We start from the raw sequence: 576,716 nt of genomic DNA, 5'->3' as shown, positions 1-576,716 counted from the left end.
GTCTGTGCTGGTAATCTCCTGCATGCCTTAGTGGGAGCTGATTGATGATAGAGGCAGGCAGGGAGGGGAGAGAGAAAGACAGACAAGCAGACAGACAGACTGGCTGGCAGTGAGGCTGGCAGGAAGAAAGCCAGGCAGTGGTCACAGTGACAGAGCGAGGATATGGAAAATGGTGTGTGTTCGTGTGTGTGGGGTGGGGGTGGGGTGGGGGGGGTTCTAAAGAAGACATTAGGAATGAATTGAATTAAAGAGGTGGGGAGGGGGGAGGGGGTTTACAAAATAATCAACTTATTAATTTCAACACAATGTAGAGTGGGTCTGTTCTGGTCAAAAGAAGGGCACTATGTGGGGAATAGGGTGCCATTTGAGACACAATGTCTGTGCTGTGGTGCATCTGGTTTTGATCTAGACTATGATGCTGAGTGGTAATATTTCTCCCAACACTCTCACTCAACTTTCAACCCAGAAGTGCTATCTATCTAGGCTTTTTAAAATGTGATCTATACTAATGGGCTATATGTGATGTAAGGGATTCTCTTTGTACAAAAAAATAAATAATAATGTTTCAAAGATGTTTCCTAGTGGAGGGAATCACTAGGCATCAGAAAGAGAAGTGGGATTTTTTTGTTTCTCTAGACATGCATGAAAGGTTAACAGTCAAAAGAAAACTTGCCGGTCATCCTTTGCTCTCCACATTTCTATCACGTTGATTGGCTCACGCCTCAAGATTATGCCTACTCTTCTAGCTACTTAACACCCATCTCCACATCTCACTAGCTGGATTTGTGGGCAAACCCCCTGCAAACCCCTTTCCTCAACTTCCATTTCCTCTTCCTCTGGCTGTGTTTTAATCCATGCATCACAGCTTCACGCCGCTCCGTCTCAAGATGTTTTCTGCATATTTATCTCCAAGTGGGGCCGGGTCAGGTATTCATCTCTTCTCCATCTCTCCCTCTCTCTGATGATCGCAGGGGAATCCAAAAGGCCTGCTATCCCAGGGTTTTATCCCCGGTGCGTTCACGACGCGGCCCACTAGCTGAGCCTCCCTCTCACATCTAGATTAGGGGGAGAGAAGGGTTTGTTCCCGTGCCAGGTGTTGTCAAGCCCCACGGATCTTCTCATCTGGTGAGGAACCATGAAATACGCCTCTATAAGCCTTAGTGGCCCATTGCTCATTGAGACAGACTGCCGCTATTGCAGAGCGATGTGTAACACCACCTCCGCGCCTCAATGAATGGACTTTGTTACTTTGTTTAGTCCTCCACATCGCCTTGAGTGCTCTTCCCTTCTTCTTCATCTTCTCTCTCTCTCTCTCTCTCTCTCTCTCGCTTTCTTTCTCTTTCTTTGTCGATACCAGTCCCTTTCCTTTCCTTTCTTCGCGGCTAGTCTTGGCTGGGGCTTCGAGCTTCAGCTGTCTTCAGTAGCAGCTTGACAAACTCGGAGCCAAGCGCTTTCCTCCTTCCCTCCATACACCAGCACCAGTGGGAGGATATAAATAGACATTTTCATGCTCATTTACAATAAAAAGCGGGGATTGCAGGTTCTTCCAAATGATGTCTTTATCATATGTATAACAGAACACCCACCACCTATTTGTAAGGATGTATCCAACCGCTTTGTCCTTGTATTACTTAGCTGAAGGCATTACGTTGAAATGTAAATCATTGTCATGTTTAAGACTTTAAGTATATGCCAATGGTTTTAGGTGTTATGGGAAGTAACATATGAGTGTCGGATTAGTACTGATTTCTTGGTGAATCACTGTAGTGGAGGCAGTGGTCAGTGAAAGGGCCTACATTTGTGGAATGAAATGGAATGACAGAAACACTCTTGTTGTCTCATTAAAATGTGAAAGGTCACCAACTGACAAAACTTCCATATTTGGGCATCAAACTGTAATCACAGTAGGGCAGACCATTTCAACAACATCATCCAGATTAAGAAGAAGAAGAAGAAGAAGTGAACTGTCCATTTGTGACTTGGCTACCATGCATGGCTTAGCGGGACTCTCAGAATGTGCTCTTCGTCCTTCTGCTCTCTGATTGGTTCATTACTCAGACCCACGTTGGGCAGGTGCAGTCAGTCACCTCTCTATTGCATCATTTCCTCCCTATTGAAAGTTCCAGGGCCAATTCCTTTCTGAGCTGAGGACAATCAGTGTTGTAAGTTATGGGGATGTCGCCACGTCGACACTTCCTGGATGTAAATGTCCTGTTTTCCCCCCCTAATTTCATTTGCATATATAGTATATGCAGTGTTTGGGTTTTATGCTAATGCTAAATAAGCCGTTTCTCTGGGCTAATGATTCTAGCTGGCGATTAGAGGATCATTTACGGGACATAGAGGTGTCCTTAGGATTCTTTAGAACTCTTCGTTCCTAAAGAACAACTGTTCAGGAACGGGCCCGCTAATATCCATGTTTATTTGTCCAGATGCAAGTTGACAGTATGGCGAGATGTGGAATGGGAGAGACTCATTTTACAGAACAGTGAGAAGAAATTCAACCGAGTTTTAGAGTCATGGGGTTTCAGAAACGCTTGTTTTCACCCATTGTTGTTTATGTAATGAGAATGGATCACTGTCAACTTTCAGTATTTTTCACTCTCACTCAGAGGACTTGACACTTCCCTCCAGAATATCATATGAAACAATTCAATGTTAGCAGACAAAGGGAAAGAGAGGTAGAGAGAGAGAGAGAGAGAAGTATAAATACTTTAGAATCCATAGTTCCATAGATATAGCTAGAGGGAGTACTTAAATATTAGCCCCTATTAGATTTTTTATTGAACTGGTAACAGTGCTGGGAGATATGAATGTGTTAGCGCTAATTCCTCTATAGCCATGTAATGTCTCCCAGACAGACTTTTTATGCAACAGTACCCTCTGTTGGCTAGCAGCTGCCACATGCAAATTACAGGCCTCTATTTACGCACCCACTGCTCAGAGCAGAGCAGTCTTAGCTTGCTAGCCACAATTTGGGCCCCCTTCCTCCGCTCCCCTCTACCATCGTTCCTGGTACCCCACACCCCACCCCTTCTCTCTGGATTAAAGGGAAGAAGGGACAAGAAGAATGGTCTTGTTTCTTGTCTTCAGTGGAATCCTACAGTTTTGCTTGTTCTAGAACTGTCGGACTGTCTGAGTCCATTTGAAAGTCAATGTTAAGTATGATTGATCACTTTCATTTCTCTGTGTTTGCCTGTCTGGTGTCTGTTACAGCTACATGTCTTTGCCTAAGCTCCCAGACAGTGACTACACTGTAGCCAAATTAATAGATAGCAGGTTGATTTTAAACATTACATACCCTGAAATAATATTCACTTTGGGTGTCCTCCTTACTGCATGTGTATGTTAAATGTTTAATTAAAATGTTTTTTTTTTTTTTTTTTTACACCGTTCCTATAATAGACGTTGAGAATTAAAAGTAACCTTTAAAAAGTGCTCCCAAGACGTTCTCCACATGAGTCTAAGAGAGTTTCAAGTGTTTGAGGGGGAGCGAGCGAGCAGCGAACAAGCCCTTAAGCACAATTAAGAATATCAAAGTTGAAATGATTCCTTTTAAACGTGAAAATGCTAATGATAGGTTTATTTAGAACAAGTTAACACATTCCCCAGCTCTGCTCAGCTCTACTGAATCCCAAGCTCTCGTTATGAGCTCTCCAATTGACTCTCTCTAGTCTTTATCAAAAAGGTTTGGGGTGTTTATTTTAGGATTACATAATGGTATTAAAATGAACTAATCTGGATCGGATGGGGCTGGTTCTTAGTTAATATATGTGTTGGTCATTATCACTGATTAATTATATAATGAGGGTAAAAACAACCTAGAAAACGATGCATTTAGAGCTCACAGAGCCAGAAGTGTCTTTACAGCGTAATTGGATATCCATTCAATTACCAGCTTTATTTATGAGACTGCCTTGTGATGTCATAACTGCCTTGTGATGTCATAACTGCCTTGTGATGTCATAACGTGTTCATGTGCTTATTTTTATTTATTTTTTCCCCCTCTTTTTTTTTGTGTGAAATGGAACAGAAATAGTCACAAAGTTTTTATTGTTGTAACCTATTATATCCGTACAGACTGATCTCATTTGATGTAGGCTGTTTGATGGAATTGTTTACACATTTTGACAGCGCTCCTTCTCCGTCCCACTCTTTATTACCAGCACACACATGCACACAGTGAGAGTAAATATATGTGCCCTTTAATTCCCTTTTCAGCCAGAGAAGGGAAATAAGTTCAGGACTGCATTCCATTCCCTAGATGGTGCACTATTTTTGACCATAGGCCTCTTGATTGCATATGTCTTACCACCCCAGAGGTAATGATTGGTGGAAGCACCTTTGGCAGCCATTACATCTGCAAACATTTTGAACACGATTCTACCAACTTTGCACAACTCTTAGGGCTACATACACTTAGTGTAGAAAACATGAAGAACATCTTCCTAATATTGAGTTGTGCATAGCTTTCACCTGGATTCACCTGGTCAGTCTGTCATGGAAAGAGCAGTGTTCATAGTTTTGTACACTTGGCGTATATCCATTGTTTTTGTCAAAATTGCTCACGCTCAGTAAATTGACGTACAGCAATATTCAAAATATGTCACTGATTTTCAAGTAGATGTAAGTCAGGACTGAGACTGCACTGTGCAGGAACACTAAATGCCCATTGGAAAGCCATGCAGGTGTATCTTTGGCATAAACATTTGTGTTATTGTCCCGCTGAAAAAGAAAACTATCCCAGGGTTAGGTGTTCAGAAGACGAGGCAGGGTTTCCTCTAACTTTATAGAGTCTGCTGGTGACATGCATACCCGTACCATGCTGCTGCCATTTGTACCTGTTTATTTAACCATATCTATGCCATGACAATACTAGAAAATACAGAGGATCAACGACATTGCATTCACTCCACATTACTGGCCTGTATGACAAAGTTAAAAGAGAGAGATGGCCCATCTCTCCAGTAAAGGAATGTGCCCTTTCATTCCCTTTTCAACTAGAAAAAAAAAAAGTTAAAGACTGAGTCTTAAATGGCACCCTATTCCCTATATGGTGCACTACATTTGATCGTAGGCCTCTGGGGCTCTGGTCAAAGTAGTGCACTACATAGGGACTCGGGTGTTATTTGGGACATACGCCATGCTGTGATAATAAAGATGTATGATATAAAGCTGTCTGGATATTCCAGGATGCTCCATGCTTCCAGCTTTGTGTCAGTATCCAGACTATCCACGCCCAGACCAGGAGGCCGGGGCCAGGCGCTCTCCGACCCCGCTAAATGAGAAATAAACATTGTTGGGGACGCCAAGGGGCCAGGAGATCTCTTTAGGAAGCCCCTCTCCTTCAGGGGAACCCCAGCGGGACGTGGTCGGCCTGGCCAGTGGAAACAGCGGGACTAAATGTGATTGTTGGAGAAGAAAAATGGCAAAAGAGTGTGACTAAATCAGTTAGTTTGGCAGTCGGATGGTCGGTAGGGCAGGCATACTTCCACTGCTCCCTGGAGAGAGGGGGGAGAGAGGGAGAGGAGAGAGAGAGTTTGGCAGTCGGATGGTCGGTAGGGCAGGCATACTTCCACTGCTTCCAGGAGAGAGGGGAGAGAGAGAGAAAGGGAGAGAAAACAGATTTGTGCTCAGTCCTCAAAATAACAAAAATACACAAAACCCTGGCATCAGATAGAGAAGCTGCCAAGGCCCCACATTCCCAACAATTACCTTCTTCTTCTTCTTCTTCTTCTTCTTCTTCTTCTTCTTCTTCTTCTTCTTCTTCTTCTTCTTCTTCTTCTTCTTCTTCTTCTTCTTCTTCTTCTTCTTCTTCTTCCTCCTCCTATTCAGCCTCTATTCCTGCCTTGTTATTGCAGCTTTTCCCTTCTCCATCTTGGCGCGCCTATTACATGTGCTCCTGTTGTGGATCGGCGATAAAGTGCCTGCGAACCTTGTCGTTGTCCCCATGTGACAAACTTAACGGAAGTTGGGACAAGTTGAAATCACCTCTAAATTCTCCCAGAAAGTCACTCTTTTCATTTAAATAGGCCTGAGCATTTGTAGTGTGTTACCATATTTGGCAAATAGCTGAATGTGTTTAAATTATATAGGCCTATGAGCCTGACTGCATGCATCATGTCTGTGTATGTGCATGTGCATGTAGGATATACAGTGCATTCGGAAAGTATTCAGACCACTTCACTTTTTCCACATGTTGTTACGTTACAGCCTTATTCTAAAATGGATTAAAAAAAACATTTTCTTCATCAATTTTGGCACATTTCTAAAATGAAAGAAAGAATAAATACCTTATTTACATAAGTATTCAGACTCTTTGCTATGGGACTCAGAATTGAGATCAGGTGCATCCTGTTTCCATTGATCATCCTTGAGCTGTTTCTACAACTTGATTGGAGTCCACCTGTGGTGAATTCAATTGATTGGACATGATTTGGAAAGGCACACATCTGTCTATATAAGGTCCCACAGTTGACAGTGCATGTTAGAGCAAAAACCAAGCCATGAAGCTGAAGGAATTGTCTTTACAGCTCAGATACAGGCTTGTGTAGAGGCACAGATCTGGGGAAGGGCACCAAAACATTTCTACATCATTGAAGGTCCCCAAGAACACAGTGGCCTCCATCATTCTTAAATGGAAGAAGTTTGGAACCACCAAGACTCTTCCTAGAGCTGGCCTCCCAGCCAAACTGAGCAATCGGGGGGAAGGGCCTTGGTCAGGGAGGTGACCAAGAACTCAATGGTCATTCTGACAGATCTACAGAGTGTCTCTGTGGAGATGGGAGAACCTTCCAGAAGGACAACCAAATCTGCAGCACTCCACCAATCAGCCCTTTATGGTAGAGTGGCAGATGGAAGCCACTCCTCAGTAAAAGGCACATGACAGCCCACTTGGAGTTTGCCAAAAAGCACCTAAAACTCTCAGACCGTGAAAAACAAGATTCTCTGGTCTGATGAAACCAAGATTGAACTCTTTGGCCTGAATACCCAAGTGCCACGTCTGGAGGAAACCTGTCACCATCCCTACTGTGAAGCATGGTGGTGGCAGCATCATGTTGTGGGGATGTTTTTCAGCGGCAGTGACTGGGAGACTAGTCAGGATCGAGGGAAAGATGAACGAAGCAAAGTACAGAGAGATCCTTGATGAAAACCTGCTCCAGAGCGCTCAGGACCTCAGACTGGGGCGAAGGTTCAACTTCCAACAGGACAATGACCCTAAGCACACAGCCAAGACAACACAGGAGTGGCTTTTGGACAAGATCCGGCTCCGCGACCATCCGCTTAAAGAAAAATCTGCCCACGGCTGAATGTAATTGGGGACCCCTGAGTCTAGATGATCCTTTCCACCAATCAGGGTTGTTAATGTAAATATATTTAAATGTGTATCAACACGCCCACACGAAGAGATTGAGCATTTCAATGGTAAAAGGAGGCTCAGGAAAATAAATTGTAAAATATATATTTGGAATCATTTTCAGGAAATAAAAAAAAAGTGATTTATTAGACATACAGTGATGATGAATTAAAAAGACTGCATGGGGGCTTTAAGAAATGTTGAAATGAGAACAAACGAGGCTCTCTTGTTGTTTCTCATCCCTCATGACCCAACCTATACCGTAGCTTTTCGAGTTTTGTTGTGTGTTTCTGTCTGTGTGTCTACGCGATGTATGTCTCTAACATTTACACAAACTAACTCGATGTTGGATTAACGGGTGCCATGTATGTGTAGGTGTGTCCTACCTTTGACTTCTTCAATTTGTCCCTCAGCGGTTTGTCGTCGTGACGTTTGGAGTTTAGAGCCTGGAGTTAAAGTCAATGTTGCGTCCGTATTCATATTGATATGAGAACAAGGAGATGGACCTCTTGTTTTCACTCTTAGGTCAGGACAGTGGAGGAGAATTCCCAACAGACACTTGACAGTGTTTTTGCCTCTTGAGCCGACCTTAAGCTTATAAGTTGACCAAATCAAAGTTGTTACCATATTATTTCAACAAATATTGAAATGAGTAGCGGAGCAAGGACCTCGTTGTCACTCCCCTGATGAATATCCAACTGGGCTGGAACTCGGGTTGTCTGTGCGCCACATGTGTGCGTATGTGCATGCTTGTGTGTGCGTATGTGCATGCTTGTGTGTGTGTGTGTGTGTGTGTGTGTGTGTGTGTGTGTGTGTGTGTGTGTGTGTGTGTGTGTGTGTGTGTGTGTGTGTGTGTGTGGGGAGAGACAGAGCTACCGTGATGGATAGGGTTGGCTGCATCTGTGGCTGGCCTAACACAAGACTCACCTATAGTTCAACCTGATAACAGCAGCGAACAGTCCCCTCAGAGGTAAATATGGCCTTCATTTACATGGAACAGCTCTGTGTGTGTGTGTGCCCGCGTGTGTGTGTGTGTGCCCGCGTGTGTGTGTGTGTGTGTGTGTGTGTGTGTGTGTGTGTGTGTGTGTGTGTGTGTGTGTGTGTGTGTGTGTGTGTGTGTGTGTGTGATCAGACAGTTTATACTATTGAGGGGAGTCATCATGATGCAATTACAAGCAATCCATTTAAATCCATTCATAGTGACTCACACAAACACACACACACACACACACACACACACACACACACACACACACACACACACACACAGTCTGTCAGGAGGGCTTTGTAGCTACACTTAAAAATCAAGGTGTAATTTCAGAGCTAAACTACTGAATGTTGTTGAAAGAATCACTTTCTCTAACAGGAAGATTTGATTGGCTGTGTATCGGACGCTGATCAAGGGGCGGGGGTTCGATCCCCACTTTACGCCCTAACTTGATTTCTCTCTGTACTTCCCTCTAAAATAGCTCCACTGTCTTCCCAATGAAGCATACGAATATGAATCAGGAACAGAATTGAGGGGCTAAAGGGGGGATGTGATTGGTTCAGTGTGTCACTGGTGGGCCGTGACAGTGTCACACCCAACTGGACCTGGCCTCCCTGCTGCTTCTGTTTGGACAGAAGAATTACTACCTGGGAGTCAGTGTTAGTGAGGGACAGTTTACACACACATACACATAATAACACACACACAGATCTGATGGTGAATAATGGCGTTGCCATAGGAGACAGCAGTTCCAGCGCTCTCCAAGCCCCATCCAGCACCATCAGCACTTTGAAAGATTGCCTTCATACTTTTCCTTATCGCATCCCCCTCTCCCTCCCTTTCTTTCTCCCCCTTCTTCCCTCCATACCCCTCTCCCTCCCTCCGTCTTTTCCCGGTTACCCTCCCCCCCCCCCCCCCCCCCCCGGCCCACGTCCCCCTCCAGTCCCTATCTGCTTGTTTCACATTTCCCCCTTCTCTACCCCGTCTCTCGCTGACCCCACGATTCATCACCGGCCTATTGGCTGGCGGCACGGACAGCAGCGGCGCTACAGCGGAGGGGAGAACAGCAAACGGCAGCTATGTCATTGAGCTTTCTCTACCATGTCAATGTCACTCCTACACAGCTACAGCCCACAGCACACAGTCTAGATGCACCAAGCAAGACAACCTACCTAGACACACACACACACACAGCCAACCAGCCTGGAGCGACCAGACTCTGCCTCTCTCTGGGCGGTGTGTGTGTGTGATATCCAGGAGGAGATTAGATCAGTTACCCTGTGCTCAACCCGGGGTTTCCCAAACTCGTTCCTGGGGCCCCCCTTGGGTGCATGTTTTGGTTTTTGCCCTAGAACTCAATAATCCAAGCTAGTAGTGCAGCTGCATCAGTCATAGGTAGATACGAGTCTACAGTCTTCTCCCTCTGTGATGCTATATGAATACAGTGAAACTATACCTCTCTCTCTCTACTTCTCCCTCTGTGATGCTATATGAATACAGTGAAACTATACCTCTCTCTCTCTACTTCTCCCTCTGTGATGCTATATGAATACAGTGAAACTATACATTTCTCTCTCTACTTCTCCCTCTGTGATACTACATGAATACAGTGAAACTACACATCTCTCTCTCTCTACTTCTCCCTCTGTGATACTACATGAATACAGTGAAACTATACATTTCTCTCTCTACTTCTCCGTCTGTGATACTATATGAATACAGTGAAACTATACATCTCTCTCTCTACTTCTCCCTCTGTGATGCTATATGAATACAGTGAAACTATACATTTCTCTCTCTACTTCTCCCTCTGTGATACTATATGAATACAGTGAAACTATACATTTATCTCTCTACTTCTCCCTCTGTGATACTATATGAATACAGTGAAACTATACCTCTCTCTCTCTACTTCTCCCTCTGTGATACTATATGAATACAGTGAAACTACACATCTCTCTCTCTCTACTTCTTCCTCTGTGATACTATATGAATACAGTGAAACTATACATTTCTCTCTCTACTTCTCCCTCTGTGATACTATATGAATACAGTGAAACTATACCTCTCTCTCTCTACTTCTCCCTCTGTGATACTATATGAATACAGTGAAACTATACCTCTCTCTCTCTACTTCTCCCTCTGTGATACTACATGAATAAGATGAAACTATACCTCTCTCTCTCTACTTCTCCCTCTGTGATACTACATGAATACAGTGAAACTACACATCTCTCTCTCTCTACTTCTCCCTCTGTGATACTACATGAATAAGATGAAACTATACCTCTCTCTCTCTCTACTTCTCCCTCTGTGATACTATATGAATACAGTGAAACTATACCTCTCTCTCTCTACTTCTCCCTCTGTGATACTATATGAATATAGTGAAACTATACCTCTCTCCCTCCCTCTCTCCTAGCGCTGTGGCGGTCAAGACATTTGGTTAGCCAGTGATTGGCAAGCGAATAACTGCCAGTCTCATGGTAGTTGACCGTTAATTAACAAAAACATGTGAGCATCTCCTGGCCTCCATGCATAGCCTACAAGCCACTGATCAATTTGAAAAAGTCCAATAGATCCATTAAATATAGCCTACACTATCACAATAAAACCATTGTTTATTTTAAGACAGGTCTAAAGAAACATGATATGAAGAAAATGTAGTGGATTTCAGGAGAACAGAATAGCATACTCTGTATGTCCTTATGTAAGGCCCTGATATGGCTATGCCATATGGCTGTGGGCTCCCCTAGTTCATCTAGCAAACAAGATTTGTTTATAATTCTGTGGCTTTATTTTTTATTATTTGATAGTATGAAGAATATAATAGAACATAGCTGACTAAAATAGAAAGGATATTTTCTCCATTTAAAATGATAAACTTGGATTAGCTAACACAACCTGCCATTGGAACACAGGAGTGGTGGTTGCTGATAATGGGCTTCTGTACGCCTATGTAGATATTCCATAAAAAAATCTTTAGTTTCCAGCTGCAATAGTCATTTACAACATTAACAATATCTACACTGTATTTCTGATCAATTTGATGTTATAATGGACAACAAAAATGTGCTTTTCTTTCAAAAACGAGGACATTTCTAAGTGACCCTAAAACTTTTGAACGGTAGTGTACATCAATTCTTATTATCCAATGCCCGTCAAGTGATCGGGTTCTTCTCACAGCCATTTCAGCTAAGAAGTAGGCTACAAGTGAAGACAGACACATTGGGGACACAAAATTTGCCACTGATCGAATACCGAGGTGTATATTGTTAGAAGAAGTCTCCACATTCAGCATACTTTTTGTCAGCTAACAAGATTTCTTCACATTATAAGAGCAGCAATGAGCACACAGCAGTAGGCTATACGCGCGAATGTTCCAAAATGCAATCAATTAGCGGGAAAACACTGTTCTCAAAAGTGATCGCAAATACAATTATGCACGTATGCTTTATTTCATAGATGCATTTTTATGGTGAAAATTATCTTCCCCAAACTTGAAACTCTGCACCCTCCATGTATCCCAATTAGGCTCTACACCGGTTGTAAAGCGGATTAATATGCATCATTTTAAGAAGTTATTTGGTCACTTTAGTTGTGATACAAACCTTATTAAAACATATAGGCCTATGGGCTAGGCTACAGAAGATGTGCCCTGTTTCTTGCGTTACTGCACACACTGGGCATCATTCACAAGTGATAATACACCATTCACAAGTGATAATACACCATTCACAAGTGATAAGCTAATATTGTCACCCATCAGACTATTCTTAATTTAATGTTGTCTTTACATATGCTAACTAATATATGTGTGTAATTCGTTTCGATTTAGAATAGACCATTATCAAGTGCCTGTCTCATAACAGGTGCATGGAGAAAAAAATACAATGTCATCGATGCACTTAAATAGTGAATGAAGGACACTTTTCCCCCGTGGTTCCTTTTCATGCCAGCCAGGTAGGCTATACTCCTGTTGTAAAGCAAAGCAATGTGCTGAATATTAGGAACATTGATAAATAAATATAGTAGGCCTAGCCTATAGAAAGATGATGGTATCCTCCTCTTTTTAATAGAGGCCATCACTGTTTTCTCACGCAATTGCATAGCCTACAGAAATGTTGCGCAACATTACCTCGTGGGCTCTCATGAAGTGTTTGATTGGATTTTCCAAAACATTTGTAGTCAGAGTGATTAGAGGGACAATAGAGTGCTGAGTACGAGTCAGTTAGCAAGTTTGGTAGCCTACTAATGACCATCAGCAGCATCAGAGCTTGGAGAAGCCTAATTACTGTGAATAAACGGTCACATGGAATTTGACTGCCGTTATGACTCGTGACCGACGGTGTGGCGCTAATACGTTCACTGTAACAGCCACACTCTTTCCCTCCCTCTCTGGGAAACTTTATTGGCATGGGAAACATTGCCAAAGCAAATGAAAAAAACAATAAACTAAAGTGAAAAAAACTTGCTGTCTCTGCTATGCCTCAGTGACCGTAACACTACTAATTAAAGCTTGACTCCACCGCTGCCCTCTCCTGGTCAAATAAATCCTTCTGGTGAGTTCACAGTCCTCTCTCATTCAAGAGAATCGAATAGGAACAAATATATGAACATAACAAATGTATGAATATACCAAATGTATGAATATACCAAATGAATGAACATACCAAATGAATAGACACAGACATGGGCTCATAGGCATGCCAACACACACACAGCAAGTTTATTAGAGTCCTCCTCCAGCTCTGTTAGTTTACTGTTGGTCCCATGCCTCTCCTACTGAGCAGCAGAGGTAACACTGTACTTACTGTATGTTCCCATAGAAAAGGTTATGATTCAGCCCATATGAAAGCACAGTTAAATATTAATGACATAGTGAATAATAGATGGATTGTGTATGCGTGTGTGTGTACAGTTCAGCAGCCTGCCTGGTAAAGTAGTCCTTAATCAAGCAATAATGAGTGCTAGGCTATATGTCAACAGGGCCTTGTAATGCTGCCATATCAGCAAGTAGATAATGGGAGAGAATTAGGATCACTTAGATCCAATTCAAATATTCAATGAAGACACTGTAGCGAGAGTGGTTTGGCTTCGATTGTCATAACCTCAATCAGGGTGTGAACTTGCGGTCCTCTCCAGTCCCTCCCTGGGCGATCACCTCTAGTCTGTCCGTCCAGCCGAGCGTACTCCCCTGGCTGCAGAGCGTCGGCCCTCTCCACTCCTTGTCCTCTCCCTGTCCCTGCTCGTCACTCTGCTAGAAGTAAAGAGAAGACAAAATCACCTCATATCAGGTCTGATCCCCTCACATCTCCACTCCTCACTCCACACTGCACACACACACACAGCTGGGCCTGGACGGTGTGCTGGGACGTTACGGGGCCAGGCCCACGGTAAAAGGCCAGCGCTGTCCTGGTGTCCCTTCTCATCTCCATCAGTCCCCAACCCTGGTCCCTGACCTAGAAACCACAGACCTGGCTGCTACCACCGTACAGCACCGTGTATGTGTGTTTGTTTGTGTGTGTTTCGTGCGCGTGTGTTTGTGCGTGTGTGCACGTGCTCTCCTCTCTTCCCTCCTGCCCAAACCCCCACCCCCCGACTTTCTGTCACCGCTGCCCCTCTGACCTGTTCGGGGGCGAATCGAAACGCTGTACGAGTTACCGTGGTGACAGGCGATGGTCATGGCTGCTCAGGTGGACGGAGAGTAGCGAGGGGGAAGGGGATGTGTGTGTGTGTTGGGGGCCGAGGAGGAGACGAGATGGCTTGTGGCACGGTGGCTCTCCTGCCTGCCCAGCAGCCTGACTGTCAGGCCCAATGTCTGCACCAGAGGAGAGAGATGGAGGGATGGAGGAAATGGAGAGAGAAGGGAGAGGGGGAAGCAGTAGAGGATAGGTAACACGGTAGGGATGGAGGTCAAAGAAGGGATGAAGAGCGAAGGTGATGGAAGGTTGGGAAGATTGGAGGAAGGTGGAAAGGATAGAGCGATGGAGTGGGGGGGAGTAACAGAGGATACCAGGTCTACCAACCTGACATCAACCCCTCTGGGCAAATTCCGACCACAAGCCTATGATCAGTCCTCTGTCCCCTCTCTTTTAATACCTATCTCTCTATTTTACAGGGCATTAAGGCAGCATGGCCTCTGGAGAAGCCCTCTCAGGAGAAGGCTGTGGCCTTGTTAAGAGTGGACACTAAGCCTCCAGGAGCTCCATGTGGACCTGTCTGACACGCATCCTGAGAGAGAGAGGGGACAGAGAGTAAAATACTTACGCATACACACACACACACACAAATACACGCGCAAACCGAAACACACAAGCGTACACACACACATGCAAACTGATGCACACGCGTAGATACACACACTCACAGTCACACAAGCCCACGCGCACACACAAACAGAAACACACACAGAGACACAGAGTAGAGAATAGGGAGCTCAAATAGTGTTTACATTTAGATACATGGTTTTTCTTGGTCCAAACATCGCTCTGCTCGACAGACCAAGACTAAATTCAGTTTTATTTACAAGAGGAGAGAGATTACACCTCTGTTATTGCAGAAACACAGAGGGGGAAAACCTCCACAGATGCACGGACACACACACACACAGAAATTATATTACAGCAAGCCTGCATCAGATACAATTAAGTATTTCCAGGGGATCTCGAAGCAACAACGTCTATAAACTATAAAATGCCATCAATAAGAAATGGAGGAGCGTTTTAAGAGCATTAGAAAAGTTTGATCTGCTTCGGGCGAAGCCTCCAGGGACTTCAGGAGCTGGAATTATTTATCAAAATGAAATGTCATATTAGTTTGTCTCTTTCTAATTAGATTTGGGCTTTCATAGTGGGTTTGTTTTTCATCTTGGTGGCAGTTGGTGGCAGTTTCAGTTGGACGAGAGCAGGGATATGTAGATTACACACAAATGTTATGTAATGTGGAAGATATACATTAAAACCATGTTTTTGCTTAAAACAGTAATGTACTCTAGGCAAAAACTGGTAGAATCAACGCTGTTTCCACGTCATTTCAACCCAAAAAATGTGTTATGATGACGTTGAATCAATGTTGACCACTGATTAGATTTGCAAGAAGTAAGTAAGGGAAATTCCCAACTTTTTACCTAAATCCAAATATATGGTGAATTTTCTGTTGATTTTGCACTGAATTTATGTTCGTTGACAACTGAACAAAATCAAAATTAGAACTGACGTCTGTACCCAGTGGGTATTATGCTATTGTGACAATCTCTGCCAATCATAGAACCAGATACCCTCGTAGAGGTCCATCCGACCACACACACAACCCATATCTCACAGAGCGGACAGCTCCTCATGGCTAGCCCTGTGTGTAGTACAGGAACCAACATTACAAACACCAGCTCGCCAGATCCATCAAACACCGCCAACCACCGCAGACACGTGCAAAGAAAGGACAACCTGATGTGTGTGTATGTGTGTGCACGTGGTTGCATGCATACCACAGGATGTCGCTGGCAACTTAATTGGGGAGAACGGGCTCGCGTAATGGCTGGAGCGGAGTGCGTGGAATGGTATCAAATACATCAAACACATGGTGGTCTTTGATGCCATTCCATTGGCTCCGTTCCGGCCACTATTACGAGCCGTTTCTCCCCTCAGCAGCCTCCTGGGATGCGTACATTGTGTGCGTGTGACAGAGACGGTGGCGACGGTAAGGGCAGACACAGATGTCCTTTGAGTGCAGACACACCTTGTTAAGGGTATTAGGATCAACACAGTGATTGATCTACGTGTCAGGTGCCTAAGTGGAGCGCTGGAGCCATCCCTACACACCTCATTTTACTCTACAGGGTCAATTAAGACCTGGGAAGGGAGAGTTGGAGAGGGAGGGAGGGATAGGGGAAAGAGGGGGCCAGAGAGGTGATGCAAGGATGACAAACACACTTGAAACACTGAGGAGTACTTTGTTGTTTTCAGGTGCCAGTAACCACACAAGGAGAGGAAAAGAGACAGGGAGAGTGAGAGTGAGAGTGAGAGAGAAGGACAGCGCTCACTATGACAACACTAACGCAACTGAAGGTGGCTTTAGATGGGCTAATGAACTATCTTAACCATGACAGTCACTCAGTGAGAGTGGTTCGCACAGTCATTTCTCTCGGTGATTTCCTTCCGTGGTTTTCTTTCCATGGCTGTGCAGCGGAGTCCGCTTCACAGACACACTGTCACTCCCACACATCTCTATTCACACACCCACCGCGAGCCTGTGATGTATTGAGTAGTAGAGTGTGTCTGGTGGATGTTAAATATAGATGCTATTGGATGAGAGCGTAACGTAGCGTAGCTGTGGCGTTAGGAGAAAGCCTGAGGAATGTTAGATTGGACAGGATATTGGCCCCTACTTATTCCATCACGATTAGACTAATAGACCTTCATTTGATACTGATCAGCCCTTCTATTCTATTCCATCATCAGCACCTCCACTCTACACACAACAGGGAAACAAGAGTTGAAATAGAATATGATGCAAAATAAAATGGAACAGAACGGAGAAATGCACCGTCAACCAACAGTGGATGTAATGGCCCCATTTCAGAGGGAAACATGAAACAAGACAAGACTTTTCTTCTGGTTGCTCTCTGGAGCTATATACTACCGGCTACTAAACTACAAACATCTGCAAAAGCCTGATCCAAAGAAAAGTCTGAAGACAGAAGTTAGCCTACAGTAATGTTAGTCTACAGTAACGTTAGTCTACAGTAATGTTAGTCTACAGTAACGTGTGTTAGTCTACAGTAATGTTAGTCTACAGTAACGTGTTAGTCTACAGTAATGTTTGTTTACAGTTACGTTAGTCTACAGTAACGTTAGTCTACAGTAACGTTAGTCTACAGTAATGTTTGTTTACAGTTACGTTAGTCTACAGTAACGTTAGTCTACAGTAATGTTTGTTTACAGTTACGTTAGTCTACAGTAACATTTGTTTACAGTAATGTTAGTCTACAGTTACATTAGTCTACAGTAACGTTAGTCTACAGTTACGTTAGTCTACAGTAACATTTGTTTACAGTAATGTTATTCTAGAGTTACATTAGTCTACAGTTACATTAGTCTACAGTAACGTTTGTTTACAGTAATGTTAGTCTACAGTAACGTGTGTTAGTCTACAGTAATGTTTGTTTACAGTTACGTTAGTCTACAGTAACATTTGTTTACAGTAATGTTAGTCTATAGTAATGTTTGTTTACAGTAATGTTAGTCTACAGTTACGTTAGTCTACAGTTACATTAGTCTACAGTTACATTAGTCTACAGTAACGTTTGTTTACAGTAATGTTAGTCTACAATAATGTTTGTTCACAGTAATGTTAGTCTACAGTTACGTTAGTCTACAGTTACATTAGTCTACGGTTACGTTAGTCTCTCCTCTGCATGCATGCAGCCCAATGCAGAGAGAATTCTCCATCAACACAAACAAATGAGCCTTCTCTTCTGGGCAGGTGGGAGCTCTCCTCCTCCTCCTCTTCTCCCCTTTCTCTTTGAAAGGAAGGATGGCAGGGCCTGGATAGGGTTAACCCATTCACCCCTCTTCTCCTCCTCCCCTCGCCTGCCCCTGCCTTTCCCTCTCTCTCTCTCTTTCTATCCCCCTCACTCCCTGCATCCATTTGCAAATGATCTCGCTTGTCTGCATATTGTCACTTACAGCCTGCCCGGCCATTCATCAGCTGTCGGCTTGCCGTGCGCTCTCCCACCCGCTCCCCCTCCTCCTCTCCAGCCGCGCTCCTTGTGCCCAATACATTTATTTGTTCCCTCTCTGACCTGGAGAATAGGGGTCTCTCTCTCTCACGGTCACACTCTCCTTTTGCACTCCTCCCCTCTCCATCGTGTGTTTCTGGGGCACAGCTCAACCCGATAATGGAGAAGAAAGGAGCAATCTTGAAAAACAAAAAAAGGAAAGGATGAGAGGACAACTGTGAGAGTCAGTCCACCTATCCTGTTGATTATTTTTGTTGGCCCCCCTCCATACCCTCTCCTACAGCCCCCTCGTTTTCCTGTGAGAGGGTGTCTCACTGTTGGGGGGGGGGGGGGGGGGTGAGGAAGCACGGCAGAGGGAGAGACGTCACACACTCTGGATTTATGGGCCCTTATCAGCATGCCATTTGCATCTGCGTTCAGCTGAGTTGCACAGTCCCATTTTCTCTAGTCCTCCATCTCTTTTCATCTGCTCTCTCTCAGTATCCATCTCACTCTGTCTCCATCTCTCTCCACCTCTATCTCTCTCTCAATCTCACCCTGTCTCCCTCTCTCTGCTCATTCAATTCAATTTCAATTTAAGGGCTTTATTGGCATGGGAAACATGTTCACATTACCAAAGTAAGTGAAATAGATAAACAAACAATTTACAGTAAACATTACACTCACAAAAGATCCAAAATAATAGACAAATGTCATATGTCTATATAGTGTTGTAATGATGTGCAAATAGTTAAAGTACAAAATGGAAAATAAATCAACATATAGGTTGTATTTACAATGGTGTTTGTTCCTCACTGGTTGACCTTTTCTTGTGGCAACAGGTCACACATATTGCTGCTGTGATGGCACACTGTGGTATTTCACCCAGTAGATATGGGAGTTTAGCAAAATTGGATTTGTTTTCAAATTCTTTGTGGGGCTCTGTAATCTGAGGGAAATATGTGTCTCTAATATGGTCATACATTTGGTAGGAGTTCAGGAAGTGCAGCTCAGTTTCCACCTCATTTTGTGGGCAGCGTGCACATAGCCTTTCTCAATAGCAAGGTTATGCTCACTGAGTCTGTATATAGTCAAAGACTTCCTTAATTTTGGGTCATTCACAGTAGTCGGGTATTCTGCCATATGCATCTGCATTCAGCTGAGTTGCACAGGCCCATTTTCTCTAGCCCTCCATCTCTTTTCATCTGCTCTCTGTTTTTTAGTCAATTCTTTCCAATATTTTTAGTAAATTCTTTCCGATGTGTGAAGTAATTATCTTTTTGTTTTCTCATGATTTAGTTGCGTCTAAATGGGTTGCTGTTCTGGGGCTCTGTGGGGTCTGTTTGTGAACAGAGCTCCCGAACCAGCTTGCTTTGGGGGCTCTCATTCTCATCCGTCTTCCACCCACTTTTCCTTACTCACCCTTCCATCTTATTCTCTCTACCTCTCTCCCCGTGCCTATTTTGTCACTCTTTTCGTGTCCTTTTTTAAAATTTGTCAAATTTTCTTTCTCTATTGTCATACCACCAACACCACACTTTCACTCATCCTTACATCTGTGTGACCCCCTCCCCCTCTCTCTAAACATTCCCACTGCATTAGCAAAGACGGCATATATTATACATGCAGTGGTTTCACTGTTGTAAAATACTAATTCCAGTTGGCTTATATAGGATTACAATTGAACCTCGAAGTATCTTAGTCTGGGGGAGGGCCAAATTCAAGGCCAAATTCAAATATTGAATTTGGCCTTTACTACAATAGCCCACAGAAACGCATAGAATAACACATTCATAAATGCGCCAAACATTTATAAAAAATAAATCATAAGGAATAAAGTTCAGACTTTTCCTCAAGTATTATTTTACTGGGTGACTTTCACTTTTACTTGAGTCATTTTCTATTAAGGTATCTTTACTTTTACTCAAATCAAATTTTATTTGTCACATACACATGGTTAGCAGATGTTAATGCGAGTGTAGCGAAATGCTTGTGCTTCTAGTTCCGACAATGCAGTAATAACCAACAAGTAATCTAACCTAACAATTCCACAACTACTACCTTATACACACACAAGTGTAAAGGGATAAAGAATATGTACATAAAGATATATGAATGAGTGATGGAACAGAACGGCATAGGCAAGGTGCAGTAGATGGTATCGAGTACAGTATATACATATGAGATGAGTAATGTAGGGTATGTAAACATAAAAGTGCATCGTTTAAAGTGGCTAGTGATGCATGTATTACATAAAGATGGCAGGATGCAGTAGATGGTATCGAGTACAGTATATACATATAAGATGAGTAATGTAGGGTATGTAAACATAAAAGTGCATCGTTTAAAGTGGCTAGTGATACATGTATTACATAAAGATGGCAAGATGCAGTAGATGATAATATAATGTATATGTATATACTGTACTATAAGTGGCATTGTTTAAAGTGGCTAGTGATACATTTTTGATCAATTTCCATTATTAAAGTGAGCTGGAGTTGAGTCAGTATGTTGGCAGCAGCCACTCGGTGTTAATGCTGGCTGTTTATTGGGTACTTTTTCCACCACTGCTGAACCTGCGGGTGCGTCAGCAGACTCTGAAGGATTAAATGAAGCTTGCTGTGGAGAAATACCAAATCAGTTTGAACTCCTGCAACTTGGGAGGGTGGCCATTTATTCCACCAGGGAGGGAGCATAGAGTTGCTTGCATGTGTGTGAGCTCTTCTGTGTCCATGTAACAGAAGGACATACAGTGCAATGCAACCAATCAAAGTGATATTTTGTTGACACTCGTGTACAGAAACCGAATCGTCACGCATCTCTATTTCAAGAGACTAAATAATCAGACCTAAAAATGGAATGCAGTGTATCTTGATATCACTTCCTCCCCCTTGTTCAATTCATTCCTGGAATCGCCAAGTTGCTCGTTCCTTCTTTCTATCCCTATTTATCTGTGTTCAGCGGTGAATCCTGCTACTGTAGTATGTATCATTTCACCTGTTTAAATCTTAAAACAGGAAAGAGGTGGGAGGGGGGCAGAGAAAGAGAGCGGGAAAACGTACACACCCACTCTTGCATTTCAGGCACTCCGCTCCCTCTTTCCCACACGTTATTCACACCCTTTTCACCTCACAATCCTCTGCTTGCCAATCACTTTCTCCACATGTCACTTCCATAAGGCAGGCAGATGGAGACCCGAGCCGGGCCGGTCACGCTAGGCCAGAGAGAGTCCCTCCAACCCCCCCCCCCCTCTTTAATAATAAATGGACACTTCCATTATGAGCTCTGATGCTGCCTTCAGGCTCACTCATGCTACGGGACGGGGGGTGAGAGGGGTGGAGGAGGACAGGGGTTGGGATGCGTCGTTCCAGAGTTTGGGATGAGGTGAGGGAGGGAAGAGCGGCAGGGCATAGCACCAAACTCTATCCCCCACCACATTATATTTGACATGAAAATAGAGCTCTTTGGCCACACACACCAGTGGTGGGTTTGGCGTCAAAAAACAGAATAATTTGCGGAAAAGTACCTCATACCTACTGCAAAATGTGGTGGTGGGTGTTTGATGTTATGGAGCCATTTTGCTCCCACTGGTCCTGGGGGTCATAAGGTCAACAGCATCATGAATTTGACCGAGTACCAGGACATTTTATCCTAAAACCTAGTTGCCTCAGCCAGGAGGCTGAAATCTGGCTGCAAGTTGATCTTCCTGCAAAACAATAACCCCAAGCATACATTAAAAAATCTATGATCCAAAGAAATAGTTAATTGACCACAAAAATCTACATTTTGTAATGGACATCTCAGTGTGCGGACTTGAACCCCATTGAAAACCTGTGGTTTGTATTGAAGAGGGTAGTCCATAAGCGCAGACAAACGATATCAAGGATCTGGAAAGATTGTGTATGGAGGAATGGTCTAAGATTCCTCCCAATGTGTGCTCCAACTCATAAAACCTTTGAGAAAAAGGCTCAGTGTCATTATCCTCGCAAGGGGAGGGTGATGCAGTACTGACAACAGGAGAGCCAATCATCTTTAGCCCTATATTTGAGATTTTTTAAATACCATCTCTTTCTCTGAGCAATTGTATTAGTATAAAATATTATACATTTTCCCAGTTTTGGAGCATACAATATAGCTCAGTATTTTTAAATAATTTATATTATAGTGTTTTTTGCTCATCTTTTTCAAAAGGTGCCAATCATTTTGGACGAGGTTGGGGTGGGTTAAGGGAGTCTAAACCACAAGACAGTAACTTTATGCTGTTCCCTCACAGAGATCCATCGGTAACCCTTGCATATAGTAGTTATTTTTTATTGTGTTACTATTTTTCCTTGAATTTATTTAGCAAATGTATTTTTATTAAAAACTCTACATTGTTGGTTAAGGGCTCGTAAGTTAGCATTTCACTTTTAGGTGTATTCGGCACGTGATAAATACAATTTGAACACGTAGCTACTGTGAAACACTGTGTGTGTGTGTGTGAGACAATTACCTACAGGTAAACCTCTAGTCAAACTGTACCTGTAAGCGTGGACAGACAGCGGTTGACGAGCAGTAGTGGAGCTGGTTATAGAAGCGCTATGGGCTGAGCAGTGAGCAGCCACTTGTGCTTTTAGCACTGTACAATCCTATCATCACTTACTCATGTGGTCGCAATAGACTCACAACCCTGAGTGCAAACGGTAAACCTGTTTCCGCCGTGGAGTCAATTGTCTGTGTGTGCGTGATACTGTAACATACAAGCAATGTCTCAAGTGTGAATGTGTGTGTGTGTGTGTGTGAATATGCATGCCTGAGTGTTGAGTGTCTGTGTTCTTGTGTTCGTCTGTATGAATGCATGCATGCGTTTGTGTATGGGTGAGTGAGTGCGTTTGTCACACTGGGCTCTGAAACAGTGATGGAATTAGAGCCCGCCACCTGCGACATTTGAACTATGACCTCTGCCCATGAGTCAGCTGATCATGACCCTGGAAAAGAGGCTTCCCACTGGCCCTCTGATAACCCAGATACGTGAACACAGGCAGAACCCGAGACTGCAGCACACAGCCCTCTACTGTACACCAGCCATGTTACACTGCAGGACACTTAGCATGTTTCAACTTCGTGTTTCAAACGTTCTCTTAAAATGCACTGATGACCTGCCCTCCATCTCTTCTTCTCCACCCCCACCTCAGCACACAGGATGGGGATGCTATTGGTAAATAAACACTTGCATGACAATGGGCCCTAGCGTTGGGCTGGGCTGTGGTGGCTGCCATTGTATATTTATAGGGAGTTGAGTTTATAATTCATGGCGAAGGACTACTTTGGAGTGGATGGTCCCAGGCCTTCTATTCTCTCACGCTCTCCTCCTCATCCTTGCCTCCCCCTGCTTTCCCACTACAGTAAGCTACTGACACAGAGAGCACTAACAATACTGGACATGTGCAGGACTGCCGCTCTCTCCGCTGCCCACCCCCATTATAATAATATATTCAAGGATTAAAAGGGGGTTTTATCTTGGAGCTCCCCATGCATTATGAATGGGGAATTTCAAAATTTAATTGCCCCGAATTAAATGATTCAAGATAATGTTTCTTTTATAAATTCGTAATAGGTCCAGGGGGCAGAGAGGGGGGAAAATACATTAAATAAAACTTCCCTCCCCAACAAAGGAAAAGAGAAATAGAGTGGAAAAAAAGGGATGCTGACCTTGTGCTCCTGGAGTGTATGGGCTGTTTGGAGAAGACAAGAGAGCAGGAAGAAGGGAGAAAGAACAGGGCTGGGCACGAATAGAAGGTGAGAAATTAGATTCACTTTAATCTGTGGCCTTTCCATGTGGACAGTCTCATGACTATTCTGTGTTGTCCATCACAACCTTCTGTCACTATCGCACAGGACCAACCTCAAACTACTGCATATGGTGAGTTAGACTGATCCCAGATCTGTATGTTGTACAGTGTAAGAAGTATTGTACCAACTTTTCACTGTACGTACTCTGCATTTAAGGTACAGGTTAGGGTAGTCTCGTGGGGCCATCCTTTCAAACCTGGTCTTGTTGACAGAATGTGAGAAGCCTTGGTTTCCCGAGACTAGGGTTGCTGTCATGTACAGTAACAATGAATCATTTCAACAGTTGCACTATACTTACAAGAATCATCATACAGTCACGAGAACCCTGGAAAAGTCAAAACGTTACCACCAACTATCATTGTCAGAGGAGTTAGCTAAAGCACAGGGTACAGATCTTGGACCAGGCTGTAAGGTAGCCTGAGTGCCAGTCTGTTTGTACCATCATGCCAACTCCTTGTCACTCATTGGCTTGACAATGACAGCAACGGGGTTGGCAAGAGCACAAACAGATCTGGGACCAGGCTAAAAGGTGAGCTGGTGAGGACTTTGTGGCTAGATATAACAGGGTGCTGTGAATTGCTTGGAGAGTGTGATTGGTTAAAACAGTAGGTAGATTCTCAGTAACTGTACACTACCTGGAAACAATCTTTAGAGAAGCAGCAGGTAAAGACTGGTAGAGAATCGTACAAAATGGCAAGTAGCAGTAGCAGTCCATTGGGAGTCAATCAGAATACAGGAACAAACCGGTCCATGATGAGAGATTGGAGTGTGACAAAGCAAAGTATGCAGCAGATAACATGGGGATACTTCAACAAAGTAGAAAGGTAGAAAACGAGCCCCTTTATAGTTGCGTTATACAGTAGAATAGACTCGGAGCAACTGTCATTTTGCGGTTGGTAGCAGCATGAACAGAGAGATGAATTAGAATGAGCAGCGCTAGCTAACACTTTGGAGTAAGGTGAAAATAAACTGCTGGTGCATGGCCTATTAAAATGGCCGCTCATATCCACCATCCATCCATCGGGGGGGGGGGGGAAGATTAGGCAGACACCAAGGAATTAGCTCCCTGTGCCGACATGAACCGCAGATGAAATGACAATAACAGCTACTGTACTGGAATTACGGGGTTATTTAAGATCTTAGGCATCTAACAGAGAGAGCTAACTCCACATCATGTTTCGATAGCCATTAAGTGTTAACACAAAACCAAACTATGCTGAAAATACAGAGCAGATGTCATACAGACAACAACAAAAACATACGTTGAAATTTAGCGATTGGATCAGAGACCGCTTTATTAACGTTTTGTTTGTCTCGTTTCTGGTGTGGAGGGAAGAGTAACAAAAAGGTTCACACCGTTTCAGGATGTCTAACTACAAAACCATCATCTAAGTGAAATGAGCAGAAGTCCTTTGTGTGAATCACGTCTTGCTGAAGGTTTGACTTCGTCACCATTCTGACGTCTGGCTCTCATCATATGAGCGTTAGTCATATTAGCGGTAGTCATATTCTTCATCACAACAGAAACTCATCCTTGGGTGATTCAATTGCAACTTGAAGAGCTGGGGTACATTCATAATAAAGTTTTAAATGTAAAAAAAAAAAATTATAACCCAAATCACCTGCTTTTAGTCATCAAATTTCACTTAATAAACACACATATTATCCTTTCCATTACATTTGAAATGGTACTTCATACTCGAGTAAAGAAATAAAATACTGATTGTTCCCAGAAGAAGTGCACAGGACATTTTGTGCCAGCAGTTTCCTTCAGTTGTATTTAAAATGCTATTGAGTAAAACCAGGAAGTGCAGCGCGAGAAGAGAGAGAGAGGGGAAGTGATGATCTCAAACAGAGAACAAAGAGCCAAATACGCCAGAGAAAAAGACTGAGTGAAATTATACTTGGTATATATTAAAAAGGTGCAATATGCAGAAATCGCTCTGCCATTTCCTAGTTTCAAAAATTCTAACAGTTTGCCTAATTTCAGTTTGTGACAACAAACCACTGAAATATATTTTCAATAACCCCAAAAATTGTATTTCAGCTGTTTGAAGCTGGTGTACTAAAGCGAAAGTAAAAGACTCAAAAACAAAACTTAAGAAAAGGAAGCATAGAAATAGAGTACATAGAACTGATCTAACACTTCTTAAACGTACTTTCAAAGAAATGGGATTTTAGATCTGTCATTTTCAATGTGAATTTGGTCAGGTCTCCCAAAAAGCAACATATTGCAGCTTTAAGATAAACTACAGTAATAAACTGACTGAGAGGTAAAGGGTTAGGATGAGATTTTGGCTTGCTAGAGACAAAATTAAATACAATTTAAATCTAATTTCTTTCTTTCTGTCCCACCTACAGTAGTGGAACTGAAACCGGCGCCGTCCCCTGCGATTGTTACTCCCTACCGTTCTCTCATGTCAATAAACTCAATGTAAACCAGTAAAGCACTGTTCAAACCTCAAAAACAAAAAGCCAGTTTTTCATGTAAATGACAAACTTCTAATGCTCAGATAGAAGGCCGATGGGAGAGACACACTGACTGGCAGTGTGCAAGCAGTCTGCAGCGGTTGGTACGTAGGAAGGCACCAATAACAAAGCCAATGGAAGGAGGGACGAACTAACGAAATGGACAGATAGTGAAAAGTTCTACCATTTAAAAATTCAAATTCTGTTTTTTTATTTTTTATTATTCTTAGCTCCTTTATTTCTGAGTCACTTTAGAGAGACAAAAATAAATAAATAGAAAAGGGCTGACTGACTGGCTGACTGCTGCTCTTCTTCTGCAATAACGGATAGCTAGATGATGATTCCATCTATTCACTGTTGACTTTGGGCTCATCTCCAGTTCGTTCCGCACTCAGGTCCAAGTCCACTCCCAGTGAGAGAGAAGCAGTAGCCTTGTCTCCGTTCTTGGTTTGGCCTTCCTGTTGCTGGGTGGTTGCAGGGACAGCAGTGTCAGGCATGGTGGAGTTAGCATCCACATGATCCCCTTCCTGAGCAGGGCTAGTGTCCTGGGCTTGGCTAACACTTCGGCCTGCGTCTGAGGAGATTGAGCTAGCTTCTTTGCTAGCCTCCTGAATCGGGCTAGCGTCTCCAACCTCCAGGACTGGGCTAGCGTCCGTACCATTCCCGTTGACCACCACCTTCCCACCATCCCCGTTGACTATGAGGGGGGCTAGATCCCTGGCTGCGCCCCCGTGTCCCAGCTGCTGTACCTGAGCCAACACCTGCTCCACCGCTGCCTGGTCGTCTCCCTCCTCATCCTCCTCCTCTAGTTTCCTCAGGATGATGGGCAGTTTGTCGTCGGCTTCGGCATTCTCCAGCAGAGCGATGTCGCTCTCCTCATAGCGTGGCAGCGAAGCGCCTTCCTCCTGCTGCTGCTGGAAGTGCAGGCGCTTGGCCTTGCCGCTGGCCACCACCCTCTCCAGGATCTGCTTCTCAGCCAGGCGCAGCTGGATGGCCACGCGGGAGTGGAGGGAGAGGCCGGGCTTCTCCAACGCACACTGGTCATCCTGGAGGACAGGGAGGTGGGGAGACATTGGGCAGAGGGTAAGCAAGTGAGGTAGAGGGGAAGGGAGGGGGAGACAGAAAGTGAGTCAGTAAAGAGAGAAAATAAAACAATATGGTGGGTGAGCCATGTCGTTCTCACTGACCTGGGAGCTGGTCTTGTAGGTCTGGAGCAGCAGTGCAGCCCTGGTCTCTAGGAAAGTCCACAGTTTGATCTCATTGTCCCAGCTCACAGGGAACTCGGTGTTACCCAGGGTGAAGATCTTATTGATGGCATGTTCTCCTACCAGGTAGTCCTTCAGCTCTTCTGTGGCGAATAGGGGTTAAAATGGCAGCGAACCAGAATGTCAGGACCAATACGATTACACAGAGGAAACATCCAACTCAACTCATCTGGTCTTCAGAGCTAAACATGTCAAAATGTTTTATTTTTTAAAGACGTCAATTAAGCTTGGTGACATTAATTAAAACCTTGAACGTTAGAGTTAAGATAAAGGGCTGTTAATCTACAGGCCGAGTACTCAGGTATTTAAACCGGTAGCCAACTGCTGTCTTCGCAATCTGCCTTTTGATTGGAGCAATTACATAAGGCTTGATTACCCCTGAGAGGGAGACATGAAAGGATCGGAGGTTGAGTGCCTAATGTGTTCACACGCCACACACACACCTGAGTCAATAGTATATATCTGTGTCGCCTGAGGTAGAGGAGGCCTGTCTCCTACAGAAACTGTAGTATGCTAGCCAGGCCTGGGTTCAAATACAATTTCAAAACTGCCTGGAGAGCCAGTTGGGTGGGGTTACACGGGTAACCTCGATCAAGTAAAGTATTTTTATTATTTCAAACTGGATTTCACGCCTAGGTATCACTCTTAACTTCTCCTCAGCCGTTCCTGGTATCGTGCCTTAGCGTGTGACAGGCCTTGTGACCGTGCGGGGATCCATAGGCAAGGTCCCGAATTGATGCTAGCATTTACGCTTGCGCGTCTTACCCTCGGTCATACAGAAGACTCGGAGGAAGGCCAATAGCTGGGCAGAGATTGGAGGATCGCTGCAGTGCAGGGCAAAGATACTAGACCTGATGAGAGTGGAGAGAGAGAAGAGCGGAAAGAAAAAGTGAAAGAGAGACCATACAGTCACAGCAACTTCTCTATTTCCCATTACACACACACACACATCATCTCTTAGTTAAACCTAGACCAGTAAACCTTACCAGGACCTTATAACCTCCCCTGTAGTTGATCAGGCTCTGTCAGAGCTTCAATCTGCCTTCATTGCCCAGCAGAAAGCCTGAGTTGAACCCGAAATTGGTACTTAATGCAGATAAAGCCAAGTACATGTTATTTTCCAAATCACATAAAACGCTATCTGATGATTTATGCATACGTCCTTTGAAAGGGGCCCTCATTGATGGTGTCCCCACCTATAAATATCTATAAACTCCGCCTACCAGCAAATTGGTGACTAAATCGAGTGCGCCTACTGTGCTGCCCAATCAGATAGCTCAAATCCCCGTGGCTACAGATCTTCCATGACCCTGGCCACAGCCAAGTTTAATAGGCTACTAGCCTACGTAAGATTGAATAACTTTTAAAATCATGACCCCAGAGAGACTGTCAATGAATACAGCAAAAAGCTGCTGTTTTTAGGAGTGAGTTCATGTTAAATGTTGAATTCAGCACTGTCACCGATTTTAACACTATTACAAAACACTATATTTTGTTATATGCTCGGGCTGCAGCTGCAATGAATGAGGAGCCAAGTATCGATAGCCCTGCGTTTTATTATTATTACCAGCTCGTCGTGACGATTTTAATATTAAGGAATATTTCACTTTCTCTGGTCATAGGAACAACATGAATTTGTACATGAGGCAGATGCAGTGTGACTCGAGTTTCGCCATCAGGTAGAAGACGGTGTCCCCTCTCTCTGATCAGTCTCACCGGAGGAAAGGAAGGAGAGAGCGGTTGAGATAAATCTTTTTTAAACGGTCAACCAACTCGGAATTCCAAGTCGGAAACTCTGGCATCTTTTTAGAGTTCCGACTTCTCGACCTGAAGATCCCCGACGTGGTGATTTGACCTCGATGACCATCAGATGCAGGTACCATCAGTCCAGTAAAATAAAACGGGCTAATTATTCCAATTCATGCTCCACAGTGCCTCACAAGTGATAAACCAACTGATCTATTTTGTTATCAAAAGCTCGAGTTTTGAAATATAATACGGTCTGATTAACAATATAGGCAGGCCAATCATATAGCCAATATGCTGTGATAATGTATTAGGCCTACCGTCAAAACCTCATTCCCACAAACCTGTTTAAGGTTCATGTACGGTAAATAAAAAATATATGAGCAGTAGATCTCAACTTCCTTTTTGACTGCGAAAGTGACCTTGATTCAGAAAAGGTTGGTGACCACCGCTCTATGTGAATGCAGCGGTCACTGTATTGAAGCCATTGGACGCTGTGTATCATATAGAGCATTGCGCTTTATTACAGACGATGTGTACAGTACACATCCTTGCATTTTGTATGAGAATGTGGGCTGGCCCTCGTGGTCTCGTAGATCGATGCGTTGCACTTGTTTTTTTGTTGTCTAAGAAGCCCTCGTACATAAAACTTCCCCCAACCTTACCTCATTGTGAACCTATAGATGTGCGGGCTACCGGACACGTGCTCAGGGATGGCTAACTCGGAACATCCCTTCCATCTCTACTGGGTTGGGTAGATCTGCTTGTTTTTTTTGCACCTTACGTGTGGAATGATCGACAATGTACTTTAAAATTGAAGGAGTTGGTGCCTCTAGGGCATTTCGGACAGTTATTAGGGTACCTTTTACTGAATAATGTGTCTGTTTATTATTGTGTTTGGCTTTTTGTGTATTGTTATTTATAATACTGTATTTTAAAGTGTATATAAATGTGTAGTTGAATGAGTTGGTTGTATTTTGATGCGTATTGTGGCGCTATACGGGGGCTCCTCTGGAAAAGAGACCTAGGTCTCAGCATTGACTCCCTGTCAAAATAAAGGTTAACTAAAAATGTGTAAATAAAATTGTACACCTCACAAAGAAAGAAAACGTCCACAGTGATCTCTGTATGGCGTGACGCATATAAAACCCCGATCTGTAGGTTAAACTCCGTGAAGGGGCTTGGCAGGTACAGTTTGTGTTGATGGAGGTTAGTGACCCATGGCTAACTCCGATCTCCGCTACACTCGTGTTTCGTTTAGCAGCCACTGGTCCGTGGTTAACCAAGACCAACTCACATGTAGCATCAGCTGACTCATTTAAGCTGAGTGGAGGGCAAACCCTGATCCCCTGATGCATCGTTAATATACACTCAATCAATTACAAGCAAATCTTTCATTACCACGGGATATTCCTGGTGTTTTAACCCTGCCGCTTATAACAGAGAGAGAGAGAGGAGAGAGAGGATATAAGAGGCAGAAAGAGAGAGAAGGGAGGGAGATGCCACTACACCAGGGGTGGGCAGGCTGGTGGGCCGGTGTGGGCGCAGGCTTCTGTTCCAGCCAAGCAGAAAACGGTGAAAATTTGAAATGCCCCCCCCCCCCCCCCCCCCCCCACGGACGCTGTCATCATTTTATCATTACCCTAATATCACGCAGCCTTCCCCCGCCGTCTTATTAACAAGAGCACTTTTAATCTCTTATTGAAGGGCATTCTGAGTCTGACGGTGGAAATGAGATGACAGTCTGTAGTGTTGTTGCTGTTTGGGGCTCTGTTGTTCCACTGACGGATATAGTGATGTATGCTGCTCAAAAAACACTGTCTGTCGCCGATACACACACTGGGATATATACGGAAAGCACCGGGCAACGCTGCCTGTCTGTCGCCCATACACACACTGGGATATATACGGAAAGCACCGGGCAACGCTGCCTGTCTGTCGCCCATACACACACTGGGATATATACGGAAAGCACCGGGCAACGCTGCCTGTCTGTCGCCCATACACACACTGGGATATATACGGAAAGCACCAGGGCAACGCTGCCTGTCTGTCGCCCATACACACACTGGGATATATACGGAAAGCACCAGGGCAACGCTGCCTGTCTGTCGCCCATACATACACTGGGATATATACGGAAAGCACCGGGCAACGCTGCCTGTCTGTCGCCCACACATACACTGGGATATATACGGAAAGCACCGGGCAACGCTGCCTGTCTGTCGCCCATACATACACTGGGATATATACGGAAAGCACCGGGCAACACTGCCTGTCTGTCGCCCAAACATACACTGGGATATATACGGAAAGCACCGGGCAACACTGCCTGTCTGTCGCCCATACATACACTGGGATATATACGGAAAGCACCGGGCAACGCTGCCTGTCTGTCGCCCATACATACACTGGGATATATACGGAAAGCACCGGGGCAACACTGCCTGTCTGTCGCCCATACACACACTGGGATATATACGGAAAGCACCGGGCAACGCTGCCTGTCTGTCGTCCATACATACACTGGGATATATACGGAAAGCACGGGCAACACTGCCTGTCTGTCGCCCATACATACACTGGGATATATACGGAAAGCACGGGCAACACTGCCTGTCTGTCGCCCATACATACACTGGGATATATACGGAAAGCACCGGGCAACACTGCCTGTCTGTCGCCCATACATACACTGGGATATATACGGAAAGCACGGGCAACACTGCCTGTCTGTCGCCCATACATACACTGGGATATATACGGAAAGCACCAGGGCAACGCTGCCTGTCTGTCGCCCATACATACTGGGATATATACGGAAAGCACGGGCAACACTGCCTGTCTGTCGCCCATACATACACTGGGATATATACGGAAAGCACCAGGGCAACGCTGCCTGTCTGTCGCCCATACATACTGGGATAAATACGGAAAGCACCGGGCAACACTGCCTGTCTGTCGCCCATACATACACTGGGATATATACGGAAAGCACCGGGGCAACACTGCCTGTCTGTCGCCCAAACATACACTGGGATATATACGGAAAGCACCGGAGCAACACTGCCTGTCTGTCGCCCAAACATACACTGGGATATATACGGAAAGCACCGGGCAACGCTGCCTGTCTGTCGTCCATACATACACTGGGATATATACGGAAAGCACCAGGGCATCACTGCCTGTCTGTCACCCATACATACACTGGGATATATACGGAAAAGACGTTTTCGAACCACAGCGGGCTCTGGCCAAAAGTAATGCCCGCATTAAAGGAATGATAAGCCTCTTCCTGGATAGCCTAAAGGCAGGTAGTACTCCAGGAACACGGTTGGCCAGCCCTGGAATGGTGCGCCCTTTGTGATGCACCCTTCATGTCACAGTGCAACTTTTGTTTTCAGAGTAAATTCTCCTCTCCTGTATGTACTGTTGTGATAGCGATGGGCAGAGAGAGACGTAATGTAATAGTAATGCTGCTAGACTAGAGCAGGCCTCAGTAATGTGTTTGCAGTGTAATAACGTCAGCCATGTCCTGCCAATTGTCACATTGATCAATTCACTGAAATTCTGGAAAATATTGCCCTCTTGAAATTACCCGTCTCTGACATAATGGAGAGAGATAATTTGTTTTCTCTTGCGCTACCCCCTCTTTCTCCCTCCCTCCCTCCGAGGGGATGCCTGTGTGCGCGCGCGCGCCTCTACTTACGAGGGGATGCCAGCGCGGGCCAGCACCTCCGCCTTCATGGCGTACAGCCGTTCACTCTTGGACACGCCCAGTTTGATCTTGACCCTGTCATGGGCGTTCTCCTGGAAGAAGAAGCCGTTGTGGATCACAAACTCCGCGTTGGACCGCGTCCCATAGAATATGTAAATCTGAGGACAGACGAGAGAACCCATTAAAAAGGGGAAGTTCAGTATTTTACAACTTCATGTTCGACGGTTTTTCTCCCTGAAAACAGGAAATACTGTATACAAAAAACAGCCACTACAAACGTTAGTATTTTACTGGCTGGCAGCTAAAGTCAGCTGAACATCCCCTTTATCATCCGATTCGAACTCAACCTCCAGAAGGTTCCTGTAGATTGGATCATTTGGATGTAAGCAATGTGGTGAACATTCCACCCACTATTCCTCTGTACCATTTTCCATCATAATCATGTTATCATTTCTGATCTAGTGGAAGCTACACATGGGCACAGAGAATCCCCACACCACTCTGCTCGCGTACGGCTCCAACATATTACATCCACATTTACAGATAGCAGAAGGAGTGTGCTAGGTAAAGGAGAGCGAGAGACGGGGCAGGGGATAGAGAGGAGGAGTGATAAAGCTTAGGAGGGAATGTAGCTTAGTGGTTTGTGTGTGTGAGCTCAGGCAGGTTCCACGTCCAGAAATGGCACCCTATTCCCTATATAGTGCACAACTTTTTTTCTTTTTTTTTACCAGGAACCATAGAGCTCTGGTCAAAAGTAGTACACTAGATAGGGAATAGGGTGCTATTTCAGACACACACTCTGTGAGCTCAGGGCACTTCGGCCGGACGGTGACATCTGCCGGAGGAATCATAGGATCAAGAGGCTCGACTTCCCATCACACCCCCACCCCCACACTTTGCTGTCTCTAAATCTTATCAAATAATTCCCATTCTAAAAAGAGAGGTGGAGATGGGGAGGAGAGGGAGCTGTAGAAGTTGGTGGAGTCCCGATTCTCAACCCCTCTCACCAAAGCACGGATTTAACAACTGTGGAAACTCCCTCCAGCCAATAAGTCAGGCATGGCCCAGCTAACTCAAACCCAGCCTGACCTTCTCCCGCTCCCTGACATATATAAACATCCTATCGCCTGTTTCTGTAGCGTGAGGCAGCTTGATGTACATGTACATCCCCCTGGACAGGATGCTAGAATTTTATTGTAAGAGTAAACGGCGCAGTGGTTGATGCTGCCCAGACTCACCTGGTCATTCTCTTTGTAGTCCTGCAGAGCCACACACTCACACCGGTCATCCTCCAGGTTGTAACCAGTGGTGATCTGAGAAACACACAACAGGCAAATTGTAATTCACTGATTGATTAGTGACAGTTGGAAAAGCTCATGGAAGCATTTCACATTTTAGTTCTTATCCAGAGCGACTTACAGGAGCAATTAGGGTTAAGTGCCTTGCTCAAGGGCACAGGCAGATTTTTTTTTCACCTAGTCAGCTCGGGGATTCGAACCAGATACCTTTCGGTTACTGGCCCAACGCTCTTGGTTTTATATGGACTGGTTCAAATCAAAGTTTATTCAAAGTGCATTTCAAAACATAACACACTTTACAGTAAAACATTTAATGGGGTTAAAGTTCAGAGCTGCAAAGTGAAGCGAAACAATTTACAGCATGTTTATTTCATATACTGTACGTGACCAGCTAATCTAACAAATGTACAATATTTTCCCTCCTAGTATTAGAAGAGCTGTATATCAAATCCTCCAAAGGGACTAATGAACAAAAATCAGCAAGCAAATTTATTTCAAACCATGAATGTATTGGTTTAGCATATGTAATCAATGAGTATATCAATACACATAATTCCTTTATCCGTATTTAGTGAGTTTACAAATGGGCAGAAATGAAGGAAATTGAACGAACCCACACCATTTCTCACCCTTGAGTAACACTGCAGGAACCAGGGCTGAAGACGAGCAATAAAATGTGGGAATATGTCGGAGGAAGTTGTAACCCATTTTTATTAAACTAAAACCAAGGGAATACACAGGAAGACATTGTATTACATGTATTTAATGACTCGCTTTGTCTACATAGCAGGCTTTCACAAATCAGATCTAATTTAAGGGGCGTAGATGCAGTTTACATGCGCACGCAAGGAGGAGATATTATCGCTCCTTTACAATCAGTCACTGAATACAATCAAAGCCAAATGATTGCGATAAATAAAAAGAACCCATGAGATAAGCGTAACCATCTTAGGAAAACACATTACACTGGTGTGGTTTCTCTCAAATCTACAATTATCTACAGCAGATGTCTTGATTGTGTGTGTGTGTGTGTAATTTTTTTCAACAAAAAACCTAGGATTTTAAAACATTAATTTAATTTAAACCTCTCGCACAGTGGGTAGAGGATGTTCGTGTGCAGTTGTGCAACAGGCCCGTTTCAGCGCATGCAACAGGCCCGTTTCAGCAGTGGTGGAAAAAGTACCGAAATTGTCAAAGATACCTTAGAAAATGACTCAAGTAATAGTCAGCCAGTAAAATACAACTTGAGTAAAAGTCTAAAAAGTATTTGGGTTTTGGGTTTGGGTTTCAAAGTTTCAAAGGGAAAAGTAATTGCTAAAATATACTTAAGTATCAAAAGGAAAAGTATAAAGCATTTCAAATTCCTTATATTAAGCAAAGCAGACAGCATAAAAAATAATTGTTTAATTTTTTGTTTAAATTTACGAATAGCACAACATCATTTACAAACAAAACATTTGTGTTTAGTAAGTCCGCCAGATCAGGTAGTAGGGATGGCCAGGGATGTGCGTGAATTTTACCATTTTCCTGTCCTGCTAAGCATTCAAAATGTAATTCAAAAAGTATCATTTTCTTTAGGCATGTAGAAGTAAAAAATAAAAAGTTGTCAAAAATAAAAAATAGTAAAGTACAGATACCCCCCAAAAAATACTTAAGTAAAAATACTTTCAAGCACTACTTAAATACTTTACACCATTGCGTTTCAGCCATGTTATAGTGTATAATAGCGTGTTTGTAGTACTCACCAGACCGTTGGTATGGTTACACATGTCCCAGAGAGGGATTAGGGCGAGGGTGACGCGGCTACCGTCCTCTGTAGGGATCTGGTTCTGACGGGTCATCACCGAGGAAACCGCCCATCTATAGGGGTCAAAGGTCACGGTCAGCCAATTATCACATCAGCAACAAGACCCACTTTCCTGGACTAACCAATCACAACAAGGGCCCTGTGTTTTCCTGAATAGCTGTTAGTTATAGCCTAGGTGGTCGGGACATTAGTCCTAAATCATAACCTTAACTTTAGCAACATTTGAAGTACGCGAAACTAAGTGTTTGTCCTCGTGACCACTGTTGTGGATGGTACTGTAGGCGATTGAACAATAATATCTTGATTATTATTTGAAGACTAGGGAATCCAATAAATATCAATCTGTGATCTTGTTACAATGATGTCGAGGCATGCGCAGAGAATTATCATTCTAAAAATGACATTCTAAACTTGGCTAACAGCGGTTCATCCAAAAAGCCTTTGGCGCCACGGTGACAAGATAACACACGCCGTCCTAGCTCCGTCATTCCCACAACACGTCGCCCGGCGGGAGCGGAGGTCTGTATCACGCTCAACACAATGGGAAGATGAAGAGGCCGCCGATAAATGATTCCCTCAAACGAAAGAGCGAGGAGGATAAACACTCCGTTTAAAAACGGGCCATGCTGGATGCCGGCAGTTGTTCTACATTCTCAGACTGTCTGACACGCGCACGGACCTGCGCCGCGCACACACACAAAACGTGGGGGTGGAGGGCAAGCACTTCAAAAGCAGGCCGACGCTGGCACACACACACACACCAACCTGTAGTCGTCGTACGTAAAGGCGTCCTTCAAGGGCAGTTTACTGGTGGTCGGATGAGTCTGGAAATGAAAGGTTAGGAGGAGAGAAAAAGAAGGACAGATGGAGGATAGAAGAGAGAGAGTAAAAAAAATAATCAGTGTGGAATTTCGTTATGCGGCTGATACTAACAAGACTGTGTTAGTGGTGTGTGTAAATGTGTGTGAGGGGTGTGTTATTGAGCGCCATGTGTGTTAGCGTGTGTCTGTTAGAGGTGTGTGTCTGTGCGCACGCGCGCATTTGTTAGCGTCCACGGTGCAAGCTAGGATCAGGATGGCGTTAGCCCCCCATACATCACTGTCAACTTAATTTGTTGTGCCCAGCAGACGTCATAAATCTGCTTCATCAATTTGGGTGACAGAGAGCCACCAGTGACACAGAAATCTACATTTAAAGCCACACACTGGACGCCTCCAAGGGCTCATTTACAACCTAGCAGGAGCTAGAGGGAGGGGGGACTAGCACATTTCACACCTAGAAAGACAGAGGGGGAGAAAGAGAGCAGAGGTAGCGAGCGAGAGAGCGAGCAGAGAGAGAGCGAGAGCGCGAGCAGAGAGCGAGAGCGCGAGCAGAGAGCGAGAGCGCGAGCAGAGAGCGAGAGCGCGAGCAGAGAGCGAGAGCGCGAGCAGAGAGCCAGCGCGCGAGCGCCGCAGAGAGAGAGCGCGAGCAGAGAGCGAGAGCGCGAGCAGAGAGCGAGAGCGAGCGCGAGCAGAGCGAGAGCGAGAGCAGAGCGAGAGCAGAGCGAGAGCAGAGAGCGCGAGCAGAGAGCGAGAGCGCGAGCAGAGAGCAGAGAGCGAGAGCAGAGGGAGGAGCAAGCTTTGACTATGTACAGACTCAGTGAGCATAGCCTTGCTATTGAGAAAGGCCACCGTGGGCAGACCTGGCTCAAGAGAAGACAGGCTACACTGAGGGGAAAAGTATTTGATCCCCTGCTGATTTTGTACGTTTGCCCACTGACAAAGAAATTATCAGACTATAATTGTAATGGTAGGTTTATTTGAACAGTGAGAGACAGAATAACAACAACAAAAATCCAGAAAAACACGTCAAAAATGTTATAAATTGATTTGCATTTTAAATTAGAGAGATAAGTATTTGAACCCCTCTCAATCTGAAAGATTTCTGGTTTCTTTTATACAGGTAACGAGCTGTAGGAGCACACTCTTAAAGGGAGTGATCCAAATCTCAGCGTATTACCTGTATAAAAAACGCCTAGAAGCAATCAATCAGATTCCAAACTCTCCACCATGGCCAAGACCAAAGAGCTCTCCAAGGATGTCAGGGACAAGATTGTAGACCTTTGTAAACCTACCATTAAAATTATAGACTGATCATTCTTTGTCAGTGGGCAAACGTACAAAATCAGCAGGGGATCAATACTTTCCCCCCCCCCCCACTGTATGTGCACACTGCCCACAAAATGAGGTGGAAACTGAGCTGCACTTCCAAACCTCCTGCCAAATGTATGACCATATTATATCCCTCAGATTACACAGATCCACAAAGAATTAGAAAACAAACCCAATTTTGATAAACTCCCATCTACTGGGTGAAATACCACAGTGTGCCATCACAGCAGCAATATGTGACCTGTTGCTACAAGAAAAGGGCAAACAGTGAAGAACAAAACACCATTGTAATTACAACCTATATTTATTTTCCCTTTTGTACTTTTGACTATTTGCACATCGTTACAACACTGTATATAGACATAATATTTTAAATGTCTTTATTATTTTGTAACTTCTGTGAGTGTAATGTTTACTGTTCATTTTCATTGTTTATTATCTACTTGCTTTGGCAATGTAAACATTTGTTGCTCATGCCAATAAAGCCCTTGAATTGAATTGAGAGAGCGAGGGGGCAGAGAGCGAGCGAGGGGGCAGAGAGCGAGCGAGGGGGCAGAGAGCGAGCGAGGGGGCAGAGAGCGAGCGAGGGGGCAGAGAGCGAGCGAGGGGGCAGAGAGCGAGCGAGGGGGCAGAGAGCGAGCGAGGGGGCAGAGAGCGAGCGAGGGGGCAGAGAGCGAGCGAGGGGGCAGAGAGCGAGCGAGGGGGCAGAGAGCATAGCACCAGGGTCTAATAACTGGGCTTCCTGAAGCTCTTTCTCCCCAACATGCAAAGTGAGCTGCAGTAAAAATAGACTGGAGTTCAGTAGGAAACATTGTAGCGTAAGACATTGTAGCGAAAGGCTCTCGCTCGGTTACACACACAACCACCTCGTGGCGTATGTGTGGTGGTAGGTCATTAACACAACATGTCTGGCTGATCGGCCTGTTTACCCAGCCGTCCCTTCAAAGTAGTATTCCGTTGATTATAATAGGGAGCGTTGAGGGAGTTGACATACACAGGCTAGGCGTGTTAAGGTAAGAGCGGTCACATCATCTTTCTCCCACTGGGCGGATGGCTGGCGTGGCAGAATGGCTGCGTATAATAGAGACAGTCCTGCAGTGACACTGATTCATCGCTACAGTAAAGTGAGGAGAATCACGCTCACTGGGCCACATGACACGCACTGTCCAACCCAAACCCACCCCCACTGTACCTCAAAGAAGCCTAAAGTTCAATAGAAGGTGCTACTTTAACTCTTAGACACTCAGATGATGGTTGACAGGGTGTTCCCAAATATTGAGGCACGGTGATGGGATAATACCCCAGCAGCTCCCTCTTCCTCCCCCACCCTGGTTGTGACTGAGAGGTAGGGGTGTGGAGGAGCAGTGTTGAGCCTCGTCCTGCTCCGACATCCATTAAAAGATAAGAGTCTAGGCTGGCGGACGGATCCTAGCGGAGAGGAGGGGCGTCGTCGAGCCCAGCAGCCATACCTGATCCCAGGCTGGGCCCTGTCTGCTGCCTGACTGTGGACGTGACATGGAAGGGCAGGAGAGGAAGAGGAGAAGCACACATTGATCGGGCGCTGAGCCAACCGGTGTATTTACATGTATAGCCTTTCAAAGGGGTTGGGATCAAACCAGAAGTAAATGTAGCAGAAATTTTCCTTGTAGATTTTTGCCTTAGTCCAAAATTAAAGTTACGGTAAATCCTGACCATTGTGAATGTAAATAAATAACCTTCGTGAACCTTTTTTCCGCCATGTTGCAACGTATGACGGCGGGATGCACCGCACACGGCGAGTGTGTCCATCTTTCTCATTTGACTAGTCAGAGAGTGAGAGAAGGTTAGACAGATGGATACCTGGAGCGCCTCAGAGAGGAAGGGAAACGACACCACCGGGACACTAAAACCATTTCTCATCACACCACGCGCCACACACACACACACACACACACACACACGCTCCAAGGTTACTTTGCATTCGCTGCATACAGAGGTCACCTTATGAGGTCCGCACACACAACTACAAACACACACACACACACACACACACACAGTCCCCACTAGAAGGGGACTCTGCTATGCTTCACTTAGAAAGACATGTAGAACTGACTGACTGACAGTGTGTGTGGATCACAAGGAAGGGGGGCTGGGATGGACTGGACAGGGAGGGAGAGAAGAGGGTATTTTTTTTTTTTGTCCGTCTCCAAGCCACTCAACATGTACGGAAGGTACAATCAGGTCAATTCAATTCAAAGCCAATGCGACAAGCTAATTTTCCAGCCCGGTCATCTGCGGCCGGCCCGCTTTAGAAAAACAGAGAGAGGGATGAGAGAGGGGCTGACGTTGACAGTAGTCATTACATTGACACCAGCCCCCAACCTGAGCAGAGGACAGGAGAGAGGAATGAGAGGAGGGGGGCAGAAGAGCGATGAGCGAGGGGAGGAGGAGTAGAGGAGAGGGAAAGGAGGAAGAGGTGCGGCGAAGATGACAAAATAATGAAAGAGGGAGTGTGGAGAGGGGGATGATGTGAAAGGAGACGGAGTGGAGAAGAGAGGAAATGTGGCCAGGACACAGACACACCTTCCACACAGTGCTCAAGCCAACCGAGAAGGAGAGTTCAAAGTTAGGAGGAGACATCTCTACACATCACCTTACTTTTACTGTTCAACACCACGGCCATGAGGTGTCTGGGCTTCCAGCACAACTCCGTCACCACACAAAAGGAATAACATACTAGTGATGCTGCTGTTCCCGCACATGTTATTTTACCATAATTAGAGTGATTTACATTTCTTGTTTGTTTTCAGTTGTTTTGTTTCCTGATGTTTGTGTATTGCAGTCTTTGGGTTTTAGCAACAGTATATAACACCTATGTAGTATTATTATAACAACATGGGCGGGAAAATAACTATGCTCATGTCATCAGTATTACATTCTACTATTTTACCTTCATATCACCGTATACAACCCACCACTACCACCTTGCGGTCATTGTTGGTACTGTCTTTATAGAGAGGTGACTAGGGGTGTAAGCTTTAGTCCAAACTGTTGCTAACGTAAATCATTTCACAATGAAAACTAGAGTTTCTATTGGTCAGATTCAGTTAAGACCCTCCCTCTTTGTCCCGTTTACCTCTGTTTGGTTCCTAGTGACTACACTCCCGCTGTCAAGACCACAAACCAGAACATTTCTGTCAAATAGAAGCCACTTTATAAATCACTATTCTCCTTAATTCAGTCAAATGCATGAAAGCAACAATTGAGAGGAAAAGGTAACTAGGGATGAGGGTAGTCAATTCAGTGTTTGCACCAGATTCTTAACGAGTGAAATGTATAAGCCCTGACCAAGAAATGTTTACTTTCGTGGAGTATGTGAAGTACAATGAAAATATTTAAAACGACATGCCTTAAATGAATGATGAATGGTATTAGGACTAGTAGTAAACCATAATCTAGCCCTCCATTTGGCAAATCTGACCATAATTCTATCCTCCTGATTCCTGCTTACAAGCAAAAATTAAAGCAGGAAGCACCAGTGACTCAGTCAATATGGAAGTGGTCTGATGACGCAGTTGCTAAGCTACAGTACTGTTTTGCTAGTACAGACTGGAATATGTTCCGGAATTCATCCGATGGCATTGAGTAGTGTGTCGATGACGTCGTCCCCATAGTTACCATACGTACATACCCAAACCAGAAGCAATGGATTACAGGCAACATCCTCACTGAGCTAAAGAGAGCTGCCTCTTTCAAGGAGTGGGACACTAACCCACACGCTTAAAATAAATCCCACTATGCACGCCGACGATCCATCCAACAGGCAATGCGTCAATACAGGACTAAGATTGAATCCTACTACACCGGCTCTAATACTCGTCAGATGTGGCAGGGCTTGCAAACCATTACAGACTACAAAAGAAAACCCAGCCACGAGCTGCCCAGTGACACGAGCCTACCAGACAAGCTAAATGACTTCTAAGCACTTTTCAAGGCAAGCAACACTGAAGCATGCATACGTGCACCAGCTGTTCCAGACGACTGTGTGATCATGGTCTCAATAGCCGATGTGAGTAACACCTTTAAACAGGTTAACATTCTAAAACTAAGATGTTTTCTCAGTGCATGCACTGACCAAATGGCAAGTGTCTTCACTGACATTTTCAACCTGTCCCTGACTGAGTCTGTAATACCAACATGTTTCAAGCAGACCACCATAGTCCCTGTACCCAAGAAAGCCAAGGTAACATACCTAAATGACTACCAACACGTAGTACTCACGTCTCTAGCCATGAAGTGCTTTGAGAGGCCAGAAACCCTAGACCCACTCCAATTTGCAGACCGCACCAACAGATCAAAAGATGATGCAATCTCTATTGCACTCCACACTGCCCTTTCCCTCCTGGACAAAAGGAACACCTACGTGAGAAAGCTATTCATTGACTACAGCTCAGAGTTCAACACCATAGTACCCTCAAAGCTCATCACTAAGCTAAGAAACCTGGGACTAAACACCTCCCTCTGCAACTGGATCCAGGACTTCCTGACGGGCCGCCCCCAGGGTGTGAGGGTAGGCAACAACATGTCTCCCACGCTGATCCTCAACACGGGGAACACCTCAAGGGTGTGTGCTTATTCCCCTCCTGTACTCCCTGTTCACCCACGACTCCGTGGCCAAACATGACTCGAACACCATCATAAAGTTTTCCGTCAAAACAACAGTGGTAGGCCTGATAACCGACAACACAGCCTATAGGGAGGAGGTCAGAGACCTGGCAGTGTGGTGCCAGGATAACAATCTTTCCCTCAACGTGATTAAGACAAAGGAGCTGATCGTGGACTACAGGAAAAGGAGGACCGAGCACACCCCCATTCACATCGACGGGGTTGTAGTGGAGCAGTTTGAGAGCTTCAAGTTCCTCAGTGTCCACATCACTAAGGACCTATCATGGTCCAAACACACAAACACAGTCGTGAAGAGGGCACAACAACGCCTATTCCCCCTCAGCAGACTGAAAAGATTAGGCTTGGGTCGTCAGATCTTCAAAAAGTTCTACAGCTGCTCCATCGAGAGCATCCTGACTGGTTGCATCACCGCCTGGTATGGCAACTACTCGGCATCCGACCGCAAGGTGCTACAGAGGGTAGTCCATATGGCCCTAGTCAGACTGTTCTCTCTGCTACCGCATGGCAAGCGGTACCAGAGAGCCATGTCTAGGTACAAAAGGCTCCTTAACACCTTCTACCCACAAGCCATAAGACTGCTGAACAGTTAATCAAATGGCTACCCAGACTATTTGCATTGACCCCCCCTTTGCGTTATGCTGCTGCTACTCGCTGTTCATCATCTATGCATAGTGACTTTACCCCTACCTACATGTACATTTTACTTGAACTAACATGTACCCCCGCACATTGACTCACTACAGGTACCCTCTGTATATATAGCCTCGTTATTGCTATTTTATTGGGTGACATTTGTTTTTTTACTTTAGTTTATTCAGTAAATATTATCTCAACTCTTATTTTTCTTAAAACTGCACTGTTGGTTAAGGGCTTGTAAGTGAGCATTTCACGAAAAGGTCTACACCTGTTGTATTCGGCGCATGTGACAAATACAATTGTACTTTTGATTTGAGCCACCCACCTTCAACTGAGAACCAAGAAACATTTCATCAAAAACGTGTCAACATACCAGTCCAGATCAGCCAAGAGACAGTGACAAACATTAACTATTGCCACGACAAATTTTTCATATTGATGTCTTATCTTGACAGTAATGTGAAATGTGAATGTTTTTTCCTCTTCTCTAATTGACTTATTTAATGACAGAAACAAAGCGCTCGAACTAAAGAAAGTGAAAATAATTTAGAGAAATTTTATTTTTTATTGCTCCTCCAGTCCCTTTGCTAAGGGACTACAGACCCTAAAGAGAGCTGTCTAGTCTACGAGCCAAATGTCACCCTACATAGTGCACTACTATTGACCAGCGCCCTATGGCTCTAATGCACTATATAGGGAATAGGGTGCCATTTGAGATGCAAACCTAGTCTTCAGTGGTTTGATCAAAAGGGAGAGCTGGAATGAATACCTCATTTTAACATGTCAGTTAATAACTAAATTAGCATACTGGGAGAGAGATTTGCATCACAATATCTGTCTTGCGTTTCTTCTATTTCATAATAAAACTGTAATCACATTGTCTCTCAGTCTTCCTCACTGAAGCTACCTACAGCTATCTACAGATAAACCGGGCCGTTCAAACTTAACCGCTATAGAGAGCAGAGGTACTGGTATTAACCCCTAAGAAAAGTAGGCGACCATTCAACCATTATCAATTTTATATCTACAGTATAAAGCCTATATGTTATCATGCCGCTCATATGGAGATTTCAGTCATAGGTTGCTTGAGAACGTTGTGAATGACACCGACTCTCCCCCCAAAATGTGAATAAAGATCATAAATGTGTTGTATATATGACATGTTACAGTCCTCACCCACAAACACCGTCTGTATCCCAAATGGCACCGTATTCTCTATAGTCACTACTTTGACCAAAAGACGTACACCATATAGTGAACAGCAATAGTAGTGCATCCACCAATCACACAGGAGCTGTTTTCAGTTCAGACTAAGAGCTTTAGGAGAAGAAACAGCTCCTCCTGTTGGTAATGCGATGGTCATACAGGACAGGAACCGCCCATGCCTGCCCCTCTCTCTCTGTCATTAGCAGCTTATCAGGTCCTCTGAAATTGGGTGCAAGAGTCGATTCTGAAGCTGCTCTCCTCATTTCCCTACAGCTGGGAGCCTCTTCTAACCCGATCCCTCTCGCCGGGCACGCACTGACAGACAGGTGGACGTGCAAAGACAGAGATGGAAGGACAGAGAGATGGAAGGACAGAGAGATGGAAGGACGGGAAAGAAGAGAGAGGGGCAGACAGAGTGAGACCCGACTGACTTTTAACAAGAGCCAAACGAACCCAGCACAGAGATTTACTCTGTACCTGGCTTCAAGGTGAATGTTATACAGCTGTAGCGATAACTCTTTCTGTAGGAGATAAGTCAACTTACAATACCAGGCTTTGGATCTGTGAGTTTGCCAACACTAAGAACTGGGATCTGAATTGAAGGTTCTAAAGTTCACATGAACACTGCCTGGCACAAAAATATATCACAGAAAGAGTCTGAATTATTACAAATAATTCTGTGGGAAAGATAACCTGAGCATGCCCAAATAAAGTTAGTCATTTGCAAATTAAACCATGTTTATAATTATCCTTAAGGTCGATATGAGTTAAGGCTTTACTTGAAAAGTTTAAGTAGGAAATTGGAAGAATTTCAGCTACAAAATAGCTTCAGTCAATCACATTTCATGGCTTTTTGAAAAGAGTTCACAGAGTTTGATTCGACACTCACAGCTGTCCCCCAGTGTCCGTTATGAAGATATGTTATTGTGTTATTGAAGCAATACAGACCAAATTAAAGTGTCTTGAGTTGTATTTGCATGTTCTACTAGGAGGTAGGAAAATAGGAAGTGACTGGGACAGGCAATTTTAACATTCATATTATACATTTATTTTGGGGGGGGGGGGGAGTATAAAACATGCACCTTACAGGGCTCCCGAGTGGCACAGAGGTCTAAGGCACTGCATCTCAGTGCAAGAGGTGTCACTACAGCCACTGGTTCAAATCCAGGCTGCATCACATCCGGCCGTGATTGGGAGTCCCACAGGGCGGCGTACAATTGGCCCAGCGTCGTCCGGGTTTGGCCGTCATTTGTTCTCAACTGACTTGCCTAGTTAAATAAAGGTTAAATACAAAATAGGCTAGGCCTATTATATTAATTTCTCAACTGTCCTAATATTAAACACATCGCTTATATTTACAACAGGAGTATAGCCTACCTGTCTGGCATGAAAATGAACCACGTGAAAATTGTCCTCCATTTAATATTTAAGTGCATAGATGACATGTTTTTTCCCACTGCCCCGGTTTCGATACAAGTGCATGATAATGGTCCACATATTATTTATACCTAAAGACAAGATTAAATCAAGAATAGTCTGATGGGTGACAATATTAACTAAAGTGGCCAAATAACTTCTTAAAATGAAGCACATGAATCCGCTTTACAAGGTGTGTAGAGCTTAACTGGTATGCATAAGCAGCGCGTGAGTTTGACGAAGATAATTTTCACCATAAAAATGCACCCTTATAGTAAAAGCATTACATGCATAACTGCATTTGCGGTCACTTTTGATAATAGTGTTCTCTGCTAATGGAACATTTCAGCTTATAGCCTACTGCCATCTGCGCATTGCTGCGCTTATGTGAAGAAATAGCCTAATAGTTTATCAACATTTTAAGCTAAAAGTTCTGATCTGTTGTGTCAGACACATTGCGGGGAGAAAAAAATTGGGATGCTAGTGGTTGTGTTAATTTGGGATCTATCGTATCCCACAACTGTCCCAGACTATGTTTGGAATATTTATTTCTCGCACAGAATAGGGTGACTTTTGTACTATGGGGGACAGTAGATTGACATAGGCTAGTGCTTTTGCTGTTCGTTAGGCCTACTCATCTTGTTGGCTGACGAAAACTAAATGTGGACATTTCTTCCAATATCTTCAATATGCACCTCCGAATTGGATAAGGTTGCGTCCGATGTGTCGGTCTTCACTTGTAGCCTGTGAGAAAGACCCAGTCACGTGATGGAGGGCCATGTGAGTGAGATATGTTTCGGAGTGCTGAGCATTCAGGGAGAAGGGCACAACAGCCACTGGCTGCAAAAGGCATGGATTTTTTTTAGGGTGCATTACGGCTACATAAAATTATATAACGTTTGTAGATCACCTAAAGTTACATTAACTCTAAATTAAGCACATATACTACCGATTTATTTGTTAACCGCTCAACACAGAATAGCCGTAAGTGCGCACTCCCTCAAATCAATTGGAGAAAAAAATCCTTTCAACTTTATTCAGGCTGGTATAGGTTCAGGTACATGGCTTTTTAAAACGTTTTAAAATGTAGATGTTCCAAAGTTCAGCATCAGTGGCTTGTAGGCTATGTGTGGAAGCCAGGACATGCTAAATGTGTTTATGTTAATTAACTGTCGATTACCGTGAGACCGACAGTTAATTGCTTGACAATCACCGGCTGACGACATTTTGTGACCGCCACAGCCCTAACTGTTTCCTAGATAGAAAGACGAGAAGAGTGTTTATAAACAATATGTGAAAAGTCCAAGTGTCTTTTTCAAATGTACTCCTCAGTCTACCCACGGCAAACACACACACAGAAGAGACTGTCTACACACAACATACGCTTCAAGATGTTTTGCAACGTCAGCAGCAGAAGTTGTACAAAGCCCGTATACGCAGACAGTATTGCATCCTCCTTCCTGCTCAAAAGTTGTTGCAATCTCAGGGTCATGGGAGTGTTGCGCAAGGTTGTGATCATGAACAAAGCTTTGTTGTAGGTGCAATGAAACTTTTACTAGATTATCCCAAATGACAACGCATGGACAGAGCACTCCCCACTCACCTGGGATGACCTTCTAGAAGGAGTCTATAGAAAAACTAGTTAGGACAGGACTTTCTTTAGCAATCCTGAGTCTGTGTGTGTGTGTGTGTGTGTCACGGATTCCGTTAGGTAAATGTTGTGTTGGACATTTGACCAGCAGCATTTTAATTTAACGAGTTATGAGAAATGAGGCAGACCCATATGCATTGGGGAGTCCACCCACGGTGCTCAGAATGACAAATGAAATGATGGATACTCATCTTAACAGAACATGTAACTCGAGGACGCACCGGCGTGCGTCCTTACCGAATTCCGATTTGCACTTTGAAGATGCCACATTTACTTTTCCTCAGGCAACAAGACGAGTATTGAACAGCGAAAAATTCTCTAGCCTATGTCAATCTAATATCCCCCATAGTAGAAAAGTTGACCTATTCTAATGGTCAGCTTGTCCTTCTGTGTGAGAAATAGCCAATTCCGATGGCACGATAAACCTCAAATTCATACAACCAGTAGGCTACAGTACATTCTTTTTAAAAGCAATGAGGCTGATGCAACAGAACGTTTAGCTAAACATTTATGAATTATTATTTATTCACATCATAAGACCAGCAATGTGCACAAGGCAGTAACCCACACTTAAATGTTCATTCCACAATGAAATGTGGGAAAATACCGTTGTCAAAAGCACACCGCACATGCCAGCGGTTTCACCTGACAGATTTTTTATTTTATTTTTTTAAAGAAGGGAGATCTAAAGATGCAACGACTTTCATGGGTTGCTAATATGACTAGGATTGTGCCTTTTGGCTACTGGACAAGGAAAGAAAGTTTAAGAAGAAAAAAAAGATTTCTAAAACAAGGGTGGGACTGGAAAAAAACGTGCGCTTCTCTCTACAAAATAAATGCAAAATGCAACAACTTCAAAGATTTTACAGAGTTACAGTGCATAAGAAAATCTGTCAATTGAAATAAATACATTTGCCCCTAATCTATGGATTTCACATGACTAGGAATAAAGATATGCATCTGTTGGTCACAGATAACTTCAAAAACATAAAATAGGTGCGTGGATCAGAAAACCAGTCAGTATCTGGTGTGACCACCATTTGCATCACGCAGTGCGACACATCACCTTCGCATAGAGTTGATCAGGCTGTTGATTGTGGCCTGTGGAATACACCAGACATGTCACCCATGCATCCCAAACATGGGTGACATGTCTGGTGCGTATGCAGGCCGTGGAAGTGGGGCATTTTCAGCTTCCAGGAATTGTGTACATATCCTTGCGACATGGGGCAGCGCATTATCATGCTGAAATATAAGGTGATGGCGGCGGATGAATGGACACACAATGAGCCTCAGGATCTCGTCACAGTATCTCTGTGCATTCAAATTGCCATCGATAAAATGCAATTGTGTTCATTGTCCGTAGCTTATGCCTGCCCATACCCTAACCCCACCACCATGGGGCACCTTGATTTCAATGCTGTGAACAACAAACCACTCGCCCACACAACACCATACATGCAGACTGCCCGGTACAGTTGAAACCAGGATTCATCCGTGAAGAGCACACTTCTCCAGTGTGCCAGGGTCCATAGAAGGTGAGCATTTCCCCACTGAAGCCAGTTACCAGGCTGAACTGCAGTCAAGTCAAGACCCTGGTGAGATGGACAAGCACGCAGATGAGCTTCACCGAAGACAGTTTCTGCAGACATTTTTCTGTTGTGCAAACCCAGTTGTGCAAACCCATCAGCTGTCCGGGTGGCTGGTCTCATACGATCCCGCAGGTAAAGAAGCCAGATGTGGAGGTCCTGGGCTGAGAAAGAAGCTTTATGTGCGTATGGAACATTTCTGGGATCTTTTTTTTTCAGCTCATGAAACATGGGACCAACACTTCACATGTTGCGTTTATATTTTTGTTCTGTATATGCAAACAGTGCGCAACAATGCATACTTTATCATAACCATTGCAGATAACCAATCCTAATGGCTTCATATACAGTGCATTCGGGAAAGTATTTAGACCCCTTGACTTTTTCCACATTTTGCCATGTTACAGCCTTATTCTAAATCATCCCCCCCCCCCCCTCAATCTACAAACAATACCCCATAATGACAAAGCAAAAATATGTTATAATTTGTACATTTATTACAAATAAAAAACTGAAATCTCACATTGACATAAGTATTCAGACCCTTTACTCAGTACTTTGTTGAAGCACCTTTGGCAGCGATTACAGCCTCGAGTCTTCTTGGGTATGACGCTTCAAGCTTATCACAGCTGTATTTCGGGTGGTTTCTCCCATTCTTCTCTGCAGATCCTCTCAAGCTCTGTCAGGTTGGATGGGGAGCGTTGCTGCACAGCTATTTTCAGGTCCTCCAGAGATGTTCGATCAGGTTCAAGTCCGGGCTCTGGCTGGGCCACTCAAGAACATTCCGAGACCTGTCCCGAAGCCACTCATCTGCGTTGTCTTTGCTGTGTGCTTAGAGAGTCGTTAACCTGTTGGGAGGTGAACCTTCGCTCCAGTCTGAGGTCCTGAGTGCTCTGGAGCAGATTTTCATCAAGGATCTCTTTGTACTTTGCTCCAGTCCCTGCCACTGAAAACCATCCCCACAGCATGATGCTGCCACCACGCTTCACCGTAGGGATGGTGCCACGTTAACTCCAGACGTGACGCTTGGCATTCAGGCCAAAGAGTTCAATCTTGGTTTCATCAGACCAGAGAATCTTGTTTCTCATTGTCTGAGAGTCTTTAGGTGCCTTTTGGTAAACTCCAAGCGGTCTATCATGTGCCTTTTACTGAGGAGTGGCTTCCGTCTGGCCACTCTACCATACCAAAGGCCTGATTGGTGGAGCGCTGCAGAGATGGTTGTCCTTCTGGAAGTTTCTCCCATCTCCACAGAAGAACCTCCCTGACCAAGGCCCTTATCCCATGACTACTCAGTTTGGCTGGGCGGCCAGCTCTCGGAAGAGTATTGGTGGTTCATAACTTAACTTACTTTAAGAATGATGGAGGCCGCTGTGTTCTTGGGGACCTTCAATGCTGCAGAAATGTTTTGGTACCCTTGCCCAGATCTGTGCCTCGACACAATCCTCTCTCGGATCTCTACAGACAATTGATTCAACCTCATGGCTTGGTTTTTGCTCTGACATGCAGTGTCAACTGTGGGACCTTATATAGACAGGCATGTACCTTTTCAAACCATGTCCAGTCTTTTGAATTTGCCACAGGTCTACTCCAATCAAGTTGTAGAAACATCAAGGATGATCAATGGAAACAGGATGCACAGGAGGTCCATTTCGAGTCTCATAAAGAAAAGGGTCTGAATACTTATGGGGTATTGTGAGTAGATTGATGAGAGTAAAAAAAATGATTCATTACATTTTAGAATAAGGATGTAACGTAACAAAATGTGGAAAAAGTGAAGGGGTCTGAATACCTTCTGAATGCACTGTATTTTAGAGTAAAAAACATGTAATATAACACTGAAGTGATTCGCAATTTACGTCTGGAACAATTATTCTCAAAGATCACTTGAAATGGGGCTCAATTCGGCAAGTTGAAAGACATTTTCAGGGTTACAACCAAACTGTCTTTTCAATAGACAGGTGTTCGATTTACTTTATCAGGCCAGTTTCTTGGAATGTTCCATACGGATTAACAATTCTACATTGAACACTGCATGGGGATGAATTATGGCCACAGCATCTGTTTGATCCTGAAGTCCTGACACACCAAAATGTGTCAGTTTAAGCTAGAGATATCTGTTTTCATGCATGGGCTGCGTCTCAATCCACCACATCCGCCTATGTCAGCCTTCCGCATCTGCAGTGGAAGGTGGCTGAGCTACAGTGGTGTTTGTCAGAGCAGGAGACGGGTCTTAATGACCAACGAAAATACGCTCTGTCTTTATCAAACTAATATTTGTGCATATTTTCAGTGTGGTAATAGCCTAGGCTAACCAATTCTAAATGCCACTTGCAGTTAACAAAAGTAGGGTTGTCACTGAGGTAAGTTACCATAGCCACAAAGTAATAAACCCTGCTTGTTTCTACAATTTTGCATCTAAAAATCTGATTTTAAACCTAACCCTTAACCACACTGTTAAACTTATGCCTAACCTTAAATTACAACCAAAAACCACATTTTTGCGTATGAATTTTTAGAGCCAATTTTTACTTTGTGGGTATCGTAACTAGTGACAACCGCAAGGTAGCCTAAGCAGAAAATTACGCATTTATTCCAAAACTGCAGCTAATTGTTGGAACACATATTTCAACCAGTCCATTTTGAATTTGTGATAAAACTATCATCATTTGACAAGGTATGGAGCTTGTGTATCCCATCAGTTCGATACGTTTTTACAGGCAATTATTTCTATAGGCACACACAGCACGCATGTGTAGAGCAAACAGTCTGAAAGCAACTGAGTGAGTGAGGGATGAAGGGGAAAGGGATTTAGGAGGCAGAACTGTGTGATGCGTAAACTGTGTGATGCTTGGCTTGGTTTATTTTTTGTTGTGTCCCGCAATGTACAAATGGAACACTAGAGTCAAAGCAAATTAACTCCGTCTTCAAGACAGCATTTTCACCAAATAGTTTTCCAGTATTTGAAAAAAAGAGCTCTCTGGTTAAATAGAGTTTTAACATCAGTTGGAGTACTTGATTACTCACGCCCATCAATATGTGTACCGCGCTGCAGCCTGCCTACCGTTGACTAATGCATTTGAATGGTAAAAGGGAAGCGCACTTCAATTACCACCTGAGAAAGAAAAAAATGTTTTGCTCTTTTTAAAATCGTGGCCATCAAAACTGTTAGCACACAACTGCCTTTACAACTGTTAAGCAATGGTTGAGCTTATTAAAAGCACGTTTCACTCCGGCAGCAACGAATGAGCCGTTTGAAAAGTTGTAGCAGCACCTCTCGCGCTGTCTGACAGGTTTTCCTCTCATAGGCTCTGTATACTGTGCGCGTGTGATAAGCATAACGACAAAAATACACACGAGCCAATTTAATTCCACTAAATTAGGGAAATTAACCGATACACCTAGACCAATAAGCATGGCCAGTCAAATTTAAGTGTATGTCCATCAATGAATAGGATAAAAGCATTATTTTGCAACGGGATTTTTCTGCATCTCCCAGGCTAATTTTTTGGGATCGGACCAAAACCTTAGCTAACGGAAGCCCCGGTGTGTGAAAAGCAAGCGACTGAGTATGAGAGAGCACAAGTGAGTGAATGTGAGAGAGAACAAGTGAGCGAGCGAGCGTGAATACCCATCTGCCATTCACCTGGATGACTTTGTAGAAGTATGCGTACTGCCGAGCGGTGTTCTTGTACTGGCTGAGGACGTCCTGGATGGCCTGAGTGGACAGCAGGTGGCGTACTTCTTCCTCCTCGTAATAGAGAGGGGTGTCGTAGTCTCCGGGGAGGGTCTTGATGTAGGGCAGCCAGGGGGAGGAGGGGTCAGCCCGCTCACACAGCAGGTGGAGGGCCAGGGTCACATTACCCATGGCCTGGAGAATACGGTCCTGGCTGTACAGGGGACCTGGGAGGGAGAGAGGAGAATTTACATACAGAACAGTGTGTGTGTGTGTGTGTGTGTGTGTAGAGGTGTATGCGTGAACCCTAGGGGAGGACAAAGCACAAGGGGTTTCAAATGTCAGAGCTCAAAGCCTTGTTGTCAAATCAAACGTTATTTGTCACATGCGCCGAATATAACAGGTGTAGACCTTACTGTGTAATGCTTTCTTACAAGCCCTTAACCAACAATGCAGTTAAGAAAAATAAGTAAAGTAAAAATAAAATAAAAAAATAGATGAGTACAAATGTAAATAACAAATAATTAAAGAAGCAGCAGTAAAATAACAGTAGCAAGGCTATATACAGGGGGTACCGGTACAATGTGCTGGGGCACAGGTTAGTCGAGGTAATATGTACATGTAGGTAGAGTTTAAGTGACCAAGCATAGAAAATAAACTGAGAGTAGCAGCAGCGTAACAGAGGGGGGACAATGCAAATAGTCAGAGTAGCCATTTGATTAGCTGTTCAGGAGTCTTATGGCTTGGAAGATAAGCTGTTAACAAGCGTTTTGGACCTAGACTTGGCGCTCCGGTACCGCTTTCCGTGCGGTAGCAGGGAGAACAGTCTATGACTAGGGTGGCTGGACAATTTGGTGTCTTAGACAATTTTTAGGGCCTTCCTCTGACACCATCTATAGAGGACCTGGATGGCAGGAAGCTTGGCCCCAGTGAGCTACTGGGTCATACGCACCACCCTCTCTAATGCCTTGCGATCGGATGCTGAGTAGTTGCCATACCAGGCAGTAATGCAACCAGTCAGGATGCTCTCGATGGTGCAGCTATAGAACTTTGAGGATCTGAGGACCCATGCCAAATCTTTTCAGTCTCCTGAGGGAGAATAGGTGTTGTCGTGCCCTCTTCACGACTGTCTTGGTGTGTTTGGACCATGATATAGTTTGTTGGTGATGTGGACACCAAGGAACTTGAAGCGCTCAACCTGCTCCACTACAGCCCCGTCGATGTGAATGGGGGTGTGCTCGGTCCTCCTTTTCCTGTATTCCACAATCATCTCCTTTGTCTTAATCACGTTGAGGGAAAGATTGTTATCCTGGCACCACACTGCCAGGTCTCTGACCTATAGGCTCTCATCGTTGTCGGTGATCAGGCATACCACTGTTGTGTCGTCAGGTAAATGTATTGATGGTGTTGGGAGTCGTGTCTGGCCATGCAGTCATGAGTGAACAGGGAGTACTGGAAGGGACTGAGCACGCACCCCTGAGGAGCTCCCGTGTTGAGGATCAGCGTGGCAGATGTGTTGTTACCTACCCTTACCACCTGGGGGCGGCCTGTCAGGAAGTCCAGGATCTTGTTGCAGAGGGAGGCGTTTAGTCCCAGGGTCCTTAGCTTAGTGATGAGCTTTGAGGGCCCTATGGATTTGAACACTGAGCTGTAGTCAATGAATAGTATTCTCATGTAGGTGTTCCTTTTGTCCAGGAGGGAAATGGCAGTATGGAGTGCAATAGAGATTGCATCATCTGTGGATCTGTTGGGGCGGTATGCAAATTGGAGTGGGTGTGAGTAAGACCTTTAAGGTAAGGCTTCTGGGATAATGGTGTTGATGTGCGCCATGACCAGCCTTTCAAAGCACTTCATGGCTACAGACGTGTGTGCTACGGGTCGGTAGTCAGTTCTTGGGCACAGGGACTATGGTGGTCTGCTTGAAACATGTTGGTATTACAGACTCGGTCAGGGACAGGTTGAAAATGTCAGTGAAGACACTTGCCAGTTGGTCAGCGCAAGCTCGGAATACACGTCCTGGTTATCCGTCTGGCCCTGCAGCCTTGTGAATGTTGACCTGTTTAAAAGGTCTTACTCACATCGGCTACGGAGAGCGTGATCACACAGCCATCCGGAACAGCTGATGCTCTCATGCATGTTTCAGTGTTGCTTGCCTCGAAGCGAGCATAGAAGTAATTTAGCTCACATGGAAGGCTTGTGGGCGTAAACACCGCCAGCTGTATGCTAATCATGTCGTCGTTCAGCCACGACTCGGTGAAACATAAGGTATTACAGTTAATTTCCCGTTAATAGGATATTCGTGATCGTAGCTCGTGTATTTTGTTTTCCAATGATTGTGCATTGGCTAATAGGACTGATGGTAGAGGCAGATAACCCACTCGCCGCCGGATCCTTACAAGGCACCCAGACCTACGTCCCCGATATATCTGTCTCCTGCCAATGATGGGGATGTGGGCCATGTCGGGTGTCTGAAGTAAATCCTTCACGTCCGACTCGATTAAAGAAAAAATCTTTTGTCCAGTACAAAGTGAGTAATCGCTGTCCTGATATCTAGAAGCTCTTTTCGGTCATAAGAGACAGCGGCAGAAACATTATGTACAAAATAAGTTTCGAATAACGCGGGGGGGGGGGGGGACACACAATTGGTTAGGAGACTAAAACGGCAGCCATCTTCTCCGGCGCCATCATCATGTTTTTTTAAAGGTAGGATCTTTATTTTCTCCACGTGCAATAGTTCTTCCACCAACAAATAGACAGATGTCCAGCTTGTCTGTATTTAACTGAAGTTACACATTATGGGCAAAAACACAGTATATGGGCCTAGGGCTGGGTGATTTGGTCAAAATATAATATCTCAATATTTATATAACATCAAGGCGGTGTCCCGTTCCTGTAGGTTCATGCTCTACAACATCCGCAGAGTACGACCCTGCCTCACACAGGAAGCGGCGCAGGTCTTAATCCAGGCACTTGTCATCTCCCGTCTGGATTACTGCAACTCGCTGTTGGCTGGGCTCCCTGCCTGTGCCATTAAACCCCTACAACTCATCCAGAACGCCGCAGCCCGTCTGGTGTTCAACCTTCCCAAGTTCTCTCACGTCACCCCGCTCCTCCGCTCTCTCCACTGGCTTCCAGTTGAAGCTCGCATCCGCTACAAGACCATGGTGCTTGCCTACGGAGCTGTGAGGGGAACGGCACCTCAGTACCTCCAGGCTCTGATCAGGCCCTACACCCAAACAAGGGCACTGCGTTCATCCACCTCTGGCCTGCTCGCCTCCCTACCACTGAGGAAGTACAGTTCCCGCTCAGCCCAGTCAAAACTGTTCGCTGCTCTGGCCCCCCAATGGTGGAACAAACTCCCTCACGACGCCAGGACAGCGGAGTCAATCACCACCTTTCGGAGACACCTGAAACCCCACCTCTTTAAGGAATACCTAGGATAGGATAAAGTAATCCTTCTGACCCCCCCCCTTAAAAGATTTAGATCAGGGGTGTCAAACATACGGCCCGCGGGCCGGAACTGTCCCCCAAGGAGGTTCGATCAGGCCCGCAGGATAATTTGAAAGTGGAAAAAATGCATAAAAGACATGGAATTAATATTTTTAATTCGCTGCAATTCATGGATTATCCGCTAAGGGGCGCACTCTTTCCATCAGAGTAGAAGACAAGCCGCATCACTGAGACAGACTGAAAACAGCAGACGGTATCAATGCGCCATCTGCTGCTTGTTACGACGTTGTTAATACCTTGGTCTCTACCTCTCCGCTACACCCTCATTAGCCAAAATGTCGTTATCCAAACGGAGAAAAGTAGATAAGGAGTGTAGAATTTTCAAAGAAAAATGGACCACGTCCTATTTATTTACAGAGATGCACGGAAAACCTTCGTGCTTGGTGTGTTTGCAACAAGTTTCGGTATTGAAGGAATATAATATTCGACGCCACTACGAGACTCATCACAGCGAAAAATATGACGGCTTGCAAGGACAACTGAGAAGAGATAAGATTAACGAATTGCTGGCGGGTCTGAGGAAACAGCAGTCAACTTTCATCCAGAGCCGAGAAGTCAGTGAAGCAGCGGTAAAAGCCAGCTACCTAATTGCTAGCGAAATAGCATTAGCATCGAAGCCGTATTCCGACGGTGACTTTGTTAAACGATGCATGATGAAGGCGGCTGAACTTGTATGTCCCGAGAAGCGACAAGCTTTTGCCAATATTAGCCTGACGAGGAATACTATAGCAGAGAGGATTTCGGAACTATCGGCAGATTTAGACAGTCAATTGAAACAGAGAGTCAAGTCATTTATTGCATTTTCCGTGGCAATTGACGAGAGCACTGACATCACAGACGTGGCCCAACTTAAATGACATTCTGAAAGTGACAGCTAGTCAGGACATGACACCAGGTGTTGATGCACTTGTACAGGCCAAAAGATGCCAAGTTTCAGGAACAAATACAAGTCCAGACTAGACTAACACCTTTAAAATGCTGCCTTAGATACTGTTTGCATTGAAAGAATACAGCTCTGTGAAGATGAATCCTTACTGTGGTGATTTAAAAAATGTGCACTTTAATGTTAGTCAGCAGCTTCAAAACAAAAGTTGTGTGATGGAATTCTACTGTTCATACAACTCCATAAATTTTCAGTATGTATTGTATGTGTATGTATGTTTCATGTATGAAGTTTACAGATTTACAGGACAGGCGAACACTTTCTTCATTACACATTTAAAATCACTCTCCTTAGTTTGTAAGGTGTACGCAGGGATTACATTTAGATTTTATATGCGTATGTGTAAGTGGTTTAAAAATTCCTTTCTTTAAAAGTCTCATTTAATCTTAAAGTGCATTACTATATTTTTCAGTACCAATTAAAGTTTTGTGCCTTTGTACAATCAGTGGGATCAGTTGCAATGCATATTTGTGAATGATAAAAGTAAATTGCACATTTGTCTAAGGAAATATGAGGTGTTTCATGAAATGTTTTGTAAAAGGATAGTTCATTAAATTTCAATATTTTCCTAATGTTCTTGTGCTTCTTTACACCAAAACAAAGGAAAGACATGATATTTTGGTTATTTATAGCAGAGTATGGTATAATTTTAATGGTCCGGCCCACTTGACATCTCCCTAGGCCGTATGTGGCCCACGATGCGAAATGAGTTTGACACCCCTGATTTAGATGCACTGTTTGTAAAGTGGCTGTTCCACTGGATGTCATAAGGTGAACGCACCAATTTGTAAGTCGCTCTGGATAAGAGCGTCTGCTAAATGACTTAAATGTAATGTAAATGTAAATGTAATGTTTTCCAGCATTGAGCAATTTCAGGTCTGCACAAACTTTAACTTTGTGAAAAATCTGCGCAACTTCCAGCACTCATTTTACTGTGAACACTAAGGCTGTACCCGTTTTAAAAGTTAGTTTTAACAGTGGCCAAGTAGGATACTGTGGCTATTTGATCATAATGTAGGCCTACCATTTAAAAATAAAATAAAAATGAAACGCATCCCATCAAATATTAACATGGAAATAGCTGTTCTATCTTTCAGCCTACTGTAACAGCCATTGTGTGGTGTTCAATGTAAGCCTACATTCCATAAAACCTTTGGGGGAAAAAACATGTAGGGCTTGACATTAACCTGTTTATCCACTTGTCATTCAGACAAGGAGGTGACTGAAAATGTTGTGTTTGATGCAAGAAACCACTTTATAAAATAAAAATGCATTATTATTCCATTACTACAGAGAATCAGACAAATGATGTTACCATCTGCATATTGGCTACAAGGCTGTCTCAAAACACAACACTGCCCATTTAAAACAAAAAAAGCAATTTTTCTGACTCGCTTTTCAAGGATGTCTGGAAATGTACAAGCTTTGCGCTCTTGTAAGAAGCAATCTCTCCCCTATTGCTGACTACAAATCATTATAACTGGGCTAACAACTCACTAACTAGCAAAGGATATGAACAAAATGTACACGTGGCTACATGCAGCTCTCGCATAGATCTCAAAACAAGCGTATCTACTCACGACCGTTCATGCTGTAAACACAGTCCAGTTCAAAGTAAATGGCACAGGTCCATATATGGCAATAGGCCATTTGCATATTGGCCAACTGCAGCTCTGATTGGTTACACACTGGTCTGTGTAGAGTACGGGCTGAGTCGTGTCAATGCAATAGAATCCTACTCCGATCCGTTCTGCCTACAACAAAATCTCTTGCATAGTTTGTTTTGTTTCGGTATGGTTGCATTGAAAGTGGCTAATATTGTGTTGATTTTATCACAATTGCCACAGTAAAGGGAAACGTTGGTGTTAACAGTGGTCACCAACCTTTTCTGATTCAAGATCACTTTGAGACAAAGTGAGACAGCGGAGAGAGCAGCAGACTGAGCCTCTCAAATTCCCTCCGCTCTCCCTTTCCTCCACTGACACTCACCAAATAGGGACACAGTCTTCCAGCTGATTGCAAAACTCGAGTCGCACCGCATTATTTCTGCTTCATGCACAAATGAATGTTGTTACTCCTATGAACAGAGAAAGTGAAATATTCCTTGATTTTAATAAAAGTCAAGCCTAATAATAACAACGCAAGTCTATAGATAGACTGTCCTACTCATTCATTACTGCTGCACTGCTTGTAGTAGCACTGAGTGGAACTAGGAAGAACGCACATTTTATGGTTTAGAAAAGTGTTGAATACGAAGTGTTGACAGTGATGAGTAAGAACTTAAACATGAACTCACTCATAAAAACAGCAGCTCTTTGCTGTATTCATTGACAGTCTCTCTCTAGTCGTGGTTTTAATGTTTTGAAACCTCACAGTATCAACTTGGCTGTAGCTTTTTTTTTTTATGGCTGCTACGCTACTGTCATCTGAGCCATCCGATTGGCCAGCGGTAGGCCTATAGTGCACTCGATTTGCTCTCCGGGCCTGCCGGGAAGGCATAGTTTGTACCTTCAGACACGTGAAATGGTTCAAAATGGCAACAGTCCGCCTACCCAGCGCAGCTGAATCGGGTGCACCTACCGCCAACAGCCCGAGATTAAATAAAAAAAATAGGCTTTTATCGTTGGGATTTTTCAGAAATGTTTGGCGATCGACTAGGAATGCCTTGGAGATCTTCCACTGCTCTAGAAAGTTGACTGAAGTTCAATCTCGTGCTTCTCTCTGTCAGCTGATATTTATACTGTGCAGTCCTGGGGGAGCTGCACTGCAGTCTCAAGGCTACTGCATGCCCGCGCTCACCTTAGAGGGAACATTGCTTGTGACTCATGTAGCAGGAGGAGGGAGAAAGACGACTCAAGTAGCAAACTGAGTAAACTAGAAAATGTATATAACACGCACGTATCACTTTAAACATACCAAACATTGAAATACTGTTATAGAAGTGAAAGTAAAACCCCAATACCGGTCTGTGTATCAATACCGCTATATAGTCAAATCCGGTATACCACTCAGCCCTCTACGGGGCTTACGTTGTCACTCACCCAGGACAGAGTTCTTGGCCGATTCCACAGTCATCAGCATCTTCCTGGGGATCCACAGAAACAGCTCCTCTGCCTGAGGAAGCAAAATGTTATCAGAATGGACAGTGGATTTCCATGCTTGAATTACATGGATGAATCTAAAGTTTGGCCCGTGATATTAGTCCACCCCAGGCTTATTTGAATAATATTATTCATTGTACACTTAGTAAAAAATCATTCAAGAGTGTTAGCTACGTCATTGAGTAAACTCCCACCAACTCACAGAGAGAAAAGGGAAGAGAAAGGTCAGAGCCCTGTAGTGTTGCACAGCATACTGAAACTTCAGGTCTTTTTCGATACCCCCAAAAGAAAGTTAGGTGCTAGAATTTTTGCTACGTTCAGTACTTCTTTCAAATGTATCTCACTTAATTGAGAAGACCAAGTCTGTCTATCAGCGCCGCTGTTTTATAGCACGAAGAGCAAAGTGCCTGCTCCATTCATTCCTTGCTGAAGCCGTCTGGGCCATAACCTCCCCACTCATGCTGCACAGAAATTAACACACTTAAATAATGCAACACGGCATATAGAATGTTGAAAATGTTCATTACTGTTCGCAAAACAATGTCGATACAAGCTAGAACACTTTTACAATGCAAGATGATACTGGTATTTTCCAGCTTTAATTGTAGGCTAACTCCCTTACAGCTGAAGCAAGGTCAATTCACTATCCTAGTACCATAAGGCAAAATATGTGGATTTCAAAAGCTGATTGTCACCAAAAACGTTATAAATTCACTTCGTCACCCTCGCCACAAAAAAACTCATTACCTTCATCTCCCTCGCCTCCTGTCTGGTTCCCACATTCTGCCTCATGAAGTCAATACTTCATCTATGCAAACGTTGTGGATGAGTACAATAAAATAATGTTCTCTTAGCAGTTGCTAATAAAATAATAAAGTCCTAAATGGAAAGGACTCATCTGTAGCCCCGTGAAATTAGCATATTATATTTTGTTTTAACCCTTATTTTCCCAGGTAAGTTGACTGAGAACACATTCTCATTTACAGCAACGACCCGGGGAATAGTTACAGGGGAGAGGACGGGAGAAATTAATGAGCCAATTGGAAGCTGGGGATGATTAGGTGGCCACGACGGTATGAGGGCCAAATTAGGAATTTAGCCAGGACACCGGGGTTAACATCCCTACTCTTACAATTAAGTGTCATGGGATCTTTAGCACTGAGAGCCAGGCGTTTAACGTCCCATCCGAAAGACAGCACCTTACACAGGGCAGTGTCCCCAATCACTACCCTGAGGCATTGGGATATCATTTTTGGGGGACCAGAGGAAAGAGTACCTCCTACTGGCGCTATAACACCACTTCCAGCAGCATCTGTTCTCCCATCCAGGGACCGAACAGGACCAACCCTGCTTAGCTTCAGAGGAAAGACAGTAGTTGTATGCTGATGGCCAATAACTCAAATGCATGCATTGCACACACTCCTATTGAATAATATGCATTCGCCTGTACTGTGATTTACGCAGTTTATCAATAGAGATATACCTTTAAAATAAATTTTAAACCTTTGTTGTTTTGTAGCTAGGTTGGTTAAGGGAAAGGGGAATACCTAGTCAATTGTACAACTGAATGGATTCAACTGAAATGTGTCTTCCGCATTTAACCCAACCCCTCTGAATCAAAGGTGCGGGGAGCTGCCTTAATCTATGTCTTCGGTGAACAGTGGGTTAACTGCCTTGCTCAGGGGCAGAACGACAGATTTGTACCTTGTCAGCTCCGGGATTAGATCCAGCAACCTTTCGGTTACTGGACCAATGCTCTAACCACTAGGCTACCGGTTAAAACAAAGTCAAAGTGATTGCATAACTGATTATTTAATGCATAGATGGCTGTCTCAAATTTTTTACATCAAAATGTTCAAATGTAATGATATTGAACTCAAAGGATGCTCAAAGATTTAACAGAGCAGTAGTTACGTTTATCTGTCTGGATCAAGAGCCTTTCTGTGACTTTGGCTAATACGTCTTTCTTTGTTGTTATGGTATCATTTTGGTATGGAGTATCTTGATACTAAACCTGGTATCGGTATCAAAGTCATAATTCCGTTATCGTGACAGCAACAGAGCCCTGGGCTTCATACAAACAGCTCGGCCTGTTCGATCGATCAGACCTAAACGGCAGCCCTTTTAGAACATCAATAATGAGGGCTGATTGGTGGGTCATTATGAGAAGAACACCAATAAGAGAGAGTTAAGCCTTGTTTCCTCTGTTGAAATATAATCAAGGAGCTGATCAATCTAGATGACCTGAGGCTTCCTCCATAGACTAAGGCCTTTCTCGCCCTTAAAAATACCTTGGAGCAATCAGTTGAACTTGTACAATAAGAAACTCTTGTTTCCATTGCAAAACGTTTTGCTACGATGTGCACTACTGAATACGACTCAAGTGATGTCACCCTGACAACTGTTGCCATGGACACCGGCCGGTCCGGTTGTAGCGGCCCACCTTGATGTCCTTGGTTGCCCTGAGGCCGAAGCCCTCGCCAGCAAAGTTGGCGATCTCAAAACCCTCGCAGGACGCTCCACTCTCCTGAGCCCACGCCATCAGCTTCGGGAAGAACTCCTCTCTGCTGCCCTCGAATATCACTGAGATACCTGGGAAAGAGACGGAGAAACACACACACACAGTTATGATCAAACTCAGAGTTCTTCCTATTTAATCTATATAGGCCATGGCTCAAATCCAGCTGTGTGTGTGTGCGTGTAGTAATCGTAGATTTATTACATTGTGTGTTTCCAGGGTTTCCATTAGGAAAATGTGGCGCCGGACAACGTGACAGGGAAGATTTTAATTTACCGGTCATTTGAGAAATTTACCAGACTCATATACATTGGGTGCATAACACATTATGGCATCCATCCACAGAGCTTAGAATGACAGAAATCCGATTTACATTATGGTAATGCAGCTTAACTTCTTTGGGAAAGGGGGCGGTATTTTGACGTCCGGATGAAAAGTGCGCCCAAAGTAAACTGCCCGCTACTCAGGCCCAGAAGCTAGGATATGCATATAATTGGTAGATTTGAATAGAAAACTCTTACGTTTCTAAAACTGTGTAAATAATGTCTGTGAGCCACAAATGTGCATGTGTCAGCATATGGTCTCACAAGGGGTCTGAGGATCTCATCTCGGTACCTAATGGCAGTCAGGCTACCTCTGGCGAGCACATGGAGGGCTGTGCGGCCCCACAAAGAAATGCCACCACACACCATGACTGACCCACCGCCAAACCGGTCATGCTGGAGGATGTTGCAGGCAGCAGAACATTCTCCACGGCGTCTCCAGACTCTGTCACGTCTGTCACATGTGCGCATGTGCTCAGTGTGAACCTGCTTTCATCTGTGAAGAGCACAGGGCGCCAGTGGCGAATTTGCCAATCTTGGTGTTCTCTGGCAAATGCCAAACGTCCTGCACGGTGCTGGGCTGTAAGCACAACCCCCATCTGTGGACGTCGGCCCTCATACCACCCTCATGGAGTCTGTTTCTGACCGTTTGAGCAGACACATGCACATTTTTGGCCTGCTGGAGGTCATTTTGCAGGGCTCTGGCAGTGCACCTCCTTGCACAAAGGCGGAGGTAGCGGTCCTGCTGCTGGGTTGTTGCCCTCCTACGGCCTCCTCCACGTCCCCTGATGCACTGGCCTGTCTCCTGGTAACGCCTCCATGCTCTGGACACTACGCTGACAGACACAGCAAACCTTTTTGCCACAGCTCGCATTGATGTGCCATCCTGGATGAACTGCACTACCTGAGCCACTTGTGTGGGTTGTAGACTCCGTCTCATGCTACCACTAGAGTGAGAGCACCGCCAGCATTCAAAAGTGACCAAAACATCAGCCAAGAAGCATAGGAACTGAGAAGTGGTCTGTGGTCACCACCTGCAGAATCACTCCTTTTTTGGGGGTGTCTTGCTAATTGCCTATAATTTCCACCTTTTGTCTATTCCATTTGCACAACAGCATGTGAAATGTATTGTCAATCGGTGTTGCTTCCTAAGTGGACAGTTTGATTTCACAGAAGTGTGATTGACTTGGAGTTACATTGTGTTGTTTAAGTGTTCCCTTTATTTTTTTGAGCAGTGTATATTAAAACTGCAGTTCCTCCCAGCAAGCTATTTTAAAAATCTTTCCAACAATTTCAATAAGATAATCACCCATCCTTCACCCAGCATGAAAGGGCAATGGAAGTTATAGGCCTACTGCTGCATTAGCCTATAAGTTCCATGCGCTCATTTCTTTAGCCGCCAATGGATCATGATGTATCAATATGGCAGAGGCTGGTGATCTCGCATTAGTTGACTTTTACCTTTTAGATGTATAATTTTTATTTCGATTTTTATGCTTAACCACAATGATTTTGATAAATAAAAATGTTATTGAATTGAAACTATTCAACTAAAATGCACATATGAAAATCATAACTTGACCGCAGAACGGTAGAAATGGTAAAATAAATTGTTAAACTCACACGCCGCCTATGAAGTCTTAAAATACTTGCCTCATATGAAATGTAAAAAAAATCAAGTTTGAAACAATGAAGCGCTGACAGCCTTTAGCCTACACATGAATGGGAGGTACGCTTCAATTACTAGTTAAGAAAAAATATATACATTTTTTTAATCATACACCAAAACTAATTTTAACACTCGATTGTGTTGTTTGGAATTGTTGTGCAAAGGATTGTGCTTCTAAAAGCCCATGTTTACCTCCAGCAGCAGCTGAGGAGCTTCAGGGGAAATCACGCTTTTCATTTTTTGGGGGCCAAAAGCCGGTGATTGCCGGCGAAAGGAAACCCGCGTGTGTTCAAGCATACCTTTCTGTTTCTTCCTGATCTTCTCTACCAAGCCTCGTATCTGGACGTACTCCTCCCACTCTTTCCCTGGAGAAGGTGCAGCACTGCTGCATTCTAACGGGACATACATGGGGGAAACATCACATCATAAGTAACATAAGGCAATCACATTGGGGAAACAGGCCCTGACACTGATCAAGCCTAAGAACATTCCATGGACACAGAATCTCAATTGAAAATGCTTCTTAGTCTTATGGGCCCCTTGTCAAAAGTAGTACACTATATAGGGTATAGGTTGCAGGGTGCCAGCCCGGCTACGTACTCTGTAGGAGCTCCGATATGAGGTTTATCATCTCTCTGGGGGAGACCACAGCCATGGCGCCTGTCCCCGACTTCTGAGTCTTCACTCGACTCTTCTTTCCCATGATGCAGCTGGACAGAGAGCAGGATAGGGACTGGGTTGAGAGAGACAGACAGCACAAAGTCATTCACTCAACTAAAGCATAATCTTGGGAGAGAAGAAACATTACAAAAATCACTCATCTCTGTTAACCCTGAAGTAAAATCTTGTGTAATTTGGTCAGCTGCGCGATTCACTCCGGTGTTCATACATGTTAGAAACTGAAAGTCGTCACCCTCACAAAAGGAAACGCTTAGCCAAAGCCCATCCTTCCCCACCTGCCACCCCTTCCGGACCGTGTGGGCGCACTACAGGCAAAGTTTAGGCACCGCCTTCACCCAATCCTGACACGTCCAGATAACCAGTGACAAAAATGTATGCAAAAAATAAACTGGATTTTCGGATCTCGCAAATCCCATTTCTCTCTCGGTCTACAAGCGGTGTCTGCCCACGGGAGATTACAAAATCACATTGCTTAATCAAATACATTTTTTAGTCCATGGTCGTATTCACTAGTCGCCACTAAACAGAAGAAAAAAATAATTGAAACCAGGAGGGAAAGACTACCTAAACATGTCCAATGAGAAATGTGCTTTCCCATAGGGCTGATATGGTTGAAGTGATTTTAATGGTGTTTAAATAGACCTACATTCATTTTGATGAACTTCATTTTCATGTCGATAAGCTTCACCTAATAGCAGGAGTGTTTCCTAATGATTATAAACTGTGTGGTTCCTGCCCTGAATGCTGACAGCCGTGGTAACGGATATGACAAAACATGTATTTTTACTGCTCTAATTATGTTGGTAACCAGTTTATAAAAGCAATAAGGCACCTCGGGGGTTTGTGGTATATGGCCAATATACCACTGCTAAGGGCTGTGTCCAGGCAATCCGCGATACGTCATGCCTAAGAACAGCCCTTAGCCGTGGTATATTGGCCACATACCACACCCCCTCGTGCCTTATTGCTTAATTATAACCAATTGTTCCGCTAACTTGGTTTGTCTATTAAACGGTCTACATCTCCTAATCTTTAAAAAAAAAAGTTTAATTGAATATCCGAAACATACAATATACTTGCAGTGAAGCCGCTCAACAACTACATCACACCAGTCATCCAACAGACTCCCATTCAGAGCGACACACAGAAGCATCCAGGGTCAATGCCCTGCTCAATGGCACGTTGACAGATCTCCCACCTGGCCAAAAAACATGAACCCGAACCCTCCCAAGATCCCCCCCCACAGTTCCCCATTAGCTGTCCCTCAACCATTCGAGACCCCTCCCAAAGTCTCCCCCAAGAACAAAAAATACAATTAGTTCCAATCCCCACCCCCAAGAACCCACCAATGCACCAACAAAATGAACTAAAGAGAAGAGAAAAAAGAAAACAACAATGGCAAAAAAACAAAAAAAACAAAGAACATCAAGGACAACTGAAATCATAACAGCAATGCCAACTGTATATGTTTGTGTGCATGTCTGGCACTATTACATGTATGTGTGTGTTCTTGTATGTGTTTATTTGAATGAGTGTGTGTATATGCATGTGTACAAACACCTGCACGGAATCAGCCTCAGGCAAACCGGAATTAGCTGTAAAAAATACTGCCCCTTCGTGTCATTCAAACGTACTTTCAATTATGTTTTACTTTTATCTTTGACAATCATTCTTTCTCCCACACAGCAACTCCACTACAATTCCACATCCCAACCCTCAGCTTCCCTCAACTCATCCCACCTATCTCTGCTGGCCACCCTCTTCGGATTTCTACGCAACATATATATATATCTTTCAACTATAATGTGATGTGTAACGTACAATTTCAATCTACCTAATCGAATAGAATCCACAGATTGCGAGTTGAAGATGAATAATTTTACTAAGAGTATTAGTATATTAGTAATTGACTGACGCAGTCTTTAAAAAAATATATAATAATAATAATATTTAACTAGGCAATTCAGTTAACAACAAATTATTATTTACAATGACGGCCTACCGGGGAACAGTGGGTTAACTGCCTTGAACAAGGGCAGAACGACAGATTATTACCTTGTCTGCTCTGGGATTCGATCTAGCAACCTTCCAGTTACTAGTCCAATGCTCTAACCACTACTCTACCTGCCACCCCAGTCTCTCCAGATCTCCTAACAGTACTATTTCTAGGGTCAATTTTAGATCAATGCTATGCATTTTCAGCCATTCCTGAACCTGAGAACCAAAACAGGCTACCTGAGAGCAATACCAAAATAAATAGTCTATTGATTCTGTATCCTCACAACAAAATCTGCAGAGCTTCGATGATTTTATGAACCAAATAATCAACATTTTGTTGGTGGCAAGAATTCGATACAATAATTTTAACTGAAAAGCACGTCTTGAAAGTCTTGAATCTTGCGTTGTTTTATATAATCAACTCATACACCCTGTACAATGGAATCGGTACATCAAAAATCTCAACTATTTGCAATCTGTATGGCACTGTTGTCAACATCCTGGTCCTTAAATGAAACTGGTATACTTTCCTATTTATGCAATTTTTGATCCTTTATATTGGGCAGACAAACCAGTTCCCTACCTCCTCCCGCTGCCACCTGCCTCATCCATTTTTGGGGTAACGCTGTAATCAATTGGTTGTACTCATGGATTGAGCAGATCTTCCCGTACATTTCTGATAACTCCGTGAAGGACATAACTACACCATTCCAATTTACAATACCCTTTTCAAACATCTTTCCCATAAATACAGGTATTATATCAACGAGCACATTTGAGTTCAGCCATAATATTTGTTCTATCTTATCAGGGGGATGAAATTTAAATTGTAGCCAGCACCGCATTGCTTGTTTAATTTTCAATTAATCCAAATTGAGACATGGCAATCTGCACAAAGGCAAAAAGGCCATTTTTAAACAATGGATGAGCTTTTCTTAGTAGTCTACTTGAGAACCATTCAGGGTTAAAATAACACTTTTGAAAAAGTGAAGCTTTTAGAGGTTTAGTGATTTTATATTTAATCATCTCAACCCACCCAATTCATCTTCATTATATAGATAGGCCCGATTTATTTTGTGTGGTTTAGTGTCCCAGATAAAGCAAAATATTTTTTGCTCATATGATTTGAAAAAACGAATCATCAGGAGTAGGCAGCGCCATAAGTGAGTAAACTGAGATATGACTAAGGAGTTAATCAGGGCCATTTTTCCATAAATACAGGTATTTACCTCGCCGTGGTTGCAGGATCTTGTCTATTTTTACAAGTTCTCTTCTGAAATTTATTGTGGAGAGCATATTTATTTATTTTGTGACATGAATACCAAGTATGTCTACTTCACAAGCAGCCCATTTTATAGGTAAACTGCAGGGTAATGTAAAAGTTGTATTTTTTAAAGATCCAATATGTAATATTGTACACTTATCATAATTAGGTTTTAGTCCAGAGAGTACAGAAAAGTTATCTAGATCTTCAATGAGACATTGCAGGGATCTAGCTTGCGGACTTAATATAAAACTTGAGTCATCGGCATACATGGACACCTTCGTTTTTAAGCCTTGGATTTCTAATCCTCTAATGTTGTTATTGGATCTGATTTTAATAGGTAGCATTTCGATGACCATAACGAATAGATATGGTGACAACGGACACCCTTGTTTAACTCCTCTCGACAATTCAAAACTCTGAGAAGTAGCCGTTATTTACTATTTTACACCTGGGGTTGCTATACATTATTTTTACCCATTTTATAAGAAAAACACCAAAATAGAAAAACAATCCAGGCATTTCTAAATAAAATCCCGTCTTACTTTATAAAATCCGCTAGAAATACCAGGCCTAGCTTCTTAGATGTTTCATGATGTTCTATTATTTCTAGTAGTTGTCGTATATTATCTCCAATGTATCGTCCATGTAAAAAAAAAAATGTCTGATCAGGATGAACGATACCTGGTAAAAACGCTTTTAATTCCGAGTGCTATGCATTTTGCTAGTATTTTTGCATCACAACATTGAAGTGTAAGGGGCCTCCAGTTTTTTAGATAGACTGGATCTTTATATTTGCCATATGGGTCTTGTTTTAATAATGGAGAAATCAGACGTTCCTGCCGAGTACCTGACAGACTAGTATTTCTATAGTAGTTAAAACAATATAAAAATTGAGGTTTTAGTATATCAAAAAAGGCTTGATATACCTCTACCGGTATGCCATCAAGCCCTGGGGTTTTTCCAGACTGAAAGGATTTAATAGCCTCAAAAAGTACTTTCTCTGTAATTTTGCCTTCGCACTGATCTCTCTGTACATTTGTTAATTTTCCATTTTATATATTACTTGGAAGACATTCCTTAGCGTAATCGTCATTCAGTGGGAGAGGATGAGACGGAAAAGAGAACATCTGCCTAAAACATTTAGCTTCCTCTTTTAAAATATCCTTCAGAGAATCATAGATGACTCCGTCTTCAGTAACGAGTTTCTACAAAATCTTTTTGTTAGCGTTCCTGTATTGGAGATTAAGAATGTGAATTTTTCTCCATATTCTATCCATTTTGCTTTATTTTTGTAATAGATTACATTAGATCATTCTTGAATAAGTTCCAAGTTCTTTTTGTTTTTCCTCTAACTTATTTTTTATCTCTGTAGTATCGTTTTTATTGCCATCTACCTGTACTATTAGTTCATGTATTTCCCTTATTAGTCTTGTCTCTAGCCAGAAACTGCTTTTTATTATTATTGATGAATATTGAGTGACCTATGAAGGTACATTTAAAGGTATCCCAAACAATAAGGGGATTAGCTGAACCTATATTATACAGGAAATATTCAGTTATAAATGATTTTTTCTTAGTTAAAAATAAGTTGTCCTCCAGTAAACTTGGATTCAATTTCCAATATCCCCGGCCACGTGGAAATTCTATAAGACTAATGTGAAGGGCAATTTGACGATGATCCGATCGCATTATGTCCCCTATTAAAACTTTTTAAACCTGATGCAAGAGAGAAAGAGACAAGAAAGTAGTCAACTAGCTTGATTAAGTCTCCTCCATGTACATCTCACTAGGTCTTTGTTTTTAAGTCTCCAAAAATGCACTATTTCTAATGTGTCCATAATATTTGTGATTTCCTTAAGGTCACGGTGATTATAGTTTGTAGAGGGATTACCTTTACAGTCCATTGAGGTACTTAACACTGTGTTATAGTCTCCTACCATAATGAATTTATCATTTTTTGCCTGTAAGTTCAATAAATTGGTATAAATATTTTCGATGTACGGATCACCCCGATTTGGACCATACAGATTGAGCCAAATCTCTTTTTCATCCACTTTCATATTCAAAAAGTTCCACCTTCCTTGCGAATCATTCCTCCTTATTTGCACGTTCAGATCGACATTTTTGTTAATTAATGTCACACCTTTTGAGTTTCTTTGTCCATGACAGAAAATTATTTCACCACCCCATTCCTTTTTCCATGTAACTTCATCTAAGGGTGTAGAGTGAGTTTCCTGTAAACAGTATATGTTATATTCCTTCCTTTTAACCACGTAAAGACTGATCTTTTTTTAAATAATCTGCTAAACCATTACAATTATAACTGGCTATACTTATTTCACCCCTTACCATAACTATATACTATTCTCAGTCTAAATTGACCATAATTATTGCTTGTAAAGTTACTGCCATCAGAGGTATTATGACAGTCAAAATTAGAGCTTTCAAATGTCTGATATTTAGAATTCAAGAAATAGGTTCTAGCAATATTTGTTTTATTCCCTTGCCTGTTTTCCTGTGAGCCAATGCCACAGATGTTAGAAAATTGAGGCAAGACATTATGTGTGTAGTAAATCTGAGTAGGTTGATATGTATGATATTGGATGTGATTTAGTAAGTATGTACGATGTCTGTATAAGAGTAAGACTATAAGATGTGCTGTCCAAATAAATAATAACTCAATTTACATGGTTGAGTGTCTGTGTGTAACATGTAGTGTGTATAGCCTTGATATTCATGATGATAATTGTAATCCATATCGTGTCAGTCATAGTTGCATCATAATTACCTTTAACATAATTGAAAAACACATCCCAGAATTTCCATAGCAATGGACGTTTCACATGATCATGAAAGAGACCTTGCATTACTCTAGAGACGGCTTCACTACAAATGTATTCGGTACAATGTTTTTTGTAAACAAACTTGAAGACAAAGACAGACAAACAAGAAACATTATCAAGAAATTATAAAACAGTTCGACAGAGAGGTGAGAGAGGAAAAGAGAAAGGGTGAGAGAAGAGAGCGAGATCAGGTGTGTGTGTGTGTGTATGTATAAGTCCATGTGTAAACGAGGATGTAATTGAGTACGTGTGTGTTCATATCAACTTCATAGTGTTCAGATATTTTTACAGTTCCCATGGTTGATTTTTTTCGTACCCTGAAGTCCCGGTAGAATTTAGTACAGCCATGGTGTTATGGAACTGTCTCGGAATAGCTGTCCATCTATAAAGAGTTTGTCCACAATGAGAAAGGCACGCTTACCCTTCTCCCGCTGTTGCCTCTGTTTCCCGGATACAGTCTCTTACGACGTTCGCTTATCTATCTTGGAAATTGGTCATTGAGACCGAATTTGGTCCCTTTATGCTCCCTTCCCCTGCTTTTGATCAGGTTCTTTTGTTGGTAGTGTTCAAATTTTGCGATGATCGGTTGGGGACCCTTGGTCTTGTCGCTCCGAGCTCCAAGTCTGTGTACTCATTGGAAAGCCACCTTGTTTACAGTCTCTATAGGAAGTTTCAAGGCGGATTGCATGAATTCTCTGATCGCGCCCTCTGGATTATTGAATGTGTCCTCAGAAATCCCAGAAAAAAATTGATTTTCACGCATGCTACGACTTTGTATGTCTAGTAGCGACTCAATCATCCTGGTTTCCCAGAGTAGACAATCCATGTTGGAATCATGGATTTTAATCGTGGCTGTGAGTGCCTTGTTCTCCCAAGTCCGTTATTTTAGTCCGAATAATTAAGAAAAAAAAAATTATACAAGTGTGTCTCGTTTATGACGCAGTTCACACCAATTGCGAAATATCCGTCAATTATTTTTTCAGAACAGGTTCGATTTTAGCATATTTTCGCATGCGAAAATAAGCTGTTGACCAATAGAAATTGTTATCTGGCACACTGCCACTGACAGGACTGTGGGTTCGTTGTGTGAATTAATGAACACATCTCGCTCTGCCTGTTCTTTGCGTTTGCAATGAATCGGTGCAGCAAGGTATCAATTTAGCCAAAGTGATCACACCAGAGCTAGGCTACACGTTGCTCTCGCCAATGTAGTTATTTTATAGCCATTCAGCAAGCCAGACGATGGTTCAATTATTCTCTCCTTGAATAGGCCGAGGTCTAATAGTTTTAAATAATTGCCCGAAATAAGTTTCAAACTATATTGCTGTTCATTGTCTATACACTGAGACTGACCAGCGGAAAGCTATGATCCCTTAATGATGTCACCTGCTAAATCCACTTTAAAATCAGTGTAGATGAAGGGAAGGAGACAGTTAAAGAAGGATTTCTAAGCCTTGAGACAATTGAGGCATGTATTGTGTGTGTGCCATTCAGACGGTGAATGGGCAAGACAAAATATTTAAGTGCCTTTGAACAGGGTATGGTAATAGGTGCCAGGTTTGAGTGTCTAAAGAACTGCAAAGCTGCTGGGTTTGTCACGCTCAACATTATTCTGTGCGTATCAAGAATGTTCCATCACCCAAAGGATATCCAGCAAACTTGACACAACTGTATGAAGCATTGGAGTCAACATGGACCAGTCAACATCAACATGGGGGGGTGGGGGGGGGACTCGTTCAAGAGCTAGAAAGAGGGGAAAGAGACAAGTTGGTGGAGATGCGTGATTTGCGAGGGAACAGTGAAGAAGACAGAGAGATGTGTAAGTTAGAAATTAATATATTCATTAATGCATCATTCATATAACTTCTATATTATAGGCCTGCTAATGTGAATCTAGGTGACCACGTGTGCTATAGGAAACCCTAAAAGACAAAAATGATCCGCCAGAGTTTACCCTTATCAATAAGTGAGTGGTCGCACATATTTAGATCAAGCACTAACTCAAATAAATGGTGTCAAAATACTCACCCATTGCTTCACTAAAATTGATCGATGGCTGCTCACTAGGCCATGGCCTAAGGCTGCTCACTAGGCCATGGACTAAGGCTGCTCACTAGGCCATGGACTAAGGCTGCTCACTAGGCCATGGACTAAGGCTGCTCACTAGGCCATGGACTAAGGCTGCTCACTAGGCCATGGACAGGCTGCGCGCATGTGTTTCTATTTTCTAATGGTTGTCAATTTCATCTTCCTGCCCATCACAGCTGTCTCTATACATCCCCTTAAAACGTTCCTTATCAATCTTTAGGACAGGCTACATTGATTTAGCATTATCCTATAATGTAGACTTGTTGATATCCTACAGAAGGGACTTAAGGTAAGGCTAAGGCAAGGTTTTTCATATGTTTTGGGGGAAAGACAAATGTGATTCGCTTATCTGTCTGAGGGAGATGTGCTGCAGGCGGCTTTGATCGATGGGTCCTTTTAGGTGGGTGGGTGTGTGTGTGAATGAGTTAAACTAATTCTCTATGTCCATTCAGAAAGTTTCCTCAAATAAGCCTGTCTGGACTGCATCTCTTTAGTCAGATAGAAATAGAACTAGCAGAGTCAGCGCGTGTGCGAGGAATGACGACAGGTGCCAGTTTCGCGTTGCCTCTCTTATTAAAATGGGGCACAACTGAATGAAACGTAGCCAAGTTCCTTTCATGATTCCACCTATAGGATGCATAGCCTATATCCTAATATTTTCAGTAGCATTATATTTCCGCAGTAGTATAGGATTTCCCCATTGCAAAACGTTTTGCTACAGTGTACACTTGTGAATAAAACTCAGGCAACAGCAAACATCCGAGCCTTGATGAGCACAGACAAAAGTTAAGTTTACATGTAGTGGCCACTGAAGGCCGTGAGAAACTGCCGAATCTAAACTGGGCCAATCAGTGCCTTTAACAGAGGGAGTTGATGTTTCAGCTCCAAGGCATAGTGGGCACATTTCACATGGAAATCAAATGTGTGTAAAAGCGACAGGATATTTGTGTTAAAATTTCCTCAATATCAATCCCACATTTCCTCCCTCTACTCTTGGCAGTTCGGGGGGTGCAATAGGTAGGCATATCATATACAGTAGCTTTCTCCAAGCGAAAAAACTCACATTTATACAAAGTTAGCTTAAGCCTAATTACACTACAAACCAATGTTTTTTCAACTGTGCTTTAACACCAATTGAGAGGACAGTGTTTCACCACAACAGACTATTACAATACTAGCCTAATATCCTATAGGCCTACTGGTTGTCTTTCTGCAGGTCAACACAAGCCTTTCCTGAGAAAAAGATGAATAATCACACTAGTCTGTTATGTCATTCTGAGTAAGAATTGTCATACACTGATGAGGTCATTGTGCTAAAAATTGGGTACCAGTAGTTCTTGGCTGATAACCTTGTCTTCATGGAAGTGTGGACTAGCCTATGCAATACTTCCACCTGCCTGTTATAAGAATAATCTAGATTCTATAGGCCTAACCAATATCTGAGTGGGAGCATCCCAGAATGCTCTACTCACTGTTCAGTCTAGTAGTGAGAGAGACTGGTACAGTATCTTATGTAAAAGAATACAGGCAGAGGCATTGCCATGGTAACCTGTGGCTCTGACAGATGAACACAACAACCTCAAGCAGTCGGCAGAAACAAACATGGCGTCATACAGGGAGAGGAACTACAGTACAACGCCTGGGTTCTGGTAGTGCACTGTAAAGGACAAAGGGTGGCATTTGGGATGCAGACATTACCTCTCCAGCAAGAAACAACCAGGAGAATGAAACTTAATCTGCTGTCAAATTAAATATCACCAAGGTAGGTTTTGTCTGTAACAATACAGTGTTAGGCTGCTATGTGTTTCACACCGGCATAATGATGGCTTTAAACAGCTCGCCAGGGCGGTGTAGTGTCAACATGCAGTTAGTATTATATATCTGGACCTTAGACTATTTGCACCAGCCATTTTAGGAGTCATGTTTATCCACTGCAGCTGCCTCTCTCCCTCATGTCCAGCTTTTCTTTTTTTTCTTCTCTCTCTTCCCCTCACTCTATCCCCCTCACTCTTTCTTTGTCACCTGCTATTCTTGCAGCTACTGGTGAAAGCCAAAGAAATCAGTGACTCAACCACCAGTTCATGAGTCCAAAGCCATGTTTGGCAGTCAAGTCGAAACTCTGACCATTTTCCAACAACACATCCCCTCTGAAGGGAAATAAGTGGGCACTGAGTGTGCCTGCCTTTCACAGGCAGCAGCACCACTGTATAGCCTACATGTGCCAGTTGAAGTATGGTTGATGCTGCCACACCCTTTAGGCTAATTCCAGCTAATATTGGGGAGGGAGGAAAAATAAGAGCGAGACTGTGGGAAGGCTACTTGTTGAGGCTTTCAGCTACAGGAAGAGAGCAGTGCTGACTGTCACTTTATGGCTGCGTCCCTTCTGGCACCCAATAGTGGGCAGGGTGCCATTTGAGACGGACACTATGGCCTAGCCAAGCAGCAGGGTGCAGGGCCAGACGGACAGGGAGGACAACTTCTCACAAGGTGTGTGAGACATCCAGCGGACCTGCCATCTTCCTGTTCCTAAAGCTGAGTTCACACACACACACACACACACACACACACACACACACACACACACACACACACACACACACACAGACACACACACACACACACACACACACACACACACACACCAGGTGAGAAAACATACGCATCCTGAACCAGAATCTGTGCTTAAAAGGAGATGTTGAATATGAACATTCTCCTTTAAAGCACAGGAAGCAGCCACTCAACATGCCATTTCCCAGCTTAATAATGTCCAAATACGTTAGGTACTTACCAAAGAAAGGCGTTTCGCTGAGCAACCATCGCCATTAGTGCTGTTATGGCCGGATGTGTACTTCCAAGAAAGATCTAAATAGAAAGTTACATGCAACTGAAAAAAAATGCCTTGTCTGGAATGAATCTAAGTATTGTTTTTGACCAATTGCGCATGTGTCAAATCCACCGATTCTGCACCTCCTGTAGTATTAGTAAGGGAATTAAAATACAGTAAATAAAGAAATACAGTCACTAAAAACGTACCCTACATTGTCTACTTACATTAAATATTACTGCATTCAGTGTAGCGCCGGTGAAACAGATTGATATGACATCCATACACTGTTGTAGGTTGTAAAATCAATGACCTGCTGCTGGATCAGCCAACCGGTAAATGGGTGATTTATTGGAGGTGCAGGAGAGTTTTATTTGACACGTGCGTACTTGGTCAAAAACAATACTTAGATTCATTCCAGACAAGGCCTTTGTTCAGTTGCATGTACCTTTTTTGGAAGTACATACAGGCTATAACAGCACTAATGACGATAGTTGCTCAGCAAAACTCCATTCTTTGGTATGTAACGAACGTATTTTGACATTAAGCTTGAAAAGCTGGTCAATGGCAAGTTGAATTACTGCTTCCTGGGCTGAAAGGAGTCACCATATTAAATTCTCCTGTAAACCCATATTCTAGTGCAGCCTCATCTCTACTAGACTGGTTCTGATTGTGGTTAGATTTCAGAACACCGAAACATGTTCACACACATAATTTGACAGAATCTGAGACCTTGACCTAGATTTAACATGTTGAATCTTTCAAATCTGAGTTTAAGTCAAAGTGACAACAGTGGTTGGAAGAGTAAAAACAGAGAATCCTTCCAAAAGCATTCAGGGGGTGACGAACTGAGAAACTAGGATTAGAAATAAAAAAAGTGAAAAATATGAAAATGTCTGAAGGAATCACTTCTGTGATACAGCTAAAACATGACTGTTACTGTTTTGGAATTCAGACAGCTCAGATCACAGTCAAACAGTATTAGGCTAAACACCAACCCTCTTCTTCCACTCCGATGGACAAATTGACACCCTTTCAGTGGTTTTGGCCACTAGCATGCCATTGGCATAGTTCACCTGCCCTCGCACTGTTAAAAAGGCTGCCAAGAATCCTCCACCAACACAATCGAGTATGCACCCATAGACAAACCCATAGACAACTGATTACTCCCCAGACCAAATGAAGCATCAATGAGCCAAAGTTTCAAACCCTTACCCTACCACAGAAATGGAGCAGTCTTAAAGTGACAGTTCACTCCAAAATCAATGTTTATTGAATGTTTTCAGATCCTCCCCTACGAGATGAATGCAAAAGATAGGCACGGCCACCAAATAAAAACAAGAATGTAGACAGTGAGTCTCCTACTCATTTTAAATTGAGGCGTGTAGCTGGATCTACAAAACCAATTGTGGGACCCGGACTGGCCTTCACAGACCACTTTTGAGGTCTGATAGTTACAGTTAACTTAAAAATCTAACCCATCTAGAGTAGTCAAACAAATTATTGGAGATGTAGCTAGCTAAATGGGAGTTGTACTATTCTGAATACTTTTTCTCTGACTACTCTAGATGGGTTAGTTACAGTTCACTTCAAAATCTATCAGACCTCGAAAGTGGTCTATTGTGAAGGCCAGTCCAGGTCCCACAATTGGTTTCGTAGATCCAGCTACACGCCTCAATTTAAAATGCATAGGAGACACACACATGCAGGCATTCTTGAAGGCAGCTAGTTACCTACATGTTTTAACTTAAATAAATTAAAAAATACGATGCATTACTAACGTTAACTGTCCACCAAGTCAACTGGTTAGATGTTTCATCTTGTTAGAAGGATTGCGGAGAATATAAAATGGGCTTGGTTTCTTAATGCTCCCAAGGAAGCTTGTTGCGATAACGTTAGCTCTAAGGTGGATGACAGGCAACAGCTGACAGTGAAATAGATTATCACAGTCCCACTGAGCTAGCTAACTGACGTTAGCTTCCCTACTAGGTTTGTCCAGCTGAATCACGCCCATCCAACAAGCAATCTAATTGGACTAGCTATCTGGCTAGGTTAGCTCACAGTCGTGGTTGCAGTGTAGCGGATGAGTCCATTCATTTGCCTCGTCCAATAAACACATCGTGGAATGTGATTAGCAAACAAGCAGGCTCCCACGCTCGTTATACTGTGAACTTTGAAAAGGCAAGCAACCAGTAAAATGTAATCTGGTTGAAATGGTAAATTATAACACACATTTGAAACACGCTAGCTAGCTTGGCTCGTAAATTCGCAAGCGACGTTCGCACCGCAATGCAATAATGTAAGGTAAACATGTAAATGGAAAGCAGAATGACTAGTAATATCAAGCAGTTAATTGCATGCAAATAATTGCTGATAATATGTTTTGCGAAACTAAGTTACCGTAAATTGAGTGCAGTAGTTCCTCTCCTGTCAAACTGCACAATCCTCTTCCACACGGTAAAGGGAGCGAAACCAAACCTGATGTTGATTTGGGCGAGCTATGCCTGGAACACCGTTTTCTAACTATTTGATTGGAGCGAAAACGTTCTATACCAACGTAAACAATGTTATATTTCTTGATTTGTATTGGCTGTTGATAGGTGTGCGCTGCTTGATTTGTCTGCCTATTGGTTAAAAATCCAACTGGCTTCGAAAATGCAACGTTTTTAACGGGTTCTTTATACGGATTGGTTAAAGTTATCAGATTTACCGCAATTCCATTGGTCGTACGAACAGTCAGTTGGCCACTCGCGAATGGAACGTTTGGCTTCGCAAAATAAATACAAAAAACACCCCTTCGTGGTTTGTGATTGGAAGTTTACTTTAGGGACTTAAAATTACCATAAATGGTTACGATTCAGGCGACATGATTTGTTGACAAAGATGGCAATCGACGATCTTAAAGCGAACAACGTGTCCCCCCAACTTGATTGTTTCATATTTTGATGAATTAGATATGGCGCGGTACACGTCAATACGAGTGTAGCTATTTTAATTGAATGGATTAAATAATTGTACGATTTCTGCAGCTAGCTGTAACTAGCGAGGTTATTCAAGTGAAAAAGAGATAGCATCGCTGTGCTACATCCCTTTCATCGCTAATTATTGCCTTAGGAAGCTGACAACGGTACAGTGTGCAGGGGCTAGTTAGCTAGCGAGGCTTCTACAATTTAGCTAGTATAGTTAATGAAAGAATACAGGGAGAATTCGATCCCTGGGAATCCAGCTGCAAGTCTGGATCACATCAAGCCATGTTGGTACTGGGACAAGAAGGACCTGGCTCACACACCCTCCCAGTCCGAGGGCCTGGACCCGGCCACCGAGGCCCGGTACCGAAGAGAGGGGGCTCGATTCATCTTCGACGTGGGCACGCGCCTGGGACTGTATCCTTCCTTCATTGATTAGCAACAAACACACACTGACTGTGTGCAAATATCCATGATCTGGTGTCTCTTTTGATGGTTTGGTTGTGTTGGCAGCCAGGAAAGTAAACTGGTGCAGCGTCATGGTTCTGTTAGAATAATGCATTGTTTGTTTGTTATTTCACATGTGCCAGATTATAGTCAGACTGATCAATGCAGCATTTTATTATCCACGTCACTGTTACGGTAACTCTTCAGTTCCTTAACCCTGTGATCAGACACTATGACACGTTGGCTACAGGGATCATATACTTTCATCGCTTCTACATGTTTCATTCCTTCAAGCAGTTCCCCAGATATGTAAGTGTTGACACTGTATCTACAACTCTTGCTTTTGACTAACTCAAGTTTAGATCCCTGTAATATGCATAAATCGAGTTGATTTTACTGATTTAGCTTTTGACCAGACTTAGCTATGTTAACGATGGTTTAGATGAGCCTTTTACAATGGAAGTCGTTGTCACAGGTTGAAAAGGGCTTCCCCTATTCATCTGTGGCTGTGTTATATGTCCATGCTTCGGCTGTATATACCCGGGCTAACGAATGCTATGTCTCTACAGGTGACTGGGGGTTGCTGTCTATTCCTGGCCGGTAAAGTGGAAGAGACCCCAAAGAAATGTAAAGACATCATCAAGACGGCTCGCAGCCTGCTGAATGACATACAGTTCGCCCAGTTTGGAGACGACCCAAAGGTGAGCGCCTCACTAAGTGTGTAAACGCTGACAATTGTCTGGATTACAAGACGGTAATACATGCATCTATGTTGGTACTATAATATTGAGGGAACCCCGTACATTGCATTAAATCTATTCATTTTAAGTTGCTAGTGTAAAGTTCTGTGACCCCTGACCAGGTATTAAATTATATTTCGCTCCCTGGGAAGGACAGGGTCTGTATCCAAAACACTTCATGGTCACAATATTTTCCATGACTCTGTTCCTGTACAGGAGGAGGTGATGGTGCTGGAGAGGATCCTGCTGCAGACCATTAAATTCGACCTGCAGGTGGAGCACCCATACCAGTTCCTGCTCCGCTATGCCAAGCAGCTCAAAGGTACACGGATACATATGCTTTATTAGCGTTGCAAAATTCCACTAGCTTTCCTAAGATTCTCATCTTTTCAAGAAATCCTGGTTGGAATATTCCAAGATGGGAATAAGGAGGAAATCAGGGAATCCTCCAACCTGGAATTCTGGGAGTTTTTGGAAAGTTTCCAACATTTGGCAACCCTGATTTATGCTATGATCTATGATGGGCTGGCCTGGTTACCTGTTCCCTATAGTAGCTGGAAGTGTGCTGCAAAAGACAATGTGAAGGGGGTCGGCCCGATGATGTGAATCAGCCACTACAGTTCATCACAATGATATAATCCTAATCTGATCTAGTCTATTATTATTACCCTGTCTGAATGAAAACGACCCCTAAACTCATCCACCTCTTTCTGTTCACAGATCTGAAGTATTTCCGATCTGTTTCAGGTGATAAGAACAAAGTCCAGAAGCTAGTTCAGATGGCCTGGACCTTTGTGAATGACAGGTGAGCAGTTAAACAACCCGAACATGGAATGCTTAAATTGGCAGAACCATGGAAGAACAGCGATATCCATGTGTGTATTATAATGCAATCAGTGCTGATCAAGGATCAGGTCCCCCTTCTTATTGATTATGATTTAAAAGGCTAAACTGATCCTTAATCAGAACTCCTACTCTGAGAGGCTTTATTAATATGTGCCCTGTAATTGATGCACACATGCGTCTCTCTCTCCTCTCCTCCCCCCAGCTTGTGCACCATGCTGTCCCTACAGTGGGAACCAGAGATCATAGCTGTAGCAGTCATGTACCTGGCTGGACGGCTGTGTAAGTTTGACATCCAGGAGTGGACGTCCAAGCAGTCTTCACGGCGATGGTGGGAACAGTTTGTCCAGGATGTCCCAGTGGAGCTGCTGGAAGGTGGTACTGGCTGTTCTCTCCTTCTCTATTTCTCTCTCTCTCTCTCTCCCCCGAGCACTTTTCTGGTTTCGTATGTCATTTGTGTTAGGCTATTTTTAGACTTTAAAGACAAAAGTATGCCTCTTTCAAGGTTCACTTTCACACCATTTTTGATTAACACTTAATTTTGTAGACTGTTTGCTTATTGCCGTGTTATAGAGCCCCACGGTGGAGGAGTTATAATACCCATAACTTGGCGGTAAAACAGGGAAATGGTTCTAATCATTTTTCCAAATCAAATTTATTTATAAAGCCCTTCTTACATCAGCTGATATCTCAAAGTGCTGTACAGAAACCCAGTCTAAAACCCCAAACAGCAAGCAATGCAGGTGTAGAAGCATGTGGGCTCAGAAAAACTCCTTAGAAATTGCCAGAACCTAGGAAGAAACCTAGAGAGGAACCAGGCTATGAGGGGTGGCCAGTCCTCTTCTGGCTGTGCCGAGTGGAGATTATAACAGAACATGGCCAAGATGTTCAAATGTTCATAGATGACCAGCAGGGTCAAATAATAATAATCACAGTGGTTGTCGAGGGTGCAACAGGTCAGCACCTCAGGAGTAAATGTCAGTTGGCTTTTCGTAGCCGTTCACATTCCACCATACATTTTTCCTAAAGGGGATTTTAGAAATACTTCAAGTAAGGGCTGTGTTTTGTGTTGGCTGGCGTGATGTTTTGATAACCATACTGTGGTACTCTATCATTTAGACCCATACTTATGAAATGCTCTTCTCATTAAAATGACTTCCGCCTCTGCTCCATAGACATCTGCCACCAGATCCTAGACCTGTACTCCCAGGGCAAGCAGCAGATGCCCCAGACCCCCAGCGATAAGACCCCGCCTACCCCCGTCCCCACCCCTACTCCTCAGCAGCTGCAGGCCCTCTCCCAGCCCCCGCTCCCCAGTCCCCCCGTCCCGCCACCACTCAGCAAGAAGGTCTCGCCCCAGACCAGCCCTCCTCGCCAGCTCAAACGAGCCCACGTGAGTCTGACACCCAGTTTAAAGGTTTTTGTGAGGGCAGGCACCATGTTATTTTCATTACCGCAGGCACTAAATTGAGCTGTTTTCGTTTTTGACACCCATTTCCCTTGTTGATGTCGTTGTTTAGGTATCGTCTCCTAAAGAAGAAAGCCAGGCACCTGGTGAGCACAACTTTTCCTCTGGCTGAGACAGTAGATGAATCTATTGGAAGCGTATGGCTGCCAATATTAATTTTAAAAGGATTCATAACAGTAGGTATGTTAGTGTATGACTTATTGCGGTCTCTCTCCATCTCTCCTCCAGAGCCAGTGGGCTCTAAGATCCCCAGGCTGGAGCCTCCCATGCCCCCTCTACCCACATCACAACCCCCCTCAGGTGAGTCCCCTACCCGGGTCCACTCAAAAGACCACCACGCTAATACCCAGATTCACTAAGCCTCTACACCAGTGCAACAACTTCCGCACCTGTTGGTTTCCAGAGGGAATATCGATCGAAATGTAAGGAAATAAATCCTATCCTGAAGTTTTATGAAGACAGTCCCATGTCCATTAGCCTTATTGTTTTTCCTTCTGCTATTCTCGTATGGGAAATACTTATTGCACAGTGTAAGAATTGATTTGGTGTAAATGCTCCACAGATCTGTCCACTCCACTCCGTACTGTAACGTCTCATGTTGCTGAATATATTATTGACACATGGTATTCCTGCTAAGTGGTTGAGAAGCCCCTGCGAAAGCCCTTCGGATGTGTCCCAAATGGCACCCCATTTCCTACATAGTGCACTACAGTAGATAGGGAATAGGGCCAGTTGGGACAAAACCTCTGAGAAGCCCCTGGTCCCCTCCAGTCTGTCCCCTTAGCCCCCGAAAGAGCTAACTGAGCTGGGGAGGAAGAAGTGGTTAGCTGCTGGTATTAACTGGTCTGCTCTGACTTCTCCTCTGATTGGCTGAGAGAAGAGAGGCGTCTAGGCCAGGCTTAGACCCTCAGTGACAGGTTAGATGATGCAGAAGTACTGTATGATGAGCACTTATTAGATTCGATATCAGACTTAGTGTAGGAGATTCCCTGTAAGCCTGCAGGTTAAAATCACAAGCGTTTAGATAGTTAGGGGATACTTAAGCAATAAGGCTCTAGGGGGTGTGGTATATGGCCACGGTGGACAGGATATAACCCCATCCTTCTGCTACTCTACTGTATGCCTTGTCTGACCTCTCTACCTAATCTGATAATGACCTTATCAGCTGTTATACCACTCGGCTTTCGAAACAGCACCGCTCACTAGACGGCTTTGTTTACGTGACCCGTCTAGGAAGGGGGGTGTGTTTGTTAGCGGTTAAGTGGTTTGATTCAGTTGTTTCTCTAAGGGTTCTCTAATTCTCTTCTCCCTGTAGACCGGAAGCCTCCAGCCTCCCTCCCCTCCGCCCCTCTCCCAGGAGAGACAGACCCAACTGGGGCAGGAGGCCCAGCGGAGCCCCCTAAAGGACCTCCACCTCCCCCCCACTCAGCCTCCCTCCACCAGCCTCCCCCGCTTCCCCATCGCCCCCCTCCACCACCCCCATCCAGCTACATCATGGGCATCCCCACCTCCAGCTCCTACATGTCAGGAGAGGGTTTCCAGAGCCTCCAGTCTATGATGAAGACAGAGGGGCCGTCCTACAGCACCATCCCCCCATCCTATGGCCCTCCACTGGCCTACCACAGCCACGTCTACCCCCCTAACGCCCCACCGCCTGGTCCTCCACTTTCCGCCTCCTACCCTCCACCCAACCTCCCTCCACCCTCACCCGCCTACCCCCCACCGGGGTACAACCACAGCTACCCTCCCCCGCCCCCTCATTGCATGCCCCCCGGACACGGGGAATACCCGCCTGTGATGGGCATCCCTCCAAGCAACTATCCCCCACCCCCTGGAGGACAGAGCCAGGTACCCCCTCCGCTGCCCCCTGGCATGCCCCCCATCGGTGGCATGAGTCAGGGGGCGTGGATGAGGTGATGGGGGTGAGACTGGATGTGCCAAACCAACACTAGTCCTATTACAGCAGACAGGAGTCTCCAGTGTTACTGACAGGCAGCTTTAGTGATGGAGAAGTTAAAGCAAGGCCAGTTGAGGAGACCGGCCTCATGTACTCCCTGTAGTTTTCTGAAGCTGTCATCTTACGGTTGCAAAATTAAATACTGTTCTCAGGTTTTCCAGAAATCCTGGTTGGAACATTCCCGGAATCGTAAGGAATAACCAGGAAATCTGGACTCTTCCAACCTGGATTTCTGGAAAAACTTAGGAATTTGGGGAACGTTACCAGAATTTTGCAACCCTACATCTCCAACAAGCCAAACAGCACAGCCACACCTCATCAAGAACCAACCATTAACTTCCATTGCACAAGTTAGTTAGTGTGAAATACATAATGTGGTGTGTTTGTTGTACTATGGCTGTTTTTATATTAGCCTTTTAGTAACATGTTTGTCATTTTTTTATATTAAAACCTTTAGGTTAGCTTGCTGTACAAATGTAGGAAAGAATGGTAGGACCAAAAAGGAAAATGGCAGCTCCACTCGAACCATTCCATGGCTTGGATGTACAGTATCTTCCACATGCATTCCTTTCTGTTTAAAACACACTACTAAACCAGTATTATATTCTAATGTCAATGAATAGTCTACCATTGTAGCATTGTGCATGGACTGGAACATAAAGACACACTTGCATGATGCACACACAGGACAAACACACTCACACACTTTAAATAAACACGCCTTTTTATGGGTGTTTGGACGTTTTGCGTTTTGTTGTTGAAAAAAGTATGTTTAATGCTTGCACACTCTTAGGAAAAAAAGGTGCGATCTAAAACCTAAAAGGATTATTTGGCTGTCCCCATTGAAGAACCATTTTTGGCTCCAGGTAGAACCCTTTTCACAGAGAGTTCTACCTGGAACCAAAAGGGTTCTGCAATGGGGACAGCCAAGGGATCCTTTTGGGAACCTTTTTTCTAAGAGTGCAGCACTGCCATGAATTAATGGTTTAAAAAAACTTTTTTTAAATGTTGAAGTTGTCTTTTCATTATACCTTGTGTACTTCCATTGTTCCTTAGTTTGTTTGTAATATGTGAAACGTTACTCTAAGCAAAGTTACTTGGCATTAAACATTTGTTTTTTTCTAAAGTTGTTCATTTATTTTTTCAATGTATGTGACAATAAAAATATACAAAAATAATCCTGTTTGTACCCTGTTGTGTACATGATTCCTATAGTCTTTCACCCATGCTTCTTGTCGTTAGATGGATTAGCCAGTAGGAGGCAGCCTTGTCAAGCCATTTAAATTGAGGCCCAGAATGAACACTTTAGTAAAGGCATCCTTCCTCTTCCTTACATTTGATCAAGGTTGGTTGTTAGCCATCTCTTCTATTTATCAGTGGTGTAAAAATACTTGAAAGTACAACTTAAGTTGTTTTGGGGGGTATCTGTACTTTACTATTTTTACTAAACTACATTCCTAAAGAAAATAATGTACTCTTTACCCCATACATTTTCTCTGACACCCAAAAGTACTCATTACATTTTGAATGCTTAGCAAACAAAAAACGGTCCAATTCACACACTTATCAACATCCCTGGTCATCCCTACTGCCTCTGATCTGGCGGACTCACTAAACACGTGCTTTGTTTGTAAATTATGTCTGAGTGTTGGAGAGTGCCCCTGGCTATCTGTAAAACTAACTGCTGTCTGGTTTGCTTAATATAAGGAATTTGAAATTATTAATACTTTTACTTTTGATACTTAAGTATATTTTAGCAATTACATTTACTTTTGGTACTTAAGAATATTTAAAACCAAATACTTTTAGACTTTTACTCAAGTTGTACTTTACTGGGTGACTTTCACGTTTACTTGAGTCATTTTCTATTAAGGTATCTTTACTTTTACTCAAGCATGACAATTGGGTACTGACTGCTATTTATGTGTAAGTATGTGTATATATACAGTACCAGTCAAAGGGTTGGACACACCTACTCCTACTTTTATTTATTTATACTATTTTACACATTGTAGAATAATAGTTAAGACATCAACTCTATGAAATAACACATATGGGATCGCGTAGTAACCAAAAAAGTGTTAAACAAATCAAAATAAACTCAGCAAAAACAGAAATGTCCCTTTTTCAGGACCCTGTCTTTCAAAGATAATTCGTAAAAATCAAAATAACTTCACAGATCTTCATTATAAAGGGTTTAAACACTGTTTCCCATGCTTGTTCAATGAACCATAAACAGTTAATGAACATGCACCTGTGGAGCGGTCGTTAAGACACTAACAGCTTACAGACGGTAGGCAATTAAGGTCACAGTTATGAAAACTTAGGACACTAAAGAGACCTTTCTACTGACTCTGAAAAACACCAAAAGAAAGATGCCCAGGGTCCCTGCTCATCTGTGTGAATGTGCCTTAGGCATGCTGTAAGGAGGCATGAGGACTGCAGATGTGGCCAGGGCAATAAATTGCAATGTCCGCACTGTGAGATGCCTAGGGCAGCGCTACAGGGAGACAGGACGGACAGCTGATCGTCCTCACAGTGGCAGACTACGTGTAACAACACCTGCACAGGATCGGTATATCCGAACATCACACCTGCGGGACAGGTACAGGATGGCAACAACAACTGCCCGAGTTACACCAGGAACGCACAATCCCTCCATCAGTGCTCAGACTGTCCGCAATAGGCCGAGAGAGGCTGGACTGAGGGCTTGTAGGCCTGTTGTAAGGCAGGTCCTCACCAGACATCATCGGCAACAACGTCACCTATGGGCAGAAACCCATCGTCGCTGGACCAGACAGGACTGGCAAAAGTGCTCTTCACTGACGAGTCGCGTTTTTGTCTCACATGGGGTGATGGTCAGATTCACGTTTATCGTCGAAGGAATGAGCGTTGCACCGAGGCCTGTACTCTGGAGCGGGATCGATTTGGAGGTGGAGGGTCCGTCATGGTCTGGGGCGGTGTGTCACAGCATCATCGGACTGAGCTTGTTGTCATTGCAGGCAATCTTAACGCTGTGCGTTACAGGGAAGACATCCTCCTCTCTCATATGGTACCCTTCCTGCAGGCTCATCTTGACATGACCCTCCAGCATGACAATGCCACCAGCCATACTGATCGTTCTGTGTGTGATTTCCTGCAAGACAGGAATGTCAGTGTTCTGCCATGGCCATTGAAGAGCCCGGATCTCAATACCATTGAGCACATCTGGGACATGTTGGATCGGAGGGTGAGGGCTAGTGTCACGTTCCTGACCTTATTTCCTTTGTTTAGTCTTTGTTTAGTTGGTCAGGACGTGAGCTGGGTGGGTGTAGTCTATGTTATGTGTTTCCTTGTTTAGGTTTGTCTAATTGGCCTGATATGGTTCTCAATCAGAGGCAGGTGTTTTACGTTGTCTCTGATTGGGAACCATATTAAGGTAGCCTGTTTGCACTGTTGGTTTGTGGGTGATTGTTTCTTTCTTTGTGTTCTGCACCAGATGGTACTGTTTTCGGTTTTCACATTTATTGTTTTGTAACTTGTAGTGTTCACATTATTATTCTTTATTAAACATGTTGAACACTAGTCGTGCTGCGTTTTGGTCCTCTCCTTCATCCCAGGAAGAAAGCCGTTACAGCTAGGGCCATTCTCCCCAGAAATGTCAGGGAACTTGCAGGTTCTATGGTGGAAGAGTGGGGTAACATCTCACAGCAATTAATGCCATATGCTGCATTTGCTATAGGCCTATTGTTTACCTTATTGTTGGTGCCACTTTGATACCTTGATAATATGCAGCTGTTTAAAGGGCAAATCCACAGATGAAACAATAACAAAATAATCGCCCAGCCTCTGTTTTGTGTATATATGTGTATATATATACATACAGTACCAGTACTGAATGAACACTTTAGTAAAGGCATCCTTCCTCTCTTCCTTAAATTTGAAGGTTGCTTGTTAGCCATCCTTCCTTTTTATGCGTGTGTGTGTATGTGTATACAGTTGAAGTCGGAAGTTTACATACACTTAGGTTGGAGTCATTAAAACTCGTTTTTCAACCACTCCACAAATTTCTTGTTAACAAACTATAGTTTTGGCAAGTCGGTTAGCAAATCTACTTTGTGCATGACACAAGTCATTTTTCAAACAATTGTTTACTGATAGATTATTTCACTTATAATACACTGTATCACAATTCCAGTGGGTCAGAAGTTTACATACACTAAGTTGACTGTGCCTTTAAAAAGCTTGGAAAATTCCAGAAATAATGTCATGGCTTTAGAAGCTTCTGATCGGCTAATTAACATCATTTGACTTAATTGGAGGTGTATCTGTGGATGTATTGCAAGGCCTACCTTCAAACTCAGTGCCTCTTTGCTTGACATGATGGGAAAATAAAAATAAATCAGCTAAGACCTCAGAAAAAAAATTGTTGACCTCTACAAGCCTGGTTCATCCTTGGGAGACAATTTCCAAACGCCTGAAGGTACCACGTTCATCTGTATAAAAAATAGTACCCAAGTATAAACATCATGGGACAACGCAGCCATCATACCGATCAGGAAGGAGACGCGTTCTGTCTCCTAGAGATGAACGTACTTTGGTGCGAAAAGTGCAAATCAATCCCAGAACAACAGCAAAGGACCTTGTGAAGATGCTGGAGGAAACAGGTACAAAAGTATCTATATCAACAGTAAAACGAATCCTGTATCAACATAACCTGAAAGGATGCTCAGCAAGGAAGAAGCCACTGCTCCAAAACCGCCATAAAAAAGCCAGACTACGGTTTGCAACTGCACATGGGGACAAAGATCGTACTTTTTGGAGAAATGTCCTCTGTTCTGATGAAATAAAAAATATAACTGTTTGGCCATAATGACCATCGTTATGTTTGGAGGAAAAAGGGGGAGGCTTGCAAATGATAGTCCCACTAAGCGCAAACCAGATGGGATGGCATATCGCTGCAGAATGCTGTAGTAGCCATGCTGGTTAAGTGTGCCTTGAATTCTAATTAAATCACCAACAGTGTCACCAGCAAAGTACCCCCACACCATCACACCTCTTCCATGCTTCACGGTGGGAACCATCATGCGGAGATCATCCGTCTCACAAAGACACAGCGGTTGGCACCAGAAATCTTACATTTCATCAGACCACATGACAGATTTCCACCGGTCTAATGTCCATTGCTCGTGTTTCTTGGCCCAAGCAAGTCTCTTCTTATTATTGGTGTCCTTTAGTAGTGGTTTCTTTACAGCAATTCGACCATGAAGGCCTGGTTCATGCAGTCTCCTCTGAACAGTTGATGTTGAGATGTGTCTGTTACTTGAACTTTATAACATTTATTTGGGCTGTAATTTCTGAGGCTGGTAACTCTAATGAACTTATCCTCTGCAGCAGAGGTAACTCTGGGTCTTCCTTTCCTGTGGCGTTTCTCATGAGAGACAGTTTCATCATAACGCTTGATGGCTTTTGCGACTGCACTTGAAGAAACTTTCAAAGTTCTTTACAGTTTCCAGATTGACTGACCTTCATGTCTTAAAGTAATGATAGACTGTCGTTTCTCTTAGCTTATTTGAGCTGTTCTTGCCATAATATGGACATGGTCTTTTACCAAATAGGACTATCTTCTGTATACCACCCCTACCTTGTCACAACACAACTGATTGGCTCAAACGCATTAAGAAGGAAAGAAATTCCACAAATTAACTTTTAACAAAGCACACCTGTTAATTGAAATGCATTCCATTCATGAAGCTGGTTGAGAGAATGCCAAGAGTGTGCAAGGCTTTCATCAAGGCAAAGTGTGGCTACTTTGAAGAATCTCAAATATAATATGTATTTTGATTTGTTTAACACTTGTTTGGTTACTACACGATTCCATATGTGTTATTTCATAGTTTTATTTCTTCACTATTATTCTACAATGTAGAAAATAGTAAAAAAAGAAAGAAAAACCCTTGAATGAATAGGTGTCCAAACTTTTGACTGGGACTGTATATACAGGTATCACTAAGTTACACTTCCATCAACGTTCACAACTGACAAACACAGCAGGGGTTAAAAAGAAAGTATACTTCAATTTTATTTAAAAATTAAAAAGAGGCTTACTTCAGTTCTCACGTTTTAAATTTGCTAAAATAACAGTCCAATTTCAGCTACATACAGCTTGTGGGAAAAAATAAAAAGGCATGCTAGTTCATTGTATGCTACAGTATGTATGTACATAGCACTGTATATCCTAGGATACCTTAAACTATGTAGCACAGGAAAAGAGTCTGAAAAAAGAACATAGAATTATCACCGGTTCAGCATAGAGAGATAAAGAAGCGGTGTGTCTGAATGTAACAATAGGAAAATAGTCAAACTTCTAATCAGAACTTTGTGCTTTCAAATGAACAAATACAAAAGTCAGTCCGTTGCGTGTAGACTTATCTGTTTAAGAACAAGGTCACTTTTGCAAAAGTTGAATTTGTGAAGACTTTGAATGTGTATGGACACTTATTCATACAGTTTTCCGTTAGGAAACTCCTTAGTCATCAATGCCTGACTATTAAAGACGACACTGTACAGAACAGTATATGCTTTTGTCGCGGTCCTCGATTCAAACAGAATTATCTTCATATATCAGGAATATACCTCATATATTATATATGAAGCTTTTCCTTGTTGATTCCTGCTCATTTTGTTCACACAGCACTTATACTGTACGTTACGAGTCCGCTCAAACACGCAGTCAGTCCGTCACTGTTCAAAGTCACCTGCTGCATCCAGACTCCTCAACAACACTGAAACACAGCGGATACATCCCAAATGGTAACCTATTCCCTATTAAGTGCACTACTTTTGACCAAGGTAAATAGGGCTCTGGTCAAATGTAGAGCACTAAATAGGGAATACGGTGACATTTTGGGCAAAGCCAGCCTATCTTCTGCTTTCAATACAGTATATTCTCTCCAATTAGAATGCTTTTTACCCAGAATTCATGGGGATGTGTAAACGTACATTTCTACACACCCTTCTGTATAACCCCAAAAAAAGGGTATACATTTATTATGCCCCTATATAGATTGACAATGTGTCAAACTCAATTCAGATTACTTTACCAATCTGACAGCAAACCTTTAGTTCGGATTTTAGAACACATATCCGAGAGAATGCATCAACTGTCTTTTAACAGCTTATAACTGCCTATTCAGACCTCAGCCAACAGAACTCATATAGTATATAAGACTCTTATGAGTACTCATATACATTATTCACTGGTCTTACAAATGCATACAACTCAGCACAGCTATCAGACTTCATTCGTTTTACATACAACTCCTGAACCCCTATAGGTAAGATATCATATACATAGTCATACACTATATATACACAAATGTATGTGGACACCCCTTCAAATTAGTGGATTTGTCTATTTCAGCCACACCGGTTGATGACAGGTGTATACAACTGCGCACACAGCCATGTGATCTCCATAGACAAACATTAGTAGTAGAATGGCCTTACTGAAGAGCTCAGTGACTTGCAACATGGCACCATCATAGGATGCCAACTTTCCAACAAGTCAGTTCATCAAATTGCTAGAGCTGCCCCGGTCAACTGTAAGTGCTGTTATTGTGAAGTGGAAATTTCTAGAAGCAACAACAGCTCAGTCGCGAAGTGGTAGGCCACACAAGCTCACAGAACGGGACCGCCGAGTGCTGAAGCGCGTAGCGCGAAACAACACTCCAAACTCCCTCTGGAAGCAACTTCAGCACAAGAACTGTTCGTCGGGAACTTCATGAAATAGGTTTCCATGGCCGAGCAGCCGCACACAAGCCTAAGATCAGCATGGGCAATGCCAAGCATCAGCTGGAGTGGTTTAAAGCTCGCCACCATTGGACTCTGGAGCAGTGGAAGCGCGTTCTCTGGAGTGATAAATCATGCTTCACCATATGGCAGTCCGACAGACGAATCTGAATATGTGCTTGCAACTTTGTGGCAATAGTTTGGGGAAGGCCCTTTCCTGTTACAGCAATGGCACTGCCCCCGTGCACAAAGAAAAGTCCATACAGAAATGGTTTGTCGAGATCGGTGTGGAAGAACTTGACTAGCATGCACAGAGCCCTGCCATCAACCCCATCGAACATCTTTGGGATGAATTGGAACGCCGACTACGAGCCAGGCCCAATCGCCCAACATCAGTACCCAACCTCACTAATGCTCTTGTGGCTGAATGGAAGCAAGTCCCTGCAGCAATGTTCCAATATCTAGAGGAAAGCCTTACCAGAAGAGTGGAGGCTGTTATCGAAGCAAAGGGGGGACCAATTCCATATTAAAGACCATGATTGTGGAATGAGATGTTCGACGAGCTCATGTAGTGTATGTTATTACTCCTAATGACATCTGTCTGTGATGTTGCTATAACCCTTAATGACATCTGTTATGTCATCTGTTATGTCAGCCTCATGGCAATGTTATGTAGCTTATCTATTAGCCCGCACCATACAATACTGAGATGACTCAAATACACAGCAATCAGCTAGGAGGTGCCACAGAGTACAGAACACAGCTATGAAGCTTAATTTAGCTACGCAGTGGGGGAAAGGGGAAGGGGAAAGGGAAAGGGGGGATATCTTGTCAGTTGTACAACTGAATGCATTTGACTGAAATGTGTCTTCCGCGTTTAACCCAACCCCACTGAATCAGAGAGGTGCGGGGGGCTGCCTTAATTGATGTCAACATAATCGGCGCGTATCAGTGGATTGTACACTGAAGTCCTACTATAGACATGACAGCTATGAGACTTTATAGAGCAGACAAAGGGACTCTAGGAGACTTCATTGTGCACAGTGATCATCTCTGAGACTTCATAGAGCACACATCGGGCCTAACACAACATAATGTACAGGAGCCAGCTAAGACACCTTATACAGTATACATCGGACCCAGCTAAGAGACCGCGTATAGTATACATAGTCTCCAACGAGACTTCATAAGGTATGCTTCCTATAAGAGCTCATAGAGGAATACTTAGGACTGGTCAAAATAACGGTTGTTTTCCACCCGTTTCAACGATTGTCATACATTAGTAATTCAGACTGTGAATTCAAAGTCCACCTCCGTCTAACAAGATCCTGACTTTCTAATCCACGATCAATCATCAGAAGCGACACTATATTATGCGTGAACCAAAACTCTTCCTGGACTTAAGGTTTCAGTCTGACAGGCTAAGCTTTCAAGCCTGGTCCGAGAACTGTTTGTTCTTTTGCCAAATCCATTGCAGCCATTGTCAAGTCCTGTATGGCTCAGTTGGTAGAGCAGGGCGCTTGCAACAATAAGGTTGTGAGTTTGATTCCCACAGGGGACCGGTATGAGAACATGTATCAACTCACTAATGTAAGTTGCTCTGGATAAGAGTGTCTGCTGCATGACTAAAATGGAACATTTTTGGCATGACAATTCTAGAAGGAGTTGGCAGGAGAGCATAAACAGACCCACCCAGGCTATAAGCTTTCTGCCTGGGAGGGAACTTTTGAAACACAGGGTATGAAACTGAACTCAGTCTTCCACTTTCTGCACTCAGTTACAATGTGTGCATCTGAAATGGCACCCTAATGCCTATATAGTGTTGGTATAGGGAATAGGGTGCCATTTGAGGCGCAAACTAACACAGTCTTAAATTATAACTTTTTTTAAACAGGGCTATGTTTTGTTACACATAACTTACTTGGTGCTGGAATTTATTTTGAACACTTTGAAATAAATTCTGTCTACACTTGAACACGTACTTCTTGCTCAGGCAAAAGGGGACTACACTATTAAACAGTAGGCTAAAGCAGCTAGGTTTCAAGTCATATAAACCTATGGCTCGTGACTATACACCGAAGGATATTACATCAGAACATTTCCAGGATTTCTCCTCATATTAAAAGTAGGTTGTCAGCAGTTGTCAGTCAGTTGCCTGTGGAGATGTCATGGAAGCAAAGTCAAGAACAGAACAGGGCCTGTAGTAGAATAGTCCGTCCTAGAGTGGTTGTCCGTCTTGAACACTTGGTAGGTGAACATTTACAAACACAAAAAGAGACGTTGGGTGGAGATGGTGTAGTACTCTAGCTCAGTACTGTAGTGACTGGTTGGGACTGTCAGGTGTAGTACTGTAGAACAGGTCACAGGTATAGTAACTCAGTACTGTAGTGACTGGTTGGGACTGTCAGGTGTAGTACTGTAGAACAGGTCACAGGTATAGTAACTCAGTACTGTAGTGACTGGTTCGGACTGTCAGGTGTAGTACTGTAGAACAGGTCACAGGTATAGTAGCTCAGTACTGTAGTGACTGGTTCGGACTGTCAGGTGTAGTACTGTAGAACAGGTCACAGGTATAGTAACTCAGTACTGTAGTGACTGGTTGTGAGGTTGTAAGGGGCAGTTTAGTTGGTAATGCATGCCTCATGCCCCTATCCTCCACTCATCTTCCTCTTCTTTAAAAACACACCATAACTGTCAACTGACGGTGGCGATTCAACATGACAAATAGTCAGGCATTGAACAGAAAATGAAGGCAGATGTTCTGTTTGCTGTGGAGGCGATAGGACGGCCACCCGCTGTTTCGAACCGTTCGTCGCCACGGTCTGTTTTGCCCTAATCTGAAATTGTCTGTAGCCACTACCCAGGTCAGCTCACCATTCCAATATCCACCAGGGCATGAGGTTAAGGGAGGCTAAAGATGGATATCACAGATGCAGAGGCAGTGGGCTGGGTTTAGGCTAGGGTTTGTCTGGATCATCTAGCCACGGTCACAGTGCTGAGAAAGTAGGAGAGGGTCGATTGAGATGTGCCCCTTTGTCCAGTCAGTGCTGAGGATCCATTGTTGTTGTTGTTGTTTATTTATCTGTCTGTCCGTTTGTCTCGTTTGAGTGCTGGTTAATGTCGTCCTAGGGACTACAAAGGCCCTTTGAACTGGTTCCCAGAGAGATGCTGGCGGATTGAAGGCTTGGAGCCCGCAGCGTCACCCAGTTTACGCCACACCACCTGAGAACACAACACAGGACAGGAAAGAGGGGGGGGGGCGGGGACACAAAACACTGTTACACAACACTGTCATACAATGGATATACTAGCTACAGTATATTAAGATGAGTGGGGGTCTCTAGAAATACCAGGTGGAAGGGACATTTAGTACTAATTATACTAATAAGGTTTGAAAACACTGTTACACAAAGCTTTTCATTGTCGAACATTTAATTATGACCTGTGTGTTGTTGGGGTCTACTAAGGGAGGTCACAGAGACTGGAATCTATCAATCCAGCCAACCAATAATGGGCTACAAAAATGTATGTTCCACATAATCTGAGCACACAATGCAACCATAGGGACAAAACAACAGCACCGAGATGGACCATATAACATAGACCTCACCAGGATTGGTGTATTTATCTCTTTATGGTTGATGGGATACTTGACTGTAAATGGTTGCGTTGTGCCTCCATGTTCTCTGTGTCTCTTCCATGTACAGAGCTCTGTCTGGAAAAACCAACAGGCATCGCTTAGTGCTGAAAGACTAGAAGGGCCTGGGGTCGTCCCTGCAAGAAAAGTGTCATCCCACGGGTCCCAGAGTACCCCACTCCACTGTCTCAGGCTGTATGGTTGTGGCCCAAATGATACCCTATTCCTTTTATAGTACACTAACCCTATTGGCTCTAGTCAAAACCAGTGCACTATAAAGGAAATAGGATGCCATTCTGAGCCTACATCTGTGGGGGTGGACGGAGGATGTGATGTTGAGATGAGAGAATGGGGAGGGGCCTGTAGCTTCTATCCCATAGTCCTATCCTCCTAGCCTTTCCGATCCTATCCTGTCCTATCCTGGGCCTGGGAGGTGTATATAGCACGGAGAATAGAGCTCGGATGCTTAAAAGGCCTCAACAGGAGCTTCCATTGTTTCTCCCAGTGAAGTTATTTTAATGGTGCAGACAAGTGCGCCGCTAATACTACGCCTCCTTTATGGGAGCCTCCAATTAAAGCAGGGGGAAGCCAGGGGGTGAGAGGGGGAGGAGAGGTGAGAGGGAGGGAAGAAGGGAGGGCAATTGTGCAATAATTGAAACACTGCCCTCCGTCAAAGAGATGGCATGCTTGTGATTCTGACAGGCAAACAAACAGCAATGGGGAGGAGAGAGAGAGAGAGAGAGAGAGAGAGAGAGAGAGAGAGAGAGAGAGAGAGAGAGAGAGAGAGAGAGAGAGAGAGAGAGAGAGAGAGAGAGAGAGAGAGAGAAAGCTGCAACTCGACAGTCCCCTCGTATCTTCATCTAGCTCTCATTATTAGCTGTTGGGATAGGAGAGGGAGAGAGGAAGAGAGAAGAAAGGAAACGAGTGAGGGAGAGAGAGAAAGAGTAAAAGAGAGGGGGGGTGAGAAAGGTTGTGTGCGAGGGAGGAGAGAGTTCCTTACGTTACACATCTCCCTGACGATGGCCTTCTCCTTTTCACTGAGGTCCTTGTCGTAGTCTTCTGGGATCTTCTTCTCTAGATTCTCATGGACCTCGAACACCTTCATGGCATGGACCACAGCCTCGGGCTTCTGGCCCACAGGGAGGTAGTCTGCTGGGGGGGATGGCTCACCACTAGGGGTCCTACCGGAGCCCTGGAGAGAGGAAAGGAGAGATGGTCAGAGTGGTCACACACATATACATAATTTTCAGAAATGTGAGCATTTTCAGAAATGAGAGCTTCTCTCTCTCTCTGGGGTACTATAGTTCACCGACCCAGACCCCTAAAGGAGGGTAAATCCCTGGTTTAATCAGCTCATTACAACTCTCATCTCCCCTGGTCTTCCCTGACCCTGGTCAAACTCTCTACTCCCCTGTGTCTCTCCATCTCTGGGTCACATCTAATGCAAAAAGAGGTCGTTGAGAGAGAGGAGCAGGGGCCCTATCTATCCCAGCTCTATCCTATTCATTCCCAGCTCTCACTGTCCAAGCACTTAGTTATCCCTATCTCTGGTTCTATCCCAGCTTTGCTCAGTCACAGCCTTTTGAGCACCACTCTAGCGTTAAATCCTCAACTATCCCAACCAGCATTCCAACACCGGTGCCCCTGAGCAGAGAGAGAGAGGGATAAAGGGATATAGGGGTAGAGAGAGAGAGAGAGAGAGAGAGAGACAGCATGAAAAAGAAGAGTGTGACCGGAGTGTGAGTGACACACACACACACATAAAGCTGACAGTGCAATAACAACAGGCCCAGAGTCAATGGTGTAGGCACCTGCTGTAGAGGCATTATGGAAGAGGAGGGAAGTGAACCTGATCGGGCTGCCAGTCTAACATTACAGAGTTGGTATCAATACCCAGTATCAATACTCAGAGAACACTAACACAGACACACCATACTTATGTGCGTCTCAAATGGCACCCTATTCCCTGTATAGTGCACTACTTTCACCAGGGCCCATATGACTCTGGTCAAAAGTAGTGCACCATGTAGGGTAGTGTTTCCCAACCCTGGTCCTCCAGTAACCCCAACAGAACACATTTTTGTTGTAGCCCTGAACAAACACACCTCATTCAGCTCATTGAGGGCTTGATGATTAGTTGACAAGTTGATTCAGGTGTGCTTGTCCAAGGTTACAATACAAATGTTTACTGTTGGGGGTAATGGAGGACCACCAGGGTTGGGAAACACTGATGAAGGGAATAGAGTGCCATTCAGGACGTAGCCTGAGCAAAGATGATAAGAAAGTCTGAAAGAAAGCATAAAGAGAGGCTCTAAAGGACACACATTTTCAACCAACAATTTTTACAAGATAGAGAATCACTGCTTCTGCGTCAGAAACAACTTTGATTGACGTTGACATTTGATTGATGGCTCTCTTGTTATGTGAGAAAGTCGTGACTGGCAACTAGATTGATTGCTCTTTTGTTATGTGACAAAGTCGTGACTTTGCCTCAGTCAGTGCTACAGAGGTGGGATCACGATCGCTGGGCAAATTTTTTCGTGAGGCGGATGTATGGGGATGTAGGGGGTGGGGGTGACCCCTCTACAATTTCAACGTCTAGTTTTGATTTACATTTGGTGAATGTATGGTATGGTCAAGGGCCACAAAGAGAGACATAGGCAAGAAATCAGCACGGCTGGCCCTTAGATGTACTCTGAGAGCTAACATCAATAACATGTCAACCTCTCCTGGATCAAAGTAGAGCAGAGATTGACTGTATCACTACTTGTATTTGTTAGATGCATTAACATGCTGAAAGCACCGAGCTGTCTGTTTAAACTAGTAGCACACAGCTCAGACACACATGCATAACCCACAAGACATGCCACCGGGGGTCTCTTCACAGTCCCTATGTCCAGAACAGACTCTGGGAAATGGACAGTACAACACAGAGCCATAACTACATGGAACTCTATTCCACATCAAGTATCTCATGCAAGCAGTTAAATCTGATTTTTAAAAATGATAAAACTACACCTTATGGTACAACGCGGACTGTGAAGAGACACACACACCCAGGCACACACTCACGCATACGCACACACACGCTAGCACACGCACTCTACATACACGCACATTGTAATATTATCGTATGATGCTATTATGCATTTTGTATTGTAGATATGTGTATTGGTGTAACACTGTTATATGATGTACATATGATATATATATGATATATGATATATGTATATGATGTACTGCCTTAACACTGCTTTAATGTGTTTGGACTCCAGGAAGAGTAGCTGCTGCCTTGTTAGCAGCTGATGATCACAACACAATTCAACACAACAAGCTCCTGAGTTTGTAAAAAATACATTATTTTGATTTAAAATGCTTCCGATCCGCAATATAATTGTTCTGAACTACGAGCCGCCCCACCGGTTGAAATAATGTATTCATTCCACCGGTTGAAATAATGTATTCATTCCACCCACCAACGGATTTTTTTGCAGATCAACTGCAGGGAACCGTGAATATCGACCCGATGCAGGACTCTAGAACAAAGTATTTAATACTTTAATACTAAATCCAAGGCCACAATAACGGACCGCAATACAATAAACAAACAATCACTCACAAACAACCATGGGGGAACAGAGGGTTAAATAATGAACAAGTAATTGGGGGATTGAAACCAGGTGTGTAAGACAAGGACAAAACAAATGGAAAATGAAAAGTGGATCGGCGATGGCTAGAAGGCCGGTGACGTTGACCGGCGAACGTCGCCCGAACAAGGAGAGGTACCAACTTCTGCGGAAGTCGTGACACATGGCCACCTAATCATCCCCAGCTTCCAATTGGCTCAGTCATCCCCTCTCCTCCACCCTGTAACTATTCTCCAGGTTGTTGCTGTAAATTAAAATGTGTTTTCCGTCAACTTACCTGGTTAAATGAGAGAGAGAGAGAGAGAGAGAGAGAGAGAGAGAGAGAGAGAGAGAGAGAGAGAGAGAGAGAGAGAGAGAGAGAGAGAGAGAGAGAGAGAGAGAGAGAGAGAGAGATGATGCATTATTCAAGGCATCACCTCCTGTTTGTTTGAAGTGAGAGTTCAAAGTCATGCTAATCAGGATAGGAGTCTAGAGTATGTATGTCTCTCACTCCAGAACACCCCCCCCCCCCCCCCCCCCCCCCCCCCCCCACACACACACACACACACACACACACACACACACACACACACACAGGCTGTAGCCCAAGCCACACACTCTTAATTGTTTTCTCCTTCATGTGGATGAAGAGTACCTGAGTGGTTAGTGGTTACCATGACGACTCTAGATGTCTTTTATCACGACCAATCAGAATACTGATTAGCTAAACAAGACTCTCCTCTTTTTCTTCTCCTCTCTCTCCTTATTCTCTCTATTCTCTCTCTCTCTCCTCTCTTTCTCTCTCTATACTCTCTCCCCACCTCTCTACTTTAGACTCTTTTCCTTCCTTCCTCACATCTCTCTACTCCTTCCCAATCTCATATGCACTCTCCCTACCCTCTTCTCCTCTCCCTCCCCCTGTTCTCCTCTCCATGCCAAGGTGAGAGCTGGAAAGGGGGATGAACATTTCAGGATAAAAGAGAGGGAAAGAACAGTGGGAGTCTTTGCCCTTCTGAAAGGATTGATGCTAATTTAATTAGTGGTCTCAAAGGGATGTCCAGGGCTGGCTCAAGGCATAAGGGATGTCCAGGGCTGGCTCAAGGCATAAGGGATGTCCAGGGCTGGCTCAAGGCATAAGGGATGTCCAGGGCTGGCTCAAGGCATAAGGGATGTCCAGGGCTGGCTCAAGGCATAAGGGATGTCCAGGGCTGGCTCAAGGCATAAGGGATGTCCAGGGCTGGCTCAAGGCATAAGGGATGTCCAGGGCTGGCTCAAGGCATAAGGGATGTCCAGGGCTGGCTCAAGGCATAAGGGATGTCCAGGGCTGGCTCAAGGCATAAGGGATGTCCAGGGCTGGCTCAAGGCATAAGGGATGTCCAGGGCTGGCTCAAGGCATAAGGGATGTCCAGGGCTGGCTCAAGGCATAAGGGATGTCCAGGGCTGGCTCAAGGCATAAGGGATGTCCAGGGCTGGCTCCAGGCATAAGGGATGTCCAGGGCTGGCTCAAGGCATAAGGGATGTCCAGGACTGGCTCCAGGCATAAAGCGACATAAGCGGTCGCTTAGATATCCAGGCTGCTAGGTTTTTTTACAGAAAAATGTGGGGTCCCAACTTCCTGTTATCTTCACCCCATGGCAAAATGGGTAGAATTACAGGAAATTAGCTTTAAAACTGCAAAAATATATATACAGTATATCTTCCCCATGGCGAAATGAGCAGAATTTCATGATTTTTTAAATAACATTGAGACATTTTTTCTACGCCCTGTGGCAAAATGTCTACAACTGCAGAAAAATTGCTTTAAACCTGAAATGTTTCTCTCCACTGTCAAGAGCAGGGCCAGGTGGGGGAGAAGGGGGGGGGGGGGGGGGGGTGATTTCCTCTGGTTAAACACGGAACCAATAGAGAGACAGGTGAAGTCTCAGGGCTGTAGAAGAGAGAGCGAGAGAGAGATGGGGAGGGAGGTAGGTGGCAATAAGGAACAAGAGAGAGCTTGAGTGGAATGGAAGAAAGACTGGATTTGAGACAGAGAGGGCTGGTGAAAACTAAGAGAGAGAGAGAGAGAGAGAGAGAGAGAGAGAGAGAGAGAGAGAGAGAGAGAGAGAGAGAGAGAGAGAGAGAGAGAGAGAGAGAGATTCTCAGTCTCCAGCTCAAGGCTGGGTTAGAGAATCAAAGACAATAAACAGTGTGAGAGGGGTGGAAGTTAGGGTCAACATGAGGTATTGTTGTTGTAAGGTCTACTTTAGTACTCAGGGTTATTGGGTAAAGTCTGAGTTCTGTTTACATTAAAGACCTGAGGTTATTGTCTCTTAACTCTTAGACTCAGGGTGGAATATGGAAGAGGCAGGGCTGGAGTAAAGGTGCATATTACTGGGGGCTGACATTCAATACTGGAAAGTGTGATGATACATTGTTACATGTGGAGGAGCTGGAGAGGGTTTGAAACTGACGTGTGTGAAAGTCCAGTTCAAAGCAGGTCTGTCAAGTGATACTGAGGTCAGCCTCAGACCAGCTCATTGGTAGCACTGATGCTCCAAACTTACAAAAGTTAGGAGCACCACATAAAATCTAAGAGCACCAGAAATATTTTTTCATTGATTCAGATATAGTCTGCATTGGGCCTATATGAATCCTAATTACTTTTGAAGAACATCTCATGAAAAATATATCACTTTTCCTTTCCTTTCCGTGCCACCAAGTGTTTTTTTAAATTGAATATTAAAACATACAATCTACCTGTAGTGAAGCCATTGAACATTTACATTACATTCAGTCATCTAACAGACTCCCATCCAGAGCGACCCACAGGAGCAACCAGGGTCAAGCACTCCGCTCAAGTGTACGTCGAAAGATCTCCCACCAAGTCAAAATGGGGACCCGAACCAGCGACCCATCAGCCACCGGCCCAAGCTCCCAACCGCCAGGACAACAACCCTCCAAGATCCCCCCACAGCTCCGAGAGCTGCCCCTCAACCACCCAAGTGTTGACATATACAGGTAAAGTTAGTCGGGCTGCACAGTATCGTCAAAAAATAGAATTGTGACTTTTTTCAACCAAATATTGCGATTTGACTTGCAATATAGATAAAATCACGTTGGTGAACTGTTGGAATGATTATTCTAATTCTATGGTTGGTGTTGTTTGTAGGTAGGAGGTATGACAGGGTAGGAACAAAAGTGTTGATAAGTGTTTCCCAGGGGACCGTGGTGACGTTTGAACAGATGTTACATTTAGGTAAAAATTGTAGTAAGTTGCACAAACAACGTGCTGATCTACACCACTAACATTTAGCTAGTTAGCGAATAGCATTAGCATAATGTTTGAAACATGCCAGCTTCCTTGGACTAACTAACTCGCATTTTGCAGAGATCAAGATACACAAACGAATAGTATAATAAAGAAAAATAACTGGATTGATATTTAGAAGCAATGTGGAAAGCAGCTTCGTTCTTGTTTTGGAAGAAGATACACTATATAAACAAAAGTATGTGGACATCCCTTGAAATTAGTGGATTCGGCTATTTCAGCTACACCCATTGCTGACAGATGTATAAAATCGAGCACATCTCCCGAGTGGCGCAGTGGTCTAAGGCACTGCATCGCAGTGCTAGCTGTGCCACTAGAGATCCTGGTTCTTGTCCAGCCGGCCGCGACAGGGAGACCCATAGGGCGGCGTACAATTGGCCCTGCGTCGAACCAGGTTAGGGGAGGGTCTGGCCGGCAGGGATGTTCTTGTCCCTGCCGACTCCTGTGGCAGGCCTGTGCGCAATGCACGCTGACACAGTCACCAGGTGTACGTGTTTCCTCTGACACATTGGAGCAGCTGGCTTCCAGGTCAAGTGGGCATTGTGTCAAGAAGCAGTGCGGCTTGGCTGGTTTGTGTTTCGGAGGACGCACGGACTTGACCTTCGTGTCTCCTGAGTCCTTACGGGAGTTGCAGTGATGGGACAAGACTGTAACTGCCAATTGGATACCACGAAATTGGGGTAAAAAATATATATATTTAAAAATAAATAAATAAAATCGAGCACACAGCCATGCACACAGCTCAGTGACTTTCAACGTGGCACCATTATAACTTTCCAACAAGTCAGTTCGTCAAATTTCTTCCCTGCTAGAGCTGCCCCGGTCAACTGTAAGTGCTGTTATTGTGAAGTGGAAACGTCTAGGAGCAACAACGGCACAGCCGCGAGTGGTAGGCTACACAAGCTCACAGAACGGGACCACCGACTGCTGTAGTGCGTAGCGTGTAACACTCACTACCGAGTTCTAAACTGCCTCTAGAAGTAACGTCAGCACAATAACTGTTCATGGGCAGCTTCATAAAATGGGTTTCCATGGCGGAGCAACCACACACAAGCCTAAGATTACCATGCGCTATGCCAAGCGTCGGCTGGAGTGGTGTAAAACTCATCATTATTGGACTCTGGAGCAGTGGAAACGCGTTCTCTGGAGTGATGAATTACTCTTCACCATCTGACAGTCCGATGGACGAAAAGGTTTGGCGCATGCTAGGAGAACGCTACCTGCCCAAATGCATAGTGCCAACTGTAAAGTTTGGTGGATGATGAATAATGGTCTGAGGCTGTTATTCATGGTTCGGGCTAATCCCCTTAGTTCCAGTGAAGGGAAATCTTAATGCTACAGCATACAATGACATTCTAGACGATTCTGTGCTTGCAACTTTGTGGCAACAGTTTGGGGAAGGGCCTTTCCTGTTTCAGCATGACAATGCCCCCATGCACAAAGCGAGGTCCATACAGAAATGGTTTGTTGAGATCGGTGTGGAAGAACTTGACTGGCCTGCACAGAGCCCTGACATCAACCCCATCGAACACCTTTGGGATGAATTGGATTGCTGACTGCGAACCAAGACTAATCGCCCAACATCAGTGCCCAACCTCACCAATGGTCTTGTGGCTGAATGGAAGCAAGTCACCGCAGCAAAGTTCCAACATCTAGTGGAAAGACTTCCCAGAAGAGTGGAGGCTGTTATGGCAGCAAAGGGGGACCAACTCCATATTAATGCCCATGATTTTGGAATGAGATGTTCAATGAGCAGGTGTCCACATACTTTTGCTCATGTAGTGTATGTGTTGAGTGCATTTAAAAAATATATATATTTCACCTATATTTAACCAGGTAGGCTAGTTGAGAATAAGTTCTCATTTACAACTGCGACCTGGCCAAGATAAAGCACAGCAGTTCGACACATACAACAACACAGAGTTACACATGGAATAAACAAACATACAGTCAATAATACAGTAGAAAAAAAAGAAAAAAAGTCTATATACAGTGAGTGCAAATGAGGTAAGATAAGGGAGTTAAGGCAATAAATGGGCCATGGTGGCGAAGTAATTACAATATAGCAATTAAACACTGGAATGGTAGATGTGCAGAAGATGAATGTGCAAGTAGAGATACTGGGGTGCAAAGGAGCAAGATAAATAAATAAATACAGAATGGGGATGAGGTAGTTGGATGGGCTGTTTACAGATAGGCTATGTACAGGTGCAGTGATCTGTGAGCTGCTCTGACAGCTGGTGCTTAAAGTTAGTGAGGGAGATACGAGTCTCCATCTTCAGTGATTTTTGCAGTTCGTTCCAGTCATTGGCAGCAGAGAACTGTAAGGAAAGGCGGCCAAAGGAGGAATTGGCTTTGGGGATGACCAGTGAGATATACCTGCTGGAGCGCGTGCTACGGGTGGGTGCTGCTATGGTGACCAGTGAGCTGAGATAAGGCGGGGCTTTATCTAGCAAAGACTTATAGATGACCTGGAGCCAGTGGGTTTGGCGACGAATATGAAGCGAGGGCCAGCCAACGAGAGCATACAGGTTGCAGTGGTGGGTAGTATATGGGGCTTTGGTGACAAAACGGATGGCACTGTGATAGACTGCTTCCAATTTGCTGAGTAGAGTGTTGGAGGCTATTTTATAGATGACATCGCCGAAGTCGAGGATTGGTAGGATGGTCAGTTTTACGAGGGTACGTTTGCCAGCATGAGTGAAGGATGCTTTGTTGCGAAATAGGAAGCCGATTCTAGATTTAATTTTGGATTGGAGATGCTTAATGTGAGTCTGGAAGGAGAGTTTGCAGTCTAACCAGACACCTAGGTATTTGTAGTTGTCCACATATTCTAAGTCAGAACCGCCCAGAGTAGTGATGCTGGGGGCGGGCAGTGATCGATTGAAGAGCATGCATTTAGTCTTACTTGCCACGGAAGGAGAGTTGTATGGCATTGAAGCTCGTCTGGAGGTTAGTTAACACAGTGTCCAAAGAAGGGCCAGAAGTATACAGAACGTTGTCGAGTTGAATTGCATGAATTGACAGCATGCTGAGAGAATAAACAACGTGGTTCCTAGCTGTGTGCTGCCTGCTTGAGTGACAGCGGGCGGGGCTTGGTGTGTGTGGCCCGGGAATTGGAAGCAAGCAGTCGTGGAGGGAGAGAGGACTCCATGACACTGGGAGGCTGCGGTAAAGCAAAGACTAATCATTACGACAAAAAATATCTGGGGGATTTTTTTTCTAGCTGCACTGGTTATCCCAAATTAAAACTGCAGGTCGCCAGCAGAATATTTTGTTGCATAAGCGACCAAATTGGTCACACTTCAGATCCCTGCACACACACACACACACACACACACACACACACACACACACACACACACACACACACACACACACACACACACACACACACACACACACACACACACCAGGAGTGGTTTAGCACACTATACGTACATTCTGCACGGCGTCCTGCTGGTACTGTGTGAGAGAGGAGAGCTGAGACTCAGAGTGGTAGAGAGACAGACCCTTCCTCAGACTGTTCAGATCACCACTGTTTGCCTGCTGAGAGACAGACAGAGCGAGAGAGAGACAGAGAGAGAGAGACAGAGACAGAGACAGAGAGCGAGAGAGAGACAGAGAGCGAGAGAGAGAGAGAGAGAACATTTAGAGGAAAAGTGCACACAGAAGGCAAAGAACAGAATATGTGCTGCCGATCTCCTCTGGACAAGAGAAAGAAGCACAAGCATAGTAGTTGAGAGGATTGATGCTCAGGATTGTCAACGGGCCATTTAAGGCCACCTTGTAAGACAGCAGTTGTGAGTTCAGACAGCTCAGTTCATTTATACCCTATATATCAGTGAAAATGGCCAGCCAATGTTTTGAATCCTCTTATCTGGCATACAGTAAATGGCATCCCTCTGCCTTAGGTCACTGGGACATTAGATGGGACCAAAAAGTCAATGAACATTCCCTCCTGCCTTTACATATGTCCCATATCTGTGTCTGTCTCATTGGACAAGGTAATACAACAGAGACAAGACAGATTTGAGTAGATAAATAACTGTATAGCAGGCTTTGGAGGGGTATGGCCTCTTTCTATGTACGTGTGTGAGGTCATTGTGATGAGCTCACTCTAAACCGTGTGTCTTTTAACCAGTGATTTTACTCTTTGAAGACATCCTTTGCATTCGGTTTTCCTTTTACTCATCTCTTTCATTGCTTCTGGTTTGCTTTGACTTCTTTCATTTCATTGTTTTCATTTGAAATGTGTTGGGATTTTAAATGCACTTACAATAACGTTTGGTTGATCTAGATTCCACACTGTCTGTTTTACCCTCTGGGCCACGTAAGGAAAGCAAACCAGGCATAGAATGTTTCATTTGATTCAGACATGGGTATCTGTTCAGTGTTATCTTGCATTTATCTGACGCTATAACAGCAACACTTCAGTTCAGCTCGAAAAAAAACACACACGTGCACACACTCCCTGTGGTTCGACTCCCTGACTGGTCTGTGCTACCTGCTTCCCTGAGGGATACTTCCCTGAGTGTTATTTTTCAGTGTTCTATGTTGTCTGTGTGGAGTGCAGAATAAGAGATCAACATGTTGTCAGCCCAACACAGAGGGTGTCGTCTTTGGGGCGTGTCATCTTTGGGGCGTGTCATCTTTGGGGTGTGTCTTCGTTGGGGCCGTTGGAGCAGCACAAAAGCCCTGTGTAATCCCTTTTTTTGGAGTGTGTTTGTGTCACTGCATAGACCTTCTCTCTCAGTCTCTTGCTCTCACTCTCAGTCTCTTGTTCTGATTGGTGTTGTGTGCTTACAGCTCATTTGGGATTGGCTCAGTGGGATTACAGTACCGCCCCCCTTGTAATCACAGAGCTGTATATATGGGGATATGTCTACATCAACAGGACACTCATAACTGAATCCCAAATGACACCCTATTCTCTATTAAGTGCACTATTGGCCAGGGCCAATTAGGTGGCATTTGGGACACAGCCTACACTTCTAGCTAATGCCATAATGATGCTCTCTCTGGTTGTTACAATGTTAGTAAAACTCTGCACTAACTCTGCACTCCCTTCTACTCTAGTGTGTATGTGTCCATTCATGTGTGTGTGTGTGTGTGTGTGTGTGTGTGTGTGTGTGTGTGTGTGTGTGTGTGTGTGTGTCCTAGGATCTCCCAGTAGAGGGTAGAGATACTGAGAATCGGTTTGTCTGTGTGTGTGTGTGTGTGTGTTGTTGCTCTTCACCGATTCCTTTCGTGTGAAATCAGACGGCAGACAGAATGACAATGAGAAGCCATGAAACATTCAGTCCATGTGTGATTTCTCCTGCCCTCCCATTATTTTAACCCAATCCATTATTGAAGACCACTTTCCCTGTGATACTGAATTATTCAATTAACCCTATCATCCCAGCAGGTAGAAGCGCTCTCTCTCTCTCCTCCCCATCTCCCCTGTGTACTCGTTTACGCTGCAATATTTAGCTTTCGCTATTCGCTCTCTTTCATCTCTCACATTCTCTATTTATACGTTGAAAAATACACTCTCGTCTCCGCTGCTTCCTCTGTCTCTCCCACGAGGGAGCTTGGGTTGGAGAAAGTGAGAGGGGGAGAAAGTAAGAGAGAGAGACAGGGCGAAGAGAGAGAAGTATCAACAGAGTGCTGATCCTTTTCACCGCGGTGATAAAACAGCTGCAGTGTTTTACCTGTGATAGCAGCTGCTTGTTGTCATCCTCCAGGATGCTGACCTTGGTCTCCAGTTGTCTCGTGTAGTTTGAAGATGGATCTGGAAGACAAAGAGGAAGAGAAAACATCATGTAGAAGAATGTCAGTCAGTGTCCCAAATAGCACCCTCTTCCCGATATACTGTTAGTGCACTACTTTTGAACAGGCTCCATATATATATATATATATATATATATAGGGAATAGGGTGCCATTTGGCACATGCCCAGTGTCAAATCTGAACCACATGTCTGAAACCTTGACACATTCCTACTCCTCTCACCAACCCATACATCGTTTATTAGACCAAAACACAAGCGGGCCCACAGTTTCACTCCAGTGTCTGTAAATATCCATTGGCCTGTGTTTAATGTATTGTCTGGTGGTCTCTGGGTCCCTCTGATTGGCATGTTTGTGTGATGCTCAGCAGTCCTCTCAGCCTTAACCCTCCACTAGTCCAGTGCTCCATTGTTCGCTCTCCCATGGGGATTATGTTGTGCCTAAAACTCCAGTAATCCTAAAATGTCTCTCTTTCATTTCCTGTAAACTGCCGATTCCCAACAATCAATACTGGATTGCACAGCTCCTTTACAGAGATTTCAATCCAATCCATCAGATAAAGCACTAGGATTATGTTGGTGGCACAAAAACCCAGTGGTTTTCATGATTTAAATGGAGACAATCTGCAATGGCAGCAGTTGTTAGGCCCCCTACATGTACGCTCACACACACACACACACACACACACACTGCTCTGTCATCCATCTCAGTAGTTTCCCTAATAAGAGGGGGGGGGGGGCAGCAGAGGGGGAAGTGTGTGTGTGTGTGTGTGTGTGTGTGTGTGTGTGTGTGTGTGTGTGTGTGTGTGTGTGTGTGTGTGTGTGTGTGTGTGTGTGTGTGTGTGTGTGTGGGTGTGGGTGTGGGTGTGGGTGTGTGTTGACCATAGTGATGACTGATGACTGAAACTTAGCGAGAAGGGATCATTCTCTACTCTATCCTTCTCTTCTCTGTTCCTCCATAACTCCCTCTGAAGGAATGAGACAGGGGGAAAGCGGGGGGAAGAATGATGGATAACAGACAGAGAGAGAGAGAAAGGGAGAGACACAGATATATGGAGGGCTAGACAGTGGAACCAATGCCAAGGTGTCTAATGGTGTAGCTGGTAGACGTACAGATGTGAGGGTTGTGACAAGAGCTAGAGTTGATCTCCTCTACCCTCTAACCACTGAGTTTATGACTAGTAAATCGCAACAACCCATTTTAAGCTTTTGCTGGATAGGGTTTGCGTCCATAAATGGCACCCCAGTGCCTTCAGAAAATATTCCGAAATATCTCATTTACATAAGTATTCGCACCCCTGAGTCTGTGAGTCTTTCTGGGTAAGTCTCTAAAAGCTTTCCACACCTGGATTGTGCAACATTTGCCCATTATTATTTTCCAAATTCTTCAAGCTCTGTCAAGTTGGGTGTTGATTATTGCTAGTCAACCATTTTCAGGTCTTGCCATATATTTTCAAGTAGATTTAGTCAAAACTGTAACCAGGCCAACATTAACCGTCTTCTTGGTAAGCAACTCCAGTGTAGATTTGGCCTTGTGTCTTAGGTTATTGTCCTGCTGAAAGGTGAATTCATCTCCCAATGTTTGATGGAAAGCAGACAGAACCAGGTTTTCCTCTAGGATTTTGCCTGCTCCATTCCGTTTCTTTTTATCCAGTCCTTAACGAACCTACCCACAACATGATGCAGCCACCAATATGCTTGAAAATATGAAGAGTGGTTCCCAGAAATGCATTGCATTGGATTTGTCCAAAACACTTTGTATTGAGGACAAAAAGTGAATTGCTTTGCCACATTTTTTTCTGTATTATTTTAGTGCCTTGTTGCAAACAGCATGCATGTTTTGGAATATTTTTTATTCTGTACAGGCTTCCTTCTTTTCACTCAATTAGGTTAGTATTGTGGAGTAACAAAAATGTTGTTGATCCATCCTCAGTTTTGTCCTATTAGAGCCATTAAACCATTGATCTCATGGTGAAATCCCTGAGCGGTTTCTTTCCTCTCCAGCAACTGAGTTAAGAAGGACAACTGTATCTTTGTAGTGACTGAGCGTATTGGTACACCATCCAGTGTAATTAATAACTTCACCATGCTCAAAGGGATTTTTAATGTCTATTTTTACCTATCTGCCAATAGGTGCCCTTCTTTGTGAGGCATTGGAAAACCTCCCTGGACTTTGTGGTTGAATCTGTGTTTAAAATGCACTGCTCGACTGAGGGACCTTACAGATAATTGTATGTGTGGGGTACAGAGAAGAGGTAGTCATTCAAAAATCATGTTAAACACTATTATTGCACACAGAGTTAGTCCATGTTTCAATGTGACTTGTTAAGCACATTTTGACTTCTGAACTTAGGCTTGCCATAATAAAGGGGTTGAATACTTATTGACTCAATACATTTCAACTTAAATTGTTTATTATACTGAACAAAAATATAAATGCAACAGTTTCAATGATTTTACTGAGTTACAGATCATATAAGAAAATCAGTCAATATAAATCAATTAATTAGGCCCTAATCTACGGATTTCACATGACTGGTCAGGGGCGCAGCCATGTGTGGGCCTGGGAGGGAACAGGCCCACCCACTTGGGAGCCAGGCCCACCCACTGGAGTGCCAGACCTAGCCAATCAGAATGGGATTTCCCCACAAAAGGGCTTTATTACAGACAGAAATACTCCTCAGTTTCGTCAGCTATCTGGGTGTCTGGTCTCAGACCATCCTGCAGGTGAAGAAGCCAGATATGGAGGTCCTGGGCTGGTGTGGTTACACGTGGTCTGCGTTTGTGAGGACGGTTGGACGTACTGCCAAATTCTCTAAAACGATGTTGGAGGCGGCTTATGGTAGAGAAATGAACATTACATTCTCTGCTGGACATTCCTGCAGTCAGCATGCCATTTTTTTGCATGCTGCACATTTTTGTCCCCAGCACAAGGTGCACCTGTGTAATGATCATGCTGTTTAATCAGCTTCTTAATATGCCACAGCTGTCAGGTGGATGGATTATCTTGGCAAAGGAGAAATGCTCACTAACAGGGATGTAAACAAATTCATGCACAAAATTTGAGAGAAATAAGCTTTTTGTGCATTTGGTAAATGTATGGGATCTTTTATTTCAGCTCATGAAACATGGGACCAGCACTTTACATGTTGCGTTTATATTTATGTTCAGTATAATTTCTAAGAAGTTCCACTTTGACATTATATGGTATTGTGTGTAGGCAGTGAAAAAAAAATCTAAATGAAATCTATTTTAAATTCAGGCTGTAAGACAACAACATTTGGAAAAAGTCAGAGTGTGAATACTTTCTGAAGGCACTGGAGTTCACTACTTTTGACCAGAGCCCTATGGGTCCCGGTCAAAAGTGCACTATAAAAGGAATAGCGTTGTCATTTGGGACACAACGTCTGTTTGTGGCAACTTGTATCTACTCCACCACCAGGTGTCAGTATATGATACATAAAACCAATGACAGAGCCCAGTCATTACTGGCCATTAGACTGGCTGTTTGTCTCTGTCTCAGCTGTAAGGACCAGAGGCACAGACAGACAGATACAGTAGTGATTAACTTGACTCATCCGCCAGTGAATGACGTAATGGTGTTTTCATAGTAAAAACCACAGGAAGGAGGAAGAGCGAGGGAGAGAGGGGCAGGGAAGGAGGAAGAGCGAGGGAGAGAGGCAGAGAGGGAGGGAGGTAGAGAGAGACAGATAAATAGCTGAGAGACAGACAGTTAGATGAAAAGGCAGAAAGGAGAAACACAGAGAGTGAAAGGGAAAACTGAGGAGACAGGCACAGGCAGTGAGAGAATGAGAGAAAAACACTGGGAAGGAAACAAAGAGAGAGAGAGACAGAGGAAGAGAGAGAAACAGAGAGAGAGAAAGAATCACAGAGAGAAACAGAGAGAAGAAAGAGAGGGAGCGGCAGGCAAGGCTCCTGTGGCTACAGTAAGCCTCTTTGCCTTCCTTGTGACCTCTCTAATCTAACCACAGTGGTCAGCTGACCTGTCCTGTCCTGTACCCTGCAGCCGGCTCCCAAGCCGATTACTCCACCAGGCAGGCAGACAGGCTGGCCGGCAAAAGGGCCTAAGGACTAGATGGTAGTCACTAATCTGCATCCCAAACCGCACCCTATTCCCAACGTAGTGCACTACTTTTGTCCAGAGAATAGATTCCTGAGTTCCGTTCCAATCTAGAACCACGGCCATTCCAATCATTCTGATTCTATTGCGATAGAAGCGCCAGGCATCTATCGCACGTCATAGTATTGCATAGACAATCAGTGAGACTCATACAGAGTAGCCATGATGCATCCTCACAATGGACTGTCATATTCCCCCTGCCGGCATCTTTAATCCCATTACTCCTATTCTCCCACACGGTTGTATTGTATAACCTGTGAGACAGAGCCGTATCCTCTCAGCTACACATAAACACCTCAGCCATTATCAGACTAGGGATTACAGCAGGAGAGAAGGAGAGAATAGTAGAAATTCATTTTCATGGGAGAGATGGGACATGAAGAGGATTACCCAGGGAATATCTTTACTCTGTGAGTATACCACACACACCACACACACACACACACACACACACTCGTACAGAGGTTTGGAAGGAGCATGGGCAGTACAGAAAAAAGCATGAGGACGTTGACAGAAAAAGCCCACCGTTGCCAGCTGACCCTGTTTTCAGTCACAAGGGATAACCCTGCGATCTTACTCTTCTCTTGATTTCACGATGGCACGTGCAGACACACAAGCCTGTAATGCTGTCTGTTCCCAGATCTATGCACACTGGTAATGTCCAGCCGTCTATGACCTGTAGAAAGTCAACTTTGTGAGGTGAAGTCTCCACAGACTAGTTGAGACGGAAGGAATGCTTCATGAGTGTATAGTTAATGAATAGGAGGCCGGGGGGGGGGGGGGGGGGGGGGGGGGGTAACCAGTGACAAAACCTTACAGGCAGACCTTCAGTTATGGAATCCATTACTATCAAATTAGCTCGCCTCGCCTCCCCCTCTACTCCTTCCATTATACACTAGTAAAAACACAGTCCTACTCTACCTCTAGACACATACACAGCCGCATGCACGCATACGCACATACACACACACATTTTATGAGACTGTAACATAGGGTTACTGTACACCCCTACTCTCTCTTCATAGTGCTCCCCTTAGAGCTGCACAATAAAGAAGGCTTTGAGCTCCCTGATTGGGACTCACTAAGGAATGATTTCAATTACAGTGAGGGGGAGGGAGGACAGGGGCCTGACCCTGGAAACACACTCTCTATCTCTCTCTCACACACACACACACACACACACACACACACACACACACACACACACACACACACACACACACACACACACACACACACACACACACACACACACACACACACCCCTACGTCAACACACACAGCTGCAAGGTAGCTGCGAGGCAGACCCAGGAATGATTTCAATTACCTTGTAGGTGGAGTTAGAGTAGAGAGGCTAGTGGGAGAAGGGAAAACACACACACGGACACACGGACACACACAGGGGCCAGTGGGGCAGGCAAACAGTGCAGTATTGTTCCGCAACCCTCTGCTCCACTCTCCGTCTGTTCACAGGGTCGCTATAGTAACCTGACCTGGCCAGGGTCTCTATAGTAACCTGATCTGGTCTGACTCTAAGAGGCCCATACGGTTCTGATGACTGAGTTGCAGCCCCACACAAGCCATACACAGGAGAGATGAGTCTGAGATGAACAGGAGAGATGAAACAGAGTTGGAAAGAAGACACAACTGACGATGACATACAGGCAGATTCTGTATGCTTGGTAAATAGCTCTCTATGTTGGACAAATATGCTCAAAATAGATTGAAATAGTTGAACGCTACACCCACAAATACAACCCGTGCATAATGAAAAAGCCAGGAGTGTTGACTCAGCAAACCAGGCTGGATAGCAGTGATACAGTAACAGAAAAACTTTGCTGACCAAAGCTGCAGACAAAGCCTACTGAATTATACCGAACTACGGACTGTGCAATGGAACTGTAACAAACGACAATATAACAGTAGCATAGAGCTGTCTGTCTCATGTAAATACATCTAGGTCTGAGAGGGGGACAGAGCGAGACAGACAGACAGACAGACAGACAGACAGACAGACAGACAGACAGACAGACAGACGCTTGCATTGCTTGCGAGGCTAAGCGAGCCGTTCCATTTCTGTAAGGATCTGAACGTTGAACCCTAAAGACCCAGATAGATAGATACAGTATATGTCCTGATGATTTACCCTTCTACAGTTCCATCACCATAGCTCCTCTGGCCCTCACACACACACACACACACACACACATTCACACATTCACACATTCCCTGAGGGCTCATTACAGAGAGAGGTGGGACCTGACCTGGAATGACAGCCATAACACAGAGACATAAAACTACATGTGAACCTTGCAGGGCTGATAAGGTCAAACACACAGCCACACCCAGTTACATAAGCAGCATTATAGAACAACTTCTTAAACAGTAACTGTGTGCCGTACCATGGCCTGTAAGTCAAAGGAATGGCTGAGCAGCTTCTACTCTGGAGGACACAGCCTGCCTCGGGATACAGACACAGACAATTCTGATTATAGGATACACATACACGCACATACACAGACAGACGCACAGCAACTCTCTAACACACACGCAGCCTACAAATGCAGACACAGACAGTGCTGACCGAAGGACAAGGGAGAGAAGAGAGGAGTGAGAGGAGAGGAGGGGAGGGCAACCTACAATTACAGTCCGTCAGCAGCTGTCCACTTCCTGCTAACTCTTATGGATGGGCCGTACCGTCTGCGCTGCCCCAGACCTAGACAAGGTAGAAGCTGGAGACAGAGGTGCAAAGGTGCAGTCTGAATCAGGTTTCAACGGGGGACTGTGGCTATACACTCTTAGAAAAAAAGGTGCTATCTAGAACCTTAAAGAGTTCTTTGGCTGTCCCCATAGGAGAACCCTTCGAGTAAACCCTTTTTGGTTCCAGGTAGAACCCTTTCCAACGGGGATTCTACATGGAACCCAAACAGGTTTTTCCTTTTAGAACATTCATTGTATACAGCTTACAGGGGAGGCTTGAGGAGAGGGAGGGAGGGACATTTTATAGGAGAAGACAGTGCATACAGAAGGCAAAGAAGAGAATACTGTATGTGCTGCCGATCGCCTCTGGACAAGAGAGAGGAGCACAAGCACAGAAAGAAAGAAAGAAAGAAAGAAAGAAAGAAAGAAAGAAAGAAAGAAAGAAAGAAAGAAAGAAAGAAAGAAAGAAAGAAAGAAAGAAAGGGGGATTCAGGGTTTTAGGGATGGATGGAGAAGAGTAGAGAGGAGAGAATGGAGAGAGGTAGAGAGAGGGGAAAAGGTTGGTAGATTGTGTGGGGGAGAATTCCCATGTTGTTTGGATAGTCTACACAACGCCACACACTCACACAAGCTGTGGATGGAGGTGGTTGAGGTGATGGAGAGTCTGCTTACATGACAGGCCCCTTGGGGACAGCAGTGTCAACAAACACTTCCTCTCTACACTGCTCTACAGCACTGAGAACCACAGGGAAGGAGGAGGAGTGGTAAAGGAAAGAGGGAGCGAGGGATAGAAAGATGGAGAGAGTTAGAAGGAAGGAGATAGGGAGAGACGTGCCCTTGTGCATCTGTCCATTCACAGAGGCGCTGCTGTCACTATCAATCTCTGTTTGAGCTGCAGAGAGCCAAGTAATGAGGCACAGTACTGAGTTAGAGCACGCACACACACACACACACACACACACACACACACACACACACACACACACACAGCTAGGACCTTTCTCTCCTTGTCTGTACTCTCATACCCTCTTCACTCAAAGACGCACACAAATACACACACACACCAACACCACGTGGAAGGTGGAAGATATCCAACAACCTGACACCATAATCTATCACTACTTCTCTCCCTGTTTTTCATAATGCACCACTAGACCCGGACAACAACTTCTAATCTGCTATTTGAATAGATTTCCATGAGAGACAAGTGCTCCTGTATGTGTGTGTGTGTGTGTGTGTGTGTGTGTGTGTGTGTGTGTGTGTGTGTGTGTGTGTGTGTGTGTGTGTGTGTGTGTGTGTGTGTGTGTGTGTGTGTGTGTGTGTGTGTGTGTGTGTGTGTGTGTGTACCTAGATGTAACCTAGATGTTAACTGAAGATGCTGCTTCAGGGAACATGCCAATTCCAACCATATAACTCCAGCTACAGGACGTTTGCTTACCTACATCACAATTGACCACACAATTTAATGACATCACCTGATAGCTCAAGTCATAATGGTAACTGTTTAGTTCACTCGCTTCAGGATAGAATCTTATTATCAGAGTAGTAGTTAGCTCTTTTAGAACAGTGTTTGATCGGTGTTAAAAGAATTTGAACGTGGGAGTACATTTTAGCTAGTTCAAATCTAACCTCCCTGTCAGGTCAGTGCCACTATCAACCATCTCTCTATAGTGTGTGTGTGTGTGTGTGTGTGTGTGTGTGTGTGTGTGTGTGTGTGTGTGTGTGTGTGTGTGTGTGTGTGTGTGTGTGTGTGTGTGTTATAAACCCACACACTGTAGAGAGGAGCAGAGGGTATTGTATAAACCAGGCCATGGCTCTGATGTGCTCCGATCAAGGGCATAGTTGGCATCACAGACATACAATACACACACTCACACACAACCACAATAGTGTCAAAAGAATCAGAGAGATTCAGTAGGGTACAGTAGGGTACAGTAAGGTACAGTAGGGTACAGTAGGGTACAGTAAGGTACAGTAGGGTACAGTAAGATACAGTAGAGTACAGTAAGGTACAGTAGGGTACAGTAAGGTACAGTAAGGTACAGTAGGGTACAGTAAGGTACAGTAGGGTACAGTAGAGTACAGTAGGGTACAGTAGGGTACAGTAGAGTACAGTAGGGTACAGTAGGGTACAGTAAGGTACAGTAGAATACAGTAGAGTACAGTAAGGTACAGTAAGGTACAGTAAGGTACAGTAGGGTACAGTAAGGGAAAGTAAAACATTGCGCGATGCCCTGACAATCCACTTGGCTACAACACATTGTCTTTCTGCCTGTTAGGTCACTCGGTGTCTGGTCAAGCAAGCTCATTCCCAAGGTTCAGCAGCAGTGGCCCGCTTCACTCCTCTCTCCTGTTCTATAACAATATAATAAAGAGGTCAATGCCTGGTTCATGTTACACACCTTTATGTTACCTAAGTCTTTCTCTTTCTCACTCTCTCTTTCTCCCGTTCTCTTTCTCTTTCTCTTTCAAATAAACTTGTTCAACTACAGCCTGCATTATTGTGTATATACCTGCCCATAACAGGTTAGGTGTAAATCCCCTGTGTTATTTAGCAGTCTTCAGTAACCCACTAATCCAACAATATCCGAATACATCTCATCAAAATAGGCCTTTCCCGGATTGGTATGTGTCTTTAGTATAGCTCTTAAATGAGGGAGGACTCATCTAGCATTGAATTAGTTGTTTTCAAAAGCACACAATTCAATCAGTGTTTAGGCTACATTCACACTTTGTATGTAGTATTTAAACCAGTGGAGGCTGGTGGGAGGAGCTATAGGAGGACAGGCTCATTGTAATGGATGGAATGGAATTAATGGAACAGAGTCAAACATGTGGTTTCCATATGTGTTAAAAGGTCCAGCCATTACAATGAGCCGTCCTCCTATAGCTCCTCCCACCAGGCGCCACTGATTCAAACATAGGCATACTGTACAGTAGTATGCCTGTGCGGATATTGTGCAATGTTAAAGAAACCACCTCCCTTTAATCCGCACAGAGGCATGTGAATAAAACCTCTTCCTGGATGTCCCCTGTGCACGTACAGTACATAGTACACGTTGGATACATTGTGATTTGAATGTGATCCCATTCTGCGCTCCCCTCGGTGTGTAGCAGCGGTGTAGTGGTGCCTGCAGAAGTGGGTATAATCTCATTTTACCCTGTGTGAACAATTCTATGAGAAACAGTGACATGCACTCTGACTGACCTAAAAAATCCGATATTGGTCTTTCACAGTCAGGACAACCCAAGCCTACACGAAACACAGCCCTTATTTTAAGTGTTTCTAAAATCCCCTATCAGAACAATGAATGGTGGGAAAAATGATTGGAACCATTTCCCTGTTTGACCTCTAGGTTTTATGGGTATTATGACTCCTACTGTGGTACTCTATTGAAACAGATAAATGACGCCGTCAACTGATTCAGAAATTTACAGGTTTCAGATTTGTCCCAATTTTTTCAGGTTTTTGCTCTCAAAGTCACAGAAAAACATCAAAATTGTATGTTCTAAGTCCATAGCAATGCTTGAAACACATCAAGAGACCACTTTCGAGGGCTGGGGAAAATATAAGATATTTCGATTTTTGAGTGTAGTTACCCTTTAATTAAAGTGTGCAGGCACCTAGCACTGTTGTTTGGTTAGCAGTGTTTCTGTTGCACATGAGATGGAGTTTGCAAAAGAAATGGCCACTGAATTGACGCAAATAATCATGATGGCAGTCTGATAGGTAGGCATAGGCTACTTTGTGGCTAGTTAACATTTATAGAGTAGGTTTTGGGAAAGCTTTATCAACTACCAAAAGCCCAATCATTAGTAGCATCACTACATTTTCCCTGTTCCTTAATTGTTTGACACCTGAACGTTTTACTTCATATTATGAGGCATGGCTTACCTTGCTTCAAAGTAGTCTATAGCCAAAATCCCAACATAAAAAAGTGGAGGCAATCATTCTTTATGAAGACTTCCTCATATGCGTTCTCCTGTTCTATTTGTTTTCTTTCAACTTTCTTTCATTGCCTAGCAACCAAAGGCATTATCCTAGTCATATTAGCAACCATGATAGTTGTCGCATCTTTAAATCCCCCTCTTTCTACATTTCGAAGAGATATTTCCATCTTTGCCCATGAAACCACTTGCATGTGCTACTGTACACTTTAAAACAGTGTTCTGGAACGTTCCGGCGTAGGCCTACGGCCATGTGTACATTGCTGTGCCTAATATGTGAAGAAATAATACGTTTTCACCATTTTAAGCTAAACATTCTGGTCTGTTCCATCAGCCTTATTCATTGATACGGCGTATACCTCCACTACACCACTTTGATGCGCATCAGTGGGGATTAAGAAGTGAGTATACGCAATGCCCACTAAAAAACAAGTAGGTATACAGTCTATACCTGCGTATAACCCCCACTACACCACTGGTGTGTAGCTAGCTATTAGCCTGACCTCTCACAGTGAAGGTCCCTGTAGTGAAGCTCTACAGTGCTCTTCGCTAACTGCTAAGTGCTAAATAGCCACATGAGATATCTGACGGCCGTGGCGCTAGGCTCATTAGCGTTATTAGCGTGAAGGTTACAGTGAGTCGATAGGCACACGCTAAGGTTAGGCCTCCCTATAGAGAGGGACCTTGGATAGCTAAACTACGGCTGTGCTTTATTCCGTCCTTTCTGCTATGGTTCACTCCACATGGCAGAGCTGAGAGAACTATGGACTGGGTAGGTGAAAGCCAATGAATATGTCAGAATCTAGGCCTGTTGCTTCAAAGTCCTGCATCCCCAGAAGAGGAACTAACTGGGGCCTCTGGTTGCTTTTAGGCTTAGGCACAGATCTAGGACCAGTTTAACCCCCCCAAATCCTGACTTGAGGTAATACTACACAAAACTGACCGTAGATCAGTGTCTAGGGATAATGTGAGTTTATGCGTCCCAAATGGCATCCTATTCCCTATATAGGGCCCATTGGGCTCTGGTAAAAAGTAGTGCACAGGGAATAGGGTCCCATTTGGGATCCACCCTATGAGTGTTAGCATGGCCTTGGTCCCGGTTCAAGCTTAAGGCTAACTGGCTTTCGATGGGAAACGGACATTTTATCCCACAGTTTTTTACACATACAGAATCTGACTGAAAGCTGTAAGCATCTTACAGAGCAAAGCATTGGATTAGCTGGTAGACAGGGGCATATGCTGTTGCTGTTTCACCACTATAAAACTGCTGTTTCTGCCAACTCCTATGACAATGACCAGAGTTGACGAAACAGCACAAACAGATCTGGCACCAGGCTAACTGTCTATTACTACAACAAGGCTGAAATGTAGCACAATGTTTCCCCATCTAAAGATGTTACTTTTATTTATTTATTTGACCAGGTCACTCATTGAGAATCAAAGCAGTCTTGAGTGTGTCAACTGTAGCACCCTGCAGGTACTTGTCCACACTGACACCATTTTGTTGTTATTTAACCTTTATTGAACTAGGCAAGTCAGTTAAGAACAAATTCTTATTTACAATGACGGGCTACCCCCGCCAAACCCTAACCCCGACGACACTGGGCCAATTGTGCGCCGCCCTATGGGACTCCCAATCACGGCCGGTTGTGATACAGCCTGGAATCGAACCAGGGTCTGTGGTGACGCCTCTAGCACTGAGATGCAGTGCCTTAGACCGCTGCGCTACTCGGAAGCCCACAAAGACAACACTCAAGATGATTGATGTGATTAATATTTGTTACTGTATGTGACCGGCACCAAACACGTTGTGTACTAACTCTGTCATAACAGCATCATAAACACACCTAGCTAGAGCAAACACTTAGATATGATGGACCACTCACCCCATAGTAGGGAAAGCAGGAGATAGAGAGAGTTGATCAAATGAAAGGCTTTGACCCATAAGGGAGATGGCTAGCCTTTCTGTATGTAATGAACAGACAGGGGAAATAGTGTTTTACTGGCTGGTTAGATTTCATTACATTCCTGGTGGCTTGTTTATAAGTTCACGTTTGGAGGTGCAATTAAATTAAAATGACTGAGTGCCAGGGTCTATAATCTAACTCTACTTTTCCAAATACCTTGGTACATAAACACCCAGCGTGGAGTAAAGCATTGCCTCAAGGCCTTCATTCCCTCATCTTCCTGTCGCTCCATTCAAACACAGGTAAACAAACAGGCCTCAGTCAGCCAGTCAGGACTTGACTTCAACGGTGGAAAAACAAACAGTGGAATAAAAAGAGAGATCGACGGAGAAACAACATGGGGAGGAGATAGACGGAATATCAAGGCATTGACAAGAAGGTTTCCTAGCAACAAACCTCACTGTTTGACTCCAGGGCCTGGGTGCTCTTTAGCTATATTGGCTTCTTCTGCTGCCTTCCATTGTTTGTGTGTGTGTGTGTGTGTGTGTGTGTGTGTGTGTGTGTGTGTGTGTGTGTGTGTGTGTGTGTGTGTGTGTGTGTGTGTGTGTGTGTGTGTGTGTGTGTGTGTGTGTGCGTGTGTGTGTGTGTGTGTGTGTGACCAGATCCCTACTGCCTAGAGCTAAAACTAAGCATCATTACCAACACGGACTCAATGATCTTCCACATGGAATATTACATTGAAACCCTTAGAAATGTACCTCCCATTTTTGTGCCTTGTTTGGTTTCAGTTGATATCTAAATAACAGAAAAAACTGTTTAGAAGGATGAAACCCTCCGTTCTGAAATCAGGATGAATGTGCACTTAGAAACACGTTCACTTCCACTGGGAAAAATGTCATTTTCAAACAAGGGTAATCAGACTAATACCAGAATGGATGAGAGTAGACTTTGGTTTCATAACTGGGCAGAGACGAGGGAAGATACTACGGACATCCTCCGATGCAAATTAGACAACGACGATAAAGAGAAAAGGAGAGGGGGATGAGAGGAAGACACAAAGAACAAGAGAGAAGGAGAATGACCCATTTCTATCAGAAAGGATATATCGATGCTCATGAGCTCTTTTCCAAGTCACTGTATCCCTGTTACAGGATCATCTCCCTTTCAGCTCATTTTCAATGAACAGTGCATATTCCACCTTTGGTTATTGTGGGGGGGGGTTATGAAATAATGGGTTAATGGGTTGGACCAACATTAACAGGCATATTGCAAAGGCTTATGGGGGTTCCCTGAGTATCTTTGTAATTCCAAGCCTGTTTTTACTGTCCTACTAGAATAAGTCTATCCGGTTTCTCCAGGTAAGAACTAGATATTGTTAATCACAGTATCCTGTACAAGTACCCAGACTCCCCCTCAAGGAGGGCAGTGTCCTCTCGGAAACAGAGAGAGTGTGTGTCTTGGGAACCTGGGAACAGGCAGCAGCATTGGTCCTAAGTTGAATGTGAAAGATGCTGACTGACACACACACACTGTAGAGAGGGCGACGGGGCAACCGGTGACATGGCGTGTGTACATTGCGAGTGGTGTGGTAATTGCTCAAACTCCACATCTACCTCACATTCCAGAGATACTTTCCGAGTTTTTATCTAGAACAGTGCCAATCCTAAACAAAACTTGGCTGCAGCTTCACATAAACTTAGCACAAAAAAGAAACGTCCTCTCACTGTCAACTGCGTTTATTTTCAGCAAACTTAACATGTGTAAATATTTGTATGAACATAACAAGATTCAAACACTGAGACATAAACTGAACAAGTTCCACAGACATGTGACTAACAGAAATTGAATAATGTGTCCCTGAACAAAGGGGGGGTCAAAATCAAAAGTAACAGTATCAGTCAGTATCTGGTGTGGCCACCAGCAGCATTAAGTACTGCAGTGCATCTCCTCCTCATGGACTGCACCAGGTTTGCCCATTCTTGCTGTGAGATGTTACCCGACTCTTCCACCAAGGAACCTGCAAGTTCCCAGACATTTCTGGGGAGAATGGCTCTAGCCCTCACCCTCCGATCGAACAGGTCCCAGACGTGCTCAATGGGATTGAGATCCGGGCTCTTCGCTGGCCATGGCAGAACACTGACATTCCTGTCTTGCAGGAAATCACACACAGAACGAGCAGTATGGCTGGTGGCATTGTCATGCTGGAGGGTCATGTCAGGATGAGCCTGCAGGAAGGGTACCACATGAGAGAGGAGGATGTCTTCCCTGTAACGCACAGCATTGAGATTGCCTGCAATGACAACAAGCTCAGTCCGATGATGCTGTGACACACCGCCCCAGACCATGACGGACCCTCCACCTCCAAATCGATCCCGCTCCAGAGTACAGGCCTCGGTGTAACGCTCATTCCTTCGACAATAAACGTGAATCCAACCATCCCCCCTGGTGAGACAAAACCACGACTCGTCAGGGAAGAGCACTTTTTGCCAGTCCTGTCTGGTCCAGCGACGGTGGGTTTGTTCCCATAGGTGATGTTGTTGCCGGTGATGTCTGGTGAGGACCTGCCTTACAACAGGCCTACAAGCCCTCAGTCCAGCCTCTCTCAGCCTATTGCGGACAGTCTGAGCACTGATGGAGGGATTGTAGTCCTTACTCCTGAGGTGCTGACTTGCTGCACCCTCGACAACTATTGTGATTATTATTATTTGACCATGCTGGTCATTTATGAACATTTGAACATCTTGGCCATGTTCTGTTATAATCTCCACCCGGCACAGCCAGAAGAGGACTGGCCACCCCTCATAGCCTGGTTCCTCTCTAGGTTTCTTCCTAGGTTTTGGCCTTTCTAAGGAGTTTTTCCTAGCCACCGTGCTTCTACACCTGCATTGCTTGCTGTTTGGGGTTTTAGGCTGGGTTTCTGTACAGCACTTTGAGATATCAGCTGATGTAAGAAGGGCTATATAAATACATTTGATTTGATTTGAAATTGATTTGATTGTGCGTTCTTGGTGTAACTCGGGCAGTTGTTGTTGTCATCCTGTACCTGTCCCACAGGTGTGAGGTTCGGATGTACCAATCCTGTGCAGGTGTTGTTACACGTGGTCTGCCACTGCGAGGACTCAGCTGTCCGTCATGTCTCCATGTAGCGTTGTCTTAGGCGTCTCACAGTACAGACGTTGCAATTTATTGCCCTGGCCACATCTGCAGTCCTCATGCATCCTTGCAGCATGCCGAAAGGCACGTTCATGCAGATGAGCAGGGACCCTGGGCATCTTTCTTTTGGTGTTTTTCAGAGTCGGTAGAAAGTCCTCTTTAGTGTCCAAAATGTTCATAACTGTGACCTTAATTGCCTACCGTCTGTAAGCTGTCTTAATGACTGTTCCACAGGTGCATGTTCATTAATTGTTTATGGTTCATTGAACAAGCATGGGAAACAGTGTTTTCAGGGTCCTGAAAAACGGGCGTTCATTTTTTTGCTGAGTTCATAACATATCACATTATAATCACTTACAGGGAAGGAAAAGTATTTCATACGGGCTGTGTGAATACAATGCACAAACAACAATGTACTGAGTAAACTTTGATATTTTTGAATTGGATTGAATAGTTCATTCATTTTGAGACAGGTAAAGAGAGGTAAACTTATATTCAGATAGATACGCTGGTGTCATAAACCTGAAGCATTAGATGAGAGGCCTGGGCTAATCATTCAAAGAGAGACCTTTGTCCCCTGGCCCTGCCTAACCCTGCAGCCTAACCCTGTGTATGTGTGTGTGTGTGTGTGTGTGTGTGTGTGTGTGTGTGTGTGTGTGTGTGTGTGTGTGTGTGTGTGTGTGTGTGTGTGTGTGTGTGTGTGTGTGTGTGTGTGTGTGTGTGTGTGTGTTGCGTGTGTGTGTGTGTGTGTGTGTTGCCTAACCCTACCTAGTAACCCTGTCTTATCTAGCGGCCTCCAGGCAGGAGAGGTTAGCCTGTGAGGTTAGCCTCTCACTCTGTACCTCCTGTGATAGTGGAGTTAAGAGGCAGGAGGGGGGGGGGGGGGGGAATAAAGACTGTGTGAGTGTGTCAGAGAGAAAGACAGTTTGTGCTGGTTTCTCCACTCTGCGTGTGTCAGTCTCGGCGTTAGCTAGCCCATGCTCAGGGTCCTGTAGTGCTATAGTGGGGTGACGTGATGCTTCATTCACCCATTCACCATGGTGGGGCTTTGAAGAGCCCCCAACCCCTTTGTCCGCAAAACAATAGTGTCGGACAGATGGCCCGGGCAAGACTCTCACACACACACCCCTCTACCCCCTCCAATCCGGTTCAGACAGTGACAGGGGTACAGCTTAACCCCCCCCGTAGCTCTGTCTGGGATGATCTAACAGGCTTCTCAATCACAGAAGCCAAAGAATGATGATTAGCTAACAGAACACAGAATCTCTAGACCGAATACTAGCATTTATACATTTCTATTCGAATACCACACACCTTTCAGGGAGGGTGTGACCGCGGCAGGTAGCCTTGCAGTTAAGAGCGTTGGGCAAGTTACCGAAAAGTCGCTGGTTCGAATCCCCGAGCCGACTAGTTGAAAGTTCTGTTGATGTGCCTTTGAGCAAGGCACTTAACTCTAAATGCTCCTGTAAATCTCTCTGGATAAGAGTGTCTGCTGAATGACTCAAATGTAAAATAGCTGCTCTTCAGGTGAGACAGCGAGAAAAGGGGAGGGAGCGATAGAGAAAGAGAGGATGAGACAAAGCCGGTGGGATTAAGAGATTGGTCAGATTAAACCAAGAGGCCAACGGCTCAGGAGGAGAAGCCAATCTGTTTTTTATTGCTTTCGACTTCCTCCATATTTCAAACCAGACACATGGAATAATCCTAACAAAACTGGGGTTGACCCTAGCAAAACGGGGATTGACCCTAGCAAAACGGGGATTGACCCTAGCAAAATGGGGATTGCCCCTCGCAAAACTGGGGTTGACCCTAGCAAAACGTGGGTTGACTCTAGCAAAACGTGGGTTGACGCTAGCAAAACTGGGGTTGACTCTAGCAAAACATGGGTTGACGCTAGCAAAACTGGGGTTGACTCTAGCAAATGGCCGCTTTTTGCCCCGTATTTCTTCCCTGCTATACCTGATTCATGGATGAATTGGTTAACTCTCTTTCTCACTCTCTCAAAAACACGTCACTGTCTTCCATTAGCCACTAGTGGAATGTTTGGCAACTGATATGAATCAGAATGACCTAAAACAAATCTATAAATAATCCCGTAACAGACAGTCTGTCACATCTAAATGGAGGATTTGGCCCTGGTGACTGCATGGTGAGGTTATTCAACTCATTGACCCTGGTGAGGTAGCTCATCCATCCACATGCTTACATAACAGGCCCTGACATCCTGTCTGGCTGCAGTGTCTTGTGGAAAGGACACTCTGAATCAGCCACACCCTCTGGGGTTAAAAGCCAGCAACACCCTCTATAGTACGGTCTGTACCATTCATACTTACAAACTCAAACATACTTCTCATTCATTCACCCTAGCCATTACTCTCACCTACTCTCTTACCTCCTCTCTCCCTCTTTTGTTCTACCGGTCCTCTGGGATCAATCAACCGGCAGATAATCGTTGGTTGCTATGGCGTTCCCACGACTACCACCTCCTGGCCATGAGAGACCAGCCAATCTCAGCCTCCCGCTCCCCTTTGACCCCATTTTCCCTCCAATGAGGTCACTCTCTCCCCATGAGAAAGAGAGAGAGAGAGAGAGAGAGAGAGAGAGAGATTTTGAATGTGGAAAAGAGGTAGAGAAAGAGAGGGATGGGGAAAGATGACGAAAACAAAATGTACCCTGTGAAATTCTATGCCTCCATATGACTAGCTAGCTAATTAATTCAATCTGAGCAGCCCACATTCTACTGCTAGAGAGTGGAAAGTTCCATAACATCCATATATTTCTTTACTTAACGCTGAGTTCATATTTCCTATAGGCCCTCTACAGTACTGTGGCTGCTCTAATAAAGTGAACTATTTCCTAGCTGCCTCAAACTCTACAGGTGTGTGCTCATGTAACGGAATGCTTGGGGATTTGAGAATACACACTGCTTCCTGTTGTAGTGTGACACTAATGAGCGCTCATGTTGTCACAATGTTTTTGTAGGGTTTCCTGGGTGTGTCCCTTTCACACAGTGATACCCAGTGAAATCCAACTTCCTCTATGGTCTGCGGAGGAATGTGGTGGATCCTGACACGGCAGCTTTTTTGAACACACACAGATCTAGGATCAGAATAGCACTAAGCCAGTGTCTGTTTGACCAACTTTCTTGTGTTATTACTCTGCTAAGTTTTCTTGTGGCTCCCACAATCAATAAAGCAATGTTTCCTGCCATACACCAGAACGGTCTTCCAATAAAGTTGAAATTGTCCAACCTACCATTAGGAAAACATTGCTATAAATGAGCCATTCTGAAAGTATAGAGCGCTCCTGAGAATTGCGATATGAAAAGCAATTGTGATAGTCATATAGTTTCCATCTCAAGAGTCGTGTTTGGATTTAATGGGTTTCAAAATGATAAAAATCAATTTCAATACATTTATATTGCTCCCTCCACTTCCACTGTGAAACAGATGGAAATGAGAAGAGATTCAGTTTCCTCAGTTTGACAGCTCTGGGAAAATGCATGAAGCGATATTAAAACAATATTGAAGTCATAAAATAAATGATTGTGACTTCTGGCAAGGCTCTGATATGAATCTATTATAAAAGTCTTTCAAAACCAAATGTTGTTTAGTTTAAAGGAAGAGTTCCTCTGGAATGGTCTCCGGCGATGCACACACACAAACGCGCGCACGTGCACACATGCAGAGACACACACACACACACACACACACACACACACACACACACACACACACACACACACACACACACACACGTATGTGGGTAGATAGAGAGGGAAGTGGGTCCGACCAACTAGCTACTTTAAGAGCTGATCAGGTCCTGTTCTGTCAATAAGACTGTAAGTGATGACCACAACCTCTACAAGACCTTAGCGTTACTGCATCGAATCCTGGATCGTGGAGAGAGATAGACAGTAGGAGTTTGAGGAAATAGAGACAGGGGGTTCCTGATGCTTTCTGCCATTTGCACGTCGCTTTTCTCTGATCCTAGATCAACACTCCTATTCTGAGACCCTTTATGAATACAGATCCTGATGATCTATCACTGTCTCACCGAGCCTGCCCAAGTCTCAGTGTCTCGTCTGGGTCCTTCAAGACGCCGACTAAAGGCAAAAACACCCCAGTAATCTGCAACCCAAGCCTCCAGCCTCCCCGTTGGCTCTCACTCCATGTCCATCTGTCCAACCCAGACCTTCCACATGCAGACACTGTGGGCTGAGACCAGCGTGTGTGTGTGTGTGTGTGTGTGTCCAATTACTGGCCAAGGGAAAACCATAGAGTGGCCCTCTACAATCAATCAGTCAATACACACCTTGTTTTCTCAGTCTGCATGGTTTAAATTAAAGAGGTTACTCACCCTTCAGAGGGTAAACATCCTTACCCTGTCTTTCATTGGCTCATTGACCCATACATACCCACAAAGGTCTTCCTTATGCAGTGTCATTATCACAACAACAGAGACAAACGCGTTCGCTTCTCTCCCTGGGCTATAAATCATTCTAAGCAGACGGAGCACTAGCCTTGCTAGCAGTAACAATAACACATGCATACATGCACGGGGCCAAGAGGCAGTTCGTTCACATAAACAAGAAGTAGAATCTCAGGGGAGTCGAATTGAAACCGATCCATTCATCCGTCCATTCATCCATCCATTCACTGGGACGGGAAACCCAAGCTCCTCCGTCAACAAATACACAGCCTTCCTGAATGTAAACAAATTACCCCGCTTTGTCTGTGGAATAACAAGCTATATTTGGACCGGACAGTCAAATAACAGGCTTATCACACTTCAATTACCAAACTGAAGATAAACCAAATTCAACTTTTATTCAGATAGTCTTATATAGTAAATATATGTTGACAAATGTTGACAACCCCCCCCCCCCCCCCCCCATCTAGGTCCTCTGCCCAGAAAATGTTCTGGACATTGTGTCTTTTAATTGTTTACAAAACTCCAAGAGAACTCTATAACCATCTACGATGTGTATTTCTCCCTCTACAAGTGTTCACAAGGTTGCAGTCCCCAGTCTATTGTTAGTGGCTGTCTGAGCTGGGAATGGACAGGTCAATTACTGGGTGTTGTGGCAGTCAACACCAGACCAGCCAGGCTGTTTCTGCATCCCAGAAGGCACCCTAGTCCCTTTATATTGCACTATTTTTGACCAGGGCCCATATGGCTCTGGTCAAAAGCAGTGCACTATATAGGGAAGAAAGTGACATTTGGGATGGCCCACTCTGTATGTGTGTGAAGGGAGTGAAAACAGACAGTGTAACGAGGGCGCTGAGAGTCGGGAAGCAAGTTCAGGGAGTGAGTGTTTTAATATATAAAATAAACAATAACCACGAAACAAAACGCACCGACATGAAAGCAGAGCCAATAAGACCTGAGGAAAGAACCAAGGGGAGTGACAGACATTGGGAAGATAATCAAAAAAGTGATGGAGTCCAGGTGAGTGTCATGAGGCGCTGGGGCGCGAAACGATGGTGACAGGTAATAATCAGCAGCCTGATGACCTAGAGGCCGGAGAGGGAGTAGACGTGACAGACAGATAGATTATTGTGTTCTTTATACGGCGAGGTCTGAACAGCAGGGAGTCAGCTGGAACTCTGAGAACCTCGGACTCAGTGAAAAACAAAAAAAACACTGAGGTAAAGCATGGCTACAATAAGACAGGGTTGGTTGACTCCTACTCTTCACTGTGTGTCTCTTCAACTGGAGCTTGTGAGGGTCTGCTGGTCTACAGTGTGTTACAATGAAAGAAAGATCATGTTTTTAAAAATGTTTCTTTCCATCAACTTCTTCCCGTGCACATAGCAGCAATTATGGACACCTAGGACACGCATACTGTAACTGTAGATATAGATCGGTGTACCCACATTGCTACATTCAGGAAAACCAGCTCACAACCTCAGCAGTTCTGATTAATTTATTCCGGAATCAGAATTCCGGGAAAACAACATCTGCTTTTGGTTTGTTCCGTTGGTTCCAGAACGTTCCATAGATGTTTGGCAGCCGGATTAGCTTTGATCTCCGTCGCAGTTTCATGTTACTGACCCAAAAACGCATGACTAAACAGGTAGTGACATGGTGTATTATACAACACAGACAGACATAGCTGTGACCTGGGTACGGATGACCTGGTGAGTATTGGGGCATAAATTATCCCAGTAGGCCATTCTCTCACTGAGGCGTGGGGATTACATGGTCACACGAGATATATGGCTTCCTGAAAGAGGGACACGGGATTCAATGTGGGCATCCCAAATTACACCCTATTCCCTATATAGCGCACTACTTTTGACCAGAGCTGGAGCATTATACAGGGAATAGGGTGCCGTTTGGGACGCAGCCTATGACTCCTCTAGATCTCATGGGATCTTAAAGGATCCCAACAACCAGGAATGAGCAACATGACCAAACACTCTAAAGGCTTCATACTCATTTGAGATCTGTGCTCACACCTTTTGTGTGGAAATAATATATTGATGTCAACAGGAGATTTGAATGAAAATGTCAGTTATGTGCATGGTTCTTAAATAAAGATTCAGACCCCAACTCCTGCACCAGTCAAAAGGCTGAGGAGCTAAGCCAAGCTAACAGTTTCCAGATCCTCAGCCTCTATAATAGTCATCTGGTTTAATGGCATGTTAGAAAATAGCTTGTCTGGAGATCGTCTTTCTAACCCCTCTAAGTGTGCCCTAACCCCTCTAAGTGAGCCCTAACCCCTCGTAAACAGGGATCAAGTGGTCGGCGGGCTGGAGACCTGGACCTCTCTCTACCGCTGCTGGGGAATCCAGGAGATCCCATACACAGGGCTGACGGGGCGGCCCTGTCCCGAGGGGCAACCCGACTCTCTCTCTCCGTCTCTCTCTCTCTCTAGCCATGGGAAGTGGGGGCTGAAACATCATCTGGAAGTTGAAATAGGACCCAAACCCCAATACGACCCCAAATGGGATGGCAGATTGAGCACCATCCATCCCTAGGTTGGCTGGCTGGGAGGTCTGAATGTTCTCATTCCTAGCCACCTTTTTTCTGGAACGTTCTCCTGTTTGAAATGTTCATGCCTGTAACTGACGATTCATTCCACAATGACTTACAAGAAATTTGACTGTCGTAAAACAATAACAGACACACCTTGGGCCTGCAATGTGCACATAAACACAAACACACACATCAAAGAGGGCCGCTACTGTTACAGCATTTTCTACACTAGGCTGGCTGGGTGAATAGTGCGACAGATTTGAAAAGCTTTCCATTTTATTGCTGTGTCTGGATGTGTATTGACTACCACTAAGCCTAATCGCTGTGGGTTTTCGAGTTATTTACAGTGCTAAGTGCTAAGGTGGGCTAAGTGAGTCCTGAGAAAAACACACTCAAATTCAAAAAATCTATAATTCTGTTCAAAACCAATAATGACATGTACAGAAATAAATATGTGTTAGATCAATCCACACATGCTGTATGTAAGTTCTGCGCACACGCACACGCACACGCACACACACACACACACACACACACACACACACACACACACACACTATTTTGAGTCTGCCATGTTAATCAGTGTGACCATGTTCACCATGTTCTTATAGAGGATCACAATTCAACATCATGATGAGTATCATTCGGCTGGACAACAACATCTGATTTAGGATAAATACGTCTACGGTAGATGAGGCCCATAAATAGACATCCATCCACATATGTTTCATAGAAATCCAAAAATGGTTTATTCTAAAGGATTGACAGGATTAACAGTGCCATGCTTCACAAGAAAACATACACTAGGATTACAGTGTTTACTGTTGATAGTTCACGCCAGGCCTTGGTCAAACACATTATGTACGAGAAATTATTTGAGGTGCCATGGATTAAACCCTCTCTTTCTCCATCCCAGCCAGCCAGAGATAGACAGTCACCACTCAGGCCTGAGTTACGTCCAAGCCCCTCTCAGTCAGGCCTTTTGTTCTCTCTCTCTCTCTCTCTCTCTCTCTCTGCCCCTCTCTCTCTCTCTCTGCCCCTCTCTCTCTCTCTCTGCCTCTCTATCTCTGCCTCTCTCTCTGCCGCTCTCTCTGCCTCTCTCTCTCTCTCTATCTCTGCCCTTCTCTCTCTCTATCTCTGCCCTTCTCTCTCTCTCTCTCTGCCTCTCTCTCTCTCTCTCTGCCTCTCTCTCTGCCTCTCTCTCTGCCTCTCTCTCTCTGCCTCTCTCTCTGCCTCTCTCTCTGCCTCTCTCTCTGCCTCTCTCTCTGCCTCGCTCGCTCCCTCTCGATTTTGCAGCGTCCAGGCTGTGGGAACCAAAGTAAGGTTGGGGGGAGAAGGGGAGGGCACTGAGTGCAACAGGCAGAGAAAGGGGGTTCAGGGTTCGGACGGAGAGTGAGAACAAGTGCAACAGGAAGAGTGAGGAAAAGTAAAAGAAAAAAAGAGGGGGTGAGAGAGCGGGAGTGAGAGCCTGACAGGGAGTGAGAAGAAGCGCAACAGGGGAAGAGCGAGAGAAGAGAGAGAGAGAATAAATGACAGTAAATAAGTGAGTGAGCGAGTGAAAGAAAGAAAGAAAGACCCATTGATCAAAGTTTGGGGGTGGTGGTGGAGGAGGAGGAGGGCAGCTGGGAAGCAGGACACAGAAACTGAACACAACAGAGACGGCTGAACAAAGACCTCCACAGCCCCATACGGCCCCATCCACAGAACTATACACACAGCACCACACACAGCCCCCAATCCCGGCTCTACACTACCTGATCAAACACTGTCATCATCCAGGGAGTGAGCCAAGGCCCGAGACAGGGTAAAACCAAACACACACAGAGCCGTACCACAGAGCGCACAGCTTTGCACCGCAAACTATTTAGACTAATCACCTCAAAGCGGTGTGATGTACACAGAGTTATCCAGTTATCCATTAGTTGGACCGCACCCCTTCCTGACGACAAGCATTCTTGTTAAGTTTATTATTCCTGATTATAATTATAAAATTATTTTAAAAACTTGTAAATAACCTAAAATAAGTGTGTATATACCGTATAGCATCAATAGAACCAAAAAAAGTGGATGACGTGAAATTCCCATACTGTTGAGGCAACAAAAAAGAGCAAGATGATGGGAGAAAGAACCCTTTTCAGACAGAACCTTGTTCAGTCTCACATGAGAACTACAGTAAGCTTTTAGCCCAGTGGTATACTTAAATAAACATAGAAGCGGTGTCCTTGCTGATTGACTAGCACCTACAGTAGATTGTAAATAGCAAGCTATCTGCTTAAGTTCTCGAGATAATCGATCTCTGTCAAGGGAGGAGCTGGTTTTTACATATTGTGTATATTTATTCATTCTGAACACTGTTTGTTGGACATATCAATTCTTGCAATTTTTGGGCAGAAAACGTACTTTTATGTTCACTAGCTGGACAGGCAAACACAACTTGTGTACTATCCATGGTACTATCTCTGCTGATCACGTCTGCCAATCAAGTTATCCGTATCTAAGGTAGTAGACAGCTGGTGACAGCTCGAGAGAGAGAGAGAGATATCCGTCTGACAATCTGCTATTAGGTCAAGTATTATTTTATTTTTTGTCATCGAACTATTTAGTTATATTAACGTGATACCATCAATGCAAGCTGTGAAACAACTCCCAACTTAGAACGCAGCAACCTTAGTAATGTAGCTAGCTTCTAGTTAGCTAGCTAGATAACAACAAGTTGATGTGTTACTAGCTAGCAGGAGCAGATAGCGCTTTATCGTTAGCTAGCATGTCTTTCCAGGACAAGGAGCGTTTTTAGCTAGCAGTTTATTCCAAGTCATAATTTAAAACTACAAAAATCTATACGACAGGTAGTGTAAAACTAATATAGTCATCAAGGTGGGACCCACTAATTTCATTCATACTGACGAAATGCCACATAATCCAGCTCACAAACTACATTATTGTGCTGTGATGATTTATTGTATTCATTCTTGTCTCTCACTTTTGTCTCACATGATCTAGTCAGCTCTCCTGTGTCCTGCTCCCAGAGATCAACCAAGTGCTATTCACCAAGCATGGGCTGATTCACTCACCTGTGAGGAGAACCATCCTACTGCAGTTTGAACTAGCCCTGCCGTCACTATTCAGACATTAAGACAACATATGCATTTGCCTGTTTTCTTTGTGGGTTTTGTCTGACACAGTCTCATGCATCGTAGAGTTGAAGAACACCAACTACAGATACACATGCTTGTTTGAGCATGTTGAAGACTAAATTCAATGTAGAATCAGTTTAACAGGTGGCAAACAGATTAATTGACTCTTGTAACATGCAGTGGTGATAATTATATTGTCCCCATCAGGTGCCCAGGTGTTTGCCATAGATGGTAGAGTTCTCATCTCTGGACCACACAAGCTTTAGATTGCATTATGCTAAGGCTTTTGTTTCTCTCTACATCGGTCAGCTACATTGGTGACCAGGGTGGGATCCTTTCGATACGCCTATGGGGCCTGGGCACACAAATGCTCCTAGAGAGAATACTGAAGCATTCGTTGATGATAGTTGTATAGTCTCCATCAGAGGCCCGGGCTTTTGGCATCGATGGTAAAGCTCTCATTTCTGGACTGTAACATTGTAAGATTGTGCCCTCCATGGCACTTGATATACATGTATTGGTAAGTTACACTAGATTTAGATACTTCAAATACTGCCTGAGACACCTTTGCTATTTGTTTCCATACACATTAAATGGTGAAACACTATTTGTGACGGTGTTCTTTGTTCGAATGTATTTGCATGAAACGTACATTGTGGAAAACATGCCAGTGTCACCTAGTGTTGATTTTTCAGTGTGAAATTTCTAGTGTTGATTCTGGTGTTAAATGAACTTTGTAAGTGTATAATTAACATGGATTGGTGCAAAAGAACCCCAGTGTTGGTGTTAGTAACCAGTGTTAAACCTAAACCACGCCCATCACTAGTTCCCTGCATACTCTATTTCAGGTTGATTTGTGTTTCTTGTTTGTTTCAATATCTCTGTTTTTACGTGTACATTGATTGATTATTTCATATTATGCTACTCACATATAAAAAACGGATTTTTCTAAACTAATTCAATTTGTTACTTGGACTTATTGCACCCGTTACTGAAATGGTTGTTCCAATTTAGATCGTTTTGGTAAACTCCTGTTTTAGACTTCCCCGCCAGGCAGTCATTCTGAATACAAATTTGTGAGTGAATAAACATTTTAAATGTTGGCTAGCCAACTCTGGCTGGATCCCAATAGGAATTACACATCACTTTTCAAGCCAGCATAATGTGACTTGCAGGTAAACCTAGGATCTCAAAATAAGGCCTTATTAAATAATTGTATTGTGTTGAATAATTACATTTTAATGAAAGCTATTTGTTTGGAGAAGGCCACAAGACAACAACAAAAAGACTGCAACCACTCTACAATTCACCAGAAAGGCAATGCACTCTGGGAAATACAAAAATAAGGCTTTACACTAAGCGGCGTGTTCATTTAACACTGAGAAGTGTGGATCTGTATAGACACAGGACCATAGTTCTGGCTATTTTTTACATCTTAGAAGCAGGCCATTGGCTGCCTTCATCACAAGGGGTATCTACAGGAGTTCTGATTGGTTCCAAGTTTATTCAGTTTGCAAATTTGCCTGAGCAGACAGTGTTGAAATATACTTTTTCTGAGAAAAGGTGCATGAATTAAAGGTGCAACAAATTTGACAATAAACATAAGAATATTTCATTGTCATATACAAAAAGATGTACTCCTCCCTCGACCGATCAGCTTCACTGTTTTCAGCGTCTGCCCAGAGACCTTCATTTAACTAGGTAAGTCAGTTAAGAACAAATTCTTATGTACAATGACAGCCTAGGGACAGTGGGTTAACTGCCTTTTTCAACAGCAGAATGACAGATTTGTACCTTGCCAGCTCAGGGATTCGAACTAGCAACCTTTCGGTTAGAGGCCCAACGCTCTAACCACTAGGCTGCCTGCCACACCTATATGATGAACTCACAAAAGTATATACACACAAACACAAATGGCGTGCCAGATAAGTGGGATGTACAGTATATCACAGACACATACACAACTATAAGAGGACCGGCTGCCACTTTAAGATGATAATGGTGTATATCACACACACACAGCTGTGAGAAAGCTTCCGTTGCCCGGGCCTTTTCCTCTGATGCAGCGGTGGAATTAATCTTGGGAATTTACAGTCAGGACTAATCTCAACAAGTGGGCTCTCTCATCTTACATATCCCCACGCACACACACGCAAACAAGAGAGGCTAAAACTGCAACTGAAACAGCCCTCCCACATGGTCCGGCTAGTAAATAAAAGCAGCGGGTAAAACTGACAGCGACACAGTAGCACCTCCTTCCCCTCAGCCTCAGTGGCTGATTTAATAGGCCAGAGAGCACAGGGAACCAATAAACAGGCTATAACTCTTTGATTGACAGCCACAGGCCATCCCACAAGGACCTCTGCATCGCGGAGAGAGAATGCTGGAGGTGAAGCATCAGCCTTGGTCGAGATAGAAGGTCAACAACATATGAGTGACAAGGACTGACAGAGAAAAAAATAAATTAGGTTATTACAAGTTATGACATGGTTAAATAACATCTAACCATGTAATAACGCAATAATAACTAGGTAAATAGCTTAGTTGACCATTAAATGTTAATTACTGTCTATACATGTTTGACAGGTAGGACAAGCCAGTGCTGAACCATACCAAATAGGTTTTGGCTCTGTGACAATGAACCAATCAGAATTCACCAGCCAGCCAGGAGCTGAGCAGCTTGTGCCAAAACCAGGCCACATTATTATTCGCGCAACAGTGGCACTATGATCAATACAGTTTGTCCATCAGAGTATTCAATAGCAAAGGCCCCTGCGGGACTGTATGCCCACACTAACAATTGCTTTGCCATAGCGACCACCAGCCATTTTACACATTATGTGCGTTCCAAATGGCACCCTATTCTCGATGGGAACAGGTTGCCGTTTTGGACACATTGGGCTCTGGGCAAAAGTAGTGCACTGTGTAGGGAATAGGGTGCTATTTGGGACGCGGCACATTGATTAGCCTTAACCGCATGGACAAAAGAGCCACACATAAGGGCATACTGCTTCAGTATTGTCTGTACTGCAGCTGTATTGATGTGATGCATTGTCCAGCCAACTGTCCTCACTGTAGCATATGAGTTTATCATCTGGTGAAAAGGGGGGTTTGAGGGAGTAGAGACTCGGGAGTAGGAGTATTGGACAGATAGGATAGAGGTAGTTTAGGACGAGGGAGTGGAAGGTGAGTGGATAGTGATAAGTGCATATCTAAGATAAGATAAAGACTTTAGCTGGTTGATAGGAAGGATCCATTAGTAGACTGGGTCAATTCAACTCTTCAACAAAGAGCTAGATTTCTATGAAGTTAAACAGGCCTTGTCTAAAGGTTGAACACAGTTTGACTGCTATGAGGCCTGGTCTGGGTCCTACTTAAAATGTCAGCAGATGGACAGTTTGCAGAGCTCAGTCAGTGGGTTCTGTATTGATTTGAACAAGGTGACTTACTGAGGCGACTTAGCACCTTGCCCTGCTGCTCGCTGTGAGGAGGGCGTTAGTTAGAGTGCGTCCCAAGTGACACCTTATTCTCTATATAGTGCATTACATTTGATCAGAGCCTTATGGATCCTGGTCAAATGTAATGCACTACAAAGGGAATAGGGCGCCATTTGGGACACACACGTAGTTAAATAATCCTCATTAGGTCTGCCATGCAGCACAGAGTTGAGGTAATTAGAGACGCCATCTGTCCAGGACAAGGACCGTTACCGGCAACACTGTCACCATCAACACTTTCAACATGACGGTGGCCATCTTAGTCTCGAGGAGCCAAACACCATGGCTGTGTCCCTGATGGATGCGTTTGTGACACCATCTGTGACTCCTCTCAGTAACACCATCACGTGACCCCTTAACCACAAAAGTCAATTGACAAAAACAATCAACAAAGTCCCTATGGATACACTATGAAGTGTAGCTTCAGTGTAACTACCTGTTTCATTATGAAACGACCTTCTTCAAATATGTATGATATATTGCAGGCATTAGTGTTTTATTGTATGTTTCCTGGGTCCCGCTCACTACTTAGCTAGCACACATGTGTTCAAAGTTTGTGTCTTCTGCTTATCTCTCTCTAGTGTGTAGGGCCCTCCAGACTGAAAAAGAGAGACACCAGTGTGTGTGTGTATCTGGTAACCCACAGTACAGGAGAACTGCTGTGCTGGCATTTCACACCGTGACCATGTGTTTAATGGTTCCCCTACGAACCGGAGAGCAAACATCCCCTCGAGCCGTGCAGCGAGGGGTGTGTGTGTGTGTGTGTGTGTGTGTGTGTGTGTGTGTGTGTGTGTGTGTGTGTGTGTGTGTGTGTGTGTGTGTGTGTGTGACACCTCTAAACCAACTCTGCAGAGGTTCCTGAACCTGAACCATCATCCACCTATCCATCAACATCCATCCCGTTCAACACACTCTCAAACACTCTTGTGAATACTAGCTGCAACTATTTTAAAGTGATGCTCCAGAGCTTTTATATCATTTCAGCCAGTAGTTTTGAAAGTAGTGCTTACAAGCCAAAACGGGTCTTCGAAAATTGTGCACAATTGTGTACTACGTGATTGTGTTATGTTAAGTCCTGCAAAAAAATATATAGATATCATTTTAATTTTTAGTGCAATTCGGATGATATGTTACGAATTCCAATTAATACAATATGTAACGAATTTGTAAGTGCTTAAGATCCCGGAATTCATCTTTAAGTTCTTCTAGTGAGTAAAATGATATAGGAACCTCAATAATACCCATTTTATTTCCTCTCTCTACTAATCATGACTGCCTTCCATCAAATCTTGTCAAGCATTTTCCTTAAAGTACCTTCGTGGACAGGATGTGTGGAAAGGTGTGAGAATGAGGAAATTCACCGGAATTACCCACATCCACATACTTTCACATCCCTTATCTACCACTCATCACTAACAGCACTGTAAAATTCCTCTGGACCCGGTCAGACCAGTGTTATTACTATGTAACAGGGCATGACAGGCAGGCCTAGTTAACTTTTCAAGGAGATGTTTAAGTATAGTATACTAGCTGACAAAACAGACAAATAAGTGTAACAGTATAACTTTAAATCGTCCCCTCGCACCGACACGGGAGCGAACCAGGGACCCTCTGCACACATCAACAACAGTCACCCACGAAGCATCGTTACCCATCGCTCCACAAAAGCCGCGGCCCTTGCAGCTCAAGGGGCAACACTACATCTAGGTTTCAGAGCAAGTGACGTAACTGATTGAAACGCTACTAGCGCGTACCCGCTAACTAGCTAGCCATTTCACATCCGTTACACTCACCCCCCTTTCAACCTCCTCCTTTTCCGCAGCAACCAGTGATCCGGGTCAACAGCCTCAATGTAACAGTATAACTTTAAACCGTCCCCCCGCCCCGACCCGGGCGCGAACCAGGGACCCTCTGCACACATCAACAACAGTCACCCACGAAGCGTCGTTACCCATCGCTTACACAAAAGCCACGGCCCTTGCAGAGCAAGGGGCAACACTACCTCTAGGTTTCAGAGCAAGTGACGTAACTGATTGAAACGCTCCTAGCGCGTACCCGCTAACTAGCTAGCCATTTCACATCCGTTACATAAGCATCTTACACATTTCACATTAGGTTGCACTGCACATGAGTGTCTTGTGACAGAGGACACAGGGCAAAATTTGGTTCCAGGTGCCTGCCGAGATTAGATTGAAATGCTGAGCAGCTAGTATACTAGCTGACAAAACAGACAAATAAGCATCTTACACATTTCACATTAGGTTGCACTGCACATGAGTGTCTTGTGACAGAGGACACGGGGCAAAATTTGGTTCTAGGTGCCTGCCGAGATTAGATTGAAATGCTGAGCGCAATCAAAGGCGGGGTTGGACATTGTTTTAAAGACTTTTCAGGTTTTGTGGAGTTTTCTGACTCACAGGCTAGAAGGTCATACATGGCCTGGGCGTGTCCCTGGCCTGACTCCTTTCTGAAAGGACTGTTTTTATCATGTCTCTGGAACACAGATGTCAGACAGGTGTGAGTGAAGGGCATCAGTATGACAAGTGGGGTGGTAAAATTATATTCCCTAATCCCTATATAGTGCACTACAAGGCTCTGGTCAAAAGTAGCCCTAATGTATCGTTTTTGGATAGGGCTTCAATTCACACCTCCAAGTAACTTGTGTTCTTGGCTATAGACATATTAAACTCTCATTCACTTTCTCGACTCACACACCCAGCTAGGGTAGATTCCTAATGGCTCATGTCTCATATGTAGGCTATAAAATATATAATCTCAACCATTTATGAATGTTAGGCCTATAACAAACTAAAGATGTAGCCTATAAAATGAAGATCCTCATCATCATCAATATTAAGGGGAACATTGGGGATCTTGTGGCACTCTGTAGATAGAATCACCCACAGATATCCTAGAATTCATAGGATTCTATATGTACATTCATTATTCTATGGACTCACCATTCAGTCCATTAGGGATGCGCAGGTGGATGTGTGACGCCAGCGATAGGTCGTCCATAGACCTCCGCAGGGATGCTATTTTCCCCTCGTTTGGCTTGTGTATGTGGTTGTTGTGGTGGTCAGGACTACCGGCGCTGCCGGTGCTGGACGTACTGCTCCCGTCCCCGACGTCCCTAACGGTTCCCGTGCCCCCGTTCAGGTTGGTCAGGCTGGACTGGGAATCTATAGAGCTCCGTGACCCGGCTCCGTTCCTCTCCTCATCCAGCATCAGAATGATCTCTTTCAGTTCCAGGTTCTCCCGCATCACAGAGTCCTGGTTGGCTTCCAGATCCTTCAGCTTCTGATGGTACACCCCGAAATCCTTCCACATCGATCCGGCGGTGTAGCGGCCGAAGCGTTGCCACTCCCGGGACAGCTTCTTGCCCTTCTGCCGGTCGTCGTCCAGGAAACAGCAGAGCTCCCGGAGCTCGTGGTTATCATCCTGAAGCTTCTGGTTGATCTCTTTGAGGCTGCGGATCTCGTGGAGATGGACCTGTAGTCTCCGGTTCACATCTTTCATCATGTTCCCGTGCTCCACCATTAAGTACATTTTCTCGTTATCCGTTTTCCGTAGCCTCCTGATCAGCTCGTCTTTGCCGAGCCTAGAGAGCTCCTCGCCGGAGAGCTTGCTCAAGTCATCCCGCAACGGTCCGCCCGGGGCATTTTTGGCCATGTTCCCCTCCTGATGTTGCGCTATATGGGTGAGTTCGATGGTAGCTTACAGTGTCCGAATCTATAGGATGTCTAACCGAGCCTCAACGGTGACTTTGTAAAAGAAAATCAAATCCATGATAGATGAAATTATTCCAATGCGACATGAAGGGTAAAGATTAATTCAACACTGGGCAGGAATGTGGAGCCTAATAAAATCGCCTTGGAGCTAAGCAGGTGACCCAAATTGGCAGGCAAGCAGGCAGGCAACAGAACCGTGGATAATCCCCTTGTAAAATTCAGCAAAATCGCAAAAATCAGTTTTTCGTTTTCATCCCGGTAACTCCTCTCTGAGACGCCTTACTCGCTTTTACGCACTGGACAGACGCGGAGAGAGGCGGTCTTCTTGGACACCGGATTCACCAACCACAGACTGGGAAGGATCTCCCACAGCCTCGCTGATCGTCAACAAGCGCTGCGTAAATCCGTGATGTCAGAGGTCGTGTGTGTCCATCGCACAGGCTTGCTTTCAGCCAGGCAATATTCAAAAGAAAGTTCCAGAAATGTTCCAATTAGGCAATCCCGCGGACGAGCTCGTATATAAATTCCTAATTTTCAAGTAAGCCGAAAGTGCACTATATGGATACATTATAGTATTCTCATTAAATGTTGTCCTCCATCATGGCAGTCAGGTTGGAATCTGATGGATTAAACTCACCCTCTCCTCTCCTCATCCTGTGGCAGCTTCGAGTTTAACGCCTCGATCACACCGAGAGTGAGTGCATTTTGGTACACCAGATGGACATTCATTTCCAATGGAACGCTGCGTTTTCCTTACAGCATTGCGTTGCCGAGGCAGTTGCAGTGCGTTCTGTGTGGTGAACACATTACGCTTACCAATCAAACACACCGACAGCGTCATTGCGCCAAATAGTACGCAGCATCATCTGGATATGTGTGCAACAACAGTTCAACATTCACCTTCTGCTACCATTTCTGTCAAGCCGTCTACTCATACAGTTTGACTCGTATGTTCGATAAATCCTATTTATGCGCCTCACTGAACGCACTGCAACTGCCTCTGCAACGCAATGCTGCAAGGCAAACACAGCATTTCATTGGAAATGAATGTCATTTTGGTGTCCCAAAATGCAAGTTTGCTGTCGGTGTGTTCTAAGTGTTAGATTTATCAAATGTATGTGACAAACTGTATGCATAGACGGCTTGACAGAAATGGTAGCAGAAGGTGAATGTTGAATTTTTCTTGCACACATCTAGATGACGCTGAGTACTATTTTGCGCAATGACACTATCATTAAATACACTCTTATTAATTCATTTTTTAAAATATAAATGTGGTAATGTGTTATTATGTTCCACATGAATGGAAATAATAGATATGTCTAATTGCACACAACAAAAATAAAACTCTTCGTTCTTTGATAGAACAATTTTTTTCTATACTTATTTGTTTTTGGTCTAGATATTCCTAGGAATGTCATTGTTTCTGCATTGCATGACGGTGTTTTGCAACAATATATCCTATAACGCCTCGATCACACCATGTAACGATTCTCGTTGGTGGAAGGAGAGGAGGACCAAAATGCAGCGTGGTAAGTGTTCGTCATATTTTAATTTCAAACTGAACACTACACAAAATATCAACGATAAGAAAAACGAAACAGTTCTGTAAGGTGAACAGACACTAGACAGAAAATAAACACCCACAACCCATAGTGGGAAAACAGGCTACTTAAATATGATTCTCAATCAGAGACAACGAACGACAGCTGCCTCTGATTGAGAACCATATCAGGACAGACATAGAAATACAACAACATAGAAAACAGAACATAGACTACCCACCCAAACCAACCTAACACAAAGACATAAAAATAAACTAAGGTCAGAACGTGACACACCAACAGTATATTTGCACAAAATGGTATGGAGCATCATCTGGATAGGTGTGCAACAAAAGTTCAACATTCACCTTCTGCTACCATTTCTGTCAAGCAGTCTATGCATACAGTTTGACGCATATGTTTTGTTTTATTTACTTTAAAAATATATATGTTTTGGCCTAAAGTGAATATTCTGGCCGCCTCTCTTTTTCAAATTATAGATCTGTGGAAATTCGCCATATATCTAATCACATATAATTTTATCAGTAAGGAGAAGTCTTTTGATTGGTATAGCTTAGTTGATGACAATAATTATTGTTGTATTTTCTCACAAGACTCCAATTACACTCAAATTAATGATATAATATAACATTTCACTTCTTTACATCAAGTTGCTCAGTATAACTTCAGATTATACTGTAGAAAAAGTCAAATTCATACTTTGGAATGCTAATATAAAATATATAAATTTTGTCAACTTTTTGTCAATTTTGTTCATTTTCCTCCAAATATCAGTTTCAAATCATTTTTTTTAAAATTGCCCTTCATTTTTACCATTGATGACAGTGTTACATTTAACCTTTCAGCCTGTTAGATTTAACCCTGCCTATGGGGTCAATTGTAACATTTCACTTCCAACACTCTCGGTTAAATTGTAAACGACTGGTATGTCCTATGAAGCTAGCGACTTGTAGCTATTCGCTGGTGCAGGTGGGGACACATCAGGCTGAGGAGTAAGACACATCCCCATGTGCTACACTTATCCTGATTGTTATACAGTTGTCAGTAGGAGTTGCAATTCATTGGTTTTTATTTGAAAAACATAATGCATCCCTAGCCAAAATGAAAAAATCTGCCATTCAATCTGCTCTTTCTCCATGAACAAACAACGGCTCCCTTGGCGGAGGTCACGTAAAATGGACTTTTTACAAAAAACTGCGGATTGCGGCACCTAAAGAAAATAACACAGTTACAGAGGACAAACATATGTGCAAGGTACGCATTAAAGAATGGACATTTTTACACGTAACAACTGATATCAACTCGATGTCGGAGGTAGACTCCGCTAAAACTCATCGCAAATCAACTCCATTGAGATGTACTGTATACGGAGTTGAGTTTCCTCAGCAAGTAGAAACATAGCCTAGTTGGAGCAGGTAGATAAAAGTAGAGCCTTCCCACTGGGCACACAGTGGTTGAATGAACGTTGTTTCCATGTCATTTCAATTACATTGAACCAACGTGGAATAGATGTTGAATTGGAGTCTTTTTAAAAGGTCAGCTGGCAGATGCCCTTTTGAAGATTCAGAAAGTAAAGTGATTTGGTCGTAAACAATAAACCTATTTGGAATGCATTAACCAAATATCAGGCCACAATACGCCTATTGCCCATCATTTTCTGGATGTTACGCCACTGCTGCTCTCTGTTGTCATCTATGCATAGTCACTTTAATAACTCTACCTACATGTACATACTACCTGAACTAACCGGTGCCCCCGCATATTGACTCTGTATCGGTACCTCCCTGTTTATAGTCTCGCTATTGTAATTTTACTGCTGCTCTTTAATTACTTTTTACTTTTATCTCTTATTCTTATCCGTATTTTTTTTTTTAAACAGTGTTGTTGGTTAGGGGCTCGGAAGTAAGCATTTCACTGTAAGGTTTTCACATGTGACTAATAGAATTTGATTTAATATAATATATATATATATATATATATATATATATATATATATATATATATAAATGGCAACTCTTTAGGCTACTGGCTAGTAGGCCTAATATCAGAGTTATAACAGTAGGCCTAACTTTGATGCTGTGTATGGGAGTATTTTGTGGAATGTGACAAATGGGTGTGTAATGAACAAATAAAACATATTCTAGTATAGCATAATTCATTATTGGCTATGGCTGTAGATACAGATGTCGTGCTTGGTGGAGTCCTCTCATTATTTGCCTGGGAGTTTGATGCATGGTTATTATGCATATAGGCCTATGATCAATATATTCTTCCTCATTCACCCTGATCTAAATTAGCACAAGAGTTGACTGTCAGGCTTTGCAGGGGGGTGAGGCCATGGAGAACTATACGATATTGATTCTAAAGCTTAAAAGCTGATAATCAAGATTATGATCAATAATAATATTATGATAACATTACTTGAAAATGGTTGATAGTTTACTAAAGTTCAATAAATTGTGGGGCCATGGGATTGGGGCGTGATGGGACATTGTGCGACAAAACAATATTTCAAGAATATTGTGTGAACAGGTTGCCATCTAGTGGCAAAGCCAACAATACACCAAAAACTGCAACACTGTAGCAACAAGGCAATTGTAGAAATGTTTGAATTCCATCATGCCACACCACAATAGGATATATTGTTGCAAAACCCCATCATGCAATGCTGAAACAACGACATTCCTAAGAATATCTAGACCAAAAACAAATAATTCTAGAAAAAAATTGTTCTGTCAAAGAACGAAGACTTTTATTTTTGTTGTGTGGAATTAGACATATCTATTATTTCCATCCATGTGGAACATAATAACACATTACCATATTTATATTTTAAAAAATGAATTAATGAGAGTGTATTTAATTAACTGACAGATAATAACAATAGCTAGGGGAAATGACAACAGCCTTTATTAAGTCATATTTAGCTTGTCCTCGAGAGACAAGCAGACACCAATGGAAGTCTCTCACTAAAGTGTCAACTTCCCTTGTGTTTCTTTACTTCTTATTGCATTAGGCCTTTTCCCAATGTCATGATGATTGTCTGAAAACACTGAACTAATGTTTCAGACAGGACTGATACCATGACTTCCTCTCCTGTTACTGTATGTTTTGTGTGGGTCTTAAGGCATATACAGTACCAGTCAAAAGTTTGGACACACCGTGGCTACTTTGAAGAATCTCAAATATCAAATATGTTTTGACTTGTTTAACACTTTTTTTGGTTACTACATGATTCCATATTTGTTATTTCATCGTTTTGATGTATTTACTAATATTCTACAATGTAGAAAATAGTACAAATAAAGAAAAACCCTTGAATGAGTAGGTGTGTCCAAACTTTTGACTGGTACTGTAGGGGGTATGAATAGTGGTGCAAAGATGACTTAGTTATATCTGTGGTCAAGCATAACTATAGAACAGATGAAATAGCAAAAAAAGCCATGGCATTTCTCCAGACGGGGACAGGACAAGTACACAGCAAATTGGCCGGTGTTACCTAGTGTTGATTTTTCAGTTTAACATTTCTAGTGTTGATTCAGGTGTTAAATTCAATCTGTAAGTGTTAAATTAGCACTCATTGGTGTAAAAGAACCTGTGTTGGTGTTTAAAAATATATATTTTTAACTATATTTTTTTAGTGGGTAGATCAGCTTTAATACTGCTGATAGATTGTAGCTTCCAGCAATGTAATTGTCTGCATCATTTCCAATCCCTCATTTTTTTTTTGTAAATACATACATATATATGAACCACTCTGGAAAAAATTAGGAGACCACTGCAAAATGATCAGTTTCTCTGGTTTGACTATTTATAGGTATGTGTTTGGGTAAAATGAACATTTTTGTTTTATTCTATAAACTACTGACAACATTTATCCCAAATTCCAAATAAAAATATTGTCATTTAGAGCATTTATTTGCAGAAAATGACAACAGGTCAAAATAACAAAAAAAGATGCAGTGTTGTCAGACCTCGAATAATGCAAAGAAAATAAGTTTATATTCAACACAATACTACTGTTTTAACTTAGGAAGAGTTCAGAAATCAATATTTGGTGGAATAACCCTGATTTTCAATCACAGCTTTCATGCGTCTTGGCATGCTCTCCACCAGTCTTTCACATTGATGTTAGGTGACTTTATGCCACTCCTGGCGCAAAAATTCAAGCAGCTCGGCTTTGTTTGATGGCTTGTGACCATCCATCTTCCTCTAGATCACATTCCAGAGGTTTTCAATGGGGTTCAGGCTTGGAGATTGGGCTGGCCATGACAGGGTCTTGATCTGGTGGTCCTCCATTCACACCTTGATTAACCTGGCTGTGTGGCATGGAGCTTTGTCCCGCTGGAAAAACCCATCCTCAGAGTTGGGGAACGTTGTCAGAGCAGAAGGAAGCAAGTTTTCTTCCAGGACAACCTTGTACGTGGCTTGATTCATGCGTCCTTCACAAAGACAAATCTGCCCGATTCCAGCCTCTCTGAAGCACCCCCAGATCATCACCGATCCAAATTTCACAGTGAGTGCGAGACACTGTGGCTTGTAGGCCTCTCCAGGTCTCGCACCCACTGTGAAATTTGGTGGAGGATCGGTGATGATCCGGGGGTCTTCTTTAACCAATTCTGTTTTTTAAATGCAGGACCAACAGACAAGTTACTTACTTTTTCCCCCTTCCACTTGCCTCTTCCATTTTTTTGCGGTAATGCTGCAATTAGTTGGTTGTAATTTTGGATAGAGCAGACATTTCCATATATTTTTGTTAGCTGCATGTGTGACATAACTCCACCAGTCGTATTTATGATATAATTTACAAAGATTATATTTTTTTATAAATTTTTTATAATGCTTTTTTTAATCAATTAGTATATTTTAGTTTAACCACAATATTTGTTGTATTATTTGTTTAGTATTTTCTGGTGGATTAAACTGAAATTGCAACCAAATTGCTGCAACTATGGCTTGTTTTACAATTATAGCAATATTTTGGAGATTATTTCATTTTCTAATAACCGAAAGTGAAAGGTTATAATCTGAATAAAGGGGAAAAGGCCCTTCTTGAACATGGGGTGAGACATTCTTACTAATCTGCTAGAGAACCAGTTCGGATTTAAGAATAACTTTTGTATGACTGATGCCTTTATTGAGAAGTCTAATGCTTTAATATTTAATAATTTCTCTTCCTGAATTCATATTCATTATATAAATAGGCCTGTTTAATTTTGTCTGGTTTGCCGTTCCAAATAAAATTGAATGTTTTTTTCTCATATAATTTAAACAGGTCGCTAGGTGTAGGTAAGACCATAAGAAAATAGGTCAACTGTGATATGACTAAAGAGTTAATCAGGGTGATTTTTCCACTAATAAACAGGTATTTTCCTTTCCATGGTAGCAAAATTATATACATTTCTGCTAACTTTCTATTCAAATGTATTGTAGTGAGATCATTTCTTTCTTTAGGGATATGTATACCGAGTATGTCTGCATCACGTCAGACTATTTTATTGGTAAATAAAAAGTAATGTAAAAGTTACAAAATGTTGTGATCCAATAAGTAATATAGTACACGTATCACAATTTAGTTGTAATCCAGAGAGGTTAGAAAAAGTATCTAGATCCTCTATGAGGCTGTGGAGGGATGCAAATTGTGGATTTAAAAGAAAGCATGAATCATTAGCGTACAATGACACCTTTGTTTAAAAGCCATTGATTTCTAACCACTTGATATTATTGTTCGATCTGACTTTAACAGCTAACATTTTGATGGCCATAATAAATAGATATGCCGAAAGTGGACAACCTTGTTTTACTCTTCTTGACAGTTTAATACTTTCTGAGCAGTAGCCATTATTTACTATTTTACACCTAGGGCTACAATGCATAACTTTAACCCATTTTATAAGAGATTCTCCAAAATTGAAATATAAAGTCAGATATGAATACCAGAACTGGATTCCCAAATTTGTCATAGTGTTCTATTGTTTCCAGTTTATATTATCTGCAATGTATTGTCCATGTAAAAAATCTGTCTGATTAGGATGAATAATATCCGACAATACCTTTTTAATTCTATGCGCTATGCATTTTGTTAGAATTGTGGCATCACTACACTGAAGTGTAAGGGTCTCACATTTTTTTAAATGGACCAGATCTTTATATTTACCACTTGGATTCTGTTTCAGTAATAATTCAATCAGACCTTCTTGTTGAGTATCTGATAATCTGCCATTTTTGTAGGGGTGGTTAAAACATGCTAATAACGGTCCTCTGAGTATATCAAAACAGGTGTGGTATACAGTGCATTCGGAAAGTATTCAGACCCCTTGATTTTTTCCACTTTGTTACTTTACGCAGGGGTGTCAAAGTCAAATGGACGGAGGGCCAAATAAAAAATTTAGCTACAAGCCGAGGGCCGGACTGTTCGAATGTTCATTGAAAATTTTTTAAATGACGCATATAGTCTAGTGAACCTAATTGAACCTACTGAAAACCTAACAAATATATTCCAATATGATCAGATAAATAAAGCAATATTTTCTTATGGCTCTGTCAGTAATCTTTAATTTTCAACAGACACAAAAGACAAATTTCCTTTATATAAAAATCCCCATAACATGAACATTAAATGAAAGAAACCGGTATTCAAGGCACCATCAGTAGCCTATATTTTCTATTTTAGCAAAAGTGGGCTAAATTTACTTCAAAGAAAAAAACAATAATAGCAATTTTCTATCATCCACTCAACTGAAATATTTTTAAAATATAATTGGATTGAAATACAATAAAATAAAGTGCAAAAATCTATTAATCAAAAACAACACTTTGTTTAAGGAGAAGTAACATGCAGTGAAAACAAATATTAAACTTTAACTTTTAAACTTGAACTGAGTAAAAACTCTAAATATGTGATTGCACAGTAATGTTCACTTGTTTGAGGTTGAGGGTGATACTTGGTGGTGTCCCATCTTTTCCACAAGTTCATCAATGTTCGGGGTAAGGCTCTGAGCTGAGGAAATCCTCAGAATTGAGTGGAGGTGTTCAGCAGTAAGTCGACTTCTGTGTGATGTTTTGTTCAGGTTCATCAAAGAAAACAGTTGTTCACACAGGTATGTGCTGCCAAACATAGACAACGTTTGAGCAGCCTGGATGCGCAGCTGGGGCATTGTGTCGGGGAGGAAACGGGCGAACTCCGCAGCACCCACTGCCGCATATTTTGCCCTCAGTGCATCATTGCATTGGAGGTCAATCAACTCCATTTGGAGGTTTGGTGGTGAGCTTTCCACGTCAACAGCAAATGGGTTACCGAGCAGTTCCAACCTGCTTTTTTGTGCTTCAAAGTCAGCAAATCGGCGTCGAAAGTCAGCGGCAAGCATACCTATTTTATCAGCCAACTCTGCGCTCGGGAACGCACTGGTAGAGAGCTTCTCTTTCATGGTCTGGCAGCTGGGAAAGTGGCTCAAATTTTCTTTCCGCATCTGCGTCTCCCACAGAGTCAGTTTGGTTTTAAATGCCTTCACTGTACTGTAAATATCAGAGATGACATGATCCCGACCCTGCAGCTGCAAGTTCATTGCATTCAGATGACTCGTAATGTCACACAGAAAAGCCATTTCACACAGAAACATTTCGTCTCGGAGTTGTGTTGTGTCTTTCCCTTTGCTGTCCAAGAACAGACAAATCTCCTCACGAAGCTCGAAACATCTTTGAAGCACCTTTCCCTGGCTTAGCCATCGCACCTCTGTGTGATAAGGCAAATCACCATGCTCCGTTTCTAACTCCGTCAGAAATGCCTTGAACTGGCGGTGATTCAAACCTTTGGCTCTGATAAAGTTAACTGTGCGCGTGATGATGCTCATTACATGCTCCATTTTCAAGGCTTTACCGCACAACGCTTCCTGGTGTATGATACAATGATAAGCTGTCAGCTCACCTGTCGCGTTTTCCTCTTGCATCTTTTCCCGTATCTTCGCCACCAGTCCGCTCCTGTGTCCACACATCGCAGGTGCTCCGTCGGTTGTCAAACCCACGAGTTTTTCCCAAGGCAGCTCCATCTCATTTACACATCTTGACACCTCTTCATACAAATCATGCCCCGTAGTTGTGCCATGCATAGGACGTAAAGCCAAAAACTCCTCTGTCACGCTTAGGCTGGAGTCCACTCCGCGGATGAAAATTGACAACTGGGCAATGTCAGAAATGTCAGTGCTCTCATCCACAGCCAAGGAATATGCAATGAAATCTTTTCCCTTTTTCACAAGCTGCTCTTTTAGATTGATGGACAACTGGTCTACTCTCTCGGCAATGGTGTTTCTGCTCAGACTCACATTTAAAAAGAGTTGCCTTTTTTCTGGGCAAACTTCGTCACAAACTTTAATCATGCAGTTTTTGATGAAATCCCCCTCCGTAAATGGCCGGGCTGATTTAGCGATCTCTTCTGCCAAAATAAAACTGGCCTTGACAGCAGCCTGGCCTTGTGATTTGGCTTTTTTGAACAGAGCCTGTCGAGATTTGAGGCCTCGTTTTAATTCCTCTGCCTTTTGTAGCCTTTGTTCCATGTCCATATTCTTGTTTTTGTCCGCGTGTTTCGTTTCATAATGTCGTCTCAGATTATACTCTCTCAGTACCGCCACACTTTCTCCACACAGAAGACACACAGGTTTTCCAGCTACCTCCGTGAACATATACTCCGACTCCCACCTTGTTTGAAACCCCCGGTTCTCAGTGTCCACCTTCCGTTTTGCCATTTTTGATGGGTATCTGAAAGTTAATTTTACTGTGATGCTGACGACTGCTGTGCCAATAAATATTGAAATGAAGCAGCCTACTGCTCGGTGCGTCACCGTTGCATTGTGGGAAATGTAGTATTGGTGCGTGTAAAAGATCTGCGGGCTGCCGGCTTGCTGCGGTCTGCGGGCCGGTTCTAATAATAAATCAAGATCATCCCAGGGGCCGTAAAAAACCTTCTCGCGGGCCGGATGTGGCCCGCGGGCCTTGACTCTGACATATGTGCTTTACAGCCTTGTTCTAAAATGGATTACATACATTTTTTTTCTCATCAATCTACACACAATACCTCATAATGACAAAACGAAAACAGGTTTTTAGACATTTTTGCAACTTGATTGGAGTCCACCTGTGGTAAATTGAATTGATTGAACATGATTTGGAAAGGCACACACCTGTCTATAGTACCTCCACTGGTACGCTATCCAACCCTGGAGTTTTCCCAGTCTTAAAGGCTTTAATTGCATGAAAAAGTTCCTCCTCTGTAATTTGGCCTTCACATGAGTCTTTCTGTACAGCTGTTCACTTTACATTAATAATAGAACAAAATTGTCACGTTCGTCATATTGAGGAGACCAAGGCGCAGCGTGATATGAATACATTCTTCTTTTAATAAAGGAAGAACACTGAACAAACTAACAAAGTAACAAAAACGAACGTGAAGCTAAATAGAACGAGTGCTGACATGCAACTCCACATAGACAATTACCCACAAAACCTAAATGGAAAAATGGCAACCTAAATAGGATCCCCAATCAGAGACAACGATAAACAGCTGCCTCTGATTGGGAACCAATTCAGGCCACCATAAACCTACATTACCTAGACATACAAAAATCCCAAATTCACTCGAAATAAAAGGCACTCTGGGAAATATGCAAATAAGGCTTTAAACTGAGCAGTGTGTTGATTTAACACTGAAAAGTGTGGACCCAATGTAACTCTGTCAGTGTTGATTTAACACTGGATAATTTGCGGTGTAGCATGAGGACAACAAAGTAGCCTTTAAGACAGATACTTTGCGTGGTGGAATAGCAAATAAAACGGACTGCAACCAGTCGAATGTTGATGATTAAAGCTTCAGAGCAAAGTTCAGTGAACCAACTACACACGAGACAAAGCGTCCAAAGGACAGTCGAACCGGAGGCAGTCTCGTTTTTCGCTGGTTTGCATAACTTTCTGATGGCACCGGGTGACCCGTAACGGCAAAATGTGGTCTTCTTGTGATATCCTCGGCCGTGTCAGGCACTCGCCGTTCATTGGGTTATATTTGTTGGGATTTTGGATAGCACCTGTGTCCTTACACCCACAATGCTTGGATTTCAAGCCCCCCTTCAAGCCTCAAGAGGACCTCCAGTTCTGCGCAATGTACAGGAACTTCGGCTGCTGCGACTCAGCGAAGGACCAGGAATTGATGGCAAAATTCTATAAGATCACGGACAATTTCGACAATTATGGATATGCCAACTGTGCTGGGTACGTGCAGGACCTTCTCTGCCAGGTAAGCAAAGAACGGGTAAAGGTCGATACATGGTTTTGTTTTCAGAATTACATCATCCAGCTATTATTGGCTAGCACAGGCATGTTTGTAAAGGCATATACTTTTTATACACCCGCACATTCATCCAATGAGATAAAATAGTCCGATCTGACGTGCGTTATTACAGTGCATAATTGCGTAATAGAATGCATAATAACAAATTAACAATGTATGTCCTGTGGCGCTGTTTGTCAATCACTGCATGATAAAAATGCATGTTGTCATAACAAGCGTATCTCCTCAAATCGAAAGTGTATGTTCTTCACAGAACAAGGCGATTGTCTAACAGGACATGGGGGCTGAACAATTTAAATAGTTTGTTTGGTCCCTCACTCCTCACATTTCTCTCCTCCTTTTCCTTCTTTCTCCCCTCCTTCAGGAATGCTCTCCATATGCAGCTCACCTCTTTGATGCAGAGGACCCCAGTACCCCCATCAGAACCCTCCCTGGCCTCTGCCCTGACTACTGCTCTCAGTTCTGGCTCAAATGCCGTTCCACCATCACCTTGCTCTCTGACGACCTGCAGCTAGCCCAAGCCGAGACGGACCAGGTCCATTTCTGCCAGCACCTGGAGCTGGAGGACCCAGACTACTGCTACCCACACCTCCTCAGCAATGAGCAGCTGACGCAGAACCTGGGCCACGTCCGGGCTGACCCCGAGGGCTGCCTGCAGCTCTGTCTGGAGGAAGTAGCCAACGGGCTGCGGAACCCCCTGGCCATGGTGCACGCCAACGATGGCACGCACCGCTTCTTTATAGCCGAACAGGTGTGTTTGTGGTCACTTTCCAGAGTTGTTGTATTGCATTGTGGTATTATAGTGCCGGTTTCCCAGGCACAGATTAAGTCTAGTCCTGGACTAAAAAGTTATTTCAATAGAGAATAGAGACTAGTCGTAATCTATGTTTGGGAAACCGGCCAATAGTGTATAGATTTTGGGCATTTTTTTGTATGTGTATGCTGACCTCACAAAATATATTTCCATGTAAATGGACAATAAAGTTATTATCATATCGTAGGTGGGCCTGGTGTGGACGTACCTGCCTGACCGCTCCAAGCTGGAGAAGCCCTTCTTGAACATCACCAAGGCTGTTCTGACGTCACCTTGGGAGGGGGATGAGAGGGGCTTCCTCGGCCTGACCTTTCACCCCAACTATAAGTACAATGGGAAGCTGTATGTGTACTACTCCGTGGAGATCGGCCTCGACGAGAGGATCAGGGTCAGCGAGTTCCGCGTCTCCCCCGGCGACATGAACGTGGTGGACCACGCATCTGAGAGGTACAGTAGCCATCATCACTGTTACATCCTCAGAAAGCATGAGCTCCTGAGTTGGGAAAATCTTGTGCAATACACCGACACGTCTTGTATTCAAGATCCTAAATGCCCTGGCTCCCCTCCACTCAGTATTTTTGTTGAACAGAAACCCAAACAGAAACCCAAACATATGGCAGCAGATCCACAAGGTCTGCCATGAGAGGTGACGGTATAGTTCCCTTAATGAAAAGCACCTTTAGTAAATCCGCTTTCTCTGTGAGAGCTTCCCATGTCTGGAATACACTGCCATCAGACACAAATAATTGCACCACATATCACACTTTCACAAAATGCACGAAGATATGGCTAACGGTCAATCAGATTTGTGAACATAATCCCTAGCTGTGTATTGCCGCTTTCCATGTGGTCTGTAGCTTGTGAGGTGTGGAAACACTTTGTTGCTTTTATGAATTTTGTCTTGCTGCTTTTTGTTCTATGTTGCTCTGTCTGTATGCTACGTCTTGCTTGTTCTATGTTGCTCTGTCTGTACGCTATGTCTTGCTTGTCCTATGTTGCTCTGCGTTTGCACACTGCTCAATGATTGTCTATATTGTAATTGTTTTTAATAACCTGCCCAGGGACTGCGGTTGAAAATTAGCCGGCTGGCTAAAACCGGCACTTTTACTGAAACGTTGATTAATGTACACTGTCCCTGTAAAAATTAAATTATTAAACTAAACTAAACAGTTATGACTCCCAAATGGCACCCTATTCCCTATATATAGAGCACTACTTTCGACCAAATGCCGGCTCTGGTCAAAAGTAGTACACTATATAGGGGAAAAGGTGCCATTTGGGGTTGAAACCTGTGTTGAGCTCTTGCCCCAAAATGGCTGCTGTGGTGTCCATCACCAAGGTAGTTGGGCTTTGCTGTTGTTATGAAGACTCAAGGGATGCGGAATGGATTTACAGTAGAATAGGTTTTGCATACAGCTGGACATATATCTACACCAATGTGTAGTAGTAGGCCTAAAATTATTGCTGTTGTGCATAACACATGGTAGATATTACACATTAGAGGTGGATAAGATGAGTTCCCGCCACCAACAAAGTGCTTGGATAAGCAGTATTTTTTCCATAATTATTGTACCTCAGAGAGATGGGCGCTACCGCACTGAATTGTCTGTCTCGTATCTGTCTCTGTCTCAAACACCTTCTCAGGATCATTCTGGAGGTTGATGAGCCTGCTTCCAATCACAACGGAGGAATGGTGATGTTTGCTGATGACGGTTACCTGTACATATTCACTGGAGACGGGGGCATGGCTGGAGACCCCTTTGGGAAATATGGAAACGCTCAGAACAAGTGAGAGAAGAAGAAAAAAGATGTGGAACTCTCATTCATGATACCATCTTATGGCATCGACTCATATAACTTTTTAACAATTAGTTACAGCTGTACCATTAACACAGTTGCTAATAATAAGTTACTAGGTAAACCGCAAAGACAATAATCATACTCACAGAAAGATGTTCCAAGTTTATACTCCTCTCTTCTCCAGGTCAGCCCTGTTAGGCAAAGTGCTCCGTATCAATGTCGATGACAATGATAGGGGTCCCCTGTACAGGATCCCTTCTGACAACCCGTTTGTGCATGAGCGCGGGGCGCGCCCTGAGGTCTACGCTTACGGGGTGCGCAACATGTGGAGGTGCCCCCTTTTTTTCAACATTTTCATGATATGCTTACTTCATGAAACATTATACTTCCTTACACTTTATATACCTTGACAAAAAAAAGTGTGGTGAGACTTTACATTACTGCACTGAATAAAGGAGTAATAACTTGGTGATGAAGTGTAATCTAGTTGTAGTCACTTAAGTAGTTTTGTTGGTCGACTTGAACTTGTTTCTCCCATGGAGGTGTTCTGTGGACCGTGGGGACCCTCTGACGAAGGAGGGGAAGGGCCGTATCTTCTGCGGGGACGTGGGCCAGAATAAGTTTGAGGAGATCGACATCATAGAGAAGGGAAGGAACTACGGCTGGAGGGCCAAAGAGGGCTTCTCCTGTTATGACAAGAAGCTGTGCGCCAACAGCTCTCTAGGTGGGAATCCTGTAGCCTGATCCAAGATCAGTTTGTGCTGCATAACCAGCTCCAATGCTCATTGTCATTCCGGCATCCTGTGGGTCACTGGGAGATAAAGGTCTCAGTATGTTTTGTTCTGTGACTTCCTTCTGGGTTTTTTTTCTTCCTGTTTAAAAAAAAAATCTTGAATACTGTACTTTATTTATCCTTAGACAGTAATGGAACCAGAGTGGGAAGAGATTGGAAGGGTGGATGTAGGGGTTGAACACCATTCTCCAGGGTCATTATGTGCTTAGAAGGGAAGTGCTCAGGTGGGAATAAGCAGGGAATCCGTGAATTTAACCATGATTTCTGGAAAACCACAGGCTCTGCACAATTTCCTTAATTTTAAAAATACGTCTTATATCTCTTCCTCCTGTTCTCTTCCAGATGATGTACTCCCCATTTATGCCTACCCTCACAAGATGGGCAAGTCTGTGACTGGCGGATATGTGTACAGAGGGTGTGAATACCCCAATCTGAACGGCATGTACATATTTGGAGACTTCATGAGCGGGTAAGGCTCCTTACTGTACGTGTTCACCGTTTTAAATCCAATCCTAAAAGTGTTTATAGATGTTTGAGTCCATATACAGTGCCTTCGGAAAGTATTCAGACCCCTTGACTTTTCCCAAATTTTATTACGGTATATCCTTATTCTAAAATAGATTAAATAAAAAAAATCCTTAGCAATCTACACACAATGCCCCATAATGACAAAGTGAAAACAGGTTTTTAGAAAATTTGGCAAATTTATTAAATCTAAAAACCTGAAATTATTTACATAAGTATTCAGACCCTTTACTATGAGACTTAAAATTGGGCTCAGGTGCATCCTGTTTCCACTGATCATCCTTGAGCTGTTTCTACAACTTGATTGGAGTACACCTGTGGTAAATTCTATTGATTGGACATGATTTGGAAAGGCACACACGTCTATATAAGGTCCCACAGTTGACAGTGCATGTCAGAGCAAAAACCAAGCCATGAGGTCGAAGGAATTGTCCGTAGAGTTCCCGCCACCGTAGAGCTCCGAGACAGGATTGTGTAGAGTGCACAGATCTGGGGACGGGTACCAAAAAATGTGTGCAGCATCAAAGGTCCCCAAGAACACAGTGGCCTCCATCATTCTTAAATAGAAGAAGTTTGGAACCACCAAGACTCTTCCTAAACTGAGCAAACGGGGGAGAAGTGCCTTGGTCAGGGAGAAGTGCCTTGGTCAGGGAGGTGACCAAGAACCCAATAGTCACTCTGACAGAGCTCTAGAGTTCCTCTGTGGAAATGGGAGAACCTTCCAGAAGGACAACCATCTCTGCAGCACTCCACCAATTAGGCTTTTATGGTAGAGTGGCCAGACGGAAGCCACTCCTCAGTAAAAGGCATATGACAGCCCACTTGGAGTTTGCCAAAAGGCACCTAAAGATTCTCAGACCATGAGAAAGAAGATGATCTGGTCTGATGAAACCAAGATTGAAATCTTTGGCCTGAATGCTAAGTGTCACATCTGGAGGAAACCTGGCACCATCCCTACGGTGAAACATGGTGGTGGCAGCATCATGCTGTGGGTATGTTTTTAAGCGGCAGGGACTGTGAGACTAGTCAGGATCGAGGCAAAGATGAACGGAGCAAAGTACAGGGAGATCCTTAATGAAAACCTGCTTCAGAGCGCTTAGGACCTCAGACTGAGGGCAAAGGTCCACCTTCCAACAGGATACCAACCCAAAGCACACAGCCAAGACAATGCAGGAGTGGCTTCGGGACAAGTCTCTGAATGTCCTTGAGTGGCCCAGCCAGAGCCCGGACTTGAAATCCGATCAAACATCTCTGGAGAGACCTGAAAATAGCTGTGCAGTAACGCTCCCCAAAAAACCTGACAGAGCTTGAGAGGATCTGCAGAGAAGAATGGGAGAAACTCCCCAAATACAGGTGTGCCAAGCTTTTAGCGTCATACCCAAGAAAACTCGAGGCTGTAATCGCTGCCAAAGGTGCTTCAACAAAGTACTGAGTTAAGAGTCAGATTTTTTTTTAATACATTTGCAAAATGGCTAAAAATCTGTTTTTGCTTTGTCATTATTGAGTATTGTGTGTAGATTGATGAGGGGGCTTGAAACTATTGAATCCATTTTAGAAATAAGGCTGTAATGTAACAAAATGTGGGAAAAGTCCAGGGGTCTGAATTCTTTCTGGATGCACAGTAGCAGGTGTATTTTCTTATGTTTCGAAAGTTGTGTTTTATGTTTTTATCTATAGTCTATAAGGAAAGCATACTGCAAATGAAAGAAATTCAAAATAACATTTAATGTGGTATCTCCTCCCTATAGGCGTATGATGAGCCTCCAGGAGAATAAGAACACGGGTCAGTGGAACTACCATGAGATCTGTATGGGCATTGGTTTGACCTGTGCCTTTCCTGGCCTCATAAACAACTACTACCAGTACATCATCTCATTCGCTGAGGACGAGGCAGGTAGGAGGAGTCACATTAAACCTCTTTGTTTGCCCATGGTCACACAGGCAATGGAAAAGGTTTTTTAAGCATCAGATCTCTAGGCTACACACATTTAAGGCCAGTTTCCCAAACCAAGATTAAGTTTAGTCCTGGACTAAAAAGCATGCTCAATTGAGAATCGCCACTGAAACCAGCTAGATTACCAAATTATGTGAAATGTTAATTTTTCTGTCTGAACAGGAGAACTGTACTTCATGTCGACTGGAGTGCCCAGTGCCACATCTCCCACCGGTGTTGTTTACAAACTGGTGGATCCCTCAAGGTAAGGATTTAAAGCCACAATCTGTATTTTCAACAGCCTGACCCTGCCACAATGTTTGGTAAGGTGAAAGTGTCGTGGCCTTAAACAAAGTGTTGTGGCCTTCTGCTTTTCTCTTGAAGATGGCAGAAGCCTAGCATTATCGTCATAGACACACTTTTAAAAAGAGACAAAGACAAAACAAAATCACTAAAACATGTTAAGCATCTGTTCATGATTACTGATCTATTTTAAGTCAGAAGAATGTGTCGCATCGTAATTGTCACGTTCCTGACCTGTTTTCTTTTGTCTGGTATTTATTTAAGTTGGTCAGGGCGTGAGTTGGGTGGGTTTGTCTATGGTTGATTTTCTATGTTGGGATTTTTGTGTTCGGCCTGGTATGATTCTCAATCAGAGGCAGCTGTCAATCGTTGTCCCTGATTGAGAATCATACTTAGGCAGCCTGGGTTTCACGTGTGTTTTGTGGGTGTTTGTTTCCGTGTTTGTGTTTTTCACCACACGGTACTGTATAGGTTTCTGCACTTCGTTTATTTGTTTTGTAATTCAGTGTTCGTTATATTAAATCATTATGAACACTAACCACTCTGCGTATTGGTCCGATCCGTCTCGCCTCTCCTCGTCCGAGGAGGATTATGGCAACCGTTACAGTAATCTTTCTGTCTGTAGTTCTTAATCTGATTTACATTGTACATTCTGTTTCTCTGTGTGTTCTTTGTTCTTATCGCATAACTGCTGATGAACGGCATTCTATTTCTGTTTTGGTGATCATTGAGATGTTCTTACCCTCTGTCGGGGTCGGCTCACTCTCCCTTTCTCCAGATTTATAGGTGAAAGAAGAGAAAGAACAAACAGAAGAAAAAAAAATGGTGTTGGAGCAGTGTGAATGCCCTTTTATCTAAATCTCTCTCTCACTGACTTAGGTCTAAACAGTCTTGGCCGCAAGATCTCTCTCTCTTTCTTGCATACCCTCTCTTTTGCTCTCTGTTGGCTGCAGCACTATGCTGTTGTGTCAAGTTATTTGTTTCTCACTCGCTCATGAAGCTGATTTGAATTACTCTCTACCACAGCAATGTTTGGAAAAAGGTAAGAGAAGAGTAGGCCTTCAGCCTCATTCTGGGAGGGAGACCAGCTGAAAGCGAATCAAATACGTCTAAAGAGCTGAAGTCTCAACAGAGGCTGATGAAATTGGGGTGAAACTTTGACTTCTCACCCTCTGATTTAGATTTCTTCCCTGCTGAGCTGAGAACTTTTGGTATTTTGTCTGTTTTAGACGGGCACCGCCAAGACAATGTCACTATGACCCACTGCCTGTCAGAGTGAAGAGCAAGCTCATCAAGTTCAGGCCAAAAGAAAGTGAGTATGCTGGCTTTCAACATTCATCTCAGTCTGTCTGCTTTTATTTTGTTCATTATATTTAGCCCCCTTTGCTCAATCAAACACTTACAGTATGTCACTAGATCTCGCTGCTTCGATTAGATTATTCACTTCGTCATCAATTCCCAGATTATTATGTCATTTGAGAGACATTTTAGGCACAAGGCCTCAGATTGCCAGATTCATATTGTCACGCCCTGACCTTAGAGAGCTTTTTTATGTCTCTATTTTGGGTTTGGTCAGGGTGTGATTTGGGTGGGCATTCTATGTTCTATTTTCTATGTTTTTGTATTTCTTTGTTTTGGCTGGGTATGGTTCTCAATCAGGGACAGCTGTCTATCGTTGTTTGTTTGTTTGTGGAACATAGCCCTTAAGCTTCACGGTTGTTTTGTATTGTTTATTGTTTTTGTTGGTGTCACCTAAATAAAAGGAATATGTACGCTCACCACGCTGCGCTTTGGTCCACTTCCTTTGACGGCCGTGACACATATTACACTGTGGATAGGCCTACATGCTAAATATAACCTCATCTCCCAGATCTATTCATTAGGACAATCCATGTAGTTATCCTAAATCTGACCTGTTCTTCTATTCCACAGCATTAACAGGAGTTGAGCTACCGACCAAGCATCAAAAGCTCTCCCCGCCAGAAGAGCCCGTCAGACCCCATCCCACTGAGTCCGCAGTAATCGAGTCCGACAAGGACTGGCTTCAGGAGCTCATGGACATTCTGAAGGAGCAAGAGGCTGCCGTCGTCACCACCACACTGCCTCAAACTACAACCACAACCAAACCACCCAGGCACACACGACGGAAAAACCGACGAAAGAAGGGCAAGCACCGGTCGGAGAGCGGGTTGGCGCCGGCAGCCGCGCCTCAGAGCGGGGCGGTGAGACTGGCGGGGGATGAGCAGGGGCGGGACGACCGGGGGAGGGTGGAGATCTTCGCCAACGGGGAGTGGGGTACGGTGTGCGACGACCTGTGGAATATGAAAAACGCGGCAGTGGTCTGTCGACAGCTGGGGTTCCGATTCACCCTGAAGGCATCCAAGCACTCTGAGTTTGGAGAAGGGAAGAGTCTCCGGATTCTTCTGGATGATGTGCAGTGTGAGGGCACAGAGGAGAGCCTGCTGGACTGTCAACACACAGGCGTAGGTATGCATAACTGTGCCCATTACGAGGACGCAGGGGTGATATGCGGGAACTCAGACTACGTTGAGGCCTAGAAATGATAGTCGATTGAGAGGTGATTGAATTTATTTGTGACTATGGCCTAAGTGATTGTAACTAAAACCAAGGAATATTGCTGTCTAACTTTTGTCTAATTGTTGTCGATGTTGGCACTTATAGGTCTACCTCTTTTCATTAAGGTAATGTAATGCTGATTTAATTGCTGTGTTAAAGTCTTAAAGGTTTTATATTTAAAATGTAAGACTTTGTTAATGTAAGACAATGCTTTCTCTAAAGGAAATTAATCTAAAACAGTAAATTAATGAATATACTATATAAGGAGAATGAATACCAGGTTATTTAATATTCTCTCATGATCACATACTGAAATAAATGTTCCATACAGACTCACAAGTTATGTGCTCATTTGACATGGAAAAAGCATAGTGAGAAAGAGGGAATAGGGTGGAATGACAGGAGATGATTAACAGGGAAAGTCACAGGCAAAGGAAAAACTGCCAATTTGAAGCCTGGAATCCAAACGGAATATCACTCCATTTCTCTATTCGGTGTGGACTGACTCCACACTTCAGACTAGCCTATTTGTCCAAGTCACCCTGCTTGGTTCTGGTGTATGAAACAATGAGGACTGATGTCATGACTAGGCAGGAAATATGTCTGGATTAATTAGATGAATGGGATAAAAATATGCTCGTAACAACATTCGTCCAACATCATCATAACCTATTGGCAGTGCTTGACTTGGACCGAAATAGGTGCCGGTACTCATTTTGGGTGCAGTAATCTCGGTTACCCAGAAGTAAGCATGAATCTGTCCACAAAAGATCATGGGTGCAGGGACTGTTTATATTTAGGTGCAGGAACTCCACAATACTTTGAGATAATATTCTATAAGAGGTGCAGGAACTCAAGCAGTTGAAAATTCGAGGTGCTCGTACTCAGCTTTGGTGAACTCCTGCCAAAGTCAAGCACTGCCTCTTGGCAAAGCTAGGGCAAAATCACACTTCATCACACACTTTGCTTTGCAAACCATCAAACCAATTTCTCTTTTTATTGTCTGGAAATTTGGTTTGCCAACTACCATGAGCACATTCAATGACGAGACTCCCTAAAAACACCACTTCGATACAGGTTAGGTGAGCATTTCCGCTAAGCCTAACCCTTTACCTAACCTTAACCAAATTCTCCTAACCTACCACGTTAATTCTTCTAACCTGCTACGAAAAAGTCACAGCTGTATCGAAGTGGCGTGTTTTTAGGGAATCTCTTCAAGGAAAGTTTTATCCCCACTTTGTATCCAGAGAAGACTGAAGAGAGAGTGGGCGCGTTCGAGCGGATCGCTTTTATCAAGTCATTATGGAGATAAAGATTGTCAGACTTGCGCCGACAAGTAGACTGCATAAACATTCATAAATCATGTGATCAAGTTTCTGCAGTTGCTCTTCACCAACTTCATCCTGCAGCCATCGCCTGCATTGTGGGAGGCTCTATAGTCAACCAATCATTCAGGTGTTTTTGTTTGACCCATGTGAACGTGACCAAAGACGTGACTAAAACAGGAACAAACTTTTCTGGGATGTATATGTATACAGTGGATATATAGAAATGAATGTGATATGAGGCTCTCTCTCTCACTCTCTAAATTGATTGTACAATATACACCAGTGGTGGTCGGTGCCGTTTAAGATGGAGGACGACTATTGTTTTTATGAGCATGGCCTTATTTCTATTACAGCATATTGGATGACTGCCATTCATATTCCATTCACTCAGCTTAATGTAGGATCGATAGGTTTAGGCTACTACACGATACTCAAATTTTCCCTTACCCATCATAAGGTTGCTACAACCTAGCTTATGAATGAAAGTCTACATCGTAGGTGCCAGGTCGAGAGACATCTTAGTAATCAAGGTGACAGACAATGACACATTCAAGACCGCCTTTCACAATCTTGCCTGCATCTAGCTGATCTAGGATGTAATCATTCGTCCAACAGTTAAAAACAGGATTTTCTATTGGACAAATTTAGATATGTTTATCCCTGTTTTGTTCCGTTTGCTTCCGTTTAAAAAATGTTTTTCAACAGAATCGGCTGAATGAATACACCATTGATCACACCCAAACACAGTTCACTTTCAAAGCAGCCACATACAAACAGCATGAGCCCTTAGATTGTTGGATAATTCTTTCTCGCATCTACGCGCTCTCCTCCTCTCACCTTTTCCCTTCGCTTGTGGACTTCAGTGCACAATACATCAGCTGTCTGTGACCTGGCAAAAAAAACTTTACAAGCCAAATCTTCATATCATAACCGCTAACTGCTACACACAGCCTACACTGTTGTCACCATATTAGCTAACATCTAGGCAACATAGCTACTAGAACTAACACTTTGCTAAACCCGTTACACTCATGCAGTAAGTGTACAGTTAGCAACCAGATTAGCAGTTACACCGGCAGGCCCCGGTGGAAATAAATTAATAAAACCAAAAGCTTACCTTGACTTGGAAGAGTTGCACTGTTGGACAGCCATAGCCAGTTAGGTAACATAGCATTCCTCTCTGTTTGAGCCGGGTGTTTGAGTAGGCTAAACTAGCTAGCTGCATTCGCTAGCTAAGTAAGTGAAAGTAAAAAAAAAAAAAAAAGAATGAAATCTAGCTCTCTCGCTTTCTTGCTTCTCCTTCATTTTTGAAGAAATTAATTTGTAATAATAAATTTCAACTATTGTCTTTCTCTCTCTTTGAGTCAACTACTCACCACATTTTATGCACTGCAGTGCTAGCTAGCTGTAGCTTATGTTTCAGTACTAGATTCATTCTCTGATCCTTTAATTCGGTGGACAAGAGCTCTGATAGGTTGGAGGATGTCCCTCGGAAGTTGTCATAATTACTGTGTAAGTCTATGGAAGAGGGTGAGAACAACGAGCCTCCTAGGTTTTGTATTGAAGTCAATGTACCCAGAGGAGGACGTAAACTAGCTGTCCTCCAGCTACACCATGGTGCTACCCTACAGAGTGCTGCGAAGCTACTGTAGACCTTCAATGCAATACTTTTAATAAATTATTTGGTGACGTGAATATATTTACTATAGTTTTATCTAAAAAGGATAACTTTAATGTTTCATTATTTTTAATTTTATGAAATTCACTGAGGATGTCCTCCCCTTCCTCCTCTGAGAAGCCTCCACTCCACTGACACACAATTATAATTTAAGTACGTGAGTGTGTGATATGGGGGTTTAAGACATGTTTATTTCGACATTATAAAGAAACACTTTCATAAACAATGGCATGTTGCAGGGAAATACACTTTGGATGCACCTCCTGAGTGGCACAGCAGTCTAAGGCACTGCATTTCAGTGTTAGAGGAACCATTCCAGGCTGTATCACAACCAGCCATGATGGGAAGTCCCATAGGGTAGTGCACAATTGGCCCAGTGTCATTAGGGGTTTATTTATTTAACTAGACAAGTCAGTTAAGAACAAATTCTTATTTACAATGACCGAGTACCCCGCCGTAAAACCTGGACAACACTGGGAAAATTGTTCACCACCCTATGGGACACACAATCACAGACAGATGTGATACAACCTGGATTAAAACCAGAGACTCTTGTGACACTTCTTGCATTGACATGCCATGCCTTAGACCACTGCACCACTCAGGTTAGAGGTATGCCAGGCCATCATTGTTTTTTTAACTTACTTGCCTAGTTAAATTAAAATAACAGTCGGTTGCTTTAGCCTTACCACTCAAACGAGCCCAGTAGCTGCCCTGAAGGTCAATGCGTGGTAAATGTAGGAAAACTAGTGGATTGGCTCTCCCACTGCAAATTTGCATAGCATTCTACTGCAAGTGAACAACAACCTCTGAAGCATATGGTTGTACACATGGCAAGAAGATAGCTGCTACGTGATTTTAGAATAAAATATAGAGGGAAATGTTTGCAAACTATGTCTTACAATGAGACAAATATTTGAATATTTTTTAAATAAACTTTTGTAATTAGTTTGCTAGACAATACACGACGGTGGTGGCAAAATCGGACTGAACAGCGACAGTGTCCGACATTGGCACGCAGCTTTCGTTTCCACAATATAGCCTTGCTAGCTGAATATGTGCGGTGAAGTTAGACATAAAAAGTGTTGGTTATTTTGAATTTGAAATAAAATAATCCGAAATGGCGCTATGACATCACGTGATCAAATGCCAATACAGTCTTACCTCAACAACCGGCTCCATAGCTCAGTGGTAGAGCACTGGTCTTGTAAACCAGGGGTCGCGAGTTCGAACCTCGCTGGGGCCTAATAGGAAATTATAGCTTTTAGGTAAGGGTCAAGAAAGGTTTTCTAGTCATCCACACTTATCGCGAATTTGTTGTTCACTGCATGTTATGTTTCACAGTTGCCACATTTTGTCTGCCATTTGCAACAGTTTCCAAAATTGCAGTTTGGGGAACAGTCCCCCTACATAGCTCAAAGCTGACAACCTGTGGTATGCAGCAGAATAGCACATGCGCGAACGCCAACCTCCGTTTCTACCATAACAACCACACTTGATATAAGTTGTACTGTAAAACGCTAAATTACACAATAAACACAGTTCAATCATAATTTCACCCTCCACAGAGTTTTTCCTAACCACCGTGCTTTTACATCTGCATTGCTTGCTGTTTGGGGTTTTAGGCTGGGTTTCTGTACAGCACTTTGTGACAGCAGGTGATGTAAAAAGGGCTTTATAAATAAATAATATTGAATTTGATTGACTTACAACACTAATATTAACAATGCTGTATTGCATTGAACCTTTATTTACCTAGGCAAGTCGGCTAAGAACAAATCCTTACATTTTATACACATAGCACAAGTTTTGGTTATTGTACAGAATTAATTATGCTAAAGAAAAGTCTAAAATAGCCCAAGTGTCCCATTTTTCAAATTCTTCAGTCGATGACACCCTGCTCATATGAATCAGCCTGTCTTTGTGAGAAGGAGCCCTCATCTGTTTTGACCAGGTTCATTGATATGCCAAGCATTAAATCACATATCTAGTGCCAAGCCAATGGTGTGTGTGTGTGTGTACACATAGTGCCTTCGGAAAGTCCTCAGACCCTTGACTTTTTCCACATTTTGTTACATTTTAGAATGAGGTTGTAACGTAATAAAACTTTTTCTACACCCAATACCAGTTAATGACAAAGCAAAAACAGTTTTTTTTTTGCAAATATAAAAAATGAAATATCACATTTACAAAAATATTCAGACCCTTTTCTCAGTAGTTTGTTGAAGCACCTTTGGCAGCAATTACAGCATTGAGTATTCTTGAGTACGACGCTAAAAGCTTGGCACACTTGTAGTTGAGGAGTTTCTCCCACTCTTCTCTGCAGATCCTCTCAAGCTCTGTCAGGTTGGATGGGGAGCATTGCTGCACATCTATTTTCAGGTCTCTCCAGAGATGTTCGATCGGGTTGAAGTCCGGGCTCTGGCTGGGCCAAGCAAGGACATTCAGAGACTTCTCCTGAAACAACTCCTGCAATGTCTTGGCTGTGTGCTTATGGTCATTGTCCTGTTGGAAGGGGGAAAACTTTACCCCAGTCTGAGGTCCTGAGCAGGATTTCATCAAGGATCTCGCTGGACTTTGCTCCGTTCATCTTTGCCTCGATGCTGACTAGTCTCCCAGTCCCTGCTGCTGAAAAACATCCCCACAGCATGATGCTGCCACCACCATGCTTCACCGTAGGGATGGTGCCAGGTTTCCTCCAGAAGTGACGCTTGGTATTCAAGCCAAAGAGTTCAATCTTGGTTTCATTAGACCAGAGAATCTTGTTTCTCATGGTCTGAGAGTCTTTAGGTGCCTTTTGGCAAACTCCAAGCGGGCTGTCATATGTCTTTTACTGAGGAGTGGCTTCCGTCTGGCCACTCTACCAGAGGCCTGATTGGTGGAGTGCTACAGAGATGGTAGTCCATCTCCAGAGGAACTCTGTCAGAGTGACCATCGGGTTCTTGGTCTCCTCCGTTTGGCCGGGCGGCCAGCCTTAGGAAGAGCCTTGGTGTTTTCAAACTTCTTCCATTTAAAAATGATGGAGGACACGGTGTTATTTGGGACCTTCAATGCTGCGCCTCGACACAATCCTGTCTCGGAACTCTACGGACATCTCCATTGACTTCATGGCTTGGTTTTTGCTCCGACATGCACGGTCAACTGTGGGACCTTATATAGAAAGGTGTGTGCCTTTCCAAATCATGTCCAATCAATAAAATGTATCACAGGTGGACTCCAATCAAATTGTTGAAACATCAAGGATGATCAATAGAAACAGGATGCACCTGAGCTCAATTAAGTCTCATAGCAAAGGGTCTGAATACTTACTTATGTAAAGGTATTTTTGTTTTTTATTTTGAATACATTTACAAAAATGTCTAACAACCTGTTTACACTTTGTCATTATGGGTTATTGTGTCTAGATTGCTGAGGATTGTTATTTATTTAATCCATTTTAGAATAAGGCTGTAACATAACAAAATGAGGAAAAAGTCAAGGGGTCTGAAAACTTTCCAAAGGCACTGTACATAGTGAACAGCAAGGAAACAGATTGTTACATTCACTTTATTGCTTTTGGCTCTGACTCTACGGCTCTCACAGTCACACTGTAGTCATGATAGATGTGAAGTTTAAATAAATGTTTTCATGTGCACTGTACAAGTGTATCTGTCTGAATTTATGGATCTTTTTCCAACTCTGCTTAAGTCTAGTTGTGTGTTTCAGTTGTGTCCACAAAGTCTTGGCAATAAAGTACGCTCTTCACCAGTATTTTCCCTCTCTTGTCCTTATTCTCATCTCATAAACACCCATCAACAATGGAATTCTGTGTGTGTTTAATAGTTACGAGAGAGTAAAGTGTAATTCAGAGTCCACAGATGAGATAGCCCCATTGTGATTTTTTTGTTGTTTTACTTTTACCCCTCTTTCTCGCCAACTTCGTGATATCCAATTGGTAGTTAGTCTTGTCCCATCGCTGCAATTCCCCTAAGCTCCGACGTCAGCTTGCAGATGCCTGGCCCACAACAAGGAGTCGTTAGAGCGCGATGGGACAAGGAAATCCCGGCCAACCAAACCCTCCCCTAACACCGATGATGCTGGACCAATTGTGTGCCTCATGGGTCTCCCGGTCACGGCCGTGACACAGCCTGGGATCAAACACGGGTCTGTAGTGACGCCTCAAGCAATGCGATGCAGTGCCTTAGACCGCTGCGCCAATCGGGAGGTCTCATTGTGACATAGCTACTCGGCTCCATCATCCGCAGGGTACGCAGTCCAAATATTAACAAGATAGATTTATTTACAAAGATACCATTAGTTCGAATCAAAATGAACAAAGATTTTAAAAAAGCACATTAAGGGGAATGTTGTAAAGTAACACAACACCCATTCTCTCTGAATGAGACATTTGTCAAACATTTTCAGAACACATAATCCTCGTCATGTATAACTGACAAATGTGCATTGAAGGGTTCTGAACGGTTTGACTTGGGTTGCGTCCCGATTCTCCACCCTTCTCCCAAAGTGTTTACTTGCACACTACAATTTATAATAATGGATTTGAAAGCAGTGGATTCGTGTAAACACTGGCTGTAGGGAGTTTCCACCCTTGTTGAATCCATGACAGGCAAGTGCACACTTCAGGAAAAAGATGGAGAATTGGGACTCACATTGCTCTCAGGTAGTGATGTCATTGATGGAAGTGCTGCTGTTTTGACTTCTCCACTGTAGAATCTGTTTGGAGAGTCTTTCCACCTCTGTCACCTGGGCTAGGAGCTGAGCTATGCCATTGTTCTGAGAAAGAGGGAGTACAACGCATAAAATTAACATGAACAATCACAGTACAGTATTAATAATAATATGTGCCATTCTGGCTCAGACAATGTTTACCTACTACCATTAGCTAGTATAAATTAAAAAACCTGAAAAGTGTGTTATTATTCTGGGGTAAGGGGTAGGCTTGTAAAATAAGAGGATAAAAAGGGGTCAAGAGGAAGATACTGTACAAAACGTAGCTACATGCATTCTACTAAACACAACCCATGGCAGAGTTTAGGACTTGCAATACATTTGGCCTGGGGATAGGGTTTTGACTGAAAGAACTCACCAGATTGCTCATGGAATCATCAATGGTGGGAATAGAACGAACAGTGCTTATCTTTGCCTCCAAGTTCTCAATGAAGTCCACCACCATCCTCATGACCTCCACCACATATCTATAAAACAGGACCATCGTTCCTCTGTTAACTGGGAGAATACAACTAAAAAAGGTACACTCAGCAATATAACATCATCATACACATCAGGGCATCTTCCTGTGTACATAATTCAAGAATATTGTAAACACAGTGTTGTCAGTACATGCAAAAATAAAAGGTAGCTCACCTGTGAAGATCTGCCTCTACGGGCAGGTTAGTCTGACACAATGGTTTCATCAGTCTTCGGCGAAGGCTTGCCTGTTCTCTCAGCACATCTTGCAGATGGGAGGTGAATTGCTGCAATGATGTAAACCTTTGACCTATAAGAAACAAATTAAAATATTAAATTATGACCAGACAATTACATCAAAGTCTGGCTGTGTCCCTCCAAACAGTGTACGCATTAAACGTGTTTGTATCTGACAATGTTGCTACATACTACCTACCTTTTGAATCTCAAGACACCACAAAGCAAAAGTACCACATCCCCACTTACTCAAATAAAATCTGTGAGTGACATCTGCGCTTTCTTTTTCCAACTTCAACAACTCCATTTCTAGATTGATCTAAAACAAATAGAACTAAGTTAGGTAAATGCATATCTCTGCATCAAACAGGACAGGTGTCTGGCACCAAACCTGGATTGTAGTCACTAGGCACCAAATGGAAGAAAACGGACTGGAACAGGGAGGGACTACCTGAACATGTTCAATAAACTTGTTTTCTTGCTATATGTTTTGCTATTATGTGTACTAATTAATACAAGAATACCTGTTTGTAGCGTTACCTTGTCAAGCTCCCGTTCCATAGTGATGAGCTGTTCAGCTTCCAGGAGATGTGGGGAAAAGACATGGGGTTCTCTAGGGACAGAATCAACATCCTCCTGTAAGGAAAGAGACTATGCTTAGTGTGGTGGGCTAGGATATCGGTAGAAAAGCAACTACAGTTCATTCGGAAAGTATTCAGACCCCTTCACCTTTTACACATTTTGTTGCATTACAGCCAGATTCTAAAATGGATTACATTGTTTTTTCCCCCTCATCAATCTACACGCAATACCCCATAACGACAAAGCATACCGTTTTTTAATTTTTAATTTACAAATATCATATTTACATGAGTCTTCAGACCCTTTACTCAGTACTTTGTTGAAGCACCTTTGGCAGCGATTACAGCCTCGAGTCTTCTTGGGTATGACGCTACAAGCTTGGCACACCTGTATTTGGGGACTTTCTACCATTCGTCTCTGCAGATCCTCTCAAGCTGTCGTCAGGTTGGATGGGGAATGTCACTAGCTATTTTCAGGTCTCTCCAGAGATGTTTGATCGAGTTCAAGTCGGGCTCTGGCTGGGCCACTCAAGGACATTCGGAGACTTGTCCCGATGCCACTCCTGCATTGTCTTGGCTGTGTGCTTTGGGTCATTGTCCTGTTGGAAAGTGAAGTGAACCCCCAGTCTGAGGTCCTGAGCGCTCTGGAGCAGGTTTTCATTAAGGAGTGCTCTGTACTTTGCTTCGTTTATCTTGATCCTAACTAGTCTCCCAGTCCCTGCTGCTGAAAAACATCCCCACAGCATGATGCTGCCACCACCGTGCTTCACCGTAGGGATGGCATTGGCCAGGTGATGAGCGGTGCCTGGTTTCCTCCAGATGTGACGCTTGGCATTCAGGCCAAAGAGTTCAATCTTGGTTTCATTAGACCAAAGAATCTTGTTCCTCAAATAAAACTTTATTTGTCACATGCGCCAAATACAAAAAGTATAGACTTTACTGTGAAAATGGTCTGAGAGTCCTTTAGGTGCCTTTTGGCAAACACCAAGTGGGCTGTCATGGGCCTTTTACTGGAGTGGGTTACATCTGGCAATTCTACGATAAAGGCTTGATTGGTGGAGTGCTGCAGAGATGGTTGTCTCCACAGAGGAACTCTGGAGCTCTGTCAGTCCTATTTAGTCTAGTAGCGAAGGGTCTGAATACTTATGTAAATAAGGTAATAAAATATGAGGGGGAAAAAAATCGAAAACCGTTTTCGCTTTGTCATTATGGCGTAGATCGATGAGGAAAAATAAGGCTGTAACGTAACAAAATGTGGAAAAAGTGAAGATGTCTGAATACTTTCCAAATGCACTGCATACACTCTTCTTCAAGGGTACCCAAACAATCCTCCTAGAGATGGCAACATTCTTGAATACTTTTGCTCCAAAAATATCTAATTAAGCTATAAGCCTAAGGAGGTTTTGGTATATGGCCAATATACCACAGCCAAGGCCTGTCTTTATGTATGATGCAACGAGGAGTGCCTGGATACAGCCCGTAGCCATGGTATATTGACCATATACCACAAAACCCTGAGGTACCACTATTATAAACGGGTTACCAACACAATATGAACAGTAAACAAGTAATTTTGTGTCATATCCATGGTATATTTAGTCAATAAGGCAAGAGGTGTGGTATATGACCAATATACCACGGCTAAGGGCTGTTCTTATGTAAGACAACATGGCATCCAGCAGGATCCAGGCATTCCAGGATATTGTGGTATATGGCCAACATACCATGGCTGAGGTGCCTTTTCACTATTATAAACTGGTTACATAATTAGACCAGTAAATCTTATATATTTTTTGTCATACCAAAGGTATACGGTGTGATATACCACGGCTTTCAGCCAACCAACATTCAGGTCTCGAACCACCCGGTTTATAATTAAGCAATAAGGCACGGGGGGGTGTATATGGCCAATATACCACGGCTAAGGGCTGTTCTTAGGCAAGACGCATTGCGGAGTGCCTGGACACAACCCTTAACAGTGGTATATTGGCCATATACCCCCCACCACAACTCCCCGAGGTGCCTTATCACTATTATAAACTGGTTACCAACGTAATTAGAACAGTAAAAATATATGTTGTGTCATAAACGTGGTATACGGTCTGATATACCACTGCTGTCAGCCAATCAGCATTCAGGGCTCGAACCATCCAGTTTATAATCTGTGTTATACCACGGTGTAGGTGTGTTTTGCACCAGGTGAAAGTTGATTGCATTCATTTTGGAATCGGGCTGCCTTCCAGGCGTGAGCCAAGTGACCGGTTCAAAGACCAAGGTGAAGTCAGCTCAAAACAAAAGTGACATAGGAGCACGTGGAGTAATGAGTAGGATTCTGTGGGCGGTGCATGCATACTTTTGCTCCAGCCCTGTTAAAACTCAAATTGAATCAGTTAATCAAGGTCCTGGTGAGCTACTGTACTAGCTAGTAGAAGGATGTTTTCGATTATAAACCCCAGTAGTTTGGGTATGGGTAGTATGTGATGGGAAGTTCAGATCTTTTTACTGACTCCGATCTTTGACCCGTTCAGTCAAAAGAACAAATCTTTCGACTAATTTTGTTCATTTGAGTCAGTTATGCCCAGAGCACGATGAACTTAAAACTCCAGGCATGATTCTACAAGCCTCTCGTTTACGTCTTTCAACTAAGGTGGCTTATTGAAGCTGTCATTTGTGACTGAGACTTGTAAACGTGTTTAAATAATGCACGTGTTGATTGCTAGGCATACAAAAAAGATTGTCTTGATAATTTTGAAACGAGGTCTAGTTGGGGTGGGTATAATTTGTGGAACGTTCCAACAGGAAGCTGTTCCAAAAACGTAAAGTACAAGGATGCCAACAAACAACACATACAAAGTAGCATGATCAATTCACCTAGCTTACTAGCTGCCGAATAGGCATCAACTCTCCGCGTAGTTATTTCTTAATGTTTGTACATTGGCTACCAGAGTGAGGACAGACATTTTTCGGAATACACGTGGTGAGTGAAACACTTTGAAATAGCACACTTCCTACTCGGTATCTTATTCTGCCGCGATACAACTTTGTATGGGTTGTTTGTTGGCAACCTTGCTATTTACGAAGTTTTTGTAACAGATTCCTGTTGGAACGTTCCACAAATTATACCCACCTGTCTAGCTGTGTCCACAACCAGACTAGATTGTGAACGACTCTTTGCGGAATGTATTTGTTGACTGTAGTGAGGGTGATAAGCAGCGCAATGTCTTTCGCGAACTGCAGGCCCCCAACGATTAGTTCTCGAATTTGAGGCTGTGTCCATAACGTTCAATAATAAATGAATTGCATTCCCTCTTGCACCATGCCCGTTGAATTAGTTAAAAACACTCCTGCTCGGCATGCACTCACCTGGGAAAGAACACCCGAGGCGACGCACCTGGTCAAAAGACTTGCAACTGGTGTCACTGAATAAGGAGCAATGTCCCACGGATTCATTCGTAAGAGTGGTGGGGTCAACCTTGGAAAATATGTGGCTGTAAAAAAGCAAAGTTTCGTACTCAATATAACAAGCAAATCTTAGTTAGCTAGTTAACGTTATACTATCTAGTGCTGTACGTAGCTAGTTAGTGTCCATTAACGTTACACACTCGGATTCGCAGAGGCTAGCAATGTTATGCTAGCTAACGTTACTGTTAGCTAACTAAGAAAACAACTTTGTCTACGTTAAGATAGAAAACCTAATTTTACACATTCCCACAACTACTAGTTTATTATATAGCTACCCATATACACCAACATCTTTTACAGTGTAAGTAAATTTTTCTTACCAATTTTCGACAAATAATTTTTTCAAATGTAGCCCGCCGATGTTGTAGTTCCTTTGGTGAAGAAATGACTTCCGGACTTCCCGCTCTAACGTTACTGTAGTGATGTGCAGTTCACGAACGATTCGTTATTTTTGAACGACTCCTTTTACTGACTCAGGTCATGATTCATTTTTCTGAGTGACTCGTTCATTTTAGTCGTTCGTTTGACCCGAGTTTGCTAGATGATACGCTCCTCCGGCAGTGGCTACAGAGATGGTCTCCGACTCTGTCATGTGCGCGCAGGAAAATAGATCATGAGCATAGAAAAGAAAAATACATGTTTTGAAGTAATTGATCAGGCATGGTGCAAGAGGGAATGTAATATTGAATGTTATGGACACAGCCTCGAACTCGAGAACTAATCGTTGTGGGCCTGCAGTTCGCGAAAGCCATTGCGCTGCTTATCACCCTCACCCACCCTCAAGCAATGCTTTCCGCCAAGAGTTGTTCACAACCTAGTCTGGTTGCGGCCTCAACTAGACAATCTTATCTGTATGCCTAGCAATCAAAAATATGCATTATTTAAACACGTTTACAAGTCTGTCACAAATGACAGCTCCAATAAACCCCCTATGTTGAAAGACGTAAACGAGAGGCTTGTAGAATCATGCCTCGAGTTTTAAATTCATCGTTCGCGGACAGGGTGTCATGCGTGCTCTGGGCATAACTGACTCAAATGAACGAAATTAGTCGAAATATTCATTCTTTTGACTGAACGAGTCGAAAAGATCTGAACTTCCCATCACATTCCTGCCAATACACAGAACCGGCAAATGTGGGTCCGTTCGCGTAAAAGAGCCGGCTCATTTGGCTCCCAAAAGGCTCTTTGTTCAAAATGCTTAACAATTAGTGTTGCGCTATTAACCAATATTTCGCTTTTTTTTAAACAACTAATTTACCGACTTCGGTTCAATTACTTGAATTCCATTTAGTTTGTGATATGTGATCCTGACGTGCCGTTTCTCTAAAGAGAAATCAAGTCGAGAACTATGTGGAACGCTGGGCTGACGGGAGTTCTAGTTTCCATTAAGCAAATATTCAACCTAGTTCAGCGCAGAAATTTGGTAATTAAGCACTATGACCATAATCCATTGCGCCATTTTTTCCGGCTCAATAGATTTAGACTACGCGAAGCGAGAGGTTTCACTCTCGCCAAAATATATCCAAAATAAACCCAATGCGTTTTTATGGGTTTATTTTGGACCTGAGCTTGTCGCCTGCCTTCCGCTTTTGGGACACCGACTCCCATTGTTAGACATGATCGTCTCGTCATTGTTCACAGATCTCTGGACGGATACACATTTACGCCTGCTAAATTATGTAAAATACACACATGAGAGGTGAATTTAGCCTACACAACACAACGACGAGAGGGACAGACAGTTCGTGAAAGTATACCTTATCTACTTTGAAGAACTAGCTCTGCAGTACAATAGACAGGCTAGCTAAATAGGATGACTAAATACAGTATTTATATGTTTTATTTAACCATTTAACTAGGCAAGTAATTTAAGAACAAATTCTTATTTACAATGACGGACTACCAAAAGGCCTCCTGCGGGGATGGGGGCTGGGATTAAAATATATATGACAAAACGCACATCAAGACAAGAGACAACGTGACATAAATAGAGACCTAAGACAACACTACATAAAGAGAGACCTAAGACAACAACATAGCAAGGCAGCAACACATAACACAACATGGTAGCAGCACAAAACATGGTACAAACATTATTGTGTTGTTGTGTTGAACTTGACATAGAGTAACATTTGTGTGTGAGTGAGGGAGATTATTACATTTTTTACTCAGTGAACATCATTTTTTTTGGTGCACTTGATCGATGTCTACTATAGTGGCCAGTATAATAGAGCAAAAATAGAATGCCTGTTTCATTCTATTTCTACTTTAAGACGTTTTTTTCCCAAGTGCAATATTTAGATGTGTGTGGTCACAAGTGTTCTATTATATTTTCATTTAACCAAGTTGGTTAAGGATAAATTCTTATTTACAATGACAGCCTACCGGGGAACAGTGGGTGGACTTAGGCTGGATCCTTTCTTGAAATGCAGGTTAACTAATTTAACAACAAAGAATATGATCTACATGAATGCCGGATTGTTCAGGGGCAGAACAAAATATTTTTACCTTGTCAGCTCTGGGATTTGAGCCATGGCAGCTCAGGGATTCAATCCAGCAACCTTTCGGTTACTGGCCCAATGCTCTAACCACTAGGCTACTTGATGCCCTTATTATAAAGGCTGTCATGGCTAACTGTAATATTATTGTATTGTTTTTTCTCTGAACTTGTGTCATTTTCAGTAAAGTCTAGGCAACAAATAACATTGGGTTGCTTTTACACACAGAGACTGATCATGTAGATCATATTTTTTGTTGTTTAATTAGTTAAAACCTGCATTTCAAGAAAGGATCCAGCCTAAGTCATAAGAAATTAGCATTTTAAAGCTGATATTTTTTTATTTATTTTTATCCCCCATAGTAGGGATGTTTCAGTGTAAAAAAAAAGTATCACCTTTTTGGGCCCTCGCTTGTTTGCATCCCTGCTTTATACACTGCACTCTTTGAAAGAGGTAGTTAGCAAACCAGGCCAAAGACCCCTTCAGAGACACCAATACGCTGCCGGCCCACAAGAATGGAATGGTTTACCTTATCAAAAGCTTTGGCTAGTCAATAGAAATAGCATCACAACATTGCTTAGAATCAAGGGCAATAGTGACATCATTGAGGACCTTTAAGGTTGCAGTGACACATCCGTAACCTGAGTATGGGAGCACATAATGTTAGATTGCCTGGCTGGCTGACTGCTACTGCCTGAGCAGAGATGATTACTTTAAGGAATTCAAAATAATTCATCAAATATAAGTAATATACACAACTGACATTTTTATTATTTCATATTTTTCTATTGATGTCTACCCAATGTGTACCTGACAGAGACAATTCAATATTTTCAATGCTTTGGCAATGAATGTTCACTATTTCTGGTTTAGGAATTCCTATTAAAAAGCTCTAAAATCATTGTAACGTCATTATTTCATAAAATAATCAAACTGAAATCGGATTCTTTTTTTAATAGTCAAATACAAACCGACCTCAAAAAAACAATAATCCCTCTGCAATATTAAACATCGACCTAGACGTTCTAGACCCATGAAGAAAATGCAAATATCCAATATAAAACCCAAAAGGTAGGCTACCATTATGTCAAATCGTGAAATTCGCGTTCAATACTTTTTTTACTGACCAAATTATTATATATTTTTTACGCAATACAAACAAACAAAAATTCAGCGTAGACCAGATTGACGCTCTCCCCACTATTTATTGTTCATGCAGTGAGGATTCACCCTCTTTAGATAATTATTTTGTAATTTATCTGCAGCAACAACAACAAAAAATAGCTCAAAAAGCAGTAGTACCAGTATGCAAATCAGGGAGCCGAATGAACGGCTTTCTAATCTATGCATCCAAAAGATCCGTTCGCGAACGAACCATCACTACAAACTGCTAGCTTCCCAGCGACATGTTTGTTGTTGTTCGAGATGCAGGATTAGCTACAGTATGTCCTAGGCGACTAGCTAATTGTTTAGGTTTGACTAGTTCAACAATCCCCATAGTTATATGTTCCTAATATGTTAGTTACCATTTGCGGACACGTACTGCACGAGAAGGACTTAAAACAGCCCACAAGGTAAATAACGTTAACAGTTAACTACTGTAAACAAATCCCAGTTGGTCTTACTCGCTAGCTATGCTAACATCCTCTAAATATTTACCATAATTTGGGAAAATTGTATTTGAAAGTACAGATATATATTACCCTTTGCTGCTAATAGTACTTCTAAAGTCAATCATTTGCATGAATGTCTCAAAGTTTGCCTCAGACAGTAAGTAGTAAGATAGCTAGCAGCAGTGGCTAACCAACTTCTTACCTCATGATCCTTCTTTCCTTGCTTGTCAGCTAATGCCTAAAGGCCTACAGCCGTGATTAATACAAAATCAATGATCTCTTTCAGGGGCCACACTGAAAACCAAGTAGCAGGCAGACCCACATTATCTGGCACCACCATCATAATAATAGGTTAGATAATTACAAGTGTGTGACTTACTGTCGAGTTGAAGACCATCACTTAGGAGGACCACATCACCAGGTAACTACAACAAAGATGGGGAACAATGCAATCAAAGCCCATCTGGAGAACTCACAGAAGACTGGGATCTTTCAGCTGACAGGGAAAGGCCTTCCTGAGGTAACAGTCATACATACACACACACAGTGCCCATCCTATAGTCTGCCTGTTATAATGTCCACACTCCACAACAGCCTTTTAACTGGTGCTTTGTTTATTTAGCCGAATACCATTCAGTTGTGGTTTTTGTCTTGGTCGGTTTGACTGTATGTATTTTTTGCCACTAATGTATTTCAGTTCCCCGAGGAGCTCCAGAGGTTGACTGGAAACCTACGGACTGTAGATCTGTCCTCCAACAAGATTGAAGTGCTACCTGCTGCCATAGGAAACTTCCTTCAGATGAAGAGTCTGACTTTAAACTTTAATAAACTCAGTAAGTGGTTGTTGCATCCTCAACGTTACCGTCTGTCACACGACAGCATCTGTTGACAAATTTTCAAAACTTTGCTTTCACTGAATAATGAATGACCATTACGCGCATTGATTATTGATGTGCGTTCATCTGCTTCAATCAATCTCTTTAGCTAGGCTATATATTAAGTGTGTGTGTGTGTTTTGTGTGTACACAGCAAGTCTCCCAGATGAAATTGGAAAGTTGAAGAAACTAGAGACTCTTTTGCTGAACGGGAACCACCTGACGCAGCTCCCTAGCACTGTAGGACAGTTGAAAGCGTTGCGCACCCTCAGCCTGTCAGGGAACAAATTCCGGGAGTTTCCTGCTGGCCTTGGCTCCCTACGACACCTGGACGTTCTGGACCTGTCCAAGAACCACATCCAGGTGGTGCCTGCTGAGGTGGCGGCCTTGCAGGCCATTGAGATCAATCTCAACCAGAACCAGGTAATCAGGCGTTTATTGGTGCATCTCAAATGGCACCATATTTATTCAATCAATCAACTTTATCTATAAAGCCCTTTTTACATCAACCGATGTCACAAAGTGCTGTACAGAAACCCAGCCTAAAACCCCAAACAGCAAGCAATGCAGATGTAGAAGCACGGTGGCTAGGAAAAACTCCTTAGAAAGTCCAGAACCTTTGGAAGAAACCTAGAGAGGAACCAGGCTCTGAGGGGTGGCCAGTCCTCTTCTGGCTGCCGGGTGGAGATTATAACAGAAAATGGCCAAGATGTTCAAACGTTCATAGATGACCAGTCGGGTCAGATAATAATAAGCACAGTGGTTGTAGAGGGTGCAACTGGTCAGCACCTCAGGAGTAAATGTCAGTTGGCTTTTCATAGCCGATCATTCAGAGTTAGAGACAGCAGGTGCAGTAGAGAGAGAGTCCAAAACAGCAGGTCCGGGACAAGGTAGCACGTCCAGTGAACAGGTCAGAGTTCCATAGCCGCAGGCAGAACAGTTTCAACTGGAGCAGCAGCATGACCAGGTGGACTGGGGACAGCAAGGAGTCATCAGGCCAGGTAGTCCTGAGGCATGGTCCTAGGGGTCAGGTCCTCGGAGAGAGAATTAGAGGGAGCATACTTAAATTCACACAGGACACCGGATGAGACCGGATAAATACTCCAGATTTAACAGACTGACCCTAGCCCCCCGACACAATGAATTGCAGTATAAATACTGGAGGCTGAGACAGGAGGGGTCGGGAGACACTGTAGCCCCATCCGACGATACCCCTGGACAGGGCCAAACAGGCAGCATATAACCCCACCCACTTTGCCAAAGCACAGCCCCCACACCACTAGAGGGATATCTTCAACCACCAACCTTACTACCCTGAGACAAGGCAGAGTATAGCCCACGAAGATCTCCCCCACGGCATGAACCCGAGGGGGGCGCCAACCCGGATAGGAAGATCACTTCAGTGGCTCAACCCACTCAAGTGAAGCACCCCTCCTAGGGACAGCATGGAAGAGCACCAGTAAGCCAGTGACTCAGCCCCCGTAATAGGGTTAGAGGCAGAGAATCCCAGTGAAGAGAGGGGAACCGGCCAGGCAGAGACAGCAAGGGCGGTTCGTCGCTCCAGTGCCTTTCCGTTCACCTCCACACCCATGGGCCAGACTACACTCAAATCATACTGAAGAGATGAGTCTTCAATAAAGACTTGAAGGTCAAGACTGAGTCTGCATCTCTCACATGGATAGGTAGACCATTCTATAAAAATGGAGCTCAATAGGAGAAAGCTCTGCCTCCAGCTGTTTGCCTAAAAATTCTAGCGACAGTAAGGAGGCCTGCATCTTGTGACTGTAGCGTACGTGTAGGTATGTACGGCAGGACCAAATCGGACAGATAGGTAGGAGCAAGCCCATGTAATGCTTTGTAGGTTAGCAGTAAAACCTTGAAATCCGCCCTAGCCTTAACAGGAAGCCAGTGTAGAGGCTAGCACTGGAGTAATATGATCACATTTTTTGGTTGTAGTCAAGATTCTAGCAGCCGTGTTTAGCACTAACTGAAGTTTATTTTGTGCTTTATCCGGGTAGCCGGAAAGTAGAGCATTGCAGTAGTCTAATCTAGAAGTGACAAAAGCATGGATAAATCTTTTTGCATCATTTTTGGACAGAAAGTTTCAGATTTTTGCTATGTTACGAAGATGGAAAAAAGCTTTCCTTGAAATATTCTTGATAGAGATCAGGGTCCAGAGTAACACCAAGGTCTTTCACAGTTTTATTTGAGATGACTTTACAACCATCAAGAATAATTGTCAGATTCAACAGAAGATCTTTGTTTCTTGGGACCTAGAACTAGCATCTCTGTTTTGTCCGAGTTTAAAAGTAACAAATTTGCCGCCATCCACTTCCTTATGTCTGAAACACAGGCTTCCAAGGAGGGCAATTTGGGGCTTCACCATGTTTAATTGAAATGTACAGCTGTGTATTCCCTACATTTACATTTTAGTCATTTAGCAGACACTCTTATCCAGAGCGACTTATAGTTGGTTTATCTTAAGACAACCAAATATCTCAGTCATAGTAAGTACATTTTTCCTCAATTAACTAGCTTTCAGCAAAGTCGGTGCTAGTACGTGGGGGAAAAAGTAAGGTGCGAGTGTTACTACACAAAAGGAGATGAGGGGTGCTGTGAGATTATTTAAGACACTCTTTGAAGAGGTAGGCTTTCACATGTTTTCAGAAGATGGGCAGTGACTCTGCTGTCCTAGCTTCCGAAAGTTGGTTCCAACATTGGTGTGCCAAGACAGTGAAGAGCTTTGGCTGAGCAGGAGCTGCCCTCCCGTAGGGGTTGTGAGGCCAAGGTATCGGAGGGGGCAGAACGGAGTACTCTGGTTGGGGTATAGGGTTTGAGCATAGCCTGAAGGTAGGGAGGGGCTGTTTCTCTTGCTGCTCTGTAGGCAATTACCATGGTCTTGTAGTGGATGCGAGCTTCGACTGGAAGCCAGTGGAGTAGTCCAGACGGGAGATAACAAGTGCCCGGATTACGACCTCAAATCAAATCAAATTTTATTTGTCACATACACATGGTTAACAGATGTTAATGCGAGTGTAGCGAAATGCTTGTGCTTCTAGTTCCGACAATGCAGTAATAACCAGCAAGTAATCTAACCTAACAATTCCACAACTACTACCTTATACACACAAGTGTAAAGGGATAAAGAATATGTACATAAAGATATATGAATGAGTGATGGTACAGAACGGCATAGGCAAGATGCAGTAGATGGTATAGAGTACAGTATATACATATACATATGAGATGAGTAATGTAGGGTATGTAAACATAAAGTGGCATAGTTTAAAGTGGCTAGTGATACATGTATTACATAAAGATGGCAAGATGCAGTAGATGATATAGAGTACAGTATATACATATACATATGAGATGAGTAATGTAGGGTATGTAAACATTATATTAAGTGGCATTGTTTAAAGTGGCTAGTGGTACATTTTTACATAATTTCCACCAATTCCCATTAATAAAGTGGCTGGAGTTGAGTCAGTATGTTGGCAGCGGCCGCTAAATGTTAGTGGTGGCTGTTTAACAGTCTGATGGCCTTGAGATAGAAGCTGTTTTTCAGTCTCTCGGTCCCTGCTTTGATGCACCTGTACTGACCTCGCCTTCTGGATGATAGCGGGGTGAACAGGCAGTGGCTTGGGTGGTTGTTGTCCTTGATGATCTTTACGGCCTTCCTGTGACATCGGGTGGTGTAGGTGTCCTGGAGGGCAGGTAGTTTGCCCCCGGTGATGCGTTGTGCAGACCTCACTACCCTCTGGAGAGCCTTATGGTTGTGGGCGGAGCAGTTGCCGTACCAGGCGGTGATACAGCCCGACAGGATGCTCTCGATTGTGCATCTGTAGAAGTTTGTGAGTGCCTTTGGTGACAAGCCGAATTTCTTCAGCCTCCTGAGGTTGAAGAGGCGCTGCTGCGCCTTCTTCACAACGCTGTCTGTGTGGGTGGACCAATTCAGTTTGTCCGTGATGTGTACACCGAGGAACTTAAAACTTTCCACCTTCTCCACTACTGACCCGTCGATGTGGATAGGGGGGTGCTCCCTCTGCTATTTCCTGAAGTCCACAATCATCTCCTTTGTTTTGTTGACGTTGAGTGTGAGGTTATTTTCCTGACACCACACTCCGAGGGCCCTCACCTCCTCCCTGTAGGCCATCTCGTCGTTGTTGGTAATCAAGCCTACCACTGTAGTGTCATCCGCAAACTTGATGATTGAGTTGGAGGCGTGCATGGCCACGCAGTCGTGGGTGAACAGGGAGTACAGGAGAGGGCTCAGAACGCACCCTTGTGGGGCCCCAGTGTTGAGGATCAGCGGGGTGGAGATGTTGTTAACTACCCTCACCACCTGGGGGCGGCCCGTCAGGAAGTCCAGGACCCAGTTGCACAGGGCGGGGTCGAGACCCAGGGTCTCGAGCTTGATGACGAGTTTGGAGGGTACTATGGTGTTAAATGCTGAGCTGTAGTCGATGAACAGCATTCTCACATAGGTATTCTTCTTGTCCAGATGGGTTAGGGCAGTGTGGTTGCGATTGCATCGTCTGTGGACCTATTGGGTCGGTAAGCAAATTGGAGTGGGTCTAGGGTGTCCGGTAGGGTGGAGGTGATATGGTCCTTGACTAGTCTCTCAAAGCACTTCATGATGACGGAAGTGAGTGCTACGGGGCGGTAGTCGTTTAGCTCAGTTACCTTAGCTTTCTTGGGAACAGGAACAATGGTTACCCTCTTGAAGCATGTGGGAACAGCAGACTGGGATAAGGATTGATTGAATATGTCCGGAAACACACCAGCCAGCTGGTCTGCGCATGCTCTGAGGACGCGGCTGGAAATGCCGTCTGGGCCTGCAGCCTTGCGAGGGTTAACACGTTTAAATGTTTTACTCACCTCGGCTGCAGTGAAGGAGAGCCCGCAGGTTTTGGTAGCGGGCCGTGTCAGTGGCACTGTATTGTCCTCAAAGCGAGCAAAAAAAGTTATTAAGCCTGTCTGGGAGCAAGACATCCTGGTCCGCGACGGGGCTGGTTTTCTTTTTGTAATCCGTGATTGACTGTAGACCTTGCCACATACCTCTTGTGTCTGAGCTGTTGAATTGCGACTCTATTTTGTCTCTGTACTGGGACTTAGCTAGTTTGATTGCCTTGCGGAGAGAATAGCTACACTGTTTGTATTCGGTCAAGTTTCCGGTCACCTTGCCCTGGTTAAAAGCAGTGGTTCGCGCTTTCAGTTTCACACGAATGCTTCCGTCAATCCACGGTTTCTGGTTTGGGAATGTTTTAATCGTTGCTGTGGGTACGACATCGTCAATGCACTTTCTAATGAACTCGCTCACCGAATCAACATATTCGTCAATGTTGTTGTTGGACGCAATGCGGAACATATTCCAATCCGCGTGATCGAAGCAGTCTTGAAGCGTGGAATCAGATTGGTCGGACCAGCGTTGAACAGACCTGAGCGAGGGAACTTGTTGTTTTAGTTTCTGTTTGCAGGCTGGAAGCAACAAAATGGAGTCGTGGTCAGCTTTTCCGAAAGGAGGGCGGGGGAGGGCCTTATATGCGTCGCAGAAGTTAGTATAACAATGATCCAAGGTTTTACCAGCCCTGGTAGCACAATCGATATGCTGATAGAATTTAGGGAGTTTTGTTTTCAGATTGGCCTTGTTAAAATCCCCAGCTACGATGAATGCAGCCTCAGGGTGTGTGGTTTCCAGTTTACAAAGAGTCAGATAAAGTTCGTTCAGGGCCATCGATGTGTCTGCTTGGGGGGGAATATATACGGCTGTGATTATAATCGAAGAGAATTCCCTTGGTAGATAATGCGGTCGACATTTGATTGTGAGGAGTTCTAGATCAGGTGAACAGAATGACTTGACTTCCTGTATGTTGTTATGATCACACCACGTCTCGTTAATCATAAGGCATACCCCCCCGCCCCTCTTCTTACCAGAAAGATGTATGTTTCTGTCGGCGCGATGCGTGAAGAAACCAGCTGGCATAGGGTCGCCGGCGTCGCATAGGGTCGCCGGCTGGGATCAGATCCATTGTATTGGGTGGAGGGCAAAACACTGGATCCGTTTCGGGAAAGTCAAATTCCTGGTTGGAACGATGGTGAGTTGACGTTGCTCTTATATTCAGTAGTTCCTCCCGACTGTATGTAATGAAACCTAAGATTACCTGGGGTACCAATGTAAGGAATAACACATAAAAAAACAAAATACTGCATATTTTCCAAGGAACGCGAAGCGAGGCGGCCATCTTGGTCGGCGCCGGAAGTAGCGACCTTCGCCACTTCCTGTGTGAGGTAGGGTTATACTCTATGGATGTTGTAGAGCATGAACCTGCAGGAGCGATTTACTGCTTTGATGTTTGCAGAGAACGACAGGGTGTTGTCCAGGGTCACGCCAAGGTTCTTTGCATTCTGGGAGGCGGACAGCGTGGAGTTAACAACCGTGATGGAGAAGTCTTGGACCGGGCAGGCCTTCCACCGGGGGGATGAGCAGCAGCTCTGTCTTGTTGGGGTGGAAGGGCCGACATCCAAGCTAAAATATCTGCCAGGCACGCAGAGATGCGTGTCACCACTTGGGTGTCAGAAGGGGGAAGGAGAAAAGTAGTTGAGTGTCATCTGCATAGCAATGATAAGAAGGACCATGTGAGGATTTGACGGAGCCGACTGACTTGGTGTATAGAGAAGAGAAGAGGGCCTAGAACCGAGCCCTGGGAGACACCAGTAGTGAGAGTAGGTTGTGCAGACACAGACCCTCTCCATGTCATCTGGTAGAAGCAGCCTGCCAGGTAGGATGCAATCCAAGAGTGTGCTGAGCCTGAGACGCCCAGCCCTGAGAGGGTGGAGATGAGGATCTGATGGTTCACAGTGTTAAAGGCACTGTGAAACATCAGACGGAGAGAGTCCGCTTTGGCAGTGTGCAGAGCCTCTGTGACCTGGAGAAGAGCAGTCTTGGTTGATTTACCCGTCTTGAAGCCTGACTGGTTAAGGCCAAGAAGATCGTTCTGAGAGAGATATCGAGAGTTTATCAGAGACGGCACGCTCAAGTTTTTTTTTTCGAAAAATAAGAAAGTGATTCCGGTCTATAGTTTTTGATGTCAGAGGGGTCGAGTGTTAGTTTCTTGAGGAAGGGAGGGATTTTGAAGTCAGAGGGGACGCAGCCAGTAGTCAGGGATGAGGAATGGGAGAAGGTCTCTAGAGATGGTCTGGAGGAGGGGATGGGGCCAAGTGGGCAGGCTGCCAGACTTCACTAGTTGCAGGATTTCATCTGGAGAGAGGGGAGAGAGATCAAGGTATAAGGTTCTGTGTGAGTGGGACCAGTGGACTCAATAGGCTGAGTGAATGAGGAGCGGATGTCGTCTACCTACTTTTCAAAGTGGTTGACAAAGTTGTCCGCAGAGAGGGAGGGGCTGGATGATTAAGGAGTGGGGAGAAGGTGGAAAATAGTTTCCTAGGGTTAGAGGCAGAAGCTTGACATTTTGAGTGATATAAAGTGGCTTTAGCAGCTAATAGATATAGTGCACCAATTTTAACCAGGTTTTTGTATTTCTTTACTTATCTATTGTTTACCTAATACCTATTTTTTTACTTAAAAATTGCGCTGTTGGTTAGGGCTTGTAAGTAAGCATTTCACTGTAACGTCTAAACCTGTTGTGTTCGGCGCACGTGACAAATAAACATTTGTAAACAAAATTTGAGAGAAGTAAGCTTTTTGTGCATATGGAACATTTCTGCAATCTTTTATTTCAACTCATGAAACATGGGACCAACACATGTTGCGTTTTTGTTCTGTGTATATAAATGATGATCCCAGATTTCAGTGGTGTCTGCGGCGGTGTCCACCTGCCAGAGGCTGAAGGTGCTGAGACTGGAGGAGAACTGTCTGGAGCTCACCTCCATCCCTGTGTCCATCCTCACCACCTCCCAGGTGTCCCTGCTCTCCGTGGAGGGCAACCTGTTTGAGGTGAAGAATATGCGTGACCTGGAAGGGTATGAGAAGGTGAGTCGTGAAACAGATGCTTGTTTCTTTGACATTCAGCCCGCTGCTAAATGAATGATCAAGGTTAAAGCAAGGAACAGTCTATGCTGTCATTAATATCTATTGTAAACAAAACAGCTCATGCGTTTTCAAACTCAACTGTTTTAAATATCTTTCCTCCCCATAGTTGACGTAATTTTTGTGAACAGCGTAGAGACAATATACTGTTTCTCAAGAGTGGTGGTCTAGCTAAACAATAATGTGATTTCCTGTTCAATGTTGAGGAGGATCAACTGAAGAAAGTTGTGGTTCAGACTGCTATTCTTTTTCAGTCATAATCCCTGCACTTGACATAATCTGTGGTCAAATATAGCCCCAACCATTAAATATGACCACCTGCCTATTATCATACTCAAATTAGACCACCATTCAGTTCTTACTCAAAGGGCGTATCTCATTTTATCCGTGGTGTCGCAGCCTCAGATGTGCCGATTTGTTAATCTAATTTGTTGTTTACCCCCACAGTACATGGAGCGCTTCACTGCAACCAAAAAGAAATTTGCCTGAACAATAGAAAGAGCATCCCCCTGAGTCCAGCTTGTGATCTACCCTCAAGCACCCTCTCTAAATGGTTGTGGCGTACTACAGTAAATATGGCTTCTGCACTGCTGCGGCAACAGGTTACAACGGAGAAGGACCACTGTAGAGAAGGACTGATCGAGAGCATGCTACAGGACTGCGTATGAAAACAACAGGACACCATTGATGGTTACAGAGAACTATGTGAACGATGGACAGTGCACTCACTTTAATGATATTCATAAATTGCATATTGAATACTTAGCTACTAATTTCTGACCGAAATGTTGTCTTAAGTTATTTAACCGAAGCAGGTTATTTGTATAGTACAGTCGTGGCCAAAAGTTGAGAATGACACACATATTTATTTTCAAAGTCTGCTGCCTCAGTGTCTTTAGATATTTTTGTCAGAGGTTACTATGGAATAGTGAAGTATAATTAAAAGCATTTCATAAGTGTCGAAGGCTTTTATTGACAATTACATGAAGTTGATGCTAAGAGTCAATATTTGCAGTGTTGACCCTTCTTTTCCAAGACTTTTGCAATCTTCCCTGGCATGCTGTCAATTAACTTCTGAGTCACATCCTGACTGATGGCAGCCCATTCTTGCATAATCAATGCTTGGAGTTTGTCAGAATTTGTGGGTTTTTGTTTGTCCACCCGCCTCTTGAGGATTGACCACAAGTTCTCAATGGGATTAAGGTCTGGGGAATTTCCTGGCCATGGACCCAAAATATTGATGTTTGGTTCCCCGAGCCACTTAACACTTTTGCCTTATGGCAAGGTGCTCCATCATGCTGGAAAATGCATTGTTCGTCACCAAACTGTTCCTGGATGGTTGGGAGAAGTTATTCTCGGAGGATGTGTTGGTACCATTCTTTATTCATGGATGTGTTCTTAGGCAAAATTGTGAGTGTGCCCACTCCCTTGGCTGAGAAGCAACCCCACACATGAATGGTTTCAGGATGCTTTACTGTTGGCATGACACAGGACTGATGGTAGCGCTCACCTTGTCTTCTCAGGACAAGCTTTTTTCCAGATGCCCCAAACAATCGTAAAGGGGATTCATCAGAGAAAATGACTTTACCCCGGTCCTCAGCAGTCCAATTCCTGTACCTTTTGCAGAGTATCAGTCTGTCCCTGATGTTTTTCATGGAGAGAAGTGGCTTCTTTGCTGCCCTTCTTGACACCAGGCCATCCTCCAAAATATTTACCTCACCATGCATGCAGATGCACTCACACCTGCCTGCTGCCATTCCTGAGCAAGCTCTGTACTGGTGGTGCCCTGATTCCGCAGCTGAATCAACTTTAGGAGACGGTCCTGGCGCTTGCTGGACTTTCTTGGGCGCCCTGAAGCCTTCTTCACAACAATTGAACCGCTCTCCTTGAAGTTCTTGATGATCCGATAAATGGTTGATTTAGGTGCCATCTTTTACTGGCAGCAATATCCTAGCCTGTGAAGCTCTTTCTGTGCAAAGCAATGATGATGGCACGTGTTTCCTTGCAGGTAACAGTGGTTGACAGAGGAAGAACAATGATTCCAAGCACCACCCTCCTTTTGAAGCTTCCAGTCTGTTATTCGAACTCAATCAGCATGACAGAGTGATCTCCAGCCTTGTCCTCGTTAACACTAACACCTGTGTTAATGAGAGAATCACTGACATGATGTCAGCTGTTTTTTTGTGGCAGGGCTGAAATGCAGTGGAAATGTTTTTGGGGGATTCAGTTCATTTGCATGGCAAAGAGGGACTTTGCAATTAATTGCAATTCATCTGATCACTCTTCATAACATTCTGGAGTATATGCAAATTGCCATTTTACAAACTGAGGCAGCAGACTTTGTGAAAATTAATATTTGTCATTCTCAAAACTTTTGGCCAGGACTGTACATTGTGCTAAAATGGTCTCTACTGGCGCAGCGGTCTAAGGCACTGCTTCTCAGTACTAGAGGTGTCCCTACAGACCCTGGTTCGAACACGGGCTGTATCACAACCGGCCATGATCGGGAGTACAATAGGGCGGCACACAATTGGTCCAGCGTCGTCTGGGTTAGGGGGAGGGTTTGGCTGGGGTAGATTGCAGTGTAGATTGCCTAAGTGTTACTTTTTTTGCCTGTAAGAGATGGTACCCGTGCTGGTGGGCAGCCAGTGAATGAAAGCTGTAGTACAGAGTTCCAGAATGTCAAAGCAATGCACTACATAGACCCAGAATGAGAGAACTCCTTTATGCTCAGAGGCTTGCTTATTCTTTGGATCTGGAATGGGAAGTCCAATTTTTCTGGTGCTAGGGTCCTGGTCATTTATTTTCAGTTGGAAGAAGGTTCCGCATTTGCAAGCCGCACATAATACGCGGGACCAGAGCTTATTTTTTTTTATGCTGGGAAAGAATGAAGAAAAGCACAGCGTTAATGTAAACCAATCCATTCGACTCTTAGCACGCATACTCTTTATATTAATAAATTATTGGTAGTCTTATTATTTGGACTTGATTTTGTATTATTTATTATCTTCAGTTGATCTGTTGAACACATCCTCACAATTTTTCTAATTTAACTCTAAATCATTTGTCAAAATGTTTTTTGAAAGTGTGATTTATATCAGATAAACACAAAATATGACCACCTCCACTTTTCTCATTTTGACCCGCAAACACGTGTTGATGGATCCTCTTCATTTAACCTGGCAAAGGCCTCTGCATCTCAACCTGTATTACTAGATTGACGACAACCTCAGAGGACCATATCCGTTTTCTAATCAGTGTTGCTCATCAATGTTGCACTTTCTATGAAGGAGGAGCCGCAACAGGCTGTCATTAACAATAAATATAACTTAACATCAGGTGTATTGTAACAGAATACTCTCCATGAGTTATTTCAATATACTGTACTAACAGATTTATGTACAATTACCCAACTTTAATGTTTCATTTTACTGCATTTATTAATGTTTCTATTTAATATTTCAATTGAGTTGTTTCCTTAAATCGGATTCGGTTTTGTTGCCATCCTAGCTTTGTGCGAGTGTACAGTATTCAGACCACTTCACATCCGATTGTCACAACCTTATTTTTGTGTACTACATGCAGTAACCTAATATACCCTGCAACTCATTACAAATTCTCCCATTTAAATATAATAAATACAATTGCCTATGTCTCTATAGGTTCAATAGGTGTTACACGAACAGATTTTGATATTTACTGAGAATCGTTTTTCTCGCGCTCTCTCACTAGGCGGCGGTCATGCACATTGACATTCCTCAGGACACTGAGCGTTTTGTCCTGAGGCTTATTCACTACGATAATTCTGTTGCAAAACGTTTTTCTAACGGAAGCAAACGAGGGACCTAACTCCATTTGTCCAATGGAAACTCGTTTTCGTTAAACGTTTTCCGTTTGGAGTAAACGATTTATGTTGCTAAACAACCGACGTAATGAATACACCCCTGGTGTAGTAGGAGGCTAGAAAAACAACGTGTAAATCACCCTAGACGGAGTCCACGTCAACTTATCTAAAGAAGTGTGGTCGGTTACTTAATGAGGGGAAAGAAAACAACATATACTTTGTTTATCACCACGGACAGGAATTTACTGGTATTTCGGTCTTGGTGAATTGTATCAGCGCGCTTGGGTGAATTGTTCCCTATAAATCTCAAAGTTGTGACTTTCTTGTGCGGAAACCTACTTTGGAGCCACTGCCCGAAGGGACATGTAGCTCAGGGCTTCGACTGTTCAAAACTTCGGAATTCGTATATCTGTGAAAAGAGGCTCAAACTGTGAACCAGATGTTGAAAAGATGACCATTTATCTTTGGATCATACTCTTCTTGGCACAAAGTAGTAGAGCAATCCATGGTAAGTTTGAATAATTATCCATTGACTGCACGACTACTCAGGAATTTCTAATTAGGTTATACTTTAATTAGGCTGAACTCCGTTCAGCGTATGTTTGTCAACAACGAGCGATGTTTCAGGGGTTGATAGTCCAAAACAAGGGACCAGGTCCACCGCTTAGGTGTTCTGCACACAATTGTGTGCTAGTGTAGGGTTTTCTCTCTCCAAAAGTTACAGTATGACTTATAACAACGTTTTTTAATAGGGCATAATAACAAGGGAAGAGTCTGATCATAGCCAGGGAGGGGCACACATTTCTAACTAAGATTAGGTAATTTGCTTATTCCCCACCCAGACCTGGGTCCAAAACATTCGGACAAATACTCAAGTATTTGAGATGTTTAATTGATTTTCGGCTTTGCTGTTTTAGGACTATTTACATTGGCTCCAAATATTTAAAAGGGGACTATTTTTACATAGGCCTAGCAGGAATCATCAACTAGATTCAGTCGCGGTGTCGATTTGTTTTCTGTAGTGGATGGTCGACATAATTACAAATAATTTGTAGAAGGGCAAAAAGCCCAAACAGATATGTTTGACTAAAACATAATCATTTCAAACCTTGCTTACGTGTGTATAAGATCACGTGTCTATCTTTTATGAGTGGGAATACATGGTAACAGATTACTTAAATTAAAATCACTTGGAGCTGATTTCCTGGTGTTTTTAGTCTTATGCCCCCCCCCCATTGTTAAAAAAAAAATGTATATATATTTTTTTTAAACTTGGGGGGCAAATTAAACCACACGGGGGCCAAATGCGGGCCGGCAGTTGGGGAGCCCTGGCCTACAGTATGCATTTGACCCAAGTATTTTCCATAGGCCTATCTAGGCTATTTGACCTAAGTCTTTACCCACCCCCCTTTCTTTTAAATGTATAGAAGGCAGATATGTTATCCTAAAGTAAATAAAGGCCCAGGTGTAGATATTAGTTGGCAGGGGTCTTTACCTCAACAGTATTGTATGTTGATGTATTTCTAAAGCATTTTAAGACTTTTTCTGGTAGATGTTTTCCAAGACCCCTTTTCCATCTGCTTGACAAAAAAAATCTAAGCCTTTGCTTTACAAGACCCCAAAAGTTATTCAATTTGTGTCCCACAAATGGCTCATGTGCAGGACTTTTATTTTGACATGAGGTAAGCAGAGAGGAAGTTGGTCTACAGCAGACCCATGTTTGGAAAGTCTGTTTAATAATATGATCAGTCCACTGATTTTACTACCATATTGCTTTAAGAAACATTGCCTTCTGCCTTGTAATTCTGTTACCAAAAACCCACATATCTGTAAGATATTTTATAGTTTCTCTTACTGAGGAGGAGGGAGGATAATGAAAGTTCACAGAAGTAACAAGTAAAGTTAGATCTACCAACAGTGAAGAGGCGATTGCGGGATACTGGCCTTCTAGGCAGAGTTGCAAAGAAAAATGCATATCTCAGACTGGCCAATAAAAAGAAAAGGTTAAGATGGGCAAAATAACACAGAAGGCCAGCATCTGCCTAGAAGGCCAGCATCCCGGAGTCGCCTCTTAACTGTTGATGTTAAGACTGGTGTTTTGTGGGTACTATTTATTGAAGCTGCCAGTTGAGTACTTGTGAGGCGTCTGTTTCTCAAACTAGACACTCTAATGTACTTGTCCTCTTGCTCAGTTGTGCACTGGGGCCTCCCACTCCTCTTTCTATTCTGGTTAGAGCCAGTTTGCACTGTTCTGTGAAGGGAGTAGTACACAGCGTTGTACGAGATCTTCAGTTTCTTGGCAATTTCTGACATGGAATAGCCTTAATTTCCCAGAACAAGAATAGACTGACGAGTTTCAGAAGAAAGGTCTTTGTTTCTAGCCATTTTGTGCCTGTAATCGAACCCACAAATGCTGATGCTCCAGATACTCAACTAGCCTAAAGAAGGACTGTTTTATTGCTGCTTTAAACAGAACAACAGTTTTCAGCTGTGCTAACATAATTGGAAAAGGGTTTTCTAATGATCAATTAGCCTTTTAAAATGATAAACTTGTGCGGCTCTCCTTTTTTAAGTGTTCCACACCGCTAGCCACCACCTCGCCTAAATAGGTGTGTGTTTCTTTCGCCTCAACTTGGATTAGCTAACACAACGTGCCATTGGAACACAGGAGTGATGGTTGCTGATAATGGGCCTCTGTACGCCTATGTAGATATTCCATAAAAAGTCAGCCGTTTCCAGCTACAATAGTCATTAACAACATTAACAATGTCTACACTGTATTTCTGATCAATTTGGTGTTATTTTAATGGACAGAAAATGTGATTTTCTTTTAAAAACCAGGACATTTTATAAGTGACCCCAAACTTTTGAACAGTGGTGTACATGTTTTTGCTGTTTGTTCTTTTGTTATAGAGCCGTAAAGATTTGAGAAGTGGTTTATCTCCATTTTGGATAGGTAGCTTTTGTGTTGTTCAGTGTGTGCCAATTTTCCCAGAAGTGGTTCGATTCTTCAATTACACTGAGCTGATTTATTTATTTATTTTTTATTTTTTCTCAGTAGTGGATAAAGTACCCAATTGTCATACTTGAGTAAAAGTAAAGATGCCTTAATAGAAAATGATCAAGTAAAAGTGAGTCACCCAATAATATACTACTTGAGTATAAGTCTCAAAGTATTTGGTTTTAAATATACTTAAGTATCAAAAGTAAATGTAATTGCTGAAATATACTTAAGTATTAAAAGTAAAAATATAAATGTCAAATTCCTTATTAAACAAACGGCACCATTTTCTTTTTATCTATGGCTAGCCAGGGGGACTCTCCGACACTCAGACATTATTTACAAACAAAGCATGTGTTTAGTGAGTCCGCCAGATCATAGGCAGTAGGGATGACCAGGGTTGTTCGCTTGATAAGTGTGTGAATTAGACAAACCCCGGTAGGCCGTCATTGTAAATACGAATTTGCCTCGTTAAAAAAAGGTTACATTTGAACTTTTTTTAAATTCAAAATGTATTAAGTACTTTTGGGTGTCAGGGAAAATGTATGGAGTAAAAAGTACATAATTTTCTTTAGGAATGTAGTGAAGTAAAAGTAGTCAAAACTATAAATAATACAGATACCCCAAAATACGACTTAAGTAGTACTTTCAAGTATTTTTACTTAAATACTTTACAACACTGTTTTTTCTTAGTGTATTTCTTTATTGTTTCAGTGTTTCACCATAGTGAAGATGTAGGCCCAGGGTTTATGTGTTTTTGGTTGGATAGGTTTCTCAATTTGTTTCTTAGGGTTTTGCATTCTTCATCAAACCATTTGTCATTGTTCATTTTCTTAGGTTGTCTGCTTGACATTTTTAGATTTGATAGGGAAGCTGAAAGGTCAAATATACAGTTTAGACTTTCTACTAACAAGTTTACACATTCGCTATTGCAGTGAAACGTTTTGTCCAGGAAGTTGTCTAAAAGGGATTGGATTTGTTGTTGCCCAATTGTTTCTTTTTTGGTAGGTTGCTACACTACTTTCATTCTATCTATAGCGTTTCTTAATACGACGTCTATGTTTCACAAGTTTGGACAGCACAGTACAGTACAAAAAAGTTGAGTATAGTTCAGTAGAGTAAATAAAAGTACATTATAGTCCTGTACAGTAGAGAAGAATAGAGTGGTTGTACAGTACACAGTAGAGTACGCTATACTATAGTGTACTGTACTGAACTCTACTGTGCTGTACATGTGAAACATTAACATCTATGATTGGTTCAGATTTGGTACGGACCAACCAAATTTGGTCTTGTTTGATGGCGGAGCTCATTAAAATAATAGCCAGTGTATAGAATAATTCCTAAATATGCAAAAGAGGATATGGCATATTTCTACCTTTTTTTGTGTACGTATTTAGGATACATCATCATGAAGGAAATGAAATTCATATCCATAATTAAGCATTTCTGTGTAGTAAAGATCAGGGACCCATGATGAAATTCCATTACGGCAATTCTGTTACCGGGTGTAAATCCAAGTCACTTACTGTAGTTCCATAACCAAAATATATTTTTATAACTCAAGCTTTCATGCCATACCTGACTCTCCATTATTTTTGCAGACATCTTTGAATTGTAAATCAGAGCAGATATTTAAGAGTTTTTGGAAAATGGTCACATAAAAAAAGAGATTTTACAGAAATTCTGTGACCAAACTTTTACATCTGCTAAGTTCTTCCAGTAAATGTGTTTTTGTAAAATGTTCAGTTGTGTGGTTTCTTAAACTTTGAAATCAATGGTTTTTGTTTGGCATACATTTTAAGTGAAAAGTCAGTCGCAGCAATTGTTACCGTGTAATTGCCCTTTACCATTTTGTAGGCTACATTTTCAGGGGTATCCAGCTAGCTTTCCTGTAACACTCACTACTGCTTGTGTGTTGGAATCTGACATAACCTTAGATCCCATCCATTATCTTTTCTTCCACAATTCGCCATTTTGAAGTAGTGAAGGACCCCTAGTGAAGAAGAAACGCCCACAATGAACTTAGGCTAGTAATCAGTGACTCATTGAACTCTGGTATGTCCTGACCTTTGACTTCTAGGACTCCTGTTCACCAAGAACCCCACCAACCTCACAGTAACCCAGGGCAACATGGCTCGCCTGGGTTGTTGCGTCGAGGGCCTGAGTGAGCCGGAGATCGTGTGGATGAAGGACGGGGAGAAGCTGTACAGCACGGACCAGATGTACATCCCCATCGAGCAACACCACTGGGAGACCTTCCACAGGTCAGCGCTTTGGTTCAGTCTCCTACTTTATTGTGAGAACATAATGTTGGACTTTTATCTTGTTATCTGTCCCTATGGCTCTTGTGGGAAGAGCAAGGATTGGTGAGTAATGCTTCAGTTTAGATTAGAACAGAGAGAAATTGGATTTCACACTGCTGATATCAGTGCATTTTACCAGAAATCATTTGGAGGCTGTTTTTGCAAAGCATCATCATTATCGCAAGCAAACTAACCTTTACTTGGAGTGTTGCAAAGCACTGAGCTCACCATCACCAGATCAGCTTCTCAGGAGATTAGTAGCTATCCAGTTAGTTGAAAAGTCAGAGAAAGTGCTTCTAAGTTTAATCATAAAGCTGGTCAAATAACATTAATTGTACTTAAAGCATTGTTTTTTTTTTATTCCTTCAAAAGTCTTTGCTCTTGTGTGAATTCAATAACGTTGCCAGTCTGCCTTAAATACTGGATTTACATGAGCAGACTTTATCTGACTCAAATCAAATTGTATTAGTCACACGCGCTGAATACAACAGGACCTTACAGTGAAATGCTTACTGACAAGCCCCTAATCAACAATGCATTTAAAAAAAATACGGATAAGAAATAAAAGTAACAAATAATTAAAGAGCAGCAGTAAAATAACAAGGGGGGGGGGGCAATGCAAATAGTCAAATGGGTAGCCATTTGATTAGGTGTTCAGGAGTCTTATGGCTTGGGGGTAGAAGCTGTTTAGAAGCCTCTTGGACCTAGACTTGGTGCTCCGGTACCGGTTGCCATGCAGCAGCGGAAACAGTCTATGACTAGGGTGGCTGGAGTCTTTGACATATTTTTGGGGCATTCCTCTGACACCACCTGGTATAGAGGTCCTGGATGGCAGGAAGCTTGGCCCCAGTGATGTACCCTCTGTAGTGCCTTGCGGCCGAAGGCTGAGCAGTTGAAGGTACCAGGCAGTGATGCAGCCAGTTAGGATGCTCTCAATGGTGCAGCTGTAGAACCTTTTGAGGATCTGAAGACCTGTTGGTTCCATTTTTCTGGGCTCTGTTGATTACTTAACAAATAAGGAACACTCAAAATGTCTCCTATGTCAAAACCTGCATGTGCAGCTAAAATAACAAGTTATTCTTAACACAAGGTTTCTGAGAACCTGTCTCAGCAGTATGCAAATCTGCCCTTGTTTCAGAGAAAAACAGACGCTGTCTCTCTCTGTCTCGCTATCACCCTCCGTCCCTTTTCTCACCTTTTCTCACAGATGCGGGGCTACGGGTTTTGGCAGAGAGCTAGACATAGACAGAGGCCTCAATATTCAGCTATACAGTGAGCATAAGTACAATGGCACATAAGCAAATTAATAACAACATAATCAATGGTGGGGGTCTTTAGAAGACCCCCAAAATCAACTTTAACCCTTCAGACCCATGCCATATCTTTTCAGTCTCCTGAGGGGGAATAGGTTTGTCGTGCCCTCTTCATGACTGTCTTGGTGTGCATGGACCATGTTAGTTTGTTGGTGATGTGGACGCCAAGGAACTTGAAGCTCTCAATCTGCTCCACTGCAGCCCCGTCGATGAGAATGGGGGCGTGCTCGGTCCTCCTTTTCCTGTAGTCCACAATCATCTCCTTTGTCTTGATCACATTGAGGGAGAGGTTGTTGTCCTTGCACCACATGGCCAGGTCTCTGTTCTCCTCCCTATAGGTTGTCTCGTCGTTGTCGGTGATCAGGCCTACCACTGTTGTGTCATCGGCAAGTTTAATGATGGTATTGGAGTCGTGCCTGGCTGTGCCGTCATGAGTGAACAGGGAGTACAAGAGGGGACAGAGCACGCATCCCTGAGGGGCCCCTGTGATTTGAGGATCAGCGTGGCGGATGTGTTGTTACCTACTTGTACCACCAAGAGGCTCAACATCAGACCTGAGTTTAGATACTATTTTAAATCTTTCAAAATACTTAGTGTTTGCTTTAGCCTGCCTGGAATGCCATGTGGGTGGGTTTTGCATTTCTGGGGATTTCTATTGGTTCAAATTGCAATGGGTAAGCTTAATCAAGCGAATTATTTCAGATCGTTTTTTAACGCAGGTCTGCTAAATATGGCAGAATAGAACTTACAGGATTTCAGCAGGTTTTGGGTGGTGTTGGGTGGAGGTTTAATAATCGGCTTGGGGAGGCTTTATCCCTGTCAGAAAGAGAAAAAACCTGTAAATAGCATGGCTGGAGTGGAGACAGCAAGGGGTCTAACCTTACCGTAAACCAGACCCCGAAGAGGGGATTGTAATGCAGTCAGCTGCATGTGCCTGTGAGTTACGTAAAGCTCAAGGCAGACTGCTGGACCTGCTGGTAAAGTGAACTTGCATCGCCATTGGTAGCCGTTTGTGTTCATCTCATGCACTGAAGCTCGAAGGTCTTCAGTTTGAACTCTCTAAAGTCTGATTTCCCCCCCCCCCCCCCTGTTTCCTGCTCATTACACAGACACGAATGTCCTAGATACCAGGGACATTCACCGTATGCTGTGTCTAGTCTAAAGAACTAGAATGACGTGATAGAAATGTAGAATGATTTCTATCTCATATTTCTATGGTCTAGTGACTAGTCCTTCATTGGTTGGAGTGGTGATGATTAGTGTCAGAAGTGGGCAGGGTTGGGGAGGAACAGATTACAAAAAAAACGGTAACTGTAGTCCGTTACATTACCATCAAAAATATTGTAATCCAATTAAAGATACTTTTGAAAAACAAGATGAAAAAATATTTGACGCTTCTGTTTTCTCAATGACATTCAAATCAGCATTGAAAAAAGGCGCAAATTTAAATTTGTTCCACCTGAGCGAGTCTGACCACAAGTCAGAGACCACTATGGTGACACACCAAATGTGTTTGATGGATCGTGGGAAAAGAGCAGGAATAGGCTTTTGTAGGCTACAGTCCAAGCGCTGTCTGCCAATGGTGCGACTGCTGTCGGCATCCAAAGATTATACAACTTGAATAAAAGCTTGGAAGTAAGGCCGACAGCAGGGGTGTAGTCTTCCGGCGATACAGATATCACTTATTATTGACATCTACATAGCGCATTGATGTGAATCACACTGCTGCTCTCTCATTTAGCTATTTGCGCCTTATGGATTGTGTTTGTGGTGGATGGCTGTTCACAAATCTAAATGTGTATTTGAACCCAATAATGGTTGAATTCAAGGAGTTTAAACTGCCTATCAATCATCAGTTTTTAATCCAGTGGACAGCCAGTGACATGCGCTGATGCAACAGCTGCATAGTGCGGATCCCAGCCTATGGAATAAAAGTGGGGCTTTTATTGCTGATCTTTTTTATTTTTTTTATACATAGGCCCAATGGACACACGCTCAAACTCGCACACTTTAGATAGACTTAAATGGGCAATCTGTAGTTGCTACATCCATTTTTGGATTTATAAATTATATATTTAATTTATTTATTTATTTTACCGTTATTTTACCAGGTAAATTGACTGAGAACACGTTCTCATTTGCAGCAACGACCTGGGGAATAGTTACAGGGGAGAGGAGGGGGATGAATGAGCCAATTGTAAACTGGGGATTATTAGGTGACCATGATGGTTTGAGGGCCAGATTGGGAATTTAGCCAGGACACCGGGGTTAACACCCCTACTCTTACGATAAGTGCCATGGGATCTTTAATGACCTCAGAGAGTCAGGACACCCGTTTAACGTCCCATCCGAAAGACGGCACCCTACACAGGGCAGTGTCCCCAATCACTGCCCTGGGGCATTGGGATATTTTTTAGACCAGAGGAAAGAGTGCCTCCTACTGGCCCTCCAACACCACTTCCAGCAGCACTTCCAGCAGCATCTGGTCTCCAATCCAGGGACTGACCAGGACCAACCCTGCTTAGCTTCAGAAGCAAGCCAGCAGTGGTATGCAGGGTGGTATCCTTTGATTCTTGAAGAATATAACCTATAAATGCCTCATGAGCTTAGTTCAACTGTCACACTCCGTGAGAACACAAAATATAAACTTGTTTTACTCCAATGTTTGGAAACATTGTAAATGTAAACAAACACTGTATAGCCTCATAACATGGTTAAAACAGTCCTTGCATCCATAGCTCTGTCTATTAATCTGAGAGTGGTTACATTTCTCCAGGCCCATCCCTCAGCTTTTTACCAAAACCGAGGCGGGGCGTCCGTTTTGTTATGGTTTCCTCTGTGAATTTGCCCTTTAACCAGCTGCATATTATCAAGATATTATAGTGTCACCAACAAAAAGGTAAACAATAGGCCTATAGCAAATGCAAATAGCACTTTTCAGTAGTGCTCAAAGCATGCCATTCCAGGTAGCATTTATTTTTTAAAGCCCAATCAGTCCTCCATGACAACAAAATCATAAACAACAGAGTAGGGCTGGCTAAACGGTCCTTAGTTTGGGGTTATGCTCAGGTAAAACAATTTGGCTAATCTATGTGAACAGCTATGTGAACTTTTTAACATTGAACGACATATATTGCAGGATAAATCAATCTGTAACATACATTTTTGTCTTCTAATGCCTATTAAGGGGAAAGTAATCTAAAAGTAACTGAATGTAATTAGATTACATTGCTGATTACAATTGGACAGGTAACTGTACTGAATTACGTTTAGAAAGTAATGTACCAAACCAATGAGTGAATATGACCTGTCAATGCTCACAATGATTTCCTGAGTGACTCCTAACACAAATGCACAGTGTACTCCTGTCCCAAGCTAGTTCATTGATCCAATTAGTTAGTGTCCTACTCCTTCTCTCAACATATCCTCAAGGGGATTTATTTATCTTTGTTTTATTGTCCTTTTTCTTCTCCTACCCAATTATGTGATGGACTTTTACCTAAATGTTGCCTAATGGGTCTCGCCTCCTCTGTCATTTTGTAATGTGCATTATTTAGCATTTCATGTAAAGTACTTGGGGAATCACTGAGTGTCTGTCTGTCTGTCTGGGTGGTTTCAGTGTGAAGTCTGTCCAGCAGCAGGATGCAGGGAAGTACTGGTGTGAGGTAGAGTTCCATGGCTTGACCATCTCCTCTGAGCCCGCCTGGATAACAGTCGAGGGTAAATCAATCAATACATTTAGCCCTCTGTCTGTATGCCTGTGTCTTGGTAAATCCATTTGAATTCACAAAATTTGACAACATCCCTTTTGATTTAAACAAAACTTTCCGTACATGTTTGCCTATGGAAGAAGTGGTCAGAAAGTGACTTTTTGGACCTGAACGACAAACAATTCAGGAGATAAAGGTGCTCAAAGTTGAGACGTTTTTCATACCATGAGACATCCAAGTCTTCATCGCTGGAAAACATAAACGGTTGAATTTGATATAATTTAAAAGCTTCAAGCAGGGTTGTGAAACTATTTTATGACTTTAAGTTTGTTTTACCTTACGGTTATTAGTAAAAATTCAGATTTTAGTTATTTTTCTTCATATTTGCATATGTTGTAGCTTGGACTAGAGGTCGACCGATTAATCGGAATAGCCGATTAATTAGGGCCGTTTTCATAATCGGAAATCGGTAATTTTGGATGCTGTTTTTATTTTTTTATTTTTTTATACACCTTTATTTATCTAGGCAAGTCAGTTAAGAACGCATTCTTATTTTCAATAATGGCCTAGGAACGGTGAGTTAACTGCCTTGTTCAGGGGCAGAACGACATATTTTTACCTTGTCAGCTTAGGGATTCAATCTTGCAACCTTACGGTTAACTAGTCCAACGCTCTAACCACCTGCCTCACGAGGAGCCCGCATGTTACGCGAATGCAGTAAGAAGCCAAAGTAAGTTGCTAGCTAGCATTAAACTTATCTTATAAAAAACAATCAATCAATCATAATCACTAGTTAACTACACATGGTTGATGATATTACTAGTTTATCTAGCGTGTCCTGCGTTGCATATAATCAATGCGGTGCGCATTCGCGAAAAAGGACTGTCGTTGCTCCAACGTGTACCTAACCATAAACATCAATGCCTTTCTTAAAATCAATACACAGAAGTATATATTTTTAAACCTGCATCTTTAGCTAAAAGAAATCCAGTTTAGCAGGCAATATTAACCAGGTGAAATTGTATCACTTCTCTTGCGTTCATTGCACGCAGAGTCAGGGTATATGCAACAGTTTGGGCCGCCTGGCTCATTGCGAACTAATTTGCCAGAATTTTACGTAATTATGACATAACATTGAAGGTTGTGCAATGTAACAGGAATATTTAGACTGATGGATGCCACCCGTTAGATGAAATACGGAACGGTTCCGTATTTCACTGAAAGAATAAATGTTTTGTTTTCGAAATGATAGTTTCTGGATTTGACCATATTAATGACCTAAGGCTCGTATTTCGTTGTGTTATTATGTTATAATTAAGTCTATGATTTGATAGAGAAGTCTGACTGAGCGATGGTGGGCACCAGCAGGCTCGTAAGCATTCATTCAAACAGCACTTTTGTGCGTTTTGCCAGCAGCTCTGCTGTTTATGACTTCAAGCCTATCAACTCCCGAGATTAGGCTGGTGTAACCGATGTGAAATGGCTAGCTAGTTAGCGGGGTGCGCGCTAATAGCATTTCAAACGTCACTCGCTCTGAGACTTGGTGTAGTTGTTCCCCTTGCTCTGCATGGGTAATGTTGCTTCGAGGTTTGCTGTTGTCGATGTGTTCCTGGTTTGAGCTCAGGTAGCTTTCATATGTTCTCATGTTCTGAGCAAGTAACTTAAACGTTAGCTTTCTTACATGGCACATATTGCACTTTTACTTTCTTCTCCGACACGTTGTTTTTGCAGTATTTAAACCAAATTCAACATGTTTCATTATTTATTTGAGGCTAAATTGATTTTATTGATGTATTATATTAAGTTAAAATAAGTGTTCATTCAGTATTGTTGTAATTGTCATTATTACAAATACATTCTAAAAATCGTCCGATTTAATCGGTATCGGCTTTTTTTGGTCCTCCAATTATCGGTATCGGAGTTGAAAAATCATAATCGGTCGACCTCTAGCTTGGACCCTACTTTACATCTGAGGTTTTTGTGTTGTGCCCACCATCGGTTGAGACACAACAAGTTCTTGAATACAGGGTGGGTGACATTTTAATCCTAGAAATAGGTCCATTCTACGAATTCTATCCCTGCAATTTATCTGGTACACCATTGAAATTGTAACTTTTTAGATTACTTCCTCAAAGATGGCCGCTGGTCCACCCACCGTCTGTCAACTTAAATGGTCACGTGTATTCGATCTATATTTCAATGGGTTTCCTATGGAGGGTTGACAGCATAATTTAAAACAACAGATATTCCCATTCAAGTCAATATTCTCTGATGTGCGGACCTCCAACCGTCTTTGTGGTACCATTTTGAAAGTTGACATTTAAATGTACTAAAACGGGAATAGAATTTATCAGCCAAAACATGACAACAACCCTGTATTCGACCGATGACGGGCACAACACAAAAACCTCTTTTGTTGATAATTGACTATCTCTTGAATGTTTTGGCATTCCGGTCCAGAAAGTCACTTTCGGAGCACTTCTACAATGGGCAAATATGTATGGAAGGTTTCGCTCAAATCAAAAGGACTGCTGTCAAAAAGTAATTGAATTCAAATGGATTTACCCCTCTCTCTGTTCCCATCCATCTCCAGGTGTCCCCAACTTTATACTTGAGCCCCAAGATGTAGCCACATTCCCTGGGGTGCCCTTTAACCTGACGTGTGCTGCTGTGGGCCCCCCGGACCCTGTGGAGGTGCTCTGGTGGCTGGGGGGAGTACAGAAGGGTGATGCCACCTCCTCGCCATCTGTACTCCATGTTAACGGTAACTCTCTACCGGGCTGTTTCTCATTAGTCTTTACTCAGTCTCTTTCCTCAAATCTGTGCACCCTGTCTCCTCGCCTTCTTCTCAAAACACATTGGAGGAGAAGATCTGAGATGCCTCCCCTCAGAAACTCAAATCAAATTTTATCGGTCACATACACATGGTTAGCAGATGTTATTGCGGGTGTAGCGAAATGCTTATGCTTCTAGATCCGACAGTGCAGCAGTATCTAACAGGTAATATCTAACAATTCCACAACAAAATCTAATGCACACAATCAAGTAGAGGAATGGGATGGGAATGTATAAAATATATGGATGAGCAGTGACAGAGCTGCTAAGATACAATAGATAGTGAAGGATACAGTGTATATACAGTTGAAGTCGGAAAGTTTACATACATCTTTTCACAATTCCTGACATTTAATCCAAGTAAAAATTCCCTGTCTTAGGTCAGTTAGGATCACCACTTTATTTTAAGAATGTGATATATCAGAATAATAGCAGAGCGAATTATTTCAGCTTTTATTTCTTTCATCACATTCCCAGTGGGTCAGAAGTTTACATACACTCAATTAGTATTTGGTAGCATTGCCTTTAAATTGTTTAACTTGGGTCAAACATTTTGGGTTGCCTTCCACAAGCTTCCCACAATAAGTTGGGTGAATTTTGGCCTATTCCTCCTGACACAGCTGGTGTAACTGAGTCAGGTTTGTAGGCCTCCTTGCTCGCACATGTTTTTTCAGTTCTGCCCACAAATCTTCTATTGGATTGAGGTCAGTGCTTTGTGATGGCCACTCCAAAACCTTGACTTTGTTGTCCTTAAGCCATTTTGCCCTAACTTTGGAAGTATGCTTGGGGTCATTGTCCATTTGGAAGACCCATTTGCAACTAAGCTTTAACTTCCTGACTGATGTCTTGAGATGCTGCTTCAATATATCCACATCATGATGCCATCTATTTTGTGAAGTGCACCAGTCCCTCCTGCAGCAAAGAACCCCCACAACATGATGCTGCCACCCCCGTGCTTCACGGTTGGGATGGTGTTCTTCGGCTTGCAAGCCTCCCCCTTTTCCTCCAAACATAACGATGGTCATTATGGCCAAACAGTTCTATTTTTGTTTCATTAGGCCAGAGCACATTTCTCCGACAAGTACGATGTTTGTCCCCATGTGCAGTTGCAAACCGTAATCTGGCTTTTTATGGCGGTTTTGGAGCAGCACTTCCTTGCTGAGTGGCCTTTCAGGTTATAGCGATATAGGACTCGTTTTACTGTGGATATAGATACTTTTGTACCTGTTTCCTCCAGCATCTTCACAAGGTCCTTGACTGTTGTTCTGGGATTGATTTGCACTTTTCACACCAAAGTCCGTTCATCTCTAGGAGACAGAATGTATCTCCTTCCTGAGCTGTATGACGGCTGCATGGTCCCATGGTGTTTATACTTGCGTACTATTGTTTGTACAGATGAACGTGGTTCCTTCAGGCATTTGGAAATTGCTCCCAAGGATGAACCATACTTGTGGAGGTCTACAATTTATTTCCTGAGGTCTTGGCTGATTTCTTTTGATTTTCCCATGATGTCAAGCAAAGAGTCACTGAGTTTGAAGGTAGGCCTTGAAATACATCCACAGGTACACCTCCAATTGACTCAAATGATGTCAATTAGCCTATCAGAAGCTTCTAAAGCCATGATATCATTTTCTGGAATTTTCCAAGCTGTTTAAAGGCACAGTCAACTTAGTGTATGTGAACATCTGACCCACTGGAATTGTGATACAGTGAAATAATCTGTTAACAATTGTTGGAAAAATTACTTGTGTCATGTACAAAGTAGATGTCTTAACTGACTTGCCAAAACTATAGTTTGTTAACAAGAAATTTGTGGAGTGGTTGAAAAACGAGTTTTAATGACTAGTGTATGTAAACTTCTGATTTCAACTGTACATATGAGATGAGTAATGCAAGATATGTAAACATTCTTAAAGTGACTAGTGTTCCATTTATTAAAGTGGCCAATGATATCAAGTCTACAGGTAGGCAGCCACCTCTCTGTGCACGTGATGACTGTGTGCACCTGTAGAAGTTAGTGAGGGTTTTTGGTGACAAGCCACCTTTTTTCAGCCTCCTGAGGTTCAAGAGGCGCTGTTGCGCCTTCACCACACTGTCTGTATGCGTGAACCATTTCAGTTTGTCGGTGAGATGTACAACAAGGAACTAAAAACGTTCTACCTTCTCCACTGCTGTCCTGTTTCTGTGGATAGGGGGGGGGGGGGTGCTCCCTATGCTGTTTCCTGAAGTCCACGATCATCTCTTTTGTTTTGCTGACATTGAGTGAGAGGCTATTTTCCTGACACCACACTCCGAGGACCCAAGGGTCTCGTCGTTGTTGGTAATCAAGCCTACTACTGTCATCTGCAAACTTGATGATTGAGTTGGAGGCGTGCATGGGCACGCAGTCGTGGGTGAACAGGGAGTACAGGAGAGGGCCGAGAACACACCCTTGTGGGGCCCCAGTGTTGAGGATTAGCAGAGTGGAGATGTTGTTTCCTACCTTCACCACCTGGGGGCGGACTGTCGAACTCCAGTGCATTTTGTGACAATGACAGATGATTTCAGGAACTGATGAAAGACGATTGAGAAATAGCCTCTTGATTTAACAAGCCAGAAAATGACATATGAATCATAAGAATGTCAGATCAGACTGTTACTGCTGTTAGTTCAATAAGGTGGCCTGCCATCCGTCTGTTGTAAAAGCAACTCAGACATTAGTCATACATTGCAAGGGAGGGATCATGGTTTTATGGCTTTCAAGCTGCTCTTAGAGATTTGTGCGTGAGTTGGAAATAGAACCGTTTTAATGGTAGAACGAAGCCAAAGGTTATTCTCAGTGGGTGGAACGCTACTGAAGGGCTTTCTTGCTCTTTCCTCTGAGGGTTTACACTCCGATGTTATGTCTATGCAATGCTGATGTCTACCAGTAAATACACAGTGCTTTTTTTCTATGGGCACAGCACTGTATGACGTGTGTTCTTGTTGGCTATAGATAAGGAAACCTGTAATGATTCCCCTTATCAGAAAGAACAAATGTTATGACTTGAGTGGAAATGCGCTGTAATTGGTTGGGAACGCGTACGTGTGTAAATATTTGATACGTGTAGACGCCAGCTAGTCAACAAGAGTGGATTGACTGGATTGTTCATTAGAAGTCTGATTCATTCCCTTCTCGTGACATGTAAGCCTTTCGCCTTAGTGGCTCTCCTCCTTCATTTCCTGCTTATGTTTAGCTGGTTTAGTTAAATAGGACAGAGGAACTGGCCCGTAGGGCTCTGGTCAAAAGTAGTGCACTAAATCGGGAAGAGGGTGCCATTTGGGATGGATACAAAGACTTTGCTGCTGAGTTCTAACTCTGAGTCAGGAATGAAGTAGCCAGATACTCCACTTAACAGGTGCTGATGTTTTCCAGTCTGGCGACCAGAGACTGATGTTTCCTTGGAATGTGAGAGTAACCAGATCTGTTTCAGTCCAGCTGATGGTTCCCTGTTATGACCCTGGCATGTTTTTCTGTGGATGACTAACCAGGTAGTGGCCCTTAATGCCTGGTATTGTTCAGTGTACTGTACAGTACACACACACACGCACGTTTGTTTTACTAACAATTCAATTCAAAACTCTATTTCCCTTACCCTTAACCTACCCTTAACCCACATTGTAACCCTAAACCTAACCAAATTTTCCTTGTTTTACTATCCTTGTGAGGACTTCTGGCCCCCCAGTAAAACGCACACACACACAACACATGCCTTCCTGTAACTGTATTTGTCATGAAGGATTAGCTCAAGGAAAGTGATTTCATGGACTAATTCAAGGCTTAAGAAGTCAGTCTAGGTTAGGAGTTATTCCTTGTGCAGTCCTTGTGTTTCCGTGCTGTAGTTTCAGTAGCTGGTTTGTGCAAATTGGTGGTTTCGAAAACCCTTAGATCCTTATCCAAGTTAGGCATGAATAAAATACAGGTTTTTCAGTGCAAAAGATGTGGCAATTTCACCATCTGTTGCCACTGAGGTTGTGGAAATCCAGATGATGCATTCATTCCAGTGTTTACTTTATGGTCTGCAACAGCACCAGAAGGAAGGTACAAAAGCTCACAGGACTTCATATATATATTAGTACTCCACTGTGGTATGCATTTTATACTGTTCCCAGTGTGAGAGTTACTCATTTACATGGGAGGAACAAACTGTTGGTCAGGCATAGTAGCAGGGGACAGGGGACCTTTTTAAAGGGCTCTGGTTTGCGTACCTCACTTAACATGTCTCCCACCTCTGTTCCCTTTCCCTGTAGGTGTGAACAACAGCATCAAGTTCTACTGCGAAGCCAAGAATGCCAGAGGTATCTCAGTATCGCGAACAGGCACTGTGCACATTAAAGGTGACTAATTCATGAATAATCAGTGCTGTCATGAGTGTGACTAAGGCGTTTGTTTTTCAAATTGAATATGCTGCCTGATGAAGACCGGTTAGTCAATGCACATTGCAGTACGCTGCTGTTACTTAGCTATTCTTGTCTGCCCCTCGTCCAGCTCCTGTGCAGAGTTGGATGTTAGTAAATCTAAAACTTCGTCTTTTTCTTTGACTGCAGTCCTCCCAGCAGCTCCTAAAGGTGTGCAGGTGGTCCACATGGTGGAGAACAATGTCACGCTGGCCTGGAGCCCTGGCTTCACCGGACACTCTGACCTGTCGGCCTGCACCATCCAGGTAAAGATGTGTATTATATTCTATTCTAATACTCCAGTCCCACAGATAAAAATGAACCAAACCGGCACAACTGAGATGGCTGGCCAGTGCTGTGGATTTGGCTAAATTCCTTAATCAAATAACCCTGTGACTGAATTCTTATGTGTGGATGTTTAATGAAGCAGTCATAGAATATGCAAGCAAGCTGACACGCTCAGTCAGCAGTTAAATACATGTACAGATTTTTAAGAGATGTGGTTGTTGAAAGTCGTCTGTCAGTGCAATTTAGGATGGGAGTGACAACCATCAACATTGAGATTCATGCCTTGGATCAATGCTTCGTCAAGACTGAGATAATGAAAATAATATTTTTTTTGGGGGGGGGGGCAGCGCCTTGAGTATTATTATTTTTCGTTCTTTGAATGAAAGAATTTGCCGACGAAAACACGAGAATTTCACCTCAAAAGATAGATGACATATCATGCATTTTTGTCACATGCTCTCACATTTGTACTTGAACTTAACCCTTATGGAATGTTTTCCTTCCGTCAAACCTCTTGCAGATTTCTAAGAACTCTGGGAGGAAGGTGGAACTTCTGGACCAGCGTGTGAAGGTTCCACCATTCCAACAGATCCTCAGTGGGCTGAGCTGCTACTCCAACTACAGTGTTAGAGTGTGCTGTGACAATGAGGTTGGGACCTCTCTCTTCTCTGGCTGGCTGGACTTTCAGACACCAGAAGCAGGTGGGCATCCAGTCAATAGAATACATAATGACATATCAGCTCTTTTGTTCATCAACTGTTTTATGTCATTGGATGCGCCCCAAATCTCACCCTATTCCCTATGCATTGCACTATTTATGCCCCGGTCAAAAGTATTGCACTACATAGGGAATAGGGTGCCATTTGGTATACATGCATTGTCAACCAACCACTTCACCAGCTGGACATCAAAAGCACATGATGATTCATGCAACAATATGGCGAGTGGCAACCTTATCACAATGGGAATATAACGTGGTGCTTTGTGTTTGTTGGCCCTCTGTGCCTCACAGCCGACATTTCAAAGTTGTTACACTGTCAAAGTACGAGAACATGAACTAAATCCTTTAACTTTTATATAAGATGCAGTCTAATTTGATAGAGTTGAGGATGTGGTCATGGGAGGGAGTCTGATGAGGGGAGCAGTGCAGTTGAGGTTTCTGGGGGTGATCTTGTGTGTATACTGGCAGTGCTGGACACAGGCCAGTTGATTCCAGTACTGTTGGTACAATGAACCATTGTGCATGCCCTCAATCCAAATCAATGTGTTGCAGTGCTAAACTAAGGCCTGTTGCCTCAGTGTCCCCACACGCTGGTCAGGGATACCACTACAGGGAGACCATAGGCTCTCACTCTTAGAGATCAACCAATTTTTAGTGAGTGCGGTTAGGTCAAAGACACTGATTGATTAGTGATTTCCCTCTCTCTGCAAATCTCTCCTGAGTTTTAGAACAGATGGTGTTTTAAATAATTAACTACTTGATGGCAGTAGCACAAGTTTACAATGAATGCATTGACATACAGTACCAGTCAAAAGTTTGGACACCCATACTCATTCAAGGGTTTTTCTTTATTTATACTATTGTCTACATTGTAGAATAATAGTGAAGACATCAAAACTATTAAATAACATATATGGAATCATGTAGTAAACAAAAAAGTGTTAAACTAATCAAAATATATTTTAGGTTCTTCAAAGTAGCCACACTTTGCCTTGATGACAGCTTTGCACACACTTGGCATTCTCTCAACCAGCTTCACCTGGAATGCTTTTACAACAGTCTTGAAGGAGTTCCCACATATGCAGAGCACTTGTTGGCTGCTTTTCCTTCACTATGCGGTCCAACTCATCCCAAACCATCTCATTTGGGTTGAGGTTGGGTGATTGTGGAGGCCAGATCATCTGATGCAGAACTCTCCTACTTGGTCAAATAGTCCTTACACAGCCTGGAGGTGTGTTGGGTCATTGTCCTGTTGAAAAACAAATGATAGTCCCACTAAGCGCAAACCTGGTGGGATGGTGTATCGCTGCAGAATGCTGTGGTAGCCATGCTGGTTAAGTGTGCCTTAAATTCTAAATAAATCACAGACCGTGTCACCAGCAAAGCACCCCCACACCATCACACCACCTCCTCCATGCTTCACGGCGGGAACCACACATGCGAGATCATCTGTTCACCAACTATGCGTCTTACAAAGACACGGCAGTTGGGACTAAAAATCTCACATTTGGACTCATGAGACCAAAGGACAGATTTCCACCAGTCTATTGTCCATTGCTCGTGTTTCTTGGCCCAATAAGTCTCTTCAAATTGGTGTCCTTTATTAGTGGTTTCTTTGCAGCAGTTCAACCACGAAGGCCTGATTCACGGTCTCCTCTGAACAGTTGATGTTGAGATGTGTCTGTTACATTAACTCTGAAGCATTTATTTGAGCGGCAATCTGAAGTGCAGTTAATTCTAATGAACTTATCCTCTGCAGTAGAGGTAACTCTGGGTCTTCCTTTCCTGTGGCGGTCCTCATGAGAGCCAGTTTCATTATAACGCTTGATGGTTTTTGCGATGCACTTGAAGAAACTTTCAAAGTTCTTAATTTTACACATTGACTGACTTTCATGTCTTAAAGTAATGATGGACTGTTGTTTCTCTTTGCTTATTTGAGCTGTTCTTGCCATAATATGGACTTGGTCTTTTACCAAATAGGGCTATCTTCTGTATACCACCCCTACCTTGTCACAACACAACTGATTTGCACAAATGCATAAAGAAGGAAAGAAATTCCCCAAAATGTACTTTTAACAAAGCACACCTGTTCATTGAAATGCATTCCAGGTGACTTCCTCGTGAAGCTGGTTGAGAGAATGCAAAGAGTGTGCAAAGCTGTCTTCAAGGCAAAGGGTGGCTACTTTGAAGAATCTCAAATATAAAATATATTTTGACTTGTTTAACACTTTTTTGGTTACTACATGATTTCATATGTGTTATTTCATAGTTTTTATGTCTTCACTATTATTCTACAATGTAGAAAATAGTAAAAATAAAGAAAAACCCTTGAATGAGTAGGTGTGTCCAAACTTTTGACTGGTACTGTATATCAACACTACCTTTTTATAATGTTCTTTATGATCAAATGTAAGGCTTTTCATTGACACTGTGTCCTTGTGTGTTATTACTCCCCAGTGCCCTCTGCTGCCCCCCGGAATCTGACATTTGACCTAACAGAGCAGCAGCTGTCCATGAACTGGGCGACCTTGGAGGACGATGAGCTGCAGGGGAAACTGATGGCCTACAAAGTCCAGTGGAACCTGGGAGGAGAAGGACAGGTAGGATACAGCCTCATACAACTGTATGTACACACTGGAGAGACAGTCTCATACACCTGTACGCGCTGGAGAAATCTACCACACGCCGGAGAAGGTAGCTGGTTAAACGTGAGGCCAGTTGGACGTACTGCCAAATTCTCTAAAACGACGTTGGAGTCGACTAATGGTCGAGAAACAAACATTAAATTCTCTGGCAACAGCTCTGGTGGATATTCCTGCAGTCAGTATGCCAATTGCACGCTCCCTCAACTTGAGACATCTGTGGCATTGGGTTGTGTGACAATGCTGCACCTTTTGGATGGTCTTTTATTGTCCCCATCACAAGGTGCACCTGTTTTAACGATCATGTATTTTAATCAGGTTCTTGATATGCCACACCTGTCAGGTGGATGGATTATCTTGGCAAAGAAGAATTGCTCATTAACAGGGATGTAACCAAATTTGAGAGAAATAAGCTTTTTGTGTATATGGAACATTTTGGGAAATTTGATTTCTGCTGCTGAAACATGTGACCAACACTTTACATGTTGTGTTATATTTTCGTTCAGTATAGATAAAGAAATATATGCTACTTATCCTTTCATGTTTGCATGCTTTCTCCTTCGAAATAAACGCTTCAAGGGGGGTGGCAGATATCAAAACGTGTAATCTTCTCTCATGTGAGTTCTTTACAGAATCTTCTTAAATCAAATAACATTTTATTGGTCACATACACATGGTTAGCAGATGTTATTGTGAGTGTAGCGAAATGCTTGTGCTTCTAGTTCAGCAATATCTAACAAGTAATATCTAACAATTCCGAAACAAATACCTAATATACACAAATCTAAGTAAGGAATAAGAATATATAACTATATGGATGAGCAATGTCAGAGCGGCATAGACTAAGATACAATAGATAATATAGTATATACATATGAGATGAGTAATGCAAGATATGTAAACATTATTAAAGTGACTAGTGTTCCATTTATTAAAGTGGCCAATGATTTGAAGTCTGTATGTTGGCAGCAGCCTTTCTGTGCTAGTTATGGCTGTTTAACAGTCTGGCCTCGAGATAGAAGCTGTTTTTCAGTCTCACGGTCCCAGCTTTGCACCTGTACTGACCTCGCCTTCTAGATGGTTGCGGGGTGAACAGGCAGTGGCTCGGGTGGTTGTTGTCCTTGATGATCTTTTTGGTCTTCCTGTGACATCGGGTGCTGTAGGTGTCCTGGAGGGCAGGTAGTTTGACCCCGGTGATGCATTGTGCAGACCTCACTAACCTCTGGAGAGACCTGCGGTTGTGGGCAGTGCAGTTGCCGTACCGGGACGCGATACAGCCCGACAGGATGCTCTCAATTGTGCATCTGTAAAAGTTTTAGGTGGCAAGCCAAATTTCTTCAGCCTCCTGAGGTTGAAGAGGCGCTGTTGTGTCTTCTTCACCACACTGTCTGTGTGGGTGGACCGTTTCAGTTTGTCAGTGACATGTACGCAGAGGAACTTAAAAATGTCCACCTTCTCCAGTACTGTCCCATTGATGTGGATAGGGGGATGCTCCTATGCTGTTTACTGAAGTCCACGATCATCTCCTCTGTTTTGTTGTTGTTGAGTGAAGGTTATTTTCCTGACACCACTCTCCCAGGGCCCTCACCTCCTAACTGTAGGCCGTCTCGTCGTTGTTGGTAATCAAGCATACTACTGTTGTGTCGTCTGCTAACTTTGATTGAGTTGGTGGCGTGCATGGCCACGCAGTCATGGGTGAACCGGGAGTACAGTAGAGGGCTGAGCACACACCCTTGTGGGGCCACCGTGTTAAGGATCAGCGAAGTAGAAATTTTGTTTCTTACCTTCACCACCTGGGGGCGGCCTGTCAGGTGGTCCGAAACCCAATTGAACAAGGCAGGATTGAGACCCAGGGCCTCAAGCATAGAAAGGCCACATTGGTATTGTGTTCCTGTCGTGCCAAAGAAAAGTATCCAATAGATTTTTTTTCTTTCTTTTTCTCTGTATTCAGCAGTTCCGAAGCATGTGTGTTGTGTAAAAAATGTTAAAAGGCCAATACTCCCTTGCGATGGAAGCTTTGTTTTTATGTTTCTTAAACTCAAAGCATCTCTTATATAGACCATACACACTGACATACTTTGGTTGTTGTGTTCCAGGAGGCTCTGTTCTTTAAAGAGAATGTGGCCCACCTGTATGGTGGAGGTCGTTTCTTCAACGCCACCTTCCAGGTGTCAGCGTGTACAGTGGCTGGTTGTGGGCCCTGGAGCCAGCCTGTACTGGTCATGCCCGCCTCAGGTCAGTGAGCCCCTCTCACTCTCCATTATAAGCCCTGTCACTCTAGTTGTTTTAAAACCTATGTTCCAAATTTGAAGGTGACAGGGTGTTGTGCTGTTTGTAACGGTGTGTGTGTGTGTTGTCCACACAGCATTGGCAGCCCAGATGCAGAGAGGCCATATGTGGGTGGGTCTTCTGTTGGGCCTGCTGGTGGCCACCATGGTCGGGCTTCTCTTGATTATCTTAGTGCACCGCAGAGGGAAGGAGACACAGTTTGGGTATGCTACCATTGCTCTCTTACTAGACCAGGCCAAAGCCTTTCAAATAAACATTATTTTCTGTTTAAATGAATTTGTATGGGCTGAAAGCAGTATTTTAATGAATTGACTGACCTACTGCCAGCCCCCCCCCCCCCCCCCCCCCCCCCCCCAGAGGCATTGTTTGAATACTTTGACTGCAACCTACCTTCCTTTCATTCCTTCCTTAAAGTTATCACTGAGCTGACATGATTGGATGAGGGAAAGGAAGGTTTCCACTACATTCTTTCCACCAATGTCTTTGCCAGATCAGTAGATTACCCCAAGGAAGGAAGGATGCGTTTTAGAAGTATTCGAACAGGAGCAACTTTACTGCAAGTTTACTAAACCAAGGTAAAGCAGGAATAACATTGCAGTCATAAAGTATTCAAACAAGGCCTCTGATTCTGGTAGATACTGCAGACAGTAGGCCTGCCGGCGCCCATACAGTATGTGAATGCAGGACTCTGCTTGTCATTAAAGGTCTGTCTTCAAGCCCCCAGGGAATGAGCGCTTGGTGTCCTTCACTGCAGCCAGGTCATTCAACAGGACCTGCCCCGAGCTCCCAGAATCCAGCTGTAAGTAGTCAGGCATGTTTGGCTTGCGGCCTCCACAAATAAAGGTGCCGCCCTCTGTTGACACGTACTGTAGTGCTTGTAGTCAGTGGACCTTGGTGGTGAATAATGAATTCAATCGGTCTCCCACCAGTGGACAGCTTGGGTATCAATAACGATCTAAAGGCCAAACTGCGAGACGTCCTGATCCCAGAAAGACTACTGACTCTCGGACACATGTTGGGAAAAGGTTAGTGAGGTCTTCCTTGTGTACTGTTTCTATACAAACTAGCTCACACCCTTAAAAGTGTTGACTGAAAGTAGACCTGTTGAAAAAATGTGGTAGATGCTGGCGACTGCAAAGGAAAACATTTACTAACGTCTGGCATGGCCTATAATCATGACTGTGTATTTCTAAATAACAAGGCAGACCTCATGTCTGTGTTGTGATGTTTTGGAATATGTTGAATTGTAACCAAAGTGTTTATTGTCCCAAGATTAATGTGCCAGTGATTTTATTTTTTAATTCTGTGTTTGAGTAGGTGAGTTTGGCTCAGTGCGTGAGGCCTTCCTAAAGATGGAGGACAGTACTGTACAGAAAGTTGCAGTGAAGGTGCTCAAAAGTGAGTGAGCGACTATCGACTGTACATTTTAACTGCCTTTTTTATACGAATGTGTAGTCAGTGGATATTACATTGAAACAGTTGAAAGTAGGGGTGAAAGTAGATTTCTTCCCGTTATGGAACTTCCTTTGTGTGCACACGCTTGGGCCTAATCATAGAATTACAGAATCCCTATTCATTTCAAAGGTACACTGTAGGTCTAATAGTAAACATTTGTTGTGTCACTTTTAAAATGTATTATCTTTTTATTTAAAAAAAAAAAGTGGCTTAAACACAACCGGTCATGATGTTGTCATCTGATTGTCAAACAATCACGTCAAACGGCTCCTATAAGCCTGGCGACCTGCGCACGTTTGTCCACTCTAAAAATATATATATATTCCAGCATCCATACAGTGCACTGTGCACCTGCCATTTGATGAATGGAAAGAGACGGCTGTTACAAAACACCAAAAAGTGGAATGAATGACATTTGGCGATTTGTCAAAAAGGCGTAAACTTGTGTAACCTGAATTGATGCATCCACTGCTGTTTGCGTGCGTCTCAGTCTCGGCCACTCATCTCTGCTGTGGCAAAATGTCACTATATTGTCCAACCACATCGTATTTTGGAGCGTTTTCAACTCCAGTCTCACCTTTTTAATGACACTGACATGTGGTAGGTAGGCTGATGATAGATAATGGTGTAATAACCTACAGTTCTTCTTGGCATCTTTTTAATTATTGTGATAGACTCATGTTTTACTGGTAGGCCTACGGCGAGCCCCCACTATTTATTTTGCCAGAACTCCATACCGACTTACTTTCACCCCTGATGTGAACTAATACGTCCTTGCAAGTAATGATAACTTTTGATGTTTTCTGTCATTTTTTTCCATCAGCGGATATCAACTCATCATGTGATATTGAACAGTGCCTGATGGAGGCTTCTCATATGAAGGACTTCGATCATCCTAATGTCATCCAGCTCATTGGTTAGTAGTGAATAAAGAAACCCATGACTTGGGCCAACTTTTATTTCAATTAAATTCATTACAACTTTATTTACGAAAGGCATTGCCAGATTACAAATAATAATATATTCTACAAACGGGTACAAGTAGGCTACTTAGGTTCAGAGAAAGAGTTGTAACTGTGTCATTACAGCAACTCAATGCAGTGAGTTGTTGATAAAATATATTTTGGTCCTCCAGGAGTGAGTTTGCACAGTCGGCCTCAGCAACGGTTGCCCATCCCCATGGTTATCCTGCCATTCATGAAGCACGGGGACCTTCACACATTTCTGCTCTTGTCCCGCCTTGGAGACGAGCCCTTTGTGAGTGCCCCCTAAACATTTTAAACACACTTGTATGCATACTAAAATAGATACACTGAGTGTACAAAACATTAGCAACACTTTCCTAATATTGAGTTGCACCCCCTTTTGCCTTCAGAACAGCCTCAATTTGTCGGGGCATGGACTCCACAAGGTGTTGAAAGCGTTCCACAGGGATGCTGGCCCATGTTGACTCCAATGCGTCCCACAGTTGTGTCCAATTGGCTGGATGTCCTTTGCGTGGTGGACCATTCTTGATACACACGGTAAACCGTTGAGCGTGAAAAACTCAGCAGTGTTGCAGTTCTTGTCACACTCAAACCGGTGGGCCTGACACCTACTACCATACCCCGTTCAAAGGCTCTTAAAACTTTTGTCTTGCCCATTCACCCTCTGAATGGCATACATACACAATACATGTCTTAATTCTCTCAAGGCTTAAAACTCCTTTAACCTGTCTCCTCCCCTTCATCTACACTGATTGAAGTGGATTTAACAGGTAACATCAATAAGGGATCATAGCTTTCACCTGGACAGTCTGTCATGGAAAGAGCAGTTGTTACTAATGTTTTGTACACTAACCCTATAACACCATCTATAATACATTTCTGCCCAATGTGTGTCCAGAGAACTCAAGGTCTTCTACTGTTACATTTGACAGTTTACATACAGAAAGTTTTAAATGATTTATTTATTTCCTGTTATGGACTAGAGGAAAGACAAGGTTGACCCGTGGGCCCAAATTATTATTTATTTTCATAGTAGACTTTTTGTAAGGTTCAAATAATGTTTTAACAAAATGTTGCTGTCTCTCCCTTACAGACCGTGTCACTGCAGATGCTCATACAGTTCATGTTGGATATCACTCGTGGAATGGCGTACCTGAGTAACAAAAGCATCATACACAGAGATCTGGCTGCGCGCAACTGCATGTGAGAATCTATGAGCACAGTAGACTGTGGCTTTGTCCCAAATGGCACCCTATTCCCTGTAGGGCCCTGGTCAAAACTAGTGCACTAAATGGGGAATATGGCAACCAGTCACTTTACTCTTTCCTAACTGGTACTCCCTCTAATATGATTTACACTGAATTTACTAGAGCGTTATCTTGCCTGTAGGTTAGATTGTGACCATCTCCTCTCCTTTGTTCATAGGCTTAGTGAAAACTTGACAGTCTGCGTGGCAGACTTTGGGCTGTCAAAGAAAATCTACAGTGGCGACTACTACAGACAAGGATCTGTCTCAAAGCTGCCTGTCAAGTGGATAGCACTGGAGAGCCTTGCTGACAATGTCTACACTACTCAGAGTGATGTGGTATATACAAAGATGGACACACCCTCATAGTGGTCACAGTACACACAAACTCGGATCCCCATATCCCCCCTCTTTGTGAAAAGGATTACATTTGTGTTTTGTAATGCAATTCAATGCATCGTGGATAAGATGTTGATTTTGTTTCCAGACCAATCAATTTCATGTTTGAATTTTTAAACCATGTAGTGGCCACAGAAGTTCACTGACTGAGTCCCTGTTTAATAGATATGTTGATTTATGTTTTTGGAACTGTCAATTACTTATTTTTGCCTTTTTAGTGGCCCCAGAAGTTAATTGACTGACTCCGTTTTCCCACAGTGGGCGTTTGGAGTCACCATGTGGGAGATCATGGCACGGGGGCAGACCCCTTACCCCGGGGTGGAGAACTCTGAAATCTACGAGTACCTCATCAAGGGAGAGAGGCTCAAACAGCCACCTGACTGCCGAGACGACATGTGAGTGGTCCACTGGGTCTGATAGAAAATTCTCTGGTGTTGAAAATCAGCCTGCAAGGTCTTCATCAGAACGGATGGGATCGGCGCTATACTTTTCAAATGACTAAAACAATCTAATTATCATCATTGGTGCCAGATGAATGAAAATGATTTAATGAGTTTGTATATTTTACTGCCTATTTAACCAGGTAACTCATTGAGAACACATTACTTTACAATAATGACCTGACAGTTCAAATCGTCTTCCTCTTTTCCCAGTTACGAGATCATGCATAGCTGCTGGAGCCCTGTTCCCAAGTGCCGCCCCAGTTTCCTGCACCTGATTGACCAGCTGGAGGGGCTGTGGGCCAGCCTATCCCCAGGGCCTAGCTGCATTAAGGAGGCCCTTCTCTACGTTAACCTGGAGAATGACAAGGGGGAGCAGGGGGCAGGGGCACTGGGCCCAAGGAAGGACCCCTTGTGGTCAGGAATGCCCTGGCAGTGTGTGGGGATGGAGGAAGATGAGAAAGACTGGCTCGTGGCGTCTTCTGAGGCAGCTCTGGCTGTCGGTGGAGACTACCGCTACATCATCGGTCCTACCTGTAATGGCACCGAAGAGGACGGTGGTAGGCAGGGGGACTCGATGGATACCTTGCAGCAAGACGTTAGGGATGAGGAATATGAAGATGCGTTCATTAATGTGTGATTTTAAATTTCAACCACCATGCTGCCTCCCCTGCCCTGTCCTCCTTAACTGACCTTGTGTACAGATTTCACAGACTGGCAAGTTGGTTGTGGAGGGTTGCTCACTCACTACTGTCCTCCATTGAAGTTTCTGAAAATGAATGGATGCTCACCAGCATGACTTAAAGGAGCAGAATTGGATTGAAGTTCATATCTCTTAACTTTTCTACCCATTTTTATTTCCAGTCATTGTCTTTTTGTACATTAAACTATGACTTTACACCAAGACATACACAATCAGCCTTACTTTTACATTGACAAAAAGCATAGTATATTTTAGATCTTGACTGATACACAGTTCACTTTTCAATGGAAAACTCACTGACAGAGGCATTATTTAGTCTGTAGATTTGTACCTTTTGATGTTTTAGGGACTGAATTTATTAAAATGCTGCCTACATCCTTAGTGTGCACTGTACTTTAGGTATTGAACATTGGTATTTGCTGCTTTGCAAATTGACTCCCTTTCATACCCTAAACTCAATATAATAAGCAGCTCCAGTCCAAAAGCCTCTATCACACTCGTTCTTATTTAACATTATAATATTTTAATGGGACCACAACTGTTATAATCCTTTAAAGCAGTGGTCACCAATCTGAGTTGACATCACTTTGAGTCCAAAAGCAAGACGAGATCTACCGCTCAGATTTTTTTGTTTTATGTAACCTTAGACAACATTAACCTATTTAAAAACAGTACTGTAGCAATGAGGTCTGTGCAGTAGGCTTTAGGCATATTATATTTGCTTCAATTGCCCTGCCAATGTTCAACAATTTTACTGAATTACAGTTCATATAAGGAAATCAGTCAATGGAAAAATGAATTATGCCCTAATCTCTGATTTCACATGACTGGGCAAGAACGCAGCCATGGATGGGCATAGGCCTGCTCACTTGGGAGCCAGGCCCACCCACTGGGGAGCCAGGCCCAGTCAATCAGAAGGGTTTTATTACAGACAGAAATACTCCTCAGTGTATCTGCTGTCCAGGTAGCTGGTCTCCGATGATCCCGCAGGTGAAGACGCTGGAAGTGGAGGTCCTGGGCTGGTGTGGTTACACGTGGTCTGCGTTTGTGAGGCCTGGTAACAGCTCTGGTGGACATTCCTGCAATCAGCATGCCAATTTCACACTACCTCAACTGTGACAGTGTGACAACTGCAGCACAAGGTGCACTTGTGTAATGATCATGCTGTTTAATCAGCTTCTTGATATGCAGCACCTGTTAGGTGGATGGATTATCTTGGTTTAAAGAGAAATGCTCAATAACAGGGATGTAAACAAATGTGTGCACAAAATTTGAGAGAAGCTGTGTGCATATGGGACATGTCTGGGATCTTTTTTTCCGCTCATGAAACATGGGACCAACACTTTACATGTGGTGTTTTTATTTTTGTTAAGTGTATATTTCAAAATGTGAGGTAGGCTACATGATCACACCAGCAATAGATCAGTTGTATTACTTGTAAGGCACAGCTGAGTGAGCATATATTTTAACAAATAAAAAAAAACTATTCTGGACTGATGGTGCCTGCATCTGATGGTCAGCGGAGGGAGAGCAGCAGACTGAGAGTCCGCCTCTCAACACCCCCCTTCTCTCCCTTTCTTCCACTGACACTGACCAAATAGGGACACAGTCTTCCAGCTGATGGCAAAACTCGAGTCGCACCGCATCATTTCTGCCTCATGCACAAATTCATGTTGTTACTCCTATGAACTATTTTAATAGCATATAAAAAGTGTTGACAGTGTTGAGTAAGAACTTAAACTCACTCAAAAACAGCTCTTTGCTGTATTTGCTGACATTCTCTCTAGTCATGGTTTAAAATCTCACAGTATCAACTTAGCTGTAGGTTATTTTTTAAATATATATATATTTTAACTTGTGCTCCTTTACTGCAGACATCTGAGCCATCAGATTAGCCAGCGGTAGGCCTATATAGCACTTGATTTGCTCGCTGGGAAAGCAAAGTTAGTACCTTCAGACACATGAAATGGTTCAAAATGGGAACACTTCACCTTCCCGGCGCACAGGGCAGCTGAATCGCGTGCACCTACCGTCTCACTACTGAAATATTAAATAGGAACACAAGGCTTTATCGCAGTTTTTTTTTTTACAGAAATGTTTGGAGATCGAACAGTCCATGGCGATGACTGGTTGGTGACCACTGACTTAAAGGGATACTTCAGGATTTTTGCAATGAGACCTTTTTTATCTAAACTCAGCAAAAAAAGAAAGTCCCTTTTTCAGGACCCTGTCTTTCAAAGATAATTCGTAAAAATCCAAATAACTTCACAGATCTCCATTGTAAAGGGTTTAAACACTGTTTCTCATGCTTGTTCAATGAACCATAAACAATTAATGAACATGCACCTGTGGAACGGTCGTTATGACACTAACAGCTTACAAAAGGTAGGCAATTAAGGTCACAGTTATGAAAACGTAGGACACTAAAGAGGCCTTTCTACTGACTCTGAAAAACACCAAAAGAAAAATGCCCGGGGTCTCTGCTCATCTGCGTGAACGTGTCTTAGGCATGCTGCAAGGAGGCATTAGGACTGCAGATGTGGCCAGGGCAATAAATTGCAATGTCTGTACTGTGAGACTCCTAAGACGGCGCTACAGGGAGACAGGACGGACAGCTGATCGTCCTCGCAGTGGCAGACCACGTGTAACAACACCTGCACAGGATCGGTACATCCGAACATCACACCTGCGGGACAGGTACAGGATGACAACAACTGCCCGAGTTACACCAGGAACGCACAATCCCTCCATCAGTGCTCAGACTGTCCGCAATAGGCTGAGCGAGGCTGGACTGAGGGCTTATAGGCCTGTTGTAAGGCAGGTCCTCAACAGACATCACCGGCAACAATGTCTCACCTATGGGAACAAACTCACCGTCGCTGGACCAGACAGGACTGGCAAAAAGTGCTTTTCACTGACGAGTCGTGGTTTGGTCTCACCAGGGATGATGGTCGGATTCACGTTTATTGTCGAAGGAATGAGCGTTACACCGAGGCCTGTACTCTGGAGCGGGAACAATTTGGAGGTGGAGGGTCCATCATGGTCTGGGGCGGTGTGTCACAGCATCATCGGACTGAGCGTGTTGTCATTGCAGGCAATCTCAACGCTGTGCGTTACAGGGAAGACATCCTCCTCCCTCATGTGGTACCCTTCCTGCAGGCTCATCCTGACATGACCCTCCAGCATTACAATGCCACCATCCATACTGCTCGTTCTGTGCGTGATTTCCTGCAAGACAGGAATGTCAGTGTTCTGCCATGGCCAGCGAAGAGCCCGGATCTCAATCCCATTGAGCACTTCTGGGACCTGTTGGATCGGAGGGTGAGGGTTAGGGCCATTCTCCCCAGAAATGTCCGGGAACTTGCAGGTTCCTTGGTGGAAGAGTGGGGTAACATCTCACAGCAAAAACGGGCAAATCTGGTGCAGTCCACGAGGAGGAGATGCACTGCAGTACTTAATGCAGCTGGTGGCCACACCAGATACTGACTGTTACTTTTGATTTTGACCCCCCCTTTGTTCAGGGACACACGATTCAATTTCTGTAGGTCACATGTCTGTGGAACTTGTTCAGTTTGTCGCAGTTGTTGAATCTTGTTATGTTCATACAAATATTTACACATGTTAAGTTTGCTGAAAATAAACGCAGTTGACAGTGAGAGGACGTTTTCTTTTTTTGCTGAGTTTACTTCCCCAGAGTCCGATGAAATCATGGATACCATTTTTATGTCGGTGCATGCCGTTTGAAGGAAGTTTCTAACTAGCATTAGAGCAATGACTTGAAGTCAAAGGAGATACCCATAGACTTCGTCATTGCGCTAATGCTAATTAGCATTTGCTCACAAAACTGCCTCCAACTTCCTTCATACTGGACACGGAGACATAAAGATGGTATCAACAACATTCCTCTGACTCTGGAAAGTAGATAACGTTGTATGTATTCAAGAACTAATTTTACCAGTGTGAATATGGATATTATGATCTGTTAAGACATTAGCTTGAAAAAACGGGAGTCTGTCGTTCACTGATGTTCAAAATGCTTACAGACACCTTTGATTTTGTTTATAGGCTATGGGATATCAAGGAACATGTTTTAATATGTATATTTTCTATGTAGTTTTTGTATATTGTTATAAAAATAATTTCCATAGATACAACCCAGATCATTAAAAACAGAGACTTATGAAGCTGATGCTTTGTGATACTCTGACCAGTCCATCCTTACCAGCCTGTGCCTAGTTGTTTTGAGGTTTGTACATAAAGCTACAATGTAATTGTCACCTCAAGTGTAAGTAAATAAAAAGTATTGGTTGTTTCATCATCATATGGTATATTTAAGCAATAAGGCTGAGGGGGTGTGGTATATGGCCAGTATACCACGGCTAAGGGCTGTTTTTACGCACAACACAAGTGCTAGGACACAGCCCTTAGCCTTGGTATATTGGCCATATATCACAAACCCCAGAGGTGCCTTATTGCTATTATAAACTGGTTACCAACATAATTAGAGAAGTAAAAATAAATGTTTTGTCATACCCATGGTATAAGGTCTGATATACCACGTATTTCAGCCAATCAGCATTCAGGGCTCGAACCACCCAGTTTAAAATTGTCTTTATACCCGGGAGAGCTTGGAACTCCAACACTCACCCTCAGCCTAACTTCTATGTGCCCCAGCTGATCTGGAGAAATGTAGTTAGTTATTTTATTGTAAATTGTCAGATACTAACCACGTTTTCATGCAGTAAAGTAATTGTATAAAAAAATATCATGACTGCTGTGATGGAAACAGGAAGTTTTGGTACAATTTCATAAATGCAGACAGAATTTGTGTATTCGACATGGTGGGATCTTTTTGTGTCGGTAAAATGAATTATGCGAGAAATGGCGGTAGAAACAACTTTAAGCTCAAATATTGATATGATAAACATATTAAAGTAAACTTGGGAGTCACGTGATGGTGTGTGTGTGATCCTCCCACTACGACTCGGCAAACCATGTAGTGTATTAGGCTACAGATTATTATTAATTTCACAGGGCAGTGAAAGTCCACGGTGATCTTGATCCTCCTTTTCCAATAAATATTGAGGGTCTTACTCTGGTGACCAGATGATTGATACTTGACTGCTGGTTGACAGAAAATATTCCGGCTTTTATCCATAATACTCATGCTGTTGGCTAGTGCGCACGTGCCAAGACCAGAGTAGGCGCATTTTCTATTTAACACAAAATGATCCGTAGAGTTAAATGCGATGGAATCACAGATTTTTATTGGGTACATGAAAACATAAGCAAAAAACTTTTTGGCAACAAGTCTGTTTTGGGGAAGCACACCAATGGTTGGAAAATGCATTTTTTTTCTTTTTGTGGATTATTTTACATTTTCGCATGAAAATCTGTCTCCAATTGGATGGAAACCTAGCTACTGAGATTTATATTTTATCCCAATCCCTCCAGACACACACACACACACAGAGAGAAAGAGAGAGTGGACAGGACATGGACAGCCTGGAGCAGTTTAGGGATAAAGTGCCTTGCTCAAAGATACAACTGCCAGGAGATGGCATCAATGATTTGATACCTGGCACCCTCCAATTGCTGGCTCATATCCCGCCAGATTTCCCTGAGACCCGGGATTCGATCCTGCCTCTAACTGCTATCCCATATAAACCCTTCATCAATTCAGAATATATTTGCAAATGACTGAAATCTGCCGATGTGCCCTTGAGCAAGGCATGTAACCCTAATTGCTCCAGTAAGTCGCTCTAGAGGGTCTGCTAAATGACTAAAATGTAAATGCATATTTCCTGTCATGTCATGGGGCCCCCATTGATTTTGTTATGTTTGAATCACTCAGATAGCGTATGCCTTGTTCTTATACTATGGCAAAATGTGTAGAATCCGAGAAATCAACCTTTAAAACCATCAAATGTTCTCTCAGCCCCATGGCAAAATGTGTAGAATTGCAGCTTGTCCCCCCCACGCTAACATAACTACCGCTGCTGAAAAGAATCCTATGGGAAACACTGCATTTCAACTGCCTCGAATTTAGTATAACTGTCTTTTAGGTGCAGGTTGATTGCCATCTTAAGTGGCGGTCCAATTCACAAACGTTGCCCCCTAGGCCCTCGATTTAGCTCGAGGGAGCAAGTGAAGAACTTTGGCTGCATTCCAAACACTTAAAAGACACACCGGTTTAATGCAAACTGTTGTCGTATCAAACTCCGATGGCAGCGAAGTGTCAAACGGCATGTGAGACATAATGACGCTAGCTTGCTAAAACATATATATAGAGATGACATTGATTTTAGCGTTGGCAATACAACATATAGGCTCCTAGCTTCATAAACATGTATTGGAATTATGAAATGTATTGGAATAATTGACCAAAACTATACATCTAGCTAGCTATATGGGTAACTGTAGCTAGCTACATTAGCTTGCTAGGGACATTAATAGCTTGAGGTTGGTTGCTTTTAAGCCGAACTTCAAGATTTCCACCAAGGACGTTGCCTCTTCGATCATCACTCCCCCTCGCTTGGGCAAGGTACATTTGAGGTAGCTACACTCGTATGTGATGATGTAAAACGTCATTCAAGGGCTGAAGGTTTAGGACCGATGGCTGTCTAATTTGCGTTTGGACTGCAGCCAAGTCTTCTTACGTCGTCTGACTAGCTACGGATTATTCCCCTAACTATCCGGCTACCACCCGACTACCCAACCCTGCACTTTAGAGGATGCTGCCCTATAAACATAGAATCACTGCCCACTTTAATAATTGAACACTAGTCACTTTAATGTTTACATACTGCTTTGCTCATCTCACGTGTATATACTGTATTTAGTCCATGCTACTCCGACATTGCTCGTCCTAATATTTATACATTTCTTAATTCCATTCGTTTACTTTTAGACGTGTGAATTGTTAGATACTAACGTCGCTGCACTGTTGGAGCTAGGAACACAAGCATTTCGCTACACCCGCAATAACTTCTGGTAAATATGTGTATGTGACCAATACAATTCGATTTGAAAACACCAAGTTGAAATGCAGTTACAGTTTAGTCGGTTTCAACCTGGTTATAGCTGGTTGGCTAGCACATGTCCCCCGAATATGCATGCCCACGGGCTTTGTCTGTCGTTACGTGTACAGTCGACATGTTCAATTTGGATTATATTTATACCCCAACCATTCTGTCTTTGTTGGAAGGCCACCTACCAAAAAGCGGGGAGTTTCAAATCTCCACATGGCGGCGTTCCGTACCACCTCAGCATGCATGTTCTCCCTCCGTTTTGAATCATGTGATACAAAGGCACTGAGTCTGCGCAGAAAGACCTGAACGTGCATCCGCGGAGCTGTGACGTCTTTCTACAGCACGCATGATTCCTCCAGATGGGAGATGCGAGGTACTGTATATTATGCTTTCAACTGAGGAAAAGGAAGGGATTACACAAGGAATCGACGACTACCATCGCATATTTTGATCCATTAAAATGTGCAAAAGGTAATCTATGTGTTTGGTGAAGCACATGATCCCGTCGAGAAAGACTAAGTTGATATTGCAAGCTCCAAGTCTTCTCTTTCTAGTCTGAGGATGTGGCCACCATGTTGACTTGGGAATCAGGCGCCATTGAATTCGATCGTGTTGTTGGCAAGGCTTTAGTGCTTAGGCCTTGCAGGCCCAAGCCACGTTTTTAGTCACCGCAGTGCATGGCATCGAGGCCATTTGCAGTGAAGGATTTCTATCTACTTATAAGTAAAGGACATACCATTCGTGGTGTTGTCAACAAACACCACAATGTATGCGATTACGGTGCGCCGGCGATACAGTAGGTCCGCCAGGATCATGTTTGTTTACCTGGGTTGTCTCGTATGGTAATGCAAAATGGCCGCCGTGAGTTCTTTGATTTCACGATAATATCGCTGTCTTTTAGAAATGGACACGCTTTGTGTCCGTAGCATACGTACTGTATACGGTAGTCATTCGAGATGTCCCATCAAACGTTTTCTCTATAACATTAGAAGGTTCAAGTACCATACAGTAGGCTGTTATTTCAAAACTTGACCCTGAAACGAATTATTCAAGTAAGTCGACGACTTGTTTTTTTAGTGTGTCCATTTTCGATCAAAACATTGATGTCAACATCACATTTCCTGTGAAAAATATGATTTTCTCTTATTTTTCAGGCCACGTGAGAGAGGCTAAATTATCTTCAATAATAGCCTAGGCAGCCATGCTGGGCGCTGGAGCTGCACTATGGTCTAGGATTCCTCGTACATAAAGCATCCTCCATTCATATGTGCACTGTCTTAATAAAACACTGTTTTCCAACACCATTTTAGGATTTTCGGACGTTCAGCCAAGGTTGTGCAACATAAGTTGTCTGAAAATGGTGATGCAAAATTGTATTTTATTAAAGATGTACTCCGGTACTTTGGCAACTAAAGGTATTTTTTAAACCTCCCGCTTTGGGCTGGATGTGTCAGTGTAGTTAATACATGCAAAATCTATTAACCAAATTACATTTTTTACCTCAATTAGCAATGAAATCCATAGTTTGAAAGCGACTGAAGCTGTACCACGCCATTTCCCCTACATTTTCTGCATTTGAGTGACTGCTAGTAAGAGGCCTACCCAGTGTTATCCCATGAGGTTGCAGGGCGGACACAGCAGAGAGAGAGGGAGCGCTCAATGACGTGGTGCACATATCCGCGTATATGTGATGTAGTATGCAATTTTTGGGGACCACTTTTGTCTCGTCAGTGCTACGTTCAGAACTACTGGCTTAAAAGTATTTAAAAAAAGTACCGTAGAATCTTTTTCGACGGTACCGCAGAGATGGATAGAGGGGTACTTCTAGTGGCCAAAAGGCTGTTTTAGCATGGGTAGCGCCATTGAAGGATTCCACCATTTTAATGTATTCAAATGCTTGGGATTTCCAACTTAGTTTGCACTACTTTGCACCCTGAATAGAGGATGCTTTATGTGTGAGCTGGTACACGAGTGTATTACGGGCTGGGCACATCAATCCTAGTACAGATCTATCACCTATCGGCTGCCTAGGCTACTTCAATAATAGGCCTACATTTAGGCCTATAACCAATCCATTTCCTTAGCTATCAGTAGTAAACTGGGAGTTTAATTAAATGCATGTTCATGTGTTATCGTTTTGATGATTAAATTACAAGACTGATATACAGTTCTTTGATGTGCTTCTTTTTTTGTGTTTAACTTTATTGCTTATTATCTATTGATACATTTTGGTTTGTATTTATTCATAGTTGCATAATGTCCAAATATCTATGACTCATGCATTTTTATACTATGTTGTAATTTAGCTTAGTAGTCATCATTTGTAATTAATTTGTCATATTTCCAAAGTAAGCAAATGTTTTGAGAAATGCGTGTAAAAGTGTGATTTCTCAACGGTTCAATTTTTTATTATTTTTTTGCCATTCTAATAATTTACCTAAATAGCCTTCACACCGTTAAGGGCCGATAGGGCTGGGCGATATAGCGAATTAATGTTTTTGCGCGAGAATAAAGGTTTTTGTTATTTTTTTGTTTTTATGAGAGTTCAGGTCCACTTGTTCTCTTGTATTTTTGATCTCGTCTCCGTCCTAACAATGGGGGTCGTTGTCCCAAAGACGGGAAGGCCGGCTCATAGAAACACATTGGCCTTCCTTTGGACCGATTTTAGCGAGAGTGAAACCTCTCGCGTTGTTTCTTTCTCTATGGTTTACAAACACACCAAGCCCCTCGCCCTGCCTCTCACGCCAACAAAGATGAAAGATCACATCTTCCTCTCTGGCAAGCGGTTTCACCTCGCTGTTTGAGTTTTGGCATGCTGAGGTTCTGTATGGTAGTCTATGGCAGCCGTGTTAAAGGAACAAGGACAGTTAGGGGGACAGTGACAGGAGATGTTATGCATAACAAATGTGAAACTAGGTAATGCAAATGTGTACTGTGTACACATTTGCATCACCGTTTCACATTTGTTATGCATAACATAACATCCCCTGTCACTGTCCCTCTAACTGTCCTGAGTCGTTCCCTTAACATGGCTGATATAGATTACTATACAGAACCTCAGCATGCCAAAACGACCCAAATTGTGTGCAGATCATACACTACTAAAATGAGAGTATCAGCGAACGTTGGTTCTGGAAAATGAATGTTCAGTTTGTCATTGGTACCACGTACCGTTAGCTGTATTTTAGTCAGACTTATACTAGCTGTCTAGTCTGTGTTTTATAAATGTGCAATAAGCATAAAACACAATTATATAAGGAATTGGCAACTCTTCATTCTGATAAATAAGGTAGGACTCTTGATTTCAACATCTGAAAATAGTGGACAGGCTAACATGCTTTTCAAATAGTTGGAGACAGACACAAGGGTGTGTTCATAACAATTAAATGGTTCAACCTTGTTAGCTAGCAAATAGATCCTATTTGGCTAAATATGAAATATAAAGATTAGCTGGCTAATCACTAGCATGTGGGCCTGAGAGGTTGTTGAGACCTGTGTTAATTTTCTAAAGCCTAATGCCTGCTACAAGAAGTTAGTCATTATTAGTGAATGTGCATTATGCATGGTTCTAGTTACATTTGTAACAAAAAATGACTTTTTCATAGACTTGAAAGCCAGATCGGTTATTGCAAAAAAGGAAGTTGATCTATTTTGATGAAATAATTATATTATTACGCTGTGTTATGGTTGTGGAAGGCTTATATTTATCCTATGTATAACAATCCCTGGATTAATTGATGTGGTGCACATATCTGCATATATGCGATGTAGTACGCTATTTTTGGGGATCACTTTTGGCTCGTGAGTGCTATGTTCAGATCTGCTGGCTAAAAAGTATTTAAAAAAGTACCGGAGAATCTCTTTTTAGACAGTACCACAGAGATGGATAGAGGGGTACTTCTAGTGGCCAAAATGCTGTTTTAGCATGTGCTGCGCCATTGAAGGCTTCCACCCTTTTAATGTAGTCAACTGGGTGAGACTTCCAACTTCATTGGCTGATCCCTCAGTCATGTCGAACCAGGTCCAAGGCTTATATTTATCCTAGGTATAACTTCACAAACCCAGGATTCATTAGATTATTGCTGTCTGTACTGCAGTGTATTTTATCTTTAGTTGTACAACAACACTTATTATTTAGAACATTAAAAAAATCGAGATATACAGTGCCTTCTGAAACTATTCAGATCCCTTGACTTGTTCCTTTATTTTGTTAGGTTACAGCCTTATTCTAAAATGTATTAAATAGTTTCCCCCTCATCAATCTACACACAACCCATAATGACAAAGCAAAAACAGGTCTATATAAATGTTTTGCTAATGGGGGAAATAAAATTGAAATATGACATTTTTATAAGTTTACAGACCCTTTACTCAGTACTTTGTTGAAGTACCTTTTTTGGCAGCGATTACAGCCTCAAGTCTTCTTGGGTATGACGCTACAAGCTTGGCACACCTGTATTTGGTGAGTTTCTCCCATTCTTCTCTGCAGATCCTCTCAAGCTCTGTCAGGTTGGATGGGGAGCATTGCTGCACAGTTATTTTAAGGTCTCTTCAGAAATGTTCGATTGGGTTTAAGTCCAGGCTCTGGCTGGGCCACTCAAGGTCATTGAGACTTGTCCCGAAGCCACTCCTGCATTGTCTTGGTTGTGTGCTTATGGTCATGTCCTGTTGGAAGTTGAGCCTTCGCCCCAGTCTGAGGTCCTGAACTCTGGAGCAGGTTTTCATCAAGGATCTCTGTGCTTTGCTCCGTTCATCTTTGCCTTGATCCTGACTAGTCTCCCAGTCCCTGCCACTGAAAAATATCCACACAGCATGATGCTGCCACCACCATGTTTCACCGTAGGTATGGTGCCAGGTTTCCTCCAGATGTGACGCTTGGCATTCAGACCAAAGACTTCAATCTTGGTTTCATCAGACCAGAGAATCTTGTTTTAGGTGCCTTTCGGCAAACTACAAGTGGGATGTGTCTTTATACTGAGGAGTGGCTTCCGTCTGGCCACTCTACCATAAAGGCCTGATTGGTGGTGCAGAGATGGTTGTCCTTCTGGAAGGTTCTCCCATCTCCACAGAGGAACTCTAGAGCTCTGTCAGAGTGACCATCGTGTTCTTCGTTACCTCCCTGACCAAGGCCCTTCTCCCATGACTACTCAGTTTGGCCGGGCGGCCAGCTTTAGAAAGAGTCTTGGTGGTTCTGTACTTCTTCCATTTAAGAATGATGGAGGCCACTGTGTTCTTGCGGACCTTCAATGCTGCAGATATTTTTTTGGTACCCTTCCCTAGATCTGTGCTTGGACACAGTCCTGTCTCAGAGCTCTACAGCCAATTCCTTTAACCTCATGGCTTGGTTTTTGCTCTGACATGCACTGTCAACTGTGGGACCTTTTATAGACAGATGTGCGTGCCTTTCCGAATTATGTCCAATAATTTAATTGACCAAAGATGGACTCCAATCAAGTTGTAGAAACAGCTCAAGAATGATCAATGGAAACAGGATGCACCTGAGCTCAATTTTGAGGCTCATTGCAAAGGGTTAGAATACATGTACATTTTTTGTTTTTATTTTTAATATATTTGCAAAAATTTCTAAACCTGTTTTGGGGGTATTGTGTGTAGATTGCTGAGCATTTAAATGTTATTCAATCCATTTTAGAATAAGGTTGTAACATAACATAATGTGGAAAAAGCCAAGAGGTCTGAATACTTTCCGAAGGCACTGTACATCTTCCTTTCTGCCCTGGGGAATGTTATAGTTCCTCTCAAAGCTTAAAGGGATACTTTGGGATTTTGGCAATGAACCTGTTTATCAGGTGGACTCATAGATACCATTTTTATGTCTCTGCCTCCATTATGAAGGAAGTTTGAGGTAGTTTTGCCAGACAGCTCTAACTAGCATTAGCATAAGGACTGGACTTCTATGATAACAGCTAGCATGCCAGAATACTCTAGAGATCTGTCAATATAAGGTAGCAGTATGAGGTGATTTGGCTAGCTAGAGAATTGGTAAAAGCCTGGTAACTCATTTGCTAATTTGTTTCCTCTTTTAAATTTAATGTGGATTGGCCTTTTGATGTCAGATATTCATGATTATATCTTTATCATGCTAAATCGCTTTATTTTTGTTTTAGGATGCAGAATGAAGATATGGACAAACAAATGTAAGAGGGCGTCCTGCCCTCGAAAAAGACCGTGACAAGTTCATGGCCGCCAACAAGAAGAAGAAAATAATGGTTCTTAATGAGGAGGGGGCAGCTGCGCCCATGGCACTGCGCTCGATTGCCTCTCCCCCTGACCTAGTTGGTGCCCTAAAAACAGGGCAGGCAAGTCCAGTTGTAGCCAATGAGGAAGCAAATATTGCAGCAACATCCACTCCAGGCTCTGCAATGGGTGTTGCTCTTACATTGAACTCCACTGTCATTTCTAATAACCAACCAGAGAATTTACCACCAGAGAGCACCCGCAGAGGTATCAAGGTGATGTTGGACAGCAACAACATGTGGAATGAGTTCTTCAGATGCAAAACCGAGATGATACTAACCAAACAAGGCCGGAGAATGTTCCCTTATTGCCGCTTTCGCATCTCTGGTTTGGATCCCTTCCAGAAGTACAATCTGCTCATGGATATCAACCCAATGGACAACAAACGTTACAAGTGGACTGGGCAAAACTGGCAAATGAGTGGAAAGGCAGAAGCCCATATGCGGAGACGGATCTTCATCCACCCAGACTCTCCATCTTCTGGTCACCAATGGATGCAGAACCCAGTTTCATTCTACAAGCTTAAGCTCACTGACAACACCATGGACCAAGAGGGTAATGTCATTTTGCACCCAATGCACCGGTACTTACCGCACCTCCATGTGGTCTCAGCTGAAATGGCTATGGAGGATATTCAGCTCAATGGGCATGACGTAATAACCTTCACCTTTCCCCAGACTGAGTTCTTTGCTGTAACAGCCTACCAGAACTTACGCATGTCTCAGTTTAAAGCAGACTTCAACCCTTTTGCAAGTGGACCCTCTTGGGCTCTAAAGCTGAAAACGAGTACCTCCAATGATTCGAAGAAGAATGAAACCAGCTCTCCCAATGAACTCAAGCCTGTGAAAGGATTGAATGGCCTGAAATCTTTGATGGCGGCAAAACACAGCTCTAAAGACACTTCAGCAGTAGATAAAGGACTCCCCAGCGCGGATGCTCAAAATGTTACACCTACAGGCAGTGAAACCAGATCTCCCAGTGAGCTCAAGCCTGTGAAAGGCCTCAGTGGCCTGAAGGCTTTGATGGCAAAACGCAACTCTAAAGACACTTCAGCAGTAGATCAAGGACTCCTCAATCCAAATGCTCAAAATGTCACCCTTACATTTGGTGACAAATCTGAAGTCAACAGTCATCGACCCAGCTCCATGCTGAAATCAAGTCCCTCCAATGAGATGAAGAAAGACCCCAGCAAATCTCCCAATGAGCTCAAGTCTGCGAAAAGCCTGAATAACCTGAAGTCTTTGATGGGGAAACGCACTTCTAAAGATACTTCTGCAGCAGGTCAAGGACTTTTCACTTCCGATACTCAAAATGTTATGCTTGCAGAAAGTGACAAGTCCGGGGTCAAAATAAGTCCCTCAAATGAGTCGAAAAAAGACCACACCAGATCTAACAATGAACTCAAGTCTGTGAAAAGCCTGAATAACCTGAAGTCTTTGATGGCAAAACACAACTCTAAAGACACGTCCCCACTAGATCAAAGAGTCCTCAGCGCAGATACTCAAAATGTTTCACTTGCTGACAGTGACAAGTCCTGGGTCAACGCTATTGGGCCCAGCTCTTGCACTCCAAAGTTGATATCAAGTCCTTCCAATGAGTTGAAAAAAGTAGAAACCAGATCTCAGAAGGAATTCAACCCTCTTAGAAGTAATCTGAGGTCTTTGATGGCAAAGCGCAACTTTAAAGACACTTCAGCGGTAGATCAAGGACTCCTCCGCTCTCATGCTCAAAATGTTACACTTGGAGAATCTGACAAGTCAAGTGTTAATGATCATGTACCCAGCTCTTGCAAGAAATCAAGTCCCTCCAAGATGAAGAACGATGAAACCATATCTCCCAAGGTGCGCAAGCCTGTGAAAAATACCCGAAAGTCTTTGCGCGGAAAACGCAACTTCCCGAAGACTTCAGTAGCAGATCAAGTACTCGCTAGCTCCGATGCTCAAACTGCTACAGTTGCAGACAGTGAAAAGTCAGTCTGCAAGAAAGAGTCCACTGATCAAAGTTCCTGGTAAGTTCTCAAGTTCAGTAAGCTGCATGTTCGCTCTTTACTTTAAAATGCACTTCTAATCTTTTGCATTTATCTTTTGAACAGTACAATAGGTCCTCCCCAAAGTAACTTCACTGAGCTGATTCGGGAGTGTCATCTGAAAATAAGAAGGTGCAATGTGGAGATAACCAATACAGCTTGCAATGTTGAGCAAACAGACACTAAGGGCATGGTTACCAACAACAAAGTTGTGGAAGTAGCTGTGAATTACAATTTTTCCCAGATTCCTGACGTGTTGTCGAAAACTATTACAAATGTGGGAACCCAGGATAATGGGAATACGATTGACAGTGAAAAGGACCACCTCAGTTCATCTCAGTCCCAGGAACCTGTGAAGACCAATGACCATTCAGCAGATGAAGTTGAAAGCAGTCGAAAGGCTTCCCAAAGCTCAGTGAGCTCTGAAGAAAAAAGGACAGGTTCTGATCAACAGCAGCAGGGGAAGGCTAAACCACACAAACGACCTGAACCCGTGCCTTTGCCCCTGCTTGCACTCTACCTTCAACAGTTGAAGTCGAAATCCAGACCTTTTAGGACCAAACCAAAATCTCCTTTGTCTTCTACTTCATCCCCATCTTCTGCTGTTCTAACTACTGACCCTACTGGCCCAGTCACTGACCCTACTGGTCCAGCAATGGTCCCCACTGGATATGCTGTTGTTCCAGCCAGTGATTCTGTAGTTCGAGCCACTGACCCCACTGGGCAAACCACAGACTATGCTGGTGTACCCACCAATATTTCAGTCCCAAACCCAGATTTTTTGGACTCATTGTTACCAGAACCTGACCCAGTATCACTTACTACTGATCAGTCGTTACTTGTCGATGAACCTACCTTATCCATTACACTATCATCCCCCACTCCACCCCTCATGTCGCCATTCCCTGACCTATTGTTACCAGCCTCCGACTCATTAATACCAGCCCCTGCCTTGTCATCCCCAGCCCAAGAACTGCCATCCCCTGTACCTGTCACATTGAACCTAGCGGCTGATCTATCATCACTTACCTCTGACCATCCCTCAAATGCCCCTGTGCTGTCATCAACAGCTAGTGTTGCCACTTTGAAACCTGAGTGTACCCCATTGTTACTATCCCCTGGCCCTTCACTAGGTGGCTTTGAGCCATCATCACCTGCATCATTACCAGATCTTGAACCCCCTTTACCTTCCCCTGTTCAATTGAAACTGGTCCCAGCCCCATCCTTACCTGTACCTGCCTCGTCATTCCCAGTCCTTGAACAATTACCGGCCCCGAACCTTTTTGTACTCTCCTCTGAACTTTCATCACATGCATCACTGTTAGCACTACCTGCCCCTGATCCTTTTTTAACAACACCCTTTATCCCATTGTTGCCTTCCGCTCACCTTAACCCATTACCCTTTGAGGCAGCCTCATTTTCATCTAACTCTCACCCTGGCTCACTTGCTCTGGACCCTGGCTTATCCTCACCTCCCCTGGACCCCGCCTCATCATTTCAAGTCAATTATGAACCATTAACACGCCCTTCTACACCGTCTCCACTCCCATTCCAGTTATCTCCTTTTTCATCGTTAGGTCCCGACCCATTGTCACCAACCCCTTCACTTGCCGACCTCACTCACTTTTTCTCCATCTCTGATGAACTTGAGATGACTGAAGACTTTCCAAGCAGTGAAGCGGCTCCTGTCCCATGTCCTCATGTCCCAACTTTAATTACCCCTAGTGTACCAGTTGGTTCTACTCTACCAGTTGGTTCTAGTCAGCCAACCCAGAGCATTAAACCCCAGAGATCTAAGAAGAGATCTAGGACAGGAGTGAAATCTGCCAAGGGTGATCCACTCCCAGTGATTGGTGGACCCACAGATGTCACCATGCAGCCCAACCTGGAGGAAGTTGAGGAGCAGCTGTTCGTCTCTTTCACCTCCAAGGTAACGCATAGAGTGTTAAATGTATTTCCATCTGTCAGCATTTTTGGTAACACTTTACTTGCATTCACAACACCTTTATGAAACTGTTTACAACCCCTTTGAATGTTACAGGTCATCCATAACAACCTTCGTACCACAATTATACACAAGTGTTACCCTAAGAACACATGTTTTTGGTTTATCTTGGCAGAGAACAAGATGTAAGCCTAACATGACAATTACAATTGGTGCTCTTGGCCAGAACTTGATCCAGGCCAGGTACTCTCTTTATACCAGATCCACCTTCTCCCGGATATTGTCAAAGAATAGTTCATAGTTAAATGAGATAATTCCAAGGGCTGTTTACTCAGTGGCATCCTTCCAAATGGAGAGATCACTAGAGAAGACGCACACTAACTGTTGACCCTTTGCTACTTCAAACCTGTTATGTGAAAGGTGTTATGAATGCCTTATGTATACCCCCTTCAAGTAAAGTGTTACTGCTATTTTATGTTGTGCCACCTGTGTTTCCTCGATTCTTGTTTAAGAGGCAAGTAGATCTTTAACAAGGAAATCCTTGCTTTGGTTATATTTGTTATAAAGTGAATAAAGGAACGTTTTTTTATTTGTTTTCAACGGTCCACACTTTAAAAAAAAAATGCAATACAGTACAATATAATACAGCATACAATTTAATACAGCATATTATACGCTGTACAATAAGACATAAGGGCTTATACATGCTCATAACAAGTAACAAAGCATTCACTATATCCATTGGTTTCAAGTAAAGTTTCACATGTTTAAGTATTTGCACACCCTGTATATAGATGTTTCTGTTGTGTTATTGACTATGGTTGTCTTTCCCATGTGTAACTCTGTGTTGTTTTTTGTCGCACTGCTTGGCTTTATCTTGTCCAGGTCGCAGTTGTAATTGAGAACTTGATCTCAGCTGGCCTACCTGGTTAAATAAAGGTGAAATAAAAATCAACTTAAAAAAGTAAAGTGTTATAAATTACAGGAAGCACTTGAAGTCCACCTAGGAGAGCCTGCATTTCATGAGACGACAACCGCACAACCGGAGAAAACCCCTGAGGCGAAAGAGAATGGTACAGAAAACAACAATTTGATCCATCATGTTCCCAAGCTGCTATTGTGTGACATCTATTAAACTATGTGTCTTTCAGTCGGAGGACCTGAAACCACAGAGGAAAGAATAGCTGCTTTCGAGAAGGTTCTTTTGGACGATTTGAAGGTTATGAAGCATCGGCAAGTCATTCATCCTGTGCTGCAAGAAGGTAACAGCAAAATAAATGGCAGGGAATGATAAGAGTATTTACTATTTATTTTTGACAACTTACTTGCACACCAGCGTGGGTAATGTCCCACTTTGCTTTTCATGACAGTGTTCCCGTCATCTTTAATCCTACTCACGATGGTAGAATGCTTTTTTATGATGCATAGTCTACGCTTGACGATCGCTTATCTGTCATCTGTCTTCCTTGAAGTTGGACTGAAGATGAGTTTACTGGATCCCACTCTGGTCATCGACCTGCAATACTTAGGTGTCCGTCTACCTCTACCACCACCCATGCTATGTCCAGGACCAAGCACTGCAGGATTGGCATCTCCAAGTTAGTAGTCGTTTTGTTATTAGAGTTTCTGTTTTGGTCAAATGGTTGAGAGTATTTGTTCAGTAACCCGTTTAGGGTTTTATGAGGCGAAGTTAATATATATTAAAAGGAGACATTGTTAATTGTTATACTTTTTTTTTCTTCAGGTGGTTCAGTTCCCTTTGTTTCCAGGACGGGCAAGACAACAGACTTCACCCAAATCAAAGGCTGGAGAGATAAGATTGTCCCTTCAGACTCCTCAGCATCCTCCAAGCCTGACGGTATGATATTTACATAAGAATCTTTATTTTCTGATTTGACTAGCTACTCCTTTGTCGTAAATATTGCGTGGTGCTTTAATGGTGACAAAACAAGAAGAGGGGATACAGTTGAGACGGTTTATTCTTGACGTTTTAGCTCTGACCGGAGAATGTGAGCGGAGTTGAGCGGCTCCATGTCCTTTCTTACTGCTCTGCTAAAAACCGCTCCACACTCACAGAAAAAAAAACTCCCGCTCCAAATTTGCTCCCGTTCATTAACATCACAATTTAACCAACACCCATCTATTTTTGTGACTACGTGGAACTACCAATTGTTTTTTAACTATTGAAACCAAACCATATGGATTTGAATGAAAAGTATTTGAATAAACATGAAAAGGTGAATGTAAGCTAACATTATTTTCAAATAGGCTACATGTAATATTAAACAGCATGTAAACACTGTAAATCGGTCTGGAGCCAGACAGGGACCCTAAGAAGGAATGTAAATGAATTATTAAGGCTATGTTATTAAAATTATTTCAAGACTATAACCTACAAAGAAATACATTGTGAAGCATTTGCGAGTGTGACACAATAGCCTGGTATGGACATAAAGTGCTCAGCGTTTAAACAACATTTTGTTGTATTAAATCATTATAGTCTATAAATTGCGCATATAGACTGTGACTTACTTAGAATTAAATACAAATTCAATGAAAAATGACTTATTAGTGCCTTTGGAATTCATTTTTAGAAACACAAGTTTGACCAGTCTATGGATTCAGGGTCATGTGATGGTGCCTGGAGAGCCGTCTAGCAGCGGAGAATATCCTCTCCACACTTGCAGAGCCACTGGGTATGCTAAACACCCTTTTGGCCAGGCTGGGCAGAGAAGCAGAGTTTTATTTTTCTATAGGCATGCATACAGGTTTTTAGGCAAAATAACCCAATCAAAACCAATAGCTCCTTGAACGTGGAAATATGCCAGGCCTGTTGGGCCAAAATCAATTATGGCCTATTGTATAGATAATAAAATGATCGAAACGTTTAAGAGATCTGATTTTAGTTTATAATGACTTTGCTACAATGACACACTTAGTTATCTACCCACCTTGTTCCTTTCTTTTAGCATGTGCACGTAGTAAGTACACAATCATACTTTTGGGATAAGTGTCTATTCCGATTCAATAATTCTTTATGTGGATGTTTGATGTAGCCAGCGTGTAACAACTTCCATATTCCGTGCGTAGAACAATGACATCCGGTCTGTAACCTAACAGTTTAGCAGGTGACATGCAATCCTTACAATTAAGTGGATACAGTTAGATGCACTATTGTAAAGTGGCTGTTCCACTGGATATCTTAAGGTGAATGCACCAATTTGTAAGTCGCTCTGGATAAGAGCGTCTGCTAAATGACTTAAATGTAAATGTAAATGGATACTCCCTCTCTTGCTCCTCATCTTTGTAAGTCACCTTGATTTAGTACCTGTGTATTTTATCAGTTTCTTTATGAAAATATTTTGCCAACTCCATGATGGTAGCTAAAGCAGGGGGCTTTTAGCAGCACACAAGTAGCCTACAAATGCATGCTGGGGCGGGTATGCTCGAGCTTGTGACGTGAGCGCCACTGGAGTGGGCGAGAAGGCCGACGCTCCAGCCTTTGGGAATCTCGCTCCACGCTCCAGTCAAATTGGGCACGCTCCGTTTCTCGCTCCATTCATGTACTCTGGCTCTGATGTCTTGAGAAAGGTCTTAATTTAACACGTGTCTGCAATATCCCATCTTCTTGTTTTTACTATAGTATGTAGCCCAATAGGCTTTAAAGATGGCCCAAGTTCAGATGTGGTCCCGAAGAACCTGTCGGCCTTCTGCAGTGACATGTTGGATGAGTATCTGGCTAACGAAGGCAAACTCATCGACGAGCGGGCTGCCAGTTTCACCCAGACCACCGTCGTCACCCCTGTGACCTACCAGCTGCCCACCAAGAGCACCAGCTACGTCCGAACCCTGGATAGTGTGCTGAAGAAACAGGCACCGGCACCTTCTACCACCTTTGTCCCCCCATCTAAAAAAAACAGACTGCCCCTCGCATCCAAAGGACCTAAAAAATCGGAGAAATCTGAAAAAAGGCAACAAAAACAACGCTCAAAGCAGAGCAGAACTAAACCAACTTCTGCGCCAACAGCATTACAAATTGCGCCACCGCCATTGATGGATCACGCAGCCCCGGCCATCACCCACAACGACACAATTAAAACTGTGAAAAGGACTAAGAGGAAGCCGAGGGTCAAGACTCCTCCACCAGTCCAAGACTCTGTTGTGTCGAGGCCAGAGGTAGAAGAACCACCTCCCTCTGACCTGGCTCCTGTGGAGGGCGACTCCGAGCCAGAGTCTGCTGCTGCTGAGACCAGGGTTGTTGTTCCTGGGTTGACCAAGGCCTTGCTCAGACAGAGGGATCTGGAGGACGGGGTTGTCTGGGAGGGCAAGCATCGGACCTGTATCACAGAGGACAGGGCAACGGTCGCACTCACCTCGCTCTTCACTTCAACGGTAAGATCAGTTATACCCATACACCATTACATCTGCTCTTTGACTCATTTGTTGGGGTCTGACATGACGGAGCATAGACATTGTGGAGTACATTAATAGCTTCGATCTTATTTTGTGAGTGTTTAAACCAGCTCTACAATGGTATCCCTGAGAAATGAGCCATACTAGCACTAATTGTCTGCATTTACTTTCCTTTTTTCTCTTCAGGGCTTTGTTTGTGAGAATCCTACAGCTCCCATTAAGATTGTAAAGCGCAGTGCTCCTCCCTGCCTCAATGCGTTCTGCCGGCTGGGCTGTGTGTGTGCCAGCCTGGCACAGGAACGTCGTATTACCCACTGTGGAAAGATTGAGTGTATATTTGGCTGCAGCTGCCTCAGGCAGAAAGTGGTTGTGCTCAAAAACTTAAAAGGACCAGATTCCAGTGCGTCAGAAGAGGGCCCGTCCAAGAAGAGCAAGAAGAGAAAGCGGATGAGGATGGCATATAGTGAGTGTCCTCTAGTTTAAAAAACTACCGAGTTATGAAGTGCAATGACTGGTTCAAATAAATAAAGTTACAAATAAAAAAATCCATACAAAAACAACTTTTCTATACTACATTAGATGAAATTCTTTGATGCACATGTCGCAAAGTGTGTCCATCCTAATGTCGCAATTAAATGACATATTTTGTATTAATTTATGCTCATTTACCGAATTCTTTTCTAACCAGCTCTGAGAGAGGCTGAGACAGTATCAGAACCAGCTCGGCGTGTGAGAACTTTGTGGAAGCAGACTGATGGAGAGATGGACCCGGAGCCCCTCCTCGCCCCAACACCAGTCTATCTTCCATGGCTTCCATTACAGGAAGCGTCTTCAGCAGTGGTGCGTCATAGAAGGGTGTCTATCCATAAGTGTTAGATATACCACTGTAAAAGTGATATAGTATATTCTTACCCCCCTGCCTTTTCTAAAGGTGTATTTTTTTTGCAGGTAAGAGAGGAGGAAGGTACCATGACATGTGCCAGAGTGCGTACGTTTCAAAGCAAGAGCACAAACCGACCTGAGGACATTGACAACCACTGCAAACCAATAGATTCCGCACCAGGTAAGTTCAATGAATCAAATTTGTCGTCATTTTCTTAATCCCGAACATCTGTCTGCGATTTATATCTATCAGTCAATAAACCACATCAATAATTAGTTGCATCCAACAATCATAGCCTGCTCTGAAATGCATTTCTAATGGCTGTTGACTTTGTGTCTTGATGTAGTGAGCCCTTCCAGGAAGTCAGAGAAGTCCCACGGTCCCCAGTACACGGAGCCCTCCAAGCGTCTGGAGATCATGTCTGAGTGTAAGTGGAAAAGCCTGGCGGACAGGAACTTGGTGCTGAGAATTGTTTGTGAGCACATGGCCCAGGACCACCTCACCAACCCCTTCTGGGTCAAAGGTTACCTCATCAAACCCATGTCTCAGACCCTGAGGAACAACGGCGAGAGCTGCTCTGTTCACTACAAGGTACATATCTCTCAGGTTTCGCGACCTGATGGAGTGGAGGAGGCGAACAGTGAGGAGGAATGGATGAGAGAGGAAGATGAAGAAACGATGGAGGAAGAGGAGGGGAAGATGGAGGAGCTGAGAGGGGAAGATAAGGAGGTGGAGGAAGGACAATGCGTGGAGGAGAAGCAAAGCGAGCAGGAGAACAACAAGGCTGTGGGGAAGAAAAGTTGTCTGAAATGGAAGGGCCTGCCTTTCTTAATAGGAATTTCTCCTGCTGGCCTCCTTACTGCCAACCTAAAGCAGAAAGAAATCTCAGACAAGGAACTTGTCACGGTAAGCATTATAAATACCTAGAGTCCCCCCCCCAAAACACATCTAATGATCAGTTAATTTTCCTCATTTATTGATGTGGAACAACACCCTATTCCCTATGTAGTGCATAGGGTGCTGGTCAGAATTAGTGCACTACAGTGCCTTCAGAAAGTATTCCTACACCTTGACTTATTCCACATTTTGTTGTGTTATAGCCTGAATTCAAAATGAATTAAATATATTTTTTCCCCTCCCCTCTACACACAATCCCCCATAATGAAGAAGTGAAAACATGTTTTTAGAAATTGTAGCAAATTTATTGAAAATCAAATACATATCTCATTTACGTTAATATTCACACCCCTGAGTCAATTTGTAAAAGTGCCTTTGTCAGCGATTACAGCTGTGAGTCTGTCTGGGTAAGTCCCTAATAGCTTTCCACACCTGGATTGTACAATATTTGCCCATTTTTATTATTTTCAAAAATCTTCAAGCTCTGTCAAATGGATTGTTGATGATTGCTAGACAACCATTTCCAGGTATTTCGATAGATTTTCAACTAGATTTAAGGCAAAACTGTAAGTCGGCCACTCAGGAACATTCACTGTCTTCTTGGTAAGCAGCTGGCCATGTGTTTTAGGTTTTGTCCTGCTGAGAGGTGAATTAATCTCCCAGTGTCTGGTGGAAAGCAGACAGAACCAGGTTTTCCTCAAGGATTTTGCCTGGGCTTAGCTCCATTTCGTTTCTTTTTTTATCCTGAAAAACTCCCCAGGTCCTTAACGATTACAAGCATACCCATAACATGATGTAGACACCACTATGCTTGAAAATATGGAGAGTGTTACTCAGTAACGTGTTGTATGTTTGGTGGCAAATTCTGTAACACTTTGCATTCAGGACAAAAAGTGAATTGTTCAGCCACATTTTTTGCAGTATTACTTTTTTTCCTTTTTGCTAACAGGATGCATGTTTTGGAATATTTTTTATCTGTATAGGCTTCCTTCTCTTCACTCTGTCAATTAGGTTAGTATTCACTGCCATTCAACTCTAACTGTTTTAAAGTCACAATTGGCCCCCATCTACCAATAGGTGCCCTTCTTCGGGAAGCATTGGAAAACCTTCCTGGTCTTTGTGGTTGAATCTGTGTTTGAAATCCACTGCTTGACTGAGGGACCTTACAGATCATTTTATTTCAGCTTTTCATTATTTATTATACTGAACAAAAATATAAACGCAACATACAACAACTTCAATGAAATAAATTAATCTATGGATTTCACACGACTGGGGAAATGGGTTGGCCTGGGAGGGCATAGGCCCACCCACTTGGGAGCCAGGTTCACCCACTGGGAAGTCAGGCCCAGCCAATCAGAATGAGTTTTCCCCCCACAAAGGGGCTTTATTAGACAGAAATACTTCTCTGCATCCCCCTCAGACGATCCCGCAGGTGAAGAAGCCGGATGTGGAGGTCCTGGGCTGACGTTGTTACACGTGGTCTGCAGTTGTGAGGCTGGTTGGATGTATTGCCAAATTCTCTAAAGGGACGGAGGTGGCTTATGGTAGAGAAATTAACATTCAATTCTCTGGCACCAGCTCTGGTGGCCATTCATGCAGTCAGCATACCAATTGCACGCTCTCTCAAAACTTGAGACATCTTTGGCATTGTGTTTTGTGACACAACTGCACATTTTAGAGTGGTCTTTCATTGTCCCCAGCACAAGGTGCACCTCTGTAATGATCATGCTGTTTAAGCAGCTTCTTGATATGCTACACATGTCAGGTGGATGGATTATTTTGGCAAAGGAGAAATGCTCACTAACAGGGATGTAAACAAATCTGTGCACAAAATTTCAGCAGATTTTTAGGCGTGTGGGACATTTCTGGGATCTTTTATTTCAGCTCATGGAACATGGGACCAACACTTTACATGTTGCAATTTATATTTCTCCCACATTTTGACATAATGGGTTATTGTGTGTAGGCCAGTGGGGAAAAAATCTACATTTAATCAATTTCAAATTCAGGCTGTAACACAACAAAATGTGTAAAAAGTCAAAGGGTGTGAATACTTTCTGAAGGCACTGTAGGGAATAGGCTGCCATTTGGTACTCACTATATCTAGCTCTGAGGAGAATACACATGGTCCATTGCTACTCTCACTTTCCCCTGTGTATCTGTAGGTGAATGGCAGGTCCTACCCTCATGCCAAGCTACAACTGGGCATGATGGGAGCCATGCACCCAGCCAACCGACTTGCTGCTTACCTCACGGGCAAGTTACGGAGGCCTACCTGTCCAGAGCCGTCTATGACGTCCTCCGTTTCATCACAACACCCCCCCTCAGAAACCCCTGAAGATGCAAGGTCCTCCACGGGACAACCGGCCCAGTTGACAGCCACTCCTACCCCCAGTCTTACCATGGTTACCACCACCACCAGTGTTCCCTCTGTCGCTGCAGTTTCTGCAGGCCCCAAGTCCATTGGTGAGAACTACTTTTTGTTGTTACGCGTACCTGGAATAATGGTGCTATTTAAGCATTAAGGTGTGAAGAGGTGTGATATAATTAAGCAATAAGACCCGAGGGGTGTGGTATATGGCCAAAATACCACCGCTAAGGGTTGTTCTTAGCATGACGCAACGCAGAGTGCCTGGACACAGCCCTTGGCCGTGGTATGTTGGCATTATACCACATACCTCCGAGGTGCCTTATTGCAATTATAAACAGATTACCAATCTAATTAGGGCAGTAAAAATACAGATTTTGTCATACCCATTGTATACGGCTGAAAGCCGTGGTATATCAGACTATACCATGGGTATGACAAAACATTTATTTTTACTGCTCTAATTACGAACAGGTATCCACATACTTTTGTAGTGTATATTGACCAAATACCAGACCTCCTCAGGCCTTATTGCTTAGATATACCACGGCTAAGGGCTGTTCTTAGGCACGACACAAAGCAGTGGAATATTGGCCATATTCCATAAACCCCAGAGGTGCCTTTTTGCTTTTATAAACCAGTTACCAACAGAGATCAGTAAACAAGTATTTTTTGCATTATACATTGTCTGATAAACACATCTGGAATGTTGTTTCAGCCAATCGGCATCCATCCTGTGTAGAACATTTTAATAGTTAAATTACTTGTTTTTTAGTCTGATGCAGAAAGCTGTTTTCCCTCAGAGCAATTTAATATTGTTTGTCCATAGCAGTATCCGATTCATGACAGATTCACACACGTACACAAGCGTGGGATACTGAACCTCTACCTCCATTTCTGCTCCACAGTGACTAATCTGCCCTCAGCGGGAAAGGTCTTCACACAGTTTGTGGTCAACCAAATCAGCTCCTCACAGCAGAGGCTGCTCCTCACTAGTGATCCTCCACAGTCGTTGAGCAATATTCAGCAGCTTGCCTCTCTGGTAGAGGTAGCCTCAGGTAGCTCTTATGCCAGTTCCTCCACTGGTACACCCAGTCATGCCACCATTATTAGAAAGCCCCTCTAATCTATTTGTGCTGCTATCTTGACTCCCCAGCCCTGCACAGGCTAACCGTTGGTCCCATTGCCTGCCACTTTCACATTGTCTTGTTTGTGGTCGTGACACATACGCATAGTGCTAGCATAGCTCTGTTTATAGCCTTCATCCTTCTTGCCCATATCCCAAGCCCTTCCCATCTCATCCTGGGTTGCTCTGATGTGGGGATTGTTCTGTGCGGTGCGTGGTTGTTTGTGGTGTGTCTTCTTATCCATGCTGTTTTCCATCGTTGTTGAGAAACAGAATGCTTTGTTTTTTAGGTGATGTGTCTCTTCCAAAGACCGCCCCAAGCAGTGGAGTGGTTACTAGTCCCCCCGTGCTGGTGCTCCCTGACCCAGGGACCAGTAACTCTGTCAAAATGGCGTGTCCTCCTACCTCCCAGACTCCGACACCTCTCATCCCCCTGACCCCTCTCGCAGCAGGGCGGAGGATGGTTCTGCAGCCGGTGCGGAGTGCCTCAGGGACCACCCTGTACCGGAACCCCAACGGACAGCTAATCCAGCTGGTTCCCCTCAGCCAGCTGCAGGCCCTCAACCCCAACCTCGTCATGCGCAACAAGGGTGAGTGTCTGACCGTTGATGATATTAATGCCAAGGCACTGCTGCTCTGTCACATGCAAGACTGAGTATGTTAAGCCCTTAGTCTCGTGGGAATTGGTCTATATGGATAGGGTTAAATCATGTTTCTTGCAGAAGAAAAATGGAAATGCATAACCATGGTTGCAGCCCCGTCTTTACAGAATTACTGTTCACTTTATGCAGTCCAAAAACAGCCCATTTATAAATTGCAATCTGCGTCAGGTGGGTATAATTTGGTAGCTTGTTTTATTGTCAACATGACTGGCTAAATGATCAAATACGATCTTGCGGTGTTAAGCTTTCACAGGGAAATTCAGAGAAGCATATCTTAATTTTGGTGCGCATAGAATGGAGTCGAGTGCATTCCGATGCGTGGTCCGTGACAAATTTTCTTCAAAATATAACAGACAGGCCCATTCTGTTCAGGACAACCCAGGGTATAACGCAATTTTGTAACTGTACATCAAACATAGTGATCATAAACCAGGGTTCATCAACTAGGTTTGGCCTCGGGCCCGATTTTCTACGAGCTAATAGTCAGTGGTCCATAACATGCAGTTGAAGTCGGAAGTTTACATACACCTTAGCCAAATACATTTAAACTCAGTTTTTCACAATTCCTGACATTTAATCCTAGTAAGAATTCCCTGTCTTAGGTCAGTTAGGATCACCACTTTATTTTAAGAATGTAAAATGTCAGAATAATAGTAGAGAATTATTTCTTTCAGCTTTTATTTCTTTCATCACATTCCCAGTGGGTCAGAAGTTTACATACACTCAGTTAGTATTTGGTAGCATTGCCTTTAAATTGTTTAACTTGAGTCAAACGTTTCGGGTAGCCTTCCACAAGCTTCCCACAATAAGTTGGGTGAATTTTGGCCCATTCCTCCTGACAGAGCTGGTGTAACTGAGTCAGGTTTGTAGGCCTCTTGCTCGCACACGCTTTTTCAGTTCTGCCCACAAATTTTCTATGGGATTGAGGTCAGGGCTTTGGATTGCCACTCCAATACCTTGACTTTGTTGTCCTTTAGCCATTTTGCCACAACTTTGGAAGTATGCTTGGGGTCATTGTCCATTTGGAAAACCCATTTGCGACCGAGCTTTAACTTCCTGACTGATGTTGCTTCAATATATCCACAATTTTCCTCCCTCATGATGCCATCTATTTTGTGAAGTGCACCAGTCCCTCCTGCAGCAAAGCACCCCCACAACATGATGCTGCCACCCCCGTGCTTCACGGTTGGGATGGTGTTCTTTGGCTTGCAAGAGTCCCCCCTTTTCCTCCAAACATAGCTATGGTCATTATGGCCAAACAGTTCTATTTTTGTTCCATCAGATCAGAGGACATTTCTCCAAAAAGTACGATCTTTGTCCCCATGTGCAGTTGCAAACCCTAGTCTGGCTTTATTATGGCTGTTTTGGAGCAGTGGCTTCTTCCTTGCTGAGCGGCCTTTCAGGTTATGTCGATATAGGACTCGTTTTACTGTGGATATAGATACTTTTGTACCTGTTTCCTCCAGCATCTTCACAAGGTCCTTTGCTGTTGTTCTGGGATTGATTTGAACTTTTCGCACCAAAGTCCGTTCATCTCTAGGAGACAGAATGTGTCTACCTTCCTGAGCGGTATGACGGCTGTGTGGTCCCATGGTGTTTATACTTCCGTACTATTGTTTGTACAGACGAACGTGTTACCTTCAGGCGTTTGGAAATTGCTCCCAAGGATGAACCAGACTTGTGGAGGTCTACAATTTTATTTCTGAGGTCTTGGCTGATTTCTTTTGATTTTCCCATGATCTCAAGCAAAGAGGCACTGACTTTGAAGGTAGGCCTTGAAATACATCTACAGGTATACCTCCAATTGACTCAAATGGTGTAAATTAGCCTATCAGAAGCTTCTAAAGCCATGACATAATTTTCTGGTATTTTCCAAGCTGTTTAAAGGCACAGTCAACTTAGTGTATGTAAACTTCTGACCCACTGGAATTGTGACAGTGAATTATAAGTGAAAGAATCTGTAAAAGGTTGTTGGAAAAATGACTTGTGTCATGCACAACGTAGATGTCCTAACCGACTTGCCAGAACTATAGTTTGTTCACAAGAAATTTGTGGAGTGGTTGAAAAATGAGTTTTAATGACTCCAACCTAAATGTATGTAAACTTCCGACTTCAACTGTAATTAGTATATAATAATAGCACAATTAATTGGCCTACACTACAAATTCAACAACATTTTTAACACATCGGATTAGTGCATAATAAATTCAGTGACAATAACATAATCATTTTGATCTGATCACGCTCATAAAATTCAGGTATTATTTTGTCTATTTCTCTGTGCGTTGATTGGTGGGGAAAAACAGGTCTACTGTACTTAGTTTAACGTCAACATTCGTTCAGAACGATTAGCTTGATAGCGAGGGGGAAATGCAACTTTTCCCATTGAGTAAGTAACTTAGTGGCCTATATGACTATATTTAGTAAATACTAACATTATTGTGAGTGCTTATCCAGGGATATTTAGGTCTCTAGCTGAAAGAAGCAGGCTATCCCTATACAGACACTCAGACACAAACGTCGCCTTTTTTCCTATAAATGTCTGTTTTATGTAGGATGTTACGTTTTTGGCCAGTTGCAATTGTAAGTAGGCCTAATAAAAAATATCCCACTTCTATTAGGCCATATATTGTTTTTATTGTGAAAGATGCTGTTAAGTCTCATAGCCGATCTCAGCCAGTTAAGTTATTTTATATAGGCCTAGGTTCGGAAGAAATATACTACAATTAAGCCCTCTTGTTGTTTTTAAAGTCAAATTAAAATGAAGATTATTGTTTAAATGAATTCCTTGACTGTTGTAGGTTTTCTCCATCTGTTGCTGTGCAACACTTGCATAACAAGTTAGCCATATTCTCAGCACCAGGCGCTGTTCACCTATTGTTTGCGCTGCTGTTGCAGCTTTATGTTTCAGCACTACAAAATGGTCCGCTGCCGGCTTTATTAGTTGACTGTCTCCTGCATTCTCTCTCTTCATGAATGAAGTAAACATTTTACTTTTGCGTTATTTAGTTAGGGTAACTTCCTTCTTGGGACATCGCATTCGGGATTTTTTTTACATTTTTTAATGAAGAAATGTTGGGGCTGTGGGGGGCCAAATACTATTGCTGATAGGCCAGATTTGGACGCGGGCTGCCAGTTGGGGTGCCCTGTTATAAATGATGACACTGTATATTACATTCGTTTAATGAATGGAAATGTGAAGTGCACATTTAGACTGTTTGTCTTGCTTGTATAACATCAAAGCGGTATTTATTATAATCCTCAATGTCTCATCTTTCAAAAATTGAGTCCTCTTAATGTACAGCATTTCCCAGACTCAGACGATTCTTTTTTTTTTTAAGTTGCCCAATTAGCGGGAGGCATGGGGGCATCTTCGTGTCGCTCGCGGTGCTAAAGTTCAGAATTGGCTGTCAGTCAAAACCCACACAGAGCTGTTGAAGAGGAGACCCTGAGCTCTGACGTTATGTATAGCATGTTAATGTACACCCACTTTGTTCCAATTTGGGCGCTTATCAGTGTAAAGGGTTAATTAATAACCATTTTATGGAACAATGATTTGAACATTTTAGACGGATCAGGGAGCTCTATAGTAGTCTATGTATAATGTGAAGTTATTATCTCCACTGAATGAGTGCTGTGTGAATACATACATTTTTTTGTGTGTATTATAATGATTGGAAAGTTGCAAAACTTTTTCTCCTTTTTCTTTTCAGGGGGTTTGATCAGCTTAACCACACCTGCGTGCTTGGCCTCGGGATCGACAGCCACCCTTAACAGCTCCCCCTCCACCTCTCTCACCACATTGCAAAACACCACCCCCCTTGTCCCTTTCACTGTCCCAAAGACTCCAGGCAGCACCACCGTCCCTAAAACCACGCCTCCCGAAGTCACTTACTCCATACCAGGCTCCAAGTCTTTCAACATCAGTAACGTTAATCTCTCACCCACTGAGACAAATAGCGGGACGTACACTTTGAAGATTGTTCCTCAGACGGGTAACAAGGAGCCCATCATCATCAAGTGTCCCAAGGTGCCAGCCCAGCCAGCCCAGGGCTCCTCCAAGGTCATGCCTATAGTAGGGGGCTTTACTGTGCTGCAGCCTTCACCGAAAACCACAGTAATTACTGTCAAATTCCCCACGAAGACTGTTATGGAATCAGGTGTCAAAACTGCCACCACCACCACAGTGGACTCCAATGTAGACTGTAAGGTCACGCCTGAGCTGTATAGTTGGATGCTGCCCTGCCAGAAAAGCACAAAACCCCCTGTAAGCCACAAGTTTAAATTTATTAAAGCTGACACTATCTCCACAACGGACTCCAATACAGATCCTAAGATCCAACCTGAGGTGGGACGAGTGCCCCCCAAAATCCTCAGACCCCCGGTTCCAAAGACAGATGCAACTTCGACACCTATCTCGTCAGCGGACTCCAATGTAGACCCCAAGCTCCTTCCTAGGATGACTTGTGTCAATCAACCCCACCAGACCTGGACAGGACGACCGAAGATGAAGAGGAGGAGGAGGAAGGAGGTTGAGGTTGTGGATCTGGTGGAGGATGAGGACGACTCTGACGACACGGACGAGGGGACGGATGAGGAGACGGACAACTCATCTGACGAGACGGATTCAGTTAATTCCTGTGTTAATAAAGAGGATCTCATCGTCATCAGTGTAAGAACTCTTTAAGCTTTATACAAGACACGTCTCTTTTCATGTTCCGTCACCTAAACAGTAGAGTAGTCTGTCTCCTTTCTTGATTTGTCTTATTTGTGTGGGTAGGCCCGGGCTAATTTAGATGTAAACAGTGTAGTTTGCAGTTTGCACTCCATGATAGCGCTTCTTTCTGTTGTGTCCTGTAGAAGCACAAACACAACGTGCTGGAGAGGCATCGGCGCTCCGAGCTCCAGGGACGCTTCCAGCAGCTGAGAGAAACACTGGAACTTGACGAGAAAGCTGCTAAAATTAAAATCCTCAACGACGTAAGCACCAATAAGTCAATAAAATTGAATTAAAGCCTGCATCCCAAATGGCACCATATTCCCTATATAGTGCACTACCTTTTACTAGTGATTGGGGGGGATTGATACAGTTGCATACCGCAATGTTATTTTGGACGATATTATACTGAACAAAGCTATAAATGCAACAATTTCAACCATTTTACTGAGTTAGCGTTCATATAAGAAAATTAGTCAGTTGAAATAAATGCATTAGGTCCTAATCTATGGATTTCACATGACTGGGCAGGGGAGCAGCCATGGGTGGGCCTAGGAGAGCATAGCTCCACCGACTTGGGATCCAGGTCCACCTACTGGGGAGCCAGGCCCAGCCAATCAGAACAAGTTTTTCCCGTCAAAAGGACTTTATTACAGACAGAAATACTCCTCAGTTTTATCAGCTGTCCGGGTGGCTGGTCTCAGACAATCCCGCAGGTGAAGAAGCCGGATGTGGAGGTCCTGGGCTGGCATGGTTACACGTGGTCTGCGGTTTTGAGGCCGGTTGGACATACTGACAAATTCTCTAAAATGACAAGGGAGGTGGCTTATGGTAGAGAAATTAACATAAAATTCTCTGGTAACAGTTCTGGTGGATATTCCTGCAGTCACCATGTCAACTGCACGCTCCCTCAACTTGAGACATCAGTGGCGTTGTACTGTGTGACAAAACTGCACATTTTAGTGGCCTTTTATTGCCCCCAGCACAAAGTGCACCTGTGTGATGATAATGCTGTTTAATCAGCTTCTTGATATGCCACACCTGTTAGGTGGATGAATTATCTTGGGGAAGGAGAAATGCTCACTAACAGGGATGTGAACATATTAGTGCACAACATTTGAGAGAAATAAGCTTTTTGTGCGTATGTAAGATTTCTGGGATCTTTTTTTCAGCTCATGAAACATGGGACCAGTATATATCGATGCTTTGACCCCAAGTATCGATTTGTAGGGTTACCTGGCGATAGTCGGCTGTACCGTTATTTTTCATCCTATAGCTTGTTCTCCATCTTATTTTAAAAAAGTGAGCGAACATGTTTTCAGTGCTTTTATTTCCATGACTGATCCAAGCTAATTTCAGATGGCTCCCTCTTGTCTCTGCAGCAGACATATAGTGAACAATATGTTTGGCACATCAAATCATAATAAAATCCAAGTATCAAATTGCAATACATATAGTATACCGTAATTTCCGGACTATAAGCCGCTACTTTTTTCCCACGCTATGAACCTTGCGCTTTATACAATGACGCGGCTAATTTATGGATTTTTCCCGCTTTCACAAATTCATGCCGCCAAAAAACTGAGCACCGTCACATGTGACGTAAATCGAGCGCGCTCAAACTTTCCATCATTCTGATTACGGTAGTCATTTTGTCACCCTCATCATGGCAAAGACACGGAGAAATGCATATGATGCAGCTTTCAATTTGAAGGCGATCGATCTGGCTGTTGGAAAAGGAAATAGTGCTGCTGCACGGGAGCCTTAATGAGTCGATGATAAGACGTTGGAAACAGCAGCGTGAGAAACTGACTTAGTGCAAAAAGACAACAAAAGTTTTCAGAGGAAAGAAAAGCAGATGGCCCGAACTAGAAAATGAGGCTTGGATGAGTTTGCCTCCGGATGAAAGTGAGGAGAGCGCAATGAAAACGATCCAACATCGGATGAAGCAATTCTGAGGCTATTCAACTCCGACACCAAAGGAGATGACTTCAGTGGTTTCAGTGCACAGGAGGAAGATAGTGACCAAGGACTTTCTTGGTAGGCTATTGTTTACTGCTATTTAAAAAATAAAAAAATGTTACAAGCCTGTTTCGTTAAAGCCTATTTATTTTTGTTACAAGCCGTGTTTCGTTAAAGCCTATTTATTTTTGTTACAAGCCGTGTTTCGTTTAAAGGCTGTGTAAAGTTCATTTGTTTCAATGTACCGGTAGGCACCTGCGGCTTATAGACACGTGCGGCTTATTTATGTACAAAAAAAAATAATAATAAAAAATTCGGTGGGTGCGGCTTATATTCAGGTGCGCTTAATAGTCCAGCAATTACGGTAGTTAGAATCACAATACATATAGAATAGTTAGAATCACAATACATATAGTATCAGCACCTAAGTACTGTGATAATATGATAACGTTAGGTCCCTAGCATTTACAAGTAATATACTTATGACCAGAGCCCTATGGCACTATATATGGAATAGGTTGCGATTTGGGACTCATAAAAGGTATTATTTGTGTATTTTGTTATTGTGGCCAATCAGAGCGGCGCTCTAGTTTTGTTTCGTTGAAGCAACCATCCTCAATAGATAACAAGTTAACTCTGTTATTTAACCAGGCCAAGGAGGAGATCCAGGTCTTGACAAAGAAAAGCACCAACGTGGAGAAGCTGAGGAGTTCACTGACCCTGGAGAGAGCAGTTCACGTCAAGAAGATGTCCCAGTTAACTGGTAATAATGGGCATTACATTTGACCTCTCCATTTCCTCTTATGTACTTCCTCTCTCCTCCTGTAACATGTCAACATTCTGTATTATGTGGGTTTGCGACAACTAATGTAAAAAAAGGTCTTTGTAGATGAATGCATTTGACTGACTGATTTGGTTGTACATTCAACCGACGTGTTTCCTCCACAGGAGAGTCTGAGGAACAGATACTGACGAACATCAAGCACATCGGTTCCCAGCAGAAGATCGAGAAGCTGCACGTCAACTGGAAGAAAGAAGGGAAAGTCTCCTCTGCTCTCTCGTCTTCCTCAGTTGTCTCCACCTGCGGTGAGTCTGAGCAGAGACCAAGGCCTGGTCCCCTCTCAAAGAGGACCACAGAAGAGGCTCAGGGGGGTAAGCGCATGGGAGGAGTGACAACAGAAACGGAGGAGGACAGGGATGAGGTGGTGGACCTTCTGGAGGACACGGAGGACGAGAAAACCGACAACTCCTCGGATGAGACCGAGGATTCTGACGTTGACGACGACAAAAACTACAACGCTAAAGGGCACGTCATTAATACCATCAGTGTAAGAAATAATTGATTATTCGGTTTCTGTTGATTAAATCTCTTCTCTTGAGAATTGTGGTTTTTACCGTTTTTTTTCTCTCGTTACGACTCATCTGTCTTTCAGGATGTGGAGGAAAGCTTGCTAGAGGAGGAGCCTGTAGACATTGAGACTGTGGAGGACAATGCAATGAATAACACCACTCCACAATTGAAGGTAAAACGCACTAAAGAGGTGGAACGACCTTTTATTCCTTCCTTCAAATATGGTTATTCTGTGATTTCAGTGTCCATGGTTGTAATTTGCAGTGTTTTTGGTTCAATGTTACCATTAGCACTGGGACTTGCACAACAAATATGAGAGACAGCGCTGTGCTGAGTTTCGGAAGAGCTTTAAAGCCCTGATAGAGACTTTGGACCTTGGCAACCCGGCACCTACTAATGTTTTCATCCTTGGGCAGGTAAGACTAAGGATGCATCCCAAATGGCGCCCTGTTCCCTATATAGTGCACTACTTTTGACCAGGGCCCATAGGACCCATAACACCTCAGAGCTTGCCTACGCTCTCCAGAGAACTCTTGTATCACGTGATTTACCATGCCATACGGTACATTTCAATAGGTGGTGGTAGGCATCCACATTACATGGATGCCATTACATTACTCCCAAGTGGCACAGCGGTCTAAGGCACTACATCTCAGTGCTAGAGGCGTCACTCCGGACTGGTTCGATCCCGGGCTGTATCACAACCGGCCGTGATTTGGAGTCCCATAGGGCGGCGCACAATTGGCCCAGCATCGTCCGGGTTAGGGGGGGGTTTAGCCGGTGTAGGCCGTCATTGTAAACAAGAATTTGTTCTTAACTGACTTGCCTAGTTAAATAAAGGCTAAATAAACATGGTACAACTTTAATCAAACTTATACGTCCTCCAGCGATTTTAGTTTTTCTCCATTTAAAAAAAATAAATTTTTTACTTTTTAAAACTTTTACTGTTGAAAAAAACATATCACAGGTATAGATACAGTAAAGAACACTCACTAAAGGGTAAAAAAAAAATGCTTTGCGCCAAATGATATATTTTTGGGGGACACAACTGCAAACTTCAAGGAGTTGATCTGATGGGGATTGGAGGTGTCAACGGCCTCCCTCCTTGCTTGAGGAACAGTAGAGGAGCAATAAAGAACAAAGGAGGAAAAGCTCACCCCCTCTTCTGCCATGTCATGATCATACCTGGACCACTTATTAAGATGTGCCTTTTGTTAAGTAAAGTAGGTGATCAATGAGCTGAAAAGGAGACTGGAGTGAGACTTTAAATATGGATTGTTGGGAGTGTTAAGTAAAATAAGCTATGGCCATTTCAATCTTTCTTGACGATTTTGTTTCGGAAATGATTGTCATATTCAGGGAAGTTAGCAGACTAATTAATTGATGCTGCCTTGTGACATACACTACCTCCCAGAACTGCATCGAGTTTTATTTAGTAAATAACCTCTTCACTAAATGATACCAAGTATTGTCTCTGTTATTTGACAGGCCCGAAAACAAGTCATTGACCTGAGAGACAAATGTGAACGCCTGGAAAAACTGAAGAGTGCGCTGACCGAAGAACGAGCTGCTTATATCAAGAAAATCTCCCAAAAATCTGGTAATGGGCCTTACATTTGACTATCCTCTCCTCTCCAGCCTCTCCCTCCGGTAACACTGGCCTGTTGTCTCTCTACAGGAAAGACGGAGGAGCTCATCCTCAGGAAGCTTCAGGACATCTCTACCAAACAGAAGAACATGGACGTGATGTTCAAAGGGAAGCGGAGAGGGGCGTCCTCAGCCCCCTCGTCATCAGTCCTACCCAATAAAGCCATCTCACCCAACAGCACTCAACAGCCTAAGCCAAAATCCCTGGCTCCCGGTCTCAAGTTAAAGGTGGTACCCACCCCTGTCCCACGCTCTATACCCCCACAGCCTGCACCCCAACAACCCAAGACAAGTCCCATCATCTCCCCACCCTCCAGGAAACCCCCCCCAACGTGTCGTTCTCCGGGTGAAAGGACAAGACCTAACATCCTGTCTCGCAGGAAACCACAACCTCCCCTAGGTAAGTCACCTCTCCCTCTGACCCTGTTACTGTCTAGCTGCACCAAATGGGCCAGGCTGACTTCAGATCTAGAGACTGAACTTCCATGTGAAGAAATAAAGCACTGTCAATCATTTGGATTTGTTTTTCTGCCTCCCCAACAGATTCCCCACCTGTTCATGCTGGGTTTCTCCCTCCTCAAATGCTGTCTATAGTGGGTGGAGTGATACCATCTCAGCAGGGGATCACTAAGAGCCCAATGCAGCCTGCCAGTTCTCTGCTGCCGGTAGGACGCGTCACTGGAATCGAAATGCAACAGTCTCTAATACCAGGTGGGCGTTCAGTGACTCAATGTACTCCAAGTTTCATACCACTTTTTTTGTTGATTTGATTCTGATTCTTCTTAAATTTCTTTTTTTAGGTGTCGCTTCAGTTACCATCTGTATCCCCTCAATGTCACAACCCATTTCTCTCACTCCACCTCGTAATATCCTCAACAGGGGAGGTAACTTCTGACACGTTTTTACCGCTTGGATGTAGAAATCTATGAATCTGATGAAGTTAGCTGAATGTTATGCCACTGAGATAAACCCGTTGTTTTGTTTCCTATTTTTCAGTTCCTCATATAGCCAATGTGATTTCACTGGTCAAAGCCCCTCCAGGTGTGTCAGGGGGAACTCTGAGGAGGCCATCTCCAGTGAAGGGTAAGGGAAGTGGGCTGGAGGACGGGGCGGTGCTGGGGAAGCAGCTGGACCACTCTGGAGACGGTGTAAAGATCATCGACGCAGACAGGAACTCGGATGAGGAGGACGAAGACAACGAAGAAGGTGACGTTGAAGACGAGAGTCTGACGTCTCTCCTCAACGAGATCGTCTTCCTCAACCAGCAGATGACCACAGACAACGTCAGCCCCAGTGGTCTTCCAGTGGTCACCCACAAACCAGCCACTGAGCCTGGGGAGGTTGGGATGGACCGGTCCTCACCTCCACCACCGCAGGCAGAGAAGGAAATCATCAGAGATGGAGATGACGAGCGCTCCCTCAGCCCCTTGTTTCTGAGACTTGACGAGGACCTTCTGGGGCTGAAAGAGAGACAAGGCCAGGATGAGGCTTCCAAAGGCCCAGACATGCCAGTGCCACAGGCAGAGGACCTTAAAGTGGGTTCTGGATCCAATGAGAAACCATCAGAGACAGGTTCTGCTCCTGCTCCGATTGTCAATGGGCACAGCCCACAAGGACCAGCATGCACTGCAAAAGGTCACGGTGTACTTCAAAAGGCGCTGACCCCGCCTCCGCTGCTGCAGATGAAAGTTGGCGTGGCCAAGGTGCTGGAGTCCAATGATAAGCCGGGGGATGCTTTAGCCCCGCCCCCGCTACTGCAGATGAGGCCAATGCCGAGGCTAGCCCCACTAGGACTAAAGAACAACCCTCAGACGTAGAACTAAGTACTAACTAACTTAGGGTCAATGTTGTAGCCATCTCTCCTCAAGACCCTTACTCACATGGGTCGTAATCATTTGTCACCAAATTGACAAAAACTGACTGAAACAGGGTTGGACTACTACCTGAACTTGTCCAATAAGAAATGTTCATTTTTGTTTTTCTGTTGCAAAAAGTTTTGCCACGGTGTGCTGTAATAAATATGACCCTTATGTGGCTCAACCAATCAGGGATAACTACATTTAAAGGTACAATGTAGCCGTTTTTATCTCTGTCAAATCATTTCTTGGTAACAATTAAGTAGCTTACAATGATTGTTTTCAGTTAACATGGTCAAAAATAGTTTCTTAGCAAAGAACAATTTCTTATGCAAATTTGCTAGGGGAAAACGAGCGGTTATTGGTGTATTAACTTATTTATTGCCTGGTGACGTCACCAGGCAGGCCAAAACCCCATCCCACCAAAATGGGTAGAAATGTATTTTCAAACCACTTACACTAAAAGCGCATGATCACAATTTCACAGTATTAATCCAACCTCATAGTGTGTAAATATATCTAAAACACAGGGCCTTTGAGATCCTTGTAAAAAAAAACAGTTTTTATTTAATTAGTTTTCTGCACATTTGTTTTGTTTTATAAGCGGCACTACCTAACGTGCCTATCGGATATCCAAAGATGTTTGTTTGTATCGATATATACAGTATATTGACTTGAAATGCAAAGACTGACATGACACTGTTCTGACAGTCAGGAGTCATGTTTTTCTCTTCAAATTAGTGGATTCTGCTATTTCAGCCACACCAGTTGGTGACAAGAGTATAAAATCGAGCACACCGCCATGCAATCTCCATAGACAAACATTGGCAGTAGAATGGCCTTAAGAGCTCAGTGACTTTCAACGTGGCACCGTCATAGGATGCCACCTTTCCAACAAGTCAGTTTGTCAAATTGCTGCCCTGCTAGAGCTGCCCCAGTCAACTAAGTGCTGTTGTTGTGAAGTGGTAACTTCTAGGAGCAACAATGGCTCAGCTACGAAGTGGTAGGCCACACAAGATCAAAACAGGACCGCTGAAGCGCGTAAAAATAATCAGTCCTCGGCTACAACACTCACTACTGAGTTCCGAACTGCGTCTGAAAGCAACGTCAGCACAATAACTGTTTGTTGGGAGCTTCATAGAATTAGTTTCCATGGCGGAGCAGCCACACCCCAACCAAAGATCACCATGCGCAATGCCAAGCGTCGGCTGGCTGGAGTGGTGTAAAGCTCGCCGCAATTTGACTGCAGCAGTGGAAACGCATTCTCTGGAGTGATGAATCATGCTTCACCATCTGGCAGTCCGACGGACTAATCTGTGTTTGGCGGATGCCAGGAGAAGGCTACCTGCCCCAATGCGTAGTTTGGTGGAGGAGGAATAGTAGTCTGGGGTTGTTTTTCATGGTTCGGGCTAGGCTCCTTAGTTCCAGTCAAGGTAAATCTTATCGCTACAGCATATAATGACATTCTTCTGTGCTTCCAACTTTGTGGCAACAGTTTGGGGAAGGCCCTTTCCTGTTTCAGCATGACAATGCCCTTGTGCACAAAGCAAGGTCCATACAGAAATGGTTTGTCGATTGGTGTGGAAGAACTTTACTAGCCTGCACAGAGCCTTGACCTCAACCCCATCGAACACCTTTGGGATGAATTGGAACGCCGACTGCGAGGCAGGCCTAATCGCGTGACATCAGTGCCCGACCTCACAAATGCTCGTGGCTGATTGAAAGAAAGTCCCTGCAGCAATGTTCCAATATCTAGTTCGGCTCCTGAGTGGCGCAGCGGTCTAAGGCACTGCAACTTCGTGCAAGAGGCGTCACATCCGACCGTGGTTGGAAGCCCCACAGGGCGGCTCACAATTGTCCCAGCGTTGTCCGGGTTTGGCCGGCGTAGGCCGTCATTGTAAATAAGAATTTGTTCTTAACTGACTTGCCTCGTTAAATAAAGGTTACATTAAAAAATATATATATATATATATATAAAAAAATAAAGCCTTCTCAGAAGAGTGGAGGCTGTTAATGCAGCAAAGTGGGGACCAACTCCATATTACTGGCCATGATTTTGGAATGAGATGTTCGACGAGCAGGTGTCCACATACTTTTGGTCATGTAGTGTATGAGGGTATGTAGGAGAGCATGTATATGCATACTTATAAGGGTTAAGGTATGTTTGTTATTTTGGTCACGTAGTGTATCTAGAATCAGTTTAGCCTTTTAGATCGTAAGGAATAAGCTTACAAGGATCTGACGCTTAAAAACGGGCCCAGATCTGTTGCTTTTCTTTCCCTTATTTTTAAGAGGAGATGCAGTGAATTTCGCGTAATATTAAGCTACCAGGAACTCTACATTTTAAGGGTGTCCAGTATGTTCTGGTTTTAGAGTATATCTCTCCCATCAGAGCAAGATGATCTGTAGACAGACATCTGATAGTGCTGATGCTGTTTGTGTTCATAGTACTATACTGTTGAGTGTATATGACTGTTTCAGAGGCCCTGTCTCCATATTGGAGTAGAGTAGGCCCTGTCTGCCATATCTTCGTGTTTGATGCAAGGAAAGTTCTCGGTCGTAGTGAATTAAGCCTTAAAGGTTAAGGGACATTTCATCTGCTTTTGTATGGCACACTGTTTGCTACACTAACCACTGCGTGCACCGCAGACAACAAATCTCAACGTCAACTTAATAAGCAATATCCTAATAGGTCCCTGTAGGATGGATAGGTCATTGAATCTGCAGTCCTTGTGACCTTTCGAAGAGCAGCTTTACTTGTTCAGTGATGTATGTAATAATCAGACCCTGACGTTCACTATATAATAGGAGTAGAGATGGCCGTCCCAAATGCCACACTATTCCCAATATAGTGCACTACTTTTGGTCAAAAATAGTGCACTTTATAGGGAATAGGGTGCCATTTGAGGGGAAATGTATTCGATGTTAAATTGGGGGAAATACATTTGCTGTAATTATTTTTATGCTGCTAAGAGGTAAGCTTGCAGAATTAAAAGCCAACCAACCCTCTTGTTAAACAGCATCAATACTTTTTTGCTAGAAGCATGAAGTGTAGATTTAATTTCTGTATAAAGTATAAAATACATGTTTTTATAATAATAGGCCATGTAAATAATTACTTTTTTTCCACTTTTACGACTGTTTTTTTCTTCTGATTAATGGAGTTGTTTTTGTAAAGGTATTTCTGATATTTTTATATGGTGTCAATAACCGTTATGTTTAGGATGTTGGAATAAGAGAAATGAAGACGCCTTGAAATAAAATCTAACAATGAATGTGGGCTGCCTAGATATACATTTCTGACGCAGTTACATGTTATATGATTTGAATAGTAATATTACTTTAAAGATTAAGTAACTTACTGTAACTGTACGTCTTACTTTGAACATATATGAAAAGGTATTACAGGAATATTGTGAAAGAACACGCATGGGTAACTGATTGTTAAAATGCTAAGTAATCTTCTAATGTTGGTTACCATTTGCCCTTTTGAAATATGTGGAAAGAGAGAGATCTGACATTTTCCCAATTGACCCATGGGATCTAATTGCAAACTAATGACCTTATTCATTACCGGACAATATCATTAATTTCCCATGTGAAATAGAATTGGTAGCAATGTGTATCCCGAATGGCACTCCATTTCCTATATAGTGCACTATTTTTTGACCAAAGCCCTATGGGCCCTGGCCAAAAGTAGTGCACTGTAAAGGGAATAGGGTGCCATTTGGGACGTAGTCATGATCTTCTGACGTAATGATGCCATGGTGTGATAAAAAGCTGTGAAAAAAGTTGCAGAACATTTAAAAGGTTCTCAGGTACAGCTGCGTTCTTCAAGGGTAAGTGTTGATCAGAACGATCTCCGTGTTACTTCAGTTTTATTATATATGTTTCAGTTATATTTCTTCTATGTTGTCTAAAAGTTTGCTCAAAGTTGTTTATGAATATTAGAATGAAGACATTTATTTAGCTTGTTATTGTTACAGAAGTGTGATTTCATGTCAGATTAGAATATTACTCTAGAGTATGTCTTTCCCAGTGTATTGCCATTTTATTATAAATGTGATTTGACAGATGATTGGAATTTGTAATTGTTTGATCTGACACATTTATTCAATTATCAGTTGATACAGGAACTCTGTTGAAAGGAACATGTCTGAAATGGACTCCGTCCCCAGGTGGTTATTGCGAAGAAACAGCACATCGTCGATTATTGAAGACCTTTCCCTGCCCTTAGTCCCCTTCGAGGACTGCAGCTCAACCTGTAACTACGCTGCAACCATCATTCCTCCATTCTACCATACCCTCTCACTGCTCGGTATCTTTGGAAACGTCTGCAGCCTGGTGATCTGCCTCAAACCGTCTCGACCTTGGAGTATCGGCTCCATCGGAGTACTCAACCTAGCTCTGTGTGACCTAGCGTACCTGGCCTCCATACCGCCCAGGGCTATCTATGTAAGTGAGAACTACGACTGGAGCATGGGCAGTTCACTGTGCATCCTGAGTAACATACTCCACTTTGTGGGCCTGACCTCCAGCACCATGTTTATCTGTGTTGTCAGCACCGACCGCTTCCTGGCTATTGTCTTCCCACTCGAGTCACGGATGGTCCGCACCCCCCGCAACGCTGCCCTGGTCTCACTGCTCCTATGGGCCATTACCGTCCTGCTCATTTACCTCAGCTATCCTAACATCAACTACAGGGAGCGGAAGAGCGGCATCCGCTACTGTGGAACTGTGGTGACCTCAAGGTTCAGGTACAGCGCAGCCACCTACAATCTGTTATCCTACTACTCTGTGCAGGTGTCTGTTCCCTTGCTCCTCATCATCCCGTCCTACATGAAGATTATAGCCCGGATGAGGCAGTCGCGGCAGCAGTGGGCTGCAGGCAACATGCAGGGCCGGGGGGACAAGACCATCTGGCTGATTGCAGTTTTCATAGCCAATTTCTTGGTGTGCTGGGTACCAGGGCAGTTGCTCCATATTATAGCTTGCATCATCTTCTTCATGTTGTATGACCACACTAATACGTGTAGGGTGGCCAATGTTGTGAACCTCCTAGTGGAGTCATCCCAGTTACTCTACTGCCTCAATGCTTTTCTGGATCCCTTTATTTTCCACGTCCAAGAGGGGCTTTGGGAGCTGGTCAGTAAAGCACTAGAGTCTGTTGGTTGTAGAGTCTGTTGGAGTAATTATGCATGGAGTGGAAAGAAACATTTTGGAGGACCTCCTTCAGTCAGTGTAGTCCAACTGAGCTGAGATGTGCTTGTAGATGCATTTTGTCTGCTGCTATTGGGATGCTGAGAAAATGTAGGCAATGATGCATGCATTTAGCCTGGTTACCAGTCTGTTCAGCTATTACATTCCACTCCAGAGACTGGGCTTTGTTAGAATATTCATATAACATCACTGTTTTGTTTTTTCAATCATTTATTTGTTTTGGTGACATTTTTACAAGTATGTGGTACATTTTCACAACTCAATACAAAACTCCAAAAAGACAGTTTTTTAAAAACATCAAGCACGTTTTCAATTGGGTAAAGTACAACACAAAATCATAGTAACTTTTTCACCATACTTAATCAGTTTCATCAAGAAATGTTTCACATTGCAATACATGCAATATATGTGTTCATATAAAGTAAAAGGTAATGCTTGATTGTTGTTTAATTTGTTAAAATACTTAACTATTTCAAACTGGTTTGTCTACTATATACATATTTTGAAATCTATAGAATGGAATTGTATGTTTGTAAATTATACAAATATATATCATACTTATATACAGTACCAGTCAAAAGTTTGCACACACCTACTCATTCAAGGATTTTCTTTATTTTTAATATTTTCTACATTGTAGAATAATAGGGATGAAATAACACATGGAATCATGTAGTAACCAAAAATGTTTTAAACAAATCAAAATATATTTTAGGTTATTCAAAGTAGCCACCCATTGCCTTGATGACCGCTTTGTACACTCTTGGCATTCTCTCAACCAGCTTTACCTGGAATGCTTTTCCAACAGTCTTGAAGGAGTTCCAACATATGCTAAGCACTTGTTGGCTGCTTTTCCTTGGCCAAATAGTCCTTACACAGCCTGGAGGTGTGTTTTGGGTCATTGTCCTGTTGAAAAACAAATTTACATTTACATTTAAGTCATTTAGCAGACGCTCTTATCCAGAGCGACTTACAGGTACATACATCCATACTTTTTTTTTTGTACTGGCCCCCCGTGGGAATCGAACCCACAACCCTGGCGTTGCAAGCGCCATGCTCTACCAACTGAGCCACACGGGGCTACAAATGATAGCCATGCTGGTTAAGTGTGCCTTGAATTCTAAATAAATCATAGACAATGTATCACTAGCCACTTTAAACAATGCCACTTAATATAATGTATATGTATATACTGTACTCTATATAATCTACTGCATCTTGTCATCTTTATGTAATACATGTATCACTAGCCACTTTAAACGATGCACTTTTATGTTTACATACCCTACATTACTCATCTCATATGTATATACTGTACTCTATACCATCTACTGCATCCTGCCTATGCTGTTCTGTACCATCACTCATTCATATATCTTTATGTACATATGCTTTATCCCTTTACACTTGTGTTTATAAGGTAGTAGTTGTGGAATTGTTAGGTTAGAATACTCGTTGGTTATTACGGCATTGTCGGAACTAGAAGCACAAGCATTTCGCTACACTCGCATTAACATCTGCTAACCATGTGTATGTGACAAATAAAATTAGTTTTTTTAAATGTTATTTTGATGTCACCAGCAAAGCACCATCACACCACCACCTCCATGCCCCACGATGGGAACCACACATGTGGAGATCATCCGTTCACCTACTATGCTTCTTACAAAGACATGGCGGTTGGAACCAAAAATTCAAATTTGGACTCAGACCAAATGACAGATTTACACCGGTTTAATGTCCATTGCTCATGTTTCTTGGCCTGAGCAAGTCTCTTCTCATTGATGTTGCTTCTCAAAGATGTTGCACACTGCTTTACTACAGTAAAATTGCATTGGCCAGTAGTAAACTATATTCCATGTCATTTATGTAGCAGATTCTTTCATCCAAAGTGACCACAGTAAATCCATACAATCAAACCCATATCCCTGTTGTTATTAGTGTCATGCACAACTGAGACACACAAGAACATTACAATACATGAGTACAATACTTTAAAACGCAATACATGATTACCATATGATTGTGGAAGATGTCTTCACACCTTTTTTTGCCCACACATGGGATAGAAAAGATGATTTGATTTTCAGTCAATTTTGAGGGGTAGTGCAAGTGAATATCCTGTGAAAACAGTGCCATGTACTGATTTAAAACCATTGTTTTAGTTATATTTCAGTGAACTTATATTTTGGGTCAATGGTCACTGTATGTGGTGAAAGATGTCTCCAAACAAAATGAATGCACAATGAACGGTTTTGGATGCAAGACCGAATGTGTTACAAGGAGTTTTGTACTAAAAGTGTTTACAATTCATCGCATACTTGTGAAAATGGCACCAACGCGATTGAAAAAGAGCTCAAGGAGATCTGATTTGATAAACATCACAGCTGTCCTTCATTTCAAAGGTTACGCAACTATTGGAACTCGTCAGTTAATATCTCCAGCAACCGTTTTATTTTTATCAAGACGAAGCGGTTTCCACTAACGTTAGTTAGCACATTTTGACTTTGTGACTGTGGTATCTTTCAAAAATGGCTAGCTCGCGTCTAGGGTCTAAATTCTGAAACTAAATATATACCAACTACAAAACGTATTAACTTTCCTAGCTAACAGCAAACTTGTTGTTCTTGACTTTGTTATAATATTACCGTAATTATATTTTCGTGGCTCCACGTGTTATGGACACAATCAAATTGAGTTCTGTTAACCAGCCGAAATAGCTCAGTTGGGAGAGCGTTAGACTGAAGATCTAAAGGTCCCTGGTTCGATCCCTGGTTTCGGCAGTCAATGTTTTTGGGCTTCCAAGTGGCGCAGTGGTTTAAGGCACTGCATCTCAAGAGGCGTCACTAGAGTCCCTGGTTCGAATCCAGGCTGTGTCACATCCAGCCGTGATTGGGAGTCCCGTAGAGCAGCGCACAATTGGCCCAGCTTTTTCCGGGTTTGGCCGGTAAAGGCCATCATTGTAAATAATAATTTATTCTTAAAGGATTTGCCTAGTTAAATAAAGGTTAAATAAATAAAATGTAAAAAACAATGAGCAACTCAACGTCCCTACCCCCCATCGAAGTTGAACTGTAAAATGCGGTTGGGGTTTCGCGTAGGAAGTCCCAAGGATCCCGGATAGCACTAACTCTTTGGCACATGACACAGAGTACAATGAGTGGAATGTTTGTCAGACTGGTACTAAGACTAGCATGCACTGGTGTCTGGGAAAGATGTAATATATTGTCAATGTCACTTCCCACACAAAGCCATGTAAAAAAGTAAACTAAAACTCTTAAGTTATGTGTTTGTCAGTGTCATGCCTGTACATGAAAAGGTAAATAAAAGGTTAAAGTCTTGCAAATAAAATATTCGAAAATGTTTTACAATGTGACTAGAATTCCCTATGTACATATAATTTACTAAAAAGCGGCTTTCAACAACTGTTTTCTTTCAAATTTTGCATTCGAGTGTTGAGGACTAAAACCAATTTACTGTTAAAGCGACGAGCTGCACATGAAATGGAGTTTGACAATTTCAACCACTAGATGGCGACATTGACTTGGTGAGCTGCTGCTGGTGAGATCTGGGTCAGAATGCTTTTCCAAAGTAATCAACAGATGACTGTCAAATGTTGATGCTTGCTACGAGGCGAGACTGAGGTCTGCCCTGACAGTCCTGCCCAAAACTTCTCAACAACGGGAAAGTAAAATATAGATATCAGTGTCGCAAGCGGTTGTCATTCAACCCTGCATGGAATAAACAGAAAAAGATTGATAGAAGCGGCAAGGTAGCTAGCTAGCTGGCATTTCACTGACAGTGCTTGGGGGCTATGCACAACGTTAGCCTACAGTACTAGCTTGCTAACGTTGTTAAATGGCATGCTAGTAGGCAATAGCACTGGGCATATTCTTCTTTAGCGTGTGGTTTAGCTAACGGCAGTATCTTTCTTGTCCCAATGTGGGAACGAAAGAGACAGCTGGGACATTGGCAGAAAGCTTGGCTAGCTACAGTAGCTAACCAAGAACTGGTATTGTGCCGCAGATCCAGTTTCACCGGTGGCAGTTCTCATCGCGGAGGACGCAATGACACAAGACGAGGAGTCGCGGCGTGACTGACACTCTTCAGGAACCCGACCATCGAAGTAGCTAGCTACTACTGTTGACAATCTGGGAACATGGACAATTTTTCCAAATGCATCCAGAGAAATATCTCTCCCAGTGGATCAGAATGTAATGCAAGAAGGACGGATAATGTAGAAAAGCTTTCCAGGCAGACCAGGGCATGTAATGAACGGGAACCGCACACATCATGCAAACATAACATGCAACGCATTGAACCAGAAGGAAGCATGACAGCGAATTAACGTATATTTTATCTTTGTATTTATTTTGCTGAACAACATTTGGTTTTGTCTGGCTATCACCACTGGTTGCCAGATTTCATGTACTAGTTCTATCAACCGATGTCTGAGATCAGGCAGAATTTAGATTTCATGATGACGGTGGAGGGTTCCACAATAAAGAGTCGGATCAAAAATCTTCTCCGCTCGCCATCTATCAAATTGAGGAGGAATAAAGAGCGGAACCATAAAGAGAATCTCAGTAACAAGGTATGTATCTGGCGGGGATAGGAACAGTAGTAGACTATTATAACCAGCTTGGAGGTTTGCTATCGAACACAACGAGCGACCTTCCAGGCAATTTCACGATAATGTTTATATAGGCCTAATTGAAATAGCGTTAATCTACCGGTAAAATTAAATGATCAGTACATTGCTTTCCAGTGGAAATAATTGTCTGGCTCCTCATAGAGTCCAGAAACATTACATATTTAGAGAAGTGTGTCACTGATCATAAACCTGAACCTGAACATTGCATGCAGGCGTATTCCCCCTTGCAGCAACAACCCCGTGGAGGTTGTTCGTAGCATAAATCCTCACCCCTCATAGTAGCCTAGTCCTGCAGTTAACTCCATATATCTTCATGTTGAAGTAATTGGTTATAACTAGTATATTACTGTCCCAATTGCAGTTACAGTGATTCCTATGGACAAAGGCTAGGATATTTACAACTGTAAGTTGATTATATAGGAGAACTGTTCCCTAGTGTTGCTCCCTTAGTGTTGACGTGAGAAAATGGCATGTGACACACATGGCATGTGACACCTACCTCTCACAGACAGCTGTGATCCTTCCATTCACATGTAGGCTACAAGCTATCTTGTGTTTTCTCTCTCACAAAGGCACACACGTGAAGTGTGCCTGACAGAACCCCCTACAAAGCAATAAAGGAAAAAATACATTAGCCAAGTTCAGTTCTAACATTTTTTTATGTATTTTATTTAACCTTTATTTAACTAGGCAAGTCAGTTAAGAACAAATTCTTATTTACAATGAAGGCCTATCAAAAGGCAAAAGGCCTCCTGCGGGTACAGGGGCTGGGATTAAAAATATATATTTTTTAAATAAAAATATGGACTACTTAAACAACACTACATAAAGAGAGACCTACATAGCATGGTAGCAACACAACATGACAACAATATGGTAGCAACACAACATGGCAGCATCACAACTTGGTAGCAGCACAAAACATGGTACAAACATCATTGGGCACAGACAACAGCACAAAGGGCAAGAAGGTAGAGACAACAATACATCACGCAAAGCAGCCACAACTGTCAGTAAGAGTGTCCATGATTGAGTCTTTAAATGAAGAGATTGAGATAGAACTGTCCAGTTTGATTGTTTGTTGGCTAAATCTCCATCTGTGACAATAATACTGTACATTTGAAGTTTAAGTCCAAGAATTGAATCAATATGACAAGGTTTCATGTATAGTAAATACAATTTTATTTGTAGGTGTAGACTAACAGTGAAATGCTTACTTACTGGTCCTTTCCAAATAAAATTTCATTTGACACATGCACCGTATACAGCAGGTGTAGACCACCGGGTAGCCAATAAATACTGACATGAGGACTAAATACACAGTGAATAACAATAAAGAGTAAAAATAACATGACTATATAGGGAGTAACACTATTGAATCAATTTGCAAGGGTACGAGGTAATTGAGGTAGCTACACTATATATACAAAAATATGTGGACAAGCCTTTCAAATGAGTGGATTTGGCTATTTCAGCCGCACCTGTTGCCGACAGGTGTGTAAAATCGAGCACACAGCCAGGCAATTTCCATAAACAAATATTGGCAGTAGAATGGCCTTACTGAAGAGATCAGTGACATTCAACGTGGCACCGTCATAGGATGCCACCTTTCCAACAAGTCAGTGTGTAAAATTTCTGCCCTGTCAAAGCTGCCCCTGTAAACGTCTAAATAGATACAAATCCTTAGCGATCTACACAAAATACCCCATAATGACAAAGCCGGTTTTCAGAAATGTTTGCAAATGTATTAAAAAAAATAATTAAAAAAAATACCTTATTTACATAAGTTTTCAGACCCTTTGTTATGAAACTTGAAATTGAGCTCAGCTGCATCCTGTTTCCGTTGATCATCCTTGAGATGTTTCCACAACTTGATTGGAATCCACCTGTGGTATATTCAATTGATTGGACATGATTTGGAAAGGCACACACCTGTCTATGTAAGTTCCCATAGTTGACTGTGCATGTCAGACCAAAAACCAAGGTAAGAGGTCGAAGGAATTCTTCGTAGAGCTCCGAGACAGGATTGTGTCGAGGCACAGATCTGGGGAAGTGTACCAAACAATTTCTGCAGCATTGAAGGTCCCCAAGAACACAGTGCCCTCCATCATTCTTAAATGGAAGAAGTTTTGAACCACCAAGACTCTTCCTAGAGATGGCCTCCCGGCCAAACGGAGCAATCGGGGGAGAAGGGCCTTGTTTAGGGAGGTGACCAAGAACCCGACGGTCACTCTGACAGAGCTCTAGAGTTCCTCTGTGGAGATGGGAGAGAACTTTCCAGAATGACATCCATCTCTGCAGCACTCCACCAATCTTGCTTTTATGGCAGAGTGGCCAGACGAAAGCCACTTCTCATTAAAAGGCACATGACAGCCCGCTTGGAGTTTCCCAAAAGGCACCTAAAGACTCTCAGACCATGAGAAACAAGATTCTCTGGTCTGATGAAACCAAGATTGAACTCTTTGGCCTGAATGACAAGCGTCACTTCTGGAGGAAACCTGGCAACATCCCTACGGTGAAGCATGGTGGTGGCAGTATCATGTTGTGGGGATGTTTTTCAGTGGCAGGGCCTGGGAGACTTGTCAGGATCGAGGCAAAGATGAATGGAGCAAAGTACAGAGAGATCCTTGATGAAAACCATCTCCAGAGCGCCTCAGACTTGGGTGAAGATTCACCTTCCAACAGAACAATGACCCTAAGCACACAGCCAAGATAATGCAGGAGTGGCATCGAGACAAGTATCTGAATGTCCTTGAGTGGCCCAGCCAGAGCCCGGACTTGACCCCCGATCGAACATCTCTGGAGGACCTGAAAATAATTGTGCAGCGACATTCACCATCCAACCTGACAGAGCTTGAGAGGATCTGCAGAGAATGAGAGAAATTCCCCAAATACAGGTCTGCCAAGCTTGTAGCGTCATACTCAAGAAGACTCAAGGCTGTAATCGCTGCCAAAGGTGCTTCAACAAAGTACTGAGTAAAGGGTCTGAATACTTATTTAAATGTGATAATAAAAAAAAAAAATTGTAATAAATTAGCAAACATTTCTAAAAAACATTTTTTTGCTTTGTCATTATGGAGTATTGTGTGTAGATTGATGAGGGAAAAAAACTTTTTATTCAATTTTAGAATAAGGCTGTAACCTAACAAAATGTGGAAAAAGTCAAGGGGTCTGAATTCTTTCCGAAGGCACAGTATGTAGGGGTAAAGTGAATAGGCAACAGAATAGATAAAAGACTGAGAGCTGTAGTAGCGGCATATGTGGAGCAGTAACAGCAGTGTGTGTGTGTGTGTGTGTGTGTGTGTGTGTGTGTGTGTGTGTGTGTGTGTGTGTGTGTGTGTGTGTGTGTGTGTGTGTGTGTGTGTGTGTGTGTGTGTGTGTGTGTGTGTGTGTGTGTGTGTGTGTGTGTTGGGGTGTGAGTGTGTGGGTAGAGACTAGAGGTCGACCGATTATGATTTTTCAACACCGATACCGATTATTGGAGGACCTAAAAAGCCGATACCGATCAGCCTATTTATTTATTTGTAATAATGACAATTACAACAATACTGAATGAACACTTATTTTAACTTAATACATAAATAAAAGTCAATTTAGCCTCAAATAAATAATGAAACATGTTCAATTTGGTTTAAATAATGCAAAAACACAGTGTTGGAGAAGAAAGTGCAATATGTGCCATGTAAGAAAGCTAAGGTTTAAGTTCCTTACTCAGAGCATGAGAACATATGAAAGCTGGTGGTTCCTTTTAACATGAGTCTTCAATATTCCCAGTTAAGAAGTTTTAGGTTGTCATTATTATAGGAATTATGACACGTTGACTATTTCTCTCTATACCATTTGTATTTCATATACCTTTGACTATTGAATGTTCTTATAGGCACTTTAGTATTGCCAGCCTAATCTCGGGAGTTGATAGGCTTGAATTCATAAACAGAGCTGTGGGTCAAGCATTGCTAAGAGCTGCTGGCAAACGCAGTAAAGTGCTGTTTGAATGAATGCTTACGAGCGTGCTGCTGCCTACCACCGCTCAGTCAGACTGCTCTATCACATATCAAATCATAGATTTAATTATAATATAATAAACACACAGAAATACGAGTCTGTTAAGGCTGTGTAAGGGAGGCGAAGTCAGGTGCAGGAGAGCAGAGTAGAGTAAACAGGCGCACTTTTATTCCGGTCCAAAAATAGGCACAAAATGCCATCTAAGTGCCCAAAAACACGGAACAATAAACAAAAGTATAGCACGTGAACATCAACATCAAATCAAGTTTATTTTATATAGCCCTTTGTACATCAGCTAATATCTCGAAGTGCTGTACAGAAACCCAGCCTAAAACCCCAAACAGCAAGCAATGCAGGTGTAGAACCATGGTGGCTGGGAAAAACTCCCTAGAAAGGCCAAAACCTAGGAAGAAACCTAGAGAGGAACCAGGCTATGAGGGGTGGCCAGTCCTCTTCTGGCTGTGCCGGGTGGAGACTATAACAGAACATGGCCAAGATGTTCAAAATGTTCATAAATGACCAGCATGGTCAAATAATAATCAGGAATAAATGTCAGTTGGCTTTTCATAGCCGATCATTAAGAGTTGAAAACAGCAGGTCTGGGGCAGGTAGCACGTCCGGTGGACAGGTCAGGGTTCTGTAACCGCAGGCTGAACAGTTGAAACTGGAACAGCAGCAAGGCCAGGTGGACTGGGGACAGCAAGGAGTCATCATGCCCGGTCGTCCTGACGCATGGTCCTAGGACTCAGGTCCTCCGAGAGAGAGAAAGAAAGAGAGAAGGAGAGAATTAGAGAGAGCATACTTAAATTCACACAGGACACTGGATAAGACAGGAGAAGTACTCCAGATATAACCAACTGACCCTAGCCCCCCGACACATAAACTACTGCAGCATAAATACTGGAGGCTGAGACAGGAGGGGTCAGGAGACACTGTGGCCCCATCCGATGATACCCCCGGACAGGGCCAAACAGGAAGGATATAACCCCACCCACTTTGCCAAAGCACAGCCCCCGCACCACTAGAGGGATATCTTCAACCACCAACTTACAATCCTGAGACAAGGCTGAGTATAGCCCACAAAGATCTCCACCACAGCACCAACAGGGGGGGGGGGGGGGGGGGGGGGGGGGGGGGGGGGGGGGGGCAACCCAGACAGGAAGATCACGTCAGTAACTCAACCCACTCAAGTGTCGCACCCCTCCTAGGGACGGCATGAAAGAGCACCAGTAAGTCAGTGACTCAGCCCCTGTAATAGGGTTAGAGGCAGAGAATCCCAGTGGAGAGAGGGGAACCGGCCAGGCAGAGACAGCAAGGGCGGTTCGAACATACACCATTAACAATAAACAATTACACACAAAGACATGGAGGGGAACGGAGGACTAAATACATGTAGTGTGATTATGGAATGAAAAGCAGGTGTGTATGAAACAAGACAAAACAAATGGATATATGATAAATGGAGCGGCGATGGCTAGAAAGCCGGTGACGTCGATCGCCGAACGCCGCCCGAACAAGGAGAGGAGCCGACATCGGCGGAAGTCGTGACAGAGCCTTTGGCCATTAATATGGTCAAATCCTGAAACTATAATTTCAAAAACAAAATGTTTATTCTTAGGGTGAAATACAGAACCGTTCCGTATGTTATCGAACGGGTGGCAACCCTAAGTGTAAATATTGCTGTTACATTGCACGACCTTCAATGTTATGTTATAAATATGTAAAATTCTGGCAAATTAATTACGGTCTTTGTTAGGAAGAAATGGTCTTCACACAGTTCGCAACGAGCCAGGCGGCTCAAACTGCTGCATATACCCTGACTATGCTTGCACTGAACGCAAGAGAAGTGACAATTTATCTAGTTAATATTGCCTGCTAACATGCATTTCTTTTACCAAAATATGCAGGTTTAAAAAATATATACTTTTGTGTATTGATTTTAAGAAAGGCATTGATGTTTATAATTAGGCATATTATGTGTACCAAACAGGTGCTGTTAGATTACAATATAACTTTCTGACCGTTTGGAACGACGTAAACGACACTAAATACATTATAAGCGTACCAGACAGTGGAGGCTCCTCAGAGGAGGAAAAGGAGGACCAAATATAAAAATAGTGAAAGATTTGAGATAAAACTATATTAAATATATTCACATCACCAAATAATTGATTAAAACACACCGTTTTGCAATGAGGGTAGCACCATGGTGTAGCTGGAGGACAGCTAGCTTCTGTCCTCCAACATTGACTTCAATACAAACCTAGGAAGCTCACTGTTCTCACCCCATCCATATACTTACACAGAAATTATAACAACTTCGGGAGGACGTCCTCCAACCTATCAGAGCTCTTGCAGCACGAACTGACATGTTTTCCACTCAATAAAAGGATCAGAGAATTAATCTAGTACTGAAAGCATAAGCTACAGCTAGCTAGCACTGAAGTACATAAAATGTGTTGAGTAGTTGACTCAAAGAGAGAGAAAGACAATAGTAAAACTTTTTTTTTAACAAATACATTTCTTCAAAAATGAAGGAGAAGCAAGAGAACTTTGTTTTGTAGTATTTTTTTCGCACTTTCACTTACTTAGCTAGCATCGAATGCAGCTGGTTAATTTAGCCTACTCAAACATCCGGCTCAAAAAGAGAGGGATGCTATGTTAGCTAGCTGGCTATGGCTATCCAGCACTGGAACTGTACACACTGTACTGCGTGATTGTAGCTGGTTTACTAATGCGTTAGTTGTAGTAGTTATGTTGACTCTGACATTAGATAATATGGTGACAACGATGTAGGCTGTGTGTAGTGGTTAGCGACCATCATATGAAGGTTTGGCTTGGAAAGTTTTTTTTCTCCTGGTCACAAACAGCTGGTGAGTTGTGCACTGAAGTCCACAAGCGAAGGGAAAAGGTGAAATGAGAAGGTGTTTGTATGTGGCTGCTATGAAAGTTAACTGTGTTTGCGTGTAATCGGGGTTGTATTCATTGCGCCAATTCTGTTGAAAAATGTAATCAAACGGAAGCAAACAGAACGAGACAGGGATAAACATACCTGAATTTGTCCAATAGAAACTCTTGTTTGCAACTGTCGGACTAATGATTACACCCTAGATCAGGTAGATGCAGGCAAGAGTGTGCAAGGCGGTCTTGAATGTGTCAATGTCTGTCACCTTGATCACTCAAAATTATCTCGACCTGTGCACCTACAATGTAAACTTTAATTCATAGGGTAGGTTGTAGCAACCTCATGATGGGTATAGGGAAAATTCTAGTATCATGTAGTTGCCTAAACCTATCTATGTTACATTGAACTGGTTGAATGGAATATGATTTACTGTCATCCAATATGATGTAATAGAAATAAGGCCATGCTCATAAAATAAAGTTATCCTCCCTCATCTTAAATGGCACCTACCACCACTGGTACCAGAGAGTTTGTTGTAACGCTTTTTTGCTAAGCCTTTATTACAGCAAAGACTAAAACCACGTTCATTCGTGAATGCAATTTCCGAAATGGAACGGTTTATTTATTGTTTAAGCTAGTTATTCAAGGCTCGCTCTATTTCATTTTAAAACAAATGCTTGATTTGCATTTCAAATCATAAATGAGTTGTATGCTGTGTGATGATATGAACGAATGAATGATTGATCCCATATCCTATATACTGTAAGTATTACAATTTAGGCCTAAGTAAGTTAAGGTATTAAGACTAAACAGGATGTGCTCTTAGGCCTACAGCTCGATGGTGGTTATACAAAGCTGCTGTACTAAGCCTACTAATGATAATGACATTATTATTATTATAATGATGATCCTAATAGTAATAAAACAATGAGAAGGATATCAAGAAAAAGGAGCGTTATTATTTTTCTGACAATTTGGAACAGTGTAAATAACATAATAATGATAAATAATACCAGAGGCTGTTCTAACTAAAAAAAAAAGTTTAAAGCCTTGATTACAGCAAAGCAAAGTTTAAAAACATCCGAATCTGTGAAATTGTTTACTTGACAATGGAATTGGTGCTCATGGAATCAGTAGGCTATTAAACAAATGCTCAAACAGGCAACAGAAGCAGGATCTGTCTTATTTCTGTAGATTTACACTACCGTTCAACAGTTTGGGGTCACTTAGAAATGTCCTTGCTTTCCATGAAAACATACATGAAATTAGTTGCAAAATGAATAGGAAATATAGTCAAGACGTTGACAAGGTTATAAATAATGATTTTAATTGAAATAATAATTTTGTCCTTCAAACTTTGCTTTCGTCAAATAATCCTCCATTTGCAGCAATTACAGCCTTGCAGACCTTTGGCATTCTAGTTGTCAATTTGTTGAGGTAATCTGATGAGATTTCACCCCATGCTTCCTGAAGCACCTCCCACAAGTTGGATTGGCTTGATTGGCACTTATTTCGTACCATACGTTCCAGCTGCTCCCACAACAGCTCAATAGGGTTGAGATCCTGTGACTGTGCTGGCCACTCCATTATAGACAGAATACCAGCTGACTGCTTCTTCTTTGAATAGTTCTTGCATAGTTTGGAGTTGTGCTTTGGGGCATTGTCCTGTTGTAGGTACCGCGTTTAAGGTAAGACCCAGGTGCAGACAGTGTCGAAATAACAAAAGTTTATTATTCGAACAGGGACAGGCAAAAGGACAGGTTAAGGGCAGGCAAAAGTCAGGAATCCAGATAGGTGGGGCAAAGGTACAGGACGACAGGCAGGCTCAGGGTCAGGGCAGGCAGGAATGGTCAAAACCAGGAAACAAGAAAACAGGAACTATAGCAAGGACAGGAGAAAGGGAAAAAACGCTGGTAGGCTTGACGAACAAAACGAACTGGCAACAGACAAACAGAGAACACAGGAATAAATACACAGGGGATAATGGGGAAGATGGGCAACACCTGGAGGGGGGTGGAGACAATCACAACAACAGGTGAAACAGATCAGGAGGAAATTGGCTCCAATTAAGCGCCGTCCACAGGGTATGGCATGGCGCTGCAAAATGGAGTGATACCCTTCCTTCTTCAAGATTCCTTTTACCCTGTACAAATCTCCCACTTTACCACCACCAAAGCACCCCCAGACCATCACATTGCCTCCACCATGTTTGACAGATGGCGTCAAGCACTCCTTCAGCATCTTTTCATTTTTTCTGCGTCTCGCGGTTGTTCTTCTTTGTGATCCGAACACCTCAAACTTAGATTTGTCTTCCCATAACACTTTTTTTCCAATCTTCCTCTGTCCAGTGTCTGTGTTCTTTTGCCCATCTTAATCTTTTCTTTTTATTGGTCAGTCTGAGATATGTCTTTTTCTTTGCAACTCTGCCTAGAAGGCTAGCATCCCAGAGTCGCTTCTTCACTGTTGACATTGAGACTGGTGTTGGGGACTTGTGAGGCGTCTGTTTCTCAAACTAGACACTCTAATGTACTTGTCCTCTTGCTCAGTTGTGCACCGGGGACTCCCACTCCTCTTTCTATTCTGGTTAGAGCCAGTTTGTGCTGTTTTGTGAAGGGAGTTGTGCACCGCGTTGTACGAGATCTTCAGTTTCTTGGCAATTTCTCGCATGGAATAGCCTTCATTTCTCAGAACAAGAATAGACTGACGAGTTTCAGAAGAAAGGTATTTGTTTCTGGCCATTTTGAGCCTGTATTCGAACCCACAAATTCTGATGCTCCAGATACTCAACCAGTCTAAAGAAGGCCAGTTTTACTGCTTATTTAATCAGAACAACAGTTTTCAGCTGTGCTAACATAATTGCAAAAGGGTTTTCAATTAGCCTTTTAAAATGATAAACTTGGATTAGCTACCACAACGTGCCATTGGAACACAGGAGTGATGGTTGCTGATAATGGGCCTCTGTACACCTATGTAGATATTCCATAAAAAATCTGCCATTTCCAGCTACAATAGTCATTTACAACATTAACAATGTCTACACTGTATTTCTGATCAATTTGATGTTATTTTAATGGACAAAAAAATTTGCTTTTCTTTTAAAAAACAAAGACATTTCTAAATAACCCCAAACTTTTGAATGGTGGTATATATGGATGATTTATAAAGCCAGGCACATTTATCAGTTAGGCTGTTGATTATAGATTAAGTTGGGGTTTCCGCTCTACTCACTTTTCTTAGACAATAAGGCAAGGGTTGTTTTCTAGTCTCCTCATTCTGCTGCTGCCTCCACCGCATTGTTCTCAACACCAATATGCTGGTTAACTTTGCTATGATACCCATAGCAACATGGTCTAGGAAAAGGCGCCAATTCAAAAGCGCACTGATGTGTTTCAGAACCTTGGACAGTGACCACTATCCAACGCGGGAGAAAGCGCATTTGTTATAAAATAATATAATTTTTTATTAGTGTTGCAACAATGTTCTTATGTAATATAACCATATGCAATTTCAGTAGCACTGTGCCATCCCCATGGCCTCCACAATGGATTAGTCCACTCAGACAGGTGTGAATCAGACAGGTGTCTTGTACACCATGATATATACAGTACCAGTTGAAAGTTTGGACACACCTACTCATTCAAGGGTTTTTCTTTATTTTGACTATTTTCTACATTGTAGAATAATAGTGAATACATCAAAACTATGAAATAACACATATGGAATCATGCACTAACCAAAAAGGTGTTAAACAAATCAAAATATATTTTACATTTTAGATTATTCAAAGTTGCCACCCTTTGCCTTGATGGCAGCTTTGCACACTCTTGGCATTCTCTCAACTAGCTTCATGAGGAATCCTTTTCCAACAGTGTTTAAGGAGTTCCCACATATGCTTCACTCTGCGGTCCAACTCATCCCAAACCATCTCAATTGGGTTGAGGTTGGGTGATTGTGGTCATCTGATATATCACTCCATCACTCTCCTTGGTCAAATAGTCCTTCTACAGCCTGGAGGTGTTGAAGTCATGCTACTTCTTCCTATTGTCTGTATTTAGTTTCGCTTAATGATATATACATAATATGAGTCATCATCAGCTTTGCTGTGATTGTTTAATTATTGAAGTGAGCTTCATTCATTTGTTTTCTTAGGGTGTAGGCTAATAAGAGGTGATGGAAAGCTTTTGCAGACATAGCCTACTGGCTTAGCGTGAAGCACTCTGGAGTAGGGAGTCAGACAAAACGAATAGGCCACTTTTGTTTGAGTACGAGGGAAGTAAGGAGTGGATGTTCTTGTTTTCCTGGGGCTGATGTATTTCTAAGGCAGTGAGTGCAGCTCTAGAAGATTACTGTACCTTGAACCTATAGTAGCATTAGTGGATGGATCCCAAATGACACCCTTTTCCCTCACATAGTGCACTTATTTTGACCATTCCACAGATCTTTGGTCCATAGACCCCCAGTCCTTAACTATTACAAGCCTACCCATAACATGATGCAGCCACCACTGTGCTTGAAGATATGGAGAGTGGTACTCAGTAATGTGTTGTATTGGACCAAAAATGTTTTGCTTTACCACATTTGTTACAGTATTATTTTAGTGCCTTGTATGTTTTGGAATATTTGTATTCTGTACAGGCAAGTGTTTCACGATATACCGGTACCACGGTAATATCAAGGGACCAAAACATCATAATACTTATGATAACATTTAGAATACCGTAGTACAGTTTCAGATGATACTACCAAATGTTTCGGCCCTACCGATCTACCCTCTGGCGCCTGCTCCCCTATACCTCCATCAGTTTTTAAAATAGAATTTAGCCGTGATAGCGAGCGGGGATGCAGACCCTGTTATTACCTTTGTACATTGGAGCAGCACACAGAGCGAGCAAAGTTGGTACGTTGACCTGATATAACCGAGAGCACAGGCCAATCTGAGTAGGCTTTGCAAGTTCGCTGTCACGCTGCAGTGCCAGGGAGGAAAAACGGCTTCGCGACAGGCATGCGTGCTTTACACCGCAGAAAACGTCTCGTCTCTAGCTCAAATGGTTAAGAAAATATGACCCATACAACCGGAGCTACCGTATTAATACCGGGCCGCTAATTAATAACAAACAATGCCGTTCAGTCATGTTATCTAGCTAGCTAGCAACCTGGTAACTTGGCATTAGATCGAGGCACATTTGATTGGCACTGGAAGAAAGGAAAAGGGTCTGCTACCACACGCATGTTGATTCAGGCTTCTTCTTCTTCTTTGGACTTTATATGGCGGTTGGCAACCAACTTTAAGGTGCATTACCACTACCCACTTGACTGCAGTGTGGGCCTCAGTTCATCTTTCAATCACCTACGTGTGTATATGCTCCTAAAAACCAATGAGGAGATGGCACGTGTGTATATGCTCCTAAAAACCAATGAGGAGATGGCACGTGTGTATATGCTCCTAAAAACCAATGAGGAGATGGCACGTGTGTATATGCTCCTAAAAACCAATGAGGAGATGGCACGTGGGTATATGCTCCTAAAAACCAAATGAGGAGATGGCACGTGTGTATATGCTCCTAAAAACCAATGAGGACATGGCACGTGGGTATATGCTCCTAAAAACCAATGAGGAGATGGCACGTGCGTATATGCTCCTAAACACCAATGAGGAGATGGCACGTGGGTATATGCTCCTAAAAACCAATGAGGAGATGGCACGTGTGTATATGCTCCTAAAAACCAATGAGGAGATGGCACGTGTGTATATGCTCCTAAAAACCAATGAGGAGATGGCACGTGGGTATATGCTCCTAAAAACCAATGAGGAGATGGCACGTGGGTATATGCTCCTAAAAACCAATGAGGAGATGGCACGTGGGTATATGCTCTTAAAAAACAATGAGGAGATGGCACGTGGGTATATGCTCCTAAAAACCAATGAGGAGATGGCACGTGGGTATATGCTCTTAAAAAACAATGAGGAGATGGGAGAGGCAGGACTTGCAGCATATTAAGCGTCACAAGTAGAACCAAGTTCTGTTTTAGCACCTTGTTGACGCGTGCGAGCGGTGTGGGTACAATGATAGAATAGCATGTATTTGTACCTTTATTTTGCAAAGCACGCGACGTGAGAGGTGTGGTCAGCATGTAATGTAAGCCTAAACTATATAAAACCATCTATCTCTTTCTGGTGCTCCTTACATTCTGTTTGGTGCCTAACGTTTTTAAAGTTGGGAACAGTGTGTGTATGTGTTTGTGGGAGAGAGAATGGCATGTGTGTTTATATGAGAGGGGGAGACAGAGAGAGTGTGTGAGGGAGGACGTGCGTGTTACAGCTGGAGAGTAAAGATGGTTTCATGCAGTGTTTTCCCCATACTGCCACAATGACATGCAAATCATTATGCTGAGTGTACAAAACATTAGGAACACCTGCTTTCATTTAGCAAAATACCACACATTTGGTCTGTAGTTTGTGTATGAATTATTTAACAACATGGTATAATGTAATGTGTTTTCCCATTCATTTTATTGTGGGGATATAATAAGCTCTGTGTTATTTCTTTTTCAGGTGACATTAGAGAAGGTGCTGGGGATCACAGCATTTGGGAACCGTGCTTTGGCCTGCGACCCTCGCTCCGGACTAGTGGCCTACCCAGCTGGGTGAGTGACCGTGGTGAACACCCGTTACACACCACAACCACACCCAACAACTGCACCTAATTTGCGCAGAAATCCACAGGAATATGTGACAATGAATGTGGAGTAGTACAGTGAATAGGTTTACTGTGTATGCCTAGTCCTGCACCTCGTTTAAATTCCCACATCTTGTCCTTCTGCTACTTGTGTTCGTTTCTCTTTTGTCTTTCCATGTCATTTCAGCAAGCCATTACACCCACCATATCAGATTATTTAAAAATGGTTTCTGTAGTTAGCATTCCTAAACATTATTTTGTTAAAATAACATTTTGTCTCAGAGAAATTAAGCTAATATTAATTACATGTATTGCATTTTAATGTATAGGATTCAGTAAATACAGTACCCAACATCTGATTTGGACCAAACCTCTTCCTACCAATGGGTAAGAAATGATGAATACCCAAATAAATTCTGAAGCCACCCCATGCAAATCCCACCCCAACAACCAATATAAGGTATCAGTTGTCTATGTTTGACAATTAGGATGAAGCTGCGGCTTTGAGAATTGCTTCTCCAACTATGTAATGTATTCCCTGTGAATCTGCTGATGTTTTCTTTTCCTGTTAAGAGAAATAAATCCTTCACAGAGTTCAAGTAACAGACACATCTCAACATCAACTGTCCAGTGGAGACTGTGAATCAGGTCTTCATGGTCAAATTGCTACAAAGAAACCACTCCTAAAGGACACCGATAAGAAGAATAGACTTGCTTGGGCCAAAAAACATGAGCAAATGACGTTAGACCGGTGGAAATCTGTCCTTTGGTCTGATGAGTCCAAGTTTGAGATTTTTGGTTCCAACTGCTGTGTCTTTGTGAGATACAGAGTAGGTGAATGGATGATCTCTGCATGTGTGGTTCCCACCGTGAAGCATGGAGGAGGAGGTGTGATGGTGTGGGGGAACTTGGTGACACTGTCGGAATTTATTTAGAATTCAAGGCACACTTAACCAGCATGGCTACCACAGAATTCTGCAGCGATTCGCCATCCCATCTGGTTTGCGCTTAGTGGGACTATCATTTGTTTTTCATCAGGACAATGACCCAACACACCTCCAGGCTGTGTAAGAGCTATTTGACCAAGAAGGATAATGATGGAGTGCTGCATCAGATAAACTGGCCTCCACAATCACCCGACCTCAACCCAATTGAAATGGTTTGGGATGAGGTTGACCGCAGAGTGATGGAAAAGCAGCCAACAAGTGCTCAGCTTATGTTGGAACTCCTTCAAGACTCTTGGGGAAGCATTCCAGGTGAAGCTGGTTGAGAGAATGCCAAGAGTGTGCAAAGCTGTCATCAAGGCAAAGGGTGGCTACTTTGAAGAATCTAAAATATATTTTGATTTGTTTAACACTTTTTTTGTTTACTACATATGTGTTATTTCATAGTTTTGATGTCCTCACTATTATTCTACACTGTAGAAAACAGTAAAAATAAAGAAAAACCCTTGAATGAGTAGGTGTGTCCAAACTTTTGACTGGTACTGGATGTGCCTGTGCACAGCTACACAAATTACATCTTGGCAAAAGCTATTAATTAATTAAAGATGAACTGGTCTGGTCCCCATAGATGTGTCCCTTTTTATGAGTAAAACATTAGGCTATGTAGAAATGGTTTCCTAGCTCTACCTGCTCATATTCTTCAGATTATGAGATTTTTCTATTTATACAATACTTGGTCTGATTGGCTAGCATCCTGTCCAAGGGGGTGTACTTGTAGCCTACATCAAGCTGCTTTAGGCTGCAGAAACAGGAGATTGTCTATGCCAAGCCTTACTCTAGTCTGTCTGAAGTGTTGTTGTAGTAGTAAGTAGCCTTATATCATTGTGGGACTGTTCCATTCTGCTGGCACATGATGTTATGTGGTTTCATAACGGATAGGCCCCCAGGGCCGGCTGGTTTTATCATCAAGACAAACATCCATACAGCACAGTCATCTATGTGGGTATTGGGAAACTGGAATATCAGGATCCCAATTTGTTGAATGCTGAGTGTGTGACGAGGGAGGATATTTGTTTGATTTACAATGGCTTTGTTGTACAACTAGTTTTGTCTATGATGACTGAAGGATATCAGCATTTGCTGCAAATGTCTTAAATTACACCTTTTACATACCTCTTTATTGTTAGAACATTTATGGCAGAACCTGAATGCAGCACACTTTAGGTCAATTTCCATTGTGCTATATATACAGTGCAACCTAGAATGATGGGTGCGTTCGTAAATTCACTCTGGCTATCTACTCCAATTTCGGAGCGCTCTCGTCTGAGTGTGCCAGAGCGCAGAATAACTGATGAATTTACGAACGCTCAACACCCATTGAATATGCCCGCTGTCAGTAAACGTTGGCAAGAAAGCATAATGAAATTGTTGCCAGCGGTAGTACAGTTGCAGTCACCAACGCTCTGGATAACATGAAAACTGCCTAACCAGCTCTGCTAGGGGGAGCTGGTTAGGATGGAGCAAATGGCACTCCAGTGTGAATCTACAAACACACCCGATCCGATATGTGCGATTATTGAACAGGATAGTACTGTATGGGGTTTGAATGAATGTATGGCTGGGTCCTCTGAAGCAGCATCTGTCGTGTATTGGTTAATTTGGATCCTTTTGCCGAAGCAGCAGCTATTCTTCCTGGGATCCACACAAAAACATAAAACATGACGAGTAACAAAACACTGATAGACAACAGTCTCACATTTCAATACAATGATTGTGTGTGTGCTTGTGTTTGTGTGTCATTTCACAATCCCTAATGTGCCAAGAGATGTTTTATCATTTATAAAAAATCTAATATAGCTTTTTGCTTGAGTAATGGGAGATGGAAGGGAGTTCCATGTGATCATCGCTCCGTATAATACTGTGCATTGCCTTGCCGCAAATGTATTTTGGACTTGGGGACTGTGGAGAGACCTCTGATGGCATGTCTAGTGATGTGGAATAAATGTCCTCAGTGAGAATTAAATGTCCTACTGCTGGATAAATCTAACATGCATGAATAGATGTGTGCCACAGACCCTCGTCTTGACCGCACCGCACTGCAGCAAACTGGGTCAGTAGTAGCACTGTGTGTGTGTGTGTGTGGAGGGGGGGGGGGGGGGGGGGGGGGGCGTATGTGTGAGGGGAATACTCCTTAGACCACTCTGCCCCGGAGGAGTGGGCTCTGCTCTGCCTCTGTGCTGCATTGCAGCTCTCTGCTGGAGGGTCTTACTACAGCCTGAGCCTTTGTAACTGCAAGCTTGCAAACAAGCCTGCTGTATTCTCAGAAGGACTCCGTAAAGACTTAAGGCGATGGACGGACAAAAAAATCAATGTAGAGGAGAATACAAAAATGCAGCTCAAATGAATGCTTCGACTACTAAGAATAGCTTAAATCCCGAGGCAGTAAATATTTGGCTCCCATGAGCTCTCACTTGCTCTTTATCAAGACTACTGTACAGTATGTCACTCTTCTGTAGTCTCTCTTATTGGTTCACTTAGAAAAAAAAAGCTGCACCCTCGCATGGCTCCGATGCGATACATTTAATAGATGCCAACGTTTGGACAGCTACAGTATGCTGTCTTTGGGGTTTCAGCGGATTTAAGCAGCATAGCTGGAGCTGAGCTCAGGGAAGCACTAGATATCACCGTCATTGTTAGCCACTTACTCTGGCCGTACTGGGCAGACAGGACAGGAAACTTGCAGTACGGCAGATTAACAACGAGGTCGTCCAGTCTGTCTCAGCATGAACAGAGGATGAGAAATAAGACAGGATCAGCATGGGGGGAGGGGGAGGGTCTGGAGTGGACTGGCAGATTGGAGGGTGGTCTCTGTCTCTCCTCTCTTGGGTTGGAAGGAAACTGATATCCCCTCTTTGTTGACACCACAGACCCTGCGGGGCTTTCTCATCTCAGAGGCTTGACCACCTGTCAGTCTGCTAAACCAACCCACCAGATGGCTGATGGGTGACTGATGATGATGGTAGTGGCCGTGTGGCAATACTTTTACTCAGCCTACCATGAATTAGCCATAGGTATAGGCTCTTCTTTTAACTTGTTTTTCAAATGATCTTTGAACGATGGCCTCTCAAATATACCGGTAGGCCCAATGTAGACAACACATTCTGAAGGTGCCTATAACTGAACCTGTCGGATAAGTAATTATTTTATTTATATTGCTTTGAAGTCAGAATACTTTCACAAGATTATGTGCTTCCTATCATGTTGGACAACAATATCAATCAATTTCAATCAATTTTATTTTATATAGCCCTTCGTACATCAGATAATATCTCGAAGTGCTGTACAGAAACCCAGCCTAAAACCCCAAACAGCTAGAATGCAGGTGTAGAAGCACGGTGGCTAGGAAAAACTCCCTAGAAAGGCCAAAACCTAGGAAGAAACCTAGAGAGGAACCAGGCTATGAGGGGTGGCCAGTCCTCTTCTGGCTGTGCCGGGTGGAGATTATAACAGAACTATGCCAAGATGTTCAAAAATGTTCATAAGTGACAAGCATGGTCAAATAATAATCATGAATAATTTTCAGTTGGCTTTTCATAGCTGATCATTAAGAGTTGAAAAACAACAGGTCTGGGACAGGTGGCGGTTCCATAACCGCAGGCAGAACAGCTGAAACTGGAATAGCAGCAAGGCCAGGCGGACTGGGGACAGCAAGGAGTCACCACGGGCGGCAGTCCCGACGCATGGTCCTAGGGCCCAGGTCCTCCGAGAGAAAGAAAGAGAGAAGGAGAAAATTAGAGAGAGCCAAGATTTTCAAAATGTTCATAAATGACAAGCATGGTCAAATAATAATCAGGAATAAATCTCAGTTGGCTTTTCATAGCCGATCATTAAGAGTTGAAAACAGCAGGTCTGGGACAGGTAGGGGTTCCATAACCGCAGGCAGAAGAGTTGAAACTGGAATAGCAGCAAGGCCAGGCGGACTGGGGGCAGCAAGGAGTCACCACGGCCGGTAGTCCCGACGTATGGTCCTAGGGCTCAGGTCCTCCGAGAGAAAGAGAGAAGGAGAAAATTAGAGAGAGCCAAGATTTTCAAAATGTTCATAAATGACAAACATGGTCAAATAATAATCAGGAATAAATCTCAGTTGGCTTTTCATAGCCGATCTTTAAGAGTTGAAAACAGCAGGTCTGGGACAGGTAGGGGTTTCGTAACCGCAGGCAGAAACAGTTGAAACTGGAATAGCAGCAAGGCCGGGCGGACTGGGGACAGCAAGGTGTCAGCATGCCCGGTAGTCCTGACGTATGGTCCTAGGGCTCAGGTTCTCAGAGAGAAAGAGAGAACGAGAGAATTAGAGAGAGCATACTTAAATTCACACAGGACACTGGATAAGACAGGAGAAGTATTCCAACTGACCCTAGCCCCCCGACACATAAACTACTGCAGCATAAATACTGGAGGCTGAGACAGGAGCGGTCAGGAGACACTGTGGCCCCATCCGAAGAAACCCCCGGACAGGGCCAAACAGGAAGGATATAACCCCACCCACTCTGCCAAAGCACAGCCCCCACACCACTAGAGGGATATCCTCAACCACCAACTTACAATCCTGAGACAAGGCCGAGTATAGCCCACAAAGGTCTCCACCACAGCACAACCAAGGGGGGGCGCCAACCCAGACAGGAAGTTCACGTCAGTAACTCAACCCACTCAAGTGACGCACCCCTCCTAGGGACGGCATGAAAGAGCACCAGCAAGCCAGTGACTCAGCCCCAGTAACAGGGTTAGAGGCAGAGAATCCCAGTGGAGCGAGGGGAACCGGCCCTGGAGAGACAGCAAGGGCGGTTCGTTGCTAGTTTTGCTGCTGTGAAAGTACAGTACCAGTCAAACGTTTGGACACAACTTTCACACTCATTCAAGGGTTTTTCTTTATTTTTACTGTTTTCTACAGTGTAGAATAATAGTGAAGACATCAAAACTATGAAATAACACATGGAATCATGTAGTAACCACATTTTTTTAAACAAATCAAAATATATTTTAGATTCCTCAAAGTAGCCACCCTTTGCCTTGATGACAGCTTTGCACACTCTTGGCATTCTCTCAACCAGCTTCACCTGGAATGCTTTTCCAACAGTCTTGAAGGAGTTCCAACATATGCTGAGCACTTGTTGGCTGCTTTTCCATCACTCTGCGGTCCAACTCAATACAAACCATCTCAATTTCGTTGAGGTCGGGTGATTGTGGAGGCCAGGTCATCTGATGCAGCACTCCATCATTCTCCTTCTTGATCAAATAGCTCTTACACAACCTGGAGGTGTGTTGGGTCATTGTCCTGTTGAAAAACAAATGATAGTCCCACTAAGGGCAAACCAGGTGGGATGGCATATCGCTGCAGAATGCTGTGGTAGCCATGCTGGTTAAGTGTGCCTTGAATTCAAAATAAATCCTGACAGTGTTACCAGCAAAGTACCCCCACACCATCACACCACCTCCTCCATGCTTCACGGTGGGAACCACATATGCAGAGATCATCCGTTCACCTACTCTGCATCTCACAAAGACACGGCTGTTGGAACTAAAAATCTCAAATTTGGACTCATCAGACCAAAGAACAGATTTCCACCGGTCTAACGTCCATTGCTCATGTTTTTTGGCCCAAGTAAGTCTCTTCTTCTTATTGGTGTCCTGTTAGTAGTGGTTTCTTTGCAGCAATTTGACCATGAAGGCCTTATTCACGCAGTCTTATCTGGACAGTTGATGTTGAGATGTCTGTTACTTGAACTCTGTGAAGCATTTATTTGGGCTGCAATTTCTGAGTCTGGTAACTCTAATGAATTTATCCTCTGCAGCAGAGGTAGCTCTGCGTCTTCCTTTCCTGTGGTGGTCCTCATGAGAGCCAGTTTCATCATAGCGCTTGATGGTTTTTGTAACTGCACTTGAAGAAACTTTCTAAGTTCTTGAAATGTACCACGTTGACTGATCTTCATGTCTGTAATGATGGACTCTCTCTTTGCTTTTTTGTTTCTCTTTGCTTATTTGAGCTGTTCTTGCCATAATATGGACTTGGTCTTTTACCAAATAGGGCTGTCTTCTGTATACCACCCCTACCTTGTCACAACACAACTAATTGGCTCAAATGCAGTAAGAAGGAAAGAAATTCCACTTTTAACAAGGCACACCTGTTAATTGAAATGCATTCCAGGTGACTACCTCATAAAGCTGGTTGAGAGAATGCCAAGAGTGTGCAAAGCTGTCATGAAGGCAAAGGATGGCTACTTCGAAGAATCGCAAATATTAGATATATTTTGATTTGTTAAATAACTTTTTGTTACTGCATGATTCCATATATGTTATTTCATAGTTTTGATGTTATCACTATTATTCTACAATGTAGAAAATAGTGAAAATAAAGAAAAACCCTTGAATGAGTAGGTGTGTCCAAACTTTAGACTGGTACTGTATGTGTCCCAAATGGCACCCTATATGGTGTTTAACTATTGATCAGGGCACATAGTGCACTCCTTTTGACCAGAGATCTATATAGGGAATAGGGTGACATTCGGGATACATCCAATGTCTGCAGGGTAGTGTTCTTTTCTAGTTGGGGAAAACATGCTTCGTCTGACGAAAGCACAAGACCTTTCGTAATGCTTAGCTTAATTGTAGTCATGTTACTGTAGTCATGTCATTTTGTCTACCAAGCACTCCAGCTTGCAAGGGAGGGAGTGCAGCACATATTCTTCAAGGGATACTGTGAATTTCTGATTCATGGCTTTGCTAATAAATAGCCAACTGTGTTTATTTGACTGTGCTTGCAGACACAGGATGAACAGCAGTGTCTGGGATAGACAAAACAGGATAGCAGTCGACAGTTTGTGCTGGCCTAGTACTGCAGTCTGCCCTGTGTGAAAGAGAACGTGTAGGATTATTTTGCCCGAGAGAGGAAGCTCACCTTTATTACTCAGCCGTCCTCCTAAGGTCATTGATCTGAACCCTGTTTGTCAATCCCATCACATTCTCTATATAAATACACTCTCCAATCCAATAATAATGATGTTATAGATAGATGGATAGATATGCTAGATACTAACGACTCAATATTCCACACTTTCTCGCTTCCCCTGTGAACCCCGGTGGAACTGTGGCTGGCGGAAGTATATGGAGTGTTTGTGGTGAGATGAGTAATGGGATATTGAAACATGAGATCATTCCCCTCCCACCCCTGTGGCTCTGGCTTAAGTAATGCCACAGAGTAGACAGCCATGAGGCATTCCTTTACCGCTGACAAAGGCTTTTAAAGCACAAACCAGATGACAGCCAAAGAATTGAAGGAATCGACGTCGTAGTGCACTCACTCAGCAACGTGCAGCTTCTTTTCTAGCTAGTGAATGAGATGACAGCACAGCGGACAGGAGTTGTTCTGTGGTGTGGTCTCTCTCCCTCCGGCCCAGCTGGCCTGCATGTCCTGTCTTCCCACAAGTCCTCTGGCTGCTCTCTGAATGTGACACCAGCAAGCAGGCAGCCTAAAACACGATCCGGGGGCCTAGGTAATCAACCACTGGCAGAGTGTGTGTCCCAAATAGCACCCTAATCTCTGCATTATACTGCACTACTTTAAAGGGCTCTGGTCAAAAGTAGTGTCCTACAAAGGGAATAGGGTGCTATTTGAGATGCAGTCTGCTTTTCTTTCTCTCTCGTTCTCTCTCACTGAAGGCGCTGTTGCGCCTTCTTCACTGCATAGTCTGTGTGGGTGGACCATTTCAGTTTGTCCGTGATGTTTCTACTCTCTGTTCATTATATATGCATAGTCACTTTAACGATACCTACATGTACATACTACCTCAATAAGCCTGACTAACAGGTGTCTGTATATAGCCTTTTTTTAAATGTCTTTTTACTGTTGTTTTATTTCTTTACTTACCTACACACACACACACACACACACACACAAACCTTTTTTTCCCGCACCATTGGTTAGAGCCTGTAAGTAAGCATTTCACTGTAATACCTGTTGTATTCGTCGCACGTGACAAATAAACTTTGATTTGATTTGATCTTCTCTACTACTGTCCCGTCGATGTGGATAGGGGGGTGCTCTCTCTGCTGTTCCCTGAAGTCCGCGATCATCTCCTTTGTTTTGTTGACGTTGAGTGAGAAGTTGTTTTCCTGACACCACATTCCGAGTGCCCTCACCTCCTCCCTGTAGGCTGTCTCGTTGTTGTTGGTAATCAAGCCTAATACTGTTGTGTCTTCTGTAAACTTGATGATTGAGTTGGAGGCGTGCATGACCACGCGGTCATGGTTGAACAGGGAGTACAGGAGGGGGCTGAGCACGCACCCTTGTGGGGCCCCAGTGTTGAGGATCAGCGAAGTGGAGGTGTTGTTTCCTACCTTTACCACCTGGGGGCGGCCCGTCAAAGTCCGAGACCCAATTCCACAAGGCGGGGTTGAGACCCAGGGCTTCAAGCTTAATGATGACCTTGAAGGGTACTATGGTGTTGAATGCAGAGCTGTAGTCAATGAACAGCATTCTTACATAGGTATTCCTCTTGTCCAGATTGGATATGGCAATGTGATGGCGATTGCATCGTCTGTGGACCTGTTGGGGCTGTATGCAAACTGAAGTGGGTCTAGGTTGGCAGGTAAGGGGGAGGTGATATGATCATTGATTAGTCTCTCAAAGCACCATGATGACAGAAGTGAGTGCTACGTGGCAATAGTCATTTAATTCAGTTATTTTTGCCTTCTTGGGTACAGGAACAATGGTGGCCATCTTGGAGCATGTTGGGACAGCAGACTGGGATAGGGAGCGATTGAATATGTCCGTAAACACACCAGCCAGCTGGTCTGCACATGCTCTAAGAACGTGGCTAGGGATGAGATCTGGGCCAGCAGCCTTGCGAGGGTTAACACGTTTAAATGTCTTACTCACGTCGGCCACGGAGAAGGAGAGGGGGGGCCCGCAGTCCTTGGTAGCGGGCCGCGTCGGTGGCACTGTATTATCCTCAAAGCGGGCAAATAAGGTGTTTATTTTGTCTGGAAGCAAGACGTTGGTGTCCGTGACGTGGCTGGTTTTCTTTTTGTAATCAGTAATTGCCTGTAGACCCTGCCACATACGTCTTGTGTCTGAGCTGTTGAATTGCAACTCCACTTTGTCCCTATACCGACATTTCACTTGTTTGATTCCCTTGCGGAGGGAATAACTACACTGTTTATATTTGGCCATATTCCCAGACCTCTTTCCATGGTTGAATGCGGTGGTTTGTGCTTTCAGTTTTGAGCGAATGTCGCCATCTATCCACTGTTTCTGGTTAGGGTACGTTCTAATAGTCACAGTGGGCACAACATCTCCAATGCTCTTCCTTATAAACTCACTCACCGAGTCAGCGTATAAATCGATGAGGCTTCGCGGAACATTTCCCAGTCTGCGTGATCAAAACAATCTTGGGGCGTGGATTCCGATTGGTCAGACCAGCGTTGAATGGTTCTAGTCACAGGTACATCCTGTTTGAGTTTCTGCCTATAGGACGGTAGGAGTAAAATGGAGTCGTGGTCAGATTTGCCGAAGGGAGGGCGGGGGAGGGCCTTGTATGCATTGCGGAAGTTAGAGTAGCAGTGGTCCAGTGTATTGCCCGCGTGAGTGCTACAGTCAATGTGCTGATAGAATGTAAGTAGCATTGTTCTCAAATTAGCTTTGTTAAAAATATGGTTTCCAGTTTACATAGAGTCCAGTGAAGTTCCTTGAGGGCCGTCGAGATATCTGCTTGGGGGGAATATACACGGCTGTGACTATAATCGAAGAGAATTCTCTTGGGAGATAATGTGGTCGGCATTTGATTGTAAAGAATTCTAGGTCAGGTGACCAGAAGGACTTGAGTTCCTGTATGTTGTTATGATTACACCATGAGTTGTTAATCATGAAGCATACACCGCAGCCATTCTTACCAGAGAGATGTTTGTTTCTGTCGGCGCGACGCATGAAAAAATCCGGTGGCTGTACCGACTCCGACATCATATCCCGAGAGAGCCATGTTTCCGTGAAACAGATCTCTGATGTTTCTCTGGAAGGCAATCCTTGTCCTAATTTCGTTGACCTCTGGTTCTAGAGACTGGGCATTGGCGGGTAATGTACTCGGAAGCGGTGTGTGATGTGCACGCCTTTGAAGTCTGACCGAGAGGCCGCTCCGACTCCCTCCCCTATGGCGACGCGTTTTGGGTCGGCCTCTGAGATTAGATCCAATGTCCTGGGTGGTGGTCCGAACAACGGATCCGCTTCGGGAAAGTCGTATTCCTGGTCGTAATGTTGGTAAGTTGACGTCGCTCTTATATCCAATAGTTCTTCCCGGCTGTATGTAATAACACTTCAGATTTTCTGGGCTAACAATGTAAGAAATAATACATAAAAAAACGAAATACTGCATAGTTTCCTAAGGACTCGAAGTGAGGCGACAATCTCTGTCGGCGCCATCTTGGTACCTGTGTATGTATCTAAGGGAATGTGAGTTGCCCCGGGTTGAGCTGTGCCAGGGTAGACCAAGTCTGCCATGATTGTTGTCTGCCATGAGCTGTTCCCTCCCACCCTCCCTGGCTCCCTCCCTCCCTCCCTCTGGCCTTCTCTCTCAGTAGGAGACAGTTCACTGAGGGGCAAAGGACTGAGGAGCATTACTCTATTAAGCATCACACATGCTATGTATCGGGTTTCAGTCACAGTGCCCAGTTTGATTCTTTAGAGACTCTTTAGGAGTGGACTGAGGTAACGTAACTTTTGGCATGTCTGTAGGACCATGCCTCAGCACAGTACAGCATGTTTGGAGACACCTATTAAAGGGAAAATCCACTCAAAAATTATATTTTGGTATTATTTTTATTAGTCCACTGTTGATACAGTCCCAAAATGTTTTGCATGTCAGCAGTTCTTTTCAAGATATTGGACTTTCAAATAAGTGTCACCAGTCACATCTTCATGATGATGCAAAATGCATCGTGAGTGACGAGTTTTAGCAAGTGGAAAATATTCCCAATCCCTTGCTGAATGATAATCGCTACACAATTCCCATTTAATTCAGAAACTTTAGAATGACAAAAGATAAGTATTTTATGTATTTATAAAGCCCTTCTTACATCAACTGATACAGAAACCCAGCCTAAAACCCCAAACAACAAGTAATGCAGGTGTAGAAGCACGGAGGCTAGGAAAAACTCCCTAGAAAGGCCAGAACCTAGGAAGAAACCTAGAGAGGAACCAGGCTATGAGGGGTGGCCAGTCCTCGTCTGGCTGTGCCGGGTGGAGATTATAACAAAACATGGTCAAGATATTCAAATGTTCATAGATGACCAGCAGGGTCAAATAATAATAATCACAGTGGTTGTCGAGGGTGCAACAGGTCAGCACCTCAGGAGTAAATGTCAGTTGGCTTTTCATAGCCGATCATTCAGAGTATCTCTACCGCTCCCGCTGTCTCTAGAGAGTTGAAAACAGCAGGTCTGAGACAGGTAGCACGTCTGGTGAACAGGTCAGGGTTCCATAGCCCCAGGCAGAACAGTTGAAACTGGAGCAGCAGCACGGCCAGGTGGACTGGGAACAGCAAGGAGTCATCAGGCCAGGTAGTCCTGAGGCATGGTCCTAGGGCTCAGGGAGGGAGGGAGGGAGGGAGAGAGGGAGAGAGAGAGTGCGGGATGAGAGAGAGAGCAAGCAGGAGAAATAGAGAGAGAATTAGAGAGAGCATATTTAAATTCACACAGGACACCGGATAAGACAGGAGAAATACTACAGATAAAACAGTCTGACACTAGCCCCCCGACACAAACTACTGCAGCATAAATACTGGAGGCTGAGACAGGAGGGGTCGGGAGACACTGTGGCCCCGTCCGACGATACTCCCGGACAGGGCCAAACAGGCAGGATATAACCACACCCACTTTGCCAAAGCACAGCCCCCACACCACTAGAGGGATATCTTCAACCACCAACTTACCATCCTGAGACAAGGCCGAGTATAGCCCACAAAGATCTCCGTCACGGCACAACCCAAGGGGGGGGGGGTGCCAACCCGAATAGGAAGATCACGTCAGGGACTCAACCCACTCAAGTGATGCACCCCTCCTAGGGACGGCATGGAAGATCACCAGTAAGCCAGTGACTCAGCTCCTGTAATAGGGTTGGAGGCAGAGAATCCCAGTGGAGAGAGGGGAACCGGCCAGGCAGAGACAGCAAGGGCGGTTCGTTGCTCCAGTGCCTTTCCTTTCACCTTCACACTCCTGGGTCAGACTACACTCAATCATAGGACCTACTGAAGAGATGAGCCTTCAATAAAGACTTACAGGTTGAGACCGAGTCTGCGTCTCTCACATGGATAGGCAGACCATTCCATAAAAATTGAGCTCTATAGGAGAAAGCCTTGCCTCCAGTATTTTGCTTAGAAATTCTAGGGACAGTAAGAAGGCCTGCGTCTTGTGACCGTAGCGTACGTGTAGGTATGTACGGCAGGACCTAATCGGAAAGATAGGTAGGAGCAAGCCCATGTAATGCTTTGTAGGTTAACAGTAAAACTTTGAAATCAGCCCTTGCCTTAAGTAATTCCACAACTAACCCAGATTCAGATCTGACTAGTGTGCAGTGAGAGGAATGTTGTAGGAATATCTACTTGACTTGCACCGTCAGTATTTTCAAAACTGAGCTTGATGGGTTTTGCATCATGACGATGTGGCCGGTGACACTTTGCTTCTTGAAAGTCTAATATCTTGAAAACTTGACTGCTGACCTGCAAAACATTTTGGGACTATGTCAACAGTGGACTAGTAAAAAATGAAAATAAAACATTTTTGATTGGATTTTCTCTTTAACTCTGCAGTATGACAACAGCTTTCCCTCTCTCCTTTTATGGCATTTTCCTTTTTACCTTACAGTTCCAGTGAAAGTACTCTGGAAGAAAAACATTTTGCGTTTACAATTATCTTACTTAGGCCTACTTGCAGACCCCCTAAGATGATCTTTGTCAGCTGCTCTGTGGTAGTTAGGCTACTAGCTTAGCAAACAGTAATATGGTGTGGCTACTGTAGAGTTTCCCATGGTGCACCAGCTTCTTTTGTATTCCTTTCTGTCTGCACAATCTCAATGACGTCATAGTGCCTTTGATTGTATCCCTTGTACACCTGGAGCACTTCAATTCAAAGGCTTTCTCTGCAGCTCTGATGATCACCCCAGTGCTTCGCCCTGACAAGTTGTCAGTGACTGAATATACAAGTCCTCTGAGTGTCCTCTCATCTTCCCTGTTGCCATGTAATAGGATAAAAGGCCATCGTTCTCTTTTAGTCTCTTTTTAGAAGGGTTACCCCACTGGGAGATGAAACAACAAAAGGAAGTACCTTTAAAAGACAACATGGTGTTTGCTTGGTCATGCTCAGTGCTCGCGCATTCACTTACTCCCACACATAGTGACTTTGTAACCGTGCTGTACGCTACTCTGATATTTAACCGAAAAAACTGCAAAAGACGGGTATTAAGTATTTATGTAACTTTATTTTAGTGCGGCTCATGGGTCATTCTTGGCTAGATGCTTGGTAAATGGGAATATCATGTTGTTGATGTTGTTGTCGTGACTCATTCCACACGCTCCACTGTAGCTGTATTGATGTTCACTGCTTACCTACCTTTTCTTTTTACTTAGTTAACTTTTCTTTTTAGCTAGAACTTTGCGGTCTGAATTTGGAGTCAACTGCTGAGCCTTGATTGTTGTAGTCATTCCCCTGAGTAGGCCTATGACCTCCGTAAGGCGATCAAAGAGGCAAAACAACTGTACAGAGATAAAGTGTAGTCGCAATTCAACGGCTCGGACACGAGACGCATGTGGCAGGGACTTCTGATAATCACGAATTATGAAGGGGAAACCAGCCATGTCGTTGAAACCGACGCCTCACTCGCAGATAAGCTGAACACCTTCTTTGCACCGCTTGGAGGAGAATAACACAGAGCCGCCGACGGAGGCCCCCGCTGCTTACGAGGACTATTGGCTCATGATCTCCATTGCCGACGTGATTAAGACTCAGGGCCCTGGACTGAACCGCTCAATTTGCAACTGGGTCCAAGTGGTGAGGGTAGGCAGCAACATCTCAGCCATGCTTATCCTCAACACGGGGGCCCCCCAGGGGTGTGTGCTCAGCCCCATCCTGTACTCCCTGTTCACCCATGACTGCGTGGCTATGCACAACTCCAACAGTGGTAGGCCTGATCAACAACGACGAGACAACCTCCTCCCTGTAGGCTAAGTACCCTGGCAGAGTGGTGCCGAGGACAAAACCTCTCCCTCTACGTCAACAAAACAAAGGAGATGATCGTGGACTACAGGAGACAGCAGAGGGAGCACGTCTCATCCACATCGAAGGGGTCGCAGTGGAGAGGGTTAAAAGCTTCAAGTTCCTTGCCGTGCACATCACCAAGGACCTGAAATTGTCCCACCACACTGACACCGTGGTGAAGAAGGCGCAACAGCACCTTCAACCTCAGGAGGCTGAAGACATTTGGCATGGCCCTCACAATGTTGAACAGCCATCACTAGCCGGCCACTGCCCAGTACTCTGCCTGGCACCTTAGACACTGTCTCTAGCCAGCTAACGCCCGGTACTCTGCCCTTCATTCCAGACTCTGACATTGCCGGTTCTGATTTATTTTTAATATTTTTACTTTTTGAATTGTGTGTGTATTGTTATTGTGTTGCTATATATCACTGCACCTGCGATAACACCTCCAAATTGGTGTACTCAGATAAACTTTGATTAGATTTATTTGGTAGTCTAACCTCTATTCTCCTCTCCCCTGCTTCTTCCCTACAGATGTGTGGTGGTGCTGCTGAACCCCAAGAAGAACAAACAGCATCACATCCTCAACAGCTCCAGGTGAGGGTCCGTCGTCATACTGTATGGCTGCTGCCTCCTGTTCAGTCAGTCACCCCCAGGCCGGCCAGGCACACTAGGGGAATGGATGGATCCAGGCAGCTAGTCACTGTCACTTAGGCTTAAGGGTTCGTCCTCATACATAGCATACATACAAAAACAAAACTGCAACACTGAGGATTGTAACAGCCCTGCCATGATGCTAGTGTCTCTTGATTTGGTGCATATATGTGGCTTAGAGTCATCATGTAGATGACCTGTTATTAGGCCCTGTAAATACAGCCCATCTGGAGTCGATGCGAGGCAGGGAACTAACCTGGAGTGACTTTTCAAACACAACATGGCTTATGTAAAGAGTGAAGACTGAGAGCACTGGACAGACAGAGTCAGCCACGACCAAAGGAGCACCATGGCTTCAAAGCCACTGCCAACCCCTTTCATGTGTGGGGAAGAGCACAAGTAGATGTGGTCACGTCAGCGTGACTGAGTAGCTCCATCCATCCATTCTGACCATTCTAACCGTAATATACCCAGAAGGTTTTGTTTCATTATGCTCTCCTGGCTGGAGGCTAATATTTGAACTTTATACCCTCGTCACCCTACTTCTACAGCTCATCACTCTACAAACAAATTATTACAGCGCCATGATTAGATTACAGTATAGTAATAATGCCATGTGTGCATTTGCTTAGTACAGCATTTGATAAGATAAAAGCTGCTTGGCTAGGCCTCAAACGTTTTTAGGACAGTTTAGCTAAGGAAAAAATTGAGCGTCACAAATCGCACCCTATTCCCCAGTGGTGGAAAAAGTACCCAATTGTCATACTTTAGTAAAAGTAAAGATACCTTTAATATAAAATGACTCAAGTAAAAGTGAAATTCACCCAGTAAAATACTACTTGAGTAAAAGTCTAAAAGTATTTGGTTTTAAATATACTTAAGTATCAAAAGTAAATGTAATTGCTGAAATATACTTAAGTATCAAAAGAATAAATAATTTCAAATTCCTTATATTAAGCAAACCAGACAGCACGATTTTCTTGTTTTTTACATTTACAGATAGCCCGGGGGACACTCCAACAGACTCAGACATCATTTACAAACAAAGAAAGTGTGTTTAGTGAGTCCGCCAGATCAGAGGCAGTAGGGATGACCAGGGATGTTCTCTTGATAAGTGTGTGAATGGACCATTTTCCTGTCCTGCTAAGCATTCAATATGTAACGAGTACTTTTGGGTGTCAGGGAAAATGGATGGAGTAAAAAGTACATCATTTTCTTTAGGAATGTAGTGAATTAAAAGTAAAAGTTGTCAGAAGTATTAATAGTAAAGTAAAGTACAGATACCCCCAAAAACGACTTAAGTAGTACTTTAAAGTATTTTTACTTAAGTACTTTACACCACTGCTAATCCCTATATAGTGCACTATTTCTTTAAAAAGAGTACTGCACTACATAGGGAATAGGGTGCCATTTGAGATGTAGACAATATCTCTGTGTACGAGTACTGGACTGGATAACCGCTTCAACAGTTGAAAAAAACACCCTGAAATCGAACCTTTTAACCAGCGAATCGACTCCCAGTCAGAGGCCATTGAGCCAACCACTACAGAACGTTAGAAGTGAAGGAGCCTGGCTCTGAGCTCTACTCTAGTGTATGATAATAATAATCATCAGATTGATGTATCGATTGTGGTGAGTATAAGTATGCCATTGTCATAGAGTACATCCCAAGAGGAAAACCCCCTTGAGACCAGGAGGCATTCATACTTCTCTTCAACAGTAATAAAATGTTTCCTCTCCTCCCTCCCGTCTCTCTTCTTCACAGGAAAACCATCACCACTCTGTCATTTTCCCCTGATGGCAAGTATGTGGTCACAGGAGAGGTGAGTGTCTTCTCATTGTGTTTTTGCATGATGTGATAAAATGGACTGCAACTGTCTCGAAAAGAGCTGACTGTTTCCCGCTCCACTGCCAGTGCGTGGCAAAGCTACCATACCAGTGTACAACCCCAGAGTTCATGAATGGAACTCTGTCTGTGCCACATCATCTACAAAGGAGTGTTTCTATAGCTGTGAATGCTACAAAACATACCCACAGATTGTTGTATACTGCACCTGTGTGTGTCTGTGTGTGCATGCGCTCGCGTTCGTTCGTGCGTGCTAGTCTAATCCTCTCCCATCTACTAGGAGCTTATTAGCCAGACAAGTGTGTGTGAAAGTGCTGCTGCAGGGTTGCCATGGCAGCAGGAGGGGGCAGGGTGGCAGACGGACTCTGTTGGCTGTCTGAAGGAGAGAGATAGGGAGGAAGGAGAGAAGGGGGGGAAGAGACAGACGGAGAGAGGGAGACTTCCAGGGATGTAGCAGAAGGGTGCGTGCTGGTGCTCACCCTGTCTGTCTGTCCTCTGTGGTGTAGCTAGCTGACCATGCTGCAAGCTGCTGCTGCTGCCCTATGTATGTACTCAAAGGGAGGTCCCCCTGTCCACACAGTCTGCTTCTGTTCTGTCTTTAAAAGAGCTAGACGTCATCAGCTGTCCTGATTGTGTTATTTTCTAAAGAAGTGCACCAAAAGCAAATTCCTTTTGTCCAACATCCCTAACCATGGGTTTACTCTACCTAGCTGCTACTGTAGTCTATGATATTTATTTCATAAAAAATATATAATAATTGTCACATGCGCCAAATACAACAGTGAAATGCTTACTTACAACCCCTTAACCAACAATGCAGTTTAAAAAAAAAAGTGTTAAGAAAGTATTTACAAAAATAAACTGAAGTAAAAAATATCTAAATAAAAAATAATTAAAGAGCAACAATAAAATAACAGTTGCGAGGCTATATACAGGGTGTACCGGTACAGAGTCAACGTGTTAGTCAAGGTAATTGAGGTAATAAACTCAGTCAAATAAGAAACGTTCTCTCACTGTCAACTGCGTTTATTTTCAGCAAACTTAACATGTGTAAATATTTGTATGCACAAAACAAGAATCAACAACTAAGACATAAACCGAACAAGTTCCACAGACATGTGACTAACAGAAATGGAATAATGTGTCCCTGAACAAAGGAAGGGTCTAAATCAAAGTAACAGTCATTATCTGGTGTGGCCACCAGCTGCATTAAGTGCTGCAGTGCATCTCCTCCTCATGGACTGCACCAGATTTGCCAGTTCTTGCTGTGAGATGTTACCCCACTCTTACACCAAGGCACCTGCAAGTTCCTGGAATTTTCTGGGGGAAATGTCCCTAGCGATCCAACAGGTCCCAGACGTGCTCAATGGTATTGAGATCCGGGCTCTTTGCTGGCCATGGCAGAACACTGCCATTCTTGCAGGAAATCACGCACAGAACGACGATGCTGTGACACACCGCCCCAGACCATGACGGACCCTCCACCTCCAAATCAATCCCACTCCAGAGTACAGGCCTCGGCGTAACGCTCATTCCTTCGACGTTAAATGCGAATCCGACCATGACCCCTGGTGAGACAAAACCGCGACTCATCAGTGAAGAGCTGTCAGGAAGTCCAGGATCCAGTTGCAGAGGGAGGTGTTTAGTCCCAGGGTCCTTAGCTTAGTGATGAGCTTTGAGGGCACTATGGTGTTGAACACTGAGCTGTAGTCAATGAATAGCATTCTCACGTAGGTGTTCCTTTTGTCGTGGTGGGAATGGGGAGTGGGGAGTGCATTAGAGATTGCATCATCTGTGGATCTGTTGGGGTGGTATGCAAATTGGAGTGGGTCTAGGGTTTCTGGGATAATGGTGTTGATGTGAGCCATGACCAGCCTTTCAATGCACTTCATGGCTACAGACGTGAGTGCTACGAGTTGATAAGCATTTAGGCAGGTTACATTGGTGTTCTTGGGCACAGGGACTATGGTGGTCCGATTGAAACATGTTGGTATTACAGACTCGGTCAGGGACAGGTTGAAAATGTCAGTGAAGACACTTGCCAGTTGGTCAGCGCATGCTCGGAGTACACGTTCTGGTAATCCATCTTGCCTTGCCCTTGCCCTTCTGAATGTTGACCTGTTTAAAGGTACCAACAAACACTACAAATACCTGTATCTGAAATCTATATGCTTTTTCATGGCGCTAATACAATAACTATTTCCATACCCAGTATAAGAATGATTCAGACAGAGCCTCTGCCTACAGAGGGGAAGACAGTACTAGAGATGCATTAGAATGCATATCCAGGCTTAAGCCTCCCTCGCCTGTCCTCTTTAAATTCCGTCCACTCGATCTTCTGTTCTATCCTTGAGTTGCATAAGACAAATCATTACCAGATTGGGACGCAGTTACAGGGTACATTGAAAAGCTTAGTGGAGACTAGAGACTTCTGTCCTCAGACATCATCCGCATGATCCAGAGATTCGGACTGAGGCTACATCACCTTGTGGATACAAACCTGTCAGGTCGTCATTATAAGAATGAGTTCTTAATCCATTTGCCTGGATAAATAAACGGGAAATAAATGAAGATGAGGTGAACATGTGTGGGTGTGACACATGGAGTAGACTAGAGTGAAAAGAAGTAGAATATTTTTGTGCATGATTTATCATTCTTTCTTTCATTCATCCCTATTTCTTCCTTTCCTCCTCCCTCTCTCCCCTTCCAGAGTGGGCACATGCCTGCCGTGCGGGTGTGGGACGTTGCAGAGCGGACCCAGGTGGCCGAGCTACAGGAACATAAGTACGGCATCTCCTGCGTGGCCTTCAGTCCTAACAGCAAGTACATCGTCAGCGTGGGATACCAGCACGACATGATCGTCAATGTCTGGGCCTGGAAGGTAGCGAGCTACTCCCTTATTAGATCTTCATTGGGTCTTATTAGGTTTTCAAATGTCTCCATTGGAATTAATACATTTTGGATGAGAAAAAATATATATTAGCTACTTAGGCCCATTACTCGTTTGGAAGAATAGGCCATCGACGACGACTCTCCAAATACATTAATATGCATATAGCCAGGTGGTGCAGTTTTAAAACTGCTGTTCAATGTTTTATACTGAACACCTTTCCTCTCTTCTTTGAGGAAAATAAAGTATTTATCTAATGTCGATCTACAGTCCTTGTTCTGTGCAATTTTTTTCTCCGTCTCAGAAAAACATTGTGGTGGCAGCCAACAAAGTCTCCAGTAAAGTGACGGCCGTGTCCTTCTCAGACGACAGCTCCTACTTTGTCACAGCAGGGAACAGGCATGTCAAGTTCTGGTACCTGGATCACACCAAATCCTCCAAGGTATTTACAGTCAGTCACACCAACAACAGCATGACTTAATCCATAACGGATCAATAATAACTCTTGAGTTAATGAACGAATGAGATAATAACGAACTAACTTAAGAAGAAATTAGATTCTACCTGCCACCCTAATTAGGTGTGATTTTGTTGGAATTTAACAAACACTTTATGTGGAATTGTTGGAGGTCACAAGGACCAGTTTTGGAAACTCTTCTCTTCAGTAAACTATTAGGATAATGACAGACGTCAGATGTCAAATAGCCATGTTGATGCCCAATCTAAATGTCCTACTCTACCGTTCAACAGTTTGGGGTCACTTTGAAATGTCCTTGTTTTCCATGAAAACATACATGAAATGAGTTGCAAAATGAATAGGAAATATAGTCAAGATGTTGACAAGGTTATAAATAATGATTTTTAACTGAAATAATAATTGTGTCCTTCAAACTTTGCTTTCGTCAAAGAATCCTCAATTTTCTGCAATTACAGCCTTGCAGACCTTTGGCATTCTAGTTGTCAATTTGTTGAGGTAATCTGAAGAGATTTCACCCCATGCTTCCTGAAGCACCTCCCACAAGTTGGATTGGCATGATGGGCACTTCTTACGTACCGTACGGTCAAGCTGCTCCCACAACAGCTCAATAGGGTTGAGATCCGGTGACTGTGCTGGGCACTCCATTATAGACAGAATACCAGCTGACTGCTTCTTCCCTAAATAGTTCTTGCATAGTTTGGAGCTGTGCTTTGGGTCATTGTCCTGTTGTAGGAGGAAATTGGCTCCAATTAAGCGCCGTCCATAGGGTATGGCATGGTGTTGCAAAATGGAGTGGTAGCCTTCCTTCTTCAAGATCCCTTTTACCCTGTACAAATCTCCCACTTTACCACCACCAAAGCACCCCCAGACCATCACATTGCCTCCACCATGCTTGACAGATGGCGTCAAGCACTCCTCCAGGATCTTTTTATTTTTTCTGCATCTCACAAATGTTCTTCTTTGTGATCCGAATACCTCAAACTTAGATTTGTCTGTCCAATACACTTTTTTCCAATCTTCCTCTGTTCAGTGTCTGTGTTTTTTTGCCCATCTTAATCTTTTCTTTTTATTGGCCAGTCAGAGAAATGGCTTTTTCTTTGCAACTCTGGCTAGAAGGCCAGCATCCCGGAGTCGCCTCTTCACTATTGATGGGTTTAGGTTAATATACCAAACTGATGGACTAGGTCTGTCAGACCCCATAGCAAGGGCTTTGAAATAATTCCTCCCTCCCTCTCTCCCTCCCTGTGTCTGCTAGGTGAACGCCACAGTTCCTCTGCTGGGTCGCTCAGGGCTCCTGGGGGAGTTGAGGAACAACTTCTTCTCTGACGTGGCATGTGGGAAGGGTCGTAAAGCCGGCAGCACCTTCTGCATCACTTCCTCGGGCCTGCTCTGCGAGTTCAATGACAAACGCCTGCTGGACAAATGGGTGGAGCTAAGGGTGAGTTACTTTAAACTCTGGGTCACGTTCAGTAAAGGCACAACGTAACAAAACATTTTGCAACCAAAAACGGAAATGAGGAGTCATTCATAGAATCAAGAATTGGTCTCCTTGACTCAAAAGTATTTGGCTGCCAGGTTAAAAAGGCATATAAAATGGAAAGGAAACCCTGAATTCAATGACATTTTCGAGTTCCCTACAGATGTGTGGTGTTGCTCACCTTTCCAGTTTATTGGACAAATTTAGGCAATAGGCTACTTTCCGGTTCCACTGAAACTTAAGCTGCCTGGCTGTGTCCACAGGCGGAGAGTAAACACTATGAATCGTTTCGTCTAAAACCGTGTGAATGAATGGCGTATCACTACAGAACCGATTATGTGTAAACGTTGGCAGAGAAAGAGCTGGTGACTTATCACAGCTTCTGCTGCATAACCAGCTTAGAAAATAACCCCTTTTCGATCTACTTGTTTCAAACTTTCAAGCCACTTGACTGGCTACTGTATTCTAATTCTAGATGTAATATGTAGCCACCGACTGTGTCATACTATAGACTGCTTTCAGCCCCTTCTTAAAAGTCAATAATAGACAGACAACTCGTGTAGGGGGTGTTGTCCTGTAGGAGTGTTAATTTGCCCCTCCGTGCTGCTGTCTAATATTAGTCTTGTTCTGCTTTTGCTTCTTCTCTTACACTGTCCAGAAAAATGACATCATCACAGTAAGTCTGTCTCTTATCTGTGCTGCAGCAGTTGTCACTTCCATGTCACATCAGCTGAAAGTTGTGCCCCGCCCTCCTCCGATACCTCCCGAGCATCCCATTGGAGGCTTTCTCAGAGCACTGCGTTCTATCATACCCACCTGTCCTCCCTATTGGCTGTGTGTGTGTTTGACTTGACCCTAGTGGTCGTCGTCATTCTCAATGTCCCCTCTGCTCACACATCAGATGTTGGCCATCCATTGTCCTCACTCAAAGTTTCCATCACCTTGTGTCCACATGATTATACATACACTCCAGAACAAAGTATAGAGGGTTTATGGCGTTGGTGTGGAAACAATATGACATATGAACTTATCCACAGAAATAAATAGAACACACATTATATCTCTATGAACTCATTGATTTTCCCCCCAGGCCTTAGATAAGTATACCTGTTTACTCACATTTAAAACCTGGGGTAAAGTTGCCTTCAGCATTAACATACATTTTCCCCCAGGTTTTCATGTGAGAAAATGTATGTCATCGTTAGCATCACTCTTGGATATCGGCTAGCCTTTATTCACATTAAAACCTGAGGTAGAGTTGATTTCAGCATCACCGGTCACCTCAGTTTGGTGTTGGTGTGAGAACAAAACAATGTTTTCCCCCCAGGCCTTCGATAGATACTTCTCACATCATTGCTAGTGCTAACCTCTTGGTTTCCTGGTTTCATATCCTGAGGGCCTGAGAAGGTCATGAGGACTTGTGGGATTATACTCTGTTTCGGTTTTAGCTATGTACTGCACATAGAAAAATGAATTATCAGGTCAAACTGTCAGCTTGTACAGTATTTTCATCTGGTCGTCAGAATTCATGCAGTACTTTGATGGAGGGGCCTTAGTATGCGTCCCCAAATGGCACCCTATTCTTTACAGTGGGAAGAAAAAGTATATGAACCCTTTAGAATTACCTGGATTTCTGCATAAATTGGTCATAAACAATTTGTTTTACCGTGGACTGACTTTTAGAGATACCTTCAAATCAAATCAAATGTTATTTGTCACATACACATGGTTAGCAGATGTTAATGCAATTGTAGTGAAATGCTTGTGCTTCTAGTTCCGACAATGCAGTAATAACCAACAAGTAATCTAACCTAACAATTCCAGAACTACTACCTTATACACACAAGTGTAAAGGGATAAAGAATATGTACATAAAGATATATGAATGAGTGATGGTACAGAACGGCATAGGCAAGATGCAGTAGATGGTATAGAGTACAGTATATACATATGAGATGAGTAATGTAGGGTATGTAAACATAAAGTGGCATAGTTTAAAGTGGCTAGTGATACATGTATTACATAAAGATGGCAAGATGCAGTAGATGATATAGAGTACAGTATATACATATACATATGAGATGAGTAATGTAGGGTATGTAAACATTATATTAAGTGGCATTGTTTAAAGTGGCTAGTGGTACATTTTTACATAATTTCCATCAATTCCCATTATTAAAGTGGCTGGAGTTGAGTCAGTATGTTGGCAGCCGACACTAAATGGTAGTGGTGGTGTTTTTCAGTCTCTCGGTCCCTGCTTTGATGCACCTGTACTGACCTCGCCTTCTGGATGATAGCGGGGTGAACAGGCAGTGGCTCGGGTGGTTGTTGTGCTTGATGATCTTTATGGCCTTCCTGTGACATCGGGTGGTGTAGGTGTCCTGGAGGGCAGGTAGTTTGCCCCCGGTGATGCGTTGTGCTGACCTCACTACCCTCTGGAGAGCCTTACGGTTGTGGGCGGAGTAGTTGCCGTACCAGGCGGTGATACAGCCCGACAGGATGCTCTCGATTGTGCCTCTGTAGAAGTTTGTGAGTGCTTTTGGTGACAAGCCGAATTTCTTCAGCCTCCTGAGGTTGAAGAGGCACTGCTGCGCCTTCTTCACAACACTGTCTGTGTGGGTGGACCAATTCAGTTTGTCCGTGATGTGTACACCGAGGAACTTAAAACTTTTCACCTTCTCCACTACTCTCCCGTCGATGTGGATAGGGGGGTGCTCCCTCTGCTGTTTCCTGAAGTCCACAATCATCTCCTTTGTTTTGTTGACGTTGAGTGTGAGGTTATTTTCCTGACACCACACTCCGAGGGCCCTCACCTCCTCCCTGTAGGCCGTCTCGTCATTGTTGGTAATCAAGCCTACCACTGTAGTGTCGTCCGCAAACTTGATGATTGAGTTGGAGGCGTGCATGGCCAAGCAATCGTGGGTGAACAGGGAGTACAGGAGAGGGCTCAGAACGCACCCTTGTGGGGCCCCAGTGTTGAGGTTCAGCGGGGTGGAGATGTTGTTACCTACCCTCTCCACCTGGGGGCGGCCCGTCAGGAAGTCCAGGACCCAGTTGCCCAGGGCGGGGTCGAGACCCAGGGTCTCGAGCTTGATGACGAGTTTGGAGGGTACTATGGTGTTAAATGCTGAGCTGTAGTCGATGAACAGCATTCTCACATAGGTATTCCTCTTGTCCAGATGGGTTAGGGCAGTGTGCAGTGTGGTTGTGATTGTGTCGTCTGTGGACCTTTTGGGTCGGTAAGCAAATTGGAGTGGGTCTAGGGTGTCAGGTAGGGTGGAGGTGATATGGTCCTTGACTAGTCTCTCAAAGCACTTCATGATGACGGAAGTGAGTGCTACAGGGCGGTAGTCGTTTAGCTCAGTTACCTTAGCTTTCTTGGGAACAGGAACAATGGTGGCCCTCTTGAAGCATGTGGGAACAGCAGACTGGGATAAGGATTGATTGAATATGTTCTTAAACACACCAGCCAGCTGGTCTGCACATGCTCTGAGGACACGGCTGGGAATGCCGTCTGGGCCTGCAGCCTTGCGAGGGTTAACACGTTTAAATGTTTTACTCACCTCGGCTGCAGTGAAGGAGAGCCCGCAGGTTTTGGTAGCGGGCCGTGTCAGTGGCACTGTATTGTCCTCAAAGCGAGCAAAAAAAGTTATTTAGTCTGTCTGGGAGCAAGACATCCTGGTCTGCGACGGGGCTGGTTTTCTTTTTGTAATCCGTGATTGACTGTAGACCCTGCCATATACCTCTTGTGTCTGAGCTGTTGAATTGCGACTCTACTTTGTCTCTATACTGGCACTTAGCTTGTTTGATTGCCTTGCGGAGGGAATAGCTACACTGTTTGTATTCGGTCATGTTTCCGTTCACCTTGCCCTGGTTAAAAGCAGTGGTTCGCGCTCTCAGTTTCACGCGAATGCTGCCATCAATCCACGGTTTCTGGTTTGGGAATGTTTTAATCGTTGCTGTGGGTACGACATCGTCAATGCACTTTCTAATGAACTCGCTCACCGAATCAGCATATTTGTCAATGTTGTTGTTGGACGCAATGTGGAACATATCCCAATCCACGTGATCGAAGCAGTCTTGAAGCGTGGAATCAGATTGGTCGAACCAGCGTTGAACAGACCTGAGCGCGGGAGCTTGCTGTTTTAGTTTCTGTTTGTAGGCTGGAAACAACAAAATGGAGTCGTGGTCAGCTTTTCCGAAAGGAGGGCGGGGGAGGACCTTATATGCGTCGCGGAAGTTAGTATAACAATGATCCAAGGTTTTACCAGCCCTGGTAGCACAATCGATATGCTGATAGAATTTAGGGAGTTTTGTTTTCAGATTAGCCTTGTTAAAATCCCCAGCTATGATGAATGCAGCCTCAGGGTGTGTGGTTTCCAGTTTACATAGAGTCAGATAAAGTTTGTTCAGGGCCATCGATGTGTCTGCTTGGGGGGGAATATATACGTCTGTGATTATAATCGAAGAGAATTCCCTTGGTAGATAATGCGGTCGACATTTGATTGTGAGGAATTCTAAATCAGGTGAACAGAAGGACTTGAGTTCCTGTATGTTGTTATGATCACACCATGTCTCGTTAATCATAAGGCATACACCTTTGAAACCCTTTCCAGCTTTATGCAAGGCAGTAATTCCTAATCTTAGGTCTTCTGAGATCTCTTTTGTTCGAGGCATGATTCACATCAGGCAACGCGTCTTGTGAATAGCAAAGCCAAATTCTGTGAGTGTTTTTTTATGGGGCAGTGCAGCTCTAACCAACATCTCCAATCTCGTCTCATTGATTCGACTCCAGGTTAGTTGTCTCCTGATTCCAATTAGCTTTTGGAGAAGTCATTAGCCTAGGGGTTCACATACTTTTTCCAACCTACACTGTGAATGTTTAAATGATGTATTCAATATAGACAAAAAAATACAATAATTTGTGTGTTATTAGTTTAAGCACACTATGTTTGTCTATTGTTGTGACTTAGATGAAGATCAGATCAAATTTATGCAGATATCCAGGTAATTCCAAAGGGTTCACATACTTTTACTTGCCACTGTATATAGTGCACTACTTTTGACCAGAGATTAAAGGAACCTGGTCAAAAATAGAAGACTATAAAGGGAATAGGGTGCCATTTTGGATGCAGACTTTGAGGTCTCAACAACCTTTGCCTGAACTTGTACCACATTATTGGAACCCACTCTACCAGAGAGCGATCCCTACCTGATTGGCAATGCTTGGCCTGGCACCTTCGTGCTAACAGGGCTGAAGTGGGTCAGAGCTACGGTGGGGTGGGTGGGTGGCAAGGGAGAGAAGAATGGAAATGAAAGCGGGGGAGAGAAAAGGGAATGAGAGAAAAGAGAGCGAGGGAGTGAAGAGGACTGGACAATGCTTGCTCTGTCTGATTCAGAGCTCATCAACCTCTGCGACACCATCACATTCCATCCTGGCACCTCCACTCGCGCTGCTCATCAAGAAAACGCCTATTGTTTCAATTGATTAGTTGACATTCTTAACATTCTCATTGCGAAGCTACTGGTGGGGATTTTTAAAGACTTCAAAACATGAGGTGCTTTAGCCTGTAACAAGTGACCACAACCACTACATCAAACTGGGACATTTGGCTTTCATCCCCTCCCATGAACTGCATATCTGACATGCTGTAGAAGGCAGGAGACTGGACTGTCCCCATACACTCCTCTTCCCCAGAGGCCACTTGATGCTGTCACTTTCATATATTTTGGTTTCTCCCCTGCTAAGATGGTTGCTTCACTGTCATGCTTTGATTGTAGGGAAAGCACAGCATGCTTTGGCAACCCAAGCCCAATGGGGGAATGTGTAAAAGATTGAGTAAATGACTGTTGTTGGACTTGGAGCTAAATATGTGTCCAGTCTGGGCACCATGGCTGGCTGAATCGCTGTTATACATTATTCTAAGCATCATACTGGTGAATTGGAAAATGATATCGCGTGTTGTTGTTTAGAAGCTGTAGGCCTACATCTCATTATGCTGCACGCAAGCATTTGTGGTTTCTGGATACCTTGCATCTTTCAGCTTTACCACAGGGAAATATATTGGATATCATTCTGTTCCTGGCATCCTGCTTCTGCGGTTAACTTTGCACAATATTGCTTTTCTAGTGAAGCCACTTCTTCTGCCTGAATTAAATTACTTGAGAGATGTTTTCATATTGTTTGCCCAGGGGCCTAGAGACAGTAAAGCCGGTAATATTGGCAAGTGAAATGAGCCGATATCAGCAATCAGTCTTTACACAGAATAACAAGTCTGTGGTGCTGACTTCTAGTCCCTAGACGTGGGTTCTCTGACGCTTCACTGACAATGGTCTTCAATAGGTAGACAGACAGCACTTTAGTTCTTTCTGCTGTCTGTGCAAGTTTGTTTCCCTGAAGACCTATAAGCCTATGTTGTGCAGCAGACCGTCAGTGTTTCCCCTAGAGTATTTTCAAGGTGGTGCTTGAAAGGCCCTTATAAATCAACATGCAGAGCCTCTTTAAAATCCGACTCCGTAATTCAACACAACAAATGTTTTTTTTAATTGAAACTCTTTTATGCAGAGGGGAAAACAGCCAGACGTGGTGGCCAGTCCCGTATACTCTGTACAATAGTAGGGGAAGCAATGTTGTGTATATGTTTGTACAGTATGTCCTCTCTAACCCACCTTCCTCTCCTCTGCTCCCCAGACAACTCAGGCCACGTCTCTGTCTGTGACGGAGGAGCTGATCTTCTGTGGCTGTGCAGACGGCACCGTGAGGGTCTTCAGCCCTGTCAACCTGCACTTCATCTGTACCCTGCCACGGCCACACTGCCTGGGCACAGACATCGCCACCGTGGTGGAGGCTAGGTGAGTGTCAGTCAGAGCCAGAGAGGTAAAGGTGAGTGTCTAGGAAAAAGGTCTCAGACCGAAACGTTGATATTATAAACAACGTAAAGAGGTTTTCGTGTCTGCAAGGTTATATGTTAAGAAAAATGAACACTATTAAAAAAAAAAGTCAAGCAATTTAAATGTCAATAAAATTACTTTTACATGATGCCCTGATCGTGAATAAAGTGTCCAGTGGCTAAATAGTTTCTGTGTGACTGTGGGAAGTGGGAGCAGTCCAGTTGGTTAGCAGAGCGGTGTGGGTTGTGTGGTATCTGCTTCTCATACAGCATCATACTCTACATACCAATGCAAATACAAAAATAAACCAACCACACAAAATACCCTTGAATGATTTCCTTTTTGTTATTACTTTTCATGCAGGATGCACGTGGGCCCAGCTGGAGTTAAATACCAGATTGTGTTCCTATCCTGTGTCCCCCTCAAGTTCTTTTGAAATATATATTTTGTCGTTGATGCCTTCAGAAAGACAAACAGAGATTCCTCTGCGAGTTAGTTCTCTTCTCCTCATAAATATGGACTGAGTGCTGAGATGCTGACTCTGTAATTCTGCTGGTTAATTTCCCTGTTCGACTGACGCACTGACGATAGGCCCCAGATGTTCCAACAGATTAGCTGACTAATCATGTCTGTACGGTTGCATATTTGTGTGGGACGTGAAAAAGCCCACCAGTGGAAGGAAAGGAAAAGGAAAGGGGGATACGTAGTCAGTTGTCCAACTGAATGTATTCAACTGAAATGTATCTTCCGCCTTTTAACCCAACCCCTCTGAATCAGAGAGGTGCGGGGAGCTGCCTTAATCGACATCCACGTCTTCGGCGCCCGGAGAACAGTGGGTTAACTGCCTTGCTCAGTGGCAGAACGACAGATTTTTACCTAGTCAGCTCGGGGATTCGATCCAGCAACCTTCTGGCGCAACGCTCTAACCACGAGGCTACCTACCACCCATGATTAACTGCATGCTCATGCAAAGCTACTATTAAGTGAAGCCTGCCATCAAGGCCAGCTTGCTACTGTTTATAGAATTTTCTGTGGGACACACCGTAAAGTGGCCAGACCTCTCCCAGTATGCACATCATGTTCTGGTCAAAAGCACAGCTGATAAACTGCCTAAAAACACAACCATTAAATTACCATTAAAGTTGGTTTTTTCCATAACCCTTGTATTGGGTGACTTTGAGTATCTTGTACTTTAACGGTAAATTATCTCTGGGTTCTGGAAAAGTGCTTTAGAAATTCAATGTCTACTTTTTTTTATTACAGTGTAACAGTGCTATTACATATCAACTCTCCCCTCCCTCCCTCTCTCCCTACAGCCACCTCTTCAGCCACAAGATGGACGCCCGGTACCCTGACACGGTGGCTGTCTCATATGACCCTGCGAGCCGCTGGCTGTCCTGTGTCTACAACGACCACAGCCTGTACGTGTGGGACGTACGAGACCTCCGCAAAGTGGGCAAGGTCTATTCCGCCCTCTACCACTCGGCTTCCGTGTGGAGCGTCGAGGTAAGGCCAGGGAGGGGAGGCCTGGATGATTATGTTGCGTTACAAAGCCTTCGTCGCGGCATTCTGAAACCTTGCTGAGTGTATGTGTATCGTATCACTCCTTACTCCTTGTATACAGAGGGTTATTTTACATGTAGAAAGGAAACAAGATACCAGTGCACACTGTTGAATGATGCTCTCGTTTATGTTGTTGGGTGCAGCAGAGGATTCAACGGCCTGCGGGTATCTTTTTCTGTAGTGACATTTTTCAACCCCGCAGCTGGAATGTGCGTACACTAGTTTAGAACGGTTTCCGTGTCCTCTGTACATTTTATATTTAGGCGTATCCAAAATGTATCTGTGTGAATGTTTACATCATCTCTTCTAGACGTCACGTCTACTAATGTTCCATGTTCTGTGTACCTGGACAGGTGTACCCGGACAGGGTAAGTGATGGTGAGCAGCCCTGTCTGCCTCCAGGCTCCTTCCTCAGCTGCTCCTCAGACAACACCATCCGGCTCTGGAACACTGACGGTCACAGCACCACCCTCAGCCGCAACGTCATCAGCAACGTACGTCTGTCTTTCAACACACCCTGTAACTCCTGCTAGCTCACCATCTCCCCCTCCTTTAACCGTAACCCCCGCCCTCCTCAGCTGCCTGCAACGTGTGTCTCACACACTCCCGTCGAGCTAAATAACTCCTGATCTCAACACGAATGGCTGCTGATTTGAGTTATAGATAGTTGTTCTACTCAAGGAGGAGAGGAACCTATGAATCCGGAGTTATGCCTTGAGAGGGGGACACTGACTCCGCAGCACACACAACCACCTGACAGAGATCGATTGACGGTGAATCTACAGTGTATGGTTTTCTCAGCTAATAACCCGTCCCTCCACTTCTCTCTCTCTCTGTCTCTCCAGGACCTCCAGAAGATCATCTACATGGACAACAACACGGCCGGCCTGCTGGACACAGAGTGCCTCAACTCGGGGAACGGAGAGAAGGCCGACCCCCAGACCTCAGAGACCAGGACGGGCTTCAGGACCATGTGTGTGAGCCCCGACGGGCAGCACCTGGCGTCGGGCGACCGCACCGGCACCTTGAGGTACTGTTGGAGAAAAATAGTGTTTGTTCGCACACCTGCAGTTCCAAGTCTATGGAAAAAACTATAGTAGAACGAGAAACTCTAGTACATTGGTAGTCTTGATTACTCTACAAACAATTGATTGGATCTTGTTTAATTAAGCAATCAATGTTTGGGGTAGTAGACCTTCATCCAGGGAAAACCCTGAGGTACAGTACCTCTCCATGCCTTCCTAGAGGGAGCCTTGTTTTTAATCTCTACCCTTCAGGCATCAGCATCTTTGTCCTAATTCAATTCACTTAATTAGACTCCTGGGAGTGTGTGTGTTCTCAGAGCTGTGTTTTTAAAATTAATTAATTTAACCTTTATTTAACTAGGCAAGTCAGTTACGAACAAATTCTTATTTACAATGACGTCCTACCCCAGCCAAACCCTAACCCGGTTGATGCTGGGTCAATTGTGCACTGCCCTGTCTGACTCCCAATCACCGGGTTTGTTAAATTGGGATTAGAGGAGGTTAGAGTCCATTCAGCAGCAGCCCTGCCCCTGACTGCATCTTTCCACATACAGTTGAAGTCGGAAGTTTACATACACCTTAGCCAAATACATTTCAACTCAGTTTTTCACTTTCTGACATTTAATTCAAGTAAAAATTCCCTGTCTTATGTCAGTTAGGATCACCACTTTATTTTAAGAATGTGAAATGCCAAAATAATAGTAGAGAGAATTATTTCTTTCAGCTTTTATTTCTCTCATCACATTCCCAGTGGGTCAGAAGTTTACATACACTCAGTATTTGGTAGCATTGCCTTTAAATTGTTTAACTTGGGTCAAACGTTTCGGGTAGCGTTCCACAATCTTCCCACAATAAGTTGGGTGAATTTTGGCCCATTCCTCCAGACAGAGCTGGTGTAACTGAGCCAGGGTTGTAGGCCTCCTTGCTCACACACGCTTTTTCAGTTCTGCCAACAAATTGTCTATGGGATTGAGGTCAGGGCTTTGTGATGGCCACTCCAATACCTTGTCTTTGTTGTCCTTTGGAAGTATGCTTGGTGTCATTGTCCATTTGAAAGACCCAATTGCGACCAAGCTTTAACTTCCTGACTGATGTCTTGAGATGTTGCTTCAATATATCCACATAATTTTCCTGCCTCATGATGTCATCTATTTTGTGAGGTGCACCAGTCCCTTCTGCAGCAAAGCACCCTCACAACATGATGCTGCCACCCCCGTGCTTCACGGTTGGAATGGTGTTCTTCGGCTTGCAAGCCTCCCCCTTTTTCCTCCAAACATAACGATGGTCATTATGGCCAAACAGTTCTATTTTTGTTTCATCAGACCAGAGGACATTTCTCCAAAAAGTACGATCTTTGTCCCCATGTGCAGTTGCAAACCCTAGTCTGGCTTTTTTATGGCGTTTTTGGAGCAGTCACTTCTTTCTTGCTGAGCATTCTTTCAGGTTATGTCGATATAGGACTCGTTTTACTGTGGATATAGATACTTTTGTACCTGTTTCCTCCAGCATCTTCCAAAGGTCCTTGACTGTTGTTCTGGGATTGATTTGCACTTTTCGCACCAAAGTACATTCATCTCTAGGAGACAGAACGCGTCTCCTTCCTGAGTGGTATGACAGCTGCGTGGTCCCATGGTGTTTATACTTGCGTACTATTGTTTGTACAGATGAATGTGGTACCTTCAGGCGCTTGGAAATTGCTCCCAAGGATGAACCAGACTTGTGGAGGTCTACAATTTTTTTTCTGAGGTCTTGGCTGATTTCTTTTGACTTTCCCATGATGTCAAGCAAAGAGGCACTGAGTTTGAAGGTAGGCCTTGAAATACATCCACCGGGTACACCTCCAATTGACTAAAATCATGTCAATTAGCCTATCAAAAGCTTCTAAAGCCATGACATCATTTTCTGAAATTTTCCAAGCTGTTTAAAGGCACAGTAAACTTCTGTCCCACTGGAATTGTGATACAGTGAATTATAAGTGAAATAATCTGTCTGTGAACAATTGTTGGAAAAATTACTTGTGTCATGCACAAAGTAGATGTCCTAACCGACTTGCCAAAACTATAGTTCTTTAACAAGAAATGTGTGGGGTGGTTGAAAAATAAGTTTTAATGACTCCAACCTGAGTGTATGTAAACTTCCGACTTCAACTGTAACTGGATGGATGGATGCACCATGGCTAGATCACGAATGACCCGGTGAACACCAAGGCTACTTGTTGTAAATTAGAATATCACACAAAAGTAAATGATGGCGGTCTACTCTGCATTCTACTGCGGCCCTGTGGTGTCCGTGTAGAGAGACTCAGCTGTGCTGTAAACCATATGTGGTCCTCCCAAAAAAGTAGTGTTTGTTGTGTTAAGGACTAATAAAGTACTATCCTATTCTAATTGCTGTTGCAGGATCCATGAGCTGGTGAGCATGGAGGAGATTCTGAACGTTCAGGCACACGACTCTGAGATCCTTTGTCTGGAATACTCCAAGCCTGAGACGGGTAAGTCAGACAGTGGCTTCCCCTCTCCTGGGAGGAAATTAAAGAGACACCATGGTTAATGATACTACTGGAGTTATAAACCACCTTCAGCTGCTTACCAGATGCTCCACCAACCTCCCGTTGACTTGTGAAACAAACCACTTCCGAGCTCCGGCAAGTTATGAGAAGGCTGGGTTGTGAATGGACGTTCCCAATGAACACAGTCAAATCAAAGCTCTAAATAGGCATTTGTGCCTCTCAAAGCACTCTGGAAGTGAGTTATTTTAGTAATTTTCAATGTAAAAAATGTTTAGGGGGTGGATCAACTTTAATATTGCAGATAGATTGTGGGTTCTATCAATGTAATTGTCTGCATCATTTCCAGTCCCCCATATATTTATATATATATATTTTTCCTTTATTATTTTTTTCTAACCCTACCACCCCTCCCCTAATTGGAGTTAACTAATGGACAACAACACTTAGGCTTCTACTTCCAGCTTTTACATACTATATACAGTGGGGAGAACAATGCAAATGAATTACTTAAAAATCATACAATGTGATTTTCTGGATTCCGTCTCTTACAGTTAAAGTGTACCTATGATAAAAAATTACAGACCTCTACATGCTTTGTAAGTAGGAAAACCTGCAAATCGGCAGTGTGTCAAATACTTGTTCTCCCCACTGTACATTTTACGGAAAAAGTATAGTTTCACATTAGTTATCTTCCTTTTTTGGCCTACCCTTCAGCTCCCCTCAACCCCTCCCATCTATCTCTGAACACCCTCTAGTTTTGATTTGCAAAAAATTCTAATAACCTGTTTTCGCTTTGTCATTATGGGGTATTGTGTGTCGGTTGATGAGGATTTTTAAAAATGTATTCCATTTTAGAATAAGGCTGTCACGTAACAAAATGTGGAAAAGGGAAGGGGTCTGAATAGTTTATGAATGCACTGTAGTGCACTACTTTTGACGAGGGCCCATAACGTTATCGTAGTGCACTATATAGGAAATAGGGTGCCATTTGGGACGCATCTAGTGGCTCACCTGTTAATAGGAGTATTAATTATATTAATATTCTCTCAGTAGATCATTCCTCTCTTGGTCATTCGTTGGTGGTTGCCACCACATACACAGAGGGGAAGATTGAAGGCCGAAGAATAAACCCAATACACTGACACGCCCTCTGGCTGCCGCACTGCACTGTACATTAACACCTCCAGGGTGCTAATATTCAGAGCTGTTACTTACCATTGTCCTGCAGAACTGCTGTGTTCAGGTAGCCTGCCTGCCTACTATCGTAGAAATGTAATTAAGGAACAAAGCCTCCCGCAGACCACAGCAATTTGACTAGACCACCCATGGGTACAATCGATATGCTCAATACATTTTAAGTCTATCGCTTGCCCTTGCTTTTGTATCTTGCTGGAAACAAGGTTAACACAGTCACAAAGCTGCCAGATCCAGGATCGTTGTGCAATCTCAGCAAGGAGAGGATAAGCTAAATAGATAGTGCTTTTCATTTACTCAGATGAATCAGGTTGGAAATTCAATCAAGTCCCTCAGTAGAGTGCTTTAAATCCATTTTTGATTGGCAATTCACATGGATATTGAGTCCAGTCAGCTCATTGGTATTAGGCTAATATAATCACATTTGTTGACCATGTGCAGTCACTCCACATAAGCACGGTAAAGATGTTGCAGTGAATATCCTTGCATATGCAAATAGCTGTAGAGTCATCTATAAATAAATGGATAAAATATTTAGAAAGCAGTTTCATCTAGTTTTCCAGTATGATTTTGATGAGAAATATTGGACTCGACCTAGCTAAGAATATTTCATATCCCTCTATGCAGGCGATCCCTACATGGCTCATGCTTGGCATACCGTAGTACTGGTTTCTCAGTGAGCCTCTAAGGAAAAAGAGAGTTTGCACTGCTGTGTCCTCTCATTAATAGATTACCGTTAACAGGGATAAAGGTAATACAGATGTAGGATCTTCATTTGATCACCCTGTTGCAGGAGAACTTTCCTGCATTGCAGAAAATGTCAAACTTGTAATGTATTTGAAGTTTAAAAAAGGCTTCTGAAGTTTTCAATTTCCACTTTGAAATTTCAGACTTGATTTTCCCTTATGAAAAATCTATCAACCCCTACAAAAATTTCAATTAATTATAATCCACTTACCGTAGCCTAAATTTCCTGTTGCTACAGGATTATTTTCCTGCTGTAGCAAACTGGCTCAAATTAAGATCCTACATCTGTAGCAACTAGCACGCTTTAAGAGGTTACAGTGAGTCCACACGTGGCATTGCTATGTCAGGGAGCAGTCTGTGGAGCACATGTTCACCAGAGTACCACTGTACTCAACAGGATGCATTATGGCTGTTAAAAACATGAAAGACCACTCACTGTAATGAAACAGGTTTACCACCACTAAGATGGAGAACAGGTGTTGGCTGTTGGAAAGTTGCTGATGTCCTGTTGTGTGTGTTTATGTTATATCTGGCAGGTCTGAAGCTACTAGCCACAGCTAGTCGAGACCGTCTGATCCATGTGCTGGACGCAGAGCAGGAGTACAGCCTGCTGCAGACGCTGGACGAACACTCCTCCTCCATCACCGCCGTCCGATTCGCTGGTGAGACTCGCAGACGACCTTTGACCCGTTACAACATCCCGCCAACTCTCAAGTCTCCCTTCCCTAACTGTTATATTAGTTAATGTAACATAGACTTTTGGCATCCAAAGGTGTCATGGAAGTGCCAAGTGTGAAGCTAGCTCGCTGTTTGAAGTTAACATGGTTGTTATTGCAATAATAACAGTGCTTCTTCTCTTTCAGCCAATGACGGCAAGGTGAGGATGATCAGCTGTGGCGCTGACAAGAGCATCTACTTCCGCACAGCGCAGAAGGTAAAGGCCGCTATACACACACACACACACACGCACGCAATGACGCTGCTCCAGAACAGCTGTTGCTGCGGCTTAACTAAGTTTGGAGGACTGATGCTTTTGTAGCACGTCTTGGCAATATTTCATGATCTTCTTTTCTCAGCATATTTCGGCAATGGACCACATTCTTAATCTTGGCTCGGCCAACCCCTACTGTATATTGAGATATTTCATTTGAAAGTCCTTGTTGCTTACAGCTAATTAATTAAACTCCAAGTGGCCTATTTAATCATGACACTTTTCCTCAAAGGCTTTCTGTGTCATCCTATCTGTTATATACCCAAAGTCCCCTGCCAACTTGCTGCAAATAAATGCTCTCCCCCTCCCATGTTCCTCGCCCATTGCTTATGAGGGGCACAGTGACATTTTCACAAGGCTGCTCTACAAAAATAGTAAAATTCCTGACCTGATCAGCATGCTTCAGTAGCTTGAAAAACCAGAAAACAGCGGCAAAAGTACTGTTTGTCCATTTTGAGACGCCGTAGCCAGTATAAACATCCTCAGAATAGTCCGAATTAATCTAAGATAACTCAAGAAATCTGTCATTCATTATGACGTTTTTGCCGAATAGATATTTGTTGCGCAATTTTAAATTTAACTTAAGATGTTTGGTGCAGTATTTTTCAATGAAAAAGTTGTCTCTCGTTGAATGACAACAAAGACTATTGAAGAATACCTACTGTTGACCAATCACTGACGAAGGGGCGTAGACTTCGGCTCCGAACTTCGGCTTGCCTCCAGGATTTTTTTTGTGTGCCCGAAAAGCAGAAAAAACCCTCACCGAAGTCCAACACGAACAAAAACGTCACAAAATGTTGGCATAATATACAGAGTTTGCACTGGGGTGCATACAGTGGTTGCTCTACTAAAAGTTTTGCGATTATGCTGCGGGACTTAAAGGTAATTTGTGGTTTAGTACGGTACCCTGCATCACCACTTCATTGCTCCAGACCAGCGCAAGGGGGAGTTAGAGCACTGATTATGCTTTTGGGTCCTACTGTGTCTCTAACTGACAATGAATTGGTGACATAAACCTACGTAAAAACTGATAATTGTGCACGACTTCGGTATTACTTACTAAAACTGTTGTTACACACTTCTTTTATTTTGTTAGGATTATTATTTTGCTCTTATTGTAGTAGTGTAGACCACTCCTGACCGGTTGCGTTGTACAGCGCCTGAGTGGTGCAATGGTATAAGACACTGCATATTATGCAAGCTGTGTTGCTACAGATGCTGGTTCAATACCTGTGCCGGCCTCTACTGGGAGACCCATGAGATTACTGTAGGTTTTTGGTTTCTCTCCGTCTAAAAACAGAAAAAAAACATTCTAAATAACAAACTGGCTTTATTTACAAATTAGTAACAATGTCTCACCCCATGTTCAAGAATGGTATTTTTGTCGCTCATTTTACGTTATTTGAAAACTAAATCATCTCCAAAATATTTGTATTTCCTAAACAAAGCAATTATTATTATTATTAATTTAGAATGATATAAAAGCCCCTTGGATATTCTCACAGATATGTCATTAACAATGTTATTAGCAGGACAATATAAACTCATTAAAAAAAGAAACGTCCTCACTGTCAACGGCATTTATTTTCAGCAAACTTAACATGTGTAAATATAACTGAGTTCCACAGACATGTGACTAACAGAAATGGACTAATGTGTCCCTAAACAAAGGGAGGGGGGTCAAAATCAAAGTAACAGTCAGTATCTGGTGTGGCCACCAGCTGCATTAATGCAGTGCATCTCTTCCTCATGGACTGCACCAGATTTGCCAGTTCTTGCTGTAAGATGTTACCCCACTCTTCCACCAAGGCACCTGCAAGTTCCCGGACATTTCTGGGGGGAATGGCCCTAGCCCTCACCAATAGGTCCCAGACGTGCGCAATGGGATTGAGATACGGGCTCTTTGCTGGCCATGGCAGAACACTGACATTCCTGTCTTGCAGGAAATCACGCACAGAACGAGCAGTATGGCTGGTGGCATTGTCATGCTGGAGGGTCATGTCAGGATGAGCCTGCAGGAAGGGTACCACATGAGGGAGGAGGATGTCTTCCTTGTAACGCACAGCGTTGAGATTGCCTGCAATGACAACAAGCTCAGTCCGATGATGCTGTGACACACCGCCCCAGACCATGACGGACCCTCCACCTCCAAATCGATCCCGTTCCAGAGTACAGGCCTCGGTGTAACACTCATTCCTTTGACGATAAACACGAATCCTACCATCACCCCTGGTGAGACAAAACCGCGACTTGTCAGTGAAGAGCACTTTTTGGCAGTCCTGTCTGGTCCAGCAATGGTGGGTTTGTGCCCATAGGCGCCGTTGTTGCCAGTGATGTCTGGTGAAGACCTGTCTTACAACAGGCCTACAAGCCCTCAGTCTAGCCACTCTCAGCCTATTGTGGACAGTCTGAGCACTGATGGAGGGATTGTGCATTCCTGGTGTAACTCGGGCAGTTGTTGTTGCCATCCTGTACCTGTTCCGCAGGTGTGATGTTCGGATGTACCGATCCTGTGCAGGTGTTGTTACACGTGGTCTGCCACAGTGAGGATGATTAGCTGTCCGTCCTGTCTCCCTGTAGCGCTGTCTTAGGCGTCTCACAGTACGGACATTGCAATTTATTGGACTACCACATCTGCAGTCCTAATGCCTCCTTGCAGCATGCCTAAGGCACGTTCACGCAGATGAGCAGGGACCCTGGGCATCTTTCTTTTGGTGATTTTCAGAGTCAGTAGAAAGGCCTCTTTAGTGTCCTAAGTTTTCATAACTGTGACCTTAATTGCCTACCGTCTGTAAGCTGGTAGTGTCTTAACAACCGTTCCACAGGTGCATGTTTATTAATTGTTTATGGTTCATTGAACAAGCATGGGAAACAGTGTTTAAACCCTTCACAATGAAGATCTGTGAAGTTATATGGATTTTTACAAATTATCTTTGAGAGACTTTGAGAGATTTTTTTGCTGAGTTTATATTGGCCATGTTGGTCATGGCTCCCGAGTGGGGCACAATAGGATTGCCTTGCAACTCTCCAGCTGTATCCACTGAAAGCGCGTGAGGTTCAAGGCACGAGGGCCAGGGGCACGGGATTGGCCGCAGAGCCGTGCACAGAAGATGGACCTAGCCCATGGGGGGTGGACCCCCACCCCACCACACTGGGTAGCACAGAGCAACACTTTAAGGGGCATTGCACTAATAATGGCGCTGACTAGGGAAACGTTCCCGCTGTTCTTAGTGCCAGTCTGCACGTTCAAACTAATAATGGCATCTTTATGCTTTCGTTAATAAAATAATGATAAAAATACTCTTTCAAAATGCCGACGTTTATTTAGTTATGCATCCATAACGAATTACTATGGGAATAAATATCGCTGAATTACAGATATATTGGAACAAAGTTGTCTAATGAAGGTAAACAAATTGTTGCTTACTGGAAAATACTCTTTCAAACACACATGGTCATGTTGTACAGCGCCATTATGGCAATTAGTAGGTAGCTGGACAATAAACTTGCCTAAAAGGAGGGTAGGGGGAGAATTCTATCCTCAAATGTATTTCTCAATTAGGTTGGCTGTATCACAACCGGCTGTGATTGGTTGCAATTTCAGTTTAATCCACCAAAAAAGACAAAACAAATAATACCACAAAAAGTATTATCATGTATCACATCCGACCGTGATTGGGAGTCCAATAGGGCGGCGCACAATTGGCCCAGTGTTTCTCTCCCTCTAAAAACAGAAATAAATATTTTGGCCTTTACAAATATTATTTCGGCCTTTATTCAGATTACAATTGCTCACTTTCATTTTTTTGAAAACAAAATAACCTCCAAAATATCGTTATATATTATCAAGTTGATAACACAGTCATATAGCCGGCACCTACATAAAGCTGAGTGACTCACTCATTCAAGTACCAACATTCTTTCTGATAGTCTTTAATAAAGAAATGTTTTGGTTATCCTGACCTGGACACCATGTACAGTATTATAATAGCTCATTATGGGCTATTAGCAGGACAATATACCTTTACCAACACCTCTCTGTATTTTGATACTTTGTGGATGGGGCCTCCCCAGTGGCCCCATCCACAAGTCACCGCATCGCAATGCAAAATGCGTTGCTACAGATACCCGTGCCGGCCACCACCCGGAGACCCATGAGGCGGATTTTGGTTTCAATTTAGAATCCTCCAATCCTCTATATGTAATTAGTGGCAGAGAGTCACGTCATATTTTTTTGATATACTGTAGTCCTACCGTAGGCGACATGAGTCTCACTAGTGTTGAGTAATGTGCTGTTAAAAGTGGTGTAGGTCTTATTTATTTAAATAGCATATTGAAGTTAGAAGCAATAGGATTTGAAGCAATAGCCTACAACTATTTTAGCATCGTTTCGCGCTGCTCTGAGACAAGCATGGGGAATGGTCTTGATAAATCAATGAGATGTATATTTTCACTGTATCTCAGTTTGGGTATTGGTTAGACTACAATTATACAATTAGGGTGTATAAATGTTATGCTCTTAGTGTAACCTTTGTTTAACAAGGCAAGTCAGTTAATTAAGAACATATTCTTAATTACAAGGACAGCCTACTCCTTCCTCCCCGACGTGCCCGCATGACACAGTGATTCTTTAGCTAAATAGCCTGTAGCCTACTCCCGACCGCCACGTTGTACAGCGCCATATTTTCTGTTCCATCCTAATGTAAACACAGAGGGTTTTTTGTTCTTCTTGGAATAGAAACACCATAATGTTTATCAAATTAATTAAGCTAAATTTCTTAAAATCAGTCCCATATACTATGTTCTTACTAAAAAAGGTTTTACATTCTCAAGTACTACCTCTATTGAAGGCATTCAAATGCTTCTCAAAGATGCCCTCTGGTAGTCAAACTAGCACTAACTAGCATTAATGGTACCATGCCATAGAATCCATGCAAGCTGCGCCGCAGTACGCTGCAACTTTTAAAGGACGAACCACTGTACTATGACCCATTCTAACTACAGTTGAATTCGGAAGTTTACATACACTTATGTTGGAGTCATTAAAGCTCGTTTTTAAACCACTCCACACATTTTTTCTTAACAAACTATAGTTTTGGCAAGTCGGTTAGGACATCTACTTTGTGCATTTTTTTCCAACAATTGTTTACAGACAGATTATTTCACTTATAATTCACTATCACAATTCCAGTGGGTCAGAAGTTTACATGCACTAAGTTGACTGTGCCTTTAAACAGCTTGGGAAAATCCAGAAAATTATGTCATGGCTTTAGCTTCTGATAGGCTAATTGACATCATTTGAGTCAATTGGAGGTGTACCTGTGGATGTATTTCAAGGCCTACCTTCAAAGTCAGTGCCTCTTTGCTTGACATCATGAGAAAATCCAAAGAAATCAGCCGAGACCTCAGCAAAAAAATTGTAGACCTCTGGTTCATCCTAACACGTTCATCTGTATCACGTTCATCTGTACAAACAATAGTACGCAAGTATAAACACCATGGGACCACGCAGCCGTCATACCACTCAGGAAGGAGATGCGTTCTGTCTCCTAAAGATTAACGTACTTTGGTGAGAAAAGTGCAAATCAGTCCCAGAACAACAGCAAAGGACCTTTGGAAGATGCTGGAGGAAACAGGTACAAAAGTATCTATATCCACAGTAAAACAAGTCCTATATCAACATAACCTGAAAGGCCGCTCAGCAAGGAAGAAACCACTGCTCCCAAACCGCCATAAAAAAGCCAGACTAGGGTTTGCAACTGCACATGGGGACAAATATTGTACTTTTTGGAGAAATGTCCTTTGGTCTGATGAAACAAAAATAGAACTGTTTGACCATAATGACCATCGTTATGTTTGGAGGGAAAAGGGTGAGGCTTGCAAGCCGAATTATACCTTCCCAACCGTGAAGCACGGAGGTGGCAGCATCATGTTGTGGGTGTGCTTTGCTGCAGGAGGGATTGGTGCACTTCACAAAATAGATGGCATCATGAGGCAGGAAAATTATGTGGATATATTGAAGCAGCATCTCAAGACGTCAGTAAGGAAGTTAAAGCTTGGTCACAAATGGGTCTTCCAAATGGACAATGACCCCAAGCATACTTCCAAAGTTGTGGCAAAATGGCTTAAGGACAACAAAGTCAAGGTATTGGAGTGGCCATCACAAAGCCCTGCCCTCAATCCTATAGAAAATTTGTGGGCGGAACTGAAAAAGCATGTGCGAGCAAGGAGGCCTACAAACCTGATCAGTTACACCAGCTCTGTCAGGACGAATGGGCCAAAATTCACCCAACTCATTGTGGGAAGGATACCTGAAACGTTTGACCCAAGTTAAACAATTTAAAGGCAATGCTACCAAATACTAATTGAGTAATGTAAACTTCTGACCCACTGGGAATGTGATGAAATAAATAAAAGCTGAAATAAATCATTCTCTACTATTATTCTGACATTTCACATTCTTAAAATAAAGTGGTGATCCTAACTGACCAAAGACAGGGAATTTTTACTGGGATTAAATCTCAGGAATGGTGAAAAACTGAGTTTAAATGTATTTGGCTAAGGTGTATATAAACTTCCGACTTCAACTGTATGTCTGCCAAAACTGTCATTACGCATTGGAGCATTTCCAGTAGTGTTAATGGTCTAGCATGGCAGTGAGTGACTGACCTCTTGTTATGACCTCTTTAACCTCTTGTTATGTTTACATCTTGTTTTGTTTACAGTCAGATGAAGGAACAGTGTTTACCCGCACCCACCACATCGTACGCAAGACGACGCTGTATGACATGGATATCGACCCCACCAGGAAGTACGCCGCAATTGGTTGTCAAGACCGCAGCGTTAGGTGGGGGCCTAGTCTACCTGTCCTTGTCTGTCTCTGTTGCTCTGGCTGACTTGTTTTTGTTAGGTTCTAATTCTCAGAGGAAAACACTCAATGGACATTATGAAAGCTTAACCAAGTTTATTTCTTCCCAGCGAGTCAATACAGCATTCAGACAAAACATGTTTCCACCAACACAAGTATATATACTCCAATTTAGGCACTCCTGCTTCTCTCCGATCCTTACATCTTTTATGGTTTGACAGGAAGACAAAGTATTAGGGTAATAAACCATCATTTCTCCCATAAGGGGATCTGACCTGACCTCAACCCCTCATTTGCCTAATCCACAGACGTCCATCCGTATCCACTATAGCAATCCTGTGACTTCCTCCCGTCCACCCAACACATTCCAAAGCCATCTGGCTTCTCCAGATAACCATTAACTTCTGATGTAAAAACCAGTCTCTTTCACCCCTCAGATACTATACTGCAGAGTATAACAATGTTCCAAGTTTAACCCAGAATCTAACAGTATGGATTTGTGTTTCTGTGTACGTGTGTTTGTACGTCAGTGTTGGTGTGTGTGTGTGTCCATGTGTATGCATGTGTGCGTGTATATATTAGTGTCTGTGCACGTGTGTTTCTTTGTGAGTACGTGTGACCTCTCTCCCTCAGTAATCTGTCAGGTCATCCCTCCCTAGCAGGTGGATTATCCCTTAACTCAGGTGTTGTCGACACAGGATGGATTAGATTATGGGCCCTGCCCCTGGCTTGTTCTGTCTTTAGCTATCTGCAGCTACAGACATGCTGCTGTCCATGTGCCTGAGCTGAGTTTATCCTACTCATGCCTCCGTCTGCCTGCCTGCACAAGTGTTTCCATCTTTCACTCACATACTCCACCTTGTGTCAACAACAGTAACAACACGCTATGAAAGTCAAAGTTAGTATGGAAAATTCAACCATAATGGAGAAAATTCAAACAATCACCTTCGAATGATGTTAGCAACCACCCTCAAGTTATAGTGTACTGCTTTGTGTATCAGTTGGTGTAAATAGGAGGAATGTGGGAGAGTAGTACAACAGTCCAAAAAGGGCTTTCCCTCAGCTGGAGACTCTTTAAGTCAACTGTAAACACACCTCATGCTGCTATGAAAACTAGGACATCTCACTGCACTTTAATGATTACATGTAGGTTGTAGAGTTAAAGGGTTTTTGTTTAACAGGCTCTGGTTTGTTCCTTATGTAACTAAGCAGCGGTGCTTAAGAGTGAGAACCAAAGGTTGACTGGCTGCCCTCAGCCCACACTCTGCCAACTCCTCCCAAGGTTGGCTGGGCCCTGACTGGGCCCTGGCTGGGCCTTGTGGGTGGTTGTCTGCCAGCTGGTGGCTGCTGGTCTTTCCTTCCTGCACTTCTTGGAAATACACCAGTTAGGCTGTTTGTGACCCCATGTGGTCAGCTGGGGAGAGACATGCTTACCAGCTGAGCTGCTGTGCTGTTAGCACACTATGTGGCACAGAGTTCACTGACTCATGAACAAAACACAGTCTCGTGTTTCCTTGAACTCCCTAGGTCAGATGACTCAGTGCCTTGATCTGAAAGTCGTGGGGTCATAACCTTAACTGCTGAGGCAGGATGTAAATGGATAGACGTGTCTGACTTTGGGTTATCGACTTATCGTCCTCCATTGTTCTTGTGTAGAGAAGTGGATCTTGTGCTGACAGTGGATAAAACAGAGGATTGATTAACCCACTTGTGCTTCAACAGCAGAACTGTCTTTGTGATTTACTCCTGGAGTATTGAGCTGTTGGTGTGTTTCATGTTGAGATCAACACAGGCACACCTGCACTTCTGTGTGTGGAGGTGTCAAGTCTCTAGACCTGTCCTTTTGTCTAACTCTTAGTTCCCCTCCCACAGAATCTTCAACATCAGTAACGGCAAACAGAAGAAACTGTACAAGGGCTCCCAAGGAGAGGATGGCACTGTTATCAAGGTTTGCATGTTTTCATGTAATGTAGTGTCACTGTGAAGACTCATTTGACAACACAGATTGCTGGTTTATAATAATGTGCACTCCAAGTGGGGTTTAAATCCTTCTTCTCCTCTCCCCAGGTTCAGACCGACCCCTCAGGGCTGTATGTGGCCACCAGCTGCTCAGACAAGAACATCAGCATCTTTGACTACTACTCTGGAGAGTGTGTGGCCACCATGTTTGGACACTCTGGTAAAAATAACCCATTTAGTTAGAAAAAAGACAGCAAAATGGCTGAATGACAACCTGTGGTGACTTCAGACGGAGAAACCAGCTGGAACTTTTCTTCCTCTCTCCCTCGCAAATTTGTTTACATCCCTTGTTAGTCAGCATTTCTCCTTTACCAAGATAATCAATCCACCTGACAGGTGTGGCATATCAAGAAGCTGATTAAATAGTATTATCATTACACAGCTGCACTTTGTGCTGGGGACAATAAAAGACCACTCTAAAATGTGCAGTTTTGTCACACAACCCAATGTCACAGATGTCTCAAGTTTTGAGAGAGCGTGCAATTGGCATGCTGACTGCAGGAATGTCCACCAGAGCTGTTGCCAGAGGATTGAATGTTCATTTCTCTACCATAAGCCGCCTACAAAGTTATTTTAGAGAATTTGGCAGTACGTCCAACTGGCCTCATAACCGCAGACTACGTTTAACCACGCCAGCTCAGGACCTCCACTTCCAGCTTCTTCACCTGCGGGATCATCTGAGACCAGCTACCTGGACAGCAGATACACAGGATATTTCTGTCTGTAATAAAAACCCTTTTGTTTGGGAAAACGTATTACGATTGGCTGGGCCTGGCTCCCAGTCATGTGAAATCCATAGATTAGGGCCTAATTCATTTATTTCAATTTATTGATTTCCTTATATCAGTAAAATTGTTAAATTGTTGAATGTTGCGTTTATATTTTTATTCTGTATAGTTCTGATCTAGGATCAGTTTTGCCTTTTAGATTATAAAAGACCAGGGAGACCTTATCCTAGATCAGCAAACCTAATCTGAGACACTTAATTCATACTGTGAATTCCACAGATCAGTTATCTGTCCTAATGTCCTAATTGTTTTCCCCATGCCTTATATAAACTTGTCCATTCCCTTTGTGATTATTCTGAAGAAGGCCTTTGAAGGCCGAAACGTCAGTCTTTTCAACTTGTCTAATAAAACGACACATTTTTAGGTTGCACCTCTGCTCACGTTGGTTGAGCACCTTCTACTTCTTTCCAGAACTGAAAGTGCCCAGACGATTTCATCCTTTTCATTTGTTTGTCTTTTCTCTTTTTCGCAGAGGTTGTGACTGGAATGAAGTTCACCAATGACTGCAAGCACATGATAACTGTGTCTGGTGACAGCTGTATCTTTGTGTGGCGTCTGGCCCCGGAGCTGACCATCAGTATGAGACAGCGTCTCTCGGACCTCAAGCAGAATGGCAAGCCAGTTCAGAAGACCCCACCTCACAAACCTTGCAATCTCAGGTAGCTACCGTATTGGAACACATTATAGAACAAGTACCTTGGTTGACATGACTTATTCCTGTTTTGTTGTCGCTGTCCTTCTTATTCTTGTTAGCTCCAAGTGAAACAAAGGGCCTCCTTGGAGTACCCAGTTAATTGGATAACATGTTTTGTGCTAGCTAATACCCTTAGAAAGCAAACATGGTCTTTACATAATGTGATCACTGGATGAGAGACGCATTCTGAAGACAATTGAAGTGAAAAACAACTGTTAATCCTGTGTTCTGTATTATTTGTAAGACAGGCTTGTCGCTATGAACGTTGCTAGTGAATGACCAGTGTCCCTTTCGTAGCATGTTGCATTATCAGAGACATACAGCCCCATTTGACTATTGTCTTCTAGTAGTATGATTGCTCTGTTCCCTGTCTGTTCTGTGCAGCACCAGGAGAGAGTTGCACAGAACTCCTCCCATAGTCACCATGTCCTCTGACAGCGACAAAGAGGTGGAGGGGATAGAGGAGGAGGAAGAGGATGAGGAAGAGATGATCTCTCCTTACATGGTGTCAGGCTGCAGTGCAGAGGAAGAGACAGGTTGGTATCTCAGAAATACATTTGTACACAAACAATACACTGAGTATACAAAACATTATTGCATTTGTTTTAATTGAACCTTTATTTAACTTGGCAAATCAATTAAGAACAAGTTCTGACAAACTGACCAGGTGAATCCAGGTGAAAACTATGATCCATTATTGATGTCACTTGTTAAATCCACTTCAATTAATGTAGATGGAGGGGAGGAGACCGGTTAATGAAGGATTTTTTAAGCCTTGACACAAGTGAGACATGGATTGTGCATGTGTGCCATTCAGAGAGAGAGAGGGTGAATGAGACAAAAGATTTAAGTACCTTTGAACGGGGTATGGTAGTAGGTGCCAGGCGCACCGGTTTGTGTCAAGATCTGCAACGCTGCTGGGTTTTTCACGCTCAACAGTTGCCCGTGTGTATCAAGAATGGTCCACCACCCAATGGACATCCAGCCAACTTGACACAACTGTGGGAAGCATTGGTGTCAACATGGGCCAGCGTCTATTCCCCAACGAATTGAGGCTGTTCTGAGAGCAAAAGGCGGTGTGGTGCAACTCAATATATACTGAGTGGTATACAGAGTTTATATCTACAGTATTAAGAATGTGTTTTTTCATGGCAATGTTGATGGCAGTACACATCCTGAAATATCGGTTGGTTTTGTGTTTGCTTTCCAGACACCTCAGACGAAAAGCACAACTCTCTTAACTCTCACGGCAGAGAACTGAAAAGGGTTAGTATTTCTTGTAACTGTCAGTGAATATTTTCCCAGTAACACAGTCAGTGAATATTCCCATTATAAACTGTTAACTGAACCCTTGTCTGACTGTCTGTCCCTATAGGAGAGCTCTTTTGGCAGGCGTTCCTCCCAGGGCAATCATCACTGTGAGGAAAGGGGTCCCCGTCCGCGGCGCCGCTGGGCCAGAGGCATGGTCAGCATGGAGCTGATGGTCAAGTCCATGTTGGACCTCAGACAGCTGGATTCCTTCGCCATGCCCCCCTCCTCCCCCAACAAGACCAAGACCCAGCCTGATGCTTTCAGAGACCCATTCAGGGAGGATGAACTGGGCAGCACCATCAGCCTGCAACCCCTTACTGCATGGGTGAGTGGATCACAGAGAGAGGGAAATATCCAACCACTCGTGGAAGTAAAGTGGACTTCAAAAAGGCTTCTTTGTCTTCGTCCCAAATAGTACCCTAATCCCTGCACTACTTTTGACCAGGGCCCATAGGAACACTTATAGGTAGCATAAAGTATACTTTTTTGTTCAAACCATCAGAACTCATACTAAAATGTCTCTGTTTGCTCCTTGCAGGGGGATGACTCTGAGCAGAGGTCCCAGCAGCGACCCCACAACATCATGTTCTCTCCACAGACCCAAGAGACAGGCTCAGTGATCTACCCCGAGGGCTGTGAGGACAGGGCCAGCTTAGCTGGCAGGTAAACACTCGCCATAAGTGTATCTCATTTTCTCCTCACTGTATATGGCCAAAAAATTACTGCATAGTTTGGGCCTTTAGTTTTCACTGACCAAGTGCCTCTGACCTGAAAAAACTCCTGGGGTTGTATTCATAAAGCATCCCAAATTACACTGAACAAAAATATGAATGCAATATGTAAAGTGTTGGTCCCATGTTTGATGAACTGAAATAAAAGATCACAGAAATTTTTAATATGCAAAAATAAAAAGTACATCCTTGTTAGTGAGCATTTCTCCTTTGCCAAGATATTCCAACCATCTGACAGGCATGGCATATCAAGAAGCTGATTAAACAGCATGATCATTACACAGGTGCACCTTGTGCTGAGGACAATAAAAAAGACCACTCTAAAATGTGCCGTTTTGTCACACAACCCAATGCCACAGATGTTTTGAGGGAGCGTGCAATTGGCATGCTGACTGCAGGAATGTTCACCAGAGCTGTTGCCAGAGAATTGGATGTTAATTTCTATATAATAAGCCGCCTCCAAAGTCGTTTTAGAGAATTTGGCAGTACGTCGAACCGGCCTCATAACCGCAGACCACGTGTAACCACGCCAGGCCAGGACCTCCACTTCCTGCTTCTTCACCTGCGGGATCAGCTACCCGGACAGCAGATGAAACTGAGGAGTATTTCTGTCTGTATTAAAGCCCTTTTGTGTGGGAAAACGTATTAAGATTTGCTGGGCCTGGCTCCCCAGTGGGTGGGCCTGGCTCCCAGTCATGTGAAACCCATAGATTAGGGCCTAATTCATTTATTTCAAATGACTGATTTCCCTAAATGAACTGTAACTCAGTAAAATCGTTGAAATGATTGAATGTTGTATTTATATTTTTGCGCAGTATAGTTCTAATCGAGGGTCAATTTTGTCTTTTAGATTATAAAAGACCAAGGAGACCTTTTCCTAGATTAGCAAACCTAATCTGAGATACTTTATGAATACCAGCGCCCTACATATCAGATACCGTAGTCCATATATACAGTTTACATACCACCTAGTCCCAACCCATATATCCACTATCTGTGTTTCCTCTATAGTGAGTACCTAGTGAAAGAGCTACTGCCCGGGTCTGAGACCAGCAGGAGTGTGAAGGGGTACCAGAACCACAACCAGTGGAGCCAGGGCCACCGTGACAAACACAGCCCAGACAGCGCCTGCTCTGTGGACTACTCCAGCAGCAGATGGTCCAGCCCAGACAGCCAGCAGCAGCCTCCTGGAGAGGGTGAGACACACACAGAGGCATAGGATCTTAATTTGACCTAAAATATTACTGCAGCAACAGTTTTTGATGTTTAGTCCATAATGTTGCTTGATCGGTGGTTAGGCTATTAGCTGGCCGAAAATAGACTACATGAAAAGTGCAATACTAATATAACTGTGTTAGTGTGGGTTTTCAGTGAATTTATGTAAATCACAAAGCTCATCTGCATTTCCTGGATAAGTACAACAAAATATTTTTTTTCACCAATCACGATTCAAACAGATGTTTTTTTTAACAACTCTGGATATATCTGTGTGTTTTCTGTGTCGTAATGACTACAGTTCTAACAGGAAAAATAAAGTTCTTCAAATCTATTTTCTCTGTGTCAGACTCTGAGCCCACAGAGCCTCTCAGTGTGGATGGGAACTCCTCTGAATTGGACATGGAGGAACTGGAGGAGGAAGAGGAGGGGGGCGTAGGGAGGGGAGAGGCCAAGGGGACAACAGTAGTACCTAAGACCCCTGACCAGGAGGCCTTCCTCAAACAGCACTTTGGCAACCTGGCTGAGCTTAAAAACCCAGGTAAGAACAGCATATATGTCTCTCCTTGACTGGTATAAGAAATGTGGTGGAAACTCCCACTAGCCCATGCCTCCACCAATGCAGTGCTTTTAGATTTGTGGGAGGTAGTGAACGAGTGCACACTTCAGGAGAAAATAGATATTATTGGGATGCACCCAGAGAGATTCATGAACGCTTCCCTTTCAACTGGCACATGGAATATTCAATTCAAACTTTATTGTCCACACAACTGAATTGTGCAGCCAGGAGTACATTAGACACAATAGTATACACATATAGAGACACACACAAGTTAATAGTAAAAGTATTTCAGATATATTCATTGTATTTCTCCTCTTTGATTGTCAGTGAGCCCGACCAGAGTTGTCACCCCTGACAGTGTCAGCATCTCCTCCAAGTTCCTGTCCCAATGTTCTACTGGAAGGTATGCCATACCTACACTACATGGTCCAAAAGTATGTGGACACCTGCTCATCGAACTTCTCATTCTGAAATCATGGGCATTAATATGGAGTTGGTCCCCCCTTTCCTGGTATAACAGCCTCCACGATTCTGTGAAGGCTTTCCACTAGATGTTGGAACGTTGCTGTGGGGATTTGCTTCCATTCAGCCACGAGCATTAGTGAGGTCGGGCACTGATGTTAGGGGATTAGACCTGGCTCGCAGTCAGCGTTGCAATTCATCCCAAAGGTGTTCGATACGGTTGAGGTCAGGGCTCTGTGCACGCCAGTCAAGTTCTTCCACACCGATCAACAAACCATTTCTGTATGGACCTCGCTTTGTGCACGGGGGTATTGTCATGCTGAAACAGGAAAGGGCCTTCCCCAAACTGTTGCACAGAATCGTCTAGAATGTCATTGTATGCTGTAGTGTTAAGATTTCTCTTCACTGGAACAAAGGAGCCTAACCCGAACCATGAAAAACAGCCCAAGAATGTTATTCCTCCTCCACCAAATGTTGCAGTTGGCACTATGCATTGAGGCAGGTAGCGTTCTCCTGGCATCCGCCAAACCCAGATTCGTACGTCGCACTGCCAGATGGTGAAGCGTAATTCCTCACTCCAGAGAATGCATTTCCACTGCTCCAGAGTCCAATGGCGGCGAGCATTACACCACTCCAGCCGACGCTTGGTATTGTGCATGGTGATCTTAGGCTTGGTGCGGCTGCTCGGCCATGGAAACCCATTTCATGAACCTCCCGACTAACAGTTCTTATGCTGCCAGAGGCAGTTTGGAACTAGGTAGTGAGTGTTGCAACTGAGGACAGATGATTTGTACGCGCTTCAGCACTCGGCGGTCCCGTTCTTGAGCTTGTGTGGCCTACCACTTCGCGGCAGAGCTGTTGTTGCTCCTAGACATTTCCACTTCACAATAACAGCACTTACAGTTGACGGGGGCAGCTCTAGCAGGGCAGAAATTTGACAAACTGACTTGTTGGAAAGGTGGCATTCTACGACGGTGCCACGTTGGAAGTCACTGAGCTCTTCAGTATGGGCCATTCTACTGCCAATGTTTGTCAATGGAGATTGCATGGCTGTGTGCTCGTTTTTACTTTTGGCCATTTAGTGTATCAGTTAGTTGACCAAAGAACATTCTGTTAACCCACACTCATCTATCACAAAAGTGAAGTATCCTTTTAGATGACTGAATATGTTGACAAACAGTCCTAACTGAATGGCTCACTGTTTTTCCTTTCTAGCAGAACTGCCTTTCCATTCCCATCGAAGAGCGGTGTTGAGGGGAAGGTAGCCAGCGGTGTGGTGAGGCCCCTGGTCTCTGAGGTGAGGCCCCTCATGGAGCACAACCAGAGCCACAGCCAGAGCCACAGCCAGGGCCAGAGCCACAGCCAGGGCCAGAGCCACAGCCAGGGCCAGAGCCACGGCCAGGGCCAGAGCCAAGGCCACGGCCAGGACCAGAGCCAACGCCACGGCCAGGACCAGAGCCAAGGCCACGGCCAGGACCAGAGCCAATGCCACAGCCAGGACCAGAGCCAAGGCCACAGCCAGGACCAGAGCCAAGGCCACAGCCAGGACCAGAGCCAAGGCCACAGCCAGGACCAGAGCCAAGGCCACAGCCACGACCAGAGCCAAGGCCACAGCCAGCACCAGAGCCAAGGCCACAGCCAGGACCAGAGCCAAGGCCACAGCCAGGACCAGAGCCAACGCCACAGCCAGGGCCACAACCAGGACCAGAGCCACAACCAGGGCCAGAGCCACAGCCAAGGCCAAAACCAGGACCAGAGCCACAACCAGAGCCAGAGCCACAGCCAGGACCAGAGCCAACTGCACAGCCAGGGCCAGAGCCACAGCCAGGGCCAGAGCCACAGCCAGGACCAGAGCCAACTCCACAGCCAGGGCCAGAGCCACAACCAGGACCAGAGCCACAGCCAGGACCAGAGCCACAACCAGGACCAGAGCCACAGCCAGGGCCAGAGCCACAGCCAGGACCAGAGCCAAGGCCAGGGCCAGAGCCAAGGCCAGGGCCAGAGCCACAGCCAGGGCCAGAGCCACAGCCAGGACCAGAGCCACAGCCAGGACCAGAGCCACAGCCAGGGCCAGAGCCACAACCAGGGCCAGAGCCAACTGCACAGCCAGGGCCAGAGCCACAGCCAGGGCCAGAGCCACAGCCAGGACCAGAGCCAACTCCACAGCCAGGACCAGAGCCACAACCAGGACCAGAGCCACAGCCAGGGCCAGAGCCACAACCAGGACCAGAGCCACAGCCAGGGCCAGGGCCAAGGCCACAACCCGGGCCAGAGCCACAACCAGAGAAAGGGCTCAGAAGAATCTCAGAAGGGCACTACCGGGAGACTAGAAGTAGTGGACACTACCACTATGGAGAAGGGTCTGAATCTCCGGGCCTCTCCTCTGAGGAAGAAGCTTTTTAACCCTGCAGTGGACTCCCGTAGGATAGTCAGCCCTGTGGCCAAGGCTGCAGCATCACACCTCACATCTACAGGCATGAGGAAGTCCCAGTCAGTCCAGAACCTGCACACTGAGGGTGAGACACTACAGATGTGATTGTGATCATGTCTAGCTAGTGTATTGATGTTATGATCATGTATTACAGGAACACTTTATGTTATGATTTAAAAAGGTCCTCATTTTATATTCTACGCATGGTGTAAAAGGTCAAGCTCTTCCTTGAATGTCTAATAAGAGACAGAAATGTTGTTAACACTGCCCTGGCCTGCATAGGCTAATCATTTACCTTCCTTCTCTGTCTGTCCCTCTCTTGTTACTCGTAGAAATGCCTCTGAGCCTGTCTCGGCCCTCCAAGGAGGTAGCCCCTCAGCCCCATCACTCCCAGCCTCATCAATCCCAGGCCAACGAGCGTCCAGTGACCCTCCCCACAACCCCCCGCCGCACCCTTCCCACTGTGCCCCCCCTCTGCAGCCCCACCTCCCCACAACCCCGGGACATCACCAGTACCAGTCATGGCACTGCCCCCACGCCCAGGAGCGTCAAATCCCGCTGCTCCTACATGAGCCCCACCACCAGCTCCATGGCCAAGATGTCCCGCTCCATGTCCATGGGAGACAGCCTAAACGTGGCCGAGGAAGAGTCTGGGTCTACAGAGTCACGCAGGGGGTCCAGCTCTGACACGTCCAACGCTCCCACCAAGAGTCGGAGCTGCTCCTCCCAGAGCTCCCAGAGTCTTAGTACTAAACCGTCTAACCCCGTGGCCGTGGTCTCTTCCACCTTATCCTCCTCCTCCCCTCTGGCGTTGGGTTTAGCCATGCCCCATGCTGCAGTTATCCCCACCCTCATCACTAGCTCTCCAAGCAACTCCAACCCAACCACCAAGAGTCTGCAGGCTAAGCTGATGTGCAGCACCCGGCCCCAGCTCAACCTGGACATCTCCAAGCCCCTCCCAGACAAGCCCTCCCTGGCGGTCTTCACTCCCAACAGTACCTCCAAGACCGCCGCCTCCTCCAAGACTGTCAAAGAGGACAACGACCTCTCTTCCAGATCTCCAGTCAGCTTGTTACCTCACCAGGGCCAGACTCATCCAGTACTCACCAACAAAGTCCAGCTAGTCACTGCACTGTCCCTCTCCCCAGCTCGGAGTCCTGAGGTGGAGCAGCGTTTTCTCACCACGGAGCTGCGTCCTGAGGCCCCCGTGGTAGACAACAGACTAGAACAGCCAAAGATGGAGAAGAGCCAGGGCCTGACCCAGGAGAAGAGTCCCGCGATGGAGGTGTCTCTACAGGGCAGTCCCGTATACCTGCTGTCATCTGGAGGTTCCGGCCAGGACCGCACAGGTTTGCTCCAGCGATCTCCCTCCTTCATCCTGTCATCTCTGCGTCTGGGCCTGCCCCTGGCCAACACCAAGCACTTCTTTACTACTGGTGCCGTGTGGCCTACCGTCTCAGTCTCCACCCCCATATACTCTTCACCTTCACCCTGTCCTCCATCACTTAACCATTTTCTACTGACGGGTGAGGCATGCTCTCGCTCTCGTTCATGTCCCTCTTTCTTTTTCTCTCCATCTCTGTCACTTCCCCGTTTCCATGAAGAGCATTCCCTCTGTGGTCCTCCTGTCTGTCCTTTCCTTCCTTGTGTAGTAGCTAGAACACAGCCTTGTATTGACGTACTAGCTATGGGTTGTCCAATGAAATAACCTAGCTATTTTCCGTCTTGCTGTTCTGTTTTTGACTTGACTAGTTTCTTGTGGTCTAGACTGGCACATATGATGAGACTTGCAGTAGGATGGTTTTAAGCGGCGTCAGCCTGACCATGTATAACTCGCTTTTCATTAGACGGTTCTCTCAGTATGGAGTCGTGCAGGGTGGTGGCCAGCGAGCTACAGAACACCTTTAGGAAGGCCTCCCAGCTCTACAGAATGGTGAGTCACTCACTCCCCCAATAAGTATCCCTTTCACTAAAAATATTATTTTTACATTGGCCACTATTTTATTGGCCACTATCTGTCTGTTTTATGTTAAGTTTACATGATTTTTTTTTTAACATTTCCATACACTTCGTTTTTGTGGTAATGTTGGTCATGTCTGTGTCTTGCAGGTGAACAGTGTGCCTGTAGACTCCAGGCAGGAGCACCATGAGATGGCCCAGGTCCTGTCTGAGGCCTTTGAGGTGGTGAGGGCCGAGCTGAGCTCCCTGCCCCAGAGCTCACCCCCATCCCCCTCTGGAGGGCCTGCAGCAGGAGGCTCCCTGTGTACAGTGGGCTGCCGGCCCGTAGGACCAGTAGAACCAGGGACGGGGAGATTAGCCTCGGGGGAGGAGAGGACTCTGGCTCTGCTGGAGCAGTACTCTGAGCTCCTCCTTCAAGCTGTGGAGAAGAGGCTGGACAACAAGCAGCTCTCCTAAATACTCCTCTTCTTTCACACCCTTCCTTGAAGACTGAACCAACCCCCTTGCAAATGTAGGATCTTAAGCCATTGTGCAAGGATATCTGCAGACTACAGTACTTATTTCATTTTTTTCTCGACACGTTTTTAAAATGAACAGATTAAAATATTCCTGAAGGATGCCTGTACATATTTTTTAGAAGTTCTTTTTTTTTTTTTTTTAAGCACTTATCTCTCTTTCTCTCTGCTGCACCCTCTGGTTGGGTGGTCCCCTCTCTCCCTGTCAGATCTCTGGAGGCCTAGGATGGGTTTGGAGGGTTGGACTCAGCACAATGGCCCACTGTAGTAGGCTAACATGTAACACTCATAACCAATAGCACTGATACTGTAAGGAGACTCCTCAGGATGATCAATGCCTCAGCATTCCTTCCCAGTGTGGCTGAGCTGCACTAGACTGTCATTCATCACCCTTCCTCCCTCTACTATATTGTGTGCTTCTACAGTACCTACCAGACACCTGCACTCTCACGACCACTGGTTTTATTTACCCCTGTTGCCAAATATTGTGCCCTGCTACTTTGTTTTAATGACGTTGTTATGGAAATGCCGGAAGCCCTAGAGTTGCTGCGTTGGAGCCAGTAGCGTAGTTTTGTGGGCCCCTCTTGCATCCCCACAGAAAGAAATATGTGCAGATTTATAGCTTATCTCATGCTATTTGACACATATTGCCATGAGGCTGAGAGAAAATGTTGATGTTTTAGAGCTCAGGGATTCTTGAAAGATGGGACAATCTCAACATTTTTCCCACAAATATTTGTCTTAATATTAACAAAAGTTGAAATCTATATTTTGATAGACCAAAGTACCAGCAATCACACCATGTAAAGGAAAAAGCAACTTCCAAACTTCTTTTTGTTTTATAGTACTCCCCGAGTGGCGCAGCGGTCTAAGGCACTGCATCTCAGTGCTAGAGGCATCACTACAGACCCTGGTTCGATTCCAGGCTGTATCTCAACTGGCAGTCCCATAGTGCGGCGCACAATTGGCCCAGCGTTGTCCGGGTTTGGCCAGGGTAGGCCGTCATTGTAAATAAGAATTTGTTCTTAACTGACTTGCCTAGTTAAATAAAGGTTAAATAAATAAATTAAATACAAATATTTAGCACTACTAAATGCTCCAGGAGAACTTTCTTTAGCATTGTGACATGTTTTTCTAGATTTAGAACATAAAACATTTAGAAAGCAAACATGATCTTTTAGGTCTAGCAAATCAAATGCTTCAATTGTTTAAGCATATGTTACAGAGCATTGATGAAAATATTTGTTCTGAATATTTACACAAAAAACGATCATAAGGGGGTGGACCATCAGTGACGTAATTGACAAACCACTGACGGAGTTGTGACAGCCGATGCTCAAAACAAACATTTGTAAAATATGGGAAATGATTCATTTGAAAATCTCCAATAAAATATCCATAATTGCCTGTTTTTAGAATTTTAAATTGGGTTCCTTTGCTCCAGACAAGGGCATTTCCAGGCATCAGCCGACAGTCATATATTCCCAAAACAAGTAGATTCTAAACTCAAATAATGCAAAAAAAAACATTTTTTTAAACTATCAAATAAAAGTTTCCCTGCCGGACAAGGATTGTCCCAACTTTCAAGAATCCCTGAGCAAATGTCCTGTTATTCTACACATTTTGCCATGAGGCTGAGATTTTTTTTGCAGTTTTAAAGCTAATTTCCTGTCATTCAAATAAAATAATTCATGGCTTATGACGTGTTCATATGCTATATGGGGGGCTGGCGGCCACCTGCCTTGCAGGGGCGTGTGCTATGCCAGTGTTTGGAGCTTGATGCTGGCTGTCGTTTTGGGTAGCAGAAGCTGCACTTTTTGGACAATCGGAGGGTGTTGCTGTCAATGCCATTCCTGACCCCAGTGCTCTAAAACAATACAAACAATTGTTATCACTACAATGTGAAATGTCTGTGTTGGTGTACCTGTCCCTACCAGGGCTTTTATCCACCGACACCAGGCCATAGCAACCTCCACACTACTAGAGGAACACAGGACCCTTCCAAGTCTTAAAAGCCAGATTAATCAGACATAATCATGTTTTAGTGGGTGATTTGATACATTGTGTTTTGAGAGGCCCTGTCTGTGTGTGATGTGTGGTTGTATTTATTATGTTGTAAAAGGTCCACGTTACAAAGGGAGTTGTCAGCCCCTTGTGAGTTGTAGTTTGTTTTGTACCAGAGCTAGGTCACCAGTGGAGGACAAACATTGCAAAAACAGAAGACTTGAAAATATACAGTATCAACTGAGAGTCTCCTCGTTCATTAACTATGCTGGATGGTTTTATAAAACATGTGAATTGTATTCCCAGTACATTTTTTGTATTCCAAATTGATGGTCAAGGTGTGCAAATAATAATACAAATTGTCTGAAGGAAATGGGTGCCTTAATTCAAAACCAGCGTTTTTCATAGTTTAAAATGTGTTGGGTTATACCAAAATAATATTGAATTGTAATCAAAAGGTGACTACTGAAATTGAGCTACTGCTGTGGGAAACGAATGACACTTAGGAGAAGCATTTTCTGATGACTCTGAATACAGATATCACATCGTGCATAAATGTATTTTGTCCCCCCACACCAAACGCGATCACGACACGCAGGTTAAAATATCAAAACAAACTGAACCAATTACATTAATTTGGGGACAGGTCAAAAAGCATTAAACATGTATGGCAATTTAGCTAGCTAGCTTGCACATGCTAGATCATTTGTCCTATTTAGCTAGCTTGCTGTTGCTAGCTAATTTGTCCTGGGATATAAACATTGAGTTGTTATTTTACCTGAAATGCACAAGGACCTCTACTGCGACAATTAATCCACACATAAAACGGTCAACCGACTCGTTTCTAGTCATCTCTCCTCCTTCCAGGCTTTTTCATCTTTGAATTTATATGGTGATTGGCATCTAAACTTTCCTAGTATTACCACGACAACCAGCAAAACAGTTCGTCTTTCATTCACCCATGTGGGTATAACCAATGAGGAGATGGCACGTGGGTACCTGCTTCTATAAACCAATGAGGAGATGAGAGAGGCAGGACATGCAGCGCGATCTGCGTCAGAAATAGGAATGACTTCTATTTTAGTCCTTGGCATCGCAGACGCTCGTTGGCGCACGCGAGCAGTGTGGGTGCAATAATTGAATAACATGGATTTCTAAATTTATTTTGCAACGCTCGGGCACGCGATGTGTCCGGTCTGGTCAGCATGTTAGGGCTGGGTTACCAGAGGTAAAGAACCCGGAACAAATCTAGCTCACAGCTCTTGCATCAGATACAAACCGGGCAGAAAACTTTTTTCCCCCACACCTCTTAAGAATTCCTCAACATTTATTGGCTCTTGTCTGGCTGTGGTGTTTTCATCCTGGTCCCTGGCACTTTTCCACCCCAATAACAATGCACTTTCATTCCTATCAAAATGGTCATAGGTCAGATTCATGTATTTGTAATAGCTTAGGCTACTAAAATAAACCTGGGTCTCTGTGTAATGGTGTAACTGTTGTGTCAAAGGCTCACAGAATAATAATTGTGTTCTGATGCTGCTATGATTGTGGCTGCAGACTAGCACAACACTGCCCTCTGCTGTTGAACCTCCATCACTGCCCAGTTGCTACTAAAACAGAAAGCCCTATCACTTCCCCATTACAATTTCTCTGGTCAGGATTATTCTGTGCTGTGTTTTACATACTTTTCAATACACTAGTGCCCTCAAACAATATTTGAATCACCTGTGCATACAATACTGTTTAATTTCCTGAGTTATTGATAGACTTGTTATAAACTTACACTCATTGGTAGAAACAGTCTTATCAGGTACCCAAAGGTTCTTACAGCCTCTCAAAATGCCATGCCTAGAACTCTATATTTTCTCTAGTTTTGATTAAAGCATTGTATGTACATGACTAGATGAATGTGCATAGACAGACCGCAAAGATTTAAAAGTGCAGTCAAACCCTGAAATGACATGAGTCATGGTATAGAATAAGAATGAAGTATATTCTGCTGTTTATTAGTTATTCAGTATTTCCCCATCTGACTGACAATATTCAGAACTGTGACCTTAACTAGACTGGAGGTTTCATTAAGACCATAGGATTGTGTTTGATGGGACAGTAGTACAGGTGCACCTATCTGCTGCCAGTATGCATCAGTATTTATGCATGAAGGGTGGTGAGGTGTGGAGGTTGACCGACTGGCTCGTTCCAGTAGGATTGCATGGTTCAACGTACCCTAGGCTTGTTTCACTGTATGAGTCGATTCCACTCTTTCACAAGCTGGTATAATCTGTAGCTGACCCTCGTTCTTAATAACCCCACCTTTTCTATGATGATTACTTGTCTTAAACTACAGATTATGGACCAGAATGTTCCTCTTTTAGGAATGATCACTTCTCAGACATTTGAGCTTTTGTTTTCTGTTTTGCACCAACCTCAGTTTAGTGGTCTTAGTCGTTTTACTGTATTCCCTCCCTGTACTTCTCTTTCTGCTGGAGAATAAAAACATATTTATTACACTCAACTTGTTTTTTCAGACTAAGCACTTTATTTACATAGGATACATCCTAAATGGCACCCTATTCCCTATATACTGAACTACTTTTAACTAGAGCCCTATGGGCCCAGGTCAAAAGTAGTGCACTATAAAAAAGGGAATAAGTTGCCATTTGAGGCACTACCATAAAGACATTTGCTGGTATATCAGATGAATTTAAATGTCAAAGCGGCCCCACAGCTCCAGCCAGCGACTCCACCAGCTGGAAGTAGCTGTATTTGATGTCATACTCCATATCATACCAGAAATTCACTGAAGAAGAAAACAAAAATATGTTTAAAGATACATACGTACATGATCCTTGTAAACAGAGCCTCAATAGTAAGGTCGGGAATTGTCAGGAACCTTACTGTACGATATCACGATACTTCGGTGCCGATACGATGTGTATTGTGATTATATGTACAGTGCATTTGGAAAGTATTCACACCCCTTTGACTTTCCATATTTTATTACGTTACAGGCTTATTCTAAAATCGATTAAATTGTTTTTTTCTCTCATCTACACACAATACCCCATAATGACAAAGCAAAAACAGGTTTAGTAGAATTTTTGGCCAATGTATAAAAATAATAAATCAAATAAAACATTTACATAAGTATTCAGACCCTTTACTCAGTACTTTGTTGAAGCACCATTGGCAGCGATTACAGCCTCAAGTCTTCTTGGGTAGAACGTTACAAGCTTGGCACACCTGTATTTGGGGAGTTTTTCCCATTCATCTCTACAGATCCTCTCAAGCTCTGTCAGGTTGGATGGGGAGCGTTGCTGCACAGCTATTATCAAGTCTCTCCAGAGATTGGGTTCAAGTCCGGGCCACTCAAGAGACATGTCCCGAAGCCACTCCTGCATTGTCTTGGCTGTGTGCTTAGGGTCGTTGTCCTGTCGGAAGGAGAACCTTCGCCTCATTCTGAGGTCCTGAGCGCTCTGGAGCAGGTTTTCAACAAGGATCTCTCTGTACTTTGCTCCGTTCATCTTTCCCTCGATCCGACTAGTCTCTCAGTCCCTTCCGCTGAAAAACATACCCACAGCATGATGCTGCCACCACCATGTTTCACCATAGAGATGGTGCCAGGTTTCCTCCAGATGTGACACCTGTCATACAGGCCAAAGAGTTCAATCTTGGTTCCATCAGACCAGAGAATCTTGTTTCTCATGGTCTGAGAGTCCTTTAGGTAGCTTTTGGCAAACTCCAAGTGGGCTGTCATGTGCCTTTTACTGAGGATCGTTTTCTGTCTGGCCACTCTACCATAAAAGCCTGATTGGTGGAGTGCTGCAGAGATGGTTGTCCTTCTGGAAGGTTCTCCAAACTCCATCGGGTTCTTGGTCACCTCCCTGGCCAAGGCCCTTCACCCCGATTGCTCAGTTTGTCCGGCGGCCAGCTCTAGGAAGATTCTTGGTGGTTCCAAACTTGTTCCATTTAAGAATAATGGAGGCCACTGTGTTCTTGAAGACCTTCAATGCTACAGAATTGTTTTGGTAACCTTCCCCAGATCTGTGCCCTACGGACAATTCCTTCGACCTCATGGCTTGGTTTTTGCTCTGACATGCACTGTCAACTGTGGGACCTAATATAGACAAGTGTGTACCTTTCCAAATCATGTCCAATCAATTGAATTTACCCCAGGTGGACTCCAATCAAGTTGTAGAAACATCAAGGATTATCAATGGAAACAGGATGCACCTTAATTTCGAGTCTCATAGCAAAGGGTCTGAATACTTAAGTAAATAATGTATTTGTTTTTTTATAAATGTGCAACATTTTCTGTTTTCGCTTTGTCATTATGGGGTATTGTGTGTTGATTGATGAGAAACAAAAAGGTGGATTCCATTTTAGAATAAGGCTGTAAAGTAACAAAATGTGGGGAAAAAAGGGAAGGGGTCTGAATACTTTCCGAACGCACTATAAATATATATATTTTTTTACAAATGATACTTGGGAGTCACAGTATCGATATATAAAATCGGCAAGGACTAATTGTAGTACTACCAGTCAGTTCAGAACTAGTTGAAGTAACAGTACAGTACTAATTAAAGTAACAGGACAAGGACTAATTGTAGTACTACCAGTCAGTTCAGAACTAGTTGAAGTAACAGTACAGTACTAATTAAAGTAACAGGACAAGGACTAATTGTAGTACTACCAGTCAGTTCAGAACTAGTTGAAGTAACAGTACAGTACTAATTAAAGTAACAGGACAAGGACTAATTGTAGTACTACCAGTCAGTTCAGAACTAGTTGAAGTAACAGTACAGTACTAATTCAAGTTACAGTACTAGTTAAAGTAATAGTATAGTACGAGTTGTAGTATCAGTACAGTACTAGTTGTAGTACCTGCAATGCAACCGTGAGACTGGCGAACATGGTGGAACCAGAGAGAGGGCAGGTAGAGCATCTCCCCGGCCTTGACAGTAACATGGAGTGGGCATGCCAGGCGGTAGTCAGGGTAAAGCTCCAGGTCTGGTTTTAACGGGTCCAATGGTATCCAAGGAACCTGGGAAGAGAAAGGGAATTGCTGTTTCACTGCGCAGATCATCAGATCTCACAACGCCTGGAAATGTTTTTGACATCATGATTGTAGAATGCCAGTGGATTACTATCCAAAATAATCTAATAGGCTCACTTCACTCAAACCCACCTTGTCTGAATCTGCCACATCAACCACGTCGAAGTCCCCATCCTCTCTCTGTCTGTACACTGCAGGCTGGTAGTGCTCTGAGAAAAAAAACATACACGGCCACAAAGTGGGCTTTTCATACAAATAACAGGATGCACAACATGACATGGACACAATTTAGTGTCTAATATTGTACAATGAGATATATACAGTTGAAGTAGGAAGCTTACATACACCTTAGCCAAATACATTTAAACTCCGTTTTACACAATTCCTGACATTTAATCCAAGTAGAAATTCCCTGTTTTAAGTCAGGTAGGATCACCACCTTATTCTAATAATGTGAAATGTCTGAATAATAGTAGAGAGAATGATTTATTTCAGCTTTTATTTCATTCATCACATTCCCAGTGGGTCAGAAGTTTACATACACTCAATTAGTATTTGGTAGCATTGCCTTTAAATTGTTTAACTTGGGTCAAACGTTTCAGGTAGCCTTCCACGAGCTTCCCACAAAAAGTTGGGTGAATTTTGGCCCATTCCTCTTGACAGAGCTGGTGTAACAGTCTGGTTTGTAGGCCTCCTTGCTCGCACACGCCTTTTCAGTTCTGCCCACAATCTTTCTTTGGGATTGAGGTCAGGGCTTTGTGATGGCCACTCCAATACCTTGACTTTGTTGTCCTGAAGCCATTTTTCCACAACTTTGGAAGTATGCTTGGGGTCATTATCCATTTGGAAGACCCATTTGCGTTCCAGCTTTAACTTCCTGACTGATGTCTTGAGATGTTGCTTCAATATATCCACATAATTTTCCTGCCTCGTGATGCCATCTATTTTGTGAAGTGCACCAGTCCCTCCTGTAGAAAAACACCCCCACAACATGATGCTGCCACCCCATGCTTCACGGTTAGGATGGTGTTCTTCGGCTTGAAGCCTCCCCCTTTTTCCTCCAAACATAACGATGGTCATTACGGCCCAAAAGTTATATATTTGTTTCATCAGACCAGAGGACATTTCTCCAAAAAGTACGATCTTTGTCCCCATGTGCAGTTGCAAACCCTAGTCTGGCTTTTTTATGGTAGTTTTGGAGCAGTGGCTTTGAAGGGGAGGCTCGTCGAGGCCTGGTGACAGACGGAGTATACATCACGAGGCGATGGCTCCATCTGCTGGACGTGCCAGGTCTCAACGGGCTCTCCGGCCACTGTGGATATAGATACTTTTGTACCCGTTTCCTCCAGCATCTTCACAAGGTCCTTTGCTGTTGTTCTGGGATTGATTTGCACTTTTCACACCCGAAGTACGTTCATCTCTAGGAGACAGAACGCGTCTCCTTCCTGAGCGATATGACGACTGCGTGGTCCCATGGTGTTTATACTTGCGTACTATTGTTTGTACAGATGAACGTGGTACCTTCAGGCGTTTGGAAATTGCTCCCAAGGATGAACCAGACATGTGGAGGTCTACAATTTTATTTCTGAGGTCTTGGCTGATTTCTTTTGATTTTCCCATGATGTCAAGCAAAGAGGCACTGAGTTTGAAGGTAGTCCTTGAAATACGTCAACAGGTACACCTCCAATTGACTCAAATGTGACTCAAATGATGTCAATTAGCCTATCAAAAGCTTCTAAAGCCATGTCATAATTTTCTGGAATTTTCCTAGCTGTTTAAAGGCACAGTCAACTTAGTGTATGTAAACTTCTGACCCACTGGAATTGTGATACAGTTAATTATAAGTGAAATTGTCTGTCTGTAAACAATTGTTGGAAAAATTACTTGTCATGCACAAAGTAGAGGTCCTAACTGACTTGCCAAAACTATAGTTTGTTAACAAGAAATTTGGAGAGTAGTTGAAAAACGAGTTTTAATGACTCCAACTTAAGTGTATGTAAACTTCCGACTTCAACTGTACATACAAATATATATTGTGGCGTACAGCAGGTCAGCCACCAAGGGGAGGCTCGTAGAGGCCTGGTGACAGACGCAGTATACATCACGAGGCGATGGCTCCATCTGCTGGATGTGCCAGGTCTCAACGAGCTCTCCGGCCAGGACTAATTGGGGATGATTGGGGATTGGTGAGTAATCAAGGGCTGTTTGCTCACCAGCTGCAACAAGTTCCATAAAGCTGCCAGAAGGGCAGCACACAGGGAAGAGACTGGGGAGGAAAGGACTCCTGTATAGTTGGGGACGGTACCAGAGGTAACAGGAGAGAGTTCAGTTTGGATCCCCACAGGATACAGCAAGACCCGGAGCCCAGAAGACGGGATCCTGGAGAGGGTCTCTTGGGGGAGACCTGTTCTTTTCTTTGGACTTTTTTTAATAAACACCTTTGAAACTGAGCTAATCCTACTCTATCCCTGTCTGATCTGTGTAAACGTTTTGACCCAACCCCCTGGTCTGCCACAGTATATATCGTTGAGACTGAATGTCTTACCATAAGGTATAAAGGGCCTGTCAGACGGCGGGAGAAGGATGAAGTGTTTCTCTCCAGTGATGACACAGTACAGGTTCTCATAGTGGTCCTTGTGCACTGGGAAACAAATACACTGATTTCAAGTTCTGAAAATCCGGAAAGTAGTTAGGCCTAGATTCAATCAGATCAAGCATTGACCGGCAATAGCAGACACCCACATAGCGGATGTTTTGGTGGTGTCAGAGGTGGAACTTCGTTGGAGCCGTCAAATTGGTGAGCCGCTGCTCTTGCATCACTGTCACAAAGCCACACCGCCCCACTCACTTTAGAAGTTCAGAAAGCGAAAGTGTAGGCTGTAGAGACATAATTACTCTCAAATAGAAAAATGATTAAACTAAATACTGAGGGTTTCTATCATCATAGTGGAGGTGTAGATCACATCTCACATTCCGGTGTTCCAACTTAAAAACAAGGCTACATGGGATTTCTGTTAATGTGGCTTCTGTGCAGCCAATGGCAATGTTCGCTTTAGGTATAATGCCTAGAGGCACTTGTGGATTTCACAGTTCTAACGCAGTTCCTCCTCTTACACTGCCAAAACAACCGCTATGCAGATGTTGGTTAAAGCGGATCGGATTGAATCGAGCCCTTCGTTCTGTAACTTTACATTCATTTTATGCATCAAAGACATGCAAATAGCCATCGACGTGTTGTTATCTCAATGTAGGTGTCACTAGAACACTACTTACTCGACGTGACTGCACTGGCTTCTCCTAACCAGAAATTCACTGCATCTGGTAACTTCCCTACGGACAAGAAAGAAGAAAAAAAACACTGAAGCCTGGAATTACAATGAATGTCGGAGATGGCAAGGACACCTGAAGAGCTCTGCCTGTCTGTCAGACTGACTTTCTCCCAGACCCTGACTAACAATCAATTCCCCTTTCTCCACTCAAGCCACACCAGAGACTGCCTTTCCAAACTGCCTCTACTTCTATTGATATTTTGTGTTTGTTTATTTTTAGGGACCACAATGGAAATAAGTCTCTGACTTTGTGATTATCCCTGTTACGTTTTTTACAAATGTATGCACTGTACGTTTTATTAACTGGCAAATCAAATCTAATTTCTAGGCATCTATTCTATAGTTCTACAGTTGTTTTTATTACTATGCCTCTCAAATTGACACCCTATTCCTTTTAGGCCTTTAGTGCACTACCTATGATCAGAGCCTTATTTCAGACAAAGACAGAGGCTACATCCAAAATGGTAGCCTTTTTCCTATGTAGAGAAAAACGTTTTAAAGTGATGAACTATATAGGGAATAGGGTGCCATGTGAGACAACACCTTATTCTAGATGGTGCATATGCCTGGTATGGAACTCACCGAGGGCTTCACTCATCCAGGGTATGTGAGCCTCCACGTCCCCAGTCAGCTCGGGCAGCTCCTCGGTCAGGTTAGAACACTGTTTCTGGACATAGAACACTCCCCTGCTCTCCACCTTCCCCTCCACAACATCCAGCAGAGAGGAGAAGGTCATCAGCCGCTCCTCAGGCATTACAAAGCGGTCCCGGTTAACTGCGTCTGCATAGCCATTTGGGGTCACGGCCACACTGATGACCTTTGAACCCACCACTTCCCTGAAATAAAAAAGATGATATTACTCCAGTGCACACTCCAGTACATTCAGTGCGCACGCACACACACGTACCGGAGATGGGAGGGATTCCATTTGGACAAGGCTGGCCAATGACTGAAAGCATTCCGGATGACGCAGGGTTTATTTGGACCAATCCATTCCCGGTAGAACTCAAGTGGGGAAAGGGGCTGTTCTAGACACGGCACTGTTTTATTGAGATATAGCTCTAAAAATAATAAAGATCATCACCAAGCATGTAATAGGTGGGTTACAAACTTACAGTATTTCAAACGTAACTTTTTTTGTTTTAGGGGATAATGCTGTTAACTTACCACGAGCCTCCAGAGGGAAGTCTATCAAACACTTTTTCACTGCATCTAACGTTTTATTTTCTGCCATTACATTGCCATTAAACGATTTCAGTTTTAAAATTGACATATTTTGGGGCTCCTTCTATACATCCCGATGAAGATTATCCATAGAAAAAACATGTAATATCAATATTTGTCCCCCAAAAAATGGACAGTAAAAACGTGCACATGCGTCTCCATATTTGTTTACCTTCTGTGCGCGCATGCGTCGTCTACTTCTTCTACAAGACGATTACTACAGTTCGACTCAAATTGTCTCCCTCTTCTGGTGGGAGACTTTAGAATAGTTTGTTAATATCGGCGTTTCCTGATCTCATGCTTGGTCCCTGGCAGTTTCTTTCATGTTTTGGACAACAGTTTTTTCCCTAACCTTTTCCTAACCTTAACCTCATTCTCCTAACCTGCTATGTAAACAAATCATCTGTGTCAAGAAACCAGCAGTCTCATAACACCAAAACGGACCAATGGCAGGTATCAATGGACTAACCAATGGCAGACACCAATTGGCGTTTCCTGATATCAAGGAAAGCCCACATCAAGAAACGCCACAAAATGCGGTCTGCAATTACACCATATTGTACTCCTGCAGGGCATGGGCGTTTGCTACAGAGTATTCACACCTGTACTTAATTTAGCTGTCTGTCAATCAATGAACACCACCAAGGCTCCCAGTGGTGTTTAAAAGTGAATCCTGTTTATTTCTATACGATCAATCATGGATGAAGATTCAGCATTGGATGACCCAATTGCAAATGTACCAGTAAGTACCCTACATGCAAAGTATTTTGATGACCAAATTGCAAATGTATCAGTAAGTACCCTATATGCACAGTGGTCCTGATTGCCAGTGTCAAGGGGATTATGAAAGCAGTCAATGTAGTGTTTTGGAGGTGGGAGAAACAGTTTATTACTCAGCAAAATTAACCTCAACATTTGAATTTACTTCAACCAGGTGTTTAATTTTCAATAAGCCTATAATAAATTTTAAAAATCCATGTAATTCCACTCTCCATTGCATTTTTCTTGTGTCTGGGAATGAAGAGCCCATCCTACCTCTCCTCCTTGAGCCAACCGGAGAAGGATGTCGGGAAAGATCTGGATCTCAGCGTCCTGACGGAAGAGACCAGTGGAAATGCTGCTTCTAACGCCAACATGACACAAGACAGTGGCTTCTTCGATGCCTATAGGCAAGAGGAGTCTGCTGAGACTGACCCTAAAAAGGTGGCCATGCCGGGAGCCTCTACCTTCTGTCCCATGACACCCGTGACCCCAGTGGCTGAGAGTTCTGGAATCATCCCCATGTTACAGTGCGTAATGTTACAATCACCTGGGTTGTATTCATAATGCACATCTTAGCAAAACGTTTTACTCCAAACTTAGCCCAATATTGTAATAAAGGAGTGTAACGTTACTACTTAGCCCAATGACCTTACAAGTTCTGTTTTTAAAGGGTGAATTGGCTATGGAAGCAAAAACAGCCATGCTCAATCCTGAAGGTGAATCGATTCTCAATTGCGGTACCATTCTTGAAACATAAATCCCTCTACTTTCATATCAGAGGAGAAAATAATTTCACAAATGCAAAATATACACTGTTAAGTGGCAGCTGACAGTATTTTTCAGTGAAAACACATTTGTGGCATCTGTCTTCCTTTTACATGCAGATGTTTGGAGATGCAGATAGATAATTAGCACAGGTAGTCCACTCTGTCTTCAGTATGTTTTCTGTAAACAAGCGCTGTAACATGTAAATATGGCTGTGTGGTATCCCTAACCCTATAAAGGTGTCTCAATTTAACCTTTATTATTTCTCGCTGACATGGAAGATAAGGTCCTTATGCTTCCAAAACTGTACCTGCAAGAGGTGTGTTTTAACATTCAAACCGAGTGTCGCAGCTCTTAACAGAACTCCCCCTACATAAGACGCTTCGTCCAATGACTCTTGTGTAATGGAACTGAGCTTTTGGAGTAGCCCTTGACTATCTAAATGGTTTCTGTTGTGAATTGTTTTGCTAATACTAGGGTTTGCACTAATGAATACGACCCTGGGAAATGAAGTAGTGTACTATAGAGAGGGAATTTTGTTGGCTCTGGCCAAAAGTGGTACACTGAATGGTGTACAATGTCAGATTGGCCCCTACATGTCTTGCTTGTATAGATCAGTGCTTGCATGTGAGCCCTTTTATTGTTTATGCCCAGGAATGTTGTATCCACAGTGAATCTGGCCTGCCCACTGGACCTGAAGTCCATTGTCCTACAAGCCAGAAATGCAGAGTACAACCCCAAGGTATTCAAGTATATCCAGTCTATGCTTAGTTTTATATACAGTATGGTGTAACTTTTTCCTGAATGAATTGTAGTTGGTCACGATCAGATCTTTAGTTTTCCATTATCAAGATGTGGGCATTGTACTCATGTTTCAGCGTTTTGGTGCAGTCATTATGCGACTACTGGAGCCTAGGACCACAGCGCTCATCTTCAGCTCTGGAAAGATAGTCTGCACAGGAGCCAAGAGGTGAGACGTAAGGACAGTATGGTTGTGTTCAGTAGAAAGAAACTGTTTAGAAACGGAATTAAATTGAGATATTACCTGAACTTTCCAATAAAAACACACTTTGTTTATGTTGCTAGATGTTTTGTTAGTGTGCCCAACTGAACACCAGTATCACACTCATTTCCAGGGACCTGTCCTTGTTTTACTACATTTAAACATTAGGTATGTACCGCTCATTGCTTGAGCAATGCCACTATGCCGTTTTTGCTTTCTATTCTGACAGTGAGGAGCAGTGTCGCTTAGCTGCCCGCAAGTATGCTCGAGTGATGCAGAAGCTGGGCTTTCCTGCCAAATTCCTAGACTTCAAGATACATAACATGGTGGGGACCTGTGATGTCTGCTTCCCCATCCGGCTGGAGGGTCTGTTGCTGGATCATCAGCAGTTCAGCAGGTACATTTACTGGCTGTGTTAGGACATTCTAACCTTCTCCAGAAGTGTGCACTTGTTCACACCCTCTTGTGTGTTTAAAATCAATGCATTGGTGCATGTATGGCAGAAATTTCCACTATCATATTCCACACACCAGTAGTCCATTCCTTTTAAATCCATGTGGGGGAGTGTAAAATTTAAGAAATTTGTTCTATAGACAACAATTAGCAGACATCCTTTAGTCAGTGACTCTTCCATTTTGTTGCTTGAATACTATAGTGTATTTTATCATCTGTTTTCACAGAATATTCAAATATATTCCAGACCTGAGCAACCTATTCTCCTGTAACTAACTGTGATGCCTTTTGGCCCTCTAGTTATGTGCCAGAACTGTTTCCTGGTTTGATCTATCGCATGGTGAAACCACGTATTGTGTTACTGATCTTTGTGTCTGGAAAAGTGGTTCTGACAGGTACGTATGTTGACAACTGGGGCGGGTTCAGCAGGACATTGTTGTAGAACATTCCCGATAGAAATATGCTACGTAAAACGAATGCCTCTCTGGCTTGTAGCATATGGCATCATGTCGGCTCTATTCGTGGCATTTCTATCTGCAATGTTTGGCTACTGAATGTGACCCAGGGCCTATTTATTACATGTATTTTTGTACGGTTTTATGGCAGAATACACCTATTTGTCTTTCTGCCAACTACTGTACTGGGTATTGAAACAACATTCATTTGACTGGGGTCCTGACATATAAATAACACTGCATGGGTTTTGGCACCAAGGCTCTCTCGTTCTCATACGACCAAAATACACGTGAGAAGGGAGACTCTTCATTAAAAAAAATGTAAAAAACAATGGCTGGCGTGGGCTTTCTCACTCCATCCACCATGTGGGTCAGTCTGTGTGCACCAACCACTTGATCCAATTCTTCACATACTGTATATCCTTTGCTTTTACTTCTAGTGCCACCCCAGAGATAACAGCCTTGCTAGGCGCCCTGCTTCGAAGATCCACACTCGACACATTCCAATCCGATATCTTTAATGAGGCACAGAGCACACGCCTTCTGTTCCATAGATACACAAAAAAAATTAACCCACTTCATTACTCTCATCAATGCCACCTCATCCACACTTTGTAGACTTCAATCGGATCTCCATCAATGCAAAACCCTTACTCTGACCAAAGACTAACTAGGTTTGGATTTACTAGATTCCACTTTACTTCTCGTTTCCTTTTGCATTCGCCACTGTAATCCAATCCTTCTAATCTCCACTCCACACGACATCGAATTCAAACATAACACCCGCTTCTGCCACTTTCTCACCGGGTTGCCCTTCTACATTGCCTGCCACCTACTGTACTGGGCATTGATTGTTACGCTTAACAGGGAGGGACCTACCTGAATGTGTCTAATACGGTACTATCATGACCATGCTTGATTTTCATATTTAAAAATAAATGATTCATGTTTAACTAACAAAATGTAGCCAGACGTATTCTCCATTTTCTTTCAGGAGCTAAAGAACGTCGAGAAATCTATGAGGCTTTTGAGAACATATACCCCATTCTGAAGGGATTCAGAAAGCAATGAAGTGCATTCGCTGATTTTTGTGTGAAGACGATGAAAGCATTTGACGCACTTAATCTTCATTTGTGTAAAATAAATGCATCCTAAATTGTTTAATTTTGTGTGTTGCACTTCTGGAGTGTTAAAGTGTGTAGATGGGCAACTTGTAACATACTTTTATAATTGTGTAATGAATTAATATGGAATACAGGACCCTTCTAATAAAAGCGAAGTGTTCTGTTGTAAATCAATAGCAAATGTTATAGCCATATGCCCACGTGACCATACGTACGTAAACAAACCATCTCATGCAAAACACAGTGACACAGTTTGCTGCGGGCTAGCTAACAGCAGCAATATATTCCATGACTGAACATAGCTACATTTCCGAAAATAAAGACGGCATTGAGGTGGTAAATATATCCGTAACATTTTTAAATAAGTAGGGCAAACTCGATGCCAGAATAGCTATAATTTAGCTAGGTTAGCTGGCGCTTGAACGGCAGTTCAATCATCATGGCATCCTCGCTGCGAAGCGAAGGGACTTTGGGAGCGCTGCCCGGGGCTCGGCCACAGCTTCGCTCGCACCTCCTACACTCCACAATCACCACAGGTTCCCCTGGGTCTCAAATGGTGGAGTCTGTGGACGATGCGGAGGGTTTGTATGTCGCCGTGGAGCGATGTCCCCTCTGCAACACCGCCAGGCGCAGGCTGACGTGCGCCCGATGCATCCATGCAGGCGATTTCATATACTTCGACGGTAGAAACCCTGAACGGTGCGTGTTTACATTCAGCTAACTTCATAACACAGCTCTAAATAAAGGCTTTATGAAATGTTGGCTATGCATCATCAGCTAACATTGCATTTAATAACTACCAACAATCAAACAAACTGGCTGGCTAGCTATGTTGTTTAGCTACAACCAACACCTTTAGCAAAACGTCACCACGTGTAAACAAGCTAGCTAGCCGACGTTTTGCTAAACCATAGTTGGTGTAACTTATGTTACACACAAGTTATAGCCAGCAAGGCTGTTTTCGGAACATTATTGGCCTAGATTGCACAACACTTAGCTATATGTTATTTTGAATCATGTCATTTGAGCACCAACTTTCTCGTACTCAACACAGTGCATACAGTAACTAACTTTCTAGTGTCTTGAAACGGAAAATAATTGTCATAGTTACGTCATGACTCTTTGTTTAATACTTACACTGTGACTGACATACTTTTTGTATTTTTCATAATCAAATGACTACATTGTATTTTTTTTTAAGTACAATACATCTCAAGTTGTTTGTGTGAAGTAGGGAGGGAGCATTGTAAATAAGAATTTGTTCTTAATGTTCTTAACTGGCTTTCCTAGTTAAATAAAAAGCTAGGCCACACTCTTGCCAACACCTGCTTGGAGTGGTCTATGGGCACTTTTGCGTATTCAAAACAACTGGGAACTCGGAGAAATACCAGGTCAAATCATGACGTCAGTGATCTTCAGGTCGGAAAGTCGGAGCTCTAGAATGAGGCCCGAGTTGGATGACCGTTCAAATTGATTTTTCTGTCAGAGCACATTCCCCCCCCCCCCCCCCCCCCCCCCAGTTCTGTTGTTTAGAACGCGGCATTTACTAATTCTGCTGTGATGTCATCAAAAGTAACACTAGGTTTTATAATGGTAACAATTTTTTCCCAGATACACTGAAAAATTGGAAAGACTTAAAATGCTGAAGGAGGAGAAAGAACGTTTCCAACAGATGTACAGTATAATATTTTCAGTTATCTTGAATATGCTAAATAATACTTTGCAGTTTTCAAGCATTTGTATTCCTACCTTCTCATGGTTTATATGAACCATATTGATATTACACACTACTCTTTCTTCCAGGGTCATTACAGCCATGGACAAGAAAGTCCAGGCAGATCAGCTGGTAAGTTGAATTATGAGTAGAGGACCTCCCATATTTCTATAAATTCTCGTAAATTTACGCTGCCCTACGTGAGGTATGTTTTTCAAATGCGTCAATAGCCTGCCTGTTCTCTTCAACTCTCATCTACCCTTAGCATTTGTATTGTTTCTTTCATTCAGAAATGGAAGATCATGTCATGCAAGATGAAAATAGAGCAGCTGAAGGAGGCTATTGGTTGTGGGAATGAAGAGGTGAAAAGTGGTGAGTTACGTGGCCTTGACAGCCATTCAAATCAGACATTCAAATCAGTGATACTCATCTCCATGTGTATTTATACACTCACCTCCATTTCTAAACCATAAAACAGATATGTATGAAAATACCCTCCAATAAAAGGTGACATTCTGTACTGTCGCCTCATATGAAACATTTGATCTCAAATTTAAAATGTTAGCTTCACTGTCCAAATACATATGGAGGTGAGTGTAAATTACAATGCACTATTTGACTGTTCTATTATATTGTACATGATTAAAATAATCATCTTGATTTATTCTCTTCCTCATACCCATGTCTTTATGTAGCCTGTCTAAGACAACAGGCAAACCTGAAATGGTGCAAGACATTGGCTTGCATCCCAAATAGAACTCCATTCCCTATTTAGTGCAGGCCCTATGGGCCCTGGTCAAAAGTAGTGCACTGTACAAGGAATAGGCTGCCACCTGACCCATATTAATCAATCAACTTATTATCTCTCCCTCTTCTCCCAGGTAAGGACCTGCTGCTTCGCTCCCAGGAGGAGAGCCAGAGGCTTCAGCGGCGGGCCAGCCGCCATCAGGAGAAGAGGGACAAGATCGAGAGACACAATCGGCGGCTGGGAGAGCTGCTGGAGAAGAGGGGCAAGGAGCTGCAGGGTCGTCTGGAGCACCTGGCTGAGGTCCGCAGAGGACACATCCTGGAGCTCACCGCTCACATCTTCCCCACACAGGAGGAGAAACAGGGTAGCAGGTAAGCATTGCCATGGTTTCAAGATTATTTGAAGTGTATTTTACACTAACTCACCACGATTCACCTAAACAAGGGCTTGATGATACGTTAACAAGTTGAATCACGTGTGCTAGCTCTCGACTAGATCAAATATATGGAACAGCAGGGGGTCCTTGAGGAGAGCTTTGAGAACCACTGTCATACAGCATTGGCCAGAGCCAAGTATTAAATATTACTCCATCCATGACTGGCCAGCATTATGAAGCTGGGCTTTAGTTTTCAAGGACAGCAACGATACCAAGGCTCTCTGTCCATTTGAGACATTGGTTGTTGTTTTAGGATTTGGGTCAGTCTCAGTCAGCTGATTCTTGATTCAAATTTGAAAGTGCATGCTGAGGGACCTCTCATCTGCTGTTTGACTTAGTTATAGAGATGCTCTTCCTGTAATGACAGTCTCTCCCTCTCTTTGCTCCTTTCCCTCAGGGACCCAGCAGACGTGTTGTCGGAGTGTGACCTGGCCCTGACCTCCAGCACGGTGAGTGAGTTGGCTGAGGCCCGCCGCACCACCTACCTGTCAGGGCGCTGGATCTGGGATGACCAGAATGGAGAGACCTCCATTAGCATCACTGGACCCAGGGTCACGCTGCCCAGCAACGGGGACTGCTCCCCCTATTACAGCTGGGTGGAGGAGAAGAGCACCAACGAGGGGCCCGGTAGGACATTATAGCAAAATATGTTGTATGTAATAATTATACAGTATATCACAAAAGTGAGTACACCCCTCACATTTTTGTAAATATTTGAGTATATCTTTTCATGTGACAACACTGAAGAAATGACACTTTGCTACAATGTAAAGTAGTGAGTGTACAGCTTGTATAACAGTGTAAATTTGCTGTCCCCTCAAAATAACTCAACACACAGCCATTAATGTCTAAACTGCTGGCAACAAAAGTGAGTACACCCCTAAGTGAAAATGTCCAAATTGGGCCCAAAGTGTCAATATTTTGTGTGGCCACCATCATTTTCCAGCACTGCCTTAACCCTCTTGGGCATTGAGTTCACCAGAGCTTCACAGGTTGCCACTGGAGTCCTCTTCCACTCCTCCATGACAACATCACGGAGCTGGTGGATGTTAGAGACCTTGCACTCCTCCACCTTCCGTTTGAGGATGCCCCACAGATGCTCAATAGGGTTTAGGTCTGGAGACATGCTTGGCCAGTCCATCACCTTTACCCTCAGCTTCTTTAGCAAGGCAGTGGTCGTCTTGGAGGTGTGTTTGGGGTCGTTATCATGTTGGAATACTGCCCTGCGGCCCAGTCTCCGAAGGGAGGGGATCATGCTCTGCTTCAGTATGTCACAGTACATGTTGGCATTCATGGTTCCCTCAATGAACTGTAGCTCCCCAGTGCCGGCAGCACTCATGCAGCCCCAGACCATGACACTCACACCACCATGCTTGACTGTAGGCAAGACACACTTGTCTTTGTACTCCTCACCTGGTTGCCGCCACACACGCTTGACACCATCTGAACCAAATAAGTTTATCTTGGTCTCATCAGACCACAGGACATGGTTCCAGTAATCCATGTCCTTAGTCTGTTTGTCTTCAGCAAACTGTTTGCGGGATTTCTTTGCATCATCTTTAGAAGAGGCTTCCTTCTGGGACGACAGCCATGCAGACCAATTTGATGCAGTGTACGGCGTATGGTCTGAGCACTGACAGGCTGACCCACCACCCCTTCAACCTCTGCAGCAATGCTGGCAGCACTCATACGTCTATTCCCCAAAGACAACCTCTGGATATGACGCTGAGCACGTGCACTCAACTTCTTTGGTCGACCATGGCGAGGCCTGTTCTGAGTGGAACCTGTCCAGTTAAACCGCTGTATGGTCTTGGCCACCGTGCTGCAGCTCAGTTTCAGGGTCTTGGCAATCTTCTTATAGCCCAGGCCATCTTTATGTAGAGCAACAATTATTTTTTTCAGATCCTCAGAGAGTTCTTTGCCATGAGGTGCCATGTTGAACTTCCAGTGACCAGTCAGTATGAGGGAGTGTGAGAGCGATGAAACCAAATTTAACATACCTGCTCCCCATTCACACCTGAGACCTTGTAACACTAACGAGTCACATGACACCGGGGAGGGAAAATGGCTAATTGGGCCCAATTTGGACATTTTCACTTAGGGGTGTACTCACTTTTGTTGCCAGCAGTTTAGACATTAATGGCTGTGTGTTGAGTTATTTTGAGGGGACAGCAAATTTACACTGTTATACAAGCTGTACACTCACTACTTTACATTGTAGCAAAGTGTCATTTCTTCAGTGTTGTCACATGAAAAGATATACTCAAATATTTACAAAAATGTGAGGGGTGTACTCACTTTTGTGATATACTGTATATGCCATTTAGTAGACGCTTTTATCCAAAGTGACTGACAGTACAGTGTGTGCGTACATTTTACTATATGTTTTAGTATACTTTTCTAGCTCTACACTCTTACCAAAATAAGACATCATAATCAAATGATCTGTCTTTTGAGATGTGACAAGGACAAACGACTAGCCGATTGAGAGAACATCTGGTCCTTAGAGGTGACCAATCTGCAATGTTGACTTGTACTGTGCCAAGGCGACTTGTTCTCATGAAGAGCTTCCATTTCCAGAGCTGGACCACATCAACCCAGCCCACACCATCAGTGCAGCCCTCTGTTTTGCTACCCAGCTCATCAACATCCTCTCTCACATCCTGGATGTCAATCTGCCCAAGAAGTTGTGTAACAGTGAGTTCTGTGGTGACAGCCTGAGCAGGTACAGGTTCACCCGGGCTGTCACCAAGCTCAACACCAACATCCTCCACCTCTGCTTCTCACAGGTACTACAGAGCATGGTTCGTCTAGAAGTTTCTTCCTTCTGGGAGTATATTTTCCTTGCCACTGTGCTGCTGCTTTCTCTTCTGGGTTCTAGTCCGTGTTACTGTTAATCACTTTGTTACATGATTGATCTAGCTTGTATGTATCAGCCCACACTGGAGATGCCCACCACTAACCCGTTGTGTTCCTGTGCAGCATGTTGAGAGTGAGCTGCTGCACCCTCAACACACCCTGAGGAACATCATGTTCCTGGTCTCTCCCGACAACAAGAACCTGGGCAGGTAAGAAGATCCCTTGTCATAAGTAAATTGCTATTTGGGACACCGCCTGACTATGTCATCTCTGTGCAGGACGGGTCCGTACGAGGTGACTGCTGACCTGGAGGACTCCATGGAGTTTGTTGAGCCGGAGGCGGCCGGCCCGGCGGAGGAAAGCGGGGATGAGATGGTGACGGATGAGGAGACAGACCTGGGGACAGACTGGGAAACGGTCCCCAGCCCGCGCTTCTGTGACATCCCCTCCCAGCCCATGGACCTGTCCCAGAGCACAGCCATGCAGGTGTCTCAGCCCGTGGGCCAGGCCGGGGGCATGATCTCCTCAGCAGCAGCATCCGTCACCTCCTGGTTTCGGGGCTACACCGGCCAGCGCTGAGGGAGGCTGGAGGCTCACTGGCCAAGGTCGTATATATTAGGGCACACTAGAAAAACGTTTTGCAACGTAGAAGGAAAACAAGTGTTTTTTTTTTAATTGAACAAGTTCAGGTAGTGTTTCAGTCCGTTTGGTGTCTAATGAATACACCCCAGGACTGGCTGGAGCTATGCAGCACTACCACCACACAGAGACTGTTCTGTTCTGGCCTATGCCTGTAGTCAGCCTGCAGTCCTGGTCCACTTCCACCAAGAAGGGATATTTGTTTTTACTAAATTGCATGACTGAATCCCTGTTGGAGGAAGGGAAATGTATCGCTCACTTTCTTAAGAAGGAGAATGTTGTCATTGACAGCAGTGATTCTTCTGGTAAAAATGGTTATAGTGCGAAAGACTGTCGCTTGGGGAGGGTGTTATTCAAAGAGTAGTCTCTCTCACAACTCTCGGCCATTCGCACGCTCCATCCCAGTAGTTGTGAGAAGATTTTTCAAAGGGAGACTGGCGCTTCTGTTGCTTTCCCGTGTACCCATCCATATTGTTGGTTCTTAATGTTTCTTTACTACATCCCAAATGGTACCCTATGCCTTATAAAGTGCACAACTTTTGACCAGAGCCCTATGGGCCTTGGTCAAAAGTAGTGCACTACATAGGGAATAGGGTACCATTTGGGATAGAACCTTCCTTCATACTGCATTACATCAAAATGGTTTGTGTCAGGATTGTGTTTTGAAGTGTGCCTAAAACCTCATTGGTGTGTTCTGTGGGTCTTTATACTACAGGTGATTCGAACAGTGACATGGGTGGCTTAAGTGATAGGACACAATACAGTTGAGGTCGGAAGTTTACATACACCTTAGCAAAATACATTTAAACTATGTTTTTCACAATTCCTGACATTTAATCAGAGTAAAAATTCCCGGTCTTATGTCAGTTAGGATCACCACTTTATTTTAAGAATGTGAAATGTCTGAATAATAGTAGAGAGAATGATTTTTCAGCTATTAGTTCTCATCACATTCCCAGTGGGTCAGAAGTGTACATACACTCAATTAGTATTTGGTAGCATTGCCCTTAAATTGTTTATTAACTTGGGTCAAACATTTCAGGTAGCCTTCGCACAATAAGTTGGGAGAATTTTGACCCATTCCTCCTGACAGAGCTGGTGTAACTGAGTCAGGTTTGTAGGCCTCCTTGCTCGCACATGCTTTTTCAGTTCTGCACACAAATTTTCTATGGGATTGAGATCAGGGCTTTGTGATGGCCACTCTAGTACCTTGACTTTGTTGTCCTTAAGCCATTTTGCCACAACTTTGGAAGTATGCTTGGGGTCATTGTCCATTTGGAAGACCCATTTGCGACCAAGCTTTAACTTCCTGACTGATGTCTTGAGATGTTGCTTCAATATATCCACATAATTTTCCATTTCTCCAAAAAGTACGATCTGGCTTTTTTATGGCGGTTTTGGAGCACTGACTTCCTTTCTGAGCAGCCTTTCAGGTTATGTCAATATAGGACTCGTTTTACTGTGGATATAGATACTTTTGTACCTGTTTCCTCCAGCATCTTCACAGGGTTCTTTGCTGTTGTTCTGGGATTGATATGCACTTTTCGCACCAAAGTACATTCATCTCTAGGAGACAGAATGCATCTCCTTCCTGAGCGGTATGACGGCTGCGTGGTCCCATGGTGTTTATACTTGCGTACTATTGTTTGTACAGATGAACGTGGTACCTTCAGGCATTTGGAAATTGCTCCCAAGGATGAACCAGACTTGTGGAGGTTTACAATTATTTTTCCGAGGTCTTGGCTGATTTATTTTTGATTTTCCATGATATCATGCCTTGAAATACATCCACAGGTACACCTCCAATTGACTCAGGCTAATTTACATAATTTATCAGAAGCTTTTAAAGCCATGACATAATTTTCTGGAATTTTCCAAGCTGTTTAAAGGCACAGTCAACTTAGTGTATGTCATTTGAATTGTGATACAGTGAATTATAAGTGAAAAAATCTGTCTATGAACAATTGTTGGAAAAATTACTTGTGTCATGCACACAGTAGATGTCCTAACCGACTTGCCAAAACTATAGTTTGTTCACAATAAATTTGTGGAATGGTTGAAACACTTAGGTTAGTCATTAAAACTTGTTTATGTAAACTTCCGACTTCAACTGTACATCTTTGGCTTACTTCATAAGATGTTAGTTTATTTTTCTTATTTAGGGCTTGTGAAACTTAATTTTGAAATGACTGGTAATGCAGATTAAGCATTTACACTGTCACAATAAGCAATATTTCACATGACAAAAATGAAGACCCATGTAATGACCTTTGTACCTGCTAGTGACAAAATAGGTTGTGTAAAAATAAAGGATTCATGCGATTTTTTGGCATAAAAGTCTTATTTGAACCATTTAAGAAAGAAGCGTCACGGTCAAGTGTATTATACAACCATGTTCAGATGGAATCTAATGGGCGTGTGTTGGCTGCACTGCAAACCCCAAACTATTTACTGGTATATTCTAACTAACTGCTTCACAGAAAAACAGGTTCCACAGTTGACTCAAAGGCTGCTTTTACAAAGGCAGCGCAATTCTGATCTGTTTTTCTTCTTTTTAATTTTCACACAATCAGTGTAGCTCTGAAAAAGATTGTGATTGGTCAAAATCCCAATTAGTAGAAAAATTGTCAGAATTGGGCTTCCTGTGTAAACGCAGCCAAAATAACCTTAGCTTTCTGGTAAATAACACTAGCTCTTTTGTATGGCAGGCAGGGACAGACTTTCTACATGAAATGAGGCCCATTAGTACTCAGATTTAACCCAGTGAGTCCCACCGGTGGGTTTGACTTCTAACACATTTGAAACAGTGTTTGAGCTACGGACTTCTGTGTTGTACCATTAGATTAGTCGATTTAACAATTAGTCTGTGATTAACGGGGGCTGAGCAAGAGCAGTGTTTGTGAGACAAAGGCGACTCCCGAAGGGGGCTGGGTCTTTTATATAAAAACGCCTGTAGCAGTGGTTACCAATCGACTGGTTTATCACCAAACATATATTTTTTTAAATAGCGATAAAGCCTGGCGTTCCTATTTTTTGTATTTGTTTCGCGCTGTTGGCGTAGGTGCACTTGATTCAGCAGCCCTAGTGCCGGGAAGGCAGTGTTCCCATTTTGAACCATTTCATGTGTCTGAAGGTAGAACTCCGCCTACACCCCCAGAGAGGCAAATCAAGTGCACCTATTATTTATTTACTTATAGGGGATAATGCACATTAATCAACATCAATATTACAATAATGCAACATCCATGTAAATGTGCCGGGGTTAGCCAAAAGCTCATTTGCACCCGTAGTCCCAGGGCAGGTAAGGGACACAGCCACTATACAAATACTCACACAAACAATACAAATACATTACATCCAATAGTATATCATTCTAACAACAACAACAACAATATCATCAACTGTTGTCTTACATATGAGGAACCACAGATATCTCATGTGTACAGGTTTGGATAGATTTGAGCCATATTTTTTTATAACAAAATGATCAGTGCAGCTTCTCAAATCCATGGGCGCTGCATTCCAGTATATTGTAGCTCTAACAGAGAAGGCAGATTGACCGATTTTACTGTGTCGATAAGGGACAACAATCCCCTCTAGTCTATCCCCTCCCCTCAACAAGCCCTTGTTATTCTGGAGGTGCTTTCCTTGAGCATGATATGCCGGTGGAGGGCCAAGACCATGCAGGATCTTAAAGACAAGGCTTGCATCTACATAATTCTAACAGCTATCCAGACTAAATAAATGATGTTTGTAAAGGATATGACAATGGTGGTTACTCTTTGGTTTGTTATCAAAAATCTTGTGTTTGTAGAGTGATTCAATTGGTTTCAGAATAGTAGCTCCTGCTTGTGACCAGCATGTGAGGCAATATCTCAGATGTCAGAAGATCATAGCATGCCTGTATAGTTTGGCGGCCTCCAGAGGAAGGAAAGGTCGTGTAAACCTAAAGTTGGATCATCCAAATGTAACCGTGTTAACCACCTTCGCATGTTTCTTAAATGTCAAGTTGGAGTCCAAAATGACACCGAGATACCTGAAGTTAGACACAACTTTTAGATTCTCCCCATTAACAAGAACAGCTCGTTGGGAAGAATCATTGGATTTCTTAGAGAAGTACATAGTCTTATTTAAATGCAGGAAATAATTAGTCATCCATTTAGAAACATGTACCATAGCTTCAGTTAACTTGTTTACAACTAGTTGTCTATTTTTTGAGTGTACATACAGTACTGTATCGTCTGCATACATCTGCATGTTAACTTGTGGGCAAGCAAGTAGGAGATCATTTCTATAGATGGTAAACAGAAGGGGGACCCCAAAGTCCTTGTGGGACCCCAATGTTATCGTAAAGAGATTCTGACTGAGTGTCCCCCAAACGAACCCTTTGACTTCTGTTTGTCAGATAGGAATACATCCAGCTCTTGACTTCAGTGGACACATTAAGGGAGGATAGTTTGGATAGGAGGACCCCATGATTCACAGTATCAAAGGCCTTTTTAAGATCCAAAAGACTGACTTCACCGCCTATGTCCAGTTTAGATTTAATGCATTTTAATACATAGTTCTGAATCCAAATGGCATTTGATGTATGGAGTTGCCCTGAATGAGGTGATCAGTCAGATGATCAGCCACCCATCTTTCAGCTACTTTTGATACCACTGGAAGAATGCTTATAGGTTGGACATTTTCCACCTGTGTTCGGTCACCAGATTTTAAAACAGGTATCACTGCAGCAAACTTTCAAGCATTGGGGAAGAACTCATATTTGATGGACAGATTAACTAGATGTACAATAGGGGCAATCAGAGAATATTTGTGTCTCTTCAGGAATACAGTGTCTAGAACAAATATTTTGTTCTAGAGCTGTTGAAGAAGCTAGTAATACACAGCTGACGCTGAGATTTCAGGAATTCTGAATATTGGTTTATTATTATCTATGGGAGTGAGAACTGTTGACTTGGTTGAAAATATTTGAGCCAGTTCTTTGACAATCAGCAAAAAAATTGTTTAAGGTGGTGGATATGAAATCGGAGTCTTGAATTAGAATCGCATTAACCTATAATTCAGGATGTTTTTTCTCTCCCTGTTGGTTTGTTGAGATTTTCCCAAACCACTTTGTCATTTCGTTTTGCTTCATTGATCACTCTAAGAAAGAATTAAGCGTTTGCTTTTTAAAAATATTCCTTACCACTTTATTTCTCTTCAGTGCTTTTTTTTCAAGGAAAGATCCCGTTCTCTCATCTGCCTCCAGAGGTCCTCGTTGAGCCATGGTAGAGAGGTTTTCTGTCTTGGCTAACGTTTAAATTTCCAAGTAAAAGAGGTATCCACTTTGTCAATAGCTGACAGAAATGTTCTGTATCCAGACTCTGGGTCTTCATTGCTTAACAGATCAGAACAGTCAATTTGACTTATAGCTGCATCTTAGTTTACTCTGCTCACTTTTCAATTTTTTTTTAAATCATACTTTTGCACATTAATGTTTCCTAAATCTCTTTTTAGTGAGCTTTCTAACCACCAATGTAACATTGCGGTCAGATATACCAACCTGTTAGTCAGTTAGTGGACTTAATTATTTGATCAGGTCTGTTAGTAAACACCAGATCAATTTGAGTCTGGGATGACTGTTACTCTGGTTGGACCTTGTATTATTTGAGTCCGGTTGAAATAGTCTGTGATCTCAGAGTTTTTTCCTGCAAGTTTTGTTTCCCCAGTTTATATTGAAATCGCCTTATGATCACATTCTTTAAGCATGGCATATAAATGGTCATAAAACAAGATATCAGATGTCGGTGGTCGATATAATCCAATAATAGTGAGAGACATGAGGGGAGAGGAATACATTCAGCTCCATACATTCATGGTCATTGGCATGTTTCCATATGATACAATTGCATTTAAAGTTATCTTTCATGTGCATAAGCAATCCACACCCTCTGCCCTGTCCCTTCTGAATATGGAATATCCAGGGAGGGACATTAAACGCATAAAAAAAAATTTTTCAGAGAAACAGAAAAAAAATAGATTTGAGTCATTCGATAAATGTCCTACCTGTTCACGTTTAGAAATAATGCTATGAATATTCAGATGACATCCCAATATTCCTCTAGGCTTGGAACGAGTGTCCCAGAGCATTTTAGCCTGATTAACAGTTTGAAAAAGTTTCATGGTTTTCTAATACCTGGGCTAAGGGAACTGAGTTTCCGTCTCGAAGGGGGATTTTGTTTAGGACATGTATCAAGAGTTGGCATTACATTATCTGCAGATTGCTCATTCTCTTGAAAAGCCATGTTGGTGACAGAGGTTATGCTCACATACACAGATGTCCTTCTCTGAACCCGATAATAAAGGCTACTTAAATATAGATTATTTCAATCATTCATGTTCCACCATTCATCAATGATTTCTGTCTGGATGGCTAATTAGGGGGACTTTTCTCAAACTTCTCCCAGAATTATATCCTCCGTATCAGACTTTTCTTCTGCAGGTGACCTAACTCCAGACTGATGGGGATCTTGGTACCCTGAGCCCCTGGGTGTTGGTTGATTCCGGTCTGTTTGAATGAAGGCCAGCATTGATGTTTGGCTGCCTTTGGTATTCCACAGAGACTTGCACCACCTTTGGGGTCCCTTTTTAACCTCAGTTTTCTATTGGATTATGATTGTCACTACTCTCAGCCACTTTCCCAGCTTCATTATTCTTCTTGGAATGAGACGTCATTGTTGTAGACTCTGGCTCACCAGGTACCCAACTCCAATGTTTCACTCACTCCGTCTTTGTCCGTGGGAGCCGAGGAATTATCCTCTTCAACCTCAGTCTCACGTTGTCATATGTGATACGTTCTGCCCTACTCATGGGGACAGGATTGTTGTCCTGCACAGTGTGAAAGTTTCCTCTATGCACCTTATGTTGTCCAGTGTGGTCGGCCTGTACTCAACCATCTCCTGACCCCTTCTGGCGTTAGATTGTGTCAGGCAGTCCTTCCTACGCGCAGGACCTTGTCCATCATAACATATTTTGATCCAGTGAGGGCCCATCTCTATAGGCCTACCGCTGGCCAATCACATAGCTCAGATCACTGTCTGCACAGTTTCGTCGCGCCATAGACTGTAAAAAGAAACCTCAAACTCACAGAAAAGTTGAGATTTCTAAACTTTAAAACCATGACTAGAGACTCAAGGAATACAGCAAAGAGCTGCTTACTTTTGATGAGTAAGTTTGTTATTCATTACTGTCAACACTTTTATGAGCCATAAAATGCACATTCTCCCAACTTCCAGTCACGTTTCAACCAGCACTGCAGCTGCAATGAATGAGTATAGCAACGTGTTCCGATAAGCTTGTTACTTGCAACTTGTCTTTTTAATATTAAGGAATATTTAACTCATAGGAGTAAGAACATGAATTGGTGCATGAGGCAGAAATAATGCAGTGAGACTTGAGTTTTGCCATCAGCTGGAAGACTGTGTCCCCTTTTCTCAGTGGAGGGATGTTGAGTCGGATGAGGCAGCCTCACCGCTGCTCCCACCCTCCCTGCCCTCAGACTGACCATCAGATGCAGACCATTAGTCTAGTAATACTTTTTATTATTATACTCACTCAGCTGTGCCTCACAAGTAATACAACAAATGATCTCTTACCAGTGTGATCATATACCTACATATTTTCAAATATAATTGGCAGGGAAATTCAAGCCTAGCCCATAGAGTACCACAGAATGAGTCATAACTATAAGTCAAGGTGTCTGAATACTTTCCGAATGCAGTACTTTGTTGATGCACCTTTGTTAGAGATTACAGCCTCAAGTCTTCTTGGGTATGACACTACAAGCTTGGCACACCTGTATTTAGGGAGTTTCTCCCATTCTTCTCCGCAGATCCTCTCAAGCTCTGTCAGGTTGGATGGGGAGTGTCGCTGCACAGCTATTTTCAGGTCTCTCCAGAGATGTTCAATCGGGTTCAAGCCTGGGGACTGGCTGGGCCACACAAGGACATTGAGAGACTGCAGCACGTCACCAATCAGGCCTTTATGGTATAGTGGCATGCTGCAGAGATCGTTGTCCTTCTGGAAGGTTCTCCCATCTGCACAGAGGAGCTCCGTCAGAGCTTATAAATAAAACAGGTGTGTGCCTTTCCAAAGCATGCCCAATCAATTGAATTTACCACAGGTGGACTCCAATCAAGTTGTAGAAAGATCTCAAAGATGATCAATGGAAACAGGAAAGGGGGATGAAGCATCAGAGCTCAATTGAGTCTCATAGCAAAGGGTCTGAATACTAAATAAGGTATTTTCTTTCTAAAAACCTGTTCGCTTTGTCATTATGGGATATTGTGTGTAAATTGATGAGGGGGATTTTTTTTAGCACTTTTTTATTTGTATTTTTTTATTTTTTTACCTTTATTTAACTAGGCAAGTCAGTTAAGAACAAATTCTTATTTTCAATGACGGCCTAGGAACAGTGGGTTAACTGCCTGTTCAGGGGCAGAACGACAGATTTGTACCTTGTCAGCTCGGGGATTTGAACTTGCAACCTTCCGGTTACTAGTCCAACGCTCTAACCACTAGGCTACCCTGCCGCCCCACTTAAGGCTGTAACGTAGCAAAATGAATAAGTCAATACTGTACCTTTTGAATGTACTGTAGTCTATAATACCTTAATAAGCAGTTGTCACTGACTAGTTGGATATTCATTTCCCAGAGAACAACTTCTGTAGTTACGGCATTCATATAATTCCACGTCAATAAAACTCATGAATGTAACTTTGTCAAATTGTTGCGGTCTCCTTGTAGGAGGTTGTGCTGAAATAAAATTGTATAACACTTAATTGTGAGGCTAAATACAAGGGCTTGACATGCAGACAAATGAAAAGCAGATTTTTGCTGGGGTATTGGGACTGAGGGTTAAAATAGAGATCTCTAGCTAGTAGCAAATTTATCAAGTTGGGAAATAGAAGGTGATCCTCAATGCTCAAATCAAAACCACTGGCAACCCACAGGATCTTTTCATGCATTTTATTGCCAAGTCTTATTCATTCCCTACTGTCTGTTGTGAATTCAAAAGGTCACCGAATGAAGAAAGAAACGAAAGAGCATGTAAATGTGAACACACCATTTCAGGAGGCACTGACATGACAGACAATTCCATGCTAGTCTTCATATTAGCACCAATTGATACATTGCCTACTCATCTCACTCTGCCTTTTCAAGTGGACAATCCAGACCCTTTGTCGGAGGACTGCCATTTTGGTATTAAATGATCAAGTTGACAAAGGGGGAAATTTCCCTCAAATGTTTGAGATGATTAATATCAACTTCTAGGAAGTAATTTCTCACACAGCAAGGAATACATATTTATTTAGCTTTTATAAATCGGTTGTGCGTGTCTGTGCTCTTTCCCCAACACACCTGGACCCAAACAATACCCCTCGGCCCAATGAAAGGCAAGCCCACCAGCTCTACAGTATAGACCTTAAGTTGTGAACAACATTGACGTATGTCAACGACAACAAGAAGTGATAAATAATAGAAATGGGTGACAATTAAGGCTGGAGACCCTTAATATACATTTAGTCTAACCCTGAATATTCAGTAAAGAACAATATTCCATTTTGTGTTGTAACCTTTACACTTCCTTTCAGTTTAAAGACACCACGAGAAGGAAAGGTGGGTTATGACAGTTAACCTCAGAATGAATGCACTTTATTGACGTAAAATGCCTTTGCAGACAGAGTACAGCTGGAATATTATACAACAAACTGTTTTCAAAAATATCTGGAGGCAAACTATTTTTAGAGACCATTTTTCTCCCCCTTTGCAATCAACCCTGATTATTTTCCTTAGATCATGTCCAGTTCATCATTGTAAAGAAAAGACACAGGGGAACTTCTCCAGAAATGTTTCCCTTCAAGAACTATCAGCATCATAAAAAGGAGGGATGAGCACTTGTCCAAAATGGCACTCTATTCCATTTATAGTGCACTGCTTTTGACCAGCCCTATTGCTCTGGTCAAAAGTAGTGTACTATATAGGGAATACTGTGCCATTTCAGACGCACATTAAAAATTGTTGAGAATAATGCACCAAGAGCGGCCGATAAGCATATGGGTTATACATCTGGGACCCATTGTAAAACACCCAATAATAATAATTCATAAATATATACATGACGGGGTCAAAATAAACTTTTTTTTACCAAACTGAAGATAAATGCATTCAAGTCATAGATACTCGTGCTGCTTGCCAATCTTCACTTTGTTTTTGATACAGGACTCTGTAGCACTACGTACAATGTAACCACAACCGGGCTCAGAACAAACTTACTCCAATCAAACCAGATACAGACAAAACCCTTTCCCCCTCTGACCCGGAGACTGATACAGTTGAGTTGGGATATAAACTCCACATCCCAAACGGCACCCTATGGGCCCTGGTCAAAAGTAGTACACTACATAGGGAATAGGGTGCCATTTGGGACAGGATATGGATGGGGTCGATTCACATTTTGCATAAACCGGGGACCTGCAGCAATGTATGTATCCACTTAGATAACACCACATTAACACTTTGTAAATCACACTTGTGGGTGGGGTATACTGCATAACGTTGATAGGCTTACCTTGACTAAAATAGCTATCCCAACGTATTGGTTAATGCATAAGCAAGGAGACATGGCTGTGGGCAAGGAGACACATTAAGCATCAACACTGAAGAGAAATCTGAAACAAAGCTCCTCTCTTCAACACACTCTGGTCAGAAGCAGATGTTTTAACCCAACACATTGAAGTAAATAGAATACCCTGTCAGAATCCGTCGAAGATTGAGAATTATGACCAGGCTTAAAGTGCTGCCCATCTCAGAGGACGTGAGGGGGGGTTAGAGGTCAGTGGTTAGGGGTAAAGGAAGAGATCCAGTGATTCCTCATCAGTACCAGCAACCTGGTCAGACACTCCCCACAAATAAATGCACATGCGCATACGGCAACACAGACACGCACACAAAGCCCTCATTGGCAAAATAAAGCACACAGAAGTCACGTCACTTTTTCTCCCATTGTCTATCCCACTACTCCTCAGTGACCGCCCTGGGTTTCTTATAGATTGGCATGTTGATACTATGGAAGGCGGGCACCCAGCGGTTGTCATGGAGACCGACGTTGCAGCCGGGCGTGTCTTTGTGGGAGCCATGGCAACACATCCAGTACCCGGGGCCGTAGGGCAGCGCCTGGCAGTAGGGCTTGTGGTGCCAGCGGCAGAGGGACACATCCCCGCGCCCATACCGTTTTTTACACTGCTTGCAGGGATCGTCTTTGTAGCGGGGGTCGCACACCCAGCGGGAGTCTGCGGGTCGAACGCCGTAGCTCTCAATGAGGAACTTGAAGTAGTGGCAGGTGCACTTAAGCGCTGCCAAGTTCTCTGTGGGCAGCAGGCAGAAGATCTTGATGATGATGTGGTGGGGCAGGAAGGCCATGTACTGCTGGGGTTCCAGGAGCAGCTGGATCTTAAAGCGCATCTCCAGGAACTCGTGAGACACCAGGCGGCGCAGGGGGAAAGGCACGGTCTCGCACTGGCTAAAAGCACTCCCCTCTCCCTCACTCACCACCTTCTCCCTCTCATCCTCCTCCTCTTTGGCCCAGTTCTCACTGTGCGATATGGTTTCAGGGAGGAGGGAGGTGATAGCAGGGTCGCAGGGCTGAGTCTTGGAGGGTTCCGCTAAGTCTCTGGTGAGTTGAGGGCTGGACTCAGTGTCCTGGGTGCGAGTACTGTCTGGGTGTAGGAGTGTGTGTTGTTCTAGCGCCGGCTGTGAGGGCAGAGGGTGTGAGAAGAACAGCATGCCTGGGAGGGGCTCCTCACTCTGTAGACTGCTGCTGGCCCGCTCTGACTGGAGCTGGAAGTACAGATCCTGCCCAGCCTCAATGACCCTGCTCCCCTCCTGCTGTCCCTGGGACTCACACATCTCCTCTGGCTCTCTGACAGCGTGGACGGAGGCTCCACACCCAGAGTCCACACTGTGAGACGGAGAAGCTGGGTCAGAGGAACGGGAAGCTTCATGGCAGCTGCTGGGAACTAGTTTGACCGTGTGGATGGTGCTAACAGAGGGACGGCCCTCAGAGGGACTAGCGTGGAGGTGCTGCACCCCGGTGGTCTCCTCTAGTCCGTGCTGGGGCCCGGTGGGAGACGGAGGTGGCTGGTCTGAGATGGAGCAGGCGTCTGCTCCTGCCAGTAACACCCGGCCCACCCTCCTCCGCAGGCTGTTGTTGCGGGACAGCTCTCCCCCAGTTCCGGACCCTTCCCTTGGAACACTCCGGCGCTTCAGGCACTCTGACTCCAGCTTGGCCACCATGTCCGACACCTTTACACACTCTGCCTCCTCATCGGTCCCCTGGGGGCTCTGGTCTGGGTCTTTGGGCTGCTGGGGCTCTTGGGTCAGCGACAGCCCCCTGGATAAGGTAATGCTAGTGGAGCTCCGCAGAGAGACAGGCTTAGAGTCCCCTTGCTTGTCGCTGGCTCTCTGCTCCAAGGCGGCTACCAACTCCACCACAGAGAGAGCCTTGCCCGTCCCAGTCTCACTCCCCTCCTCGCCCTCTACCCTACATACCTGCTCCCCACCCACCCCTACAACCCCACACTCAGGCACTCTAGGGCTCTCGCCAAGGGTCACCTCTTCAGGGCTGTTCTTGTTGAGACTCAGTGGGCTCTGTCTCTCTAGGGCTCTGGGTGACTGTCTGTCTCTGTCCTGGTGGTGGCCCCGATGCCCTGACCTCCTCCTGCGCTTGGCCACAGAGCCACCCTCGTCCTCCCAACAGCTTTTCATCTTCACAGACACCGGCCTCACTGAGATGCTGCTCACCAAGTCTCCCTCACGCGCCTCCCTGACCGGCTCTCCTCCACAGTCACCATTCACGAGGCCGCCGCGGCACTGGGGCGAGGCGAAGATGGCGATTTTCTCCTTAGTGTTGCCGGGCTTGATGACAGCCCAGATGTCCAGCGGTCCATCTCCGTCCTCCCCCTGGTAGGAGACGCCAAGGGAGGCCTCCTGGTTCTCAGATCCCCCCGAGCCTGTAGAGGTGGGGAGGAGCAGCAGGGACGAGGTGGTGGTGTAGGAGGTTTTCCTCCGAGCCCAGGTTGTACTACTGTGGAATACATTTCCCCCAGACACACTCAGCCTTGAGGTCTGCAGCACACTATCACTGTTGCCGTGGGTACTATTACTGTTGTCACTGCAGCACAGGGTGTTGGTGGATATGACACTAAGGGGGGACCGGGCCGTGCCCGGGCCGAGCCCGCTGCTAGACGAGCCCACCAGGGCTGGACGGACCCCCCACTCTGTTCTCAGAGACAGGGCCCCCTGCTGGCTCATATGGTGAAGGCCTCTCTGGCTGTCCTGACTGGACTCCAGGTGGAACTCTTTCTCCTGCAGTTTGGGGTATGGCTTGAGGTGCATGGCTGCAGCCCTGGAACAGAAGAAAGGAGTCCATGCTTTATTGTGGTGCATGTGATATGACAGCCTAAACAGGGGCCTGTTTCAGGAGGATGCAAGGTTAGAGAACATTCATAGAAGGCAGAATAGCAAATGAAGTCAGCTCTAGTTATTCTATTTCTATCTGACACGTCCTGAATATTTTGCCAACGCAGCAAATATATTATCAACAAACGCTGTTGGGAGTGCGACAGCCAGAACTAGAACCCTCTATGCTCGGACCACTGGGCCTCAGGTCAGCTACAGAAGAAGAACAAGAGGTGCATTCCAAATGGCACAATATGTAGGGTATAGGGTACTTATTGCAACACAGAGCAGGGGTTCCCAAATTCTTGGACCCGGGAGGGGACTAATGACGCGCTGGTCAGCTGTTTGTTCACCCGCACCCAGTTGCTAATAACCCATCCGCAACCACCCTTTTTTCTCCTCTTGAACATTTATTGAACAATGACGTTTTTCTTAAACATTTATTCATTGGGTATTTAGGCTTATTGAACATTGTGACAGTGTGAGGTCTCTAGTCACGTTGAACCACTGTTCACCATTCCCCATGCACGCCAAGTACCCTTACAAACATTTCCACTTCATTAAAATGCATTAGGCCTACTGCCATTGCATTAAACTTATGAGACCACCATTCGTTCGTGCTAATAGTAGTAACACACATTTGGTATCAGAAAGAACATTTTGTAGTTTAAGCTAAATCCCACTAAAACAAATTGTAATACAAGAGGTATTGTGTTGAAAATGTGATAATTGGTAGAGAACTGTCGATACCAATATCCCTGTGAGCCTCCCAGGCCCATGTTACAAATGGTTAAGAACATACGTTGTAGATTAATAATATTACATGGTATTGTATTATTGTATTATTATGTTCGCAATATTCATAAACTCAAATGTCTCAGGGAACCCCTGAAATAGAAACTGAAGAACAGGTTTCTGCACTTGGCATGGAGGCATAAGGCCAGAAGGGGAAGATTCGCCCTGCCTGTACCAGCCAACATACACCAAGTGTACAAAACATTAGAAACACCTTCCTAATATTGAGTTGCGCCCCCTTTTGCCCTCAGAACAGCCTCAATTCGTCGGGGCGTGGACTCTACAAGGTGTTGAAAGCCTTCCACAGGGATACTGGCCCACGTTGACTCCAATGCTTCCCACAGTTGTGTCAAGTTGGCTGGATGTCATTTGGGTGGTGAACCATTCATGATACACATGGGAAACTATTGAGCGTGAAAAACCCAGCTGCGTTGCAGTTCTTGCCACTCAACCCAGTGCATCTGGCACCTACCACCATACCCTGTTCAAAAGGCACTGAAATACTTTGAATTGCCCATTCACCCTCTGCATGGCACACAATGTTTTGTACACTCAGTGTATATTCCTCTGGCAAAACCGTCCTTGCGAAAACACTAACAGTGGAAAAGCGCTGAGCTTGCCTTAAACTACATAGCTTACTTTACACTGGAGTAGGGTTTTGTGTCGATTGTGCACTAGGTACTTTTGGTGCTTATCTATGAGATCGCTTTCATCCTATTGATCAGGCAGGCAGGGAGAGGCAGCACTCGATCCTTGCCTTGGATGGAGTGGCTCAAACCCAAGTGATCCCATTTGTTCACACTGCATAAACAGTCTGCTTCCCAAAAGGCACCATATTCCCTACATCAAATAAATAAATAAATAAATATATGTCACACTCGCCAAATACAACAGGTGTAGACCTTAGTGAAATGCTTAACTAACAGTGCAGTTAAGAAAAATACCTTCAAGTAAGAAATAAAACAAATAATTAAAGAGCAGCAGTAAAATAACAATAGCGAGGATATATACAGGTGGTACCAGTAGAGTCAATGGGCAGTCGCAGCGGTTAGTCGAGGTAATATGTACATTTAGGTAGAGTTAGTGACTAGGCATAGATAAAAGAGTAGCAGCTGCATAAAAGTGGGGGGCAACGCAAATAGTCTGGGGTAGCCCCTTTGATTAAATCTTCAGGAGTCTAATGACTTGGGGGTAGATGTTTAGAAGCCTCCTGAACCTAGACTTGGTGCTCCGGTACCACTTGCCGTGGTGCGGTAGCAGAGAGAACAGTCTATGACAAGGTTGGCTGGAGTCTGACAATTATTTGGGCCTTCCTGACACTGCCTGGTATAGACATCCTGAATGGCAGGAAGCTTGGCACAGTGATGTACTGGACCGCACGCAATACCCTTTGTAGTGTCTAGCGGTCGGAGGCTGAGCAGTTGCCATACCAGGCAGTGATGCAACCCGTCAGGATGCTCTCGATGGTGCAGCTGTAGAACCTTTTGAGGATCTGAGGACCCATGCCAAATCTTTTCAGTCTCCTGAGGGGGAATTGGTTTTGCCGTGCCCTCTTCACGACTGTCTTGGGGTGCTTGGACCATGTTAGTTGGTTGGCGATGTTGACGCCAAGGAACTTGAAGCTCTCAACCTGCTCCACTACAGCCCCGTCAATGAGAATGGGGACGTGCTCAGTCCTCTTTTTCATGTAGTCCACAATCATCTCCTTTGTCTTAATCACGTTGAGGGAGAGGTTGTTGTCTTTGCACCACACGGTCAGGTCTCTGACCTCCTCCCTATAGGCTGTCTCATCGTTGTCGGTGTTCAGGCCTACCACTGTTGTGTCATCGGCAAACTTAAAATGGTGTTGGAGTCATGCCTGGCTGTGCAGTCATGAGTGAACAGGGAGTACAGGAGGGGGACTGAGCACGCACCCCTGCACGCACCCCTGGGGCCCCCGTGTTGAGAATCTGCGTGCATCATTTGTGGATCTGTCGGGGAGGTATGCAAATTGGAGTAGGTCTAGGGTTTTTGGGATAATAGTGTTGATGTGAGCCATGACAAGCCTTTCAAAGCACTTCATAGCTAGATGTGAGTGCTACGTGTCGGTAGTCATTTAGGCAGGTTACCTTTGTGTTCTTGGACACAGGGACTATGGTGGTCTGCTTGAAACATGTTGGTATTACAGACTCGGTCACGGACAGGTTGTCAGTGAAGACACTTGCCAGTTGGTCAGCGCATGCTCGGAGTACACACATCCTGCTAACCCGTCTGGCCCTGCGGCCTTGTGAATATTGACCTGTTTAAAAAAGGTCTTACTCACATCGGCTGCAGAGAGCTTGATCACAGACGTCTGGGACACCTGATGCTCTCATGCATGTTTCAGTGTTACTGGCCTCGAAGCAAGCATAGAAGTAATTTAGCTCGTCTGGTAGGCTTATGTCACTGGTCAGCTCTTGGCTGTGCTTCCCTTTGTAGTCTAATAGTTTGCAAGCCCTGCCACATCCGACAAGCGTTGGAGCCGGTGTTGTACGATTTGACCTTAGTCCTGTACTGATGCTTTGCCTATTTGATGGTTCGTCAGAGGGCATAGCGGAATTTCTGATAAGCTTCCGGGTTAGAGTCCCGCTCCTTGAAAGTGGCAGCTCTAGCCTTTAGCTCAGTGAGGATGTTGCCTGTAATCCATGGCATGTACGTACAGTCACTGTGGGGACAATGTCATCGATGCACTTATTGATGAAGCCAGCGACTGATGTGGTGTATTCCTCAATGCCATCGGAAGAATCCCGGAACATATTCCAGTCTGTAAAAGCAAAAAACTGTCCTGTAGCTTTGCACCTGTTTCATCTGACCACTTTTTATTAACAGTCACTGGTGCTTCCTGCTTTAATTTGGGCATGCACCCCCCCAGAAAAGAAAAAGAAAAAAAGAAGAAAATAATTGGGCATGTAAGCAGGAATCAGGAGGATAGAATTATGGCCAGATTTGCCAAATGGAGGGTGAGGGAGAGCTTTGTACGCATCTCTGTGTGTGGAGTAAAGGTGGTCTAGAGTTTTTTCCCCCTTTGGTTGCACATTTAACATGTTGATAGAAAGTAGGTCAAACTGATTTAAGTTTCCCTGCATTAAAGTCCACGGCAACTAGAAGCGCCGCCTCTGGTTGAGCGTTTTCCTGTTCGCTTATGGCGGAATATACCTCATTGAGTGCGGGCTTAGTGCCAGCATCGGTCTCTGGTGGTATGTAGAAGGCTACAAAAAATACAGATGAACTCCCTAGGTAGATAGTGTGGTTTACAGCTTATCATGAGATACTCTACCTCAGGCGAGCAAAACCTCACGACTTCCTTAGACATCGTGCACTACCAGATCCCTAGACATTGGTCAAAAGAACTGCATTAAATAGGGAATAGGGTGCAATTTGGGACACATTCAATCTGATTATGGCAAAAACAAGGGTTGCTGTTGTCCCAGCCCAGCCACCCTCCCGCCATTGTTCCCCCAGCCCAGCCTCCCGCTGCTATTCCCCCAGTCTCCCTCCCTCTGCTCTGACATAATGGGAACATAGCCTAAGTCCAGACACAGCTGGGCCCTTACACAAGTCCTGTCAGCTGATCCAGCCCCTGACACACACACTCTCCATCAACGACACACAGGACTTCAAGTAGCCGCAGTGGGACAGGACAGACGGCAGTACATCTAAGTCATTCTTCAATGCAGGGCAAATAAGGCATTCTTCACTGCAGCCCTGGAGCTTTGATAAATGTGGGACAGTAGGGTGGAGGCGGGGGGGGGGGGGGGGGGGGGGGCGTGGGGGGGGGGGGGGGGGGTCACCTGAGGTCACCTGACCAAATCAGGGATGGCATGCAGGGGAGGGGGTGGTGGATGGGTTCGAGAGCGACAAGGACACTGGCTGCATCTCGAATAGCTTTTCTATATAATACACACAACCAGTCAAAAGTCTGGACACCTACTTACTGTTTTTCTTTATTTTTACTATTTTCTACATTGTAGAATAATAGTGAAGACATAACTATGAAATAACACATGGAATCATGTAGTAACCAAATAGTGTTAAATAAAATCTAAATCTACTTTTTCCTTGACAGCTTGGCTTTCTCTCAACCAGTTCCAGCTGGAATGCTTTTCCAACAGTCTTGGAGTCCCTACACATGCTGAGCACTTGTTGGCTGCTTTTCCTTCACTCTGCGGGTACCACTCATCCCAAACCATCTCAATTGGGCTGAGGTCAGGTGAAAAACAAATGATAATCCCACTAAGCGCAAACCAGGTGGGATGGCGTATCGCTGCAGAATGCTGTGGTAGCCATGCTAGTTAAGTGTGTCTTGAATTCTAAATAAATCAGTGTCACCAGCAAAGCACCCCCATACCATTGTTTTTTTGCAGCAATTTGACCATGAAGGCCTGATTCACACAGTTTCGTCTGAACAGTTGATGTTGAGATGTGTCTTCGGAGGCTGGTAACTAATGAACTTATACTCTGCAGCAGAGGAGACCGAATCAGGTCTTCATGGTCGAAATGCTGCAAAGAAACCACTCCTAAAAAAAGGCCCACACCTGTCTATATAAAAAGGTTCCACAGTTGACAGTGCATGTCAGAGAAAAAAAACAAGCCATGAGGTCGATGGAATTGTCCGTAGAGCTTCGAGACAGGATTGTGTCGAGGCACAGATCTGGAAAAGTGTACCAAAAATGTTCTGCAGCATTGAAGGTCCCCAAGAACACAATGACATCCATCATTCTTAAAATGGAGGAAGTTATGAACCACCAAGACTTCCTAGAGCTGGCCGCCGGACAAACTGAGCAATCGGGGAAGAAGGGCCTTGGTCAGGGAGGTGACCAAGAACCCGATGGTCATGCTGACAGAGCTCCAGAGTTCCTCTGTGGAGATGGGAGAACATTCCAGAAGGTCAACTATCTCTGCAGAACTCTACCAATCAGGCCTTTATGTGGCCAGAGGGAAGCCACTTCTCAGTAAAAAAGGCACATGACAGCCCGCTTGAAGTATGCCAAAAGGCACCTAAAGACTCACAGACCATGATAAACATTCTCTGGTCTAATGAAACCAAGATTGAACTCTTTGGCCTGAATGCCAAATGTCAGAGGAAACCTGGCACTATCCCTACGGTGAAGCATGGTGGTGGCATCATGCTGTGGGGACTGGGAGACTTAGTCAGGATCAAGGGAAAAATGAACGGAGCAAAGTAGAGAGAGATCCTTGATGAAAACCTGCTCCAGAGCGCTCAGGACCTCAGATTGGGGCAAAGGTTCACCTTCCAACAGAACAACGACCCTAAGCATACAGCCAAGTCAATGCAGGAGTGGCATCGGGACAAGTCTCTGAATGTCCTTGAGTGGCCCAGCCAGAGCCCGGACTTGACCCTGATCGAACATCTCTGGAGAGACCTGAAAATAGCTGTGCAACAACACTCCCCATCCAACCTGACAGAGCTTGAGAGGATCTGCAGAGAAGAATGGGGAACTCCTCCCAAAATACAGGCGTGCCAAGCTTGCAGCGTCATACCCAAGACAAAAGGCTGTAAACTGAGTAAAGGGTCTGAATACTTATGTAAATGTGATTTTATTTTTAATTTACATTTTTTAACTGTTTTTGCTTTGTCATTATGGGTTATTTTGTGTAGATTGATGAAGAAAAAAAGTCTATAACCTAACAATGTGGAAAAAGTCAAGGGGTCTGAATATATACAGTGCCTTCGGGAAGTAAAGTGCACTTTTTTTGTTGTTGGCCAGGACCCATTTGGGACACACATGCTGCTCTCTAGGGGTGGGGTGGCTTCATCTAGTAATTGGCTAGCTGGAGAGCATGTAAAGCGGTGTGCCAAGGGAGGGAGAATTACAGCGCGCTGTGTGTCCTTGAAAGGCCTGCAGTAGCCCCAGTCACGCTCCTCTCCACCACCAGTCCCAGTCTATTCACTGCTCTAGTGTGTGTGTGCACGTGTTGACTGAAGAGGGGAAAGTGTGGCACCAACATCAACAACTGAGTGGGCTCACATTATATAGCCGTGGCAACAACTACACCTGTAATAACAATTATAATGCATTACACTTTTATACCACTTTTTTTTTTTACAATCTCAAAGCACTTTAAGCAACAACAAAGACATGCAATTTTGAAAAACAAATTATTCATGGACAATCATGGCAGGCATGGTTCTTGCACTAACTGATTCATATCAGTTAGCCATTAGCTGACTTACCAAAAGGTCATTGAAGCTCAGACAGCGACTTGCTACACTTGTCACTAGCATCAGCCATTTTCTTCAGAGATACACACAATGGGGTTGTATTATAATCAGTGAGGTGAAACTTAAGAAATGTTGCAGAAAGAAAAGTAAATGAATATAGATGCTGCAACTACTCTAGTCCACATTTTTGTTCTATAAAATACATTTATATGTGAATGTTCTGCAATATTGTGGTTGCACCCTCCTAAACAGCCCCTTGGTCTGGCTTGCCAAGTTTGACTGTTACTCATTATTACACAACCTGGCCAACAGACTATTTCCCCTTCCCAGCAGTGCTCAGACCCCACACTGAGACTGCGTCTCAAATGCCACCCTATAGACTATATAGGGTACTGGTCAAAAGAAGTGCACTATATAGGGAATAGAGTGACATTTGGGATGAGCCTATTACACAAACTCTACACTCCTGCAAGTCATACTTTCCTCAATGCCTGGTGCCAGTGCCAAAACACACATCAGTGCTAATGGCAATTTCAGGGAAAAGTACAACTTAGCATTATGTAAAAATAAAAAATTTGAAAAACTGTCTGAAGTGAAAGGCACAACAGAGCTGGCCCTAGGTGGACTGGAGGGGTAGTCATGGGCTCTGATGAGGTGAGCTCACGCCTGAACTCTGCTAGAGAGAGCAGCTTCAACGTAACGACCTCATTCTTTTCTCCTCTATTCCCCTCCCTCCAAGAGTCCATGACTTCTTCGCCATAGGAGGTTGCCAGGGAACTGATCCAACTTCAAAAGTCAAGGAATGAAGTCACACGAGGGGCCGTGTTCTAAATGGCACCCTATTCCTTATGTAGTGCCAAAGCACTCTATAGGGAATAGGGTGTCATTTGGGAAACACACGAGGAATCAGTCTGAGGGTTCGCCTGCATGCTGCAATTATGTGCAACATCACATCATGTTCTTCCTGAGGCGAGGCAGGGAGCTACTGGAGCCCACACCTGGGTTCAAATGCTATTTGAAATCCATTAAATACTTGTTTGCTCTAGACGGCCCGGAGCACAAAAATGGGCGGGGCTTGCAGTTTGGGGACTATTCCATTTGTACATTAAGCCAGGCAAACTCAATCAAGCACAGATGATGAATTATGAAATTTCTGGAAGAAAGTATTTAAACGCAGGTCTGGTTAGTGGGGCTACACAGCATCTGGGGCAGCCTGAAGCACGGCACAAGCCTCCACACGTCTGTAGTTTGGCATAAACAAATGGGCCTTCATTTACAGACACGAGGTAAGCAGGGGGGGATAATATACTCATGTGTTTTTTGCGTCATCGTTATGGGAAAGTCATACTAAATAATCCCACTACTTAAACCATCATTCACCTGGCTGGCAGGCAGGCACTGTCCCACAGAGCAGTACAACAGGTGTTATTCGGTCAAGTAAAACATTCACAACTTTGGTTGCAAATAGAAACGTTATGAGTAGAGCTGACAATCCCATATTCTACATTTTTACCTTTATTTAACTAGGCAAGTCAGTTAAGAACAAATTCTTATTTTCAATGACGGCCTAGGAACAGTGGGTTAACGGCCTTGTTCAGGGGCAGAACGACAGATTTTTACCTTGTCAACTCGGGGATTCGATCTTGCAACCTTTCGGTAACTAGTCCAACGCTCTAACCACTAGGCTACCTGCCTCCCCACACATAGGCCTATTGATTCTACATTATGTATTTCTATCCAAAACCCTGACCTTGCACCCTCCTGAACGAGCTCAATATGGGTGGCGCTAATAATAATGCCATGCTGAAGAGGTAAGCCTAGTTCAATGCTAATGTTAGCAGTAGTGACTAGGTAAACCAACCCAAACAAAGCATGGATTCTAGTCTTGTCCATAAGCTGCTTTTAACATAGGAACCAAGTCAGTCATTTTAGAATTTGAGTGTGCTGTCCCATTAACTCACCTCTGAGGTATGCAAGTAGGTAGGTGGAGTGGTGATTTGTGAGTGAGGGGGGACTCATCGAGATAGGAGAAGCTTACTTCCAATGTGTGTTTATCTTGTCTCTTACCTCCAGGCTGACAGCAGCAGGTTGGGTGGTGGTGTCCTATGTTCGCTGTGAGAGGAGGCGGTAGCTTTGCAGTAACTTGTAGATTCACATCTCATGCATTCAGCTCCTCCCTCCAGTCCAGTGTGGTGACGGACGTGCCTCTCCCACAACCCCCTGCGGGCCACGATCTGATGACCTCACAACTCAGGGTCCCATCCACCACACTGCAGGGAAACAGACACATGTACAGTTGATTACACAGCTCAGTTCCAGACCACCTCGCACATAGAAAGCACTTAAATGGAACATGGCTGTGTTTGTGTGTGTGTGTGGTGCAGGGTTCTCCCCAGGATTTTTTAAAACACTTCTAACTGCCATTTCCTTATATGATAAAATAATTTAAAACATTTGAATGAAAAAACGGGGGGGGTAATCTTATGCCGATATAATGAAAATTCAATTAGCCATGGGTTAATCACCCTGGCCACCCAGGAACAATGATCTGCAGAACTGCATAAGTCAATAAGCCCAGGGCCGAATCAAAATCCAACACTTCCTGGCTGAGATTTAACTTGTTGCCATCTGTCATATACAAGAAACATATGGACAAATATTCACAAAAACATCTTTCCACAAAGTTGTCCCTCTGAATGTGAATGAATGGCTTATGTAAAGCAAGCCAAACAAGGCACGTCTTAATAAAAACAGACAAAACAACCAAATGCCTATACAAGGTTTACAATGTTGTGTTTGTGGTTTAACCACCTTAGTTTCCATTATCTTATGCCTCATTTCCAACACTATTCAATAAATCTAAAAATACACCACTGATCTGCAACAAGTCAACCACAGACAGCCTAAACAAACATGTGCCATTACATCAAATCATTTTCCACCTTCAAGTCAGATATGAAACAAAATTTGTTTGCAACTATTCAGACTGAACCTGTACATAGCTTCAGTTCAAACTGAGCCAACACTGAAGTGGAAACACACTCCCTTCAAGGTGCACCCCAAATGGCACCCTATCCACTCCCCAGTAGTGCACTACTTTTGACCAGGGTCCATATGGCACTGCTCTAAAAGTAGTGCACTATATAGGGAACAGCGTATCACTTGGGACAGAACCCTTGAATCCTTCCCCCATTCTCATTCGCCGGCTGGGGAAAAACAAGCGCCCAGTTTGTTTTCAAAGAGATATATGTCAGCCATGAAGACCAGATAAGCCTGAACAAAAGCTGGGGAAGGGAAGCCTGCTCTGCTTATCATACACTTGGCTAGCTAAAACACAAGTCAGTCAATCACTGAGGGACAGGCTAGCACCGCATGGTACACAATGATGATTAGACTACCCAACTCATTCCTTTATAAATCAGCATGATTTATTAGCCCAGCACCAGAAATCTCAAATTGAGGATGTGCACAATCATATGAACCTCCTTTTCTTCATAGACTGTCCCTGCCAGGGTGGCTGGACAAGGCGGTTCAAATCCTAAATGTTTGGTTACACTCGATTCGGGTCATTCCTGGACATTGATAAATACACAGCGCGGTCTAAAAAAAGTACTCAGACCCCGTTAGTCTAAATCTAAAATGGATTAAATACATTTTCCCATCAATTTACACACAACACCCCATAATGACAAAGCGAAAATAGGTTTAGATCTGAAAAAGAATAAAAACAGAAATAACTTATTTACATAACTACAGACCCTTTGCTATGAGACTTGAAATTGAGCTCAGGTGCATCCTGTTCCCATTGATCATCCTTGAGATGTTTCTACAACTTGGAGTCCACCTGCGGTAAATTCAATTGATTGGACATGATTTGGAAAAGCACACACCTGTTGAAATGAGGTCCCACAGTTGACAGTGCATGTCATAGCAAAAACCAAGCCATGAGGTTGAAGGAATGGTCCTTAGAGCTCAGAGGCAGGATGGTGTCGAGGCACAGATCTGGGGAAGGGTACCACAACATTTCTGCAGCATTGAAGGTCCCCAAGAACACAGTGGCCTCCATCATTCTTAAATGGAAAAGTTAGGAACCACAAACACTTCCTAGAGCTGGTTGCCCGGCCAAACTGAGCAATCGGGGGAGAAGGGCCTTGGCCAGGGAGGTGACCAAGAACCCAATGGTCATTCTGACAGAGCTCCAGAGTTCCTCTGTGGAGATGGGAAAACCTTCCAGAAGGACAACCATCTCTGCAGCACTCCACCAATCAGGCTTTTAATGGTAGAGTGGCTAGACGGAAGCCACTCAGTAAAAGGCACATTACATTGACATTTAAGTCATTTAGCAGACGCTCTTATCCAGAGCGACTTACAAATTGGAAAGTTCATACATATTCATCCTGGTCCCCCCGTGGGGAATGAACCCACAACCCTGGCGTTGCAAGCGCCATGCTCTACCAACTGATCCACACGGGACCAGCCCGCTTGGAGAATGCCAAAAGGCACCTACAGGACTCTGACCATGAGAAACAATATTCTCTGGTCTGATAAAACCAAGATTGAACTCTTTGGTCTGAATGCCAAGCGTCACATATGGAGGAAACCTGGCAGCATCCCTAAGATGAAGCATGGTGGCAGCATCATGCTGTGGGGCATTTTCAGTAGCAAGGACTGGGAGACTAATCAGGATCGAGAGAAAGACGAATGGAGCAAAGTACAGAGAGATCCTTGATGAAAACCAGGACCTCAGACTGGTTGTCCTTCCACCAGGCCAACCAACGACCCTAAGCACACAGCCAAGAAAACACAGGATTTGCTTCGGGACAAGTCTCTGAATGTCCTTGAGCGGCCCAGACAGAGCGCGGGCTTGAACCCAATCGAACATCTCTGGAGAGACCTGAAAATAGATATGCAGCAACTCTCGCCATCCAATCTAAAAGAGCTCGAGAGGATTGGGAGAAACTACCCAAATACAGGTGTGCCAAGCTTGTAGCGCCATTCCCAAGAAAACTCGAGGCAGTAAACCCTGCCAAAAGGTGCTTCAACAAAGTCCTGAGCAATGGGTCTAAAAACGTTTGTAATTTTTTTGGTACATTAGTAAAACATGTTTTTTACTTTGTCATTATGGGGGAGCAAGTGTAGATCTTTGAGGGGGGGAAACGATTTCATCCATTTTAAAATAAGGCTGTAACATAATGTGGAAAAAGTCAAGGGGTCTGAATAATTTCAAATGTACTGTATTATATGCATGCATGCATGCATGTACAATTGAAGTCGGAAGTCAACATACACCTTAGCCAAATACATTTGAACTCAGTTTTACAAATCCTGACACTTAATCCTAGTAAAAATTCCCTATTTTAGGTCCATTAGGATCACCACTTCAGTTAAAAAATGTGAAATGTCAGAAAAATAGTAAGGCGAATTATTAATTTCAGCTTTTACTTCTTTCATCACATTCCCAGTGGGTCAGAAGTTTACATACACTCAGTTAGTATTTGGTAGCATTGCCTTAACATTGTTTAACTTGGGTCAAACATTTCGGGTAGCCTTCCACAAGCTTCCCACAATAAGTTGGGTGAATTTTGGCCCATTCCTCCTGACAGAGCTGGTGTAACTGAGCCAGGGTTGTAGGCCTCCTTGCTCACACGCTTTTTCAGTTCTGCCCACAAATTGTCTATAGGATTGAGGTCAGGGCTTTGTGATGGCCACTCCAATACCTTGACTTTGTTGTCCTTAAGCCATTTTGACAACTTTGGAAGTATGCCTGGGGTCATTGTCCATTTGGAAGACCCATTTGCGACCAAGCTTTAACTTCATGACTGAAGTCTTGAGATGTTAATTCAATATATCCACAATTTTCCTACCTCATGATGCCATCTATTTTGTGAAGTGGACCAGTCCCTCCTGCAGCAAAGCACCCCCACAACATGATGCTGCCACCCCCGTGCTTCACGGTTGGGATGGTGTTCTTCGGCTTGCAAGCCTACCCCTTTTCCTCCAAACATAACAATGGTCATTATGGCCAAGCAGTTCTACTCTTCATTAAGCTTGAGACCCTGAGTCTCGACCCCACCCTGTGCAACTGGGACCTGGATTTTGACGGGCCGCCCCCAGGTGATGAGGGTAGGTAACAACATCTCCACTCCGCTGATCCTCAACACTTGGGCCCCACAAGGGTGCGTTCTCAGCCCTCTCCTGTACTCCCTGTTCCCCCATGACTGTGTGGCCATGCACGCCTCCAACTCAATCATCAAGTTTGCAGACAACACTAGTGGTAGGCTTGAATACCAACAACGTTGAGACCGCCTACAGGGAGGTGGTGAAGGCCCTTGGAATGTGGCGTCAGGAATATAACCTCTCAACGTCAACAAAACAAAGGAGATGATCGTGGACTTCAGGAAACAGCAGAAGACAAACTGAAATGGTCCACCCACCCACACAGACCGAGTGGTGAAGGCGCAACAGATATTTAGCTTGTCACCGAAAACAAACTTTTACAGATGCACAATCGAGCACATCCTGCCAGGCTGTATCACCGCCTGGTACAGCAACTGCTCCACCCACAACCGCAAGGCTCTCCAGAGGGTGGTGCGGTCTGCACAACGCATCACCGGGGGAAAACTACCTGCCCTCCAGGACATCTACACCACCCGATGTCACAGGAAGGCCGATGTCACAAAAAGATCATCAAGGACAACAACGACCCGAGCCACTGCCTGTTCACCTCACTATCATCCAGAAGGCGAGGTCAGTACAGGTGCATCAAAGCTGGGGCCGAGAGACTGAAAAACAGTGTCCATCTCAAGGCCATCAGACTGTTAAACAGCCATCACTAACACAGTGGCTGCTGCCAACAGACTCAAATCTCTGGCCCTAATACCTATTTGTTAAATGTATCACTAGTCACTTTAAATAACGTCACCTTAATAATGTCTACATATCCTACATTACTCGTCTCATATGTTATTACTGTATTCTGTACCATCTTGCCTATCGCTCATCCATATATTTATATGTACATATTCTTATTCATCCCTTTACATGTGTGTATAAGGTAGTCGTTGTGAATGTTAGATATTACTGCACTGTCGGAACTAGAAGCACAAGCATTTCGCTACACTCGCATTAACATCTGCTAATAAAATGATTTGTTTGTGACTGCACTTTGAAATGTTCCGGATTGACTGACCTTCATGTCTTAAAGTAATGGACTGTCGTTTCTCTTTGCTTATTGGAGCTGTTCTTGCCATAATATGGACTTGGTTTTTAACCAAATAGGGCTATCTTCTGTATACCACCCCTACCTTGTCACAACACAACTGATTGGCTCAAACGCATTAAGGAAAGAAATTCCAGAACCACTTTTAAGGCACACCTGTTAACTGAAATGCATTTCAGGTGACTACCTCATGAAGCTGGTTGAGAGAATGCCAAGAGTGTGCAAAGCTATCAAGGAAAAAAGGTGGCTTTTTGAAGGATCTCAAATATATTTTGATTTGTTTAAGCATTTTTTGGTTACTACATGTATTTCAGTGTTGATGTCTTCACTATTGTTCTACAATGTAGAAACTAGTAAAAAGAAAAGAAAAACCCTTGAATGAGTAGGTGTGGGGTCCGACCCGATACTAGGTGTACTTAAACTGGACACTGTGTATATTTGTAGCAAACAGAGCGAGCAGTGGCGCGAATGAGAGCCACGAGGGCACAGCCACTGCTTGCTCCTCATCTCCTTACAGTGGTGCGCATCAGCTATGCCCATTTCACATTAATATGACCTCATTTTCAGTGAGACACAGAATCCTTTGCCGTGGACAGACGATGAACAATTGAGGACAAAAGGGTGAGAACACACTAGGCCTACTTTTTGTCTTGCATATGTAAAGTGTCCCCATTTTACAAGCTAAAGATATTTTCCCAGCGGCTACTGAACATAAATTACAAGGCCTACTTATCCGCTTCTCAGATTAAGTGCGCTGAGCTAAGATCGGTTTTACCTTTTAAATCATAATGAATAAGATAATGAAATCAGAATGATTAAGACGTGGGCCTGTATGAACAAAACAAATCTGAGTAGAAGTGCTGATAAAGAATCTGTCCATATGATCTTATTCAGCATGATCTAAAAGGCTAAACTGATCCTGGAACAGCAACCTTACCCCGAGAAGCTTTGTGGATACAGGCCCTGATCTTGATAACAAAACCACACAATGCTGAAAATGCAATCAAAATATCATTGCATTAATATAGAATTACCAATCCAGAATATATTAAAACTGGAACTAGGCCTTCGGCCATTTCACAGAGCTTTTATTTTTTGAGAGGGACTGATTTATTTGGTTCCTCAACATTCTTCTCCAGAGGCGTTTTCTCTTTAGCGAGTTCTCACAACCCAGCACTTCTCTGTTGCCCATTGTGGCCTGCGGCACAGCACTAGTGTATGACTGTGGGTGTATGCATGCAGGGGAGTAAAACTAAAGCAAGTAATATGCACACAAATTCTTCAAAGCCTTCCGTGTACAGCACAGCACAATTAAACTGGTCGAACACACACACACACACACACGAGAGAGAGAGACACACACACAGGCTCTTTTCACATAGATTGAGGTTGGGTTCACATAGATTCCAAGATAGAATTGTTTTAAGATGGTCATACCATGAATCATTTAGCCATTTGATTATTTTTTTTACTTGCTTAATTATTGAATGTGGCCTTTACTACTATAGCCCATAGAAACGCATTAATAAACGGCGAAAAAAATACAGTAAAAACAATGTATCATAAGGAATAAGGTTTTTATAGCGTTTCATATCTAGAAGATGTAAGAAGGATCAGGAAATATTTATCTTGTGTTTTGGACACATTGAACTGTTATTTTTGTGGGAACAAAACTACCTCCATACTTCCATTCAATTGTATGGGTTACCTTAAGACGAGTCCTGTGACACTTCTGGGGGTGTCACAGGTGTGCGTCTAAAAAAACGCAAAAAAGCCCAGAATGCTAACAATTTGCACAAGTAATAGTGAAATGAAAATAAACAAATTGCAGAGACAGGCAAATCCAGCTCATAAAGTTACACATATAGAGCTACTGAAAGTCATTTTTGGTGAGTTTGGACATTTACAAGCGAATGTGAACAAGAGATTGTGCAAATGAACAAAAGTTTACGCATGCAGTACTGGCTCTCCTGCAGCAGTACACGCTGTGTCTGTGTGGAATCTGGAGTCGCTAGAGCAATGGGCCTGCCTGTTCTGCTTGGAGAAGAGGGGGGAGGAGCAGACAGGCTGAGATGGAGAGGAGAAAAAACAGAAGGAAATCAAGATAGCAGTTGCAGCTGTACAAATAACTCATCCAAAGCGTTGACTTCTCAAACCAGACAGGGGCCTCGCCTCCCGAGTGGTGCAGCAGTCTAAGGCACTGCATCTTAGTGCTAGAAGCATCACTACAGACAATGGTTCGATCCCAGGCTGCATCACAACCGGCCACGGCACATAATTGGCCCAGCGTCGTCCATGTTAGGGGAGGGTTTGGCCGTCATTGTAAAATAAGAATTTACTCTTAACTGACTTGCCTAGTTAAATAAAGGTTAAATAAAAGTGAGCCACTTTGATAGCAAGTTAAACTAGTGGTGGTGTTAAAACCTGATGAGGACAGGGGGTGCTGTTTTCACTTTTGGGGAAAAACGTGTCCAATTTAAACGGCCTCGTACTCAATTCTTGCTCGTACAATATGCATATTATTATTACTATTGGATAGAAAACACTCTCTAGTTTCTAAAACCGTTTGAATGTTGTCTGTGGGTAAAACAGAACTCATTTGGCAGCACACTTTGTGACCAGGAAGTAGAAAGTCTGAAATCTATGTTCTGTTCAAGTGACTGCCTATAAATGGGCATGATAGGTATGGCTATACGTGCACGTCATACACCTTCACCCGGATGTCAAGAGGAAGTGAGAGGAAAAATGAATTGATTATCTCTGTCTGAAATTCTGTTTGAATTTCGCGCTCTGCCTTTTCAGTGGAATGTGGGAGGAGTTCCGCTAGCGGAACCCCGGGGCTAGACAGGTTAACAGAGTCTAGATCCCACAAAACACCAGTCTCAACGCCAACGGTGAAGAGGCAACTCCGAGATTCTGGCCTTCTAGGCAGATTTCATCTGTCCAGTGTCTGTTCTTTTGCCCATCTCAATCTTTTATTTTTATTGGCCAGTCTGAGATATGGCTTTTTCTTTGCAACTCTGCCTAGAAGGCCAGCAACTCGGCGGTGCCTCTTCACTGTTGATGTTGAGACTGGTGTTTGCGGGAACTATTTAATGAAGCTGCCAGATGAGGACTTGTGAGGCATCCGTTTCTCAAACTAGACACTCATGTACTTGTCCTCTTGCTCCGTTGTGCGTCGGGGCCTCCCACTCCTCCTATTCTGGTTAGAGCCAGTTGCGCTGTTCTGTGAAGGGAGTAGTACAGCGCGTTGAACGAGATCTTCAGTTTCTTGGCAATTCCTCACATGGAATAGCCTTCATTTCTCAGGAACAAGAATAGACTGACAAGTTTCAGAAAAAAGTCATTTGTTTCTGGCCATTTTGAACCTGTAATCAAACCCACAAATTCTGACGCTCCAGATACTCAACTAGTCTAAAGGCCAGTTTTATTGCTTCTTTAAAATCAGCACAACAGTTTTCATAATTGCAAAAGGGTTTTCTAATGATCAATTAGCCTTTTAAAATGATACACTTGGATTAGATAACACAACGTGCCATTGGAACACAGGAGTGATGGTTGCTGATAATAGGCCTCTGTACGCCTATGTAGATATTCCATAAAAAATCTGCCGTTTCCAGCTACAAATAGTCATTTACAACATTAACAATGTCTACACTGTATTTCTGATCAATTTTATGTTATTTTAAAAATGAACAACAAAAGTGCTTTTCTTTCAAAAACAAGGACATTTATAAGTGACCCCAAACTTTTGAACGGTAGTGTAGCTGTCTACATTCTTTTTATGATAGGCCTAAACATTAGAAATATGAATGGCTATGCATAATTTTTGCAAAAAACACTTTGCCTTTTCATTCTAAGCTCATTTACTTGTGTGGCTGCAAGCCAAATTGTGTTACACTCCAGTGGTCATCTGACGAAAACGAAGGTATTTTATGTCGAATGTGTTGCACTAATGTATTTTCTGTGAAGGAAAACTATAGTTGCACATCACCTGATCCCTGTATTGAATCAATAAAAACAAAAACATGACTTTCAATATAAAAGGCGACCCCTGTCAATGCACAGCTGGATTCACCTGCTCCCACTTTCTCCTGCTACTATTTACAAACAAATAGTTGACAGGCCCAAATGTGCTGGGGAACTAAGTAAGCTTCATAACGTAAAATAAGAATGCAATCTGCTTTATTCCCTAACGCGTTGCACAAGTTGACTGGAGGTATTTACTTAAATTGCTTCAAAAAGAAAAATGTATTGATAAAGAAATAGTTAACGATATTGACGGTATTGAAATACCAAACCATGGCTATTTCCAAAATACCGCCTAGGCCTACCATAGTGTTCGTGAGAGACTCCCCTTTCTACAGTGGTGTCACTCATTTGTAGCCCAAAAGGGTCGGACGCTACAAACAAAAGCAGGCACATTAACTATGCCGACTTCCGTGGAGGAAAACGGAGGACACCATCGTGTTCGCGAGGGTCTCATCAGTTTGTAGGCAAAAATGATTTTTCGGGATGTCTCATGGTCTGACAAACACCACCTTCAACCGCAAATGAGGAAGGCCGACATAGCCGGATTGAGATGTAGCAAATGCAACAAAGATCTTTATTATGTTAGATTGATGCACAGGTCAATCTAAGTATTAAGGATGTTCGAGGGGTATCGAATCATTCGAGAGACATTACTGTAATGTAAACTCAGCTCAAAAGCTACCTCCAGAGGCCACGCATGACATTCGCCCGATAGATGCCCATCTCCAAGCAGAGCAGTGTAAACAGAATTGTCGTGTTGAGCCCAACATTCCTACAGTAAAAAACTTATAGCAGAGCAATGTTTTTAAAATGGCAAAAAAATGTGTAGACATTTTCATTATATTTGAGACTTGTTTTATTGAGTTATCTGAAATTGCAGTAATAGCCTGTTACATTATGAAATTGTCATCGTAGCGACAGGGATAGTTCACCCAAATGACAAATTGTTATTGTTTTTCTTACCCTGTAAGCAATCTTGACAAGGTATGACATAAATCCATGCTTTGGTTAAGTTTCCCTGGCACCATTTCGAAATGCATGCAGCACAAATCCCATTCAAGTCATGGGACCGATATTAGCATTTTTTGCACATCATGAGTTTCACAATCAATTTGAGATACGTTCGAATTACTTGGACATGATGCATGAAAAATGCGAATAAATCAGTACCAAGACTTGAATGGGATCTCTGTCCAAAAATGCTAAAACGTTAGCATTTGGAAACAGTGTCGGGGAAATATAGCAAAGCATGGATTTCCTCAAACCCTTTAAGCAGTCCATAGACAAGGAAACCAATGTGTCATTTTGTATTTTGGGTGTAATTTTGTAATTTGGGTGAACTCTCCCTGTGGAATCTCAACTGTGGTTCTGTTCAGAATGAAACTAGAATAACTTCAGTATAACATCACTGTACTTTTATAGTCGTATGTGAGGTGGTAAACATTCATGTTTGATATGCTAACGTACTAGCTGTATCTAGATAGCTGTGCTATTGTCTTGCAAGTTAGATTTAACGTGTGCACGAACAAAATAAACCCTTTAGTTGTCTGCACATGCTTCGGAATTGTTGCATTATTCAAGAGTCTAGTAAGCTACCTCATGATTATGTTTGTAGGTTTTAGATTCTCTCCTGCTTACTCCACTCAACTACAATTGCCCCGTCATACACAAACCTGTGCCAAGCCAATGCTCCAGTCCCATGACCAGGTCGAGAAGAGAGGCAACGAGGACACCTTGAATGACATAGAAGCCCACAGAGCACAGCTGTAGAGGATCTCCAATTTCATCAGTAGCAGCTTCTAGACCAGACCAAATTCTGATGCTGCTGCACCGTGTCCCTATCCATGATGCATAGCTGCACCATAGAAATATAATCAATATTAAAGACACTTAAAAAGCTCTGGGTCCATCCATTAGAGACCCATTGACCTGAAATCAGGACGCACATTCTAGTGGTTATTTTTCTATGGACTACCCTCTCCTTTCATAAGGCGCTTCCTTTACCTGAACTTACTGGAGGAGTTTCCATCCTAATACAATAGCACTTTAAACACAGTCAGGAAAAGGAGGGGTGGGGCTGCCTGCTGCAATTCTTATACAAAGTTATTTCCATTCCCAAGCACTTGGTCGACAAGCGCTAAAAGTGCTATGGAGTCCAGCTGCTGAAATTTGAGGGGATTTTCTAATATAGGCTGGTACCGTAAAGTATATCCAGCAATAAATCAGGAAAGCAACTGGAATTGCCAGGGACCTCACGATACGATATTGTCACAATACATATTGCATCGGCACCTAAGTATCGCAATTCTACACTGAACAAAAATGCCACAGATGTTCCTCTACCATAAGCCGCCTCCAACATAATTTTAGAGAATTTGGCAGTACGTCCAACCGGCCTCACAAACACAGACCATGTGTAACCACGCCAGGCCAGGACCTCCACACCCGGCTTCTTCACCTGTGGGATCGTCTGAGACCAGCCACCCAGTCAGCTGATGAGAGAATTTGTGCAGAAATTCTTTGGTTGTGCAAACTGTCAGAAACAGTCTCAGGGAAGCGCATCTGGGTGCTCGACATCCTCACTATGGTCTTGACCAGACTGCAGTTTGGCGCCGTTACCGACATCCGTGTGCAAATGCTCACCTTCGATGGCCACTGTCATGCTGGAGAAGTGTGCTCTTCATGGATGAATCCCGGTTTCAACTGTACCGGGCAGATGGCAGAGAGCGTGTAGGGGATAGCGGTTTGAGGTCAACGGTGTGAACAGAGTGCCCTATAGTGGTGGTGGAGTTATGGTACGGGCAGACATATGCTACGGAAAAACGAACACAGTGGTAGGCCACACAAGCTCACTGAATGGGACCGCTGAGTGCATAGAGCGTTAAAATCGTCTGTCCTAGGTTGCAACACTCACTACCAAGTTCCAAACTGCTTCTCGAAGCAAAGTCGACATAACTGTTTGTCGGGAACTTCATGAAATGGGTTTCCATGGCCGAGCAGCCGCACACAAGCCTAAGATCACCATACGCAATGCCAAGCGTCGGCTGGTGTGGTGTAAAGCTCGCTACTATTGGAGTCAGGAGTGGTAGAAACGTATTCTCTGGAGTGATGAATCACGCTTCAACATCTGGCAGTCCGACGGACGAATCTGGGTTTGGTGGATGCCAACAAAAAAACACTAGCTGACAAAATGCATAGTGCCAACTGTAAAGTTTGGTGGAGGGGGAATAATGGTCTGGGGCTGTTTATGCTTCGGGCTAGGCCCCTTAGTTTGTCTAGTTAAGTAAAGGTTAAATAAAAATAAACAATTCTAGTGTATGGAAATCTTAAAGCTAATGCATACAATAACATTTTCCATACAGAAATGGTTTGTCAAGATTGGTGTGGAAGAACTTGACTGTCCTGCACAGAGCCCTGACCTCAACCCCATCGAACACCTTTGGGATGAATTGGAACGGCGACTGCATGCCAGGCCTAGTCGCCCAACATCAGTGCCCGACCTCACTAATGCGCTTGCGGCTGAATGGAAGTCCCTGCAGCAATCTAGTGGAAATCCTTCCCAGAAGATTGGAGGCTATTATAGCATCAACATGGGGGGACCAACTCCATATTAATGCCCATGATTTTGACATGAGATGTTCGGACGAGCAGGAGTCCACATACTTTTGGTCATGTAGTGTATCTGTGAACAATCTGTATTCCCAGTCAGGTGAAATCCATAGATTAGGGCCTAATTAACTCATTTCAATGGACTGATTTCCTTATAGAACTTATTAAAATCTTTGAAATGATTGCATGTTGCGTTTACAATCTGTTCAGAGTATATGTATTGCGATTCGATGTTCCAAACATATTGCTCACCATATGTCTGCCCGCGCGGGGCAAGAGAGCCATGAGAAAACGAGCCAACTGGCACAAAAATATTATAGCGATAGTGAAAACAATACGATATATCGTCAAAAGTAATATCCCGATAAGTAACTATATCAATAGGGCATTCTGACCACTGACTGACCAGTAAATGTTGTTCAAGTAGCCTGGGTAGAACACAAAACTCATAACAAATCAAGTAGAGAGACATCCATGATACTCTCAACAGTCCACACACCCATGCTGTGGAGCACTGACAAACTGTAACAAGTGCTGTCTTGTCTGAACAGTGACATAGCACACAAAACCATCGATTTGGGAGTGATCTCTCATAGCAACATGATTCTGTCATGGCCACTGAGACTCAGAGCCACAGTCTCAACAACACTTCAGTTGGCAACATTTCAGTTATCTGATCAGTAGCTACCAGCTAGCTGGGGCCTGGGCCAATAAAGCCATTAGCTCAGTAAGGTCAATCTAAAATAGTGAAATATTAGGCAAGCCAAAACAATTTGACTTCTGGAATCAGATCCTTCAAAAGTTCAAACCAAAAATAAAAATATCCATATTTCTGAAGATAAGGCTAATCAACACTGAAATAGAAATCTATGTCAATGCTCCAGTTACACGTGTAGTCCATCAACAACAGACCATCGCAGTCCTACAAATAAGCGTCCTACACAAACAGAGGACATCTTAACAGGGCTGGTCTTGAATTCTACACCTCTACTCAGAAGTTCACACCTATTCAGTAATTAGCCTACTTTGGGGGGGGGGGGGGGGGGGCTGTGAATAGCTATGAGTACCTAGCGTGCACAGCCAGAAGTTTATTTTCCTCCTTTGCCAAGCAAAAGGCTTCAGCTCTGACACCACACCACCAGACCAGGAATAACAACAACATACAGCAGCACACTCGGCAATCTCACCCTGCCTATTGGATAGTCTCATAAAGGGGAACGGAAACAACCACAACATGTTGCTGGAGTGCAGACAAAGGACACAGACAGGACCTAAGCTACAAGACAGAGCAAACCTGTTAAGTCAAGACTGGGCAACTTCATTTTTCCTCACTCAAGTGAGAAAATTGATATAGGCTTTCAACAAACCTTGTACAAAAACACCCATCCCAGTTATTTTTGGCTTAGCGAATTCCTTCCTATCTAGCCCTTTCATACAGTCACAGTTCTCCTATGCTACGGCATTTCATGCATTACAGTAATCTAAAAGTCCACCATACAGTTGGTCTGTCTGCATGTCGCAAAACAAACTGCCATTGCTTTGTTGCAATTGTGTGTAGCCTAACGTCAAAGCATGCTTCCAACTTCAGCATTGACCAAAATGACTCAGTATGAGAAGACCAATAATGGTATGCACTGAGGGACAAAGAGCATGTAGCAGCGTGCATTCACAACCCAATACAAAAAAAAGTATGGGTATTGAACAGCCACATTGAAATGTGAAGGACAATCAGCAGGCAAGGCCACAACTCATACAGCACGGACACTAATTATTTAAACACAATCATTTGTATTACAAAAAGTACATTTCCTTTGGTGTCGACTTAGTAATAGGTCAATTGAATGTTTTTTTTTTGCTTTATAATAAAAAAATAAAAATAAAAAGCAGCTTTTCGCAAGTTGTCAGGAGTGAATTATTGGGGCTCGGGTGGGAAAGCTGCCTGGGAGTAAAGACAACGACAGAGCAGCGAGAAGACAGTGAGAACAGAACAGCATTAAAAGCCACTTATCTAAAAGACAAAAGCTTGTCATAACCTGTTGCACTCGCAGGCCTGGCCCGCCTCACCCACTCCAATTGAATTTCAAAGGCAATCAACAGCTTGTTTTTGCCATGTAGGAAACACCAGTGTTGAACACATCTTTCTCTCTGGTAGTGCTGTGTGAGTCCTAAAAGAGTGGACAAACATGTTTGACACTGTGGGCTGTCCAGTTGTCAGGATGCCTTGGTGGGAGGAATAGGCCAATTCATCCCAACAGGCGGAACTTTCAGACAGCCGCACTTGACTACACACTAAAGAGGTTCTCATTAATTGTTCATAGAAAGGTTGCAATGTATGGGCTACATCTACTCCAGATGATTTGCACACTAAACCTATATGCATGTAGGATATATCTAGCCTAACCTACACCATGACAACTGCTGCGCAATGCCAATATTGGGCGATTCCATACCAGGAAGGCCCAAAATATTTTTGGTATCTCCAATTGTTCTGGCAATTCTCACATAGAAAAGTAATTAGGACGAAGGATGTTGGATTTGATTTTTACTAAGGATGTAACAATTTGCCGAAATGCATCGGCCCCCAATTCAAATGTTTAAAGATGCATTGGTCCGTGGACCCCAAACCGATCCAAATATAGCATGCAATGGTCAGAAAATGGATTCAAACACTAGGAATCGGCAGTTCTTTTTTCTTTCTTCTCATAATACATTCCTTCCGAAAATACTGCACCAGTCGTGGCCTAAAGTTGAGAATGACACAAATACTAATTTTCTAAATTTGCTACCTCAGTTTGTAAGATGTAAATTTGCAAAAACTCCAGAATGTTATGAAGAGTGATCAGATGAATTGCAATTAATTGCAAAGTCACTCTTCGCCATGCAAATGAACTAAATCCCCCAAAAACATTTCCACTGCATTTCAGCCCTGCCACAAAAGGACCAGCTGACATGTCAGTGATTCTCTCGTTAACACGGGTGTGAGTGTTGACGAGGACAAGGCTGGAAATCACTCTGTCATGCTGATTGAGTTCGAATAACAGACGGATCCTCCTCAAAAGGAGGGTGGTGCTTGGAATCATTGTTCTTCCTCTGTCAACCACGGTTACCTGCAAGGAAACACGTGCCGTCATCATTGCTTTGCACAGAAAGAGCTTCACAGGCAAGGATATTGCTGCCAGTAAGATGGCACCGAAATCAACCAGAAGGCTTCAGGGCGCCCAAGAAAGTCCAGCAAGCGCCAGGACCGTCTCCTAAAGTTGATTCAGCTGCGGCATCAGAGCACCACCAGTACAGAGCTTGCTCAGGAATGGCAGCAGGCAGGTGAGTGCATCTGCACGCACAGTGAGGCGGAGACTTTTGGAGGATGGCCTGGTGTCAAGAAGGGCAGCAAAGAAGCCACTTCTCTCCAGGAAAAACATCAGGGACAGACTGATATTCTGCAAAAGGTACAGGCATTGGACTGCTGAGGACTGGGGTAAAGTAATTTTCTCTGATGAATCCCCTTTCCGTTTGTTTGGGGCATCCGGAAAAAAGTTTGTCCGGAGAAGACAAGGTGAGAGCTACCATCAGTCCTGTGTCATGCCAACAGTAAAGCATCTTGAGACCATTCATGTGTGGGGTTGCTTCTCAGTCAAGGGAGTGGGCTCACTCACAATTTTGCCTAAGAACACAGCCATGAATAAAGAATGGTACCAACAAATCATCTGAGAGGAACTTCTCTTAACCATCCAGGAACAGTTTGGTTACGAACAATGCCTTTTCCAGCATGATGGAGCACCTTGCCATAAGGCAAAAGTGATAACTAAGTGGCTCGAGGAACAAAACATCAATATTTTCAATATCCTCAATCCTCAAGAGGCAGGTGGACAAACAAATATCCCATAAATTCTGACAAACTCCAAGCATCGATTATACAAGAATGGGCTGCCATCAGTCAGGATGCGGCCCAGAAGTTAATTGACAGCATGCCAGGGCAGATTGCAGAGGTCTTGAAAAAGAAGGGTCAACACCGCAAATATTGACTTTTTGCATCAACTTCATGTAATTGTCAATAAAAGCCTTTGACACTTATGAAATGCTTGTAATTATATTTCAGTATTTCATAGTAACATCTGACAAATATCTAAAGAAACTGAAGCCGCAAACTGTGGAAATGAATATGTATCATTCTCAACTTTTGGCCACGACTGTATATAAACTAAGTTAACCCAATGCCCCCATGTGAAAAAGTTATTGCCCCCATTACAGTTCAGGATATCATCAGGTTGCTTCCCGAGGCACCGGGGGCTGAAACTGTCATGCAGACGTGTTGGCAGACGTGTTGCTGTGCGTTTTGTTGCTGTGCGTTTTGCTGCCAACTTTACTTTACTTTGCTAGCTGACAACTTTACGTTTTTTGTTTTGTTTCTGTTTTTAATTACCGTTTATATTTTTAGTTTTTCCATCGCAACTTTTTTCCCTCATTCAACTTTTTCACTCCGGACGCTTTATCTGGACATGGTTCGTCAACACCTTCAACAGCCGAAGCTAAGTAGTAACATTAACATGATGTCTTCTAATTGCAGTCGCTGTACTCATAATATACAGGAGAACGATCGCCTTACGGCGAAAATAGCTGTGCTGCAAGCCCAGCTTCAGACGCAATCGTTAGGCAAGGGTAATTTCAGTGTAGGAAAGGAAGAAACAGCGTCTGTGCCACCAGTAAGTACAGATAGTAACGTTAGTATAAATCCCCCCGCACAGTCCCCGCAGCCGGACAACTTTCTCATGGCTTCTGGAGGGAAATGCTGTTGGAATGCTCAACCGGTGTCGCTCATTCAGCCGACAGAAACTTTCAACCGGTTTTCCCCATTATGTAGCGAGTCGGAGTCTGAGTCTGAGTCTTCTCTTGTCTCTACTCCTCCCGTTACGGGGTCTGAGACGCCGAAGGCTCCCACCGTTAGCTCTGACAAATTGAAAACCCTAGTCATTGGCGACTCCATTACCCGCAGTATTAGACTTAAAACGAATCACCCAGCGATCATACACTGTTTACCAGGGGGCAGGGCTACCGACGTTAAGGCTAATCTTAAGATGGTGCTGGCTAAAGCTAAATCTGGCGAGTGTAGAGAGTATAGAGATATTGTTATCCACGTCGGCACCAACGATGTTAGGATGAAACAGTCAGAGGTCACCAAGTGCAACATAGCTTCAGCGTGTAAATCAGCTAGAAAGATGTGTCGGCATCGAGTAATTGTCTCTGGCCCCCTCCCAGTTAGGGGGAGTGACGAGCTCTACAGCAGAGTCTCAGCACTCAATCGCTGGTTGAAAACTGTTTTCTGCCCCTCCCAAAAGATAGAATTTGTAGATAATTGGCCCTCTTTCTGGGACTCACCCACAAACAGGACCAAGCCTGACCTGCTGAGGAGTGACGGACTCCATCCTACCTGGAGGGGTGCTCTCATCTTATCTACCAACATAGATAGGGCTCTAACTCCTTTAGCCCCACAATGAAATAGGGTGCAGGCCAGGCAGCAGGCTGTTAGCCAACCTGCCAGCTTAGTGGAGTCTGCCAATAGCACAGTCAGTGTAGTCAGCTCAGCCATACCCATTGAGACTGTGTCTGTGCCTCGACCTAGGTTGGGCAAAACTAAACATGGCGGTGTTCGCCTTAGCAATCTTATTAGGATAAAGACCTCCTCCATTCCTGCCATTATTGAAAGAGATCGTGATACCTCACATCTCAAAATAGGGTTACTTAATGTTAGATCCCTCACTTCAAAGGCAGTCATAGTCAATGAACTAATCACTGATCATAATCTTGATGTGATTGGCCTGACTGAAACATGGCTTAAGCCTGATGAATTTACTGTGTTAAATGAGGCCTCACCTCCTGGTTACACTAGTGACCATATCCCCCGTGCATCCCGCAAAGGCGGAGGTGTTGCTAACATCTACGATAGCAAATTTCAATTTACAAAAAAAAAAATGGCGTTTTCGTCTTTTGAGCTTCTAGTCATGAAATCTATGCAGCCTACTCAATCACTTTTTATAGCTACTGTTTACAGGCCTCCTGGGCCATATACAGCGTTCCTCTCTGAGTTTCCTGAATTCCTATCAGACCTTGTAGTCATAGCAGATCATATTCTAATTTTTGGTGATTTTAATATTCACATGGAGAAGTCCACAGACCCACTCCAAAAGTCTTTCGGAGCCATCATCGACTCAGTGGGTTTTGTCCAACATGTCTCTGGACCTACTCACTGCCACAGTCATACTCTGGACCTAGTTTTGTCCCATGGAATAAATGTTGTAGATCTTAATGTTTTTCCACATAATCCTGGACTATCGGACCACCATTTTATTACGTTTGCAATCGCAACAAATAATCTGCTCAGACCCCAACCAAGGAGCATCAAAAGTCGTGCTATAAATTCTCAGACAACACAAAAATTCCTTGATGCCCTTCCAGACTCCTTCTGCCTACCCAAGGACGTCAGAGGACAAAAATCAGTTAACCACTTAACTGAGGAACTCAATTTAACCTTGCGCAATACCCTAGATGCAGTTGCACCCCTAAAAACGAAAAACATTTGTCATAAGAAACTAGCTCCCTGGTATACAGAAAATACCCGAGCTTTGAAGCAAGCTTCCAGGAAATTGGAACGGAAATGGCGCCACACAAAACTGGAAGTCTTCCGACTAGCTTGGAAAGACAGTACCGTGCAGTACCGAAGAGCCCTCACTGCTGCTCGATCATCCTACTTTTCCAACTTAATCGAGGAAAATAAGAATGGAGGAGACCTTTGTGGGCTATACTCGGCCTTGTCTCAGGATTGTAAGTTGGTGGTTGAGGATATCCCTCTAGTGGTGTGGGGGCTGTGCTTTGGCAGAGTGGGTGGGGTTATATCCTTCCTGTTTGGCCCTGTCCGGGGGTTTCTTCGGATGGGGCCACAGTGTCTCCTGACCGCTCCTGTCTCAGCCTCCAGTATTTATGCTGCAGTAGTTTATGTGTCGGGGGGCTAGGGTCAGTTGGTTATACCTGGAGTACTTCTCCTGTCTTATCCAGTGTCCTGTGTGAATTTAAGTATGCTCTCTCTAATTCTCTCGTTCTCTCTTTCTCTCTGAGAACCTGAGCCCTAGGACCATACGTCAGGACTACCGGGCATGCTGACACCTTGCTGTCCCCAGTCCGCCTGGCCTTGCTGCTATTCCAGTTTCAACTCTTCTGCCTGCGGTTATGGAACCACTACCTGTCCCAGACCTGCTGTTTTCAACTCTTAATGATCGGCTATGAAAAGCCAACTGAGATTTATTCCTGATTAGTATTTGACCATGCTTGTCATTTATGAACATTTTGAAAATCTTGGCTCTCTCTAATTTTCTCCTTCTCTTTCTCTCGGAGGACCTGAGCCCTAGGACCATACGTCGGGACTACCGGCCGTGGTGACTCCTTGCTGCCCCCAGTCCGCCTGGCCTTGCTGCTATTCCAGTTTCAACTCTTCTGCCTGCGGTTATGGAACCACTACCTGTCCCAGACCTGCTGTTTTCAACTCTTAATGATCGGCTATGAAAAGCCAACTGAGATTTATTCCTGATTATTATTTGACCATGCTTGTCATTTATGAACATTTTGAAAATCTTGGCTCTCTCTAATTTTCTCCTTCTCTCTTTCTTTCTCTCGGAGGACCTGGGCCCTAGGACCATGCGTCGGGACTGCCGCCCGTGGTGACTCCTTGCTGTCCCCAGTCCGCCTGGCCTTGCTGCTATTCCAGTTTCAGCTGTTCTGCCTGCGGTTATGGAAACGCCACCTGTCCCAGACCTGTTGTTTTTCAACTCTTAATGATCAGCTATGAAAAGCCAACTGAAAATTATTCATGATTATTATTTGACCATGCTTGTCACTTATGAACATTTTTGAACATCTTGGCATAGTTCTGTTATAATCTCCACCCGGCACAGCCAGAAGAGGACTGGCCACCCCTCATAGCCTGGTTCCTCTCTAGGTTTCTTCCTAGGTTTTGGCCTTTCTAGGGAGTTTTTCCTAGCCACCGTGCTTCTACACCTGCATTCTAGCTGTTTGGGGTTTTAGGCTGGGTTTCTGTACAGCACTTCGAGATATTATCTGATGTACGAAGGGCTATATAAAATAAAATTGATTGATTGATTGATTGATTGAAACTGTCATGGTTCATGTGGGGTTGAATGACATTATGAAGGGCAGCTCAGAACAGCTGAAGATGGATTTTAAAGATCTGATTGGGTCACTACTTGACACCAAACGCCCCATAATATCTGGCCCAAATAACTTGGGTTCCTGGATCCTTTCACAGCTTTACAAGGCTGCGTTGAGACAATGACTTATCAATGACCCAAGCCCAGCTCATTTATTCCCTACCATTGTGTCACTTACTTGTCATAATGCTTCAGCAAAATGTACATTATCCTAGGTGCGTTGGAATACAACGTAAGTAACCTAATGTATGCCCCGCTTACTGCCCTGAATGCCTCTGCTGATCCTACAGCTATTGTATGCAGTAATCATATGCCTATGAACCAGAGTAAAACTGTTAGCACTGAGGTGATGTGCCCAGGAAGGATGTCCACTGTATGCAGCGCACCCTGCACTAACATAAATAACCTGAGCATGTCTACCTCTACTAAGCTTCCCACTAAAGCAATAAAAACAATCAAGCATCCCAGAAAAGTACTAAAAATAGCCCATGTTAATAACGTCGCTTAAGAAACAAGGTTCATGAAATCAATAATTTGCTAGTAACAGATGACATTCATATTCTGACAATCTCTGAAACTCGCTTATATAACACCTTTGATGATACAGTGGTAGCAATACATGGTTATAAGATCTACATAAAAGACAGAAATGCCAAAAGGAGGTGTCACCAAGTGCTAACAGTCAGTATCTGGATAACGTGTGAAATGCTTGATAATGTAAATGATATCAATAGACAGGTATAATTTTCTTTGTGATGTAAATATTGACAGGCTTTCATCAGGCTGCCCATTCAAGAGAAAGCCTCTAACTGTAACTGGTGCCTGCAACCTGGTTCAGGTTATCAAATCAACCTACCAGGGTAGTTACAAACAGCACAGGAATGAAATCCTCCACATGTATTGATCACATCTATACTAATGCTGCAGAAATGTGCTTGAAAGCAGTATCCAAATCCTTTGGATGTTCTGATCACAATATAGTAGCTATATCTAGAAAAACCAAAGTTCCAAAGGCTGGGCCTAATATAGTGTATAAGAGGTTACACAATACGTTTTATAGTGATTCCTAGGTTGTTGATGTAAAGAATATGTTGGTCCGTAGTGTGTAATGAGGAGCAACCAGACCCTGCACTTGACACATGAAATTGCTTATCCCAGTTACTAATAAGCATGCACCCATTAAGAAAATAACTGTAAAAACTTAAATCCCCGTGGATTGATGAGGAATTGAAAAATGGTAGAGTTGAGTGGGATGAGGCAACAAAAAAAAATGGCAAATAGGTCTAGCTGTACAACCGATAGGCAAACGTACTGCAAATTGAGAAATCATGTGACTAAACTGTATACAAAGAACTACACTGAAACAAAGATAAATGACAAAAAAATGATAGTAAAAAGCTTTGGATCACCATATGAAATTTTGGGCAAGAAAGGCAAACTTCGCTCCATCATTCATTGAATCAGATTGGTCATTCATCACAAAACCCATTGGCAAGATTAGCAAACTTAGCCATGACATGCCAGCAATAAACACTGACACTACACATCCAAGTATATCTGACAAAATTATGAAAAGACAAGAATTGTAATTTTGAATTCTGTGAAGTGAGTGAATGTATTGTTTTCTATCACCAATGACAAGCCACCGGGATCGGACAACTTGGATGGAAAATTACTGAGGATAATAGCAGATGATATTGCCACTCCTATTTGCCATATCTTCAATTTAAGCCTACTATAGAAAGTGTGCGCCCTCAGGCCTGGAGGGAAACAAAAATGATTCCCCTACCTAAGGACAGTAAAGCCCCCTTCACTGGCTCAAATAGCCTGTTACCAACGCTTTGTAAAATTTTGGAAGAAACTCTGTTTGACCAGATACAATGCTATTTTACAGTAAACAAATTGATAGACATTCAACACGCTTATAGGGAAGGACATTCAACAAGCACAGCATTTCCACAAATGACTGATTGCCTGAGAGAAATTGATGATAAAAAGATTGTGGGGGCGTTTTTAGACTTCAGCGTGGCTTTTGACATTATTGATCATTGTCTGTTGCTGCAAAAACTTGTGTCATGGCTTTACACCCTCTGCTATATTGTGGATAAAGAGTTACCGGTCTAACGGAACAGATGGTGTTCTTTAAATGGAAGACTCTCCAACAAAATCCAGGTAGAATAAGGAATTCCCCAGGGCAGCTGTCTAGGCCCCCTGTTTCAATCTTTACTAACGACATAGACACATAGAGTAAAGTCAATGTATGCGAATGACTCAACACTATACATGTCAGCTACCACAGCGACTGAAACGAATACAACACTTAGAGAGCTGCAGTTTGTTTCAGAATGGGAGGCAAGGCATAAGTCAGTCCTAAGTATTTCCAAAACTGAAAGCATTGTATTTGGGACAAATCATTCACTAAACATTGTACTGAGTAATGTGTTAATTGAGACTAAACTGCTTGGAGTAACACTGGATTGTAAACTGTCATGGTCAAAACATATTGATACAACAGTAGCTAGGATGGGGAGAAGTCTGTCCATAATAAAGTGCTGCTCTGCATTCTTAACAGCACAATCAAAAAGGCAGGTCCTACTGGCCCTAGTTTTGTAGCACCTGGACTACGTTCAGTTGTGTGGGCAAATGCCACAGAGGGACTTAGGAAATTTGCAATTGGCTCAGAACAGGGAAGCAATGCTGGCCCTTGGATGTACACAGAGAGCCAACAATAATATGTATATCAATCTCTCATGGCTCAAAGTGGAGGAGAAATTTACTTCACCACTAGTTGTATTTGTGAGAAGTATTGACATGTTGAACGCACCGAACTGTCTGTTTGAACTACTGGCACTCATGCATACCCCACAAGACATCTCTTCACAGTCCCAAAGTCCAGAACAGACTATGGGAGGAATACAGTACTACATAAAGTCATGACTACATCAAGTAACTGATGCAAGCAGTAAAATTTGATTTAAAAAAAACAAACATAAAAATACACCTTATGAAAGTGGGACTGTGAAGCAACACAAACATGAATACAAACACACGATAACGTACACACTATTCACATACAGGTCAAATCTGTTGTAATGTTAAAAAAAAAAAGTATAACTGCTTTAATTTTGCTGGACCCCAGGAAGAGTAGATGCTGACTTAGCAGCAGTTAACGGGGATCCATAATAAATACAAATAACTGGTTGTGCCACCTTTAGCTGCAATTTCTGCAACCAAAACGATTCCTGTAGTTGTCGATCAGTCTTTCACATGGCTGTGGAAGAATTATGATCAGTGTTTGGTTTTTCGCCAGACATAACCCATGTCATCAAAATGTTCCACTTTTGACTCATCTGTCCATAGAACATTCTTCCCTGGAGTCTTGAAGATCATCCAGGTGCTTTTAGGCAAACATGGGTCCAGTTATGTGTGGCGAAAACCAAACTGCATTTCAGAGTAAGTACCTCACCAATGTACAAGCACAGTGGTAGTGGTGGTGGTTTGGGGATGCTTTGCTGCCTCAGGATCTGGACACCTGGTCACCACTAAAGGCACTATGAATTCTGCTCTGTATCAAGAGAACTCTAAAAGGAGAGAATCAGGCCATCTGCCATTGAGCTGAAACGCATCTGGGTCATGTAGCAAGACAATGATCCAAAACACAAGCAAGTCTACATCAGAATGGCTGAAAAGCAAAATATTTTAAGTTTTGAAATGGCCTAGTCAAAGTCCAGACCTGAACCCCATTGAGATGTTGTAGCAGGACCTCAAACGAGCAGTTTACGCTTAAAAGCCCACAAATGTCAGAGTTAAAGTAGTTCTGCATGGAAAAGTGGGCCAAGATTCCTCCACAGCGATGTGAGAGGCTGAGCAACAACTACAGGAAGCGTTTGGTTGCAGTCATTGCAGCTAAAGGTGACAACCAGTTATTGAGTGTAAGGGGGCAATACATTTTTCACACAGAGGCATTGGGTGTTGCATACCTTTGTTAATTAACCCTTCACACTCGTGAGAATTGGCCTATATGAATAGGGATAAATATAAAATGTTTCTTCCAGAAGAAATATGAAATGCATATGCATAACCATGGTAGCAATTACAAGGTTACAGTTTGAAGATTGGACAATTATAAGACTAAAGGTGAGGACAAAACTGTTAATCTGACAAGACTGAATGCAATCATTACACTTGATTTTATGTGCATTTTACATTTACGCCACATTTGATGATAAAGAAATCTTAAAATACTCTGGATACATTCAGCAACATATGAATATTCATGGGTATTTGGGGTAGGTGCAGCATAAGACAAGGGTTTGAGTGTCTCTAAGTGGTGTCTAAGTGGCCCCACACCTCTCCAAAGTCTGCACAGTTCCTATGTAATTTCAACCCACTTATGACTCAAAGAGCCTTCAATTATAAGGTGCTATTTTCAGCTCTCCTAGCTGTGCTGTTGAAGAACTAGAGTAAGCAGACTTGTGTTTTTTTGGGGGGGTGGCACAGCCCTGCATTGCCGCCTTTATGCATTCCAAAAATGGTCTATTATAAATCACAATCTGGTCAGGTGGGTATCATTTCAAAGCGTGTTCTATTGCCAACATGGCTAGCTAAGTCACAAAAAACGATCTTACAGTGTTTAGGCTTTCACAAGGCAATTCAGAGAAGCAGATGGTAATTTTGGTGCGCATAGAATTGAGTCACGAGGGCACGCAGAAGCGTGTTCCCCGCCAAATTTCTTCCCAATACGACAAGCATAGCCTCATTCTGCTCAGAACAACCCAGGATATGACAACACAGTGATCATAAAAGTAAGGGCGGACCCCATTTAGTCGACTGCTTCATTGTTTGGTCGATATGCTGTTGGTTGACCGAGATTTCTTTAGCCAGACGCATATTAGATTTTTTTTCTTCTTCATGGTACACACAACAGTCTGATTCGTACTTGTCCAAGTGGACTAATCCATTGGGGAGGCCGTGTGGATGGCACAGTCCATCACTCCAAAACGTGCTACTGAAATTGTGTATGGTTATATTACGTAAGAACAATGATGCAACACAAATACAAATATTATTTTATAACAAATTCACTTCCTTCTGCGTTGGATAGCGGTCGCTGTCCGCGGTTCTGAAACAGTGCACTGTTGAATTGCTGCATTTTCCTAGACAATGTTGCTACAGTGTTTGTGCACAATAGCAAAGTTAACTAGCACATTGGTGTGGAGGACAATGCGGTGGAGGCAGGAGCGGTGTGAGGAGACGAGAAAACAGCCCTGGCCTTAACTGTCTAAGAAAAGTGGAGAGGAAAACAACTTAATTAGGTCTATAATCAATAGCCTAAGTGTTAAACGTACCTGACTTTAAGTCAACCACATACACCGAGTATACAAAACATTAAGAACACCTGCTCTTTCTATGTTAAACATAGTCAACCACAACATGTCGGATAAAGCAATTTCACAATTGACTGTTTTGTCATTCTGCCCCTGAGCAAGGCAGTTAACCCACTGTTCCACGGGCGCCGAAGACGTGGATGTCGATTAAGGCAGCCCCCCCGCACCTCTCTGATTCAGAGGGGTTGGGTTAAATGCGGAAGACACATATCATTTGGACAACTTACTAGGTATCCCCCTTTCCCTTTTAATCTTTGTCATGCTGTTATAAAGGCTTTACACTTTTTTTCCATTAGAACAGCCTCTCTGGTATTACTTACAATTTATTTAGTGTTGTTTACACTGTTCCAAATGGAGAGAAAAATACTGTAATCTAGCAGCACCTGTTTATCACAATACGAATGTAGCTCTTGCTCCTAACCTCCTTGATCTCCATGTTATTACAATTATGATCATAATACATGTAATCAGTAGGCTTAGTATAGCAGCCTTGTATAACCATAATTCAACTGTAGGCCTAAAAGTGCATCATGTTAAGCGGTCTTAATACACAACTTACTTAGACCTATACGTACCAATCGATCATTCATTTGTTCATGTCATCAGACAGTATACGAGTCATTCATGATTTCAAATACAATTAGCATTTTAGTTTTAAAATAAAACAAGGGAGCCTTGAATAATTCGCCTAACCAAAAAAATAAACGTTCCATGTCAGCAATAGCATGCGACTGTTTTTAGTCTTTGCTGTAATAAAGGCTTCACAAAAAAAAAAGGTACGCTTAGAAATTAGTGTTGTTTACACTGTTCCAAAATGGTCCGAAATAATATTGTAATCTAACAGCACCTATTTGGCACAATTATGCACGCAGCACCTGCTCCTTACCTACCTTATTTTTCTAGATCTCTAGTAGTTTTCACAACTAAGTCAAATTTCTTCCAGACATCTGACTTCCCCTTTCCCTCCTGAGCAACTAGTAAACATTCCCCCGTTATGCTGTCACATGTGTTACAGTGTTGGAGTTTGTTATAACCAATTTATTGATGTGAATATCATTGGCTATATGTCAGGTGAGAGAATAGGACATGTTTTTCCTAAACAAATAAAGGATTTGAGTAACAGAACTTAAGCCAGAAATGGCTGTAATTATGCTGCAGTTTCAGCAACATGGATTGCACAAAACAAAAAACACTTGATGTTCTGTGGTTGCTGCAGCAGGGAGGAGAGAGAACAGGTGCTAGTCACAGGCACTCGCTGTCTTTACTCATTTTTTTTTATTTTTTTTTTACAGCGCAGCAAGTCCGAGCCCGATCAAATACACTTTGGTCGTACTCCCTCTAGTCATTGTGTCTTAATTATTTCATAAAACGGTGCACTTAAAGCGTCAGACAAGCTCAGTGCATATAGGTGATTTTATTAAAACAGTGTATATGTCAAAAACAGACTCAAGAACAGACTCTCGGTTGATTTTTTGTTGTTGTCAGGGACAGACCTAATAAACGTTGACACTGTATATTACAGGAGTTTTATGATATGGAAATGTGAAGTGCACATTTGGACTCACGGGTGTTTGGCTTGCTTAAATGACAAAGCGGTAGTTAATATAATCCTCAATGTCTCATCTTTCAAAATACATTGAGTCATCTTTATTTACAGCCTTCCCGTCACTCAGACTAAACATTTTCAAAGTTGCCCAATTAGCAGGAAGGATGGGGGCAACTTCTTGTCGCTTGCGGTGATCAAGTTCAGAACAGTCAGTCAAAACCAATACTGCGCTGTGAACCAGAGAATTTGAGCTCTGACGTCATGTATAGCATGTTACTGTAGAGCCACTGCATTTCAATTTAGGCACTTGTTAGTGTCCAACTCTGCCATTTTCAACCCGTATAAGGGTATGAGTGTAAAGAGTTAACTGAAATAAGTATCCAAATGTGTTATTTGTGCACTCAGATTCCTGTAATATTTGTTTTTGGCTGAAGATCTGATAACATTCAGTGTCAAAAAAATGCAAATAGAGAACATCTGAAAGGGGGCAATTACTTTTCACAGCAGTGTAAGTTCAGCAATTGGACTCTTCTCTCCTGGAGGAAGCTTTGAATTGGTCAGTATAGCCTACAGTATGGAAAGAGTGCAATCCTCTTGCATCTCACATCTGCCTGTAGTTATTGGACTGCCTGCTGGACTCATGAGTTGAAACAAAATGCTGTCATATCCAGGATGGAGTGTTATGCACTCCACCCCTCCTGACTGCACCTGTCCATAACCTGTAATAGATGGAAGGGACTTCATGCACACCCACTGGAGAATTGAAGACAACTTTACCCAGAGAGCTGCAAATGTCATTGTGTGGTTACTGGTTTGACAGCCAAATCCTTAGACAGACCATAGATGTATAATGCCATAATAGTTCTGGTTAGACAGCTGAAGTTGTACTCTACACAACGTATTCTGATTCGCTAGGTAAAGTGTAGGCGTTTATAAACACATCAATGTGATAATTACAGCAGAAAGTGTTTATGTAACAAACACACCCATTGATTGTTTGCCAATAAGCACATCGACACTCAAGCTGGGCGATGTTTGTGCAATGTCCACATGTAGCCTACACCTGTAGGGAGATTAATAGTTCTGGAATTTGTCGCCTGGAAAATATCTAATAGCAGACATAAGGAGACAAAAACTAGCCAGTTAGCTATAGAATATTGCTTTGTAGGACAGCTGACTGAAGACAGGGCATTCAACTTGCAGTTGTTACTCTTTCCACTGTAAAAGGTTAACATTTCAGACACTGGCTCTTTCAAATTTGGCATAACTGGGATTTCAAAGAAATCCGCTAGTTAGGCTAGCCGGCTGCAGCTATGCCCAAGCTATACTAGCTAGCTGCTGTCAGCTTGGCTAAATACAGGTCAGCGCAGGCTTTAGCCAACGCATTGAACTGAATTAAATTTACCATCTTGATATCGTGAGTCAGGACAGAAGAAGTCCTAAACTTCTCTACAATAGCAAAGCTAGCTTTGCTTACCTCGCTGTCACTACTCACAACTGTACTGCCCTTGGTTTGTTGTGATTGAATGGCAAAGACACACTCACATCAAACCACACTCCCAAGACAATTCACATTTGGCTTCAGTCATGGCCGCAAGCACTTAATGAGCAAGAAAAAAAACAAGGCCAAACCATTAAGGTCAGCGTCCCCTTAAAGCATAAATCATTGCGCATTTGCACACATTTGGGCCTATAGGCCTAACATGTGAGATGATTGATGTTAAATGACTTAAATGTAAATGTAATGTTGGACAGTTAGGCTAATGGGTTCTTCTGATGGGTTGACTGACTAAAAGGCCAAACAGACTGCCGATGAACGGTTAAAAGCAGCAGGTGGCTGTCCTATCGCCTCTGACCACAGAACAGCTGCCTTCATTTTCTGTTAATTTCCCAACTATTCTACATGTGGAATTGCCACCGTTGGTCGACACCCAGCAGGTGATCTACTGCGCACAGCTGAAGTTTGTTATTGTGTCTTTTCCTCAATGTTTTACAGTAGTTGAGAGGTTATGGAGTTGCTGTACAATATTGTAATCGATGGAGACAACATCCACCCTGAAACATCTGCTTCAGTTCCCTGGAAGTGCCAAAGCATTCTCTGGCTGTACAATTAACCACTGAATGACTCGCTCAATAATCAGGCACTAAGCCTACATCCTCATCCCAAACCACAACCGACAGAATGAATAATTAAATCAGAAACAGTTACAAGTCACAGTAGACAGTAGCATGAGAATAGGTAGAAATAGGAAGATTTCAGCATTATTGTACAACAAAAATCTGTCAGAACTCACGGCGACTTTGTTCAAGAAAATGCTTTTTGCCAAATGGCTTATTGGGCTTTATCATCCAATCCATTTTGAGTACTGCACTGTAGGAAAATCTTGCAACTACACTCTGCACAAATTATCAAAACACTGCTGTGACACTGAACATCCCACATGGCAAAAACATACCCTTTAAAACCTCTCAGACAACTGACTTGTTAAATCACAGTCCAGGCCTAAGTACAAAGTTTGGGCTAAATGCGTATTTGCAAGACAAACAAGTGTATAGGACTAATCATGTGTGCCATAACCTTTAGCACTTCACAACAAGCAGCTGTTGACTTCTTCAAAAGATTGTCATTTTAAGACTCACAGTTTAAATGGGAAGTGATGCACTTTAAAGCACAACCGTTATCGAAAGTTTTTCACTCCTATTAAAGATGGACATTTCCACATAAAAGGACACATATGAGCACCAACATTTGAAGTTCATAAGAACATGTCAAATTGGGTGTCAAATGAAAGCTTAGAGTATATTTGAGAAATTAAGGCATGCATTTTTCTACCATTTCCCATCCTAAAAATTTGAAATAAGCAAAGGTTTTGATTTCTGGTCAAACACATAGAAAAGGGGTCTTAGACATCTACCATAAAAGTCTTAAATGTATTAGAAATTGATCAAACACACTAATGTTGAAGTAATAACTAATATCAACACATATTTGGTTTGGGATAAATGATTTGCCTTCTACGTTTAAGGGGAAAAAAAGAAACATTGCCTTCCATAAATTGCATGGACTGTGTGCAATAGTGTTTAACATGATTTTTTTAATGACTACCTCATCTCTGCACCCCACACAAACAATTATCTGTAAGGTCCCTCAGTGAATTTCAAACTACAAAAATTTTGTTTAGACCTCACATTCGTGTCAAAACTCTGAGGAAGCATATACGACATGGGCAACATGTATTATTTAGAAGATTCGCAAGTTTAGTTATTAATGAGTTGCATAGACCTCTTTCTGTGTTTTTACAAACATTGCCGCAGGACTGCGATGCGCGGAAGTTGGTTGCAGAACAGGGGGAGTTATAGAACGCCAAAATGCTTGAGTGCATTTCACACTACTTTTGGATTGTAATTGGATTTCAAGGCTTGTATGAATGTCATGCTTAATATGTTTGTTTCATCATCGCAAATCAGCTGCATTATACTTTAAAAAATTACCAGTAAAATGGCTCTTTGGCTAACGTTTGCTACAGCCTATATCAATGCGCGTTAGCATTCTAGCTAACAACTGCTGCATCCAAAATAGTTATTTTGCAAAGATCACAACCAACTAAAATCTTAGCGACTGTTAAAAGCAAGATTCAAAACATAATTGTAAGCGTATGAGAACCCCAAAAAGTTATTTTGTTTAATAGTCATAACGTACATCTAGGCTGTGTTGAATGGGCGCAGATGGCTATCTTACTGCAGCCAAGCGTCGGCCGCATCTGTGCGTGACGTTAATACTGGAAAAGGGTCTATTCATCCTCAAATCGAGTTGCATGTTTGCAAATCACATTGAATGTCTTCAAATGTTTAGTTACAACTTTGCTACCGTTCAATTTTTCCACACGATACAAGTTTGCGAAATGACACATTTGCAAATCATGATACAATACAAGCGTGGGTATCGACATACAAAACTTGCCTACTTTAGAATGGCATGTTACCCCATTGATTAGTATTATCCATGTTAATAAATGAATAACTTAGGAAATTAGCTATTTGACTATTTAGCAACACCGCCACACACAACCGTTCATACACAACAGCAAATTAAGATAACATTTTCACACATTGCCACATTCATGTTTACAAAACGACCATCCGTGTTACCATCGTTCGAATTGGCTAACAAATGTGTGAGTTTGTTGTGCTGCCTGTGCCGAAACTTACTAACGTTACCTAGCTAGCTGTTAGCTTGCTAACGTATTGCCAAAACAAGGTTGAAGTTACCAAGGTTATTGATATTATAGCTAACTAGTTGATAGCTATAAATTAGTTACATTTAAGCAAAACGAGATGTCAACGTTTATAACAAACGGTCTCTCCAATTGAAAAAGGCCTTTTCCACCAATGTACAGGAACACATCACAGTCAAGCCTTGAATCAAGGGTGTAGCAGTTAACTACCTATGCCATGGTGAGAAACCTATAATGGTACTGTTAATTCCGTACAAAGTAAGTCCAGAACGTTAGCTAGTTAACGTTGTGTGGACAAATATTTAGTTAACCAATTAACGTTACCTAAAGTGAAATGCAGAGCAGTCTTCCACGCCACCCACCTCGACTAACGTTAGCATTGTTAATAGCTAGCTAACGTTAGCTACACCAATTCTGTTCTGACTAATTTAGCGAGGCAACTTGACGAGATATGTTAGCTTGTGACGTGCACAGCAATGTGTCAACTCAGTTAAACAATATTAGCTAGATTTGTTTTTATTAATCCATGTAGTTAGCTACCTATTTTAGCCATAGTTAGAGTACCAAAGCAAAGGTTCAAGCTGACCTGCTGCTGCGAAAACTCGGAAATGAAAGGTCTCCAATCCCCTTGCTAGGAGCACTTGCGGGGCAAAGCAGCGCCGTCTTCACGGTTCAGCAGAATCCTTACAAGAAATAATAACCGTATCCATACGGTCTTAATAACTATGAAATAAATGAGTCAAATCGTTCTCCTTTCGGCCGTATTGGTGCGAACGTCGTTAATCACAGTTAACGTTCCTGGATAGCTAGCCAGTCACTAATACAAAACTACTGGTGGGGGACGTCCACGCAGCGTTCTGACGTGCCTGGCTTGCCTATTCAACGCGTCCGCAAAACTATCATGCACGCGCAAAAAGATCAAAGAACATACGGAACCTCATGCATAAGCAAATCAGACACACAATTTACTTATCCATTGAACCTACATGGTGAGTCAGCACTTTTTGGTTGCACCTCGACTCACGTTGGTTGTTCGCTCTACTACACTAATTTCCATTGAACATACCTTTCATGAAAAGTTGAACAAATATTGTTCACTTTTATAGCTCATTTACATTTTGGGAATAGGCCTAGGCCCACTTGAAGAAACAAATTAGAAAATGAGACATTCTTTAAATTGATTAGTTGAGCCAAAATTATAGGACACACCACAAGTTCTGAAATCCATATTTAGCCATTCCATAAAGTAGGTGCAAAAACGATTTGAGAGCAATTTAAAGTTCCAACCTTTATGAAGTTCACAGCAGTTTATACATGGGCATAAGAGTCATTTAATAATTCATCTGTTTTCAGTTTCCATCAAGACTGTCCATTGTTTCCATCATGAAAAATGTATCAGTGACCTGACTTCAGGATACTAAGGTGTCTTTGAATGGCACCCTAGTCTCTTTATAGTGCACTACTTTTGACAAGGGCCAATAGGACTCTGAAGTCCAAAGGTAGTGCACTATATAGGGAACAGGGTGCCATTTGGAATGCATTACTTGTGCCAGCTTCTTCTGGTAGCCTGCTGTAGAGGAATATGATCAGTAAATGTTTTTTCCCCTCCAGTAGCTTTGATCAATCTTTATACTCATTATTGAATCATATACCGGAGGCAAGGTGCCATCTTATCTCAGAAGACATACAAGCTTTGAACTTGAGACAAGCTTCCCGTGAGGGTAACCTATTTTCATTGTGTGTAGCCTAGCCATACAGATCAGTGTGCCTGCGAGCACCTTTGTCAAGGAAGCATTTTTAAAACACCTGTGTGTATCTCAAGTGTACATCAACTTAAGGTACTATGGAGCTGTGTATTATTGTACACTTCATACTGTAAACATTTGCTCCACATCAGACTGTCCACATCCTCTCCTGGAGATATGAGCCACTCAGTTGAAGTTAGTGCAGCTATGACTGCCTCCAGTCAACCCACCCATTTGCCCGTGTCTACTTGACACTGTCAGTTGTTGGAGGGGAGGGAGGGGGGTAGTTAGATGTGGTCTGGCTGGTAGATTATGGACAAGAGCCAGAGGCATGCCGGAAATAGTGGCGGGGCAAAGTCCCTATGATGTGTCATGTCTAAATGGATCTTGCCAGTCTCGTCTTATGTGATCTTAACAGCACAAGGGGTTCATTGCCGTGGGGTGGAGGGCAGCAAGGGCTGTAATGTTTGAACACAAATTAAAAGCCATTGTGAGAGTTCTAGGAGTGTTTTACAAGTTATGCCACATTGTGACAACACATCACTAAACATGAGAAACGCTAATGATAGACACCGGCAGAAGCACGCCTTAGTCTGTAAATAGAGAACTGAAATTAATTAATCAAAGCAGAAATTTCAGTGGTGTAAATAGCATATTTTGTTTAGTGGCTAGTGAAAAGATGCAGTGTTGATTTAGTCAACGTGCTCCTTCTGTAAAGTCAGTGCTTCACTTGAGACGATCATCAACAATATTGCTCAAAGACCCTTTCCTCCAAGCAAACATTAAGTGCTGAAGATAAGTCACCACTCATGGAAAAACTATAGAAATCTCACATGACCAACAAGCAAAGTCTAGAAACTTGCTCATGTTTGCAGGGTTAAAAGGATTTGCCTGACAGTGCATCATTGACTAATGTAAAGTAATAGCCTAAGTGTGTAAGTTCCACTGTGTACAGGTAGGCTACAATTAGTTTCTCCCCAGCCTATCCAAATACTAGTTGGTTATCAAACATTTATGTATCAACTCTGCCACCTAGTGGGATGCATTATACAATCACTCAAGACAAATCCTGTATCGTCTTTACATGGAGAAAAATCTGTTACCACCACATTTATTGCATACAGTCTATACATTACCAGCTTACACAAATTACTTGAAGACCAAAGTATATGAATTGGCCATAAAGGAATTTCACTTTTCAAAATATGTTTTAACAGAGAACAGACCGGCCTAGTACAGAATGTGACAGTCCTAGTGGCTTAAAGCGTGTGATTCAAGCTACTGTACTTTCCTGTTTAAAGACAATTAAGTGAAGTCTTTGGAATCATATAAATAACTTGAGGCTAGGCCATGCTAGTCATTCTATTTCTATGGCTGGAACCAAACCTGCTAGATATTACAGTTTTCGATCTCCACAGACGTGAGGGTGACGTCATTGTAGATACCCAGGTGTTTGATTGAGTCGAGGTCACGGATGCGGTGTTTGAACTCCAGGAGGTGCGAGCTATTCACTGCCACCCTGAACTCGTTGTTAGTGCACATGATTTTCATCTGGAAAAACACAGGACCACAAACTCATTATGCAAAATCAAAGACTGTTGATATGAAATTAATGTCACTCTACTGATCATACAACATTCATAAATAAACCTAAAATGACAACTGAAAAAAAAAAATAATATAAGGGGGTCCAAGTCTGTCCAAAATGGCACCCTATTCCATATAGTGCACAACTCATTTTCAATGACCCTGGACATCAGTTTCAGAACTGATTGGTTGACATGAAGTGAACAGGAATGTAGATCCCTCACCTCAAAGGGCTGGCCCTGAGTGAAGGGGAAGTGGTTGTGTCCTCTCTCCTCTTTGCCCCATTTACTGCCAATCAGACTGTTCCTCACAATCGTTTTCTTGCCCTTGTCATCAAAGCGAGGGTTAATGTGCATGGCAATGTCATTCCCTTTGGTCAGGTTCAATGTGAACCTAAAAGGAGATAGTAACATTAGTCAAGATTACCCAGACATTTACATTAAAGAGCATGGTAGCTTATGTGCCAGTCTGTGCTATAATGACAACTGTCTCATTTTCATGTCAAACAATTTAGTTTGGCTTGACAATGACCAATGGAGTTTAGCGCACAATCAGATCTGTGACCAGGCAAATAACACGGTGAAGCGAGGATTTTGTGATAGACAAATGCGTTTAACTAGTGTCTATAAGTCAGACAACAGCATTATGTTTTATGAGGAATGCTTGCCGTGCAAGCCATCTCATCAGCATTGATGTTTCCATGGTGATGTATGGGCTCCGAGACTGTGGCCATGGTTAGTGCTCTTGACTTTAGTGATTTGTGGTAAGTATTATCTGGCATTGAATTCATATCATTTGTTCATACCTCACCCATTGTCATTACATGACTGACAATGTAATCAGTTGAGAATTATAAATAATGTGTCAAGATGCTGTTGGGATTAGGCTACCGTCTGCCAACCTTGTTCAAAGAGACACCATTGATTTCAATTTCACAACTATTTATTTTTTTAAACTAGCCACTGCTTGATTATCTATGCAAATCCTCCCATTTGTCTTTTTTACATCACAAGGTAGATACTTATTAGTCACATTCTGACAAACAAAAGACACCATATTTGATCCTTTGCTTGAGGGTAGCCTGGTTCCAAATTGGTTTGTGCCATCATTTTAACCTTTTGTCATGCCAGACATGTTTGATATGACAAGATTACACCGGACTGGTACCCAGGCTACAGTAGAAGAGGTTTGCAGGCAACATGTCAAGGGGGTATGCCAATCAAGTACCTATAATTGGCTACAAGACTGAAATAGTAACATTCAGAATAATAATGTGGAAATGACTGCAATGGAGATATTCACAAGTCACCTAAATTCTAACTGTATTTTGATGTGAATACTGACATTTTTGCATTGTGGTTAATTGTCCCGTTAATGGTGATGACCATGTCGTCATAGCATCCATTTGGCAGGTTCTGATTATATGGCACTTTCTGTTGGGGAAATAAAATGGGTCCATTGAGAAGAGAAAACAATTTAAAAAAACTGCCGTTTCATTCAGACAGGCTTACAAATATCAGAGTAGAGGTCTTGATCGCTGTCAGCCACAACAATAATGAAGCATAAGAACGTTGCTCTTGGTTTTTCAAAATCATCATAACCAATATCTTCAGGATTGAACGACTTCCCTTACCAGTGATTGATGTTGAGGAGCAGTAGGTTGGCTAGGCTGCCCTGGCCATGTTGGCTGGCTGGGCGGTCCTCCCCCTGGTTGCCCGGGCCAGGTTGGCTGGCTGGGCTGTACTCCACCTCCATATTGTTGCCCCGGCCATGAGGGTTGGGAAGGGTTTGGTTGTTGTCCAGGCCACGTGGGGGTGGGCTGGCCTGGTTGCTGCTGACCAGGCCAAGCCGGTTGAACACCAGGCTGTCCTGGCCATGTTGGTTGGTTGGGTTGTCCACCAGGCCACACGCCCCCACCACCCTGCTGGTTGTTCTGGCCTGGAAAGCCCGGTCCACCACCCAGAGCATCTGACAGCTACAGGGGAGCAAGGGGAAGAAGGGGGATGAGAGGATTGGTGATGTGCACTAGTTTAATGTTTCAAGATGCCTCCCTGATTTATTTAAAATGCATGGATATTCCTTCACTAAACAAATGACAGATTTAAGAAAACTACTTACATCCATTTTATCTGAAAAAGAGGGTGAGAAATGTGAATTGTATGTTTCAAATACTGCAACCACAGGTCTTGAGAGAAAGTAAACTTAAATGTTAGTTTACATTACAAACTTTAGCCATAGCCTTAATCTTTGTAACCATACCAGTCTCACATAGCTATGACAGATACACTGTGTACATAAGATTTGCATGATAAACTTACTAGGTGAAAGCTATGATCCTTATTGATGTCACCTCTTATAGTCACTTCAGTGTAGATGAAGGGGAGTTGACAGGCTAAAGGAGGATTTAAGTCATGAGACAAGGATTATACATTTTTTAAAAAATATATGGGGGTTTGGAAATGCAGACAATTACATTGATAGAAGCCACAATATGCAATATTAAAACTGCTCCACCCTAAAAAAGATTGCCCTCTGAATGGCACAAACAAAGGGGCAAGAAAATATTTGTGCTTTTGAATGGGGTACAGTAGGTGCCAGGCACACCTGTTTGAGTGTCAAGCACTACAATGCTGCTGGTTTTTGCCACACTCAGTTTCCCATGTAGCAATGTTCCACCATCCAAAGGACATTCAGCCAAATTGACAACTGTGGGAAGCATCCCTGTGGAACACTTGCAACACCTTGGAGTCCATACCCCCAACAAATTGAGGCTGTTCTAAGGGCATAAGGGGTGTAACTATTAGGAAGGCATTCATAATGTTTTGTGCACTGTGTATACATTACTGATAAGGAGTACTGCTTTCTGTACAGCATTGTAAGAATGCCTTCATGTCAGACCATAACAAACAGTGGGACACTAAGGGTGGAACAATTCCAGTAACATCCCCCAAATTCTCTTTTTTCCGCACCACTTCAGAAATCCTGGTTGGAAGACTCCTGGAATTACATCAATAAGCATGACATCTGGGAAGTCACCAACCAAGACTTCTCAAACCATGGATTTTTAGGAAGGTTACCAGCATTTTGCAACCCAATACCCATCCTATCCTCACCCCACATGTCAGACCAGACCTAGTTTGAGTCTGGAAATCTGGTTACCTAGATTTGTCACATTGCCTGCCTCCCCCCCCCCCCCCTTTTTTAACATCGCTGCTACTCTATTATCTATGCATAGTCACTTTAAATCTCCATTTTACCTCAGCTAACCAGTGCCCCCACACCAACTCTGTACCAGTACCCCCTGTATGTAGCCTAGCTATTGTTAATTTACTGCTGCTCTTTAATTACTTGTTACTACACTTATTTCTTAACAGCATTGTTGGTTAAGGGCTTGTAAGTAAACCTCACTAAGGTCTACACCACTTGTGTTCAGCACATATGACAAATACAATTTTATTTGAAATGAGGTGCCATGTTTATTTCAGCAGAGAGCCATAACACCCATTAAATTCATTTCAAAAGTAAACCAGCCAAGGTATTCATGTCAATATACATTTCAAGATTAGCCTACTTCCTGGATTCTGTGCGTAGTGTAGCCTAACAATTTTTTTTTTTTTTTTTACCATTATTTTACCAGGTAAGTTGACTGAGAACACATTCTCATTTGCAGCAACGACCTGGGGAATAGTTACAGGGGAGAGGAGGGGGATGAAAGAGCCAATTGTAAACTCACAATTACATTGAGGATGAGAGAAGGGAAGTCTCAACTGCACTTAGATTCCTAACAGGCTGTCACCATTACATCAGACTAATGTGAACTGCAATTAAAGAAAAACACGAACCAGAGCAACAGGATGTTGACAGACTAACAATCATTCAGTCAGAACTGCTAAGAGTTTAGTGGAATGTTCAGTGCAACATGGAAAGTTAGGGCATCACAACACATGAATGGCATGTCTGTTAAAACCTCTCCAAGCACCATTTGTTAAATACCATTCTGCATTGCCACTGATTAAAAGGTACTCAGCATTATGACATATGTGCAAAGAAAATAGCATAGTGGGTCAATTTCCACATCAACATTGAACCATGAGGCTAAACTTCTCAGCCATTTTGGTCCCGTACCTACCACACTCTAAACAGTGTTTTCCAAACTCAGTCCTCAGGACAAATCAGTCTATCAATGCAGATGAATATCTCCATGCTAGAATACAAGGAACTGACACGTGAACACTCAATTCCTAGACATACCTGTTGTGCATTGATGTCACCGCGCTGCTCCCTTCATATGGCAGACATATACCAGAAATGGTGATGCTGCGTGTCAGGGTGTATTTATACAGGTTTTTCCCCAATGCCACTCCTTTATTTCCCTAATCCCTATATAGGAGACCACACCCTAATGCAGGGTTCCCCAACTGGCAGCCCGCGTGCCGAATTTGGACCGCGGGTGAGGCCCCACAAGTTTTCTGTGCAAAAAAATGTAATAATGTTTTATTTCTTGATTTTTATTGTTGTATATACAAGACTGTAAAAACACCAGCAAATCAGCTCCAAGTGATTTTAATTTTCGAAATCTGTTCCAAAGTATTCCCACGCATAACATAGAGATATCTGTGAACGTATACAAATGTAAGCAAGGTTTGAAATGTTTATGTTTTAGTCAAATGTTATATCTGTTTGGGCTTCTTGTGGCCAATTTGCAGTCTACAAATCATTTGTAGTTAAGTTCTGACGCCCTGACCATCCTCTCAAGAAAAGAATTGTCCCGCGGCTGAAACTAGTTGATGATCCCTGCCCTACGAAGCAATTTTCCCACCTGCATGAAAAGTATGTACAACAACATGACACAGGTTTGCATGTGTTGATTTGAGAATTATGTATTTATAGTACAAGTTGTACTGTACAACTATCAAATAACGGTAATGTACGATTCTTAGTTATCTGTTCACTTTTTAGTTATGATGAGGGAAACGTTTCCATGGAAAGTTTCCATGTGTACACATGTTTGCACCTCTGGGAGGGTCTGTTTGCAGACAGCTCCAACCACAAAAGTCTAATGCATACAGTAGGTGGGGGAAAAGAACGTTCCGTTTCTATGGCTTGTGGGTGTGGGTGCAGGAATGTTGTCAAGCAGACTTCTCTAATGTGTCCCTTGTTTGTAGAAGTCAAACAACAACCCACTCCGAGTGACAGATTTGTTCTGTGTTTACCATGGATACAGGGTGAGGTTTGTTAGCATTGTGATCTATAGGATCTTTATGTTTGTTACTAGGTGTGACGTTTATACCCACCTACATTGCAACCTACAGCTAATCCCTTACCATTATCAAGGCATCACCAATGAACCACAGCAGGCCTGTCAGAATGGGCAGGTTTAATTCAAACCAATCCTCAACGTCATAACCTGAATTGATAGAACACAAGGGAACAAAGATGGAACAAGAAACAGGATTTGTCTGACATTCTGTTCCCCCTTCTCATATTACTTTTAAGAATGAGCCCGGTGATGAATCAAACACTGTATGATGCAGGACCCCCCCCCCTGCAGCATTCATGCTATTCTTCCCATTCCTTGAGTGGCAGGCAAAACTAACAAATACTGTATCCACACATAAGCATATTCTTTGAAGCTTTAAATTAATACCCACTGATCTGATAGTAGTTTCAAAAAAACCTTTCATACACAGTCCAAAATCCCACTAATTTAACATGCCTGCATTTTTATACCAGCTTTTTCATATATCTAAAAGGCATAGGGGGTAAAAAAACATGGAAAAATAAAAGACCTAGTCATGATTACTGCATTTTCAGACCCTGTAACCAAAATACAGGTTTCAGGTCTGTGGGAATAGTTCTCAGCTTTTTTGCAGGTAAATTCATTAACACTTCCATTGTTTAACACCTCACTAATTTGAACTGCACACAGCCCCCATGGTTTAACAACACCACCCACCCCTCCCAATTTGCCAGTCACCCACTGATATGTATAAAAGGGGTCTACTTGCAATAAGTGGTAAATAAGAGGCTGTTTGAAAGGGGGTCATATAAACATGTATTTTTTTTGCAGGTAACATACATCTTCTGTCTGAAATGGGTAAAAGAGTCTCTTACACTGTATAATTCATTTATACAGTTGTTTGCTATTTCGCAGCCTCTCCAGCACATAATGATGAGTCCAAGTAAAATCTAAAGTCCCTTTTGGCAAGGGCTTTCTGCCTGCTGTGGGTTAGGGTTATAAACCTTGTCAATTATTTGAAGAGACTCCCTTGTTCATTAGTCCATACTTGTATGAAAGAAAGAACATCAGGTACTATTTAAATCAAAATACATTTCCTTTCAAAATGTAGACAGTTTACATTAATACAACTAATTGTACCAGATATGGGGAAAAAAATGTTTTGGAAGACATTGTCTACATTTCACTTCATTCTGTCACACAAACAGAAAATCTGTAGGTGATGGAAGATAAATGACAAGTATGAATGTTATAAGGCCACAAGGCAAGACCCAGGTGCAGACACAGGAGGCAGATGGTTGGGGTCTTAAATGTTAATTAATCCAAAAAGTGGTAGGCAAGAGAATGGTTGTGTACAGGCAAAAGGTCAAAACCAGTTCAGAGTCCAGTAGGTACCGAAGGGCAGGCAGGCTGAATGGTCAGACATGCGGGAATGGAGTCCAGAAAACAGGCCAAGGTCAAAACCAGGAAGACTAAAGAAGAGAAAAATGAGTACAGGGAAACCCCACACTGGTTGACTTGACAAACATACAAGACAAACTGGTACAGAGAGACAGGAAACACAGGGATAAATACACTGGGGAAAATAAGCGACACCTGGAGGGGGTGGAGACAATCACAAGGACAGTTGAAACAGATCAGGGTGTGACAGAACGTCAACCAAAACGACTGACAACTACTGTTCAATAACTGCACTAATAAAGTGTCCTATATATCAAATGTAATAACCTTTATCCCTAAAATATACTTACTGACCTGGACACTGAACAGAAATACAATTTCCTGTTACAAGTAGCAAATTACACCCCTTGCCCTAAGACATAGAATATTTCTGTTGCAGACAGGTTACATTTCAGAAAGATCAAGTTTGTCAGCGTTCTTTCACTGAGCCTGGCATTATGAGGGTGCATGATGAGGCCTCCATGACTAAACACTCTCTCCACTGGGGCACTGGTGGCAGGCACAGCCAAACCTGTCATTGCTACATGCTTGAGGCTTGGAAAGTCTTTTGCATGGATTCTCCAAAAATCCAAATAATCAACTTCATTTTCATCAGAAGATACTTGAATGTAGCGAATAATCTCTGCTCTGACAGATTACTTTATGTCTGCTTTCTTCTTGCTGATCTTGTTGCGGTAGCCAGAGAACATTCTGGAGGTTTTGGCAGGTGGTTGTTCTTCTTCTTCACCACTACTGCTCTCCTTAACGGTGACTTTCCGTGCCTCAGCCAAAACAAGGTCTGGGAAAAAAATTCATTAAATGATGTATATGATCAAGAATATAACAGTATACATTATACATTAAAAAAAGTGACATAGAAAATGTTGCATGTTGCAATGCATTGTACCTACCAATCAGACTCTCCTTCAATTCAGCTTTATCTTCATGTGGTATGAGGACATAATGATCAAGCCAGAACAGGCAGAAAGATGGGTACAGCAGTGCAGCCATTATGTATACATTGTCACCAAATGGAGGTTTTGTTGCCTGTCATCCGAGTGCTCAGTTCTGACATTCATAAACAGCCCCTGGAATCGGCGTTTGAGTGACCGCTGCAGACGACTTGTGCTCAGTATACTTTGAAGATGATAGTTGAGTGACAGTACACAAGGAAGGGCAGCATTGAGTCACCACTTTCTCCCCCGAGTAAGGTCGGAGGCCTGGACAAAAGGGTCCAAAATGTCCACTAGATCCAATAGCTGTCTCCATTCCCTTGGTGATAAGCAGAGCTCCTTGTGTCCTTGGGCCTCAAGTAGAGTATTGAGTCTTTGTTTATTCAGATTGGTTACTGCTTTACCAAGCCGGAGGATGCAATTCCATCTGGTAGACACAGCAGCAGGGATACTACGTTTGGCTCCGAACTCAGCTTCAAATGCTTCTTGCAGACCACAGGTAGTATTTAGTAAGCTGAAAGGTTTAGTTACCTTACCTCACACTGTTTATGTTATTTGTTTCCTTTTGTCCATCTCTAATCATCAGTTGTAATGAATGGGCAAAGCACTGTAAGCGCTGCTGCCTGCAGTTGGTTAGGATAGCTTCTACATCAGTGTAACGGATGTGAAATGGCTAGCTAGTTAGCGGGTACGCGCTAATAGCATTTCAATTGGTTACGTCACTTGCTCTGAGACCTGAAGTAGGGTTTCCCCTTGCTCTGCAAGAGCCGTGACCTTTGTGGCGCGATGGGTAACGATGCTTCGTGGGTGACCGTTGTTGATGTGTGCAGAAGGTCCCTGGTTCGCGCCTGGGGCGAGGGGACGGTTTAAAGTTATACTGTTACATCAGCAATGTACTCTTCACCAAATTCTTCCCATAGGCTGGGGTTATCCACATCATCATTCATTGCTTGCTTTGGGGAAACAAACTGTGAAGGCCTTTTTCATATTTACAGCATTATCACATATGATATAATCTAATTGATGTTTTATGCCAAAATTATCACATATTACTTCAAATGTATCACTGATCCTTTCCCCAGTGTGTGACCCTGTGAATCTATCACAGCTCAACAGAACTGACCTCAGTCTGGGAGTTTTTTCTCTTCCATGGCCATGTAATGGGCCGTTACTCCTATGAAGCCCCTCATGGTTCTGTCAGTCCATATATCTAGTGATAGACACTGATTCTGTCTTCCCTAGGGCACTTTTGATTGTAGCCTCTTTGTTCAGTGTTAAGTCATGCAGGCGCCTGGTCCTGTGGGCCTATCTACTGGTCTATATTTGTCATCTACCACTGACATGAAATGCCTAAAGTGAGGGTTGTCCACTAAGGACATAGGGAGGTTGCAGGAAATGATCAGGTATTGGAGTATAGCCTCTGTTATGGTCTTCTGCCTGGGGTGGCCCTGGCTGTACACATGGACACCTGTGGTGGTCAAGAATGAGTCAATGCTGCTCTGTCCTTCTGTCGCTGGGCTGGCCACCTTTGCTTAGCAGAATTCAGTGAACCTGCAGATGAACAACATGGTGGATAGTTGTTGCTGACTTGAGATGGAAGTACAAGGACACAAACGAATATATATGGCCTATGGGATTTTTCAGCAGAAAGAAGTTGCATGCTTCTGTAACAGTATAACTTTAAACCGTCCCCTCGCCCCGACCCGGGCGCGAACCAGGGACCCTCTGCACACATCGACAACGGTCGCCCACGAAGCAGCGTTACCCATCGCTCCACAAAAGCCACGGCCCTTGCAAAGCAAGGGGCAACACTACTTAAGTCTCAGAGCAAGTGACGTAACTGATTGAAATGCTACTAGCGCGTACCCGCTAACTAGCTAGCCATTTCACATCCGTTACACTCACCCCCCTTTCAACCTCCTCCTTTTCCGCAGCAACCAGTGATCCGGGTCAACAGCATCAATGTAACAGTATAACTTTAAACCGTCCCCTCGCCCCGACCCGGGCGCGAACCAGGGACCCTCTGCACACATCAACAACGGTTGCCCACGAAGCACGGTCGTTACCCATCGCTCCACAAAGGCCGAGGCCCTTGCAAAGCAAGGGGCAACACTACTTAAGTCTCAGAGCAAGTGACGTAACTGATTGAAATGCTACTAGCGCGTACCCGCTAACTAGCTAGCCATTTCACATCCGTTACACTTCGAACTCTCGTTTTATACTAAGTTGCTTCCTAGGATCAGGCTACAACAGAAAGTATATTACATCTCAGAGTGATATGCATATCGCAGAGATGTCATTTAATAATCTCTGCTAATAAATAGGCTTAGCTCTCTGACAACCCACCTCTTAACCTTTCAAGAAATATTCCACAGTAATATATTTCCAGTTAGCTAAAAGATGACACACAAGAAAGCTAGCTATATCAAACAGGCTACTATTAGTCTAACAACATTGTAACGTTGTTAGCTAGCTAGCCTAACTGACCTTTCGCGGTGAGTTTTCAAATGTTGGATGAAGTTAGATGTAGTTGCGCCAGCATCTTTAACGTTCATTCCACAAGTTTTGCAAACAGCATTTCGTTTTTTGCCACTGGCATTATACTGCAGGTTCTTGTAAGCAGCTATCTAGTTGTTAGATGTTAGTCAACCACCCCTAGATGCCTAGGTAGTTGGATCTATTTAGGTAACGTTAGGTAATTTAGCAACAGTGCACATAGGCTAACGTTATCATGTGTTACTGTACCTAGCTCGCAGTTAACATTATTCATTAACAGTCAATTATTATCTAGTCTAGAAAACTGGGACAAAATGTGAAATTTCCCCGATGATGGGTTCCAAGATTGTCTAACTTTAGCTGGTGGCAAACGAGCTAAACCTTCTCAACTACCAAGAAGGTTAGGTAGGTAGCACGGTACTCACTCACAGGCAATTTCACAACATACAGTTGAAGTCAAATACATTAGCCAAATACATTTAAACTCAGTTTTTCACAATTCCTGACATTTAATCCTAGTAAAAATGTCCTATCTTAGGTCAGTTATGATCACCATTTTATTTTAAGAATGTGAAATGTCAGAGTAATAGTAGAGAAAATTATTTATTTCAGCTTTTATTTCTTTCATCACATTCCCAGTGGGTCAGAAGTTTACATACACTCAATTAGTATTTGGTAGCATTGCCTTTAAATTGTTTAACTTGGGGCAAACATTTCGGGTAGACTTCCACAAGCTTCCCACAATAAATTGGGTGAATTTTGGCCCATTCCTCCTGACAGAGCTGGTGTAACTGAGTCAGGTTTGTAGGCCTTGCTCGCATACGCTTTTTCATTTCTGCCCACAAATGGGACTGGGACTGAGGTCAGGGCTTTGTGATGGCCACTCCAATACCTTGACCTTGTTGTCTTTAAGCCATTTCGCCACAACTTTGGAAGTATGCTTGGGGTCATTGTCCATTTGGAAGACCCATTTGCGACCAAGCTTTAACTTCCTGACTGATGTCTTGAGATGTTGCTTCCATATATCCACATAATTTTCCTGCCTCATGATGCCATCTATTTTGTGAAGTGCACCAGTCCCTCCTGCACCAAAGCACCCCCACAACATGATGCTGCAACCACCGTGCTTCACGGTTGGGATGGTGTTCTTCGGCTTGCAGGCATCACCCTTTTTCCTCCAAACATAACAATGGTCATTATGGCCAAACAGTTGTATTTTTGTTTCATCAGACCAGAGGACATTTCTCCAAAAATTGCAATCTTTGTCCCCATGCGTGGTTCCAAACCATAGTCTGGATTTTTTATGGCGGTTTTGGAGCAGTAGCTTCTTCCTTGCTGAACAGCCTTTCAGGTTATGTCGATATATGACTCGTTTGACTGTGGATATAGATACTTTTGTACCTGTTTCCTCCAGCATCTTCACAAGGTCCTTTGCTGTTGTTCTGGGATTGATTTGTGCTTTTCGCACCAAAGTACGTTCCTCTCTAGGAGACAGAACGCGTCTCCTTCCTGAGTGGTATGACGGCTGCGTGGTCCCATGGTGTTTATGCTTGCGTACTATTGTTTGTACAGATGAACGTGGTACCTTCAGGTGTTTGGAAATTGTTCCCAAGGATGAACCAGACTTGTGGAGGTCTACATTTTTTTTTCTGAGGTCTTGGCTGATTTCTTTTGATTTTCCCATGATGTCAAGCAAAGAGGCACTGAGTTTGAAGGTAGGCCTTGAAATACATCCACAGGTACACCTCTAATTGACTCAAATGATGTCAATTAGCCTAAAGCCATGACATAATTTTCTGGAATTTTCCAAGCTGTTTAAAGGCAGTCAACTTAGTGTATGTAAACTTCTGACCCACTGGAATTGTGATACAGTGAATTATACGTGAAATAATCTGTGTAACGATTGTTCTCCTCCTCGTCTGAGGAGGAGCAGGGATCGGACCAAAACACAGCTTTTGCTGAATACATAATGAGATTTTATTGAAACAAGACGAACACGAAACACACTTGATAAATTACAAAATAACAAACGACGTAGACCGACCTGAACATGAGAACTTACATATAACGAAGAACGCACAAACAGGAACAGACTAGGCAAACGAAACAGTCCCGTGTGGTACAAACACTGACACGGAAGACAATCACCCACAAACAAACGGTGTGAACAGCCTACCTTAATATGGTTCTCAATCAGAGGAAACGTAAAACACCTGCCCCTGATTGAGAACCATATCAGGCTAATTACCAATGATCCTAAACATAGAAACACATATCATAGACTGCCCACCCAGCTCATGTCCTGAACAACTAAACAAAGCTAAACAAAGGAAAATAAGGTCAGGAACGTGACAATCTGTCTGTAAACAATTGTTGGAAATATGTATTGTGTCATGCACAAAGTAGATGTCCTAACCGACTTGCCAAAACTATAGTTTATTAACAAGAAATTTGTGGAGTGGTTGAAAAACTAATTTTAATGACTCCAACCTAAGTGTATGTAAGCTTCTGACTTCAACTGTACATGCCTCATCTCAGAACGTTAGTTTTCGCAACACTGGTCAAAGTGTGCTTTCATACGATGGACAAGAGTGCAGACAGAGCACCCCTATCATGAGGTAGCACCGATCCTTGGTCCTGAATGCTATGTTGTACTCAATCATGTCACTAGCCACATAGTCTTCATTCGTGAAATGTGCGCCACACACAACGGAGTGTTTGGGCTGCACAGAGGCAGCAGTGAAGTCAAGCCTCTTCACCTGCACCAATCTCACCCAAGCCTGAAAAGTTGTGCTCGGGAATCTAAACACTCTGTGTCAATACGATTTGGAGCAACCACCACACATAAAAAAGTTTAACATTTTAGATTGTTAATAACTTAAAGCTAAAGTTAACTGCTCTCTGACATAAGATTTACGTAGATTCCCACAGGGCACTAGTCAGATGTCTACCTTCTCGTATGTCATAGGCACAATTTTTTTTACTGCATTTTGGAGGGCACAAACCTCTTCAGAAACTTATTTTTTCATCATAGTGGCCAGAAAAATGTAATAAATATTTTTCCTTTTTAATAATTCCACCTAAACTAGTCCTATAACCTATTATTTAATTTTAAACGTAATAGTTGTTTTTTAAGTTTACTAAGACGCTTCACTAGGTCAACAGTCAATGTGAAACCATGTCTGCTTAAAAAATACACTGCTTAAAAAAATAAAGGGAACACTTAAACAACACAATGTAACTCCAAGTCAATCACACTTCTGTGAAATCAAACTGTCCACTTAGGAAGCAACACTGATTGACAATAAATTGCACATGCTGTTGTGCAAATGGAATAGACAAAAGGTGGAAATTATAGGCAATTAGCAAGACACCCCCAATAAAGGAGTGATTCTGCAGGTGGTGACCACAGACCACTTCTCAGTTCCTATGCTTCCTGGCTGATGTTTTGGTCACTTTTGAATGCTGGCGGTGCTCTCACTCTAGTGGTAGCATGAGACGGAGTCTACAACCCACACAAGTGGCTCAGGTAGTGCAGCTCATCCAGGATGGCACATCAATGCGAGCTGTGGCAAGAAGGTTTGCTGTGTCTGTCAGCGTAGTGTCCAGAGCATGGAGGCGCTACCAGGAGACAGGCCAGTACATCAGGAGACGTGGAGGAGGCCGTAGGAGGGCAACAACCCAGCAGCAGGACCGCTACCTCAACCTTTGTGCAAAATGACCTCCAGCAGGCCACAAATGCCCCCCCCCCCCCCCCACACACACACACACACAATCATAACAGTGTTATGCTTTGATGGCTGATATGACTAAGGATATCCATACACTGACCACTGACTATCCAATGACCTGTCTGGGACTTATTTTTTCCTTACCCCAGTCACATTTTCTCTGGCAAACTCTTCAATTACACACCCTAGAAATAACTGTCATATGATTCAGATAAAACCAAATTCAATAAAAGGTTGATTTACCCAGAATGGTTTAAGAACACACAACATTTCTGGGAATGTAACCAGTGTTGAGCCAGAGCTACCAATAGCCTAGCTCCTGCACCTTTTTTACTTACCCCATTTTGCAGGTTTTACTACAATGTCCTCATCTGCTTGCATGCGCTTTCCCTATCAAGGTGTTTTGGTACTTCCCTTGTGCACTACGCTTTTCAGCGCGCTTACTATACCACAGGTCAATATAGTCTACCAGTCAACTGTCTATCCAACTGTCTATCCATAGTGACAATAGTGCAGGGTTTCCAATAGCCGGTAATAGCTGGCTTCTGGCCAATATATTTTTTTAAAGAGAAAACATAATTGCCACGGCCAATTGTCCACGAGAAGAAACAAATCCCTCTGTAAAATAATGCTTTTAGCTTATTCATTGATGAAAATACCAGTAGATGTAAAGGCATTTGACCGGTCATGTTTATCGGTCTACGGGTTAATTTGCATAATTTAGCGGAATCAAATTTTCCCATATGTATTTTCGTTAGTCGTTATGATTCTTATTTATCACACCCGCACAACATAGATACAAAGCCTAGTTTAAACTTCTCTAGGGTAGGGGGCAGCATTCGGAATTTTGGATGAAAAGCATGCCCATATTAAACTGCCTGCTTCTCGGGCCCAGAAGATATGATATGCATATAACTTGGATAGAAAACACTCTAAAGTTTCCAAAACTGTTAAAATAGTGTCTGTGAGTATAACAGAACTAATTTGGCAGGCGAAAACCTGAGAAAAATCAATTCGGGAAGTAGTTTTCTTTTGGTTTTGTAGTGTTCTATTCAATGCCATTACAGTGTCCATTGACTTAGGACTCAAATTGCAGTTCCTATGCCTTCCACTAGATTTCAACAGTCTTTAGAAATTGTTTCAGGCTTGTATTCTGAAAAATGAGGAAGTAAGAGCAGTCTGAATGAGTGGAACCTAAAGTGTCACAGAGCTTTTTCATGCACGCGACCGAGAGAGTGCCTTTCTTGTTCACCTTTTATATTGACAACGTTATTGTCCGGTTGAAATATTATCTATTATTTAGGCTAAAAGCAACCTGAGGATTGAATCTAAACATCGTTTGACATGTTTCTATGAACTTTACGGATACAATTTGGATTTTTTGTCTGCCTGTTTTGACTTTCTTCAAAGTAGCCTAAACAAAATATGATCAAACATGGAGGCAATTATTTTATAAAGACTTCCCTATGCCATTGAAACCAGTAGCCAGCCTGTTTCTCTAAATATTCTATTGGCTTTCAAATTAACTTTCTTTGTCCATTATCCAAAAGGCACAATCCTAGTCATATTAGCAACCCATGCTAGTAGTTGCATCTTTATATCTCCACTCTTTCTAAATTTCTAAGGGATATTTTCATCTCCCTCTCATGAAACCGCTCGCATGTGCAGTGCACTTTTGACAAAGTCTTTTCTCTCTAATTGCATTATGGAACAAACATTCGTGCGTAGCTTACTGCATTGTGCACATTGCTGAGCTTATAACGTGAATGAATCGTTTATAAAAATGTCAAGGTAAACGTTCTAATCTGTTGCATCAGCCTCATTGCTTTATTTAATGTAGTCTAGGCCTATTGGTTGTGTGAATTTGGGATCTATCGTCCCACAACTGTCCCAGAGTTTGTTTGGACTAGGCTATTTATTTTTTGCACAGAACGACAAGCTGCACTGTTAGCTGTTTTTGTAATTGTATCAGCAACTTACAGTATTGATCAACAGCATGATAGTGTATAGACGGAATACATTAGATTACCGTAGAATGCACAGTAAAATACCATAATTGTGCTTTACAGTATTAATTATGCTGCATTGTAGGAAAATGTTGTGGGCGTGGAAAGAGTCTCTGACTCGTGAACATATTTTAAGAGGCTGTATTTGTTGCACCCATGAGTTAGAATGGTGTACCCACAGAATACATTAATATACTGTAGTTTAGGAATCATACGAAGATGACGTTAGAACTAGAAAGAGTTCAGAAGCGGAGGGACTTACCATGTCTCTCAAGGGCTTAGCATGTCTCTCAAGGAGACTAAAAAGATTTTGGCTTGAAAAAGTTTAATATTTTCAAAAGGAGTAAGGTAATTGGTTAAAGGAGGAGGATTGGAGGGAAAGAGGAAGGAGATTGAAAATACTGAGGGAGGCAGAGGATAGGTTTGAATCTGTTGAAGCTAGCAATAACAAGGGAGAAGGTAAGTTGAGGAAGATTGGTGTCAAGTTCAAACAGAGTGAGCCTGACGCCAGTTTGAGTTCTGGAGGTGAAATGGAAGGGGTAGAAGGTGTTGTGAGGAGCTCAGAGCCCGAGCCTTGCATTGATGGACATGGTTATGATAAAGATACATTTGGTCCAGTGGGAGTGAGATTTTGGCTGATCCATGGGTGGTTTCCGGTTAGGTGGAAAAGATGGTGGGTGCTGTTGAGTCGGTGAAGGTAGCCTGAAGTTGAAATTGAAAGGAGGGATTTCTGGGGTAGCGTTAAGTGTGGAGGTGGAGGTGGAGCAATTGAAGTTGAAGATTCCTGTTGTTTGTGACGCCCGCTGTTTGGTGCGACGCAAACTCAGTGGTGAGCGTGGTGAAACAGAGGAGTCACTATCAGTCCTTTTGAGTTTTGAGTCAGAGTCTTTAGTCTTTACCCAACAAGGTCATGTTAGGATACATCAGTTATCGTGTTTGTGCCGAATCCACTGAGCTGTTTCAGATGCAACGTTTATGGGCATGTTGAAGCAGTGTGTAGGAGGGAGATTCCAAGATGTGGTTAGTGTGCAGGAGGACAGAGAAATGTGTCGTTTCGGTGGAAAAATGTCTATGTCAACTGTAGGGGTGTCCATGTTGCTGGGAATCGGAGGTGTCTGTTGCGAGAGAGGCAGGTTGAGGTGGCCAGGGTCAGAGTAGTGCAGAAGATGTCTTATGCTGAGGCAGTGAAGAAAGTAGAGGAGGGTGCATAAAGGGTGAGGGATTCTGAGATGATCCCTGTGAATACTAGATCAGTGCCAGGACAGCGGGATAGAGGGATACCTGGTTCAGTAGGTTGGCTTATTAGCGTTCATAGCAATGGTTATCAACTGTACCGCAAAGTTGGAATGTTAGTCACAGAAAATAGATGTTTAGGTGGCAGCTGCAGAGAAGTATTTTGGCATACGAGATTTGACTTCAGAAGAAATACAGGGTGTGTTGAGTGGTACTGTCCTGTCCTCTCAGGCTGTTGGCCTGGGGTAGAATCAGATAGGGTTAATGTAGTGGAATAAGGTGATGGGTTTTAATGAGTGTAGGGTTAGTTGGTAAGGTATTTTTCCCTTTTCCCATTTTGTATCATAAAGTGTAATGGATTTATACTATAGTTCAGTTGGGAGCGATAATGCAACCGCCGTTAAACCTCACCGAAACCTTGTTATGAAACTGTACAGTAACTTACTGGCCAATTACTGCCAGTAATTTACTGTAATTCAGAATACAGTACCATACTACATTTTTGGAGCACCAAAAACCTTTTGAACACTAGTGGGCCATGGACTCTACAAGGTGACGCAAGCGTTCCACAGGGATGCTGACCCATGTTGATTCCAATGCTTCCCACACTTCCCAGCAGCGTTGCATTTCTTGACACAAACCGGTGTACATGGCAACTACTACCATACCCTGTTCAAAGCCACTTAAATATTTTGTCTTGCCCATTCACCCGCTGAATAGCACACATACACAATCCATGTCTCAATTGTTTCAAGACTTAAAAATCCTTCTTTAACCAGTCTGCTCTCCTTCATCTACACTGACTGAAGTGGATTTAACATTAACAACTGACATCAATAAGGGATCATATCTTTCACCTGGATTCACCTGGTCAGTCTATGTCATGGAAAGAGCAGGTGTTCTTAATGTTTTGTATACTCAGTGTATAATTAAATATTCACTATTGGAAATTGCTGATTTTATTTTCAATACAATTCAACACTAAAGTACTCTATTGCTGTTTTTCTATATTTACTGCACATACTATATATTTTTTAATACTGTGGGAGGAGAATCGCTGGCTCATTAACATATTTTAAGGCGTGCCTTGTAAGTGGCTATACCAATTTAAGTGATATGGGGTAATAGTTCGCTAAAAATGAAATGTATATAGGGAATAGATCAGTGTGGTAGCGGGTCTTAAACCTTTTAATGGTTGAATATTTACCTATGTCCATTTGATGGGTTTTGCCTTGTAATCACGGCCAGTTTGGAAGCCAATGTTAAGGCCTCTAGAAGTGCAAGTGATATAAAACATCTAGTATTCATTAATATGTGTTAATATGCAAATACCTATAGCCAACCTACTTGCTCTAATCCCTTGTAATTACAGTAAAATACTAGAAATACTTTTCTTACAGTTTAATAGTCACTTTAAATTATTATATATATTTTATTTAATTTAACCTTTATTTAACTAGGCAAGTCAGTTAAGAGCAAATTAAGAACAAATTCTTATTTACAATGACAGCCTACCGGGGAACAGTGAGTTAACTGTCTTGTTCAGGGGCAGAACAACAGATTTTTAGCTGCCTTGTCAGCTAAGGGATTCGATCCAGAAACCTTTCGGTTACTGGTCCAACACTCTAAAAACTTGGTTACCTGCCGCCCCACTGTATTATAGTTTGTTTCATTGCTCTGGCATCAAGTTAACGTGAAAATATCTTAGTATTGTATTGGCACTATCCAGAGATAGTCAGAGACATATAATAAGATATCTTGTTGTAATTACAATTATTTTAAAGGCCAATACATCTTTAACTTCAACAAACATTTTCAGTAAAGGTTTTACTTGCTATGACTGTGAAATGTTTTTTTTTTAATCAACCTTGGCTAAATGCCCTGATTGTAAGTTTCTAAGGACCAGAGTGCCGCTAAATGACCAACAATTAAAACTGACAAAGAACACTGGGTAATATGACGCTTCCACTAATATACTGTAAATTAGATTACAGTAAAAATGTTGGTACCGTAAAATGGATTACCATAAAATGGATTAAAGTAAATGTACTGGAAAAATAAAGAACAGTAACTTATTGGCCAACTCCTGCCAGTTAGTTACTGTAAATTTGACAGGAAATGTTTTACAGTGTGACCAATAGAATAGGTAAACATTTCTACTATGATGGATAGTAGATTGACATGGACTCGTGATTTTGCTGTTCTAATATCTTCAAATGCGTATTGGAATTCATCATTATTAAAAATATATATAGATACATTTACAAGATAGAGGAATAGCTGATAAACAGTAGAGAGGCCAGGTGCATCATTATGCATGAAAGAACAGTGAAGATCCACAGCTCAAAAAGCTCCCCTATTGATCTTGTTTAGGGACAATCAAATTATCCTACAACACCACAATCCAATGAATAATTGCATTCGTGTTTTCAAGTGAGTACAAAAGACTGTAAACTGCAGTGAAAATGTCATTTGAATAATGGCGCAAAATCCCTGTTATTGCATTCATTCCATTTGGATCAGTTGTGGGTCTACTCTCGACAGATTACAGAAAGGCACAGTACCAGGCCAGACTGTATTTTTACTTCTGATACTGATGTGCTGTCTGTTGTCGATCATCATTATCCCATATCGTTCACATAGGCCTATGTTCCCAGCAGGCCCAGTTATTCAGAAAAGCTTAACGCGTTTTGCCTCCTTTCTAATGCAAACTGTTATTTCTCGAACCTAGAACCCAATGCTTCAATATAGCCTAAGTATTTGTCATTTTACTTTAAAAAAAAAATGTATTACCTTTTGTGTGTGGCATAAACACAACTAATCAGAATGTTTTAATTTGATTAGGCTACTTCAAAAGTCTCCTGTAGGCTACCTGCCCATGTTCATCCATGCCACTCTAAAATAATTCCAGCATCCAAACTGCGCAACAGCCATTCGATTGATGCCACTCTCAGGCTTCAAGCTCTTCACCACACCTTTCACCTCACTTAACTCGCAATCATTCACTTCCAGAACTCGGTCTGGTGCACGGCTTGATCTGTTTACTCTTGACACCTGTTTACTCTTACGACACCCGATCTCATTTTTTATCTGCATTGTACTCAAATTCAAATCGACCCTCTGCTTTCCTCATTCCAGCTACTTATTCGAATCAAGTGCATTAGATTAGGGTTGGAGTGAAAACCTACAGGACCGTAGCCCCCCGACCTGGCTCAACCCTTAAACCTCTTCAAATAGGGCTCCCACAACTCCAGATTCCCAATTTAACTCCTGAATATCACAGTAGTTGGCAATACAGTGAATTATTATGGTGTACTTATCTGTTTACAAATGGAGTATTCTATCTAAATTTCCGATATTGATCTCGAGGAGGACAATCGTTCGAGAGCTTCATTATGAAGATATTCCATTCTGTGACAACAAAATCTGCCCTGTAATAAATTACAAGATAAGAGTAATAATTAGATGATTAGTATAATCCCTTTAACATAATATAATGTAATTCTTACTAGTGAAGCACAGTGTGTAAATCAAACGACAGCGTAAGAAAGGGTGATGGTACATAGCCTACTTTGAACACTAGATGGCACTCTAATCCTTCCAAATGACTGTTACAGATTGAGTACATTAGGTATTGGTTAAGAATACTTTTGTTCCTCAACATGTCTTCGCAATCCAGTTTGGATCCATTTAATTTCACAGTGACTCGGTGCAGCTTAACTGTTGGAAAAACCTTTGCAGTAATAATATACTGTACATCATGCCAGTGTGGCTATTATCATCGCCATCTCTACCATGCTCTTTGATTCATACTTATACAAATTACAGTATCTTGTGTTATAACTCACAAATAATGAGTTTAAACCCAGTGGTAATTGAGTGGTAATGAGTTTATACCCATTTTGATTCAATTTGGTTATACCTTAGTTAGGTATGAAGAGTGTGCTCTTCAAACCAATGTGTACTTCAATACATGGTATTGTTGCCATTTCAGATGCAGACATATCCAAGAACTAACTCACCGAGAAAAGCAGCACAATTGCCCTTAAATATGGATTGTCTTGTCGGTACCATAATCGGAACAAAGTTATTTCTGTGGGATGGCATGCCTCCTCTGAAAGAGCCAGTGTCTGCTTGGTGCTTAATCCCAGCACTAGAACAAAACACACTGCATTCCAAGATATAGATCTCATCTAAACACACATCGTTTACACATTATTGAAATTTCCTGCTAAGTCTTGAAGAGTTATGGTGAAAACAACATGTTTGTTTAGGGCTGCTTTATTTACCCTTTAGCCACGGGCTGCACACATTTTGACCAGGGCCCCTCTATAGAGAATAGCGTGCCATTTGGAACGCAGGCCATGTCTGAACAGGAAAGGCCCCTAACAAGCCCTGTCTAATTGTTTGGTTGAGATCTTTCTCTTCCATCTACCGAAGAAGAATCTAAACAAAAACAATCTCTTAATTTCCATTCTCCTGCCCATAGCTGGCCCATGATAAGCATCAGGTCTATGAGAGGTAGAACGAGAGAGACAGAGAGACAGAGAGAGAGAGAGAGAGTGTGTGCGTGCATGTGTCATTTCATGTGTGCATGTGTGTATGTCTCCAGGCAGGGTCTGCAGCACACCACACAGGCTGAGGAGCTCGGCCGGCCATTTTGACAGCACAAAAAGCTCCTTGTATACATATAGCCCCAACTCCTGTAAATACAGCTAACGTTCTTTCTCTCTCTGCTGGCTGCAGGCCGCGCCCTGGAATTCCACTTTGTTTTACTTGGAGGTTATTCAAGGGAGTCATGTATCCCTGCAGTCTGAGTCCCACTGCAGTCTCAGTCTATCCAGCCAGGCAGCAGGAAGAGCATCCTGGCCCCTCAGAGTGGCTCAAGCCAGAACATTTCACATGGTTCGGGGAATTTAACTCTTAGCAATGCTACACTGCTGCACTCCAATCAATAAACTGACGCAGACTTTTTTTTTGCTTTCTCTCCCAATTTATGCTGTGACATTGTAGTGGGGTGGGTCTTTACAAAAAATGATTGAGATTGGCGAAAGGGTAGCAGCAATGCAGTACCTAAATCAGAATTGCCACCAAAGATGAAGCAATATGATATTGCATTTTCCGTCAGTAGTATGCTGTGGTGGCGTGTAGGGCGATATGTTCTGAAAGGTATATAGTTAGAGAAAGGGTAGCAGGGAAGCAATAGCAATGCAGTCCCTAAACCAGAATTGCGAGCTAATGAAGATTCTTCTGCTGGACATTACATGTTGCATCAGGATTAGGGCTGAGGGGTTCAACTAGCTAGTTGAATGTAATACTTGGCTACTGCTTCTCTGTCAGTAGAACTATGACTAATGACAAAAGCAGAGCTTTGGTTCTTTCAGCGAGGAGGCGAAGGGGGAACCCACAAGATAAAGTGAACGAGCATTGTAACTGCAGACCCAAGATGAACAAATACCAAGGTCGAATGGTACATTCATCAAATACATTAATTTAGCCTTTCGTGGGCCAGAACTCACAGTGCATTATTCCTTTGCTTAGCATCTAACCTAAAACCAGAAGGACTCTCCATTGCTTACAGTAGCTATAATTTTGCACAGTCTGCAAGTTACTTAATCATATAAGCAGCTGTAATAGGGCAGAACAGTCAAAGTAGCCTGCTCATTCTGGACCTAGCGTTGCATTACAGCAAGCCTCATCAGAATACAGGCAGATGTAATGAATCCTATTGCCATTGTGTTCAATGTTTCTCCACTTAGCCCCAGAGTTAATGAATGTCACTTCAAGTGCATTTAGTGCCGCAGTAGACTCAATTATACATGCTGTGCCCTCTATACTAATGTAAAAGCCTAGCATGCTACTTGGACTTGGGGGCATACAGAATTGCTGCAGACTGTAGAAACAGGGAGTAATCTCTTTGGCAAGATAGAGTAGAGTACAATTTGAATGGGCAGTGAAGATCCCCTCTGTTTCCACGACAACTGTAGAGACATAGTGACAAACTACTCAGGCCTCTATAGAGCCACAGTGAACGGTAAAGTGGAATGTCAGCACAATCATGTGCTAGCTAACATATCCTGAGTTTACCCCTTTCGAGACTGAAATATTTAGTTGTTCATTATGACTGTGTTTCCCCAAGGAGTCTTGCCATGGATCTTTGTAACATATGGCAGAGCCATCCAAGGTCAGGTATGTGGCTGTGTATCACTACTCAATGTTATGTTTAGCGTATTATGCTGCATTGCACTAGACAACGGTAAATTACATTTGTGTGGACTGGAGATATTAGCATTTGAATGAAAATATAACTATTCTTCTTCATTTTCTTGCTCTTGTTCTGAATGAATGAATGAAAATATAATTTTTGCATTGTTTACAAAGGGGACTCATTTGAAAGGCATTTGAATGTTCAGAGGATCTCAAACTGAAAGACTTTGTAAAAATAGATCTGCCACGAGACGAGTCGAGTGGAACAACATTGTAGTTGGTTGGTCTCCATGAGACAGGACATTCATTTAACAGATGTGATCTATTGCACATTAATACAGCCAACTGCTGACATCAAAGGAAATCTAATGTTCCCACATTTTCACCACTTGTGTGCTGCTTTTAACTCAACCCTTTTGAGGCAGATCTATTCTCACCAAGTCTTGGTTACATGGAAATAAAAACCTGTCTTTCCCTTCTGAAAAATATTAAAGCTGGAAACCTTAATTGAAACAATAACAAAGGGTCAGCCCGCCTGTGTTTTGGTAAAAAGCTGAAGGATGGGCCTGGAGAAATGCGACTACTCTAATATTCAAAGCGAGACCTACAGTACCAGTCAAAAGTTTGGACACACTTACTCATTCAAGGATTTCTCTTTATTTTTACTGTTTTCTACATTGTAGAATAATAGTGAAGACATCACAATTATGAAATAACACAGATGGAATCATGTAGTAACCCCAAAAAAGTGTTCAAATCAAAATATTTTTTATATTTGATATTCTTCAAAGTAGCCACACTTTCCCTTGATGACAGCGTTGCACACTCTTGGCATTCTCACAACCAGCTTCATGAGGCAGTCACCTGGAATGCATTTCAATGAACATGTGTGCCTTGTTAAAACTTAATTTGTGGAATTACTTTCCTTCTTATTGCATTTGAGCCAATCAGTTATGTTGTGAGGGGTGGTATACAGAATATATCCCTATTTGATAAAAGACCAAGTCTATATTATGGCAAAAACAGCTCAAATAAGCAAAGAGAAATGACAGTCCATCATTACTTTAAGACATGAAGGTCAGTCAATCCAGAACATTTCAAGTACTTTGAAAGTTTCTTCAATTGCAATCGCAAAAGCCATCAAGCGTTATGATGAAACTGGCTCTCATGAGGACCGCCAGAGGAAAGGAAGACCCAGAGTTACCTCTGCTGCAGAGGATAATTTCATTAGAGTTAACTGCACCTCATAAATTGCAGCCCAAATAAATGCTTCACAGAGTTCAAGAAACAGACACATCTCAACATCAACTGTCCAGAGGAGACTTCGTGAATCAGGCCTTCATGGTTGAATTGTTGCAAAGAAACAACTACTAAAGGACACCAATAAAAAAAGAGATTGCCAAGAAACACGAGCAATGGACATTAGACCGGTGGAAATCTGTCCTTTGGTCTGATAAGTCCAAATTTGAGATTTTTGGTTTATACCGCCGTGTCTTTGTGACACGCAGAGTAGGTGAACAAATGATTTCCGTATGCGTGGTTCCCACCGTGAAGCATGGAGGAGGAAGTGTGATGGTGTGGGGGTGCTTTGCTGGTGACACTGTCTGTGATTTATTTAGAATTCAAGGCACACTTAACCAGCATGGCTACCACAGCATTCTGCAGCAATACGCCATCCCATCTGGTTTGCGCTTAGTGGAACTATAATTTGTTTTTCAACAGGACAATGACCCAACACACCTCCAGGCTGTGTGAGGGCTATTTGACCAAGAAGGAGAGAGATGGAGTGCTGCATCAGGTAACCTGGCCTACAATATCACCCCGACCTCAACCCAATTGAGATGGTTTGGGATGAATTGGACTGTAGAGTGAAGGAAAAGCCGCCAACAATTGCTCAGCATATGTGGCAACTACTTCAAGACTGTTAGAATAGCATTCCATGTGAAGCTGGTTGAGAGAATGCCAAGAGAGTGCAAAGCTGCCATCAAAGCAAAGGGTGACTACTTTGAAAAATCTCAAATCTAAAAAATATTTTGATTTGTTTAACACTTTTATGGTTACTACATGATTCCATATGTATTATTTAATAGTTGTGATGTCTTCACTATTATTCTACAGTGTAGAAAATAGTAAAAATAAAGAAAAACCCTTGAATGTGTAGGTGTGTCCAAACTTTTGACTGGTACTGTATGTATTCAAGGACTGACGATTTTAACCATGTTTTGAGTTTATACAGTGTTTGTTTGCATTTACTTTGTTTACAAACATTGGATTCTAACAAGGTTATCAAATCAAATCAAATTTATTTATATATCCCTTCTTACATCAGCTGATATCTGAAAGTGCTGTACAGAAACCCAGCCTAAAACCTCAAACAGCAAGCAATGCAGGTGTAGAAGCATGGTGAAGAAGCAGTTGTATTTTGGGTTGAACTAAGCTCATGAGGCATTTAATTATATTTGCAAGAATCAATGGGTTTACAGTGCATTCTGAAAGTATTCAATCAAGTCAATCAAGTTTATTTTATATAGCCCTTCGTACATCAGCTAATATCTCGAAGTGCTGTACAGAAACCCAGCCTAAAACCCCAAACAGCAAGCAATGCAGGTGTAGAAGCACGGCATTTTCAGACCTCTGAACTTTGTTACGTTACAGCCTTATTCTAAAATTGATTAAATCATTGTTTTCCCTCATTAATCTACACACAGCACCCCATGATGACAAAGGGAAAACAGGTTTAAAGGACTCTCAGACCTTGAGAAACAAGACTCTCTGATTTGATAAAACCAAGATTGAACTCTTTGGTCTGAATGCCAAGCGTCACGTATGGAGGAAACCTGGCACCATTCCTACGATGAAGTGTGGTGGTGTCAGCATCATGCTGTGGGGATGTTTTTTAGCGGAAGGGAATGGGAGACTGGTCAGGATCGAGGGAAAGATGAACGGAGCTAAGTACAAAGAGATCCTTGATGAAAACCTGCTCCAGAGCGCTCAGGACCTCAGACTGGGGCGATGGTTCACCTTCCAACAAGACAATGACCCTAAGCACACAGCCAAGACAACGCAGGAATGGCTTCGGGACAAGTCTCTGAATGTCCTTAAGTGGCCCAGCCAGAGCCCGGACTTGAACCCGTTCAAACATCTCTGGAGAGACCTGAAAATAGCTGTGCAGCGACTCACCCTATAGAAACTGACAGAGCTTGAGAGGATCTGCAGAGAAGAATGGAAGAAACTCCCCAAATACAGGTGTGCCAAGCTTGTAGTGTCATACCCAAGAAGACTCGAGGCTGTAATCGCTGCCAAAGGTGCTTCAACAAAGTACAGAGTAAAGGTTCTGAATACTTATGTAAATGTGATATTTCCGTTTTTTTATACATTTGCACAAAAAAGTTTAAACATGTTTTTGCTTTTTCGTTATGGAGTATTGTGTGTAGATTGATGAGGGGGAAAAAACGATTTAATTCATTTCAGAATAAGGCTAGGGGTCTGAGTCAAGGGATCTTAGTACTTTCCAAATGCATTGTAAATCATTCATTTATATGTTGAAAAATGGATGTAGCAACTAAGGATTCTAGCTTTACTATAAAGGGAAAATAATAGTTTGAGTCAATGTGCTTTTTGGAGGTGCACATGTTAGTATCTGTGTATTACAGTCAGCATTTCATGACATCCGTTATATATACTACAAAACAGTAGTGGGTTTACTGTGTATCCACACTATCTTGTGTTTAAAACCTATAACGAACAGCTCCGTTTGCACAAGAACTGAATGGCAAAACTACCACAGCAATCACTTGGTGATGAGCTTTGCTACTCTCCATATGAAAGGACCATTTTAACGCATCGCCACACAAGCACACAGAAAACAAGCTGTCAGGCTAAAATAATGGGGACAATAATTAAAAAGGGCCGGATTAAGCTTATCTGGACCCAGCTCAAACATTAATTTAATAGTAAAAGCCCAGAACCTTACTAACATTAACAACTGAGCACTTACGATTTAATTAAAACCATCTTAACCTTATATGGCTGGGATGGGAGGCAGGGATGTATCAACACTATGCTAGAATCTAGATGGGGGTCGCCGCAAATATGATGTCATGTTTTTGGGTTCACTCCTGCTGGAGCTTTCACATCAGTGCTCACCAGTGCAAGCCATTAGCTGACGGAGGCACATTAAACCCACTTCTGGCTGAGAAAGAAACTCATTGAGGAAGTGTGTGTGTGTGTGTGTGTGTGTGTGTGTGTGTGTGTGTGTGTGTGTGTGTGTGTGTGTGTGTGTGTGTGTGTATGCGTGCATGCGTGCGAGTGAGTGAGAAAGAGAGACTGCGAAATACACAGAGAGAGAGAGAGAGAGAGGCCCAGAAAGAGACAGAGGGGGGCGAGAGAGAGAGAGAGAGAGAGAAAGAGAGAAGAGAGAAGAGAGAGAGAGGCCCAGAAAGAGACAGAGGTGGGGCGAGAGAGAGAGAGAGAGAGAGGAAGAGAGAGAGAGAGGGGGGGGGGGGGCGAGAGAGAGAGAGAAGAGAGAAGAGAGAGAGAGAAGAAAGAAGAGAGAGAGAGGCCCAGGCAGCAGCAGCAGATCCCTTGGCAGATAACCGGACAGGCTGACTCACGTCAGGGCGTCTGATTGGAGTGTCACTCAGGAGGGCAGGCAGCTCTGAGATTGGCCCATTGTGTGCCATTCACATGGAAAACACTGAGTGAGTGGAGCTGCCACTGAATCATGGACATATCAGTGGGAATGTGACTTTGGGAGGTCATCTGTTCTACAGAAGAATTATGTATTTGATATATTAGAATAAGGCATTTGTGGTTGCACTGGTTATTATATTTTCCTAATCATAATGGTTTTGTAATCATTATCATGATTTTCGGTGTATTTTGTTTGATTATCCAAGCAGATAAATCTCTGATCTAACAGGATAAGTCTTTATTATGTAATGTTGCTCCTGTTTGATGAATCCTATCACAACAGTCCTCACACTCTGTGCACTGAGGCAGACTTTATTGTTTCACAAAAGGAGCCAACAACAGTATGGCAGAGAGTTTCACTTTTTCTCAACCTTCACTTACCATATCCACTTCACAATGTGGCCTTTGGAGTGTCTCAGTTCCTTTCTATCATTATATTTGAGCTCTGAGCATAAGCACAATTGATTGAGTAAAAAATACGTGTCACATCAACTAGGATGTAAAAAAACAAAAAAACTATTGTCTTTGGAAATCACGTTTCGATTGAATGAGGCCTGTCCCAGAAATGAACCCTAATCCCCAAACTGAAAATTCACCCAATTCGCTCCGCCTCACTGCTCTGATCTGAGAGATTAAGCCCCGATGCGGGGGCCTTGTGAGCCGAGAGACCACATGGTGACACAGACATGGTGTCCCTCCACGTCTCCCTGTGGTGCTGCGGTGACAGGTCCCTTATTCCTTCTCTCTCTCTCTCTCTCTCTCTCTCTCTCTCTCTCTCTCTCTCTCTGTCTCTCTGTCTCTCTGTCTCTCTGTCTCTCTGTCTCTCTCTCTGTCTCTCTCTGTGTGTGTGTGTTGTCTCACCACATGGGGAATCAGATCTAGCCCAGAATTAACGTGTGAATCAGTTGTCAATATTGAAATGATCCCTCGCCTGCAGAAAGTAGACAGAGGGGGTTTGTTTGCGTGCATGCGTCTGCGTGTGTGTCTATATGTATATTGTGTGTATGTAGTTGGGGAGTGGGCTTGATCCCTGGATTTGCATTGGAGCACTGTGTGCATGTTTCTTTAAGCTGTGGACCTGGGCAAGGTCATTGTTCCTTTAAGCTGAGGATGCATGACTGCACTGTAGACTCAATTTATCAGGCCTCTCATAGATATGCAGAGCAGACTATGCCTCCCCCACAATCCAATTCATTCTGATTGCTCTGCATTCATTAATTGGAGAAAACACAGAACATAAAATCACTGTTTTTACTACTCTTTCGGCAGCAATGTTATGGCATTGCTGCCGAATTACAGGTCAACGTACAGAAATTGATTATGGGCCTTGTTATCGCAATACCAAAAATATCACTGGGTTGTGCTGTGTATGTGCCGCATGCATGTGTATGCTTAGCTTGGTGTGTATGTGTGTGTGTGTGTTTATAGTAGAGCGCCAGTCAGCACGTTCCTTTCCTGGGCAACATGAGTCACCAGTGGCTACTGTCTATCCTTGGAGGATGGAGGCTCAATTTAACTACACACAGAGGACTCACTGCTCAGCTCCGCTCTGCTCTCCACCATGGAAAGATATTACACATAATCAACTTGTAGCCACTAAACGCAAAGACACTTTTAACTGTAACAGACACTAATAAATAAAACCGTGACATGGTATAATGCATTCATTGCATAATTGAACATGAGAGGTGGTGTCGCGTTCGTTGGAATATCTATCGGACCAAACTGCAGCGCGATATGGTTTCCACATAATATTTATTTGAAAAACACACAAAACAACAAAGAAAGAACGAAACAAACAACGAACCGTGACTACAGAGGTGCTACGTGCACTAACTCAAAACAATATCCCATAAAACACAGGTGGAAAAAACGCTACTTAAATATGATCCCCAATTAGAGACAACATTAGCCAGCTGCCTCTAATTGGGAATCATACCTAACACCAACATAGAAAAACTAAACTAGAACCCCACATAGAAAATAATAACTAGAAAACCCTCCAGTTACGTCCGGACCTACTCTACTATAGAAAATAAGGGCTCTCTATGGTCAGGACGTGACAGGTGGGCTGTAGTGCATTGGTTAGTATGGCTCTCCAGCCTCTACTGAGCCAGCAGTGCTGTGGAAGGAAGCTGCAATTTTAATACTTCATGTAATTAAACATTATCCGTTTCCCTTGTTATTGATTCTTATGACACCTAGCTATCAGCGTTGAGCTCTTATGGGTATTAAAGGTATTAGTAGTGATCATTGGTATCAGTAGCTCCAGTATGGTAACTAGTGATTGGCTGACACATTTATTAGGAGACATTGTGAAGCCATTGGACCAAATAATCAGCTTGCAGCAGAAAATCATTTAATTGGTTAATCTATACCCATTTACAATGCTCTGGGTGATTTACGCTTCTATAAGGCATCCCATGCAAATTTGAATCTAGGTTGGATTCTAGATTAACATGGTGGACCGGTGATTATGTAAAGGGTTTAGACTAGACTACTTGTGATTCTAACTCTATAGCCTGTGATCATCCAAGGTGATCTTTGCATTATTCACGAGTATCCACATTAATAAACATTACAGAGAGAATGGGGAGGTTTTTATTCTATGTTAAAACTGTTCTCACAGACCCCAATTCACATCGGCGGGGCTGTGATGGAGTAGGTCGGGAGCTTCAAGTTCCTCTGGGTCCACATCACTAAGGATCATGGTCCAATCACATCAGCACAGTCATGAAGAGGGAACGACACTGCCTCTTCCCCCTCAGGAGGTTGAAAAGATTTGGCTTGGTCCCTCAGATCCTCAAAACATTTTACAGCTGCACCATTGAGAGCATATTGACTGCCTGCATCACTGCTTGGTATGGCAACTGCTTGGCATCCAACCACAAGGCGCTACAGAGGGTGGTGCGTACACGGCCCAGCACATTACTGGGGCTGAGCTCCCTGCCATCCAGGACCTCTATACCAGGCGGTGTCAGAGGAAGCCCCTAAAAATTGTCAAAGACCCCAGCCACCCTAGTCATCCAGTATACTGTTTTCTCTGCTACCGCATGGCAAGCGGTACCGGAGCGCCAAGTCTGGAACCAACCCTGAACAACTTTTACCCCCAATCCATAAGACTGCTAAATAGTTAGTTGAATAGTTAACCTAAAAGATACCCGGACTATCTGCATTGACCTTTTTTTGCACTTTTTTGACTCATCACATACGCTGCTGCTCCTGTTTACTATCTTTCACTTCATTCCTAGTTATATGTAAATACAGTGCATTTGGAAATTATTCAGACCTCTTGATTTTTTCCAAATTTTGTTAAGATTACAGCCTTACTCTAAAATGGATTAAATCGTTTTTTCTCCTCATCAATCTACCCCAAAATGACAAAGCAAAGACTGTGTTTAAAAAAGACTGAAATATAATATTTACATAAGTATTCAGACCCTTTACTCAGTACTTTGTTGAAGCACCTTTGGCAGTGATTACAGCCTCCAGTCTTTTTGGGTATGACGCTACAAGCTTGGCACACCTGTATTTGGGGAGTTTAACCCATTCTTCTCTGCAGATTCTCTCAAGCTCTGCCAGGTTGAATGGGGAGCGTTGCTGCACAGCTATTTTCAGGTCACTCCAAAAATGTTCAATCGGGTTCAAGTCCGGGCTCTGGCTGGGCCACTCAAGGACATTCAGAGACTTGTCTCGAAGCCACTCCTGTGTTGTCTTGGCTATGTGCTTAGGGCCGTTGTCCAGTTGGAAGGTGAACCTTTGCCCCAATCTGAGGTCCTGAGCGCTCTGGAACAGGTTTTCAACAATGATCTCTCTGTATTTTGCTCCGTTAATCTTTCCCTTGATCCTTACTAGTCTCCAAGTCCCTGCCACTGAAAAACATCCCCACAGCATGATGCTGCCACCACCATACTTCATCGTAGGGGTAGTGCCAGGTTTCCTCCAGATGTGATGCTTGGCATTCAGGCCAAAGAGTTCAATCAGACCAGAGAATTTTGTTTCTCATGGTCTGAGAGTCTTCAGGTGCCTTTTGGAAAACTCCAAGCGTGCTCTTATGTGCCTTTTACTGGGGAGTGGCTTCCGTCTGGCCACTCTATCATAAAGACCTGATTGGTGGAGTGCTGCAGAGATGGTTGTCCTTCTGGAGGGTTCTCCCATCTCCTCAGAGGAACTCTAGAGTTCTGTCAGAGTGACCATCGAGTTCTTGGTCACCTCCCTTCTCCCCCGATTGCTCTTGGTGTTTCCAAACTTCTTTCATTTAAGAATGATGGAGGCCACTGTGTTCTTGGGGACTTTCAATGCTGGATACAGTTTTTGGTAACCTTCCCCAGATCTGTGCCTCGACACAATCCTGTCTCGGAGCTCTAAGGACAATTCCTTGGATTTTGCTCTGACATGCACTGTCAACTGTGGGACCTTAAATAGACAGGTGTCTGCCTTTCCAAATCATGTCCAATCAATTGAATTTACCACAGGTGGACTCCAAGTTGTAGAAACATCTCAAGGATGATCAATGGAAACAGGATGCACCTGAGCTCAATTTTGAGTCTCATAGCAAAGGGTCTGAATACTTATGTAAATAAGGTATTTCAGTTTTTTTTATTTAATCCATTTTAGAATAAGGTGTAACGTAACAAAATGTGGAAAAAGTCAAGGAGTCTGAATACTTTCCGAAGGAACTGTATCCACCTCAATTACCTCTTACCCCTGAACATCGACTCGTTAATGACCCCTTGTATATAGCCAAGTTATCGTTACTCATTATGTATCGCTTATTACTTTTGTTGTTATATGTGTTACTTTTCAATTATTTCTCTATTGTCTTTCTCTCTCCATTGTTGGGAAGGGCCTGTAAGTAAGCATTTCACTGTTAGTCCACTCCTGTTGTTTACGAAGCATGTGACAAATGCAATTTTATGTGATATTTATTTTGCTCTGATTACGTTAGCTTTAAATTGCAACCATGATTGAAGATGTGGTTTGCCTGGTCGTACAGTATGCTTAGTATGCAGACCTGCCCCCACTGCAACCAGTACTCCATTCATTAGCTCAAACAACATATGGATTTTATATTTTCAAGTACTGCTAAAACACTAAAGAGAAGCTCCTTTCAAACCCCTTCTCCTCATCCCCACGTGTCTTTGAACTCTAACCTCTGACCTGACAGGACTTTGGGCTCCCTATTGGTGAATTTATCTTCAGGAGATCCTCTGTTTCATCTGGACCCCCCCCCCCCCCCTCTCTCTCTCTCTGTTGTTTTAGCCCTGGTGCTAGCACTTTGTTGGTGCTCTCAGACAGACAGGCCATATGATAACAGTTGCAAGACTCATCCAGATCTAGTCTGCTGATTGCGTCTTGATGCCAGGTCAAGAAATCAAACAAAAACAGGCTGAGTTATCTCAGGCAACTTGACCCCGTCTGTCTGCTGCTGTTTTAAAGGGTTTATCTTTTAGACTGAAGACAGGGCGGGGTTGACGTTTGGAATTTCTAGGGAGCTTGATTTGTACTGCTACAGAGACATACGCTGCAATATAAAGGTGCATTTTTTATGGTTCTCAAGCATTTTCATGATCATGATGCTGTCATTTGTTTGAAAAATATTCTTCCCACTCACATTCCTAACCTTTCCTTCTGCATTCAGCATACCTTGCATGGGTGTATATCTCTAAATGAAAGTCAGATCATTATCGTACGGTGGAGACGTGAGGTGCAGTCACCATCCCCACGTTTTATGTGTTGGTGGTTAAATGATGATATCTTTCTGACCTAAAAAGGCCTCCTATGCTAGTATGGTAGTAAAGCAGCTTCTCATCATAATATAATTGTGAATGAAATAAACATGATTGAATGTGTTTCACTAATAGAAACCATGTCCTAAAACAGAAAAAGCTGTTGCACTATCCTAGTGTTGTTTTTCATGACATAACATACAGTTGAAGTCGGAAGTTTACATACACTTAGATTGGAGTCATTAAAACTAGTTTTTCAACCACTCCACAAATGTCTTATTAAGAAACTATAGTTTTGGCAAGTCGGTTAGAAAATCTACTTTGTTCATGACACAAGTCATTTTTCAAACAATTGTTTATAGACAGATTATTTCACTTATAATTCACTGTATCACAATTCCAGTGGGTCAGAAGTTTACATACAGTAAGTTGACTGTGCCTTTAAACAGCTTGGAAAATTCCAGAAAATTATGTCATGGCTTTAGAAGCTTCTGATAGAGTTATTGACATCATTTGAGTCAATTGGAGGTGTACCTGTGGATGTATTTCAAGGCCTACCTTCAAACTCAGTGCCTCTTTGCTTGACATCATGAGAAAATCAAAAGAAATCATCCAAGACTTCAGAAAAAATTGTAGACCTCCACAAGTCTGGTTCATCCTTGGGAGCAATTTCCAAACGCCTGAAGGTACCATGTTCATCTGTACAAACAATAGTATGCAAGCATAAACACCATGGGACCACGCAGTCGTCATACCGCTCAGGAAGGAGCGGTCTCCTAGAGATGAACGTACTTTGGTGCAAAAAGTGCAAATCAATCCCAGAACAACAGCAAAGGACCTTGTGAAGATGCTGGAAGAAACAGGTACAAAAGTATCTATATCCACAGTCAAACGAGTCATATATTGACATAACCTGAAAGGCCTCTCAGCAAGGAAGAAGCCACTGCTCCAAAACCGCCATAAAAAGCCAGACTACGGTTTTCAACTGCACATGGGGACAAAGATCGCACTTTTTGGAAAAATGTCCTCTGGTCTAATGAAACAAAAATAGAACTGTTTGGCCATAATGACCATTGTTATGTTTGGAGGAAAAAGGGGGACGCTTGCAAGCCGAAGAACCGTGAAGCACGGGGGTGGCAGCATCATGTTGTGGGGGTGCCTTGCTGCCAGAGGGACTGGTGCACTTCACAAAATAGATGGCATCATGAGTCAGGAAAATTATGTGGATATATTGAAGCAACATCTCAAGACATCAGTCAGGAAGTTAAAGCTTGGTCGCAAATGGCTCTTCCAAATGGACAATGACCCCAAGCATACTTCCAAAGTTATGGCGAAATGGCTTAAGGACAACAAGGTCAAGGTATTGGAGTGGCCATCACAAAGCCCTGACCTCAATCCCATAGAACATTTGTGGTCAGAACTTAAAAAGCGTGTGCGAGCAAGGAGTCCTACAAACCTGACTCAGTTACACCAGCTCTGTCAGGAGGAATGGGCCAAAATTCACCCAACTTATTGTGGGAAGCTTGTGGAAGGCTACCCGAAATGTTTGACCCAAGTTAAACAATTTAAAGGCAATGCTACCAAATACTAATTGAGTGTATGTAAACTTCTGACCCACTGGGAATGTGATGAAAGAAATAAAAGCTGAAATAAATAATTCTCTCTAATATTATTCTGACATTTCACATTCTTAAAATAAAGCAGTGATCCTAACTGACCTAAGACAGGGCATTTTTACTAGCATTAAATGTCAGGAATTGTGAAAAACTGAGTTTAAATGTATTTGGCTAAGGTGTAGGTAAACGTCCGATCTCAACTGTATTATTTCTCTGTTCCTAAATGTGTTCAGGGGATACCTCTAGGTAGAGATCACATTCTTGAACCATGTATGTTATGACGTTGATACCAAATCATGTGGAATGTGTTGAAGTTTCTTTCTGTCTCTTCCTATCAACCATTGCCAAATGCCCTTATGGGTGAGTATGGATGACACCTATGCTTCACGCTTTGTCTCGCATCCTGCAGGACTTTCTCTTCACCAGATAGATATAGATATTAGTTTATTTTTGCCCTTGGTTTGCTGACATCCACTTGAGTGGGCAAACTTAATTCTTTGTTCTGATGTTGATGCTTTCCCAAATAAGTTTGTTATTTCCAGGCCTCCCGAGTGGCACAGCGGTCTAAGGCACTGCATCGCAGTGCTAGAGGCGTCACTACAGACCCGAGTTTGATCCTGGGCTGTATCGTCTGGGTTAGGGGAGGGTTTGTCTGAGGGGGCTTTATTTGGCTCATCGCGCTCTAGCGACTCCTTGTGGCGGGCCGGGTACCTGCAGGCTGACCACGGTCGTCAGTTGAACATTGTTTCCTCTGACACATTGGTGCGGCTGGCTTCCGGGTTAAGCGGGCAGGCGTTAAGAAGCTCGGTTTGGCCATGTTCATGTTGGGTCATGTTTCAGAGGACGCATGACTCGACCTTCGCCTCCCGAGTCCGTTGGGGAGTTGCAGCGATGACACAAGATTGAAATTGGGGAGAAAAACGGGGTAAAAAAAGTGGTTGATTCCCCCAATAGATATACAATTGTTATAGTTATTAGGAAGGTAGTATTATCCTTTACATCAGGAGATTTTTCAAATCACGGAATTAAGTTCAGTATTACACAGCTTTGTAATTTCCTCTTATGATATACAGTAGATCTCTCTTGTAAACACTGATGCCTATATTGCCTTGAGTTATTCACGTTATTAAGAAAGCCACAGTCTAGTGTCCAGTGTCCATTGTTCAGATTTGACCTTTAGGCCTACTCCTGCATTCTTGTCCAGCAGCCGGCCGTCGTAGTATCCTTTTCCAGCATAGACCAGGGCACTGTTTGTTTGGTCCACGTGACAGACTCAACACCTTATCTGCACTCAGATCTGTTCAACCAGGTTATTCCCTCCCGTGAACACTCAGGTAATGGTGAACTCAGCAGACTACATGGCACCAGCAGACCTTGTTAACCTTGCGGTCTCATAAAACCGCTCTGGCGTTGCCGTGCAGGGGCAGGGGCAGTGGCAGGGGGGAGAGCAGCAGGGCAATATGGAACCAAATGATCTGGAACCACCAGCGCTCCCCCAGACTCCAAACCACCTATACCTTCCGCTCTCACTTTCCCACAGCCTGCTCCTGGCTATCCACCATTAGAGCATGAGTGAAGTGAAAACAGCACTTTGTATCTATCTCAGCTCAACTTCCCAAATCATCCTTATTTGTCTTACTAAACTAGTGGATTGTCGGCAAAAAAAGGACTCACATCAAATCAAATCAAATGTTATTGGTCACATACACGTGATTAGCAGATGTCATTGGTGGTGTAGCGAAATGCTTGTGCATCTAGCTCAAACAGTGCAGTAATATCTAACTAGTATTATCTAACAAGTTACACAACATATACCCAATACACACAAATCTAAGTAGGATTTAATTAAGACTATATACACATATGGACGAGCGATGTCAGAGCGGACTCACTACGCACGAGATAAGCTTTTCCAGAAATCACACTATCCACACTATCCATACCTATAGTGGATGAGCTTGAGATGAGCTTGTATGGAAAACACACTACCCTATACCTATAGTGAATAAGTTTAAATTTTTTGTTTATTTATTTAGTGCTTAGACCTTTATGTAAATTACATGAGATGCTTATAGAAAGTGTCATACTGTATGTGCTAAAGGGAACACAAATGAAGTGTAACAAAGATGCTCTCTCTAAGCGCAACAACATTAGTTAATTCCACTGAACAACTCAACTGTATAAATAGTAGACTTTGTATTCAGAGAAGGAAACCATTGATAATGAGTCCCATTAATCTTTATTTCAAGTCCTACAGCTCCAGATTGCTGTCTGCCGATGTTTACATTCACTCTGGATATTCCACTTACATCATCATAGTCTATGTTCTCCTATTACATCTTTGCATGTATCCCAAATGGTTTTATAGTGCACTACTTTTGACCAGGGCCCATAGGATTCTGGTCAAACGTAGTGCACGATGAAGGAAATAAGGTGTCATTTGGGACGAAGCCTCTGTGTGCTATCGTAATTTTGTGTTCTGCATTCTGTGACGTTCTGCGGCTGAAAATATTTTTGCAAGGATTTCATTGCTCTTATTTTTTACAGCTGGGCCAAGCCAAGGAGGTCTGCATTGAATTAATCTGTGAAGATCTTATCAACTGCAATGTTTGTTTTAGCGTCTGTGGCAGCTGCAAGAATTTACCCCTACCAGAGTGTACATCAAATAAATGTTCTCACTGTCAAAACATCTGATTTCCCTTTCAGTGATGTTTGTTGGGGTGGGGGTGGAACATGTTCATCATCAATGGTTTACATTTTTTTTAATATATATTGTGATCCTACAATAATGCATTCATAAGGACTGTTGTATGTAAAAATGATAGTTTTCTGTTCTTGTGGAAATGTGTCACAATCAAATCTTTCATCTTTCCCTTGGTCTGGCATCCCCTGCACGCCAAGGCACCCACAGTGACCTCTGTGTGAAAATGCAGTCCAAACTCCACACGTCTGAAATAAGTGACATCCACTTTCTCATCTCAGACCCCTCTGATTCTAGCAGAGAAAAGAAGACGGTGAGAGACAGCTCTCCCTTTCATTCATCGATAACAAGACTGCTGGAGATCTGGTGCTGGTGGGGAACTTCAGACAAATGGCACATTGTGCCGGGCAGAAAGCCATTGTCTTTGTAAAAAGGGAGTAGATTCTATATGCTTGTCAATCACTTGACTTTTAACCATTGGCTCAGTTCATTGGCCCCATGAGAATCTGAGAGAACAATGTCCAGATGGTTCATGTGCAGGGAAAAGGAAGTTCCCATATCACTCAACTCAATTCTGTCAGTATGTCAAGAAACTCAAGTCAAAAGAAAGTTATCGTTTTTTATTTATTTAATTGTTATCGTATACATGTATACACCAGACACACATTGACGACTCAAATGTAATTATTCTGTCAACATGTTAATTCGAGTTTGTGCACAACTGAGTGGATGTGAATTAGCGGTAGAGTAGGAGACTGCATTGTGATCCCACACTGACAAGCAGTTTAATGGACTGTTCCCATTGACTGCACATGTTGATGCTCAGCTTAAATGGGTCTTGAAGTGAGACCAAGTGGTGCTCTTTCCTTCCTTGTCTTTAAGTCAACAAGAACAGAATACCCCATCTTTCTGCACAGCCCTTGAACGTTTGACAGAGTAGGCTGTGTTCGACCGCATGGTTGATTTGAAGAAATTCCATGGGTATAGGCCTATATCGACAAAAGTAGAGTATATGCAGACCTTCACTTTTTCTACTGTATTAACAAAAAAATTACAAAAACATTAACACGTTGGTGATGTAGCTGTAAATGAATTAGTGGCAGGTCCAGTTGTGCCGATGTTGAACCAGTTAGTGCTGATTGGAGGTTATTCTCACATCCATGCCAATAGCAGTGGCTGAATGACTCAGTCTGAGTCCGGGCCTCCATTACAGTTGTTGATTGTAAATTGAATAAACAAAGTTTGAATGCGTCATTGTCAGGCAGGCCAATATAACTTGGCTCCTGGGCTTGAGTTGTGTAATTACTTAACTACGTCAGCATTTGTCTTCCAGGGAAACGTGTGATTGTTCCAATGGTCTTAGCTATATTTAGGGGGAAATTAAACACAAGAACCACAGCTTACCATGTATCATAGGCAGCTGGTTTTAGGCCCTTTTAACATTGACAAGAGTTGAATCAGATTCGAGAGAATTCGGAAAAAAAATACTTTTACTGTAATGCAAACTTGTTATGTCTTGATCGCCATCTCCAGAGGTCACCCAACAGTTGCCCCCCTCTGAGTAGGGCAGTGTAAACAGAATGGTCTAGTTGAGCCTAACACTCCTACAGTATAAATCATAATAGCAGAGCAATGTTTTTAAAACAGCTAATTGTAATGAACACGATGGGAGACAGAGAACTGGTTTCAAGCGCAGGGCGCAGCAGGTCTTTAATGTAAAGTACCACAGGAGGAGGCAGGTAGCTGGGTCCAGGGGCAGGCAGAAGGCCATACACAGTTGGGTCCAAAAAGGCAACAGTACAAGCAGGGAAAAGGGTAGCAACGTCATCCGGGAGATCAGGTAATAGGTTGATAACAGGCTAAAGTACAAGCAGGGAAAAGGCAAAAGGCGTCCTTAGTAAGGCAGGCAAAAACTATCATACACGGGAGGATTAAATTACAGCAACCCATCGTTCCAACTAGAAGCGTGTCACAAAACAAACAATACCTCCCAAGATGGGGTGCAAAGAACTAAACTAAATAGTGTGTGATAATGACATACAGGTGTGTGAACAGGTGATCAGAATTCAGGTGATTGGGATCTGGAGAGTGAGCTGCGTTCAGGGGATCTAGGTGTTTGAGCATGTGAGTTGGAAGCAGACGTTACAGTGGTGGTCTTGCAGCTAAATGAATGAGTGTATGGATGAGAAAATTAACCATTTAATGTCTGCACATGCTTGTGAATTGTTGTGTTATTCAAGAGTGTAATATGGTTTTGTTGCATTAATCAAGAGTGTAATATGGTAGGTGCATGAAAAGTTGCTTGCATAGCTAGTTGAATAGTTTGCATGCTTAGCCTACTGGCTAGTGGCTACTACTGTGACATTTACTGTACATTTGAGCTGTGAAGCAAGAACGTCACCTCAACCATCAGCTCAAGACATTCCCGTTGCTTCTTCTTCTTCGGTGGAGTTTAACGGCGGTTGGCATCCAATATTTTTTGGGGGGATAACTTCTTCCATGAGAAATCTTTTAGTCCCAGGAACAATTTTCCTGGACTTTCCCCTCCACTTTAGCCGTGCCATTGATCACCATTGCCATTAAAATCACAAAGTCCACCTTCTTTACACAAAACATCCCTGAATCCTGCTGGAGGGAAGCCAACTCTGCAGCCTGCATTGAAGGCCTTCCTCAAGAGTACCTTTCATTCCATCCACCCTTTTGACAGCCTGCATATGAAATGCTCTGGATGGCCCTGACCTTGGCAACCTCATTTTATTCCACCCTTGTCGGGCACTCCAAAGGTGCACCTACATGCTTTCCATCACAGTTGCAACACATTGCAGCTTCTTCATTATATTCACCACGACCGTCTTTTCCACAACTTCTCCGTGTCTGATTCCAGACACTGTCTACATGTCCAATAATTCTAAATTACACTGTAACGGACAGAAATAAAAGCTTTTACAGAAAAGTACAGATACCCCAACTTCACTCGGGTCGGGAGGGACTCCACATAAAAAAAACACAAGAATAGAGAAGCTCTTCCCTTTCTTGACATTTACACACAATTCATCCTCTGTGCATCAACCACTCCAGGAATACACCTTAGCTCCTCGATGCCCACTTCCTCCGAGACTCCAGCAAGTACTCTCTTGACAGGTGCTCTAATCCTTAGCTCAAAGGACAATACAGCATGGTCATCAATTCGCATGATACCCAACACAAGCTTTCTCTGTTCAGCAGGAACACAAAAAATCAAGATCAGCCTACTGCACTTTACCCACACCTTTCGCCACCAATTCCCGTTGCTAACGTGACTTGAAAAGTTTATGTACATGTTATGTCCATTTAAATTTTGTCCCGAATACCTCTACTTCAACTCTCTTCAATGACAATAAGCTCTTAGCTATCTAGCAGCATGTCAACAACATGACTAAAGATCAGAGAGGTATCCTACAAAGAAAGCTACTCAAGATTTGCTAGAACTATAACCAGGCAGTCAAACAATGCATTCCCCCAAGAGGCGTTCACGATCTAGTTCGGTTGAGGCCACAACTAGTCTAGACCTCGTTTCAAATGTATCAAGAAATAATCGTATTTGTTTCTATGCGTAAAGGACACGTTTACAAGTGTCAGTCACAAATGACAGCTCCAATATACCCCCTATGGTGAACGACATGTGAATGGGAGGCTTGTAGAATCAGTTCGTCGTTCGCCGGTAGGGGGTCCTGCGTTCTCTGGGCATGACTGACTCAAATTAACGGAATGAGTCGAATAGATCAGTCAGTGAAAAGAGCAGAACTTCCCATCACTAGATAATGCTCTTATGTCGCACATGGCTAGTCGCACCTCTCTGATTCAGAGGGGTTGGGTTAAATGCAGAAAACACAGTTGAATGCATTCAGTTGTGCAACTGACTTGGTATCCCCTTTCCCGGTCCCTAATTTGAATGCCGAACTCTTCATTGAGACAATGCTGAAACATCAATCCATTGGTCAGTGCCACATTTTCATCTGTGCCGAAATCAAAATGAAAGACATTTTATCTTTCAAATTAAACAGGCTACGGTGTGAACTAGGCTTTTAGAAGTGTGTCTTTATTTCATTACTTATTGCCGACTTTGGTGTGCTTATCAGTGCACAATCACAAGCACCTTTTCCCCCACTCCTATCAATAAAAATGTGATTTTAACATTACACTTTTTTTTTTAAACACACAAAAAAATGGATTAATAAAATATGAAATCAGTGGTCTTCTCCAAATGAACGGGATGATGACGCAAATCTTTGCAAGACGGAGGTAATCTGATTTCATTGGCCCTCAACTTGTGGCTCAGTCATTTCACTCAGGGTAAGTGGAGTTAGCCGTGAGTTCGCCTGACCCAGAGCAGGTTAGTTCTGAAGAATTTGTTTCCTGGCTAAAAGGTGAGCCACTTTTATTTGACCGGTTATCCCGTGTTGAACTCAGAGTTGAGCAAAGTTAACTCGCTTCCTCCTCCAACTTGCTTGCTAGGATACCCCTCTGGAGAGGACCTGTTGGTTGGTTGGCCCAGGGGGAGGGAGGTAACTTTGGGTCATGCATCTGTATCCTAGGCTAGCTCATCCAATGGAGACTGAGTGTGGCTGGGTGTGTTCTGGAATCTTCCACTGGTCTACTGAAGAAGATTCTCCTGAATTACATGACTACATTTAGACCTCATCTTATTAGAGGCACATGCTTTCTCAAATGAATAGCTCTCGCTCTCTGAGTCATCTTATAGTGACACAAAACAACAAATGTTGTCTTCACTGAAAATCCTTACTTCATGTCGGAGTTAATTCCGTGAAATTTCCCCGCAACGCTCCCTATCACCTGCACTGCAGACATTGAACAGCCATTCCTTTATTCCACATTACTTTATTCCCCCTTGGAAACGTTTAGAATTGACCAACACTGTATGATGTGGGGTCTTCTAGAGCAGTGGTTACTGTACCAGCAACTTCATTTTTCCCTTGCCAGAGTACCCCTGAAGTACACCCTCGTGCATTTTACCAGTAGGCCTATGGTCTCATGAGTCTTCTCAAGTACCCAATGTAGATTGGCCAAGTACCACCAAGGGTCCTAGGATCCCTGATTGGGAACCACTGTTCTATGGTAATTAGGGCAGATTGATAAAACCTAGTCATTTGTGTTATAGGCCTAGATCTCAGCTGACCATGTTCAATTACATTTGCTGCAGCGTTTTGCGGCCAGGAAACAAAAATAGTACAGTGTCCTTTTGACACTGGCCCATAGTGCATTATATAGGGAATAGATGAGTTGGAACTAGAAGTCCCTCTGTATTCCTGATTGCCCAGATAGCACATAACATTCTGAGAACCATATGTTTCTTAGAGCTTGGTGTGAGCGTGGTTGTCCTATGGTTATTTTGAATACAACATTCCCTCAACTTTCTGGGAATGATGCAATGAATGATAGTTGCTTGGCTTTGAAACATTCTCAGAACATTTAAGCAACCTGACAAAAAAACAGGATTTTCTCTATTTCAATACTTTAACATGTTTCCTAAAAGTTCAAACATGGTTACCTGTAATACCATTTTTGGTAATGTCCTAGGAACGTTCTCCCAATCGTTTGACTTTGGGAATGTTCTCCGATAGTTTAGAGAATCTTAAGAAGCAACGTTCTTCTCTGGGAATTTCAGTACTTCAGCATAACGTTTCCTCACTGTTCTATTTAAAGTCATGTTCTCAAATTGTTTCTTAAAGCTCTCTGAACAATGTTTTTCTATGGCACTTTCAATACTTCCACCGAACATTCCACACAAGTTCCCATGTGGTTCTATTCAATGTCATATATTTACTACATTCTGGGAACGTTCTCAAAAATGGTGTGACTTAAAAACATGCCATGATTTAATCCCTTTACTTAGAGTTGTGTGTATTAGGTAGTTATTGTGGAATTGTTAGATTACTTATTAGATATTACTGCACTGTTGGAACTAGAAGCACAAGCATTTCGCTACACTCGCATTAACATCTGCTAACCATGTGTATGTGACCAATACAATTTGATTTGATTTGACTGTACCCCCAGGATGAAGGGATGAAATAAGAATATGTACATATAAATATATGGATGACAGAGTGGCATAGGCAAGATGCAATAGATGGTATAGAATACAGTATATACATATGAGATGAGTAATGCAAGATATGTAAACATTATTAAAGTGGCATTATAAAAGTGAATAGTGATCCATTCATTAAAGTGGCCAATGATTTGAGTCTGTTGGCAGCAGCCACTCTGTTAGTAATGGCTGTTTAACAGTCTGATGGCCTGGAGATAGAAGCTGTTTTTCAGTCTCTCTGTCCCAGCTTTGATGCACATGTACTGACCTCGCCTTCTGGATGATAGCGGGATGAACAGACAGTGGCTCGGGTGGTTGTTGTCCTTGATGATCTTTTTGGCCTTCCTGTGACATCGGGTGGTGTAGGTGTCCTGGAGGGCAGGTAGTTTTAAGGAAAGCCTCCAAAAACCTCCAAATAACCTTTACATTTCATTTGACATTTTAGTAATTTAGCAGATGCTCTTATGCAGAGCAAATTACAGTAGCAATTAGGGTTAAGTGCTTGGCTCAAGAGTACATTGACAGATTTTTCACCTAGTCAGCTCAGGGATTCGAACCAGCGCCCCTTCAGTTACTGGTCCATTCCCAGAACAGACTAAATATTCACTTGTGTTCTCAGAATGTTTTAAAAACATTCCGTTTTACTGATCAGGAAACTTCGTTCCCACAGACAATGTGAAACCAAAAACATACGTTCCCTCAACTTCCAAGCAACCAAATGTGCTAGCGGGGTGGTCTTTGTTTGCAATGGTAAGTGTTCTCTCATGATCAATTACTAGACTATCCAAAGGATAGCATCCCAGTACGTCATTTAGTTGCTGCAGCTTGGACCATGATGCTACTGCCTGACTGACTACAGACCTGCGTTACTTGAAAGAGTCTGGCAGAATTATTTAGAAGTACTGATTTAATCAACTCACAATCGCAACATTTTTTTTTATGTAACTAACTCAGTGGCGACCCGTCAATCAGGGCACCTGTTTTTGAGCCCCACACTTTTAGGTAAAAAAAAAACGAGCCTGTTTTGCTTGTTATTTTACCCCCCAAAAATGTCATTGAGTTAATAAAGCCGCATACAGACGGTCTCTTTTTTGCTTTCTTGAGTAAGTTTCAGCTTAGCTCAGTGCTTTCTGTAGTGGTGTGGCTGGCCAGTTGGTACCGTTTGTCACCGTTATACTGCAATTTAATGTATTGTTTAGTGTTGTGTTGTGTAGTAGCTTTGCTGGCATGCATAGCCCATTTTATTTTTTTTGCCCCACCAAGATTTAAATGCTAAACTCGCCACTGAACTAACTACATGTAAAGGACAAAATTGTTCAAACATTTTCATATTTTTTTTTAAATGTTTGCATTGTAACCTTACAATCTAACCCTGCATGTCAACAGCTGTTCTTGGTGCCACCTAGCTACAGTCTTAGCCACCCTGTGTTGATGCTAATGACAGTAGGACTATGCAAAGCCTTGGGGGAATTTTTATTTGGTTAATGGCTCTCAAATCCAACAGAAGAAAGGGCTCACTGATAAGGTAAGTGTTTAATCCCATGATCCAACTTCCAAGATTCCTTTGTCCTCCCAACAGAAATGTTGGTCGTCTCAAATTTGACTGGATTAGAGGAATGCTGAGGAGAGGAGGGAGATGAGTCAGTCATCCATCCCGGCACAGCAGAATCTCTGTCTGGACTCTGGAAGTCTGACTGAGAGCTGTCATCTCAGCTGGGAAAACAACAAACCTCCCTAAGTCCAGTGTAAGCAGACAGACAAGGCCGATTCATATTTGTGTGACAGTAATTCTTAGCCAGGCCGATTGGCTCCCTGCCTTTGGTAAACTCCTTATCGTCATAAAACATAAAAATGTGCGAAATGAGAAATGAAATGTTCCAAAAGAGAAAAATAACACAAATGACCTTTTCCCCCATTATACGGACAGAAAACTGTAACAATATAGGGAACCATTGCATTTTAAAATGTAGGCCTAGAAATGACATGAGTTGTTGAAATCAGCTCAATCTCCATCACAGGATAGCAATATACTGACAGAGACATAAAAATATTCTGTGACCCTTGACCTTATTCTCTACACTGAGAAGACCACCACTGCTTTAGTACCAGACGCGGGGCCAAATTGTATTGAATTTAGATCAATCATTGACACTGTGGTTTTAGACGGGGTCAAGAATGGATGTTTTGATCCGTGTAGATAGCACTCAGGGCAAATTAATTATAGTTGATATGTGTCCCCAAATTGGCAGTTGGGTCTCCTATGCATTACCACTTAATGTGTTCACACTGCTAAACGTGTGTACTCATGCAAGCGTACCACCTCTATTCTAACCCATCCCCTGACAAACACACACTTACTGTAACACACATTCAGAACTATATATCAGTGACCTTTCCCAGAGCTTTTTGTGTGTGTGTGTGTGTGTGTGTGTGTGTGTTGTCAAGGGCTACTCAGGTGCTGATGAGCAGGCTGTATCAGAGTGCTGCAGCGAGGTGATCTGCCTGGGAGACAAATGACTGCAGCAGAGAGACTGAGATAATATCTCAGTGCTTGGAACAGCAGAGACACTCACCACCTGCCAGCCCACCCTTCACAAACCACACACACAAACCACAGCAAGGTCATCGACAGAGTATCCCAGAGATGGTCTAATCATGTAAAAGCCCTTGATACAGTCCCTGACTGTTAGTCACACTGAATAAGAGTGTCTGTAAATGACCAAAGTGTAACAGAAAATACAGGATTTGAATATCAAATCAAATTGTATTTGTCACATGCGCCGAATACAACGTTACAGTGAAATGCTTACTTACAAGCCGTGAACTAACAATGCAGTTTTAAGAAAAATAAATGCTAAGTAAAAAATAGATAAGTAAAACTAACAAATAATTAAAGAGCAGCAGTAAAATAACAGTAGCGAGGCTATATACAGGGGGTACTAGTACAGAGTCAATGTGTGGGGGCACAGGTTAGTCGAGGTAATTGAGGTAATATGTACATGTAGGTAGAGTTGCAGGGTAACGGGGGTACGACGACGACAATACAAATAGTCTGGGTAGTCATTCGATTAGCTGTTCAGGAGTCTTATGGCTTGCAGGTTGACTCTGTTAAGTCTTTTGGACCTAGACTTGGCTAGCATATTGCAATCACGTACTACCACTGACCACAAACACTATAGCGTATCATTTATTTTGGTTACATCTAGTTTAATAATCCGCTATACATAGTATTCATGCAGAAATGACACTAACTGTAGTTACATAATTATTACATGGGCCAATTAAATGATTACTTTCTGGTAAAATGGGATTTATTTAAATTAGAACCATTTTGTATCAGGTATTGTCCTGAATTGCTAGTATTTCAAAGGAATTATTCTGAAGTACAGTAAGTAAGAGCCTAACCATTTGAAGTACTGGTAAGAGCCTAGCAGTATCATTTTGGTTACGTCATTCCCAGTAAATTCCAGGTCAATGCCAGCACAAATAGTACTGTAGAATAAGGCATAAGGATTTTTCAAAAAATATTTATTTTTGGTAGGGGTTACTTAGCCAATATGAAAATATTGCTGTATAATACACTACAACCACATGAAAAAATACTAGGGTATAAATACTGTAGTATTACTATATTTATATACTATAGTATTCACTGAAGTGTTTTTGCGGACTTTGCTGTAGTGTTTTTGTGGACATGACTTTCGCGTCCCGTGTAGCTCAGTTGGTAGAGCATGGGGACCAGTATGAAAAAAGTATGCAGTCAATACTGTAAGTTGCTCTGGATAAGAGTGTCTGCTAAATGATTAAAGTGTAGCATAATATTCACTGTCGTGTTTTTGTAGACTTTACCGTAGTATTCACTAGTATTTTGCTGACATGATGAGCATACTGCACATTTTACCAGAGGGTATTTGTGGATTTTACTGTGATGTTTTTGCAGACTATTATAGTATTCAGTGTTTTTGCAGGCATAATAGTATACTATAGTATTCATTGTAGTGTTTTTGCTTACTTGACTAGTATACTGCAGTATTTACTGTAGTGTTTTTGTACACATGATGGTTGTACATTAACACCTGCCAACTAGAGTTAGCTCAAATGGCGCTACCAGACTATGCCAATTACTGTTTAATGAGGGGAACACCTCAACCAGAACATAACACAGGTTTGTGACAGGCCACCTATTGAGTTGGGTCAACATTTCTGAGCAATGCAACGGACCAGACAACACCTTAGCAAAAACAAACATGTTTAATTGCAATTGTAACATCTTAAAATGAAAGAGAAACAGTACAGACAGAGGCAGGTAGAGAACAAGCAAAGTTAAGCTTAGAGGATTAGGTTTGATTGTTTGGCAGATACACATTAACAAGAGTAGGCCTAAATGACTGAGATCTGTTACTTCCACTAGATAGCTTTCTGAACTACAGTGATTTCAGAGAGTAAGCTGACCAAGTTCAAGATGACCAAAAACAGTGCCAAACAATACTGTACTTCTGACTGTAGGAAAGAACAGTTAACCACGGCATTTACAGAAGCAGATATTTTAGAAATACAAATACGCTGCCAATAAACTGCCTGGACCTCCAACCAGCAAAGCCTCTCTAAACAAGCCAACTGAAAACAAAAGGACATTGCAGTGGCTTTACATAATGAACATCTTGAATATTGTCACATGAATCAACTCAGTGATGGTCAAACTCAACACATACCATTCAGTACAATCAACCACACCCCACATTTTTTTTCACAATAGCATGGTCACAAAATGGTTGCCCACAGAAATAAACCAACAGCAGCGATGCTGTACAGCAATGGACCTTCCAGGTACAACTCTCTCACCTGAACATGACCAAGGGGTGCTTTTATACATTTCATGCATCTCCTCCCCTAATAAGGGTTTCCAGGGAAACACTGACCAATTTTGGTTCCTAGCCCATCCCACCAGATGTCGCAGAACGGAGTGCTCGGGTTGGGGTGTAGGATTTGAGCATAACCTGAAGATAGGGAGGGGCAGTTCCTCTTGCTTCTCCGTAGACAAGTACCATGGTCTTTGAGTGGCTGCAAGCTTCTACTGGAAGCCAGTGGAGTGTGCGGCGGAGCGGGGTAACATGGGATAACTTAGGAAAGAGGGCTGCAGAAGTCTAGATAAGTTGCAGGGGTTTGATGGCACGAGGGGAGCCCAGTCAATAGTGAATTGCAGTAGTCCAGATAGGAGATGACAAGTGCCTGGGTTCGGACCTGCGCCACTTCCTGTGTGGGGTAGGATTGTACTCTACAGATGCTGTAGAGCTTAAACCTGCAGGAGTGAGTAACTGCTTTGATGTTTGCATAGAACAGGGTATAATTAATAATAATTGTCCAGGGTCACGCCAAGGTTCTTTGCACTCTGATAGGAGTTGTCAACAGTCTTGTCGAGGTTGAGCTTGAGGTGGTGAGCCGACATCCAAGCTGAGATCTACCAGGCATGCAGGATGAGTGTCGCCACCTGGGCGTCAGAAGGGGGAAAGGAGTAAAGTAGTTGAGTGTCATCCGCATATAATGTGAGGATATGACAGAGCCGAGTGACTTGGTGTATAAAGAGAAGGGGACCTAGAACCGAGCCCTGGGGGATACCAGTAGTGAGAGTACGCAGTGCAGACAGATCTCTCCACGTCATCTGGTAGAAGCGGCCTGACAGGTTGGATGCACTCCAAGAGTGTGCAGAGCCTGAGACATCCAGCTCAGAGGGTGGTGAGGAGGATCTGATGGTTCACGGTGTCTAATGCAGCGCATAGATCTAGGAGGATGAGAACAGAGACAATCAGCTTCGGCAGTGTGGGGAGCCTCCTTGACACAGAAGAGCAGTCTCGGTTGAGTGACCTGTCTTGAAGCCTGAATGGTCAGTGTATCCCAAACTCGGTCCTGGGGATCCCAAGGGGTACACGTTTTGTTTTTTGCCTTCGCACTACACAGCTGATTCAAATAATGAACTCATCATCAAGCTTTGATTATTTGAATTAGCTGTGAGGTGCTAGGGCAAAAAAAACTGAACGTGCACCCCTTATAGTCCCCAGGACTGAGTTTGGAAAACACTTGGTTAGGGTCAAGATAGTTCTGATAGCGAGAGAGTTGGTCAGAGACGGCAATGAACATACTGTAACGGCTTTCCTCCTCCTCTCCATCCGAAGAGGAGGAGCAGGGATTCGACCAAAACGCAGCATTGGAATATGACATACTGATTTATTGAATAAGACGAAAAAACACTTTAACAAACTACAAAACAACAAACGACGTAGAGGCACCTGAACATAAGAACTTACAATTAACGAAGAACGCATGAAACGACTACATAAACCGAACAAACAAACCGAAAACAGTCCCGTGTGGCGTAACATACTGACACAGGAGACAACCACCCACAAACAAACAGTGTGAAAACACCTACCTTAATATGGCTCTCAATCAGAGGAAATGAAAACCACCTGCCTCTAATTGAGAGCCATATCAGGTCACCCTTAAACAAACATAGAAACACATAACATAGACTACCCACCCAAACTCACGCCCTGACCGTCAAACACATACAAAATAACAGAAAACCGGTCAGGAACGTGACACATACACAATTAAATCAGCTGTTAATGGCAATAATCAATGACATTATGCAAATGCTATAAGCATATCAATGGGTAAAGCTATGCATAAATATATCAGCAGTTATAAATGAAGGGCCAGAAAGGGGTACAATAGCATGCGGCATGGTAGGCCGAAGCTATAGCAGGCTAATTTATCAATGGCTTCCCCAGCTTTATAATGTTTATTTGCTTGCTATGCTAACAGAAGTAGCAAGCATAGCCATAAATCAGGCCTTGTTAGCATAACAAAGGCAATGCACAAAAAGTACAACAGTTATTAACATGTCCATTAACGCTACAAGTACCAAAGAGAACAGATCACTACACTCAAAATGGCTGTTTGACTGGTCCGTTAGCATTTCGCAGCCAGTAGCAGCCGATATCAACTATAGAAAACAAAAAATGGCTTGGGCGTCCTCTTCTTATCCTCTTCCATAAGATAAAAGGCTCGTACTCACATTTCAATGACACATACTGTGGTTGTTGTTTATGAAAGTTGTTTGTCATGCTCAACTACTCAGCTGTCTGGGTGAAAGACCCAGATTCAAAGGAAGCGCCCTCAAATCTTACCGTATAAATCCCTTGTCATAGAGGTCAAACCTGCCACAAGTGCCCTTCATCCTCATGTGACCACTCCATACAAAGCCAACCAAGTCTCAATTCAAGATGAATCTCCTGTCAACAACTGTCAATCATTCCCTGCCATGTATCCTCTCCATTACCTGAATCTATAGAGACTCTTATACTGAACTGCATCTCTGCCTCCACCTGCTCTTTAACTGGAGTCCCACAGTAGATGGGCATCACCATAACCCTCACCTAAACCTCACTCATTTACAATCTTGTAACTGAACAATAGTGTGTGACAGGCTGGGAACCAAAGTTTTGGTCAGTGTTTCCCTGTGCACCATTATTAGGGGAGGACATTCAGGAAATGTATAAAATCCCCCCTTAGTCATGTTCCAGTGAGAGCTTTCTACATGGAAGGCTGTATGGTGGCAGTGTTTGGTTTATGGCTGTGAGCAACCATTATTTTTTTAATGTTATTTTTCTTTTTTAACACCATGCGGTCTTGATGAAATATTTGGAGTATGGTCGATTGTTCTGAATGGTATGTGTTGAGTTTGACAATCAGTGAGTTTATTCATGTAAAAAATATTCCAGCCACTGCAATAATGTCCTTTTGTTTTCAGTTGGTTTGTTTTGAGAGGTTTTGGTGGTTTTGGGGTCCAGGCAGTTCATTGGCAGTGCCCTCCAATAAGATGACTGTCTTAAGTGAAGTCATTTGTTTTTCTGAATTCTATTTCTATAAATGTAGTGGTTAACTGTTCTCTACCTTCAGAACAGTACGGTAAACAGTAATTGGCGTAGTCTGGTAGTTTTTACATTTTAGCTAACCCTAGTCGGCAGGCGTTACTACAATATACGACAGTCATGTCTGTAAAAACACTACAGTGAATACTATATTATACTAGTCATGTCCACAAACACTGCAGTGAATACTAGTCAAGCCTGCAAAAACGCTACAGGAAATACTACAGTAAAGTTTGCAAAAACACTACAGTATATAGTAATACTACAGGATTTAGACCATTGTATTTTTTTCATATGGGTTAGCTGTAATGTTTGAACTACTGTAGGACCACAATGGCAATACATTAAACTTTTAGTGTCATTCTCAACAAATGTCAAAATTATTGTATCCACATTTGTATTTTTAAATTGTCAAATAAAATCAATCAATGGATACTTCAGTGTGGAATATATTATACAGTACTACACAATTCTATAGTAAGCGCTAGATAGAGGGGGGAACCTCAGAGGAAATCCCTGGTATGAGCTCCCCAGTGGCGTCATTAGGCCTGGGCTTCCGGGGCCCAAACCCCAGATTATTTTGTTCCAACCCCTAATCTTTTGGTGGTAAAACAAAGACTGTTTCCATAACCACACATCACTTGCGTTTTGCAGTATTAAAAAACGTTTTACTGACATTTTAATGACAAACAATACAATATACTGCACTAGGTGGTATCAAGCACTGGGGCGGCAGGTAGCCTAGTAGTTAGAGCTTTGGGCCAGTAACTGAAAGGTTGCTAGATTGAATCCCTGAGCTGACAAGGTAAAAAAAATCTGTCGTTCTGCCCCTGAACAAGGCAGTTAACCCACTGTTCCTAGGCTGTCATTGTAAAGAAGAATGTGTTCTTAACTGACTTGCCTGGTTAAATAAAGGTTAAATAAGAATCCACTGGATTGACCCGTTGCCCCTCCTCCACCCCTACATCACTGGTTAGATGTCAATGTCATCACTAAGCAAAATGCCTGACACTCCGTCTGCAGCATAGCACAACGCAAATATGGATATTCTGAACTTCAGAAAGAGTGGAAATAAAAAGCAAGCAGGTTGAGGCAGCAGTGATTGAGGTGGAAAGGGCAGACTAGCCAGAAAGCCAAAGTGCAGCAGCAGAGTTAGCCACAGGTTTGTGCAGGGCTGGTGGTAACTAACTAACTAGTCTCCCTCAGCATAAGGGTTGGCTAATGCTAATAAGCTAGCGTTAGCACTCAGCATCCTTAAGCTATTGGGTGTCAGAGTTATTTAATCTAGGTATTTAATGAATGGGCACGCTAAGGGTGTTGATATAAATCATGATATTGGGAAAAGTTGTATTTCCAGCGAGTGTATTTGATGGGTTTTGTTTCTATATCTAGCTTGGCTGGCTAGCCACTTCTGTAGCTACTGGCTGGCTAGCTAGCTGAGACCGAAGAGATGCACAAATCTTCTTTAAGTGACAGTTCAGTAGAAGCTGAACTTTTACTACAACATATGTAACCCGGTTTAAAATTAGCAATGTCTAGAACTGACAAAATGAAATGAATCAGAGGTCTTATAACCTATTCCATTCTACAGGTAACATACTTGGCTCATGTCTGTTATTTCCATATAGGCTATGTAACTATATGTAAACTGCCCATTATTAAATTGGTGAAATTATTTAATATACCTTTTACTCTTATTATTCACTTGTTGTTGCATTTGTAGAGGTTAACCTGCAAGTAAGAATTTCCTTGCACTGTGTACTCCATGTACCTGTATATCATGTTTATATGACAAATAAATAAACTTACAGTAACTTTAAGGAGCAACTGCCCCTAAAAACAACTTCCCATTTAGAAAACAGCATATGTGGTATAAGTCAGAAACATGTATTATACTGTCACAATTGACTACAAAGTGTAAATAGGAAAACTTTGGTCATAAAGTTAGTCTTGTCCAAAACTGAGTTTCATGAGACTTGTGGTCGTGACAGCATCACAATGTAAACTCAGCAAAAAAAAGAAATGTCCTCTCACTGTCAACTGTGTTTATTTTCAGCAAACTTAACATGTGTGAATATTTGTATGAACATAAGATTCATCAACTGAGACATAAACTGAACAAGTTCCACAGACATGTTGAACAGAAATTGAATAATGTGTCCCTGAACAAAAGGGGGGGGGGTCAAAATCAAAAGCAACAGCCAATATCTGGTGTGGCCACCAGCTGCATTAAGTACTGCAGCTCCTCCTCATTGACTGCACCAGATTTGCCAGGTCTTGCTGTGAGATGTTACCCCACTCTTCCACCAAGGCACCTGCAAGTTCCAGGGGGGAATGGCCCTAGCCCTCACCCTCCGATCCAACAGGTCGAGGACATGCTCAATGGGATTGAGATCCAGGCTCTATGCTGGCCATGGCAGAACACTGACATTCTTGTCTTGCGGGAAATTACGCACAGAACGAGCAGTATGGCTGGTGGCATTTTCATGCAGGAGGGTCAGGTCAGGATGAGCCTGCAGGAAGGGTACCACATGAGGGAGGAGGATGTTTTCCCTGTTACGCACAGAGTTGAGATTGCCTGCAATGACAACAAACATGATGTTGTGACACACCGCCACAGACAATGACGGACCCGCCACCTCCAAATCGATCCCGCTCCAGAGTACAGGCCTCGGTGTAACGCTCATTCCTTCGGAGATAAACGCAAATCCGACCATCACCCCTGGTGAGACAAAACTGCGACTCGTCAGTGAAGAGCACTTTTTGTCAGTCCTATCTGGTCCAGCGATGGTGGGTTTGTGCCCATAGGCGTTGTTGCCGGTGACTACAAGGTAGATGAAATCAGAGCAAGGGTTGCCTTCCAGAGAGACATCAGAGATTGTAACATTCTCTGTTTCACGGAAACATGGCTTACTCGGGATACGTTATCAGAGTTGGCACTGCCATCTGGTTTCTTCATGCATCGCGCCGACAGAAACAAACATCTCTCTGGTAAGAAGAAGGGCGGGGGTGTATGCCTTATGATTAACGAGTCATGGTGTGATCATAACAACATACAGGAACTCAAGTCCTTTTGTTCACCTGACCTAGAATTCCTTACAATCAAATGCCGACCACATTATCTACCAAGAGAATTCTCTTCGATTATATTCACAGTCGTGTATATCCCCCCCCAAGCAGACACCTCGACAGCCCTGAAAGAACTTAATTGCACTCTATGTAAACTGGAAACCACATATCCTTAGGCTGCATTTATTGTAGCTGGGGATTTTAAAAAGGCTAATCTGAAAACAAGGCTCCCTAAATTGTATCAGTATATCGAATGCGCGACCCGGGCTGGCAAAGTTCTGGATCATTGTTACTCTAACTTCCGCGACGCATACAAAGCCCTCCCTCACACTCCTTTCGGCAAATCTGACCACGACTCCATTTTGTTGCTCCCAGCCTATAGACACAAACTAAAACAGGAAACGCCCGTGCTCAGGTCTGTTCAATGCTGGTCTGACCAATCTGATTACACGCTTCAAGAGTGCTTCGATCACATGGACATGTTCCGGATAGCATCGAACAACAACATAGATGTATACGTTGATTCGGTGAGCGAGTTTATTAGCAAGTGCATCGGTGATGTTGTACCCACGGTGACTATTAAAACCTTCCCCAACCAGAAACCGTGGATTGATGGCAGCATACGCGCAAAACTGAAAGCGCAAACCACTGCTTTTAATCAGGGCAAGGCAACCGGAAAGATGACCAAATACAAACAGTGTAGCTATTCCCTCCGCAAGGCAGTCAAGCAAGCTACGCGTCAGTATAGAGACAAAGTAGAGTCGCAATTCAATGGCTCAGACACGAGAGGTATGTGGCAGGGTCTACAGTCAATCACGGACTACAAAAATAAACAACCCCGTTGCAGACCCCAATGTCTTGCTCCCAGACAAACTAAACAATTTCTTTGCTCGCTTTAAAGACAATACAGTGCCACCCGCTACCAAAACCTGCGGGCTCTCCTTCACCGCAGCCAACGCGAGTAAAACAATTAAACGTGTTAACCCTCGCAAGGCTCCAGCCCAGACAGCATCCCTAGCCGCATCCTCAGAGCATGCGCAGACATGCAATTCATGCATTCAATCAATCCCTCTCCCAGTCTGCTGTTCCCACATGCTTCAAGAGGTCCACCATTGTTCCTGTTCCCAAGAAAGCCAAGGTAACTGAGCTAAAGGACTATCGCCTCGTAGAACTCACTTCCGTCGTCATGAAGTGCTTTGAGAGACTAGTCAAGGATCATATCACCTCCAACCTACCTGACACCTTAGACCCACTCCAATTTACTTACCGCCCCAATAGATCCACAGACGACGCAATCGCACTGCACACTGCCCTAACCCATCTGGACAAGAGGAATACCTATGTAAGAATGCTGTTCATCGACTACAGATCAGCATTTAACACCATAGTACCCTCCAAACTCGTCATTAAGCTCGAGACCCTGGGTCTTGACCCCGCCCTGTGCAACTGGGTCCTGGTCGCCCCCAGGTGGTGAGGGTAGGGAACAACATCTCCACCCCGCTGATCCCCACAAGGGTGCGTTCTCAGCCCTCTCCTGTACTCCCTGTTCACCCATGACTGTGTGGCCATGCACCCCTCCATCTCAATCATCAAGTTTGCAGACGACATAACAGTGGTAGGCAACAGCGACGAGACAGCCTACAGGGAGGAGGTGAGGGCCCTCGGAGTGTGGTGTCAGTAAAATAACCTCACACTCAACGTCAACAAACAAAGGAGATGATTGTGGACTTCAGGAAACAGCAGAGGGAGCACCCCCCTATCCACATCGATGGGACAGTAGTGGAGAAGGTGGAAAGTTTTAAGTTCCTCGGTGTACACATCACGGACAAACTGAAATGGTCCACCCACACAGACAGTGTGGTGAAGGAGGCGCAACAGCGCCTCTCCAACCTCAGGAGGCTGAAGAAATTTGGCTTGTCACCAAAAACACTCAAACTTTTACAGATGCACAATCGAGAGCATCCTGTCAGGCTGTATCACCGCCTGGTACGGCAACTGCTCCGCCCACAACCGTAAGGCTCTCCAGAGGGTAGTGAGGTCTGCACAAGGCATCACCGGAGGCAAACTACCTGCCCTCCAGGGCACCTACAGCACCTGATGTCACAGGAAGATCAAAAAGATCATCAAGGACAACCACCCGAGCCACTGCCTGTTCACCCCGCTATCATCCAGAAGGCGAGGTCAGTACAGGTGCACCAAAGCTGGGACCGAGAGACTGAAAAACAGCTTCTATCTCAAGGCCATCAGACTATTAAACAGCCATCACTAACATTGAGTGGCTGCTGCCAACATACTGACTCAAATCTCTAGCCACTTTAATAATAAAAAATTGGATGTAGTAAATGTATTACTCGTCACTTTAAACAATGCCACTTTATATAATGTTTACATACCCTACATTACTAATCTCATGTATATACTGTACTCTACCATCTACTGCATCTTGTCTATGCCGTTCGGCCATCGCTCATCCATATATTTATATGTACATATTGTTATTCATTCTTTTACACTTGTGTGTAAAAGGTAGTTGTTGTGACATTGTTAGATTACTTAGATATTATGTTAGATATTACTGCATGATCGGAACTAGAAGCTACACTCGCATTAACATCTGCTAACCATCATTTGATTTGATGTCTGGTGAGGACCTGCCTTACAACAGGCCTACAAGCCCTCAGTCCAGCCTCTCTCAGCCTGTTGCGGACAGTCTGAGCACTGATGGAGGGATTGCTCGTTCCTGGTGTATCTTGGGCAGTTGTTGTTGCCATCCTGTACCTGTCCCGCTGGTGTGATGTTCGGATGTACCGATCCTGTGCAGGTGTTGTTACACGTGGTCTGCCACTGCGAGGACAATCAGCTGTCCGTCCTGTCTCCCTATTGTGCTGTCTTAGGCGAATCACAGTACGGAAATAGCAATTTACTGCCCTGGCCACATCTGCAGTCCTCATGCCTCCTTGCAGCATGTCTAAGGCACGTTCACACAGATGAGCAGGGACCCTACGCATCTTTCTTTTGGTGTTTTTCCAGAGTCAGTAGAAAGGAATCTTTAGTGTCCTAAGTTTTCATAACTGTGACCTTAAAACCTCTTGACGCTAGGGGTCAGATTGTTTTTATTTTTAAATAACAGTATTTAAAAAAATACAGTTCCCAAGGTAAACAGACTATTTCTCAGGTCCAGATTGTAGAATATGCATATAATTTACAGATTAGGATAGAAAACACTCCAAAGTTTCCAAAACTGTCAAAATATTTTCTGTAAGGGCCTCCCGGGTGGCGCAGTGGTCTAGGGCACTGCATCGCAGTGCTAACTGCGCCACCAGAGTCTCTGGGTTCGCCCCCAGGCTCTGTTGCAGCCGGCCGCGACCGGGAGGTCCGTGGGGCGACGCACAATTGGGCCAGCGTCGTCCGGGTTAGGGAGGGTTTGGCCAGTAGGGATTTCCTTGTCTCATCGCGCTCCAGCGACTCCTGTGGCGGGCTGGGCGCAGTGCGCGCTAACCAAGGGGGGCCAGGTGCACGGTGTTTCCTCCGACACATTGGTGCGGCTGGCTTCCGGGTTGGAGGCGCGCTGTGTTAAAGAAGCAGTGCGGCTTGGTTGGGTTGTGCTTCGGAGGACGCATAGCTTTCGACCTTCGTCTCTCCCGAGCCCGTACGGGAGTTGTAGCGATGAGACAAGATAGTAATTACTAGCGATTTGATACCACGAAAGTTGCGGAGAAAAGGGGATAAAATTTATAACAAAATAAAAATAAAAATATTGTCTGTGAGTATAACAAAACTGATTCTGCAGGCGAAAACCTGAGGAAATCTAACCCAGAAGTGATTCATTTTTATTTTTTTTATCTGTGTTTCCTGGCCCGTCTTTCTTCCATTTAAAGGGGTATCAACCAGATTCCTTTTCCAATGGCTTCCTCAGGCTGTGACCAGGCTTTAGACATAGTTTCAGGCTTTTATTTAGAAAAATGAGCAAGATTTTTCAAAACTAGTCAGGTGTCCTCTGATTAGTTCCTGCATTGATTGATACACTCACAAAAGCTTGGATTGCTTTTGCTGCAAAGCATATTTTCAAAATCTTACATTTTGAAAATTAACAACAAGCTAAGCTGTGTTTTGGTATATTTCACTTGTGATTGCATGATTATAAATATTGTTAGTAATATTTTGCGCCCTGCAATTCAGCCGTTGTTTAGGAAAATGATCCCGCTAAAGGGATCCGTAGCTCAGAGAAGTTAATTGCCTACTGTCTGTAAGCTGTTAGTGTCTTAACGACCGTTCAACAGGTGCATGTTCATTAATTGTTGATGGTTCATTGAGCAAGCATGGGAAACAGTGTTTAAAGCCTTTAGAATGAAGATCTGTGAAGTTATTTGGATTTTTACTAATTATCTTTGAAAGACTGAAAAAGGGATGTTTCTTTTTTTGCTAAGTTTAAATGAAGGTTGGCTTTGTTTCAATCCTGCCCACATTTCCACAGCAGGCTGCACACCTATTCATCCATTTGGAGTGCAGCTGCACGCAACCCGACCATTGTGTACATCACAGGTGTCAAACTCATTCCACGGGGGGCCGAGTGTCTGCGGGTTTTCGCTCCTCCCTTGTACTTGATTGATGAATTAACATCACTAATTAGTTAGGAACTCCCCACACCTGGTTGTCTAGGGCTTTATTGAAAGGAAAAACCAAAAACCTGCAGACACAAGGCCCTCCGTGGAATGAGTTTGACACCCCTGGTGTACATGGAACAATATGTAAATTCCAATAGCTCCAAATTTCAATCAATTAAAAACCTCAAACATACTATAAATTGTAAAAATTCATATACAATTATTGAAAGCATTTAATAAGAAAACTAAAATGTGTGCAACATGATCATATTGTCTCATTTACATTGTGTAATGTATTGACCGTCCCTATCCAAAGTCAGGTCTCACACCTGCCGGCTGAAGCTAATTGGCAAAATAATTTGTCTAACTTTTCCCACCTGCAAACACACATGAGACACTCACATCAAACCACACCCTGAAACCAACTTACATTTGAATTCAGTCATGGCCATTATTATTTCTCAATGAACCAAATCGAAAACAAGGCCAAATCAGGTACAGTCGCCCTTTAAAACGAATTAATGATATGTTGCAGCTTTTTACCGTTCAGATGAGCCAAGGAGGAGGACCGATGAGAACAGCAGGCCAGTGGAGCACTTAGAACAGCAGGAGCCAGGGCAACTGGTAGGGAAGAGGATGATTTAGGTGACCCAGACACAGGCCCAAAACAAGTGAAGCTACCCCAGTATCTCCTTGACTGTTTTTTTGGGATTGCAAAACTAAAGAGACACACCAGACAAGACACAGAGACAGCAACAGAAGAGTAGATGGTGGATAGACACCAGATAATACACAGAGACAGCAACAGAAGAGTAGATGGTGGAGAGACACACCAGACAACGCATGGAGACAGCAACAGAAGAATCGGATATGATGGAGTGAGACACCAGAAGAACAGACCAGGACATAACAGAATAGGATAGAGAAAGGAGAAAGTAACAAACAAGAACCAGAGACAGCAACGGACAAGAGAACAGGGGGGTTGAGCACACAGTAGACAATCACTTCAAGCTGTTCTATAGATTCTAATTTGTTTAATTTATTAGAAGTGAAATACAGACAGTGAAAAAGTAAAACATGGTTTACAAAGAATTTGCTGGTGAGATGAAAAAGCCTGTGAAATTACTATTAAAACAGTTGTTTACAACCAGGACAGGACGAGAGAGGAGGGTAGACGAGACAGCAACATAGAAGACTAAGAGCCATCAACAGAAGAGGGCAAACAAGAGAGACAGCAACAGAAGAGGGCAGATGAGACAGCAACAGAAGAGGACAGATGAGACAGGAACAGAAGAGGACAGACAAGAAAGACAGCAACAGAAGAGGGCAGATGAGACAGGAACAAAAGAGGACAGACAAGAGAGACAGCAACAGAAGAGGGCAGATGAGACAGGAACAGAAGAGGGCAGACAAGAGAGAGCAACTGAGACACAGAGAATGTGATGGAAAGAGGCAGAGGAGGGGTGAGCGCATAGTACACTGTATCACTTAAAGCTGCTCAATGGATTCAAAATCACATTTTGTCACATGCGCCGAATACAACAGGTGTAGTCCTTACAGTGAAATGCTTACTTACAAGCCCTTAACCAACAATGCAGTTTTGAGAAAAAAGTGTAGTGAAAATAGAAAATTCAAGTAACAAATAATTAAACAGCAGCAGTAAAATAACTATAGTGAGGCTATATACAGGGGGTACTGGTACAGAGTCAATGTGTGGGGGCACCAGTTAGTCGAGGTAATTGAGGTAATATGTACAGTACATGTCGGTAGAGTTCAAGTGACTATGCAAAGATAAGAAACAGAGTAGCAGCAGTGTAAAAGAGGGGTCTGGGTAGGCCTTTGATTAGCTGTTCATGAGTCTTATTGCTTGGGGGTAGAAGCTGTTAAGAAGCATTTTGGACCTAGACTTGGTGCTCCAGTACCGCTTGCCGTGCGGTAGCAGAGAGAACTGTCTATGACTAGGTTGGCTGGGGTCTTTGACAATTATTAGGGCCTTCCTCTGACACCGCCTGGTATAAACGTCCTGGATGGCAGGAAGCTTGGCCCCGGTGATGTACTGGGCCATACGCACTACCCTCTGTAGTGCTTTGTGGTCAGAGGCCAAGCAGTTGTCATACCAGGCAGTGATGCAACCAGTCAGGCTGCAACCAGTCAGGATGCTCTCGATGGTGCAGCTGTAGAACTTTTTGAGGATCTGAGGACCCACTCCAAATCTTTTCAGTCTCCTGAGGCTTTGTCATCCCTCTTCACGACTGTCTTAGTGTGTTTGGACCATGATAGTTTGTTGGTGATGTGGACACCAAGGAACTTGAAGCTCTCAACCTGCTCCACTACAGCCCCGTCGATGAGAATGGGGGCGTGCTCGGTCCTCCTTTTTCTGTAGACCACAATCATCTTGTGGGATTCTTAAATCAGTTTGGCTCATTGGACAGGTCAGAGTCTGTTTGAAGTTGAGTGTTTTTTGTCAATATGTGTTCCAGAGTAGAATGTAGAGACTGTTCCAGAGTAGCGACTGTAAATTAGTACTGATAGTGTCTGCTGTGGCAGGTGGGAAGGTGCAAGTTACCTGAAAAATATCTAATCTCTCAATGTTCATCCCAAATTCATGCATTTAGCTGTTGAAATTCCTTTTTTGCCAATGACTTCAAATCCTAGAAACGCCCCTGTAGCTCCCAAAGCACAGCACATTCGGCTCAAAACTGCATCGACATAGCTAGCAGTAAAGCTAGTTATCAGTCCAATTGATCAAACAGTACAAAGCATTCACATACAAATGGCAGTATACAGATGCTTACGAACATCAACAACATCACACCTGCCCAGTCCCACCTACTCACACCTCCAGAGCCCACTTCACTCTCTCCCACATGGTCATGCACTTTCAGCATTTAGATAATAAAGCATCTGACCTTTCCATTGTGTTAACGATGGAGGATTGGTTGATTTCCAGGTTTTAAGTATACATTTTTTCAAGGTGATTGACGAGAAGTGTCATCCAACCCATCAGGTATCTCACTGCACCCTCACATGTCTTGAAATATTAAGTCATTGTTAGTTTTACAATTAAGACATTACTCCGCTGTTGTGCTGTAGAATTTGTCAATATTGTCTCTTGTATAATAAATTCTTTACTGTCACGATCGTCGTAATAACTGGACCAAGGCGCAGCGTACGTAGAGTTCCACATCTTTATTACTAAGTGAAACTTTCAGCAAAACCAAACAATAACCGAAACGTGACGCAAATGCAGTGCTCACAGGCAACAACACAAAAACAAGATCCCACAAAACACAGTGGGGAAATGGCTGCCTAAATATGATCCCCAATCAGAGACAACGATAAACAGCTGCCTCTGATTGGGAACCATACCAGGCCAACAGAAATAAAACAACCTAGATAGAACACCCCCCCTAGTCACACCCCGACCTAACCAAAATAGAGAATAAAAAGGCTCTCTATGGTCAGGGCGCGACATACACATGAGTTTATACTGGATTAAGCGTACATTTTCGGTAACTGTAATTTCTTTAGTTATGTTCCAACATTCCCTCCATCTCGTGCCAATATCAGTTATTTTTAAGTCTTCGTTCCAGTAGTTAGTTTTTTTCTAAGATATTGTCAGTTGGATAGGATCTCTGGAAGGTTTTGTATATCTTACCTATGATATGAATATAATTTTATGACTCAAATAGGATTCCCTCAAGATTGCTCTGATATCCAAAAGATTTCAAATAAACATTTTGTGATATGGGGGGCGGGACATCCATGTCTTGTACCACTTTCTAAAGCAATTTAATCAGATAATGTATTATTTGTGTATATTGTTGCTACATGACATTTATATAGTATTTTTATTAAATTAATTATTTCAGTTTTGAATAGAAAAGGCCATTCAAGATGGTCTAAAGCATTTTCAGAATACACAGCCCTTATTGATAAATCTATATTTAGTTTTTTAGCGTATTGTATTAAACTGAAATATGTTATTGTATTTGTTTGTAATTGTCTATTTTTAATAAACCCTGTTTGATATGTATCAAGTTTGTTATGACTTTTGCATTCTATTACTTATGAGCTTTGTTATTATTTTATTGTCACGTTATTAAACTTATGGGTCTATGGGAAAGCCGTCCATTCCTGGTGCTTTTCTCTGCACAAATGTTTTAACACTATCTAATATTTATTTTGGGGTGATTTCTGTTTTCAGTGATTATTGTTTATCTTCTGATAATTGCTTCAGGGTTGTTGAGTCTAAGGTTATAGGATCAGTCCAACTGTTGTTTAATTCTGATTTATATACATTTTTCATAGAAGCTTTCAGTAGCGGCGCGTGGGTAAAATCACTGGGGAAACCAATCCAGGGGAAAAAAGCCATATTACAACCTATGTGTTGTGATAATTGCGTTGTTTGCTCTATGACCGGTTATTTCATATGCCTTAACACTTTGATATATAGGCCTAAGGCCGAGACAATAAGAAGACATACTGCCAGAATAAATTCAACCACACATTTGTTTCATTATAAAACCGGTCAAGTCCACAAAACATATTAGATATTGGCTGTCCATGCTATTGATTTGTGTGTGTGTGTGTGTGTGTGTGTGTGTGTGTGTGTGTGTGTGTGTGTGTGTGTGTGTGTGTGTGTGTGTGTGTGTGTATGCATGCAAGTAGAAAAACATGTTGACTCACACCACTTGTAGTTAAACGCCAATACCATCCTCCTCTTTCATTTTGCTTAGACTGTCATACAGTACACCCTTTTAGTTTTCGTTGTCCTAGGCTACCTGGCTAAAATACTTGCTCGCTAGTCCAACTTCCTTTCATGGACAATGATACGCCAAACCAGCTAGTTAACATTAGCCTACTACATCTAGCTACATGTTGACTTCCATCCTCTCAAGCCAGGGACACAATATATGAATTTATGGATCAGAATCACTATTATAATCATTGGCCAGTACGGGGAATTAAGAAAAACCACAAGTCCAAATCCCTATCTCCATCCATGGTTAATTTAGGAAAGGGACAATTTTAGCTAGCTAGCTAGCCACCAGAGGACAACAACACAATGAGATGCATCAATTAAACTTGTTTTCTGTCAATAATGACATTTGGCTTGGGGTGTGATTGGTCTGAAGCTAAATCCAAACTGGTTGCCCTTGATACTTTTTTTAGGTGTGCCAGGACCATTCACAGCTGAGCTCAGTCAGTTTAGCTCAATGGTAATTGGCTATTATTTTATATATTTTTTTTATCAAGGTGGGCTTAATGCTCACTGGCTTCCCTTGCATTCAATGCTATGGGCGGCAACAATGTCATACTCTTTCTGACCAGACAGCATCAGATACATACGCTACACATACTGAGACAGAGGGGTTCTGTTTGTTTGCTCGGATGCGTTCTCCGGTGAGATACAGTCAGCCTCTTACCAACTGAAGGACATTTATGAAACACTGAGAGATGAAAGATACATTATTTTGTATGTTTTTCTCTTTTTTTTTTCTTTTTTTTTTAATCCCATTTTCTCCCCAATTTTCGTGGTATCCAATCGCTAGTAATTACTACCTTGTCTCATCGCTACAACTCCCGTACGGGCTCGGGAGAGACGAAGGTCGAAAGCCATGCGTCCTCCGAAGCACAACCCAACCAGCCGTACTGCTTCTTAACACAGCGCGCCTCCAAACCGGAAGCCAGCCGCACCAATGTGTCGGAGGAAACACCGTGTACCTGGCCCCCTTGGCTGGCGCGCACTGCGCCCGGCCCGCCACAGGAGTCGCTGGAGCGCGATGAGACAAGGATATCCCTACCGGCCAAACCCTCCCTACCCCGGACGACGCTATGCCAATTGTGCGTCTCCCCACGGACCTCCCGGTCGCGGCCGGCTGCGACAGAGCCTGGGCGCGAACCCAGAGACTCTGGTGGCGCAGTTAGCACTGCGATGCAGTGCCCTAGACCACTGCGCCACCCGGGAGGCCCTCTCTTTTTTTTTTCTTGGTCAATTTTTTGGGGAAGCCTGGCTTCCCTTGACATCCATTAATACCTGCCACTGGAAGCTTTTAAAATTGTCATTAATCACGATGTTGTTTCTAATTATCGCATTGTGGTTTGGCGTGTATTAGTTTTGTGCTTCAAGATGTTTACCAGGTATATTTGCAATGAAGTAGTATGCTTTAGTTTAAACTGTAGTTGTTGACCCCTCAAACGTAAAATATCATATTCTTGCTTAAGTTCAGATATTGTATTTTTTTTAAGTCTTGTAAAGACTTTCATGGGCTTTTTCCAAGATATACATTTTTATGGAAGAAAAATAAATCACTAACTCAGATGTAACTTTTGCAGAGTATGAAATGATCATTCCCCTAACGTATGCCTTAAATTATATCGGGCTTCGCTTTTCTCTGTCCTCAATGTCTACATTTGTAATGGTAAAGATTTTTATTTTTTCATTTATGTATTTAAAACCTTTTACTGCTGTGGGCTAAATCAAGGTCACACAGAGTGTTTCTTGGTAGTCTTAAACAAATCTACTTTGAAACAAAAGTATACACCTCACACACATGGTTATGGGCTAAAAAGAAGACTGTACCATGGTCAGATAAATAGTTGAAATGTATTACATTTTGAGTCTGCATCCCAATATTACACTTTATATACATCACAGAAGACTGAAATAGAACAAACCGTTTGACATAGAAACACCAGGAAGCGTTTTAGTAAATTTTGTATCTTAAAGATGTTCATTCTCTATATTCTGTCACAAAGTGTATTTTCTCTTGGGGTAATTAAGCATGATAAAGGAGAATGATCCGATATCACTATGTCATGGACTTTTTAACCCAGTAAATTGTTGTGTGTTTGTTGTTGTATTTTATTACTTTGACAAATAAAAGAGTAATCATCTGTAGTTGAGAATTTGCCTTTTTTTATTGCCATGTTTGTCAATCTAATCGAATGTATGATTTAGGTCGCATGTTAAAATAATAGTTCCTGTCTGGATTTGATCTAATATAGCTTGAATTCTATTTAAAAACACCAGATTTGCAATGAAATCAATTTGTATTTTTCACCATGTAAGGTACAATTCAACATTAGAAAACGGCCTTCTTGGTCCGTGTGCTGGCATATAAGGGAAAATAGTTTATTCTTATTTATCAGTATGCCTACACCTCTGCTGTTACTACAGTAGGTGGCAGTATATGCTTCACCAACCCAGCTCCTTGCTAAATATTTATGTACAATTTTGGGTAAATGTAACTCTTGCAGAAAAAAATACATCTGCTGACAATCTCTTTAAATGTTCAAGAACCATATTCTTTTTTTTCCTATCACGGAGCCCGTGCACATAACATGTAATAAGTTGGATTTTGTTGGTCTTCTATAAAATCCAAGTCAACCATATCTATTCAGTATATCATTGAAGAACCAGATAAAACATTTTAGCAGACATGTCAAATGAGGGCGGTGGGCATTCCATGGAATGGAGTCATAGTATGAATACATAGTTATTGTATACACATTACATATAGAGCATGTGAGCATGTGGGCTCAGCAGACATTTAACAGAGAACACACAAAAACATAAAGTACTTCTTTGTACTTTGAGGTGCTATGCCTTTTTAGGGCTTTTAAGCTCTAGCTCCTCTCCTAATGTACCAAAAGTCTGTGTATAATGTCATTGTACATACATTGGAGAAAGACTGCAGCTTAAGTACTGTGGTCAGTTTGTATTAAATTGTAAATTAAATTAAAGAGTAGTGGCTGGTGTGGGTCTACTTGGGGAGAGTGTGTCCACCTATAGACTGAAGTGAGATGTCACTCCCTGACCATAGAGCAGGGGTGTCAAACTCATTCCACGGAGGGCCTAGTGTCTGCAGGTTTTTGTTTTTTCCTTTCAATAAAGCCCTACACAACCAGGTGTGGGGAGTTACTAACTAATTAGTGATGTTAATTCATCAATCAAGTATAAGGGAGGAGCGAAAACCCGCAGACACTTGGCCCCCCGTGGAATGAGTTTGACACCTGTGCCATAGAGAGTAGTTTTCCTATATCTATGTTTGTTTTTGTTGTATGGTTCCCAATTAGAGACAGCTGATTGTCGTTGTCTCTAATTGGGGATCATACTTAAGTTCTCCATTGTTCCCACCTGGGTTGTGGGATATTGTTTTGTGTAGGTGCAGGTAGCACCACTACTTTGTAGTGGTTTATTGTTTTGTAGAAGTTTCACTGGTAATAAAAGATGTGGAACTCTAATCACACTGCGCCTTGGTCTGCCCATCATAACAACCGTGACATGAGATGAGTGGAGGCCTCACAAATATTTCAGAGAATATTACCCGTCCCAATCCCTTGGATAGAGCCCCTCTCCACTCTCACCAATAACCACCATTGAATCTTAGCTATAATGAAAACAAGGAATAATAATGACTCAACATCCTCTCCTAATCTGTCCAGAACTCTTATTCATTTTACAGCAGGTTTGCAAGTCACAAAAATAAATAACATTGCATTGTAGTATAGATAAATCCTTCCTTCTCTCTCTCCCAAGCCAAACCCACCCTTCTCCACCTCCCAGTTATCTCCCACCTTTACCCCACCCAAGCCAAGCTTGTTAAAACCTCCCATCCTTGCCCACCCTTTGCCCATCCAAACTGATCTTGTCCCAACCTCCCATCTTTTCCCTCCCTCCCTACTTCTCAGACACATTTACAGTACACCCATCCATCCATCGACTTACTCATACATTCTCATTCATTCCCGTCCAACATATACCTTATGCATACACACGCCCATTCTCTCCCACACATATTCATATTCACCATCCCTCACCCTAACCTCAGTCCCATTCACACACACACACACACACACATCCATAGAAGAGTTATTGACATACAAGATAATTCAAAGGGGGAAATATAGCATGTAAGTGTCCATGTAGCCCATTGGCATCAGCTACTTCTATCATTATTTCATAGAGAAGAACAGTTACTTGGGGAAAGTATAGATTGTTTTGGGAGGAGGAGGAACGGATATTGTCTTAATTTACGATAAGCTGGTTTTAGGCATCACTGCATGTAGCCTAGTGCACTCATCATTTTCCCTACTTCAATTGAAGAAATGCTAAAGTGTGTAGCATAGTATTCTACACAGTATACTACAACATTCTAAAGTGTGCACTACGTGCTCGAGGGATACTACAGTGTGTGGCATAGTATTCTACACAGTATACTACAACATTCTAAAGTGTGCACTACGTGCTCGAGGGATACTACAGTGTGTAGCATAGTATTCTACACAGTATACTACAACATTCTAAAGTGTGCACTACGTGCTCGAGGGATACTACAGTGTGTAGCATAGTATTCTACACAGTATACTACAACATTCTAAAGTGTGCACTACGCGCTCGAGGGATACTACAGTGTGTAGCATAGTATTCTACAACATTCTAAAGTGTGCACTACGTGCTCGAGGGATACTACAGTGTGTAGCATAGTATTCTACACAGTATACTACAACATTCTAAAGTGTGCACTACATGATCAAGGGATACTACAGTGTGGAGTATAGTACTCTCCAGTATACTACAACATTCTAAAGTAAGTACTAAACATGATCAAGGGATACTACAGTGTGTAGTATAGGATTGTACAGTATACTACAACATTCTATAGAATTCTATAGTAAGTACTAAGTATAAGGCCCGAGGAGGTGTGGTATATGGCTAATATACCACGGCTAAGGGTTGTTCTTTCGCACGATGCAATGCGGAGTGCCTGGACACAGCCCTTAGCTGTGGTATATTGGCCATATATCACAAACCCCCGAGGTGCCTTATTGTTATTATAATCTGGTTACCAACGCAATTAGAGCAGTAAAAACCAATGTTGTGTCATACCCATGGTATACGTCTGATATACCACAGCTGTCAGCCAATCAGCATTGAGGGCTCAAACCACCCCGTTTATAGTATTCTATAGCAAACTGTAATAGTTTTCATGTGGGCAGTGACTATATTGTACAGTCTCTTTTGCTTCATCCAGAAGATATAGGAAATACTCAATTAAAGATGCAATCAATAAATTAGAACATTGAAAATATATTTGTATTTACTCTTGTATTTAGTTGGCCTGGAATATACAATGCAAGGCCTATAAGGCCCAGGGCAGACACATTCAGTATAACAGGCTGTAAAACAGCTATTGATTGAGAAAGGCTTTCCTTTGATAGAGACATACATCTCACTGGTCTTTTCCAGGGGAAGTAAGGTTGGGGATATGATCATCCAGAAGGAAAGAAATTCCACAAATTCACTTTTAACAAGGCACACCTGTTAATTGAAATGCGTTCCAGATGACTACCTCATGAAGCTGGTTGAGAGAATGCCAAGAGTGTGCAAAGCTGTCATCAAGGCAAAGTGTGGCTATTTGAAGAATCTTACTACATGATTCCATATGTGTTATTTCATAGTTTTGATTTATTCACTATTATTCTACAGTGTAGAAAATATTACAAATAAAGAAAACCCATTGAATGAGTAGGTGTCCATCCACTCTAGTCATAGACTGTTCTCTGTGCTACTGCATGCCAACCGGTACCGGAGCATCAAGTCTAGGTCCAAGAGGCTTCTAAACAGCTTCTACCCCCAAGCCATAAGCCTCCTGAAAACCTAATCAAATGGCTACCCAGACTATTTGCATTGTCCCTCCTTTTACACCGCTTCTACTCTCTGTGGTTATCATCTATGCATAGTCACTTTAATAACTCAACCCACATATACATATCACCTCAACTAACCACTGCCCTCGCACATTGACTCTGTACCGATTCCCACCTGTATATAGTCTCGCTATTGTTATTTTACTGCTGCTCTTTAATTACTTGTTACTTTTATTTCTTATTCTTATCCATATTTTTATTTTTTAAATTTTAACTGCATTGTTGGTTAGGGGCTCGTAAGTAAGCATTTCACTGTAAGGTCTACATCTGTTGTATTCGGCACAATAAAATGTGATTTGATTTGTTTTGACCGGTAGTGTACATAGACTTGAAATCACTGGCCACTTTACTAAAAGGAACACTAGTCACTTTAATAATGTTTACATATTTAGCATTACTCATCTCATATGTATATACTGTATTCTATTCTATAAATGACAGGCAATCATATCTGTTCTACATGATCTGTTTCTACCTGAACGTTGTGTAATAACGTAATAGAAATGCTATGTCAGTGCATGACGGGTCAGGCCGGGTAGAGAGGGGGGTGGGTAGCTAAGACAGCAGTCTTCATCAGATATAGCATAAGTCTCTGGGGGAATTTAGTGCTCTGAGCTGAGAGAGAGACCAGCCAACCAAAGATAAGTAGTCCAATCTGGAGCCGGAGCCAAGCAGATCCAGGTTGCATCCCGAATGGCACCCTATTCCCTAAGTAGTGCACTACTTTTTTTTTTTTTTTACCAGGGCTCATAGGGTTCTAGCTAAAAGTGGTGCACTATGTATGAAATAGGGTGTCATTTGGGACACAACCCCAGACTCCTTAATATATAGCATTAACATAAGCCCACCAATCACACTTGCATAATATATGATGTCAGTAGGATTATATATAATGGTCTCATAAAGAATAAACTCCACCTCACCAACTAACAGCTATTTGATTTAAACACTGTCTTCAGAAGCAGGTCAGTCATAGTTGCTATCTAACTGGGTTATTTGACAAACAGAATGCACATGCTCTGTTATGTCTTCTTTCAAGCCCTTCTACCCTGATAATCTTATCTTAAGTTTTGGGCCTTTTTTGCACTTGTGGCAGGCTGGAAAAGTACAATTTATACTGATGAGTAGTTTAGAAACTGATAGCTGGATTCCATATCTGATTTGGTGTTCTTTTGTCATAAAATGGTCAAATCCATAAATTATTTTGCTGTTAAATCAATTTTAAAATGTAGTTTAAAAAAGCAGGCCTACTCCTGATGATATACTAGAATGCAGAATGTACATGGGTGACCCAGTAACCTGTAGAAGCCTAAGGAAGTGAATAAGTAACCTGTCAGTGTCACTATGTCACTCTTCACTGACAGACCTGCTTGTGCAGCAGCACACCCATAGCGTGTGTGTTTTTGATGTGCCTAAGTGTGCACGTGCGTGTGTGTGTGTGTTTACGGGCTGTTTCAGGTGGTACAGCCAGGAGGGAGGCCTGAGCAAGGTTTGGGGCTGTGGAAAGAGAGAGATAGAGGGCCCACCCACCCTGGATAGCGTAAACAAACAGGCTCTAGAGACTGGGGCTGTTTTGATTATCTCCATGATTAGCTCAGGTGCTGCCTGGACTCTAACTGCCTGCCTGCCTGTCAAGCCTCCCTCACCGGGGGCTGTTTTCCTTTCAGGGACTCACAGGAGATGCAGCTGCTTTTAGTATCCCAGCTCCCCCAGCAAGACACTAGCATTGTTTAGAGGGGAAACCATCCAACGAGAACCCAGTGATTTTACTGTCTGTCTATGAGAGGGACACTGGCTGTTTCCCCGTCTGTTTCCCTGAGTATTTTATGACCTGTTTGGCCAGTGTTATAATAGAAACAAAACTGGTTTAATTCAAGAAATTGACTTGACTTTTTTTTTTTGACTCTCCTTCTCTAGTTTTGTTAGCCAAAGCTGCAAGCACATTAAAAACAATACTTCCGCTGCATTCCCCCTACATTTTTACACCCTAAACCAATATGTTATATTGATTTGAGCAAACCCACCAGAGAGAGAACCCAACCCCCTCCACTTAACACCAACAGACAATAAAAAAACTAAACATACAAGACCCAAGCTTGGACAATCTACACAGAATTTGCTCAAAAACATCCAGATAATTATTAAGTGATGTAGTTCTGTCCTTGAGCTGTTCTTGTCTATTAATGTTCTGTATTATGTCATGTTTCATGTTTTGTGTGGACCCCAGGAAGAGTAGCTGCTGCTTTTGCAACAGCTAATGGGGATCCTAATAAAATACAAAAAAATACAAAAAAATCTGTACAGCTGAAATTCACAAAGAAACTCACATTAAGTTGGAATCTTCAAAAGAAAATACCCTGTCATTATCTGCATTGTGATCAATCAGAGCAGCAATGCAGGGGACAGTGAGAGAAGAGAAAGGAAAGGACACTAGTGATCTCCTGCCTACAGCCCACCACCATGGATCCCTCCCAAATTGCACCCTATTCCCTTTTATAGTGCACTACTTTTGACCAGGGCTCTGGTAAAAAATAGTGCAATAATCGGAAGTAGGGTGCCATTTGGGAATCAAGCCACTACTGCCCCTGCTGATGTAAAAGCAATGTGAGCCTGACGGTCAGGGGACAATTGAAAGCTCATTACCATGGCAAAGGTCCCCTCATTAAAGGGGATCATTAGAGGTGGTGGGAGATGAAAGGGCTGACAGATTGCTTGGATTCCGCATTAGGAGGTGTCCATCTTTAAAGGCAGGGTGCTGATTCGAAAGAGGGTGGGAGGGCGGAAGGAAGAGAAAGAGGGAACGGGAGAGAGGAAAGCCCCCTTCTCTTCTATCCTGTCCGCCCTACCTTCTACTCTTCTCAGTGGCTTAGCTGCCATGCCTGCCTCATTCTGTTCTGTACTACATTGTACTTTCCACCCTCTTTTTCCTCTGTCTCTCCCTGTCAAGTCAATTCAAGGTAAGGGTTTTATTGCCATGGGAAACGTATGTTTACATTGCCAAAGCAAGCGAAATAGATCATAAACCGAAAGGTGTTACAGTAAACATTAGTTCCAAAAGAATAAAGACACTTCAAATGTCATACTATGTATATATACAGTGTTGTAAATGATGTGCAAATAGTTAAAGTACAAAAGGGAAAATAAATAAACATACATGTAGGTTGTATTTACAATGGTGTTTGTTCGTCACTGGTTGCCCTTTTCTTGTGGCAACAGGTCACAAGTCTTTGCTGATTTTTATGTCTCACTGTGATATTTTACCCAATAGATATGGCCGTTTATCAAAATTGGATTTGTTTTCAAATTCTTTGTGGATCTGTGTAATCTGAGCGAAATATGTGTCTCTAATATGTTCATACTTTTGGCAGGAGGTTAGGAAGTGCAGCTCAGTTTCCACCTCATTTTGTGGGCAGTGTGTACATAGCCTGTCTTCTCTTGAGAGCCAGGTCTGCCTTCGGCGGCCTTTCTGTCCTCTCCCTCCCTCCCTGCCTCTCCATCCCCCCTCCTCCCTTCCTAAGCTGCAAAGTCATTATCAGTCTCCAGAGGCTGGTTGAAGAGTTGAGGAGCTCCCTCCCTTTTCTGTCCCATGTGGCCAAGGGGGATGAGAAGGCGGGTCACAGGGAGCAGGAGAGGGGTTGCTGGGGTGCTGCTCTGAAATTAGGGGGTTGGAGCGCGGTTGAGAGAGGGGGGGGGGGGGTAGGAAAATGATGTTGAATGATGAAGAGGCCTTTGAAGACCTGGTGGAGATGGAGGTCTCCCTTTGAGGTTGCTCCGGCATCTGTAGGCAAGTGCACTGAGGGGGCTTCGTCACGGGGGGCCTTTGCTCTTCACAAGAATTGTTCCCATTACCCAAGGACAATGGCGATTTAAACTGCACAAAACAGAGTTAATCCACAAAGAACGGGGCCGGTGGCCGCCATAGTAAGTGAAACAAGGCCTGAGAGAAAAGCCATAGTCAATAAAGGACTAATTAAACCATTTGCTTGTCAGGCGGTGCAGTGGACGATCAAAGGAGAACCGTGCCGTGAGGTAAGATTTCTACTTCATCTCTCACAAAGCATACTTTGTGAGGATCCTGAGGATCCTGAGGATCCTGGCGAGAAGCAACACATGATATTAGGAACATACAGGGAATAAGAGAATGCCCTCAACAGATGTCAAACCCAGATGAGGAAAATATATATATGTGTGTGTGTGTGTGTGTGTGTGTGTGTGTGTGTGTGTGTGTGTGTGTGTGTGTGTGTGTGTGTGTGTGTGTGTGTGTGTGTGTGTGTGTGTGTGTGTGTGTGTGTGTGTGTGTGTGTGTGTGTGTGTGTGTGTGTGTGTGTAAAATCTCAGAATGACCCACTCTTTCATGATTTGATTGATGCTGAATAGAAAAACATTGTCATTTACACAGGTACAAGCGCACAACATGGTACATGCACAAACGCACCTGCTTTTAGAATGACAGGCGTACACACAGAAACAGGCACACACCCACAAATTGTCAATTTGATTATCTCCCCCATGCTAGGGAACTGGTCTCTGAGCAGTTTGCCAATTATGTTTTTCTTTGGGAGGTGGCTTTTTAGATCCCACACAACAGTCACAAATATATCCTTCTTTGTCATACATATGCTATTTCCATGTTCCTACATAGCCTGTTCTCTTCTTTGAGCTTAAACTCAAGTCCTCAACTCGAGTCCTAACGCAGCAGCATTCTTTCATGTGTCTCAAATGGCACCCTTTTCCCTAGACAGAGTGCTATTTTTGACCGGGCCCCTGGTCAAAAGTAGTGTACTACATAGGGAGCAATTTGGGACACGACCCTGCTGTTTCTAGAAACAGCAGCGTGTCTCTGGCCTTTCTCCAGGCTTGTCACCTTCACCTAGCTGAGCTGCTGCTGGGGGCAGAGAGCAAGAGAGCGAGCGGGAAAGGGAGAGAGAGGCAGGAATGTTGTCTATTCCGGGGATGTTTGTGATGAAAGCTTCGGCAGCATGCAGGTCCTGGCTCATGTCAGCACTTCTCTGAGTGATAATAAGAAACATGCCAGGTGTAAAGCCTAAAGCCTGCACGACCCAGTCCAGTCCTGCCCTGCCAAGTCTCTCTCTCTCTTTGCCCCATGTGTGGTGAGTCAAGGTCTGTGTGTGTGACGGAGGTGTGTGTGTGTGAGTGCGTGCCTGTGACGGAGGTGTTGAATACTGCATCGATGGTAGGCTACACACACCTTTCACCATCCAAGGTCTCTCTCTCTCTCCAGACTGCCAATCTATGGGCCTGCCGTTGCTATGGCGTCGGTAGATAAAACAAGTCCACAGTGTGTGAGAAACCATGGTTACACTTTAATGTTGAAAGTCATGGATAGAGGAAAAATGTAAAACTGTCTGTTTGAATAAGCTCATTCCACTGAATAAATGAAAAATTTACTTTCTTGATTTTTAATTATTAAATTAAAAGCGAGGTTGATTTATTCATAAAACAACTGGTAATTGCTTCTGTGTTAATTCTCCCAGTGAATGGTAAATTGAGCCTATAAATGAGTATTAATTTATCTTCTTCACCGACCTTGATTCAATTCTGCTACTTTGCTTTGACCAATTACACATATTATGATTTTATTTTTTTCTAATGTTTGGTGCACTGTACTGAATTCAAATAGCATCATGATATGGCTGAATATGTAACTATACCCTCATGATCAACCATGCTTAATTGATTCCCCTGACATGACGGTTCCAGAGGATGAGGACGATAATCAAATGGCACTCAATTCCTTTCATAGTGAATGAACTATACACTGAGAGTACAAAACACTCAGAACATTTCTCAGAACAAGAATGGACTGACAAGTTTCAGAAGAAAGGTTTTTGTTTCTAGCCATTTTGAGCCTGTAATCAAACCCACAAATGCTGATGCCAGATACTCAACTAGTCTAAAGAAGGCCGGTTTTATTGCTTCTTTAATCAGGACAACAGTTTTCAGCTTTTCTAACATAATTGGAAAAGGGTTTTCTAATTATCAATTAGCCTTTTAAAATTATAAACTTGGATTAGCTAACACAACGTACCATTGGAACACAGGAGTGATGGTTGCTGGTAATGGGCCTCTGTAAACCTATGTAGATATTCCACAAAAAATCTGCCGTTTCCAGCTACAATAGTCATTTACAACATTAACAATATCTACACTGTATTTCTGATCAATTTGATGTTATTTTAATGGACAATTTTTTTTTGCTTTTCTTTCAAAAACAAGGACATTTCTAAGTGACCCCAAACTTTTGAACGGTAGTGTACATAATACCTCATTTACCTCAACTACTTCGCAACTTGCACATTGACTTGGTACCAGTACACCTATAATTTATCCTCGTTATTGTTATTTCATTGTGTTACTATTTCCTTTTTTTTTTACTCTGCATTGTTGGTTAAGGGCTTGTAAGTAAGCATGTCACAGTAAAGTCTACACCTGTAAATGGCGCCGGAGGGGATGGCTGCCGTTTTACGGTCTCCTAACCAACTGTGCTATTTTGTTAGTTTTTTCACATTGTTTGTAACTCATTTTGTACATACTGTTGCTGCTACCGTCTCTTATGACCGAAAATAACTTCTGGACATCAGAACAGCATTTACTCACCCCGACCTGGACAAAAAAAATGTCTTTAATGAGTCCGACGCGAAGGATATACTGCTTTGTCATGTCACGATCGTGTGGAGGATTGACGGACCAAAACGCAGCAGTAGGAAAATAAGCCATATTCCTTTTAATGAATACGAAGGAAAAAACAAAACAAAAACACTTACACACTAACAAAACAAGAAAACGATCGTGAAGCTATGAACAAAGTGCACATACAGGCTACAAACGTATAACATAGACAATTACCCACATCACATGAAAGCCTATGGCTACCCTAAATATGGCTCCCAATCAGAGACAACAGAAATCAGCTGTCTCTAATTGGGAACTCATTCAGGCAACCATAGACTCTCCTAGACAACTAAACCAACATAGACAACGCTAGACACATGCACTCAACACAAACCCATACACTACACCCAACACCCCCTTTACCATATAAATCACCCAAAACCAACAAAACACAAACATTCCCCATGTCACACCCTGACCTAACTAAAATAATAAAGAAAAACAAAGAATACTAAGGCCAGGGCGTGACATAACCCCCCCCTTAAGGTGCGAACTCCGGGCGCACCATTACACAGTCTAGGGGAGGGTCTGGGTGGGCTTCCTTCCACGGTGGCGGCTCCGGCACTGGTCGTGGTCCCCACCCCACCACAGTCACTAACCGCCTCCTTAGCTTCCTCCAAATGACCCCCCTCCACATTAACCCCACTGAATTAAGGGGCAGTTCCGGACTAAGGGGCAGCTCCGGACTAAGGGGCAGCTCCGGACTAAGGGGCAGCTCCGGACTAAGGGGCAGCTCCGGACTAAGGGGCAGTACCAGGGTAAGGGGCAGCACCAGGATAAGGGGCAGCACCAGGATAAGGGAGAGCACCAGGATAAGGGGCAGCACCAGGATAAGGGGCAGCTCCGGACTGAGGAACGGCAGCTCCGGACTGAGGGACTGCAGCTCCGGACTGAGGGACTGCAGCTCCGGACTGAGGGACTGCAGCTCCGGACTGAGGGACTGCAGCTCCGGACTGAGGGACGGCCCATGGCTGGCTGACAGATCTGGCTGCTCATGACTGGCTGACGGATCTGGCTGCTCATGGCTGGCTGACGGATCTGGCTGCTCATGGCTGGCTGACGGATCTGGCTCCTCATGGCTGGCTGACGGATCTGGCTGCTCATGGCTGGCTGACGGATCTGGCTGCTCATGGCTAGCTGACGGATCTGGCTGCTCATGGCGAACGTAAGGATCTGGCTGCTCATGGCTAGCTGACGGATCTGGCTGCTCATGGCTAACTGACGGATCTGGCTGCTCATGGATGGCTGACGGATCTGGCTGCTCATGGCTGGCTGACGGATCTGGCTGCTCATGGCTGGCTGACGGATCTGGCTGCTCATGGCTGGCTGACGGATCTGGCTGCTCATGGCTGGCTGACGGATCTGGCTGCTCATGGCTGGCTGGCGGATCTGGCTGCTCATGGCTGGCTGACGGATCTGGCTGCTCATGGCTGGCTGACGGATCTGGCTGCTCATGGCTGGCTGGCGGATCTGGCAGATCCTGTCTGGTTGGCGGCTCTGGCAGATCCTGTCTGGTTGGCGGCTCTGGCAGATCCTGTCTGGTTGGCGGCTCTGGCAGATCCTGTCTGACGAATGGCTCTAGCGGCTCCTGACTGACGAACGGCTCTGACGGCTCGGGACAGACGGGCGGCTCTAATGGCTCGGGGCAGACGGATGGCTCAGATGGCGCTGGGTAGACGGATGGCTCAGATGGCGCTGGGTAGACGGATGGCTCAGATGGCGCTGGGTAGACGGATGGCTCAGATGGCGCTGGGTAGACGGATGGCTCAGATGGCGCTTGGCAGACGGGCAGTTCAGGCATCGCTGTGCAGACGACAGACTCTTGCCGGCTGAGGCGCACTGTAGGCCTGGTGCGTGGTGCCGGAACTGGTGGTACCGGGCTGGGGACACGCATCTCAGGGCTAGTGCGGGGAGCAGGAACAGGGCATACTGGACCCTGGGAGCGCACATTAGGCCTAGTGCGTGGTGCCGGAACTGGTGGTACCGGACTGGGGACACGCATCTCAGGGCTAGTGCGGGGAGCAGCAACAGGACGCACAGGACTCTGGGGACACACAGGAGGCTTGGTGCGTGGTTTATGCACTGGTGGTAAAGGGCTGGAGACACGCACCATAGGGCTAGTGCGTGGAGGAGGCACTGGTGGTACTGGGTAGGGGCGGGGAGGTGGCGCCGGAAATACCGGACCGTGCATGCGTACTGGCTCCCTTGAGCGCCGAGCCTGCCCAACCTTACCTGGTTGTATGCTCCCCGTCGCCTGACCAGTGCGGGGAGGTGGAATAACCCGCACCGGCCTATGTAGGCGAACCGGGGACACCATGCGTAAGGCTGGTGCCATGTACGCCGGCCCGAGGAGACGCACTGGTGACCAGATGCGTTGGGCCGGCTTCATGACATACGGCTCAACGCTCAGTCTAGCCCGGCCGATACGTGGAGCTGGAATGTACCGGACCGGGCTATGCACGCGTACAGGAGACACCGTGCGCTCTACTGCGTAACACGGTGTCTGCCCGTACTCTCGCTCTCCACGGTAAGTACAGGGAGTAGGCGCAGGTTTCCTACCTGACTTCGCCACACTCCCTTTAAGGCCCCCCCCAAGAAATTTTTGGGTTGTACTCACGGGCTTCCAGCCTTGTCTCCGTGCTGCCTCCTCATATCGCCTCCTCTCGGCTTTAGCTGCCTCCAGCTCTTCACGAGGAAGGCGATATTCTCCCGGTTGTGCCCACGGCCCCTTACCATCCAGTATCTCCTCCCATGTCCAAGAATCCTGTGTAGGTGGGTCCTGTTGCCGCTTTACTTGCCGCTTGGTCCTGTATTGGTGGGTAATTCTGTCACGATCGTGTGGAGGATTGACGGACCAAAACGCAGCAGTAGGAAAATAAGCCATATTCCTTTTAATGAATACGTAGGAAAAAATGAAACAAAAACACTTACACACTAACAAAACAAGAAAACGATCGTGAAGCTATGAACAAAGTGCACATACAGGCTACAAACGTATAACATAGACAATTACCCACATCACATGAAAGCCTATGGCTACCCTAAATATGGCTCCCAATCAGAGACAACATAAATCAGCTGTCTCTAATTGGGAACTCATTCAGGCAACCATAGACTCTCCTAGACAACTAAACCAACATAGACAACGCTAGACACATGCACTCAACACAAACCCATACACTACACCCAACACCCCCTTTACCATATAATCACCCAAAACCAACAAAACACAAACATTCCCCATGTCACACCCTGACCTAACTAAAATAATAAAGAAAAACAAAGAATACTAAGGCCAGGGCGTGACATGTCAAGACAAGGCCCAAATCCTCATCATCAGTGTGAAGAAAACATGGAGGAAAAGGGAGAGGAGGGTGGGGTGCCTTGTAAGAATTTGACGACGAGTAGGTAAACCCCCACTTCTCTCCGTATTACTAGCCAACATGCAATCATTGGGAAACAAACTGGACAATCTACGATTAGACTAACCTACCAATGGGACACTAAAAACTGTAATATCTTATGTTTCACTGAGACGTGGCTGAACGATGACATAGATAACATGGCTTCTCCATGCATCAGCAGGACAGAGCAGCTACGTCTGGTAAGACGAGGGGCGGGGGTGTGTGTCTATTTGTCAATAACTGCTGGTGCGCGATGTCTAATATTTAAAAAGTCTCGATGTATTGCTCGCCTGAGGTAGAATACCTCATGATAAGCTGTATACCACACTATCTACCAAGAGAGTTCTCATCTATATTATTCATGGCTTTCTATTTACCACCACAAACCGATGCTGGCACTAAGACCGCAATCAACCAACTGTATAAGGCCATAATCAAACAAGAATATGCTCATCCAGAGGCGGCGCTCCTAGTGGCCAGGGACTTTAATGCATGTCATGTCATGTGTCCAACCAGAGGAAAAAAACTCTAGACCACCTTTACTCCACACACAGAGATGCATAAAAAGCTCTGCCTGGCCCTCCATTTGGAAAATCTGACCAGAATTCTATCCTCCTGAGAAAATAGGCCCTCAGACGAACCATCAAACAGGCAAGCTTCAAAACAGGACTAAGATTGAATCCTACTATACCGGCTCTGATGCTCGTCGGATGCGGCAGGGCTTGAAAAATATTACAGACTACAAAGGGAAACCCAGCCTCGAGCTGCCCAATGACGTGAGCCTACCAGACGAGCGAAATTCCTTTTATGCTCGCTTCGAGGCAAGCAACACTGAAGCATGCATGAGAGCACCAGCCGTTCCGGACGACTGTGTGATCACGCTCTCCGTAGCCGATGTGAGCAAGACCTTGAAACAGGTCAACATTCACAAAGCCTTAGGGCCAGACGGATACCAGGATGTGTACTCAAAGCACGCACGGACCAACTGGCAAGTGTCTTAACTGACATTTTAAACCTTTACCTGTCTGAGTCTGTAATACCTACATGTTTCAAACAGACCACCATAGTCCCTGTGCTCAAGAAAATGAAGGTAAACTGCCTAAATGATTACCACCCCGTAGGACTCACGTCGGTAGCCATGAGGTGCTTTGAAAGGCTGGTCATGGCTCACATCAACACCATCATGCAGGAAACCCTAGACCAACTCCAATTCATATACCACCCAAACAGATCCACAGATGACGCAATCTCAATCGCACTCCACATTGCCCTTTTCCACCTGGACAAAAGGAACACCTATGTGAGAATTCTGTTCAATGACTACAGCTCAGCGTTCAACACCATAGTGCCCACAAAGCTCATCACTTGTCACACCCTGATCTGCTTCACCTGTCTTGTGCTTGTGTCTACCCCTTCCAGGTGTTGCCCATTTTCCCTTGTGCATTTATACCTGTGTTTTCTGTTTGTCTGTTGCCAGTTCGTCTTGTCTCGTCAAGCCTACCAGCGTGTTTTTCCCATACTCCTGTTCTCTCTAGTCCCTGTTTCCTAGTTCTTCCAGTTTTGACTATTCTGCCTGCCCTGACCCTGCCTGCCTTTCTGTACCTTTCTGACACTAACCTGGATTACTGACTGCCTGCCCTGACTCTGAGCCTGCCGTTCTGTAACTTACTGACTCTGCCCTGGATTACCAACCTCTGCCTGCCCTTGACCTGTTGTTTGCCTGCCGACTTTTTTGTAAATAAACATCTGTGATTCGAACTGTCTGCATCTGGGTCTTATCCTGAGTCCTAATATCACTAAGCTAAAGACCCTGTGACTAAACACCTCACTGCAACTGGATCCTGGACTTCCTGACGGGCCGCCCCCAGGTGGTAAGGGTAGGCAACAACACATCTGCCACGCTGATCCTCAACACTGGGGCCCATCAGGGGTGCGTGCTCAGTCCCCTCCTGTACTCCCTGTTCACCCACGACTGCATGGCCTAGCACAACTCCAACCACATCATTAAGTTTCCTGACGACACAACAGTGGTAGGACTGATCACCGACAACGATGAGACAGCCTATAGGGAGGAGGTCAGAGACCTGGCAGTGTGGTGCCAGGACAACAACCTCTCCCTCAATGTGAGCAAGACAAAGGAGCTGATTGTGGACTATGGGGAAAGGAGGGCCGTACAGGCCCCCATTAACATTGACAGGGCTGAAGTGGAGTGGGTCGAGAGTTTCAAGTTCCTTGGTGTCCACATTACTAACAAACTATCATGGTTCAAACACACCAAGACAGTTGTGAAGAGGGCATGACAACACATTTCCCCCCCCAGGAGACTGAAAATATTTGGCATGGGTCCCCAGATCCTAAAACAGTTCTACAGCTGCACCATGGTATGGCAACTGCTCGGCATCTGACCGTAAGGCGCTACAGAGGGTAGTGCGTACGGCCCAGTACATCACTGGGGCCAAGCTTCCTGACATCAGGGACCTATATACCAGGCGGTGTCAGAGGAAGGCCCAAACAATTGTCAAAGACTCCAATCACCCAAGGCATAGACTGTTCTCTCTGCTACCACATGGCAAGTGGTAACGGAGCGCCAGGTCTAGGACCAAAAGGCTCCTTAACAGCTTCTACCCCCAAGCCATAAGACTGCTGAACAATTAATCAAATGGCCACCCGGACTATTTACATTGACCCCCTGCCCCTTTGTTTTTACACTGCTGCTACTTGCTGTTTATTATCTATGCATAGTCACTTTAAAAATGACCTCTGCTAACATGTACACCCGCACATTGTACCAGTACTCCCTGTATATAGCCTCGTTATTGAATGTAATTTTCTTGTGTTCCTTTTTTTTTCTTTTTTTTTTTTTCTTACTTTAGTTTATTTAGTAAATATTTTCTTAACTCTATTTCTTGAACTGCATTGTTGGTTAAGAGCTTGTAATTAAGCATTTCACAGTAAGGTCTACACCTGTTGTATTCGGCGCATGCGACAAATACAATTTGATTTGATTTAAATGTGTTCAATCAGGAGGAAACTTGCAACTACAACCAGAAACTAGACTTCACAAGAAGCACAAACGCTTGAACAATGTTGTTGTATCCCATGTCTTGGTTTTCAAGATTCAGTTACAGGGATGGTAGTCCACCTATAGAAAGAAAAGGTAGCTGCACTATACATGTTTACGCAGCCCCGAACATCCAATGAGAAGTGTTGTAGTCCACCAACCTGGAACATTGTAAGTCAATTGCAGTCACCACCACCACACACCCCTCTGGCACATGGCAACCTTTAACTCTAAGCAGAGCTCTTTAGTCACACTAATCAAAGCCTGCCCTGTGACATACATTTAAAGTCTGCTAACATTCTCCTTTAAGGTGTAATGCCCTCCACTCAACACAGCCATAAACAGTATTAATTAATGCCAGCCCACCATCACCCTACTTCTGGTTGGCCTACTCCCCCACTTTCTCTCTCTGCCCCTCGCAACATCTGTCCCTAAGCCCGGGCCTGTCCATTTGTCATCTCTGTCCGACTCCCCCACTTCTCCTCTGCCCTAGCCCAAAACCAACTCACGGACCCCACCCCACCCTCAACCTAACAAGCAGAGGGATTCCTGGGGGGGCGAGGAGGGTAACTAACTACCATCGCCCTTGAAAGAGTCCATCTAATCCCTCCCTTCTCCTCCTGAACGGGCTCTAAACAGCAGGCCAGGCACTGCTTATTGTCACCCTGCATCAGACAACATATGAAACGGTCAGTGGTCTTTAATGTCCCAGCCCCTGCTCTCCCTTGCTCTCCAGGATCGACACCTCAAACTCCAACCTCCACGTTACACAATGAGTTCAGGAAGCGCCGGGTGTCAAAGACAAAATATTATTGCAGGCAGGGGCCGCTCATTTGCTCATGTCCTGCAGGGCTGTGTCCCAAATGGCACCCTATTCCCTATAAAGGGTCCGGGTCAAAAGTAGTGTACTACGGTATTTAGGGAATGGAGTGACATTTGGGACAGGGGAGGAGAAGAGCAGGGGAGGAGAGGATGTCTCCCTGCAAGCTGGGAGACATCACTTAGAGGTGGCGAGAAGAACGAGGCACCATCTGTCCAACAGTGGACAAGCAACACAGTGGACAAGCAACACCCTCCTCTCAGATATTGATGAAGTATTATGGCTCTGCCAAACACCATGAATAATACATTAGAGGAGGAGGATGCTCAAGGAGGGTTGTCATGGTTTATGATGGTTTATATACATCATACAGCTCTGTCCCCCCCCCTAAACGACACTTGAGGGCCACTGAGAGAAGAGTCTCTCCATTACAGACATAATAGGTCTTCCTCTAACAGCTAGATGATCAATTGCTCTGGTGTTAATGTGTCAGTGTAAAACATAAATGGGAGTTGTTGATGACGTTTTGTGGGCATCATTCTACTCTACTGTCCCCCTTAGACAGTACTTATTCATATTTTAGGGGGGTGAGATTGTCTCATAGGTCCTTTAAGCAGCTAGAATAGATGATCAATTGCACTGGTATGAATGTGTCAGTTCTCTTTCCAAGAGATATGAGTGGATGTTGAACTCCAGGGCTCAGAGGATGGCTGGAATATGTGTCTGAAATCACACCCTATTCCCTATTTTAGAAACCTACTTTTGACAAGGGCCCATAGGGCTCTGGGCAATAGTAGCGCACTATATAGGGAACAGGGTGCCATTGTGGACGCAGCCTAGGTCTCTATTACGGATGGCTGGAATTACACTAGCTCTAATTAGAGTCAGGGCCCCATGCAGGTTAATCAGCCATCAGCTCCACGTTGGTGCACTTAATCTCCATATGAAACTGAATTAATTAGGAACTATCCTCATTTCCTAATACCTCTAGTCCTGTCTGGCTGTCTGTTCACTTCCATTCACTCTTATTACATTCACACCCCTAAAGGGCCTTGGGAGTAGCAGCCTTGGATTCAAATACTACTTGAAATCCTTCATACTATGAGCGTTTGCTCTAACCTGCCTGGAGTGCCAGAGAGACAGGTTTAACCGTTTTGTAACTATTAATTTGGTCCATCGAGCCAAGCAAGCTCAATCAAGCATATGTAATGTAAATATTAGTTGAACCCAGGCCCCCACAGGAGAACTTTAACTGGGAGACAGAAAGACTGTGATTTACAGAGTGGAACATGTATTAAGCATTGTATTGTCCTGTTTAATCATACCAAATTAAAAGAAAGCTCAGCAGGCAGATGATTCTACAGAAAGTCTACTTTTTTCCACCATCTGGGAAAGAGAATGCACCTCGATTGGAGAGGAGCAGGGGAGGAGAGGAGAGGAGCAGGGAGGAGAGGAGAGGAGCGGGGGGGAGAGGAGAGGAGCAGGGGAGGAGCAGGAGAGGAGCAGGGGAGTGGAGGAGAGGAGAGGAGAGGAGAGGAGAGGAGAGGAGCAGGGGAGGAGAAGAGAGGAGCAGGGGAGGAGAGGAAAAGAGAGGAGCAGGGGAGGAGAAGAGAGGAGAGGAGCAGGAGAAGAGAGGAGCAGGGGAGGAGAAGAGAGGAGAGGAGCAGGAGTGGAGAGGAGCAGGGGAGGAGAAGAGAGGAGCAGGGGAGGAGAAGAGAGGAGAGGAGCAGGGGAGGAGGAGAAGAGGAGGAGGAGAGGAGCAGGGGAGGAGAGGAGCAGGGGAGGAGAAGAGAGGAGACGAGAGGAGCGGGGAAGAGGAGAAGAGGAGCAGGAGAGGAGCAAGGGAGGAGAGGAGCAGGGGAGGAGAAGAGAGGAGAGGAGCAGGAGTGGAGAGGAGCAGGGGAGGAGAAGAGAGGAGCAGGGGAGGAGAAGAGAGGAGAGGAGCAGGGGAGGAGGAGAAGAGGAGGAGGAGAGGAGCAGGGGAGGAGAGGAGCAGGGGAGGAGAAGAGAGGAGACGAGAGGAGCGGGGAAGAGGAGAAGAGGAGCAGGAGAGGAGCAAGGGAGGAGAGGAGCAGGGGAGGAGAAGAGAGGAGCAGGGGGGAGAAGAGAGGAGAGGAGCAGGGGAGGAGAAGAGAGGAGAGGAGCAGGGGAGGAGGAGAAGAGGAGGAGGAGAGGAAGGAAAATATTATCATACACACATGGTTCTATGTCTGTCTTCTTGACTTTCTCTCCTGCAGGCAGCAATCCCTGTCTCCATCTGTCCCTAAAGCGTACTGTGTGCTTCTGTAACAGTCTTGATCTGTCCCTCTCCTCGCCCAAACATGGGTTGACCGAGGGACCCTTTGAACACATCGACAACAGTCACCCTCGAAGCATTGTCATCTATTGCTCCACAAAAGCAGTGGTCATTGCAGAGCAAGGGAAACAACTACTTCAAGGTCTCAGAGCAAGTGATGTCACCAATTGAAATGACACTAGCTCGCACCGCTAACTTGCAAGCCATTTCACACATTTACACTTCCCAGTCGAAACAGTTCTGTGACGTTTTTGTTCGTTTTGTTCTTTGGCAGGTTTTTTTCTGCATGTTCGTGCACACAAAACATTTTCTGGAAGCAAGTCGATGTTCGGCAGCTGAAGTCTACGCCCCCTACTGTTGGTCAACAGCACTAATCTTAGTAGAAATTGAAACGTGTTGAAATTGAAGTGTTTGTTGTCATTCAAGGAGAGACGGCAAGTTTTCATACATATTTTGTCACTTGAGAAATACTGGACCAAATATCTTAGCTGGTTGCAAAATTGTGCATCTAAGACCGACAAAAAACGTTAAAAATGTATGACAGAATCCTTGATTTATCTTGAATGAATTCAGACTATTTTCTGGCTATGTTGTTGCTACAGTGGCTCACGAGGGTCAAACAACAGTAATGTTGCTGCTTTTTTCTAATTTTTCAAACAAAGGTCTTTAGGGAGCGTGAGAGCACACGCTAGTTCTGTTGGGAGCAAACCTATGTATGCGGACGCCTTTAAGGCGGTGTATGTGTTTCTGCATGTGGACCCATTTGTGCGCATGCGCGCGCGTGTGTGTGTGCATGTGTGTGTGCTATCGCTCCACATCTTTATGTGTTTTTGAGCCGAGTTAAATGATCCCCGCCTGTCTGAAGACCCAGCCAGTCAGTCACTTTCAAACAAAGTCAATACAGCAGTCGAGTCTGCCTCTCAGGCTAATTCCTGGGCGTTGTTAATATAGAGTGATTTAAAATCCTGTACTGCTCCAGGACTAAGAGTATTTAAGGCTACTGAGCAGTGCACCACATTTGATATATCCATTGATCTCGCTCAGTATTAGTGCTGTTGTGTAAGTCTGTCTGTAAGGTTGAGTTTGGGTTTGAACTTGCCTTACACATGAGTGTGTGTGCGTGCATGTGCGCGTGTATCACTCCCCAGACCAGAGACTAGGACTGCTTCCCAAATGGCAACCTATTCCCTATATAGTACACTACTTTTATCCAGAGCCCTGTGGGAGAATAGGGTGCCATTTGGAACGCAGTGTAGGAGGAGTATGAAGTCAGTGAGGACTTGAAGAAACGCCGACTGACTCTTTAGAGGTTGGGAAGTTGGAAGCCACCAGGTCTGGGATTCATTTTCCAGGTCCTGGAAGGAAATCTGGATACTTCCACTGACTGCCCTGGGTCATATTCATAGGCACCAAATGGAAGAAAACAAACTGAAACAGGGAGGGACTCTTGTCCAGCAAGAAACTCTTGTTTTTGTTTTTCATTGTAAAGCATTTTGCTACGTTTTGCATTGGTGTGCGCTAATGAATTTGACCCTGGCCTAGTCTGCCTGCTTTTTCTGTCTGTCTGTCTGCGTCTGTCTTCCAGCAAGGTCTGCCTGTGCAATCTTTACCATGCAATCTGTGGGTTTTGAAGTGAGCTCGTGAAACTAGATTCGGATAGAGAGGTTGGGAGATTAGATGGATTAGCTGCTAATAACCCAGTGCTGAACCGTTCACAAATCCCAGATGGTGGACTGGAGCTAGCATGTTAAATCACTTGAATTAGGCTAATGGCCTCTATCTTCCATCCGAGACTGTTTAGTCTGTGACAGCTGACTGTGGAAAAGAGGAAAAGGAAAAGGCAGTGGCCTGCCTGGTTGACTCAGAAACGCGTGCCAAAATAGAAGTAAGTAAGTTGTTCTTTGGGACAACTGTGTTGCTGTCTGGTTGCTGTCCACTGGGAATTGAGTGGAGGTTCTCTTCCCTCAACCTCCCTCTCTCCATCCCACCACCCCCACCAGTCTCCCCACTGTTTCACCAAACAGAACCCCCACCCCGCCTCCCTTTCACCACCACCAACACCCCCTCAATGAAAACAGCAGTGTCAGCTCCAACAGCAAAGACACTAAACCAACAGCTCATTTCATGTTGACCGGTGCACTGAACAGTTTTCTGAACCGTTAAATTCTGAATAGAGCTTAATCTCCATTTATGGATAGGAGAGGAGGTGACAGGACCCCCCCCCCCCCTCCCTACCCCTGTGTGTGTGTGTGTGTGTGTGTGTGTGTGTGTGTGTGTGTGTGTGTGTGTGTGTGTGTGTGTGTGTGTGTGTGTGTGTGTGTGTGTGTGTGTGTGTGTGTGTGTGTGTGTGTGTGTGTGTGTGTGAGAGAGAGAGAGAGAGAGAGAGAGAGAGAGAGAGAGAGAGAGAGAGAGAGAGAGAGAGAGAGAGAGAGAGAGAGAGAGAGAGAGAGAGAGAGAATGTCACTGGTCCAATGGTTGCTTTCAGCATTCCTGCCTAGCAAGCACGACAACAGACTGGGATGCTAGGCATTGTGTAGTGTGAGTTGTCTTTTTGCCTGATGAAATAATTACATACAGAGTGGGTCACATTGTGTCTGCTGAACTTGCTGGCTAGCCTCACATGCTGATTGGCTATAGCCCATGCACGGCTAAGTACTGGCAGGCAGGAGGAATCAGTCTCTGTCTATACTTAGATTGTTGACAACATGTCAACTATATTTACTCTACAATGTTTATTAAAAACATAAATACATTTGCACAATGAGCACTTGTTGTCTCTCAAATACATTGTTACAGTTGTAGGGCAGCTGAACTTTCCAGACAGCCCGAGCATGTGTATCCGGTAACCAGAGTCTGATAGTGGTCAGGTTTAGTGTTGTGTCACCCTCGGTGCACTAGTATTCCTTAGGCTATGTCGTTTGTCATCTACCGCTTTAGACTGCCTACTATTTGTGATTATAATCTTCATAGTTGTGCTGCCATATCGTAGCAAGGATTGCTGAAAAAAGAACTAGCCAATGTTTGCAATGATAATGAGAAAATATCACTATTTTGACTGCCTGTATATGTATTGTTTGTGTCTGATATGCTTGCCTAAATATACTGTTACAACAAGACAAAGTTTGTATGAACATGTTTTGTGTAGGCTGCAACATTAAAAATGAACATGAAATCACGCTTGAGGCATGGAATGTCGACCTAATCTTTAGTGTACAACATGAAGTATCCCCCTCCATGTCAATGAAGGGGAAGCGGCAGCGGATCAGTGGGAGCACTGAGCAGAAGCTTCATAGGCGGCAGTGGGCAGCAGGCACGTAAAAAAAATATCCTGCACCTGCATAGAAATCACTGTATCAATAGCCATCGCAAGTCGTGTTCCAGAAAATACGGAACCTTAGCCACTCCATACAAGGCCAGACATTAGCAATAGCGGAGATAAATGCCTACTTTACGGACTGATTTCTGATAACAGTCCTTCCTAATTTTGGGGCTGCATGTCTACAACTTCAGCGTAATTCAAAGCTTAGCAAGCTTTTTATATCAGTAACTGCTAAAAGTGGAGCTATAACTAGCTAACTATTGATGGGTTAGCTGACAATGTCACGAAAAGGATGTGCACGCTTTAAATGGGGCAGATGTTTGTGTATTATGATTCTGGATAGCCAGATAGCTAGCAACAATGACAAGCAACTGTCATGTGGGGCATAGTAAGTGACTCGTTTCAGCTAGTTTCATCTTGCGCTTGATACCATGTCTTGTTTTGAGGTGTTTTGACTGATTTCATGTCAATGCTAATATGGCTAAAAGTCGCCTACTCATGCAGTCCTTGCATGATCATTGTGTGGTTAAAACGAAGATAGTTTTTTGCCCCAATGCAAAACTCAAGGTGGGAGTTACATAATTTTTTTCCAGGAACACTGGCTAGTGGCTAAAATATGGCAGCAACTAGAAAGATTAGCCTACTACATCATCACACAAAACGCTGACAGTTTTTGTGGCAACGCAATGTGTAGAGACCCACATCCTTCTTGTGCAACTGCAATATCCGTTACAACAAACAAAAGGTTGTAGACTTCAATAAATATTTTGGGGAATGTTCTTTTTTTTTTGCTGTTCAGGAATGTAAAGGAGAGATATGCTACATCATCAAGGTTCAGATGAGGGTGGAACATAAAGGGAGGTGGAGTGTAAGCAGTAGCTGCGTAGTGTGCATAAATAACATATTCGTAGAACGCGATCCGGGTCCTTAGCTTTGGAGAAAGAGGTTTCTGTAAGGGAGAACTCCGTATTCACAGCCATGGCCAACTTTGTATCGTTGGGTCAGCTGAGTACAGTAGCTGACTCGGGAGGCTACTGCAATGGCTCACATCAGAACAGCTGCTTCTTGAAAACTCATAATGTTAGCATTAGCGCTACTACAGTAGGTTACTAGTTAGCTTTTTTGGAAGCATTCAACATTGTGTGGCCAACACTAGCTAAGTAGGTAGGTAGTTGGTTGGCTAGTGATTGGCATCGTTTCAGTGACTGGCTCAGCTAGCTAGCAAGCTAATGTTGGACACATTATGCTAGCTTTCGTGCCCGTTGTCAAGCTTCAGAAATACTCCTCCAAGAAACACACAAATCCTTAGCTAGATGTAAAATGGTGGTACTAAAACTTCCTCAACAGAAAAATGCCAACGTTATTGGCCAATTTATTGTTCTAACAGGCTGTTTTGAGGCAGAAGTGGAGTTCAGCAGACAATGTCAAATAGGTGATATTTTCTAATGTTAGACAGCACATTGTAGCCAAACAACTTTTGATCTATCCAATACACTTTGCGAGATACGAGAAGTATCAGTGCAGGTGGAATCGACGCGCTATCTGAAGTAAGACAATGCCAAAGCAGCTGATCTGCACATCATATCACCCTGCCTGGGAGGCGTCATCACATCACGCTGCCTAGGAGGCAGCAACTCACTGTGTGGACTGGGAGTAGCAGATCTGTCCATCACACCCTGCTGTGTTGACTGGGGGGCCTGTCAAAGCTTGCCCAGGAGCCAAAAACATATCTCCTTAATTAACTCCCAGGCAAGAGGAACATCAAATATGCATGGAGGCATTTTCCCCTTACGGCAGCACAGACATGCAGGCAAATAAATGAGATGAAAATAAATTGGCCTGGGCCCGGAAACATCTCTCCCTGTCCTTGTCACTGTTTTGCTTGTGGAGACAGGTACTGTAGGTCTGCCTCGCCATCTGGACTGGCTGGATTGCTGATGCACATGCACGCACACGCAGCAGGCACACAGATGCACACAAATCCTGTGGGGACTTTATGTTTCCCATTCACACCTGATACTGTAGGGTGAGCAGAAAAAAACAACATTTTGTTAAAATAATGCATGCATATTTTAGGATGGATAGGACTGAAAAAATCAGAACCTAGACTATTACTGTAAATATAGTGTCACTCATGAAAAATAGGAATGAAGGAGCATTACTAGAGAGGGAATATTCTTGGTTGATGGCTGGGGTGGCAGGTAGCCTAGTGGTTAGAGTGTTGGGCCAGTAAACGCAAGGTTGCTAGATTGAATCCCCGAGCTGACAAGGTAAAAATCTGTATTTCTGCCCCTGAACAAGGCAGTTAACCCACTGTTCCTAGGCTGTCATTGTAAATAAGAATTTATTTTAACTGACTTGCCTAGTTAAATAAAGGTCAATTTTTTTTATATATATAAGGTAGTTGTGAACAGGGCAGGTAGATAGGTAACTTGATTACAGAGGAACTCACCCCTGTCCTCTGACTGACCCCAACTCTGCCCCTGGGAAAGAAATCTCTCAAAGGAGAAGATCCCCCTCTCCTATCTCTTCTCCTGCCTCTCTCCCCTCTCCGCCTTTCCTCTCCTAGCAGAGATAGAGACATTGCCAAAGTCATACATACACATTGGCTGTTAAACAGAGTTGGGTCATTGGTGTGCAGTGGTTAGATATGCTGAGAGAGAGCATGTTGGATTCTTATTTAGCTGAGCTACAGTCAGACAGCACAGCTGTGACACAGCCATCCAACTAGCCTGTCATGAGAATGAAAAGGGAAGATCAGAGATGCGTGGCTGAGACAAGTCAGATGGTTTTAATAAAGAAACCCTTGAATTGATAACCTCTTGGATTATTACCATAGAGGGACTGAGGGCTGCTCAGATTGAGCAGGATAACCAGCAGACAGAGGTTAGGTTACTGACCCTGCTAATAATGAACCCAAGTCTTATCTCCCTCTCTGCCCCCAAAACCAAAAGCAAAGCAAAGTCTCAAAGGAAGTCAATGTGAACTCCAGACCCCGGGCCAACCCTCACATACTTATGGGTTTGTCCCTCGCTGTCAAAGACCTGGGGTGTATTCATTAGGCACCAAATGGAAGAAAATTGCCTAAAACAAAAAGGGACTACTTTTTTTAGTTGTTCCATTACGAAACACTTTAAAATCGTCTTCTGTTGCATACCCTGTGAATACGACCGGACCTAGGCTGTGGAAATTAAGAAGAAACAAAACACTGTGACCATGTGAAAAACCACTCTCTTATTAAACACATTTAACCAGTCAATGGGGGAAATTACAAAACAAAGGTATATTTTAAATGTAAGAAACACTAGGAAACACTAAGAAATATTATGTGTGGACCCATTTCAATATCAATAATACATTTCTTCACCTCTTTACTTCATGAACCTCTTGTGTAAAGGGATTTTCCACTCAGCGTCACAGCATCAAAAGTTGGATGCAGTTTTATTAAGGGAATACTGTAGGGTCTCTCCATCTCAACTGCTTCTCCAGACCTCTTGAAGGTTTCCAAGAGCTGTAAAAACTGTTTAAGTGTGGGCGCCGAAGAAATGCAACATTGTCTCTCTCATGAGTAGCCAAATCTTTACTGGCCACTTCAAAGCTGCCCAGTATCTGATCTCTGCTTCTTCACTCATACTCACTGTTTTCTCTCGACAAAGCAACCTTTTCATCACAGCCCAACCCCAAACCTCTGTAAATCCCACCAATAAAGAATTAACTACATTCAGACATGGACTAGGCAGGCTAGGCTAGTTGCATGTGTTTTTGATTGATCTCCTTGAAGGGAAAAAATCTTTGATATTCATAAGTCAGCTAAATCCATTTTTTGTGTGTCAGGCAGCTGTAGAGCACTTCTCGATGGTCCCACAGCAGCATCAGGATCAGCATCCCAAGTGGAACCCTTTATAGTGCACTACTTTTGACCAGAGCCCCATGGGACCTGGTCAAAAATAGTGCATTATATACAGTACAAGTCAAAAGTTTGGACACACTTACTCATTCAAAGGTTTTTCTTTATTTTTACTATTTTCTACATTGTAGAATAAAAGTGAAGACATCAACACTATGAAATTACACATATGGAATCATGTAGTAACCGGAAAATAGTTTAACAAATCAAAATATATTTAAGTTTTTAGATTCTTCAAAGTAGCCACATTTTTCCTTGATGACAGTATTGTACACTCTTGGCATTCTCTCAACCAGCTTCACATGGAATGCTTTACCAGCAGTCTTGAAGGAGTTGCCACATATGCTGAGCACTTGTTGGCTGCTTTTCCTTCATTCTGCGGTCCAACTCATCTCAAACCATCTCAATTGGGTTGAGGTCGGGGGATTGTGGAGGCCAGGTCTTCTGATGCAGCACTCCATCACTCTCTTTCTTGGTCATATAGCCCTTAAACATCCTGGAGGTGTGTTGGGTCATTGTCCTATTAAAAAACAAATGATAGTCCCAGATGTGATGCCTTGTCGCTGCAAAAGGCTGTGGTAGCCATGCTGGTTAAGTGTGCCTTAAATTCTAAATAAATCACAGACAGTGTCACCAGCAAAGCACCCCCACACCATCACAGCTCCTTCTCCATGCTTCACGGTGGGAACCACACATGAGGAGATCGTTTGTTCACCTACACTGCGTCTGACAAAGACACAGTGGTTGGAAACAAAAATCTCAAATTTGGACTCATCAGACCAAAGGACAGATTTCCACCAGTCTAATGTCCATTGCTCGTGTTTCTTGGCCAAAGTAAGTCTCTTCTTATTATTAGTGTCCTTTAGTAGTGGTTTCTTTGCAGCAATTCGACCATGGAGGCCTGATTCATGCAGTCTCCTCTGAACAGTTGATGTTGAGATGTGTCTGTTACTCGAACTCTGTGAAGCATTTATTTGGGCAGCAATTTCTGAGGCTGGTAACTCTAATGAACTCCTCCTCTGTGGCAGAGGTAACTCTGGGTCTTCCTTTCCTGTGGCGGTCCTCATGAGAGACAGTTTCATCATAGCGCTTGATGGTTTTTGCGACTGCACTTGAAGAAACTTTCAAGTTCCTGAAATTTTCCGTATTGACTGACCTTCATGTCTTAAAGTAATGATGGACTGTCGTTTCTCTTTGCTTATTTGAGCCGTTCTTGCCATAATATGGACTTGGTCTTTTACCAAATAGGGCTGTCTTCTGTATACCAACCCTACCTTGTCACAACACAACTGACTGGCTCAAACGCATTAAGAAGGAAAGAAATTCCACAATTTAACTTTTAACAAGGCACAGAAGGGAATAGGGTGCCATTTGGGATGAAATCTTAGCATGGCTGGTTTCTGTTACTGTCAGGCCCTTTTCCCAGAGCCCAGGGACATTTCCATCTCTTTCCAAGATGGCGTAGCAGTCAGACATCCTTTGTCCTCGTCTTGTCCCGTGTATATATATTCTATATATTTTAATATTTTTCTTCGCATATCTTTTTATATATTTTTTTCTAAAAACTCAACTTCAAAACACTCTCCTGCAACCCGCCTCACCAAATGTGGTGCGGATCTGTTTTTTTCAAAAGTATTATTCACCTCGCATCCGAAATCCACAACAGAAGCTAGCCAGAAGTTAGCCAGCTCACTAGCTGACATTAGTATTCAGCTAACCACGGCTAGCGGTCATCAGCTATCCTTTAGCTCGGAAAGCTATCGCCAGTTTTGTACAACGCGACTCAGACCAGAGCATACCTGACCTATTTTCTCTCCATATCCCCGGATTTCTACCGCAAGCTCTGGACATTTACACCTGGATCTAGCTGCTATCCGAGTGACTATTGGCTAACGTCGATTCCGGAGCAAACACCAATTATCCCGGAGCTAGCCAGCTGAAGACTTCCATCAGCCACTCCTGGGCTACAATCACCTATCCGGACCCGTTTTACTGCCGATGCGGAGCCCCACCGGGCCTTCACGACTCGAATACCGACGTTATCTGCCCGAGGGAGTTATTCAACTGGCCCCTCCATCGCGACGTGACCTGAACGCCCATCTGCTAACTGCGGCACGCTAATCGTTAGCTGTCTTGAGCATATCGGCTGCTATCTGAACAGGTCTATCGAACAATCTTCTTGGGCCACTATAACTATTTTGACAATTGGATTGGTCCCCTCTACCACACGGAACCCCACTAATCTACCGACGGAAACGCATAGGGTGGCTAAAAACAGACCTCCATCTTCTGCTAGCTTGCTACCCATGGCTCGGCTAGCTGTCTGAATCGCCGTGACCCCAAACAACCTCGCTACTCACTGGACCCTTATGATCACTTGGCTAAGCATGCCTGTCCTTAATGTCAATATGCCTTGTCCATTGCTGTTCTGGTTAGTGTTTATTGGCTTATTTCACTGTAGAGCCTCTAGCCCTGCTCATTATACCTTATCCAACCCTTCAGTTCCACCACCCACACATGCGATGACATCACTTGGTTTCAATTATGTTTCTAGAGACACTATCTCTTTCATCATCACTCAAAGGTTTACCTCCACTGTATTCACATCCTACCATACCATTGTCTGTACACTATACCTTGAATCTATTTTATCGCCCCCAGAAACATGCTCCTTTTACTCTTTGTTCCGGACGTCCTCGACGTCCAATTCTCATAGCTTTTAGCCGTACCCTTATCCTACTCCTCCTCTGTTCCTCTTGGCGATGTAGAGGTGAATCAAGGCCCTGCAGTGCATAGCTCCACTCCTATTCCCTAGGCACTCTCTTTTGATGACTTCTGTAACCGTAAAAGCCTTGGTTTCATGCATGTTAACATTAGAAGCCTCCTCCCTAAGTTTGTTTTATTCACTGCTTTAGCACACTCTGCCAACACGGATGTCTTAGCCGTGTCTGAATCCTGGCTTAGGAAGACCAACACTAACTCTGAAATCTCCATCCCTAACTACAACATTTTCAGACAAGATAGAACGGCCAAAGGGGGCGGTGTTGCAATCTACTGCAGAGATAGCCTGCAGAGTTCTGTCCTACTGTCCAGGTCTGTACCCAAACAATTTGAACTTCTACTTTTAAAAATCCACCTCTCTAAAAACAAGTCTCTCCGTTGCCGCCTGCCATAGACCACCCTCTGCCCCCAGCAGTGCTCTGGATACCATATGTGAACTGATTGCCCCCCATCTATCTTCAGAGCTCGTGCTGCTAGGTGACCTAAACTGTGACATGCTTAACACCCCGGCCACCCTACAATCTAAGCTTGATGCCCTCAATCTCACACAAAGGATCAATGAACCTACCAGGTACAACCCCAAAGCCGTAAACACGGGCACCTTCATAGATATCATCCTAACCAACTTGCCCTCTAAATTCACCTCTGCTGTTTTCAACCAAGATCTCAGCGATCACTGCCTCATTGCCTGCATCTGTAATAGGTCAGCGGTCAAACGACCTCCACTCATGACTATCAAACGCTCCCTGAAACACTTCAGCGAGCAGGCCTTTCTAATTGACCTGGCCCGGGTATCCTGGAAGGATATTGACCTCATCCCGTCAGTAGAGGATGCCTGGTTATTCTTTTAAAATTCCTTCCTCACCATCTTAAATAAGCACGCCCCATTCAAAAAATGTAGAACCAGGAACAGATACAGCCCTTGGTTCTCTCCAGACCTGACTGCCCTTAACCAACACAAAAACATCCTGTGGCGTTCTGCATTAGCACCGAACAGCTCCCGTGAAATGCAACTTTTCAGGGAAGCTAGAAACCAATATACACAAGCAGTTAGAAAAGCCAAGGGTAGCTTTTTCAAGCAGAAATCTGTTTCCTGCAACACAAACTCAAAAAAGTTCTGGGACATTGTAAAGTCCATGGAGAATAAGAGCACCTCTTCCCAGCTGCCCACTGCACTGAGGATAGGAAACTGTCACCACCGATAAATCCACTATAATTGAGAATTTCAGTAAGCATTTTTCTACGGCTGGCCATGCTTTCCACCTGGCTACCAATACCCCGGTCAACAGCACTGCACCCCCCACAGCAACTCGCCCAAGCCTTCCCTATTTCTCCTTCTCCCAAATCCAGTCAGCTGATGTTCTGAAAGAGCTGCAAAATCTGGACCCCCACAAATCAGCCGGGCTAGACAATCTGGACCCTTTCTTTCTAAAATTATCTGCCGAAATTGTTGTAACCCCTATTACTAGCCTGTTCAACCTCTCTTTCGTGTCATCTGACAAAACTGCTACAGACCTATATCTATCCTACCCTGCCTTTCTAAGGTCTTCGAAAGCCAAGTTAACAAACAGATCACCGACCATTTCGAATCCCACCGTACCTTCTCCGCTATGCAATCTGGTTTCAGAGCTGGTCATGGGTTCACCTCAGCCACGCTCAAGGTCCTAAACGATATCTTAACCGCCATCGATAAGAAACAATACTGTGCAGCCGTATTCATTGACCTGGCCAAGGCTTTCGACTCTGTCAATCATCACATCCTCATCGGCAGACTCAACAGCCTTGGTTTCTCAAATGATTGCCTCGCCTGGTTCACCAACTACTTCTCCGACAGAGTTCAGTGTGTCAAATCTGAGGGCCTGTTGTCTGGGCCTCTGGCAGTCTCTATGGGGGTGCCACAGGGTTCAATTCTTGGGCCGACTCTCTTCTCTGTATACATCAATGATGTCGCTCTTGCTGCTGGTGAGTCTCTGATCCACCTCTACGCAGACGACACCATTCTGTATACTTTTGGCCCTTCTTTGGACACTGTGTTAACAACCCTCCAGACGAGCTTCAATGCCATACAACTCTCCTTCCGTGGACTCCAACTGCTCATAAATACAAGTAAAACTAAATGCATGCTCTTCAACCGATCGCTGCCTGCACCTGCCCGCCCGTCCAGCATCACTACTCTGGACAGTTATGACTTAGAATATGTGGACAACTACAAATACCTAGGTGTCTGGTTAGACTTTAAACTCTCCTTCCAGACTCACATAAAACATCTCCAATCCAAAGTTAAATCTAGAATTGGCTTCCTATTTCACAACAACGCATCCTTCACCCATGCTGCCAAACATACCCTCGTAAAACTGATCCTTGACTTCTGTGATGTCATTTACAAAATAGCCTCCAACACCATATACTATCCATCACTGCGACCTGTACGCTCTCGTTGGCTGGCCCTCGCTTCATACTCGTCGCCAAACCCACTGGCTCCAGGTCATCTACAAGACCCTGCTAGGTAAAGTCCCGCCTTATCTCTGCTTGCTGGTCACCGTAGCAGCACCCACACGTAGCACGCGTTCCAGCAGGTATATCTCACTTGTCACCCCAAGGCCAAATCCTCCTTTGGCCGCCTCTCCTTCCAGTTCTCTGCTGCCATTGACTGGAACAAACTACAAAAATCTCTGAAACTGGAAACACTTATCCCCCTCACTAGCTTTAAGCACCAGCTGTCAGAGCAGCTCACAGATCACTGCACCTGTACATAGCCCATTTATAAATAGCCCAAACAACTACCTCTTCCCCTACTGTATTTATTTATTTTGCTCCTTTGCACCCCAGTATTTCTACTTTGCACACTCATCTACTGTCAAATCTACCATTCCAGTGTTTTAATTGATATATTGTATTTACTTCGCCACCATGGCCTATTTATTGCCTTTACCTCCCTTATCTCACCTCATTTGCTCATATTGCATATACACTTATTTTTCTACTGTATTATTGACTGTATTTTTGTTTTACTCCATGTGTAACTCTGTGTTGTTATATGTGTCGAACTGCTTTGCTTTATCTTGGCAAGGTCGCAGTTGTAAATGAGAACTTGTTCTCAACTTGCCTACCTGGTTAAATAAAGGTGAAAAAAATAAATAATAATAATTCAAAGCAGTGGCCAGCTGAGGTTTCCTTCCTTCCTTCCTTCCTTCCTTCCTTCCTTCCTTCCTTCCTTCCTTCCTTCCTTCCATCCATCCATCCTTCCTTCCTTCCTTCCTTCCTCCGTCCTTCCCTCTTTCCCAGCAGTCTATTCCTGGCCATCACAGTTCTCACTCCTCCCCTCTTCCTCTCATCCTCCCAGTTAAACAATACCCCTTCCCCTCACACACCACCCCCTGCTAAGTCCTCACAGTAGGCAACCCAGCACTGCTCCATGTGTTACCTACAGGACACACTGGCTTTTAGAAGACTTCATAATAAACACCAACTGAGTTGTAACACCATTAAGCCACAAAAACATTGATCTGGTCTAGTTCTTACATTGATCTGGTCTAGTTCTTACATTGATCTGGTCTAGTTCTTACATTGATCTGGTCTAGTTCTTACATTGATCTGGTCTAGTTCTTACATTGATCTGGTCTAGTTCATACATTGATCTGGTCTAGTTTTTACATTGAGCTGGTCTATTTCTCACATTGATCTGGTTTAGTTCTTATATTGATCTGGTCTAGTTTTTACATTGATCTGATCTTACATTGATCTGATCTAGTTCTTACATTGATCTGATCTAGTTCTTACATTGATCTGGTCTAGTTCCTACATTGATCTGGTCTAGTTCTTACATTGATCTGATCTAGTTCTTACATTGATCTGGTCTAGTTCCTACATTGATCTGGTCTAGTTCTTACATTGATCTGGTCTAGTTCTTACATTGATCTGATCTAGTTTTTACATTGATCTGGTCTAGTTCTTACATTGATCTGATCTTACATTGATCTGGTCTAGTTCTTACATTGATCTGGTCTAGTTTTTACATTGATCTGGTCTATTTCTCACATTGATCTGGTTTAGTTCTTATATTGATCTGGTCTAGTTCTTACATTGATCTGATCTTACATTGATCTGGTCTAGTTCTTACATTGATCTGGTCTAGTTCTTACATTGATCTGGTCTAGTTTTTACATTGATCTGGTCTAGTTTTTACATTGATCTGGTCTTGTTTTTACATTGATCTGGCCTAGTTTTTACATTGATCTGGTCTAGTTCTTATATTGATCTGGACTAGTACCTCTGGTAGATCTCAATAAACCAGCAGGAGCAGATAGAAGAGTAGGCTGCAAGACTGGTCAATTCCCTTTTTTTTGTGTTAAGAAGCCTCTAAAATTAACAGCTACATTTTACTTTTCTATTTTGGTCATTTGGCAGACGCTCTTACCCAGAGCGACTTACCGTCATTGACAGCTAAACCTGAAACTAACAGATTTTTTGTGGCTTAATGGTGTTACAATTTATTTTCCTATTCATTCATTTGGATCTATTTATTTTGTCAGCATGTTGATCAAGGCCCCAGTCAGTGTTAATGGTACTCCCCTTCAGCCCACTGAGAGGTTCTTCACAATAAACCATTTCCTTCTTATTCACAGGGAACTGAGAAAACCTTGAGCGTGTGCCCTTTCTGGCACAGCTTAATCATCTCTCCCCCTCCACCTCCTCTTCTACCTCCTCTTCCACCTCCTCCCTTGCTTCATCTGCAGTCATCCATTTGTTGGTTCTTTTCAGCTCCTTTTGGAATGACGTGGAGAGGACATGTAATCACTGTCGCTGTTCAACGGAGACATTCATAAATGTGATTATCCAGCACAGGAGGTTGGTGGCACCTTCATTTGGGAGAATGGGCTCGTGTTAATGACTGGAGCGGAATTAGTGGAATGGTATCAAATACATCAAACGCATGGTTGCCAGGTCTTTGCCATTCCATTTGCTCCGTTCAGCAGCATCCCTGTGTTATCCAGTAATGAAAGAATCCCCTCTGTGAAGAAGTGAAGCCGTGGCGAGGGCATTATAATGCCTCTGTGTTATAGCAGTAACACTACTGTGGCAATTGTATTTGTCACGTGCTTTGTAAACAACAGGTACAGTATAAACTAACAGTGAAATGCTTACTTACAGGTCCTTTCCCGACAATGCAGAGTTAAAGATATACAGTTAAATATGAAATGAGGAATATACTGTATATGCAGTGAATAACCAATAACAATAATGAGTATAAATAACATGGCTTTATACAGGGAGTACCAGTACTTCATATCTTTTTAGGTAATTGAAGTAGCTATGTACATATAGTAGAGTAGATGTAACGTGACTAGGCAACAGGATAGACAATAGACAGTAGCAGCAGTGTATGTGGTGTGTGTGTGTGTGTGTGTGTGTGTGTGTGTGTGTGTGTGTGTGTGTGTGTGTGTGTGTGTGTGTGTGTGTGTGTGTGTGTGTGTGTGTGTGTGTGTGTGTGTGTGTCTCTACACAACTAGTGTGTGTGTGTGTGTGTGTGTGTGTGTGTGTGTGTGTGTGTGTGTGTGTGTGTGTGTGTGTGTGTGTGTGTGTGTGTGCTATTTAGAAGTCTTGTTTAGAAGTCTCATGGCTTTGGGGTAGAAGCTGTTCAGGGTCCTGTTGGTTCCAGACTTGGTTCGCTGGTACTGTTTGCTGTGCGGTAGCAGATGCCTTGGGTGGCTGGCATTTTTGGGCTATCCTCTAACTGGTATAGAAGTCCTGGACGGCAAGGCGCTTGTCCCCAGTGATGTGGTCGGGTGCCTTGCAGTTGCCGTACCAAGCGGTGATGCAGCCAGTCAAGTTGTTCTCAATGGTGCAGCTGTATAACCTTTTGAGGATCTTAGGGCCCATGCCAAATCTTTACAGCCTCATGAGGGGGAAGAGGCACTGTCGTGCCCTCTTCACAACCGTGTGGTTGTGTGTTAACTATGTTAATTCCTTAGTGAGGTGGATACCGAAGAAATTTCATCTCTCGACCCGCTCGACTATAGCCCCATCGATGTGGATGGGGGCGTGCTCGCCCCTCCATTTCCTGTAGTCCACGATCAGCTCCTTTGTCTTGCTGACGTTGAGGGAGAGGTTGTTGTCCTGGCACCACACTGCCAGGTCTCTGACCTCCTCCCTATAGGCTGCCTCATCGTTGTCAGTGATCAGTCCTACCACTGTTGTGTCGTCAGCAAACTTAATGATGTGGTTGGAGTCGTGCGCGACCACGCAGTTGTGGGTGAACAGGGAGTACAGGAAGGGACTAAGCACACACCCCTGAGGGGCCTCCGTGTTGATGGTCAGCGTGGTGGATGTGTTTTTGCCTACCCTCACCGCCAGGGGCAGCCCATCACGAATTCCAAGTTCCAGTTTCAGAGGGAGGTGTTCAGTCCCAGGGTCCTGAGCTTGGTGATGAGCTTTGAGGGGACTATCATGTTGAATACTGAGCTGTAGTCAATGAACAGCATTCTTACATAGGTATTAATTTTGTCCAGGTGGGTGAGGGCAGTGTGGATTGCAATAGAGATTGTGTCATCTGTGGATCTGTTGGGGCGGTATGAGAATTGGAGTGGCGCTTGCTTGACTCCTGACAATTTGGTTTAAAAAGAATTCTGATGAAAGTAGCTCATTTTCAGCATAGAAATCCCCAATCATCTTGTTATTTGAATCTAACTATAACAGAACAATACATAAAATGTCTTATTTACAAAATCAATAGCAAAGACTGAACACTTCTGAAAGGACAACAAAAAATATCCAGAGTACGTGCATGCAAACAAGGGTGGAATAGGGACAATATAGTCCAGGGCATGACTTTAAATAAGTTCTTAACCCACCCAGCCCATGTTCTGACAACTCTAACAAAAGCCCCAAATCTAAACATTGCGCCTGAGAGAATGACCTGCTAAGAGCAGAGCGATGAGAGCCGAGCGGCTTATAGTCCCCCACAGCTGCAAAGGCCGAAATGGAGCAGTGCCTTTATAAAAACGTACCCCACCCCCCCAGTTTGCTGGCTTGCATGACTGCTCTATTGGGTGAGTGCCTGAGTCAGAAGAGAAGAAGACAGCAAACTGCAGGAGGCCCAGTCTCAGGCCACACCCAGACTGGAAACTCACATCCCCAACCGTTAGCAGCTCCTAGCTACTCTCCAGATGACTATTTACCAGATTAAACTTGCCTGGCACAATGGAACCAATAGAATACTATCAAAACTTGAAATTCCATCTTGGTCTCCAGTCAGGCTAAAGCCAACGTTAACAGTATTTGAACGATTTCAAATAGTAGATGAACCCAGCTCTGCTATTTTCAGCTGGTCTAGACTACTAGGGGGACTTCCATCCTGACTGAAAAACATAACAGACCAGCTTTGTTTCCTCATTAGGGAAAGATTAGCCTCCAGGTACAGTAGAGTACATCTAAACATGGTAGGAGGACAAATTCATGTTATAAATAATTAAATTAAACTAAATCACAATTTTTCTCCCTAGTAAAATCTGTCATAATAATGTCTGTGCTGATGAATGGAAGGGCTACCTTCTGCAGAATTATAACTCAACTAATTGTTAGTGGCCCATTGAGGAAATACCATATTCTCTCTGGTAGGCTTCACTAGGAGGGAGCACATCCAGACTGAAGTCAAACTTAGAAACACAGAAAACAGAAATCCCTGGGAGCTCACCAAAGAGCATATTCACGAAGCAAAAGGGAACACTAAAAGTAAACACTGAGCTAAACGGAGCCATAGAAATGTAACAGAAGTTCTGATGAAAGAGAAACTCGTGCAAGGTTGTAAGGAACAGAGAAAACAGCTCAGTAGAAAGGGTTTATTATGGTAATCATTTAGGGGGTGCTTATATTTGTCCTGTTACACACAGATGTGTAATGGAAAAGTGTTTCTTGCATATCCCAACTCCCCCTAACACCCGCAGAGAGTGGGGTCACGGCAAGGGTCACCATAGTTCATGCACCTCTGGAGCAATTATGGTTAGGTGTCTTGCTCAAGGGCACATCGGCAGATTTTTCACCTTGTCTGCTCCTCAATTCAAATCAGCGACCTTTTGGTTAATGGACCAAACCTTGAGTTAGCCAAAATGAAAAACTTCACTCTGGGAAAAGTGAAATAATGCTTTTTAAATGCTAATAACTATTATTCATGTTTAGAGGTTAATTGTTCAAATCTAGTGACTCATTTGATGTGACCAAACCTCAAATCTGACGCCACACACACTCACACACACTATCACACATGCATGCACACTTTCACCCTATACGATGCTGCTGCTATTTATTATTATTTATCCTGCTGCCTAGTCACTTTTTACCGTTGCCTACATATACATATTAACTTCCACCTTATCCCTGCACATTTTGATGTGGTATTGGTACTGGCCGTGTATATACAGTAGCTCATATTTTGATGTGGTATTGGTACTGGCCGTGTATATACAGTAGCTCACATTTTGATGTGGTATTGGTACTGGCCGTGTATAGACAGTAGCTCATATTTTGATGTGGTATTGGTACTGGCCGTGTATAGACAGTAGCTCATATTTTGATGTGGTATTGGTACTGGCCGTGTATATACAGTAGCTTACATTTTGATGTGGTATTGGTACTGGCCGTGTATAGACAGTAGCTCACATTTTGATGTGGTATTGGTACTGGCCGTGTATAGACAGTAGCTCACATTTTGATGTGGTATTGGTACTGGCCGTGTATAGACAGTAGCTCACATTTTGATGTGGTATTGGTACTGGCCGTGTATAGACAGTAGCTCACATTTTGATGTGGTATTGGTACTGGATGTGTATAGACAGTAGCTCACATTTTGATGTGGTATTGGTACTGGCCGTGTATAGACAGTAGCTTACATTTTGGTGGGTTTATTTATTGCGTGCTTATTTTTATCTGACCTAGTGTTGTTTCTGTGCTTTTTTAAGTCCATATTCTGGATATTCTATTTGGTGCCTCTGATTGTTGAGCAAGATCTTGCAAGTACGTATTCCACTGTATGGTTTACGACTGTTGTATTCTGTCATGTGACAAATACATTTTTATTTGATTAGATTTTTTCCTCCGTGGAATTGTGCAGGGGTTGCCATGATGTCGTCGACCCCCTAAAACATAGTAAATATACCAAGCATACTCCTTTCACCTCTACGAGTACACTCAATATGGCCACCAGTCCACCCACCATGGAATGTTGATGTAACGGCGTTCCTCTCTCTCTTCATAAGAAGAGGTGGAGTAGTGATTGAGCCAAGGCGCAGCGGGTTGTGAATACATGATGATTTATTAAATAAACAAAACAGACAAAGACGAAAACGAACTATACTTGATATAACTAACAAAATAACAAAACGATGTAGACAGACCTGAACAAACGAACTTACAAATACACGAAGCACGCTGACACAGGAACAGACTACATAAACGCACGAACAAACCGAAACATTCCCGTATGGTGTAACATCGACACAGACACAGGAGACAATCACCCACAAACAAACAGTGAGAACACCCTACCTAAATATGACTCTTAATTAGAGGAGAACGCAAAACACCTGCCTCTAATTAAGAGCCATACCAGGCAACCAAAACCAACATAGAAACAGATAACATAGACTGCCCACCCAAAACACATGCCCTGACCTAAACAATATACAAAAAACAACATAAAACAGGTCAGGACCGTTACAGTTGACTTGAATCGGAATGTTCATTCTAGTCATTATCAATTTTTTGCTGCCAGGACACGTCTGCTGCTCATCATTAGAACACCTGACACCAGGATGAAACCTGAGACCAAAGTGTCCACTTGTGGTGAACTAACCAGTTCAATAGGGAGGCAACGATGTTTCTACCATGTTTTGTGCTGCTACCGTGTTGCTGCCTTGCTATGTTGTTGTCTTAGGTCTCTCTTTATGTAGTGTTGTGCTGTCTCTCTTGTCGTGATGTGTGTTTTGTCCTATATATATTTTTGTAGAATATATTTTTAAATCCCAGCCCCTGTCCCCACAGGAGGCCTTTTGCCTTTTGGTAGGCTGTCATTGTAAATAAGAATTTGTTCTTAACTGACTTGCCTAGTTAAATAAAGGTTAAATCAATTAAAACAAATTAAAACAAGACTGGTGTGTTTCAAGTAACTTAGCCCAACATTCCACTCACATTTGAAGTTGTTTTCCAATCTCAGACTCAAATATAATCCTCTTTACAAATTCACACACAATACCACATCCATGAAATACAGAAAACAAAACTTAATTAAGTTCCTAGAAATATCGAATAAAATCGAATCCAATTTTATTAGTCACATGTGCCGAATACAACAGGTGGAGACCTTACAGTGAAATGCTTACTTACAAGCCCCTAACCAACAATGCAGTTTAAAAAAACGAATAAAAATAAGAAATAAAGAAACAAGTAATTAAAGAGCAGCAGTAAAATAACAATAGCGAGACTATGTACAGGGGGTACCGGTAATGAGTCAATGTGCGGGGGCAGCGTAGTCAAAGTAATTGAGGTAAAATGTACATGTAGGTAGAGTTATTAAAGTGACTAGATAAGATAATGATAGATAATAACAGAGAGTAGCAGCGGCGTAAAAGAGGGGGGCAATGCAAATAGACTGGGTAGCAATTTGTTTATATGTTCAGGAGTCTTATGGCTTGGGGGTAGAATCTGTTTGGAAGCCTCTTGGACCTAGACTTTGCACTCCGGTACCGCTTGCCGTGTGGTAGCAGAGAGAACAGGGTGGCTGGAGACTTTGACAATTTTTAGGGGCTTCCTCTGACACCCCCTGGTATAGAGGACCTGGATGGCAGGAAGTTTGGCCCCAGTGATGTACTGGGCCGTACGCACTACCCTCTGTAGTGCGATGCGGTCGGAGGCCGAGCAGTTGCCATACCAGGCAGTGTGTCACGACTTCCGCCGAAGTTGGCTCCCCTGCCTGTTCGGGCGGTGCTCTGCGGTCGTCGTCACCGTCCTACTAGCCGCCACCGATCCCTTTTTCGTTTGTCTGTTTGTTGTGTCTTATTAGTTTCACCTGTGTTTCTGTTTTCGGTTAATGAACTTCCCTATGTAGTAGGTAGACCCGCCGTTGTTTTGTGTGGGATTGTCTTTACGTTACGTGTGTGTGTTTTAGGTAGAGGTGTATTTATTTTTCTATTACTTGGCACCCTGTGTTTTTGGGTAATTCAAGTTGTTCGCTGCGCCCTATATGTTTGGGCTTATTCATTTTTTTGTGTGCTATAGTAAAGGAGCACTTTTCGCAATTGGAACTCTCTGTGTCTGATTCCTTCACCCACCTAGTCCCGTGTGACACAGCGATGCCTGGTATGGCAGGATGCTCTCGATCGTGGAGCTAAAGAACCTTAGCTCCACGATCGAGGGGGGGCATGCTCGGTCCTCCTTTTCTTGTAGTCCACAATCATCTCCTTTGTCTTGATCACGATGAGGGAGAGGTTGTTGTCCTGACAGCACACGACCAGGTCTCTGACCTCCTCCCTATAGGCTGTCTCGTCGTTGTCGGTGATCAGGCCTACCACTGTTGTGTCATAGGCAAACTTAATGATGGTGTTGGAGTTGCGCCTGGCCATGCAGTCATGAGTGAACAGTGAGTACAGGAGGGGACTGAGCAAGCACCCCCGAGGGGCCCCCGTGTTGAGGATCAGTGTGGCGGATGTGTTGTTACCTACCCTTACCCTTGGGGTTGGCCCGTCAGGAAGTCCAGGATCCAGTTGCGGAGGGAGGTGTTTAGTCCCAGGGTCCTTTATTATTATTTTTTCATTTAACCTTTATTTAACTAGGCAAGTCAGTTAAGAACAAATTTTTATTTACAATGACGGCCTACCGGGGAACAGTGGGTTAACTGCCTTATTCAGGGCAGAACAACAGATTTTTTATTCAGGGCAGAACAACAGATTTGTACCTTGTCAGCTCATGGATTTGATTCAGCAATCTTTCAGTTACCGGCCCAACGCTCTAACCACTAGGCTACCTGCCGCCCCAACAAGAGCAGCAGTAATGAGCTTTAAGGGCACTATGGTGTTGAACGCTGAGCTGTAGTCAATGAACAGCATTCTCACATAGGTGTTCCTTTTGTCCAGGTGGGAAAGGTCAGTGTGGAGTGCAATAGAGATTGGATCTGTTAGGGCGGTATGCAAATTGGAGTGGGTCTAGGGTTTCTGGGATAATGGTGTTGATTTGAGCCATGACCAGCCTTTCAAAGCACTTCATGGCTATAGACGTGAGTGCTACGGGTCGATAGTCATTTATGCAGGTTCCCTTAGTGTTCTTGGGCACAGGGACTATGGTGGTCTGCTTGAAACATGTTGGTATTACAGACTCGGACAGCGAGAGGTTGAAAATGTCAGTGAAGACACTTGCCAGTTGGTCAGCACATGCTCGGAGTACACATCCTGGTAATCCATCTGGCCCTGCGACCTTGTGAATGTTGCCCTGTTTTAAGGTCTTACTCACATTGGCTGCGGAGAGCATGATCACACAGTCGTCCGGAACAGCTGGTGCTCTCATGCATGTTTCAGTGTTATTTGCCTCAAAGCGAGCATAAAAGTAGTTTAGCTCGATTGGTAGGCATGTGTCACTGGGCAGCTCTCGGCTGTGCTTCCCTTTGTAGTCTGTAATGGTTTGCAAGCCCTGCCACATCCGAAGAGCATCGGAGCCGGTGTAGTACAATTCGATCTTAGTCCTGTATTGACGCTTGCTTGTTTGATGGTTCATCGGAGGGCATAGCGGGATTTCTTATAAGCTTCCGGGTAAGAGTCCCTCTCCTTGAAAGTGGAAGCTCTAGCCTTTAGCTCAGTGTGGATGTTGCCTGTAATCCATGGCTTCTGATTGGTGTATGTGCAGTCACTGTGGGGACGACGTCATCAATGCACTTATTGATGAAGCCAATGACTGATGTGGTGTACTCCTCAATGCCATCGGATTTTTCCCGGAACATATTCCAGTCTGTGCTAAAAGTTCTGTAGCTTAGCATCTGCTTCATCTGATCACCTTTTTATTGACCTAGTCACTGGTGCTTCCTGTTTGCTTATGACAGAATACATCTCATTGAGTAGGGCCTTAGCGCCAGCATCAGTCTGTGGTAGTATGTAAACAGCTACAAAAAATACAAATGAAAACTCTCTAGGTAGATAGTGTGGTCTACAGCTAATCATGAGATACTCTACCTCAGGTGAGCAAAACCTGGAGACTTCCTTAGATATCGTGCACCAGCTGTTGTTTACAAATGCATAGTCCGCCCCCCTTGTCTTACCAGACTCAACTGTTCTATCCTGCCGATACAGCGTATAACCAGCAGCGTTCAGCCACGACTCCATTAAGCATAAGATATTACAGTTTTTAATGTCCCGTTGGTAGTTTAATCTTCCTCGTAGGTCGTCGATTTTATTTTCCAATGATTGCATGTTAGCTAGTAGAACGGAAGGCAGTGGGGGTTTATTTCATCGCCTACAAATTCTCAGAAGGCAGTCCAACCTCGGTCCTCTTTTTCTCCATCTTCTCTTCACGCCACTGACTTTGATTTGGGCCTGTTCCCGGGAAAGCAGGATGTCCTTCACTTCGGGCTCGTCGGACTCGTTAAAGGAAAAATAGTTTGTGGTGCTGCCAGTTTGTGGTGAGTAACCACTGTTCTGATGTCCAGAAATTATTTTCGGTCATAAGAGAAGGTAGCAACAACATTATGTACAGAATAAGTAAAAAAATAAGTGACAAACAACGCAAAAAAATGAACAAAAAAAACACAGTTGGTTAGGAGTACGTAAAACGTCATCTTCTCCGGCGCCATGAAACAAAGAAAAGAGATATACAAAAAGAGAGATGGATGTTATGATATGTAGCCCAACATAAGTGATACAAATAACTTATTCAGAGCATTATTATTTCAGAGCGTTAATAAATAGAAAGCAGTCCAGCCATATTGAGGAGGTGAATACCAGTCATTAATTCCCATTATGGCCGGATGGGTCAACTCCCATTGAATTGCCAATAGTCCAGCAGAAGGGAAGGAAAGGGCACTCCAGCTCCTGGGAGCAATGTCTGTGTCCCAAATGGCACCCTAATTACCTATATAGTGCCTTACTTTTGATCAGACCCATTAATTTAAAAGTAGTGCCCTACATAGGGAATAGGGTGCCATTTGAAACAGAGCCCTTCCATGTTAGTGGGCTGTTCCTGAGAGCACCGCCATCATTAGTCATCATCTGCAACTGTCTGATTATCATAATGAGAGGGTCTCTGTTGACAGCCAGAGTGAGTGCACAAGAGATAATGCCCAAATTGACCTGCAAAGTAAGACCCTCCAACCGCCCTTCACAGGAGGAGTAGTGCGCCCCACCTTCTCTCCAACCTATCCCCTCCGCTCTTCACCTCTCCCCTCCTCTTCAACCTCCACTCCAGCATCAATCAGGTCCGTTTATGGAGGTGAGTGCAGCTCTGTTCGCCCACCACCACTGCTGCTGTGTTCGTTTGAGCTATTTTACAACAGTGAAAATAGGGAGACATTACCAAGCAGATATATGTCATTATAGCTATTACGTACGCCCCGGGACCAACAACTGACCAAAGTTCCTGTGTAGAGATTTTATAAGTTCAGTTCTCAGGAAATTACATTGGCCACATTTGTTTTTACTCCAATAACCATAAAATGCACTTAAAGGGTATAATATCAAACTTCCCCTAGTAACTGTACATTTATTTGACCAACACTATGTAACTTTATTTTTCCTTACTGAGCTCACCTTTAAGGAGATTGTGTTTACTCTGCAATGGAGGACAGGCAACTCTGGAGGACCCACATTTCATCCCGTCGATCCTAGACAACCAGATGATGATGTAACTTTACAGTCTTCTACTTTCATCAGTATTTCATTTTATTTAAATTTTATTCAACTAGGCAAGTCAATTAAGAACAAATTCTTATTTACAATAACGGCCTACCCTGGCCAAACCCTAATCCGGACGACTCCGGGCCAATTGTGCGCCACCCTATAGGACTCCCAATCACGGCCGGTTGTGATACAGCCTCGAATCAAACCAGGGTCTGTAGTGATGCCTATAGCACTGAGATGCAGAGCCTTAGACCACTGTGCCACTCGGGAACCCCTACCATCAGTAAACTACCATCAGTAAACTACCATCAGTCAACTACCACCAGTCAACTACCACCAGTCAACTACCACCAGTCAACTACCACCAGTCAACTACCATCAGTAAACTACCACCAGTCAACTACCACCAGTCAACTACCATCAGTAAACTACCACCAGTCAACTACCATCAGTAAACTACCACCAGTCAACTACCATCAGTCAACTACCACCAGTCAACTACCACCAGTCAACTACCACCAGTAAACTACCACCAGTCAACTACCATCAGTCAACTACCACCAGTCAACTACCACCAGTCAACTACCATCAGTCAACTACCACCAGTCAACTACCATCAGTCAACTACCATCAGTCAACTACCATCAGTAAACTATCATCAGTAAACTACCATCAGTAAACTACCATCAGTCAACTACCATCAGCTGTCAGAAAGAGCTAACAGTAGCCTAAAGGCACCCACATACTAGTTTTGGTTTGCTCCTAGCAGAACTCAGCTAGGCGAAGCAAACGTCTGTGCCTCGCATACTCCCTTAAAAGACCATCACTTGAAAAACGAGATATAAGTGACAATATTACTGTTTGTTCCTCTTGAGACTATAATTCAAAATAGTCTGAATTAATCTAAGATAATATATTTGGTGCAGTATTTCCCAAGTGAAAACATTTGCATGAAAACTAGTCGTCTCTTGTTGAATGACAACAAACACTTAATTGAAGAATCCCATCCATATTTGACCAATCATCGGCGAAGGGGGCGTAGACTTCAGCTGCCGAACTTCGACATGCCTCAAGAAATTGTGTGTACAAACACAAAAAAAAAAACTTCCAAACACCAAAACGTCACAAAAACGTATCCTAATATATGCGCAAGCTGTTTAAACTGGGAAGCATGCAACAGGCTTTAAGGGGAAGTCAGAGGGAAGCTATGCTAGAGAAACTGTTTTTTGGGTCTTTTGCTGACTGACCTTTGAGGTTGACTGGCTGTCACTCCCAACTGACCTACGGTCAGCTGAGCTCTCCACACACCAGACTTGGGTTCAATTACTATTTGAAATCATTCAAATACTTTAAGTGTTTGCTTTAGCCTGCCTGGAGTAAGGTTTGCACTCTTTGTATCCATTCTGGGTTCATTGGAACAGCCAAACTCATTCAAGAGTATTTGAAAGTAAGCAGTAGGCCTTTCTTTGGACAATGTATACCAGGTGTATAATATACCTATCACTAATAATGTGTGAAATTTGAAATGACTATGAATAGTGTTTGAACCCAGGACTGACACACACACACACACACACACACACACACACACACACACATACAGCCAGTCAATACGCACAGGTGATGTTGCCACTCCATCAGACAGATCAAACACTACAGCTACAGCTGCATTCCTCCTCTCAAACTAACAGGATTAGCGTATTTATTCAACACTGTTGGCTGGGCCAGCCAAACTTAACACCCTTGATCATTAATGCCATGCCGGCCACATGAGAAAATGAACAACATTGACTGGGCTATGAGATGTTAAAGGGAAAATCCACTCAAAACGATATCAATGTTTCTTTTTTCCTCAGTCCACTGTTGATACAGTCAGTCCCAAACTGTTTTGCATGTCAGAAGTCAAGTTTTCAAGATATTGGACTTTCAAGATGGAAAGTTAATCTTACAGTTAGTCAATTGGACGCAAAGAGAAAGTCACATCAGGGCTCATTACATCATCAGACCAGGGAGTGCGAGACTGAGACAGAGAGACAGAGAGAGAGATGGAAACCCAGCGAGCGAGACAGAGACCTCTATGATGTAAACGTTAGCTTAATTACAATAACCTTTCCAGTCTCGTCTGGCTGGAACGAGAAGAGCTTTTAACGAGACACACGGAGGCTCCATCCCAAATGGCACCCTATTCCCTATGTAGTGAACTACTTTAGGGCCCTGGTCAAACGTAGTGCACGGTGTAGGGAATAGGGTGCCATTTGGGATGCAGGGAGAGTGACCAAAGTCTACAGATCAGTCTGAGAACATGAATGGCTCCCTGTGGTCTTCTTATCTGAGAAGACATCAGTAGTTTAGAGTCGTGCTGTTCGCAGGGCACTTAGTTCCCATAAATGGCATTCTTTAGACAACTTAAACCAGGTAAACCCATGTCAGTAGACTGTTACGTAAAGCCACGGGCGTCAGTAGACTGTTACGTAAGCCACGTGCGGTTTATACAATTATTCTGTAAATCACCATGATTATGCAATTTTGGTCAAAGCCCTTTGTGTGGAACAAATCAATTTTCTAGCAGCATTTCTGCTGTATTCCTACACAGGCCATATCCTCTCCTCTTTATCTCACAGCGGTAGATACAATAATGTGGCCGGCGGTTGTCTTTTTACAGAAGTCTTCTTCTCATCAGCAATACCTGTACTAGACTTCCTACATACGGCTCAGCCCAGTCAGCTTCACAATCACACTAAAACATTAGGCATGCCATGTAATTAAGAGGTTATTTTTTATTACATTTGTTATTTAACCTTTATTTAACTGGGCAAGTCAGTTAAGAACTAATTATTATTTACAATGACAGCCTACCCCAGCCAAGCCCTAACCTGGACGATGCTGGGCCAATTGTGCACCGCCCTATGGGACTCCCAATCACGGCCGGTTGTGATACAGCCTGGAATTGAACCAGGTCTGTAGTGACGCCTCTAGCACTGAGATACAGTGCCTTAGACCGCTGCGCCACTCGGGAGCTGGTTCAAAACTGACTGCAGAACAGAACAGAGAAGAGCAACGTCCCCCTAAACCACCAACCAACATCAAATGGAGCCGTGGTTAAAAGCATCCTCAGATCCCCCTGAAACCAACTGGCTTACCATTCTGTTCTCCATGGAGGCTTTGATTGCATGTAAATGAGGAGAGGAGTCCTGTTGAGACCAACCTCCCCCTAACTCCCCCTTACCCCTCCACACCTCACCCCCAGAGGCCTATCTGACCTCTCTGAGGCCCCCTCTCTCCCTCCAGGGTGCAGACAACCCCCCCCCCCCCCCCCACCCCCAGGCCGACCACGACACAACCCTCAGTCTCCTGGTGACAGACCAGGGAGAGGCCGGAGAAAAGTCTATAAAAAAAGACAATGTACTTCACCATAATCACCTATAACCCCTCCCCTTCCTCCATCTCTCCTCTCAGACAACAGGCCTGCAGCAGCATTCTAGCCAGAGGTCAACCAGGGTGCTCCTTTAAATAGAAATGCATTAATCAATTCTCTAGAGTTATGACCTGTCGGAGGAGCCTTCACTTCCTAGTGCCAATTCCACCTAAATAACCGCCTCCCTGGACTCAGATAACAGGAGGAATATTAGCCCCCCCGCAGCCACCCCCAGAAGCTACTGAGAAACCACAGATGAGCAAGGAAACAGTAACAAGTAGCAAGAACAACTAGGTAGGAGAAAGCTTACAAAGGAAGCTACTGTGGCTGGTTAACCAGACATTATATTGTGTTCCACATTGGTTTAGGTTTCACCAATGTTTTGAAAAACCATTGAACTACTACTAAGGCATAGGATATGACAAATTTGTTATAATATGCAGGGATATACAACTTTAATTATCCCTGTGTCCTTTTGATATCTTCATCTGATAACTCAACCGGCGGGTAGATAAAGACGTGTCAGTGGATGTTGCGGTTTTGGGGGAAGAGACATTGCTCGTCTGGGGTTTTAAGTTTGTGATCCATCCCATCCTGTGATTTACAGACTCAATCTCTCCATCATATCTTCCCTCCATTTCCTCCCATTAAGTTTATGGCTTCTGAGACTGTTTGAAGATCAATGGGAGAAACACTGCTCAAGGCCCAGGGAGAGAGGAGCAGACCGGCGGGGCCAGAGCTGCCTCAGTAAAAAGCTTTCTCAGGCCTTTTGCTCTCTCTCGCTCTGTGTGAGCAGGGCTGGGTCCATTACTATTAAATCAATTCAATTTAATTCAAAGGGCTTTATTGGCATGGGAAACATATGTTAACATTGCCGAAGCAAGTGAAATTGTTTATTTCACTTTTGTTTATTATCTATCAGAAATGAACACTCACGAAAGTTTCAAATGAATAGAGACATTTCAAATGTCATATTATGGCTATGTACAGCATTATAGCAATGTGTTGAAGTTCAAAAGTGAAAATAAATTAACATAAATATGGGTTGTATTTACAATGGTGTTTATTAATCAATGGTTGCCATTTTCTTGTGGCAACAGGTCACACATATTGCTGATGTGATGGCATTTCACCTAATAGACATTGGAGTTTATCAAATATTGGATTTGTTTTCTAATTCTTTGGGGTTGTAATCTGAGGGAAATATGTGTCTCTAATATGGTCATACATTTAGCAGGAGGTTAGGAAGTGCAGCTCAGTTTCCACCTCGTTTTGTGGGCAGTGTGCGTATAGCCTGTCTTCTCGAGAGCCAGGTCTGCCTACGGCGGCCTCTCTCAATAGCAAGGCTATGCTCACTAAAGGTTAAATAAAATATGCTCACTGAGTATGTACATAGTCAAAGGTTTCCTTAATTATGAGTCAGTCACACTGGTCAGGTATTCTGCCACTGTGTACTCTCTGTTAAAGGCAAAATGGCATTCTAGTTTGCTCTGTTTTTTGATTCATTCTTTCCAATGTGTCAAGTAATTCTCTTTTTGTTTTCTCATGATTTGGTTGGGTCTATTTTTGTTGCTGTCCTGGGGCTCTGTGGGGTGTGTTTGTGTTTGGACCAGCTTGCTTAGGGGGATCTTTTGGGGATTTTGATAATAAGTGGGAATCGTCCTAATTCTGCTCTGCATGCATTTTTTGGTGTCTTACGTTGTACAGGGAGGATGTTTTTGCAGAATCCTATTCCTCTGAGGCAAACCCATTGAAGGCACAGATAGTGTAAACCATCCACTAAGCCTGTGTTGAACAAGCACTGTAATTACTGACAGAATAGCCCAGCAGCTCAGCAGGGAAGATATGAGAGGCCAGGGAGAAAGGCCAGGGAAATGGAGAAGACATGAGCTTCTTAATGAGCAGTGCAATCAAGAGGGCATGTTAAAGTGGCACAGCCGCCACATGAAGACAGTGAAAGAGTGAGTAAGAGACAGAGACAGACAAAGAGAGAGAAAGCGAGACACCGGCTGGACCCTTCTGTTAGTAATTACAGCTCTGTGTTTGCTTAACATGGGTTTAGCGGACGGTTTAAACTATCTGTCTGCCTTCAATGGGTTTGGAATGGACCCAGCTCTGCTCACACAGAGAGAGAGACAGAAACAGACAGTCAGACACACACAGATAGAGAGACAGAGAGAGAGAGACAGAGAGACACACAGACATAGAGAGAGACACAGACACACAGAGGACATAGTGGCCCTAAACAGAGAGTACACAGTGGCAGAATACCTGACCACTGTGCCTGACCCAAACCTAAGGAAAGCTTTGACTATGTACAGACTCAGTGACCTGGCAGACCTGGCTCTCAAGAGAAGACAGGCTATGTGCCCACTGCCCACAAAATGAGGTGGGAACTGAGCTGCACTTCCTAACCTCCTGCCAAATGTATGACCATATTAGAGACACATATTTCCCTCAGATCACACAGATCCACAAAGAATTCAAATACAAACCCAATTTTGATAAACTTCCATACTGCATCTACTGGGTGAACCCTTCTGTTAGTAATTACAGCCCTGTGTTTGCTTAACATGGGCTTAGCGGACGGTTTAAACTATCTGTCTGCCTTCAATGGGTTTGGAATGGACCCAGCTCTGCTCACAGAGAGAGAGAGACAGAGAGAGAGACAGAGAGAGAGACAGAGAGAGAGACAGAGAGAGAGACAGAGAGAGAGACAGAGAGAGAGACAGAGAGAGAGACAGAGAGAGAGACAGAGAGAGAGACAGAGAGAGAGACAGAGAGAGAGACAGAGAGAGAGACAGAGAGAGAGACAGAGAGAGAGACACAGAGAGAGACAGAGAGAGAGAGAGAGAGAGAGAGAGAGAGAGAGAGAGAGAGAGAGAGAGAGAGAGAGAGAGAGAGAGAGAGAGAGAGAGAGAGAGAGAGAGAGAGAGAGAGAGAGACCTCTGCTCTGGGCTCTGACTGACTGTCAGATGGTTCATTCCAGCAGAACTAATAGCCACCAGGGACTTTTATTTAACACGCAAGATTCACCGTCTGGGTCCATCTTACAGCTCAAACACACCACCACACACACACACACACACACACACACAATCATACACACACAAACACACACACACACACCACCACCAACCCAGGCCACTGGCTTGTCAACATCAACACTGTCAAATATGCTTCAATTTCTATACTACAGTTGTGTGAACTGTACCTGACTGGGAGGTTATCCAGGGTTATCACTATTATTCCCAACAACAGTATTGTACTATCTAGGGAACAGGGTGCTATGTCAGACACACCCATGACTAAAGGAGTAGAAGTATCCTTTCCCTCAGCTGCCAGTTCAGCTTCCAGGCGACCTGTGCTTCTTCGTGTGAACTGCTGACTGGAAGGTGATGATGGCTGAACAAATCACCTGCTGCAGGCTGAGGTTCACGTAGCACGGTAGCTCCTCCAGCGTTACTGATACCCCGCAGTGTGGCTGGATGTGGATCTGAGTTAATAGTAAAGGGCACTTGTCAGCCGTATTTATAGGGTGGGGTCATGGTCACATGATAGGTCACCTGACTAGCAGGCCATCTTGGATCAGAGAATTGATTTTTTATGCTCAGAAGAATTGGTCATGGTATTCCAGAAAAGGAATGGTAAAGGACCACAAAAACACAGTTTTGATAATCTGATAGTAAAATACAAAACATCTAGCTGTGTCTCACAGTGCTCAAAAAGAAGTAGAAGTTTACAATTAACAATAATAATAATAATACATTTGTAAAATGCTTTTCATTATACGAGAATAATCTCAAAATGCATTTTTTTTAAAGATAAACTAGAAAAATATATATAATAATCAGAAAGTATTCAGACTTATTCCTCATTTTGTTGTGTTACAGCCTGAATTAAAAAATGGATTGAATCTACACACAATACCCCATAACGACAAAGTGAAAACATATTTTTAGAAATGTTTGCTAATTTATTGAAGATGAAATACAGAAATATCTGATTTACATAAGTAGAGTATTCAGACCCCTGAGTCAATACATGCTGGAATCACCTTTCACAGCTATTCAAGCTAATCCACCTGGATTGCACACCTGGATTGTACAATATTTGTCCATTATTCTATTCAAAATTCTTCAAGCTCTATCAAATTGGTTGTTGATTATTGCTAGACAACCATTATCAGATCTTGCCATAGATTTTCAAGTAGATTTAAGTCAAAACTGTAACTTGGCCACTGAGGAACATTCACTGTCTTCTTGGTAAGCAACTTCAGTGTAGATTTGGCTTTGTGTTTTAGGTTATTGTCCTGCTGAATGGTGAATGAATCTCCCAGTGTCTGGTGTAAAGCAGACCTCTAGGATTTTCCTCTAGGATTTTGCCTGTGCTTAGCTCCTTTCCGTTTATTTTTATCCTGAAAAACTCACCAGTCTTTAATGATTACAAGCATTCTCAAAACATGATGCAGCCACCACTATGCTTGAAAATATGGAGAGTGGTACTCAGTAATGTGTTGTATTGGATTTGCCCCAAACATAACACTTTGAGAACAAAAAGTAAATTGCTTTGTACAATTTTTGCAGTATTACTTTAGTGCCTGTTGCAAACAAGATGCATGTTTTGGAATGTAATTTTTTTTACAGGTTTTTTACTTTGTCAATTAGGTTAGTATTGTGGATTGTGGAGTAACTACAATGCTGTTACTCAGTTTTCTCCTATCAGAGCCATTAAACTCAGTAATTGTTTTAAAGTCACCATTGGCCTCATGGTGAAATTCCTGAGCGGTTTCCTTCCTCTCTGTCAACTGAGTTAGGAAGGACACTGTATCTTTGTAGTGACAGAGTGTATTGATACACCATCCAAATTGTTATTAATAACTTCACCATGCTCAAAGGGACATTCAATGTCTGCTTTTTTATTTTTACGCATCTACCAGTAGGTGCCCTTCTTTGCGAACCATTGGAAAACCTCTCTGGTCTTTGTGATTGAATTTGTGTTTGAAATTCATTGCTCGACTGAGGGAGCTTACAGTTAATTGTATGTTTTTTTTGTGTTTTTTTAACCTTTATTTAACTAGGCAAATTCTTATTTACAATGAAGGCCTGCGGGGACGGGGGCTGGGATTAAAAAGAAAAAACATATGGGACAAAACACACATCACAACAAGAGAGACATAAAGAGAGACCTAAGACAACAACATAGCGTGGTAGCAACACAACATGACAACAGCATGGTAGCATCACAACATGGTAACAGCACAACATGGTAGCAACACAACATGACAACAGCATGGTAGCATCACAACATGGTAACAGCACAACATGGTAGCAACACAACATGACAACAGCATGGTAGCATCACAACATGGTAACAGCACAACATGTTAGCAACACAACATGACAACAGCATGGTAGCATCACAACATGGTAACAGCACAACATGGTAGCAACACAACATGACAACAGCATGGTAGCATCACAACATGGTAACAGCACAACATGGTAGCAACACAACATGACAACAGCATGGTAGCATCACAACATGGTAACAGCACAACATGGTAGCAACACAACATGACAACAGCATGGTAGCATCACAACATGGTAACAGCACAACATGGTAGCAACACAACATGACAACAGCATGGTAGCATCACAACATGGTAACAGCACAACATGTTAGCAACACAACATGACAACAGCATGGTAGCATCACAACATGGTAACAGCACAACATGGTAGCAACACAACATGACAACAGCATGGTAGCATCACAACATGGTAACAGCACAACATGGTAGCAACACAACATGACAACAACATGGTAGCATCACAACATGGTTACAGCACAACATGGTAGCAGCGCAAAACATGGTACAAACATTATTGGGCACAGACAACATCAAAAACGGCAAGAAGGTAGAGAGGAAGAGAGGAAGGAAACCGCTCAGGAATTTCACCATGAGGCCAATAACTTCCGGTGCCGACAGAGATGGTCGCCTCGCTTCACGTTCTTAGGAAACTATGCAGTATTTTGTTTTTTATGTGTTATTTCTTACATTGTTACCCCAGAAAATCTTAAGTTTTATTACATACAGTCGGGAGGAACTATTGGATATAAGAGCAACGTCAACTCACCAACATTACGACCAGGAATAAGACTTTCCCGAAACAACGGTGCCGCAGAAGGGGCAGACGGAGCGGTCTTCTGGTCAGGCTCCGTAGACGGGCACATCACGCACCGCTCCCGAGCACACTACTTGCCAATGTCCAGTCTCTTGACAACAAGGTAGACGAAATCCGAGCAAGGGTTGCCTTCCAGAGAGACATCAGAGATTGTAACGTTCCTTGTTTCCCGGAAACATGATTCACTCGGGATACGTCATCAAAGTCGGCACAGCCACCTGGTTTCTTCAAGCATCGCGCCGACAGAAACAAACATCTCTCTGCTTAGAAGAAGGGCGGGGGTGTATGCCTTATGATTAACGAGACGTGGTGTGATCATAACAACATACAGGAACTCAAGTCCTTTTGTTCACCTGACCTAGAATTCCTTACAATCGAATGCCGACCGCATTATCTACCAAGAGAATTCTCTTCGATAATAATCACAGTCGTGTATATCCCCCCAAGCAGGCACATCGACGGCCCTGAAAGAACTTCATTTGACTCTATGTAAACTGGAAACCACATATCCTGAGGCTGCATTTATTGTAGCTGGGTCTAATCTGAATACAAGGCTCCCTAAATTTTATCATCATATTGAATGCGTGACCCGGGCTGGCAAAATCCTGGATCATTGTTATTCTAACTTCCGCGACGCATACAAAGCCCTCCCCCGCCCTCCTTTCGGAAAATCTGACCACGACTCCATTTTGTTGCTCCCAGCTTGTAGACAGAAGCTAAAACAGGAAGCGCCCGTGCTCAGGTCTGGTCAACGCTGGTTCGACCAATCGGATTCCACTCTTCAAGATTGCTTCGATCACGTGCACTGGGACATGTTCCGCATAGCGTCGGACAATAACCTGTTGAGGATGGGGGCGCTGTTTAGACTATTTATGCTAATCGGGTAATTTTTGAAACGGCTTCCCACAAAATCCTTGATCGTACAATATGCATATTATTATTATTATTGGATAGAAAACAGTCTATAGTTTCTATAGGAGTTGAAATTTTGTCTCTAAGTGGAACAGAGCCCATTCTACAGCAATTTCCCTGACATGGAGTCAGATTTCAGAAATGTTGGCCACTGTTCTGAAGTCAGTTAAAAGGGCACTGTTATTGCTATGACTATACGGACACTGCTTACGTCTTCCCCTGGATGCCTTTACGTGATGACGATTTCAATGGGGTCGATTGCGCGTTCACAGGCACTACAAATGAAAAAACCCTGAGGCTAGTCATTCTTTTGGAGCTGCGTCATGCGCCTAGAGGACACCGGCCCGCACCTGTTCCAAGCGTTAGTGGAGGGAGTAATATTACTCGGGTCATGTTTCTACTCGTTATGGGAGTTAAAAACATCATAAGGTAGTTAATTTAAAGCGTTTTATAGCAATTTATATCCGTTTAGTGCGATTTTGGGACATTTATTTCTTTAACGCTGTGAATAGCTGGGCACGCTTTCAGTTCATCCCGAACGCAGTTGGCATTTCCACATGGCAAGAGGACAGCTTTCCACCAAAAGACGATTACTCCCAAGAAAGGATCCTTTGCCCAAGATACTGATGGAAGAACAGCTCAAAGTAGGACATTTTTATTATGATAAATCGTGTTTCTGTCGAAACATTTTAGTGGCTTAGGACGCCATGTTTTTTGACGTAGCTTCGCTTGGCGCAAACTGTATTGAAAAGTAAGGATAAATTAAAAAATGTAATTCCGCAATTGTATTAAGAATTAAATTGTCTATCAATCCCTGTCCACCCTATATTTTTTAGTCACGTTTATGAGTATTTATGTATAAGAGTAGATCACTGTCTAAGTGGCGCAAGGACATTTTCTGACCAGCTGAGCTACATTTCACATTGTCTAACCATGATTTTGGTGGCTAAATATAAACATTTTCGATCAAACTCTATATGGATTGTGTAATATGATGTTACAGGAGTGTCATCTGAAGAATTCTGAGAAGGTTAGTGAAAAAATTAATATATTTTTGGCGATGTTGACGTTATCGCCCACTTTGGCTAGAATCAATGCTGGGCTGCTATGTGCTATGTGCTATGCTAATATAACGATTTATTGTGTTTTCGCTGTAAGACACTTAGAAAATCTGAAATATTGTCTGTATTCACAGGATCTGTGTCTTTCGATTCGTGTATGCTGTGTATTTTTACGAAATGTTTGATGATTAGTAAGTAGGTAAACACGTTGCTCAATGTAGTTTTTCTAGTCCATTTGTGACGGTGGGTGCAATTGTAACCTATGCCATCTACCTGAAATATGCACTTTTTTCTAACAAAACCTATCCCATACCATAAATATGTTATCAGACTGTCATCTAATGAGTTTTTTTTGTTGGTTAGGGGCTATAAATATCTTAGTTTAGCCGAATTGGTGATGGCTACTGGTGTTGGTGGACAAATAAAAGATGGTGGATTATGCTAATGTGTTTTTAGGTAATAGATGTACATCTTTACATATTGTGTCTTCCCTGTAAAACATTTTAAAAATCGGACATGTTGACTGGATTCACAAGATCTGTGTCTTTCATTAGCTGTATTGGACTTTAATGTGTGAAAGTTAAATATTTAAAAAAAATATTTTTTTTGAATTTCGCGGCACTGGTTTTTCAGTGGGTGGGGGGGGGGGTGTGCCGCTAGCGGCACGCTGATCCTAGACAGGATAACATTGATGAATACGCTGATTCGGTGAGCGAGTATATTAGCAAGTGCATCGGTTGTACCTGCATCATGTTATACCCACGGTGCATCATGTTGTACCCACGGTGACTATTAAAACCTTCCCCAAACAGAAACCGTGGATTGATGGCAGCATACGCGCAAAACTGAAAGCGCAACCACTGCTTTTAATCAGGGCAAGGTGACCGGAAACATGACCAAATACAAACAGTGTAGCTATTCCCTAGGCAAGACAATCAAACAAGCTAAGCGTCAGTATAGAGACAAAGTAGAGTCGCAATTCAACAGCTCAGACACGAGAGGTATGTGGCAGGGTCTACAGTGAATCACTACAAAAGGAAAACCAGCCTATCGCCCTGTAGCACTCACTTCCACCGTCATGAAGTGCTTTGAGAGACTAGTCAAGGATCATATCACCTCCAACCTACCTGACACCTTAGACCCACTCCAATTTGCTTACCGCCCCAATAGATCCACAGACGACGCAATCGCAATCACACTGCACAAACTCATCTGGACAAGAGGAATACCTATGTAAGAATGCTGTTCATTGACTACAGCTCAGCATTTAACACCATAGTACCCTCCAAACTCGTCATTAAGCTCGAGACTCTGGGTCTCGACCCCGCCCCGTGCAACTGGGTCCTGGACTTCCTGACGGGCAGCCCCCAGGTGGTGAGGGTAGGAAACAACATCTCCACTCCGCTGATCCTCAACACTGGGGCCCCACAAGGGTGCGTTCTCAACCCTCTCCTGTACTCCCTGTTCACCCATGACTGTGTGGCCATACACACCACCAACTCAATCATCAAGTTTGTAGACAACACTACAGTGGTTGGCTTGATTACCAACAATAACGAGACGGCCTACAGGGAGGAGGTGAGGGCCCTCGGAGTGTGGTGTCAGGAAAATAACCTCACACTCAGTGTCAACAAAACAAAGGACATGGACTTCAGGAAACAGCAGAGGGAGCAGCCCGCTATACACATCGACGGGACAGTAGTGGAGAAGGTGGAAAGTTTTAAGTTCCTCGGCGTACACATCACGGACAAACTGAAATGGTCCACCCACACAGACAGCGTGGTGAAGAAGGCGCAGCAGCGCCTCTTCAACCTCAGGAGGCTGAAGGCATTCAGCTTGTCACCAAAAACACTCACAAACTTTTATAGATGCACAATCGAGAGCATCCTGTCGGGCTGTACCCCGCCTAGTACGGCAACTGCTCTGCGCACAACCGTAAATCTCTCCAGAGGGTAGTGAGGTCTGCACAACGCATCACCGGGGGCAAACTACCTGCCCTCAAGGACACCTACACCACCCGATGTCACATGAACCAAAAAAGTGTTAAACAAATATTTTACCAAATAGGGCTATCGTCAGTATACCACCCCTACCTTGTCACAATACAACTGATAGACTCAAACACATAAAGAAGAAAATAAATTCCACAAATTAACTTTTAACAAGGCACACCTGTTAATTGAAATGCATTCCAGGTGACTACCTCATAAAGCTGGTTGAGAGAATGCCGAGAGTGTGCAAAGCTGTCATCAAGGCAAAGGGTGGCTACTTTGAAAAATATAAATATAACATTTGTTTAACACTTTTTTGGTTAATACAGGGTTTCATATGTATTATTTCATAGCTTTGATGTCTTCACTATTATTCTACAATGTAGAAAATAGTCAAAATAAAGAAAAACCCTTGAATGAGTAGGTGTGTCCAAACTTTTGACTGGTACTGTATATTTAGACCTGTTATGACATATATTGCGTTATTTTATGGCTGGTTATGAGACCTCCATAAGAGTGTCAAAACCCACAAAACCTACCACACAAGGCAAAACATTACATTACACTATAGCCTACGTGTCAACAGTATGTTTATGTTCTATACAGTGCCTTCGGAAAGTATTCAGACCCCTTGACTTTTTCCACATTCTGTTACGTTAACATAGTCTTCTTCTAAAATTGATTAAATAAATAAAAATCCTCAGCAATCTACACACAATACCCCATAATGACAAAACGAAAAACAGGTTTGTAGAAATTTTAGCAGATTTTTTATTAAAGATTAAAAAAAATAAAAAACAGATACATTATTTACATAAATATTCAGACCCTTTGTTACGAGACTCGAAATTGAGCTCAGGTGCATCCGGTTTCCATTTATCATGCTGAGATGTTTCTACAACTTGATTGGAGTCCACCTGTGGTAAATTCAATTGATTGGACATGATTTGAAAGGCACACACCTCTCTATATAAAGGTCCCACAGTTGATAGTGCATGTCAGAGCAAAAACCAAGCCATGAGGTCGAAGGAATCGTCTGTAGAGCTCCGAGACAGGATTGTGTCGAGGCACAGATCTGGGGAAGGGTACCAAAACAATTCTGCAGCATTGAAGGTCCCCAAGAACACTGTAGCCTCCATCATTATTAAATGGAAGAAGTTTGGAACCACCAAGACTCTTCCTAGAGCTGGCCACACGGCCAAACTGAGTAATTGGGGGAGAATGGTGTTGGTCAGGGAGGTGACGAAGAACCCGATGGTCACTTTGACAGAGCTCCAGAGATCCTCTGTGGAGATGGGAGAACCTTCCAGAAGGACAACCATCTCTGCAGCACCACCAATAAGGCCTTTATGGGAGAGTGGCCAGACAGAGGCCACTCTTCAGTAAAAGGCACATGACAGCCTGCTTGGAGATTGCCAAAAGGCACCTATAGACTCTCAGACCATGAGAAACAAGGACAACGACCCTAAGCACACAGCCAAAACAATGCAGGAGTGGCATCGGGACAAGTCTCTGAATGTCCTTGAGTGGCCCAGCCAGAGCCCGGCCTTGAACCCGATCGAACATCTCTGGAGAGACCTGAAAATAGCTGTGCAGCAACGCTCCCCATCCAACCTGACAGAGCTTGAGAGGTTCTGCAGAGAAGAATGGGAGAAACTCCCCAAATACCGGTGTGCCAAGCTTGTAGCGTCATACCCAAGAAGACTCGAGGCTGTAATCGCTGCCAAAGGTGCTTGAACAAAATACTGAGTAAAGGGTCTGAATACTTATGTAAATGTGATATATCTACAAAACTGTTTTTGTTTTGTCATTATGGGGTATTGTGTGTAGATTGATGAGGGGGGAAAACAATTTAATCCATTTTAGAATAAGGCTATAACGTAACAAAATGTGTCAAGGGCTCTGAATACTTTCCAAATGCACTGTCTATACACAACCGTTCAAAAGTTTGGGGTCACTGAGAAATATCCTTGCTTTTGAAAGAAAAGCACATTTTTTTGTCCATTTAAAATAACATCAAATTGATCAGAAATACAGTGTAGACATTGTTAATGTTGTAAATGACTGTTGTAGCTGGAAACGGCAGATTTTTCATGGAATATCTACATAGGCGTACAGAGGCCCATTATCAGCAACCGTCACTCCTGTGTTCTAATGGCACGTTGTGTTAGCTAATCCAAGTTTATCATTTTAAAAGGCTAATTAATCATTAGAAAACCCTTTTGCAATTATGTTAGAAGAGCTGAAAACTGTTGTTCTAATTAAAGAAGCAATAAAACTGGCCTTCTTTAGACTAGTTGAGTATCTGGAGCATCAGCATTTGTGGGTTTGATTACAGGCTCAAAATGGCCAGAAACAAAAACCTTTCTTCTGAAACTCGACAGTCTATTCTTGTTCTGAAAAATGAATATTCCATTCAAGAAATTGCCAAGAAACTGAAGATATTGTACAACGCTGTATACTACTCCCTTCGCAAAGTGGCTCTAACCAGAATAGAAAGAGGAGTGGGAGGCCCCGATGCACAACTGAGCAAGAGGACAAGTACATTGGAGTGTCTAGTTTGAGAAACAGATGCCTCACAAGTCCTCAACTGGCAGCTTCATTAAATAGTACCCGCAAAACACTAGTATCAACATCAACAGTGAAGAGGCGACTCCAGAATGTTGGCCTTCTAGGCAGAATTGCAAAGAGAAAGTCATATTTCTTACTGGCCAATGAAAAGAAAAGATTAAGATGGGCAAAAGAACACAGACACTGGACAGAGATATGGCTTTTTTTTTGCAACTCTTATGTATTTTGTGTCATAACCAGCCATAAAATAACTCAATATATGGGTCATGACAGTGTTATGACCATATTATGACAAGTTTCGTCAGCTGTTATGACATATTATGACATGGTTATGACCATGTCATAATGTGTTATGACACTCATTTCCTTCGGGATTCATTTTTTGTGGCTGGGATTGAACTCTTTATGAACCGGCTACAGGGAATGTAATGTGGTTGATACCAATTGCACAATTGTATACTCACTCACTCACAAAGAATAAACAAACTCCCATGAATGCTCGTAAATGACTTCTTTTACAGCCTGGTCATACTGCGAAGACATGACGTGACAAATATTTGTAGGAAACCATACTTGAGATTAGTACAAGATGTTCGTTTTGGCCACTAGTTGGGACATACATTGTTGGGCAAAAGAAACCATGACAAAAGAAAGATCAAATTAATTATTATACACATGCAGTCTATAACATAAAGAAATTAGTACACACTTAAACACATATTTCACTGTTATAGCATAGGACTTGCGCAACCTTTCGGAAACCTCTTATGACTGGGGAGAAAAAGGGGGTAAAATACAAAGGATTATATACAAAAATAATATTAAAAAATAAAGAAACCTCATATGACATGTGATGCATAATCCTTGTATGAACCCCAAATGGCACCCTATTCCCAAGTCAAGTGTACTACATTGGACCAGAGCCCTATAGTCAAAAGTAGTGCACTACATAGGGAATAGGGTGCCATTAGGGACAGATGCTCTCTTAGTTTGAGCTGCCCTTCATTTTACATTATAAACGAGGGTCAACTTAGATCTCTCGTTCAAATGAATGGCGCACACACAGAGGCTTTGTCCCAAATGGCACCCTATTCCCTATATAGTGTCCTACTTTTGACCACGGTCTATAGGGCTCTGGTCAAAAGTAGTGCCATTTTGGGAATGCAAAAATTGTTTCATAACAGGCCTAGATGAATTTTCCTCTATCAAGAATGACCTTTGAAAACATTTGCAGCTAGAAACAAAACAATTATTCCCCATGAAAGAGTCATGTGTTGTTGGCTGGGCCGGGATCTCATAAGAGATTTGGAAGTCTAAACAAAGCATATGAACATGTGACTGGGATGAAAGCTAGCCCAAAACAGTGAGGTGAGTTGCCGAATAGGAGAGAAACGGGGTCAAATATTCAAATCAGGTTACATGTTCTTACACACGCATGCACGTACGTACACTACCTTGACTATCAATTCTGCAGGGTAGAGAGAAAAAGGCTGAGGGTCACTGGAAAACTACACATTGCAAGGGTTCAATTCCTTGAACTGTCTCTATGATTACTCCTATTCCCTAAGTATCATGCCTGACTACATACATATTGTTATGAAAAATTCAACACGTAAACTGGCTGATATTTGCCCGGAGGACACGATGCCGATGTTTATCTGAAGGTCACACATCAGTAGTCATTTCTACCTACTCCCATTTCCTATAAATATCCTATACAATTTTCTAGCTAATTCATTTCCAGACAGTGGCTGAAAATGTACTAATTTTGTCTCTCTCTTTCCTCCCACTTGCAGCCAGGTGAGGTTGTGGATTGGAATATTGAAGATATTGAGTCTGAGAGGGTTGACTACTGAAGTGTCACAGACACAGACAGGGTGTCATGTTAACACTGTGACGTGATCACTAAGTTTAGTGTTTGAGCAAGAGACTGACGCACCAAAGACAAAGAGGCATCTGGGCACAAACACAGACAGGAGAGTGATATGGACCCATATGTGGAGTGAAAACACTATTTGTTTAGTTGTCTAGGAGGCATTTATGACATTGAAGCAATGCTTCATTACTGGGGATTCTAGAGTGATCTATGAAGGTGGAGAAGGTTCTGGAACATGCTTTAGTACTGTAGAACATAGAATATACTTTTATTTTTACACTGTAGAATGACCTATACAGGTAAATATGGTTCTAGAATATCCAAGTTACATTTTTGAGACAAAATAGAGTGAAAGGTCACATTGCATATCATAATGTCACAGTGAGGAGGTTGAGTTGGAAAAAATACATTAACTTTTGTCAACAACACAACTAGCTACCTCAGTGCACACGCTGGAGCACCAGACAGCCCCTCAGCTCCCGCAAGGTGGGTGGGGCCCACGTGCCTCTCATCGGTCCATTTTTAATAATTGAATAAATCGTTTTGACAGTAACCCTCCAAAAGTAATTCATAAACCGTTTTAAATTCCATATGTACTAGGAAGCTAAGTGTTTGTTTCTTGGGCTTCAGGAATGGGACTGAAAACGTGCCTCGGGCCTTAAATAATTAAAATAATTACAGAGTGAAAGTATAAGGAACAAGGAACAAAATATTAGTGAACAAATGCTGTGTTCAAGGTTACGACGGCGCCTGCGCAATGAGCGGAGCTTACTCAGATGTTCAACAGCGCATATCAGACCGAGAGCCTAACGCTTCTTAGGTAGGCCTAGTTCTTTATGAGTTTTAGTTCAGAAAACGATCTCTCCACAGAAGCGTCAGTTGCAGGGATGGTAAAAACAGCTTGTTTGCCGTAGCAGCATCAGGGAAACTGGGCAGAAGGGATTGGTGCTTCGAACACAGCAGTTCTGCGGCATCTTTAATTGAGCCTCTCATTGTCCTTCATTTCCGGCCTCAACACGTTACGGAAAGAGATTAACTGTATAGGAAGCTCTGGGGACAGGTCGTGTGGATACTGGACAGCCAATAAAATGGCAGATGCAAACAAATGATCATCTTTAGCGGACAACAGTTCTTGAAGGTTTGAACAAAAAAAGTGGTTCGTTCATACTGGTGAACCTGAGTTGTGACAGATGGAATATCAACAGTCCCTTATATTTGGTATATCTTGGCATGCAGTAAAATGTGTGCTGCGCAATGGACATATGGTCTAATGCACAATGTTTCAGGAAAGACTGTCTGGTTGGCAATACTGAGTATAGAAAAGTCTATACTTTGCTGGACCTACAGGCTGTAGTGAAAACGTTTGCACACAAAAAAGGAGGACTTCAGGACACCAGGGGAGTCTCTCAAGTTGGATTTAATTTGATTGAATTGACCTTGAATATTTCTGTAGGCTATTAGTCAGACAAACCCCGCTCAACAATAAAACGTGGCTGAATTTTTCCTCAGGCTATTTGATGTGTACTTTTTATAACAAGTTTATAAATCGCAGCTGAATACGTTATATAGCTATAGATAGTACACTGCATAATGAAACAATCCCTAGTAAGCTAGTGTTTTCAGGGTGGACTGGCTATTATTTGGCATTAATAGACTGGTTTTATGCACAACTTCCTATCCAAGCTGGGAGAGAGCATGAGGATGTCTCAGGTCAGACAGGTAGTCTATACAGGACAGTTGTATATTCAAAAATATAGATTGGTCGCTGATAGTATTCGGTTGCAACGAAAATGTATGTTACAAACTGAAATGTTTGAATTTCCAACTTTAATTACTGAACAAGTAATTACATTGCCACCTGCCAGCAGTCTAAAAATGGCAGGATTGCGACAGTGTATAGCTTCCTGAAATGTTAAACTAAACATGATAAAATGACCAAATAGGCCTACCAATAAACATTTACTCATTACCTAAAGCAAAGCTATACATGTCCTGGCACTACAGAAAGCCTATCATCGATTCGACAGGCAAGCAATAGCATAGACATGTCACACTTTCAGCACCGTGGACAGCGATTGGTGGTCTATACTTTGAGTGGCTGTCTGGCTGATACGTTCCATTTCATTTTAGGGAGGCGGGGGACGACGCCGACCTTGCGGGGCTCTAGAGAAACTGCGTTTTGCCAGTGAGTGCACAATTCTGAAGAAGGGAAGTTGATGACCAAATATTGATTTTAAAGCAGACATTTAATAAAGCATAAAACGGTTAAACACCCGTATTAACATACATAGACATTATATACAACAATTGGCAATGTACAGCTACTTGCTATCAACAACAAATTAAGGTAAAACAGTTCCTCATGCATATCTTGTATATATATATGTGTGTATATATTATACAGTACCAGTCAAAACGTTGGACACACCTACTCATTCAAGGGTTTTTCTTTATTTTGAGTGTTTTCTACATTGTAGAATAATAGTGAAGATATCAAAACTATGAAATAATACATATGAAATCATGTAAACAAAAAAGTGTGAAACAATTCAAAATATATTTTAGATTTTAGGTTCTTCAAAGTAGCCACCCTTTGCCTTGACATCTTTGCACTCTTGGCATTCTCTCAACCAACTTCACCTGGAATGCTTTTCCAACAGTCTTGAAGGAGTTCTCACGTATGCTGAGCACTTGTTGGCTGCTTTTCCTTCACTCTGTGGTCCAACTCATCTCAAACCATCTCAATTGGGTTGAAGTCGGGGTATTGTGTGTGTAGGCCAGGTCATCTGATGCAGCACTCCATCACTCTCCTTCTTGTTCAAATAGGCCTTACACAGCATGGAGGTGTGTTGGGTCATTGTCCTATTGAAAAATAAATTATAGACCCACTAAGCACAAACCTTGATGGGATGGTGTATCACTGCAGAATGCTGTGGTAGCCACGCTGGTTAAGTGTGCCTTGAATTCTCAATAAATCAGACAGTGTCACCAGCAAAGCACCATCACACCTCCTCCATGCTTCACGGAGGGAACCACACATGCAGAGATCATCCATTCACCTACTCTGCATCTCACAAAGACACGGTGGTTGGAAGCAAAAATCTCAAATTGGGAGTCACCAGACTAAAGGACAGCAATTCTTGTCTTATTAGTGTCCTGCAGTAGTGATTTCTTTGCAGCAATATTGACCATGAAGGCCTGATTCACACAGTTTCTTTTGAGCAGTTGATATTGAGATGTGTCTGTTACTTGAACTCTGAAGCATTTATTTTGGCTGCAATTTCTGAGGAACTTATCCTTTGCAGTAGTGGTAACTCTAGGTCTTCCTTTCCTGTGACAGTCCTCATTAGAGCCAGTTTCATCATAGCGATTGATGGTTTTTGCAACAGCACTTGAAAGTTATTGAACGGCTCCGGATTGACTGACCTTCATGTCTTAAAGTTATGGACTGTCGTTTCTCTTTGCTTATTGGAGCTGTTCTTGCCATAATAAGGACTTGGTATTTTACCAAATATGGCTACAACCCCTACCTTGTCACAACAACTGATTGGCTCAAATGCATTAAGGAAAGAAAGGAATTCCACAAATTAACAAGGCACACCTGTTAATTTAAATATTCCAGGTGCCTACCTCGTGAAGCTGGTTGAGAGAATGCCAAGAGTGTGCAAAGCTGTCAAGGCAAAGGGTGGCTTCTTTACTTTGAAGAATGTAAAATAATATATTTTGATTTGTTTAACACTTTTTTGGTTACTACATGATTCCATGTGTTATTTCATAGTTGATATCTTCACTATTATTCTAAAATGTAGAAAAGTCAAAAAATAAAAAACCTTGAATGAGTAGGTGTGTCCAAACTTTAAACTGGTGCTGTATATCAAAGCGTTATCATGGTATCATCAGCAGTTGTCAGTGATCAGAATATAATGTCTATCTAGACATTAATATTCCTTACAGACACTTAATACTCTGCTTTAAATAATCAGTCAAATAAAGTATCACGTGTCCAAGAAGTAGCAACCAAATATATTATGTTAGAAATATCTTTAATCCAAAAAGTAAACCAAGAACATTAAAAGCATGTACAGATTTTTGCCATGTACCACAGCAAGGGTAATGTCCATAATAAATACAAAACTGCTACATACAACAAAATAAAAATGGGTGCTCCTTTAAAAATGGGGATGCTTTTCACCTTGTCCAACGTTTGTCAGAAAGTGCAGGGAGAGGGAGTCTGCTGGACATTTTGTACAAATCCTTGCATCCCAATTAAATGTTTCCTTAAACATCTGAGATTGATTTCATTAAAGACTTTCTGTAAATCAAAAAATCTGCCTAGGCACTTGATCTTGGGCAGAGAGAGAGTGGCCAATTTGATTGGCTGAGTCACTGCTTCCTGCCTGACACCCTGAAGTACCTCCCTCATACAGTCGTCATCAGTTTTAGCGAGCCCGCCGATCGGAAGCGGAGGATCTTCTTCTTCAGGTTGTGAGAGGCCTTGATCTTGATGAAGGCCTTAGCCTGTGCAGCGGTTAACTCATGATGCCCAGTGCCCTGCCCTGAAAACTGGGGCCAGTTCATCCCTCCACTTTCCTCAGAGTCACTGCTGGTGGTGCTCTCCCCCACAAAGTCCGCCTCACTCAGGCTGGACTCGCTGTCCCCGAAGCAGTTGGTGGTGTAGTTGCTCCGCTCATCCTCACTGGTGTCCACGATGGTGGAATGGAAAAGCGAGGCGCACTCTGCGGAGTACTCCGAGTCGCTGCCAGCCACGTAGGCGTAAGGGCTGGCAAATTTCACGTTGGAGGGTAGGTACGTGGTGGTGGAGACCTGGCCGAGGACCTCCCTCTTCTGTCTGCGGTGGGCTCTCCTAAAGGCCTCGTCGTAAGGCACCTCAGTGATGGCTTTCAGCCTTCCTCGGTTGTAGTCATGTCCGCTTGTCCTCTTGTACTTGGGCTTGGCCACCACCACTTCCCTGCCATGGTGACCATGATGCCTGGACACAGTGGACCTGGTTGTGGACACTGTGGCTGTGTGTTTCTCAAGAACCCGGCCCTCAGGGATGGAGGCAGGGATGGTGCGTTTGGCCCTGGAGGACACCCCCCTCTTGGAGGAGACTTTGTGCACATGTTGTACATCCTCAGGCTGACACGACTTCCTCAACCCTCCAGATCGGTGACCCTTCTCCCTCCCCCCTGTCACCTCGTATGACACAGGCTCAGCGTGTGCATGAACCCCTCGGTGTGGTTTCAGAGAGGCATTCTTCACCTTGACGATCTTGATGTTCTTGCCCGCTTTGCGGAGCTTGACAGTCTGCCTCTGGGCAGGGATGTACTGGGCACTGACCATGTGACCCTGACCTTCATCCTGGCTCTGGGAGGAAGACCCTAGACTCACCAGCTCCAGCATGGGCCTCTCTTGCTTAGTGGTCTGGGCTGTCTGGACAGAGACCAGGATGCTCTTAGGGCTTTTCATGGGAGTGCCTGTTTTGGTGCGTTCTCTAGGGAGTGTCTGGGGGGGTTTAGTACTGATGTCATCTGGAGCAGCAGGGAAATAAGGATGCTTGCTCTCTTTGGGGCAGGAGTTGGCATTTGGGGTGCCCAAGTCTTGGTTATCCTTAGACAGAGGACCAGTCACCGATGGAAGTCCTTTATTGGCTGATGATGATGATGACCCTTTCTTTTTTACCAGGCTGTTGGTGTGAATGTCACTGCCGTCGATTGCGGCACATCCGTTCTGAGGTTGGCCCAGAGACTGGGACACCGTCCCATTTTCTAAGAGGAGTTCCCCTTTGCTCTCCACTGACCACTGTCTCTGTGAAGTGCCTGTTCCTGGATCAGCGTTACCAGCACCACCTGCATGTAAACACATCTGCCAGGCTGGTTTGAGATCAGGAACAGTAGCAGCAGTCCTTCCTTGCTGCTGCTGGGCAACAGTAGCCTGTCTCACACACAAGCTGCCCTGCCTCAGGATGCTCTTAGAGGGGTCTGTGCTGATGCTCGTCCGCGGCTTATTGGTCCTAATGGGCTGAGCCCTCCTCTGAAGCAGGCCGAATATATAATTGTCCAGTCGTTTGCTGGTAGGCGCATGGGAGGCAGGCCAAGAAGTGTTCTGGGGCACCAGAATCGGCGGCTGCTTCAGTTTCTGACAGTCACCGAAGCCCTCGCTTCCGCTGCTCTTTGATAGCCCCCCGTCCTCTTTGAGATGGCCGGCAAGAGACTGGAAGAAGATGGGGCTCTGTACGGCCACGGCATGGAGGGGGCTGGGGTAGCGGTACACGTCGCTGCCGTTCTTGGCGATCAGGTCACAGTGGTACTTAGACTGGATGTCCTGAGTGGTGGAAGAGGCGTCCGTAGAGGTGGAGTAGGGAGCGGGGAGCAACTTCCTAACCGTCCCTATGGTCTGCTGCTCCGCACACTGGTTCTCACACTCAGCACAGCTGCCCAGCTCATCTGAAAACCACACAGAAGACAAATAGTAAGAACTACAGAACAACAGATGCGCCACTAGTATCTCATATGGAAATCAGACCGTAAAGAAAGAGTGCGGACTACAGACACCACTAGTAATTCAAACAGAAACCACCACTTTCCATACTATTTCCTCATTTCAACAATAACACCCCACAGAAGCTTACAGTAGTGTTGAAAGGGTGGGCAAAGCAAAGCATGCAACCTCTCAATATGCTAACGAAGGGGGCAGTTGGTTAAGATGTGTTAATAGCCCTTTTGTTTGTGTCTTATCATCATAGGCGTGGCTGTTAGTTCGAGCCAAGCCATCTGCCTGGCCTGGCTGGGAATCTAGCGCAACTGACAGTGTTCTGTATCCCAAATGACACCCCATTTTCTGTATCCCAAATGACACCCCATTTCCTACATAGTGCCCATAGGGCTCTGGTCAAAAGTATTGCACTATGTAGGGAAAAGGGTGCCATTTTGTGTTTCCTCACACTCTTTTCTCTATCATTCGTTTGAAACTGAAGCAAAGTATTGCCACAACAAACCCCACTATTGGTAACAACACAAAGGAAACTATTAGTTGAACTGGGGCCAGCTGGAATGAAGCACTGTAATAAAATACACTGTTATGTGGATGGTGGGTGTGATGGGGGTCTTTCGGGAAAGGAGGAAAGTGTTGTTTATACAGCAAAGGACAACAGAATCATTCAGCCCAGCTTGTTGCGCCCAAGATAGACCACGTGACATCAAACATCAGGATTCTGTCCTGCCCAAAGGCGTAGTGCTGGGCTGTGCTGCAGGGTTGGAGTCAACCCCTTTTTAATTCAGGAACTGAAATTCCAAATCTCCTCAAAGCTGCTGAGGAAAAACTTTTTTTATTTTTTATTGACTGAATTAAAATGAAATTCACCACAACCCTTGTGGGGCTGTGCTGGGCTGTGAGGGCCTCTCTCTCACCTGCAGATTTGAGCCTTCCCTCGGAGGCACACAGTGATGTGTCGAGAGGACTGCAGAAACAGGTGCTGGAGCGACAGCTGGACAAACACTCACTGAACACCGAGTTGGAGGAGTTGGAGAGGGACCCCGAAGCTCCGTCGCTCAGCTCGTAAAAACCTAGAGGGCAGAGAGAAAGAGAGGGCAGATAGAAGAGAGGGCAGAGAGAAAGAGAGCAGAGAGAAAGAGGGAGCAGAGAAACAGAAGGGACATTTTTTAACACGTTAATTTTACACCCCGCAGGGAGGGAGCTGTCATCCAACAATTTATTACATGTCAAGCTGTGGCTATTAAAAGAATTAATGCGGAAAATCTCAGGCACTTAAAACAAGGCTGGTGTAAATAGGGTTTAGACTAGATTCAAGTAACGTTTCTTCTATTTGCAGCGTAGCCTTCCTTACACCTGTTCTAATTTTCTGGCACGCATATATGAAATGAGCTCTGGAGTAGAATGGTTAAACGCTGATTCCATACACACTGGGAAAAAAAAACTTCAGACAGATCTGAACTTAGTTGTGAACAGTTCGCAGAACAAAATATATTAAAATCCACACTCTCCAATAATATGCTGTACATGGACAGTACAGAATGTTCTGTAGTAAGATCCACTATGTCACACTTTCCAAAGTGACCTCGTACATGTGGAATGTATACAACTAATAAGGGGATACAGTACCAGCCACAGCTCACGGACTGAGTGTTACCATATTAGTAGTCTAAACAATGGGTTAGATAAACACTTCTGTCAGATTTATTATTTATTAAAAATAAAACTGGTTAACACTTTATTTGGATAGTCCATCTGTAGACGCTCTACAGACCATCTACACACTATCAGTAACAGTGCAACAAACGATATACTAACCCTAAACCTAGCTCTAAACCTAACAAGCAGACTCACAATTGACAGATCCTACTGATAATGTCTACTTTCCACAGGGTAACATTCTGGAGGTAGAACCCCTCAGAATCCATTCTAATTCTATTGTAGAACTAGACTAACCCGAGCTTGGGCGGCTGTCTGTCTCCACTTGCTCATGTGATGCCTCCGTGTCCAATCGGAGGTCACTGATCTGCCTGTCCAACTCCTGCAGCTGATTGATCAGACCAGCATCTCTCTTTCTCAGACAGTTCTGGAGGGAAACACACACAGACAATAGAGTTAGTTACAGTTGTAGAGTGACATTTGGTTCCCATGTAGCTATATCTGTTAGCCCGAGTGCCCATCTATTTTTGCCATCATGCCAACTCCTTGTCATTCCAAACCAAACATGCCACGTTTGACTTGACAATGGAGTTTTTTTTATACCTTTATTTAACTAGGCAAGTCAGTTAAGAACAAATTCTTATTTTCAAACACGGCCTAGGAACAGTGGGTTAACTGCCTTGATCAGGGTCAGAATGACAGATTTTTACCTTGTCAGCTCGGGGATTCGATCTTGCAACTTTGGTTACTAATCCAACGCTCTAACCACTAGGCTACCTGCCGATCCATGACTGAGTTGGCAAGAGCACAGACTGATCTGGGACAAGGGTATGTCTATGACATCTACAGCTCAATCCAATTCAGCGTTGTTCTATATTGCCACTGACAAGAAACAGCATGTTTAGCCTCCTATTTTTGGTTCCATTTCTGATTAAATCCATAGCCTTGCATGTTGGTTGCCTAAAGTAGGGCTATAGTCACTGTGCTGCATGTGTTCAAAATCTTAGCGAGACTGTGTTGCCTTATCAGAACCCATTAATATCCCATACTAAATTAGAGTCACATCATGGGAGATAAACAATTCCTCCCTCAAACATGCAGGTTATGTGGAACAGCCCAGCCACATATGACAACAACCAGATCATGTGGTGGTTACATTCCGCCATTCTGCTCTCGAGTGTGGTTTGAATTCAAAGACCAACTGCAAATGTCAAACCTGAAGGCTTAGTGACAGTCAGACCCCATTTAAATTCACTACATTTGTGACAATTATGTGGCTTGCAGACCACAGACATAGGCTACATTTCTCCCAAGTACCTGCTAGCCATCTCAGTAGGTCTAGCTATCCCCTGTGCATTATACATATACAGTTATACTATTTGAGCCATGACTGAGGCCAGTAATGCAACATACACACAGATTCCAGGCTATATCAAGCTGCAGCACTTCCTGCAGAGCAGAGCTGCAGCAGACTAGCAGGTCATAAAGCCAGGCCTGGTGACAAGAGGCAGAGGGTGATTAATGTGCTCCAAACATGCTATGGCTTCAGAGACCATTTCCACACAATGTACCCTTTTCAAAAAGCAGAGGTAGGCACAATGTTTGTTTTAGTGAATAACACTATCCGCATACTGGGTTGACAGGCTGAGTGTGAAATGGTCGGAAATTATAGAATGAGGTTGAAAACAAATATGATTTCATTTAGGCCTACATTAAATCAAAGAGGTAAGGATATATATATATATATAAAAAACACAACATTCACGACTTCCGTAACTGCCTTTCTGCCTAATTGAACCCAGGTGTGTTTTGGTCTGTTTAATTGGCCTAATCTTAAACGACCAGCACATAATTACCCGGCATTCTTTAACAGCAACAGGGTGTGGTAGATCTGCTTGTAAAAGTTAATTTCAGTTTCCATTGTAACTCATCAGTAAATCTCATTCAAGCGGCTGGACCCCCTCACAGACCTTCTCCCGTCATGAAGTTAGATTTAAATAACACTCATTATTTTCTAATAGCCATCCTGCTATTACCTCCATTTCATTCTCTGGGAACCAACATTTTCCTTTAGACGCCCAACTAGTGAATCTGCTTGCATTGGGATACGATGACATATCTAATAACGTAATCGTTCATTTATTGTAAATGGTAAATAATGTTCCATTGAACTTTTACAACATTAGCCTACGATTTGAAACGGACTACTCTTGATTTGATCTGTGAATGAAATAAGGATAGAGGTGGTAATGCTATTAAAGGCCCAAAATGAACAAATAAAACTGCCTGGAAAGTAATCTGGGAATCACATTTACAGGCATTTCTTTTATTTTAATCTTGTATCATACTAGACATCTACCTCATCCTTCGACAGATTTGCGCCTGCCCTGAGGAAGCACAAACTCAACGTGTCCAACGGTTATTCTCAGTAGGCTGGGCTATGTCCTGCAATTCCCTGGACGTGCGTCCATGGAGCTGCGACTGGGTCAGAAAATAGACCGCTGGCTGAACAATATGGTTAGACTCAAAACAACATTAAGAGTGACTGTTGTATTTCACGACATCGTTTGAAATGTATCCAAAATAGCGGACTCAAATATTAATGTTATCCAAAACACAGCGGGAGTAAAGAAATTACATTTTTATTAAGTTTACATACCAGTTGTTTTCTTAGCAATAAAATGTTTTCTTCTAAAAGTTTTTCCTCCGAGTTCAAGTAATTCTCCTCGTGCGTAACGCACATTGGATCTTCTCCTGGTGATATAGAGTCCTCTTGGCGATTCAACACATTTCTGACCAGTAAATCCTGCCGCTGCCGCAAATATTCCAGCTCTCCAAGACCCGCTAGAGTGGCTTCCAATCGCTCCCGAGTTCGCACACGACCCAACTCTTCCTCTATTTCCCTGGAGCGCGTATCGCATTCTCTCCTATCCCGCATCTGTAATGTGTAATCCTTGGAGACCAGCATTTCTGCACCAGCAGCGGTTTGTTTCATTGTATCCATCCAACAAGCGACAATGATTTACAACATATAACTAGCGGGCCACATAAATTCACTGTGAAGAGTTTAGAAAATCATGCTGTGCATCAAAAACGTTGACCTGTGGACGCACATACCACGGTCTAACCTTACCGACCACTAAATTACTTGTCCATAAATTCTGTCTTTTGAAGCAGCTATCCCGGCACAAATTGCGTGCGTAAAAGCGGTCCTTTTTGTTGTCCAAACAGTATCCGGGCCTCCAAGATAAAACAACAAATCTCAGTGCTTTTCAGTTTGAAGAAATCGAAAAAAGTTGCATGGGGAAAACGACAAAGTTTTTAGTGTAATGTCAAATAGGGAGTGTGTAGCTATTGCTCTGTCAAGCAGGTCGCAGCGTTCTGAGGATAGTGGTGAGTAGCGTTGGACCATCTCTCTCTTTAGAGACCCATCTACTTTCTCCGTGGTAGCAACATGTCTTAGTGCCTGCCCCATATACGTTTCGCCCCTTCTCCCTAATTCGATTCTTCTCTCTTTCTGTGATATAATAAAACAAAAATAGTAATAACTTGGAGTTTCACACTTATTTTACAGATAACATGTGCTTATTAAATATAATTAGCGTAACAATTGCAAGAAATAACTCCCGAGAGCTGTGATTCTGCTTTGAGCCTTGTAGGCTATTGAATATAGATTAGGCTACATATGAATTATAAATCAATCCGTTACAATAAATGCTAAAACAACTATTTAATGAACAATTTCCCGTTTCCTATTTGGGAAAAGTGTGACACATTATTAGGCTAGGCCTACTGTAAAATCTGATTTGGAATTCAAATGGAATTAAAAGCTAATTGTGTTTTATTAACAATTCATTAGGCAATTACGTTATGTTTATTATGACATATATAGTATGCAAAGGATGTGCCTCTTTTCAATGAGAATGACGTACTAAAGATGAGGGCGCCCTCCTCTGTTAAGAAACCACAGGGAAGAACAGCTTCTAGGCTATGTCATATGGAGTGCATTTAACCCTCTCTGTTATTAATATTAATATTATATTGTCTATAGATAGATCTGTGAATACATACTGTTTTCATGAAATTTAAAGGAGAGAGTTTATCAATATGTAACAAGTTTAAAAACACATTTTACTTCACAAGAATGACAGGTGAGTCATGTTTCAGTAATGGTCGTTTTAGACCTAATCAGTGCGGCATTAAAGTTTACAGTGTATGCAAATAACAATTAACCAGAGAAGCTATAACAACCAGTCAATATAGCCTATCAGATAATATTATCCCTTTATAAACAACCAACCGTCTTTTATTCCCTTCTTAATCTGAGTGGTGTGCATGGAAATAAAACATATAGGATTTCAATGCTAGCCCCTATCACTCTTAGGTGACTATTCTTCATCTTTACTAATGATGTGTGTTTACCCAGGGAAGCTTTCGATACCATCCCATCACAAAGGTATGGAAGGAAGATCTTTTGTGAGCAAATTTTAAACATACAGTCAAGCCCAGAATATCAATTTAGACAGCACTGTAAGCAGCTGCTATCCCCACAAACACGTATTTTTCTTTAATTTTCTACATTTGTACATTGTTCCTTAGGCTCCCGGTGCAGGTTGGTCCAAATATAAATCAAGCTGTTCAACAAAACATGAAATCACAGAATCAGTTTTCTGTATTTTGAAAGGAATGATAATGACGAAGAAGAAAAGCTCCTCTAGCGGATACAGTCTCTCTAAATTGGAATCGTGATTTGCATAGTTGATGGATTAGCTCAGATGTTGAGGAGCCTGGAGTTCCCATGCAGGCGAATTAAAACCAGAGAAACACATCTCTAACCTGTCCCAGTCAGAAGAGCACACACGGTTGACCTCATAGACAGTTGTGTTGGATATTAGCTGAACTGATTTTCTGCTTGTGGAGTCAGGACAAAGACACACATGCGTGTGCACACACTCTGTAAAAACAACTCTACAGTAATGTACTGTTAAACCAACGTTTATTTGGAATTTACGGTAATATACTATTATTTTTTATTTTTTTACAGTAACTTACAGGTAACTGACATTAAGTTACCATAAAAACAACCGTTTAAAAAAAATACATTGCACACATGCACAAGCTTATATCAAACACAACTGTGGGGGGAGTTTTCAGGGAAACACAAATGTAATCCTTCTCTCTAAACATGACAAGGGATTTAGGAAATTGGATTCATGGATAGCTCTATGAAAAACAGATGTTTGACACAGAAACTTGTGTCCTAAACAAACATCCTCTGGACGACATGTCATCATCCAGCTAGCATTCCAACATGGACTCAAACAAACAAACCAAGCAGCCTGAAGAAGAAAGAGAGAGCGAGAGAGAGACAAGAAGAAGGGAGAATCAATTCAGAATTGGCAACAATGAACCATAAGTTCAGTGTGTGTCTCTAGAGGGGTGGGGTAATACCATTTAAGGAACAGGGGAAAAGAAAGCCTGGGGATAAATACAAACACCTTAATGAGATCAGTCAGTGGAGTGGGGCCCTTTGTGCTGCTCTCTCTAATCAAATCCCATTGGCAAACAGCAAGAACACACTCCAGTAGCATGTCAGACTATGTCACTGTGACCGCCAGCCATATTCACATTTTCTTATTTAACCATTATTTAACTAGGCAAGTCCGTTAAAACAAATTCTTATTAACTTATTAATTCTTGTTAACTGCCTTGTTCAGGGGCAGAACGACAGATTTTTACCTTGTCAGCTCGGGGAGTCAATCCAGCAACCTTTCCGTTACTGGCCCAACGCTCCAACCACTAGGCTACCTGCCGGGAGTGGTTGGTTTGCCATGCAAATGTGTTTTAGTATAGCTCTACTTTAATTAGTACAGTAGCTCCACTTATTATGCAAAACATAGTTCCATTTCCTTAAAGGCCCAGTGCAGTCAACGTTCAGTTTTTGCTGTGTTTTGTATCATATTGTAAACAGTTGATGAAACTAACACTGTAAAAGTGTGAACATTTTAGATCAGTGTTAATTCCTGATAGTTTCTGGTTGAAAATACAATCCACACAGTCAGCCTGTTTGCATGGGCGGGAATTTTGGCTTGCCTGATTGGTTAATAGACCAATAACAAAAGAGTTCCAAACCTCTCTGCCAATAACAGCTAGTTTTAAGTTTCCCCTCCCCACTCAGACCACTCCCAGACAATCCTAGCAAATTGCTTGCTTGACAAATAGTTTGTTTTTGCAAAAAATCTATTTTTGACCATTTTAATGGAAAACAATTACAGTAAGGTACCGAATTGTTACACATAAATGATTTGATATTGATATAAAAACGGCTGCATTTGGTCTTTAAGGATTTTGATGATTTGCAGTGCCAGAAGGAATTGGTCTGGGATGTCTGTGCTCCCAGTGCTGCGAAATAAAGCCCTATAGGACCAGAGTTTTAATCCAGCTACTGGTTCTTGCATATATTAATGTCAGGCAAGCAGCACTCTGATGATGATGGGAGTGCTGCCCCTCGATGAGAGCATCATTATTATGACTCTGTCAAAATGGCCCCCGTCATACTGGCTCTTTTCAGAAGATGGGCTGTCTGACACAAATTACCTGCTTCTTAAACACACACACAGGTACACACACACAGACACACACAGGTACACACACACACACACACACACACACACACACACACACACACACACACACACACACACACACACACACACACACACACACACACACACACACACACACACACACATTCTTGTACAGCTAACCTAGCTGTACACAATTCAGTCCCATTCAATATCCTAATTTCCCTAACCCGCATTCATACCATAACCCTAACCTTAAACCAAAGACCTAACCTTAACCCTAACCCCAAACATAACCCTAGTTTCTAACCCTAATCCTAAAACCAACCCTAGCTCCTAACCCTAAACCTAATTCTAACCCTAACACTAATTCTAACCCTAACACCTATTCTAACCATAACCCTAAACCCCCTAGAAATAGCATTTGACCTTGTCGGGACCAACAAAATACCCCCAGTTGGTCAACTGTTTATTTGTTTACTATTCTTGTGGGGGCTTCTGGTCCCCACAAGAATAGTTAAACACGTTCACACAGAGAGAGAGTGGAGTTTGTGTGTGCGAGTTTCTCCTCCTCTAATGCCAGTGATGAATTACCTCATGTATTTTGTAAGGCCCATTTAACAACAAAAGGAAGCTATTATGTAGACCTGGCGAGAAAACACAGAATAAATTAATACATCTAAATGCATCAAAGGCTGGCGCTTGAAATTCAGATACTGTGGTACAAACGGAGCAAAGCACACCACAGTATACAGTGAAGGTTTAGTCACAAGAGGATTACTATTACTGTACCCCAGCGGTGACGGCTCTCTTAGAAATCCAATTGTTTTTGAAAGAACAATGTCTGCTTACACGCTCTTACAAAAAGGACATAATGTATGTTGGTGAAATTCTAAAGCCATTTTATTTGAATTGAATGTTGTGTCCTTTAAGTCAATATGAGATCCTCTCTCCAATGCTGGTTGGACAAATACTTAGGGTGAGTCAAGGTCATGAAGGCGTTGCCATGCCTTCTATCCCATACAGTGAGGCACAGGGGGCTCTAAACACACCACCGTTGAATAGAGCGACTGAATAGAGAGGCATTCTTTGTACAGTAGGCCTATTATTGATTGAGAAATCACACACATACAGTATGACGTACTGTCAAATGTTGATAAGCCAACAAAAAGCATGACCATTGATAAATAGGACTGATTTTTTTTAAAGTTGAGAGAGAGAGAGAGAGAGAGAGAGAGAGAGAGAGAGAGAGAGAATGCTTATTGTTATTGTTGAATGTATGGTTATTTTGACCCTTGGTAATTGTTGTTACTGTTGTCCCGTTGACAATTTTGATTCCCATTGTATTTTTTAAATTTGTTTTTATATTGTAAATATCCAAAATAAGCTTTGGCAATATGTACATTGTTACGTCATGCCAATAAAGCGAATTTAGAGAGAGAGAGAGAGAGAGAGAGAGAGAGAGAGAGAGAGAGAGAGAGAGAGAGAGAGAGAGAGAGAGAGAGAGAGAGAGAGAGAGAGAGAGAGAGAGAGAGAGAGAGAGAGAGAAAGGGCTACAAAAACCCCAATACAATATTTATCAAGGTAAAGTCCTGATGAATATTTAAAATTCAAGTCTCTGTATAAAGCAATTATAAATGGCATTATCTCAGCACAGAAAATTATTTCCTGAGCTTGCGGTCTCCTCATTCATTCATTCATTCTGAATGTTATCATAATTGAACACAGTGTCTAGTTTTCAGTGTGAGGCTTGTGGAGGTGAGTGTGTGTGTGTGTGTGTGTGTGTGTGTGTGTGTGTGTGTGTGTGTGTGTGTGTGTGTGTGTGTGTGTGTGTGTGTGTGTGTGTGTGTGTGTGTGTGTGTGTGTGTGTGTGTGTGTGTGTGTGTGTGTGTGTGTGTTTTAGACTGGAAGAAGACTCATTTCCCATTCAGGAGAGAGGAGGCACAAGCTTCCGCGTTAAATAATGAGACTTTCACAGGACTACAGCCTGTATTCAGACCTACAGGCCCTCGGGCTATGATCAAGTTCAGTTCACCTTGCTTGGCGGTCGCAGGCAGGCAGTGTTTGGTGTGTGTTTTCCTGCTTGAAATGTCACTCATGCTACAGCTGTTTAACATGGGGGCAGTAAGATGTCAAAAAACATTAATAGTGATCAAATCTGACCTGATGTCTGTCAACTAATGTTTATACAATTGAATTATTAAAGTTTTAAAATAGCTAAAGTGTTGACGGTGCTAGGAGAGAAAGAGAGAGAAATAGTTCAATCATCAATTTAACATGACCCCGATCAGATCATCAATTTAACATGACCCCGATCAGATCATCAATTTAACATGACCCCGATCAGATCATCAATTTAACATGACCCCGATCAGATCATCAATTTAACATGACCCCGATCAGATCATCAACTTAACATGACCCCGATCAGATCATCAATTTAACATGACCCCGATCAGATCATCAATTTAACATGACCCCGATCAGATCATCAATTTAACATGACCCCGATCAGATCATCAATTTAACATGACCCCGATCAGATCATCAATTTAACATGACCCCGATCAGATCATCAATTTAACATGACCCCGATCAGATCATCAATTTAACATGACCCCGATCAGATCATCAATTTAACATGACCCCGATCAGATCATCAATTTAACATGACCCCGATCAGATCATCAATTTAACATGACCCCGATCAGATCATCAATTTAACATGACCCCGATCAGATCATCAATTTAACATGACCCCGATCAGATCATCAATTTAACATGACCCCGATCAGATCATCAACTTAACATGACCACGATCAGATCATCAACTTAACATGACCCCGATCAGATCATCAATTTAACATGACCCCGATCAGATCATCAATTCCAAATCCACAGTTGAACACAATGTCCTAGTTAAAACAGCACTGTGGAAGTAGATTTGTGAGTGAGCTAAGCTGCTTGTTGCCAACTGTAGTTACTACTATGATTATAAAAATGTGTCCACTCCTACTTCCTCTTACCACACAAACGCTTACTTTTCACAATGGTTCCACTGTATGAATTAACTCTTGTGCCGACAAGCCTTGGATCAAACCAAATTAAACAAAAAGACAGAAAGGTAAACATGCCCATCATAAAGTGTTCCTTTCAGAAAGCATCGCAATGGCAGCAGGCAGATGGCTCAAGATTGACTGTTGCCCTAGGGGCAACAGTGAGCACTATCACCATCAAGTAGGCTTGGGTTTTGCTAGGGCTTTGTGGATGGATTTAATCCCATGACTCCGGAATCCAAATGTTATGCGTTCAATCCCAGTGGTAGACATGGGATTACATTTTTTTTAAATGTATATTTTCTACCACTGGGATTACCCATGACTCCGGATCTGAAGGTTGCGTGTTCAATTCCAGTGGTAGACAAAAGTTTTTAAAACTTTTTTTGTTTAACCCTATCCTAAACCTTAACCCTTACCTTAACCATTTGGAATGAATGCCTAAACTTCATGTTTTAACCCTATCAAAAAAATTTAACTATTAACTAAAAAAGTTAACAACTTCGAAATTTGAAGAAACAGAATGATGCTGAGCAGGAGTCAACCCAGGGTGTTAAAGACACTTCGAAATTTGACGTTTGGAGCAACTTCAACATTTTACGTATGGAGATAAACGTTAGAATCTGAAGTCAAATTGGTCAAATCGGAAGAGATCATGTTGATGGCAGACCGCTTATTGTCCTAGAGAGAAAATACTTTCACACACACACACGTATGCACTGTGGTCAGCCAGCCAAGCAGTTCTCCAGCACCTTTTTACTGTCCGCCTCCAAGACTTTTCATGGTTAAGTAATGTGTGGTGTGTGTGTGTGTGTGTGTGTGTGTGTGTGTGTGTGTGTGTGTGTGTGTGTGTGTGTGTGTGTGTGCTCGTGTGCTTGTGATGGTGCGTGCTGGAGTGTGTGGGGCCAGGGGGGACTACTCCAGGGTCCTCTGAGTATTTACCATGAGGCTGAGGTAATTGGCATTGTACACAGCACACACACACATGTTTGTTTTACAATCCTTGTGGGGATCAAACAATTGATTCTGATTCAAAATCCTATTTCACCTAGCCCTTAACCTAACCCTAACCTCAAAACCGTAACTCTAAAACTAAACAAATCCCTAATTCTAACCCTAACTATAATTGTAACCCTAAATGGCAGGTAGCCTAGTGGTTAGAGTGTTGGGCCGAAAGTAACCGAAAGGTTGTTAGATCGAATCCCAGAGCTGACAAGGTAAACATCTGTTGTTCTGCCCCTGAACAAGGCAGTTAACCCACTGTTCCCCGGTAGGCCGACATTGCAAATAAGAATTTGTTCTTAACTGACTTGCCTGGATAAATAGAAAGCCTTCATGCAGACTGGTGGAAAATCCTCACTTGTCTGAATTTTCTGTTTTACTATCCTTGTGAGCACTTCTGGTCCCCACAAGGAAAGTAAAACCAAACCAAACACACACAACCAGTTCTGAAGCGTATGTCTATATAGTGTAATTAAGCAAGGCAACAGTTTGATCTGAGCAGATGCAAGTGATGAGGGTTTTACAAGCTGCTAACCACAAAACTATGGTGGAGTTTCGCTAAGCATTAAAAAGCACTTTAGGCTTCCCGCTATATATACAGAAAGCAGTAAAAAGCTGCCAGAGTATATAAGACTGCACTGACTGCTGTCACTTTTCCACTGGTGAGTTTTTAAATTTTATTTCACCTTTATTTAACCAGGTAGGCTAGTGGAGAACAAGTTCTCATTTACAACTGCGACCTGGCCAAGATAAAGCAAAGCAGTTCGACACATACAACAACACAGAGTTACACATAGAATAAACATCCATACAATCAATAATACAGTAGAACAAATCTATATACAGCATGTGCAAATGAGGTAGGATTGCATGCCAGCAAAGCCACTGCACAACACTAAACAATACATTAATTGCACTATAACGGTGACAAACAGTGCCCACAAACTGTTAGGACCTACATAAAGCTGTCCTAACAACAGAGTCCCAACAGCAGTCCCAACACCCTACCGCTGCTACACCTGGCTTTCAGCAGAGCCTTGTCTGGCAGGGAAACAGTTAATTCAGCCTCATTTACTGCCTTTTAAAGAAACATAGCTGATATGGCTGACTTGCTTGAACAAATGTGGTTTCTACTGACAATTGATATGTACAATCTATGGCATAAGGGGACAACAAGCGGATAAGAGGCAATCCGTAATTTCGATTAAGACAATAATGAGTGACGACGGACGTAGTCAATATAACTATTTATTCAGCACTTTTGAAATGTGCAGCGACAGAATTCAGAACATGGGCCGTTCTTACAGTGTTCTCCTTGTACACCAGGTCAGAACCGCAGCATAAATAAAGGGGCATATAAACAGACAATTAAAGCTCCTACAATATTCGATGATTACATTTCTCTGAAACAGTTTATAGGCTACATGTGCACCACCAAGTCAGAACAGTTGGGCGAAATTAAGAGGTGAAAATAGACCAAATTGTTAGGGTGAGGCACATTGGATGCCGTTTGGGTTTTTGCGTGTCAAAAAAGATACACGTCATATAACACTATTTGATGCGTTAAATAAGCTTTTAATTTGACACGTCAAATAACACAATTCTATTATAGAATGTTGTGTGTGGTGACTTTGCACGTCCAAGCCAAGCACGACCACTACTATCAGTAGCTGTACCAAAAAAAGCTGGCAAACAAGCACACACCGGCCACGAACAATGTATTTACAATACCACGTTGGTGAAAATAGACCAAATTATTTCAGTGAGGCACCTGGGCTACTAACAGCTTACTACACAAATATACCTAGTATTACTTTCTTAGCTACAGTATACATATCTCCCTTGCATATTACATAATTTATGCAGCAGCATACAATACATTTTTGGATTCACCTTGTGAAGGTGGTGCGGCGGTCCATTGTGGGCAAATTTTGTCATCAAACTTTGTCTTCAAATTCTGGCACTCTCTGGATTTATGGTGGGAACTCTGGAAAAAAAACACAGCCACTCCTTAAAATAGCAGGCTAACGTTAGTGGTTGCTTTGCAATGCTTGCAGTTTGCCACGGATTCCTTCCAAACGACTCATTGTTGAATTTGCAATTTCCAACTTGTTGTGTAAAGGCCCATGAGCACCGAAACGTTTTATGTATAATTTCTCTTAATTATTTTTCTCTAAATGACAAGGATTAAAAGGGATTTGCCAGTAGATTGTTGACTTGATTCATGATGATGACTGCTAGCTAAGACTTTGAAAGTAAAATGTTGACATGATCAGTCCAGTCAAAGCTACTATACATATAATGTGATTTGACGTAATTTTATCTGTGGCCAATGACCTTGAGCCTTCTTGGAAGGACACTTGTAATATAACTCTGTTAGGACCCAAAGGGCAGAAATGTTGGATGTCTACCCTTACTATGGACTTAAACTTGGCGATGACGTACGTCCCCATGAGTGACAGGACACCGAGCCAATCACGGCGCAATGCTCCTATTTTCTGCTGACTCGCCCCACCACCACAGAAAGCACTGAGCTAGGCTGAAACACCTGCATATTGGCGCTGCCTTATTAAAGAAAACAAAAAAGAGACCATGTGTGTATGCAGCTTTATTAACTGAATTATACACATATTTATATTTTGCAAAAAATGTGGGCTCAAAACAGGTGAATGAGGGGCCCCGGGCCCTTAAACAGGCCCTGAATGATGGGACGCCACTGAGCTAAACACACCTAATTAGCTACAGTTGAAGTTGGAAGTTTACATACACTTTAGCCAAATACATTTAAACTCAGTTTTTCACAATTCCTGACACTTAATCCAAGTAAAAATTCCCTGTCTTAGGTCAGTTAGGATCACCACTTTATTTTAAGAATATGAAATGTCAGAATAATAGTAAAGATAATGATTTATTTCAGCTTTTATTTCTTTCATCACATTCCCAGTGGGTCAGAAGTTTACATACACTCAATTAGTATTTGGTAGCAAATTGTTTAACTTGGGTCAAACGTTTCGGGTAGCCTTCCACAAAGCTTCCCACAATAAGTTGGGTGAATTTTGGCCCATTCCTCCTGACAGAGCTGGTGTAACTTAGTCAGTTTGTAGGCCTCCTTGCTCGCACACGCCTTTTCAGTTCTGCCCACAACATTTTCTATGGGATTGAGGGCCACATAATTTTCCATCCTCATGATGCCATCTATATTGTGAAGTGCACCAGTCCCTCCTGCCACAAAGCACCCCCACAACATGATGCTGCCACCCCCGTGCTTCACGATTGGGATAGTGTTCTTTGGCTTGCAAGCCTCCCCCCTTTTCCTCCAAACATAACAATGGTCATTATGGCCAAACAGTTCTATTTTTGTTTCATCAGACCAGAGGACATTTCTCCAAAAAGTACGATCTTTGTCCCCATGTGCAGTTGCAAACCGTAGTCTGGCTTTTTTATGGTGGTTTTGGAGCAGTGGCTTCTTCCTTGCTAAGCGGCCTTTCAGGTTATGTCGATTAAGGACTTGTTTCACTGTGGATATAGATACTTTTGTACCTGTTTCCTCCATCTTCACAAGGTCCTTCGCTGTTGTTCTGGGATTGATTTGCACTTTTCGCACCGAAGTACGTTCATCCCTAGGAGACAGAATGTCAGCGCCGTGTGTATAGGTGGCAGGGAAGTCAGACGCAGGAGAGTAAATGAAGTGTAGATGGAGACTTTTAATAAATCACCATGACATGCTCTACACACGAGAATTATATATACATTAAATAACAATGGGTACGAGGACCCGTCGCGCACCTATACACCAAACAAACAACACTTGACATAAAACAATCTCTGACAAACACATGAAGGGAAACAGAGGGTTAAATACACAACAGGTAATGAATGGGATTGACAACAGGTGTGTGGGAAGACAAGACAAAACCAATGGAAAATGAAAAATGGATCGATGATGGCTAGAAGGCCGGTGAAGTCGACCGCCGAACACCGCCCGGACAAGGAGAGGCAACGACTTCGGTAGAAGTCGTGACATTACCCCCCCCCCTGACGCGCGGCTCCAGCAGCGCGTCGACACCGACCTCGGGGACGACCCGGAGGGCGAGGTGCAGGGCGATCCGGATGGAGGCGGTGGAATTCTTTTAACATGGAAGGATCTAAAACGTCCTCCACCGGAACCCAGCATCTCTCCTCCGGCCCGTACCCCTCCCAGTCCACGAGGTACTGAAGGCCCCTCGCCCGACGTCTCGAATCCAAAATGGATCGAACAGAGTACGCCGGGACCCCCTCGATGTCTAGAGGAGGCGGAGGAACTTCACGCACTTCAGCCTCCTGGAGCGGGCCAGCCACCACCGGCCTGAGGAGAGACACATGGAACGAGGGGTTAATACGGTAATTAGTGGGCAGTTGTAATCTATAACATACCTCGTTCACTCTCCTCAGGACTTTAAACGGCCCCACAAACCGCGGACACAGCTTCCGGCAGAGCAGGCGGAGGGGCAGGTTTCGGGTCGAGAGCCAGACCCTGTCCCCTGGTACGAACACCGGGGCCTCACTGCGGCGACGGTCTGCGGCAATTTTCTGGCGCCTTATGGCACGCTGAAGGTGGACGTGGGCTGCCTCCCAAGTTTCCTCAGCGTGCCGAAACCAATTGTCCACCGCAGGAGCTTCGGTCTGACTCTGATGCCAAGGAGCCAGAACCGGCTGATACCCTAATACACATTGAAAAGGGGTAAGGTTAGTGGAGGAGTGACGTAGCGAGTTCTGGGCCATCTCTGCCCAGGGCATGAACTTCGCCCACTCCCCCGGCCGGTCCTGGCAATAGGACCGCAGAAACCTGCCCACATCCTGGTTAACTCTCTCCACCTGCCCATTACTCTCGGGGTGAAAACCTGAGGTAAGACTAACCGAGATCCCCAGACGTTCCATGAACGCCTTCCAGACCCTTGACGTGAACTGGGGACCCCGATCAGACACTATATCCTCAGGCACCCCATAATGCCGGAAAACATGTGTAAACAGGGCCTCCGCAGTTTGTAAGGCCGTAGGGAGACCGGGCAAAGGGAGAAGACGACAGGACTTAGAGAACCGATCCACAACGACCAGGATCGTGGTGTAACCCTGTGAAGGTGGAAGATCAGTCAAAAAATCCACCGACAGGTGCGACCACAGCCGTTAAGGAACGGGTAAAGGTAAAAGCTTACCTCTAGGCAGGTGTCTAGGAGCCTTGCACTGGGCGCACACCGAACAGGAGGAAACATAAATCCTCACGTCCTTAGCTAAAGTGGGCCACCAGTACCTCCCATCAAGACAGCGCATCGTCCGACCTATCCCAGGATGACCAGAGGAGGGTGACGTGTGAGCCCAATAAATCAATCGGTCGCGGACAGCAGACGGAACGTACAGACGACCAGCTGGACACTCAGGAGGAGAGGGCTCTGCACGTGACGCCCGCTCAATGTCCGCGTCCAGCTCCCACACTACTGGCGCCACCAAACACGACTCTGGGAGTATAGGAGTGGGATCCATGGGTCGCTCCTCTGTGTCATACAGCCGAGACAATGTGTCTGCCTTGACGTTCTGGGAGCCTGGTCTGTAAGTAAGCGTAAACACAAAACGAGTGAAAAACATGGCCCACCTTGCCTGGCGAGGATTTAGTCTCTTCGCCTGCCGGATGTACTCCAGATTGCGGTGGTCAGTCCAGATGAGAAAAGGGTGATTAGCCCCCTCAAGCCAATGCCTCCACACCTTCAAGGCTTTTACGACAGCTAACAGCTCTCGGTCCCCCACATCATAGTTACGCTCCGCCGGGCTGAGCCTCTTCGAAAAGAAAGCACAGGGGCGAAGCTTCGGTGGCACACCCGAACGCTGAGAGAGCACTGCTCCTATCCCAGCTTCGGATGCGTCCACCTCTACTATGAATGGCAAAGAGGGATCCGGATGAGCCAACACAGGCGCCGAGGTAAACAGAGCCTTCAGTTTTCCAAAAGCCCTATTCGCCTCGGCCGACCACTGCAAGCGCACCGGTCCCCCCTTTAGCAGTGAGGTAATGGGAGCTGCAACCTGACCAAAACCCCGGATAAATCTCCGGTAGTAATTGGCAAACCCTAAAAAACGCTGCACCTCCTTTACCGTGGTTGGAGTCGGCCAATTACGCACGGCTGTAATGCGGTCGCTCTCCATTTCCACTCCTGAAGTGGAAATCTGATGCCCTAGGAAGGAGATGGATTGCTGAAAGAACAAGCATTTCTCAGCCTTGACATATAGATCATGCTCCAACAGGCGACCAAGCACCCTGCGCACCAAGGACACATGCTCGGCGCGTGTAGCAGAGTATATCAAAATATCATCGATATACACCACTACACCCTGCCCGTTCAGGTCCCTGAAGATCTCATCTACAAATGATTGGAAGACTGATGGAGCATTCATCAACCCATATGGCATGACCAGGTACTCATAATGACCTGAGGTGGTGCTAAATGCCGTCTTCCACTCATCACCCCTCCTAATACGCACCAGATTGTACGCACTCCTGAGATCCAATTTTGTGAAGAAGCGGGCCCCGCGCATTGACTCCATTACTATA

The 576,716-nt window shown here is 43.3% G+C and overlaps 16 protein-coding genes and 2 non-coding genes across 31 annotated transcripts; 11 read left to right on the top strand and 7 right to left on the bottom strand.

The window, feature by feature from the left end:
- Nucleotides 1-13,043: 13,043 nt before the first annotated feature.
- Nucleotides 13,044-79,454, bottom strand: setd3 (SET domain containing 3, actin histidine methyltransferase). 3 transcript variants are annotated; one of them, XM_055863941.1, is made up of 13 exons: nucleotides 79,350-79,453; nucleotides 65,849-65,981; nucleotides 65,548-65,640; nucleotides 63,182-63,330; nucleotides 60,679-60,751; nucleotides 53,155-53,411; nucleotides 36,964-37,022; nucleotides 36,137-36,251; nucleotides 34,332-34,406; nucleotides 33,085-33,251; nucleotides 28,395-28,480; nucleotides 27,552-27,712; nucleotides 25,159-27,410 (listed from the first exon to the last, which is right to left on the bottom strand). In XM_055863941.1, exons 2-13 carry the CDS (start codon nucleotides 65,949-65,951, stop codon nucleotides 26,712-26,714), a joined length of 2,037 nt encoding a protein of 678 aa, XP_055719916.1. In that variant the 5' UTR covers nucleotides 65,952-65,981; nucleotides 79,350-79,453; the 3' UTR covers nucleotides 25,159-26,711. The 3 variants fall into 3 exon arrangements, with proteins under 3 accessions (XP_055719918.1, XP_055719916.1, XP_055719917.1); XM_055863942.1 differs by having other exon boundaries at nucleotides 27,552-27,709; XM_055863943.1 differs by lacking the exons at nucleotides 25,159-27,410; nucleotides 27,552-27,712; nucleotides 28,395-28,480 and adding an exon at nucleotides 13,044-13,605 and having other exon boundaries at nucleotides 79,350-79,454.
- A 113-nt stretch (nucleotides 79,455-79,567) lies between these two features.
- On the top strand, nucleotides 79,568-86,548 carry LOC129812045 (cyclin-K-like). Of its 2 annotated transcripts, none has more exons than XM_055863946.1 (10): nucleotides 79,568-80,332; nucleotides 80,590-80,671; nucleotides 80,932-81,063; nucleotides 81,319-81,424; nucleotides 81,850-81,907; nucleotides 82,151-82,320; nucleotides 83,121-83,338; nucleotides 83,466-83,499; nucleotides 83,642-83,713; nucleotides 84,729-86,548. In XM_055863946.1, the coding sequence occupies exons 1-10, from the start codon at nucleotides 80,136-80,138 to the stop codon at nucleotides 85,328-85,330; spliced, it is 1,671 nt and encodes a 556-aa protein (XP_055719921.1). In that variant the 5' UTR covers nucleotides 79,568-80,135; the 3' UTR covers nucleotides 85,331-86,548. The 2 variants fall into 2 exon arrangements, with proteins under 2 accessions (XP_055719921.1, XP_055719920.1); XM_055863945.1 differs by having other exon boundaries at nucleotides 81,823-81,907.
- Nucleotides 86,549-91,406: 4,858 nt separating this feature from the next.
- ccdc85ca (coiled-coil domain containing 85C, a) lies at nucleotides 91,407-143,400 on the bottom strand. Of its 2 annotated transcripts, none has more exons than XM_055863948.1 (5): nucleotides 141,908-143,400; nucleotides 109,407-109,486; nucleotides 107,152-107,256; nucleotides 97,778-97,969; nucleotides 91,407-96,362 (listed from the first exon to the last, which is right to left on the bottom strand). In XM_055863948.1, exons 1-5 carry the CDS (start codon nucleotides 142,617-142,619, stop codon nucleotides 96,273-96,275), a joined length of 1,179 nt encoding a protein of 392 aa, XP_055719923.1. In that variant the 5' UTR covers nucleotides 142,620-143,400; the 3' UTR covers nucleotides 91,407-96,272. The 2 variants fall into 2 exon arrangements, with proteins under 2 accessions (XP_055719923.1, XP_055719922.1); XM_055863947.1 differs by having other exon boundaries at nucleotides 107,152-107,259; nucleotides 141,908-143,398.
- Nucleotides 143,401-153,936: 10,536 nt separating this feature from the next.
- On the top strand, nucleotides 153,937-163,653 carry LOC129812043 (HHIP-like protein 1). Its single transcript, XM_055863940.1, has 11 exons — nucleotides 153,937-154,522; nucleotides 154,941-155,327; nucleotides 155,578-155,837; nucleotides 157,035-157,178; nucleotides 157,375-157,521; nucleotides 157,733-157,914; nucleotides 158,326-158,452; nucleotides 160,257-160,402; nucleotides 160,625-160,706; nucleotides 161,974-162,056; nucleotides 162,677-163,653. Exons 1-11 carry the CDS (start codon nucleotides 154,232-154,234, stop codon nucleotides 163,300-163,302), a joined length of 2,475 nt encoding a protein of 824 aa, XP_055719915.1. The 5' UTR covers nucleotides 153,937-154,231; the 3' UTR covers nucleotides 163,303-163,653.
- A 3,848-nt stretch (nucleotides 163,654-167,501) lies between these two features.
- On the top strand, nucleotides 167,502-167,573 carry trnat-ugu (transfer RNA threonine (anticodon UGU)). Its single transcript has one exon. It is a non-coding gene; the product is annotated as a tRNA-Thr (tRNA).
- Nucleotides 167,574-169,857: 2,284 nt separating this feature from the next.
- Nucleotides 169,858-180,138, bottom strand: haus2 (HAUS augmin like complex subunit 2). Of its 2 annotated transcripts, XM_055863938.1 has the most exons (7): nucleotides 176,115-176,512; nucleotides 175,696-175,820; nucleotides 172,292-172,387; nucleotides 172,001-172,070; nucleotides 171,692-171,824; nucleotides 171,414-171,522; nucleotides 169,858-171,100 (listed from the first exon to the last, which is right to left on the bottom strand). In XM_055863938.1, the coding sequence occupies exons 2-7, from the start codon at nucleotides 175,780-175,782 to the stop codon at nucleotides 170,984-170,986; spliced, it is 612 nt and encodes a 203-aa protein (XP_055719913.1). In that variant the 5' UTR covers nucleotides 175,783-175,820; nucleotides 176,115-176,512; the 3' UTR covers nucleotides 169,858-170,983. The 2 variants fall into 2 exon arrangements, with proteins under 2 accessions (XP_055719913.1, XP_055719914.1); XM_055863939.1 differs by lacking the exons at nucleotides 175,696-175,820; nucleotides 176,115-176,512 and adding an exon at nucleotides 180,108-180,138.
- LOC129812041 (leucine-rich repeat-containing protein 57-like) lies at nucleotides 175,205-191,808 on the top strand. Of its 2 annotated transcripts, none has more exons than XM_055863937.1 (6): nucleotides 175,205-175,309; nucleotides 180,192-180,425; nucleotides 180,603-180,738; nucleotides 180,935-181,203; nucleotides 188,588-188,773; nucleotides 189,278-191,808. In XM_055863937.1, exons 2-6 carry the CDS (start codon nucleotides 180,342-180,344, stop codon nucleotides 189,317-189,319), a joined length of 717 nt encoding a protein of 238 aa, XP_055719912.1. In that variant the 5' UTR covers nucleotides 175,205-175,309; nucleotides 180,192-180,341; the 3' UTR covers nucleotides 189,320-191,808. The 2 variants fall into 2 exon arrangements, with proteins under 2 accessions (XP_055719912.1, XP_055719911.1); XM_055863936.1 differs by lacking the exon at nucleotides 175,205-175,309 and adding an exon at nucleotides 179,459-179,866.
- A 728-nt stretch (nucleotides 191,809-192,536) lies between these two features.
- LOC129812040 (tyrosine-protein kinase receptor TYRO3-like) lies at nucleotides 192,537-225,739 on the top strand. Its single transcript, XM_055863934.1, has 19 exons — nucleotides 192,537-193,182; nucleotides 197,759-197,942; nucleotides 202,914-203,014; nucleotides 205,598-205,768; nucleotides 210,109-210,195; nucleotides 210,406-210,521; nucleotides 211,064-211,244; nucleotides 213,722-213,864; nucleotides 216,003-216,141; nucleotides 216,272-216,398; nucleotides 216,900-216,994; nucleotides 217,125-217,220; nucleotides 217,513-217,593; nucleotides 218,474-218,566; nucleotides 218,786-218,907; nucleotides 219,730-219,839; nucleotides 220,062-220,221; nucleotides 220,540-220,676; nucleotides 220,935-225,739. The coding sequence occupies exons 1-19, from the start codon at nucleotides 193,125-193,127 to the stop codon at nucleotides 221,359-221,361; spliced, it is 2,628 nt and encodes an 875-aa protein (XP_055719909.1). The 5' UTR covers nucleotides 192,537-193,124; the 3' UTR covers nucleotides 221,362-225,739.
- A 3,030-nt stretch (nucleotides 225,740-228,769) lies between these two features.
- On the top strand, nucleotides 228,770-263,841 carry mgaa (MAX dimerization protein MGA a). 4 transcript variants are annotated; one of them, XM_055863929.1, is made up of 26 exons: nucleotides 228,770-228,926; nucleotides 234,581-236,718; nucleotides 236,803-238,666; nucleotides 239,667-239,754; nucleotides 239,833-239,943; nucleotides 240,154-240,279; nucleotides 240,426-240,539; nucleotides 242,325-243,073; nucleotides 243,281-243,557; nucleotides 243,783-243,934; nucleotides 244,043-244,157; nucleotides 244,324-244,883; nucleotides 247,043-247,343; nucleotides 248,154-248,303; nucleotides 248,662-248,961; nucleotides 252,747-253,705; nucleotides 253,894-254,013; nucleotides 256,364-256,475; nucleotides 256,661-257,040; nucleotides 257,146-257,235; nucleotides 257,354-257,479; nucleotides 258,552-258,663; nucleotides 258,742-259,110; nucleotides 259,254-259,421; nucleotides 259,511-259,594; nucleotides 259,707-263,841. In XM_055863929.1, exons 2-26 carry the CDS (start codon nucleotides 234,653-234,655, stop codon nucleotides 260,525-260,527), a joined length of 10,314 nt encoding a protein of 3,437 aa, XP_055719904.1. In that variant the 5' UTR covers nucleotides 228,770-228,926; nucleotides 234,581-234,652; the 3' UTR covers nucleotides 260,528-263,841. The 4 variants fall into 4 exon arrangements, with proteins under 4 accessions (XP_055719904.1, XP_055719907.1, XP_055719906.1 ...); XM_055863930.1 differs by having other exon boundaries at nucleotides 228,773-228,828; XM_055863932.1 differs by lacking the exon at nucleotides 248,154-248,303.
- Nucleotides 263,842-263,937: 96 nt separating this feature from the next.
- On the top strand, nucleotides 263,938-269,125 carry LOC129812039 (type-1 angiotensin II receptor A). The gene has a single exon (XM_055863933.1). It carries the CDS (start codon nucleotides 264,719-264,721, stop codon nucleotides 265,823-265,825), a length of 1,107 nt encoding a protein of 368 aa, XP_055719908.1. The 5' UTR covers nucleotides 263,938-264,718; the 3' UTR covers nucleotides 265,826-269,125.
- On the top strand, nucleotides 268,497-268,569 carry trnaf-gaa (transfer RNA phenylalanine (anticodon GAA)). Its single transcript has one exon. It is a non-coding gene; the product is annotated as a tRNA-Phe (tRNA).
- A 256-nt stretch (nucleotides 269,126-269,381) lies between the features above and the next one.
- mapkbp1 (mitogen-activated protein kinase binding protein 1) lies at nucleotides 269,382-345,605 on the top strand. 3 transcript variants are annotated; one of them, XM_055863919.1, is made up of 30 exons: nucleotides 269,382-270,380; nucleotides 283,904-283,995; nucleotides 299,801-299,863; nucleotides 301,686-301,743; nucleotides 304,477-304,647; nucleotides 304,961-305,098; nucleotides 306,390-306,572; nucleotides 307,270-307,287; nucleotides 313,303-313,463; nucleotides 314,819-315,008; nucleotides 315,419-315,559; nucleotides 315,911-316,095; nucleotides 318,490-318,581; nucleotides 321,077-321,202; nucleotides 321,404-321,474; nucleotides 328,257-328,378; nucleotides 330,272-330,347; nucleotides 330,467-330,578; nucleotides 331,679-331,865; nucleotides 332,285-332,436; nucleotides 333,111-333,166; nucleotides 333,276-333,536; nucleotides 333,750-333,874; nucleotides 334,954-335,138; nucleotides 335,507-335,698; nucleotides 336,047-336,122; nucleotides 337,400-338,697; nucleotides 338,945-339,961; nucleotides 340,460-340,545; nucleotides 340,722-345,605. In XM_055863919.1, exons 1-30 carry the CDS (start codon nucleotides 270,234-270,236, stop codon nucleotides 341,025-341,027), a joined length of 6,087 nt encoding a protein of 2,028 aa, XP_055719894.1. In that variant the 5' UTR covers nucleotides 269,382-270,233; the 3' UTR covers nucleotides 341,028-345,605. The 3 variants fall into 3 exon arrangements, with proteins under 3 accessions (XP_055719894.1, XP_055719893.1, XP_055719895.1); XM_055863918.1 differs by having other exon boundaries at nucleotides 337,397-338,697; XM_055863920.1 differs by lacking the exon at nucleotides 307,270-307,287 and having other exon boundaries at nucleotides 337,397-338,697.
- Nucleotide 345,606: 1 nt separating this feature from the next.
- jmjd7 (jumonji domain containing 7) lies at nucleotides 345,607-352,878 on the bottom strand. 2 transcript variants are annotated; one of them, XM_055863924.1, is made up of 8 exons: nucleotides 352,643-352,876; nucleotides 352,383-352,536; nucleotides 352,058-352,311; nucleotides 351,420-351,476; nucleotides 350,692-350,787; nucleotides 348,279-348,355; nucleotides 347,975-348,134; nucleotides 345,607-345,890 (listed from the first exon to the last, which is right to left on the bottom strand). In XM_055863924.1, exons 1-8 carry the CDS (start codon nucleotides 352,746-352,748, stop codon nucleotides 345,802-345,804), a joined length of 993 nt encoding a protein of 330 aa, XP_055719899.1. In that variant the 5' UTR covers nucleotides 352,749-352,876; the 3' UTR covers nucleotides 345,607-345,801. The 2 variants fall into 2 exon arrangements, with proteins under 2 accessions (XP_055719899.1, XP_055719902.1); XM_055863927.1 differs by lacking the exon at nucleotides 351,420-351,476 and having other exon boundaries at nucleotides 352,643-352,878.
- Nucleotides 352,879-352,984: 106 nt separating this feature from the next.
- LOC129812037 (TATA box-binding protein-like 2) lies at nucleotides 352,985-357,366 on the top strand. Its single transcript, XM_055863928.1, has 7 exons — nucleotides 352,985-353,441; nucleotides 353,723-353,988; nucleotides 354,881-354,968; nucleotides 355,105-355,196; nucleotides 355,459-355,626; nucleotides 355,983-356,077; nucleotides 357,132-357,366. The coding sequence occupies exons 1-7, from the start codon at nucleotides 353,397-353,399 to the stop codon at nucleotides 357,206-357,208; spliced, it is 831 nt and encodes a 276-aa protein (XP_055719903.1). The 5' UTR covers nucleotides 352,985-353,396; the 3' UTR covers nucleotides 357,209-357,366.
- Nucleotides 357,367-357,485: 119 nt separating this feature from the next.
- atg14 (autophagy related 14) lies at nucleotides 357,486-365,979 on the top strand. The gene is made up of 9 exons (XM_055863923.1): nucleotides 357,486-357,960; nucleotides 358,873-358,935; nucleotides 359,065-359,107; nucleotides 359,266-359,347; nucleotides 359,857-360,094; nucleotides 360,557-360,786; nucleotides 362,740-362,948; nucleotides 363,142-363,227; nucleotides 363,297-365,979. Exons 1-9 carry the CDS (start codon nucleotides 357,701-357,703, stop codon nucleotides 363,595-363,597), a joined length of 1,512 nt encoding a protein of 503 aa, XP_055719898.1. The 5' UTR covers nucleotides 357,486-357,700; the 3' UTR covers nucleotides 363,598-365,979.
- Nucleotides 365,980-372,655: 6,676 nt separating this feature from the next.
- fbxo34 (F-box protein 34) lies at nucleotides 372,656-419,286 on the bottom strand. 2 transcript variants are annotated; one of them, XM_055863921.1, is made up of 3 exons: nucleotides 418,985-419,286; nucleotides 386,225-386,427; nucleotides 372,656-377,107 (listed from the first exon to the last, which is right to left on the bottom strand). In XM_055863921.1, exons 2-3 carry the CDS (start codon nucleotides 386,317-386,319, stop codon nucleotides 374,719-374,721), a joined length of 2,484 nt encoding a protein of 827 aa, XP_055719896.1. In that variant the 5' UTR covers nucleotides 386,320-386,427; nucleotides 418,985-419,286; the 3' UTR covers nucleotides 372,656-374,718. The 2 variants fall into 2 exon arrangements, with proteins under 2 accessions (XP_055719896.1, XP_055719897.1); XM_055863922.1 differs by lacking the exon at nucleotides 418,985-419,286 and adding an exon at nucleotides 418,723-418,912.
- A 385-nt stretch (nucleotides 419,287-419,671) lies between these two features.
- lgals3b (lectin, galactoside binding soluble 3b) lies at nucleotides 419,672-423,854 on the bottom strand. Its single transcript, XM_055864052.1, has 5 exons — nucleotides 423,849-423,854; nucleotides 423,364-423,705; nucleotides 423,075-423,163; nucleotides 421,955-422,123; nucleotides 419,672-421,694 (listed from the first exon to the last, which is right to left on the bottom strand). The coding sequence occupies exons 1-5, from the start codon at nucleotides 423,852-423,854 to the stop codon at nucleotides 421,533-421,535; spliced, it is 768 nt and encodes a 255-aa protein (XP_055720027.1). The 3' UTR covers nucleotides 419,672-421,532.
- A 129,719-nt stretch (nucleotides 423,855-553,573) lies between these two features.
- dact1 (dishevelled-binding antagonist of beta-catenin 1) lies at nucleotides 553,574-562,907 on the bottom strand. Its single transcript, XM_055863917.1, has 4 exons — nucleotides 562,157-562,907; nucleotides 559,795-559,924; nucleotides 558,756-558,911; nucleotides 553,574-557,792 (listed from the first exon to the last, which is right to left on the bottom strand). The coding sequence occupies exons 1-4, from the start codon at nucleotides 562,499-562,501 to the stop codon at nucleotides 555,766-555,768; spliced, it is 2,658 nt and encodes an 885-aa protein (XP_055719892.1). The 5' UTR covers nucleotides 562,502-562,907; the 3' UTR covers nucleotides 553,574-555,765.
- Between the last annotated feature and the right edge of the window lie 13,809 nt (nucleotides 562,908-576,716).

Source organism: Salvelinus fontinalis, chromosome 15 (genome assembly GCF_029448725.1).
Source record: "Salvelinus fontinalis isolate EN_2023a chromosome 15, ASM2944872v1, whole genome shotgun sequence".
NCBI lineage: Eukaryota > Metazoa > Chordata > Actinopteri > Salmoniformes > Salmonidae > Salvelinus > Salvelinus fontinalis.
The sequence above is the reverse complement of the archived record's forward strand: the minus strand, read 5'-3'. Positions and strand labels throughout refer to the sequence as shown.

Excerpts from the sequence above, each read along its gene's own strand:
- setd3 (XM_055863941.1), bottom strand. The coding sequence starts at position 65,951 with ATGGGAAAGAAGAGTCGAGTGAAGACTCAGAAGTCGGGGACAGGCGCC. Across the intron at positions 33,252-34,331 it reads ACTACAAAGAGAATGACCAG|ATTTACATATTCTATGGGAC; the intron begins GTGAGTCTGGGC and ends GTCTGTCCTCAG. Across the intron at positions 28,481-33,084 it reads GCCCGCGCTGGCATCCCCTC|GTCTAGTATCTTTGCCCTGC; the intron begins GTAAGTAGAGGC and ends CACTCTCATCAG.
- LOC129812045 (XM_055863945.1), top strand. The coding sequence starts at position 80,136 with ATGAAAGAATACAGGGAGAATTCGATCCCTGGGAATCCAGCTGCAAGT. Across the intron at positions 80,672-80,931 it reads TCAAGCAGTTCCCCAGATAT|GTGACTGGGGGTTGCTGTCT; the intron begins GTAAGTGTTGAC and ends ATGTCTCTACAG. Across the intron at positions 81,064-81,318 it reads AGTTTGGAGACGACCCAAAG|GAGGAGGTGATGGTGCTGGA; the intron begins GTGAGCGCCTCA and ends GTTCCTGTACAG.
- ccdc85ca (XM_055863947.1), bottom strand. The coding sequence starts at position 142,619 with ATGGCCAAAAATGCCCCGGGCGGACCGTTGCGGGATGACTTGAGCAAG. Across the intron at positions 97,970-107,151 it reads AGCAGGACGCCGTGCAGAAT|GGCTCCGGTAGGACCCCTAG; the intron begins GTACGTATAGTG and ends TCCTCTCTCCAG. Across the intron at positions 96,363-97,777 it reads TCGTCAGGGAGATGTGTAAC|GTGGTGTGGCGTAAACTGGG; the intron begins GTAAGGAACTCT and ends TTGTGTTCTCAG.
- LOC129812043 (XM_055863940.1), top strand. The coding sequence starts at position 154,232 with ATGTGGTCTTCTTGTGATATCCTCGGCCGTGTCAGGCACTCGCCGTTC. Across the intron at positions 157,522-157,732 it reads GGGGTGCGCAACATGTGGAG|GTGTTCTGTGGACCGTGGGG; the intron begins GTGCCCCCTTTT and ends TCTCCCATGGAG. Across the intron at positions 162,057-162,676 it reads CAAGTTCAGGCCAAAAGAAA|CATTAACAGGAGTTGAGCTA; the intron begins GTGAGTATGCTG and ends TCTATTCCACAG.
- haus2 (XM_055863938.1), bottom strand. The coding sequence starts at position 175,782 with ATGAATCCGTGGGACATTGCTCCTTATTCAGTGACACCAGTTGCAAGT. Across the intron at positions 172,071-172,291 it reads TGGAACGGGAGCTTGACAAG|ATCAATCTAGAAATGGAGTT; the intron begins GTAACGCTACAA and ends TATTTGTTTTAG. Across the intron at positions 171,101-171,413 it reads ATGATTCCATGAGCAATCTG|AACAATGGCATAGCTCAGCT; the intron begins GTGAGTTCTTTC and ends CCTCTTTCTCAG.
- LOC129812041 (XM_055863937.1), top strand. The coding sequence starts at position 180,342 with ATGGGGAACAATGCAATCAAAGCCCATCTGGAGAACTCACAGAAGACT. Across the intron at positions 181,204-188,587 it reads TCAATCTCAACCAGAACCAG|ATTTCAGTGGTGTCTGCGGC; the intron begins GTAATCAGGCGT and ends TGATGATCCCAG. Across the intron at positions 188,774-189,277 it reads ACCTGGAAGGGTATGAGAAG|TACATGGAGCGCTTCACTGC; the intron begins GTGAGTCGTGAA and ends TTACCCCCACAG.
- LOC129812040 (XM_055863934.1), top strand. The coding sequence starts at position 193,125 with ATGACCATTTATCTTTGGATCATACTCTTCTTGGCACAAAGTAGTAGA. Across the intron at positions 211,245-213,721 it reads CTTTCAGACACCAGAAGCAG|TGCCCTCTGCTGCCCCCCGG; the intron begins GTGGGCATCCAG and ends ATTACTCCCCAG. Across the intron at positions 218,908-219,729 it reads GCCTTGGAGACGAGCCCTTT|ACCGTGTCACTGCAGATGCT; the intron begins GTGAGTGCCCCC and ends TCTCCCTTACAG.
- mgaa (XM_055863929.1), top strand. The coding sequence starts at position 234,653 with ATGGCCGCCAACAAGAAGAAGAAAATAATGGTTCTTAATGAGGAGGGG. Across the intron at positions 243,558-243,782 it reads GCGGATGAGGATGGCATATA|CTCTGAGAGAGGCTGAGACA; the intron begins GTGAGTGTCCTC and ends TTTTCTAACCAG. Across the intron at positions 258,664-258,741 it reads GAAAATCTCCCAAAAATCTG|GAAAGACGGAGGAGCTCATC; the intron begins GTAATGGGCCTT and ends GTCTCTCTACAG.
- LOC129812039 (XM_055863933.1), top strand. The coding sequence starts at position 264,719 with ATGTCTGAAATGGACTCCGTCCCCAGGTGGTTATTGCGAAGAAACAGC.
- mapkbp1 (XM_055863918.1), top strand. The coding sequence starts at position 270,234 with ATGTCTGAGATCAGGCAGAATTTAGATTTCATGATGACGGTGGAGGGT. Across the intron at positions 321,203-321,403 it reads CACCGCCGTCCGATTCGCTG|CCAATGACGGCAAGGTGAGG; the intron begins GTGAGACTCGCA and ends CTTCTCTTTCAG. Across the intron at positions 336,123-337,396 it reads TCCCAATGTTCTACTGGAAG|CAGAACTGCCTTTCCATTCC; the intron begins GTATGCCATACC and ends TTTCCTTTCTAG.
- jmjd7 (XM_055863924.1), bottom strand. The coding sequence starts at position 352,748 with ATGTCAATTTTAAAACTGAAATCGTTTAATGGCAATGTAATGGCAGAA. Across the intron at positions 351,477-352,057 it reads CTGGATGAGTGAAGCCCTCG|GGAAGTTACCAGATGCAGTG; the intron begins GTGAGTTCCATA and ends TCTTGTCCGTAG. Across the intron at positions 345,891-347,974 it reads GTCTCACGGTTGCATTGCAG|TGAATTTCTGGTATGATATG; the intron begins GTACTACAACTA and ends TTTCTTCTTCAG.
- LOC129812037 (XM_055863928.1), top strand. The coding sequence starts at position 353,397 with ATGGATGAAGATTCAGCATTGGATGACCCAATTGCAAATGTACCA. Across the intron at positions 355,627-355,982 it reads GATCATCAGCAGTTCAGCAG|TTATGTGCCAGAACTGTTTC; the intron begins GTACATTTACTG and ends TTGGCCCTCTAG. Across the intron at positions 356,078-357,131 it reads TGGAAAAGTGGTTCTGACAG|GAGCTAAAGAACGTCGAGAA; the intron begins GTACGTATGTTG and ends ATTTTCTTTCAG.
- atg14 (XM_055863923.1), top strand. The coding sequence starts at position 357,701 with ATGGCATCCTCGCTGCGAAGCGAAGGGACTTTGGGAGCGCTGCCCGGG. Across the intron at positions 359,108-359,265 it reads AAGTCCAGGCAGATCAGCTG|AAATGGAAGATCATGTCATG; the intron begins GTAAGTTGAATT and ends TCTTTCATTCAG. Across the intron at positions 359,348-359,856 it reads GAATGAAGAGGTGAAAAGTG|GTAAGGACCTGCTGCTTCGC; the intron begins GTGAGTTACGTG and ends CTCTTCTCCCAG.
- fbxo34 (XM_055863921.1), bottom strand. The coding sequence starts at position 386,319 with ATGAGATGTGAATCTACAAGTTACTGCAAAGCTACCGCCTCCTCTCAC. Across the intron at positions 377,108-386,224 it reads CTGCTGCTGTCAGCCTGGAG|GGCTGCAGCCATGCACCTCA; the intron begins GTAAGAGACAAG and ends CTTCTGTTCCAG.
- lgals3b (XM_055864052.1), bottom strand. Across the intron at positions 422,124-423,074 it reads ATTAACCACAATGCAAAAAT|GTTCACATTGAACCTGACCA; the intron begins GTCAGTATTCAC and ends ATCTCCTTTTAG. Across the intron at positions 421,695-421,954 it reads CTCAGGGCCAGCCCTTTGAG|ATGAAAATCATGTGCACTAA; the intron begins GTGAGGGATCTA and ends GTGTTTTTCCAG.
- dact1 (XM_055863917.1), bottom strand. The coding sequence starts at position 562,501 with ATGGATACAATGAAACAAACCGCTGCTGGTGCAGAAATGCTGGTCTCC. Across the intron at positions 558,912-559,794 it reads AGACAGCCGCCCAAGCTCGG|GTTTTTACGAGCTGAGCGAC; the intron begins GTTAGTCTAGTT and ends TCTGCCCTCTAG. Across the intron at positions 557,793-558,755 it reads GGGAAGGCTCAAATCTGCAG|ATGAGCTGGGCAGCTGTGCT; the intron begins GTGAGAGAGAGG and ends TGTGGTTTTCAG.